Source organism: Knufia obscura, assembly GCF_036327395.1.
Source record: "Knufia obscura strain CCFEE 5817 isolate CBS 148926 chromosome Unknown scaffold_8, whole genome shotgun sequence".
NCBI lineage: Eukaryota > Fungi > Ascomycota > Eurotiomycetes > Chaetothyriales > Trichomeriaceae > Knufia > Knufia obscura.
This window is the reverse complement of record NW_027042694.1, coordinates 338,653-873,597: the sequence shown is the minus strand read 5'-3', so window position 1 is coordinate 873,597 and position 534,945 is coordinate 338,653. Positions and strand designations below refer to the sequence as shown.

The following is a 534,945-nucleotide window of genomic DNA, read 5'->3' as shown; positions in this document are numbered from 1 at the left end:
TTGACAAAGTCGAAAAGTCTTTCATTCGCAGGAGTCTGCTCACGGAGCCCAGATACAACGCAAGTATCAGCGCTATGGTAAGGCCTGCAAGACCCGATCGCATCGCTTTGATCGCCATCACGTAAAATGTCGTATCGTATTCGGGAACAAATGTGCTCGACGACTGAGCAGAGCATAAGCGCGCTCGCGGATGGACAGAGTTTGCAAAGTGGTTGCTGAACGGAGAAGATTGGGCAGGAGTAATGGTCGTGATAGTGCTAAACAAATAACCGTGTTCGTTTGTCCTTTCCGTATGTCCATACCGACCTCAACAGATTTCTTCAGCAACTCATGGACTCGCGCCTGCCTTCGATCCCTAATTCGCCAACTGCCACCTGTAGCCGCAGCGATCACACAATTTTTTCCGGCTATCGAATTGGAAGAACATAACAAGGTGCACTTACTCAGGCGAACAGCTGAATGAAAAGTCGACATGTGTCGCTAAGCACTTTCTCGTGCCATTGCCTCCGAGCAGTCGTCCACACCGGGGGAAGCGTCCAAGCTTCTACTGTTGACCGCCATCTAGAGTGTCAGTAGATTTAGAAAAGTTGAGCTAGGATTCAGCTTGATTGAACCAGCCAAATACACAAGTCTCAAGGTTGGCCTTGTCTGTGAGGCCGAGAAGCATCAGAGTGGGCGCTCTACCTTAATGCTTCTGTACTTCAAGTGGTCAGCTCCATCTAGTTGCATAGATGATAGGGACATGCTGCTCATGGCTAAGACAGTAGTGAAGATGAAAGGTTATGCACAGAGGAGAACGGGCAAATTTGTGTTTACTACCGAATCTGTACACGCTAAACGCGAACGCGACACGTGCTTACATAAGCAAAAGTACTCAATCTAGCAAATGCGGAATCAATGCTTCTTCATCCTGCACGTATCATTCTCAAAACGTGTTTGGTCATGGACGATAGTCTCAGTGCTGCCTTCTTGTCGCCAGTTGTGAGATGGGTATCACTCCTATGCCTGCGTTGATGCCCGAGCCTTTGAGCGCTTCTGGCTTCCGGCCGAAGTAGGTCCAGCCATGATCAGTCGGTGACCTGCTCATACATGCTAGGGTTGACGCAAGTGTTTCAACAGAGCGCTACCGTATGCTGAATGTTGAGACTTTTTCTTGGGCTTGAAGATGGTTGAGAACACAGCGAAGAAGTCATTATGCTAACCTCAGGGCAAGGGTTGGACGCGTGCCAAGGTGGGGCTCGCTTAGCACATCATCTGATTCGAGGACCGGCGCCTGGAAGAAGCAAGACACCCCCTCATATTGCGAAAGCAGAACGTGGATAGTAAAAGAGTCGAGAATCGTTGTCCCAGATGCCAGCGGCATCTGCTATGACGCCGAAGCAGCAAGGCATTCCGCAAACTTTTATGCCGACTCACACTAGCGAGGCTGCAGCTCCTACCCTGTCGTCAGCAATCAACAGGCACGATGACGAGCTCGTCCGAGTACAGGCACGTCCCACTGGCAGAACCGCGCAATATACGGGTCCTCGATGTCGAGCCAGCCTCAGCAACTTCCACTGAACTGAGATGCAAGCTAAGGCAAGTATCTCTTGAAGCTGTTCCGCTTGCGAAGTACTCAGCGCTGTCGTATTGTTGGGGAGGTCAGATTCCGGATCACCCAGTCTTGTGCGATGGGGCCCTCCTCAACATCACCAAGAACTGCTTGGACGCTATCATGAAATTGCGCAGACCACAAGACACGATCACTCTCTGGATCGACAGCATATGCATTGACCAAAAGAACATGGCCGAGAAAAGCACTCAAGTAGCCCTCATGGGTGAGATATACAAGCATGCTGATCAGGTTATCGTTTGGCTTGGCGAGTGGGACGACACTCTGCGCAAGGCTGTCGAGGTCGTCAAGGACATAGGAACAGTCGAATATTCAGGGGAGCCGACTCCGGAACAGGGTCTCTTGGGTCAACGGCAAATGCAAGATAAAGTAAAAGCGTTGAAAGCAGGTAAGCTGATTATATCACCGTGCTTACTCAACCGTCGAGGGGTAGGCTAGGGGCCGTGGTCTTCAAAACTGACATGCCTGTCTCACAATAGCTACTCGGCATCCGTCCGACGACGTCCTTGGTCCACTGTATCATAAGGCGTGGTTCGGGCGAATGTGGACTGTTCAGGAAGTCGCACTAGCTCGCGGCAACAATATTCTGGTCTACAACGGCCCCGATTCTTCGGATCAACTACCTTGGAACGTTCTCATACTTGCTACGGATGCCCTCTTGGTCTGCCACTACGACTGGATCGATCTGTCCAGAACGGTCAAACTGCACAAACAGCTCCTTACAATGATTATTATGGAACGGTGGCCAGTAATGAAGGAGGTTTACAAGATGAAACCAGGTGACCTTGTACACGATCCAATGGTGTGGACGATCATGTGCGATGCTCGCGAGAAAGAGGCTACAAACGTCAAGGATAAGGTCTTCGCGCTCTATGGGGTGTTTCAGGAGCTGAAGATAGCCCCTGCACTACCCTCCCCCGACTACTCAAAATCGATTGAAGATATTTATCGAGAACTGACGGTCGCAGGTATAGAGTCTGACAAACATCTCTACGTACTATACGATGCTCCCTCGGACCACAGACATCTTCGGCCTGGTTTGGCGTCATGGGTACCAGATTGGAGCGACCCCGGCTGGCGTGGCAGAGGAAATATGGACAGTCGTATCGCAGTGAGCCGAGATCGCTTCTGCGCAGCAGGTCCTGCAGATCCGTCATGGAAGTTCTCTGCCGACGGCCGTCAACTGCTCCTCCGTGGAAAGATAATTGACGAGATCATCTTCTGTGGTCAACCACTATGTTGTCTAGCTGACAGCAACATCGTCGCACAACTAACGAACCCTCGAGACTCCGCGTCCAGAAACACAGCTGCCGAAGAGTACAAGGACGATCTTCGAGAAGCCTATACCACTCTCAAATCTTGGGTGCAGATCTGCAGTTGGTACGACAAATATCCGACCACAGGGGAAACCGCCGCACAGGCGTTCTGTCGGACTCTGACGCAGGACTTCGGAGTTGAAGACAACAACAACCCAGAATCCAAGCTCGAGGCGTCAAATGCATGGTTCCGAACCATGTCCTCTTCGAATCCCGACGTCGAAGTCTTCCGCGCCGTACACGGCGACCGACTGGGCGCTCGAAAGAACGACGATACTCTCATAGAGTATGTGATCAGAGAATCTCCGCCAGCAATGTTACCGCTGGCCGCTATACAGATGAAGCCTGGTGGCTCCTTCCACAGCGCAGCAAGGACGTTTTCGACCCGAAAAGGCTTCTTTATCACCGAGGCGGGAAGGATGGGTACTGCTGCGGCAAGAGTTGAGGCTGGACAGGGTGAGCCAAGAAGAGCAGTAAACTTAGTGGAGGCTGGTGATCAGATTGCTGTACTAGCGGGCTTGGAAATGCCGCTGGTTTTGAGGCCCGTGAATATTGGTGATGGGAAAGGTGCGATCGGCGACGAGCAAAAGGGGAAGAGAGTGTACCGCTTGGTTACACATGCGTACGTTCATGGCATAATGTATGGCGAGGTGTGGGAGGATAAGAGCAGGCCGCTGGAGGAAATCATTCTGGTGTGAGTATAGGGACAGCACACCATAACCGGAGACACGAGATATGCTCAAACGACATCATGCTTTGCAAGTCATACTTGCAGAGTGTTGCTGAGCACTTGAATGCATCTTCCTCGGTATGAGCTGGTTGAGGACGAAGTGACTGCGACATCGTGAAGGCGAAAGAAATCTCCAGGCACAGTCAGGCACCCAGGCAGGCTTGGCGATTGTTGACTGTCGATCGTTTTAGGCATAGCGTGCTTAAGGCCAGCCTGAGCTGCTCCAACTGCCTAGATCTGCCTTGGTTTTCAAGCATCTTCCTCCACTCCTTTCATCATTTGCACCACTTTGCGATGCGTGATGAAGGAGCTAAGCGGCAGCTGCCTGGTCACCGGTTACTGTGTTCTATGCGATGGCAAGCTGTATAGTGTCGGTGGCGATGAATTGACAAGAATATCACCATAAAATGGTGCACATTCATCCTGCTCATGTCCTTTCACGAATATACAGGCTCTGCGGAACTTATCTGAACCCTGACTAACTTCCAATCACGCTGAACTGCGCGACAGCTTCATCTGACTGCCACTATGCCTACCACAAGAAAACGCACAGGCGCGACTAATGCTACAGGTACCAAGAAGCAAAAGACTAACACAGGACAAAAGAAGAGTCAACCGGAGGTCAAGGTTGATGAAGGTTTCAACGAAGATGGTATAGGTGTTGCCATCGCTCATTGTTTGATACGTTTCTAACGTTCTGGTAGCTAAGGTGCATGTGCACATTGACGACGACGGTACCATCTGGGATGCGTCACTGAATTTGAGCAACGTCTCGGGCAACAATAACAAGGTAAGACACGACTTCTCTCTTGAAGCAACATGACTTAGCCTCCATATAGTTTTATGCGCTCCAAGCCCTTGCAGATGAGAAGAAGAAGAGCAGATTCTATTCCCATACCAGATGGGGGCGAGTAGGCGAAGAAGGTCAAATCAAGACCATGGAAGAGTCCTCTCTGGAGGACGCCAAGAAGGATTTCGAGAAGAAATTTAAGGAGAAGACTGGGCTGGAATGGTCCGATCGGATGGACAAGCCGAAGGACAAGAAGTATACCTACATCGAGAAGTCTTACGAAGATGACGATGTAGACGAGGAAGCCGGCGACGATGAGGAAGACTCCAAAGCTTCCGTCAAAAGCGAACTTGATCTGCCAACCCAGCGACTCATGGAACTTATCTTCAAGTACGCGCCCAGTGTCGGCTTTCGGTCGAATTGTTAGAGCTAACGTTATGATAGCGAGAACCATTTCAATGCTGTGCTTGAAGAGATCGGCTACAACAAGGATAAATTGCCTCTTGGCAAGCTCAGCAAGACCACCTTGAAGGCTGGCTTCGAGCAGCTTCGAGAGCTTGCAAGTCTGGTCAAGCACCCGAGCTTGGCAAAGAATAAGTACAATCGAGACCGCAAAGAGGTAGATGTGCTTCCAATACCGCTGAAGACCGACATTGCTGACAGGCTCAGGTCATCGAAGAGTGGACTAATAAGTACTATTCAACCATACCCCACGTGTTTGGCCGCAATCGGCCTCCCATGATTGACAACAATGATGCCATCACCAAAGAAGTCGCCATGCTGGACACGCTCACAGACATGGAAGTGGCAAATACCATCATGAAGGCCGACAGCACGAAGTCCAAGGATGGCGCAAGTGTTAGCCGTCTAGATCAGCACTTCAAAAGTCTCAAGCTCAAAGAGCTGACCCCACTTGAGCACAAGTCGAATGAGTATAAGGAGTTACAGAAACTACTACTGAACACTAGCAGCGATGGTCATGGGCTCAGATACAGACTCCAGGACATTTTCCGCGTAGAACGACCTGGTGAAGCTGAGAGGTTTGAAAAGTCTGTCAAGAAGCTCAAGGACCGACAAACCTTCTTGCTCTGGCATGGATCGAGGACGACCAATTATGGAGGTATCCTATCCCAAGGTCTTCGCATTGCGCCACCAGGTATGTGTGCTGGTTATAGTCACCAAGCAGACTTTGTTCTAGTCTCATAAGTACTAACCCGTGCACAGAAGCACCACTGAACGGCTATGCGTTCGGCAAAGGCATATATCTCGCTGACTGCTCCAGCAAGTCTGCGAACTATTGCATGTCCAGCATGTCAGGCGGAACGGGCATATTACTCCTCGTCGAAGCCGAGCTTTCACGACCACTCTATGAAATCGACACTGGCGACTCAAATGCTGAAGAGGCAGCGAAGAAGCACAACTGTATTGCAACCAAAGGAATCGGTCAAGAGGTACCGCTGAAATTCAAGGACGCTGGTTGTGTTCATGAGAGTCTCAAAAGAGTACAGATGGTAAGTCGATCACTGACTAATCGCCGCATGAAAGTCCGCTAACAAGTCTAGCCCGACGGCAAACTTGGACAGAACAAGAACCACAAGGGTGGATACCTGCAGTACAATGAGTACATCAGCTACAATGTTGAGCACTTGAAGATCAAGTACTTGCTGAAAGTTGCTATGTAGGATAGGCCTGGACATGAGGCGGGAAGTAGCTATCATAACGTGGCTTTCAACGCTCGAGATGCCTTCGATATCAGCAATTATTGCACCGGGTTCAGTTGCGAACATACCATCCTCGACTGGGTACATACCACAGCCACTTGGCTTGTGTAACCTTGTGCTTCTAGCGCCACTCCGAACGTCTAAGATGAGGCTATCACTGAATTGTCGTTGATTCCTTCAACTACAGTGCTCGGAACGTGACGAGCCTAAAACCTGAAGTTTGAACTCGTGCTGTCATGTGCCTGCCTCCACCTCAACATGTCACTACGGCACTTTCCTCAATTCTGGCTAGCCTCGAACGATCTACACCGAGCCTTTGATTGAGCTTTCAAGCTTTCTTGTCTTCTAATAGAAGTCTCTGCCCGTGAGCTGCGTCGTGCTACGGGGCGCTCGAGATGAGGATGTTGTACACGAGCTGTGATGTGAACGACTTTCAAGTTTCAGCCAATATTTCGGCATCGAAAGGTTAACCTTCGCCTCGCTGCGAGACGAAATACACAACGATGTCGCGCGATGCAGCCCTCGCTTCCCCGGGTGGGTGGATACTTGTGGGATTGAGAGCCATAGCGTTGTGTATCCTGTAGCTCCTGATGTATCGGCAATATTTCACAACATGCGGCTCGATCAAACATCGTTCATAGTCAGCGAGACCACCAGGCGAGACTGGTGCAAACACCATAACCAGGACCCAGGAGCATACACGTGGCAAACACTACGTCTTGGTCAGCCTCGAATTCCGTAATTGTCAGAAAAACGGCTCAAATTCGGTGTAATCATCCGTAGGAGGGGCATCCGGTCCGAACTTCTCTCGTAACTGTTCTATCGATTTGTCCAGGCTATCACGAACATCAGCGTCTGTACGGGGATGTTTTTTATACAAGTTCACTTGTATTTGCGGTTGTCCAGCGTGTGGTGGCCTTCAGATGAGATGATTTTCATCTTCTTCCGCGGCAGCTGGGATTTGTTGAATGCCTGTCAATTGTCAGTGGTATAGGGATCGTTCGTAGTATTTCCAGGATATCGGCTGTGAGGGCGGGCGTCGAAGCAGAGTCGGAGATAGCAGGCCGCTTATGCTGGACATGCTGCATTCAGAGACCGAGCAGGTCACGACTGCGCATTTGTCTGGGCAAAGAAATAAAGACTGGACTTACCCATTTATCACCTTCAATGTCTTCCTGTTCGCTCACAAATTCCATACCCACAAACTTCTCGTTGATCTCGCAGATCTCATCGAAATCACCTCGCGAGCCGCCCCAGTAGAAGTCATTGTCCAAAACGGTGTTCTGGAGCTCGCATTGTTGCTCAGCGAGCTGCTCATCAATCATGTCGGCCAGAAACGAGATATTCGTGTCCAAGACAGCCATTCTGAAACGACGTAGTGGTCGGATCTCAGTCATTGGGTCCATGAAGGAGATGATCCTGGTGAGGATTTCTGTTGGTAGAGCTTGCAGAGTTGATGGACCTGGCGGATCTAGATTGGCAGTAGAAGAAGCCATCATTTTCGCTGTGCAAAGTTTGAGGCTGTTACACCACCAAGAAACGTCTACGACTTTTCAAGATCGCAGGTATTGCATTCCAGTTAATGGTGAGTAAGGCGTGTTAGTAGAGCAGTTAATATTCATATTTCTATCGAGTCGGTGTGCATTAGCTGGTCGGAGCTTTGATGCCGATCCTCAACTCCTGTAGCCAATCAGAAAAGCGTACCGCTAAAAAGGTGAAGTAACAAGCCAGAAATTCTATAAGGTGAGGGAGGTTGTGATGTATAATTCATAAGTGGTTATGTAGTTGTGTGTCGGGTCCTGGTTTTATGTCTCTTCCCAATTCCACGGCAGGCGGTCAGGGTCCTTCTCCTTAACCCATGTCTTCAGGCACGATCTCAGCGTTGTGGCTCCATGTTGATCAATACCGAGCTGTCGAAAGGCCGAGTCTTCCTCCAGTATGCCAGCTTGATGCCACTGCTGCATACCTGTCTCAATGAGAGTTCTGAGAGAGCTTTCCGGCGCCATACATCCAAGCCGGCTTTCCCACCGAACAGCACTGGGTATCGTGATGTGTTTCAGCACTTCCTCTGGTGGACAACATAGTCCAGGAAACCTCTTGAACCAACCTTTCACTCCATTTCGCATGTTCAATGCCGCCTGTGGACCACCCGTGATGTATGCACTGCGAAGGGCTTTGAGGTATGCGAAACCGCTACCGGCCACGTCGATATACTCGTCCCGTGCATGATCGAATTGAAGATCGTAACATCCTTGGAAGGTGATCGCGGTGTACATCAGCAGAATCAGTTCTAGGGGGGTTAGTGTTTGCATGACTTCTGTATCAGGGGAAGCGCTTACCTGGAGACCCATGATCTTGGCTCGGACCAATTCTCCAGCCCAGAGCAGTGAGTTCCAGCCAGCGTGCGGCACATCGCTAGGCTGAGGATCGGTAATGGTATCCATAAGCTCCATATGTGGTGCAATTTGGCTGGTGATATATCTCTGGTAAGTCTGGGTATACTTCGCCAATTCTCGCGCGTGACTGAGAGGAGTCAGATCGTAGATATCTCCAAGTACATATGATTGCAGAGGAGCATGAATCCGAAAAGACATCTTCATGCGTGTCTCGTCCGTGACTATGGCGTTCAGACGGTTGCATGTCTGTGCCAATGAGGCAAGGGTGCCGATGTCTTCCCGGTCAGTGACATCAAAAAGGTCGCAGATACTCTCTAGCAACTCGACAGGCAGCTTGAGCAAATGGGAGTGTTGCTGAAGAGGTGACTCTGTTGAGCCATAGCGCGTCATGTTTTTTTCTGCGCGTCTTCGATGAAGAGCGGCATGCTTGATGACAGACTGGTGTCGGGCATAATCGTAACCCAGAAAATGGTAGGGCACCCACCGTCTCTGTGCCTCCAGGACCTGCTTTTGTGTGGGAGCTTTTGGCATGCTTGATGGTTAAGTGTACTTTGGCATTGTTTGTGGGTAGCAAAGTGGAACTACGCTTCATCAGCAAAGCAGAGCGATGACACCTATGCGGCGCAACATGGTCTTTGTGAACCACGAACAAGAGCAATCGAACAACAGGCTTTGTTCTGACTCGGAACAAAGGATGTTTTGTGTACCTGATACCACATTCTCATCGACAGAAGCGACATCCTGGTGGCTCGAACGTGACTGGGTAGTGGGCATGCTGGTCGTGAAGGCTGATATGTACAAGAGCAGAGACGCTGTCTGGTGGGCTCCCCGCTCTGCGTATTGCTGTCTGGCACAGTTGATTCGCGAAAGTCGTCACTGTGCAGGAGTCGTAGGAAGCGATGCGTACCGCGAGGTGATTTCCATACTGAGGCAGACGGTGTATAATGCTATATATGTATATATAGAGCTGATCGTCTCCTCCTCAGCCCGTCTTCAAGGGTGCGAGAGACACGGCAAATTCATCATAGAAATGAACGATGGACGATGGGACAACGAGAAGCAGTCTTTGGCCATTTGCTATAGCAAACAACTTCGCAATACCACGCATCATGTATCTGCTTGTGTATGACTTATCCGCGGCTGACTAGCAGATGATGCCCGCATTGCACGGGCTGGCGTGTATTCGTATTGATTTGAGCATCTTGGAGGTGAGCGACAAGATCAGCCGCATATACTGTTCAGGCAAGCACTTGCAGTGGTGTGGTTGTGTATCCTGACATCCCATTGCCTGCCAACGTCGACATAGGCCATCGAGACTCTGAATGATCTACCTGTCAGTCACGATATGACACACAAGGTCGTGTCTCTTTCTGATGACTAGGCCCAAAGGCTGTTCTGTCGGGCTGATGGTCGATTACTTCCGCGGAAAGAATAATGCGCACCTTGAGTTCCACCCGGAGTTCGACCAAGAAGAGAAACTTGCTGCCTAGAGAAGCCCGGTGTACTCGTAATGCTCCGACTGATCGATTGTGTACTTCGTAGTCGCGAGTGTGTGGAAATTTCAGGTCGTGGGGGTGAAAAAGAGCAATCGCTTACAGCCATTGTGTTTCACATGTTGCGACTGAAGGGAACGTTGATACATGGTTGAGACTCGAACAGCTGACCTGGATGAAGCCACCGAGCCATTTCAACGCGAAAATTCAGGATGATGAGCTCAGCTACGAAGCAAGGAAGTGTCAGCCGCAAAAGCTGAGATTGAGGTAGTAGTCATGAACGATTTGGGACGCGTCGTCAGCAATGACCTCAATGCCCCACCCCCGGGAACTACTTAGAGCCAGCCAAGTCTCGCTTAAGTTACGATCCGTCCACCTCCATCTGCCGCCAACATGGTCATTTTAGGTGGACTTGAGGTTGTCGCCGCTGGTTTCCTCCTCAATGAATTCAACAAGAACAAGGTAGAAGCGCGTGAACACAGAAAACACAGCCACCCTCATCATGATGATAGACCGCGTCCCCGGCCTCCGCGCCCGGATAGTCATGGAGCAAACCACCTGGCGCCCCCATCGCATCCGCCCAGACCGCTGAGCGCACCACCGCCGCATGAGTACGGTCCTAAGTTTGGGCAGCGTCCACCGCTTTATCAACAGCAGCCGCAGAATTAGGGACAGAGACCCCAGTGGCAACCTGGACCGCAGTCTCAACCTCCTCCGCCGGGTCCTGGCTCGTTGCAGCATCCGAACACATTCAACGGGCCGCAAAGGCCACCTCAGCAACCCTTCTCGCAGTCCTCAAACTCCTTTCCGGTCCAGCCTCAACAGCAGTTCCGTCCGAATACTGCGCCTGGTCCCCCACAGCAACAGGCATTTCGGCCGCAACCCCAAGGCAATGTGTACGTAGACTCGAAAACAGGCAGGGTTTCACACAATCTGTACCCTCCGGATCATCCAATGGCTCGAGGCACTTCGCAAGTTGACAGCGGAGGACCGAGGGAGCTGTATGGGGACGAGAAATACGCTAGGTCTATGGCAGGCGACATCGGTACCGGTCCGATGTGGAGTGGGAAGGATGACAATGATCTAGCGTACGGCAAAGACTACTCAGATCGAAAACGCCACAGAAGAGATGTCTCATTTGAAGGGAATAGGGATAGACGGAGGAGTAAATGAAAGCATGAGAACTTCATGAAAGAGCGTATGCAAAGCACGAATGACGAAGACACGAAGAAGATGAGCAGACGATTCCCGAAGTATTTGTTATTTATTAGGTATGGTTACCGATTCATCGTTTAGTTGAAAGTCGTTTTCAGTGAAACCTTCGCAAGGTAATTCCTCCTTTTTTCCGCAATGTTCACGACAATTTCTTGCACACCCCCATACCCCTGCCCATTACAACGAACGCTTTTTCAGCAGGTTCCTGTCCCTAGAGGCACTCAACAACAGCCTCATCGCGTCCTTCACTGGCGGCCTCCGCAAAGGACGTTCATGCGTTCAAGTCAAAAATCCTGCCATCTCGTGTCGACTGCAGCAAACAAGGAGGTCATGAGATACGCATGCAAGATGCGACTTACGGATCGTTAGAACCCAGCGCGGCGCCTGGCCATGTCGCTCCGCCTGAATGAGCTCGATGCATTTCACTTCAGCACGGCCTTCAAGTTGTCAGACGCATTTGGCAGCGGCTCTAGCTCTCCGCGTCGGATTATTTCGTGGTGCTTGGCTGTACAAATGCACCGAATGTGTAGTTCTTGAGTTCCCGAAGCTTAACGGAAATAGTTTACTGTTCTTGCGTTGTGTCGGTTTGTGCTACTGAGCCAGGACGCTATCCATATGTCGTTCTCGCTCCCGTACGGCCTTCAAGCACAGGAATGGTTCTGGAGCAGACGGCTTTCAGCGAGGATGAGACGCCATGCACAGTTGAGCGGGCGTCGAATTCCTGCTAAGCCCGCTCGTTACGACAGCCGTCAGAATGGAGCTCCGACAGATGACAAAAACGAGGGTGTGGGGTGAAGCATCTGTTGTAAACTGTACTGTAGCTGTGTTGAATTCAGAGATCTGAAAAACATTATTAACATGGTAGGACGAGTCTTATGTGTTCGGAGAGTTTTTGGAGGGCCTGTAGATCTTCCATCTGGCTTGGCGGCGTAAAGCCACGCCGACCCGGTCACCGCCGCCCCTTAGGATGTGTTCCGCTTAGTAAGGAAGCAACCAACATCAAATGCTGTACAGGAATACACACGGTTCGCTGAGTGGAGGCGGCTTTGTGCAACAACCATGTCCGGCTTTGCAAGCCTTGTAAATGAGGTAACTGCGTCGCATCGTTAACCGGCGGGCTAACCGTAGTACAAATAAGCATAGGCCGGCTTGATCACGGTAGTCAGGACACAGACTGCAGCTGCCATCAGGGGTGAACTCTTCCACCTGTACTTCTCACCATTCTTGCACCTTTTGCTTCTTCCTTCTGCTGAGGGACTAGTGCCCAAACCCGCCATGTCATCGATAAAGCTCTGGTACTCTCCTGGAGCATGCTCTCTAGCACCCCATATCCTCCTGAAAGAGATTGGTGTGGACTTCGAAGCCATCGGTGTCGAGGTTCGGCAAGGAGCACCAGAAGAACTGCGCAAAGTCAACCCGAAGATGCGAGTTCCGGTGCTGGTTCTCGACAACGAGGTGATTACCGAAACACCCGCCATCATGACAGCAATCAGCCAGCTCGCACCAGAGAAGCATCTCTTTGGCAAGACCAACATGGAAGTCATCCACTCATATGAGTGGTTGAACTGGTTGTCTGGCACGGTCCATGTACAAGCATTTGGCGGGCTCTTTCGGCCAGCCAGATTCTCCGACGATGCAGGCATGTACGCTGCGATTCAGCAAAAAGGCTGGAAGACTGTCCAAGAGTGTTTCGATGCGGTCGAAGCTGGTTTGCACAGTGCTCATGCAGTGGGCGCAGATCTGACTGTTGCTGACCCTTACTTGTACGTCTTTTATCGTTGGGGAGTGAGCGGTGGTATCGACATGCCAGCGAGGTACCCGAAGTACGCAGCGCTTGTTGCTAAGCTAGTGAAGCGGTCGGCTGTCCAAGCTGCGTTGAAGGACGAGGGCATTGAGTCGCATGCGCCGGAGGTGTCAGGGGTGCCAGTCGTGCGACAGCATGCTCGTCCGTTGACGGCCGATTGAGTGGGCTGTGAAGGGGATGTCAACTATGGACTCGGGTGTTTTGGCTTCAAATATCCATGCCCACAAATAGGTCATCACCTATCATGTATTGATCGAAAAGCATATCCCAACCTGTTGGTGAGGAGAATAAGTTTAGTCCAGGAAAGTCCCACTCGAAGATGAATTCCTCAGGTATGAAAGCATCCAGTTCTCCTGAATGTGTCTGATCTCGAGATGCGTATTTCTTGATTGTGAGCTGTAGCAAACGCAAGTAGACCTTGCTCGAGCCATATCCGGAAGACTTCGTAAGCTCATTGAGCAGTGCTCTGCCTTGGCCAAGCAGATCTTGACGGGCGACATCCGGCAGCAGGATAGTCAACTTGAGAAGAAGCAGGAACGAGAACGCGCATTTTGCCCAGACAAAGTCCATTGCGTACCTGAAGTTGGCAAGGTAATGTGGTTGGCTTAGCATCACATACAGATGGTTTTGCAGTGCTTCTTTGGCGATGACTAACATATCGTGCGCCTCAGGCGACATCATCTCGACTTGATGTACACCTGTAGCACGAACAGCTCGACATGCTGCCATGGCTTCGGCCCAGTGTCTCTGGACTGTAAGGTTTGCGATGAGGGATGGAAGCTCGCTCTCAGACAAGGGTGATGCTTCCATTATGCGCTTCCAGTCCTGATACCAGACGTCAATGTCGACTCTAGCCTCTTGGACAGCTTGTAGCAAATCGTCGCTGTGGCTCGTGAGGGTTTCGTTGACTTTTGCCCGGAGCCGGTTGAGCTCGACTTGCGAGAACAAGCGCGCATCCAGTCTGGATGAAAACGGCCGGTTGAGGAGGGTCCGACACCTACGTACACCTTTGATCCTCAAGTCGACCAGATTTCCCGCATCGACTTGCAGTATCTGCTCGAGATTCAGAAGAAGGAACCAAGTCCTTGCACTTTTCATCAGAATATGTGTTTCGGGAGTATCTGGTCGACTTATCGATAAATTGACAAGGCGATCGAAGGCGTCATCAAGCTGTAGCTCAACCGCCATGCGCGTGGCGATAGCAAGTATCAAACTTCTTTCGGGCATCCAACATGCCATGACCTGTTCATGTATCAGCCTTGACGAGCTGGAACCTCCTATCCCTTATTGTGCTAACCACTTACCAGCAACGCCTGTACGGTCTCGAGAGATTGGGCATGAGTACTCAGTATTACGGTCGTCAGCCACCGCTTGAGCCGAACGTGAAGTATGCGACTATCGACAGAGGCATCACCTGAAATGCCACAGCCGACAGCACAGATTGCGTTCAGAAGAAGGCTGCTACGAAGACGGACTGCAGCGAAACCGTCGGAACCGTCAAATATCGGCACATAGCGATCGCAACCTTCGAAGAAAGAATTGAAGTAGTGCAGAGCCTGTGGTTCTGACAGAATGCCTTCGTTGATGAAGTCCGGCACTGCTACTTCTTTCTGCATGCGAAAGTGAGAGCGCTTTCGCTTCAAAGGTTTGTCGCTAGTCCAAGTAGGACTCGAATGGTTCAAGGAAGCATTTGAATCAGGTGATGTTATTTCCGGAGGCCGCTGACCCATCAGCCTCTGTGGTTGCGACACAACAATGCTGCTGAGAAGGGTAAGCTACAGATTAGCATATATATCTCCATGAACGTGGCTTACCTCTCAGTGTCCCTTTGTGTCTGTAATTGCTGTCTTAGAACGAGGACTTCCTGCTCTAGATCTTCTATCTTCTGCTCTTCGGCTGTTTTAGGCTTCTCGACATAAATACAGGTCTTCTTCAGAGTCTGACATCTCGTGCACGAAGGCCTCTGCTCGTCACATTTCACCTTCGAATGCCTGCAAGGATTACAGGCCTTTGGTATCCTTTTCTTGCCAGTAGAAGCACGTACATCTGTGTCTGAGGGAGTTCCGTCCGTCGGAGGCATCGTCGGGGGTAGCGTCTGAGAGTGTCCAACAATACTAATATGTCCTAGCTCTTACCAAATTTTGTGCACTGCAAGCAATGCGCGAGAATGTCTGAGGGGTTCACGTGTCACCGCAGGCACGCACCTTGTGAGCGGGAAAACCAAACCGTTTCAAGACTTGTAGCGCAGACGTCGAAGGAGTAAGCTCGTAACAAGAGGCATTGCAGCCCTAAACATAACGCCATAACACCCCAGCTCAGCACATGAGATGAGCTAATCGCAGATCAGGCGGGGTAGAACCAATGGGTCCAAACGGGGGCAATAATGCTGCTATTGACACGGTGCTCTCATGTGTCAGAATAGCATGGTGCACACTTCGAGGCGTGAAGCAATAACGAAGCAATGATACAGAACAAGGAAGGCACGAGTTTCGTGGAAGTGTGGAAGGCGCACCCTTGACGCGCTAGTACGCGTGGTGTGCTGACTAGACGCTAACAATTATGCATCAATAAGGGGTCAGTAAGCTGCTCCTACAGACCGGCAGCGTAATAGCCAAAGTTCGAAGTCCGGCATCATTCTGGTGTGGTCGAGGTCAGCTAGACTACCACCTCTCCTAGAATACATAGACGAAATTCTCGTTCTCGAAATCGGTCTTGTCCTCCCACGAATTCTCCTCAGGCTCTTCCACATTCCGCTCCTCTTCTTGGGTACCATATCCTTCCTTCACCGTCAACATAGACCGATCGCGAATGTTCGCCTGTTTGCCCATGGCAACCCTCCGGTTGGCATGCTTCTTGTTCAGGATCATCAAATAGAAAACCTGTGCCGCATACAGAGCAATGAGCACCACGAAAAGGGCAAGATTCGACAGCAAGCCCCTTCTGTACAACGGTGCCTCATCTGTCGTGTACAAGTTCGGCCCAAGCACATTGCCTGCGCATTGGAACACGAAGAGTATACCGGTGGTGACCTTCTTCTTTGTCTCGCCAGCAGTGTTGCCTGCTGACCAACTGTAGATCAGCGGGGTGATACCTGGGTAGACCGAGATGAGGTAGTATGCGACAAGAAGCGGGGCTTTCGCGTTGGCGCTCCGGGGAAGGAACAACAGCATAATGCATCCTGCAATTGGTGGCAGACTCAGGAATGCAAGCACCGGGCTCTTCATCTTCAGTTTAGTAGCTACCCATGCACCACCCATTGTTGCTATGAGCTGGACCGCTCCAAAGGGTATGTTGAAGAGCTTGATGGACAGTTAGCGAACTGGTATCATGGTCGGAGAGTATCCATCAAGCGCATAATACTTACAATAGTAGAAAACTGGTCATAGCCAAAGGAGCTGATGATCAACGGCCCAAATGTACTCACGCCTGTGCTTGTTAGCTCAGGTCTATTACAAGGGGCGACTGAACCCAAGTTTCGGGAAGCTTGGATGAGTGTCCGCAGAGAGAAACTTACCTCCAGATGGCACGCTGATAGAGAACATCATGGCTCCCCAGCCCCATGTCTTGAAATCAAGCATGGCTTCCTTGACATGGTTCCATTTCCATACGTTATTCTCAACACCTTGTTGATTGTCGCGGAGCCGCTCGACGGCAACTAATCTATCGTCACCTTTGAGGAATTTGGCTGTCATCGGGTTGTCGGGCAGGAAGAAGAAGACGACAGCTGAGTATGCGATAGTGATAAGCTGCGGATGTTAGTCAAGCTTGTTTCCGACTGTTCGGTACATACACCAAAGAACAAAAAGATGATCTGGTAGCTCTTCAATGTCGAAGGGGGAATGTGGCCGATGCCATAAGTGAGAAGGGACCCGACCTGCGAAAGTTAGACTGTCAGGATCAACAACAGAGACGAATGTGGACCCTACCATATTGGTGACACCGTTCATAGCATACTGGCCAGCCTGTTAGCAACGTGCAGACAAGTATCTCAGAAACACGTACCCATGCACCAAGTCGAACTGGTTGCTCTCTTCTCCTCCACCACATTTGTGTCAAGGCGATGAACGCAGGCGCCACACCAGCTTCGAATATGCCTAGGAAAAGTCGGCTAACAAGGAGGCCGGAGAAGTTGTGCGCTGCTGTCATGCAGGTAAGAGAGATACCCCAGAGCAGAGTCGTCGCGGCCATGAACTTTCCCAAAGGAAATTTGACCAGGAAGTACGCGATAGCTGGTTGCGCAACCAGCTGCGCAACGTACACAATTGCTCCGAGCCTGAAATCGGTCAGCGTTGTTCATGTGCCGGACATTGAAGCCAATTACCATGAATATTGCTGGCCGACCAGATTTGTGTCTTCCACCAACCCAAAAACCGAGGCATAAGCCAGAGTTGCCTTGTCAAGAGCCTGCAGAAAGTAAATTGCCAGAATGACAGGCAATATGCAGGTATCAATCTTCCGCAGGACTTTCTTGTTGTTCTCGTGCGTCAAGGTCACAGAGTGTCCGGACTCCTTTAGCACCTGGGCGGCTTTGTCTTCACCACCGGTACTAGGTCGAGGTGTGTTGCCTAGCTCAATGTGATCGACCTTGTCGTCAGCCATTTTCACAGTGTCGTCGACTGACGGGGCCATAGTCTCGATAATGGCAAGGTGTGAACGTGAGATGGCTCAATAAGGGGAAAGTCTGGATTTTATGCTGGCTTTGAGCTCAGATTTTCGTTCAATACATGACCATCTTCAGACGCGCCTGCTTGTGCTTGCCGTGTCCGGCTTCTCCACGCTCCACACTCGGCAAAGTGGTCCATCTGGGGCATGCAACAGAAGAATCCTGGAAGAAGATGAATTTGTGAATTTGCGGAACAAACCAAGATGAATTGAGAAAGGCGGGGCCTAGGCGTAGAGCGGAACGGGCGTCACATGCCCGAGACCTTTCAAATCAGCCAATCACACTGCTTTACGCTTGCCAACATCTTAGAAGTTTCGGAGAAACTGAAGGCAGGTCCGACGACACGTTCGGTTTTCACGTTCCAAATCCGAACTCGTCTCAGTGATTCACGGTCATGGCAGCGATTGGCCATCATCTCAATGCTAGCGGTCCGTACGTTCCTGATACTCACTGGCGCACGGCATCTGATCCGACAAAGGCAACGACATGTCGTGCATCTCCATATGCATCCTGAGCGGGAGTTCAAAAGAGCTGCTGATCTATCAAAGTCTTGTGTGATCTCCTTATTCACATCAGCAAACTCTACAACACCCTCGTTATGCCACAACTTGAGTATGTCCCCAGCATCTATAACAAGGTCGACAGCGATGTTCAAGCCGGTTACGTATCATTGAGAACTCAAGATGAGCCGGTGAACTTTGACTTCACGTTCAAAGCTGTCAGACCAAACCTATTCAAGGTGACATACAGCTCGGAGACACACCCCCTGCCGCCACATCCATCAATACCCGAGCCTCAATCAGATATCTCAAAGTCAGAGGTACAGTCAAGTGAAAACGGCCAATGCCAGACCTTCCAGATTGGGGACGTCACAGCTACCGTCGACTGGTCAGGCGCTCCCATTGTCTCCCTAGGCTGGACAGGCTCTTCGCAGAAGCTCCACACGGACTTGCCGTACAGGTCGTATGCTATCGACGGTGATGGCATTGCACATTACACGCGGCATGACAGAAATGCACTTCATGTCGGCCTCGGAGAGGCTGCCGCTCCAATGGACCTTACAGGGAGGAAGTTCTCTGTGGATGCAACTGACGCCTTTGGACATCTTGTCTACCAGACGGACCCCTTGTACAAGCACATGCCGTTCTTGGTGAAAGCAACACCGGCGGGATGTGTAGCAATTGTCTCCTCTTCGTATAGCAGAGCATCGTGGTCAGTGGGGGCCGAGATCGACGGATTATGGGGGCATTTCAAAGTGCTGAGGCAAGACTATGGTGGCCTTGAGGAGTATATCTTAGTAGGCAAGACGCTCAAGGATATCGTCCGAAGCTACGCGGAACTGGTAGGTTTCCCGTTGCTTGCTCCTCGTTGGTCGTTTGGCTACTTGTCAGGTGGCTACAAGTATACGATGATGGACGATCCGCCGGCACATCAAGGTCTCATTGAGTTTGCGGACAAGCTCAAGGAGCACGATATACCCTGCTCAGGACATCAGATGAGCTCAGGATATTCGATATCTGAAAAGGTGCCGAAGGTCCGGAATGTGTTCACATGGAACAAGCATCGTTTTCCGGACCCCGAAGCATGGACTGCGAAGTACCATTCGCTGGGCATCCGTCTGCTCGCGAACATCAAGCCGTTCATTCTTGCTTCACATCCGAACTACGACGAGCTTGACGATGCAAAAGGCATGTTCACCGATCCCAGGACAGGCAAGACCGCAACTGTGCGACTGTGGAGTGCTGGTGGTGGCGAAAGTGATATCGGTGGCCACCTTGACTTCACTTCGCCCGCAACGTACAATTGGTGGCGGAATGGAGTTCGTATGCTCAAGGAGCAGGGTATTGATGCCGCGTGGAACGACAACAACGAGTACACTTTGCCGAATGATATGCTGCAGATGTCATTGAAAGGCACCAAAGTGTCGGTGAACGTGAGAAACATGGTTGGACTATGGGGACGAGCCATGCAAACCGAGCTCATGGGGAAGGCGTCGTATGAAGGCTTGCTGGATGTTGAGCCAAATGTCCGACCCTTCGTGCTCACAAGAAGTGCTGGTATCGGTACACTTCGGTACTGCTGCAGCTCATGGAGCGGAGATAACATGACCAGTTGGGAAGGCATGAAGGGTGCAAATTGCCTGTCACTGACCGCTGGTCTTTCCTTAATGCACCAGTACGGCCACGACATCGGCGGATTCGAAGGTCCACAACCGTCGCCAGAATTGTTGCTCAGGTGGGTTCAGCTGGGTATCTATGGTCCTAGGTTCGCCATCAACTGCTTCAAGACATCTCCGCAAGACAACACGAATGGCGAAGTCATCGAGCCGTGGATGTATCCAGAGATCACACCGCTGATACGGAAGGCTATCAAGCGACGGTACGAGATCATGCCGTACATCTACTCTCTCGGCCTCGAGAGTCACGTGGAAGCATCACCACCACAAAGATGGATTGGGTGGGGTTATGAAAGCGATCCTGAGGTCTGGACGAAGCGTCTAAAGAGAGGCGAGGAGCAATACTGGTTCGGTGACTCACTACTAGTCGGCGGTGTGTATGAGCCAGGCGTCTCAGAAGCACAAGTCTACCTGCCTCGTAAAGGTGGTGATCAGTTCGATTTCGGGTATGTGAACTTGAACGCACCATATCAATACCTTGCTTCCGGTCAGTGGACGACGATCTCGTCGCCATGGCAAGATCACATCCCGGTTCTTGCAAAGATTGGTGGTGCGGTACCGGTGGGCAAGAGCGTGCAGACAAGGATGTCAGGCGATGTTGATCCTGCGTGCAAGATCCTAGAAGAAGACGACTATCGCGGCATTGAGATCTTCCCTCCTAAGTCTAGCTCACATGGGACAAGATTCTCAACTTCGTGGTATGAGGATGATGGTTTGTCACTGAAGCCTGATATCTCGAAGTTCACTGTCGAATATAGCTCAACTGAGGAGAAGGTTGAGGTAAGCTTGAGTAGCCGGGCAGGCGACAAATTTGTCCCATCGTGGAATGAGGTGGTGATCATTCTGCCGCATGGAGACAAGAGGCATATCGTGTCCGCCAGAGGTGAAGTCGTGATCAAGCTCGATGATGATGAATCTGGCAGAACAAAGTATTGCTTTCCTGCGCCCGTTGCTACGGCGGAGCAAGTATTGGTCAATGGTAGCCATTGAGGCGTTTTCAGTAGAGATAGATAGACTTGATACCCATGTCAGTTCTTGCTCGGCCCGAATGCTTTCCCAAAAACCCATGCATGTCACTCTTCAGGTTACGTCGCTACGTATTTCGTCCTCTACAGCCACTTCTGCCTTTGCTTGGTGGTTCTGAAGAAGCTCTTCTGAGTAGCTGTAACTGAGGTTCGACTAATATCTGTAAAGCTATAATATGTACATCAGATCTCGAAGCTTGAAGCTTGAAAATGATCACACGTAGACCACTCATCCGTTGCCATGTTGCAGTGTCTGTCCGCATCGCGAGAATGCATATGGTGACATGTAAGGTATACAGGAGACGAACATGAACATAAACTGACACAGCACAAAACATCAAAAGCATCAAGGCAAACGTCCGCTACACGCTGCGGTACTCAAGGTGCATAGCTCAAGGCAGGTCCAAAATATCTGCTGACGATGTCGAGTCCTCTTCAAAATCTGTTGATTTCGTGTCGAACTTTATAGCGTTGGCCGAGTCCCCCTCTGTGACCTCTCTCGAGCCCTGACGGCAGACAAAACAGTAGAGTATGGCCGGTAAAAATGCTCGCGACACACAAACCTGGGAGCCAATCTTAATCTGCGAAAGGCATAAGATATGACTACTTGAGTACACGGTTTCGTGGCCTGCCCAGGCGGAGAGGTTTGGTTGGAGGGGCGATCGCAATGCTGCTCCTGTAACGCATTGCCCAGATGATAATACACTCTCAGCTTTTATTCAGTCAGCGATGCAGGCGCCAGGTGGCATGATGATCGTAAGTTGCAGGGACTTTTGGTCAGAAGAAAGAAAACAGCTTGATCTTGCCCTGGCTTGTCGTACCTCGTACCTGCCGGAGTCAGCTGATCACATGACATGGCATCCAGTAACGTCATTGGCACCTGCCAACGCGTTGGCCGCAGACAACAGTCACCATCAACCTCAAATCCGTCTGCTCGTTCTTCGTTACTGTCCTCAGTTTTCCCACACGTCCGGATCTATAGTCGACATGTCGTACATACCCTCGCTGACGCTGCCTGCGGCAGTGTTCAACAGCCCGGCAATATCAATACTCCTCCCAGTCGGCTTAGGGCTAGGTCAAGGCCTGCTCTCCCAGCCCGGCAAGAGCACACCCAAGTCAACATCCGATGCACCAAATCCAGAGCGAAAAACATTCCGCAAAGATGTTCAGACAAAGTACAAGGCGATCAAGCAGCCTCCACTGCGTCCACCACCTTGGATCTTCGCGCCCGTATGGACAACGCTGTATGCCCTGATGGGTTATGCCGCGCATTCGGCTTGGAAGAACGGCATGGCCAGCATGAATCAGAGGGTCATCGAAGACACGAGAAGGGGCGCAACGCTTTACACGATACAGCTCGCTCTGAATCAGCTGTTCATGCCTTTGTTCTTCGGATTCGGAAGACCCGTCGAGGCTCTTGTTGATATGGTGGCCTTGACAGGGACTGTTGGGTACCTGGCATACATCTGGAACAAAGTTGATCAGACTGCAAGCCGCTGCCTCTGGCCGTATCTCGCTTGGCTTGGATTTGCGACGTATCTCACTGCAGGGACTGGTTACTTGAATGGCTGGTCCTTCGAAACGAAAGAAGAAGGAACCGCAGAGGCTGTGGACAAGAAAGAACTCTAGGAGCTGTGTGGTCCCTTTCAAAGCACCAAGCGTCTTCTCTGTCACTTGCCCACATGCTGCATTTGTGGTTCAACGTTCTCTCTACGGCCTGTGTCAAGAGTATCTCATACCGACTCAGCCCTAAGCACCGATTCTGGTCAGTCAAGGTCAATGAAGCGATTCGCGCCTTGAAATGCATTTGGGAAGTTGCTGTAAGCTCCATTGAACCGATATGCACTTTGGCACTATCCAACGATCTAAGTGGCATTTCATGCAGTGGCGAAGCTCGAGTGCAACGACTTGTCAATCAACACAAAAAATTAGCGAATCGTCTCAAGTTCTTCTTCTTCTTCCAGCAAAAGAAAATTCGTCTATCATCTTCGTCTTCAACATCTTCTCTACAGTTCGCAACGTGTCTGCGACAACTTGATTTGTGATCGCCAACGAAGGCGCCAGCAATATGGCTCCTTCGAATAAGCACAAGGCGCACTTCGTGCCGCCGATCATACGAGTCTTACCTGATAGCAGCCATGAAGCCTTTACTACTCTTCGAGTCCCTGCATTGAGACGGTTTGTCGAGTGAGTTAACGGCCCGCGACACAGACGTTGCTTTTGCTAACGTCAACTAGGTCAAGCAAAGCTGCCTACGCTACTATTCCGCCCTCCCCTCATAAAGTCTCGTTGAACGGGAAAATCTATGCAATCGATCAGGCACACAGACTACCAGGTCTCTTGGCCGCGAATGGCGCAGGACACCAGGAAAATGGGCCGAAAACCGAACGATTGTCGATGGATCCTTTCGGTCAGACCCTGAATGTGATTGACGACTTCTACACTCCGTCTACAGGCCACTCGCACAAACAAAGACTACTGGCGGCTCATAAAGTCTACAGACCTGAAATCGAGCTTCGATCTCTGGTCAAGCTAGATCCAGCGGTAACGTCATCAAGCGATAAGTTCAGAACGCACATCAAAGAACTTCGGAAGAAAGGCCTACCTTTACCACTGTTGAGTGGATGGCAGTACAACACACCAGATCTCAGCTACCCTTCGACCTCGCCGTACGTCGACCCATCAGATGCCGCGACAAAGGCTACCGGTATTCCCAAATACGACCGAGGCTTCATTGCTGTCTTCCAGAACAGCGCAAAGTTAGATGAAGCTCTACAGTTCATGGAGACCACTTCAAAGTCTGCCCGCGTGTTGCCATCCGCCATGCCTTCGGTCATCAAGCTTGTGCAGCCTATTCCAGGATCGACGTATCATATTGCCTCAGGCACTATCGTCGAGGAATCACGTGTGATGGTCAAGGACTGGAAAGGCGATGTGGTACGAAACTTCAACATCAGCGCGGAATTGCTCAATGCTTGTAGCACAAAGTTGAAGCAGATGGATGCCGATACATTCGAGATCTCGATCTATCTGTTCGACGAAGCACTGGTCGAGTATGTCATAGAATGGATGCAAGGTTCCTTCGATGAGCAAGAAACATTCAAGTCACTCGGTTACGAGAAGCAGCTGGAGATTGCGATGCTGACAAATATGTTCGGTCTGCGCGCTTTACAGGTCAACATAGTCATGTCCCTCTACTGTGCTCTCATCACGAACGCCAAATGTCTGACCAGCGACAGAATGAACGATATCATAATGCGCAGTCAGCCTGACGATCCAGTCCGACAATTGATCGTCGATCAATTGAACCTGCGCTTCTTTCTGCTTGGTCAACAGAAGTTCGAAGACTACTTCCGAAACGTCCAAGAATTTCTTAACCTCAATACCTTGACCAGCAAGCGACAAACTACCTGGATCGACCTGTGGTTGTCGGAATTGAAGAAGCGGGAGGTGCAAGGCCTCAAATCTTCAGGTGCCACGGTGCGAGACGTGTTGATGTCGTACCGCAACGTTCTAGACAAGTTCCACAAGTTCAACATCGAGGATGTTACTGCTGATTGGGTCAACAGTGCTCGAGGCACAGTCGACGCTGGGCCGTATGACGTCTGCGACTTCCTGCGCTCGCTTGATCCATTAGGCCCTGGCACTGAAGAGTGGTTTTGCACATTGAGATGGGCAGAGATCGAAACATTCCTGACAAGCCGACGTCGTTGGGGCAAGACTGGCATCAGAGGTGCAGATCTTGTGTCTGGCGGTGTTCTCGATCACAGAGACAAGGATGCGTCTTTCGAATATGAGGAGCACGTGGAGCTCCAAAGCGCTATGTGGGATGAACATGAAGATCCTACACACTTGTCCTTACTCGAGAAGTATCGCCGCCTTGCTGCTACCTCATACTTCAAATACAGCCAAATCGAGTCTCTGGTTGTGCCAGTTTCCAGATCCGCACCCGACTTACCGGCCGTCCAGGAATCGGTCACGCCATCAGATACAGCAGAGTCGCAGCATGTACAGGCCCAGGCACCAACGGATCTCCTTACTACAACAGTCTCAGACACAGCCGTGCCGAGCCAAGATGCAGAAACCGTTCCTCAGGTTCAAGTCGTTCACGAGGTCTCGGAAGCAAGTATCTCCCTCGAGCAAGATACCGATGAAGGTCATACCGTTGCGTCAGACTTGGTTGATAATGCGCCGCAAGCTTCGACCGCAATTGCTTCTGTAGCCGCACCAGACGCTCCAGATCTTGCAGTCGAGCAACACACAGGGCTACGATTGGTCGCGCCTCAAACACAGCACAACATGGCTCCATTGGCTGCCTCACCGGTTGAAGTCATAGACTTGACCCAGGATTCGGATAAGGAGAACGAAGATCCAACAATACTCACAGGCGATGCTGGCAGCACCAGATCCAAGAGAAAGGCTACCGATGGTGAAGCGATGGCCCGACCCTCAAAGAAGTCCAAGTAAGTTTTCCCTTTCCTCTCCACACTTTGGTCTGGGCCGTACGTTAGTTCCAATTTCACCTCTGCAATGCCATCGTACACAGCGCGTGCTGAGGGCTCTGAAACTCGGCTCCGCCCGGGCTTAACTCATTCTCTCTCAATTATGATCTGACACTGACTGCTCTCACAGAAACGCACCAATCAGCACAATTACTTTGAGACCGTCTGATGGAGGTCAACCAATCAACATCAATGCTTATCTCCTGACCCAGGCATCAACTTATATCAAACAAAGAGTCTCTAATCCTGCCAAGCTCAAAGCAGCAACCATCGAGACCTTTCCACGACGTCACATCGAGCACTTCTGCAAGGTGTTGAAGAACGAAGGCTCTCCTTGGCAGCAGCAAGACCTATCAAGTGCTTTGGGCGTAATCTCACTGGCACATTACCTGCATGCTGAAGGTCTTCGTGCTGATGGCATCACATTTATCAAGGAAGAGTTCAAGCGAACCGCTGCAGCTCAAAATCTCCTCCGAGATGTGTACCAACTCAAACATCGGGATGTATTGCTACAACAGATCGTACTCAACGCTGTTCATTGGCACGTCACAAATACCTCGAAAGCGTCGTGCGAGGCAATCTGCAAGAGACTGCTTCCACAATCGTTTCACAGTCACATATCAAGCGCATGGAATCGGTTGGATGAATTCGATCTCGCTGACCACCCATGTGCTGGTCAGATATATTAGGTTGCGACCATTCGCAGCCGACCGAAGCATAGAGCTTGGTCGAAGACTTTTACTACATTGCCTGCTCGTCTTCATGCAAGCGTCTCCGAGATCGAGAGACGAGGTCTGCACGACAGCAGAAGCACAATCAAGAACAAGGTGCGCAGGATAAAGGCTCACAGCACTTGCTGGTTTGATGTATGCTTCAGCTGCAATGTGCAGTAGTAATGAGAATGTTTACAAATCACTGTAATGCCTTTCACTTCAAGTCTCTCTTCAGTAGATTAGCCACGGCTTGTGTTTAACCTGCCAAGACTTGTCGAACCGCTATGTCACGTGATTACATCACTAGTTCGCTTGGCATATTTCATCCTACTTATTCGCGATGGAATCTCTTCGCATGTTGCTTGACCTTGTCCTTTCAAAATAATTGTACATTCCTTAATGCCAACGATTACCTTCGACCTTCGATCTTTTTCGCTACAATTGCGACATCAAAAAATGAATAAGCGCTCTACCACTAGTGCGCTCAAGACACCAGGCGCGAAACCCTTAGCGAGACTAATTGACAGGGACTCGCTGAGCATTGATATCCAGGTGTATATGTACTCACGCATCGGTCAGCTAAAACTGTCACAGGAGTTCTCTTTAGCATTTGAGCAAGTCCTGGTGGGAAGGTGCAGTCCTCCCGCTTCAGAAGACCCAGTAGCTCGTCGAGACAGCATGCTCGTTCACGAGCGACCAGTCCCCCTTACCATAACCTCCCTCATCGAAATTCCTAGTCAGAAATCCCACGTGGTGCTGAGGCAGCTAGGTCATGGCGTATCCCTGGTTCGCTCACAGAAACTAACCATATGGCGCCCATTGAGAAAGTCTTGGGAAATGAGTCGGCCCCTGTCCGAAACTGCGGCTGTCACTATCTGTGGCAGAGTTGCGTCAGAGCAGGAAATGAAGTATCAATGCTTCTTGGGCAGGCCGGCGGGCCGCGATTTGAATCACGCACTCAGCGGAAGACGGGATTGTTGTTCCTACTTCCATCACACCCTTCCTTCGTTACAGTTCTCTATTTCTTCTCTCATCACACTCCCTGTCACACAGGCAATTCCTAGTCAGAAATCCCACGTGGTGCTGAGGCAACTAGGTCATGGCGTATCCCTGGTTCGCCTGAGAGGATACCAACCATATGACGACCATTGAGAAAGTCTTTGGATAATGATAGACCCCTGTCCGAAATTGCCGCTGCCACTTCCAGTGGCAGAATTGCGTCAGCGCAGGACAGAAGCATCAATTCTTCTTCGGCAGGCTGGCGAGCCACAATTTGAATACGTACTCAGCGGAATATTCGATTCGATTCATCTTCCATTGCCCCCCTCCTACAGAAATTCCCTAGCCAGAAAACCCTACAAGGTCCGAGGCAGCTATGGTCCGGCGGCATCGTCTCAGTGGTTTGCCCACAGATGCTGGCCAGATGAACCCATTGAGAAAGTCTTTGGTGTTCCAAAGTCCCACTGCTCTTAGCAGACAGGGCAGGCTGACGAGCCGAAACTTGTCTGATGGCAAGGAGTACGACTGCATGGTTGGTTCTTTGCGCATGGCGTCAATGACCTCCTTCATGTAGTTGTGCTGCTTGTTGTCAAGGCGTTGAATACGTACTCGGCAAATACACGTTCACTGTCAATCCAATTCACACTGTAGTGGTGCGCACCTGTCCGTCTCAGCACGCGCAACCCAAGTCACCGAACCTTCGCAGACTCGACTTGGGCTTGTGCTGCTGAGATATACAGCGCGCACTGCTGCAGTACGAGCACGTCTACATTTCTTCTCCTTTGCGGTCAAGCACCCCAAGGTTGAGATGAGATGCCGAGCGTGCTCCGCCTCTCACGATGAAGGCACCTCTACGCGGTGTGAGAGATTAGTACTCGTGCCTGCTTATGTGGCAGCGCCGTGGAAGCTAAGACCTTCTGTAGATAGTCAATTATACGTTATCGTTTCTTCTCATTCAATCATCCTTTCTGGGAGCCTTCATTCTATCCGCGGACGTGTCTCGTCGTTAGTCAAATGTCCCTTCGTGAGCATCGCTTCGAAGAACATGATAATCCAAACAATATCTAGCTCTCAATACCATCTCCTGTTACGCATGCCAGATTTGTCCACACCATCATGCCTAATCTACTCTGGTACCTCCTCTCGCGACCTATTCCGCTCTCAAGCGGCATTCCAACCCACAGCATCCAGTCCAGTTCCGATATACGCATGGCAATTCTCATCCTCCCAGCTTCCTCGTCTTCCTGCCCGCACACGAATATGGCATAGCATCAGTCAGATTTCATTACGCTCTTGACGCATAGCCATCGTGCCGCCACCATCATTTCCACCTTGAGCGCCAATGGATATCATGTCGCTTCCTCTTCGTCCTTGCGCGTCTGGTCCATATCAGCGACGATCTTGCGGTGTGTTATTGTGACCGGCGACGCATGGCCATCTGCAGAGCCAACACTTCGTTTGGCCTGCGAGGTGAGGAGGTGAGCGCGGATGGATCGGTAAGATGCAGAAGGTTCGGAACGAGGTGATTGGAGAGAGCGCTTAAGATTGGGAGACCTCGATGGTAAGGCTTCGAGGTGGTCGGGACGGATGTGGTCGGGTAGTGGTTTGAGGACGGCAGTGCACGAGGGCGATGGTGGTAAAGGTTGGTGCTATTGGAGGTTCGGGTTGGTTCAGGTTGGCAGCGGCCAAATTGGCAAGATGGTTGGCACCGCTCGAGGACGAGCTATCTAGGGCAGAGAAAAGACGAAAAATCGAGAGGCGCCCTCCAGCTGAAGGTGCACTTATTTGCTGTCAGGAGCCTTATCTCGCTCCCACCGCTTTCTTGGCAGGGGTATAGCACTCTGACAATCACCAGACAATTGGGCTCATATACAGTACTTTGCCTGACTTCATAGCTAAGCTGTGCCCACGCATCGATCCAGCCTCTCATGCTTTCGAATACCTGCGAGCGTCATCTAGAACGAGATATGCTTCGCTACCTCGAGTCGTGCCTCGACCACCGTGTTCTTGTATGAACTAGCTTCAACGCTCTTCCTCTTGATAGACCACGCAAAAGTTGTGGATGCCCTTCCCTTGCTGGTTTTGTATGTGCCAAAGCTCGGCGCACCGCACAAGCGGGATCTGTTTTCGATAGTGTACCTGGCAATGGGAAGGCAATGGCTGTCTGCTGATAATCCTTCTTACTCTGCCGCCAGCAACATCTAGAGAGTCATTTTGCACTTGGAAGGCCGCCTTGGTATGCAACCGGCAGCATAACGACGAGGTCTGCTATGCTTTTCCCTCGCCATGGCACAAGCTCGGCGGGCGTGGCTGGCATTCGTCCTAATGCGCTTCCTCTAGCAAAAGCGCGTTGTAAGTAGCTTCTGCTCTCGTACCAACGATCAGCTGTACTGTACTCACTGCCTTCATTGCCACCAAGTAGCAGGCTCTGAGAGCGCACATCGTCTTTTGCTAAATTGTGCTAGCCCTGATAGTCATCACGTGCAACAACTGCACTGTGAGAAGTGAAAACCAGTCACTATATTGCAATCAGAATCAAAATGTTTTTACAAACGCACTTACTTCTCGCTCTGTAATTTACATGCCTGCTTCTCTGCGCATTTTCTCTTGTTATTACTACTTTCCAAGCAAAACCGACCATCCTATAACTCCAATCATGTCCTACCCTCTGGTGATCGCAGAGCCTGTGCAGAAGGGCGATGGGATTGATACGCCCAAGATGGTCGAACTTACCCTCGCCGAATGTGTTTTCGTTACTCGAGACCCATATGGCGATGTCGAGTATGCTGTCCACGAGTGGCAAGCTGAGAGCGCGCAGACCACCAACTTACCTTGGGAGATACGACGATGGGAGAACCTAGCGCAATCGAAGCTGTTGACCGACGCCAAAGAACCAAGCAGCAGCGACCGAGAGAAGCTACAGGAGCTGAAAAAGTTTGTCGGGACGGGCGCAACCGCGAAGAGAGCGACACGCTCGAAAGCCCGTGTGAAGGTGGAGAAGGAGAAAGATGTTGCAGAAATAGTGGTTGATTTACCAGACGCGGAATTGCATGACAAAAGCTTCCTTGGCTCATGGAGTTGGGGCTATGTCGCTGTGCCGACCAAGCTGCTACGAGCATTGTCGCCATAGGCTCGAGCATACCCAGACGATATTCGATCGTTCGTAGTTACCTTCGAGTGCTTGCCTGGAGAAGAAGTCGCGCTGGTCGCTCGGTGGATTTGTGGTGCCGACGAGATCGCTTACCTCCGAGACTCTGGTGTTGCCTTTCAGATCAGGGTCAGCGTTGTCGCCGAGACTCTTGGACTTCGCTCATTGCAAGTACACGCCCTGTCGTGCCTGCGCTACGCTTTGGTAGACCGTGGACATCAGCTCAGCTGCGACTCGCTGGACTATGTATGGATGGTAACAGGCAAAGAGGATCCATTGCGTTCGGTGCTTCTCCAGGCTATGTATGTGCAAATCGTTGTCTTGGGCAAGAAGGGCTTTGGTGACAACAGTCTGATGTCGTTCGAAGAGTTCGGCTGTTTCCGCGAATACTTCGCAAGTCTTATCCACCGAAATCCAGATGTGTTTGAGTCATCGCACTGGTGGAAAGATCTCTTGTCCTTCGGCGAGCCTCGAGGTGCAACGCGTGCTGCTCAGGCAGATCGCTCGGAGTCGAATGATCTCTTCGAAGGATCCAGAGGACGTCAGGCGGTGAAACGTGGCAGCAAGCTCCCTTCTTCGAAAGTCAGGGCAGAGCAAGAGTTGAACATGGCGTTGGGAAAGCTCGTCGCAATGATGAGGAAGCAAGACCCTACCCACGAGAAGTTCCTTCACATTCTCATCAACGATCATTCACTTGGAAACAACCTAGCACAGATGTATTCTCATCTGGTTCAAGCCAAGTGCCTACCTGTGATGCGAGAGCCCGAGTTGAACATTCCTGCTCCCAGAGATCCGGCTGCTGTAGCCAAGATCGCAAATCCCTTCTCGACCGTCTCGACAGAAGCTGAGGCTGAGGCGAACGGTCCGGAAGTCCCCGAGGCTGACTTGGTCAAGGAACAAAGTCCCACAGGGACGACATCGAACCACGAAGAGGCCGCCATCCCAGGAGAGCAGGCCACAGCAGCCTATATCATCGATGGCGCGCCTTCCGATCTAGATGCTGCAGCCGAAGCTGAAACAGTACCAATTCTCCCGCCTTCAGGTAGCGACACAGCCATCGTCGATGTGGCAGATGCTCTGGCTCGACCAGCCACCAACCAGGCTCCATCCGCGCCCAACACAGAGGCCGAAGGGCGAGCACCACCAAAGGCCGCGATGACAAAGACTCAAGCTAAGAAGGCCAAAAAACGAGAAGCCGATCATCTCTCCAACCCAGCTGCAACACAAAACAAAAGGTATGTCTCACAAACTTTCCAAATGAAACACGTACTGACCTGTCGTTTCCGCAGATCTAAGCACACCGTTACTGTAAGACTGTCCGATGGCCAAACCCTCATCGACATGCAGCGACTCATCACTGCCAGCGAAGTCGTCGCAGAAGTACAGAAGCAACAAGGAGACGACTTCGAGCAGATCTGGCTTGAGGATACCAAAGCCGAACACTTCATGCACTTCGCCGATCGTCTCAATTCCAAAACGTTCCGCTGGTCGAGAAAGTCTCTGCAGGAGAAAACAGGAATTGCTAGTGTTGCAATTCAGCTTGAAGCAGAGGACATCGCCGAAGAGGCTATTGGCGAGATTCGAGGACACGTCTCTAGCAATGTAACTCCTGTCATGGTCGACAAAGTCTTTGAATGGGTTCCGGGAGTCGAGCGAGTAACTGGAATCTTTGTTGAGGCGCTGTGCGAGAGCCTCAGGGGCCAAGGTATTCCATTCGAAGATGCTCAAAAGCAGCTCAACAGTGAAGGTGCCCTAGCATCACTGAAGTACTACTGGATCGAGACTGAAAGCTCTGATGAAGAGTGACTGCCTGGGCTACCGCTTGACGTTTGAAAAGCGGCATCTGTGTGCGCGGGATGGTGGGCGAATAGGAGATGTTGTGAGAGATGCAATGATACACGTAGCGGGACTTGTCAATGCTTGCTCGTTACATAACTTGTATACAGACGCGGATGAACACGAGTCCACAAGGTTCAGACATGGTTTGGACATGCCGCCGTGGTCTGCATTGGAGCATCGCTTTCGGAATCGCCTGGACAGCTACATGTTGTTGCCACGTTACCAAGTGCTGGCATGTAGATTAGCCACTTGAAGTTGGAAAATGGAAATGTCAGCCAGTCTCATAGGTATTTTGAGTAACGCAACGCGGACGCGTTCACGGTGGCAGGTTAGCCGAGGCGTAGCGTGCATGGGAACAAGTCAGTCAGCCTATCTTTTGCAAGCTCGGTAGCAGAAAGTGCAGCCACGATTCATTGCAGTTCTACTGGATAATACTTTGGGCAAAATGACATTTCATTGATAGACAGGGGAGTTCCAGAATCGATGGTCCTTTGACCAGATCCGGGGTTTTCTAGCTGGCCCCACGCTGCTGAGAATTTATTATGAGCTACTCATGACGAGCAGCCTGCCGTGGAAGTGAACCGCAGAACCTTTAGAACAGATTCGTGAGAATCATTCAATGAACTTCTTTATCCCGAGGGCCTTTATAGGGCTGGTCTCAGGCGGACTTGCTACCCACCCTAGGCTTTCCCTAAGCGGTGGCCCGGTGGCCGATCAGCGGTCCTTGATGTAGATAGGCTCATGCGAATACCTACATGAAGGGAGGCGCCCCTGGAATCGCACCATCGACCTTGCTGCCTCAGCTTCCCACAAGGATTTTGAGCCTGCGACCACATTAAAGTACGTTCTGCAGAAGCCCCAACAAAGGAAAGGACGTACCTGAAATGTTGCGCAAACTGCGCTCTGGCCTCGACCAGCTTGCAAGCTAATGCGTGCATGTAACAACTGCTGAGCATGTGTATTGGGAGCTCACACAGCTTTTGCCAAAGAAGTGTCCTAAGACTTTCAACCTTCACTCTAGGGCCGTGTTAAGGTGATCCCAGGGGACTTCTGTCCGCCTCAGTCTTTGTAATATTGGCGTACGGAAGGCGAGGGCACGGTCCGTACTTTTTGACAACTATGGATCAATCTCAACACAGTGCCATTTCGGGGAGGCGTGTTCCTGCAGCCCGGCGACCTTGCTGCCTCAGCTTCCCACAAGGATTTCGAATCTGCGATCATCAAAGTACGTTCTGCCAACTTGCGCAAAAAACAAAACGACGTACTCGAGTAGTACCAATGTATCATGTCCATCATATCAATTTGATTCGGTTCTTGGAGATTCGTAAGTTTTGCGAATATTCAATTGGAAAACTTGTAGACCAAGAGAAATGTAAAGGTAGAACTTCAGGTAGAGGTTTCAGGTCGGAGGTAGGAATTTTATGCTTTTGTCCCGTTTGCTAAAAAGTGTCAGGACTTCGCAGGCAGAAGCACGTGCCGCTTTCTTGTGACGTGATGGTGTGTTCGTTCACACAGGATCGATCGGCTCGTAGATCGAGGCAGTCTTCACTGCAAGTGAAAGTGACAGGCACAACCAGTGACAAGAAGTGGGAAGTCTAGGGAGGGCACGTCGAGGCAAGAGCAGATTCTGCGAAAGGAGGCAGCGACAACTTGGTGGTCGGACTACCTCGTCACGGACATGTTGGACTCATCTACTAGTACCACAGCTGCTCAACTCAGGTAAAGATGGAATTTGTACGCAGAGCACGCGATACTTATGCGAAGGAAGTACGCGCACGCGTCGAAAGTGGAGCCGTCGAAGACCGGAAGAATAATCCTCCGCAAGACCGGCATGTAGCTACTCATCCAGGGAGCCAGGCACTCTCACCTGTGAAGACTGCGAAAGTACTGTAGATACTTGGCCAATAGCAGGAGGCTGCGAATGGAGGTCACATGGAAGTGCAGTGCACGACCAAGAAAGCAGCGAACAGATAACGGTTGAAAGGGTCAGCCAGCAACACCACGTTTAACGTAAATGTTGCGGTCTTGAAACCAGAGCCTACGAGTTGCATAGTGGACGGCATCAAGCAATATCAAGACAGTGATGGCACGGCGCCATACAAGAAGGTCTCCTGACGCACTTTACCATTGTACATCCATGCATGCTCAGGTCCAAGCCAGCGTCCAGTGCTGACTGAATGAGTGCGCAATGGTGCAAGCTCAAGATCCTATCTCCTGAACTCTCGATATATTCCGCGAGCATGTCATCACATTATGGTTTTGTTCTCCAGCACTCATGGTGCTATCCTCACTTTCTTTTTCTTCTTCTCAGCAGCCGGTCGAGCATCTCTTGTGGTAGCATTTGCCTTCATCACTCCATTGACCCTAGTGGTCTGCGCCTGCGCATCCTCTTTGCGTCTCAAAGTTCTCGTCCCTGTCCATTGGGATTGCACCTGCCCGTCGGTCCTCCCATGTTCTTCTCCAGAGCCACCGACTACGGTCGCAGCCCCACTTGAAGTTCCCCAGTCCTCATCTTCTAGAGTCCAATTGTCAGGCCGATAACCCCTAATATTCCTCGCCGACTTGTCTCGTTCCACTCTTTCTATTTCGTCCTCGACGGTCCCATCACCTCTAATATCCCTCGCGAACTTCTCAGGTCCATCTCTTTCCTCGTCTTGAGGTTCCTAACCCTCAATCCTCCTCGTACTCCCCCCCAACCCCTCCCAACTCAACGGCTGAAAATCCTGCCCCACACTCTTCATATCAGCCAGAACCTCATTAAAGGCTTCCACCAGCCTTGCAAGGACCTTCCGTCTGTCCCACTCACCCCTTGTCTTCCAGAGGATATCCATGAGCACACTGTTCACCTGCTCGAGTTGCTCCACAGACAAACCGCTAGTTTTATCAGCGAGGTCAAGCAGGGTATTATCAACGCTCGATTCAGGCGGGAGGATGAGGTTGTCCTGCGGCGCGGAGGAGGACGAGGATTTCGGTGAGGGTGGATTGAGGAGATTCGAGAGTGCGTTCGTCCCGCTTGTTGCGGCGCGGGAAACGGCGGCAGGGGCGCTGGCGGGTTGATGCGCTGCTATTGAGGGTGCGAATGGTGGGACAGGCGGCGCAGGTACATTCGGTTGACTATTTGACTGCGAACTCGTGTTCCGCCGTGCAGTGACATACTGACTGCTCACGCCGTTGGTACTGGACTGCGATGACTGCGCAGGTGGGTTTTCTGTTGTCCACTGTGTTAGATATGACTTGTTCTTGGGGTTACCATTTTCGCGCAAGTGCCTCGAGCGGCTAGTGCGACGATGTATCAGGGAAGTGGTGGTAGGAGGGGCCATACCTTGCGTGTTCTGCGTGTCTGGGATGTCAGTACCACCTGCGCTTCGTCTTTCGTCAAACATGAATAGGTTCGGTCCGCTTTCTTGCGTGTTTTGTTGCTGATCGCTGGGTCCGGAGTTTTTCTGGCCAGAAGTAGTCTGCGTCGTACTTGCCTCGTTGTGGTAGTCTGCAGCTTGCGAGCCGGCCTGCATTGGTGTGACATAATCCGACTGGGAGAGCTTTTCCTGCATGCCATGCTCACGTCGGAGTTGTTGCGATGGGCCAGTATGCATCCAGTAGGGTCTTGGTTGAGCTGAGCCACGGTTATCAAAGGAGCTAGTAGTCGTAGTATGTGTCTTCTGCGTCTCCGCCGATGTTTTCGAGTGGCTGTTTACATTGGAGTTGTACATCGGCGTATCACCTTCTGCATCTGCTTCGTGGCCACTGCCTGTATGATTAGAGTCATGATGCTGTTGTGGAGGATGGTAGCCATTCGTCATCACACTAGAGTTGGAAGGTGGCCTGGACGGCGTAGTCGGGAAATTCCTCCCAAGGGTGTCCTTGGGATTCTGGAAGCCTTCACCAAGCTGAATCTGACCTGTCCCTTCAGTAGTCGTGGTGGCCGCAAGATCAGACCCATTCACCGTCGTTCTCGGCGGACCCATGATTGCAGCAGCTTGACCACCAGCTGCAGCTTCTTTCTCCCTAGCCGCTGTGACCCTTGCCAATTCACGCTGATACACCTTCTCGCACTCAGCACCCAGGCCCGGCTCGTTCATCTCAATAACAGCAATATCGACTTCCACGTTCGCGAGCAACTCGTTTGCCTTCAACAATCGATCTTCATCTTCGATAGCTTTGGCATCTTTCGCAAGTCTCTTGATGTCAGCCACGAAGTCCTTAGGTCTCTTATAGTAGCCGTTGCTCAACCTCTTCTCGATGGTAACAGAATCAAGATTATAGTAGAACTTGCCACTACCCTGGTCAACAAGACCAGGCACGCCATGCGAATCTTTGCCCACTTCAAACGGTCGGAAACTAGCCTGAGCGATGGGGAAAGCACCCGCCACATCAGAGGTAACTGTGCCCGGATCAGCTTCTTCATAGAGATATCTAATTGCACTCTCTTCGATGACACCATTTCTGAATTTCTTGTGCCTCATCCGGATCTGGTCCATGATAGGTTGCAGTCGGATCTTGAGCAGATTCAGCGTCTGGCGATCTTTCTTCTTTTGGGCCTTGAGCTCTTCTTTGCTTGGTGGAGGTGGAGTCTTTGGCCTCTCTGGCGGCGCAGGAGGAAGTATCTCCATCTGTCGCTTCTTGCGCTTAGTTGGGTCAGGAAAGTCGCTCGGCTTTGTCTTGATGTACTCCTTGAGTGGCTGGAAGAATTCGCTTCTTTCGTGCTTCTGAGGACTATCGAGGAGATACTGATTGCGCTGAGAGTAGCCGAAAAGCTCTCGTTTCATGCCTACGTCTTCCTGATCTGCATCCGCTTCAGCAAAACCAAGCACCAAAATCGGGTCGGTAGGCTTGATTGACCGCAGCAGTCCCAAGAATGTCGTCAGTACTTGCGAGCTAAGCGTGCTGTACCACTCCTGCACATTGGGAATGTAGATCACACTAGGCTTGTGCATCTTGACTTCCGCAAAAAGTCGAATGATTGTAGCCTCGGGTGTGCTTGTCGTATCGCTCAATAGAGTTGACAGATCCAAAGACTGGACGTGGATGCCCTGGAAGTGGTTGAGAAGTGCTGCAGCAACATACTGCTGACCCATCCCAATCTTGCCATGTATCAACAGCCTTGGCCTGAAGACTCTCGACGATTCGAAAGCTTGTTGCATGCGTTCTCGTCCAAAACCCATGCCATCAGCAGCGTCTTCGTACATAGCTTCCTCAAGAGCCGTGGTCTTCTTCTTCTGCGGCAACATTTCAGCGACGCGGTCCTGGATTTCCTTGAAAGGCCGGTTGAGCAGTGGAGCAATACTTGGTGGGAGAGGTGATGCTCCTGAGGAGGCAGACCTTTCCGAGGAAGGCGTCATCTTCTTGATTGAGATCATGAAATCCTTAGGCATGACTTCGATGGTCTTCGGATCAATCAGTAACTTCTCCTTTGACTTGTAGATCTGCGGGTACCGCCTCTGTACGGCATTGAGCGCAGCCTCGGTGCAGAGCGCTCTCAGATCAGCACCGCCATACCCCTTAGTCAATCCAGCCAATTCGTCCTTGATGTTGTCGTCAAGTGGAGGATTCCAGCCTTTGGTATGGATGTTGATGATCGAACGTCTAGCCTCCGTGTCCGGCAGCGGAAAGTAGAACTCTCTATCAAATCGACCAGGCCGCCTCAAAGCAGGATCGACCGAATCAGGTCTATTCGTGGCACCAATAACAATTACCTGTCCTCTGCCATCCATACCATCCATCAAAGCAAGCAGAGTCGAGACGATAGATGCGTGAATCTGCTCCTGCTTGCTCGATCTCACAGGCGCCAATCCATCAATTTCATCGAAGAAGATGATGGAAGGCTGGTTCTTCCTTGCTTCGTCAAACAGCATCCTCAATTGTCTTTCTGCTTCACCAACCCACTTGCTCAGAGCATCGGCACCCTTGCGCATGTAGAAGGTGACTTTCCGACCTTGCGAGCTAACACTAGTAGCAAGCGCCCTGGCAAGCAACGTCTTACCAGTACCTGGTGGTCCATGGAAGAGTACACCCCGTGGAGGTGTGATCTTGAAGCGCATGAAGATCTCAGGATACAGCAACGGCAGTGCAACCATTTCCTTGAGCTGGTCAATATGACCTTGTAAGCCACCAACGCTGTCGAAGTCGACATTTTGATCAACACCGAGAGGGTCAGCATCAGCCAGCGCTTGCTTGTCTTTAACCTTGCCCAGATTCGCAGGCGTGCCGGCTAGCTGCTGAGCAGGATCGGAGTTGTGTGCTTGGGCTGCGAATGGATTGAATGGATTGGTGGCAGTAGTTGGTGTCATGCCTACCATACCACCAAGAGGTTTTGGCTGCTTCATGGTCTCTTCGTCGCTGCTGTCAGAGTCATCTGCACGTCTACTAGGCCCACCGAGCAGCGATCGTCCGCCTGCGCCTCCAAAAGGACCATAAGTATCAAGCAAGCTTCGATGCTGCCAGGCACCGCCTGTTCTCCTCGCTCTTTGAGATGGAGAGGGCGCAGCAGCGGCCTCGTCGTCTTCCTCTATCTGCGGCAGATTGCGCATAAGGTCGTAGTTCTTGGGAGCAGCATTTCTCCTGCCTCTTGTCTCGTAGATCAGCTCTTCGCGTACCGGCCGCTTTCGCTTACTACGATCTGGCTTTAGCTCGGCGAGTTCTTCGGCAAGCTCGAATTCGACGTCCTCATCCTCGCTGCCAGAAGCTGGTCGAGACGCAGCTTTCTTCGATCGTAGCCGAGTTGACCTTCGACCGCCATTGCTACTTTGAGAGTCATCGTTGTTCCTCTGAGACCTCTTCCTGGGTGAGGCATCTGATGCAGCTGAATCGGACAGCTCCTCAGGTTCGTCAGCATCACCTTCTGGAGCGAAGTCGCTTGTCTCATCAACACCTCTTCGTCGTGTTCTCGAAGCTGAAGCGGTCTGTCCTGCCGAGGTTCTAGCACGCAGTCTCCGTCTTCCAGCCGCTGGCTCATCTGGAGGAGGTGAATCGGCTTTTCGTTTCTGAGCACCTCTCGTCTGACGACCACGACTTGTCACCGGGCCTTCATCGTCGTCCTCCTCCTCTTCAGCCAAATCAGACAACGCTTCTACCTCTGGTCTTACTGGCTCTTTCTCGGGCGACAGATGTAGAGGATCCTCACTAAGGAGCGTAGTTTCAGGCCCTGCAGCAGTAGGCAGATCTGAAAGAAGTTGTGGCATAATTTCAGGTAGCTCGGCCTGCGAAGCCGGTACCTCTTCTTCATGCATTTCGTGCTGTGAAGCTTCGATTTCTAATTGCTCTCCCTCGTCTTCCTTCGGATGTGAATCAGGTTCGTCGACCTCGTCAATCGTGCTCTTGGATGGGTATTTGATGCCTTTGCTACCCCTCGAGGTTCGAGTAGGCAATTCTGGTTCTCGAGAACCAGCTCTGATGACGTGTCGACCAGAAGTGGACAATTCGACTAGATCCTCGTCGTCTTTCTCGTGTGACATGCGACGTGAGCGGCGGGTGCCCGTATGTGCAGATGAGGAGGTAGGTCTAGCAGAGAGGCTCGTTTTCCTCTCTCGTAGCGACCGAGTAGTGGGAGGAAGAGGCGTGCGAACCTTAAGCGTCACGATCTTAGTCCTCGGCGACTCGGTTGCTCTTACTGCTGGACCTCGACGCTGTCTTCTGGGAGTCTTCGGTACGTCTGAATCTTCGCTGTCAGATGACTCAGCCTCCTCTTCTTCGTCACTTTCTTCGTAAGTATTGGTCTTCCTCGCGGCTCTACGCAGAGGTCGGCCTTTTTCGTTCGTCACAATCGGTTCAGGCTCTTCCTCGTCTGTCCAGATCTCTTCTTCCGACACTTCGTCGTCGTCGTCTTCACTGACATCTGAACCTCTGTATTTTCCACGCCGCTGCTTCTTTCTCGGCAGTGCGCTGATGCGACTTCCAGGTTTAGATCTGTGTCTCGGTTTGCTCCGCACCTCACGATCGTCGTAGTCTTCGTCGTTGGAGTCCTCGGCATTAGCGATGGCTTCGAGATCGCGATTTGTGATGTCTTTGGAGGGGCGAAACGGCATTGTGGCTGCAGCGACAAAGTCTGATGACTAGTGCAGTACTTGCAGTGCTTGGTGATGTCGCATGGGGTGCAGAGATAGGTCTCAAGGTTTGTTGTTGCTATCTCGAAGCCCGTTCATGATACTGCGTTTAGTCGAGTCCGGTAGTAGGCCGTTAGCAAGGTGTCATCGTATTTGGGTGCAGCTCGAGTGATGGTCGGCGTCGGCAGGAGCGGGCGTGCAGGTTGCTGTAGTGAAAGCCAGTAACCTAGTCACTCTCAGTGTCCCAAAGAACGAATGCGGAACTGAGTTGATGAGTGACACGTGCACAAGATATCGATTATGGTTGTTGCGAGTGAATTGAAAGTCGAGTGGGAGTACCTGCCCCAAGGTCGAGGTGAAGCGCAGTCACGGAAGTCTCGCCAAGCCACGCTAATATTGGGTCCACTACCCAAACAACAGGCAGCCGACCAATAACAATTCTGTATCTCGAGCGAAATCTCAACTTCAATGCGAGCTGTAAGAACATGATATTCTGCGATTCTGACCACAACGAAGCCATCATAATTAACCACGTCTCATCTGGGGTGCAAATGAAGCCCGATACTTACGCGACAAAGACCCCGATATTTCCAGAAGCCCAAACGTCCTCAATAGCTCTCTAGCCGTCTTCGAAGTTTTGTAGACATGAATCTCAAGCTCTCGGCTGGCTGTGAGATCGACGTCAACCCACGTTGGTGCCAGATCTGCGGAGCACGATATCCGAACCTTAATCGACCGTGGTCAATGTCCTTTTGCACAATAGTCACGTGATATATGCTCTTGTCAATAGCTCTGGAAAGTAGCATCGATTCTTCGTGTCTAGTCACTCCATCTGCCTTGTCGACATCCTCGAAGTACTAAGCTCTCTTGATAGCACCGTTTCTCGGTCGCGATCACAACGAAGGCGAATAGCAAATAGGACATCTATTTAGGCATGATGTTTATGTGGTTTGCCGTGATGATCGCAACGGAGACCTTGCATACCATTAGTATAGTGCTTCTAGAAAAGATAAGATCATCAGACGTCTCGAATTATTGGCTAATGCATGAGATGTGCGTGTCAGCATCGAAACTTCTAAAAGGTTGAAGATGGTGTTGGTGAACATCTTTGAATAAATTTATTCCGGAAGACGCGAATCGCCACACCAGCGAGACCAGCTGCGCACCTCTACAGAATGCAATATTGAGGCTTCAACACATGACACCACATACTTCACGTTTGTCTTCAGCAAGCATAACTTATCTCGGATACTAATGTTTCTGATCTAGAAGGACACAACCTCTGTCTAAGTTACCGCATCGTGGGTGCTGGCTGACGGTCATCGCCGGGCTTTCATCATGTTAAACCCTGGCGCGCCCGTGCCTCGCAGTGAGCCTGAGAGCGGTCATCTCCGGGGCTCACACTGGCAGCACAGCTAAGCTCACCCCTCTCGGCTTGTGGTTGCCGCCTAAACTGCGCGAACTCGATCCCGCCTCTTCCGGGTTACCTTGACGAGATGATAACAGGTATTTTGCAGTAATCACACCCGATTGTCGATAAAACATAGACACTGCAACAATACTATGGCAGTCGGGTATTGAAATAATAGCTTACACTACTGATATCACTCTAGTCCTCCTTCGGATCTACCTCTACACTCAAGTTATGCGCCAACGCATCCTGTCCCTCATCATCCGTCGTCGTAGCACCATCCTCCTCAGCCTCAGTCGGTCCATCATCCATCCACAGCACCGACGCCTGCCGTTCCAGTTCCTGAAACATAGTGCTTTGCCTCCTCGGTGGAGGCGCAGAATACTCATCCTCTGACTCGTGCTGCTCTGCTTGGAAGACCTTCTCGTTGAGCCCCCTTCCGATATCTGCCTTTTGCTGCTCTTGTACATGATTTGGCATTGAACTTCCACCATGCGGCTTCATTGTCCTTCTGAGGCCTTCTAGGATGACACGTTCAACTTTCAACCTGTTGTCGATGAAGCGAATTCGAGGCCAGCAGGATCGTTCGCCCACTCTGATCATGCGTGCGAGGCGTTCTGGACTCGGATCGCTGAGGATGTTGAAGTAGTCGCTGATTATTGATTTTGGCCAGACGGTGACTGTGCCCGAGAAGCGTTGGAGCCAGATCTCAGACCAGTCTTGGCCCATTGGCCGTGGAAGTAATTCGAGATGCCGTAGGATCTTGAGGTATTTCTGGAGGTCTAGCTTGACGGAGGTTTCGATGGAGGAACCGAGGAAGCCACCTCTCCAGCCGCGGCCTTTGCGGTGAGTGACTGGTTTGCCTGGTGAGCCTCGAGGTGAAAAGAAGAAAAGGTTGATGTGCGGATTGACCTGTGAGACGATGGAGAAATTGACGTTGAAATGGATGTTCAGCTGCTTGAGAGGAACGTCGGTTCGTAGGCTGCCGTCTTTCCATTTGTGGCCAAAAGAGTACGGTGACAGGGTATCGTCCTTGTTCTTTCGCATCAGTACGATCGGGTTGAGTATGCCTGGCACAGCAGCAGATGCTAGGACCGCAGACCAGATAACACAATCGGGACTAGTGATATGGTTGTTCAGCATGGTCGGAGAATGAGGGTCGGAAGGTACACATGAGACGTTCAGCACCCGGCCCGTCCTCTCATATGCTTCTCGGAAGGTCATCGAGCCACGGCAGAACCAGCTGCTCTTTTTGGCCCAGTCCACTGAATCGAACCGTGCACCTGACCGCCACCAGCGTCTGGACCATACCCAGATCCCATCCTGACATGCTCGTATGCGATGAGCAAGTGCTGGTACCAGCAGTTGTTTGAGCTCTTCTTCCGTTCTGGTGCCCACGAGCGCGGCAACTAACGCCCCGCCAGAGGTTCCTGTGATAATCTGTGGTAGATCGCCTGCATCGAGAAGTGCTCTGATCACACCGAAATGGTAGTAAGCAAAAGTTGCTCCTCCAGAGAGGCATAACGCGGTGCGCCCATAGTTAAGCTCGAGGTGACGGAAGAAGTCGGTCTTCTCTTTGAGTGGTAATTCTTGGTTGTCGAGAACGATCTTGAGGCTCTCTTCTACCTCGTCGATGAATCGCTGCACGAGGTTCTTCGTGCCGACGTATGTTTCGCTGTAGAGACGTGCATTCTCGACACCCACGAAGTTGTTTTTGATACAACTTTCAAGAAGTGCTTTCAGATCCCCAATACTCGAGCTGGTGCCATTCATCTTGCCATTGGTTAGGTTCTCCCGCAAGACCTTCTGCCGCAAACTGCTAAGCTGCTGCGTCACCCTCGATACTGTCGCCGAATTGTAGTAGGAGTACTCGTCATCCTGCTTCCACTTCTCGTTGCCAAGGTCGGCGTCAAGTCGTTCCGCTGCTCGCTGCCATTCATCATACGAATTTGCCCTCTGTAATTCATGGCGAATATTGTTGCGCCGCCCACGCCAGCCTCCAATAACTTCATATGAATAGATGTAAAGCCTCGTGATGTTGTAGACAATGAACAGGAAGACGATCCAACCTAGGACGCCAAGCAATATCGGGTAACGGAGAAGCGTGTAGACAAAGCCCTCCCTAGTTTCATCCTTGTTACGAGCCTTCTTCCGCGATCGGGACTTCTTGACTTTCTGATGTATAGGTTTCCAGTCATTGAGCGCTGTTACTGGATTGGTAGTTGGTGCCTCAAGCGCAGCAGCAAAAGCATCGAGGTCGCCCTGACTAATAAAGTCGTCATGGTAATCGGGTAGATCTTCAGGATTGAACGTGTCCTTGCCGCGACCTTGCGAGAACGTCGTGCCAGCCATTAATCAACGTGGTCGTAGCATAATAGCGTCGGCTTACGCGTAGGTAGTTGTTGATTTTGATGAAGATAGGCAGACCTGCAATGAATCGGCAAGGTCCGGTCTCGTTGTTGAGTGTCGTTCGCGTTCGAGTTCAGGCTCTAAGCCATCACGAGCTACGGTTGCACATACGTAGCAAGGGTGGCAGCATATGACGCTCTAGCTGCCTGTGACGGAAGGCAACAACGCAGATGAAGCATTCTTCAGGCCGCAAGCGTTAATGCCTGAGGCATTCATGAATCAGACGCCGAACGATCGGTATGTGGACAAAGTTGCGGATATTCGAGCTCCCAGTCTTTTGCACGCTCTCCGACAATACTCAGGTGTCAAAGTATTGAATCTTTGAACAAGAGTAGTGCCGCATGGTATGCCCCTGTGCGTAGATCCTACAACATTGATAACAGTTTCGGTAATTGCGGAATTCTTCACCGCTTCCTCAGCGTTACAGCAGTGCACGACAATCATTGATAGTGGTGACAATAATCCTTTGGCCGGCTTGTCACGCCTTGCTCGGCGGTTTTGTCCAGCCCGGCATGTCTACATACGTCGAAGCCGGGAAGTAACATATCGGACGGATATGCTTGTTCTCCACTGCATCTTGGGAACTTAGGTCACAAGGAAGGCACGTACCGCGGTGCTCTCGGTATTGTCGAAAAGCTAAGCGAGGATCGTAGAAAATGCAGCGGAATAATGTCCACTGAGTTGCATCACTTGCTCAACCACTCAGATGAACAGGAAGCATGACTTATCAAGCACGTCAATGCGCCAGTCCAAGAGTGCTCTTGGTACCATGTTAGTTACTGGTAGTCATGTGCACGCAGGCGCGAAGGAGTGTGACTGAAGGGTACTTGGCTGCAAAGCTCAAACCGTGGACCTGTCCACACTCGTAGGAACGACATCTAGTTGTACACTTGTTGCTTGGTAGCGATGCGAGAATTGCTCGTTCGACGGAGATTCGGGCAAGGTATGCAGGGCTGATAGGTCACGAAGCGTGTGCAATCATGATGCTCGGCCAGTTCTACCACAGTAGAGTGGTAGAGCTGGATTTTAGCTGCTTCAAGGTCATGCTGATTGCTTAAACGAACATTTAGCTGACATACTTACTTGGCGTCACCTGCGCATCATTGCAACCGGCTGAAATAATGTTGCCGCCTGCAAGCGATCTGTATTAAATGACAGACGGCGATGGTATCCGGAGGTGGTGGTTAATGATTGTTTTCTCATTCAAGTTGTCGACAATAATGGATAAGCTGGGGAGTGAGGTGAGGGTATGTAGCACAACATCCCACCATCATCGAGCATTCCTGCCACTGGTTCATGCTAAGCCCCGCTTGTGATCATCTGCATAAGCTGTGCATCACACTGTCCGCTAGGCATCGACCATAGTGGAGCATGAAAGGCATGACGCCTGTTGTGCATTTTCTGCGCTCAACCATCGGTCGAACACACGCACAAGTCTTTGCGGACTGCTCTGTTGTGAAGATCATGCTGCAATAGCATGAGTACCGACAGACAACGCTGAGTATACTCTATGCTTATCGTGTTGACAGCGATGTTCGGGAAGCCAATCTCGAATTCAGCAACGATGTGATAATAACATGTCGATGCGGGGCTCACCCGAGATTCGTTCCACCGAGCGTGACAAGGGAATGCTAGGCTCTCTTGGCTATGATCCGCTGCCTGTAGACACTTTTAGAGCGCTATCATCAACCTCTTTTACGTAGAGATGGCTCGAGCCGTCCGACGAGCTGCAAAAGCCAATTGGTCGTGGCGCCTAGGAAGGGAATGCATGCCTTCGGCTGCCTCACCCTCTGATAGGCATAGCACATCTTTGTAGCTGGAGCGATGATCGAAGCAGGCTGTGTTGGCCAGTCTCGAGTCGCTCTCAGCTGATGGAGAGCCATGGCGGCAACCTTCGAGGTTATGTGACGGGTAGAAGCATCCGAGATCGTCTGGTGATGACGGGAGAAGCTCGCTCATTCTCGTATACACAAGTTCAGTCGATTCAAGGCTGCATTGCGAAGGCAACCACTACCAGATTTTTAAACTGGCATTGACACCGACTTGAGCTCTGTCTGGTACCGGCCATGACAACTCTCTCTTGCAGGGAAGAGGCTGCAGTGCAACCTGGCCTGATATGAAAGGAAAATTAGTAGCAAGAGTGATCGGCTGGCCAAGCAAAGACCCTGACAAGCATTAGATTAGCGCCTTCAGATGGTGGGATGTCGCCAGCATGGGCCCAAAGAACGATTTTTAGTGGCTCGAAAGTGAAGATTGCTTCGTGACTGGTGCAAGCTTGGAGCTTGTATCGATAGAACAACAAGCTGTAATTTACGCGGTTTTGACCCTCATTCTGGTCACCGATCACTAAAATTGCATGTATTATGCTTGACAATGCCATCAAAGCATCTCGCTTGTAGCACATGTCGCAGTCAGTCGACAGCCAAAAGTGGGTTTGGTGGACACAGCGTCGATAGCGTGCACTGCAGGCTTGACTCGCAGGCGACCTACTTGTCGAAGGCGCGACTATTCAATCAGAATCTTCACCTTCCAGTTCTCGCCCATCTGCATGTTTTGTGAGTGAGTGGGGGTCATGCTACCTTTTCTGATGCAGCACTACTGGAGGGAGCCTTACTACTGCTACCACTTCGAGTCGCTATCTCAATGCTCTCTGCTTCTGGTGCCTTTTTTTTTCTATGCTTCACGGAACTCGCAGTTGAGCAGGTATTGGCCATCTCCATCTCTGTCCTTCCTTTGAGCAGTCAGTCCTTTCCAGAACACCGATCGTGCCTTGTTGTCCCTCCCTCAAGCGTGTTAATCCCAGGTCGAAGCATCAGTCATCCTCTCAGCCAGCCTTCAAACCGACCCAAACAATCAGAAACACTGATCTCCGACCTCGAATCCCGAACCTCGTCGTACCGTATTCGAGTCAAGCAGCCCACCCAGCCCCTAACAAGAGGAATCTCCCAGCTTGCCTTGTCGAGCTTACCGGACCCGGTTGGCCATTGTGTGCACTTTTGTAGCTCATAGGGACAGCATGTCTGCGCCACTGCCCTGCGGATTGTACTAGGCAATCGGCAGACAAGGCGTGAGTCAGTAGAAGCACAATATCCAAGAGATCCGGATTTTAGTTGTACATCAGCTTGCGGCTTGGTTGAGACCTGAGGTCCTGTTACTAGACAAGAATTAGAGCTGACCACCGGATGGAAACATTACAGTCTCAAGACGGGCATCCGTTTGTTCGTGTACGTGGATGCCAGATTGAGCTTGGGAGCAGTCCGTTCCAGATACAGACTAACACAAATCACAGGCTGTTGCACAATACATTCGACAACATGAGAAGGCCCTGGCCAACAGTCTTCAAATGACTGTTCAGCGGCGAAAAGCATCTCAAAATGCTTCTACCCCCACCACACCAACAAGCCCGGGTGTACCGGCCCCGTCCTCGACAAGCACACTTGCAGCTGCCCTGTCCTTTGCCGGCCTCAGCTTCAGGTCCACCAATGTTAAGTCTGCTCAACTGACTCTGACCCCCCATCATCTGTTCTACCTGCTGTCGCGGATTGAAGAGCTGGACGTGGATGTTGGGCCGATGAACGTGCGGATTGAGAGCATACACAACGACTCAGCCAATTACATCTCCTTTCTCCAAGCATACAAGAGACCAGAAGGTCGAAGCGATGCCGACTCCATACATTCGGTATCTAGTGTGCGCAGTGTCATGTCAGGCATGAGTGCTTTGTGGTCCGGTGCGGGGCTATCTTCGAGTTCGTCCAAAAGTGAGAAGGCAAGGCTCGCATTGGAAAATGATATGAAGTACATCTATGGAGCATTCACCAAACTACCGGCCCTGCGGCTAACACCAGACCACCGCACGCCTCTTATCAAAGGATACGAGCAGTTCCCATTTGACACTGCTGTTCCCCTCTTTGCCTTCAAAAACCTGCAACAACTCGAGATTATAGACCTAGACTTCAGGACTTTTCATGGATGGGACCGTCTGGCGGATCAATTGCGGCTGCTAACGATCAAGCGTGGCAAGCTTGACGATCCTATAGATCTTCTCGAGAAAATCGTTCTAGACGATGCAGAGAAGCGTCGGAGAAGGTCGAATCATGCACAAAGCAACACGACTCCCTCTTGGTCAGTGCCACCAACTCCCCAAGTTGAATACGCGCGATCAAACTCAGATTCTGGTTCACCGCAGCATGTCACGCCTGGAACCTCACCCGCCACAAGCGCTCAACGCGAGGACCATGCAAGAGAAACACCGGTCAGGCCGAAAACCAGGAGTCAGACGTTCGAAGGCACTTCTCCCAAACGTCCGCCACCCACCCGACCCGCAAGCTCGTATCGACATGCACGGACTTACTCATCCAAAGCCAAGAGAGCCGGGTCCGGCAGCTCAAATTCGAGCGATCATACGACTACCCCGGCACGCAGTGATACAGCAGTGAACACGAACTACAACATCCTACCTGCTACAAAATGGCAGAGACTCGTCTATCTATCCCTTGCTGACAATGGACTCCATGCACTTTCAGAGCGAAGCATCCAGCTCCTGGTGCCATCACTCAGGTCATTCAACCTATCCTCGAATCTGTTCTCTGAGATTCCTGAAAGTCTCTCTAGCCTTTCGAAGCTGGTGTCCCTAGACATATCCAACTGCATGATCGAATCTCTGCAGACACTAGCAGCACATCCACTACCAGCCATTACTACCCTGAAGCTCAAGCTCAACCGCCTGACAACCCTTGTTGGAATCGAGAGGCTGCCATCCCTAGAAAACCTCGACATCAGTGGCAACAAGCTCTCTGACCCCGATGAGGCTGCGAGATTGGCGCAGATCCCGAACTTACGCAGGATCTGGGTCAAGCACAACCCACTGACTAAGCGCTTCCCCGATTATCGGGTCAGAATCATGAATCACTTCAGAAGAATCCCAGGTTTTACAGAGGACATCATCATCGACGACCAGCCTGCCACGTATGCGGAGCGAAAGCAACTGATAGAACGCGCTACCGAGCTTGAACGGATTGCTGCTATTTCGCCAGCGCCTTCGCAACAGAAGATTGTTCTCGTACAAGAGCCAATCAAAAAGCAACAGTCAGTGCTCGAAGCCAGCAACAAACTCTCAATCGTAACCCTGCAGCGTGATCCGTCTACTGCTTCTACGCGACGGAAAGGCACGAAGCGTCGTATCGTCGACCTTTCTGTGGCAGATTCAAGCTCCCCAACAAAGCTCGTTGACCAAGAGAATCCATACTTCGCAGATGTCGCAATATCATCGGACCCACCTCCGTCATACCTTGAGCCGACGTCGACCGCAACAGACAAGCCTGCTCTACCGGATCTGTCGACGTCGCCAACACCGATTACTGATGATGAGATGGCCAGAACACTTACGAATAATTCGCCTACTGGTGACGGATACCGTCGCAATGTGGAGGACTTACGCCTCAAACTCGGAAATACCTGGCTGACTGCACTTGGAGAGAACAATCCTACACACTGGCAGTCAGACAACGATTTGCCTGCACTATCACCATCACATCAACCACCGAAGCTACACCACTACCACTCGACTCCGCCGGTAATCAACGTCGGAGCTAATACCACATGATCACGGCAGGCATACATGGCTGGAGCCTGCCAATGGCAGAAGCAATCGAAACGGCAGGTGGAATTTATTGGCCTCTTTCACATCTCGCACTGGGGTTCTGTTTCTGATTGATACCCATCTTCGTTTTTGTTATTGCGATTTACGGCGCTACTGGTATATTCTTCTCTCATACTGGACTTGGGAGATCTTTTTGCATGGGACGGGTGTCTTGATATTTCTTCGCACTTCACGCTGCTCACGATAGATAATTGGCGGCATTGCGATGTTGGGTCTATGCATGAGATACGAAACGAACGAGGCATGACTGATGGGTTATGGTGTTATGGTATATACACGTGCGGAGGTCTACACTGTTTGAATACTCATCTAATGCATATGGAGTATGGTTTTCTTCGCTCTGGACTCAAGTTTTGCACTTCCATCGCTTGCTGCATACTCACCAAACGATTGTGCATGGCGTACTCCTCCTGGTTCTCAATAATCGTCCTGCCTACTGCCTTCGCAGTTCGAGCCATACTTGCTCTTATGGCCGAGACATCAGACTGACGGACTATGTTCCTTGTTTTGCACTCCAGGGACGCTCCAGTACCTCGTAGGGAGACATTACCCAAGCGGTTTGAGAACCAATATTGACCTCAATCACGACTGTAACATGCGTCCCCAGAGTACTGCTTTTCGTCTCCGGGGAGCACCCCAGTACCTCGCAGGAAGACATAACACGAGCAGTCTGCGAACTGATATCAAGCACGGTCACAGATCTACAACGCATTTCCAAAATATTCTATTCCCTCTTCGGGGGCGTCCCAGTTCATATATGTGTACAAATTGCGCATGCTGCGGGCATACAATATCCCACCAACTGAGGGGTCTTGCCGCCTTCACTCTTACCATAAAACCCACTCTGCACCTTCTCGAATCCTTGATGTAATGAGCGCAGCTGTTGCCTGGATGCCCTATTATCTCCTGGATCGTGACTTTTGCAACCACAGGCACAGTGAGACTGGTCAAAACATCGCCGAATTCTCGTTGCTGCACATCTGTTAAGTGCTTGACGACAAATATGTCCTCACCAAGAATTGATGAAATCGTTGTTTCGGGGAAACCTGATTTGGAGGAGGTAATCAATTTAGCATTTGGGGCAGAGACTAAAGCGGTTCACTGAAAGACATGTTCCATTAGTTGCTGAGACTCGCTATACAAATGTTACGCCTAGGGGTATACTAATGTCGACAAGGATAAGCACAGCAAGACCAACGCCCAAAGCAGAATTATCAATGCTCCCGTATCATAATTCCCCCATACCATTGCCAATCGTGTCAAATATGCAACATGCAGTCGTACCCATGCCACAGATGATTATGCCATGACATTTTAAATCTGTAAAGGTATACCCATTAGGCCTCAGTCTCTGTGCTAGGCTCTCGAACGAACAGGTTTTTCGTGTCGCCACTGCTACCCAGCGTACCAGGCAAGCTCCTTGTGCTTCGCGCAAACTTCTTCTTCATGTCCTTGAGCAACCCGCGGTTGCCACGACGACTAGAATGATAATGCTGGAACTTCTTGCGTCGGCGTCTCTCCTCTTGCTGATGGCTATCAGCTAGATGATCTTTGACCATATTCGATTCAGGCAAGCCCTAATTGCTGCTCTGATTGTTGCTTTGCGGCGCTCGGCCGGTAATGTCCTCCCAGTTAGCACCAAAGCGTCGACCTGTGCTGGCAATCAGACCTTCCTCTTCTTCCTCGATGATGTCGCTGTCTGAATCACCTTCGCTGAGCTTAGGTGTTCTGAAGAGGAGGAGAATAAAGGCAATCAGGAAAATGCCGAGGAAAGCAAATTGTGCCCAGAAGTCGACTACACCAAAGAATGGGAAGTTGACCATGATGCGGTTCAGGAAAGTGCTGCCCACAGATGGAGTGCAAATCGATTGGGCAACTTCGTTCTTGGCCAGCTCGGTGCAGCGGACTATTTTCGACTTGTCGTCTGTACAATCTGGCTGCTCACCTGGATGCCTTGGTGGCATGTCGCAGTATGTTTGTGGGCCAAATGTAGAGTACTGAGGTGCAACCATCATTGCCATTGCGTAGTTGATAGCAAGTGCCATGAGGGTGAGCAGTACTGTCGCCAACAGGAGTGCTTGAGGGGAGGTATGTGCTTTCCTGATCTTGAAGATCGTGATCCACAACAGTCGAATGCCGATTGTTGCAATGCCAATGACACTTGCGGCGAAGAAGAGCATGGTAATCAGTAGAAAGATGACATAGTCGATAGGGAAGACCTTTGCAGTCTTGACCAAGACCCAGTTGACGGGCTGGAAGATATTGATGTGGCCCAACAGATAACCACAATGTCGCTTGCAGATTGAGTTCTTCGCTTTGTCGATACCAGTGATGAGCATACTGGCAAAGATCAAAAGAACAACAACGACCATGAGTATCCCGAGAATAAGCTTAACAGGTCTAAGGATAGCTTCGAGCTTCAGCCAGGCTTTGTAGAAGAAGTTTTGACCCTCTCCAGAAGCTTCGGTGGCCAGTCTCTGTCGCCTGCGGAGTGTTCTCTCTTCTCTTACTAGAGCGTCGAGCTCACGCTGGTCTTTCGAGGAAAGACCATCTGGATTCCCTAGGGCACGACCTTCGAGCTGTCGCTGGCGTTCGCGATTGGACTCAAGCTGAGCATCGGTCGAAGCAGTCAGAGCAGGAGCAGAGATGGATGGAGCTGACTTGATCAAGGTGATAGGCAGAAGAGCCAACCCCGCGGCAGTGTAGAAGCAGTAGAGGATGATGCCGATGGTTATGAGGAGACCCAAAGCGAAAGTGAGAGCGCGTTCACCACGGCCTTCTGACAGCAGGCTCTTGAAAAAGTCCAGGTCGAAGTGAGCGCCCTTTCTGTTCGTGGCGATGGGTACGAAAAAGCCAACCAGGAAGAGGATCACACAGAGGAGCACAAAGACTAAGGTGTATTTGAAGGCAGCCCAAAACCTCTTTCCAAATGTCTGTTCTCCCTCTTCGGCAGCAACCTCATCGTACTCCTCATACCAGAAGTAAGTGAAAGGCACAACGACCAGGCACAGAAGTGCATCGACCGAGTAGAGGACGTAATAGACGATTTCGAGAGTTCTGACAATGTTGTCGACCTTGCTTTGTGTGGCCCAATCCTTTCTCTGGCCAAGCTTTGAGCTTGTTGTGCTTGAAACCAGTGCTACGTCGACTGGTAGTAGCAAGACAGTTGCAAGCAAACATGTGATGGTAAAGATACAGATGGTCGTGACGAGTTTCGATCGGTCTCGGTGGGTCTGGTATAGGTAGACAAAGACAGAGGCGACGCCTAGAAGAAGGACTATAGCGACAGCATAGACAACCCAGATGAGAGTCAGCTGGATATATCCTTGCGATGCCATAGTCGTCATGTCGTTGCCGGTCATGAACATAAGGGAATTCATCCTCACGTTGGGCTCAGATACTGAGCTATTGCTCGGCAGGAAAAGATGGTCACCTGCTTCACGGTCGCAGGTTTGATATAATTAGACCGCGAACATGAAGTGTAGGAAGTGTAGTTCGTCGTTATCGACCTCGAGAAAGTTGGCAGTCGAGCAGATGCTGTCATAGCCCGTTGCAGGCAGCTGCGATGCATGTGCTCTTGCTTAAAACTCCACTGAAGCTGCAGCCGCTGCGGGCACCACCTGCGCCTAAAGTAGATTTATCAAAAACGCCAGGCGAGATCAACCAAGCTAGTCCGAATAGAGCTTTGCTTCTCACGTGACATTATTGAATGTTTCACCTCCATGCCCCTTCCTTTCACGATCAGGCACTGGCACTAGGCTATTGATGCACCTATCAATGTCGCTCTGTGTCATCGGCCTACAATCAGGATCTCTTCTGATCATGCATCTAGAGACATAGCGGGAGACTTATTGTCACAAACACAACCTTCTGATCTCTCATGATCAAGTAATCCTACGGTCGATATGCAGTGCTACTCTGAACTGCTGCCGCCATCTGGCGTTACCAACAGTGTGCGAGCAGCCTTCACATCAGCAAATGCGACCAATTTGGTAGTCGCGAAGACATCATTGCTGCAAATATTCGACTTCAGGGTTTCTGATGAATCCGAAGAGGCCAAGCTTGTCCTTGTGTGCGAATATGCCCTTCAAGGCACTATATCTGCTCTAGGGACAGTTCATCCGCTGAAATCAAAAAGCGGTGGTGATGCTCTGCTCATAGCTTTTCGAGATGCGAAGCTGAGTTTGATTGAATGGGATCCAAGTCAACATAGCATATCTACCATCTCAATACATTATTACGAGAACCATGATTTGTTACTTTGTCCTTGGGGCCCTGATCTCAAAGACTGTGTCAGTCATCTTACCATCGATCCCAGTAGTCGGTGTGCCGCTTTCAACTTCAATGTTAACAGCCTTGCCATTATTCCGTTCCATCACGAAAACGATGACCTGGAAATGGACGATGGCTTCGATGACCTTGACGACGAAAAGCCAGACAGATCACCTACGAAACAACTCAACGGCGACACACACCACGGAGATAAGCTGTATGCACCCTCTTTTGTTCTGCCGATGACGGCTCTGGACCCTGGTCTCTTGCATCCAGTCGCCATGACTTTCTTATACGAATACCGTGAGCCAACAATTGGCGTGCTATATTCAACTCTTGCCGCCTCGATGAACACGACACCGGAGCGAAGAGACGTTTTAGCATATGCTGTATACACTCTTGATATTGATCAGAAGGCTTCCACTACGTTGCTGTCTGTTACCAAACTACCTAACGATTTGCAACAAGTCGTGGCTGTGCCTGCACCTGTTGGTGGCACATTACTGGTTGGCGGCAACGAGCTCATACACATTGATCAAGGAGGAAGAGCAAATGCTATCAGTGTCAATGAGTTTTCGAAAGAATTCTCGTCCTTCCCAATGGCAGACCAATCAGATCTTGAGCTCCGCCTCGAAGGTTGCCAAGTCCAGTGTCTTGAATCAACCAGCAATGATATGTTACTCGTGCTGAACGATGGCCAGTTCATTGTATTGTCCTTCCGTATGGATGGTCGATCCGTATCAGGATTGTCAGTGCAGCGGATCGACGAATCCTGGACTTCAAAGGTGTTCAAGGCTCGCTGCTCGGCTATCACTGGCTTGGCTCAGGGACATCTGTTCCTTGGGAGCGAGGAAGCAGATTCTGTAGTTATCAGCACCTCGCGAAGAGCCGCTCCCCTCAAACGAGTAGCCTCTCGTGCTTTCCTGGATGACACCAATGGAGAAATCAATATCGATGAGGAAGACGAGGATGACGACGACGATCTTTACGCCGACAGCAAAGTGAACGGGAACAACCAACAGGGCTCATTTGAGGGTAGTAACATCGTCCTGAAGGATCGCATACACTCAATTGCACCCTTGCAGGACATCACACTGGGCAGGCCTCAGAAACGAAAGCGTGAAAATGACGATGAACCAGAAGCCACCACGGCCGACCTCAACCGTCTCGAGCTTGTGGCTTCAAGCAACAGCGGTGGCAATGGATCGCTGGCATTTTTGTCACGGTCACTTAAGCCAAAAGTAGTGAAGACGTTCAAGCGGGACCATGCGAAATCTGTTTTCGCCCTCAGCAGCGACACTTCTGAGCTGGAAGCGGACACTCGACCCTTCGATGACATGCTTGTGCTAGCTGATGGGTTGGGTTCGAGCACCAAGCAGTCTTCCTTACTGTCAATGTCAGCGATGATCGAAGAGAAGGATGGTAACGACTTCGAAAAAGGAGACTGTGCTATTGCGACGGGCAGACTCGCGACAGGGTCGCACGTTGTGGTCTACACGAAGGACGTCCGCGCTTACAACAAGGACTTTGGGCTTGATCAGATCTTCGCTATTGTCGATGAAGACGCGGATGCCACAGCCGAGGTGGTTGCGGCCACAGTCACAGACTCTCACATCTTGATCTTGAAAGACGACAACACCATCACACTCTTGAAGACCGACAAAAGTGGTGATTTGGACGAAGTCGAGCTTCCAGAGGGTATTCCGTGCGAAGACATCCTGTCGGCTTGCATCTATGAAGACAAGCATGACTTCTTCGACACGAAGCGATATGACACTAAGGCGCCTAATGCGAAAGCACAAATACTGGCGGTACTGACCAACCAGGGCTCTTTGAGCTTACATCTAGTCACGAATCTGAACGTTGAAGTATTTGGCTGTGCAGGGCTCGATTTCCTGCCTACGCAACTATCGTCTGATATGCAGATACCCAAGCACTGGCGAAACAAAGACAGTTTAGCAGAGATGAGCCTGTGTACACTGGGACCGGTCGCGCATAGCAAGCCCTACCTGTTAGTCCGGAACAAGTCCTTCGATGTCACGATCTACGAACCTTATTCGATACCAGATGTGAAAGGCACATACCGCTTCGCGAAACTTTCTTGCCACAATGGGGACGCGCGAGAGGCGTACAACGATAGAGGTGAAGAGTTATCCGGCGCCTCAAGTCGGCAGATTTTACCTTTGCACGACGTCGCTGGTATGGGTGTTGCCTTCGTTTCAGGCAAGTATCCCTCGATCATCGTGAAAACAGCTGCGAGCATGCCTCACGTTCACAAATTGGACATTGGCGCCATTTCTCATGTCAGTAGCTTCCATGATTCGTCATGCAACCGTGGATTCGTCTACACCAACGTCCAGAATGAATTGACGTTCTGCGAGATTCCGACGAGCACCATTCTGGATTTCGCAGATTGGGTCACCGACAAGGTCGAAATCGGTGATGAAGTGTCTGGGTTGACATACTATCCTCGGACTGGCTCGTATGTTCTTGCCACCTCCACCACAGCACCATTTCACTTGCCTCGTGACGACGAATGGCACCCAGAATGGGAAGAGCGAAACGAGAAAGCAACTCCGAAGTTCTTGCCTACGACACGAGCTTATTCGCTCAAACTGATCAGCTCCACTACACATTCAATCATCAGCCAGCATCACTTCGAAGCAGATGAGCAAGTGCTCTCGGTCAAGTGCATGAACCTCGAGGTAAGCGAACAGACGCATGAGCGCAAGGACCTGATCGTGGTCGGCACTGGCTTTATCAAGGGCGAGAATGTGGCTACGAGAGGGAATCTGTACCTCTTCGATATCGTCGATGTCGTGCCCCAGCCTGATATTCCCGAAACAGATCTGAAGCTCAAGCTGGTTACCAAAGAAGATGTGCGAGGCGCAGTGACGGCCATCTCGCCGATAGGCACACAAGGTTTTGTGCTGGCAGCACAAGGTCAGAAGTGTATGGTCCGTGGGCTGAGAGAAGACAATGCTATCCTACCAGTCGGATTCATGGACATGCGCTACTACGTCTCGGTCACCAAAGAGCTTGCGGGGACAGGTCTAACTATTCTTGGCGACGCTTTCGCTGGCTTGTGGTTGATGGGCTACTCGGAAGAGCCGTATAAGATGCAGCTCCTTGGTCGAGACCTCGAGAACCCATCAGTCGTGGCTGCAGAGTTCCTTCCTCAGGACAAACAGCTATACATCATCTGCTCCGATGGCAATGGCGATCTACGCATCCTCCAGTATGATCCCTGGAACCCGAAGACAGAACGAGGCAGCATCCTCTTGCACAAATCGACCTTCAACACAGGCTACCTTCCCACACTCATGACCCTCCTACCTCGCTCACCAACATCATCAGAAGCACTGGTTGCTGCCAACTCCGCCGCAGCTAACGACTCCGATTCTGAAGACGGCATGCAGGTCGAGCCTCCTGCACTTCCAACCAGTCACCAGGTCCTCATAGTCACGAAAGAGGGTGCAATTGCTTTGATTACACCCCTTTCCGAGCAAGCATATCGTCGACTGAGCACCTTGCAGACCGCCCTGACCACACAATTGGAGCAGCATTGCGGTCTCAATCCAAGAGCACATCGAGATATCGAGACAGACGGGGTTGGCGGAAGGGCGATGATCGACGGACAAGTGGTGAAGAGATGGCTGGATCAAAGTAGCCAGCATAAGTATACTTTGGCCGATCGCGTTGGTGGAACGGTGTGGGAGGTCAGAAGTGATTTGGAGGCTGTTGGCGGCGCTGGGCTCGGATATTTGTGAGCGGAGCCTGGTAAGCATTTGTCAAAAAGAGAACAAGTTTTTGGAGCTCGGGGGGGCACCAGTAACGGTCAAGAGCACGTTGAAAATCGAGCAAGTACCTGGTAGCCACTTCCTCAACCGCGTCACGGTCATGTTCTACCTAATGCATTCGAAAGCGCGAAAAAACTCTACATCTCAATGAAACGCATTCCTTGTTCTATACCGCCACTCTTCGTCGATCGGAGACGATTGCTACAACGCGTTTCCACTTCCTGGGGGACGCCATGCTCGGAATTCTAATCACGCGATGAAGCACCCATCCTGGAGCTGGGGCTCGACGCCAACTAGTGCTAGCGACAAACGTCCAGCAAAGCCTGATCATCGGCTTCGAACCGCGCTCGAGCGCGAATGTCGTCGGAACGTCTTGTAATGTCTCAGCCCTACATACAAGGTGTGTGTCATCGTCAGCTTAAACTGCTTTTCAGGTACCCATGGCTGTGCAGGTAACCTCGTCACACATCAAAGGCAAGCAAGCGCGATGAGGTCGCACAAGGACCAGAGACTGCCTCAATCGATCTCCGTTGACCGAGGAATCTGACCTGCAACAGGAACGAGCTTCCTTCTCAATCCGCATACCTCAGTCTTAATTATGGCGCCTCTGAACTATTCGTTATCGCTAACGAAACGACTTCTCCTTCTGCAAGTACCTTCGATGTGAATAAGACCTCCCTGCTCGACCCAGCCTCTTTTGCTGCGCCAATTCTTGATGCAATCCGGAAAAAGGCAGACGAGAACAGCGATGCGCTCAGCTTGATCGGTTTCATGCTCTCTGTTCTCGTTGCAATAGGACCTCTCTACAGGCTGTACGACTGGCTTCGCGCTAAACTAAGCCAATACAACAGCAGGAGATATCATGTGGAGAAAGGACGGCGTAGAGTGTACGAGTCTTCACTCCTGCCAAGAAACCAAACGGAACTCTCGTCGGAGCTGGCGAAGCGATATACGATTGATAAGCCGCCGAAATGGTGGTCGTCGTTCCACACGCAAGAGCATTGGCGGTCTTACTTGGAATCAAGCGTGTTGGTGTGGGTGGTAGAGGTAGTACAACCACTCACTCAAAAAGAGCCTTATGAACCTTTCCATGGCGATACCGCACATCCCCATGAAGCAGAGGTGCACAAGATGTGGCAACGCATTCTGACAGAGGAGCCGGACCTGAAAGTACATCAGTGTTTGCTCGCTAACCATCACTGGTTCGAGCGGCTCGGGGCGGCGATAGGCTTTACAGCAGTTATGGAGCGGCGCAAGAGGCGACGAGAAGAGCAAAAGGCGAGGAAACGAGAAGAGGAGCGTCGAAAGCAACTAGGAAGACATCAGTCAAACAGTGCTAAAGAGAAGACAGAGCATCATGGAGAGAGAGAAAGCCCTCTGGCGGCGTGGACGCAAAGCGAGGAAGCAAAATCAGACTGCGGTCGGAACATACCGGATAGGCTCCGAAGTGCTCGAGATGATATTAGAGCGGCGAGTGGAAATGGCAAGGACCTATACGAGGCCCGTTAGCAGGCTGCAATTTCGACAACATGCAGATAGACACACCACCTTCAAATTCGGTGGACCATCAGGCTATTCAACCTCTCGTTAGTAATGGGAAGAGAAAGAGCCGCAAGGCTGGGAAGTACGAACACTCGAGACAAGCCGCAAATCATGAGTCGTGTCTAGCAAATATGCAATGACAGGTCTTATGGATACAGCTCACTATCTATGACAGATCTCATCCATCTAGATTGCACAACAATGACTCTCTTGCTTCTAATCTTCATCGCAAATAGCGCGAATCTATGTTCTTAGCATCGCGTCAGCCCTGTGAGCAACAGCACCTGAATTATGTTGATCAGAAGCAACTTCGATGTGGCTCTAAGAACCCTTCTTGAGGTACATGGCCGAGCACTATGGCGTTACAGTACATTTCTCACCACAATACCATAAAGTGCGGTGCCTCACATGGCCGTTGAAGCGCGATATGAGTGCAGGACTACATGGTATCGGTCTTCTACTTCACTGCACCTCAGATCCATGCGGACACCGTCCTCTCTGGTCGCGTTTGAACCTCAAGAGGGCACGCCAGACCTCAATCTAAATTCCGACACGGCATTGCAACTCACCACGAAGCATCCACAAAACCTCGTCTCATCTTCACAAAGGCTCCTTAGCCATATTTTCACAGCCAGAACAAAGGAAGTGCAGCCAAGCATTGCGCCACACGAGCACAAAGACACTGGCCCTCTTCTGCGAGTAACAATGCCAACGTGGAATCTTCCTCAAGCACAAGCTTCTCATCTGACATCTACCCTTGACTGCCACTCTCAATCAATATGCCTCGGCTTCGCAAACGACCAGCGCCCCTCGCCAACACCTTTTCGAAACCTTCATTCACAAAGACGCTCTTCAGTCCCTTCTTCAAATTATCTCCACGACTCCGCGATGAGCCCGCCAATGTTCAAGCCGATCCAAATACACTGACCAGTCCTTCCGTGCCGACAACCGACGACCGCGCCGCTCACTCGAAAAAGGCTTGGCTCCGCGAAGTCTACAGCGCAACAGATGCCACGTCCACCATGTTCGGATATCGAAATGTGAACGTTCGCGCTATCCACGTCTGTCGCTCTCTGAATGCACCACAGGACAATCAGGAGGGCACCGAGGCCGTGGCAGATGTGAAGGATATGTTTCTTAGGTCCCAACCAGACATTACCGACTCCAGCACCAGCACGACAGATATCTACGTCGACCGGTTTGTAAACAGCAAGAACGAACCCATCAACGATGACGCGTGGGTAGTCGAGACGGCGAGCAGTATCGTCACGCTCATTGGTGTGTTGGCTAGGAAAGGAGTCGCGATGAATGTGCTAGGCTTGCTGGAGTTGCTGTGCATGGGGAGTAAAGGCCAGGACAAGGCAATCGCGGAGCAAAGGAAACTGTATCTGGATCTGGTGGAGTTTGAATTAAGGAGGATGTTCGATGTTGCTGTGTTGAATGGGTCGGAGGTATGGTAGGGGCTGGTATCTACTGCATATGGTCACAACAACGAAATTAGTGATTAGTATTATGTACGTGTAATTCATCCATATTTATGCCCCCCATCTATCCTCCTACATCTCTCTTTGTCCCTTTTACTCATTGTCTTCCATATCACGTCTCTCACCTCACTGCCTACCTTCTCGATCGCGTCCATGGCCCACAGCACATCCAAATGCTCGTACTCATCTATAACCTTCGAGTGTACAACATTCACATATGGTTCTCGCCCTCGCTCGAACCGTCTAAGCAATCTCCTCCCATCAACAAGATCATCGCTCCCAGCAACCCACAGCGCAAAAGGCGGCGCACGCTTATCATACCACGCTGTTCTGCCCTTATCATCCTTACCCGCATTCTTCTCCTCGCGACCCTCATCTTGAGCTTCACGATCTCGTTCAGGGCTCTCGTCTTCTTCCTCCTCATGGAAATTCTCCTCCCTCGTAGATAGAACGCATTTATGCTTCGCGAAGCACTCTCTTCCCAGCCACCACCTCATCGACTCAGAACTAACATACACAGGCGAGAACTGGAAGAACCTATCCCTCAATCCACGATCCCATCTTTCATCAGACCAGTTAAACAGAAATCCAAACACCTTGTACCCCATGAAACCATATAGCTTCGCAGGAAGCCTAGCATGCATAAACATCATAAGCGGTATAAACGCATGAATCCCAAAGAAAATCCTGAACATCCCCGGCGAAATAACCCGCATGAACTTAAAGTACATCTTTCCAATCAGCGGACCAGCATAAACGGCCGGCGCAAGTGCGCAGAAAACGCTAATCTTCTCGCCTAGGTCGGGCCGCTGTTCTTTGGCAAGCGCGACGAACGTCTGTGTTGTACCCTGGGAATGAGCGACTAGACCTAGCTTGTCGACGCCGGTTTCGCCGAGGACCCTCGAGATTAGGGCTGGTAGATCCATGACGCCCATTTGGCGGATGTTCCAGGCCCACATTCGGGGATCGGTGTATTTGAGGAGGGTGTGTTGGGGGTTGAAGCCGCATCTGTTGTTGCCCAGCCAGACATCGTAGCCCGCTTTGTGGAGGTAGAATGCTAGGCTGTCGTCGTCGTTGCAGCAGTATGCGCCTGCGGACTGGAGGAGACCGTGGATTAGGAGGACGGGGTATCGCTTCTGACCCTCTGGTATCGGCTGTGGCTCGTTGCTTTCGGATTTGAAGATCTCGGGACCGTGTTCGGCTTTCTCTTTGGAAGTGCTCGGCCGCTGCTCTGTGGGATCATAGACATGCCAGAGGTCAATGATGAAGCCATCTTCTGTCTGCACTTTGAACTTCTCCATTTCTAGCCCGACTCTCCGGGCATAGTACTTGCCGTCGCAAAGGAGCTTGTCGGGACCGCCTTCGAGAGGAGTGTACTGAGTGTGTGGTGCCGGACTTGGTTCGCTCGCACGTGTGTCGGATGACTTGCTCCTTCTCTTCGCTTGTCGTCTTTTCTCGGACCACTGGCGCTCCTCCTGTTTCCTGGTTGCGGCTCTAGCTTTCTCCTCCTCGTTAAATGGTCTTTGTGCGTCGGGATCGCGAAAAGTCAGCAGCTTCCATAGCTTGGAAAGAATCGGTGGTATCGATGTGAAGAGGGCGCCTAATACAATCACTAGGAGAAATCCGGTTGATAGAAAGAAGGATGTTATACGAAATAGCAGACAATGGGCATTTCTGAGTAACGAAGGAGGTCCGTAGAGTGGCAGAGGTGGGAACAGAGGATGTGTACGCAGAGGCGCGATGGCTAGATCGAGGTTGTCGTCTTGCGCAGACGCATCGTGTTCGTCTTCTGTTTCTCTCTTGATATGTCTCTTGCTGCTATCTTGCTTCGCACTGGGAGCCGGCAACGTTCTTCCGCCCGCCTTTGCTTTTAGCACGTTGAGTTTGTGTGCTTCCTGTAGTGGTACTGCAGGCAAACGGTTGCCATCTTGCGTCTCAATTACAGGGTCGAGTGGTGTTATAAACTTCGCTCGGACAGCATGGCCGTCGTGATGGCGCTGGTTTGTATCGGATTCTCCTAGCGACAATTGCTCCGACAAGTCGGCATAATCAGTAGCAGCTTCTGGAGCCGTGGCCACTTGTGTCCGTGTCATCAGGAACCACGACTTTCCTTTGTGCAATCGCTTTGTATGTTTGAGGCATAAGAGTAAACTTGGGAGGCAGTAGCAATGGTAGGGTCAATGGCGGGTGAGCGTTCTCTTCACGAAGCATGTGCGCAAAACGCCAAAAGAAAGATTGCGAAAAGCTGGAAAGCAAAGACATGGGTTTCTGTGGTCGCAATTGTAAACCCGTTGAGGCTCATCCCCGAACCAGAAGGCGCATGCTAGCGAACAACTTGAACTGCGCATTGGGGCGCTTACCTGGCAACCAGTGGTGTTGATCAAATCGCAATTTGAGCACACCTTGATTATCGGCTTATCGAGCCATGAGTCGCCTAAATGGTATCAAGCGAGGGTACCAATTTCTCGCGAATCAGCCGGAACCCTGCTAGCCGTAAACATTCCGTCATGGACTTTCCAGCACAGGTACGCCTATGACGTTGTACCAAGACACCCAGAGATCTGCGCAGTCGTGCTCGTGCAATGTAGTTTCACATGCTTATGCCAACTGATATGTCGTGCAAGCTGTTGTACTTGTGTCAAATAATAGTAAGAAGTATGGTAGAAATAACTGCACCTGCACTTTGATGGAAACAGGCTTCACATTCACCAGTCCCGTCAGCCGATGATCGCGCCTGGGTCCCGCCTGCAACAAAGACTTAACTGCGCGGGCTAAAGCTCAGAGTCTTTTGTTCTTGCTCCGAATATCCAATGAGATCCGCAGCATGTGAAAGTCGCTCCTCTGTTGCTAGACATCTGTTACCGCTGACGGTGCGCCAGCCAGGTTGCTTCATAATGTCGTGATCGAGGACGTAGTTGTCTAGCAACAGGTTTCAGATATCTCCTCATTCGTGGTCGCCCGTGCTCGCGCCACAGCATCTGGAGATTCATGAAACGCGTCTGGTATGTAGCGATCAAAAACTCCGACGAGGCACGCGCGTGGCTCGGGGCACTCCACGTGCTTGGGCCAGATAAAGATCCAGGCGAGGGCGTGGACTTGATGGTGAGGTAGCTGGAGGTGACTGATCCTTGAGCATGAGGAAGAACACAACGCCACGTTCTCTGGCCTAAGAACCAGCAGCAGGGCCAAGAGCAAGCTGACTTCACCTCAGTCCATTTTGCCAAGACGTATTGTCGAAGCCATATAGATATGGCTAAAGGCCTGCGCTTGTGGGATACCAACCTGGTGCATAGGTAGCAGAAACAGGTTTCGACCTGGCGATGTTTCCACCATTCCTCATTCCCTGCGAACAGTACCATTAGATGCCATTAGCAGTCGGACTTGTAGACTGAAAGTGCGCGGTTAGCCACATGGTGCAGGCAGGTGTAGCCAGTCCTGATGTGCAGCTTTGATCTCTATGAGGGGCCGAAATGGCATCTGGAAGCTGGGTTTTACTAGCAGTTCTGTGCTAGCTGAAGTCGAGTCGTAACACGTTGAAAGAGTGGAGACTTCTGTTGTACAGATCGCAAATACTCTCAAGTCTTTTTCGGTGCCTTGGATGAACCTGCAGCTTCGGCTTGCTCGGCCTCACGCAGCTTACGCTTCTTCTCGAGAGCTTCATCAGCTTGCTTCAGAAGCTTCTCGGCTGGACCAGGAGAGTTAGTGGCCAGGGCTTCCTTGGCTTCCTTGTCCGGTTCGTCCTTAGAAAAGACTGAGGTGATATTGGAAAGCCAACCTTTCGGCTTCTCGATCTCGTTTTCGTCGTCCTTGTCTTCTTTGACCATTTCATACACCTCGGCCGGCAAGATCTTGTAGGATTTGGCAATCTCAGCATTGGTAATACCCTTTTCTTTTGCACGCAACCTGAGTACTTCTCGTTCCAACTGTATCAGAGCCTGTCTTGCAGCCTTGTTTTCTTCTTCGAGATCACCGAGCTGTTCAGCTACTCTGTCGCGTCTGTTTCTCTCCTTCCGGCCGGACCTCCATGACTCGAAGATAATCAGGCTAGCGGCAACGCCGAAGAGAAAGGTCTCACTGATGAAGTTGGCACCAGTCTCGATGGCCTTGGTTTCGGACAGAGGCTTGATCTTTGGTTTTGGAGGATGTTTCTCTTTCTCTTCAGAAGTTTTCTCCTTAGTAGCCTGTGCTTCTTCTGCTTTTGCCTGCGCTTCAGTCTTCACGGTCGGGATTTCAGCCTTCCTTTTCTCGGCTTCCCTTTTCGCCGCTTCTCGCGCCGCCTGCTTCTCGAGAACAGCAGCATCTTGCAGCAAGCCTATCCTCCAGCGCATGTCCACTCGGTGGAGTGTCTGTGCAAAAGATACACATGTTTGCTTGAAACCTGGATGCTCTCGCGCTTGCCGTTTGATGTAGTTCTGGGTCCTGTTAGAGCCTATAGGAACGCTTCGACAGCAGTACTGACAGCGATGGGCTTGGAAAAGGTTCTTATAGCAAGTGAGGTGAATTTCAAAGCTAATGACATTTCGTGTTACCAAAGCTCAGATGGATGTCTGCAAAAACCTGTCCCGCAAGAAGGGACAGAGACCTTACAAGGCTGACAACTTAACAAGAAGGCGACAATATATACAAGGATCGAACTTCATAGCCAGAATTAGAGCACTATTGAGCCATAGCTGGTACGCATTTGATGACCCATAATGCCTCAAAGCCATGCACCTGAACTGTTACCGAGTACTACAGTACAGTAAGGCACCCAGGCGCGACAACCGATGTTTCGGGCGCGGAAAGAGCTCGGTCGGATGACATAATTAGCGCCGAGTCGTGGTTGCTGTGCCGACCTTCGAAACATTTTGGCCGATGCTCTGAGCACGAGACTGACGACCCATCGTGTTGCGTTGTTGGCAATTTGGTTGCTGCTTAGCATTTGAATTATTCCACTTTGGAGGAGCCTTCTCGTCGACTGACCTGCAGCAACTGCCTCTATGCCGCCAACATCGTGACCACACCTCACCCTCCTCCCAACCGAAACCCCAGCACCGACAATAAACAATCACCCATGCCACCGTCAGCAATCCGCGAAGCCCACATGGAAGTCCTGTCGCCTCGATCAGCGAATGTACCAGTCAAGCCGAGGCCGAATATGCAAAAGCCCACAGAAAAGGCTCGCCCTCGACCTGAAGAGAAGCCAGCAAATCCCGACAGAATAGACGACAGATGGCGCCCACCAGTGACCGTCACCGAACCCGGTCCATCCCCTCAGACATACATGGTAGGCAGAAAACTAGGGAAGGGTGGATTCGCAGTATGCTTCGAAGGCAGAACACAGAGCACATCTGAAGTTTTTGCGCTTAAAGTGGTCAAGGCCAAGGTCGAGCAGAAGAAGATGATGGAGAAATTCAGGACGGAAATGCAAATACATGCTAAGATGCAACACCCAAACATCGTCGAGTTCTATCGAGCCTTCTCCATCGAGGCTCACACCTATGTTGTACTCGAGATGTGTGAGAATGGTAGTCTGACGGACATGGTCAAGGCACGTTCATGCCTAAGCTTGCCCGAAGTACGGCGCTTCATGGTTCAAATATGCGGCGGAGTGAAATACATGCACAAAAGGAATGTGATACACCGAGATCTCAAAATGGGGAACATCTTCCTCGATGCGAGCATGAACATCAAGATCGGTGACTTCGGTCTGGCGGCTGTGTTGGCTGACGAGCAGGATCGGAGGACAACACTTTGTGGAACACCAAACTACATTGCTCCAGAGATTCTTAGCAAGTCTGGTGCAAGGGGACATGACAGCAAGGTAGACGTATGGGCGATAGGAATCATCTGTTATGCCATGCTGATGGGCACACCTCCCTTCCAGTCGAAAACGCAACAAGAAATCTACTCGAAGCTGAAGAATTTGGACTACGAATGGAAAGTCGACAGCAAGAACTACATCCCTGAGGATGCGAAGGACTTCGTTGCAGCCTGTCTGAATCTGGTTGCTACGAACAGACCGGAAATGGATGATCTGGTCGAATACGACTTCTTCAAGACCGGCGTGATCGCTCCTGTGCTTGGGAGGGAGACCATGCGAGCAAAGCCGACATGGTTGCTGGAGGCTGATCCGCGAGGCGACCGCGTAAGAGGAGGAGTTGGTGTTGAGCACGCGGTCATATGTGCGGAGAGTGGTGTCGGTCGTGCAGCTGATGGAAAGTACAGACCATCCGCAGGCGAGAAAGGGGAGGTGTCAGCTCTGGTAGAGATTGAAGCAGAGAACAGAAAGGGATGCGCTCCGGTGACTCCTTTGCCCGAGGGTGTTCTCTACAGACAATTCACCGACCCGGAGCCGCAGCGTGCTGCTTTCCAAAAGTCAGTAGCAGCTCGACCCAGAAGCAAGAAGCCAATGGATGAAGCACGAGAGATACTATCTGGCGTGGCAAGTAGACCTGCAATTGTTGGTGCCGAAAGACTGCACTCTGCCGCTAGGCCAGTACAAAGCTACGCCGCGCAGCAGAGACAACAAGCAGCACCAGCTCGGTCACAAGCGCCGACTAAAGCGCCTGTGGTGGATGAGTTGATGGAGGGTGAGCCGTTCAAGCCACAAACCGAAAACAAAGGCCTTCTCAGAGCCCGCCCCGTACGATCGGCTAGTACACGATCCGTCCAGGCTGGTACCGAGAGTAACGTGCCAACAAGGTCGAGTGCCCGACTCAACCAGCTTGATGCCTTGTCCGACCAGCTGCAACGAGATGTTGATAAAATCAGCAAGAACCAAGAGCCGAAGCCTGTAGCAGAGACCGGTACGCTACGCTCGAGAGGCATTCCACGACCAAGAAGCGTGGCTCAAGAACGAAAGCTAGAACGGCCTATATCATCGTTGTCTAATAGCTCATCAGATGACAAGCCACGAAAACCACTCCGCCCAGCCACTGTGAACGTTGAACCAAAGCCAAAGACTACTACAACCGTATCTCTTGCTGAAGTGGAAAATGAGTTTGCGAAAGGCATGATTCTGGATGAAGCACCTGCGCTACCGTCAAGGAGAATCTTTAAGCCTAGAATGGTGGAGAACAAGGACACGTTCACAAGAGTACACGGGACATCTCACACGCATATCATGCGGTCCTTGCGAGACCTGCATGCCAGCTTGGGCTCGACAAAGGAGAAAACATCGTCCAGCAAGTCACAATTGCAGTCACTGCAGCCCTACCCGCGGGTCGAAAAATGGGTTGACTATGCTACCAAACATGGCATTGCATATCTGCTTACCGACGGCTCACTGGGCATGATTCTCAAATCTCGTGAAGAAGACTCAAAGGCATCCTCATGCATCGTCGTTCGTCATGCCAAGCGCCATACCGAGCTGCGAGCACGAGGCAAGGAGCACCAATACGTGCCACAAGGACCCAGCGTCAGCGACATTGAGTTCTACGAGCAGACCGATCCTACTGAGCCCACGCGACGTCTTGATGTACCAGCAAGTACGTTCAAGCTCGACCTCGAATCACATAGCTCTCAATCAGCGGCAGCGAATGCCTTACTTTCTGGTCTTCGTGGCGCTGAATCACAGCGTCTGAAGGAAGTTGGCCTGTTGGACAAGTTCGGAAAATACATGCACAAGCAGATGGGCTCGTCAGATAGCTCAACTCCACAGCAAGATGAGGAAGCCGTCGGACACCTAATCCACTTCTACCAACGCCTCGGCAATGTAGGCGCATGGCGCTTCGCTGATGGTGGTATCCAGTTCAACTTTCCAGATCATACCAAAATCGTAGTGTACCAAGGTTTTGACAGTCTTAGTGAGGCTGAGACACTGGTAGACTTGATCTATCTCGAGCCCAGAGATGCAAAGGATATGGCGAGCTATGGGCAGATTACGCATGAAGCACTCGAAAGGAGAGACCTGAAGACTTTCAGATTGAGTGATATTCAGCGGCAGAGCGGGCTGAGGAGGTCAGAAATGGAGATCATCCGAACGAATGAAATCGCTGAGAAGCTCGATTGGATACGGGCTGTCATTGGGTGTTGGATCAAAGAGGGCGGACTTGGCTGGACTGGAGAGGAGAGACTTGGTTGGTCTGGGCTGCAGGAGCGCAGGGAGGATAAGAAGGTCAAGCTCCAGTGGGTGACAGTTGGGAGACCGGGTGGTGATGCGGAGGTGGCTAAGGATGAGAAGAAATGATTTGCTTTTCTTGAAAGAGCATCGTGCTGGTTGTTTGGCGTATCGGGGTCAGTGACACGTTTCGACGATGCATGATTTCGAAAGGTATCGAGGACGATCCTGTTTGGCATCAAGGAGTTCCTCGAGAGAAAAGTGGGGTGTGATAACAGTCGCACTAGACGTACAAGCAAGTGAAATATTCAAGAGACATCATCGTACACACCGTCCTCGATGTCGTGAATTTAGCACCATTGGGTTGTCGCGCAAAGCAAATCAGATATGAGTACCTACCTGCGGAGTAGGTAGATATGCACCGACACATAACCTTCGGCAGGCGCGTTGGTGTTTGATGGCGTGTCTCGGCTAAGTTACCACATGTAATATCTGGGGCAAGTAGAAAAACTCCTGGGGTTTCCGTCATGAATCCTTGAACCTTTCCCACCAATGCCCAAGCCAGTAGCCAATTCTTTGCTCCGTATGGGGTTGAACTTCATCTGCAGCTATTACTGGCCTCTTGGGAGTCTTACCTCTTTCCACATACCTCTGAAGGCATGCATCGTGAGCGTACATCATGTACTCACGAATCCTGTCTTCATGTACTGCATATCTCGATTCATTACTCTCATGTTGCAAGACCAAGGTGCCTATCGCAATAGACGTCGGCAAATGTCATTGGATAGCCGAACAGCAAAAGAAACACAGGTAAGGCTTTTTGATGGGCACAAACGTGATCGCTCCTCCGTCGCATGGCTGCTTCCACACAGCCCATGCCCTACGTGCAGCACGATGTCTTGTGTGTACATAGTCTTCAGGTTTGGCTCTCACCTTCCTTCACATGTCTTGCCTCATATCCGTGCTCTTTTATCTTGAAAGGCAAACTCTAGAAGGACCTTAGCACCTGACAAGTTGCGAGCTCGCTACAAGCCATGTCCGGCCGAAGAATATCCCAGTTCCGTGGCGGTGGTGGCCGATCGAACGGTCGCAGAAACAACGCCAGTCCAGCCGCTGGGAGGACTGTTGCTGGTCTTGGAGAGATAACACATGCAAGACTAAGCAGCGATGTTGCTTCTACTAGTCGGCTCTCGGCAACGCCTCCGGCGCTTGCAACAGCGGCTGGAACTCTTCCCTGCAGTTCATGCGAAGGTGTCGGTTTTGTGGCAGCAGATGGTTTGGTCAGTGTGCTGCAGAAGCTCAAAACACCCCTCCGTATTTCCGTTCCACCTGGTCCTGCGCCCACAGGCACTCGTTGGGTCTGTCCTCTCTGTCCTGGAATCAAACAGATCAAGACAAAATCTGGCGATCTTCGACTTCACTTGAGGAACTCACCACATTTCTTCTCATGGGATGACACCGAAGTGGTATTTGATCCTGCGAGGTCTACGCTTTATCAACACTTCGGACCGTGTACGGTCGAGCAGGCTGCTGAAAATGGATGGTGCGTCCGGCCATGGAAAGACGTCTATGTGACTGCCACGTCCCAGGAGTCAGGCAAGCCGACAGGCATGAGCAGGCTACGAGATCTCTTTCTTCGAGAACTTGGTATGGAAGCTGTGCGAAGCTTCAGCGCAGGCACAAACAGAAACACTCTCAACGGACCGACCTTGCACGGCTGGCCGGCCTCCGGCTTGCCAACAAGCAGCACCACTCGCGACGAATCGGTTTGGAATATGGTTCGTGGTGTTGACTGTGATGCCTCCAATGATTACTTTGCCTCTGGGTTGCCCACCCAGGATCTGCCTCAGACACCAGTCCTCCTCGCAGCTGGCACTCGATTCAAGGACGTTCCCTACACTGAGGCATCGAATGTCGCCCCAGGCATCGAAGAGTTCGGCATCGCAGGTGCGGCTGGAAAAGGTACATACCCACTGCAAGAGTGGCCAGCCATGCTAGGGCTACTGGAAGCGCCTGACGGAGCACGGACGTCACTTATGGCACCTACGTCCTGGAATAACAGTGCCTTGACAAACCCCTACGAGGACTTCTCCCATCTACCACAACGTGCAGTCTCGGCGCGAGTTGCAGAAAGAGAAAGCTGGGATGGTACAACACCCTTGAATGCGCATAGCTACGTCCACTGTGGGCACCCATATCGAAATCCAGCACCGAGCATGTCTGTGGCCGACGATGCCGACGAGGTTATGTTTGATGCTGCAACCAATTCAGGTGACAGCTTCGAGGCTTACCTTTATAGCAGTGATTGAGATTAGGATGCGTTTCTTTGAGACTACCGATGCGGGAAGTATGACAACGCGTCTTTAGGGTTCGGTATCTGCTGGCAATCACTGTTGGTGATGTTAAGGCCAATATCGAAGGACATAAGTATCGACCACCATCACTACAATAAGCTATTGATATCGTGAAGCAGTTTCGTTGGAGCCCGGTTCCCGACCCAACATACACTTCTTAACGTAATGCACAATACAAATTCCTTTGCTTCAGAAGTCATACCTGGTGATACAATGGGGTGCAATGCTGACCACTTACATGCGATGATTTTTTAATTGATCGATATATTGCTCTTCCCGACGGATAATCTGGGGAATGGTTCGTTTCGGCATGAGTGAGGTACCTATGGAAGGCGCTTGCGTCAACCCCGGCTCCAAAGAATTAAGCTCTCTAACCGAGGTTCAAGGTGGTAAGGATTACCCTTGTTCAGCTTTCGTATCATACCTTCGGGTCTCGATCTTCACTCTCTGCCAGTGTGTCTCCGTACCAGCGGTTGTTGGTACCGCCTGTATCAAGGTTATGCGCATGGGAGAAAAGAAATCGCTGGCTCACGTGCAGCACCGAGATGAAATCGTTGCGAGCATTGAAGCGCAGGTATAAACCCCTGTCAGAAAGCAAAGGCTAGAATGCCCAATCCCACCCGTGGTGATTCTGATGCTTGGCCGTACGGTCTTCGCACCAGCTGTATCCTCCCGGTGTGTCATATACAGCTTGAAGCAACAAGGCGGTCAAACATCGCAGAAGTATTCTTACCTTTACTGAATCATATCTTCTTTCATCTTTGAACTTGCCTGATAAATTTGTGTCTCTTCTGACACGGCAACCAGTACTATGCGAGGGAAGACGAATAGAAACCGGACCACGAGACCGTTGCAACCACTATGCCCGCCCAGGAGCTGATCTCCTCGATCAGCGGTGTCATAATTGACCCCGCCCACCCTGAGAGCCTCAATACCAGCAGTCGATTGATACAGCTGCTTCAGTCCACCCTCACTGAGCTCGACCACCCAGAATTGTCGGATAAGCGCCGACATCTTGCAGGTCTGATTCAGGCTGTTTTTGCTGCAGATTCCAGACCATTACCGACATGCGGCGCTTGTGGCGGCACTGGCAGCAAAGACAATGTGCCTCACCTTCTCAACGATCTGCGCTCTCTTGCTCTTCACCGTCGCCGACGGGGCATTACCTGCCCCCCAGGTCCAGCAGGAAATGGGCGACGCTGGGTATGTCCGTTATGTCCCCAATCGAAGGGGAATGCGATCACATCACGAAGCAATGACATGCGCACTCATCTAGAGGACATCCATGGTTACCTTTCCACACATGTCAAGTATGTCTTCGACAAGACGAATAACGATGCGATGTTCGAATACTTCGGGCCATATACTGAGGAAGAAGCTCACGAAAAGGGCCTGAAGGTTCAGCCGTACAAGAAGAACGCAACAACAGCCACGAAGAAAAGAGCGAAGCTAACCACCAAGCCCGTCACGACGCCCGCCACCAGGCCCGCCATCGAGCCCGCTCTGCCCGATCTGTCCAAAATCAGGTTTCCACCTTTCTCTCACACTCCAAAACCTCAAGTCGCAGTCGCCATAGAGACGAAGGACGCCGGTACGCAGACCGATCCTGAACTTCAAGGCGCGACTTTGCTCGGCACAGCGACAGACATATCAAAGACCGAGACCCGAGCATACGATTCATATGCAGACGCCCTCAAAGCTCAGGATATCCATAGCGATACCACATTTGAATTGTACCCGGCCGCGGATGATCCGATGACAAATTCCCTTGTTGGAATTGGAGCGGAGCACACCTCATTCTTCGAGGATGACTTTCAAGATGGCATATACCTTTCCTCAGGTAACTCGTCAGGAGAAAGCAGCTTCCATCGCGAACATAAATTGCCTTTGGGTAGCTCCTTACAGCCATCTCCTCACAACGGCTTTGTTCCAGATCCGCTTCGGGCCGCGTATGCAGCTCTCAACAACTACGGCAGATAGCCTGATATGATGGAGACGATTTTGAGTCTCGTCCGTCATCGGATGGACACTTCGGCGTTCAAGAGTTGGATAATTCCATGGCACCCGGTCAACCTCGATACGTGAGGTGGCAGTGGCTCGAATGAACATGCAGGCGACGGACTTCTCTTTCTGTTCGGTCTCGGAGTTGAGTACAGAATGTTAATTACAGCGCAAGCTTCTGACGGTAACGTGCTGCAAGCTCAAGCGGGGGCATGGGGTTCTTTCTCCGTTTAAGCATTGTTTTGTCCACATATCACGTTCAAGCGAAAGCGCAGAGGCTCACACGTATCTTTGTCACTTTCGATACGCCAGAAGGGACGGCTGAACATCTTAGTCAGTTTCGTATGAGTATGACATCTTTTGCTGTAACTTGACTTCAACGACGAAAGCGGTTGCGGGCAGGGTCATTACCCCTTCTGGGCTGTTTCTGGCTCCATCTTCCGGCAGCTTAGCAATGGCTCGAGCCGTTGCCAGCTCAGGTGGACACCCCTACATCACAACTCGTATCTGCGCTCTTTCAACAGCGTCCACAAACCTCAATTGCTATTAATCGTCTTCTTCCGCACCATGCGCCTTTGTCCGTGGATCGCGTCAGTCACAACGTCAAACGAATGACTACTTTGAACGGCAGCATCAAAGTTCTAATGATCCTTTCCCTGCTCGTGCAGATCTGCATACTCTCGAGACTTCGAACGATTTGATTGCAGGCAGAGCACTTCCCGTGTGGCATGACAATCATGGTATATGAGTGTCGTCGAGAAAAGGCTGACAATGGTTCCAAAATGATGTTACACACACCCGTGCATTCGAAACAGGACTGCGCTAGCTCGTGGGATATATATGTTCTTCGAGCCTTATCTCGTAACCGAATATGACCCTTTTTGTCGGCCATGAGTCAAGCTTAAGACGACGCATGCTGAGCTCAGAAGGAGAGCATGGAGCACCGATCGTTCAGATGAAGGCAATTGCCATCTATCTTGGTGTTGTTCCAACCAGTTGGCTATGGCGGCTGCACCTCAATCGTTGGCAGTAACGACGCTCATGGGTTGCCAGAGAAACAGATTCGTTCCACTGACGGTGCTTAAAAATGTCTTCCATATTATGCGGATGGTGATTCGGCGCAGACTAGTCAGTGACGTGGGACTGGCTGCGAGACCTTAACTCATGTACCAGCCTCAATTCAAGCATACGAGGGCTGTTCAGAACATGCTCGATGACTGTCACTAGACGCAAGGCGATAATCGTCACGATGGATACCACGCATGTCGGCAGTATAAGCAGAACATCGGACCGGAGTTGCTGTTCCTTTCTAAGTATATCCTCTCAACCAAGCTCATCAATTTGTCTGTAACGAATCATACCCATACCGAAATGATGAAAGCTCTCCCTACCTTCATGGGCATCCCTACTGAATGCCGTCTGAAAATCTATGATTTCGCCTTCTCAGAGGATGCCAACGTCACAACGATCGACCTCGTGCACTTCAAGCCCCGCGAATGGCAAGTCTTGCATCCGCTCCTCCTGGCCTCGAAACAGATTCACCGAGAAGCCAGCGAGCGCTACCGGTTGACTCTGAAGCTCTACAAATACTACGGCTTCGATGACGTTCCGTCAGGTCTTGTGGGGAGATTGGGCCCTTTCCTCGCACAATCAGTTTCGAAGATCATGATTTGGACCATGAATGGCTATGAGAATTCGCTTACGAGAGAGACCTTTCCTAAATTGGACTGTGTCGTTATCGAGAAGCTAATCATGAGAATGGGGGCTGGTCAAGAGAACGATTGCGGTTGCGCGGCAATGCCTTACGCCCAAGAGCTTGATTATAACATAGCAGCAGAAGATAGCTTCGAAGATGTCAGAGCTGGTGACCACGACAAAGCCATTGCCGTGAAGGCGAAGGAGATGACAGACCGATGGCCGAGATGCAGCGTCCCTAGCTACGAACAACGCGCATTTGAGTTGTTCTATATGGCTCCTCTTATTATTGCTCGAAAACCTCAGCCTGGGGTCAAAGAGACCGCGCAGATGGTAATTTGTCCCAGTAAATCTCCGGTATTCGCTTGCTAACAGTTGAAGCATATTACATGGAACTACGACACGAACGTGATTGTGCAGAAGACAGGATGGGTGGCTCCTCGAGCACAGTCCGTCAACTGACACTTAGATTCTTCACAACACAGGTCGATCTCTATGATGACTGCAGTTATGACAACAAGAACCAGCTTTCTGGCGACAACATCACTGGCTGACCAGGGTTCATGGCAAAGGCAGGTGCTGGCTGAAGGAGGCATGATAACAGAATAGCATTAGCTGGGGTACCTGGGCAATGAAGAAGTGCAGTATCGTCAATGCAGCGATTTTGTACCTGCCATCTGAACCTAAGAACTATGTACATGTTCCATGCATTTCCAAATCCCGGTTTCCCCCCAAGCTGAGCTTTGGATATGGTCGACAAATTTCAGTGTGATGGTTGGGTTTTGGTGAACAACAGCGAGGAAGCTTGGGCTGCCGGGGGAATCTGCTAAAATATGAGAGGCGTACTGTAATTACAAGTCTACCGTACAAGTCCTCGCGATCGAGGCCAAGGGCATCACGTGAGCAGAGATATGATCAACCCTAATTCTTGTCGTGTTTGTGTTTCTCTATACAAGATCCGCGTATCTTCCTACTACATAATTGCTATATCTGACTAAAAGCCCGGTAGGCTAGGCATCGATAAATTTCGTTGTATCAGCATGGAAGAAATTGTGCCGAGACGAGTTGTTCTTCGCGTCGATGAGCAGTACGAGCTCGAGTGGGCAAATATAGTCGAAACCTATCTCGCGTCAATCGACGTAGATACCCACAATGACTTCTATGCTCACCTAATGGCACCAAACATGTCCACAAAGATGCATATCGTCCTTGATATTCCGAGCAAACTACCCCCGTCTGTCGACCCTTCATCGATAGCGTACAAGGTTTACAGGGTAAAAAGGGCCGATGAATTGTGTGTTGACAACCTGCTTTGGATGGCCACGATTGACCCTTGTCTAGTCAGTTCAAGCAACTCAACGAAAGTGCTTGTCGACTCGCTCGCAAACGCTGTTCAGACATGCAGGTGAGATGGGGCACTGACCGAAATTATCCAGAAGAATCGGATGGCGTTCGCTTAGCGCAATAAGGACATTCTCCTGAAAGGTTGGTATCCTGAGCATCCAGGGACAGCGGCAGGTCTCTCAGATTTCCGCTTGTCGGCACGCAGAGAGGTCCGTTGGGGTTGCAGCGCAGGTAGGTACCTCGAACGTTGTGTCGAGGGTTGGCCCTGCAACGGGCAAATGTCTTGATTCGAATTTCACACATCTGGACTGGTACGGTGGATGTTAGGGTTGAATTGAGTGAGATAGCACTTCAATTCGTTGACGATGCGGGTGGTGGTCTTGTACATATACACATGCCACAAGGTACGACGCAGTAACGGTGACTCGCAGAAGCACTGATTGCAGAACAAACCGCGGTACAGGCTTGCCGTGCCTTGATTCCACAGTTACGATGACCAGTTTCAGGTTGCGCCAACACCATTCGATTCGTTGTGCTCTTGAGAGCTTTGAGCAACGTCGTCAGACTCATCTCACAACGATGGCGTCAGTAGACGCGAATCTCACCGGCTACTGGTCCAAATCCGCCTCGGGCGGTTTTATGCGGCGCGACACAAGTGGATACATGCTGAATGGTCGCAGTATGCAAGGAATTGTCGGAATGTTTCTGATGAAAGGCTCACTGCAAGATCTGGATCCAAGCACCTTCTAGGAGCCATTGTTGGGCAGACCTTGAAGGCTTATACACACCTTGCGCGATGCCGAGAACAACATGGACCTCAACCATAGTGACGATACAAAAGTGCTGGTGGTCATTGCGTAGCCGAAGGGATTACTCGGTCACGTCAAGCCCCAGCATAAAGTGCACATTGCCTGTGCTTGTCAAGCGACCGATCTTAGCAAACACCATGTGACAACATCCCTAAACGCATGAATTTCTCCTGCTTGCACAGGGTTCGCAACGTTTATCCTCTTTCTCTGCCCTTTCAAGAGGAAGGGCTTCCAATGCTGTGGCTCCATGAATTCAGGCTGGACCAAAAATTAGCAGGCTTCGTGCTTGTGCTTCACCAAGGGCCTTGGCCTTGATGTGCAGCATCTGCCGTCTGCACCGCGCTCAGGTGCTTTCTGGCGTGGAAGGACAATTCTGGCTACTTTTTTCATCCGAGTGCGTGGTATCCACTACCGATGCGTAACTTAAGCCGACATTCTCACGAGTATGTCACTTTGCAAACACAGTCGAATGCACTTATCGACCGAGGAGATATAAATACATAACATTTCCCTGGACTGGACTTCCTCGCCATTCATCTCTAAGAAGCGCATATCAACACCTTGCTTCGCGAAAGACTCAAAATAGACAAGCCTCGAAACAGACCTCAACATGACACCTGCCACATCTACCCTGATGGGCATACCCATCGAATGCCGCCTGCGCATTTACAATTACGTGTTCGACACCGAAGATGTCATGGACGAGATCGACCTAAGAACATTTCAGCCACGTCATTGGGCTGGCGTACACCCACTGCTGTTGACCTCGAGTAATGTCCATCATGAAGCTCGAGCACAATTCCGACGCACCTTGCGCTTGGACGACCATCTGGGTATCGCCCCCTATTGCAGATTGCGGCAGGATACTCACCTTCGCATCGCCTCGAGTTGCGAGCTCAAAGACAGACTCTCATCGTTCACCGTGATGTCAATAACCAGGGTTTATATCGGTGGGAAGCAGTATGATCCATGGACGAAGACACCAATTGCGAACATCGTCAATAAGCGAAACTTCCCACGTTTGATATGAACTCTCTACTTGCCAAAGTGGTTAGTCTACCCAACCCTATATCTCGTCGTCATGCTGCAACACGTGGTACGCGTAGCTCTCCCACAACTCCACCTCATCAAATCACCAGCTTCTGCAGATTCACGCTGTTCCTTCTATTACCCTTCGCAGTGATCTTGAGCGCGACGAGTGTAAGCGCCGCAACGAGTATGATCGCTTTTCTGTCATAGTTCACGGAGGCTTTCTGGATCTGCATCAGCCATAATGCAAGGAATTCGAGTAGGTAACGCAGCCTCGAAAGGCCAGGGACTCTTCGCTTGCCGTGACATACCGACAAGGGCTACCCTGTACACAACAAATGAGCTTACGATCGCTGCTATCAACACGACAGAGCTGAGCAACTTCTGCTACTCCTGTTACGCCGGCTCCCAACCAAGCACAGAACAGTGGTACAACTTTGGTCAGTATCGTGATGCCGAACTGAAAGTATGCTCCGGCTGTCAAGTTGCACGGTTCTGTGGCGAGCGATGCCAAAAGCAAGCTTGGAAGAAGAATCACAAGCATGAATGCAAGATCTTCAAGAAGCTAAGGCCGAAGGTTCTGCCTGAACAGGTCAGGGCCATATTGACGTTCCTGCTGCAACACGATAACGGACTGCTTGCTGATGGGGTGTGGTCAGACATCACAAATGTGATGTCGCATATGGACGATTTGCGGGCCGCGGGAGGGGATACGTGGATGAGTCTAATGCTAATGGCGAAGGCAACACACGAGTACTCGCAGACCAAGGTCGACCTGAACACATTACTGAAGCTCTTCTGCATCCTTAAAGTCAATGGAATGCAACTGTCAACCACATATGGCGATCCAATCGGTGCCTTTCTCGATACTACACTTCTGAAAATAAACCACAGCTGCGACGGAAACGTGATGGTCTACCGGCCAACGTACACTAATGGCACAGGCTGGATTCACCGACGGTCAGATGACAAAGCCACCATCAGGCTTCTCCCTCTGCGGCCTATAGCTAAAGGCGAAGAACTCACCACATCCTACATCGAGTTCACGAAACACGTCTCAGACCGTCAGAAGAATCTACAAAACGACTACTTCTTCACTTGCACCTGCGGCAAATGTACGAAGGATGCCGACGTTGCTAAAAAGCTCTCGAGCACGGATCCAACCCTCGCGAAACAGCAAGCGACTTGGCGAGAAGAAGTCAACACTCACCTAGAGCTACTGAAGAATCCGCCCTACACTATATCCTCCTCCATAACAGCCTTGACTTCGGTGGTGAGAGTTATGGAGAGCAGCTTGTCATTCAACCCAGCCGACGATCCCTACCCACGCGCCGTCCACGAACTCAAGCTCTTGCACATGGACAACCATAAGTCCGTGGACCAGGCACTCATCTGCGGGTTGAAAGAGCACCTCCTTATCGGACCAGCAATCTACTCCTCGCCATACTACTCGACACGAGTCACAAACGCTGTCTACCTCCTTCAAGTCTTCGCGCTTCTCGATGACAGCTTCAACCCATTGCCCCGGCAAGATCCACGACTCGTAGCTCAAGCAAAGTCCATCGAACGGAAAGGCCTCAGCAAGAAGAGTTTCAAGTACTGGCGCCTCCGAATCTGCATACATACCCGCGCCTACATCGACATGGCTGCACTGACTGATCTTGTTGAAGTCCTACGGCGGGAGCAGGTGAGCATTGGTCTCGATAGAGCAGCTTTCCACGAGCTTGTGGATAGCGAAGCGATCAAGACACAAGGAGAGAAGGAAATGAGGTCGTTGCTAGATATCAGCGAAGAGAGGTGGGAGATGTTGGTGAGACCTGAACTGAAGAGGGTCGAGGACGAACGTGATCGTGTCTGAGCGCGGCGACAATAGTATGGCAGAGCGCCACACCACGTCTGCTGCTTTACACTTCATATTTCGACCATGTTCCTGTTGACCACGGGCATTTTCCGATCCTGTGCGCTACCAGTCTTCTGCTACAGATGACCGCTGAGCCTCCATATTTTGTATAATGCAGGTGCGAAGCTGCGCCTGTCACTGAGGCAAGCACGGTCTCGAGGTATTTCCAATGCAGAACAGACGTACCAGAAGGCACGACTGACAGCCCGCTTCAAAATTCAGCTACGATGGACGACCTGGCGAAACATGTGTGGCAACTTCGGGCGTGACTATGACACGCACACAGAAACCTATTTTTCGCACCATCACATTGCACTGCTGCTTCGCCGTCCAATTCGTACGAAGCGCAGCAAAGACAAGCAGGAGAATAGTACCTTAGCCAACGGACCGATCGTCAAACATCTAGCTGCAAACCCCATCTCTCCATCCTGTCTACACCAAAAACAGCCTCGAAGAAAACCTTCGCGAAATCGTTGATGTCCACGAGTGCGTCCTTCTGCGAGAACAGCCCATCGACGTCCTCCAACTGTATCGTTCCCACATTGACCTCCGAACACAGCTTCACCCAAGCCCGAGCAGACTGCGCCTCCCAGACTCCTTGACGAACCGAGAATATCATACTGCCTGGACAAGGAACTATCTGACCCAGTTGGATCATAGAATATATCGCTTGAAGGCTTGTTGCAACCAGCCATGTGCGTCGGATACTCTCGGCAAGAATCCAGGAGCACCAGAGAAGATTGTCGAGATGCTCAGTGGGAATGATACCACATTCAATGTCCGCTTGCTCATGCATGGGTTCAACGAGAGAGCTGCCTAAGCACACTGCTTGGCTGGCATTCTCGACCATTTCTTGAATCCAGCAGTTAAGCACAGGAATATGGCCCTCCGCAAGATGCCGTAGCCGAATATCGCCGTCATACAGGCAGATGACCTGGTATACAAGCAAGGCCTGGACTCGAGCCACATGCTCAAGAGGGTCGAGCGTGGCCGCAGTAAGACTCATTGTTCCGGGCCATGTGTCAAAAGAGACACCATTATCTGCTAACAACTGCTCAGATCGATACTCAATGATGCGAAGGATGATTTGCTCATTCGATGCTGTTTTGCTGTGGTAGCATGACAGAGCCGTATATGCCTCTTGGATACACCGAGGAAACCGAGTCCGGTACAGCCGTGGGTGGATGAACTCAGTGCTCTCATTCTCTATCCATCGAGTGAGCCACCGATGAATCTTAGTGATGTACCACTTCAAGCCTGCGACAGAGAATGACGTACCCTCCGACTGCGAGAAGTGACAGATCTTCCAGGTTTCCGGCGAGGCAAACCAGCTTGAAGCTTGTCGGACATCAATCCAGCCACTCGGACATCCGATGAGGTCCAGGTCAATGGATGGTTCTGAGTTACCAGCTTCTTTGTTCGGAAACGCAGCAGAGCATGCAAATGACTGCGATGATTCGCGAGACACTATGTCGTGCTCGAGCAGGAAGCTCGGTCTTTCCTCGCAGAGTACGAAGCGAGTCGGTTTGATTGGGGGGTATTTGCAATCGATGCCTTGCCCCTTACATCTCTGGCAGCGCGGTATCTGCCTTCCACATCGCCGCTTCGCGGCTGCACAGGCTCTACACGCATGTTGTGACATGGTCTTGACCGTGCTCATGGTAATGGTTGTCTGCTAGCCTGAGAAAGATAGGTTGGTCAGCTCTCGGCGACTCGTAATCATGAATGGATCAGGCAGTTCAGATGGCCTGACCACGCTTGAACTGCACATTGCGGGCGCTATCCGCTTTGAGTTAGCGTCCGCAGGTTGCCACCCCCAGCCTCTCCGCTGTGTTGTTTCACGACACCGTGCACAGTATGCTGCGTGGTCTTGGTGGAAATCCCTGCCGAGGTACGCAAATGCTGTGCACGTCGCTTGGCGTTCCGCGGACAGACTCGTCCACGATACGGAGTACCTCAGGATCATGCGCTCCGGGTCTGATCGAATACCGGCTCCGACATTTGTCCAAACAGCATCTCTGGCTGGTTCCTTTCGACGTGGTGTGAGGCATGCCATAGCGTTAGATTTGCGGCGCTCGTCTCCGCTATTCTGGTCTTCGTCTTCCGCCCTTGACAATCAGAATGGTTGCCATCAGGTAGTCACAATCCCTACGCAAGCCAGTTGTGCAGGAAGCGACCTACTCCCATGGTCTTGCCGGCAATTGATTGTCGAAGTGGAGTCGCACGCTAGGACTCAGTATATAGAGAGCTTCGAAGGCAGGTCAGAGGTAGGAAGAAGCCATCAACGCTGACTCTTATCTACGGTTATCACAAAATCTATCGATTCCTACGTACAACGAACATGGCGCCAACCACAATCCTGATAAGTGGTGCAAACAGAGGCTTGGGCAAGGCACTTCTGGAGCACTACCTCGCCAGGCCCGAGCACATCGTTATCGCAGCCAACCGTGACCCAGAGCACGGCACGTCCAAAGACCTCGCTGACCTACCCAAAGGTTCAGACAGCTGTCTCATACTCGTTAAGATCGACGCTACGAGCCACTCCGACGCCCCCGAAACTGTCAATGAGCTCAAGAAGCAGGGTGTCCAACATCTCGACCTCGTCATTGCCAGTGCTGGCGTGGGGTACGCCTTCGCCAAGGTCTCGGACGTCAAAATCACCGACATGAAGGCGCATATCGAGCCCAATGTGTACGGGATGGTTCGGCTTTACTAAGCCACGCTTCCGCTGCTACTAAATTCGGCGAGTCCCAAATGGGTCACATTCGGCTCGAGCGCAGCATCTATCGAGGTGAGTGGCTGACTGCGATACTGTGCCTGATGATGTCTCGGTATAGATGGCTAATTTCTCGTTTCCAAGTGAGTGGTTTTCTGTTGAAGCCGGTAACCGACGTGGAATCCGTCAACATGGATTCAAGCTTCGTTTCCTTTTTCTTCCTTACCCTGCTCCCATCCTCGACTTACCAGCCTTCCAGGAACCCGCCTCCTGTCCCTAATGCCGCATACGCCCCCTCCAAAGCCGCAGCGCACTGGCTCACCAAACGAATGAACATGGAAGAAGATAAGCTCACCGCCTTCGTCGTCCACCCTGGGTAAGCAACTCTGCACCATATCGTGCCATTGTGCTGGAAGGAGAATATGCTGACTATTGACTTCAGCTGGGTTCAAACGGACATGGGAGACACCAGCGCTCGGTTGTTGGGATTCGAGCACGCCCCAGTGAAACTCGAGGAATCTATTCATGGCGTACTAAAGCTGTTGGATTCGGCCAGCAAGGAGTCACATGGTGGAAAGATGTGGACCTGGGAGGGCAAGTAGGCAGCTTGGTAGGCATCGTCCCTGAATGAGCCTCTGGCTTATCCTCAATGTGTGCGGTCGTACATGTGCGTGGAGGCGTGAAGAAGACAGTCGAGCGTTCTATGGCTAGACTAAGCTATTGGGCCTGCATCGGATCTGCTGCCCCGAACCTTGCCATCGATCAGATACTTGACATATCCACACGTGGCGGTCACTGTTCAGTGTCGACAGTCTCAGTGAAGCATGGAGTCAAGTTCTGCCCATGCAGCCAAAACCAATACTTACGTTCCACAGCAAGTCTCGTGGCCACCATATCATACATCATCACTCCTTCCGTCTTTCCCTTCCCATAACAACCTATCTTATTTTGAGGCAGTCCCAGAAGGCAACCAAAGCTCATCGCCATCCACTGTCTCCCAGAACAAAGCGTCGGTAGATTCTACCCCATACTATTTCAAACAGGCGCCGCAGACCAGGGCACAGATCCACCAAGTCCACAATCACAATTTGCTCCTATCAAGCACGCAATATGGAGTGAGCTAGCGATTCGATGCACCGACATATATACTAACCGAACCGAAAGACAAGACCTAACTCCAGCAAGTAAGTGGACTACACCACTCACTCAGTCAGCACGAATAAAGAACAACCAACCAGCGAAGCAAGATGCAGGCAGGAACGACCTCCACAATGATCCCAATGCCCGCAGAAAACGCACGACCTCAATCGCACCAGAGCTGACGAGGAGAAAGTAAGACTGTGAAGGAAGAAGGTCCACGTAACGCTAGCGGCGCAAAGGCAACCACAACAGTAGAGGCTAGAAGGCACCATGACCAGACCGTATAAGGTAGGCAGGTGTGGCCGCCAAAACGCGCAAATACGATGGTGAACGAAGGAAGGTGCGACCTTGGATATGAGGAAGGAAGGCACTATGGTAGAACTGCAAAGTGGGAAGGCACGGCTGGCCTAGAGGACGATACGACCGGTACGGAGGAATGCACGACCAGGACGACGGCAGGCACGACCATGAACGTAGGAAGGCACGACCTCAAAGATGAGGAAGTAAAGTCACCACCGTAGTCCTGGAATGGGAAGCCCCCGATCGTGCGAGGAGGAAGGCTACAACTATAGACGGAGCAGGCGCGACTCAAAAACTGTGACGAAGGCAAGTGCGACCGCTGAAATAAGGAAGGCACGACCGTCCGTGAATGAAGGAAGGAAGGTGCGACCTTAAATATGAGGAAGGAAGGAACTATCGTAGTCCTACCTACAAGGTGCGAAGGCGCGATTGTGGGAGGTGGAAGGTACGACTATGTCCATCCAAAAGTGGAAGTCGCAACCGTGGTTGAGGCAGGCACGACCGTACAAAGAACAGACCAGGCAGGCACAACCGCGCTGATACCAGAAGGAAAGTGCGATCGTGACATGAAACATAGGCAGGTGGGACTGTCGTTCATCTTGCGGGAAGGCATGACCACGCTGTTGCGAGTAAGGCAGGCGCGGCTACCATTGCGCTGGGGAAGGCACGATCATGAACGAAGGAAAGTACGACCATGACTCCGATAATGCGGCAGGCACGACCAGAGTGAATGAATTAGGGAAGGTGCGATTGTATCGACGGTGTAGGAAGGTGCTATGGAGGACGCTGAAGTGAAGGAAGTTGTAATCCGGGCCTGGTGGGGATGCAGGTACGATCGAGTATGATGGACAGTCTGAGGAAAGGTAAGTGCAGAGGCTGTTCCGCCAGCATAGTAAGCTCGATACGGTTGGGGCGCGTCAGCACTACTGGAATCAAAGCATATCGAAACGTAGGCGAAGGGGAATAGATCAGCGCTGCCCAGCTGCGCAACTGCAACTCGCTGCGCAACCAGCTGCGAAACAGTCCTTGGCATACACAAGTATCCACATCACCTCCCCTATATCGACCACTAACACTCAGATAGCGCCATTGACGATGACCCACCTGCCTGATTAGTACATTAGTACTAGCTGCGCAACCAGTTGCGCAGCTAGGATTTCCTGAAATCATTCGCAGTCGCAACTGTTGCGACGCAGCTGTTGCGCAACCGGGTTGCGCAGGTGGGCAGCGCTGGAATAGATACAGACGATGTTTGTTTCCCTGATTGACTAAGTCAGCAGTTCTGCAGCCGCCTGTCTATCTGTAAAAATGCAAGGGCATGATGCTCATGCTCCTCCCGAACGCCGTCGCTATGCCTTGCCATGCAATGCTTATTGTATCGTGTCTATCATTTTCCTCGTATCTTCGTGTGCAGGAGTACTCTGTGACCAGGATCATCCAACAAGAAGATGTACTCGTCAAGCAGAAACACCTATCATCTCCCACTCCTCAGACTATACCCCTGTCCTGAGAAGTTGCCATACCCATTCGACCCAGTATCGACTAAACTTGAGATGTCCATTCCACCAGCAGCACCCTTTCCTTTACCTTCCTTTGGCGCTGGCTTCACGTCGAGCCCGCCATTGATTGCGTTCAGTCGTAGTAGCTTGATTCGTGCCTCTCTAATGAAGTTATCGACGGTATCCAGGGCCTGCTGCTGCATTACTGCTCTGGGTGATTCTTCGTATGCAATTAGGACATTGTTCTCTAGGTCAATCCGTGCTTTGAGGGCGTTCGACTCGATCATGGAGATCAGCTCATTTCTGAATGTTTCTGAGGACGACGATCCAGCATGGCTCGATGTGCCATTTGTTCCGTTCGTGGTTGATGTGCCGGCTGAACCACCGAACATCTGCTCCATGCTGTCCAGCGTGACTCTGCTGAATGGCTGGAAGTATTGCACTATACTCTTCGTTCTGATTTTCTGGTAAATAGTGCGCAATTGATCCTGGAGATATATATCGAGGAGGTAATCTGCTCTGTAGGACTCTAGGATCTCAAGACACTGGCTGTACTTGCTTGCGCAGAAGGAGTTGATAGCTCGTCTGATGTGGGGTTCAAGTTCGAGAAAGGATCGGAAGTTCGTGTTATCGAGAACCTTCGATTGAAGCTCTGATCTGCTCATGCTGGCCAGGGCACAAAGACCGCCGTAGACGGCGACGTCGTTGGAGGAGATGACTTCGTTGTATGTGTCGCCTAGGCTGAAGTCCGTATTCAAGAAGCTGTTTGCTGCGTCTCTATACTCGCCCAGACTCATATGTTGGAGACCTTGAGCTGCGCTCACTTTAGGAGCGTTCTTAGCTGTCTCTTCTGGTTTCATCTGTAGACCTCTGATCTTATTGACTTGTGACTGTACGCCGAGCCAGTTCTTTTGCTCAATGTTGACAGCTATTACTCTGAAGGCTGTGTTGGCAATGTGAGTGGGTGTGGTGCAGTAGTCTCGCATGCGATTGAAGGATTTGAGAGCATTGGCTGGGTCACTCGTGTTGTGGTAATGTACTCCGAGCTCCTCGCTGCCCATCTACTACTGTCAGTCTTGCCCTTGAGTCTGCAATCGAAGACATACCCGTATGCTCTCTCTGATGAGGTTATTCTTGTATTGCTTCAACTCATTCTCCAGTCTCTTCGTCTCGGCGGCGTTCTTCTTCTCCCTCTCAGAAAGCCAACCGGCCTCTGTGAGCTGTTTGGCATCTCTTCCGCTAATTGAGCTGAGGAGCGCAACTGCTTCGTTGTAGTTGTTGATATCGTAGCCTTTTTTGGCTTCAGCTACTGCTAACCTTGCTGCTTCGTCTTGCAGGGCTATTGAGCAGGAGGCAATAAGGTGTAATCTGCGAAAGACCGTCCGTCCTGCTGGTATGAGTATTGGGTTGATCAACTCCTGGCGGTTACCGTACCTCTGTAATTCGAGATATATGACTGTAGGTCAAACTTGGGGGTATCTGTCATCTGTGAGTCTCGTGCACATAGACCATCATGCCCATGACCAGCTCACCTGTGACTGTGACATAGTATCGAGGTCTGATATACCCCGACTGCTCTGGCTCAGCCATAACAGTGGGCTTGACGAATGGTGAATCAGAGAACAACTCTGTACGGTGAACTCCTGAGCTTGATGAAATGTTGTTGGACTCCGAAGCCATGGCATACGAGTACCAGTCTGAATCCATCGTTGCGGACTTTTTGGAGGTGATCGTAGGTAACTTAAGGTTGAAGCAGGCATCAGATTAGTTCTTGGCTTGCGTATGCGGGGGTGCTCGACGCGTTGAACTCTAGGTGCCCGAGGGTGCCTTAGCGCTAGACGCGTGCCTGGAAAGTGCAATCCAATAGTGAAGTACCGTCGCAGCATTGATCTTGCTTAGGGCGAGATTTGGACATAAGGCTCTGAGGCAGCGTGCTCGGGGCATACGATATGGTTCAATGATAGGGAAAAGAGAAGAATAAGGATACGATGGCTTTTCCATTCCTTGCGCTCTGCGCTGATCTATGCTAATAATCCTTACAATAAGCTGCTATACAGCTGAGTCCTTTTCCATCAAGGATACTCGTATGGGTATCTCAATTGCTCAAAAGCCTCTCTGGCTAGGAAGTATCCTCCCATGAAGTGGTCATTACAGTATCGCTCAAAATCAAAGTCAGACATCAGCCGTCAAAGTCGTTAATACATCTGGAGATCATCATCTCAATCACTGCAGAAATTCTTGGAGGAAGTCCTCCTCTGGGATCCAGGGCCCCTTCTCTGCTGGTGTAGCATTATGGTATGCGTCGGCACGCTTCATGCTTTCCATGTCGAGGTCGGTGACATAGCTGTTGCCATCTGCAAGTGGCATGCGCACTTCGAATTCGTTGTGCATCATCATGTCGTCTTTGAGGAGGCGTCGCTGGCCATCCCAAACACAGAGAACGCGCTTCTTCATGTTCATCTTCTCTGTGGCCATGCCCCAGGAAGGTGGATAGAACTTTCTTCGCTTTCGGCTCTTACCAACGATTGAGCCACCACCACTGGACCAGGTAAGTCCTTTCCTATTTGTCTTCTTGGAGATGTTTCCGCCGATGATGGGTCGGTTGGAGGTGGCCTTGTTGGCTTTAATCACACCTCGGCCAGAGCGCTCGTTGAAGTCAAATTCGTCTTCGTCTTCTTCTTCCTCTTCATCGTCTTCCTCAAAGTCTCCGGTCATGCTAGGCTCACTGTCTTCGGGCTTGATGTGATTGCGCTCGAAGGTTGCTTGAAGATCATTGTCATTGGCGATTTCTGCCAACCGCTGAGCGTTGATAGTTTCCACTGGGTCTTCTTGCTGAACAACCTTCAGTACACAGTCGTCAAGATGTTCGTAGAACTCTTGGGCATTGTTGAAGGTGGCGGTACAAGTCGAGCACCTGCCAGTGGCGTCCTGGCAATAGCTGGAGAGCTTGACGTCGCTCTTGCTTGGGCTTCGCTTCCGGCTATTTGGTGGTGCTTGTTCCACGCCGTGGACTGAGGTCAGATGTCGTTTGAAGACATCAGCTCTGTTGAAGCTCTTCTCAGCTGCCGAGCCGGAGCCTGGGCAAAAGCCGCAGACCATGGTGCCTCGGTAATGTGTAAGTGTATGCCTGTTCTTATCGTATTTCCTAGCGAAGCCCTTTCTGTGGTATTCACAACTGACGATTGGGCACTTCTCGGGGCGCACCGTCTCGTGTGTCAACATATGTGCCTTCAAATCCTTGAACTGTCTTCCGCAATCCGGGTATGGACACCGTCCCTTGTGTTGGGATTCTTCGTCGGCAGAGTATGAGGATCGAGGAGACGCGCCGGACTTGGTCGAGGAAATCGACTGTCGCCGCATGGCCGCATGTTGCTGGCCGAAATTGTCGACTGTCACGGGCGCGCTAAAAGAGTGGTAGCTGTTTGATGATGGTGCTGGAGAGGCCGCGGCTGAGAAATGCGGCTGCTGCTGTGGTGCGTGGTATGTGCCGTATGTGGCATCCGGAAAGAGATTATGTTGATCAGAGATGAAAACTGGATCTGTAGAATCTTATTAGTAGCCATTTCTTGTGGGTCCTGAATCGCACAACGGAAGTCTTAGAAGCGGCGCAAGAAGAGAGAATAGGAAAGACGAACATAAAGCTTGGGTTGGTGGTACTGGGTTACCGCTCGTTTGAGCAAGGAAATTGTGCTCAGGCATACGGCCATACTGAGGCATTGGCGATTGGGATGAGAAAGGGAAAGAGTAAGAAAAGCGGAAGTAATCTCTGTGCTGCTCATCGGATGGGCAAATCGTTCTCCTGGCGTGAGGCAAAGAAGTCTTTGGATAAGCTGAAGCTGGGGTGGTGGGTGACTTGAAGATTGCATTGCTCCCCGAGCTGTGCGACTTCAAGCTTGTTGCTATCGATGCAATCTGGGTAGCGACATCATCGCCGGAGTGATTCTGCTGGGAAGTTGTGGTTGTAGCTTCGGGGACTGTACTGATTGGTTTGGGCGATGACACAAGAGGCACAGTTGGCAGGAACTCCTTGACGGGCATTGCCGTCGAACTTGAGGCCGAAGAAGAAAGATCTGCGCACTTACCAACGAAAGGTACTGTCAATTTCGCGTCCTGCCCAGTAGTGGCTTCATGGTCGAAATGTGCCGATTCATATCCATATGGAAATGAGTCGTCACAGACGATTGCTGGACCAGTAATGAACTGGTTGTTGTATAAGAAGGGATTCGAAGCTAATTGCGCATGAATTGAATATGGTGAGCCAACTGTCGATGATGAGGCACTGGGTATCGATGGTGCTGAGGCTGATGAGAGCAGTGATGGAGCGGCCTCTGGTTGTGTTTGTCGCATGATCTGATAGTCGAATTCTTGCTGGCCTTTGCTGAAGACATCGAATGCAAAAGGTATCGAATCGAAGCTTGCGTACGAGCCCATTGCGTTGGGCATGTACTGTTCTTTCTCGTTTTCGTCTTGGTCGAAGGTGACTTGCGAGTAGTAGAATTGAGGGTACTGCTCGAAAGCAAGCATCTTGACTGCGGCGAGTTGTCTAGTAGTCGCGATGTCGACCTCTCGCTCTTCAAGATCGCTACTTCCCTTTCGAGGAGATATGCTATCGACCCCAATCCCCTCGACAAGCAGTGAATACGAGATAGGCGCAAGTCTGGATCGGGATGTTCTGGATGAGGTTCGTGAGGCTTGCTGAAAGCTGCCGATCAGTGCCTTTATCGGTAAGATCGGTGCGGCAGCAAGGACGGATGTGGACGAGTCTCGTGCAAGTCGAGGTTAGTCTGGCTTGATTGTGTCCCAAGCAAGAAGTGATCGACAGGTCCTAGCTGGGGAAGGGTGTATTCGACTAGAACATTAGGGTGTGAGTCGAGACACGTCTTTGAGGAGGCAAAAAGGATGAATAAGTATACCTGACCTCGAATCGTTCATCCAAGCCCCTCGTGGTGTTCACAAAATCTTTAGTTCTTGACAAGTATGGAGCCAGCGACTGCTCTGCCCTATCGATGCCGCTAGATCTTAGCTGCATGAACAAGGATCAGGTGCGGTCAGTGCTAAATACAGCCCGTTTATGTCAATACAAGCGTGACACGACCAACGGAAATCTCCAGCGAGCACCGGAGTGCGCGGTAAGGCGAGTTTCGACGTTACTTAGGGCTGTGCATGGAAGCAGACCACTTTTCTCATGCAACATCTCATGAATCGTTCTGTGAACAAGGTAATCCTGATTCCGTTTCCCAGCTCAATTGACGATTTTGCCAGCTGAAAGCTACAGGTATTCCGTTGACAAGGAGGCAGATGTTCGTGCTGCGACTGAATAGCTCGTCATTGTCACGTCGCTTGTCCGCCTGCCGTAGCTGGACAAATCCAGCATCTGAGTTTGCACTATTTCGCGAATAAGAAGCAACTGGGATCTGAGATGGTCAAATGTCATGTTTGAATCAGGAACGTAGGCCAAATAGCTTAAGCTCTTAACGGCAACAACAGCCTGTAGCGCGAATGGTACAGTCGCTTGGAAAATCGTTCGAGTAGAGCTTCCAGAAACGGTGAAGACCATGCGCAGAACGATGAGTCTTGCTCAGGAAGCCATACATCCGCCCAGATGAGCCAGGGATCTGGCACCAATGAGATCAAGGGCCAACCGAGTGCACAACTGTGTCGTCCCGTTTAGGCAAGGTGGATCTCTGCACAACTGTCCTCAGGTCGACTCGTCTTGTCCTTTTGCCAGTCCTCTCGCACTGGTCGAATGAGAAGACAAAAATTACGGTCATGATGCTGCGGTACTCAGCATTACAAGTTCTGCAACCAAAGGCATGGATCTCCCAACGTCCGGCTGGGCTCCATTCCAAGGATCGGTCTGCAGGAAAGAAAACATGTGGCAGCCAGGTACATCCGTCCCCAGTTCTTCTTAGACGGACGCTTTGATTCGTCAGCACCGCCGCACAGAGGCTGTGCTCATCGAGGTGTCTTTGTTTGATTTGCTGACTGCTTGTGGCTCCTCTATTTTCAGACCGCCAAAGGACCTTTTGCTGTGGCTCGTGAGGTGATTCTTCACCGTCATGGCGGTGTCTTGTTCATGGTGCTATGCACGAAAGTGGTATGCATTCACCAGCGATCCAACGTTGATGACTTCACTTATACCACCTTACCGGAGAGATCGTTGCTATGCGTCATATTCATAATTGCTTCGCTAGGTCAGATGTTGCGTGATACTATGCTGGAGTCATGCTTTAGAAACTTACTGTTAGGGTAGAGTATCAGGGCAGTGAAGCAGCTTTCTCAGCCAAGTGGCTCTTTTCAGATTGGATTTGAAACCGGTGGATGCTACAGTCGTGCTGGAGAACGTACTGTACTTTAGAGCCTCATACATATCCAGCAGAGGATGGTGGGCGCCACGTAGATGTGTTTGACCAAAACACGCAATGTCTAGTAAAAAGTTAGATTTACTGTACTGCACTCGGTGACCTGCAGTATCAGTTCAGCGACGCAAGTTCCACAAGTAGCCTTTCAGACAATCACAGCACTGAGATCGGGACGCGGTGTTGTTGTAGGCGAGTGAAGTAAGCAAGCCTACCACTGCATCGCGCAACGGAACTTTCATGCCGTGCAGACTCAAGCAAGTCAAGGTAGTGGTGAGGCCCACCCATACCGATCTGGGTTTTGGTTCTCGTTTACTCTTGCCATATTCTCCACAAAGGACTTTTTGCTAACGCCAATCATGATGTTGGTGACAGGAACTTCTTCAATCTTGCTAGCTATCGCTTGTGCTCTGTGATGTCGACGCGCTGAGTGAAAATTTGATGCTCCTCTGCACTGCTTTATATTTCACGTTACCGTAGTATTGCTAGATAGACGAGCTATGTTCGACTGTAACCTTTTTTTCCTGCTTGTAACCAGGCTTGGAGGAATCTGGCAACTCAGGTACTCCGTATGCACCTCATCTGCAGACAGAAGCTTATTTGCTCTCCAAGACTTGCCTTCCTCGAAATGAGGACAATTTTCTGGTAGTTCTTGCCGGGACGACACTCAGGACACCTTCGCCTCCGCGAAATCTCCTGACTTCATGCAGAACTCGTGTCTTCTTGTTATTCTGGGGCGTCACACCAGTTTATGCACAAAGACCAAGAGAGCGCGTGTGGTGCGTCTGTGCTCCGCGTGCGCCAGGAAAATTGGTTCTAGATCGCACGAATATGAAAAGCATGGCAGCCAATATTCTTGGGCTTGCCCCGCCCTTCCTGTTAGTGCACAACGAACAGAACAACCCCTCACCGCCAGCAACATTGGTGGCGTTCAGAGGCTGGCTGACATAGGCGACGCCGAAATCATAATTGGCTAGTGCGGAGCCTATCGCTCCGGCGTGTCTGCCTTATCGTGCTGGGCATCGCCAGACTCGGCATCCCTGCAGTGAGGTTCAAGTCTAGTCCTTCTGAATACGAGATGTCGTGTCCTTATTTGTGACCCATGCATCTTCACATGTGCTCGCTTCAGTAGAGCAAGATTTTGTCGTCGTTACCATCGGAGAACCCTTGGCACAACGCTCTCGCTACCGTCAGTCCGATATCTACCAGTAACGAGATCTGACTCGGCCCCTGAGACGCGCATTTGATAGGAACGGCGTCCAATACACATCACAACTGTGCAGACTTCCTGCAAACATCACCGCTGATCACTCCACCTACGAAAGCCTTACGCAGCTTTCTAACCTCTACCTGCATTGCTCGTCTTCGCGTACGTGATATCAGCTAGTATCTTTTGCACATGCTCCGGCTGCTTACGCAGACTATCCCAGTCTTCCTCTGCCTTCACCATCATTGTCCCGGCCAGGATTGTGCCGTTGATGGCAATGGCACTATCTTCAACGTCGGGAATACTTGAAGCCTCGGTTCTGCGAGGCAGAATTGCCATGACCTCTGTGGTCATTGCAAGATTATAGCTGAAGGTCGTCCTTCCATCCTGGCTTATGCTGATAGCATCTAATGAGTCAAGGCTCCCCCCCTCGCTTATGCTGGCCAGAGCCGCTTGCATGAGCAATATGTACTTCCCATGAATTTCAGCAGCGCTCGAGGACGATCCTACCGGTGTAGCGAAGTGTACAAATGAGAGGCTCGGATTGTGCAGCAGAGGTAAGCTATGATGCGCTGGCGAAGTCATTGTTTCGCACAGCACGCGCCAATCCTCCCCTCCTCCTTTCATGTCCTCGATTGGCAGGAATTGCAGATGCCGGTGCGGCTGGCTTGCCCCAGAGTGCTCTCCAGAGTTAAAGAACGCAAATAATGAATGATGGCTTTCAGCATCTTGCTTCCACGCTTGTAAGCAAGAATGGGTGAGATAGAGGTCGTCCTCTTCGAGCAGGTTTGTCTGTGGCTTGTTCTCCTTCGTGGCCAAGATGAAATGGTTGAAAATGACTGGATACTTGTTCAGTACTATGTTGTGAGTCGGATTTGTCGCTGGTACTGGTGCTATAAGCAGCTCAGGGGATGGGTTCTCGAAAGGATCGAATGCCTTCTTAGCTTTATTGTTCGTCGGGTTCGCACTATTGCTGGTTGGCTTCTTCCCTAATGCAGGACAGTAGCGGAGTTGCACCTGGTCATCTTAGTCCGGTGCTCTTGGTCGTCGTTTCAGACTTACTGCAGGTGTCGAAGGGTGCTGTAGCAAGGTCAAATATGTGTCAGAGAATACAAGGTCCTGACTGGAACGAGCTTGTGTAAACTTGCGCGCAACAAGCTTGCGCAATGAATCTGGCAGTCCCATCATCTTCCAACTCTGCTAGATTGACCGGAAGTGCGCGAGCTTGTTTTCCTCAGATGAGCCTTGTAGCTGATGAGTGGCCGGCGACAATGCAAATAAAACTTCAATGGATGAACAGCTCCAAGCGCAAGGATAGGGCATTTCTACCGTCGGTCAACGCTCCTCAGGTATCAGCGTCTTCTTCAATAGCTTGATTAACATCCTCTTTACCGTCGGCGTTGTGTAGTCGTATTGATTGTCTCTAGCCGTCATCCTCAAATTATGTTTGCTTGACTTTAATTTTTGTCAGCACTGGAGTCTTTGTGTCGATGGGCACCGGTGCTGGGACACTTCACGTCATCCACGGGCGACCAAGCTATTTTTATTCAGAAATACGGCTCTGGTCGAAGCTTTCATACACATCTTTTCTTCACTCATGCCACTGTCATCGTCCCGCGATCGAAGTTATCTTGAGATTCTTCGCGATTTTCTATGTGCCTTTCAGCAAAGAATGAGTGCCTCTATACCACCTGTTAGTAATTGCGGGCGCGACGACAAGATGGTCGTCCTTCCCGATTCGACATACTTCCGAGCCGATCCCTTTGACAAAGATTCATTCTTTTCGAATCTTGAAGACCCGCTTTACACCAGACTAAATGCTGCGCATGCTCCAAGTTTCGACGTTGTTACTGACTCCGATGGCGATCCGTCGTCTTTCTTCCTTTCAAGAGGTTGAGTTCGTGCCATAATGCAAGGACCCGAGCCGCCCACCGAACCGTGGCCCCATCAATATCAAAAATCCAAGCGATTTTGCCAGGCAGCGCCCAACCCCGGAGCTCAGCAAGGGGTATGGATTGCCGCGCAATCAAGCCAGACTCCTCTTAATGTTTCTTCGTACAGAGCATCAGCATTTCATGACTGCGCGGTCAAGCTGACTGGCCTGCTCTAGAAGCTTGTGCCTTTGCCTAAGCCTCTGGTGCTGAAACTGTCGTACGGTCGGGAAGCACCCACGTTTGCCATATGGGAGGGAGCTTATCGTTAAACGTTCGCACGTGGCTGCCATGTCTCTGTGCAAGCTCATTACTGGTAATGCGTGCTCCTGTTCGGTGCTAATGCCACAGAACCAGGTGCGATGAGGATGGGAGTCTATTCTGATGTGAATCTGAAGCAGTGCTGAGCTACTTGTGTTGCCTCTTCGCTGCACATCAACTCTGAGTTACGAAGAAACTCTAGGAGCTCAGCCGCAATCTGAGCCCAAATGGTTTCCTGGTACCCGTTCGCTCTACAAATCTCTCCCGTATTCCAACCCCCATACTGAGTTTGCCTCACGCCCCCAGAAGCATATCTAAATATCTCGTTCTGCTCTTAGATCTTTTTTCAAACAGATCATAGCGTTTGGCGCCAACGACGGGTTCTCTTGCTTGAGCATCGGAACATCCCAAGAATAGCCCCTACACTCAGATTGTGCCACCAACCAGCAGAGCATCGCCTGCTGGTATACGGTGGGTTTGCAGAGCTCTCCGATTGAGATTGTTGGTTTGACTTCTTTCAGGTAGAGCTCTTAAACAACGCCACCGACATGAACGGCACTTGTGTGACTTCAAAGTCTTCTTTCCTTACCTGAGGCTATTGCTGGTAGACACTTGCAAGAGGAACAGGCGGAATCTCCAAGGCTTTCTCTGTGACGAGGCGGATACTTCCTCCGAAAAGCGGCGCAGGGCTTATCATCGTTCTGAAACAGCATGCAATTCTCGCGAGACAACAGAGGTACAAGTGATAATGGTCAACCCCCCTACAGCCGAAACTATCCTGGTACCAAGCGCTTTCCGACCTCGCAGCCTCCCTACATCATGAATACAGCAGACAATGGCATACAAGTGCAGGGAGTCAGTCACGCATGTTTCAATAGCATGGCAGCCATGCCTTACTTCAGTCACGAAGAGTGCAGTCAGGGCCAGCCGCATGAAACATGTACTCGGAGTCATGGGAAGCACCCTCAATATCACCCATGCGTTGGCTCCTGTTGCCCATATCTTCCACATTTGAATTCCTCGTTCGCTCTGTTCTACACAAACCAAGGAAGCATGGACAGAGTATCCCACCTTTCTCACAAACCAACATCCAACTCCTTTGGTTTCCAGAACCCGTCATCCTCATACGCAATCAGACAGGAGACTGCGGCCTCCCAATACAACATATCGTCGACGTTTGTGCCAAGTCAAAGCACAATGGTCTCTCAACAGATGAACAGCATGGGTGTTGACATGAGAGATGCTCAAAGCCAAGTCTCAACAACGCCTCGACTGTCGCATGTCACTACGCCAGACAGCATCTTTTCAGTAGCTCAACCTACGGGTGCTAGAAATGGATCTCGAGAAGTCGATACCCCCGCCTCGAACGTCAGCGTTGGTCATAGAACCTCGATAAAGAAGGGTACAATGTCGCCTGCGAACATCTCCTCATCCCACGATAGAGATACACAAGAGATAGAACAAAGCCCGCTCAAGGACGACTGGTTGTCTGAGTACAATGGGGAGGATGAAGGGTGGATGGGCAACAATGACTTGCTTAACACTCAGTCCCAGGCCACGGGTGCTTACATGCAGCAGCAGAACCTTGATCAACATCCTCAATCACAAGGGCTTCCCAGTGATACGACTTTCCCGACGAATACTCACAATGGTTTATTCAACGTGGATCAGCCGTCCACCAACACCATGAACGATTGGGATCAAAACTTTGACTTTGGAGGCTTCCCACAACCACCCTCATTTGCAGATCTCGATGGTGAGCTACCTGGGACTGAGCACGACTTTTCTACAACCGTTTATCAGAACACATACAACTACCAGCAACCTGGTGTGAATCCTCAAGCCACAGGATTCGACTTCAACACACCTCTCAACAGCCACGACGCATATGGCACCAACTACCAAAGTGCGCCGTCCACTCTCAGCTCCAACAATTTCGGCCCAGATTATCCGAGTTCCAGTGGCACAGGTGGACGCGGTCGACAGGGTAACCATGATAGGCAGAAAGACGAATTGCTTATTCGCCTCAGACAACAAGGCATGTCGTACAAAGATATCATGGCGACTGGGAAGTTCGATCTTCAAGAGTCAACCCTGCGAGGGCGATACCGAACGCTGACGAAGTTCAAAGATCAGAGGGTGAGGAAGCCGGTTTGGGATAATAACGCGGTAAGTTTGACATTTCATGATCGTGAGGACCAACGCTGACACAATCCCAGATCGAAGCCCTTAAAGATGGCGTAGACGCTCTCGCTCCACCTTCAGCGGGACGATCACGAACGAAAGACTCGCTCGAGAGGATACCATGGAAGAAGGTGGCAGAGTGGATGAGAGATAATCGAGGTTGCTACCATTATGGCAACGCAACGGTCAAGAAAAAGTACAAAGAGGTGATTAGCGAGAGGCAGATGCTATATCTGCATGGAGGTACTCATTGAGGTGAATATGTTGAAGTAAGTGTATGGGGTGTCTTTGCTGATTTGTGGTTCAATTCTTTGTTCGATTTGTGCATTGTTGGGATAATCATGGCGTGGTTGGTGCTGGAGGATAGCATCGAGATACCCCTATAGAGCGTTGCTACATCTTGTCGTCGACGAATAGCGTCCGATGAAGAGGAGAAGTCGTCGAACATATCATTACCAATATTCTCCAACTCCTGAGGGTCAATTACTCCTATCCGCCAGACAGCTGTCGCATGCCCTCACGACGCGTCGACGCGTCTAAGGCATAAACCATCGAATTCAGGCATAAATCTGCAGCAGCCTCATAGACATCATCGCCGCCTGTTGACCTTGTCTCCCTCCATTTCCTGCTGTGATACCCGTTCTTTAGAAACTGCCCACATTTCGCTACACATAGGACACAACGACTGGCCGGCACCCGTACGTAATCTACGAACATGGCCTCCTCAAAGCTGCAAAGTGCCCTGCAACAAGCAGCAAACTCCAATGACAAATCCAGCGCCTACACACAGATTCTGAGCGACTTGACACAATCGAAGTTCTCCAGCTCTAACGAGCAAGCCGACAGCCTAATCGCCTATGTCGACTCCCTCTCATCTTCGTCTCTCGGCATAATCAGCACAAAACCGCTACTCACATCTCTAATACAATCGTTGAACTCGACCCCATCTGACGTGAAGGTCAAGGTCGGTGCGCATATTGCGGACAACCTCCAGAACCAGGCAGCATCTTTCGAGGAGCAGAATGCCATTGTGCGAGAGATATTGGCTTCAGGCTACGAGGAGGAAGAAGACTGGTCGAAAGCAGCGCAGGCATTGCAGGGTATTCAGCTTGACTCGACGCAGAGACAGGTGCCAGATCTGGTGAAGGTGCAGACGTGGGTGCGTATTGTGAGGTGCTATCTGGAGGATGACGATACAGTGTCAGCAGAGACGGCTCTGAACAAGATCAAGAACTCGACGGGCGCATTGCAAGTTCTACAGGACAGCCCGGAGCTGCAGCTACATTACCAATTGTCACAAGCACGAATCCTTGACTCGAGAAGAGACTTCCTCAATGCCGCCGCTGAGTACCTGAATGTGTCATTCTCGAGAGCCGTGGCCGAAGACGACCGGTTACAAGCACTATCAGCCGCCATCAAAACCGCTATCCTCGCTCCTGCCGGCCCGCAGCGGAACAGAATGCTAGGGAAGCTGTACAAAGATGAAAGATCTACAGAAACACAAGAATACGGCATACTAGAAAAGATGTTCCTCGACCGACTACTCTCGTCAGAAGAGGTGGATACATTCGCTGCTTCTCTTGCACCGCATCAGCTGGCACTTACCGCAGACGGAAGCACGGTGCTAAGCAAAGCAGTCACTGAGCACAATCTGCTTGCCGCTAGTAAGCTGTACGACAATATCTCGACTGCCGCTCTGGCTGAGATCCTAGGTCTCAAAGAGTCGAAGGATGGTACTGCTGCCGAGAGGGCTGAAGATTATGCTGCACGGATGATTGAGCAGGGGCGCCTACGAGCTGAGATCGATCAGATTGATCTTGTCATCCGATTTGAGGCTGTGCCTGGTCTGCCGTTTACTGGTGACGCGAAGGATTTGAGGTTGTGGGATTTGGCGGTGCAGGGTTTGGTGGAGGATGTTGAGAGGTATGCGGCTGGTATTAGTGAGACGTTTCCTAACTTGACGGCCGAGGGCATGGTCAATGGCTGAAGAGGATGAAGGATGAGTTGACGACGAAATGTGATATTGATCTAATGAGGGAATGACATGCATGGCTCTGAACGCTCCTACGACCTGATGGCCACAGATGGCTGTTCGACGGATTGTTCAGCGTCTCTGGACGTATTTCGGTAAGCCACGATCGAATCGGCGAACGCACCCGGCGGCTGAAGCAGAGCCTTCCCTGTCTGTCTAAGGGTCGCTGCCACACGAGCCAGGTACTGCTGATTCTGCAGCCATTGAAAAGCAGATAAGAAGCAGTCCTGATCTCTACATAGACAGCAGATACAAGTCAGAAGAAGATTTCAAGTAGTACCATGGCTGTTCGCACGACCACAGTAAGTATTCCAAATCCCGATTCCATTGGTCCATACCTTCTCCATGGCTTGGCATAAATTCTAACGGCAGAAACTGAAATGCAAGATGATGCTTTTGCGGGGTGAGACCCAAGCCGAGAACTCGCTACCCCAGTTGTGCTCGATCCGCGAATCATGAGAACCGCATTTGAGTCTTGCAGGACGTGCCTTTACCGTGCATGCTATCCGAGTATTTCATGCCGGCCGCCAGACATGACCGTCAAGGCGAGATGTCTCCGCCGAACTCTGACCTTGATGAGCTTTACAGACCTTCTTATATACCAGGTAGGATTTGCTTGCCTTGTACCGAAGCAAATGCTCTGTATATAAGCTTATAGTTCGTGGCTCTTGATCCTGCAGGGCGTTGTGTTACCTATCTGACGTCAAACACTGCACGCGAGCATTCGTCCAAGGGCCTACAACAGATTCAAACTGAACGACACGACCTAAATCCTGCTCTCCGTCATAGCCACATGAACACCAGACCATATTGAGCCTGCAACGTTGATATCAAGGACTCTCGAAGTTCTGCCGCTGTATCAGTCAAGACGAACATCACCCGAAGCACTCAACAGCAGGCATCCTCTACCAAGCTCCGGTTGATTCAGCAATATGACCATCATATCATATCTTGTCTCGCCATGGATGCTTTTGCTGCTACCAGTGCTTTACTATGCACTGCCATACCTGAGGAATCCCAGCTTGGCAAAATGTCCAGCACCCTTCCCAGCACAGTTTTCAAACTTGTGGCTCATGTGGCAATGCCGGCATGGTAGGCGTTACCAAGTGGTGGACCAGATGCATAAGAAGCTCGGTAAGGTAGTGCGGATCCAGCCAAACCACGTCAGCATAGCAGACGATAGTGCTATCCAGACCATCTACGGGCACGGTAATGGGTTTCTGAAGGCGTGAGTATTTCATCTAGATCATTTGTACAGGCTGACAATCCGTAGCGAGTACTACGATGCGTTCGTCTCAATCCGACGGGGTCTATTCAACGTTCGAGACAGACATGAGCATACCCGGAAGCGAAAGATCGTATCCCACACCTTTAGCTCAAAGTCCATCGGGCAATTCGAGCAGTATATCCATGGTAACCTGGAGCTCTTCCTAGAGAAGTGGACTAGAAAATCCGATGAAGCCAAGAAACAGCCAAATACAGATGGCTATGCCTCGGTCGACTCACTCCACTGGTTCAACTACCTAGCCTTCGATATCATCGGCGATCTAGCCTTCGGTGCACCATTCGGTATGCTTGAACGAGAGAGGGATTTCGCCGAGATTCGAGAGTCGCCAAATGCTCCACCAAAGACGGCACCGGCGATTGAAGTGCTCAACAGACGTGGTGAAGTTAGTGGAACACTTGGATGTCTGCCTCAGTTGAAGCCCTACGCCAAGTACCTACCCGACCCATTCTTTAGCAAAGGGGTCGAAGCGGTGCAGAATTTGGCAGGTATCGCCATCGCACGAGTGAAACAGAGACTCGACAACCCATCCGACAGAGTCGATCTTCTCGCCCGCCTCATGCAGGGCAAAGATGCAAAGGGCGAGCCACTAGACAGGGAAGAACTCACCGCGGAAGCCCTCACCCAACTCATCGCCGGCAGCGACACAACAAGCAACACATCCTGCGCAATCCTCTACTACGTCGTCCGCACGCCACACGTCCTGCCCAAACTCCAGAAGGAACTCGACGAAGCGAACTTTCCATCCGGCACAGTCCCCTCTTACGACGCAGTCAAAGACCTACCCTACGTCCAAGCCGTCATCAACGAAACAATGCGCATCCACAGTACATCCAGTCTTGGTCTCCCACGACTCGTGCCCGCCGTTTCTCCCGAAAATCCAAATCCAAAACCAATCGAGATAGATGGGTACTCCTTCCCACCCGGTACTGCGCTCTCGGTTCCATCCTACACGATCCACCACAGCAAGGAGATCTGGGGTCAGGATGCGGACGAGTTCGTGCCAGAGCGATGGGAGGAGAGCAGATTGACGCAGCGACAGAGGGATGCGTTCATTCCTTTCTCATATGGACCAAGGGCTTGTGTGGGTAGGAATGTGGCGGAGATGGAGCTGAAGTGTATTGTGGGCACTGTGTTTAGGAACTTTGAGTTTAGGGATGAGGATGAGAGTCCGGTCTTGGAGACGAGGGAGGGGTTTTTGAGGAAGCCGTTGCATTTTAATGTTGGGTTGAGGAGGAGGGATATTTGAGCGGGTGGTGTTTGCAAGTAATTCGGTCGCTCGGTTCGCGATAGGTTCTGACGTGTTTCTGGGTAGTTCCGTGGTCGTTCTCTGTGGTCTGATGAGGGATTCCGATATACTTTACTCTGGCTGCAACTACTTACATCTGCTTGTTCAGGGATCGTGCATTTTTGTTCGTACCTTTTCTCGTTGTTCGTTTCTCATATGTTCTCGCCAAATGCTGGAGTGTTCTCCTGGATTATTGTAACCTTCACAAGATCACGTGACCGATCAGTCAACTTGTCGCTCACCCTTGAGAAGTCTTGACCAGTGATTCTCTTTTGTGTCGCTGCCACCTAAAAACATGATGTTTGACACAGCTTCATACTGTCCATTATTTACTCTTCCGTCGGAGATATGGGCTCAAAGGCTGCGGCCATTTCGCCGTTCGAAGCGTCTGCCTCGTTGATGTCGAGATAGCGAATCTTCACTAGTGATGCACTATCAGGAAGAAAGGCACTTTATGCCATGCAGCGCTATCGACGAGGTGGTCATCATATATCCGATGGTATCAGCCTGTCTCGCAAAGGAAGCGCAATATCTGCTAACGTGTACGACAGCTGCCCCGACCATCTCCGGCATTTTACACTGGGTCAAATGCGTGCGCACTGTACCTTTCGAACGGTGGCCATTCCGGAAGCGCGAAGGACTGCATCTGCTTCAGGGCTGGGCGAATCTATTGCAGCAGTCTGATCAGCAATATACTGATTGGATTGCCTTGTCAATGTCGGCATCGATAGTCGTAGCTTGCGCCACAGAGGCAACCAGAATATAATGGCCCCTCTTGTTAGGATTCTGCGAAGGCAAAGACAATCTCCGGAGTCCCATTGTCAACCTTCGGGTCGTGGTGCTTTCTCGTCCTGGTTCTCAGTTAGTGGACAGTCGTGGCAGTACCGCCATGTGGATGGACATCATGGCGAAATATATGAAAGGCGCTGGACCGACAGGTACAGACTATCCCACGCCCCGGGAAAGCGCGTCCCAAGGAATCTCTTGAGCTTACCGTGCGCGACTTCGAACAGTTCGAATGATTATCAGCCATCAATGGTATACAATACGTGAGTGAGATTCCAGTGGACCTAGTCTACATGCTACTACTAGGCAGGTGCAGTGCAGGCTGATATTGCTTGACAAAACAGAATGTGTATTTGACTCGATGACATGCCGATGGTTTCGTCCTCGTATATAGGGATTCGATCCAGAAGACCCAGTCCGCAAAATTCCTTTGCAACATGGCAGACGATGTCAGTAAGTATTTCCTGGTCTCCTGAGGCGAACGACGTACGCATCCAACGATCGACGTACGTACTATACTGGGCTTTGAAGGCAGCTGGACCCTGAAAGCATTAAGGCCTTATCTACTCATTGTTGCCGTGGACTCTCGGGTCGCATGATCTGGCTACACCATTCATGAACGCCGGGTTTCGTGATGCTTAGCTTCCAAAGCCAGGCAAACGATAACGTGATCCTGATATACTAGCAAGAACATCGGGGTCATGACTTCTGCCTATGTTGTCAGCCTTCGGTCAGGGTGCCAGTTTTGCTTGTGCTCCGAGACGAGCGTCATGACAAAATCCGACTACGACAGGAGCAGTCGAAGAGCTGATGTGGATGGAATGTGCCAGATGTTTTGCGCTTCCGGACCGTATGTCAACCGTACTACACCTCAGCCCCAACCGAGGCACCGTACTAGTTTGCGGCAGGCCTCGCAGCCAGCACATGTACTTGATCGTGCTGCGGAGTTTCCAGCTTCAGAAACAGCCACGTACATATCTCATGATGCGCGGTATATGTCAAGTCGCGGCCCGGGCACCGATATGTAGGCCTACGAAGACTGCTGCTCTGCCTCGATGGCAAGCAGCTCGATCGATATACACTTCCGCCAGCGGCATCCGACCATATGGCTTTCAGAGTCAGGCGCAACAGTGGCAGCAAGAGCAGCAGCAGTCGCGATCAAGAAGTCATGGGCCTACGGGCTTTGTACCTGTTCCTTTCGTCACCGAGCAACTTGCTGGGGCCACACACTCGAGCGACCTCTTTTCTCGGTATCGTCCACCACGACCCTGAGCATCTTGCGCTTAGTATTGATGCTGAACAGACTCCTTAAAGAAAGAATTATAATTTGTGGTGGCGAAATCGGGAAGTATTCTGGCTGCTATTACTCGAGTTGGTCGTGCTAACTGATGTCTCAGAGGATCGAATGGTGAGCTCATGTCAATACAGCGATAGCCATCCTGCCAGAAGCACTGTCCCTGATACCTAGATCTTACAGGCTACAACGATTACAGCGTCTCTCCTCTTCCTCGAATCCGAAAGCGATGCACCCATCAGCCTTTATATCAATTCCCCAGGCGGCTCTGTGTCCGCCGGACTCTCGATATACGATACTATGCAGTATATCACAAGTCCGGTTCACACAATCGTTATGGGACACGCGGCCAGTATGGCGAGTCTTTTGTCGTCAGTCTCCTCCAGCCCAAGTGCTTATCTCGAATTTGTCGATGCATACTGACGCAGGGTGCAGCGCCGCAGGATCGCCCGGCCACAGATACGTCTTACCGCATGCCACCATCATGATACATAGCCCGAGCGGCGGCTACAGTGGCACGTCGACTGACATTCAGATACATGCGAAGGAGATATTGCGAATACGAGATCGGCTGAACGGCATCTATAGGAACCATCTAAACGATAAGAAGCTTGTAGAAAGACGAGGCAGAGAATTGAGCTTGGAGGAAATCGAGAAGCTAATGGACCGCGATTACTTTATGAGCGCCGAGGAGGCGAGAGATTTGGGCCTGGTAGACGAGGTGCTGCAGAGTCGCAAGAAGCCACGGGAAGACGAAGAGAAAAAGTGAGGCAGGCCTGGTCGGAAGCATGATCTACAAGGCTCCTGCATTGCCTTAGCCTGTCTGCGAACAGGAATCTCCGCGGTACGGCCAAGTTATGCGCCAGAACAGCAAAAATGCTGTAAGTTGTGACGCCCGAAGGACTTGAAATCGAACAGGGGGCTAGAGAATACCTGGACATCATTGATCCCTCTTACGCGCTATGCTGGGCATGAAAGATCTGTGAGAAGCGACATTTCCTGAAGGCAAGCGTATCATGGATATGAGTAAGTTTGGTCGGCTTTCAAACAGGCACTGCGGCAGGCTGTTGCCATGACCAGGCATAGAGCGTTACTGGGCGGAACGGGCATTCTCGAAAAAGCTCCACCCCGGCGATCACCGCTCAATCACGAATCAAAGCAATCAATGAATTCAGACTTCGGTGCATCAACCTCATCCTCAATTATCAACTTATACATCAACCTTGTCTTCAACAGCGCTGACCTAGCTACTCGCAAAGTGCTGACGAATACTGATATTTACGACCCGAACAACATAGGTCGAGTTGCGTGCGTCACCCATTGCAGAACAGGCAAGGCAAACGCGTAGTACACCACATCGTGAGAAGGCACCTGCCATCAAGCCCCTAGAGCCTGAGTTTCACCTACTTCGTAGTTCTCGAATACTACTCATCCACTAATCATCATGGCCTCTTCCGAACCAATTAACTTCAAGCTCACCAAAGACGAACTCTGGACCTTGTCAACCCTAGCAATCGCCGCGAAACGCAAAGCATATTGCCCCTACTCTAACTTCCGAGTCGGTGCGGCTCTGCTGACGGACGAAGATGGTGACTATCATCAAGGCTCAAACGTCGAAGTTGCAAGCACCCCAGTCGGGACCTGTGCTGAGCGGTGTGCACTTGCACCACTCGTCGCGAGCATCGAAAGACCAGAGCTACCGAGAATCAGAGGACTGGCTGTGAGCACGGATATCTGGCCACCGGCTAGTCCTTGTGGAATGTGTCGGCAGATGATTAGGGAGTTCTGTGAAGCCGGTGAGTAACCCTTCTGATATATGCCAATGCCTGTGCCGTGAGTCTGCAATTCGCTGACGGAGGGTTTAAAGACATGCCGATCTACATGTACGGACGTCAGAAGGACAAAGGTCAGGAGTACCCATCAGACATAAGCTACGAAGATGAGCTCAAGATTTGTGGTGAGCCTGTGATTATGACAATCGGCGAGCTACTGCCCATGAGCTTCGGGCCGAACGACATGGACAAGCGGGAAGTGAAGGATACGAAGTTTGGTTGATATGGGCTGTGGTAGTGCTGTGCAGTGAGTTGATGGCCTGGAACACGAGGATGTTATTGCTGTCACGCTTGACTCTTGACCGACAAAGCCTCTAATCGACCAGTATACGGACAACGACATGGATGCAGCAAGTTAACAGGTCAATCCAGAATCTAAGTCTGGCTCCCCGTGCTAATGAACGAAGATGAAGGAATCGTGAAAATTGAATAGCTTCACGTGGTCTTGCCTAGCTACTTCCACTCGCTCCTTTGACCGTCTTACGTCCGTTCCCACCCACCATATTCGTATGCGATGGTTGTCGCTCATCCTCACCGGTAAGCCTCGTCGTTACCCTTAGCCATAGCTCTTCGCCGAAGCACAGCGATACCCACTTTGCTTCCTGGCCTGTTTCTCCCAACTCAGTCCTCATCACCTCCTCGATTACCCCAATATGTGCTTGGGTCGAGGTCATCTTGCATGAGTAGACAGCGGATTGGGGTCGTGAAATTTGAAGCTTGCAAAAACGTCGTGGTCGTGTGTTGACTGATGGTCCTGTTGCTGGTACACTGCACAGTGTAATGACAACTGAGTAGCTGTAGTCACAGTAGATCTTGCCATTGACTCAATCATTGCAATGCCCTTTCGTGTCATGGCGACCTCCCGAGCTCACAAATGGAGGCGTTTATGGACGCCTTCTGACCTAAAGACGCGATCCAATTTGTACTCTAAGCCATCTCAGTGCATGGAAGATTATTGCTGTTTGGGAACCACGGTGCGCTCCCCAAGTCACAAATCAATACCTTTTGTGTCATTTTGCGAGTCCAGAATCCACAGTTTTTCAGGCCTCGCAGTAGCTCATTTGAGCATGGCATTTTCACAACTTGGTATCATGGTGTCCTCCCCAGATCACAAAAGAACACCTCTCATGCTCATTCTAGTCTTCAAGATATCGCTTTTTTGGCACGACACAACAGATCAGTGCAAAGTAATATTGTTGCTATTTGGGTATCATGGCGTCCTCCCCAGCTCGAAAACGCACACCTTTTTGCGACTCTTGACATGCAAGATTTGAACTTCTGAGGACGTTGAAACGGACAGCGATTGATGGATATTGTTGCTACCCGGGTATCATGGTGTCCTCCTCACATCACAAACATACGCCTTTTGAGCCTCTTTGATTCACTTTTCCATTCAAAATTCAGGCTTCTGAGGGTGTTGCAATCGACCAATGATCATCAATAATCTTGCTATTTGGGTATCACGGCGTCCTCCCCAACCCACAAATCCGCACCTTTCACCCCCTTCACTAATCTAGCACTCCGCTCTCCTTGAGGCCCCGAAGTAACTCCGGCTCCAGCACCTTCTGCACACTAACATCCTCCGCCAGCCCCTTCCTCCTCCTCGTCTTCAGCATAAAGTCCCTTGCCGCTTGTTGAGGACCAGCCATCTCAAGCTTATGCAGCACAACCGACTTATCCAACGGATCACCAGGAACAACATCCCACTTTGCAAAGACCATCTGCAGACTCGCTGCGCCCTGCGTGTGGATGCGCAGATCTGTCTCAAAGCCAAAGCTGTCGATGACAGGGATGAGGGCTTGAGCTTGATACAGCGGAGTGCCGGCCACTGGACCGTCTGTGAGAACGTGGCCTCGTCGTTTCGTCAACACCGTATATAGAGCCGGAATAGCGTCCGCAGGACCAAGCATATGAACAGAATACACCGGCTCCATCAATCTCGGCTGCGCAGTCAAAAACGCCGAATAGACAGCTCGTCGTGCCGCCGGAATGATCTGTCCCGCTCCCCTCCTCACCCCTTCCTCCGCGAGTTCCACCTTCGTGACGCGGAATTTGACGTTTCTGATCGGTTCCTCCGCCAGCGGTCCCTCCCTCGTCGCCCAACTAAATCCCTGCTTAATACTCTCCCTCACCATCTTAAGCAATTTTTTGTCTGTTGTAGATGGAACAGTATCATCCACAAGGATATTCGGACTCTGCTCCTCGGGTCCGAACGCCCACACACTCCGACTAGCGAGGACATCCCACTCGTACTCCTCCTGGAAGAACTTGGCCACCTCCCTGTTACTCTGGCGCGCGAGACTGACCTTGCCCGCTTCAATATCCTCTGCGATTCCATCGTCGAGCGGCTCAGCGACCATGTACACTTTATTCAACTTGTTCTGTGTAACAGCGTAGCACATTATCGCGGACGTCTCGGTTACTGTCTCAGCGAAGCGAACGACGGGGTCAGACACTTTAATGTCCATTTCTGCGTATAAAGTCCGTAGATCGTGCAGGATACAGTCCATGTAGAGCTCGCCTGTGCCGAGGATGATGTGTTCGCCGGATTCCTCGACGCGGGTAGTGGCGAGAGGATATGACTTGCTGATTTTGCGGAGACCCTCGAGCATCTTGGGGAGTTCGGAGGGGGATATTGGTTCAACGGCGACTTTTAGGACGGACTCGGTGATGTGTCGGAGGGGACGGAAAATGTAGAGATCGGAGGATGTGTCGAGGGGGACGACGGTGGCGGTTTTGGCGATGCTGTTGGATATACCGCTTAGTAGGACGAGGTTACCGGCTGGGAGACCGGATACGGGGATGTTGTATCTACTGCAGGCGATCTTGACGTCTGTGATGGTGGCTTTTGTGGCGTCTTCGGGGTCGTCGAGCGTGTAGGATTCGCCCAGGACTTGGATTTGTGTGTCTGGGTAGACTGTGCCGGACATTATGCGGCCGTAGGCGTCGAAGGAGGATGCGTCGGTGTTGTTGTAGAGTTTTGTGATTTGGATTATTAGGGGGCCTTCTGGGTCGAGAGTTGTCATTGCGTCGCCGAAGGTGCTGTTTAGGGGGCCGGTGTAGTAGTTTTGTAGGTTTCGCTTGGCGCCTTCGAGTGGTGAGGGGATGTGTTGGACTACCATGTCGACGAAGGGGGAGGCGTCGCCGAAGAATTGGGCGCAGACGAGTTTGAGGAGGACTTTAGCGTCTGATTTGAGTTGTGAGGGCTTGAGGGCGATGTCCAGGGTGGCCAGAGTGTCTGCTAGGTCTTCTGGACTTTCGGAGATGGTATGCGAGTAGAGCTTGTAGATCGGTTCCAGCACCCAGTGCACAAAAGATCTCTTCGCCCCTTCTTCGACTGCTTTGCGAGAGAACTTCCGTGACCTCGGGTTGTAGAATATATCGCCCCATAACCGCTTCGCGAACTCTGACGGGTCAAGTTTCGAGAACTTCTCCGAGTACTGCCTTGCGAATGACGAAAGAGTAAACACCCAATCCATATCTGCACACGCAAATGCCACATTGCCCTTCTCAGGTGACAGTCGTTTCGCCTCTCCTGCCCGACCTAGCACACCCTCAATCACCGAATTGACCTGCTCAACCACATGCCTCAGCTTGAAATACGCATCCGTAGGCGGCAACTTCAACTCCAACATCAACCGATCCATCTTATTAATGATCAACACCATCGGCAAATCCTCCCTCGCAGCATGCTTAATAACCTGCTCAGTATTAATCTGCAACCCCTCCACGACATCCACCACAATCGCAACACCATCCACAAGCCTCATACCGGCCGCAACCTCATCCACAAAGTTGACGTGTCCCGGCGTATCGATCAAATTCAACATATGACTCTTCCCCCTCGTTCCCTGCATAACCAGACTAATCGGCGCAGACTTGATACTCAGTCCTCTTTCCCTCTCCAGAAAATGCGTATCCGTATACCGTAGCTGCTCATCCCTCCGTCTCCCCACCCTCTTATCCAATCGTTCCTGCAGATCATGCGTCTGCTGCACCAACATATCCACAAATGCAGTCTTCCCGTGATGCAGATGTCCCGCGATCGCGATATTCCGTATGCCCTCTGGGAAACTCAGCAGATCACTCATGAATTGGCGGCTGTAATACACAGTCGGCAGATCCGCCTCCTGCACCTGGAACTTCTTCTGCGCAACGGGCGCGATGATGGGTACTGATAGAGGCTGCGCATCTTCCTCCTGAACCATTGTCTCGACATCTTCGCCATATGTTTGCGCTGCGGTGGGGTAGTACTGCTTGTCTTCGTGGAGGACGACGGCGTTAGAGGAGCCGTCTATTTCCATGAGGGCTTGTTCGTTGTTGGCGGCTTCGGCTTCGGGTTCCGAGTCTTCATCGTAGACGTAGGAGGGGCCGGCGTCGACGCCATCTTGGCCTTCATCTTCGGAGGAGACTGCTTCGCCTATGTAGTTTCCGAACTCGTCGTAAAGGTCGTCCATGCTTGCTGGTGGTACGGAGAGTTGGATTGAAAGAGGAAGCTAGCGGCGAAGAGGTCGCACAAGATGCGAGACGAGTCTGGGAGGGTGCTGCAGAGCAGGAACGGGCTGAGGTAGGAGGAGTTGAAGCAGGCTACCTTGCTACAGTCCAACTACTCGATTTGCGCTCAGAAACTTTCGAGAACTTTTTGAAACTTCGGCAGCAACTCGGCACTAGTCCTGATTGAGCTAGATGCCTGACGATCTGTATATCGCTCCCATACTACGTGCTGGCTCTCTGGCTCCTTGCTCAATACATCCTCTCTGCTTCGATGCATCTATAGATCGATGTTCTTGTCGAGTCCAGAGATCTGCTACCGCAATGTACTACTCGACCGATGGACACTTCGTTATGCTGATAGATTTGTAGCAGCGTTTACCCACCACCGTCAGCGGCAAACCAAGAGAACCCCTTCCTTGCCTTCCCTAGAGCATCTCAATTAGCAACTTATCTTAGAGAGGTATATCCGCATCGAGCTCAAGGATTGTTAGTATGCCAGCTTCAGATCTCAAGATGCAAGGTGTTGTACTGGCTTAATAACGACTTACCAGGAGCGCACTGCGAGCCACCTCGTTTCCTTACGGAGTACTTGCAACCGGGATTCGCTCGTTTTACAGATCTAGGCGTACTCCCGACATCTCAGATCAGTATCATGCTTCATTGCAAAGAGAGGCACCTGATGTGCTAGTTTCGTCGTTCAGGTGCTTGGGGGACATCAGGGCTAAAACGAGCTGTCTGCTACGGCGTCGCTAGAGGACATCGCGAGACGAGTCTGAGCCACCGGTGCCCTCCTGAGACTCAGAAACTGATGAACCAGGCACTTCTACAAAGAGCTCAAATTTGGCAGAAAGAGGCGATGCGAAAAGACGATTTTCGACAATCCTGGAGGGCACCAGTATAGAAAATGAGTTCAAACCAGGAAGTGGTAACAATGAAAAATTGATCACATTTGCACACCTGGCGTGCTCCTGGTCTCCGGAAATAACAATATCCTCCGAAGGACGATGTGTGTTATACGGTCGTCGAGGAGGGCACTAGGCTGAGATGCGATATCTACCCTGACACCGCCGGGTGAGTCTTCTCAGGTACCGTTTGCGCTACTGGCGCCCTCCCCAGGTTACAAACCAGGTACAGAAATGATCAAAAAAATGATGCGAAGCTGGCCGGAGTTCACATATTGAACAATGAAAACTTGATCACATTTAGACATCAGCGTGCTCCTGGTGAGCAAAGTCGAGATTATGCCCTTGTTCATGCTGCCATGTGTTTTGAGCTACTGGTGCCCTCCCGGTGGTCGAAATCTAAGCTTGCCGGGCAATGCTGAATGTCACAAAACAGGGTCGAAATCACGATTCTTAACAACGAAAAATTGATCACATTCATACGCCTGGCGTGCCCCCGGTATCAGAAATCTACATCATACTCTCAACTACCAATGCGCTGGCTCCTCCACCACCGTTGCAAATGCCTACAACGCCGATTTTGCCACCGGTGTGCTTCAGGACACCCAAAAGTGTTGTGACAATCCTAGCCCCTGACCCTCCGAGCGGGTGCCCGAGGGCAACAGCGCCTCCGTGCACGTTCACCTTATCCTCAGTCAGACCCAGTAACTTCATGTTTGCTAACGCAACCACCGAGAACGCTTCATTAATCTCATAGGCGTCCACCTGACTTTGCTCAACCTGTGCATGCTTCAAAGCCTTCGGAATGGCCAGCGCAGGAGCAGTAGTAAACTTGCTAGGTTGCTGAGCAGCATCACCCCAGCCCAGAATCTTCGCAATCGGTGTAACACCAAGCTCTTTCATCTTCTCTTCTGACATAAGCACGACCGCGGCAGCGCCGTCACTGAGAGGGGAGGCATTGGGAGCTGTGACTGTTCCACCATTCGGAATGAATGCTGGCCGCATGCTCTTGAGCTTCTCGATGTTCAGGTTCTTTGGTTCCTCATCTTTGTCGACTGTGACGCCTGGCTTGCCTCTGGCACCTGGGACAGTGATGGGAGCAATCTCAAAATCGAATTTGCCCGAGTTGTTGGCATCCTGAGCCTTCTGGTATGATCTGATGGCGTATTCGTCCTGTTGTTCTCTAGTGAATTCGTGGTCTCTAGCGCACTCCTCGCCCTGTAGACCCATATGCTCTCTCTTGCCATAAGCGTCCGTAAGTCCATCTCTTAGAACACCGTCAACCAGGCTCTGATCACCGAACTTGGCACCAGATCGCATGTTCGGCAGGTAATGGGGAGCGTTGGACATGGATTCGGCACCACCAGCAACGATGATGTCTGCGTTGCCGGTCATGATCGTCTGAGCACCGAGAACGATAGATTTGACACCAGAGGCGCAGACCTTGTTGACTGTAGTGCAAACTGTAGAGTTGTCGAGGCCGGCTCCGAGAGCACATTGTCGAGCTGGGTTCTGGCCGAGACTGGGGGGCACGTCAGTATTCGAAACCGATGCGGTCCGTTATCCTACTTACTTGGCTGACAGGACGTTGCCAAAGAAGACCTCCTGGACATCCTGGGGCTTGATTTGAGGAACTCGCTCAACTGCAGCCTTGATAGCATGACTACCAAGCTGGGGAGCGGTTAGGGAGGATAGAGAACCGAGAAAGCAGCCAACGGGGGTTCTGGCGGCCGAGACAATATAGACCACAGGCAGGCCTGAGGGCTTCGGGTGGACGCCATTGGTGGCCATTGTGTCGAGTTGGAATGTAAAAGTGGACAAGAATTGAGGAATTGAATATGCTGATTATCTGGCGATTTTAAATACTGGCGTCTTCCCCAGATGGCAACTGCGAGTCGGTGAATCTCCAAAAAAATAATTGATATGCAGGTACGACGGTCGTTTCCCCACCTGCCACCTGCCGCTGCACCACGCCAGCCGGAACGAACCCTCACCAGCTCCGAACTTCAATGAACCAATACTGAACTCAATGTTCAGTAAGGCACTTACCAGGAGTACGCCAGTGCTGCAGTCTGTCTTTTCAACGGACTCTCCGTCTTCACCGGCATGCGTCCTGAACTGCCAGCTTCAGGGTGTACGGGCTTCACAATCATGCTTGGATTTGAAGCACAGCTCACATGTACTTCACCTTTCGCTAAAGGAGGTCGCGAACATAGTTCTCATCTCATTCTCCTCACATAACGACCTCCTTGGGGCATCATAAAGTGAGCTTACAAGCATTATTGGCCGAGTGTCCCTGAATAAGAAGAGGAAGCTTGAATGATGGAAGGGTAAAGCTCCCTGCCGGGAACACTTCGGAAGATCAATTCCCTGGAGCACTGTAGACATTGTCTTGAATCGTGTAGTGATTGCTCCATAGCGCGTTCCTCTGGCTCAGTCCGTCAAGCAAATATACAACTAGACACCATAAGGCCGAGACTATGGCTTCGAAACGTGCTTTCGCATCGATCCTGTCCATCGAACGAGCAGCAAGCTCGGGACTACGATCTCGGACAGTATGCTCTTCCTGCCGAAGACAGCTACAACTTAAGCAAAGCTCCGCCATCACTACATCGTCCCCTCCAACGCGCTCGCTGTCAAGTTCTCCGACCCTTCATAAGAAGAGCTCGGCCTCCTCGAAGTCCTCCCGCAAATCACCCAAAGTCGGATCCGCAGATGTGAACGAGCACATTCCAGACAAAAAAGCAACAAGGAACAGAGACGACGAGATCGACCCGTATGATCACAGCGAACTTGAAGGCAGTATCGCGCAAGCAGTAGCACGTCTGAAAGATGCCCTCACGAAAACGAGAGATGCTGGCCGAGTCACACCAGACATGCTCGAAGCGTTACCTGTGGAATTGAACATCAAGCATCCTGATCAATCTAAGCCTAAGGGCAAAGGAGAGACTGCGCATCACGAAAGAGCAAAGCTGGGTGATATAGCCTCTGTTGTGCCTAAGGGCGGTCGAATGCTACAAGTCTTCGCAGCGGAAGAGGGACACGTCAAGCCATTGACTGCCTCCATCATGGCAAGTGACTACTCGCTCACACCAGAGGTCGACAAGAACAACCCGATGCTGATATTGGTCCCGGTACCTCCTGCTACAGCCGAGACGAGACAGCAAGCCGCACAAGAAGCTAAGAAGTGCTTCGACAAGGCTAGTCTGGAAGTAAGGAACGCCAGAGGTGATGCCCAGAAGCGATTCAGAAGGATGGAGCTGAATAAGCTTGTGATACAGGATGAGCTAAAGAAGGCACATAAGGGCATGGAAGATGTGGCCAAGAAGGGTCAGGATGAGGTCAAGAAGGTCTTCGACAATGCCCTGAAGACCCTGCAGCAGTGAGCTGCTGACAAGCGGATATTGCAGGGCATCTGAGACAAGAACGCCACGACGATGCTGTTGCTTTGTCCAGCTATAACCGATCTGTCTAAGTGATACTTGGACACCGCCCCCACGTGGAAGGTGGGTTGGTAGACTGGCATCGATAGTCACTGGTATCTCAGCATGCGATATTGTTATCTCGACCTGTCGACTCCCGACTATGAAAGCAGCTGTTTCTCCTCTACAGCCAGCAGTACAATGTGCATACTGTCTTCTCTTCCATCTGTTGTTTCGATTCGGGAGCTGATCATTAGAAACGGCACCTTTTGCTGCCCCCTTTGCGTGGATATTGCTTCTTGGCGGTTCAACCCCATGGTACGGCATTGTGACAGCCTTCCAGGTCGACTGCTAACATTTTTAGGCGAAATGGCCACCATCAGATCAATTCACTGTCCGACTCCACGACCACAGGAAGCAACGTCGTAGGACATCCCTCGACAAAACTACTAGTCCTTAACCCTACCGCCAGTGTCAATAGCCTGACACACAACGGTCGTCGAGCAGAGGGAGCCAGTGTTGGCAGACCTCCTAGGTTCTTGTTGTACCAATTCGAGCATGTTGAAATCAATCAGCCAATGCATCCGGGCCCTCTCACGTACCAATCCAGTCATGTTGGAAGCGACCAGCAGACGTACCCGGACATCGTTGCACATACATTCTCCGATGTCTATCGTATCATGCCACCGTCATCGATATTTTACAACACCAAGATCCTGTCGACCCAACGGATCCCTCCTTTCTCAGATACTTTTTTCCAGAGAACTTACAAACCGTTAAGGATGTTCTTGAATCGTTGCTCACAGCTATTATTGGCGGTTCGCTCCGGAATCCGCATAGGAAGGACGGTACCGATGTCATCCAACTAATCAACATATATTACCTAGACCCTCTGATCCTGTCCAACTCTGACGGTGTACCACAGTACTCCTACAACGCTTACCCGCTTTGCAGAAGAGGAGAGGCCGTGGCTTATGTGTGGACACCCTTCAACGTTGACAGAGCCCCTCAACCCTACGGCCTGGCGCTGTGCCAGCCATTCTTCGATACCTGGCACCCACTCTCAAAGGTGAATCCATCTACCTTTAGCACGGTGATAGAGACTGAGTACGAGGCAATTGCGCGTGTTGGGGCGTCATCGCCTGGTGCCAGAATTTTATTACATGGTGAGTACTTCAATACGACATGCAACAAGGCGCTATCAACCTGCGATCACTAATGAATGCTTCAGAACTGCTTCACTACTCGCCGCTCTACACGAACATCTCGGAGCAAATCACAGACGTCCAGATGGTGAACCCTCACACGGGCCAAATACGTTCCGCATATGGCCCATACTTTGCCATCAAAGTCAAGACGTGGCCTAGTCCACAGGGTCATATGAACGACCTGACCCTCAACGCCGACAACTACGTCCTTATGGCACTTGAGATCTATTATCGCGGAACATACGATTTGCCAGAGTGGCAAGACCCTACACCGCCCCTCGACTCCATAGACTTGTTATCCACGTACGCTCCAGTGAATGAAACATGAGCAGCGACTTCCATCAGATATTCATTCTCATCTCGTTGCACTTTCCGACCAGGGAGGCGTCTACTGGGCACTTTGACAGCAATAATGCCACTATATCGAGAGTGCTGTTCGGTATTATCACTCAATCCTGCATCCTGGCTGTGACGGATAGTGTTGTCACTGTTCTGTGCAAACTATGGCCGCACCATAATTAAGTACAGGAACGCATTGCTACACATGCCAATGTCCTAAACAAATCGGGCTACATCCCCAGTGGCCTTGTCAATATCAACAGACGTCCCCTTCACCCGCTGAAAACCCTGACAAGAGACATGAGACCTTTCATCGCCACGCTTATCTTGTTAGTGCTCGTTGCGAGGCCAGAATTATGGTAAGGTGTCGCTAGAAAAATGTTCATCCGATGTGCTGACCAGGTAAAGGCAAGTCTCACACGTCTCAAGCAACATGCTGAGCGATACAACCATGACGAGCAACGACACTAGTGACAACATTTCGACGTCCTTTTCGAACCTTTACCAAAGTCCTTCAGCATCCAGCGCAAGACAGAGGACAAGGAGACCTAGCATGACCGCGGTTGAACCCAGCTCTGGAATCTCCTACTACCAATTCGAGTGCGCCAGAACTCCTCAACAGTACGAACAAAGAGTGGCAGTCACTGTACTTGATGTTCGTCGTATCCTTACGATCGTGGTCAACACATTGCAGCATCAAGACCCAGTAAATCCAACAGATGCCTCATTCCTCCGCTACTTCTTTCCGCGAAATCTACAAACTGTTCAAGACGTCTTTGGCCAACTACTCATGGCCCTCGGTGGTCCTACTTCTCAGAGCTCCTTCCACGTAAGCGCTAACAACAACGAAGCACCACAGATCAATATATTCTACCTCGATCCTGCCAACGTAATTCGAGTCGACATCGCAATAGACGAACCCGACCCGTGGGTAACTTGTTCGTCAAGAGCCGCTACAGCGTACACATGGTATGAAGACGATCTAGACTACCCACCTCAGGCCCACGGCATCGCGCTGTGCGAGCACTTCTTCGATCGTTGGCTCCCACTCGACCGCATCACCGCTGATGCGTTCGGCAAAGCCATGGACTCAGACTATATGTCTCCAGGCATCCGGCCGTCGTGGCCTGCCGCAAGAGCTCTTCTACACGGTAAGTCAATGCCGCAACACGCCGCAGGCATCAACTACCCACCGCAAGCTCGAAGACCCTCGCTAACAGACCCATCCATAGAACTCCTCCACTACGATACCCTCTACACCAACATATCCCACATCGGTGACCTCTCACTGCTCGATCCGGTCACAGATCGAGCAAAGATTGCGTATGGCGCTTACTACTCCATGAAGCTGAAGATCTGGCCTGACATTGACGGCACGCTGCACGATCCGGTACTCAACAACGACAATTACGTTCTCATGGCACTCGAGATATATTACCGCGAGACTTATGGTTTGTCGGAGTGGGAGGATCCTAAGGCGCGGTATGGCGCTACAGACCTGTTGACCTGGCAGTCTATACGTGCGCTTGAGGAGGACGTTATGGGGAATGTGAGGGTGGATATGCCACTTGGGAGGTAACACCGGGCTCAGGGAGCTCCTTCTCGTGTGGATCATGTGGTTAGAGGAACCAGAGACGAGCATGTACCATTATTGGTTGTGTCGGCTGATGCAGATATACTGTCAGAATTGAGTCAGTGGCAGAAATAGAGTCGTGGTGTGGCGTGGGCTCGTGAGTGGAAGGACAGTCTGGATCCAATAAGTCTTTCTATAGTCTAGGCCACCGAGCCTGGCACCACGTGAGGCATGCGTTTAGCAAGCATCTGCGCACGTTTTTCAGTGTCAATACCATCGAGCCTTCTACGATGCTGTTCTCGAATAGCACACTGTGAGAGCTCTTGTTCGCGGAACGAGTCATCAGACCACGGACATCATACATGACTGTTTGGTATATATGGTGAGTTCATGTTTGAATTCAACAGAAGTGTATAGCCATAGCGCCTGGTTGAATTCATTCACTGGTGTCCCGCCGCCCCTCCGCCGGGACATGCCAAATGGCCGCGTTTGTGCTGAGAATTCACCGTAGCGTTCAGGGCTTGGTGGCCCTAGCCTGCGCCTGAGTTGTCGTTCTAGGTCTGCATTTGGGGCTTAGGGCTCGTAGCGCCACCTAAGCCTAACGAAGAATAAGCACGAATGCGGTCAATTTGCTTGTCCGCGCAGAGCCCGTGTACTACAGCATTTCGGGTACCGCCTTCCTATTAGTCAATGATCACGGCCTTGTCCAGGTGGCCAACACATCTGAAGCACGGCTTCACGCCCGGCGGAACAATCAAAGTCCGTTTTTGTTGGTCAGTGCCTTGGCTCTTCCGAATGGCGACTGCTCCCAACCGAGCATAGATGTTACCGTTTGCGCGGAAAACAGCGACATTGTCAGGAGCATCGAGGAGCTCCTCCCAGCTATCGATTGCTGTCAATGTCGGTTCAACTTGTTTTGGGCAAGTACACGAAACATCCCACTTCATGATATTGTGGTTCATCGGGTCGATATCAGCAACCCACTTTCCCCGGTCGTGCACAGAGAGGACACACTCGATCAGAAAGACATCTTCGCCAATACTACCACGTTGAGCTACCTGGACCGGCCGGCTCCACTCCGTGAAAGACAAGACCAGATTCGTGTGTTGGAAATTGTCCTCTCTCTCAAAGTTGTAGTCCTCGTGAGGTACAGCACGCCAATCGTACCCTAACTCTTTCACGCGCGGTGCTAGCTGTGGCAACACCAGCAGAGAGATCCCGGCGCGACCGACATTGCCTATGACTCTTTTTATGGCATGCTGGCACAATTCTGAGGGGTCGGCAACAAGCTCCGCCGCCACAAACAAGGAGTTCGCTGATGCCATCGCCACGACTGGGTCGAAAACACTGGGGTCCAGATTGTGAATGCCCGACTCGAACATTGCAATGCAAGCGAATCTGGATGCGCGGGGAAAGAAGCCTCTGTCCATTGGCTCCTTCCTCTTGGGGAAAAAATGCTCGAAATCCGTGAAGTCCCCATCGTCATCCACAGGGCGACGGTAATCCAGCCACTTTGCCTCCTTGAGGGAGATATCGAGGACATTGAGTGGAATAGTTGCGCCTTCAAGGTTCTGATAGATCGAATTGACGCAACGTATCGCCCGAAGAGATCTTCGGTATTGGGCCGTCAAACAGCTTGCTCCAATAAGCTTCACAAAATCGCCGATATCAAAGGGTTTAGATGCTGCAGGGCGGAAAGTGGGATCGCCGCTTTTGTCGCGCATTCCGTCCATAATGTGATGGCTGTAGCTAGATAACAGTCTTGGGACCGTTGTGATATTTTCTGGAACACCGGCAATGTAAGTTCGGCTTCGTGACCTTTTCTCCAGCGTTTCCACAGCGCGGTCATACCAAAGCTTGAAATTGGCCTCGTGATCATGGGTTTCCACCTGTGTGCGCACGAAAAGGCCCAGGCCCTCCAGATCCCCCAATATGAGCCTGAAGGCAGCGCCGTGGTAATATTGGCTCTGCTCCGAACGAGGGCTTGCGCACTGACAATGAAGCTGACCATGTGATAATGTTGGGCAGCCCGGAATCGGTTGGTAAGGATGCATATGATTGTGGTATAACGGGGGTGGGCTCATCCATACAAAGTATTGCTTTTGGCTTGAGACATCGAGGTTGCAAAACGCCATTTGACGAAGAAACGTGATTTCTGTCGTATCAGGTGATAAGAGCACAATCTCTTCCCCAGGCAGGGTGGGTAGGCCCTTTGCTTGGGCCACAGGGACTGCACCGTATAGCTGGCAGCCTTCCATGGTGCCTGTATGGCAATACGGGCCGCATCTTGTTCCCTTGACAGCACATGGACATTCTGTAGCGCAATTCGCCACACAGGTACATCTCTCCGTGTCTGTACGCTGCCCTGGTCTACACCATAGCCAGCGAAAATGAACATTATCTTGCTTCTGCTCGTTCATGGCTGTCCTTTTACTGCTTGCTCGATGATGCGGAATCGCGGTTGCTAGTTGAACAACTTCTGATCTTCGCGGCCACGACTTGTATCGGATGATGGCATCACCAGGTCCTACTCCCATGTCTTGCGCTATGCCTCGTAGATATTTGATGCCAGCCTCAAGGGGAGTTGCGCTGTCCAGCATGATCATCGTGGACGCGCAATGTAATCCAAAAAGCGGACTTTGACTGGAATTGCTCATGAACTTCTCGCATCTTCGGCGCCCCCAAGACATGATCATTGAACAAGTCCGCTTATCTTCTGCTTCTAGTCGCAGATACGCCGAGGCTGCCAGTATCAGTGCACTGAGGCACTGATTCCATGTAGCGTTACCATGCAAGCCTGTAGTCTGTCCTGTTAATCTGTCTCGCAACGCCACCATCCACTTGGCACATGCCTTCTCTTCTGCGCCATCCCTTGCAACACCCCAGGACGACATGAGATTGCCATAAACCAGCACAAGCAATTGCTGAATCGTCATTCGGTCAATCTCCGTCCAGGAGTTGACTTTGACTCCACTGCCATAGTAGTGTAGGTGTGACAAAACCAGCGACCAGTGAACGCCTGCTGGTCTGGTGCCAGGTGTGAATTCGAGTCCGATTGTGAGAGCGCCCCCGCCGGGAACAAGTGGATCGTTGAAGTAAATAGTCTCAGTCTTGGTGTAGCCAAGGCCAAGGACAATGAGGTTTGGGTAGATGTGCCAAGCATTCAAGCCATAAGGACAGAACCGTCGGAGACCGCTTGGGGATTGCCCTTAATTGCCTGTTCCATGCCTTGCATTGCATTTTGCCATATGCTGATCACGCTCTGATAGGTCGTCTTATGATGTGTGAAAGTGAGGTGCATGTTGTTGACCAATAGCTGGAGTCGAGTGCGGTTAGCCTTATTGGCTTCGTCAGCGCTGCGCAGCCACGACCGAGCACTGTCATCCCACAGAGCAAGCTGATCCCTTGAAATGTCTTGGCCTGCAGCCATACATGCTGAAAGTGGTTGTGGTGCTCTGTCGATGCATGACTCGATCTCCTCTCTCCGTGCTCGCACAAGTTCAACCCAAATGGCGACTGCTATCTTCGCCTCATACGCCCTAGCGAGTATACAAGCCAGCAAGTGCACAACAAGTGGCGGATGCGAGGTTGTATCGTTGTTGATCGATGTCACCGCAGCCCACAAAGAAGTGCCATCCGCGCCAACATAGGCCTCGAAAGGGCCATCTCTCTTAGTTCCCCTGGGGTTGATGTGGGGCTTGGTTGCTATCTCCGAGGTGCGTCTGCCATAAGCTTTGATAAGCTCGGGTGTCTGTGGGACAAGGCCCTCGAACAGCGCTCCGAGTCGACGAGCTATCTTATGAGTTGTGCCTTCTTCTGCTTCGCTGCGTCTTTGCACTGAAAGTGACTGTCCGAATGGATGGAATTCCTTCGGCGCTTCGAACTTGATGAGCGTAAAGTCGAAATTGAGGTTGGCAAGAGCAAGGGTGTTCTCGTTATTGGCGGCCAACAGCGAGTTGGTAAGTCTTCCAAACGTCGGCATGACCTTCGCGAGTCCTTGTGTCACCAGAAGAGTGATGAACAGAGCGCTCGAAGGTAAATAGTCCTTCAGCCGGATGATGGTATTGCGACACGACAGTCGTGTACCGTCCGATTGCTTCGATTATCCCAAGAGATTTGGATTGATCGACGTCTGTCCCGCTGGTAACTCAAGCGCCCGTTGTGACACTGCCGGACAAAGCAAGGCTGAGTGCCTTAGCCATCCTATCATCGTCGAATGTTACGCTTGGAGAGTGGGGTTGCCCCTGCCAAAACGCCACACTGGCAGACGAATTGCTCATAGCCAGACGCCCTGCATGAGCGGACTAGAAACACAAGTGGGTATTCAAGCTCACCTCTAGCTCTTCTGTGTTAGGCAATTCGGCTTCATCACATTTTCATAGTCGTCTAGGCATCCTTTAGGCGAGAATACAAGCTGGTCTTACCACGCGTTTCTGGGTGACGATATCCTGGCGATGCTGCTCCTGGTATGTCCTTTTTGTACACATTGCAGGCAGGCTTCTGGTTCAATTAGGCTGTTATCCCGCAAAGTAGGACTTGAGGTGTGAAATCAGAATTGCATTCGAGACGTCTCGGCAGAAGTTTAACATCCGCCTGAGTTGACAGTAGCAAAATGCGATGACTAATCATCTTCGCTAATGCGGATCGTGCTTGCCGCATCGACCTATTATGCATGAATCCCCGGGCGCAGGGAAGGTGATGAGTGCTACGCATCAGGGCATGAAGGACGCACGAGCAACATGTGCTGTCACCACTCACCACTCTTTTGCGACATTTGGACCAGGGCTGAGGTGAAGTGAGTAGACATGAATGTGTACCTGCCAGTGTCCGATTCGGTGATCTGCGTGCGGACAAGCGAGATGACAGGCCCACGAGACAAAAGCTAGCAGGCGGACTGGTCACGTAGCTTTGCCGCGCGAACATGATCTGACTTACTTACCTGGTGTCTACTACTACAATTTCTCAGCGCTTGTTGAGATGCCTCCGGGGTCAGGGCGGAAACTCTCATAGTGACGTAAGGACTAATGGATATCTGATTTTCCGGTGCACCTAGTACTCCACCTGACAGCATGACTTGACGACCTCGAGAACCCAAGGCGCATACCTCACGCACGCTGGCAGTCTTCTGTCCAGGTACCCATTCCATTGTCCCACCAAGGTCGAACCTCGTTCACGTACACACCGGCACAGTCACACTCACCCGGAAGGCACCGCCAAGACCATAGTTTATACCATTCAAGTCCTATCGTAACCTTCTTCGACCATCTCCGTTTCACACCACCGAAATGGTCATGAACCCCTTCTCGCCCCACGGAGCAAAAGGTCCAATTGTACGTCTCAGTCTTTCACCTCGTCACGTCTTTTCTCGTTCCGTCAATTCGGGATCTACCTTTAGCACCCTTTTCCCAGCCTGGGCAGTTGCACTAACGACTACAGCGCTCCAACGCCCGCCTAATAGGAGTCCTCACGTTAGGTGGTGGGCTCCTCTTCTGGCTGCGTGTTAGGGGACAACAGAATAGGCAGCCAAGGTTGGAGAAGGTTGAGTTGGAGGGGGGACAGGGGACTGTTGTGAAGAGGGGTGGGTCGTAACAGTGAGGAGGGAGCGAGAAGTGGGAGACTGGGTCGGAAGGTTCAAGCGGAAAGGTTATGTACAACAGGGCGGAGAGGCAGACAGGGAGGGGTCGCTAAGAACCAAGTGATCAAAGTGGAAACTAGAATTGAGTAACGAGCCAATTGGTGACAGTGTCGTGGACGAGATGATTACGACTTCGGAACAGACTGGCTACGCGGATGAGTGAGGCGGAAAAACTGTGATGGATGCAGATAGGTATGTGTTGTAGCAATGATTCATCTGTACATATACAGCAAGATGGAAAAGCTCTGCGCGACGACCTGAAGTCCTCTATGTCTTTTTCTTGCTTGTATTCTACCCAAGTACCTAAATATTTCATTTGATCCCCTAAGCCCACAGGACATCCTCAAAACGAAGGCGAGCGCTCTCAAGGTTTCTCTTGGGTCGACTGCTATACGCAGCAATGGATGATGTCCAGGCAACTCTGCGCGATTGTGTCCGCGAATCCGACCTGGACTCCCTCTTCATTAGTTCCACGTAGTGGCGTGACCTTTGTATGGCGCGAGCCGTGCGTCAGAAGCAAGCAGCCTGTTATCTTCCTCCAGATCATATCATGACATCGTCTTCACCCATTCGGCACAAGTTGTTCGCCCGTATGGCTCTGGGGTGCACGCCCCTGTCGTGTGAGGCGCCACCACAGACAACCAGTAGTCGATGAATTGGACTCGGCGTCCGGCCCTATGAGCCCATATCGAGACATCGATTTCCCCATTGGGGGGCACCCCGATCCCGTGAGTGAGGATTGCTGACATTTCGGATTAACCTCCTCGAAGTATCAGGTGTGGCTGTCACTGCCAAGGACCATTCCACAATTCTCCTATATACCGCCAAGATCTGCAAGGATCACCGCTGCACGCAGTAGTCACCCACTCGGAGACCTCCTGGGAGTTCAGAGGACCTATTCCAGAAGCACCATATCTCTCAAACCATATCTGGGGAGGACACCAGCTATCTCTGAGCAACCCAACACCAACTGCATCTAAGACGCTCCAAGGTTGCTGGTTCTCAGCAGGGGTGTACAGTTTTGCGTACCACTGACTGCAGTGTCCATACTGCTGGTATAAGGACCCTGGATTCAGTGCCCGCATAGACTTATATCGCTCTTCGAGAAAGTGAATGTGCATATCGATTGCAGATCTTTCTTCATCAGATCTCTGCGGAAGATTGCTGCATATGCTTATGATCGCTTCTTGGTGCTCGGACCGACTGCCGAGCCCATTGTCGAACCATATCGCGAAACGTTTCAGGCGTAGTTGTGATGCAGTTGGCCCAGGAATTGTGTCCAGCTTACGTTCCATACGCAGGTACAAATCAGATAAGCTGTACTCGATGCTCCTATCGCTAGGAGCTGCGCATCGAGCGTCCACTTCGCCAAAGGGTAGACACTCCATCATAAAGCTTTCTAAGCGGGGTAGGAAGTTACTGCCATGAAGCTGAAGATAATTGGTTAGTGCTCGGGGAACTGTGATGGTCGCTTCGCGTACGTGTCGCAAGCGAAGGAAAGGAGATAAAACCAGACAATAATCTTCCTCGTACACGAGAATAGGGCAGTTGGGTTGTTGTATCGGAAGACTCTGTTGTGGACAAGCTTGGTCAAGGTTGAACCATGACCCTGTGACGATGTTTTGTGTCAAGGATATATTCATGTTGGGGAGGTCGCCAGATGCAGATCTGCGGTTTAGTAACAACGACACGAATTCCTGACATCGCTGCCATGTCAGGATGGCCTGTCCTGGATCTGTGCGCTCAGGAGCCCTAGTTTTGAGGTTGATGGCCTTGATTCTGTCGTAAGGTAGGCTAGCAAAGCCTCTCGACATAGCATCACTCATGTGACTGAGCACAATGTTAAAGCCCGTATTGCTTGTGAGGCTGAGCCATGGCCCGTGTGTTCCGCTTGGAGAGATCTCGAAGTTCAACTCGGTCCTCCTCCAGAAGGCATCAAGGTAGTGCGAGAATTCCTGGGACAACCGGCGGCTTGTTTGAAGAAGAGCTGCTTTATGCGGACAGTTCTCGAGTAGGGTAAGGGCGATTTGCTGGTAGACACAAAATCGAAGCTCAGGTGAGAGACGTGCGAGGCTTCCAAGAGAAGCCGTGGTTGCCATAATGTTTGTGAGTGGTTCGGGAGTGGTGCAACGGTAAAAGTGGTTCGAGGATGGTATGAAAGTGGTGTGGAAGTTGTGTACAAGTGGTGTAAGGGTGGTTTAGGAGTGGTTTGGGAGTGGCTCGGAAAGTGTGTATAGCACAAGTTGTTCTAGTGAGCAGGCTGTAGTCAGTGCATTAGTTGCAGATGCGTAGCTCAAAAGGAATAGAAATGGAAGTTGACCAGAAGGGCAGATACGCTCTTTATGTACCTGGCCATATCAGCAGAAGTCTGGTACTAGGCAGTACTTGCGTTATATTTGGCCTGATCAATGCATACGCATGAGACTGTACAGGTCCTCAACAGGTCCTTAGGCTATACCAACCAGACTTTGGTAGTACATAGGCCTGAGGCATCAACGTTCGTTTATCACGCCTCATCAATGAGCGGCGATGCTTTTGGTTTCCGGTCTCGGTCAAAGTTGGCAGAGAGGACATTCAGGAATCAAAGCAAGGTGGAACTATCATGCTTCTCACTCACGGAAGACAGATTAACCGCGGCCTCGAAAGCCATAGCCTCGCTTACATCGCGGGCCTCTCGTTGGGCTTGCCCTTGTAAGTTAGATATTCCCTTACGATGCTGTAACTCATCACTAGCCTCGACGTATCAGACCGTAGTGCTCGCGTCAAGGGTGCGGTGCATGCTTTGGAGTGGTATCTGCGGAGGCCTGTGTTTCACTGACTGTACCGTAAGCTGCCAAAGAGAGATTCATGGGAGGCAAAAGCGAAGCGACTTCTTCCCGTTGCAGCGTATGGTCAATGTCTATGGACGGTTGACATCGTAGATCATGTTGCCCGCGATGTGGTTGAATCCGTTGCGGTCCTCGTTCAGGAGGTAGAAGAACCATCGAGACTCTGATGAGATCCACATCTTCGTTTGAAATCGAAGTCGTCCGTGGACCTTACCACGATTCTGTACCTTGAGAGTGAAGTAGTGTAGAATTCATCCAGTTCGGTTCAATGACTATCCTTTCGAATCATAAAACACTGTCGGTGATAGCAGTCGGAGTCGCATTCATCATTGTCAGCCATAGGCACGGTGCGTTCTTGGTCTCGATAACTCACCCTATCAGAACCCTCGTTGTCACGTCGACGTTGACCGGCTGCACTTTCCGCAGGCCACCGTGGGGTACATAAACATTTATTCTGTCCCTCCCGGTGCACCCCGGCCTTCGACCACCCCTGTTCATTTGAACCTACACATCATCCGTCCTGCATACTCTTCACGTCCTGACCCACCACAATGACAACCTTCTCCCTCGCAGGCAAAGGCCTAAAACTCGACAGCCGCGAAGACATAACAACCCACATCCAACCACTCCTCGACAACTCAGACGTGAAATCAATAGACCTCTCAGGCAACACCCTCGGCGTAGAAGCCTGCGCCGGCCTCGCCGATGCCCTCCTCAAATCAAAAGACACCCTCGAGTTCGCCGATCTCCACGATATATTCACCCAGCGTCTGGTAGATGAAATCCCACCAGCCCTCGATCACCTCGTCAAAGCACTACTTCAGTGTCCGAACCTCCACACAGTCGATCTCAGCGATAATGCATTCGGCCTTAAGACGAAAGAGCCGCTTGTTGACTTCCTGGCCCAGCATACGCCGCTGCGACATCTGATACTGAATAATAATGGTATGGGTCCGATAGCGGGTACGTCGATAGCGGAGGCCCTGTCACAACTAGCGCAGAAGAAGGATGCAGCGAGGAAGGAGGGGAAGGAAGTCCCTGACCTCGAATCTATCGTCTGTGGTAGGAATAGACTCGAGAATGGCAGCATGGCAGCATGGGCTCAAGCCTACAAGGCACACAGTAACATGAAGAGCGTGAAGATGACGCAGAATGGGATACGGCCTGAGGGTATCACGGAGCTCATCAGTAATGGGTTGTCGAGTTGTGCGAGTCTGCAGGTCTTTGACTTGCAGGACAACACGTTTACGATCAAGGGTGCGCAGACCCTGGCAAAAGCTGTACCGAAGTGGCCACAGCTAAAAGAGTTGGGTGTGGGTGATGATTTGCTCGGTGCGAGGGGATGTGTCAAGGTCTTTGAGGCGCTGGCGAAGGGAGGGAACAAGGAGGTGGAGGTGCTGAGATTGGAGTATAATGATATTACGCCGGCTGGTGTTAAGGCCTTGTTGCAAGCAGTGAAGGATGGTTTGCCTGCGGTCAGAAGGATTGAGCTGAATGGCAATAAGTTTGAGGAGGAAGATACGAGTGTGGAGGAGTTGAGTGCTCTGCTTGAGGAGAGGAAAGATGAGAAGGGCGCGGATGATGATCCAGAAAATCATTGGGGTCTTGGTGACCTTGATGAGCTGGAGGGTGAGGACGAAGATGAAGATGAGGAGGAAGCCGAGGCGGATGAGGATGAAGAGGAAGAAGAAGAGAAGAGAGAAAAGACGCTACATGAGGCTGATCAGGCCGAGGACGCCAAAGTTAGCCAGAAGAAGGACGCGGATGTTGATGAATTGGCTGATATGCTTGGGAAGACCAAAGTGTAGGCTTTGGAGAGCAATAATATTTTGGCAGATCACAATAGCATGAGAAAGGAGATCACGAACTGTGCGGAAGAGCAAGCAAGATACCCAGATTAGAACGAATCCAGATCTTCATGACAGAATGTCTTTATCACCACGTACGACTCATTTCTCATGCCATCATGGACCACTGCTCGAGTCCGCTATTAGCAGCATAGTGGATGTTTCCCAATCCACCCACACTAGCAACCCCTTCACCGCCTACTACTCCTCCGACTCCTCACACTACTAACCTGACTAACACTATCACTCGGATCAACCTCCCTCTCACTAACATTCAACTTATCCGACTCAGCCAATTTCCCCACTACACTCTTCGTCAGCGCACTACCACCCGCTCTATCCTTCTCCAGCATCCGTCCAATAACCGTCTTGTTCGCCTTAGAATGCGTAGAGTGGTACTCTGAGCCAGCTGGGGCGGCCGAGACCGTTGTACCCGCTCGACTCGGCGGGAGTGGTTTGTTTTCTGGTCTCACTGTGCTCGTGCTCGTGCTGGGTGCACGGGAGGGTGCGCAGGAGGTCTGAGTCTTACTCTTGCTTGGTGCGGCGGATGGCGCAACGCTCTTGATCGGCACCACGGTTCTCGCGTCTGACCGTTCAGATGGCGCGATACTCGGCGCACGACTCCGGCTTGTGCGTCGGCTGGTGCGGGTGTCCGCTTTACTCCTCGTCTCAACGTTCAGATCCTCGTCACTGCCATGTCCATGTCTACTCGATCTCGCCTTCGATCCACCAGAAACACTCATACTCCTCATCGCACTCCCAACACGACTCTTACTCTCACCCCTCGCTCTACTCCGACTCCTGCCCCTCCCCCTTCCACTCACATCAGTCCCCGCCTCAGTAGCATTCCCAACCATCGTAATCGCCGTCGGCGCCCTATAACTCGTCGGCGGCGCCTCGAGCATACGACTTCGACTACCCGGGTTCTGACTTGCTCGACTCTGACCCTGACTTACACCACTCCCATTCGCAAAACTCCGCACTTCAACGCCATCGAAACTCCTCCGTCTCCGTGGACGAACCGTACTCGGCGCAATCTCACTTAGCGTCTCGTCGCTATCCTGCATCGTGATGTACCGCTGACTTTCTCTCCCTCCCGCACCAGTTCTACTCGGCTCATACTCGTACTCATACCTTGAGTATTCTGAGTTCGGCGCCTCAATCGCATACGGCTGGTTAACAGGACTACTCCGATACTCATGGTAGTAGTACCTTCTATCGTCGACCCCCGCGTAACTAGGTTCCGTGTTTGTGCGGGCGATGGGAGGTTTATACCCAGATCCGTACCCTGCTCTGAAACCAGCAGCATTAGTATTACCCCCAGCAGCAGCAGCAGCAGCAGCCTCCCGTTTCGCCGCCACAATCTCAGCGTCATGTTTCGAGGAGGTTTCAGAGACCTTCGTATAAGCGTAGTGCAGCGCTGCGCCCGCTGCGACGCCGAGGAGCGTGCCGACTATGGTGTCGGAGGGTTTGTGGGAGTTTGCATCGGCTGCGTTCGACACAGTAGCGGAGGGAGAGGAGGTGGAGTGCGTATTCGGCGCAGAATTAGCGCTATTCAGTGCTGGCCGTACGTGGTTGACGAGTTCTTTTGCGATGGACAGGGCGCCTTGGGCTTGGGAGACGATTGTTGTTACGACTTCGCCGGTGGGGGTTGTGTGTTGGGTTATTTGTTGTTGGGGTTGAGGTTGCGAAGGAGCTGAAGAGTGGTGTGTCTGGGCGCGGGAGATTGAAGTCGGTGCTCGACTTGCGTGACTTGGTGCGCGGGAGACTTGGGAGGGGGCAGTTGTTGGGGCTCTGCTGACTTGGGTTGGTGAGCGGGAGACTGAAGTCTGTGCTTTCGATGTTGAGGATGGTACACGCGAGATTTGTGTTGGTGCTCTCGAGGATGCCTTTGATGCGTGTGATGGGGCGACACTTCTGACTTCTGTTGGTGTTTGTCTTGCTGTTGAGGCTTTTGAGACGGTTGTCGATGCTTTCGAGTTCGTAGATGGTGCCTTGACTGATGATACGCTTGAGACGCTGCTCGGTCGACTTCCGTAGCCTTCGTCGATGAGATCGGGTCTGTACACTGCCTCTATACTGTTTCCATCGAAGTCGATGACTGCAGCGCTGTAGTAGCCAGTCGCTGGATCTCGCAGCAAAGGCTCGCCATGACACTTTCCGCCTGCTTTCAGTGCCGCAACGAAGAAATCTTGGACGTTTTGCCGTGAAGTGGCTGGGAAGGCTACATGTGCTGCACCTGCTCCGATGCCTGGTGTCTCCTGAGATATCCAGAAGTCTGGTGGTGAGTCTTTCAAGCCGAAGCCGATTGTGTTTTCTACTCGACCCCTGTAGACGTAATCGATGGGTTGAAGTGCCGAGAGAAAGAAGGAGGTTGATTGAGCCAGAGATTTGACGGTAAGGGTGATTGAAGAGGGCATTTCTGACACACGATGGTACGGCGTAATACGGGGCTGAGGTTATCAAGATCTTTGAACTGTGCTTGGCCCTTGAGCCGAAGAGAGATTCTGATAGCAGACTGGGACTGCTTTTGTAACAAGGTGACGCAGGGCTGGAACCGAAAAAAGCCACCGAAGGTAGTACAGAGGTGGAGTCGACCTGAAGAGAAGTAGAAGTTATAGTCGTAGTACGCCGGACTCGAAGAGAGAGATGTACCAATAGTAGCGACTGTCAGGTGAGCCGCCTATCACGAACCACTGTTCCTAAGTGTCAGGAGAGGGCACGAAAGAGATGAGATTAATGGTTGATCACTCAAGCGATTGGTCGCAGGAATTTGCTCGAGATAGACGAAAGAGAGCTTAGAGATTGTTCAGTGCCTGCAGTATAAGACGTGAGAAACATGTAAGACTCCTGAAGTCATCGCGAAGACGACTACTGTAACCATAGTACTCTAGGCAGATCACGGTGAAGCGAAAGCCGAAGAGTCTCGAGCCGTGGTAGGCAGCAACATCCCCGTGTAGGCCACCATAGCCATGATGAGGAGGTCCGGTTGCATCATGGAACACCTTAAATGAGGCATAATAGTCGGCCAGAAAAGGACGAAAGTCGAGGTTGTGATAGGACAGAAGATGTTCAAACGAGGGATGCCACGTCGAGAAAGCATGCAGAAGCCCAGTGTAGAGGAGCAAAGTGGGTCAAAGGAGAAGCCGATGCCTTGATCAGCGTGGTGGGAGGATTTTGGACGCTTATGGTTGGCGGTTCGGAGCGTTTCGCTGGTGACTTTTGGGCCCGAATGCATTTTTTCGCCTTGTCTTTCTGCAAGCCACACACCGATATTTTGAGGCGACAGACCCGCGATTATGGTTTCAGCATGCCGTATCGGACTTGACGCAGATACCGCGCAGTAAACATGGTGCAGCTAGAGCGCGTCCCTGCAGAGCCAGTAGATTCAGTGAAACGTGAGTGTACTCTAGGCCATGCGTGGAAAGAAAAAGCGCCGCGTCAACCAATCAAAACCGGCAAAAGCAGCAAAACATTATATGATTGGTGAGTTTTATTGCCGCAAATATGTTCATCGTGGCTGCTGGGTGCTCGTCCACAACAAATGCAGCTGGCATAAGCAAGTTCCTTATGCCAGTTCAGAGTTGTAATCTTGTTCATCCAAAACAATGTGCCATTCAAATAGACTCTTGTTGAGAAAGATCTAATCGGCCGTTGAGAGTCGTTCATTTGTCGTCCGTCATGAACCTCGTTAACATTTTCCAAGATCACAGTACCACGACTGACAAGAGTCCAAAATAGTATGAACTGATGTTCGAGCTCAAGTGAACTGAGGGAAAGCCTCGAGCATGTCAATTCTCGTTCGTATTGTTGGAAATCAACGCAAGAATTGAACACACGCTCAGAGAAAGAGCTGTGGCAAGCAGACAAGGCGTGATGTTATGATCGTGGCCGTTGCTGTTCCCACAGATGCGGGTAAAGATAATCTGCGGGAGTGAGTAGCGGCATACCTTGATCGTTGTGTCATATGACGTTCCAGGCGTCTTCGGCTGCGTGGCAGAACTTGCTGCATGCAACACTTGCGCTTAAGCTGTAGTTTGAGATTGAGATAGACTCGTCCTTGAAAGAATCTGCGAAGTCGTCTTTGCCTTTGGCCATGGCACCAACAAAGACACAAACGCTTTCTTTCGGACCAAGGGTCTCAATATAGTCTCTCACTTTCACGACTTCGGCGTCGAAGCTGAGAGTGACTTTGCGGCAGTTTGGAGGAAGATGGTCGGTGATGGGGTTCTTAATGACCTTCAAGAGCTTCTCTTGCGAGTTGACAGATCTGATGGACAACTTGTGAAGCAGCTGCACCATAAGACCCGCAAAACGCTTGAAAGTTCGAGGTATACGAACCGTAGGCGATACTTCGATAAGCACACCTTTAGCAGTATGAATGTAGATCTGCAGCTTCCCAGCCTTGTTGATTGGGGAGTCAAGCAATGTCAGCAGACACTAACATGGTCAGCAATAGTGACCAGTGGCTCTTGTCCCGACTGTACCTGATGTGTAATATCTGGCCTCGCATCACTGATATCCCTGCCCATCTTTCGCATGACTCCGATGTGCTCATCGCTGTTCAGTAGCGAGAACTTTTCATCTTTTCCACCAGACTTTCCTGTGTGGGCGGCTTTGTAGGTCTCAAGGCTGGCGTTGGAGAGGACAACAATCAGTCTTTGGGTATCCTTGTCGGAGGAAGCGATCGGGACGTGCTGCTCGGCGACCATTTTTGGCAGCTCTGGTGCTGGGAGTGATTGTGCTCCTGCAAATCAGTTAGCTTTGTTTTCGTGCTGCTGCTAGAGCGCGTACGTGAACGCTTGCGTTTGAGTGAAGAAGAAGTGTTGGTCGACATAGCTGTATCAAAGATAAGAGCAAATGGCACAATATGCAAGCAAGCCTGCCCTGCGAACCATGTTTCAGAACGAAAGTCGCACGCAAAAACGGTCAGCTTGGCGGACTTCCAAGCAGCCTTGTTCTGGTTGGATGGGCTAGCAAGGCTCTCCTTCAAGTTGTAGCTTACATACTGTTTATAACCATGGCAGTTCAGCTCATCGAATAATGCGAGGAAGCAAGGACAGTATTGATAACATGACTACTTGACAAGTAGCTAATTATGCCACCAGCTTATTCACAGATTATTATCGTTCCTTCCTTTGGCAGTCAGTTGTTGAGACGATGGCAGCCAAAGTGTTGCTCAGCGTCCCGTCAATCTCGTTCCGATGGGACGCCTAGATGGCAGCAGCATACCCTTCAAGTTTGGCACCACAATGACCGCTCTTCCTGCTGGTCACTCCAGCGACAATACGAACATCCCATAGCACCCAAGCCTCGCCAAGGCCCATGGCGATTCGCTTTATCCTCCGCACCACTTCGTTTTCCTTTCAGAAAAGGCCGCCGTGCTGGTGCAAGATGTCGCTAGAAGCCCGACTTGTAATGAGTAAGCAAGGAAATCAAGAATGATATAACAGTTCAAAGAGTATCATCATCTTGACTTGTTCGCCAGGCAGAACAACCGAGATGATGGTAACATACGATGCACGGTAATCTCGATAGTCCGATCTATGACTCTTTAGGACAGACTAGCAGCGAGGAGACATGGCGCCGGCACGGTAACTAAGCTCGTAGCTTAGAGACAAATGAGGCTCCAACTAGGGTTTGAGCCAATGTCAAAGCCTATCTGAGCACACCCATGTCGAATGGGTCTGACATCAGGTGTGGCGTGCTTTCTGATTTGTCTCATATGCCGTGTTTCTCATCTTGCAAATCTTGGCCATGCTTGGACTCGGTGCTTGTACGACTGTACTTGGAGATTCCAGGAACTGAAGGCTTAGCTTCTGCCAAGAGTCCCATCTTCCAGCTCGAGACTCTAAGTCTGATTCGTCAGAAAATGAAAGCGCTAGGCCTTCAGTTCCTGGAATTTCCAAGTAAACGATCAGGTTCGTTGCGCGAGTCCGACCTAGATGCCGCATGGCGACCACAAATCTGCTGTAGACGCGCGGCCTTTTGCCACAGAACGTGATCCTCGATTACCTAAATGGCTGCTAGTGTCTGTCGACTGCGGTATGCACCTACCAAGAAAACACCGGCGTGCTTTGATGGGCAAGGACGTCCGTAAGCGAAAGCTGGGCATAGTTCCTGCATTCGCAAAAGAATCAGCCTCATAAGGACTACCTTTTCTTGTCGCGACTTGCTCTTGCTTCGGCCACGACAGCCTGCATTTCGTAGCCACCAACATCAATGCTGTCGTCAATAATAGTCAAGGCAGGCCTTTGGCTAAGCCTGACCATCGCAGTTGCAGCGCAAACCATATCAGAAGATCCAACAACAGACGAAAACTTGCTGCAGTTCAAATCCCGACCGGATATCTTTCCTCCACGCTTATTCGTCAACACAACACAGGATGGAGTTGCTCCTGGATACATCTTCATGGCACCTTACCAGGCCTATCAAACCAGCGCTGCCATCTACGAGCAGAACGGCGATCTGATATGGTATGGCTGGGGCGTCACTGGTGGTAGCAATGTCCACGATTTCAAAGTATGCCAATACAATGGCACCGATCATTTATGCTTCTTCCAAGGATTTCAATATCGTGGCTACGCTCGAGGTCAAGCTATAATCATGGACACGAGTCTGCAAACTGTCAAGACCGTCACTGCCTTGAACAGTCGGGGTTCGCTCGACCAGCATGAGTTCCACATCGTCGGCGACAGCGCGCTTACTACGTTATACCGTCCGGAGAGATACGACCTGTCGGCTTTCAACATCACTAACGGTGAAGGCTGGATTCAAGACAGCATCTTCCAGGATGTCAACATGACCACTGGAGAGTTGAACTTCGAATGGAGCGCTATGGAGCATGTTGCACTATCGGAAGGATATGTCAGTCCTAATCAGTCTGAAGTTGCAGGTACCGGGTTCAACGCAGCATCTCCTTGGGACTACTTTCACATGAACTCTGTTGACAAGAACGGCGATGGTGATTATCTTATTTCCGCTAGGCACGTCAGCACTCTATACAAGATCAATGGTCAGACTGGCGACATCATCTGGAGATGTGGTGGCAAGCTGTCCGACTTCGAGATTCCCAATGGTCTCAACTGGTCTTACCAGCACGATGCTAGATGGCTTTCACAAAATGCTAGCACCGATATCATCTCTTTCTTCGACAATGCCTCCAATGGCTTCAACCAGTCTGCCGACCACTCTGCAGGCTACATCATCAAGCTGAACCACGACGCCACTCCACCAACCGTCGAGCTGCTTCATTCATATCCGGCACCGGAAGACCAAGCAATTTCGGCCAGTCAAGGCAATCTCCAAATCCTTAACAAGGATGACTGGGCAAACTCGAATACCTTTGTTGGCTGGGGAAGTCAGCCAGCTATAACGGAACATGCTCCTGATGGAAGTATTTTGTACCGAGCAGGTGTTGCGTTCAACGGCCAGATGAATTACCGGGCATATAAGTTCGACCTTCCCTTAACTCCAAAGGAAAACCCAGCACTTTATACCTATGCCTTAAGTACAAATGACGACACTACATACTACATGAGCTGGAACGGTGCGACGGAGGTTGCTACGTGGCGTATTTATGGTCGTGGTGCATGTGACAGCGATTGGGCGCTGCTCAATGAGGTGCCAAAGGATGGCTTCGAGACGAACTTCACTGCTCAAGGCTACCAGGAATTTGGCATGGTTGAAGCTGTTGCAGGGAACGGAACTGGCCTGAGAAATTCAACAAATCGCGGCATCAAGCCATTTGTCCCAAGTGCTTCATTAAGTCAAAGCTGCAATGGCGATGGTTGCCAAATTGTTACCCAATATGGATTGAGCACGGGTCAGGAAGTGGTCGCAGAGACAAGACCTGGCTGTGCTGCGTTGCCGATAACGATAGCGAACACTGCCCAGGATCAGACGAGTAATGGGGGAGGAAGTGGTGAAAATAAGGCGGCTGTACTGGGATCTAGCGTTATGTCCATGGCTTCCATAAGCGTTCTGGCTACGCTTGTGATCGGCCTCATGCTGTAGTACAGAGGTCGCCGAAACAGGTTGCAAGAAGAACGGTCGATTGAAGATGTATACTCGAGGTCGTCCGGAGAGTGGGATGAAGGCATGAGGATGGTGCGGATGGTGTCGCATGAGACACGAGGACAGTGAGCCAGACATGAAGAAAATATGATTTGAGGGACACCAAACGCAGCGAGCGTGTCTTAGCTTTACGCATAGCGATACCCCATACAATAATAATTAATGCCTGTCTCACCAACAACATCGTTGCGAATCCAACATTGGTACCAAAAAGCTGACGTTCAATATGAAATTCTCGCGAGACTTCGGGTTAAAGTCAATTCCAAGCAGAGGATGCGGATGGCTTTTAGGAGCAGCCTGAAGCAAGTGCGATTGCACCTTGCTCGGCCTCGGCAAAGTTGCCTCGAACTTTTCTGTCTCTATCTTCGAGTCGAAGCTGCGATTGAAGCAACAACAGAGCCGATCAAGCAATATCGCCAGCCATAAGCAACCAGCATACCATCTGCTCGCCGGCCTCGAGGCCAGCTCAATCTCTCATCATGATCTGCCGCAGCTGCCGCCGCACGCTCCTATCACGCGTTTCCAGTCTTCAATCCACCTCAACCACCACCTCACAACCATCCCTCATCTCCCACCGAACAGTCGCAACAGTCCCCGCAACCAAAAACGCCGCCCCATCAACACCGCCCTCATCCACAACTCCCGCAGCCAACGGTCCCGCCCCAGCCGCAATCTCCTCCTCAACCCCGGGCGCAACCCAACCCTTCTCCGAACCCTTCTTCCCATCCACAACAGCCTCGACACCCCCCATCGCCCCCAGCTCACCCACCCCCACACCCTCCGCCCCAAAAAAGCTCACCAGCAGTGTCCCCGGCGGCACACCCCTAAATATGCTCACCTACGTCAAACAACCACCCAAACCACTCCTCGCCCTCGAAGACACAGAGTACCCACCCTGGCTCTGGAGTCTCGTCGCAGATCCTAGCGTTCCCACCACAGTTGCCGGCGGTATCGATACAAGCACCATGACGAAGAAGATGCGGGCGAAACACGAGCGGAAGCAGGCGAAGTTGGCGGCGAGTATGGAGAAGCCGATTCCGTTGCATGAGCAGAGTAAGGATTTAGTGGATTTGGGGAGGCACGAAGGTGCGATGGAGTATGCGGAGAGGAGGAGGGAGTTGACTAGTAGTATGCGGAATGCGAGGAGGAAGGGGATTCGGGAGGCGAATTTCTTGAGGAGTATGTAAGATACCACGAGTTTACTGGGTCGGAAAGAGCTGAGAAGACTTGTGGATGTACATGTCAGACTATGCTACCATGCTACAAGGCATGGCAGGCTTCTTATATTTGTGGGCAGGAAGGAATGCGAGACTGCCTCGAACGGCCTGAAATGACAATCCATCGCACGCCATGCGGCTTTAAGGACGCTCCGTCTGCTTAAAAGAGCAGAGGAGACAGATCAATGTACAAAACAAGTTTCAAGACCTTCACAGACCAGAACTTTGCGTCTGTATCTGATGCCTTCTGATTCACGGTACTCTCGCCACCGGAGCCCAAGTCCTCTCATAACAGACACGACTCTCCGGTTGCTTCACATCCAACACACCCCTCACGACAAGGACCAGCGCACACCTCTGCACAACGTGAACAGCCACACAACTGACTTACAGCAGTGCTAATAAGCCCAGAATGACCCAGATTCCAGTAACGCTTCCTTACCAGGACAGGTAACCTTCGGCTTGCCAGTATAAAGACCACAGCGCCAGGCTTAGTTCTCTTTATGCCATGAGAAACCTACTCGCTCATCTACCCTCTCGAAAATCAACAAACGCACCACAACCACGTCAACCACAATCACGCCCAACAATCGAGCTTACCTTTCCTTACTCATGTTCCTAACACTGAGAGCACAGGGCTTAGAAGCAGAAGTACATGTATCTACCAACACAAACGACAGATTCAGTCCAACTCGCTACAGTACATCCACAACACAGCAAACACAGGTACACTAATCCGTCTCCGTTACCTACGCCATCACATTCAGGATTCACAAAACGATACAGCGTAGTCCGCACCGACATGGTGATGTGACTGATTCTAAACGAACTGAGTTGGATTGGATCGCAGATTGCAGTAATCAATCGCACAAGCTGTACCGTGTGCTCCCGGTCCAGTAGGGAGAGCAAGATACTACCTGTTCAACGGGGCTACTGCTAGGTACAGGGAGGGGGAGGCAACAGCGGTGGAGAATTCACGACATAGAGTACTAGGTAGAGATGAGCGCGCCGCTCCTAGTAGTCGCTTTCAATATAGCATACCTTAGGTATGAATGAGTGGCTAGACACAGCGATGGAAACATCCGGGGTAACCCGAGTGAGCAAATTGTTAGATTCATGCTAGTGTTACTTCGAGAAGATAAAATTTATTCTAGGCCGATCATAATCCTGAGCAACTCCTCTCTAAAGCTGAGGTCGACGGCCTGGCAGTGACCTTATCTGAATCGTAGTTCACGTGCAGTTCTCGCGGAGATCTCGAGAAAGAGCTCCATGTCCATCATCCGTCGCATACCCGCCGAATAATTCTTAGATTATGCTCTCCATCACACCCACATGCTCCCCTGGACAAACAAGGAAATATGCAAATGTAGCACCATGGTATCAACTCTATCATGCCCCTGATCATCTTCCAGACATCATCTCATAACCAACGCCATAAATCAAACGCTTCGTGTATCATAATGCTGTTCCAGCTCTTGTCGTTTCCCATACCTCATATATTCATGCTAACCATTCCAACTTATGCTATCACAGCGCCTCCTAAGCACTAACAGCACTCAACCTCAACTTACTCAACCCTGTCCTCGAGCCCCGAATGGCCTCCCGACCACAACTTGCACCATCAAGACTCATTTGACCTTCAATCCGCCCAACTTCTTTGCCCCACGCGTAGCCTGCCGCGAAGCTGATTGTTGAGAACACAATCACTACACCAGCTGAGATGAACCACGTCATCATCGTTGGGCTCACGAGCATCTCTTCCGGCGTAGGATGAGGGTGCTTTGAGATAGCTCTGAACTTCTTCGCTTGCCGCTCTTTGCTTGATTCGCGGGATTTGCGTTTCGATGCAATCTTCGGCGAGTGAGGAGGAGGGTGTCGGTCTTGAGCGTTAAGTTCTGATTCTGGGACGAGACGCAGCGCCGTTGGCTGATTTGATCTACGGATCGCCTGGGTGGGTTCTGGCTCTCGCTCTTTTCGGACGGCGTTGGCGCATGATAGGAGGGTGGTTAAGGAGGCTCGGAGGGCTGCATCGTGGTCGGGTGTTATATTCGATGCTGCTCTTTGGTGTGACGGCCTCTGTATCGTCGGGACTCGGTTGGATGGAATGCGGTGGGTCGATATTGGTGGAGCTTGCTGTTGAGGTGGAAAGTATGAGTCTGCGGGCATCGAGCTCGATACAGCTCGTGCTGACGGCGGGTGTGAGAAGATATTGGGTTGTGGTGTGAAGACATTGTGGTCGTTCCTAAGCATGCCCAGTGCTGTCTGTGTATCGTCTTCCTCTTCGTCGGGGTTCGAAGTGTTGGAAACATCTTCATTAGAGCTGCTCAACACTCTATCGCTTTCTGATTCGCTCTCTTCGTATTCATCTTGACTGCTTCCCGCTGCGCTCGTCGACCGGGGCTGTGCTTGGAGGCTACTGAGCCGTAGTTGCCTCGGCCGTCTCGCGTCATCTCTACGAATCTGCAGTCCTGTTGTGATGATTTCGACCCGATCATTCTGCGAGGCGAGGGAAGACGATGAAGGCCGTGAGGAGATATCGATCCATGAATCTGCCTTGGGTGAGCGCATGTTGCTGGCAAATCCCTAGGAGGCTTACCTTCAAAACGAGATCTCCTTGTACTTTGATGAGATTGTGCTTGTGTGTTCATTTGACCCCGTGACCATGTTTGTTGCCTATCACGTCTTTCAGAGCCAAATGGCTCAAGAGTAGTTGGTCGCATGGCGCAGCTGCTCGCGCAGACTGCTTATCAGCCGATTAAGCAATTACTTCCAAGACCGAATCTGAAAGTCGTATACAGATTCGAGGACACGATTGCGTGCCTTGTCCGTCGTGCCTTCCCTTACGGATGTGCTGCGGACTGGGCTGATGATGTAGTATGCGACTTTCGTGCTTCGGAGGGTGGTCTCACCGCTGTCAATTGAACTTATGATACCACAGCGGGGTACACTCGGTGGAGTGCGATGATCGTCCCGTTCGACTTCGGCTACTGGTGGGATGGGCACTAATGCCGACCAGGCAATAATCGAGTCTTCAAAATCGTTTGTTGAATGTGTGACACCTGTAAGATCAGAAGACAAAGAAATGAATGGTGAGCAGGATGAATGATAGCAGGCCTGAGTTGGTCAGGTGCCAAGGGCCAGCAAGGTTGTTTAGCATGCAGGGCGGTCAAACATGGCAAATGGTTGTGATCTGCATTCCAGATGACCCAATCACACGCTCCGATCGATCATATCACTCGCAACGAGGAAGTAGGTGGGAAAGCTAGCAGTATGCATATTACCCGGTGACAGTTCAGGAAGCTCGGTTGTGGTATTCAATGGATTGCATTTGTTCAACTTTTCATGGTAATGTTCATTAACGCCCCCAGGTCCCACCATATGCCTCAGTAGCCCTCTATACTTACAAAGCGGTCATAGACAATGATGAGATTGTTCACCTCGCAGGTGACTCGTGATTGCTGTGATGGATGGTTCGATATCGTACTAGTCGCATGTCGTTCGTCGTGTCAATATTCAACATTTGGTGAACTCGTCGTCGATTGAGTCGCGCCGTTGGGTATCATGTGTCGTGTATCCAGATTCAAAGAGCAGTTAGTCGAACGACTTCTTCTGCCCTTGAAAATCACCGAAACCGCCACGGTTAGTGCTACCGCCGCGGCCACCGAAAGAACCACGGCCACCTCGTCCTCTGTCACCACCACGACCACGTCCGCCGAAACCACCTCGGCCTCGATCACCACCACGACCACGCCCACCGAAACCGCCTCGGCCGCCACCTCGACCACCACCGAAGCCACCATCTTGTCGTTCAGGTCTCGGTTGAGAGTAATCAAGTCGGATAGGGCGGCTGCCAACGTAACCACCCTGCATAGCCTCGAGCGCAGCCTTGGTCTCTTCGATGCTGCTGAATGTAACGTAACCGAAGCCCTTTGGACTTCCAGTCTGCTGGTCGGTTGGTAGTCGGACACTCATAATGGTGCCGTATGGTGCAAACGCCTCGCTGACTTGCTCCTGCCCAACGTCGAACGAGAGGTTGCCAACGAAGAGGGTATCGGATGGCTCACTGAGTTGATCGCCATATGTCTGTCTTCTGTCTTGCATCTTGTTTGGGTTGTCAGGCTTGACACTAGCCCAGTCAACGTTCATCTCTCGGCCGTCAAGCTCGAATCCCTTCTTGGCCTTGTATGCTGCAGCGGCATCGGAAGCGTTGGCAAACTCGACGTAGCCGAACCCCTTGGCTCGCTGGGTCGCTCGGTCGTACATGACACGAACGCCAGTAAGCTCACCATGCTCACCGAATGTCTCTCGTAGCATGTCCTCGTCCACATTCCATGACAGGTTGCCAACGAACAAGTTCTTGCTGCCTGCGGAGTCTGTGCCTTCAGCTTCAGCTTTGGCCTTCTTGACGGCACGCTCTGGCTCTTCTTCCGCCTTCCGCTTATTTGCCTTCGTAGCTGGCTTCTCCTCTTCTTCTTCCTCACTGCTCTCGTCAGAGCTGTCATCATCAGAGCTCTCAGCCTTCTTGGCACCATTGGCCTTTGGTTTGACCTCCGCTTCGTCGTCACTGCTTTCGCTCTCGTCGGAAGAGTCAGAGGCATCGTCCACAGCTGGAGCCTTGCCGAGGACACCGGCGGCAGGAGCGGTGGTAGCTTCGTCGGAAGAAGAGTCAGACTCGGATTCGTCGCTGCTCTCCTCCTTCTTGGCTGCAACCTTCACACCATTCGACTTCTTGTCGGCAACCTTCTTGTCGGCAGCCTTCTTTGGTGCAGGCGCCTCATCTTCAGAGGACTCGGACTCGTCAGAAGATTCAGCTTCGGAGGAGTCGCTGGATTCGTCCTTGGCTGCGGTCTTCTTGGTCTTGCCGTTAGCAACTGGCTTCTTGGTCTCGACCTCAGACTCGGACTCGGATGAGCTGCTCTCGGAGCTCTCATCCTCCTCTTCACTGCTAGGCTCTGGAGTGGGCTCCTTCACCTTCTTGGACTTCTTGCCCTTCTTTTCTTCTTTCTCAGCTACCTTCTTGGCAACTTCCTTGTTCTTAGACTTGGTATCTTTGGTGCCTTTGATACCAGCGTCCTTAACTTTGGTCAAGACATCCTTGGTTGGCTTTGCAGCCTTAGTGGACGACTTTGTTTTAGACATTGCTGAAGAGGATTAGCAGACGAAAAGCCGTACATGATGTATGACTTACTGAATTGAATTCCTAGGGAGCTGTTGTACCCACCGAAGACTCTTGTTGAAAAGTCTGGTTGCCTTCACCCACAGTGATGTTGGATCTCCCCAGTGCCCACGACTTGCTTTGACACAAGAAGTATGATAGAGTCGATCAAATATTGCTACCTTGTCACAGAGATTTAAATTGCGCACCACAATGTTAGCTGGTAGCAGGCAATGGCTCAAACCTGCACTTAGTCCTCGAATTGTTAAACTGTCAATGACCCTCTGCCGAAGCCCTCAGGTATCAAACAAGCCCACAAATAGAGATACAAGATCAATTTATACAAGACAAAGTATGCTTGTAGAATTGGTATGAGTTGTGAGGAGCAGGAAGCAGAGCAGGAATCGAATATCTTTTTGACTAGAAATTTGCGACAGCCTTTTGCAGACTCGCGCGCTAGAGCAAAAATTCAGGCCCTTATCGATACGAAGCTCCAACCACCTCGCGTGACCTGCTGTGTAGGAGTTTCGTCTAGGGCAGTTATTGCCGGCCATCGAGCTCATCGCTTCAGCTTTACGCGCGCAAAAGCTCCTGAAGCAACACGAACAACACTCCAATCTACAATTCGTATCGTCTCAGAGTCGTTCCACCGGATCAATGCTGACTATGAGCGTCTGAAGCGATCTACGCCCGTAGAAGTGCATTACACACTTACAAACATCATGTCACAAGCTTCAACGCCTCACAAGCCGCGAAAGAAGAAGAGACAGCTTGTCAGAAGCAACACCTTGACAGACATTGCCAAGCTTGAGCCTGGCTCGGATACCATCAACCCAGAATTTAATCTGGTCTCCTTTCTGTTACCAGCCAGAGGCAAATCACAATGGATATCGATACCTTTGATTCTCATATTTACTGGGCTTTTCCGATGGACTGTCGGAGTATGGGGCTATTCCGGACAGGGTGTCCCACCAATGCATGGTGACTTCGAAGCGCAAAGACATTGGATGGAGGTAACACAACATACACCAGTGTCGATGTGGTACTTCTATGATTTGCCATACTGGGGACTAGATTACCCTCCGCTCACGGCCTATCATAGCTGGATTTGTGGAAAGATTGGCACCCTCATCAACCCGGAATGGTTCGCCCTGTTTACATCACGGGGCTACGAGAGTCAAGATCTTAAGGTCTATATGCGAGCAACAGTGATCATCTCGGAATACTTCGTCTACGTCGCGGCACTCATCATCTTCATCCGCCACTACAGCAGAAGCCAGGGCATCGGCACAACAGCAGCAAACACAGTCCTCGTCGCCATCCTCATGCAACCAGCAACAATGCTCATCGACCACGGCCACTTTCAATACAACACCGTCATGCTCGGCTTCGTCATTGCCAGCCTGTCAAGTATCTACGCCAACCGACCCCTCTGGTCCTGCATTTACTTCGTCCTAGCCCTCGGCTTCAAACAAATGGCCCTCTACTACGCACCCGCAATTTTCGCCTACCTCCTCGGCTCCTGTCTCACCCCACGCCTCCGCATCGGCCGCCTCCTCGCAATCGCCATAATCACCATCCTCGCCTTCGCAGCAGTCCTCGCCCCCCTAACAGCAGGCACCCTCTACGACCTCTACCGCGCCTTCGACCTCCCCTACCGCCCCCCACCACCCTTTCTCGCCCAACGCCGCATAAGCCTCGACCCCTCCACCCCCCTCGGCGCCATAACCCTCCAACTCTTCCAAACAATCCACCGCATCTTCCCCTTCGCCCGCGGCCTCTTCGAAGACAAAGTCGCAAACTTCTGGTGCACCCTCCACACCTTCTACAAACTCCACAATCTAGAACCCTACATCCAACTACCACGTCTATCCGCCTACTTCACATTCATGTCCATCCTCCCCTCCATGGCCGTCACACTCAGCAACCCGAAACCATCCCTCCTCCCCTACGCCTTCGCCAGCTCCGCATTCGGCTTCTTCCTCTTCAGCTTCCAAGTCCACGAGAAATCAATCCTTCTCCCTCTCCTCCCGCTTACCCTCCTCCTGTGCAGCAAGAAGGGTCTCTCAAAAGAATACCGTGCTTGGGTCGGCTTCGCGAACGCCCTCGCCGTATTCACCATGTTCCCTCTCCTCCGCCGCGACGGCCTGCGAACACCATACACGGTTCTCTCCCTCCTCTGGGCGTGGTTACTGGGCTTACCACCCCTCTCAGCATCATGCTACTACGACCCCGACCTGCCCAATGTACCCGGTCGCCCGCTCGCACCAGATGAACTACGCACTCCAACCAAGATCTTCCACTGGTGGTTCTACGCCGTGATGGGTTTCTGGCATTTACTCGCTGCGTTTGCAGAGCCGCCGGAAACGAAACCGGATCTGTGGGTTGTGGTGAATGCGTGCGTGGGGTGTGCTGGGTTTGCGGTGTGTTACGGGTGGTGTACGTGGAAGTTAGTGTTGGAGAGTGGGTTGTTGGATGAGTATTTTGAGTATACGGAGAAATACTTGGAAGGGTTGATGGGTGGGGATGGAGATGCGGCGGATGGGAAGGATAATGAGAACGATGATACGATCGTAGTGCAGAGTCCTGGTGGTGAGAAGGCGGTGGCGAAGGGAAGGGGGAAGGGTGGGAAGAAGAGGAGGTGAGGTGAATTGAAGGAAAGAAGAGCTGAGCTACTCAGAGAGCAGCTTGTCGGCTGCAGTCGTGGCGACAGGAGTTCTTCTAGAAGCTTGGTCTTAAACGTTTTTTCTGAGCTAGAAGTGCTTTGTGACTTAGCCTGGCGTTGGTGGCCAAAGATGACTCGAGGAAAATATGAAGATAGCGCGTGGGTAATATCGATCGTGTATGTTATGAAACGATCGAGTACAGCTGTGTTGGGAATGGATAAAATCTAGATGCCTGTGCACCTGATCCTCAGCGAACGGGTCTGCGACTACCGCCGTGCACTAAGTTGTAGGCGCGACATCATGAAATTAATTACGCAGCAAACCCTTCCATGTATGCAGTACTAGGGCTGCATGATTGCGATGGACGGTGAGCGATACGCTGGTCTTCGATATGTAGGGAGTAGCTTCAAGTCCACTGCATATAGCAACACAGAGTGCGCCATCTCTATCCAATACCGCCTGGGCAGGTACCCTACAGTAACCAAGCACCTCGCTCTAGCCTTGTGTCCAGCTCCGGGTGACCTTTCCTGCCTCAAGACCATCTCTGCTTTTCTTGCGGCATCTACACCGCTACCAGCACGGGGGTGAATATCGCCTATGGGAGAGATTCTGATGAGACCAGTGGGTTCCGAAGGGCGATGTAGGACGGACTGGTAGATATAATGGAAAGAAATGAGAGGGAGAGTGCAGCTCAAACCAAAAAGAGGAAGTATTGCTGATGCGGGAGACTGCAGGTGTCGCTGTGGGGAGGAGGCAGAGGCCTGGAAACGATACCTGTTGTCTATCTCGGTGATTTGGAGATCATGTAACCATTGCTCTGTTCTGCAGTAGGGTTCTGTTGAGGGTGCCCTGAAGCAACCTTGCACAGCTTTTGTAAACCCGAAACTGAACTTTGTGCACGACGGGGCGTGCTGACCATGGCTACTACTTCTCGTATGGTAGCTGTGTCCGGCTGTTCGGCGAAAGCGCAGTGTCGAATGCAGGCCTCACTGGAACGCGGTCTTCGCACGTGCTGTAGCTCAGAACCGTGTGTTCGTCGTAAGTATGTGTTCCTAGTGTTCTCCACCGGTTCTCGGAAGGCTCAGGGTGGCATCACACGTGGTTGAGTACGGACACTGCTAGCTTTCAGCCACTGAGGTAGGAACGTATAGCCAGCTCGAGTGCTGTGACCACAGTCGAGATGTCAGAGACTTGGTCTCATTAATTGGCGATATAACGTTGTAGTGATCTAGGCTGCGATCACAAGCCCGCCTGTTCTTGAGCTATGGGTCTCATTCCTGTCAATTCCAAAGCGAGGTATTTCACATCACTTCGCATAACAGGCTGTAGGTCAATTAGTGGCAGGCAAAGCTATATTCGAGGACGGACTGAAGGTGACACTGCTACCGCGGGTCATTAGTCTTCAATTGCCAAACGCGATTTTTAGCGTGGTTCTTTCCAATATAGTAAATAAACCAATTTTCTTTAACTATTCCACAATACTCTAAGATAATCGTTTATAATTATTATAGCTATAATCTACGTACTCGATTTATATACTAATAGAATCTTAGACGCCTCCGGTAAATCCTAACTATATCGTATATACTTAAACTATATAGATAAGGTATTATTAATACTATCTTAAGTAGTAGAATCTATAATTAATTTATTATATCGCTTTACCGTTAAGGCGTATAATTTAGTAAGCGAAGCTATTATAAAATACTTACGACCTAGTAAGTAGAAGAAGACTTTCCTTATTTATATTAACTAAGGTTAACCTAAGGTATTATATAGAATATATTAATACTTACCTATACTTAAGTTACAACCGATATTAAGATTACTTAAAATCTATAATAATAAGAAACTAAAATTATAAACTATAAAGTATAAAGGGTTCGTTTAAGAAATAGATTTATTAAAAGAGCTAAAATAAAAGATATAGTAAATAAATAGTTCTATATAATATACGAAATCTATAAGAGTAGTATTAAATCTAGCGCTATATACGCTTATAGAAGAGGGTTAATACTTAAATACCTTATCTTTTAAGGCTATACTACCCGGTATCGTAATATATATATAGTATTATATAAAATATACTAAGATCTTAGTTAACTACAACTATTTAGTAATATAAAACTAGTAAGACGATTTATAATAGTATTTCTAGATTTAGATTATATATAGTTAATCAATAGTTATAATAAGCTAGTGTCAGGATCTCGGGACGACTCTATCACTATCAGTGGCTAAATACTCTATTTACCTATAGGGGCGACAGCGATTCAACGCTTGTAAGAAGCGGAAGAATCGCGTACGCAACGCATCTATATACCTATCCTATGTCACGTACTATTCGTGACATTAGCTATTAAACTAACTAAGACTTCCTATTTAGAACTATAGAAATAAGTATATAGATTACAACTCTCCTTTAGTATAGTTTATAATTCTATAGTTAACCTAAGTTATACTAGAACCCTACCTATATATAACTTAACCTTATATTAAATACTTACTAGCCTAATATCCTATTCAGCTTACTTAAGTAGAACTATAGAGGTTCTACTTATACTATCACTAGTTATATAGAGATACCGGCCTTATAATATAGTACTTACTTTAGATATATAAGTTATAGATATTATTAGTATACCTAAGTTACCCTTAGATAACTCTTTACTTATTTATTTACTAGCGGAAATAGTATACGGCGAGGGTATATATCCTATAGCTCCGCCGATTAAGATAAACCTTAAGTTACCTACTATAGTTATAGCTAATACTACTACTCTTTAAGCTAGTATAAATATACTAAATAGAGATTAGTAACGCTCTTAAGCTCGGTTAAGTAACGTTTTAATATAGAAAAGTATTCCTTATAGTAAGGGAATATAGATACGGAACCGTGTTAGGTGAGTAGAAGAGAATTAAGATACGCGATCTTAATCTTAATAACGCCGAAACCGATAAATACGGCGGTTACTACGCTAGATAGCGCTTAAAGAGTTTTATATATAATATAAGTTTATAGTAATAATTATAATTAAGTTATATAAAGAATATTTACTTTATAGAAATACGTACTGTGCGAAATGTAGGGCGAAATATCGAGAAATACGCTAAATTTCACAATTGGCAATTAAAGACTAATGACCCACGGTACACTGCAAGGCTTGCTTGACCAACGGCAGAGATGGAGCTCAAATCACTGGAAGTCGGTGCGAACATGTTAGTGATGACTGGGAGGGCTAAAAACGATGAGACACTTGCACTCCTATCCTCGATTTGAGGGAATTCAACAGCACGACCAGCAATGAGTGATTTAGAGGCTCGCGGCAATTGAGCTTCGGCGTATATGCTGCAAGTAGGATACCGAGCGGCATGGATGAGCAGAGCCTGATAGCCATATCATGGGCTAGCAAAGCTGCCGGAACTGTAGTCATTAGGTCCAAACGTGCGGTCGTTCTCGGAACCATCCTCAATACTGCCCAGGCCGTTGTCGACGCGATGCATGAGCCGGAGGTTTTGAATCGCTTCTATCAATCGAGGCTGTTCCTCGGATGTTACATTGTTATCGATCCTCATCAGTCGACGATGAGGTGGCATACTCTTAAGCTAGCTCGGATCCACCTTCTTCTTTAGCTTTCGGCGGGAGTGATCCCGAGCATTGTCACAGCTGCGAAGGAAAGTCTCTCCGCAGAAGCAATAGTAGCATCACGCCCAGAAAAGCTTCCCCAAACTTTGCGCGGAATTATTTGTGTGCATTTCTGCCAAGCTCTTGGCGGCGGCAAGGCCTGGCGACTATGACAGTGGTCCAGAAGCAAGTTCGCGAAGTCTGACTCGGATAGCAAGCAGAGCCATACGCGTGGCCAACAGTGAGTGTCCTGGAAGAGCTTTGCGGGTATCGCGTTCCGTTATCTTTTGCGGAGCAGATACTTCGAATTACAGTGATACTCCCGTCTGGAGATTGATCGGCAAGAGCTTGAGATTAGCGCTTTCCGGGTCGCGTGAGCTCACTACTGTAAGTTTCCGTCACGTCTCTCGATACCCGCTCCGAAGATAGCTGACTGTCAATGCTGATAATCAAAGCACAAGGTTGCTCAAGTTACATTGTCGTAGCTATCGGGAGGCTGGTCCACGTGGAATTCCTCATATATCCCCGATTTTGCTGATGCTTCTCGCGCTTTTTGCGAGTCCTTGACATGCCAAGAGCGGGAGAGCCTGATCGAGGCTCTTTTGTTGTGTCACAATAATCCAGAAAACCACATCTGAACACCTTGGCACGTGCTTGGGCAACAAGTTCCGACCACTTTACCCCAGACCCCTCAACCTTCTTCTTGGTCATGACATCGATGTTCGAGGTCCCCGGGGTGATTAGCTTCGCTTACCGCACATGTGATAGAAGCAAGTGGTGCCTTCCTCCGGTCGCAATGCCCTATCATATCCCTGCAAGATATGCCAGATTACTAGGTATCTCGGAATCCAGCTACAGGCTCCACTGCTCAGACCATATCGGTCATACCCGTCAGCCACAAACCGTAGCTTGCAGCCATATCTGATCCGCAATGGATTCGGTGCTTCCCGGTTCAAGCTCTTGTCGGCTATCAGTTCAAGGTTGTCCACGCGAACCGGCTTAAAAGGTGCGCTCCCCAGGTTTTGAATTCAAACCTTTGTCTCATCAATCAGCCTGTCTTTCACAGTCTCAACAACAGCCATGGCGAACTACAAGGACGAGAAGCTCACCGAGGAGATGTACGGAGTGCCGACAAATGAAACGGTGCGCCGTGGGTCAGTCGTCGACGACGTGTTCGGCGAGATCAAGGAGGATGGCCCCAACTATCGTGATGTACGCATCTGGCAGAACCTACATGCATTTGCCCGAACTGATATCTTCTAGGTAGGATGGCTCGGCACGGTCGCCCTCATGATGAAGACACAAATCGGTCTTGGTGTTCTATCGATTCCAGCCGTGTTAGACACTTTGGGTTTGATCCCTGGCATCATTTGCTTAATTGCGATCGCCGTCATTACTACATGGTCCGATTACATCGTTGGAGTTTTCAAACTGAACCATCGTTCGGTATACGGTATCGACGATGCTGGTCAGTTGATATTTGGCCGTGCCGGCAAAGAAGTCTTCGGAATCGTTTTCGTCCTCTGTGAGTACAGGTGCAAATGTGAGAGATGAATTTGCTGACCCTTACAGTTTGGATCTTCGTTGCCGGCTCCGGTATGCTTGGTATATCGATCGCTCTGAACGCGATGTCACTTCATGGTGCATGTACCGCTATCTTTGTCGCTGTTGCCGCCATTGCAGGGTTCTTGCTCGGTAGCATTCAGACACTTGGTCGTATCAGTTGGCTCGCATGGGTTGGCGTGATAGCCATTATGACTGCTAGTAAGTTTGGCCCTCTTTTTTCGACATCCACGCGTTAACATCTACGTCAGTCTTTACCTGCACGATCGCTGTTGGGATTCAAGACCGCCCCGCTGCTGCGCCGCAAACCGGGCACTGGGAATCCGACTACAAGCTCTTCAACAAACCAACTTTCGTCGAGGCTGTCTCTGCTTGCTCGTCCTTGGTCTTCGCGTACGCAGGTACACCAGCATTCTTCTCCATCGTGTCCGAAATGCGCGATCCTCGTCACTACACCCGGTCGCTAGTTATCTGCCAAAGCGCAGTGACCATCACCTACATCGTCATTGGCGTTGTCGTCTACTACTACTGCGGGTCCTTCGTTGCGACACCTGCTCTTGGTTCTGCTGGTGTCACCGTAAAGAGGGTCTGCTACGGCTTCGCTCTGCCGGGATTGCTAGTCACCACCACACTCGTCATTCATGTAAGTACGCCCTGTTACCAGATCGAAGCGCTTTCCACTAACAGGTTTACAGTTGCCAGGCAAATACATCTTCCTTCGTATCCTCCGAGGATCCAAGCATCTCACCTCTAACAGTATGATACATTGGGGAACCTGGTTAGGCTGCACTGGAGGCGTCACCATAATCGCCTATGCTATCGCCAGCGCCGTTCCCGTCTTTGGCGGTCTCGTCTCGCTCATCGGCGCCCTTTTCGGCACTCTTATGTCATTCCAGCCGATGGGTTTCATGTGGTTGTATGACAACTGGGGAAAGCAGAGAAACGGCAAGTGGTACGCTATGGTTGCATGGGCTGTGTTCGTTATCGTTTCCGGGACCTTCTTGATGATCGCTGGTACTTATGGATCCATCGTTGGCATCATGGACTCCTACAAGGCCGAGGGAGGTTCATCCGCATGGTCCTGCGCAGATAATTCGAATTCTGTGGGACTTGCATGATGGCGCACCAGGAAGATGTGGTTCAAGGGCTGGAAACGGTTTTGCTGTGCGAGAGCAGTAATCGGGAAGGCAAACATCATGTCACTGCCTTCCGGATCAGTGAAAGGCGAGAAGGCTGGCTGGCTGTAAGCGTACTGCAAGAAGTAAGTACCGAACTGTTCTCGAGAACGGACAATGTCAAAAATGACATTCCCATATGAGTCTTCTGGGAAACCTAGCCCTTCTCCAGCGAATGCACAGATCAGCACTGCCTAGCTGTGTTTTCTGTTCACGACTCTTTCATCAACCATTTTAGTAGTCCTAGAGAACTCAGCGGACGAACTGGTTCCTACTGTCTCTGCCACGTCCCTACGGTCTTCTACCAGTCTTCGTATAACCAGTTTACCGCTGCTCAAATCCACGTCGACCAAAGGTGTCCTCTCAGCAGTAAGACGTTGTCATCGAGGAGCAGTTTCCTCAGCGCATACAACAGCTGAGTACTCACCCAGCCTTGCTCTACAATAGATCTGCCGTGGATGCGCGACATGACCCCGTGCTGACTCCAGATCGACGAAGCTACAGGCCCGTCCCGGTGGGTATATTCGACATTGAGTTCCGTGGAGAGGAAGCTATCGTTCATAGCACTGTTTCTCCAGATCAAAGGACTTCGAGGAGTGGACAGTCGGCGCTTGCTGAACCCTGATGCTTTGTTGCATAGCTACCTGGAATTTTATTCCTTATACCCGCCTTTCCTCACCCGACATTGTACACTCCTCCCATCAATTGAGCGTCCGTATATAGCCCGAGATGCACACGTACGACGTGATCGTGTGCTCTTACCATGTAGCAGGAACCCGAGCCCATGGTGATGGCGACGGTTCGTTGAACTAATGCGAGCACTGCATTTGCCAACCCAACTACGGATGTGGAGCCGTAGCCTGGTAGGATCGCCGCACTGCAGCGGTGCATGCATGCGCGATGACGGTTCCTTGCTGATGGGATACGTAACTCATGCATGATGAACAATGAACACGCGAGCTTCTTATCGTCGAGAAGCGCCAGTTGGGACGATACTGGCTCGGGTGTCGTACGCATACGCAGACCTTCATTCATCAGGTATTCGCTTCTATCAATCACGATCATGCAAAGAGACCTTCTTGACCATTGCCGTATCGCTTAGAAGGACCGCACAGATGTCGCCAAATAATTACACCCACGAACCGGAATGGCATGTTCAACACGCAGAGGTATCTGAAGCGACGTATCTACGCTTAGGTCCCTGAACCTCATTGCTGAACGATCCATTCGTTACGATAGTGTACAATGTATGTAACGTCGATTGCAGTGTTTTGCGACGAGCACAAGGACGATATCCTTGGGATGATTAGATGGAGGAAGCCATTAGGATCTGCTTAGTGGCTGAATCTCAGCCAGTGCTTCTTCCGTAATGGTTGTATTGGCTGCAGAAGCGCGCCTACTTGGATTTGTGGTCATGAATGGTATTCAAGGAAGGCGATAGCAGAATAGCGAGTCGAGTACGGACTCGATATGCAGTCTCCACTGTGCTGTGATTCTGAGTAGCTTGGCGACGACAAGGAACAAGGTTGGGAAGTAGGAAGAAGATAGAATGAGCCTGTACTAGTGCTGCATGAACTACCGTCCACTCCTTCTTCCGAGACAACAACTCTGCCCAGCACTTGACTTTCTTTCGATGTTGGCTCGCAATGAGTTGCCGGGCACTCAAGCCGTGTTGATAGCCCATCTTTGAATGAAGCTATCGGGTATTGTCTGAGGGATCAATACCTTGAGCCCACATATATTCGTTCTCAGTGCCATGTCTTTCGTGCTGAACGTCACGCACTGTATACAAATTAGCAGGGGTTCGTCAAAGACGCTGGGGAGGCAGATTCAAAACCCAAGGGGGGAAACTTACTTGGTCATCGAACAAATGGGGCGAATGGTGGACGTCGGTGATATGAAGATTGAGCCTCCACTTCACCGTAAGCTCGATCCGCACACATGAGTGAAGTAGATCGACCAGCAAATTGGCTAGCCAGACGTTGAGGAGCCTGGGTCGGCCGTGTACGTATGGAGATATGGCCTGAACAAGCAAGGTTGAGGCGTGTTCCTGGTTGATCAAGCCTGTCGCGTACTCAGTTTCGAGATTGAAGCGAGTTCGAGCCACGAACAGGTCGAGGGATGTAGGCAACCAGTTGCTTGTGCGGCGTTTGACATGATTGAGTGTAGTGGTATAGTGTCCGTTTGGCGCTGAGGCTCCTATAGCGAGTAGAAATAGATCGGAGTCCGGAGAAACATTGAAGCGAGGTCGGCACGAGCAGAAACAAGAGTCACACGCAGGTACACTTATCTCGATGGACCTCAGGTTTGGATGTAAATCACGAAGTGTGTGCAGCTTCGGTTTCAGAGACATGGACGCAGCTTTTGCGCACTGACTGAATTTGATGCATTGTAACTGGGCTAAGACGTCCCTTGGGAGTTCCTTGTGCATGATGCGGAGGTCGCCAGTGCCGTACACCTTGAGTGTTGCTGTGCTTAGCATCGCCGCGGTTAGCAGTTTCTTGGTTGTGAACGTCTTCGAGACGTATAGGACGCTGAAAAGCTTCGATTTGTGCACGCCAACAGCATGGTGTTTGTAATTGACTGCGGCGCCTAGGAAGCAGTGCTTCAGTACCTCGAGCTGAATCTCAAGAGCAGGTCGAACCAGGTCTTTCTGCTGGCGTGCGCTGCAGAAGGCTTTGTGACTCCAATGGATGCCGCGTCCCTGGCAGTGAGTTCGCGCTGCATCGTAGGTAAGATTGAATCAACTTAGGATATCTGTAAGACGTTAATTGTTGTGCGTTGGCAGAAAGCATTTTGCAGCCAGGGAGAAAGAAGTTCTGCGGAACCAATGTCTGAAGTAACAGTTGAGCAGATATCTTTTGCACTTTGAGTGAAACACATTTTGGGTCGTGGCTTTGGGTGGCCCCGGACATATAGCAAACAGTGGTTCCGACCAACCTGCTGGTCGCACGTGCTCAATTAGGACTCATCTTAGTCATGGATCCTCACCAATCTAGCGATGCTGTTGTCGTGCACCGAGCTGCTTCTGCGCAAGAAGCAGGATCACGGCAGCTTGTAGATCCAGTGATAAGCGCCAACTATGGCGCAAAAAGATCGTGCCATGGTCAAAACTTCAGCTCTGACGTGGTGTCCACAGATGGCATTAGCAGTAGTACACGGGAGGACAACAGACGAGATACGGGCTATCGGCCATCAGTATCTCGAAGAACAGCTTGAAGCACCTCGCAGACGCTGAATCAAGGTTGAGAGATAGGGGCATTAACTTGGGAGAGTGAAGCCAGGTCTTGGCGAGCTCGGCCCCCCAAACGACGACGTCACTGCTTGCTGACACATAGCCGACGACCTCGACTCTTCTACCCATCAGCCTCTAAATGTTCTAGATCTGGCATCCCACCTCACACATCTTAGTATAGTCCTATCTGCGTCGTTACCACAATGCGCATCCCCTATATCTCGATTCTCGCAGCCTCACTCGCCACAGCTGGCGTCAGCGCAGCCTTCAGCATCCCACGCTTCCCATTCGTAGATCCATCCTCTAACAAGCATAATCAGAGAGTGATGACGACCAACGACCTAGGACCTCAGATCCCAATGCCACCGAAGAAGCCTAGCGACCAAAATGCGGGCGGAAACGGCGACCTCACGATCTCCGATATCCTTCCCTCCCAGCGGCAGATCAACATTTTCGCAGGCCTGACGAGAGACATTTCATCCCTGACCTCGCGGCTAGAGAGTCAATTGCCGAGCAGTAATACCACACTTCTTGCGCCGCTGAACAGCGCGATGTCAAATTTACCCCGCAAGCCCTGGGAGGATAGACCGGGTGACACTTCTGGTGTGAGTGCAGAGAGCAGTGAAGATAAGGCAGCGAAGAATTTAAGGAGGTTCGTGCTCGAGCATGTTGTGCCTGTTTCACCATGGGAGGAGGGACAGAAAATCAGGACACTATGGAGTCAGGAGAATGAAGAAGGAAAGGAAGGTAGGGAGATCTGGTGGGAGAGAAGAGGTGGCGGGGACTCCGGCGAGACCGAGAGGAAGGTGATTATGCCTGGCAAGGTCGTTGTTGCTGGCGTTGTTGGTCGTGTCGGCAACGGAGAAGTTTGGAGCCTGAAGGATGTGGTGAATTATGAATGAAGTGTTTCGAAAGAAGCCTCGAAGCTGGCCATGCAGATTGGAATGAATTATGATACATGACGAATGACATGCCTACACACGAACCATACAATTCCACTTTTCTGAACGAGCAGGAGTATACATCTACGACCAGAGTTCATGTTTTCGGTTTTGCGCCTTGGAGGAACTGAAGAGGTCTTCCTGTCTCTTTCCGAAGACGATCACTAAATCAGAAGGAGCATTCGACGCCGAGATCATTCACTCGATCCCTGCATTATCCAGCTTCTGCTTTTTTGCAAGTTCACAGTTGCTGGTTATAGCACGGGTGCGAGAGTTATCACTGCTGCACGAGCTTAAGACTTAGGCGATGGATGCTCGCCGGAGACAGCGTGCTGCATGTGGGCCATTGACGACAACAAGATCTCGACAAGAAACAACCAAACGGCCCAATAGCGGGGTTATGTAAATCGGAAGCGAACCCCCAACAAGGCGAGTGCAACAATGTGGTGACCGATCGCTAAACAGTGAGTGGACAATTGGCTAACAGCCTGTGCACATGTTCTTGATTAGCACAGTACTAATGGTGCTTCTTCTTCTCACCAGCTGGCCACAGGACACTCACTCCTCCAAGCCCCTATCTCTCGATCAGATCGACCCCATGCATACCGAAGGGCATTGTTAACGACCCCTACTTTCCGTTACTCGGGGAGGACCCCATATATGCTAAGGAAAACGTCGCATGGCAGTATGAAAACAAGGACGCGCCTCCAGCTCAGCAGTGGCCACAACTACGAGCATGGTATAAAACGTACTGAACGAAGGGTGAATGGAGAGACATAGCGTGCTCCTCAGATTGATAGACTCAGCAGTATTGTCTCTTCCCATAGTCTAGTGGCTAGGCATGCGAGCATGTGCGCAAGGACACGTCATCGACCTCAACCCATGTACACACTTAGAAAATCTTCTTCTCCTCGACCTCAGCTAGACAGTCAGCTTTCTTGTAGTCTTCAGGCCAACCATGTCGGCTATACACTTCTCTCAAGATATCCATATCTTTGTCTGAATCTTCCTCCGCAGACTTGACTTCGTGATCGTTATGTGGTAACTGCTCCATATTCCTGAACTTCGTCTTGATGCGCTCGAAAACCCCTCGACTGGCCATGCTGTAGGTGCTCCCCACTCGCGATCATCGTCATCACCCCATGCTGCCCAGTGAGCGTTCAAGCCGAACGTCGTTCTTCCTTCCATGCACTCGAACCAGTGTACGATGCCGTATCTACAGTCGAGCAGCAGAGTTACACACGTTCGACCGCCCTCGCACAGGCCCACGACATCTGGCGGCGCAGGCTCGAGAGTTTCAGTCGTTGATCTGATGTCTTCTGGATCTCCTTCGGTTATGGTCTTTAGGACATTTGCATCACGCCAATCGCACAGTCCACTGTCAGGAAGGATTTGGTAGCCCCCGCCGAGCGCGTGCCTCTTGATGAAGGTCATGTGGCGGAGAGTTTCTATAACCGTATCGCTCTTGTTGAGTTTGGCGAAAGATGTTGCAGAAATAGCTTCCCAACCACTCTCTGGTGGCACCAAAATTGCATCGTCTGGAACGAACAGATCCCGCATGAAGAGACAGAAGTCATGGACCGAGGTGATAATACGATCGAATGCTGTATTCTCGAGGTCGTCCCATTCAAGACCACCGCCTTCGTGCTGAAATTTGCCGGAGGTTGGAATCCAGTCGCCTGGCCCCATTGTTTCGAATGATATGGTGATCGATCGGGGTATTGTAGGGGGAAGGAGTCAAGTCAGACGTATGAATATTGAATATTCCTCGTGGTCGAGAAAAAGCTTGCGTGTGCGATACAGGATCGGTGCACTGGAGAATCAAGGATAAATGATAAATCATGGTCAATACTGCGCAATGTGCTCCGACGTCATAGCAACCGTCACTTCCATCACCTCGCCAACAGGCAAGTCATACTGGACGCGCAAAATCTCGCAACCAACGGTGACAAAAGGGTCATTGACGATAACAGCAGCGGCATTTTCACCCAGTGACTAAGGTAAGAGAGTACCCTCCGGCTGGCCACATACCGTCAAGATGAGCCCAGGGTCATCGATATTGTCTGATTGTCTACATTACTGAGACAGAATGATCGACATCTGAATGCCAATGTGAAGTATTGTCACTATAGAAGCTATATAAAGGAAGTGAAGTTACACATTCAATCGTAGCTTCGGAGAATCATTCGCGCTCAGAGTGCCACTGAGTCACGTGATCGTGTGTTCCAGCCACCCGTGCGCGTCTTGCTTCTCAAGACAGACACCACCCACAGACGGAGTGAGCGCTCTAAGCACAGTTCTCAGGCAGGCTTGGCGGATATCAATCAACAAGTATCGCGCTGACCTCGTTGAAGCATCGGGTGAGACACATCTCCCTTTCCGGGTATAAGCCCATCGAAACGTCGCACATCAGCTACAGGCTTTCTCAGGTCGACTCCCACAGAAACATTGCAAGGCTTCCTCCACTTCAGCACTGATGCTATGCATCACGGCTTACGGAGCAGAGATCTTGCTTCAGGGATCACATAAGTCTTCCAATCCGGGCTCCGGGGAACATAGTGTTAGGATATCATGACTGTGGTCACAAGCTATCTCTGCGGTCAGGTATGAGATGACGCTGGTTAATAGGCGGCGGAAATTTACTCGTGACAATTTGCTTGGCCAGCACGACGCTGATCATTACGGGAGTCAGGCTAATGAGTACATATCGCAACATGTTGCTTGGGCTACCATGAACGAAGTCCTAAAAGTGTTCTTCTGCCCAGGTATGCCACTGGCTGGATTGCAACAGTAGGATCGACACTGCCGTATTGTCCTCCACGGCAGACGTTAACACCCCTAGGGGCAATAGTGCAGACACCGACCACTACACTGTCAAAAGCCCGATCAATGCAGCCCGGGAATGGGCGTTTGATCAGGAATATCACATGTGCCAACCGAATCATTACCATTCATGGTTGCACCCTGGTAATGAGGGTTTCCACATTTATTCAGCACTCGAGTGACACCGCTCCGGTTTGCGTTAATTTCGATAGTGTTTCTCTGTTTGACTGAGGTCAAAACTGCCGCATACATAAAGTTCATCGTGCTCATCGTTATCTTCTCTATTTCGTCCACTAGACTCATCTACCCTAGGCAAAGGAACCCATTCAACCACGATTCCTCCTTCCGACTACTTGGACGTGTTCAACGACGACCAATCACCATGGCCACCTGGCACAATCTTCCTGCAGAACTCCATTTACTCATCTTTCGACACCTCTTCTCCGGTCGAACAGTTTCCTTTAGGTTGGGAGCCACACCACCTGGGCCCGATGATCACCTTTTAGCTATCCTGACCGTTTCAAAAAGCTTCTGCAAACGCAACACCGCTGTCGGCACAATGCTACAGCATGCCGAGGTGAAAATTGGTATAGAAGACCTTGCGAGGCTCAGTAACCATCTGAGCCGCTACGACCTGTCTATGCTGCGGCACTTTAAAGCACCCGACTGCGTTATCGCCATTTCAGATGGCATACTGCATGTTGAAGACATCAGAATAGTCTTTCTAAACCTGCGGACTATCAACCTTGGTCATTGCAATTGCTACTCCAAAGAGTACGGCCTGCAGGTCTCTCCCCGGTCCGGTCTCCATGCTATTGCACAGAGCAGCCAGGAGAAGAAAACAGCTGAGTCGCGCTTCATGTTTCATGGCGTGTTCTCGGCATCGTCCTATTCTGAATCTGCCGCAAAGCCAACTTTCGATCTAGCCCAGCAGTACAAGAACGGTGACATCAACGAAGAAGAGGCAAGCACATTAGTGGCGAGGAATTGTGCGGCGCTAATACGAAATGGCATTGAACAATTCAGTGTGGCTTTGACGGAAGCTGAAACTTTGGGAGTCGAGATCAAGCTGTCTACCAGTATCTGTATTCTCCAGCAAGGAAATGGTGTCCGGTCTCGGGGATGGACATACAAGGTAAGTCCTCAGAATGTGAGGCCTTTGCAGGCTTTCGAGGCCCAAGACTAACGAGTGCTCATAGGCGGACTTCAGCACAAAAGGTATGTGCCTTCGAATCGATTGCGATGGTCTGGAAGTTGTAATTTCACAAATTATGCTTGTATAGGTAGTGAAGGCATGCACTCGCGAACATTGATACTCGTTTTATCTGGAGGACAGCGGTGGGGGTGGAGGCATGAAACGTGGGTTTAGTCAGTTGCGAAAATATTCTGACGAGTGTGATGAAGTGTGTAGCACACAAAGCACCTTAGTGGAGTAGCACTGACACGCTGATCAACTGGAGAAAGACGAATACTGCTTATGCAGGCGCAGGCCGCACGCTCTAATTGAAGTTAGATATCTATCAGGCAATTCCGAAGACTCACTTACCTGCGGGTTATGAAACACATCATTCGGATCGTAGTTTCTCTTAATCCGTTGCAAACGTGGATAATTCGTGCCCCAGTATTGCTCTTGTGCATTCGTGAGAGCAGGATCAACATATCCAGCATATGCTCCTAGCTCTGCTCCTGGCATACTGTCCTCGATAATCTTGTTGATGCTGGTCAGGAAGCCTTTCGTCTTCTGCGAAACCTTGGGTATGCCAAGCGCGTATGTCTGAATGTAAAACAATGCATCTCGATGTCCGTAGGCTGTGGCGTCCGGTGCCACATCATTGATCGCACCACCTTCAAGGTCGAAGATAGCAGCCCAAGCGATCGTGCCTTTGTCCGCATCATCAAAGTGCTTGAAGAGCTCTTTTATGGTTTCGCTCGACATGAGTGTATCATTCCTGAACGCCAAGCTCTTCGAGTAGAACGGTGCCGCGATGCCACCTCCTACTTGCTGAAGGACTCTCTCCGCCCAATTGGCAGTGACGCCGAGCCAGTCGGTGAGAACAACCGTGCCGAGATCAGGTTTTTGTGGCAGCTTCTCCTCAAGGCCTAAATCGTTGTACTCGGCTTCTGAGCCGAAGTATGTGCCCTGAATGATCATGCCGAGTTCAGAGACCATGACTTGAGAGGCGAACTTGCGCGTCAAATCGGGCCCCGAGATCAACTTTTGCCAGGCCTCGAAGACCTCGGCCATATCTTCAGGTGAGCCAGGCGTGAAGTTGTAGGTGTACTGTACTGATTCTCCAGGTTCAGGCTGTGTTCGAACTTTAAATTCAGTTATGATGCCAAAACCCGCTCCGGCGCCTTTCAAGGCGAAGAAGAGGTCGGGATTGAGGTCTTCGCTGGCTTGGGTAATCGTGCCGTTCGCAAGGACTACTTCGACTTCCAGGACGTGGTCAAGAGCTGATCCAAACATTCGTGATGAAGGACCCAAGCCACCAATTGTGGCGTGGCCGCCGATGCCGACCTGTGGGCAAGTGCCGTGGGCCATTGCTCGATTGCCATTTTCGTGGAGTTTCTTGGTCACATCACCTAGAAGGGTGCCCGATCCGATAGTTGCCTGCCAGGTTGACTCGTCTATCGAGAAATGCCTGAAGTTCTCGAGGTCCACCACGACTGCGTCGTCTTCACCTCCGAGCCCTGCCACCATTAGCACGATTCCTCAAGCAATGTGGCCGCTTACCATAGTTTGCATAGCTGTGACCACCACTTCGGGCCTGGACTTTGGCATCAGACGCGTCAGCGCATTGAATAACCTCGGCGACTTGTTCGGCAGTCTCTGGACGAGTCACTGCGGCTGGGGTAATGGGTATGTCGAGGTTGTAGGGCTTGACGTATTGTAGTTGATATAATGGATTGTTTGGGAAAGAGAGGCCGCCAGAGTTCCCTTCAAGGACTGTTGTGAGACATTTCTGCAACGGTGTGCTATTGCTGTTCCCCATCTTGGGATTTGTGCGAGTACGCGTTGACCGTGCAATATTCAGAATAGGGCAGAAGATTAGCAGGTTCGCTACCTTGATGAACCGCAGATGCGCGAAAATGGTGCAGCGGCCGGAGAGCAAGTGACAGATCGTTCAATGCGCTTGTACATTGAGGCGGATGGTCGTTGGTGACTGTCTAGTTACGCTGGGTAGCTGCCAAACCCCAGGCTTTCAGCTGCATACTGCCAACGTGGGACTGTAATCGCATACTGGCAACCAGAGACACATCACGGCCAGTAAACACTTCCTGAACTATCACTAGCCAGCGATCATAGCTGCCAAGTACCAAACACAAGGCCTGAACGAAGCATGAGCCATGACTGTCCTGCGGCAAACGAGAATCGTACGCTCGCTTTCAGGTTTTCGAAGGAGCTGAAACGTTTGGGGTATCGGGTATGAGTCGTGAAGGAAAAGTAGGTTGTGCCCAATAAAGAAGCCGGAACGAAATGTTGCTGCTTGGCAAGGCAGTTTCCGAGGTCCGGATGGAGAACGACGCCCTGCTCTCTCGCCCAAACCTGCCTCTGGGCTTGTTTAGAGTCTAGTGTGCTCGGTAGGAGATATCCATGTAGAATTCCATGCGAGGCTCCGAGTCTACCGGCTCCGAGTCTACCGGCTTTGACGCGCTCGGACGCGGTCACTCTGACAATGACCTTCATAAACATTTCGGCTCACTGACACGAATATCTATGGTACTTCCTCTAGCACCGGCCAGCGTCGACCCTTCCCTCACTCTATAATCACCATATGTCGACTGTGTCTCAATGATGGCGTTCTTGACAGACGCGCTGTCAGCTGGATCTTTTGCAGTTTTGCAGGATGCCACATCACTCTTGATTCCCTGCTATTGCAAGTCAGTATACACGTCTTGCGGTCCCCCTAAGTGCAGTGAGAGTTAGCGTTCATGACTTCAGATGTTAGGTCGATCGAGTAGTTATGAACGTCTTACCAATAAGGCTGCGAGTCGGTTTTTCGCTCGCGGTGACGCAGCAACAGTGCAACTATGAAGTGCAAGCCCTCACTACAAAGGCAAACATCGTCAGCGGGCATAAGACACGACTGCACCGCATACTTACATTCTTCTCAGTGATCCCATCGCATGTCTCGTCGGCGTCGCCCATCATCTCTAGACAAGCATTCCTCGATTATCTTTTTCGGCGCACGCCATCCGTACATTTGCAACGGTCTATTGTAACACGATTTGCACTATGGACGAAGCTTTCCAACGCATGAACCTTGCTGGCAAGCAGGAGCCGATGACGACAGCTCGCGTACGCCGCAAAGAGGTTGCTGAAAGTCTGCGTCTTGCACGCAACGCATCCACAAGCAACCAGGCGAAGATCGATGGGCTTGTAAGGGAAACTCTGGTGGCAGAGACGACGATCAACGAAGCGCTTAGCATCAGAGCATGGGCTACCATGTTCATTGCAGCAGCTCCCTTCACAAGTAGCATTCTATTTGCTAAGATAGAACCAGCATTGCAAGCTGCTCAGGCGTCACTGGAGGAGAGCGAACAAGTCTTGCAGCTCAATCGAAGAGCGGTCGTCAGCAACAGGAAGTCAATCGAGATGCACGAAGAAATCGTGGCAAGAGCGAGGATGGCCATTCGTGACTCGTTAGCGACGCTTCGGACTCTCCAGGGTCCCGGCGCAAGCAGCCGTGGCTTGTTTAGCAAATCTTCGACTGAGCAGGATACGAGGACGCCGAGTGTCGGACCAGATGACCACAGAAACGATGTTGGAGAGCTCACCAAGGCCTTCCAATGCACGAACATTAACTTCACAAAAATGCAGGACCGAGCGACAACGGTACCCGCTTCCGATGAACCTTGCGCACTGAGAAAACCGTCAAGTCAAGTTTATGGAGGTGGGAAGTCCTCGAAAACCAACGTGTCTCCAAGCATCTTTCGGCCTGCTCGTCTGAATATCGATCTCAGCAAGTTGCAATACGGTGCACAGCAGACGCCGCCAACATCCAGAAAGAGTCGACTCGAATGTCTCCCAACCGAGCTTCTCCAGATCATACTCTGCGAAGTGCCGCTTTCCAAATCTGGCTATCGCAACCTTGTTCTGACATGTTCTCGAATCAAAGATATTGTGCAGAGCAGCAGTTTCCGTAACGATCATCTCGGCAAGAAAATGGAACCTGGGATAGCGTTATTTCGGGACCTATACAGCACACTGAAAACTGGATTCACTCATCCAAGCAAATGGATTCATCTGCTGCTGAACCATCGGTTCATAGTGACCACGATAGCTATGGGTATGAAGTTCAATCACCTCTACTGTGGCCTCAGCTCAGCATCAGCATCGACTTTGGATTGGCGTACAATCATCTCGAGAAGCATGAAACATCTGTTCACGACAGCGGTAGCAGTCTTGAAGTTCTTACATCATCTAACACGACATTTGCAGGCACCATCGCACGAGAGCTTCCAATTCATGGCAATGGTCGTCCTGCGGCTTCTTCCGAAACCTCTGATCCTGTTGCTCCGCTGGGCATTCTACTTGTCCTGGCTACAATTTCAACGCTTGGGTATGGCGAGCATGTTTGTGCCGCAAGAGCCTGAGTTGTCCAAGTCGTATGGACCAGTGCCCCGTCCCAATCCGGGAAACCCTCAGCCTTCTCAGGCGTCTCTCATTCCGCCGTTTGGCGCCAACTTGCCTCTACCAGAGACTCGATGTCTCTTCATGGTGGAATGTGCACTACTGTTCGGACCTGCCTCGGGAATGATCTCAAAGCTCTTCAACAGACTCCGGGGTCCACTCAGCGGACCGTTCTACTGGTTTCTCAGAGATTCTGCTTTACAGGTTCTGTCGGCGCATCCAGCGCCTCGCCAGATGCACGATGGTAGATATATCATGTTTCCCGCGCTCGGTCAAGTCTTCAACAAGCGGTACAACGAGCTGAAGTTCCCACAAGCGCTCGAGGAACCGCCAGTGCCTTATCCCCCTGGCTGGGCAACACATATTGAGAGGATTATAGCTGAGTCCACTCTTCCAATAATAGACATGATCGAAGAGGTTGACTTTTCCAAGGTTGGTCGGTTATTATGGGAACAAGCAGTCGTTTATTTGAACGAGGTGGAGAAGAAAAAGAAGAAAAAGGAGGAGGTTGCGAAACAGTCCTGAAAAACAAGGGGCACGAGCAAGGCGACGACAATAGCTATCAGGTTAGACTGAAGGCATGATTTGGCAGGCACTGCCAGGCCGACTGCTAGGTGGCTCTACAGTCGCAACAATCGTGCTGGTCGCTCACATAACACGAGGCAGCAATCCATACGGCAACTACGTAATGCAAGTCCGACGCACTACGGATCTGGTATCTGCGAAAATTGGATGACGGCTGTTTATTAGGTACAGCCGTTTGCCCTGGAAAGGAATTGCCGACATACGTTTCGACGGCCAACAGAAGGAGAACGTGGAAGGGAAATAGCGAGTATGCTTAATAGGTCTCGGCTACGCGGTGAGCCCGACACGGGGTAGAAATATCACTGACGATGGTCAGCATGCGCAACAGCGTAAGTCGTTGACCATCGTCAGCGTTCCCAGAAATTGCAAACAAACGTGGTTACCAACGCACGAAGATTTTTGACGCCAACCTCTGGATCAAACCCTCCGCTGCCCGTTGAGCATATTTATCGTACCTTCTAGAGTGCCCATCCTTCTTACCATGCCATGTATCAAACCATTGCCTTCGATTTCGTCATCCTGAGCACGTTTCTTGCAGCCTGGCGGCCTTTTGTGTCTGTCAATATTTATTGCTGGCAGGCGCGACGCGACACAACGATGGTGGAAGTCGCGGTCAACCTCAATTTTCAGAATGAAGAAAACGTGACACCTTCCTCAATATTTAACACTTACGGCTTTCCATCTTTGTCACGCTGTTGCTGCCATTTGCTCAAGCACACACGACAAGAGAACCTTGAGCACGGCGACCTCACGTATACCACTCGTTTTCACAGGCATGGTGACAAAATCTGATGCCACGACTATCCCCAATTTCCTCTTCGAAGTCCTCATCAAGCACAAGTTGCCAACCACAGTCTATCCTCATGGAAGCCCGTTTTGTAACTCAATTACAACGTTCCACTCATTTTCTATACCTATAGATCAAGACTCGTTCTGGGCAACCACCCAGAAGACTATCGAAGAACACTAGAAAGCCTGCTAGTGTCACAATGTCAGACTGGAGCAAGCCGTCGATCCGAGCCCTCCTGAAACGCTCACCAGGGTCCGTATTCCCTACTGGCGACAACTCAACAAGGCCATGGCTTCTGCGATATCGTTCATCAACAGTCTTCATCACAATATCCGTGGTAACAGCTGTCTTTGTGGTGAGTATTGCTCCAACCCTGGTCTGAAAACTATCGAGCAGCACTCATACTCTTGTTTAGGACATCTTTCTCTATGCCGTTATCGTGCCCGTCTTTCCCTTCTCGCTTGTCGATCGTGTTGGCATCAGCGAGGATGATGTTCAATGGTGGATGTCAATACTCTTCTCCATGGAAGCCATTGGCCTGCTGACCGCTGCACCGATATTTGGCTATCTTTCCGACGCTGTCGCAAATCGCAAACGACCAATAATCGGGGGGATGCTTATGTTGAGCGGCGCAACTGTCATGCTGTGCTTGGCCAAGGGCCTGCCTTTGTTGATTGTGGGAAGGCTTTTGGCAGGAGCCAGTGCGGCCGTTGTGTGGGTAGTTGGCCTGGCATTACTCGCCGAGACTGTCGAACAAAAGCAAATCGGTCAATACATGGGCTATGTTGGCATGGCAAATTCTGTTGCTGCGCTTTTGGCCCCTTTGCTAGGCGGAATTGTGTACGAGAAAGCTGGCTACTACGCAGTATTTGGCATGGGATTCGGCATAATCGTGATTGACCTTATCTTTGGATTCTTGTTAGTTGAGAAGAAAGAAGCAAGAAAGTGGTCAAGACAGCAAGAGCCCGAAACGGAAACAACACCACAGACCGAGAAGACATCAAAGTCCACCTCGCAGCAGCCCACAGCGCTCACACGGACATCGACAGGGACAACGCATGACACGGCGACCAGACCCGCGTCGGAGGGCTCAACACCTGAAAGCACATCGGCCATATTGAACCGGAACTCGAAACGCAGTGCCGCGAAAAGAGTGCCACCCTTCCTCATCCTGCTTAGGTCCCGACGCATGCAAGCTGCTTTTGTGGCCAATGTCATGGACGCAATGGTTCTGACTGCTTTCGATGTGACATTACCTCTGTTCGTGGAAGACACGTTCGGCTGGAATGCGCTTGGATCAGGCCTAGTGTTTCTGGCATTGCTCTCACCTTCCTTCATCCAGCCTCTGTACGGCATGCTCATCGACCGACACGGGGCAAAGCCAGCAGCAGTGCTCGGTCTGTTACTTTGCATACCACCTTTTGTATGCTTGAAGTTCATCACCTACAGCTCGCTATCACAAAAGGTATGTTCTTGCGTTCTTCTTGCGTCAAGCTTTGACTGACATATCTCCCAGATACTCTTGTGCTCCTTGCTCTTCATTATCGGCCTTGGTGCCCACCTCACGCTCGCAGCAACGATGACAGAATTTACCAACATCGCTTCGCAAAAGGAAGAAAGGCAACCAGGATCAATGGGCAGCGGAGGAGCATACGCTCAGTCGTACAGTCTCTTCAACATGTCCTGGGCTTTGGGCTCGCTTGCCGGGTCGTATTTCGCAGGCGGCATTCGAGAAAGGGGTGGATGGGGCACGATGGGCTGGGCATACGCAGTACTATGCGCAGTTGTGAGCATACCCACGCTGCTATATTGTGGCGGGTGGATCGGCGATGGAGGGAAGCGACGACAGCAGAGGAAGCTGGCGCTAGATGCAGACAGCAGTACATCAGCAAGCGAAGCATCTGTCTAGGTTGAAGGAGACTCGGGTGTTGCTTGAACAGGATGCGCTGACCAGCCTAGCTTCATATCATGAGCTCCTCTCGTAGGTCAACATTGCTAGAGAAACTTGCGCAGCCGCTTCTACATAGACTGCGGCAGTATATAGAATCACGGATTGAGAAGATAATCACTGCACCCTCAACCGCTGGCATCAGAAGCCGCAGGACGTGTATGCACGTGATCAACTACTGCCTAATGTGGTATGTGACCAGCAAAACCTTGCTTTACTCCGTACTATTTCTGCTTTAAGAGCCGACGTCGATTCAAGTTTGGGGCAAGCAGATGCCTCGAAGTTCCGGATACAGCATTGAAAACCATCGATTGTTTCGCGCTTGGGTTTGTGTGCTTTCTTTCCTACGCTCGTTAACGCCTTTAGTATGACGTAGTTCAGTCTCAGTCCTTTTGCTCTATGTTGTGGTCTTACAAGTACTACTGCGGAAAAGTTCGTAAGTCCAAGCCAGTTCCACGCCCAGCAACTCTGCTCAGAGTGAGGGCATCGGATCTGATTGGCTCCGACTAAATGGGGTAGGTCGTGATTTACGAACTTTTCCACAGTAGCTTCCCAAGGACTTGCCAGTAAAGTTTTCGGTAATATGCAGCACGCCTGCTCGCACTACTACTACGGCGCACCTCCGATGGACACGATTCCTCTTGAGCATGACGTCTGCGGGTCGCGTGAAGCGTTGTATGTCAAAGGTGGAGCTGTTGAACGCATCTGGACTGCTACTCCGTAGCAACAGTTACAGAACGAGTAACCGGCACATGCAAACTCGCTTGTTATGGGCACTAACAGGAGGACTACCAGCCCCAAGCGGCTGTACGGAGCTGTAAGTAGACGCTAAATCATGTGACAAGCCACAACAGAGCTCAACATATCATTCAACGCCGATCGAGCTTTTCATTCACCGCAGTTGGTGGACCATGGCGGGTCTGTCAGAGCCCACATGAGTCCAACCGAGAAGGTGGCTCGTAGTGCACGGGGACACCAATGACAGGCTATCGGCTCGCACCTACCGCTCGTCGTCATGAAAGTTCACCAGCAGATCGTCCTCACAGCGATATCCGTTTGTTGAGCCTCTCGCAGCAGCCTTGCGCTAGCAGGTTATCATGAGGACATGCGCGAAGTGAAGCCGTAACCTCTGAGACTGCAGCGATACGTTCATGGTGCGTTCCTCATATAGACGAAAAGAACCAACCATAATATCATGTCACAACTCTACAAAGTACAGTACACCAATCCCAGCCGACCAGGACCATGATTCCTGCGATTCGCCCGGGCGTCGTCAGAGCTCACCGAATGGTTCGAGCCTAAATAGGAAGGGATCTGACTTGCTTGAGTTTCTCGATAGGATAGAGCTATTCGATTGGTCCTCTCATCCACTAGAGGTTTGTCTAGTCTCGCTTATCTGACTTACTACCATGTATAGTCACTGCTTAAATGCAAGATCGATCCGTGAGATCAACCGATTGCCTGGAATTGCTTGATGAAGTTTACGTGAATTTGGGTTCTGCTACGGATACCGAAGGGGAACGTCTAGATGGTACCGCTTCCGCATGCGCTGAGTTCCATCGTTGAGTGCCCACTCCTCCAATGCATGTTTTCACGTACAACCTACCACAGTTAGTACCAAGACAATTCACTCCCGCGAACTTCAGCCTCGATCCACTTACCAAGATTTCAGTACCAATATTCAACACCTCTCGCCAATCCTGATCAGGAAACACTGCTCCTACACCGTAATCTTTCCTACCAGCTCAGCGCGCTTCTTCCACTCCGATAGCCGAGCGCCCAGACTACTCTCCCGCCATTCTTTCGTAGCCAAAGCGATCGAGCAATGGCTAGCCGATGAAGAGGTACCTACCATTTCACACGGAGCATCGGAGGATTGGCCACTCCAAATCGCTGCTAACATACCCGTACGAGTTGTGCGTCTTGTAGCGTGGCAACACGCTAATGCAGGTGGTCCTATCTGCAATCTTCATCCTTAGGTGCCGAGATACTGGGCACTGGCAGCAAAGGATTGTCGTTGAATCGATCGTCGGTAGCAGATGGGTACTGTCTCCAGTTCCTTAGACTTGACCCAATAACTGTCTCTTAAAATTAGGTTAGTGCCCCATCGCTTGCGTTCTCTACGTACTGTCCTCCGAGCGTATCTGCAGATTCTTGACCACAGGTAGCTATTAGCGTCAATGTTCACATCATCGCGTCGTCGCCGGATTCCACCAGAGCGGTAGGGTAGGTGGACTTTCGTGATTCAATAAGACGGACGTGTGTCCCACGGCGTCCATAGCATCAGGTTCTGTTGTATCCCAAATCCGGTCTTTCTTTGCTGAAGTTACGACCCGCCAATTCTATCACAATGGCAGGAAACAATTCCTTCAGATATGCTTGTCTGACATTGTACCTTGCCCTGTTCGCATCCTTCGCTTATGGCTTCCCTACCAAACAGACCAAGCGCCAAGATGCTGGGTCATACGATTTTATCATCGTAGGAGGTGGTACCGCTGGGCTGGCGCTCGCCGCTCGACTCACGGAATCTGGCACACAAAGCGTGTTAGTCCTCGAGGCTGGCGGATCTCCAGAAGCTGTCGCTTCGTATAAGACGCCGGGAGCGAATTTACAAGTTCTCGGATCTCCTCTCGATTGGGCTTTCACCACATTGCCACAGCCTAGCCTGAACAACAGACAGATTACCTACAATCGAGGCAGATGTCTCGGCGGCAGCTCAGCAATCAATGGCTTCACTTACGGGAGGGGTTCAGCAAGTTTGTATGATCTATGGGCAGCGCTGGGAAACAATGGCTGGAGCTGGAATGATATTTTCCAGTATTTCGTCAAGGTTCGTGCAAGCTCGCAAGTGTTTGATCATGTTGCTGACACATGCCGCGTTAGTCGACGTCCTTCCATGCTCCCGTGGCAGACAATGTGACCGGTCAAGGTTTCGACGCTTCACTCTATGGCGGCGGTCCGGTACAGATCGGGTATCCAGATTACACCTATGCGTTTCCCGGAAACGACGCTTTTGTTGAGGCGATGTCTGCCGTTAACGTTTCGGTCGTGGATGAACTCAATGCTGGGGTCAACGTTGGGGCCAAGCTGGAGATGTTTACGATGGATGCCTCCTACAGACGAAGCTCGAGCTACGACAGCTACTACATGCAATCGAAGGGCCGATCGAATCTCAAAGTCTTGCCATTTTCGCCTATGCAGCAGCTCATCCTTGAGCAAGAGGGCAGTACCGTCACCGCCACAGGAGTCGTGTTCACGGATTATGCCAGTGGCCAAACTTTCAATGCCACGGCTAACAAAGAAGTGATCATGAGTGCAGGCGCTATTCAGACTCCACAGCTACTCATGCTTTCCGGCATTGGACCCGCGGAGACGCTCGCTAAGGTTGGCGTGCAATTATATGTTGGCAACGACAACATCGGCAAGAATCTGCAAGACCACACCTACTTCAGTGTCTACGCCGAAGCAGATTCCTCTGTCTCATACGACCCTCTCTACAGCGACATCTCGAAAATGCAAGCTGCGGCAGCAGAATATCAAGAATCGGACGGTCCATTTATTGCACCCATCGGGCTGTCTTACGCTTTCGAATCCATACCGTCTGAAACGCTTACAGCAATTGGTGCTGGTGCGTTGATGAATCGCTCCGAACAGGCCCATATCGAGTACTACTACAACACCATCTACTATCCCAACTACCCAACACCACAGTATTCACCCATGCAATACAACACCACGTACGTCAGCATCACTGGCGGCCTCATTGCCCCCCTGTCAAAAGGAAGTGTCTCCATTCAGTCCAACGCGATTTCGGACCCGCCACAAATCGACCTTCAGTACTACTCTGACCCTGTGGACCAAGCGGTCGCCATCTACACCTTCAAAAACCTGCGTAAGATACTCGAGAAGTACTCCGCCATTTCGAACTTCACCATTGGACCCAACAATGGTGAGGTAGCACCTGGACCCAGCGTGATGTCCGATGATGAAATTCTGAATTACATTCGGGAGACGGCAGTGACCGTTTGGCATGCCTCTGGTACTTGTGCCATGCTGCCGAGAGAGCAAGGTGGTGTGGTTGATGATCAACTCCGGGTCTACGGAGTTGAGAAGTTGAGGATTGTGGATACGAGTGTATTCCCTGTTGTTCCGGATCAACATACTCAAGGTCCAACGTACATGCTGGCGGAGAAAGCGGCGGATTTGATAAAGCAGACGCATGGGTTTTGAGGCGCGTAAAGATAGCCTTGAGAATCATTGATACCAGACGGTATGGGTAGCGGTTTGGATGTCAACATCATTATGATGGTATACAGATAATGTTAATCTTGTCCACATTCAATATGGCCAGCCATTTTTCCTAATCATCGCTTGAAAGGTGCTTTTGGTAGGATGTGTGGGTGAAGCAAGAGGTACTTGAACCTGTACACTCGACACACTGCTGACTGCTATGTTTATGCAACGGCTTCTGCTGACCCTGCGGCGGCATCACTCGCGCGAGGCTGATGGTTCGGATGGAGCCATCGTAGTAGCGGAGGACGCTTTGGCCAGAAATAAAGCTTGGCATCAGTACCCCTTTGAACGCTCCAGTGCTCGTTCCTGGATGAGTCTTTGGCTCAAAAAATTGGCCTTGATGTTCCGAATCGTGTCGAAACAGGAACAAACAGGGCAAACATGACACGTGCACGTCACGTGCAGCCGTCTCTTACCTACCCTCGCCTTGCCTCGGTGCTGGCAAATAACTCTGATCGCAGTCCTTTCCATTTCATCCATCGACGAGCTTCAGGAGCTAACAGCGCGTGACTGGCCGATGGCGACGTCTCTGCCGACTCGCATTATGTTTGCAAATGTTACAATCCGTTTTTCATCATCGGGATGATTCACTGGGTGACTATATCACAGGCTTGCAAGTCCTTCGATATTTCATCAACCCAAGTCGAGATGGCAACGTGGGCTGACATTCCGAAAGAACTCCATCTGACCATCCTCCAGCATATATTTGCTGGTTAGAAAGTCTGCCTGCACCAAAGACTAACAGGTCCTGTTGTCGTTGACGACACCGACATCTTCCTCATATCGACTGTGTCAAAGGTATTCATGAGCCCCAACGAGATCATCGACGCCATGACTATGTCCGCGCAGATTGTTATTCACAAACCTGAAGACATCATCCTACTTGCCGATGTGCTTAAGCCGTTTCAGTTGTCCAGGATTCAGAGCCTGGGTGTAGCGCCCGATTGCCCCAATCCGGTTTCAAAATCAGCAACGAATCTGCCTAACATGAAGAAGCTCATGCCCAATCTCAAACAGGTTAACATGCTTTACCTTCCTGACACAAGCATCTGGTTTAACAGAACTTCAGCTTTGACAGGGCACGGTAATGCGCATGACTTTGACCTGAGTGCCGAGTATGCCGAAGATCGTCTGTCTAGGTCTTACGTCGAGTCCATCGTCGTCACAAGCTTCAAAGGAGACCTCCTCCTTGACCGCGACCATGAAAAGAGTACCTGCTTGAGTTGGGTGGCCTCATTGCTCGCAGACGCTAGGGAGTCAGGAATTGAAGTCCGCACCAAGCGGTAGATGCGCTACTATAGCACTTGCGACGATGTCCTTTGCCGTGGCATCGTGGTAAGTATCGGCCTGAAGCTGATGCGAGAGTGATAAGTAGTACTGACGGAAGATACTAGGTAACTACGTTCAACATCTCGGACATGTGTTTACGATGGGACGTTGCAGGATACGAGATTGTTCTCCCTCAAGTCTTTGCGAATTGGTTCATTGAACGCTACAGCACCAGACGCCACTGCGCAAGTTGATCCTTAGCTTGATTGCAAGGAGGCAGTGAAGTATAGTTGCACATCGAGGAGAGTAGATGTGCTGGTATCCGTGATACCTCTGTCCATCTGGGGCTGAAAGTGAGGCTGGCCCAGGAAGTCGAGACGTTGTGCACGACAAGTCCAGTTGCACCCTTCCTCAAGTGCTTTACGTGACGTGAGCAGATTGCTTTGCAACTCTTGTCAGCATATCGCGTCACTCCTCAGCTACTGCATTTGCGCCAACACAAAGGCCGTTCGTCCAAAGATGGTGGCTCATACGCTTGCACTACTTGCCTTTGTCCACCCAGCAAGACATCACATTAAGTCCAAAGAATAATCTATTCCTATCAGGTTCTCTCACTCTCTCACCCTCCACAACAGCCCGATACATCTCCTCCAACCATACCAAGACTATCTCAGTTATGTGGTCAGACCTCCCGCTTGAGCTACGGCTTCAGGTTCTGAAGTACCACTTCCGAGGCCTGAGGATACGCTTTGGCCGCAAACGAAGCAAGTCGTTGACCAACGACGTCTTCGCCCTCCTCGCAGTCTCTAAATCGTTCGTGTCTCGCGAGGAGGTCCTCATCAGCATGTTCGAGAATGCACAAGTAATCTTGTACGCTACGAGACACATTGGTCCAATGCGAGCGTCATTGACAGGCTATCAGTCAAGGACGTTGCGCTCTTTGTGCCTGCCGCTCGACATCCGACCTTCGAGTTCCTGCCTCAGATTATCCTTAGCAGACCTGAAAACAAGGTTTCCACGGCTACAATCGCTCCACTTCATCAGAGCCGGCGATCCTCGCACGTTCCATGGCTTACATTCGCGATTCCATGTAACTCACCAGTCCGAGTTGTTCGCCCTTGTCAACGGCAACGACACCTGCCCAGGTGATACGAACCCGATTCCGTCACTAGGTCAAGACCAATTAAAGTACGACATCGCCGCTGACCTCGAAGACAACTCGGTACCGAAAGAGATCGCTCAAAGCATGGTCGCCTACTCTCTCGGCTGCAAGCCCAGAGCGGATGACCGTTGCCCTCCGAGACCAGATCCTTGGAAAGTGCAGATTCTCGCTGCTGCAGCATTGGAAGGTATAGAAGTGACTCTGTTAATGAACTTCTGGGTCTCATCCTTTGAGCCAAAGAGATGGGGTACTACATGGCTTATTCGTGATGCTACGTTCAGCACGAGAGATATGTGTGTGAGGTTTCGGCTGCGTGGGGTTGATGTGGCTGTGCCACAAGTCTTCGAAGGGGACATGGCAGTAGATGAGACGGCTGTGAAACAATGGAGGGATTACGAAGCGGCGGAATGGCGGCGGGAATTTATGGCTGACAATATGTGATACTAATGGGGTCGCTTGCAAAGCTGTGTGCTAGCGGTAGATAATCAGAAGAACCAGGCAAGGCTTACACACGAAGGAGCTCTAGCATGACGCCGGCTCATCTGCGAGCATGGAGATTAGGCACGCAGACTCCACGGACCGTTCGGGTGACCGAGCGGCAGAGGCAAGAGAAAGACAAGGGTGCGGCTGCCATTCGCTATCTGGCGAGGGATGAATGTTCATCGGCTCATGGTTCGCTTTGCTTCAGAAGGATTGACACTGATGTACTGCTCTAGCATATCCTACCAACTTCATTTCTACTTGGATTTACCTCGCGAATCGACAACGTAAGCAGAATCTACTATACAACATTATCAGACCAATGCACTCACACCACGAATATAACACTTAACCCTGTCCTTTACGATTCACGATATCGTTCGCGGAAGTAATGAGCTGAGATCAGAAGCTTGAGTCACCTCGTGATTGTTGTCAGGCGGCAGAGTAGGGTTGTGTAGCTAGAAGTGTGCTACAGTAGGAAAGCCGACTTGGTCGCTGTCAGAATAAATATCTAGGTCCTGAAAGGTAAGTTGCCATTGAAGAAACAGACCTCAGCATTACGAGCTCGGTATCTGCCATGCCCGTACGTCAACAGCATCGGAGACGCCACAGAGCATAGCATCGTGTAATGAGAAGCATCGTTCACCATGAGGAAATTGGAGGAATCATCCATCCATACTGCTATGTATGTCTTCTTAGCCCGCATTCATGCCCCATGCACGGTAAAGTTCGTTGACCGGTTTCGATGCCTGTGAGATACATGGAGCAGCACGGAAAACCTGAGCAAGCACACAGATAACAATTGCTGATCTTGTTCGCTGTTTGTGCAATAACACTTTTCTTCAGCCTCATACTGCAATCTATTTCCTCTCATCCGCTGTTTTTGGTTGAACGTGTCTGCCCAATCCAACCGTGTTTGATCAAGATCATCTCTACTTCATTCCAACCAACATATTGATTTCTAAGGCTGACACATTGAGCCGTAGAAACTAACACACTGATTAGACAACAAACAATGTGATGCTGACGGGCGGACACAGTGATCTGGAAGATCTAACACGGTGAGCTCGAGACTTGCCAAAACCTTCTTCGATTATGCCGCTGAGCCATAATATACCATGCGGATGCCATTTGCATGTTCTGTCTATGCCATCTATGCCATCAATGCCATCTATGCCATCTATGCCATGCCGGCCAGAGTCGAAGGTAAATGGTATGGATCTCGTACGGAGACTGAGTGACGATCGTGCCGAATTTGAGTATCGTGCGGTGCGCAAGCTTCGGGACTAGGTCGAACACTGATTCGATCTCCAGAGATGGTACGGTAGTCACATTAGTCGAGCGCCCCTCCTGCATCTGTGCCGTAGCAGCTTGTAGATATTTCCCAAGGATCTGTAGGCGGACCTCCGCTGGAAAGTCCTGCCAGACTGCCATGGTGGCGCGGTGTGGTGGGTGTAATTCTGTGTAGCGACCGTGGTGCGGAAGGGTGCGTCCATGGATCTCGTAGACAGGAACTTTGCGTCGACAACTTTGAGACGCAGTCCTTTGTGCGCAAGCACGTGCTGCCAAGCGTGGGAAGGATGCATTTCGAAAAAGTTTTGATGTATATAGTGATAGAGAGTGCTAGTGCTGAGGGGTGCGGAAGGAAGGAAGTGAAAATCAAGCTGGGAAGGGAAATGCTCTTATAGAAGAATACCACAAACACCCAATCGGCAGATATGCTACCACGCGGCAATTGGAAAGAGCCCAAAACAGAGAGAACCGTCCAAACGACCGTGTTGAGTTTGACGACTGACCTACCCACCACTCTGTTACATAAATGCTCGGACAAAGTGCTTCGTTGAGCTGTATGAAATATGGCACCGGCGTTCACCATGAGCGTAGCAAAGGCTATCAGACATTGCTGCCTGTGCTCTGATACACCAATCTGCAACAGAAAAGGAACCCGTTTGATAGGGGGCAACGGGCTATTGTCGCTGTCACAAGTCAGCAGACAGAAGTTCTTGCTTACCCACAAAGCGATCCGAGCAATCGCAGCGGCGAGACAAGATTGCTTGAAGCAAACGAGCAGAGCTCAGGTCCATCCGAATCCTAGCTTTGCTGAAGGCTGTTACGACTTGCAGTCGGCGGGCCGTGCCTGCCAGAAGGCAGCATTATGATTTCCACCTTCTACCAGCTTTCGGGTCATTGTTGCATAATATAGTCGAGATTCCAGCCTTGTACCAGAAGGGCGGTGGAAGGGCGGTAGACGGACGGTGCTTGCTCTCGACTGTACCAGGGATTCAAGCTATCGTCTGTCCTCATCATCTTGACATTGTATCGAGTGCTGCCATCAACTCGAAGAAAAACACCGTGGCGTGCCTGACAGACAGGCGACCGCAATCATTCAAAAGTTCGAGCGCAGCTTGAAGGAAGAGCATGACAGCTCGCGATTACAGGATATCAATTCTCAGGATGGGCACTGATAGATGAAGAGAGAATCGAGCTCGAGGTGAAGTCTTCTCTGCCAAGCCGCACGGCCGGATCAACTCAAATCCGCGCTGTTGTCCTCCTAGTACCCCTTCCGCTTCGGATGCATGTCGGCATGTTACTTAGTCAACGGTACTGAATTTCTACAGATACAACTACGAACTGTGGAAGAAATCAGGTTCTAGGAACAATACGTACTCATCTTGGAGGCGAATTGTCGGCGCTTGAACGATTCCTCACCGGCGTTCAACCCGCGACACCACGTGTTTCATAACGACCTCAGACGCGTTTGGCCTCACAATCAGCGCGCGAAACGCTGGCCACACTTCCGGTACCTCTGCTGCCTGCCTTAATACGCTTCAGAGGTATCTTGCCGTCCCAAATGGTCGAAACTCGCAACAACTGTAGTCAGAGACGGCCACATCTGACACTCTTCCTTCAGCCACCATCTACACCCAGCAACAATGGTGAGCTAGGAACCATGAACATCCGAGCACTGCCCCCCCTCCTGCTCTGTCCTTCTTCACCCCAAGTGCTTTGACATTGTGCTTCTTCTCGCTCCTTTCGCATCTCTACCAAACCATCTTTTGCTTGCATGTCCCTCTCTCATCCTCCGCTGAGCTAGTCCTCGCAAACCATTGCATTCATTCTTTCTATTTCAACAGTATCGATTACTACTCATTATCAGCATGCATTTCCTAAGATCATCAACACTTCTTCTTCTCACAGCCTGCCTGGCGCAGGCGATCGCACGCCCCGGCGGCAGAGACGGTCAAGGACAAGGCAACAATGGCATCGAAGCCTTCGGTAACCGGGGAGATGGCGACGGGCGCGGTGATGCCCAAGAAAATGCTCAAGCCAACGCACAGCAGGGCGAAGGGAACGCTCAGAACCGACACCAAAATAGCGACGAGAATGACCAGCAGAACGGCCAGATACAGGCTAATGGTCGGGGCCAACGCGAAGGTGAAGGACGTGGCAATGCTCAAAGCCAAAATCAAGGAGAAGGCCAAAATCAGGGCAACAACCAGAACGGCGAGAACAACAACGACCGCCAAGGCAACCGTGACGGCAACGGCAATGATAACGCCGAAGCACAAGGCAACCGCGACCAAAACAAAGACGACAACGCCGCAGCCCAAGCCGAAGGCCAAGGACAAATCCAAACCGTAACCATGACAGAGACAATAACGACTCAGATTGCCGCTGCTGCTACGGGTCAGCCATTGACTGTGATGACTGTATGTCCTCCTCTTCTCTACTCTCTCCTCCTTCCTCCCCCTTCCCCCACCACTCCTTGCTCAATGCTCAAAAACCCCACTAATACGTGAGCCAGGTAACCGTCACAGCCCCCTGCGCACAACCCCCATCTCCACCTCCTCCAGCCGGAGCCGGTAACGCCGGCGCCAACCCCCCAAACGCAGTCTCAACAAGTGTCATCGCAGCACCATCACCAGCAGCAACAGACAACGCCGCCACAGTCCGCAAATTCGTCACACAAGCTGCGGATATCAAGCCTGGTTTGACCAGCCTCCCCGTCGCGGTAGCGAGCGCACTTGGCGCTGATCCGAATGCGATGCCGGGTGTATTTGCTTCGGGCGCTGGGAGTATGGGTGCGACTGGGGGTGCGGCGACTGTGACGGCTTCTGCTGTTGCGCCGGCTGCGACTGGGGCTGTGACTGGGGCTGCAGGTGTGGGAGTGGGGAGTGTGGCGGGCGCGACATTTACGACTAGTGGGGAGGTTATGGCGGGGCGGAGTAGTGTGCCTGTTGCGAGTGCTGTGCCGAGTGCGGCGTAGGTGGGGTTATTGTAACTTAGGCGGGACTATGTTTTGATAAAGTGCAGTGGTCTTCTTTCGGTGCTTGGTAGTTGCGGACCACACGAACAAGCAGCGGCAGCAATGCACACTTCTTTTTTGCTCATTCGGAGGATGCAAGTCCATGTGTGCTACGGTGGTGGGCTGTACATAGCTAGTTCTTGGCGGTGGATTGAGGAAGGTATGTATCGTTTGGTAGGTAGATAGTCTTCATTCTTTCAGCCTTTCTTCTTTGTAGCTACAGATTCGTGCTGAATAGGAAAGTTACTCGTTTTGGGCTTCGCTTGTACGCTGGTCGGCTCCGGGCGGTCTTCGCTCAAGCCTGCCGCTCGATCCAGCTTTGCCTTCTTTGCTTGGCGTTTCTGTTCTCGTCGAGATATAGGCTTGACGTCGTCCTTTACGGGCTGCTTCTGAGTTTTATAGTTGGTAGGTGCATCATCAGACTGCTCGTTGAGAGATAACAAAGATGCTTTGCGTTTGGCTTTCTCCGGGTTGGCCTTCTTGTTCAGCACAACGGTAACTTGTGGCAATGGAAGAGGCGAGTTGGCGGCTGCAGGCTGCTCAACTTCCGCGACTTGATAGCTTGACGTTTCATCCATGACAGTTGTTGCTGGCTCCACTGCTACCTCTTTTGACCCATCCTCGATAATGTCAACAACACCTCGAAAGCTTGACCTCTTGATCCCTGCTAGCCGCACAACCCTTCCTGCTTCTTCACAAATAGCTTCCTTCCCACGCTCTTGACTCAGACCCCAGATCTGCGCCAGGTTAATCACATCCCAAGGTCCCCTCACACCTAGGGCATTCCTCGCCTCACTGCTCAGTATGATGCCTCGGCCTCTTGTAGCTCGTATCAGACTTCCTGCACCACTGATCAGATTCCTTCTTGCGTCATTTCCACCGGTAATGCCCAGGGAGTAGCAGATCTCAAAGCGTACCCCACGTTGCAATGCCGAAGCAACAGTCTTGAATTTAATCGGGAAGGGTATGCGTTGTGTGAAATCAAGCGAGATGATATCGCATTCAAGTGAGGAACAACATAGCTGGAATGCTTTGTCGTTCGTTGGGCGAAGAGCCACGAAGTCGTATGTGCTCGTCAGGGTATTGATGCGGTGGTTCTGGGCATTGTCTGATATGGTCAGGGTCAGCCGCTTGTGGACCTTCAACTGTGGCGGGATGCGGACCCGCTCGAGGTTTATGAGTGGGAGCTGGGCTGGCAGCTTTGAGGCTATGTTAACTGCTAGAGCTACCACTGTGTACTCGAGTTCTGCCAGAAAGTCTAGGGTGTTTTGGAGTTCGGCATCATTGTTGGTGTATGCGACATGGAGATCATGAAAAGGCATAGTTTGAAGCAAAGCTGTGGACGATCGTTGGCGGTATCGAGCGTTGCATGGTGGTCATCAGGTATCCGGAAGGACAGCTGATGTGCTCCTGCCGAGATAATATACTGCTTCGCTCTTGCTTGCTTCGAGGTGCACGTTCAGAGTCGCGACTTCCAGAACTTCACAGTCCGGAAAATGTATCCGAAGATCTGCCACTAGCGTGATCAGGCCACCAGGCCGCCGAATTGTGCTCTGTTGATCTTCGAACTGCGCGGCCGAAGTGCAGGCACAAGCACCACATCAATACTCCAGAAATCAAGTTTGCGACTGCGACACCATACTGAGTCAGCTAGTATCTTTGCTGTATATACCAACTTTTCCGCTCGTTCCCGAAGCATCGTACATACTACAGGGCCCTTGTGCCCCTCCCAACAGCATCCCACAGCGCTCTCATCTTGGTCGTACATCGTATGAGTGGTCCCCACCTCCGCAACCATGGCGCGCGTCTACGCTGATGTCAACGCCCAGATGCCCAGGTCATACTGGGACTATGACTCTGTTGTGATATCCTGGGGCGTACTAGAGAACTACGAAATTGTGCGGAAGATTGGTATGTTACCACACCCAGAATTGCTGGTGACCTACTGACAGTGTAGGTCGCGGAAAGTACAGTGAAGTGTTCGAAGGCATCAATGTCGCCAATTACCAAAAATGTGTCATCAAAGTTCTCAAGCCGGTCAAGAAGAAGAAGATAAAACGAGAAATCAAAATTCTACAGAACCTGTCAGGCGGTCCAAACATTGTCGCGCTGCTCGACGTAGTACGAGACAGTCAGAGCAAAACACCGAGCCTGATATTCGAAAATGTCAACAATACCGACTTTCGGACACTGTACCCCCGTTTTGTCGACTACGACGTGCGCTTCTACATATTCGAGTTGCTGAAGGCTCTGGACTACTGTCACAGCAAAGGCATCATGCACCGAGATGTCAAACCTCATAACGTTATGATCGATCATGAAAAGCGGAAGGTAAGCAAGGAAGACGAGATTATGCATGTGAGCCTGACTAACACTCACCAGCTACGCTTGATTGATTGGGGTCTGGCAGAGTTCTATCACGCGGGCACAGAATACAACGTGCGAGTGGCTTCTAGATACTTCAAAGGCCCAGAACTGCTGGTAGACTTCCAGGAGTACGACTACTCGCTCGACATGTGGTCGTTGGGAGCCATGTTCGCTTCAATGATTTTCAGGAAAGAGCCATTTTTCCACGGAAACAGCAACTCAGACCAACTGGTCAAGATCGCAAAAGTGCTTGGCACCGATGACTTGTTCGAGTACCTCGACAAGTACGACATTGAACTCGACCAGCAATACGACGACATTCTTAGCAGGTTTCCGAAGAAGAGCTGGCAGAGCTTCGTGAACTCTGAGAATCAACGATTCGTCAGCGCAGAGGCAATCGACTTCCTAGACAAGCTATTGCGCTATGACCACCAGGTAAGAAGAGTCAGCACAAGCTTTACGCTCTCATACTGACATCGTACTCCTAGGAACGACTTACCGCTCAAGAAGCGATGGCACACCCATATTTCGCCCCAGTACGCAACAATGCAGCACAACAGAATCATAGCGGCTGAAGTGCGCCACACAGTGCCTGGAGGTAGCTCAACTGATTTTCAACTTGTTATGCTCGAAAACGAAGCAGGCAAGCACCCGTTCAGCTGATATAGGCGGATAAAGACGTCGAGAGACGCATGGTCAGGCGGTTGAATGTCGTCTGTCCGGCCAGGAGAAAGAACTTGAGTGCTTACCCAAGCTACTCGACGTTCCGAGAGAGATGGTCTTGCGCCGGACGAAATGGCTCTAAGATTGAGAGAGTGGACACGACCTACGATGATAAGATGAAGTATTTGGCCAGAACGATGCTCACGATTGGTATGACGCAGCTCGGACATAATGATAGATGCAGCCCAAAATTTCTACTCTTACCTTTCATGCGAGACGTCTTCACCCAACAATATGCCATAAGTTGATATGATCAACGATGAGTCAACGAGAAATGCACGTACGAAACCCCCATGTCCGCTTGGGACCCCTTATCGGAGCGCGCCATTGCGATAAGATAAGCGGAGCCTTGCGATGGTACTTCCCCGCAGCCTTGTTTCTCGATGTTTTGGCAGTGTGTTCTCCAGCAAGAGTCACCGCAATCGTGAGTCGATGGCACATGCATGACTCCCCTCGTTCGTTATTTATTCTTTCCAAGAAGCGCATTCAACAGAACATTGTCTCGAAGTATACCAAAATACTCAAGCACAATGGCGTTGAATGCTGCTTCCCACAATCCAAGTAAGTATGCTTCGAACATCTCTTACTGTATAGAGACTAATATCGTATAGCTGCTGAACCAACAGGCAGTCCCTCTGGACCACCACCGCCCGTTGGTGGCTCACTAAATGCTGCTGTGCAAAACTCGACGAAGGACGACCCTATCGGTCAGAATGCTGGCGGCGAGGACAAGCAGCACAATGAGGCCGGCCAGACCGTAATGGGCGAAGCTGGCAAAGAGAAGACCGCCAAAGAAAGTACGTCTGACAACCAGGGAGATACCTGATCTCGAAATTCGGTTGCATATTGGATAGTCAATCTCGTAGACTCCAATCTATACATGACCACATCATTCTCTTCTTTTTGAAAGACCACCTCTGACGCGCCTTTTGTAGTCGAAAAAGAACGAAAGAAAGCTGAGAAGCTCGCCAAGTTCAATGAGAAGAAAGCAAAGCAGCAATCAGCAGCGCCTGCTGCGGCCGCGAAGCCGAAGGAGAAACCGAAAAAGACCTCGAATGTTGATGCCTACGAACCTCAGAAGATCGAAGAAGGACGGTATGACTGGTGGGAGAGTCGAGGCTATTTCAAACCTCAATTCACCAAAGATGGCAAGGTCAAGCCTGAGGGCAAGTTCGTCATACCAATACCTCCCCCGAATGTCACAGGCTCTTTACATATGGGCCACGCCCTTACCAACGCGTTACAAGATACCATGATTAGACATGCCCGGATGCGAGGAAAAACTACGCTCTACGTACCAGGCACAGACCATGCCGGTATTGCCACGCAGGCTGTTGTCGAGAAGATGCTCATGAAAGAGGAAGGTAAAACACGACACGACATAGGCAGAGAAGCATTACTCAAGCAAATTTGGAAGTGGAAAGACAAATACCATGCCAACATCACCAATCAGCTGAAGAGAATGGGTGGCTCTATGGACTGGTCAAGAGAGGCTTTTACTATGGACGACACCCGAGCAGCAGCTGTTAAGAAGACCTTCGTGCAATTGTTCGACGAGGGCATCATCTACAGAGATAACAGATTGGTCAATTGGAGTTCTGCCCTGAGCACATCACTCTCGAACCTGGAAGTGGACAACAAGGAACTTCCAGGACGACAAAAGCTGAAGGTGCCGACCTACGATAAGCTGATTGAGTTCGGTCTTCTCACGTACTTCAAATATCCCATCAGCAAAGACTCGGAGACGGATAAAGCAGCACATGAGAACAAGTACCAGGGCTATCAATTTATTGAGGTCGCCACGACACGACCCGAAACCATGCTCGGCGATACCGCTGTGGCTGTACATCCAAAGGACGAACGATACAAAGATCTTGTGGGCAAGCTAGCTGTGCACCCGTTCGTGCCAGGTCGGAAAGTGCTCATTATCGCTGACGAGGAAGTCGAAATGGACTTTGGTACCGGCGCTGTCAAGATTACTCCTGCTCACGACGCAAACGATTTTGCCAAGGGGAAGCGACACAACCTGGAATTCATCAATATCTTCACCGACGATGGCATGATCAATGAAAATGGCGGGCCCTTCGCCGGTCAGAAGAGATTCGACGTCCGATACGGTGTCATCGAAGGGCTGAAGCAGCTCAATCTGTACAGCAAGCAAGAAGACAATGCCATGACCATACCGATATGCTCGAGAAGTGGTGATGTTGTGGAGCCGGTGCTGAAACCACAATGGTGGATGCGCATGAAAGACTTGGCTCAAGCTGCGGATGATGCTGTAACAAGCGGACAGATTAAGATTAGACCTGAAACTGAGTCGAGAAGGTTTAATCAATGGATGAATGGCATCACAGACTGGTGTCTGTCGCGACAACTGTGGTGGGGTCACAGATGTCCGGCCTACGTTGTCGAGGTCGAGGGTGAGACTGTGGATGAGTCGAAAGACAGCAGCTGGGTTTGCGGTGAGACAGAAGAGGAGGCTCATAAGAAGGCAGCAGAAAAATACCCTGGCAAAAAGTTCACGCTGAGACAGGATGAGGATGTGCTGGATACCTGGTTCTCATCTGGTCTATGGCCTTTCTCGACACTTGGCTGGCCAGGCGAGACACAAGAGATGAGAGAGCTGTATCCGACTTCGATGCTCGAAACTGGTTGGGATATCCTTTTCTTCTGGGTGGCACGAATGGTCATGCTTGGGTTGAAGATGACAGGCAAAGTGCCGTTCACAGAGGTCTACTGTCATTCTCTGATCCGAGACTCAGAGGGCCGCAAGATGTCGAAGTCCCTGGGGAATGTCGTCGACCCTCTGGATATCATTCGGGGCATTACATTAGAGGGGTTGAACGCGACTCTGCTCACTGGTAACCTGCCACCAGCGGAGGTCGAGCGAGCCAAGCAATATCAAAAGAAAGCATTCCCCAAGGGCATTGAAGAGTGTGGAGCAGATGCTCTAAGATTCACATTGGTCAACTACACAACCGGAGGTGGCGACATTGCCTTTGATATCAGAGAAATTGAGGCCAAGCGACGATTCTGCAACAAGATCTATCAAGCCACAAACTTCGTGCTGGGAAGGCTAGGAGAGGGCTTCAAGCCAGCAGCTTCATCTCTGGACAGCAAGCCGCAAACCCTTGCAGAGAAATGGATCCTTCACAGATTCAATGAAGCTGCAAAGGAGGTCAACCATGCCATTGAGAACCGGGAGTTTTCCATCTCAGCTCACACACTGTACCAATACTGGTTCACGTCTCTCTGCGACACCTTCATTGAGAACTCGAAGTACTTGTTGGCTGAAGATGCTGATAACACGATCAGAGAATCAGCGAAGCAGACATTGTACACTGCCCTTGAAGGCGGTCTCCTACTGCTACATCCATTGATGCCATTCCTTACAGAACACCTCTGGCAGAAGTTGCCGAGAAGAGAAGGCGACAAGACCGAAGCTATCATCGTCGCCTCATATCCTCAACACCAACAGCAGCTGAGTGCATCCGCCGAGGCCGAACAGTACGAACTTATCATGGATGTCGCTAAGGGTATCCGCTCGATACTCGCACAATACGAGTTCAAGGAGCCGGGCGACGTCATCGTTCAGAGTTACTCCGACAAAGCACAAAACTCGCTCTCCTCCGAAACAACATCTCTCAGATCGCTTGGCGGCAAATATTGCGGCTCCATTGACGTCCAAGCAACCAAGTCCGGCTCAGCAGCACCAGCCGGCTGCGCCGTGCAATCCATTAACGCAGATGTAGCTGTCTACCTCAAGGTTGCAGGACGCATCAACTTCGACACCGAGGTGGGCAAGATCAACAAGAATTTGGACGGTGCACAAGCGAGGATCAAGAAGAGTCAAGATATCATGGCGGGTCCTGGGTTTGTCAAGGCTAGTCAGGACACGAAAGACAAGGAGGCTGAGAAGATGAAGGATGCTGAGGGTGAGGTGGCGAGATTGGAGGCTGCGCTGAAGGATATGGAGAGGTTGAAGTTGGAGAGTAAGTAGATGAGTTGAACGAGGTGAGGCGGCAAAAATCCAATTTCAGGTATTCAAGTCCTCCAGGATGCTGATATCTTATCATCGGTGTCACATCAATACAAGCGAATATGTCAAGGGAAAATGGTTGGGCCAGAATCGAAATTATGCAGCAAGAAGGTCCAATCCACCCCGAAAGTGAACTTTCGGGGCCAGCAGACGACTGCTGAGTTCAAGCACATCGTTGACAACTGCGGCGAGTTGTTTCCTTCGGATCGCCGATGTGATCTGCCGACTGCAAAGCTTAGTGTCGGTATTCCGTAGGACGTGCGCAAGCTGAAGTGAGGTACAATGCAAAGTGACTTCACAGTGACAGATAACGGCGAAAGGTGGCGAGCAGCATAGATCACTTTGAGGCAAGAGCGGCACAGTTTGTTCAAATTCCTAAATCGCACCTGCCTGCGATACCGTGACATTGACGAATTTTCTTCACTACTTTACGACTACCTCACACTCACCGCTCGTCCTTCACCCACACGACTACTATCATCGCTACTGTCCACGTCCTCACACTGCGGCCATACAAAATTACTATACACATCCTTCAGCCGTCACACATCAAGACATTCGAAGAGACCTCGATCAAGTCAATCCCGACATCAGCGACGACCGAGCCGATTGTTGGCACGCACAAACTCACGATGTCCGTCATAACCTCCACGAAGACGTGGTTCGATATGCCTATGGAGATCAGGGACAACATACTAGAGTGCCTCTTCCACGGCGAAAGGATTGCTCACAAGGGTCCTGGAGCACGCCACCAGACCGAGTCCAACCTGTTTTCGGTCCTCGTAGTGTCGAAGCACTTTGTCAGGAAGCGTCAGGTCGTCGATACGATGCTCAGGGTAGCCACGATAGCTCTCGCATTCGATGAAGATCTTGAGGACATCGCGCTGTCCACGAACACTATACAACGGTCGCTGGTACGGAGTGTCAAGCCCATCTATGTCAAACCTGATCAGCACATGAGCGAGTACATAGCACCCGAACGCATCAAGTTTGGGAACATCAAAACTCTGTTTCCTGGGGTGCAACGTGTCGAGGTGGATCTGACAGATGAGTATTACGGTCGGCCTGAACTATTTGTTAATCGACGTTCGCGTCTGTGGCAGCAGTTGCTTGGTCACGAATTTCACGCTCACGCTCGGAGGGAATTTGATGATCCAGCCATCACAAACTGTTGCGCTCGTCCAAGCTTGCCGGAGTCACTCCTACCTCTCTGCAGTCTAGAAGAGGACTTCCAATCAGGCTGCATTGAGCTGGATAGAACTTCGTCTATGGTGTGCGCACTTTTGGTACGACCTATAACGTATGAGGTCCCTATGGGTTGGCGAAGAAACGCTTTGGGCAATCTTCTGGTCCACGCCAAGTCTGCCGGGGTTGAAGTATTGTACTCCATGAGGCTATACGTGGAATCTGAATGCTACAACTGCTGGTTCATAGGCGAGGTATGGCAGCTTGATGCTCATAATGATGACGGACGGCTAATTGAGTTCGATAGAGTGTTTTTTTCAACGCGAAAGATCTGACCTTGCGAGTACAGCTGGATGGGAGGGAGATTGTTATACCTCAGAAATTCACGAGTGCCTTTCTTGATCCTGCAGTGACAGAGCTCGACGAATGGTATGGTTCTGGATGAAGGACGACGGATGGACAGGCAATTCAATGAGGTTGCACTGTCAGCAAGCTTCGTCTCCTCATCTTAACATCCAGTCTTAGACCACAGTGATAAGACGTGCGATTCTGGAAACACGGGCCACTCGACATGGAATATGATTAACTATGACCCGGGATGAATGTGCCATGTGGGGCAGACACGACTGCAACTTTAGCATGAGAAGGGCAACGGTATCCCATGGTTGTTGCGCAGAAGACGTGGAACGATTATCGCTGGCTTTAGGCTGGATCTCAAACTTACTTCCAAGTGTTGAGGGTGGCGGTCTCCAGGACGTCAAATCTCTATGTGGTTCCGAGCGCCTGGATTGGCTTCGACCACGCAAAACGGAACATGTCCAGCTTCAGAGAGGTGAAGAGTGAAGACGGCTTGACTCGAGATTGGCGAAGTGAAGGCGTGACGGTAGTGAAAATCGAATTCCTGGTCACTTGTGCCTCGAGGTAATTTCCTTTCGTGTTCTTCCTCAACGACCGTCATCTTGAGTCTCGATCTTGCTATCTTGAAATTGACATAGTATTACCATTCCTCAAGTTATCTACGATGATGTCTGATACCAACCTTTCCAACGATCGCATGGCACTGTCTACCGTCTCCAAGGACACCTCGTCTGATTCTCCAGAGCACGACATCACTTTATCACACCGCAGCCAAGATCACGAAGACTCGTCGCCTACCTTCAACCCTGATACCTGGTTCACTCTTGCCGCAGAAATCAAAGACAGCATCCTTGAATATGTGTTCCTAGATCAGGTCGTTGTCAAGAGAAGAGATGTGTGGACTAGCCGAGGGATACACCAGGCTGTTCAATCTATACTCAGTGTATCCAAGCATTTTGTCGACAAGCGTCAAGTGATCAACGCTATGCTCAGGAGCGCGACTCTGGCATTCGAGCAGTGTAGGGACTTGTCAAGAGTGGGAGAAGATATCATCGAGTCCCAAAGACAGCTTGTACAGAAGCTGCATTGCACGCTTAGCGATCCACACTGTTTCTCAATCATCACGCCTAACATCCTGGTTTTCGGCGAGCTTGGGATGCGCTTTCCAAGGTTGAGCTCCATCAGCCTTGATTTCTACTACGCTTCGGACGATCTTGAGATTGACACCGAGCCTGACTCGCTTCTCTGGACTTGGAGCTTCCAAAACCCAGATGCAAAGGACATGACTCTACTCCGTCGGGATTGGGACTGCGATGAGCGGCTTACTTCTGCCAGTGCTCAACATGACGGCCGCCTCGCCGGACGCTGTAGCATCACCGATGCTTTCAACGATCTCGATGCGCGCCAGAGAAGCGACCTCGTTCTGTTGAAGTTTGGCTGCTCAGTCGTGAGCAAACCTGATCGAATGGTCAGGAGCGATCTGGGAGATTTCGTGGCAAGCGCGGTAGCCGCTGGAATTGAGGTGATATGTTCCTGGAGTCTAAGGGTCTGGTCATTCGGATGTCCGTGCGCCATACGGTTTGATGTGAGTCTGCACACCACCACCCGTGCCACACCGAGCTTCCAGCTAACCTCGTCCCATAGGACGCCACATTCGACCCGAAGGACAACTGCATTCGACTACAAGTGGGTGAACATGAGGTCGTCTTTCCCCAGGACTTACCAGAGGGCTTCTTCGATGGTTCGAGGACGGAGTACGATGGTAGTCGGTGGGACTGATCAAGCGAAGACTGATACTATCGCGGTTGGTCTGTGATCGGGAACGAGTACTGGAAGCGACGCATCAAGGTGTTGTAGCGCCATGTTCAGGGTTCCATGGTTACAGCAGCCAAGCAGGAACTTGACGACTGGCTTGAAGTTTTTATGAAGCGTGCGATGTGGGTGTTCGCCTCATATTCCCGACAGACGGATTGCGTTCTTGCAGTCGACTGACAGCGTAGGTTAAGTAGCAGGATGAGATCTGTGTACCCGTCGATAGGGGGAGGCAAGTGGCGGTCTTGGCGAACCAATCGGTTCGGAAAATCTTTGCGCCGGCAAATTCTTCTTGCTTTTCCTCCTCGCGGCCTTTGTTTCCTCCTTGGTACATTATTGTTTGAGCATCTCTCGGGCATGCTTTCCAGTATGCAAACGTTCTACGCGACATTAATCTCTGCTATTACCGTATCTGTGTCCTAACCCCATCCTGGTTGTAGTTGTCAGGATGACTGATGATCACGAAGTACAAAATTGGACCCTGCCATAGTCTCCGCTCGCGGTTCGTCAACAGCCAACTTTGCCATCAGAGTGCCAGAAGATGGGCTGTGAGCAACCAGAGCCTCGCTTGCCACTTGCTCCGCTTGTCGAACTACCGTCTGCTTGACCGACATCTGCGGCAATCGTATAGCACAATGTTTGTCACCTTCTGCACCACAAAACATTGTGTCTTCCCACGTGATGGACATTGCCTCCTCCGTTCTTGCTTGATGAAGTGCAAGAATGCTTCGTTGGTGAGTCGAGTGTAAGTTACTAGGCCCGGGGTACGAAAGTGTTTTGTTACATGTAGGTGGCTAAAGCAGGATGCCAGCGACAGTGTCCATACGAAAGACACTGCCTATTATATCATATCACTATGTGGACCTACCAGATGTTGCAGAGACATTGATTGTACATGATCAAGCGATGGTATTCGCAGCGCGCCATTGGTGAGCGGGACGGGATCATCTGGACGTTATCACTATGAAGTTGTAGGTGCTGGTTTCGAATCTCGAATTCCTGCATGTCGCGGTCCAACTTCTTTCAGCCTTACATGCTAACTATCGCTACAAGCAATAAATACTCGCAATATACCAGTGGACCATTGCTTCGGGTTGAACACGATCATTTCTTTCAGTGGTCAGCATCATGTCTTACCTATCTCCCTCTGACGCCGACGGACTGTCGTCCTCCATATCCTTGTCTCCGACATCCTGCTCAGGATCGGTCAATTCCTCCTCATCTCGTCCTACCGACACTGCTCGCCTTCCTCGGGCACCAGAAGATCTAACTCTACCGAAGTCAACTTTTGACCCCGACACCTGGTTCGACTTGCCAGCAGAAATCAAGGACAACATAATGGAGCACGTTTTTACTGGTGTGACTGTGGTCTACAAGCCAGAAATATCATCCCAGGAAAATCAGTCGATAGGCTACAACATCGTCGCACCAGTCCTGAGCGTCTCGAGACGATTCATTGACAAGGAGCAAGCCGTCAGTGCCCTGCTTAGAAGTGCTACCTTGGCTCTAGTGAGATACGGCGACATGAAAACCCTCAAATCATCACTTACTGCAACTGAGCTGTCCTCAGTCAAAAGTATAGCGATTCGCTTCGGGCTCGAAAACGAATTCAAATATATCGAGAACGCAGTCGACGAGTCAACATTACCACCCTTCGACGAGATCAGATCACTATTCTCTACGGTAAAAGAGATCCGTCTTAATGACCAGAGTGACTCGTTGGAGCCACCATACTTACCAGAGCTCAGAATGGATGAGGAAGCAGAAATATGGCCTTGGGCAGATCGGCACGAAAACGCGGCTCCCGAGATCGAGGACTTCGCGCTAGCTGATGGGTGCCAAGGTCACTATATGAACACATCGGCGCTGTCCATGGAGTATAACGTGCACGACGACATCCGGGAAGACTATTTCGACTGGAACATTGCACAGGATGCGATGGGTTGGCAGCTCGCCTACTTTGTACGCACTGATGAGCAAGGGAATGTGTACAGCAGAAATAAGCTGGCAACGTTCATGGCCGAGGCGATGGCATCAGGAGTTGTTATTGACTGTCGATTCCTCGCTCACGTCAGCGCGATAGGATGCGAATGTCAAGTCTGGCTGGAGGTACGATACCTGGCGTTGTACGATGAGTAATTCAAAGACTGACTGCTTGTGTAGGACTTGACGTTCACACCGAATGACACCTGCCTTCGCTTGAAGATCAATGAGCGGGTGCTAATCATTCCTCAAAAGTTGCCGCACGGCTTTTTCGATCTTACGAAGACCGATTTTGTGATGAGCTCTTGGTAATGTGAGTGCGTTGAGGGACAGTGGTTGTCCGGAGGAAGGGCTTGGGGATTGAAATACAATAGAACGCGCACTTGTCGTGGTTGGACAAAATCAGTCCGTTCAATATTGGGTTGTGATGAAGGGCTGAAGCAGAGTCATGGGCAAGAGCACCACAGAACATTTTCTCCCATGCGGTGAGCCATAACATCGAAACGTGAGTAACGCATTTTCACAAGATTTCTGACGATGATATCCTTACCCAGTAGTTCATGGGGCCGTGGTAACTGCAGTTGACACAAAGGGGTACAAATCAGCGTCTCGGAATTACTTTAAGCCGGTCTGGCAATTTTGTTTCATCTTCCTCATCGTCTTTCTTTTTCTACCCTCTGCTTCCTTTTTCTGTAACTGAGTTGGGATGGCGATGCGTCCAGATCTACACATTGAGTACGCAGCTTTGGCGCCATGTTTATTGAAGCCTCTTCCAGTTTTCTTACGTTGATTACCTAATGATACTCAAATTCGTCATTGAAGCCTTGACTTCAGCATGCGATGTTCCATCAATCGATCTCCACGCAAGTCCTGTAGCAGATCCGCTTCAGCTCGCGATGAGAAGAAAACAGTGGCATGTGAGTCGTTCTGCCATCTGATTGCTAATCAGGACTCTGCTTGCTGGACCGCATGCAGCAAGCATCTGCGAGGCTGACTTCGGTTGTCAACGAGCAACTGATTAGACAGTTTTCAGAGAATATTGACTTACTTCTTGACTCTTTTCTCGACTTCATCTCAATTACCTCATGTAGTAATTCGTGCTTTTAGTAAGCAATGCCTGATGAGGATGGTATGCCAGACGCTCTATGCTCGGGATGTTTATACACCAATAGCAGCTTATACGCTTAGCCCGTAAGGGTAAGACAGCACAGTCAAGATCGTCTCGACTAAGTCGAGACGATATCGACTACGTTGTACGAACTACTAGAACAGGTAATTGGAGAAATTATCTTCAATTACGATATTGGGCAGGTATTACGCGATCGGGAAGTCAAGATGAAGTCGACATCGACTCTGAAAACTGTCTATTGGGATACGTCTGCAGTACCTTCATTCCTCTTTTGCTGGATCTTTGTCTGCCTGTCGAAGCTCCTTACGGGCTCGCCGATTATATCCAGTTTCAAGCCGGTAGCGCTGCAGCGCATTCTACGCCCTTCAAGTTGCGGACAGTGCCATTGCTGTTTGTTGAGGGTGAAATATGTGGGGTAGTAACGGCGTTGCTCGCAGTCATGTATAGGTATATCACCTCTCGAATATCACGCAGAGTGCAGCAGGGTCTCTCTGCTAGCGACGAACGCATAATCACACTCGTGGAAACGCGCCGCTGGCGCCTACGTAAGTGCTTCTTCGCTATTGCTGACATTTACCACTGCAAATGTCTTCTGCACCATCGATTATCTGGGCATCCAGCAAAATGAGCTCTTACAACACATACAACATCTCAGATGAGTTGGTCTACGAGGATGGAGATGTTATCATACGAATTGGTACAACGAGTAATAGCGTCTTCTCGGTACACAGTGCTGTGCTTAAGAAGAACTCCAGCTTCTATCATGCTGCGCTGTCAGACCGTTGGAAAAAGCCATCGGAGCTCCTGATCAATGGCACGAAGCGTCAAGTATGGACCAAACATCGAGCTGCTTTCAATGTCAGATACCAAGGGACGAAGATGAACACATATATTACGATGGCCTCGGCACTGATCCTCTCTGTCCAAAACATGGTCACAAGGCTATGTACCATGCGACGGAGTATCATACCAACCTCAGAACTTGGGAAGTCACCGCGGAGATCGAAAGAGATAAGGATACGGATTGGATATTGTCGCCAGAGATGTTCTTGCTCAATACCCTAGAGCCAGGAGGAAATAACACTACCAGCATTGCAAGAGGACCCCCCACTGTTTCCGAGCTCAAGCAGCTTGGTATCCTAGAAACCGTCACAGTGGAGTTGGACTCTACAGCGAAGGCAAAGAAAGCATCAAGGTGAGTTCACCTCCACTCTCCCGTATACGACATCAGTAATGCTAATCAAGACCACAGAACCACCGCTCGAGCTGACGCTTACGACCCACTCGAAGTCACAGACGGCGAAAAGAACCTAGCTCGTCTGTTCGAAGAGGAGGAGTGGGCCGAAGCTGATTTGGCTGGCCGCCCTATCCAAGACTGGAGTGCTTGGCTCGCATCTAGACGGATTGAGTATCGAGCACAGATGGTCTACGAGCCCAAGAGTCCTTAGGAGCATGAGCCAGCTTTAATCGAAGATCAGCCAACATGTTTCGCCAAAACGAACTTTCTGCTTGTTGTTGTTGAAGTAGCAGGGTCACGAGGCTGACTTGAGTCAAGGTGGGCACCACGTGCATTAGGTATAACTAACGGTCTCGAAGGCTCGACCACAGAGATACATACTTTTTGTCAATCACACTCGTACACTGCAAGCATTCGCCTGAACATGATTCCGGCTCGCCTTTCCCACAAGTCCCAGTTCTTCCTGATCTCATCCATAGCCTTCCTCCGTCCAGGCCACTCCTTACACACCCACTCATAAAACTCCGTGAATGTCAAAGCCTTACTCCCATAATATGACTTCACTGCCTCCTTCATTCCAAATCGATTCGCGAAGTCCAGAAAGATAGCGCCGTATACCGCTCCCTCAGAATTGAGGCCGGTAAAAGTGGGTTTGCGCGGCATCACTTTTCCGTTTCCTGTTCTGGCAACGCAAGTATGTTTCGAATACCAATATGGCTCGTCTGTTGTTTGCTCCTCCGTTTCGGCCTCAATGAATCTCCTCGAGAGGGCATCGTCGAAGCCGGTCGATGTGGCATCTTCGTAGCTGACGAATGCGGAGGCCCGAGTCGAGAAGTGATCTAGTGCTTCGAGATAGGCGACCATGGGTGTGGTGCGTTTGTCGATACGGTGGGACGCATCGTCGCCGCGGAGGAGATCTGACAGCAGGAACTCGACGTATTTCTTTTCGATCTGGCCGCGGACAGGAGCATCAAGAGTGGAGAAATGGAGGGCGTGCGCGAGCTCTGCGGGGATGATGTCGGGTCTGCGACCGTTGATGCCGAAGAGGCGGTCGAACATCTGGGGATCTGTGGCTTGAGACTTGTCCTTGAGGTGGATGAGCGGGAAGGTGGTTGTGACGGACTTGGGCTCCACAAAGGGTGTGGGTTGTGGCAGGTTGTCTGGATAGACGATTTCGATGCGTTTCTGCTGGTCCTTTGTGGCTTCGAGGGTGGTCTGTCGACCAAATGGGAACTCGGCAAGCGAGATAGGCTCGAAGTGTCGATGCACGTTCTCGTAGCTGTCCATGGCCATCTCTAGGATACGGAAATGTGCAACGTGCTCGTCGCCAGTGTCGATGTTGATGGTGGTGCCGTTCTCGACTCGTTTGTCGGTCCATATCGGCCATACTGTAAGTGCGGCTCCACCACGGAGGATGCGAGCGATGGAGTTCTGGCCGAGGATACGGATGTCTACTTCTGTATCATTTGTAGTGTTGATGCCGAGTCGCCCTTTCTCATCTATGACATGCCCGTTGTTGTCGGTGATGTACAGGTCGAGAGGACCTCCGATTCCGATTAGAGGAACTCTCCAGATGTGCTCGACGTAGAGACGCTTCGCAGGGCGGCCTTGTATAAGAATGGTGACTTTGAGTCGAGGCATTTTGTCAATGGTTGTGTATGAGTGGCGATCGTACTATCAAATCCTCGGAGAATTAAATGGAGACGCTCTTCATCGTCAATCCTGGGTTGTTTGTATACTTTTCTAGTGGTTACAGGCTCGTTGTCCCTCTCTATGCAGGCGGACGCACCGTAATCGACGTACATGCTTGGCTGAAATAACAGTTGGCTGTGTCAAGGATATCTCTGTAGACTTGAGCAAATATTGTTCGTCGTCTTCCACCATAGTTGTGCTCTCGACCCGGTTGACTTCAGCCTCAACCCTAAACAGGCCCCCGTGTGCCCATTTGGACCGATGCTCTCGTATTCTCGCTTAGCTTAGCGACTGTCCGCCTGGGCAAGCTGTATGAGGAAGTATTGCTCAGCAGATATTGTCTTGGCCTCATGCTCGTTGAGTCGTATATCGTCAGTCATCGCTTGACAGTACTTCTTGCTGTTGGACGCTCGTAGCTCTGTACACGTGGCATCTGCTCATTACGTTGCTGAAGTTGTTCGTATAGCATTCGCACCGAAAGACGTTGTAGGACAATCATGCGAATAGCTCGATTCAGAGGCCGCTGCAGTCTGGTCAATGGTGTCTTCCCGGCCAACCAGACTCAACAACATGAGGAGATTGTGCACACGCCATGGCTCTGGAGTTGACGATTAGCGAAGCTCGCAAGGACCAGTGCCAGAAGCCCATTTACTTTGGAATCTGCGACAACCATCAAGCCTTGTACTTTTACATCTCATCAATCTTTTGTTGTAGAAGACAAGGTTGTAGCAGCAGAAGTCCAGAAAGCTTCCGTGCCGTTCTGTAGGCAGGAGCACATTGGCAGGTACTAAACTGGGAAATGGAAGGAACAATGATTCGCCGCTCCGACTCTCGCTTTCGATCGCGAATACGTACCTCTGTTCCCGTCAGCCAACTGGGGCAGGAGTAGCATTTTTGTCCATCTTGAATAGCGCAATTGGTAAAAAGGAGTGGGTGGAGGAAGAGGTGGCAGGGCAATGTCCAGGTGGTATTGAAAGTGTAAGAGAGTATGAGTGGGGAAGGTGCAATGTGGAGGGTGTTGGGACGTGTTTAGTGCTGGAGGATGGAAGAGGGTGTGGAAGTGGAGGGTGTGAAGTATGCAGAGGGTGTGTGTTTTGGATGTCTCGACTTCGAAAAGAGCGAAGCTGGCTTAGTACATAGGGTAGCTTCCCAGCCAAACAGTTTGGAGATACGCCAGTCTAAGCATAAAGCTAATATGCCTATTGCGATGGTCTTACAGTCCTGTCACAGCTTGTATGCCGATCATATCCTTCCTAGAGAAGGCGATATATATGTTCTCGTCGTACTTTATCTCTGTGCTCTTGGTCCGACAACGCCGGCACCGATGACACTCGGCAACTCTTGGCTTCCCATATTGAATAGCATACCAATGCCTCCAGCTACGATAGCAGTAAAGAATACACCAACAACGGCAAACAGAATGAACTCGAAGCTCACATCCTTCTTCTGGCATGCATTTCCACCCCACTGAACAGTCTTATCTGGTCGCACTGTGGTCTTGCCGCACTGGCACTTGTACAGGTTGCCGTGTGCCTCGACGCACTTGCCATGGCCCATGCAGGAGTTTGTGGTGTTCTCGCAGGCGGACTTTGACTGGAAGTACTGTGGGATGATTTTCGGGAGGGTATGGTTACTGCTGCTGTTTGATGCGAAGATGTTAAAATCTGGGGTAGTGGGCACCGGATCTGGCAGCTCAAGTGGTCTTTCTGCCCGCTTCTTCAGCTCGGACTTCTTCGGCTTCTTCAGCTTGGAGGTTGTGGGGAGCACGAGGAGGGTTGATTCGATGTTCTCGGTCGCGGAGAGGTGAACGAGTGTTCGGTGGAAGGTGGAGATGCCCTTACCGCTGAGAGAGGAGGCTTGGGGCACCGTTGCTGTTATGGCAAGGAGAGACGGTAGAGATTCAATTTCTGACTGCGGTAGACAGGGTTTCGACTGATATGGTGTTAGTTTGGCATGATGTGGGTAGGGATAGAGCACGTACCTTGTCGAAGTATGTGTATTTGATGCTGACATTTTCCTTGATATGTCTCGGCTTGATGTGGTACTCGCAGATGCCCTTGGTGTCAAATTTGGCCTCAAATGTGTTGAGCAGAGTTGTCTCTGGCCGTTCTACCCAGAGATCTGGAAGGGTGTTGAACTCTGACACGGCTGTACGCTGTCAGCGACCGATCTTGAACACCTTTCTGGCTTCACTAACCTCCATCGTAGCCACTTATCCGTATGAACATCTTCGCAGGGTGTTCTGATGGACTTGCGCCGAAGAGTGGTTGTTGCCATCCACCATATTGATTCAGGTCTGATAGTACACTCTCATCTGTGATGCTCATGTATGCTGAGTCGGTGACACCCTTCCGTCTTGCCAGTATCCTTTCTGCTGTGAATGAATCTGTGCTGGTGACCTGGTTGGCGCTGGGCCTGACTTCGCCCGAGTCGATGGTCCAGAGATAGGCGTCGCTTGAGGCAGAGACGGCGCCTGCCAGTGCAGCACATTGCAGAATCGTGCTACCCTTCATCTTGACCTGCGCACTCTCGGATTAGGAAAGAGAAGCTGCTGCAACAAACGTCCTGATTAATTGTGATATGCAGCTACCTGTTCCGCCCGTGGTGATGTTCGATGACGCTCGGCCCAAAAGAGGAAGGCGCCATTTGTGCCGGAGGGAAGGTGCGTGCCACCATATGCTCGCCCGTCACCACGGGCTTGACATTGCGGTTGATTCTTTCGCATAACGATTATGATTTCCAGTATCACTTACGGCTAGTACTTTGCGTCAACATTTGCGCTACAACGGGGAGCCACTCGCAAACAAATGGTCGCTGAATATCAAGTACAGCGGCCGCTACCATGATTGATATCGCCACGGCCAGATGTTTCGATCTCTCTTTCGGAGGAACCGCACAGTTCGTGTGCCTGTCGAACATAGTGGGCATCAACTACGCCAGGTCAAAGTCACAAGAGCAGCACTGTAAGTGAAGTCTTTGGTGGGCAATGGTTATGTACTTACCAGACCAGCTCAAAGCCCTCCAACCTCATAACCACTTTTGTTGTAACGTATCTCGCTTTTCGCCTATACGAGTCCAGCACGAGATCAAAGGACGGCCACGAAGAATGGGAAGCATGGAAGAAGAAGCGAGGCATTGTTATTACGAGCCAACAAGACCCAGAGCTCAGCGAGCATTGGAAGAAGGCTCATGAAGCACATAAGAAAGTTAATCCAGATTCCGATTCATCTTCCTCCATCACATCTAGCTCACAAGGCGACCGCCTACCTCCCGGTGTCATATCGACCACTATCTTGCCTATCTGGATCAGACCAAGGAAAGGTCAGCTTTATCAGCCAGACGATCCCGAGTTCAAGGACTATGTCAGGATACAGTCGGACCAGAAGAAGGTGGCTGACCTGAAGAAACAAGTCGCCAACTGGGCTGCCACCCGTCTGAATATTCCTCACCACCAAGCCAACCTAAAGCATATTGGCTTCAACGGCACTGTCACGTTTACCCTCGAGCTGGTGCCGCAAATCCAACCTCCTCCACTCTATGAAGTCCCGGCTATCATTATTTTCAAGGATGGCATTGCTATTGGATGGAAGACCATGAGACCTGATCTGGGTGCAAGAATGAATTCGATGATGCGACCCACTGCTGCCTACAATGCAACGAAAGCGTCACTCCGCACCTTTTTCTGGGATACCTATGCTATAACGAAGGCAAAGGTTACTGGAGACAATCGGACTGTTGCTCAGCTTGACGCTCACCTCCATGCCCATGCCTATGCCCACTCCAAGTCTGTCACCGGCGCGAAAGAGTCGGACAAACAAAACACCACATCACCAACATCTTCATGGCCAAGCAATAGTCAGGCAATGCAGGACTTGGTCAAGGCTCTCCACAATGGTCAGACCGCGCGAGATCGCCATACCGAGCTTGTCAAGAACCTACCATTTTCAACAGCCGTCAAGCACGCTGCTGCCCAGTTCAGGCACGTACATCTTCATGGTCTCGCGCATCATCAACAGAACAAAGCTCGAGGCTCGATACAGATAAGAGGCTCGATGGTATGTGCGGGTGACAGGGGACGGTACATGATGGAAGTGGTAGCGTTCTACCTGCCATCTGAAGACAAGTTTGTAGGTCAAATATTGATGAGGAACGCCTATCTCGTGAAGGACTACAATAAGTTCCAGAAGTTGGAAGATGAAAAGAAGAAGAAATTACTGGATGCAAAGAATGCGAAGCTTTTAACACAGCCGAAACCGGCCGCTGATCAGCATGATGATGTGGTTGAGAAGCCTCCTACTGGAAAGGAGAAGGAGTAGCCTCGAACTGGAGTGTATTGGAGTATTGTTCTTAGGAATTGATCTCTGGACAGTATTTGGTCTGGGTGGACGTGGGCTTTATCTTATTTCTCGCCTTAAGTGTTTTGCTTGGAGCATGCTCGAATACATAAAAGTGGGTAGTTAGAGGTCTCGAGCACCTGGCGCTGCACTTTTACCAGCGGCGGGCCGTCAGATTTAAGCCCGGCACGTGATGAAGTGGATTACAGTCGTTATTGCAGACTTGAATCCCGTTCCATCAACGACCAAATCCCCTTCTTCATCCGCTGCTTTTCCATCATGTTCAGCCCGATTCCTGACATGCTGTCTCTTGTTGATTGCGGGATCTGTACCAATGAGGTACAGCATCTAGCGTCCCGACGCTTGGCTGCATGATGCTAGCCAAGCTGCAGCTAAAATGGTTTGCTACGCATAGTTGTACAGCCCAGACGCATCCGTCTGTCGACTCACTTTCAGTCTGCTAATCGCCAACTTCCGAGCAAGATGCGTGCCCCGTATGGGGCTGAAACCCAAGCTCGTGCTTTGACGGCCACCGATATTACGTACTGACCTTGATACCTCTAGTTCGGGCTGACGGTGTACTCAATAATGACTAGTGGTGGTCAGCTCAACCAGATGAACAGACTACCCGGAAAGTCTCTGGAAAGAGGTCAGTGACCGGACAACCATACCAGGCGAGTGGCTGACTTGCCAGACGGCAATGGTGTGTGGCAGGAGGACACCTTCAACGAGGTCGGGATCGAGCTTCGGGTAAGGAATATCGAAAGACGCTGCCTCTTTACCTGCTAAGACGCTTTATCAGTCTCCATCACAAGGGCCGCGTATCTTGTTTGTCGAAAGCACTCATGATAGAATCAAGCGCTTGAAGCTATTGACAGGAGAAACCAGAAAGGAGAAGGAGTCCTTTGAAGTCTTTGCTCAGGAGCCGAGATGCCGAGACTCCATGACCAGCACATATGGCTTTCCTAGCATATTGTTCTCCGAGAGCTGGGCTAAGTCCAATGGCTTTGCTGGTCTGCGCAACCTCCCAAACGGCAACAGTGAGAGCTGCTACCTGAAGGGGTGTGTTTTCATGCTGATTTGCGGCAGTATCTTGGTTTCGCATACTCGTCAAAATGATTGAAGGAGTGGATGACTACTACTGGAACGAGATGACCTTCTTCATTCATCAGCCCAACGATACAAACGATCACCTCACAGTACTCTGCTTCGAGGTACCGGATGACGATGTCGACGATGACGATCACTCAAGTTCAGCCAAAGATATGACGACAAACACATCATCCAAGCCATACAATTTCCTGAAGCAGCTTCGCCAGACTCTTGCTGCACTTCCTCATGAAACGGATCTTGATTGGCGATGCATGCAGTCACTACTCCTCTACCAGGCTGTTGTCGTGGCCGACATTGGTGTCTGGGCTTGCAGCAAAGCGGTGAGGAACCTGGAAAAGGTGTGTTTGCCCTGCCCATCCTTACGTTCCCTAGCATCGGCAGCGTTTCCTGACCATAAGGACGATTCCAGTCCCGAATCGATTCTACTACCCACGTGAACGCTTCCTTCAACTTCCCTCAAGCCCACGACCTCCTACGCCATGCGTTGCACAGCACTGAGGTCCTGCAAGTCGCAGGGCAGACACTCGACGCCTGGTTACAGCGATACCTCGCCAGTCAGAAGCGGCAACAACGTCTGCAGCATGCACAGCACGCTCGTCTGAATCAGAATCAGCCGCAAGCGAACCAGCAGGCCCAGTCTATACCCTTCGAGGAGGACACCCCACTACCACCAGAATGCTACCACGACGAACTTCTTGCCACCTTTCAGCTCCTATCCAATCTCTCGTTACGCTCCGCCTCCAACGACGCCCGTCTACGCAATGAGATCAACCTGGCTTTCAACGTCGTCAATCAGCAGGATACGAAAGCTATGCGGACGATCAGTATTGTGACTCTGCTGTTTCTACCCGCGACGTTTGTCAGCACGTTGTTCAGCATGACCTTCTTCAACCAGCCCTCTGCTGAGCAACCATGGGGTGTGAGTCCGATGATCTGGATATACTTCGTCATATCTGTTGTAATGACGGCTGTTACTTTAGTTACTTGGTTTTGGGGCGCGAGGCTGTGGACATCGTTCTTTAGGAATACGAAGAGCAAAAATGCATAAGCATTGACTTGTTCTGCGGTGGTCATGCTGTCTCCCACGCATCGCTACCGGGGCGACCCCCATACTATTGCCACAGCCCCTTCTCTCAGTCAATGGTCCCGCTGCCCCGAACCACTCTCGGGACGTCCCTTACATGCGGCAGCATTCCCGCAAACTCTCCACAGTCGCCTCGATCCCAATCCTCTTCGATGGGGTGTCTTCGCGGCCGAACCTTTTCTCCAGCACGACCACGCTGGTAGCGCTGATTTCAATGTGAAGGTCTAGAAAATGCTCGCGGCTAATGTCTCTGACAGGTTCAACGTCCCATGTATTGCCGATCTCCATAGAGTAGATCCACCCTGAGAAGACAAGACCGCACAGACCTCCGCTATTCTGACCTTCCCCACCCAAAGTATCCTCGAGCCAGAACACAATCTTCTCTCGCAATTTCATAGCAATCTCGTCGTCGTGCTTGCCCTCGAGGATCTCGAAGATGCTCTTTCCTCTCAGGATCATGGCCATCTCGTTGTTAACTTCGCTGTCGCTACCATCCCATTCGATCACTCTCAGTCTCGGAAACCTGGTTCTCAATGCATCCAAATCCGCATCCCACAAGTCGTCCACCTCGACCTTATCTACTGCCATGTCGAAGAAGGCCGGTGTGATAGGAAACTTGTGGTAGACTGGAATGTACGTATTGCCTCTAGATTCCGCAATGGCAAGCTTGGCTTCTGTATACAAACGGTGACTAACAAGTAGCAGATCGTTGGAAAGACTGAACCGATATCTGTGGGTGTTCGTATCATCGTAGTTCGATCGGTGACTTGAAACGGTCCACGGCTCTTCATAGTACTTTGCTAGGACATTTCGCTGAAGTTCGAGAGGGAGATGGAGAAAACGAAAAGGTCGATCTGTGTCACTCTGCGTGGCTATACAGGGTTGTGAGTCTTCACGAAGTTGAGACGGATTAGGCCACTTACCTGTGGCAGATATTTCTGGTGCACAGTCAGCCATCTCTGCTTCTATGGTCATTGCGATCGACAAGGATGGACGATGTCGGAACGTGTCGCAATAAGATGAATATGATCAGGAGCCGATCGTGTTGGACCACAAGTCGGTTAAGTTACTGAAGCAGGAGTTATGGGAAGGAAGAGGAAGGAACCACGTTTAGAAGAAGGAAGAAGAAGTCACAACCGGACAACGCAAGGTCTTGGCAGGTGCAAGTGACTGACCATATATTGCATATTGTCGTCACTTTTGCATCACTGCAGTCAAGTTAGGTGTTAGAAGTGATGAGCAATGGTTGTTATATTCCTTCTCAACATCGGTGGCGCACGTAAGTGACTTCGCAATCGCCGCCATCGTCCTCAGTTTCTGTATGTCCCTTCGGCTGGTGACGCCAGCTCGAGATCTCTACAGCCTCGCCATCCCAACAATGTCCGTCCTTACGGCACGGTCGCACGACTCTTCAAGTAATCGATTCCATCGCTAATCGACTCCTGGAGCAGACTCAACACATGCCGCGCTTTGTCAGTCTCGATACGTATGTCACCATGCACAGACGCGATCCACATCCTGTCCACCTGCTCGCCTTCGTCGCTGATGCTCACCTCGAAGCACAGTTGCCAGTCTAACATCTCCTTGCTCCTTGTGAGACCGTCCATGGTGACGTAGACCTGAGCTGATACAACCACACCAGATAGGTCGGAGCGAGGGCCGTTGCTATAGGCTGTAGTACGCTCACTAAGCTCCGCCCTGGTTTCGGCCGCAATCATAGCGTTTGCTTCGCCTCTCAGAATGGCTGGAAGTTCAAATGCCTTGATAGCGGGAAGCGTTCTCGGACCAAGGTCAAACCCCATACGACTGCGTATCTCGACCTTCTCCAAGTTATGGAACTTGTGCCGGAGGCGCCCGGCCGCTGCTAACTTCACAAGTGTGCGAGTTTGAACTGTTGTGATCTGGTCGTCGAACCAGTGTCCTTGCGTCAGGTCGAGGCTGGAGCAATCGCTATCGATGAATGTGCCGAACCTGCAGGCCTCGATTGCAGATACTGCCTCACAGTAGAAATGTCGACTGACAAACAATGGACTTCGCGGTAGGTTTGACCCGTACTCGAGTTCTCCGTATGATGAGACACGATCAGAGCGGAGAGCGCGGATGAACCATGGTTCCTCGTATAGTTTCGTGAAGACATTGCGTTGAAGTTCGACGGGAAGGCTAAGAAATCTGAAAGGTTGCTCGTTGGTCGACGCCATTGCTCGAGGTTGTCTGTTCACACGAGTTGGTGTTATGTCTGGCTGTGGAAAGCATCACTAACCTGCTCGTTGAATCCAAATACTCGGCCAGGACATGGTGCACGCTGGTAGATAAATTGAAAGAAGAGGCACGCAAGACATTCTGCAGTGCAGGAAAGTGCAGGTCTGTCAAGTCTTGGCACTTCAGTGTCACTGCTACGAGCTGACACCCTCACTTTGCTCTTGTCGCTTCCACGGAAACGTAGAAGCTTGGTGTCACTTGCCGTGGGTGCTTTTTAGCACCTGCAACTTCCAACCTCCGACGAACTTCTGCCTCCTACATAGTCCTGGCCACTGCAACCACAACCCGAGCACTTTCGTCAGCAAATTCTTCCCTCCTGCATCTCGGCGTTAGCTCGTTACTCGATTCCAATCGGGGTGCTCTCTCATAAGGGAAGTTTAAGATCCATCCACCACAACCTTTTCCTGACGCAAGATCCGCTCATTATCAGCACTCAAGATAATTCCAGCCCACACCACGATGGCGCCTTTCCGCTTCCTCGACCTACCTCTCGAGCTGCAACGCCACGTCCTCATGAAGTACTACGAAGACGGTTACGACATCAGTGTACGAAACACTCGTCCCAACAACTCTGTGCTGTCCAGAACTGGAACCACTTTCTCCACAAATCTATTACTTGTCAGCAAACATCTACAGAATGAAGCCGTCGACGCCATCAGAAGATCAAGAAACAACACCTACCGCGATTATGATGACTTGGTCAGTGCACCAAAGATTCGTCCTACATTTTTGAAGGATACAGTATCGACAGTTTGCCTCGCAGGCACTTTTCCTGTGGTACCCGAACTTGAATATCTACGACAGCGGTTTCGCAATGTCCAGACTATTGATATCGGCCACATCACGTCTTTCAGCAATGGTTACCTCAATCCACCAATGATGGCGCTTTTAAGCCAGGACTTGAGCGCATTCCTCGAAGGAATGTATGACAGCACCCTAATCAAAGAGACAAAGGTGTATCTTTTTCGTGCCCACGAGAAGGCTTCCCTCAAGAAGCTTGTTGCCGCCGGCATTGACGTGGTCTTTAGAATCGGCTGTGAGGCCTTCAATGCACAGCCGCCTCCTTCGATGGCAAAATTCGGGTACTCCAGAGGGCGAGTTCAATGCCATTCCAGGTTGAATGATCAGGGTGCTAGCGTCTCGAAGAGGCGTGTAACAGTTAGAGCGGCTGGAGTGGCGCCGTCGGTCTTAAAGAGCGGTATCAGCACGCTGGAGTTCCTGGAGTATGGAGCCTGAGGCGAATACATGAGGAGATAGACCGTTGGAGGTTATGAATGTATGTCCAGGTAACGCCAGCTGTCACCAGTGTCACTACAGTCGAATCGAGGATTGGAAGGTAATTGCGAGAAAATCCAGTCGCTCGTCCCTCTCCTGCAGTGTGCACCTCCGTGGTCGATGCTTGTGCACGGGGTAGAGACGTCAGGGATGCCTAGTCATTGGGAGGCATTTAAACTTGTTGCTGCTGTAGACAACTTCTGCAGGCAGCAGCTCGGCATCCTCTCAAGTAACTCAGCCATCCCAATCGGCTCCTTAAAAGTCTCCGTGCCCGGTGCATACTCCCTGAGATACTTCCTCACCACTTTGCATCCACCCTCATCAATCTGAACCTCAATACACAACCTCGACTTATACAAGTCATTCCAACCCGGATTAGCGTCGACACGCTTCTCCATCGTGAACACGATCGTGAATCCACGAAGACCAACATCATACTGCCACCACCTCAGCACTCTGAAGCACAAAGCTCGCGCCCTCTCAGCAAGTTCCACATCGACATTACCCCTGGCTATATCAACAATATCCACCCTGCGCAAGTCACGCTCACTGAGCATCCGGACGTTCCTCACGAGGATAATAGTGAGTACAGTTGCCGCTGGAAACCGTTCTCGAAAGTCACAGAGCGCGATTCGGAGGAGTTCGGAGTCAATGCATACATGCTTGATACCGGCATCGAAGAACGCTGGCTTCATGTATATATCTCTGATAGTGGCGTCGAAGAACTCTGGTCCCTTAGGGAAGCGAAGGTCGTGGAGTTGGATGGTTCCGTTTCTTAATGCTAGTAGGGCGAGACGGGCCTCTGTGGAGAAGTGATGGGACACGAGAAGAGGCGCGAAAGCTTGTCTGGAGGTGTATTTGAGTGGTCCTGAATCGGAATCCTGCTTCGTGGTGATGGTCCACGGTTCTTCGTAGTACTTTTGGAGGATATTGCATTGTAATTCGAGTGGGAGATCGAGGAAGCGGAAGGGAGTGGGATTGTTCGCTTCGGCTGACATGATTCTAGCACTTTTATGAGGTGAGTATCGGTGTGCTCGACAGCGGAGCAGACACATTGTCGTCAAGTCCCAAGATAAGGCGTGCCATGTAGAAGAATGGCCTGCCCGCTATGGAAGGTCAGCCGAACTCCCTATTACACGCGATTCAGTCAAAGCCACTGAGTAGCAAGCACAACCAAGACAAAAATACAATGTCAAGTTCTTACCCGGACACGTTCATGCTACTGTTTGAGTACAGCAGTCATAACACAATTACACCGAACCACGATATGGCCTACTTACACGACTGATACAAACTTCCATTCATCCTGATGCCTGGAGCTTGAAAAGTTTATGTGCAGAAAGCGAAAGTGGTCTTCTGCTGAGCAAGAGCAGGAAATAGCCCATTGAGTAACCCTACCTGAAATGTCTCGTTGCAACTGCCTTGCACGAACCATGTGGCAAGACATCTGTTGGGCATGAAGGTCCGCACCTCTGTGGCCTCCCTCGTAGCCCTTTGACAAATTGTCGGCTCCATACCTAGGTAAGTATCACAGGCCCTATCTTCGTCCGTTCAGGCATCAAAATGCCGCTGTCACCCCATATTCAGCAACGTTGCCCGCCATCATTCTTTAACAGACATCCTCTCATATGCCTCGATCGTTCTGTCAAGACCGATTACTTCGCCCACCTGCACTTGGTGGCCATCGAAGATGATCGAGCCTGGAGCACTCCGTTCCCATCTGACTATGTCCTGGAACTTAGCATTAGTGACTTATCCCAACAAACCAAATTTGCTTTGAAACCTGCGTCTCATGCTGCGGATCCGTTTCCAATGCTGCGAAAGACTGGATTTATGGTTGTCAGTGTGTCTTCTTGAGCTTCATTTCACGAGGACAGAGAACGTGACTTCATCAATTCGGTCTGTACTTCTCCATGACATGAATGTTCTCCTGACCTCGGGTATCGAAGTGGTTCGCCTCGGTCCTGCCTCCAGCAGACACAGCAGGTTCATGTAATTTGAAATCATCCTTGGCAACCAGCAGCTTCTCAACCAAATCATAGCCAAGCGAAGAGATACTGTTCGTTGGGGATCTCACACAGTATCCATCGTCGTCACCTCCACCACGCATGCTGCATTTGCTCAACATGCTTGGTGTACATAGTGGTAGCAGGCGCGAACTACAAAGCCGCGGAGAAATCGGTACCAGTGATACAGCTTCTTACCTTATAGCCTGCCCTAGTGGCAGTGCGGTATCGCACTGCCAGCAATTCAGCAAGTTTCTGGACATTGACAAGCTACACCAGATTCAACATTGCGTTCTCAAGATGTAGGTCTGAAGGAAGATTTGTCCTGGAAAATGCGATAGGGAGGTTTTCCAGGAACAGTTAGCTCGGCCTTTCAGCGAGCACGATGACTAAGCGAACCCCGTCGCCGGCAGAAAGGGGTCAAATGCCATCCTTGGCGCCAATATATCGCAGTTTCCATTCCATTAAGATAGTTGGATAGCAAGCTCATTGGTGACGAAAGTCTTCAACTCACCACAAGCCTATCCTAAGCCAGCTACGATTGGTGTATACTACACATAGTAAGCCGGAAATGCTACGACAAACACAAGCCTTGGACCTAGGGATCATGAGCTCGATTAGCACAACCAATGTCGACATCAAGAACGCAAAGCCATGTGGTAGTACAGATGAGAGCTTGGAGGTTATGCACCAAAGGCAGTGAACTGCGCTATTGCGAAAGGAAACGGCTGCGTTCTGCGAAGGGACAGAGCCTGGATGATGGAATTCGAACAATTTTTAGAAGTTGGTGATACTATTAGTCGTTGCAGCGTTCTTCATATTCGAACCTCGACACTGTGTCGCGATACTCAACCCTCTTGACTCGGAACTTCGAGGTTTGTATCGTCTTAACCTTGTCGTCGGCCTGCCCGATCGGGACAACCGTCGTTGAGGCGGAGATTTTGGTTGTACCGCTGTCACACGTTTACTCTGAGCGTGATGATAAGCGAATAGGTTATTATCAAGTAGAGCTAGGGCGGAACAATGAGGTACTCTGTCAGCGACGACGTGTAATACGACTGGGATGTAGTGAATAAATCTACTATTCTTCTATTGCCTCACGTTGTCGGTCTAGCCTACGCCTATACGACTAAACTAATACTAGCAAGCTACACTTAGCGATGTTATGCCTATAGAGGTATCATCAACGAGGTCTCGAATCATACACAGCGTCAGTATGAGGGTTCGAGATTTCAAGGGGGCGATATACATGTTTCGACGATGAAGAACGCTGAGTCGTCGAACAAAATACATATGCAGACCGCTTGAAAGGTTTCAGTGTTGCTGAATCATGACAAGTCCTGAGTTTCATGCTGTTCATGACATGTAGGAGGAGAAATATGCTAACAACAAGGTACCGTGACTCCATGCCCGGCAACGCTGAAGGTGGCATTATGTTCTTGAATTGACCGCGTAGGGAGGAACGTCTGTGGACAGCTCGGTGAGCTCCCCGTCGGGGAAACTGCACTCCCACACCCGTCCCATACCGAACAATTCATCTCGGTCCCTTGGATATCGGCACCGAGACATATCACAAGTAGGACCTCGAGGACAAGTGTGGCCTTTCATACACCGAGGATCGTCACACTTCGCTGAGTCGCCAGGCTGGGTTCGAGCAAGCCGTAGTGCCGTGAAATACAGCTTGTCAGTGAGCTCATAAGAGTGGTCGTAGAAACATGTTGCACCGTACTGGCACTCACCTAGCAGGTATTGTACGTTACAGATGTTGCGTGCTTGGATCTGATTGAGAAGTCCAGTGTCAACGCTATTGTGCGGGATTCTTGCATCTATTCGCAGGCCTTGTCCATTTTGGTAGACGATTCGCTCTCCGCTTGCAGTCAACCGACCGTTCGGAACCGAGATTTGAATTTCAGCCGGTGATGGATCACTTCTACTCGTACCAGCGCCCGCGCTTGACGTGCTCACGTTTGTATTTGTGGGCTGAGACACAGTGGTCGAGCTTGGTTGGTTCGGGCAGGCTTGTGTGTTTACAAGAGAACTGGTCTTGTCTGTGGTCCCCTGTTCGAAAGGACGATCTGAAGGTGCAGAAGAGGCTGCTCCAACCTCTGTACCCACAGTGTCAGGACGTAATGACAATTGCTTATCCAAGTTTGCCCAGGTGACGTAAAGTTTTTCGTCAAAGTCGGGTTCTGCAGGTGCCTGCGCCTCGTACTCCGGGATGGGTTCTTTGGGTAAGGGCTTGGCGCGAATCAGAGATCCAAGATCTATCGTCGGTTGGTTGCCTGTGGTATTGTCAAGGACCTTCTCGAAGGAAGGCGAATCGATGAAAATGACATGACCATCTGTATTTTGAGGGATGACAGTTGTAGTCAAGAGATCTGTGAAGTCTTCATCTGTAGGGACACCGAGGATAATATTCTGGCAATGTGGCTTTCTCCAATGGAGATAAAAATCGCTCCGTAACTTGGTCATGGTGGCTTTTGGAGTATCCAGGCTGATGTAAGTCACGTTACCATCGAACTCGTTGAACCCCCGTAGAAAGTTTGAGAAGTTTCCTACCGACCGAGGGTCAATGCAAAGGTTGTGATACACTCTCTTCAGACCTTTTTTGAAACCATAAATATGGACGACGATCTCCGGCTGTGATTCGTGGCGTTTTGTGGCAGCGATTCGAGCTCGCACAATTTTGAGAAGCTCAGAAGCCGCCTCCTTTCCCTTATCCTCCGCCCCTTCCGGCTTGTCCTCCGCATGGTTGCCCTTGTCCTCCGCCTCTTCCCCCTTGTCCTCCACTTCCTTCCCCTTGGCCTTGCTAGCGCGAATAAGCTCATCAGAGAACTGTCATGGTGAGCTTCAAGCAAAGAAATGACCCTAGACACACTTACCAAAATGTCATTTCCGTCGATCAAAACAAGGACTACCTTGGATTGGACAGCTATTTGAGTCGATGTGTTGATTGACTCAGGGCTTAGTGGGTTTTCATCGGCTCCGGTTTTGGTCGGATCCATGTTGTAAGCACCGTGGATATGTGCAGAGGTGAAGACTCAGTCTGCAAGAAAGATACTTCTTTATACCATGATCGTGGGACGTTTGCGCAGGAAGCGAGACCGTTTCCGCTTCATGGCTTGCAGGTGGAAACGTTGGAAGCAAGCTCAAATGTGAGCGTTTCGTAGATTCAAGTGTCTAGCTATGTTTCGCTATGCACCGGCAATAGTTGATTGCCCTGCTTGTGGACCGGAAGCATTGGATCTTAGTGAGACAAATGCGATGCTCTGCTTGCTTAAATCGACGGACTCAGCTCTGGCATGTGACCTGCTCAAACGCTGGACGTTATGTTGGCGTCCTCCCGATGCGCTCGATACCCCTGTCCTAGCATTTGTATATGTTTGCAACACTTGTCGCATGACCGTTTACCATTTATCCCGGTTGCCACAAGTTAATCACGTTCATGGCTGGAACGGCCCTGGATGCCCCTCCCACATGTCTTCTAGGAGTAGCCCATCTCTTTGCTGTAACAAGGACTGAAGTACCTCTTCATTTCCCATTCCATCTGTCCATGGTTCCCCTTCGCTTATTTTCTTCTTGAAGGACTTCTGCACCACGTGGCAGCCTTTGCCGCTGATACTGAATCTTACGCATAGCCACTGACCTCGAAGCCAAGCCATCTCCTCGATATGCCCATAAAAGTTCCGAGGCCAGTAGATATCGTACAGCACCTCGATGTCCGGTTCACCGCATCTCTCTAGCTCTTTGAGGTCCGGCCAAAAATCCCTTCTTGCAAACTTCACCATCCAAGCGTCCCGCTTGTCCTCGAGGATCCTCCTTAGATCCATGATGCAGACTTGAGCTGATAAGTCGAGCAGGTCCGCAATGACTGCGTCTCTTGCTACTACCTGCTTCAAGTTCGGCAAGCAACTCTTGAGGTGCTTGAGATGCACATCATAGAGGCTGGTCGTTTCGACAATCGTGATTGCGGGTCTAGCGAATGCTGGAATCTTGCTGGTGGACCCCTTGCTGATGTAGGCGACGTTGTTTAGAGACTTCGAGATCGCGTCTTTCGCTTCGTTATGGAAATGCTTACTAACGTAGAAGAGGTTCGTAGCAAGGGTGGAAGGACGAGGGATCTCCGGACAGTCTTTCTCTGCGCTTGTGCAAATCAACCAGGGCTCTTCGTAGCACTTCGTGAAGATGTTTCGTTGGAGTTCGCGGGGTATTTCAAGGAATCTGGTGGGTTCCTCGATTTCGTTGGACTGCATCTTGTGTGACGCAAGATGTACAATTTGCTTCACTAGGATTGATATCTGGTTCGTGATGATTTGTTTTGGAAAGAAGGATGTGCTGGAGAGTTTGCGGGTATCTGACGGAGGTATATTATTACAGCCTGTGAGTCAGTCGAGGCTGCCTGTTTGCTACCATACTAAAGCAAACGAATGTGTCATGTGCAGTGTTGTGGCAGTCAGATTAGCAAATTCAGGCACGAATACCTGTCGATAGCCCATCTCTCCCAAATGTTTACTGACTTCACTTGGATTCCACAAGCCACTACTCAAAGATGCCTTACTGACTGTACTCAGTATGGGTATTATCGTGCTCGATTATAACTTGCAAAGGAGCCCGAGCTTCGAGTCCAGCTCCACCTAGCTTGTCAACCTGAGTGCGTTCATGCGAAAATACAAGATACTGGCGTACTCTCCAGAAGTGAGATAAAGGTCCTCCTATTGTTGTGCAACCGACTTGCGGACCGTCCGCTTTCCCCGATAAGTGTTTCTCTGGTTACTGCTCCTTGCAGGTCACTGGCATGCCCCCTTTTTGACGCCAGCGGGCAGCGCAACGTCCTGAACGGCGCCCAGTACATCACCTTAGCGGCCCACGTAGGCGCGCATTCGAGAGGACGTCAGCATCACCTTGGTAGTGACTGACTCCTCAAATGATCAAGAGGTCAACGGTCTGGCAGCGGTAGCAAGCATCAGGTGCTGCGTAGGTGCTAGCCCACTGGCGCTCACTTGGATGTGAATCTCGAAAGAGAACCCCAGCCATGCAGAAAAGCTCAAATTCGTGGCGAGTCCGTACTTGGTTTAGCGTGTAATTCTTGGCACAGTCTTCTCGAAGAGGGTCCAAAATAATTTTTGTCCCAAGGCAAGTCGGCCGCTCACCGTTCTTACAGCTTTGATATTGCATCTTCCCTGTACCAAAATTTCTTTCATACCGGAATACATATCTCAAAATGGCTGAAGAAGTGTACGACGGTGCCATTGGCATCGATCTAGGTGCGCTACCACGAATTTGAACCTTCCACAATATCTGTGCTGACCTTTGCCCAGGAACTACATACTCATGTGTAGCCAACTATGAGGGAAATAACGTGGAAATCAGTGAGTCGAAGACCGAGATACGATCCGCGCGCACTTACTGACGATAGTGTAGTCGCAAACGAGCAGGGTAGCTTCACCACTCCATCATTCGTTTCTTTCACCGAGGAGGAACGGTTGATCGGAGAGGCTGCAAAGAACCAGGCTGCGATGAACCCAGCCAACACCGTCTTCGATATCAAGTGAGTTCTTGAATGCGAAAGAGATACCAGGAACAATATCTGACAGCTCGCAGGCGATTGATTGGCCGAAGATTTGACGACCCAGTTGTCAAGAAGGATGCCGAGTCGTGGCCATTCAAGGTCATTGACCAGGGTGGAAATCCAATGGTTCAGGTCGAGTATCTCGGAGAGACGAAGACCTTCTCTCCTCAAGAGATCTCGTCCATGGTCCTCATGAAGGTGAGTTGCGCCAGACTATATCTAACACCATCAAAGCTAACACTCAGATAGATGAAGGAAGTAGCTGAGGTCAAGCTCGGCAAGAAGGTCGAGAAAGCCGTTATCACTGTTCCAGCCTATTTCAACGACAACCAGAGACAAGCCACGAAAGATGCAGGCGCCATCTCCGGTCTTAACGTCCTCCGAATCATCAACGAGCCTACCGCCGCTGCCATCGCCTACGGTCTTGGATCTGGCAAGCAAGAGAAGGAACGAAATGTACTGATCTATGATCTTGGTGGTGGTACTTTCGATGTTTCCCTCCTCAACATCCAGGGCGGTGTTTTCACCGTCAAGGCTACAGCTGGTGATACTCACTTGGGTGGCCAAGATTTCGATACCAACCTGCTGGACCACTTCAAGAAGGAGTTCCAGCGCAAAACGAAGAAGGACATCTCTGGCGACGCCCGTGCCCTGCGAAGACTGCGGACTGCCTGCGAACGTGCCAAGAGAACCCTTTCATCTGCCACCCAGACCACGGTCGAGATTGACTCGCTCTTCGATGGCGAGGACTTTAACGCTCAGATCACCCGAGCCCGTTTCGAAGATTTGAACGCCAAGGCCTTCAATGGCACGCTCGACCCGGTTGCCCAGGTTCTGAAGGACGCCAGCATCGCGAAGAAGGCTGTCGACGAGATTGTGCTCGTTGGTGGTTCTACTCGTATTCCACGTATCCAGAAACTGCTTTCCGACTTCTTCGACGGCAAAAAGCTCGAGAAGAGCATCAACCCCGATGAGGCTGTCGCCTACGGTGCCGCTGTTCAGGCTGGTATTCTCTCAGGAAAGGCAACCTCTGCCGAGACGGCAGATCTCCTACTTCTCGATGTCGTTCCTCTATCTCTTGGTGTTGCTATGGAGGGCAATATCTTTGCGCCAGTGGTGCCACGAGGACAAACAGGTGAGTCTTTTCCCCAGAACTGCTTGACGAATCGACAGGCCGCATTCCAAGCATTGATGCCTGAGGCGTTAAATCTAAGGCATTCATGCTTGGTGCCTCGAGATATTCAGCATTCACCCCATACCCCTCCACCGTTCACAGAATTGCTAACGTATATGACCAGTACCTACTATCAAGAAGAGAACCTTTACTACGGTCGTCGACAACCAACAGACGTTAGAAGATCCCCTATCCAGATATTGATGTCGCAGATTTGCTAACTATCTTACAGTGTCCAATTCCCAGTTTTCCAGGGCGAGCGAACCAACTGCGAAGACAACACATCTCTGGGTGAATTCACCCTGGCTCCAATTCCACCAATGAGGGCCGGAGAAGCTGCCCTTGAGGTTGTCTTCGAAGTCGATGTCAACGGTATCCTGAAGGTCACCGCTACCGAGAAGTCCTCTGGCCGAACCGCCAACATCACCATCTCAAACGCCGTCGGCAAGCTCTCAACCGCCGAGATCGAGCAGATGGTTGAGGACGCACAGAAATTTAAGACCTCGGACGAGACTTTCACCAAGAAGTTCGAGGCCAAACAGGCTCTTGAGAGCTACATCGGCCGAGTCGAGGAACTCATCAACGACCCAGGTCTATCAGTCAAGATGAAGCGAGGAAACAAGGCCAAGATCGAGGAGGCCCTCTCAGAGGCCATGCAGCAACTCGAGGTTGAGGACTCAAGTCCAGAGGATCTCAAGAAGAAGGAGTTGGGCTTGAAGAGAGCCATGACCAAGGCTATGGCTACCCGATAAGCGATTATCAGCCCGCTTGTTTCGGGCTGGCGCGAGGTGGAAGTGGGCAAGGAAGCACTCGCCGAGCTCTCGTCCAAATCTGTTTATGGCGCCTCTCAGGGCACAAAAATGTTTGCACAACTACTGACGACGTTTGACGACATGACACGATACGGCAGCAATGTCTTTTTATGCATGTTAACGGCGCCTTGGATGTGAAAATTATGATCTCCTGAACGACAAAAGCAGGGGATACTTATCAACATAGACGGATCAGATAGCAGGTGATCTATCTTATGATGGAGATCTTGCTGTCAGCAGAACAGAATGAAATTTCGTGACTTCAACTTTTGCTTTCTTCAAGTCCTGCAAGCAGTGGTCAAGTATAGGCTTCTGACCCTTGCGCGTCTTTTTCCGATCGCTAACAACCCAATTTTCATCTCGGACAGGCGCGTTCTCAGCTCTGTACGTCATGGTCGAGCTTGTTGGGAAGTCGAGCAATAAGTATACGTGTCTCTCTCCTTACCCCACGAGACACGTCAACCAGAGTATCGCTAACTCATCCTAGCTAAACGTCCTTTTCATGAGACTGGATGGATCTCCTCGCTTGGTTCTGTCGACTTCTCGCACGGCCCAGATGCATTTACAGCAAGTTCAGCAAGTTCAGCAATGGCGATTCTTTTCAAGCTCGTACACGAGGACGTCGTCAACCAAACATGGTCATGCCTACAACAGCCAGTATACAAGCACGGTCTCTTTGACACCTACTTTTTTAACCACGAGATACTCGAAGAGACAGCCGCAGCTGCTAAGATCTCGTTCTGCCCAAGCCTTACAGAAGTCATACAAGGTGCCAAACCGCCAGATATCCACATCTTCGAAACGCGCCCTACCGAGATATCTAAGCAATAGGTAGTCTATACTGTCGTCCTCAAGAACTCAAGAAACTCATCGCTCGTCTACACCGGTTCGGGCACAGGCATATCAACAGGTATCACAAATCGATTCAAAGCATACGACCACCCTCTCACATACATGAAGGATGATGGTAAGCAGCCAGAAGTGCCTAAACACATGGACCAAGCCATTCAAGGAAGGCTACTCAATTACTCACAAAGGCTTACTAGCATGGTGCGATATGTCAGGTGTCGCCGATGCTGCAAGATTACGGCTGCTGTTCGTGACGATGGGAGCTATGTTCAATTTCTGGTTTTGGACGATGAAGGATGCAAGCGAAGTCAAGGACTGTGGAATGGCAGACAGTTGTCCCTGACTCCTTCGCTGAGTGGCGGCACGACAGAGTGGATGGACGGACCATTTACGTCTGTGATCAGCGGGAATTGCGACACACGACCATTTTCAGTGCCGAGGAGGCCACCATGTGCTTCGACAAGGTCAGCAGATATATTCTCGATCTGTGACGTGAGGACTGAGGCAGGTACTGATCACCGAATTGGGCATGGATACGGCTACGCCTGCCTCAGGAGAAGTACCGGACTAGCCATTGCATCGGATGCAGATGCCGCACAACTTGAAAATCCCTCCTTCCTTGTGCTGCATGCCTTCCCTTTCGTTCGCTCACTATTGTCATGTACCTTTTACCTCCTCCTGTGCTCCCTTGAGATAGGGCGTCTATATCGCACCTGAGATCATCGAGACGTGTGCTTGTAAGTCCAGCCCAAAAGATTGACGCAGCCATCCGAATAAATTTACATCTCGGTGGACTTCCCCTGTGTCCATTTCCGGCTTGACCGACGTCGATGCGATGTTCTTGATGTTCTTGATATGTTATTGTTGACTCTTGAGCAAGAACTGGCAAGGTATAAGAACGATATTCAACCATTTGAAACTTTAATCCAGTTTGAACAGAGGCAGGTATGGTCTTCGAACTTGGCACGAAGACGGTTGCTCCACCTCAACCATCGATATTGCTCAAGGCAATAATGACCGTCAGCGTCACATCAAGGGCCAAGGATGGCAATGCGTTAGTTTCTGCTCGAATCACGTTGATCTAGCTCAATCTGCATTCTTTACATGGAGTATCTTCAACACCTTAGGCATCATAACATGTACATGTGTAGCCATGCTTTGCCTCCAGCCACTTGACCCATCTTTACCCAGCACTTTTGAAAACCCGACACCTTACCACGAACAATCTCAGCTATCCCTTGCTGACTAGAACCCATGTTGACCGTTTGCCACGCTGTGAAACACACCATGTCCCCACAATCCCACTGTCTCACTCCTTTTTCTTCCCTTGCTTGCTTGTAACACCACATGCACAATGGCTCTTGGTACAAGACGCAGACTTATGGAACGTCGGTTTGTGCTTCTTGAAAGTGAGCCGACTGCCTTTCCCATCATCCTCCTGGATGTCGTAAACCAAGACCTCCGCTGTGCCTTTCATCTTCCGTACCTGGGAGTTAACCTTCGAATGAAATCTGCCGTTCTCGATCTTGTTTTGAATGAAGCTGCCAATTTCCTCGAGTATTGCTCGCTGATTGTAGAGACTCTTGAAGCCAGGCGGAAGCATATCGATGAGGGGAAACTTCTTCTTGACGAGCTTGCTGACTTGCTTGATGGGCACACCGATGCACAATATGTATGCGATTAGGCCTGGGAAATTGTTGTCGTCGCCAAGGTAACCAGGTTGGAAGGTCCTTTCAAACTCTGGATTCAACATCTCGTGAATATAACGTAGGATAGTGGTGCCACACTTGTGGAGGAAGAAGAAGTCGAATCTGAGGTCAGGCACATCCCTGGAAAGAGCAAACTGGGTCACTATGAGTAGTTCGACTGGTGTATACTTGCTGTTCTTGTAAGCATTCTTGTTCTTCCGATCTGTCGCTTCTGCAGTGCCCCGTGGTCTCACAGTGACAGTAGCAGCGCCGCTCCTGGTGAGCTCGTAGTCCGAGTCGAGTCCTTTCTCAAGCTCGGTTAAGGCTGTAGCACTCCGCTCGCTGTCACAGTGGAAGCCATGGCGCCACTTGAACAGATTGATGACTCCTCCAGAAGGCACCAGAGATCGAGGTCCATTCTTTGAGACAATCATACCAGTTTTTCGACGATTATGGGCAAAGACCTCAGGCGAAGCTCCCTGGTAGAGCGCAATGCGTTTGAAGTATTCGTCGGGATTCTTCGGCTTGCCACCCACAAACAGGCGCTCGACTGTCTGTAGCTCGATAAAGTCGTTCATGTCTTGCCATTGAGCCTGGCAGAAACCTTCTTGTTGCACTGCATTGTAAAGATGAGCCAACATAGCTCCGGCGTTAAAGTGCTCCTGTGTGAAGAGGCCCATCTCCTGCATGCCGGTACGGATGTTGAACTCGAACAAGCCACAGAGAAGGGGAAAGCGGCGGAACAGATGGTGATCAGGTTTCTTGTACCCTTTCACATTTCTGGCTGCATGCATGATTTCTGCTTTCAATTCGTCCTCGAACAACCAGGATTGAATCTTATCCGTCAGGTTCTCCTTGATTTGTTGGTCTACCTTAGGCGGCCAACAGCTTGCTTCACCACGATCGCGTGCAGCGATGGCACTATTCATTGTGTCCAATGCATCTTTGCCGAGTCTCTGAACTGTGTCGAAAGGCTTCCAAATGCTCGCTCCCAAGATGTGGTGGACATCGCAAAACAGCCGTGCCGCTGCCAATGACCAGACGTGAAAGTGGGATTGGCCGCCATTCGCATCTGTGAGGTTGCGGCAACCTTTGAGTAGCTCGTCTTCAGCGAGGGGAGTCGTCGTGGATGTGGACAGGAGCCACATGTCAGGAAGCAATTCTGCTAGAATGCGAGCGTTGTCGAGATGCTTGTCTTTGTTCGACATTTTCGAATGGTCTCTATCCGGATCCCACTGACCAATTTGTGCAGGCGTCCAGCAAACCTTGGACATCTTCTGACTGTTGACGACGTATCGACACATGGTTTCGAGCATATCAAGAAAAAGGTATTGAGCTTCATCGTACATTTTGAAATTGAAGGTGGCCTGCTCCTCATCGTCCTGCTTGTTGACATTCCCTGGATCCATATCCTTACTGGCACATCTGGCTCTGAACATGACGTTGATCAGCTGCTGGGCATCTTTGTGATTTGAATCATAGCGTTTGAACTGCTTGAGGAAACGGTGATCGATGTTTCTGAAACGAGGAGATTGAGTGAAGAAGTCATCCTCAAGCTGTCGAATGAGGTCAATGGCTGTGTTTGATGTAAGAGAAGCGGTCATGAGGTCAACCTTTCCGTCGCGGTACTGGTGCCATATCTGCTCCGCTTGTTGATATATGTTGTTGACGTCTTTGAAGAAGGCAGTAGCAGCGAATGATGATTCGAGATAACCTTCCAGATACCCGACGAAAGCATCGGCAAACTCGTAGAGCAATCGATCGATCGGATTCCGGGTAGTGGGCTGGGTACCTGGTGCTTGCAGAAACTTCTCTGAAGGCTCCTCGAGCGTCAGGTTCTCGTAGACATTTTCAACCAGCGTAAGTTCTTCATCGTCTGAAGCATCGTCGACAACAGTATGTGGTTGTAGTATCTTGTGAACAGTTCTGAGTATGCCAACGAAGTGAGAATGGCCACCTTCTGTATTTTCCGTGGTATTACTGTTCTTGAACCACGCCTGAGCCTCCTCCCTAGCCCCTATCACTCGCTTTATGATCGCTAGGATTGACTGTGGTACTCTTGCAGGAGCTTTAATGTGCTGAGAAACGTATTCGGCAAGTGGTACGAAATCAGTGATCTGTAGGACGATCTTTCGCTGATAGCCAGGAATGCGGCGTGCAGCATCTCTCAGTTGTTTTTTGGTTTTAGGCTTCGACTTGGCCTTTGACTTAGTGTTCTTCTTCGTTGTTTGCTCACTCTGATCGTCGCCGTCAGTGCTAGAATTGTACCCATAGGACGCTGCTGTAGATGCAAGCCAAACAGCGATTGTTTTAGTGTCTTCCTTGTATCGGCGGTAAGTGCCCACCAGGAAGTCAGGAAGCATGGTGTAGGTGTGCTCCGGAGAGGAGAGGTTGTAGACGTGCTGAGAGAGTAGAGGCTGCCGGTCTATAACAAAATTTGGGAGGAGTGGTTTGTCAAGGGTAGTGCAGGATCGTGAAGTGTAGGCGGCAATTGAATTGAAGAATAGGCAACTATTCCCTTAAGATGAAGACACGTGTAATTCGTACTTAAAGCAAGAAGGAAGCAACGCGTGTGTAGACGCGTTCACACCTGGCAGGCGCAATACTCTACCTTTCGCCGCGACTGCCTTTGATGCAGCAGGCATGGTGGGATCTGACCTATTGAGAACTCAGCTGTCCATACCTTCACCGCTTTGGTATGTGAGCGTTATGCGACCTGCCGGGCCGCGCTCGATCAGATGTAAGATCGATCGTAACGCGGAACGACTACCTGCTCGGGACTCATCCTCTTCTCATCGTTAGACAACAAAGTACTCATCAAATCGACCTTCACCCCGATGCCGTCTAGAACCCGCCAACTTCCCGTCTACACTCCTCATCCTCAATACGCACCAGAGATCACAAGCAGACATGAATAGCATGCTAGAGTAGGTAGTGATTGCTCGACCATCCTTAATCTGCCTTACTTAAGATTTGGAAGAGACATAGTATTGGAAGAGGAAAGAGAACCAAGAAGCAGACGCGAATAGGGTTTCTGTAACTAGTCTTAATTGAGCTTAGTTTTGCACCATCTATCTTAGCGTCGATCTTGCGATAAGCCTAAACATGATGCAATTGTACGAGTAGTTCATCTGCGTCTCCGCGACCACGCGCGACATCCTGACTGATTGCTGCTTGGACAACTCAACCACGACCGGCAGCGCCTCTCCTCTATCTAGGTGTACCTTTCATATCACCACCAGCTCAGACAGCAACAGACATACCTCAACCCTTTGCACATAGCTTTCCACTTCACTATGTCCCTCAAGCCAGCCTACAGCGGCGCCCTCCTCCCCCTGCACACCTCCACCCCACCGCAACCCGGCAAGATCGCGACAGTCCCGCACACCCTCGAGTTGTACCTCGACTACGTCTGTCCGTTCTCCGCGAAACAATTCAAAGTATTTTACCACGACGTCGTCCCCATAATAAAACAGAACTACCAGTCCCCTGGCGTGCGCGTGATTTTCCGGCAGCAGATCCAGCCGTGGCACCCCTCATCTACACTCGTCCACGAAGCCGGCGCCGCGGTGTTGAATTTGGCGCCCGAGAAGTTCTGGGAGTTTAGTGCGGCGTTGTTCGAGAAGCAGGAGGAGTACTTCGATGTCAATGTTGTGCATGAGAGTCGAAATCAGACATACAAGAGGCTGGCGAAGTTAGCGGCGGAGACGACGGGTGTGGATGAGAAAAAGTATTATGAGTTGCTTGAGATTAGTGATAAGCCGGGCCCGGATGGAGGTCTGAATATTGGGAACAAGGTGACGGATGATGTGAAGTATATGACTAAGACGAATCGATTGGTAGGTGTGCATGTTACGCCGACTGTGCTGTTCAATGGGTGGACTGAAGGGAGTATCAGTTCGAGTTGGTCGAAGGAGGATTGGGAGAAGTGGCTCGACAAGAATTTGAAATGACGACCTGACGACCTGGAAGGTTGAAGAGCAGAAGGGGTTCTAGTACATATTAGCATTCGACACGAAACGCCATTCTAAGGCTGGAAGCGATTGCAAAACGCAGTGTAAGCCTTGCAACATTGTCTATCCTGCGAAGAGCCAATCCGCTTGAGCTCGGGGACTCCTGGTGTCGCTTGCTGGCTCCATCGGTGGCACCTTGCTTTTCCAAATCTCATAATTCATGATGTGTTCATGATCCTGACCTCGTATCTTCATAAATATCGTAGAAACGAAACCTCTTCTCCCGCTACTTTGCGGAGTGGAAAACTTTGCGCCGCCCAATGGTTCGTCTTTCGCTAACGGAGAAATGGATTGATGTCGTGGTAGATTACTGAGGTGGCTGGTAGTTGATTGGCCGCCTACGAATCTGTCAGCTGAAGATCTGATGAGTAGGCTTCACTACTGACTTGAAAAGCAGAATGTGTGGCTCTGGCTCATGGACCTCATAGTGCTCCCATCCCAAGCTTTGTGTTATGCCGAGACTTCGCCATTCTTCTTCCCATAGTAGCTTCAATGTGCCTTTCGATGGGTCGAAATAGTCTCTTGGAATGGCTTTCAGCATAGCTTTCGGGAGCTGCACGTGTCTGTACTCATATTCGGTGTCTGAATACCTGATATCTGTAAGTATCATATTCTCTTCAGCGCTAGTCGACGTACCTTGCCGAGTACCCAATTGAGTCAATGTACTCTTCAAGCCTGACCCTTTCCCCTTCCTGTAGGATTCTAGGTTTCTTATTTCGTCTGGTCGCGTCAAGGTCGCTAGTTGCGGTTGCCATTCCGGCGGCAGGAAAGAGGAATAGATGCAACCCAAATTCTGGATGAAGGCGCGCAAGTGAGAAGCTCAAAAAGCGCGATAGGTTGACGTAGAAGTCGTCGGCGCAGATGTTGAGCGGAAGCTGCAGGCCGGTGGTGGGGAAGTTGAAAACGTGTTTGCAGGGAACAATTTGAGGAAGGCGGTGAGATGGTTCTAGTCGAGGAAAGCGCAGTTCGCAGAAGTTGGCAGGAACAAGTGTCGAGCACTGTCGCGATCGATGTTCCGAGGCAGCCACACGAAGAATATGTCACTGCCTATAAACACTTGCAGAAACAATATCAACACACGAGACACCCACTAAGTTTGCCTTGTTTACACCCAGTCGAGCCGCGCCGAGACGTTCTGCAAGTCGTGCCGAGCGCTGTGGCGTAAGCATTTCCCCGTAGATTTACCGACTCGCCAAACCTACCATTCTGTCCGCCCTGCGTAGAGTGATGCAGCCGTGAGGGCTCACCAGAGTGATCGGAGGAAGAGCCTGTGCATGCACGCGTCGACAGGGCTCCCATAGGAGACCGACCACCCATTTCAAGCACAACTGTCGTCGCGTACAATCCCACTGATCGCGCATTCGAAGCACGGATACCAGAGTTGTCGCAATAATACATAGAATATCAGAAGCAAGAGCGACCAGCAAGCGCATAATCCAACCTCCACCAATACTTGGTTGGTGCTGTAAGGATAAGTTAGAGTCAAGGAAACAAAGATGAATGGCAAGCGTCGAGCCCCCGATACGGCTACTCCAGAACCATCGAGGAAACGAAAACGCAACGACGTAAGTAGTCCATTGTCCACTTCCAACCTTTCGCATGCACTGCACCACTTCGATCAATCATCGTTACCACCATCCCTACGTGCACATCGATCAGCCGTGACGCGACAGTGCACTTCATAATAACGGGGTGCACCACCGCCGCACTTGGAAATGAATCTGCATGCACACCGAGTATCAAACTCGTACGCATGCAAGCGTAATCCTTGGAGATGGCCATTTACACAGAAATTCGCACCTGCATTCTTCTCAATTCTTGACAATTCGCGATTCGCAGACTGCTAACCATTCCAAACGTATAGGATACTCACTTTCCAGATGCCGAGTCGGTCGAGACAACACAGGAGCTGGGAGAAAAAATCATAAGCCTTCTGAAGAGATCACAAGACAAGAATGGACGACTCATCGCTACAGAGTTCCTCGAGCTCCCTGATAGGAAGCTATATCCTGACTACTACGAGCACATTGTTATGCCCATGTCTATCAACATTGTCGAGGCCAAGCTGAACAATGGCGAGTATTCCACCATGACTGACCTCGAGTCCGATCTTAAGAGAATGGTACAGAATGCAAAGGATTACAATTCGAGCAAGTCAGACATCTTCGAAGACGCTGAGCGTATACGCAAGGCATTATCCAATTTCATGCCAAAGCACAACCCAGCATATCAGGATCCAGAGTACAGGGCTGTCCCTACCCCAATACCTGATCACATCGCTCGTATCAAGATCAGGGATTCGTCTGCGTCTGGCAGCGAGCCTCCCTCAATCAAGCTCAAGCTAAATGCTGGAGGCAGACGGCGTAGTGCTGCTCCTAGCGAGCCTATTGAGGATGGGCCTGTCGATGGGCTTGCAGATACTCAGCTTGAACTTCTCGACGAATTGTCATCTCAGGAAGATGCCATCAACTTCGAGAGAAAACCACCAAGGCGGGAACTACCACATTACTACAAAGTCATCAAACAACCGACGTCAATTAATGATGTGCGGACTATGGTCCAGCAAGGCAAAATTACCAACTGGGACGACTTTGCACGCGAAGCTCGACTCATTTGGTCGAATGCAAAGGAGTACAATGAGTCTGGTTCTGAAATTTACACCATGGCCGAAAGACTTGAGACGTGGCTAGAAGAGAAGCTCCAATCATACGGTGTGCCTCCTAAGATCGTACCACGTCTGTCGCTCAATGTTGCTCAGCAGCCCAGACAATTGAAGCTGAAGGTAGGCACACCTACCACACCAGCTATGAATGGCTCCAGCACGTACACAGTCGACCAAGAAGCATTGCAGAGACAGAGATCAGCATTGGCCAGTGCCATGAGGCAGTCAAGGGGTGACTCAGCTGCAGACGTGACTCCTGCGCCAAACGTTCAGTCCTCACTTCGGCGGAGTGTGTCGGTCGTTGACCTTGACGTGCCGATGACAGGCATGAATGGTCATGCGGAAAGTGCCACACCAGCCGAACCAACCAAGCCCATCGTGCCTCCAGGTCCGGCGAACATCCCAACACCAACACTGGAGGGCGTGCCTCCGCATCAACCACTCAAGCCTGCGCTCTATCCAGCTACTGCACCTCTTACCAACGGCTTCCACGCTCCTCAACCACAGATGCCAGTTCCTGCTGCTGGGATTTTCGCCGAATCCACAAACCCGATAGATCGCAAGTTTCGTGATGCGAACAAGTCATCGGCAGATGCTTTGCTTCAATCTGTTACTTATATGACGAATCCACTCATGCCCACCGATCCCAAATGGCGTCTGGTCCGCCACGCTTCATCAAGCAAAACCCAGACCTCCTATTACACATATCTGCCGTCATCGCACAACTCGTTACGGATTGTGCCAGAGCTGCATGCAGATCTCAAAGCTGGGAAGCGTAAGTACAAGTTGTTCGTGCTCAACAACGGCTCGACCTTGCCTGCAAGTCCAGATGTCGCTGGACAAGGTGTCTACGATCTGCATCTGGTGCCTGGGGAGAATGTTGTCACCGTTGAGGCCATTTCGGCCTTGAAAGAAGGCGAGAAGAAGGAGTATGCAAAAGAGTGGGAGCAATTTGATTTCGAGCGTGTCACTTTCTACGTCTTCTTACGACCGCAGGGTTCGTAGGTACGTCGCAGCAGCGACGCATAATGCATTACTTCGACCGGCTGTTTCGCTGTTTCCAGATTTGCGTTGGCTTCTTGGCAGACGGTGATGCATGGGTTACTAGCATTGTACTAATTAGTTTACTCTAGGTTTGGAGCGACTCTCAGCAAGACGTGAGCAAACTTACTGTGACAGAAGACAAGGGCCATTCCTGTATCGGCTAACATTTGTAGGTAGTTTGGACCTCGATCGGACCACAAGCCACCATACTCGATCATCCATCCATGCCTACTACGTTGCCACCATGATTGGCACCTTCGTGGGCGGTTCTCGTGTTTGGTTTGCGCAAGCTGAAGCTCATCAAGCGACTGTGACAGTCGTGTGCAAGAACAATTAATTAGCTTGCAGCCAAATAACTTCTTCGGATATATCAGGGTACAGGAGCCAGGGGAGGCGTACTGCTCGTTTTCTGCTTCTTTACAAGCTCTTCTTGCAAAGCATACGGAGCTCTCCAATCGCACATGTCCAAAGACACAACTTACACACAGTCCAGCGGTTACGATGCAGGCCGTGGAACAAGTGATGATGACACGTTTACACAACGTAGTGAGTCAGGCGACAGCGCAACGAACGATGGGGGGCGAGATGAAGACAACGGCCAAGATAAGAGCATGTTTTCGACACCAGTACGACCTCCGAATCTGGAAGAGACTTCAGCATCCGAAGGTGCCTCCGAACCTTCTTCGTCTGAACATGCCTCAACACCAGCTCCGTCTCCTGAAGCAGGCTCGATAGCATCATCCTCGGGTGCGGATCCGCTCACTAGTCCACAAAGCCCATCCCAGCGATCCGACACCACCAGCCGTTCATTGACTCCCAAAGCTGACCCGACTCTCCGAGAAGCTCGAGACTTTCTGTCAGCAGAAGAAGCATCACAAGGCGAAACGATCTCTTCCTTAGAACCGATGACACCACGTGAGCCCAGCACCAACCCTAGCACTAGAGCCAACACGCAGGAACCAGCAGACCGAGCCGTTCCGCCAAGATCATCCCCGTCATCTTCTTTCACACCTTCCCAGGGTCGACAGGAGTCAACACCGCCACGACTACCTTCACTCCCGCCGCTATCGCCAGATACGGCAGAATTGCTGCAGCAACCAACTCCTCTCAATCTGCAACCAGCCAATACGCAAACACAAACACAAACCACCAACGTTCCGCCACCAGCCAGTAATCCCTAAACCTCCGTAGCCTACCATCACGAGACCAAACCCAACACAGACCTAGCCACCGCAACGCACATTCAAGTCACAAAGTGCTGTAGAGTACTTCAACCGGACTGCCAACACTGAATGGCCTAGCCTCCATATCCTGCCAACACGAGACCCAATCCCAACACAAAAGCCGAGTCTTCGCAATTCAGACCTAACCGCAATCCAGACGTCTAGCCTCAGACCACTAATAAACAGCAGCAATGAGACCAGCGAGCAGGACGGCTAAGCGGCTGTGCAGGAGAGGTGCTTATGTCGGTTTGTTAGGTTAGGTGCTCTAATCAGAAGCATTCGGATACAGGGTCGCAGGATTTGGAGCGATCGAAATGTGCTTGGTTCGAAGGTTAATATCCATATTCTTGTATTGCTATGACCACTTCTCTCGCGTCTGAGGTTGTTCGTTTACGTACAAGGGTTCAGGATCGAATGTGATACGGTTGGGTACAACTGGTATTCGCGCAAAGCAATGGTCTGTGATTTGGACTTCCCCTGAACTTGATCAATCACGTTCTCACTCAATCACGCTCTCACTGCACGACGTTCTTTGCTTCATTGCATCACTGCCATGAACCTAAGCCCCTGGAAACAGCCTTTCAAGCTCTCCTGTTCAAGGATTTGGTCACAAAATAACAACGATGACTGCCAGCTTGGTTGCATCGAGACCAGGCTTTGGCCATAGTATACAGGTCGCTCCACTGCATCTGGAACTGCTATGCGCACCAGGCCTCGCATGATGAATGTCGTACAAGCACAATAATCCGGAGAATGAGGCATTGGACTGCCCGTATGGTCGCAAAATCAAGCTACTGCCCAGTGCTTACTGCGGCCGGGTCTGCCATGCAAGCATGCTCATGCTGAGGAAGATAAACAGTTACTAGAGGACAGGCGGCGTGCCTCAGGTGATTTGAGTTGATGATTCAAACAGCAACTCCAACAAGGACAAGAATCAATCCAACGAGTGGAGAAGTATAAGAGCGCGCTTGATTAATCTGGTATCATTCCTCCTATTCAAAGCGTAAGATTATGCTAAGCCACGGCAGACGAAGGGATCCAAACGCAAAGGGTCCTTACATAAATCGGAAGGACCAGAACCCGCCTGTGCCGCGCTGGCGCTGCAACCTATGTAATGAAACGTTTAAGTACCAAATGTCTGGCACGGAGGACGGAAGGAGGTACTCCGTGAAAGCACATTTCGAAGAGAAGCACCAGAATTATGATCCCGTAGAATGGAAGCAATACACGTGTAAATGCGCACTGAGGTACTACAGGAAAGATGGCAGTCGCGACTATGAGGATGTCCCACTAGGCCACCCACCACCTGCTTGGTACAGCAGCACCATCTCACAGGCGGACGCGTCGGTGCAAGAAGACAACGAGGACGGTGAAACAACAGTGTCCGAGACCGAGCGAGCTGCCGATGACTCTAACAACATACCACACGCTGATCGACAGCAAATGCGTGCTGTAGCAGGACTGCCCCCTCAGCCACTGCAAATGCAACAATTCCAGCCGCCAGGAGTTCAAGCTACCTCATCCAAACGACATATCAGCAGCAAGAAGTCCGGCCACCCAATGGCATATCTCCTTATGACTACAATCCGCCCCCACAATCCTATCTATTCGACCGCCCATCCAGCACGAATCTGCCCCGACCTCAATATCCCCGTTAACGCCTAGCGCCGCCTTCAACCACTCAATTGGACCGATTAGTCCTCAACGGCGAGTACAGCTTTTCTTCACGAGAAATGGCGCGACTAGTACTCGAACCTGGCGTGTCAGATCAGCGCACAGTGGACATGCAACGTTATGTTAAGCGCATGATGGAGACGAAACAGGGTGAGGAGGAAGAGGAGCAGCAGATGGAGGAAAGCCAGTGACGACGGAGTCTCATACAACAAACGCGCAACGTACGACTTGCATTACATTGCCCGCTTCCGAACCATTGTTTTGGACAACTGTGTGCCTCCGATGAACACAGACTTTCTTGCTTCACTGCCAGATGGTGATGTCTCTGCAGTATCTGCATACTCCTGCATCTCACGTGCAGGTCTGTCCTCACGCGCACTCGTTCCACCGAGAATTATACCCTCATCATGCTACCGACAAGCTACAGCAATCGTCCAACAGTCCCGCCTGAGGTTGCTATTTGCCACCAAAATGCCAAAGTGCAAGCCGATGTCAGTGAACAGCAAGCAGCAGACACATTGGCTCTGGAGCCTTGCCATATCAACCTCTTCTCCCTCCTCTAACATCAACCAGCCAACCTCACAGCCACACTTCGAAGTACCACCACAACTTCCCAATCACCTACATCGATGCCTCGACCCGGCCAAGAATACCTACCAGCCGCCCTCTGGGGATGTCGCCTATGCCCAGACTACCATTGCAAGAAGCAAAGTGGCAAGCCAATTTCTATCGAGGAGCACTTCAACGAGAAACATCATCGTCAGGCTGACGAGTGGGAGCAGCATATGTACAAATGGGGAAAGAGGTTCAACAATGGTGATGGGACAAGCCGGGATGTGCCGATGGCGGAGATCGAGGCAGGCGAACATGTTGTCGAGCAGGAGAGCAGTAGTGAGGGGGGCGGGGGTGAGAAAGAGGAGGAGGCAGAGGAGGATGAAGAGGAGAATGATGGAGCTGAAGATCAAGATGTTGTTATGGGTGATCAAGTGGATGACGAGCCTCAACCATTCCCCAATTTACCCCCGGACACAAGGATTATAGGAGGATATTACAGCAGCAGGGGTCCTACTGTGCCCACAGGCAACAACTGGGCCTTGGATGACTCATTTCCAGAATCTCCAGCCCAGCCGGCGACTCTTGCTCTTGAGCAAAGTCCATTGAAGGACAACTGGCTCTCAGAATACAATGGCGAAGACGAAGGATGGGTTGACAGCAACGACTTCCTAAACACCAGACCACGGAGATCTGATTCGACCTCTGCGTTCGATCAGTACATCACCAGTCCGGCACCGCTTGCGCGTCCATTTCCTCCCAGAATCGGGCCGATTGATCAAGCGATCCTGAATTGCGAGTATGGTAAGCACATGCGGGATCTTGCGCATCGGGTGTTTAATCCACCGGCTGAGGACTCGCGGCCGTGGGAGGAGCAAGCCAGGGAGCAGGACGAGTATCTTGCTTGGTGTCAGGCGATTATGGGGGTTGAGGCTGGGAAGGCTGGGTTTGAGCTGGAGGAGTGGCCGCATCCAGAGCAGGGTGAAGGGTGATGGATAGGGTTTTGGATTAGCGTAGGCAAAATCTGCGAGCTGACGGCAGGACTTCTTTAGAGTGCCATCGCTGTGAGAAGTTAAGCTCTTCCAGGGTATGGTATTAGAAGGACCATTGGTACTCGATGAAGGGAGCTCCGCCCGGACAAGCAAACTGTCCGGTTTTCAGGTTTTCGTCATTAGGCGCTACGAGCCTAGAGTGCAGCCCTGGTATGATAAATTAGGCATATCTTCAAGGCCTAAGGACCTTAAAACCTAGGATGTCTTCGGTGGGACAAGCAAATTCTGCAAACTTATCGACCGGCCACTTAGCATGTCCGGGCGGAGGGGAGGTTCGGAGTGGTTTGGAGTATGTTGTACGGTAGCACACCCACTATCAAAGTCTTCTCGCTTCACCGTAGTCGGCTATAAATCGTCCGAGCGGCCAACGACTTCCTCATCTCGCACACTGATTTGCACTTTCTTTGGTTCGCTTTCCATCCCACCACTTGCACAGCTCGCGAGATGCATCGACGCGTTGAGGCGAGCATCACTTTCGACTAACGAAGCTGCTGGACCGTACAGCTGACGCTTTTTGTTGATGATCCTGCCATGAACAAATGCAAGCCTTCGCATCACACATGGTCTGTCTGTATAGTCAGCTACCGCGTTTGCCCTGGTTATTCCAAACCTATTGACGATCGCTTGCTGTGACAAGTACTCATCGGGATGTGCAGCTCATATATTCAATGCCGTCTCAATTCTATTGCTCTAGCTCAAGGATACGGCGAAGCCTTTCGTGTTAGCTGATCAGTGTAGAATGACAGTTCTGCAGACTGGCTTGCACTTGGTATCAATGCATCCAGTGCAAGCCACTGCCATTACGTTCTGACTGAATATAGATATCACTAACAATGTCACGATGTCTGATCGTGTCAGCAGGCACTTCAAACTTCTACAAGAAGCACGCTGTCGACTTTAGTTCTAGCATGTCTCGCCCATTATCAGCTCCTGTGTAACCAGCTCAGAACGACATGGCTCTTGTCAATGGTGGCTTTCACGGCCAAAACGATCTCCTGCTAGGTGGCGGAGATGTGATAATCACCACCTCGAATGGACCGCAAGGACAGATGCTGGTGCATAGCGATGTTCTGCGCAAACACGTGCCATGGTTCGGACCAATGCTCTCAAATCGCTGGGCGACACCTCAAGATCTCGGCGACGGGCGCAAAGGCTGGAAGCTTCAAATGTACTTCGACAATGAGTTTGGCATGGGCTTGTCGAAACATGAGGTCAGTAGCATCGCATCAATCTACCTCAACTAATGTCTTGTAGGCTACCCAGCTAGAAAGAGGCTTCATCATGCCCTCAGGGTGTCCCAAGAATGTCCAGCAAGAATGGGCCGCCTGTAATACAGATCAGGAGGTAGCACTCGTGATACAGCAATATCCTGGACCAAGACCACACCTGACTGAACCTCTTACTCCTGCGCGCCGGCAATTCTTATACAACGAGCCTCAATCACCTACCTACTCTCTCTACGAGTGGCTTGATACGAGCGATCCTTACAGTCTCAAACACGGTGAGCAGCCTGGTCTACAACACTGTAAAGAGCCAACGTACTGGCCGTTACTGCATGCGTACTTGCACCTCTTGCCTCAAAACGATGAATATAGTGGGCTCAACTACCACTGGGTCGAGCACTCTTCACGCTTTCCCACCGATGGATGGACTCGCGCTAAGGACGTATCTCATAAAACTGTACAACAGTACTGGAGCGAGCTGTGGTCAGCCTTCATTCACTTGCTCTATGGCCATCGACTCATCTTCCGCCGACGCCTGCGAACAAGATCCATAGTGCGATTCCTGGCAATACTTCACCTGCTTGCAGACTACCACCAGGCTTGGGAACAGGTCGGACATGTCATTAGATCGACAATGCGTGAGCTGCCGAACATTGGGAAGCTGGTTGCCCAAGATCCTGAATTTATGGTGTGTATCTCATACCGGCTGCAGTGTCAAGTTATATACTACGATGCGCTCAAGCATATCGCTGGCCGTGCGCTATATTCGTCTATGATCTTTTCGGAGTCGGACTTTTACTATGAGCGGCCGTCGGCACCGGACGATGTTCAAATGTTGCCATTACCCGAATCGATCGTGAACGCTGTTGCCGAAACATGCTGGCGTATGCGCAATTCACTCCTCAACCGTCATCAGACGTTTGTCCATCATCTCGCCCACGCTCACTCAGATCATCGCGATACTCTTCAAGCTGAATATCGGGTTGCAGCAACAGCATTTCTAGCCTTTGTCAATGGCTGGCAGGAGATAGTGCCTGTCACGAAAGCCTCAGCTCGACCTCATGCGTCACGTCTAATACCATCTTGTGAGCCTGTTGATGAAGATGCCTATGATGCCTATCGGACCGACATGAAACGCTTCCAGCTACCCAATCTCTACCTCACTCTATGGCAGCTATCCTGCAGCGGCACTGATCAGCAGCTGTCGTTCGATTTGAGTCTTGAATCGCAAGCTCGGGTCTTCAACTTAGATCTGCCAGATCTTATCTCTGCTGCGAAAGGCATCCTCAATGACCGATTTTCGGGTGAGCTACTCCACAGTCTGATGGCGCCTCCGGAGGAACCGATGGAGTGCGCCACTTGGCAGCCAGAATTGTACTTGGACCTTGAGCATGGAAGGTTCTTTTGGCCCTGTGAAAGCAGTAGCCACTACGCGATGCATCTGTCAACGGAGTACAGTACATATGACGGGTGTCATAGTTATCCACCAGGAGCATATGATGGGCAGCATGAGTTGTTCACATACAGTGCTAACAGAATCTTGTTTACCGATTCTACACCGGCGACAGATGAAGAACTACGATTACTGAACATCGCGCAGCAACAGCTTCCGCCTCCCAGCGCTTTCACCTTCGACGCAGTTGCGCTAAGGTCACAGCGAGGAAGCCAAGGCTGTGGATCACGATGCGTTGGAAGCTGGTCTGTTCGATACAAGGTTTCTGTACGATGGCGAGCCAGAATGGGTGGAGAAGGTCGAAGTAACAACGAAAGACTCAAGTCAATTAGCATCTTCATGCATGTGGAGGGTGCTTTGCCTCTCCGCCCTTCAAGCCGTGTGGAGGAAGGCTTGAGCTGTCGGCGGACGGGTAGTTTGACGGAGGGAAGACCAGGCAATGGGTTGAAATGCTTCAAGCAGTTTTGCAGTGCGCAGCCATGCGTCCATGAGAACGCTGCGGGTGGTTGATAATAGAGCTGACGAAGTCAACGCAACGAATAAGCTTGCCGTGTAACACAGCGAGCTCACCAAGGGCTCGCAGGTCGAATATCAACAGCCAGCGCCTGATACAATTCCAGGGACGGGCTGTCGAAGAGGACGAAAAGGCATCACTAAGGACGCCTAATCTCTGAGCCAAGCCACTGCTAGTCTCAAGCCAAGTCTCAAGGCAAAGCTGCAGGGCTTGGTTCTGCGCACACAGTAGAATATCATTGAGGTCTGCGACCCATACATAAAACATATGTGAAATTCATCTTCTCCCCTTGGTCGGCGCCAATAGGCTGTCCAGGTGTAAACTCGCCCTTCCATCTCTCGACCCTTTTATCGTGATTCCAAGCAGCTTTGACATCGACGTCCACGAAGCCAATTTCCTGCATAAGATCCGCTATCCACTTCGCGTTGATGCCGTGCCTCTCTACACCTCCCATCTTTGACTCAGGATGGAATCTCTTCGCTTCAGGTCCAAAGTCCTCAAAATCAGTCAGCGCCACCATGCCACCTGGCTTCAGACACCCGAGCATAGTCTTCAGCACAGGCGTCAGGTCAGGAATGTGATGCAGCACCAGATGCGACGTGATCAGGTCGTACTTTCTCCGTGGCCCACTCTTGGCTTTCTCATCGGCAGGCGGCAAAGCAGGATCCTCAGGATCCTCCAGTAACACAGCCACAGGCACGATATTCTTCACCTCAGATTTCTCGATCTTCGTCTTCAACACATCTATCATCCCTTGAGCTGCATCCACTGCAACCACTTCACGTACCTTTGGCGCGACCATGAAGCTGAGGAGACCTGTTCCGCATCCAATCTCGAGGACATCAACTTCTTTGGCGACTTTGTCCAACTGTAGACTTGGTACATTCTGCTGTATTGCTTTCCATGCCTCCTCGCTCATCTGGTGAACGAAAGGGTTGGAATCCCATGCTGCGGCTTCTTGGTTGAAGCGCTCGTTGCCGCCTGCTCCGGTGAGGGAGGATGCGGCGCTGGCCATTTTAGCTATACACAACTGAAGTTTTGAGATGTTCGGAACGTCCTGAGTGTTGGCGGGCAAGCGAGTCCATACACGGCTTCTCAGAGCGAGGATAGCAATGACATGGGAGCTCAATAAGTAGTACTGAAGCAGCCATACATCGCGCTTTCCATTTTTGGTTTAGCTTCAACCACTACCTCGGCCCCCTCCCGCTGTAACAGACGTCCCTCCTTCTCCGCAGCTACATGCGCTGAAGCACCTCATTGTCAAGTGTGTAACATGATGGCCGGAGCGATGCTCACAGGAGCTTATGCTGCTCTTCTCGAGCTTGCGAGCGAAGACTCAGCACCTCAACGACCCTACCCACCATGACGAGCCCCCTCGGAGCCAAAGTTATTGCCCAAGCACTTCACGATCTCGGAGTGACCGTCATCTTCGGCCTCGTCGGTCTACCCGTGACGGACATTGCAGAACAAGCGATTGACCTAGGCATACGATTCATTGGCTTCCGCAATGAGCAAGCCTGTAGCTACGCGGCAACAGCATACGGCTACCTTACCGGGAAGCCAGGAGTGTGCTTGCTGGTCGGAGGTCCTGGTGTGATCCATGGCATGGCTGGTGTACGGGACCTTCAGTGACTTGAGTCATTTTGTGCTGATCAAAGACAAGATTGCAAATGCTTCTGCCAATGCATGGCCGACCCTCTTCCTCGGCGGATCAAGTGAGACATCGCAATGGACAAAAGGGGGGTTCCAGGAGATGGATGCGATCGCTTTGTTGACACCACATACCAAAAGAGCTATCAGGCCACACACGAACAGCGCGGATGCTATAGTCACGGCCATACACGATGCATACCGGGTCTGCTGGTATGGTAGACCAGGTCCAACCTTCGTGGACCTGCCCACGGACTTCATCATGACACCTGTAACAGCCACAGGAAATAGTCGTCGCCGTCCTGTTCTGGCACTTCCGAAGCCTGCTGCAACACCAGATACCATTTCCGCCGCAGTTGAGCTCCTGAAACATGCTAAGGCACCACTAGTGATTATAGGCAAAGGCGCGGCTTATGCTCGCGCAGAACAACCCATCCGGGCTTTGGTGAATAGTTCGAAGCTGCCATTCCTGCCGACACCTATGGGCAAGGGTGTCGTACCAGACTCACATCCTCTCAACACTTCATCAGCAAGATCAGTTGCGCTTCGCGAAGCGGACGTCATCATTCTACTTGGTGCTCGATTGAATTGGATCTTGCATTTTGCTGCATCGCCAAAGTACAGGAAGGACGTTAAGATCATTCAAGTCGATATCTCACCTGAAGAATTGGGTCGGAGTAACAGTGCCGGGCAGCCCGCTCTGAGCATCTTCGGAGACATCAGCACTGTTGTTGACCAGCTTAACGAAGCATTGAGAGCGGGGACGCCATTATCGAAACCTAGCTTCGGTGGTTCAGGGCCAACTTACCTCGACGCCATTCGCAATAGCGCACTAAAGAACGAGTCGAAAGCACGCACCGCAGCAAATACGCAAACACGGACAGATATGCCCCTGACTTTCGAACGAGCCTTCCACATCATCAAGGAGACGCTGCATTCCATCTCTGCCCCTGAAAACGGCGATGTAGTCTACATAGGCGAAGGCTCTCAAACAATGGACATCTCACGCTCAGTCTTCCCTCTCGAACATCCGCGGCAGAAGCTCGACGCGGGTACATATGCGACCATGGGCGTAGGTCTGGCATATTGTGTCGCCGCTTGGTCAGCATACAACTTGCCGCGCAAGACTAAGAAGATAGTGGCACTGGAGGGAGACAGTGCGCTTGGTTTCGCAGCCATGGAAATCGAGACGATGCGTAGACACGAAATGGATGTGTTAATCTTCTGCATGAACAATTCGGGCATCTACAGCGGTGACACTGCTGACGCGGCGGATTGGAAGGCGAAGCAGGCGAGGCTGCTCAATTCCAGTGGTTCTTCGGAGAGGAGAGATCGACTGAAGAGTTCGAGCTTGATGCATGAGGCGAGGTATGAGCAGCTGGCTGAGATGGTTGGTGGGAGGGGTATCTTTGTGAAGACTGAGGAGGAGCTTGAGAAGGCCACGAAGGAGGGGTATGCGGAGGGGAGGGTGACGGTTGTCAATGTTATTATTGAGCCGGGGAATGATAAGAATATTAGCTTTGCTTGGATGGAGAAGAAGGCGGAGGCAAAGATGTGAAGTATGTCAAAGCGACTGGGTCAAAGCCAGTACTGCGGACTCCCGAGTAAGAATACTACTCGAGTATCAGCCAACTCAATATTCTTGCTTTTGAGTAGTATTCCGAGTAATCTTAGCGCCACATACGCTTACCTAACTTGGTAAGGCGATAAGTAAACAGCTAAACCTAAGCATTATTATATAAGACTAACTAGACTTACCTACTACTATAGAAGGAACTCTTTATCGCTAAGAATACTGGCGAGTGCCCGGGAGTACTAGAAAATCGATGCTCCTACTTCGGAGTAGTATACTACTCGAGAATACTACTTAGAAGTGCGCAGTGCTGGTCAAAGCGAAGATAGTCGGCGCTACTCGAATGCCGCTGACCTCCATCGAACGCTTTATCGTCTTGCCGGCGTCAGCGCATGGATTCTTGCACTGACGAACCACATCGTCAGCACGTTTCGAGCATCATTGTATTTGTTCGCTGAATTCTTCACTCGCGTAGTGGCAGAGTTTGCAGCTGCCGGCACTGAGAGAGGCGGCCCCTTCGCTCCTCTTCCCTAGTATCCTATATCCATCTCTGCCATATCAAAACCGATTTCTGTATCTTACCCAAGTAACGATAGATGAGCCACAAGACCAAGGCAGCGTTCGCCTCAGTCACAGCAATACTGCTGCACACTATGACAGAACAGACAACTCTCGACAACACACGTGGCTGGTACAGCCTCTCTACGGAACTGAGAGCTCGAATACTCGATTTCCTCTTCACAGGCTTACCCGTACGCCACAAATCGGTTCCAGAGGCAGTGGACTCTGACAGCTCGAGAGTGTCAGATCAAGAAAACTGGGATGGGCCAGGTGTATTCAATATACTGGTAGTTTCGAAATCTTTCATCACACCTGAAGAGGTACACCGAGCAGTAGTCGCAAACGCCGAGATCACGCTCGCGACTTGTTGTGATACAATGAAAGTGGCTTCGCTAATGGACGAGCGTTCGAAGCGCCTGCTAAAGACTTTGGCCCTAGATCGACATTATTATCGTCGTGAGTCCGACGTGGTCGAGTGCATTGACTTTCGTGAATTGCAACAGCTTTTCGGGACATTTCAGATTGTCTATCACAGTGAGACAAAGTACGCCGAGATCACGACTCGTGGTCGGCTTGGAGCAGCCTTGTTCGGTGAGTACCATTCACACCAAGCACGCTCAACGTCCGCTGTTGACCTGGAGCTGGAGTACGCAGAAGGAAGCATTGAGCGGCGTGCGGCGGAAGCGGTGGCGTTGCAGCTACTCACGACATTCACGAGACGGCAAGGGTTACCTTATTATCAAAAGGAGTATCGATTCGACCCAGTGCGCAACCTGCTCCTAGATGCTCGCGAAGCCGGAGTTGACCTCAATATGTCTATCGAGTTTCCCTTGACCGTGGACAATGGGGCCCCTGACATTTCTGAAGATGATGACGATGAGGATGCTGAAGAATGGGAATACAAGAAATGTGTATGTGTATTCTTGCTTGCAGCCAGATTAACGACTGCTAATATCTGGCATAGGCCGCTACGTTCAGCTTTCAAGACTGGTGTGTCAGATTTGAGATCAACGGGCACAATTTTATGATCCCGCAAACATTATCGAAACGATGCTTTGAGATGGGCATTCCTTGCCTAGATGACCTGCCTGATGCAGCAAAATGAATCGTGCCAAGTGGTTCGGCCCAGCCTCATATCTACCGTATGATTGTTACTCGCGAGGACGAAGGCCACAGATTTTGCAGTACCATGTCAGGGGTGCACGGGTACAAGCGGTAGGCGGAATGTCGCACGATGCTCCGATAGTGAGGAAGTCTAGCTACGGGAGGCAGATGTTCCTTCGGTCGAGTTCTTTGTAAGAAGGTCATTACTGCGCCATCTAACGGTGCGGCAACGACCTAGGGCATTTTGTCTGGCCGGACCTCGCTTCACTCGAGGTATCAAGACACCGAGCAGGTCGACGTGATTCGTCCTAGAGTGAGTCCTGCTTTGTCACTAACACGCCCATTGTTGCAAACAACAAGTGACAGCCGCATTGTTCTCGACCCCAACAAAGCTCGTGACTGCAGACACTTGATCAACGCCTTGCACATTTTCCGTGCCGCAAGCCATAGACATCAGCATCTTGACTTAACACACTCAAGATATTGGCGTGCTCCATACTCTCACAAACGACTCCACCCTGAACATTGATTTCAAATAGGATCTCCCTTCACAACCAACACAACCAACACATCAACCAGCTCCAATCTCAAATCAAGATCCAGACCTACCGCTGTCACTAAGCTTCGATCTAATGGCTCAGCCACACGGTATGTCCGATCTAGTCCCCCGTCACTGGACGACTCTACCAACCGAGATTCGTGATCGGATCCTCGATCTCGTTCTCGAAAACCGAACCTTCACTCATCTGAAGAATAGTACAGGGGCTTCCGCCAATGTGAACCCAACATCCGTACTCAAGCTGATCAAAGTCTCGAGACAGTTCGCTACATATCACGACATCGTCAATGCAATCCTGCGAAGCGGTAAGATCAAAATCAACGACATCAGCGATATCGGTCGGATATCACCTTCACTCACACCCGAACAACGACACATGATGAAGACCCTCACAGTCAGTCAGCAATTTCTCGAAGGCATAGGATCTGTCCCGACAACGATTCATACCTTTCCAGGCTCGATCGGTAACTTCAGGTTAGATGTGCCGAACATGCTAGAAGTGTACCTCTCCGTCTCTGAGCACTCCAGTATTGCCAAGATGACGAAGCGAAAGCCGGATGAACCATCTACTTCCATTGACTGGGCAGACGATCTAGCAAAGGGATATGTCTCTTTTGTCGAAGCTCAGAGCGTCCTCCTCGAGGCTTGTCTCAAAAACTACACCTCTCATCAGAGGGACTTCACCGGGCTTGGGGCGCTGCTGAGCTATGCCGCAAAGAACAAGGTGGGTGTGCAGGCGAAGATAACCATGATGTTCATCGAGCGTGATACACGAATGAAGCTGGCTGAGGTGTATAATGCTGTGCTAAGCACAAAAGATTGGTGCATTCGGGTGCCATTCGCTGGTCAAGAGATATGCCTCGAGCAAGAGATGTCCAGGGATTGTTTCGATATAGGTGCCACGGATTTACGGTCAGCGATGGCTATTTTGCCAAGACGGTGGTGGGCTATGCTTGTTCTGCCACACGACGAGTACAAGTGGTTGCTCTGGTATGAGACCTTGGCGATGCCATCAAGAAGGTAGTGTGCGGCATCCAGTCGCTCAGTGGGTTAAAGTCGGCGCTTTGAAGCATTGATACCAAGAAGTCGTGATCGTCGATCCGAGGGTTTAAAGTAGCATTAGATAGGGATATGTGCGGGTTGCCAGAGCACAATCATGGGCGCCACGACTCCAGAGGTCTGGAAACAGTCAGATAGCAGGTTATATTGACCAAGAAAATCAGATGCAAGCACAAAATTCATACCAAGCACTCAGCTTCCCGTGATTTCGTTGCCAGCTTTCCTATCTCTTCTATCCCTGCGGACTGTCGTCTTTGTTCTTTGACGTGTCCGCAAAGGCATGTGGGTTTGTATCAGACCCACAAACACAGCTACGCACTCGCGTTCTGTGTTCCTACATCCAAACGCAACGTGTGTTCTGTAGACTGGTGGAACCCTCACCTCCTCGCCTGGCAGGCGCTTTGCTGGTTAAGGCTATGCTCATACCGACCATTAGCCCTGTGCAGCACACCTGGAAAATTGGCTGCAAGACAGACATGAGGCGAAAGTCTGACCTGTCACCGCAGAGACGCGCGACTCACTGAGATGATGCCCAGCCTTGCGAATCGTACACGACGCGGGGGCGGACGTATCGACGTCACGGCGCTGCGTGTGTATGTGCATGCAGGATATCACTGGCAGCGAACGGAGTGTATAGCAAGCGCAACTTCACCCCTCATAAAAGCTTTTTCAACTCCATTGACAACGCCGTCTTTCTTCGTCGCTGTCTTTCCATACTCGACCTTAGAACATCGAAACCTGCAGCAAATCGACTCGCTCCATCCTCACCATGCCAACCTGGAACGATCTACCTCCAGAGATCCGTCTACTCATCCTCGACCACTATTTCGCCACCATTACCGTCTCGTTCTGCGACAGAAATTTCAGCAAACGATATCACCAGACCTCATCGATCCTGCTTGTCTCGAAGAGCCGAAGTGGTCAACGTTATGCTCAAAAATGCCAGCATAAAGCTTCAGCGCATCGAGTGTGTCGTCAGCCTTACTAGACTGATGACACAAGAACGGAGGGCGCGCCTGAAGACACTCGAGTTTCCAAATGGGGCAATCCGAGGCCTGTCGACCTGGACCTGCGTCGCGCTTCTCGGCCGATGCAGGTATATCATGCCGGAGCGATTAGCGTGGGTACACGTTCCTGCACTCGGTTCATTCATGCTCGGGCTCGGAGGTGACGGTGACACCAAGCTCGAAGGGAGGACGATTAGCGATCGCACTGAACGACTTGTGTTGCCAGAGTTCGCTCCAACAAAGTCCGGTAAAGACTTGAGGGAGGCTGAGTTCATGCGCAAAGCTGTGTCGTTGGGGCTTGAGGTCGCGTTTGACATAGCCTTCTGGGTCCGGTCGGAGAAGGAAGGAGACTACCATCACTTCGTGAGTTATAATCATGCAAGGTAAACCGATTGTTGCTAACGTGGTGTATAGATTGCAAACTTTATCACTGCTGATTGGTGCTCACGGTTCAGCTTCCAAGGCAAAGAGCATGTATTGCCACAGACGTTGTCGAGAAGATGGGTTGAGCGCAGACTCAGGGACCTCAAACCTCCGGTCAGTGTGTAAAGATGATGGGCATGAAGTACCTTCGTGGCTCTCTTCACGAGCAGCGCGGCAGGAGCAGAAGTGGTAGGGAGACAAACAAGATATGCAGGACTCAGGGCAGGTGCTTGGTAACCTCGAGCTCAAAGTGCCTACCTAGGTACATGCGGTCTCTAAAGCATTCTGTCGTCTCTTTCATGGTCAGATGCAGTTTTGAGGCGTAACGGAATTCTTCCGTCTCGATGCCCCTTCCCTTCTGCCGTCGCTACAACATAAGCGCGAGATTTCGTCGGCTAGATTGGTCAATGCTCTACAGCCCCGATGGTACATCCTCCATGTCACGCAGAGGGATTCCAGATGGCTCGAGCGAGTCTAGGCCTGACATGCGAAGGACACTCGTCGATCTGTCGGTTCACGAGGAGGTGATGTTCAGTGAACTCCGCTTCGACTTCATTGCGACCGTGCCACACTAGACGTATAGCACAGTTTGTCTGATATGTAGACGTGAATAGTCGAAAAGGTTGTAGGGGATTCGAAGAAGACGCGAAGATCAGGATTGTTGAAGTTGCGCGATTAGTCTCTAAGTATAGCTGTAATCTAACACCATCACGCTGTCCTAGGCTTGGCACTTGCCTACGGCGATTTACCGAAATTGGCTTGGATGTGAAGACAAGAGGAAGTACTGACCCATCTTCACCCACGCACGAAGTATTCAAGTTGGATATTGTAGTGCTCTTGCCATCTCACTACCTCGCTCTAAGTATGGCTGTCGCAGTTCACGCTCGCACCCGTGGCCACTGCTTGCTGACGACATGTAACAACGAATTCGGCCAGCATCCTCTGCGCAGCATTTGTACCTGACCCGGTGTGGAAGCGAAATGCGAGTCCACATGCGGGCTTGGCAGACGCGGAGGTCTTTCGGCGCTGTGCGTCTTCGTCAGCTGTGACACATCTCGTTCATGCCTCTGACGAAGGCTGTTGGCTTTACACATGTGCGCTAGCGGGAATCGTCAGAGTGCTATCGCTGGTCGATTCCGCCTTGACCACAAAGCAATTCTGACGCTCAGGGCTTGCCGTCGCACGAGTCAACGCTACCAGGCACCTGCTAATGCTGGGATCAGGGGTTGCCCGTATCGAACTTCGCTTATATTAGAACAGCGAGTCCTCCTGTCTACGGCCCACGACTACACTCATCCGTTATTCAGCGCGCTCTCTGAGTACGTTCCGCCTGACACTAACAACTGCAGATCATCTACAGAACACTCCACCGAGTCACGTCTGTACACAATCTGCTAACGGTCTGCCAACCTTTATGACCGACACGGTAAGCTTAGGTATCAAGCGTTGGTCCGTCGTGACTATACAGAGTATTTCACTAAGCCTGTGGTGAAGATCAGCATTGTTATGCTAATCGCACCAGCCGAGCCTCTCATCATTCAATTGAAGGCAGCATATAACCTTTGACCTTCTTTACGATCTTCGCATATCCCATGCTCGACCAGTCATTCATTCAACCGTTCCATCTGCTAAAAGATGTGTCGCTCGTTACAGCTCTGCTTCTTGTCGCTCATTCTATTCATTTCTGCAACTTCTTGCTTACCCATTCTCGACTCGATTCTCAACCCAATACTCGAAGCTACTGACTCAATCTTATCCGGGAATGGCCTGGTGGATGATGGCTTAGGTCTTCTTGGAGGAGTTCCAGGAGTAGAGCAAACCTTCGACTATGTGATTGTTGGCGGTGGTACTGCAGGCAATGTCATCGGCGTACGCCTAGCGGAAGCTGGCTTTAGCGTCGCCATCATTGAAGCTGGACTCTATTACGAGATTGGGAAGCCTGTCTTAGGTACGACTCCAGCTGGCGACATTATAGGCATCGGCTCGAGCGCTCTCGATGCCCTCCCAACAGTCGATTGGAATTTCCTCACAGAACCACAAGCAGGAGCGAACAACCGAGAGGTCCATTATGCTCGTGGTAAGTGCTTGGGCGGTTCATCTGCTCTCAACTTCATGATTCACCATCGAGGTTCGACGGGTTCTTACCAGCAGTGGGCGGATATGGTAGACGATCAAAGTTACACAATGGACGCATTGATGCCTTACTTCCAGAAAAGCGTCACTCTCACACCACCGAACGAAGAGAAGCGTCGGGAGAACGCTAGCACTCTTTACCATGCGGACGCTTTCGCAAATGATGGCGGACCAGTGAACGTGGGATACACAAATTGGGTGGCTGTCTAGTCGACGTGGCTTGAGAAAGGTATGCAGGCCATTGGCATGGAGAGGACCACCGGGTTCAATGGTGGAGACTTGATGGGCTATCACTATTCGCAATCCACAATTCGTGCTTCTGATCAGACGCGGAGCAGCTCGGTCGCGTACATTTACGAAGCCAAGGACACCACGGAAGAGAACCTGAAGGTGTACACGCAGACGCTTGCCACCAAGATCTTGTTCGATGGCAAGGAAGCGGCAGGTGTCGAAGTCAACTCTTTAGGTATCAACTACAAGATTCAAGCATCGCGAGAAATCATAGTAAGCGCTGGCACCTTCCAATCTCCACAGCTACTCATGGTCTCCGGGATCGGAGACTCAGCCACCCTCAAAAATCACGATATCGAAGTCATCTCAGACCTACCCGGTGTTGGCCAGAACATGTGGGATCATATCATGTTTGGCCCCTCCTACGAAGTCAACTTCGACACGCTCGACAGAGTCCTGCACGATCCGATCGTCCTAGCTGATAGCTTGACGGACTACGTCCTGAACCAGGAGGGACCACTGACGTCCAACGTAGTCGAGTTCCTCGGCTGGGAGAAGCTACCTGAAAAGTATCGCGCAAACTTCTCCCAAGAAACCATCGAAGCATTGACACAATTCCCCGACGACTGGCCGGAGGTCGAACACATCTCGGGTAACGGCTATATTGGTGACTTCTGGTTCCCAGCCTTGCAACAACCTCTCGACGGCAATCAGTACGCCACTATCCTAGGCGCTATGGTTGCACCTCTCTCTCGAGGTAATATTAGCATATCATCAGACTCCATGTTCGACGCACCGCTCATCAACCCGAACTGGCTTACGGCGAAGGCGGATCAAGAGGTCGCGGTGGCGTGGTACCGCCGAATGCGCGAAGTGTGGCATACTGATACCATCCAAGAAATAGTAATTGGCGATGAGTACTGGCCAGGCATGGACGTTCGGAGCGACGAGGAGATCCTAGATGTTATCCGTGACTCGCTTATGACCGTCTGGCACGCAGCTGGGACTTGCAAGATGGGTCGGACTGATGATAAGATGGCTGTTGTTGATAGCCTTGTTCGGGTGATCGGTGTTGAGGGGTTGAGGGTCGTGGATGCTAGTATTATGCCGATGCTTCCTCCGGGGCATCCGCAGAGTACGATCTACGCGCTGGCGGAGAAGATCGCTGAGTCGATCATCCAGGGATCGTGAGTCCGGGAGATCTATCCTGGATTCTGGTAGTTACTCGCAGATGGCTGTCGCGCTTCGACCAGTAGCTCCCATGCTGCTGTACCGCTCAAAACTCAATGACCAGATTCTTCTCTATGCAAGATGAAGCCCGTCAGGTGACAGTAGACGAAGCGTGATAGCGAAAGCTCCGGGTTGGACATATGTAGCCCCGGCGAAGCTCACGAGTACTACATAGCATTAATTGCCTTGTGAGATGCCGTTGACTTGATACGATTAGCGCTGCTCCGCATTGCGTCATCAGTAGAGGACCGTCAAAGATGATGCTTTGGAACATCGAAGACATAGGAGAGTCAATACGTTGCAAAGTACTTCATAAAGCACACCAAGAAGTCTACGCCCTACCAGACATCTTCATCACGTTAATTCTATTGGCCTAATTCCATCTAAGATGCCCTCCACCAACGGCCACCCCGACGCCGAGCTTCACCCTCTCGCCACAGGCCCAGCTCACAAAATCGTCGAAGCTCACAAGGGCCCAGCACCTCACATACTCTACTCGGGCTGGTTCTGCCCCTTCGTCCAACGTTCCTGGATCACGCTGGAAGAGAAGCAGATTGACTACCAATACATTGAGATCAACCCATACCACAAAGACCCGGAATTCCTCAAGCTCAATCCTCGAGGACTTGTGCCAACGCTTGCATGTCCCGTTTCGGGTGGCACGAGGGGCGAGGATGGTGTTGAGCGCAAGCCACTGATCGAAAGCAACATTGTCAGCGAGTATCTCGATGGACTGCAATCAGATCGACCATCGCTGTTCTCGGATCATCCGTACACAAGGGCCCGACAGAAAATCTGGATCGACTTTGTAGGGACGCGGATCATCCCTGCTTTCCATCGTTTGCTGCAGCACACGCCAGATAAGCCATATTCTATGGACGATGCGAAACTTGAGCTTCGTGGACATCTGAAGAGTTGGATCGCTGAGGCGAGCGATGAAGGTGATTTCTGGTCAGGTAAGGTGTTTAGCATGACCGATGTTACGCTTGCGCCGTGGGCGGTTCGACTGTGGGTTTATGAGCACTATAAGGGTGTCAAGGACTTAATTCCTGCTGAAGGTGAAGGAGGTGAGGACGAGAAGGTCTGGTCAAGGTGGAGAAGATGGATTCAGGCTATTCAAGCGCGGGAGAGTGTAAAGAACACACTGAGCGATCAGGAGCATTACCTGCCGATCTATCAGAGGTAAGCGTAGCTGCACTTACATGAAATTTTAATCCTTTGCTAACAAAGAGCAGATATGCCGATGACAAGGCTCAGAGTGAGCTTGCGAAAGCTACTAGGTCTGGTCGTGGTGTGCCGTGAGCCATCAAGGCAAGAGGGACCGTGCGCAATGATAGGCAGCCACGTTGCGTAACGAGGGCACAGGACCTACCTAAAATGCTGGCTCTCACATACGGAATATCAAGCTGGCTGCTCGCAGCATATTGGGAGCACGCCAGTACACTGTAAGGAGCAGTTACCAGAGAAACACCTATGAATACTTTGGGTCGGCTTGCGAGGCTGCGAGACGTCAATAGGATTTTGATCCCCCATCTAGGGAGTAGCGCCAGTCCTTAGTACTTGTGCGTAAATGCGGTCACGTGAATATTTTGGGTGGAGGCTCTGCTCGATCCATGGCTTGTTGTGAGGATGTTTCAACACCTTCTCCTTGCCTGCCTACAGGTATTTGGCGCTGCTGAAGCGAGAATTGAAGTCGGACGATTTCTTCATCATCTCACGTCGCTGTGTCGAATTCAGTTGCAGTCCTCCACCAATATCTTTCTCTCTGTCGAACGCTCTTGCACTGGGATCGTCGTCCTCCTCCTTCTTGTGAGACTTCGTATGCGCATCGTAGAGAGATGGCCCACGCTGCTGGCTGTATTCCTTCATTCTCCGGGTTGTCTCGGCGTCATCTTGTGAAACTGCTGCTGAAGCAACTTGCGGTTTTGGCCCTTTCTCAGCCTTAATCCCCAGAACTTCCCTTTGTAATCGTGCTTGCTTCTGCTCTGGAGTCTCGTGCCATGCATCGCCTCCCGCACTGCTTGCAGCACCACCTTTTCCAGTATTGAACTTGCGATTTTTCAGCTTCGTAGGATCAACTCGTTGCGACCAGTCTCCACTGGTTGGGGCCAGAGTCATCCATTCATCTCTTTTGCTCTGTGTCGCTGTATCTGAGCTGCTGCTGAGCGCAGACTGCGCGCCTTTCGCAGCTGTGGAAGTGTTGGTGCCATCAGCCTCAGCCTCCGTTGGCAGAGCTGGTCCAAAAACATCATCATCACTGCTGTCCCCTTCATCAGATTTGTCCTCTGGCGCAGGGTCATTTTGTTGCTTGGATTTCTGCGGTGGAAGCGACGGTCCTACTGTGCGCGGTTTCTTTGTAACATTGTCGTTCTCGTCAGCATTGGGCGGCAATGGTCCTACGCTATCATCGCTGTCGCTTCCATCACCCTCGTCTGTTCTCTTGCGCTTCTCAGCAGTCGCAGGTAGTTGCGGCCCAATAGGCATCGTGACTTCCAGCCCTGTTGGCAACGGACAAATTACAAAAATGGTTCGTCACTAAGCAGGATGTTTAAAATGCTACTCGTCGATCTGTCACCAATGGCAAGCGCTAACGTGGTGAATATGCAAGCAGGAATTAGGTGCGGATACTTGATGACTCTTGCCCTTCACCAATGCTTGGCGGACCCTCGCCTGGTCGCACCCGCTAGATTTGGTCCGGAACTCATCCTCCCTTCACTTTCTAACTACAGCTTTCATCCATCAGTCAAACCATCATCACACCCGTGGTTATCACAGGCGAACAATTTCTGACAACTTTCGATGTGTTCATGAGAGCAAGTAACTGCTGTTGTGTATTCATACAGATGAACTGCCTTAGTGCATGAAACGACGGTTCAATGCATGCAGGGCCATCGCTTCCGTGTAAGCGCCCTACTTGACTCGAAGTCTCCATAAGCTTCTTCTTGCCTTGATACGCCTGGTAAGAACCAGTCCAGACCGCTTACTTGCCCTTTGCTCTAGAAGCACCATTCAAGATCGACCTTGAGTCTATGCAGGCCTTGCATGTTTCTAAACAGCTAGCCGAGCCTTCTCAACGAATCTCAATCAGAGATGTAGAAAGGTCCCGCTGCAAGCGTGAAGTGGCTGGGAGTCTCAACTTGTGCTACTTCGAGCCTTCGAAGCTACTTGTCCATTTGCAATCGCACATTGCAATTCTACTCTGTCTTCCTTTTCTCTCACAGCTCTCAAAATAACTCTGAAGCACCCCATACTGTCTATACCACAGATTACTAAATCGCACGAATGAATATCAAGCAGCTACAGCTACCTTACCTCACTAGCTTCTGCTCAGCCTTATATCCGCCATGGCAGGAACAGAAGTCTCCTCCGTGATACGGGACATCCTAGACGCTTTCCATAACGGATTGAGTGTCTTCAAGACGAAAGGTCGAAAGCACAGACGTCGTCATTCAGAACCAATTAATGCGAATGAGGAGAAACGCGTCCGAGATTCATTCTCGCAACGACCGCAAGAAATCAAGCAAGTGTACGATAAGTCTGTCGCAAAGCATGGTCGTCGATTCGAAGTAGGCGATAGCACTTCGCAGACAAGTCTTGCACAAATACTATTAGTACTCAATACCGGTCTCATCAAATTGCTCAATCATGCTCTTTCCAGCGACAAATCACGTTCTCAATCACGAAATAGTATCTTGAACTTATCAGAGACAGCTGCCTTGGATACCTTGAGCGCGCTTTCCGAGCTCAATCTGCGGATCGCATCAGCATCGAGGATTGACCTACGGCTGCCACCGTCGGGCCCACCTACTGAACACGACGAAAAGCGAAAGCCTCGACCACGAGCACAATCTTGTAGTAAGCAGTCAAAGCGGCCACCTCCAAGTCCTCTCATACATTACGGAGGCTGGGTACGAAGCAAGACCGATCCGTCTGTCGTTTCAGTCGTTGTCTCGCCCAGAGCAAGGAAGACTGACCAGAAGCGTACCTCCGCCTCGCGGTCTTCGAGTGTCTCGCCCACCAAGAACGCATCAACCCCGTCAGAAGTAAAGGTGAAAGAAAGGAGGTCTCCTCCACCAAGGTACAGTCAGCTCGCCGACAAAACGGCTCCCCAGCTGAGACCAAAGCCGGAGCATCTGCAAGCAAAAGTCAGTATTCCACCAAATGACTATGGGATCGGCACCGGCAAGCAGGTTGGCCGCCACCCAAGCATGTACATTGTGCCAGCGGACTTCTTCGACATTTTCCCCCACCCGTCAGTTGAGCGGTATGAGCCTCAAGCTGTTGATAGTATGCAAGCCGCACCAGGGCGTCCTCCCCAGGTACCACATCATTCCCGCCCGCAACAGCTCTACCAGCAACCCCAGCCGCAGCATATCGCTCCCCGTTTCGAAGGAAGAGTAAGACCACCATCAATGATGACCTTTATGACTGCTTCGACCAAGATCGGTGAAATACCTGAGCATCGCTTGCCAGACAGAGTGTTAACAGAAGAGCAACAAGAAGAGATACCAATGCCATATGTTGTGCCTGATATGCTTGATCCGCCGAGGAAGAGAGGAGGGAGGGGTCTAAAGTTCTGGAAGAAGGACAGACAAGAGAAGTGCGTTGCGGGAGCCGTGGGTGCCTAGGAGGCCACTCCGTGATTTGGTAGACGGGCTTGGAGCAACGAAGCAACGAGGAGACACGAGACGGAAGTCTGGCAAAATGATTCGGGGGGACGCCACGCTGCCATAAAAAGGATCGTGATGCTATCGCGGTATGGCGGTGCCTCAACTCGATGGAGCTGTGGTGAAGCAGTAGCGGAGCGGCAATAGACATGGCGTTCTGGTTCTCTTATGGTTTATGATACCCGTGCACGATATGAAACGAATACAATGTACATGATACGAGCGTCCTTTTCTTAGTAGAATATTCTTATGGTTGTCGCCGTCAGTGGACCAACGATCTTGGTTTCGGTTCCATATTGATGTAACATATGGCTCTCAATGATGTTGCAAAATTTACCCCGAACTCTCAATTTGTTTGTCTTTTATGTTTTATCTAAACTTCTACACTCACTGTTGCGCATCACCAAATTTATAGCAACTGAACCAATATCGATAGCTTGCTGTCATCCATCGAAGACCAATAACACCAAGCCCCATCCGTATCAAATTGTGGTTGCCGAAGAAGGAAAAATTCACAGCTCAGCCGGGTACCTGCGGCCACCTCACGACAGAAGCAACCGCAGTGCAGATTTCCAGTCTGCTCTTGCCGTTCCACGTTCGTTGTACGAAGAGCTTGAATAGCATCTGAAATTACTGGTAGCATTGAGATGAGCGCTCAGCTCCCTCCGGTGCCCAGACCGGGCCAAGGCGAGCCCATCGTGTTCTTGGATGTCACACTTGCTGGTACGTTGGACTTTTCACTTATCCTGTGGCGTGGTTACGAACATTGTATCTCATACTCTCACCAGCACCAGCCATGGACTGAGGTCTTACTCCATCAGCTGCAGACTGTGGAAGGCCATGTATGACATGCGAGGGCAGATGCAATGCACCCGCCAACGGCACATCACTTCATGCAAGCACAGCGAGGTTCGCCATAAGCAGAGGGTGGGAAAGCTGGTCACCATCATACTGGCATCATTCTTCTACGTTGTGAGCGGCTGATAACGGATTGCAACATAACAATACCACGCCCTGCATCTCCTCAGCAGAGCCTACAGAGTATGTGCGTTGCACGTTCACACACACACTCTTACATACACTACACGCTCCCACTGCCCAACACCCACTCATATCCCAACCACCAAGCTAACCACCATCCCAATAGGTGAACCCCTCGGCCGCATCAAAATCCACCTCTTCAGCACCACCCACTCCCGAACATCCGAGAACTTCCGCCAATTCTGCACGGGCGAATACAAGTCCCCTCAAACCGGTAAACCAACAGGCTACAAAGGGTGCAAGTTTCATCGTGTGGTGAGTCTCCTTGCACTGCACAGTGCACACCTTTCTCTACAGTCCAGGTCTCCACGCCGAGGCCTCACGAATCAACACTACGATCCTATCCAACATGACGTATGCTAACATGCTATCCAGATAAAAGGCTTCATGCTCCAAACCGGCGACTTCCAGCACACCACAACCCCCTCCCTCCTCGGCACAGGCAGCACAAGCATCTACAACTCGCGGCCCTTCGCCGATGAACCTCCATTCCTCCCACACAGTAAAGCCGGTCTGTTATCGATGGCGAATTCCGGCCCAAACACAAACGGCTCCCAATTCTTCATCACGTGTGCACCTGCGCCGCATCTAGATGGGAAACATGTTGTCTTCGGACAGGTGGTTGATGAGGAGGGGTTGGGTGTTGTGCGGAAGGTCGAGAATGTGAGGGTTGTGAATGAGAAGCCGGTGTTGGATGTGAGGATTGGGGAGTGTGGGGAGATGTGAGGTGGAATGGTGTGACACAGGAGGCGAGGAAAAGGGGAGGCTCTGAGGCAGAAGCGCACGAGACGAAACACTGCATGACAGGCGATGCAGGGTGTAGAAATTAGGATGATGGCATTTAGTAATTTGAGAATAGGTATATCAAGTACTGCTACAGGGCAAGAAGCAACGTACGCCGACTCAATACGGGTGACCTGGTATTGGCCGTGTTGGACTTTTCGTTTTACTGGACATGGGAAAGCACTACGACGATGGACGACAGTGCCCGCCGCGATGTTAAACGTGCGGCTGCTTGGCTCATGCCTGAAAGTGGGAACCCAGCGGTGCACAGCACGACGAAAAACGAAAGTGTGTTAGAAATAGAAGATTCCTATGTTCATTCAATCGTACAGTCATGTCCTCAATAAGATAAGTAGAATATGCAAATGTAGCACGGTATCGGCTTCTGCCTTGCTATCCAGACTTCTCCTATCTGTTCTGTCCAGCTTCAAGTTGTGCTGGTGTTGTTTGCGAACCTGCCGGCTGCTGCCCCTGCTCATTACTAGCACCGTTCCGTATGCGGCTTATTGCTGGCAGTCGCGGTAAGTTCAGCCTCGTCCGCCACGACTGCTGTTGCTGAGTTTGCTCTTGTTGTACCGGGTCGCTGCCTACTGTAGCTTGACTTTGTTCACGGGCTCTACGATTGATTGAGGCTCGAGAGACATTTTGGTGTCGTGCGCTTGGGAGAAACTGCCTGCCGAAAAGTGTCATGGGCGGCCCACGTCCTCTGTTTTGGGCGTTGAATCTGCGTGAAGTAGTGAAGAAGCCCATTTGTGACTGCTGTAGCTCTTGACGCGTGTTCATCCGACGTAGTTCTTCAGCCTCGCCTTCTGGTCTGGGCTTTGGCGTGTAATAATCTGCTTTGCAGAGCGGACAACATGCACGACGAGATGTGAGCCATGGGTCGACACACGATGCATGGAAAGCATGACCACATGTGAGGCCTCGGATATCGTCGTCATCTTCTAGTACATCGATACAGATGGCGCATGTATCACCTGGGTCTGGCAGTTGTTCCGCAGGTATTGCCGTCTGTATTTGATCTGCATCCTCCTCTTCGTCTTCATTCGTCTTCGTTTTCTGCACTGTAGTTGCGGCTTCCGAATTTGCGCTCTTCGGACGTTCGTTGTTTTCGTTCGTCGGTTGATCATGCCTGGCTACTATAGGTGAACTTGGCTCGCTTTGGCTGATCTTCTCCTTCATGGTCTCCGGTGTGGCAGGTTGAGCATTGTCCTTGTTCTCATCCTCAGATACTCGTGGCACATTCTTGATACTAGCTGGTCGACTCGCTGCGCCATTGATACCTCCAGCGGTAGGCAGACCTTCTTCGGCCCGGGTCGATCGCCATGTCTTGTACTTTGTGAGTGGGAATTTCTCATTGACCTCTTCCATAGTCATCAGCTTCTTTTCGCGCCGCCGCCTTTGACGGGGCATAGCTGTGAGGTCGACTGCGTCAGGGTCATCTCCGGCGAGTCTGGCTCGATTACGTTGGTTGTATCGGAAGCAATACTTCACGCCAACGATAATCCTGTAAAACAAAATCAGCATGAATTCAGCTCAACGGTAGCTCCGACTGACCATAGATTTGTGAAGACGACACCAAAGCCTAGAGCGACGAAGAATAGCAGAGGTGAACTAGGCCCGCCATTGTCCTTCTGCGCGGTGGGAGTTGGCGATGGAGGTCCGGTTGAGGATGCTGTCGCTGTCGCTATCGCCGACAGTGACGACGATATACTCGACATGTTTGCTACAGTCTTCTGCCACTACCCGACAGATCGTCAAGAGCAACTTCGATACCGATGGATAAGCCGGGTTGGCCGGCTAAGCGAAATGTGACTTCGTCGTTTCCAAATCACGACGCAACCATCGAGGTCGCCTCGCACCTTCCCTCACCAGCTGTTTGCCTAGGAGGAGCGATGTGCGGCCAATTGAGTAGTGACTTCCGATGAAGTGGAATGTGGTTGCGCAGAGGTCGGGAGGCGGCTGGTTTCAGGCCGATTTCGACTAGCTCCAATTGCTGATGTCTCACGTAGTAATGGATATCAAATTCGCGTCTAAGGATACGTATAGGTCGATTAGGGTGTCGGTCATGAGGTCGAGTACGATTGTGAGTAAAACCGACTCGATAGAGTGCAATCGACTTTAGGTGGCGGCGAGCTGCAACTTGGGCTGCGTCAAGACTGCAGGATAGACGGAGGGCTGAGCAGTATTTCGGCACGGCGGCCAACTGCTGACTGGCTTCACACTTGGAACGAAGACTGGGCGCTGAGACGCCCAGACAGGTTTTTGCCGAAGATTTGTGGAGACTTTATGTCCTTCACTGTCACCATCACCAGCGCTAACCCGGAAAATGCCAAAGTGCACGCCTGAAGTTCGACGGCATCAATATTGAGGACGATCTCTTAATCTTAGCATACGTGATCTTCAGTAACGTTCACGCGTTGGGTGAAGTGGTTCACGAGGTCAAAGCACGATGAGGTACGAGGACAAGAAGAAATGCAGACGGGCAGTGAGACGTGTAGTGACAAAGAAGTTGTGACATGCGACAGAATCGCAGCTTGCGAAGCTTGAAGAGCATCAAAATTGCGACAGTGCTTGCAGTTGCTTCAACACCCAAGAACCAAGGAAAACTCCGTCATCCTGTCATCTTCTGATACTCGCTGTTCAGGATCGCTCGAAGGCAGTTTTCCCTTTCTTCATCAGCCAGCACTATGTGTGAGAATGATGCCCGGCATTGGCAGAAGATCGTTTCATTTCCTTAGCCTGAGTACTCCCACGGATGATACTTCTGTTTACTTCTGTTCCGAGAACACTCTTTCGCGATCTCACGATCCACCTCGACGCAGCGTTAACACCATAAGAAAGACCTCCGTGTAACTGATTTTGTCGCATGACTCAGCCGTGTCAAACAAGTGCTGAGGTAACGACTTGTCTGTCTGCATGAAAACATGTCCATCACCCCTCATTTTCAGCTGCTGCACCCCACGATCCCGCAGAACTACGGCAACATCCTTCTTGGACTGGACGAGTCCGACCACTCAGACCCCAGAGGCTTCATCTTGAACATTGACACAAGCTTCGATATGCTGGGGTGTGCCTGCGCCCTGCGTATCGCTTTCGTGTCTGCACGATCAGAAATTGTCACGAGACCCGAAACACACTGCTCGTGCATGCCTGGTATTGAACGCTTACGCGGCCTTCAAGGCGGGAGTCGTGCTAGCAGACCATGACATGCGGAAGTCGCCAGTGCAGAATCTCAAATAAGTCTCATGTGCTTGTCGCATCTGCGTTGCGTTAGTCGAAGAATTTATCAGCCTTCGAATACCGTCGCCGATCAAGTCGCTGCAAGAGCATGCCATGAACGTACAGCATGTACATCAGTGCAATGAGTCAATGAGGGATGAGCACATCAGCTTGGACAGGGACTCAAGTCTACCAAGTAAATTATTCTGTATGCACCTTCTCGTCGAGCAATCTGCACTCTATGAGGTCCACTTCTCCATCCACTTCTTAATATCTCCTCCTTCTGCTTGTGCGTGTTCTTGCGAAGTCATCGGCTTCCGTCGCGGATCAAACTCAGACTCATCCTCCCAATCCAGCGTCTTGTCAACCTCCGACTTCTCAGGCGCGAACGACACACCCTTCGACTTCTTCTGCTTCCTGTTCTTTACTTCCCCCTCCTCCGCCTTCGCAGCAGAGGCTGGCTTTGCACCAGTCGACTCAACAAAGCCCTCAGCACCATCGTCAAGTAGTTGTCCCAGTGTCTTCCCCTCTCCAGTCTTCTTGCCTGATCGTATATCATCTGAGATCGCAGCCTGCGCTCTTCTTTGCTGATATGCTTGCTGCTCTTCTTCGCCCTCCTCAATTCCGTTGCCCAAGTACTTCTTCGCCAGTTTCTGGAAGTATGGACGTAGTAGCCAGTATGCGACGATTACCGCTCCTAATCTCAACCAGTCTGAGGTGTCCAGACTGCCCTTTTGCATGTACCGCTGGATCGGGTTGAGCTTGGAAAGATCTTGTGGTGCGGGTGTGTATTCGACCATCTTTGCGGCGAGATTGTATGTACTAGCTGTCCCTTGTCACTTTGAATAGCTGGTTGGGTGCCGTGGGATCCAAGTCCTAGAACAAGCAGATTCCAGTAGTCTGTTGAGGGATCAGATGTAGCTTATCAGTATTTGATTGACAGGAAGTAAGAAGCATTTGTGATAGTGAACAGGTCGCTTTATTGTCGCGCCATAGAATTGGTCGGTGCCTGGAAAGTGCCTCCTGTTAGACTGAGGCATATATTATTTTGTGGTGTCCTCTTGTGAACACGAACCAGAGCCTACAGATCCCGAGCCGTGCCCGAAATCTCGGGAGATGCGGACCATAATTCTGGTGCGGAATCCGGCTCAGAACCCTCCCTTGCCCTCCTCTACACCTCCTATCTTCCAGCTCGTCGTGAAACACTGGAACACTACAGAAGTGCACGGTACAGGTAATTGCTCGCTTCTTTCGCATAAGTGTCGCTCTATCTGTCTATCTGCCTTCCTCAACATGATTCAAACGTGGGCTGCCCAGTTCCATGGCTACATGCATGACGATCTCATGATTGTGCGACCCATGGACATGGTTGATGCAAGAAATGCTTCTTCACGATGAGGCGGTTGTACCTGTACAACGCCCCTTGTGCAGCTCTTCATGAAGCGATCCTTTCGGCAGAATGGGAGAACTCTGCAGGTTAGTGCCAGGCAGGAGCGACCATGAGGTATTTGTGAGTGTGTGTAGCTCCTGCTACCACGAGAAGACCAAGCATTAAGCCTATTGTGCTTCTTTGCGTTCGGGCTACGAGCAGGACCACGGTCAAATCGTGCCGTCTTGTAGCACTTACCCGTCCGGGTATAGAACTCTGGTTTGCCAGTCTCCTTCAGCCCTGGTCATCAGGACATCCTTTTTCTTCTGGTGAGAAACTGTCCAATCAGTGCTCATCTACGTCAGAATCAACATAAAAGCACCGCTCCTGATACTCTCGTATCTGCACAATCACGCCGGAACTAGGTCAGAACACCATGCGTTCCATCTGGTGTCCCATCGTTACCGGGGCTGTTACCCTGCTTTCCCTAGCCACGACCAGCAATACGATCCAAGTCACTGGAGCTACGAGTGGCTTTGACGCAACATTCAGAGCGCGCCCGATCCGACAGGAAATCAATGTCCTTGCAAGCTCTGGGGATGCATCTTGGGATCTTTACGTCCTCGCCCTTCAACGCTTCCAGGATGTCTCAGCTGACGACCCTCTTTCGTATTTCCAGATAGCAGGAATACATGGCTACCCGAAAAGACCTTGGGATGGGGTGAGCGGGACAGGCAAAGAAGTAGGCTTCTGCATGCACACTTCAGTGCTGTTTCCTCTGTGGCATCGCCCATATCTGGCGCTGTATGAGGTCAGTACTCTACCTATATCCGTTCGCCAACTGAAGTGACGATGTACTGACGGAAACAGCAAATGCTGTCCTACCATGCTCAGACAATCGCAGAACAATATCCGCTTTTGCTGGGGGACCAATACCGTACAGCCGCCTCGAAGCTGCGCATTCCATACTTCGACTGGGCCATCACCCCAGGCTTGCCTGATGTGCTGACTCTGCCGATACTATCAGTCAACACTCCAGATGGCATTCGGAACATATCAAACCCTTTGTTGCAATACACATTCCCCATGGATATGTTGGCATCAGGGTACTTCTCCTCGATGTGGAATGCTCCAAATATACCTCAACAGCCAAACACCGTAAGACAATACGATTCAGTGACAGGACAGAGTAACGAAATAGCGGCATGGGGGCCGTTGATAGCGGGCTCCGCAGTACGTCTTTCAGAGGTCTACACGCTCCTTAGCGATACGGCAAATTATACGGCATTCTCCTTGTATCATGGGAATCGCCCTGGTCCTGACATCGAAGGAATTCACAACGACGTTCACATCGGCATAGGAGGTCTCATGTCCAATGGAAGCCAGCAGACCGCGAAAGGACATATGACTGTCACATCGTTGTCCGCGTTTGACCCAGTGTTCTGGCTACACCACGCAAATGTGGATCGCCTGGTGGCTCTATGGCAAGCGATCCATCCTAATGAATATGTTCAGCCAACCGTGAACAAAGTCGGCACATACTACCTTGCGAATGGCTCCATCGATACAGCAGACACCCCTCTAGCACCATTTCACGACGACGATGCGACAAGCATGTGGACAGCTGCGAAGGCTCGAGATATCACAGTCTTCGGATATACCTACCCTGAGCTAGTCAACACCAACATAAGCGCTTCTGAGTTGCAAAAGGTCGTCACCCAGAAGGTGAACGAGCTCTATGCACCTGGAGGCCACTCGAACGGGACATTCCGTGCTCGGTCACGACGCAGCGCAAACATCGCACAAGCTATGAGCCACGTGCACGCCGATACAGCTCCTCAGCTCGGTGTCAACAATATGGATATTCAATGGCATCTGCGAATCTCTATCGAGGCAGGGACTGACCAGAACAGTCTCTCAGTATTCCTGTTCATCGGGCAGCCACCGGCCGACGTCAATCACTGGCCTGCTGCCTCCAACCTCATTGGCCTACACACCCCCTATCTCACTGGTGGTTCATTCGAAACCTCGGATGCCGCCCAGCAGATCGACATACCCTGCAGTCATACTATTGCTGCAGCGGTCAGCAGGGGCGTACTCTCGAGCACCAGTTCGGACGATGTTGTGCCATTCCTGGAGCAAAACTTGGTCGCCAAGGTGATTGACCAGGCGGGCGCCGGATTAGATGCAGCATCAGTTCCTGGCATCAAGGTTTCGATCCTTAGCAGGAACGTTGAGCCACGAAAGACGCTATCTGATTTCCCAATGTATGGTGCTTTCGTGGAGCACGCTAGCATTGATTCATAGCCTTGAAATTTGGCCTTCGGCGATGTTGGAACTGTACTGCATGGATACTGGTTGAGTGGTATGGAGGTGGTAATGCTGATGGATGTGGAAGCTGCGTACATGCAATGATAGGGTCGTAGGGTGGTAGGGTCGTAGTTGCCCAACAGCGAACTGCAATTTTCAGGCTCGGGAGGACGCTGTTACGGCTGGGGGCCACGGAACTACGTCCGCTTCTACAGCTGTACCACTTTTTCTTTCTGATTGAATGTTACAAGATTCCGGCTCCTGTTTGTGGCAATGGAAGCTATGTTCAGTTTCTACTTTTGGACGATGAAGAGCATGAGCTAAGACAAGGACTACGGAATAGGAGACTGTGGTCCCTGTCTAGGAGGTTCATTCTCATACCAAGGTCTTTGCAGCCACTCGTCTCTACTCGAAGGAGTTTGTGGCAACTTCAATTTCAGTCAGGAGCGGATTGGAGCTTTGGAGTTGAATGTCAAGGAAAGAAGGAAGGAGCATAACGCGAAGCAGTACAAGCGAAGCCGCGAGGTTCAACTTGAACGCTGGAGAGAAAAGAATCGGCGAAAGTCTGAAGCGTTCGGAAAGAACTCTCGCGACAAGAAGAAGGCCAACCATAGGCGGTCGAGAGCAAAGACCAAGAAGGAGAAGAAATGGAGATGCGGCATCTGTGGTGTCAAGTGCACAGGTCCATGGGAGCTCAATCGACACAACGATTCGAAGCGACATAAGCTCCAGGCAGAGCAAGCGGCTGGTGGGGAGCTCAATCTTCGTTGTGAAGTGTGTGACAAACCCTCCATCCTCGAATGTGATCTCATGAGGCATGAGAAGACCAAGAGACATCTGGAGAGATTAGCCGCTGCAGCAGCAGATATGGATGAGGAGTAATTGAAACGATCGAAGGAACCGTCGATACAACAGGGACACTGCGGCTGTACGAAGGCTCCGTGTTCGACCTCGGTGAAGAGCACCTCGTCGACCCTACCGGGGTATACTTTCAACGACCTTTACACATACGCGAGGGAATTGAAAAGGCTGCATTATACGTGGAAGCTTCCACGAACTGGACTTGACGCGCTAGAATAACCGAAGCGGGTACTTTTTGATCATCAATCTGGGGGACATGAAAGGCAGAGTTTAAGATTACATAGTGGAGCGTGAACCGCCACGCTAGCTGTCTTAACCTGGAAACAGCATCCATGATTGGCTGTCGCATAACGGCCATGCAAAGCTTCGAGCATGAGGCTCGAGCGCCAACCCCAGACATAGGGGCAGTGCCTCGACCTATTAGTCCTTCTCGTCGCTGCGCTTTCTGGTCGTTCTCTCAGTCTGCGACACGTCCATTCCTTAGAAGTCAGTTGATTCCCTGCGCACCAGGAGTACATTCGTTGCACCACACTGCTCTTCAGCAACAACTCATACTTGCATCAATACCTGAGCCGATCACTAGCCGGGTCACCTCGCCGAACCGTCCATTAAACAACAAACAGTCAGAATGATCTCCTTCCGATCCCTCTTGGCTGCGGCCCCTCTGTTGGCTCTTGCTGTTGCCCAGAACATCGCGTTCACCTCCACACCAGCTGTCGTAGAAGCTGGCGAGTCCTACAAGTGAGCAGCGTGCGCGCAAGGGGTACGGACCGCGATCCTAACAACTTACAGCATCACATGGGGCGGTGGCGACGGTACTGGTGTAACTCTCACTTTGCGACGAGGCAACCCGAAAGACTTGACCACAGTGGACACCCTCGCGGACAACCTCATGGAGAGCTACTACGTGTGGGAGGCCCCTTCATCCCTGGAGGACGGAGAGTGAGTCCAGAAGGTCACACGACACGACTCCATAGCTAACAAGCGCAGTGACTACGCTCTCCAAATCACTCAGGGCCAATCCGACATCAACTACTCCGGTCTCTTCACCGTCGAGGGCGGTGAATCGTCATCCTCCTCTTCTTCTTCGGCCTCCGCCTCCAATGCTACTGCTACCAGCACAGCCAGCAGTTTCGCTACCGGCAACAGCACCATGAGCATCACCAGCATGGCCAGCGCGTCAGGAACCGGCACAGCCATCGCCAGAAACTCCACCTTCAGCACTGCTACCTTGAGCTCCTCCAGCGGCGAAGCCACATTCGGCGACATGACCAGCACTCGAAGCTCTGCGTCCCGAACTGCTACTGACTCCGCTGCATCTGGTACCTCTGCTCCAAGTAACGATGCTCCTCTTAGAACTGGTTCATCTGCTGCTTTGATCTTGGGTATTGTTGCTGCTGTCATGTTGCACTAGATGTCAAGTTCCGGGGGCACGCCAGTACCCTATGAAGATGTGTTAGCAGAGAAGTGATGTTCCACATTTTGCGGTCGATTTCACGGATCTGTGACACGTTTTTAACACTCCCAATCTGCTTCCAAGGGTACGCCAGTGCTTGTTCTGATTACTTAGGCGGCCACGTTAGTCTTCTGGGGCAAATACTGTATTTGAAGATTTGAGGCAGCTTGAATAAAGCGATAATGCATTGCCGTTGTGCCTGTTGCTTGTGGGGAGGCCGCCCTGTCGCGTTTGCCGCGTTCCAGTGCCTTTCCGCTGAACGTCCTGCTCTCGGTTGGGGAGGACGCCATGTCCTCCTTGGGAGTGTTCTCCTGGTCTCACGGGGGCCCTTTCCCTTGGTAGTTGTCCCTTGTCTTCCCATAATGATGATCAGAACTGCCTGCAGCGTACACGGACAAAGCCTTGGCAATCTTACAGTAGCACCTGACAGTTCCGGCGTGCTCCTCAGGCACGAAACGTGATAACTTACGGACTTCTTGTAGGCATCAGCATCGAGCATAAAATCCTAGTCTTGATGAATGTAAGAGGTGTTCCTCAGGGTGCGTGGTGACCTCCCGAGCAACAGACCCGGAGATTTCGCAATTGTCCTTCGATCGGCTCATTCGCAATACCTACAGTATGCTACAACACTTTTTCCTTCTCAGAAATCAACGACGTTTTCCCCATCTGACGCTATAGCGAGCCTCTGAGTTCGAGGTCAACATCAAACAGATACTCCTTAATTGGAACCATCATGGTAAACCATGAACCCGAGTTGAATGCACGTTTTACTACCTGGTGCCCTCCCGGAACACATGGAAGTAGTCCGTCCTGAGCTTCGCCGTGCTTCAAAATCATGCTCATTCTACTACATCTCTTGTAACGATTTGCCAACCACGAGGTCTCCAGAGCTCAAAGTCAGCTCGTGATGCCTACCGACGCCGAAGTCACCCCATCTCAAATTTATGCACCGTTTCCATGCTCGAGATCCGGTATGTTTACTCTTTGCTCTTTCAGGCACATGCATCCTTGGAACTCAAGCAACGGAACTCCGCAAATAGCTTGCCGGATGGCTTTTGAATATTCCGCCATTGGCTACCAATGCCTAACGGCTATGCCCATACGCGTCGCGCCTTCCTCGTTGTGTAAGAACCCTGCATAAGTGCGTTGTTCCTGGAGCGATTGAACCGGGCTGTTTTCTGCTTACACCTCCCGAAATGCTCAAGCAAGATGCTTTTCTCGCCTGTGACTTCGTTGTTGCACATCGAGCTCGATTCCATTATACATTATTGACGAGGCCATCTTTCTGATTCCGTACGTCTGATAACAGGCCGTTCGAAGCACAAGAGTTTGTTTGGTATGACGTCTTTTGTTACAACTCAAAGGCTTTTCGTTTCTTTCTGACACAAGATAGGCTGTCAGATCAAGAAATCTGGATGTCAAATCTTCCTGCAACAAGCCTTCAACTTCACATTGTGATATGAGAACGAAACCCAGATCCGTCGTTGCTGTTCCAGCTGATCTTGTGCGACCAAAGTCGCGTGGCATAATACAAGTCACTACCCCTGGTACGTTCACCTCATTGCGCGCTGCAGGCTGGCCAAACAACGGCCACAACATGGCAAATTTCACGGCATGGATCTTGAGACGCAAGACTGGCAAAAGGAAGAGGCACTCGACTAATGTTGCATTTACAGAAGCATCGGACAAAGAAGAAGAATATGTGGATCCTTCTGCAAACATGGCACAAGCAAACGGCATCCACCGAGAGAAGACTCCCATAGATACAAGCATTGTACCTCCTGGACGAGTGATCAGCACTTCGATGATGAGACAAGGTGCGCACAACTCGCGGGATGGTGCGAGGAGATCTAACCGGGCGCAGCTGCGATCGAGCAAACACCTTCACCAGACTCGACGCAATGGTCTTCAGCGATAGGCCACGCCAGTACAGGGAAATCAGGGCGGGTCATCGAAAGGTTACAGCAGGAGATCGACAGGTTGAACAGGGAGAAGCAATTGCTGAAGCTACGGCACGAAGAAGCAGAAAGAGCAACAGAAACATTGCATTCGCAGTATAGATACCTCCAGGACCGCAACAGCAACTACGAGTCCTCTCACGAGGCCAACCTACGCCAACTGCAAAGGAAAGAGAGACAAGTGGAAGATCTGCGAGAAGAAGTACAAAAGGAGAAGTTGAAGACGGCCAGAGCAGAGGAAGCACTGCGTACAGCGGCAGTCAGTGAGGACGAATGGAGGGAGCAGGCCAGCCACGCGAAAGCCATTGCTCAACAAAAAGAGTCAGAATACGATGCCATTGCAGCATGTAGGAACATGGACAACGACAGACATCAAAACGGTCTTGAGCGGATAAAAGCGAGCTTGGATGAGCTGCTGCGTAAAAGGGAAGACGACCTGGAAAAGCAGAAAAGGATGGAGATCATATCCGAGCAGCGGAAGAAGGAGACCGAGCAACTGGAAGAGCTTACGAAGAGGTTACAGGTGAACTTCAACTCATATCGTACGGAGATCGATTCAGCTATCGATGGGCTACGGAGTGCAGCAAGCGAGAACGATCGTGTGGTACATGAGAAGGTAGAGGAGATGAGGAGAGTAACAGGCGACATGAGATGGGTGATGAACGTCGAGACTGTGGTGAATGGAAGACAGGTACCGCCTCGTCCGGCAGGCTCCCATGAGAGCCAGTCGGATGAACAGTCGTTCATCACAGCACAATCCAAGGAAGCCTCAAAGGAGGCTTTGGTCGAACAAGCTTCCGCACCTCCCAGCCCGTCAAAGAAGATGAGTCTCGACTTCAGGAGGCACAGGCGGAAAGGGTCAACGAAGGCTGGAAAGTGATGTACTAATACTGTGTTAAGACTGTGTATATTTTTAATGATTGAACGACTTCATGACCATACAGAGCTGTCCGCAAGGTAGCGGTTAGCGCAGAGGGTGACAAAGAAGTATGTTGCAACGGCGGTACGCCACCTCTCGTCAATATTCACCACCAAATTTTTATCCGGATGCTGTCACGATGAACGGGTAACTGTGCACCCTAAAGTTACCTACACACGTATCTTCCGGTTCTCTATAACGCATCACTAGCGTGCGGCAAAGCCTATCAAAACTCCTTTTGGTGTATTCACTAAGGCTGGCTCTATATCATTATTGCTTCGTAAGCACAATAGCCTGTTGATAATTGTGCGTTGTTGGCACATAACCCAAATTACCTAGACATGCGATCGGGTGTGCCCGGATGAAATGTTTAGAGGTGAGTATGTAGACATACTTGATCTCAATGTGCTCATATCGTCCTGACTCCTCGATGTTGGGATCAAAGCCTGCCCAGAGACAGGTGTGTGCTCTTGCCGTGAGACGCGTATGAAGTCTGTAACTGCTTCATTAGCGCGTTGCTGTTTAGTGGCTCCACCTGAACTCTTTCCGATGTTGATCGTTTGCTTGCAGACTTCAGGATCTTCACTCTACGTGTGCACATTATCATGATCAGGAGCATGCAGTAGCTGTGTCGTATTCCTCTCTGCAAGCGTAGACGAAGCAAGCGCTTTGTATCTCGCAGGCACTTGCTACAGGCGTCAAGGATATTGCTGACCGCTCACTTCATCAGCGCAGCACAAATTTCGAAGTGAAGACCAGGTCGCGGCACGAAGCCCAAACCTGCCAACTATCTGCAGCATCGCTCTTGCGGCAGCTGAAGCAAGTTATCTTTCTCTTTGATACAGAGATTACAACGCGTCGATCTCACTCATCAAACACCTGAACATCTCCTGACGCTCTAGCCTTTCCGTTCATTCACTTCTGCCAAGCGTCAGGGACGATATGGTCACTCCGGGATCTCAAAATTTTCGCTGCAGCTCATCTCTAACCAGATAACCACCATTTTATACAAGAAGCGATTCGGAAGAATATGCAGGGTGTTGAGAGAACCAGTCAGTTTGGTACACTCTACGAGTGGACACCTACTGGGGTACGTCGACTTTTACACGAGCATCAAACAACTGCTGACCAGTTTCTTTCAGAGAGATGATCTCGTGAAGCAGTTCAAGTACGTTCGAGCACGATTTCTTCTCTACTGGATTAACACCTCACAGTAACTTTTACCTGGACAAAGATAATGTGCCTTTCGTCAGTTACAATGAGCATAAGCATGTAAGCTGCGATATACCATATATGACTTCTTAGTCAGCTAGTCTGACAAGCACAGCTGTTTGAGCTCAAGACCAATCATGATCTGGCCATCAAGATCTTCGCCGACACGTTCAAGAATGTTCTCAATTACAACCAGAAAGTTCGCAAGAAGAAGGATACATTTGATGTCTTCGATGAAGAACTCATCAAGCCCATACCTGGAACAGCATTGCCCGGAATCGATGATTCTGGAAACATACTGGAGCCATTTAGTGGTGGTGAAATTTTGATCCAGATTGATGATGATTCTGACGGCGACTCCTCCACTGACAACACGTCTTCTGGTGGTGTACCCTCCCTATACTGGAGCCCACAATGTGGGGATATCAGCATCCTTCCGCTTGAGACGGCAGCTGCCATTGCAAATCTCACAGACTGCATGATATGCAAAGAACCCGAAAGTCGGCGGGTGCGACTCATTAATGGCAACATATATGCTGCACTGGAAAAGCTTCAGCGCCTGGAGGCACTTCTTGTAAGTCTCATGGATGGTGTAGTGGGTGCATAGTTAATATTACCTTTGCAGGAGAAGATCTCACGCCGCAGGGCCGGGCACGCCTCGAACGTTGATGCCAATCTACTTTCTCTGTCTTCTCAGATACCGGGAACTGGCGTGCGCTATATTTCCACCGCAGTCTTCCCACATCTCGACCGAGTCATTGCCCAGCCTGCGCTTCAAGACCGCTTAGAAGACGCGACTATTGGAGAGGAATATGTCTGGAACCAGTCCGAAAGGAAGCATATCAGATCTGAGAACCTTGCTACACCAAGTAGCAACTCCCAAGCCGTTCCGGTACGATCTAGCACCATATGGACAAGTTTTAACATACCTACTATCGGCAACCCAGAAAATGCTGTTCCTCGGACACCCTCTGGCGGCAATTCGGTTGCTTCTGACGATCAGAGAAAATCAGGCAAGCCATCCGCAGCTGCAGAGCCTAGCAAATTCCTCCCAATACAAGATCAAGCTCGACTACGTGAGTGGTCACGCAACGTGGACACCGCAGCGGATCCTGCTGTTCCAGCAGACCAGCCTATGGAGCCAATTGAAGAGGAAGGAGAGCCTACGTCAAGAAGAGTAGTCAAAGATTCAGACAGTGAAGTCGAACAAGGGCAGGGTTCAGAACCTGTCAATGCGCGGTTGGTTGCTGTCGACTCTGATGAGGAAGATGAAGTGCCAAGGCAAGCTCCCACCGCATCGACACGCATGCCGCCACCTCAACCTGTAATTTCAGCTGCGCCGGATTCCGAGGACAAAGCTCGTCGAGCCCGTGAACGAGCCAACAGATACCAAGATACGGCACCAGTGGCACCTACCAGTCAGGGTAGGCAGCCTGCAACCAATGTTGTCGGGGCAGACTCATTCTTCGTGGGAGTTCCCCGCGATGAAGATGAGCCAGCGGAGGCTGTACAATCACGACGCATAGTCACAAGTCGAACCCAGAATGACTCTCAGCAAAGCAGACCCACTGAGCCAAAACGAGCGCGTGGAAGAGGCTTTGGTTATGACGGAGCTGGAGATGACCCAGATGAGAGTGACCCTGGCATTGCTAATGATGATGTCTCGAGGCTCACACCAATGTCTTACCGAGACCCAGAGCCGCACCATTACATGCCGTCGGATGACTTCAATCCATCAAGGTATGGCGCATCTCGCGTGCAGGGTCGCCAAAAACGAGGTCCAACCACAGGTACTACAAGTCCGGCTACGATTCAGGCCGGTCCGGGTCGTCAGCAGCGAAATGATCACTTCCCCCGCCGATTTCCATCTCAGCAAGCCGGACCTTTAGACCCAGATACTCACAGCAGACCAGTCGATAGTTGGCCGAGACCTGGTATTGCGCGCGACATTGACCATCGAAGCCGTCGAGAAGCGGAGAGAACTAAGCACAGACAGCAAGCAAACCAGCTAATCGACGTCGAAGACAACAGCACCAAAACCAATTCTCTCCTGCCACCTCCTGGGCTGACAATTCGTCAACCTGACGCAGCTGACCCTGCGGTGCCAGATCATATTCTTGACAGTCCACTTGAACAGATCCAACGACCTTCACTCAAGCCAAGCTGGGATGCTCCTATGTACACCAATGAAGACACGTCGTTCTCAGCTTCGAGCTCATCGGGAGGTGCGCGTCAGTTGCCATTCAACTACACTCCCCAGACACAACTTGTGAGGCCGAACATTAATATGATGCACAACGACACGCTTGCGCAGCTTCAAACGATCAAATATTTGCAGCGGAAGAAATCAAGCAGACCAGACGTCAGTGCACACGCTTCCGAGAGGATCGAAGAGGAAGATGAAGTGGAATCCCGCAAGTTCCATAATACCATGAATTTGAAAGCTCCAAACCCTGGTAAGGGCAAGAAAAGTTCTAAAGCTCCTGCCCAGGAAAGTGCGGCCCAGCGAGCAGAGCGCATTGCAGCGACCATGGCCGACGCCTATGGTGCTGTGCCAAATTCAGTTCCAGCCACCACTACGACGGCGTTGCCCAGCCGCGGCAGACCCGAAGTGCCATCAAGAAGATTACAACAGCTTGCGAGGTCGAACCCGACCATGGCCGCCACACACTCTGATACCTTGCAGAGCAATGCTCGCAGAGAGCTGACTGATAACCTTGTACATCGCATGAGGCCCGTGTTTGAGGCTGCACGTTCATTCGCTGGAGATTTGCAATTCGAGATTCAAGTCGGGAATTTGCTAGTCATGGCATCATCTTTAATCAAGGAGAAGAAGGTCTACGAACCGGACCGCTGGACAACGATCTTCAACAGCACGGGCATAGCACCAGAAGTCAAGTTCAACAATGTGGTCACCAGCGACGGCTCGGATATTGACAACATCCTTGAGATGAAGGCTCGGGGCAACAAAGCACTGAAAGCCTGGAACAAAACCACGCCAGGCCCTTTGAGCATGGAATTCGAGTTTCAATGCCAAGACAACGCGGGTCGAGCTTTCAATTTGCGGTTCAACGTCGACGGTACGCACTCAGTCGACGAAGGTTACTGTACGGTTGGCAAGGTCGGCATTCAATGTCCAGGCCGAACATGGGACGTCTGTGCTGTCCTTGGCGGTCTCTCTACCTGGCACTACCTCTCCGACGATCTAGAAGCGGCCGTCGCAGAATTGGTGTCGAGTATTCATGTCAATCCAGTGGAAGCGATGACCATTAACTTCAGACTACCTGCCAGCAACGCCTTGACGGTACACGACGTGGTTGTCCGCCGGACCAGCCTTCACGATTGTCAGTCCACCGAACAAGAGGAGATTCAGCTCAAAATCACTGAAAGCAAGTTATTGTACACGAGGTCGCACCGTGTTGACAAGCGCCTTTACTCCAGCTTCGAAAAGAGCCACGGTAACATGGCAGAGAACCATCGAGTTCATTACGAGCTTTCGTTAGTTCACAAAGGCATTGCTGAGGCATTCAAAGCCAATAAGCAGCTCGAAGTGGGCGAGCTGACACCAGCGGACACGACAGGTGCCTCGCTCCTGAATGCGAAAGTTGCCAACACACTGCTCAACGCTGCTCTCAATCTTGTCGATAAGATTGACTGGGTTGGAAAGCGCAACTACGGCACTATCGTTAGAAAGCGGGACGAACTCATTGCGCGAGGGCAGGAACTCGCAAGGACTTTGCCACCCGTCACGAACACAAATATCGTAAGACCAGTCAATCTCAACTCTGGCCACAGCATCGCGGCACCACGGACTGCTATTGCCAGCCGCACGAATGTGGGCTCTCGATACCCAGCACCGGCACCTCCTGCGATGCCAGTTCGTGGCATTCGAGCTGGCACCGAGGCACAAGTATATGAGGATGCTTCAGGCAATCTCTTCAGGATCGGTCTGGGTGGTGCTCAGATCCCTGTGATTCGGGAGGATGGATCGGGTGTTGGGTCTGCGGAGATCTTGCCGAATGATAGTGCTAGTCAGATTGGGTCGCGACCTAGAGTTGCGAGAAGCACTAGATATGACGATCGCCCAGCGGGATTCTGGTGAGGGAGGGCTACCAAGGATAGCAGGACTTGAACGGATGGCGTATGGCATGACAGGCTGCGGACAATCTTTAGCATGGGAGCTTTGATGAGGGGCGAAATTGGAGCGAATGTAATGCAGCGATAGATGTTAGCTTGTTGTCGGGTGACAAAGTGGTTCGCGAGAAGCAAGTTCAAAAGCTAGAACTACTGAACGACTTATTGCTGGAGAATGGGATGATCTTGCTAGCAGGTTGCGATACTTGCAAGGACGACGGCAATTGTGCTCTACAGCTTTGATTCAATCTACTCGTACTCAGCATGATGCTACTGCTAGCTCCTTCTGCGTGAACACTCGCTCAGTAAGCAAAGGGCGCTAGTCTATTTCTGTCCAAGCAGTTAATATCTCATCACGGCTCTCATTTCGTTCTCCCTTCACATCGACGTAATCAGCTACGTGGACAACCGCTATCGACACGATCAAGATTCCCTAGCAAAGAAATTCAAGATGGACAAATTCGCAATACCTTTTGGTCGACAGAGTTCCCTGAACCTCATCCAAAATCCGGAAGTCACAGAAGGATCGATGTCAGGTTGACTCAGCAATGTTGTCGCGCTTGCTGTTCGAGTCAGCCAACCAATACGAGCAATATCTGGTCTTGGGCCCGAAACCGTTGACGCTCCTGTCTTCCTCATCTTGCGCATACCAGCCCTTTGCGATATCGAGGCATGACTTCTGATTACATGATTTTGTACGCGGTCAACACGCCGGGCTCTGTGCGGCCAAGTCAACTACGTGAAGATACGTGATCGACGAAGCTTGCAGCACGACGCGTCACTGTGTACCTTGCCACGCATCCCCTCGCTTGCTTGATCGTCCCTTCTTTTGCGGCTCTGAGGCTGAATGTTCTTCCTTCTTCAGCGGGGTTTTCCCTTCGGGGTAGTTCCCGCTCGTGATAACTTACTAACCATGAGCCTCAACATTATCATACGATCGATGAGGCATGCTGACTAGTCTATACTTGCAGGTACCAGCACACTCATTTCTTTCGAGAACTGCTGTTTACGATTGTGTTGATGGCATATCCTGATTGGACCATGTGGTCGACCAGGCTTATTGACTCAGCAGCTTTGCTGAGAAGGCTCTGTGACATCTCTACGACATGTTGGCAGATGAGAAGGTACATTAAGCTCGTTGCACCTTCTGGTCTCCATGTACTCAGCTCCCACGCCGCATACTTCGCCGTACCAATAGTAGGCAACGCCATCTCGAAAACTTCCTCCAGTGAACAACACATTCGAGCTGTGCCAAGATGTCGCGAGAAGCCAAGTCACAAGATACATGTCTGCGGTCAAGAGCACATAGAGTATCAAGAGCTTGCGACAGATGCCGAATACGCAAGATCAAGGTGAGCTCCCACACAGTCCTCCTCTCATGCTCGCACTAACGCTCCAGTCCAGTGCAACGGCAAGAGCCATTGCAACAGATGTACCCTCGACGACGCCATCTGCGTGTACACTAAGAGGCGCAGCCCGAATGACCGAGTCTACAGTAAAGAATACGTCCAGCTCCTCGAGGAGCAACAAATAGCACTCGTCAAGGGCGTGAAAGAGCTGTACAGACGGAGCAGCCAGGGCGAAACATTACCTGATCTCCCCAGCGGCTTCAGGGACAACATGCTCATCCACGAGGTCCTGAGCTCCTTGGATGTGTTGCCTGAGAAAGCCAAACGGCATCATTTCGACCACGACCACGACCAGATGTCTAGCACAGCACAGAGCTCTCGTGCATCGTCCGTATGCGAGGCAATGCCACCACAATCTTACTTCTTGGACATCCACACGCCGACGTCATGTATATCTCGTACGACCTCGAGCGTTTCACCATCTCCTCGAATGCCTCCGATCGATGACTTCGAAGGACTCCTGAACAGTCTCGATGACGATCAGCTTCAGTTGATGCAGAATCTGCCGCTTGTCACGCCAAAGGCAGTCGAGTACCCCTCTTTTGAGGTCTTCACTGAGGCATATCTCACGAGCCGTGGTTTCAGCGTTGGACCACAGGCCGAGTTTGTGGATCCGAGAGATACGTTGCGATCGATGCCGTTTCATATGATGCATGCGTATACCATGTGAGAGATCGGTTACAGTTCGATGTTCGTCGTTTCAGACAGTGAAGCCTGATGAGCTAGCGCCGAATCCAGTAAAGCAGCACTCTCGATGGTCTGCGTATCTGCGGAAAGGGGATGTCGGCTCTTCAATCATCATTGAGAGCCGCATATTCGATGGCCTCAATTAGTCGGCGTTGATTGTTACCTGGCCCAGCACTACAGGATAATCCAATCGGTAGCACAAAGCCGGACGGCACATATGAGCATCGGTATCGTGCTGTGTCGACGCCGACGCAAATATGAACTCGGCTACTGTGTCATCTTGGGCGAGAATCCGGGCATTGCAGTGAATCTGCCTCTTTCGAACAGGAAAGGGTGCGTTCGAGAATTATGGCCGAAAGGAGAGGTTTTTATGGCATTTTGCCTCACTGTGCTCTTCAGCTCCTCTTATTCGACCTTTCCACTTCTCCCACCTCACCTTCAACTTCCCCAAGCCATCCTTCGATCTTTCTCACTCGACTTTCTAGTATCTTTCAACATCCAGTTAGGCCAGATATTGACGGTGTGAGACATGCGCCAAAGTATTAACATACGAAGAAGGCAACATCGAAAGTTGATAGAAGGGACAAGGTAGCGGATTGCTTCAGCAGATCAAGCGCATGGCGAATGAGCAAGAAAGAAGACTGAAGACGCCACGAAGTGGGATATGCGAAAGGCAAAGCCCGAGGAATTGCACAGATGTGACCATTCATTACGAAGTCACATATTGGCTTAATCTGCCAAGCTAAGCCGAAACCAACCCTCCCGCTCACATATCTCCCTTACATTCGCCGGCCGCTCCTTTCGCAAATCCACCCACGCATCAGCCTCCCTTATACACTGCTCAATCTCCTTCTTAATACACTGAAGGATCTCCCCCCTCCGTCTTACAACACGTGATTCCACCGCCCAATTCCCCGCCCGGAAAAACTCCACCTCATCCTCATGAAACCTCACCAACCTCCGCAACCTCTCACGTTCGCAAGAACTTTCATGCCCACGCATGATCGCCGTGAGTATACTCAGACACTGCAGTGTAAGCGGGTACTGCACGGCGCATGCCTCGCGCCACTCCTCCTCTCGCTTCCTGGCCGCCGCAAAGCCACCCGAGGGACCATTCCACCACCGCTCGATCCACGCGTTTTCGTCCCTCCAGTCTAGGGACGCGGGATCCCGGGCTTCACCCCGGCTCTGGCAGCCATCGTCGGTGCACCTACCCAGATGCACCCGCCCACACTCCCCCCTCCAGTGCACCGCCTTCCCAATATGCCCACGGCACATCGGACAATTAATCACGTCACCCTCCCCACGACTACCTTCTCCACCAACGAAGGTCCCGACCCAGCTCGCTAGACACGCGCGATGCATCATCCGCCCGCAGCTCTCGTGGCGGGCGACGCCGTCCACCGTGGTCAGCCAGTACTTGGCACGGCGCCAGCGTTGCGTCGGTGGGAAGGGGCATTCGTATAGTGCCGATGGTGAGGAGAGACTGCCCTTGCAGATTGGGCAGTCGGGGTCGGTTGGGGTGCCGAGGGTGGCGGTGGTGGTGGTGCTTGTCGTTTCGAGGATGGAAGTGAGGCCTGGGTGGGGGGTCCAGGTGGGGTCGTCCCGGCCAAGGCTTTCGGCGGCTGGGGTGGTGGATTCGCCGTTGTTCACAGCTTGGGGCTGGGGCTGGGGCTGGGCGGGTTGGACCCACCATGCTACCGGGAAGGTAGCTGTCTGAGGTCGAGCCAGGTTCAAGGCAGGTTTGGTGTTGAGTGTGCATTGTGTAGAAGCCATATTGAAGTGAGGAAGAACTGAGTAAGAACTAGATTTGAACTGAGGTTGCTGTGAGGCTCAAGTGAGTGAAGTGGCTAAGTTGGTGTTGTGGGACTGTTACTGTTGCAAGGCTATAGTTGCATGTAGTAAGGGGACGAACTATGGAGATGGAGGAAAATAACAGCATTGGGAGGGAGACAATTCGCCCTATATATATGAAAGGCCGTGGACTAGTGTGAGGACCTGCCTCGAGACCAGAAATGGGTAGCAGGCAGCATAATGAGCTTTCGAGAAGAGAACTTTGGTACCAGGCAACATGCCAGGAATTCGCGCAACGGACATACAAAGTGTGGTTCATATGGCGCAACCATTGTATAGGTAGGCACCTCAAGTCAATGCTGCTCGAGGTTGTCGTACTGGATGTGCGACAGCCTCTGGCGCTGTGCAACCACATCTACTCCATGCGACTTGTGAGAGCTGCTAATCGTTATTGCTAGGACATGCTGGATGCGCGAATGGGAAGTCAAGCATCGTCCAAAGGATCTGAGCAAGTTAGCCACAACCATGCCTCAACATAAGCATACATTCATTGAGCAGACTTTGGTTGCCTTCGATGTAGTAAGCCCAAGACGTAAAACATGCTCGAAAATTCGCTGGTACAGTCTTAGCGGCACCTTTCAGAGTAAACCTACTACAGTACTACCGATGCAACAACAACCCTGTCATGCGACAATGTACCGGCACCTGCTTGCTCACATACAATGCTTGTCCAAGTTTCATACTGATATCGTCGATGAAGTTTTCCTCGACTTCTTCCTCAACACCGTCATTGATGATTTCGTCGTCAATTCGCTCTCGTTCTCGGTGAAAGTCAACTGGTATCAGCCAACACCCAAAAAGTGCATCTGGTATCAGTATATTGTTCGACACGTACATGGCCGTCACCTTGCACTCGCCTGCCATCAGGTTGTCAAGCAGAGGTCTAGCAATCGCAGCTGCCTTTTTCGGGTCACGACATATCCTCACGCCCGGCCTGAGACGATCGTATATCAGCTTTCTTATAGGTTCTATCAGTTGTTGAAAGATCTCGAGCGCTTCTGGGTCAAAGTCGACTACAGTGAGGTGATGATCCTGGACAAGCTTGGGCAATGGAGGCGGCGCAATCTCCTCTTCCTCGGAGTCGGTGTCCCTCTCGACCTCTGCTTCTGGTCGTGGCTCTTGCGTAATCCTGCGATGTTTACTATAACGATTTGCACCACGACAGGGATGTCTGATCTTGTTCTTCTGACGTATACTCAATATCTCTTTGGCACATGTATTGAAGCCATTTTTGTTCATCTCTTCCGCCAGCTCATCATCCCTAAGCCTCATATCCGGATCTGTAAGTCGTAGAATCACGGCAGCAATGAGGTCCTCAGATGGCTCGAAATTGGCTGTTCTTTCGCGGCGGCGCAGGCCATTGGTAATGCGTATCCTTTTGATGGCCCGTGGGGTCGTCTGGAATCTGTCCTTGACTGCCTCAACAAGTTCTTCGTCCGTGGGCATATATGCTGGGTTCTGGCATAATGCGAGCACTGCCTTGTGCAGCTCTTCATAGTTGTGACGTTCGCGCCCTGGTGGCAGAGTCTTTTCTGCTCGCCATGTTTTGATCTTGCGCTTGAGTGATGAGTCGGAGCATCTGATACCCTTCTCGTTCAAGAAAGCAAGGACTTGTTTTTCTGTCTGACCTGCGAGCAGTTTGTCGACAATATCTGAGCGATGATCATCGAGTTGAACAACTATGGGTCGCGGCATGGTTGTGGTCTATGGGTTCTAATGAGCTGGTGTAGAGGTCCTGTTAGGCGGGACTTTCGGAGGCAACTCATCGCAGCGTCTACTGTAGGCTCGGGCTTGGCATAATGACCCGCGGTGCCAATCAGCATCCCCAAATTCCATGTTTGTCCGTTTGATTATTCTCTCCTTCCCAAATACATTCAAAATCTTCTGCAGCAATCGGTTGATCCCATCATCTTCCTTGCTCGCCTGCACCCTCACACCCATGACTGTACCAGCCCACGCCATATCGACATCGGCGCCTACTCTCTTTGGCCAAAGAAATGCGGCATCATGCGCGTCTTGATCACTTCGGCTAGCAACTTCTCCTTCGGTGTTGCTATCGTTTCTTCCAGCGTTCTATCTTCAAATTCTCGAAACTATGCTTGAATCAGTTACGTTTTCTTGAAGATGTTCAGCAAGCTTACGTTGATCAGCAGTGGACTTTCCACCTTTCTCTCTGCCACAAATTCCTTCCAGACCTCGACAGCAGCTGCGTTGTCCTCTAGCTCAACTCCTTCTCCAACAAGGAAGCAACGTGGCTCTGGATACAGACATCGAAGGACCAATCGCATTCTGTCCGGATTGAAGTTATATGGTTCTGGGGAAGTGCTGTCCATCATCGCTGCGAATCGGAACGGTGTGCCCTCGAGCTCTTTCGACGCAAATATAGCAACAGCACGAAATTTACCCACTCCACAAATGGATATTTCCTTCTGTCCTTGAGCCGCCATGCTACTTGTGTGATATGACTTGAATACTGACGAATTGTGATTTGGTGGTGGCCCTTGCTCTGTGCTTTGAGTTGGGGTTATTGCAAAATACGAGGGACGTGCCTTCTCTTATACCCATTTCCACGCAGATTCTGAGCCCCACTCGTCGAATGGTAACACATCTGGAACGGACAACGACCTCAAGGCATTATCCTCGTCCGTCACAACTAGTGGCCTACGAGCGTCCAGCTGCCGAGCACCGACGGACAAGATCAAAGCGGCCCGAAAGTCACGTGCTTCCATCCGTTCTCGGCCGGGTTCTAGATGAGGAGTGAGGATTATTGTCACGCAATGTCTGATCCGAGACCAGACGTATGGCCGCAACCTGAGCGGCAGCATATATGAGCGTGCTATGTGCGTTTACAGTTGAAGGGTGACTATGGCCAATAGATACGTACAAAGAGCGATGACATGTCCTCATTCCATGAGAAACCCTGATTACCTTCTGAACAACCGATGCGGCGGTACCAACAGTCAACACTCTTGGTTGACAATCTAGTTGCGCGCCAGACCCGAAGGAGCAATCAGTTCTCATTCAGAAATTTGTACAGCACTCTTGCATCCTTTCCAGCGTATCTTGGATCCGCTTTGGCTTCCTCATACACTTTTAACGCCACCTCATGCAGGTCTCGCCTCGCACCAACCATTTCAGCCAGCTCTCTGCCCAGAGACAGATCTTTATGAGCCAGCTCAAGTCGGAAGCCTCCTTCATAGCCACGACTGGCAGCGCTATTAGGTGTTATACCTGGAACAGGATTGTTCTTGGAGGTCACCCAACATTGAGCACTGCTGGTATTGAACAGGTCTGTGAGAACGTTGAGGTCTAGATTCATCCTCGAGGCAATATTATATGCTTCTGACACACTGAGCACGCTGATCAGTGAGATATAGTTGTTGATTATTTTGAAGGCCGAACCGGTGCCCACATCGCCGCAGTGGAATATGCTCTCCGGCTTACCCATGTGAACAAGAAGCGGTCGGACTCGTTCGAAGAGTCCTTTGGGGGCACCGACCATGAAGCTGAGCGTGCCCTCCTTGGATCCAATAGGTCCACCAGAAATTGGCGCATCGATAAAGTCCACCCCCTCAATCTTCCGAGATGCTTCTGCGACCTCCTTGATCATGCTCTGTGGGATGGTGCCGCACTCAATCAGCAGCTTTTGTTGGCCTGTGCTGGCTCCAGCGCCTGCAAGGACACCAGTGTCTGGGTTCAGATATACTGATTTGACTGCATCACTCGATGGCATCACAGTGAACAATGTGTTCTGTGGTGGCATCCAGTCAGCTGCCCTACCTCGAGGATCCGAACCTTGAGATCTCTGCAAGCGCACTTACCGCTTTCTGAACAGCTTCGAAACCATTCTTGGCCACTTCTATCGGGCCATGATCTGAGTTTTCAGCTTTGAACCTATCAATCGCTTCCTGGTTCACATCGCACACTACCAAAGTGGTCTCTTTACCAACCTTCGACCTCAGATTTACGGCCATACCGTAGCCCATAACACCCAAGCCTGCGACCAGTGTCAATCATGAGTGCTCATCCATCTTTTGGTGTCATTTGCTTACCAACGAAGGCGATTGCCTTCTCTGGTGAAGTCATTTCTAACGATGGGACACGAATGATTTGCAAAGGCAATAAGCAGCTCGTCGTAAGGGTGAGTCTGCCACGTTATGCTCTTGTGGTAAGTTTATGGCTCAATGGTGCATCAGATCAGCACCGAGGTGTAGGAACCGAATCGGGCAATATTGTGATAGGGCCAGTTGGAGACCACGCCGCGACCCCCTCACGCCGCACTGAGGTTCGTTACGCAACAACCACAAGCATCTACTCCAAGATCTCGATGCCAAACATGCGACTGCAATCAGTACTGAGGCAACAACCCAGATCTAAACTTTTGCTCGTGGTCAGACGCGGAATCGCCCGGCCTCGAAAGACAACTCGGCATGCGCATCCGATCATCGCATTCCTTGTTCCATGTGGCTGTCCAATATCTTATTGGTTGATGGGGAGATGTGCCATATGGTAAAACGTGTCTGCTGCGATATGAATAATCTTCCTATACAGCGCCGTCAGTCTGAGCAGTGTTGTTACCCGAGCGCTGTTGTCTGCATCCAAAAATATCCGGTAATCGTAGAACACCATGAATGATTGATGGATCTCAGATTTGATACGCGAATCGCGAGCTCGATGTCAGATGTCTAACAGCTATCAGACTAGCATGTAGCAAGTTCAAATCTTGTTCGATGGATATATAACCTCGTCAGCCAAATCAAACTCCTCCTTGATAGTCTGCACACACGTAAAGCGCTGTAACAAGCCCACCGTCCCCGTCTTGTCATTCGTGCCACTACCCCTACTGCCACCGAACGGCTGCTGACCAACAATCGACCCCGTACACTTCGTGTTCAGGTACAACATACCGCAACTGTGTCTCAACACCTCTTGTGCCTCCCTAGACGCATACTGGTCTTTCGCGAACACGCTGCCGGTCAATGCATAGGCCGAAGTGGAATCAATAAGTCTCAGTACCTCAGAGAACTTGTCGTCAGGATACACATATACCGTCAACAGCGGCCCAAACAATTCCTTCTCCATGTATTCGTGGTTCGGCTTCGTGGTCTTATACACAGTGGGATGAACGAAGTACCCCTCCGACATATCCGTCTTGCCACCCGTCACAAGCTCGAGGTCAGGATCGTTTTTGGCCCTCTCCATACAGTCATTCAGCTTCTCGAACGAGCGGCGATGAATGACAGGGTTGATGAAGTTGTCGTACTGATTCACGTCGCCAACTTGGAGTTTCTCGGTCTCCTGGACCAGAATCTTCCTGAATTCAGGCCAGATTGATTCTGCAACGTAGGCCCTGGACGTAGCAGAGCACTTCTGACCCTGATACTCGAAAGCGCCCCTAATAGTATTGATCGCTGCGTTCCTAATATCAGCGGACTGATGGACAAGATGGAAGTTCTTCCCTCCCGTCTCCCCCACCACCCTCGGGTACGATCTATATGTTCCATTCGCTGTAGCCCTTCCAATCTTGCCGAGAAGCTCCTTGAATACCGCTGTCGACCCGATATACGAGACACCGCCCAGCTCAGGTCTCTTAAGCACTGTATCCGTGACCGTGACCGGATCCCCAGGCACAAACTTGAGCACATCCTCAGGCAAGCCCGCCTCAAGCAAAATCCGATACAACACCCAGCTAGCATGCAACGCATAATCCGATGGTTTCCACACCACGACATTTCCAAGCAACAGGGCCGGAACCACGAGTGTCCCCGCCAAAGCAGTAAAGTTGAACGGCGCAATAGCATAGACGAACCCCTCCAACGGCCGATAGAGCAGTTTGTTCCAGGTACCAGGGGTATGCACCTCCGGCTGCTGCGCATACAGTTTGAAGCACTGCTGGATATAGTACCGGATGAAATCGACCGTTTCGACCGCGGCATCGATCTCAGCCTGGTAGATGTTCTTACCTTGGCCGAGCATCGTCGCTGCGTTTAGGTCCTGTCGGTATTTACCTGGGATTAGCTCGGCTGCTCGGAGGAAGATTGCTGCTCGGTCCTCGAATGGTAATTTCTCCCAGGCAGGTTTTGCTTTTAGCGAGGCATCGATGCAGATGTTGACGTCTTCGGGATTTGCTGAGGCATACTCTGCTACGATCTGCGCGTGTTTGGATGGGTTCTCCTGCTTGAGGGAGGCTTTGTCGTTGACGATCCTGCCACCGGCGGAAATGGGGATTTTGACCGGTCGCTGGGCTTTGAGCTTGCTGATGGCGTTTGTGATTTCGGTGCGTTCTGGACTGCCTTTTGCGTAGGATTTCACTGCTTCGTTTTGGAAGGTTGGAGGGTGCCATAATGATAAGTGGGCTTTGCGGGCGTGGACGTATCTGGCAAAAGGAGATCGGCGAGGACATCTGGCTGAGAGCAGCCTGACATTATTCATGATGATAGCTGTGCTTGTAGTCTTGAGCAGTGAGGGTCTGTGGTCAGTGATGAAGAGTTTTTGGCCGGCTCACAGTTATTGCATTCCCTTGTCATGGTAGTACAGTGATCCGATAGCAAGCATATGCGTGCTCGGATGGCGGACCCGAGCCCGACCGATGCACACGATGCCAGTGGTACGAATTGAATCATCATCAACCCGTAGCCATAGTGTGTATGGAGCTTGGCTTCCACATCAACTCACTGAGACCTTGCTATCAGTGGGTGCGGTCAATTGGTTGCTGTTTGACCTGAAGCGAGCGCCATGGTGGCGAAGATGTGTAGGCAAGATGGCTACAGCCAATACGCCGGCGAGTGTTCACACGATTGAATGACAGAGAGTCACGTAGATTCATCCTCGGTCCATGTCAGGAACTAACAGTCGCGAAAAGGTTGAAGGCGATTGTTTACTTCAGCCCCTACATACGTGATCGTTCAATCGAAGTACGAGTTCTACGGAAAGCTAATATACGTACCGCGGGTCATTAGTGCACAACTGCCAAAATCAAAAGTTAGCGTGGTTTGCTCCTTCCGGTCAAAAGAGATCGCGGCCTATAAAGCCCCTCCGTCAGTTTCTTTCTGGTAGATATCGCTGCTAGATCGGTAAGACGAGGGGCTATATCCTACGAACATTACCTACTACTAAGTAGTATATTAAGGCGGATACAGATAATGCTTAGGTAAAGCGAAAAAGGTATACGGAAGTACAGAGAGACCTCTACTACATATTATCTTAATACTTCGCCGTAGTATCCTAACTCTTACCTTATCCGACGCGAAGTTCCTCTCTAAGAGACACTTAATAAACGAATCCATATCTCACTTAGCAGTAGACTGTACTAGACTCGTCAACAAAAGAACAAAGAAGGCTAGAAACTTTGCGTGCAGCTGTAGTACACATCCTCAGTATGGGCGAATGACGAAAACCACGCTAGTTTTCGATTTTGGCAGTTGTGCACTAATGACCCGCGGTATATACGGCGAAATAAAGCTGCGCAAGTAAGGCCCCGACCCGCCGTATGAGTTATTCGAGCTCGAAGCATAAGTGGCATACTGAACATATGTGATCAGGATTCGCATCATGAGGGAAAGAAAGTTAGCGTCGACGCCGAATAAGGATAGTTCTAATGCTGCTCGCCACAGCGAGAAGTGGTACTAGTTATAGGAGAAGAGCTGTAGGCAGCACCGTGCGGATTTGACATTTGTCGAAAACATCAAAGGTGTCGGAGGGCGTGTGAACGACTGACAGTACCTAATGCTAGGAGCGGAACGGCAGAAACCGCCTCTTGAGCTCGGCTCTAACTTCGACAAGACCATCTTGCAATCTGTCCATAGCTGTCGCGTTCTCGACGGCTCTCCTCGTCAAGAAATGCATGCAGTCTGAAACGCTACCCCAAGCAAGACATTTGTACGGCTGCGGCGCCATCTGCCTGCGTAGTCTTGCCTCCTCCTCTGATAGCCCTGTAGAGTCGTTGGCAGCCTTTCGCAGTTGCACCAGCTCGCAGCTCACCTCGTCCGCCATACCCTGCAATTGACCATATCCGACGGGTTTGAGGTCCTCACCGCTAGCAACCAGGTCGCGGACTAGCTTTGTCGCCATGCGGATGCTCTCTTTGTTGTGCCCTGCCACGAACAAGTTGACGCCAGGGAAGGACGTCTTATCGAACGGTGGGAATGACTTCGACAAAACGTCTCGCACTATTGAGTTATAGTTCTCATCGGTCTCTGGCTTAGTAGCCCATATCCGTTCGCGCATGTCGCTTGTGAGGTAGGCACCGCGAACCAGCTTGATGCCCAATGTCCAGCCCTCGTCCTTGGCCAAGCGCATATGCTCTAGCACGACCTGTCTTGACGCTTTAAGATAAGCTTGAATTGTGTTGTAGACCCAGGCTTGGCCATCTCGATTATGCTTCCGCATGAGATCAATAGCCCATTTGTCGACCATCGGCTGGAATGCTTGTTGCTCGGCGTCCACCCAGATGCAAGTGCCCTGAGATCGCGCTTGCCTGACTATGGTGTCCAGAGCTTCCTGCATCTGCCTCGACGGCGATTTCTTAGCCAGAAGCGCTTCGCTGGTACTCTGGCCGGCGCCGGTAAATCTAGACCGTAAATTAGCAGAGCAAAAACAGTCCTGAATATACTTACTTGATATTCATGTAGTCGCCCGTGCCGATAAGCTTCAGTGTATCAAGATTTGCATGTAACCACTCACCGATACACTTGTCGTTGCTGTTCCGCTGCGTGTCTTCACTCATCAGACCGTCTTCATGATCATCAACCACGATCTCTCGCGAGAATCCTAGGATTACCCCAGCATAGCCTTGCGCCTTTATGCTAGCCACCTTCTCTTTGACTTCTTGCGGAGTGACTCCAGCGCAGAAATGGTTGTAGATGAGTCCACGAACCAGAGCCCGAAGGAAAATATTCCTATCTGGACTTAGTAGTGCCGAGTTCGAGTTAATGATAACCTTCATCAATTTCATACACATCGGAAAGAGCGTGGGAGATGCAAAACATTTGCCGAGCAGCAGTGACCTCACCAAGGTAGTAGTGCTCGCTTGAGCCAAGGGCGCCCGCATCTGGACCTGTCCCGGGAAGGAAGCAACAAGCTTCTCGCTGGCGATGGCTGTAGGTACGTCCGCCATTTGAGAGATTAATCTGCAACCATCGTACATCTTGACATGATCGATGGCCCGGCTTAGACGAGGGGTAAAGTAAGCCAGTCGACAGTGGAAGGAAGGCGAAACTAGTGCTGAACGAGCCAAGAAGAATGAGTGCTTCATGGTTTTTGCGCAGCGAGTGGTCCTCGCTGGCGCCTCCTGTGTGTGCTGATATGCGGCGGTCTATGGTGCTTCACACAGGAGTCCGAATACGTCTGGGACCCGTGGCTGTCGGCTTCGAGTACCTGATCGGTGATCCAGACCGACTCGCGTATGCATGTTCATGATGCAGGTGCGGCACCGGGCCCCGTTCCGAAGATGGAATCGATGATAGGGACAGAAACCGAGTGCACTGATGCATTTGTAGGATCCGAGTACTGCATGCAATCAATTGGTCAGTCGAAGACAGAGCCGCCCCAGAAACTGTCTACCTCCGGGTGACTGAACCGATGGCCTCCGCAGCTCGTCCTATGTTCGCCTGAGTGAGGCCCGCCACGTTGATTCGGCCGTTAGGCGGCAAATACACATGATGCTCCTTCATCAATGCTTCTATCTGTGACTCGCTCAGTTGCAAGTAGGAGAACAAGCCCTTCTCACTAGCCATGTGCGCCCACCCTACTGAAGCTCTCATACTGTTAAGAAGGTGATAGAGTTTCCGGCGATTGAGGTCGATTCTTGCGGCTGCTGAATGAAGCTCTTGAAGCCAGTGCTGTGTCAGCTGATGGTCAGCGAGGATAATATCGACCAGCCTCGCACCATAAGCTGGTGCGGAAGAAACTTCCCATCTTGTCTGTGCACGTAATTGATCGAAAACGTTTTCCGCAATAGGAGCAGACTGGCAAATAACATGCAGCGCACCGACTCGCTCAGAGTAGAGACCGAAGGTTTTTGAGAATGATTGACAGACCAAAGTATCGACTCCACTAGCCATGAAATGTCGCAGAACCCATGAATCATCCTCACGGGCATTAGCTTTTCCGTTCCCAAAGCCAATATATGCAGCATCGAAGAAGGCAAAATGCTGCCGTCGTAACATTCGTTCTCCAATTTCTTGCCACTGTTCTCGGCTATAGTCCAGGCCCGTAGGGTTGTGGCAGGAAGCCTGTAACACAAAGGTACTCCGCTCAGGTGCCTCAGCCATTGCTTTGACCACCTCATCAAACGCAGCCCCAGTAGCACCCCTATAACAATGGGTATAGGTCTTCACCCGAAAGCCCGCGTTCTCGAACAGTGGTCGATAGTTGCCCCATGCTGGCTCACCCAGGTATACTGTGGCAGCTTCTCTGTAACTGTACAAATTTCTTCTCAGAAAGGCGGCGCCAACTCGGTTTGCGCCTGTGCCTCCAACAGTCTGAACAGACGCGATACGCTTCTCACGTACCGCCGGGCTTTCCTCGCCGAAAAGCAGCTTCGCAGCTCGGCTCGTGAAAGAAGAAACACCCGTTGTTGCGCTGTAGTCATGGCCAAGCTGCAATGCATCAAGTCTGAACTTTGCTTGACGGACAACATCGAATTCATGGTATTGACCTTGCTCGTTCCGGTAGACACCAGCGCCAAGGTCAATTTTGTTTTCTGAGGTATCAGCGTCGGTTGCCTTCTTCAGATCTTGCATCGCATCAGGCAAGCTTTTCCTTACATTCGCAAATGTCGCTGTCTGGAAATTCCTCAGTGCTGGCCGCATGATATCCCGAATCGTCACTCTCAGCCGTAAGATTGTGGTGGTTATTGGGATATGCTTCTCGTAGTTGTCGAGTGTTCCATGCCCCAAGTCCTAGGATGCAAGTCGTTGTCTTCCATTGTATCTCTTGGCCGGTGAGCGTTTTTGGCGACTTCTATCCGCAATAGTTTAGCGTGATTATCAGGCACACTCGGAGTACACAAGCGAAACATATTCAGCATACTTTGGTGATGCGGATGGGCGATCCGACACGTCGGCTCCAATGAGCTATAGTAAGGCCGTACACCGTCCGTAGTACGTGCAATAGCCGTACATCATGCCTTAGTTGGCCACTGACCAGGAGCGTAGTAAATGTAGGTGACCTCATCTCTCCCATCTTGACTGATGCGCATGGATAGACCGGGCAGTGCCTGGTAGATCATGCTAGCGCATGATCAAATTGACCGCTCTGAAGCCACAGGTCAGCAAGGTCGCTGCCATCCAGCGTATCTGCAAGGCTCATTATCTGCTCGCCAGACAGCCCATCGTTGAGGTTCCACTCGTCAAAGAATGGATCACCAAGACTCGGCAGGCTTGCATGATCTATCGGTGCCGACTGAGACTGGGCAGGAGACTCGAATTCGGGCGGACGTCCTTGATTGAAAGCCTTGAACATTTGTGCTAGCTCCTCAACTTCTGATCTTCTGAGCTTCGCTAGCGGACTGCCTTTAGAGATCATATCATCCAATATCTCAATGCGACCGTGAGCCAGGCGTTGTCCGGAAGAAGCTTCGGGTGTACACTAGTGGCCATAATGAGCACAAAGGCGGAGGAGAATGCGCTGTCGAGGTTGAATGAAAGGAAGGAATCTATCAAATCGTGCTCTCTAAGGGTCGACAACGTGGCAACGATCTGTGTTGCGGAATCAATACACACCTGAACAATTCCTTTGGCCGAGGAAGAGAGTGGTGATGTAGCTGATGTTCGACCACTTTCGAGACGTCTCTTCAGGAGGTAGAACAAAAATGGCCGGGTGGTCAGGACGATACATTGATGATAAGCCAGATTAAGATGCGCAGCGACTCTAGACACCTCGCCGAAGCAACTGTCAGAAAAGGCAGATAGTTCGTCTGACAGTGCGGCGGCGCCTGTCAAAACAGTCCGAACCGTCGGCACAAATCTCTTGTCCAGTTTGCTGTCCACACTGTAAACCGAGCCCAGAACGTTCCCCAGAAGTTGCCCAATCCTCACATTGATGACTGAAGCGGCGGACGTCCCATCCCCTGAGATGGTTGGCACAGTGATGTCTTCGTCTCGCAATGCGCTCGGTGCTCCAACTGAAGCCGACAACCTGCGGTCAAGAACATATACAGTCCACCATATTCGTCGACAACGGTGCACTAGGCTGTCACCGATATCTGGTACTTGCATATCTGTGTGCAAGCCAAACGATTGTGCCATGCGCACCGCTTGACCTATGTAGATGTGGGCAGCAGTCCTGTGATCTATACATTGAAGATAAAGTGCGATACTGCATAAGACTTCGGTGGCTTCGACAGGTTCCATGCACAGCGAAGGCACATCTGGCAGCAAGCTTAGTGCACGAACGAAAAGATGGCTGCCTGCTTGCGCGTTCGACGTAAGTGCTTTGCCGAACGCCATGATGAGGAGGTAATGGACGAACCAGACCCTAGCCGTCTGTGCGTACGTTGAAGGGTTAGCATACAGCTTGTTGATATTGGCAGCGAAATCCTCTTCATCTAATATGTGAAATAGTGTCGATATTCGAAATTTGACTGTCTGCACAAGATACAAGGAGACTTCTTGAGAGGGCAGACCGGTCAAGTCCACAAGGCCGGAGGACTTCCAAGTCAAGTCGTAGGCTTCACCTTCAACGTTGTACGATGGGTCAGGTACTGGAGAGTGTTGATGCACAAGCTCAAGGACTTGGCGGCTGAAGGACCATGTAGATGAGTGTCCTAGGTACCGCAATTTTCCACCAACATCCTGCGTGTATGCTGGCTGCTTCCGTACCAACGGGTTTGGTACTCGATCGACAGGCGTTGCGATGTCTTCCATATAGCTTGGTGTCTCCCCTTGTATTGGCCTACCCACATCGTGAGCTGTGGACTGTTGGTGTCCATTGATCGTCATTGATGCGTCCGTCTTGTGGTTCTCAGCGGAAGCAACAGCTTGGCTGATTGGAGTCTCGGTAATCCGGATATACGAAAGGTCGTCATTGCCCTCGAGTCCAGCTAACCTCCCCCTCAAACTGTTCAGGTACTTCTCGCTGACTAGGACCTTTCTCTCGTCTGCCTCGAACTCGCATCGTACGCCACGCAGTTCGCACGTTTTGCATGGAGCTGTACCGGAGCATTTGATCTTGTGTTTTCGACAGCGCTTACAGGCGCTTGAAACCCTTTTCTTGACGCCGCCGTCATTGCCGTTACGTCGCGGCATCAGTACGTTTGTCGTGCCGGCATGTCATCATGTGCCTCTCCATGTTCTTCTCGGAACATAGATAACATTGGAAGGTGTGGAGTATCACCATCACGTGTACGGAGAAGAGCTTCGAACATCAGGGCGGTAAGCGTGTCCATATTTCGCGATATCGTCGCATGTCGGATGGCATTATAGGAAGGTCCATTGCTTACAGCTATCGGAACATTCGATCCCAAGCATCGCCAGCTTTGACGCCATTTTGAAGGTTTGTTGCTCAAGCGCAAGCAGTTGCGTTGGGAGGAGAAGTCAGGGAAGTAGCAACGGGAGTGAAGCACGTGATTTGGCGACGCGTCTGGGGGCAATGAGGTAAGTGGCGCTTTTTCCATCGCGCAGTGGACCAGTTTGGTAGACACCTGATGGAAGCCGTGGAAGCTCAATCAGCAACGTATAATATGCTTCTGTATGCATATCATCGTTCGACGACATGGCGACGAAGAGGAAAAGATCGAGTCAGCCAGTTAGCTCCTTCAGGAAGTCCAAGCGTCTACGCTGTTCAGAACCTGTCCAGCTGCCACAGCTTCCACCAGAAATATGGAGCATGATAGTAGCACTTGCCCTGAAAATACCCAACACACCTTCATGTGGCGTGCTGCCAGATATCACCATGACAGATCTGTTCTCTACGCCGTTGCTACACCTCAATCGTACTTTTCGCCAGATGGCCATCGACAGAATAGCCAAGGATTGCTTGTGGATTGAGGTCGTTGCATCTGAAAGGCGTTACATACGTGGCTTAGAGCGCGAGTCGAAACGGACTCCGCTTCTGGACAAGATCTGGGACGATGTCCTTCCTCAAAGCCGATCCACCCTTGCCATCCAGCTCGGTCGAGCCAACAATGCAAGCCAAAGGACACGTTCTTTCAAGCGTGCAGATACCAGGATCGTGTTCGCTTTCAATTATCAGTCGTTCATGTACTTGTACAGCAACATCAAACTAATGCAAGGCTGCCGTAAAGGTATGCTAGATCACCTCTCGATCAAATGCACGCCCATGCCAGCGTCCTTGCAACGCATACTCCAGGAACAGATCGTGCCTCTAATCTCTAAGATACGTTGTCTAACCTCGTTCCATCAAGAAGGGTTCAACCATTTTTCTGCGCCCGATATCGAAAGGATGACTACACGACCTGCTACGATCCCCCTAGCCTACCTCGAAGGCGTCTTTGCGGTGACCGAAGCCGTCCGTTTGCGCGAGCTTGGCCTCGAGGCTGAAGCAGGGCTTTTTGCTCTTCATATTGGTCCACCATTGATCCAGTTAGCAGGGCAAGCACTGCCTCACCCCGCGATGTGGGTCGCACTCAATATGTCAAAGCCCGACTGGTCCAGTGATACCATCGCGCGGCTATTACTAGCCACTGTCCGTCTGATTCAAGGAAACGAGCAGGCCGCATACATAGCGTACGGCGGTTGGTCTGACACCAACCCCAGCTGGGCCGATAACCATGCCCCCAATCTCTCAATGAAAGGAAGTCGATGGATTGAAGAACCCCTATTCACCTGGTTCGGTTTGCCCGACGTCGAAATGGCCGAGATGCACTCAACAGCAGCACTAATGTATCGGAGACTAGCAGCCACCGCATTCGACAAGCACGGCCCACATTCGTTCGGAGCACGCTGGCACATGCAGGAAGCTGTCCGACGTTTCAAACTTGCGGCGAAACTGGATCCTGACGATCTCAGTCACCAAGAAAGATACGAGTACTACCGATCGTTGGCGCGCGCGAGATATGACATTGGTATACTCGACAACCTCTACCATTGCGACAGCGAGAAGTACACAGACGCAGATGGTGTATCTAGTGTTGTATACGGCTTGGACTCTTCGCTGAGAGACTGGGGCTCTGAAGCACTACCTTTTCTACGCAGAGCGCAGGAAATTGCTACTCGGAGTCTTTGCGTTACTTCCGATGATGACAGCGATGACGACGAAATGTCCGAGCACAATAATACAACAGAGATGACTGACACGATGCCAATGAGCAATAATTAGCTCGACAGGTACATGGCGCTGATCTGCTCGATAATAACCGGTCGTGCGAAGACCGCCCGGACATCGCCACTCCTGCACCTTAATAAGGCATGATCCGCCCCTAAACTACCTCAATGAAAGCTCGGCGATCGCCGCGCCATACCTAGCACTTTCTATGCGCCACCTTGTAGAGAGGCTACGTCCTTTCGACCTTTGGTGCCGTTTAAGATACTGTATGCTTGTAAATGATGATAGAAGAGTTGTGACATTACGAGCAAGATGCGTAGTGTCACTGTCGTACACATAAGCGTGGATCTGGTGATGTGGGGTTTGTAGTCTGGAATAAATTTATTCGAAAATCCTAGGTACTGTTCGATATCGTCGCTTCCGAGCAAGTACGAAGCACGTTGAACACCTACATACCGCCGGCGAACATGCCGTCATCCATAGCGTTCATAGTATTCTCGTGTGTCACACCATAGCACAGAAAAACCACTGATCGGGGTGGGCATTTTGTGCGTGTGTGAACGTGATCTCATTGATTCTTCTTGGTGACAACGAAGCCGCAACGTCTACTTCCCTTGTTCAATACAAGGACTGCCTGGAAGTTTCCTAAGTTCCGTAACACCGCCCAATGCACAGTATGAGCCCCATACGACTAGTAGTGACAGATCGTAGTGCATTCCATCGGAGAAAGCAACCTGCCCAACGGTCAAAGATGACGCCCAGTTCTCTCAAGCCAAAAGTCCAATCCAGATGCATATATGCACAACCGTCGTGCAAGACATGGTCCCGTAGTGCGTGGACCGGAACTGAACGTACAAGTAATTCCTCCCTATGGTGATGTTACACCTCCGACCAAACGCCATGCCGGGCAGTCGAAATACATGGGTATCATAAAATCATTCAAAAATGTGTTCGCGTTGTGGTAGTCTAGTCTTCAAGCTCGAAGACAAGGTTATCAGCTGGAGCCGAAGTCGGTGCCATGAACTGGTAACCAGGACTATTGGCGAATGCGGGCGAGTACACGGCGTAGTCGTCACTTATGCTAGTGGTATCGGACAGCGGCCAGGAGCTCATGCGTTGAATGCCAGTATGCCTGGGAAAGTCATAGATAGAAAGCTCGTCTGGCTGAGGATACGAACGCGGTGGAGGCGGGTATCGTTGTGAGTGGAAGGAGCCGCGACTCAATCTCTTTGTAGTGTGGGACTTAGCAGTGAAGGGCTGATCAAAGGTCGACGGAGAGCCACATATCGTCTCCGGTGTGAGATACTGCGCCGTTTCGTTCCAGTCGTGAAAGTCGCCCGTTGGCCAGTCGATGCCTGCGTCGTGCACTTCATTCTTGAGCATCTCGGCACGGTCCAGAAGAGCTTTGGCCGAGGCCGCTCTAGGATCATCGTTACCGTAGAGCTTTCTGAAACAAGTCAAAGTTGCTTTTGCTTGCTTGTGCGCCACAGCGTAGAGGCCTAGTTTGAAGTTGCACATTGAATGCTGTTGTGCGCCGTGGGTAACTTCGAACTGATCGGTTGAGGCTTCATCGATGTTGCAGGCACTCATAGCCTCTTCTAGGCTGGTCTTTGCAATGGTACGGTCTTCGAAGAGTTGTAATGTATTGTCGAGCTCCTCCTCCAGCTCCGGAGTGATGAGTCCTGTGGTTGATTCTTGGTAGATCGTGCGCAGGTTACGAATCTCTCTTAACAGCACCCAAGCAGGTTCTTGGTCGTCTGTGGCGAATGCATGCCGGCAAAGCTTCATATTCATCCGAAGCACTGTCATAGAATTTGCTCCGTGTCCAGTTGTGAGGTACTTGGACACGCAATTCTGGTAGAGGGAAATAGCACATTTTGCATGGTCAGGATTGGCGAGGCATCCGAGCATGTAAGCAAGATCCGGATTCACTTTTTCCAGTCGGTCGAGATAGGCGAAGAGTGACTGTACTAAGTCCTTACTAACAGAGTAAGCCGTCCAGCTCAACAAGTATGAAACTAGTTGTAGCAACGCAATGCTAGGCATCTGAGCGTATGGTGTCACAGCAGCTAAGACCTTGTCATAGCTAGATCGTGCCTGGTCGTGCCGGCTGGCCATCCAGCTAAGCTGTGCATCATCGAAGTCGGTGGCGATGCTATCGAGGGACTTCCACCAGCTTGGGTACTTGTGGTTGATAGCAGCAAAATCCACATCGATTAGGTCGCGGAGGTTGAAGAAGCCGCGCTCGACAGAGTCGATGATCATCGGACGGGGCATCTGCGACGGCATGAACATTGTTGGGCACACATGGCTGCTTGCATTATTCCCAAAGTCATGATGGTGGACAGGAAAGCCGACAATGTTGTTTCGATGCGGTAGGAAGGGCACCTGGTCTGGCGCAGACGGATCTAGCAAGTCGCTCTGCCCAGAGAACGATGATGAGCTGTATGAGTTTGTGTCAGACGACAGTGGTAAACCTGAGGTCGTTCCCTCGGGTAGTGGCTGCTTTGGCGCAGCAGTAGGTTCCGGCGAAGGCGAGCGGCTTAACGAAGTACAACTTATGTTCGATGGAGTAGGGGACGTCGGAAGGTCCACATCAGGATTGTGCGCTTCAAAATTAGGCTTCTTCCGTCGAAAGTGCTTCTCAATGTCCTCTAAGGTGACAGGATTGCCAAAACTTCTGGCTCTCATGTGTCGGTCGCGAGCTCTTGTTTCATTGATCCTGCGAAGTACATGCAGCAGATCTCGTTCCTGTTCATGCAAGGTTAGCTTGGCTCACATACATAAGCACGGGCCATACCTTGTTGTACTTCGCGAGCTTCCATTGAGTAATTCTGGTCTTGCATTGCTTCACGCTGTAGGAAGTCAGTGTCTGTGCGCACAGAAAGATCGAATAGCGACGCACGTGGTCGTAAAGTCGTAGTGATTGGCGAGAATAGCTTGTACCTCACTAAGCTTTCTACCATCAACAATGTACAGTTTTGTGAAGACAGGCCGTATTGCTTCCCATTCATCTGGGGTGTGGTAGTTTACCGATGGCGCCATCTGATCTGCAGTGAACTCATTTGCAGATAAGACTTTGATCTGCTCATGAGTGCCTCTCGGATACTTCGAACAATGCGACAACCACTTTCTCAATGTGGACGAGTGTGGCGTGGCTATATGTCATTCTGCTGCCAAAAATACAGAAGTCAGGCTGAATCCTGGAGTTGACTCCAGGTTGAATGGCTTGTGCAGTGGAGTAGCGGGACGATCCAACGGTGGATGTGATTGGCTCCCAAAGTTCCTTACCTCGCTAGATATGTTGCAGTGCACAGCAGATCTGAGGCCATAAGACCTGCTCGTGCCTCATTTTGAAGAAGCTCCAGGGAGCGTAGGCCGTCCTGTATCGCGTCAAAGTGGACGTTATCTGGGACAGACAGATCAACTCGTGGTCGAGACTTGTTCTGAGATATGGCCAGAGGCGCATAGCAACGGTAGCGGGCAAGGGAGGAGGATTTAGAAGCAGTAGCAGTTGAGTCATCGACCGACGACAGAAGATCAGCCACACATAAACTCCTGGAACAAGCAACCGGTGACTGTGAGTTTCGAAACGAGGCAGCTGGAACTTGCCTCGGTAATCTACAAAAGCTTTAGACACGGCAGGAGCAGCTGCTGTGGCGGGGCAGACGTGACTGCCTGGCTGTCCAACGAAATAACACTCGTCAACGTATTCGTACAGGGTATCGTATGATGCAGCAATAAGCGAAGTGCGATGCTTCGTGATGAGGCGCTTGCCTGGTGTCTCTCTGTGCATTAGAGCTCGAGCTTGTCGAAAAGCTTTTTGAGCTTCTTGTTTTCGGCCAAACTGCCATCTGATGAAGGATCGACGTACTGCTGCGTGGCACTTTCTTCCTCAATCGTACCGTTGTGCCGGGTCGCGATATCCTCCAGAACAGCCTTCACATCGTCAGGCACGCTTCGAAATGCTTTTGTCTCGTCTTGTGCTTTTGATATCTGTAATCGCTCCTTCACCACCTCATGGAGATGCCCATGGACACTGTCTAGACCTCGATGCTCAAGTGCCATAGCAACCGCCTCGTGCACATCATATCTCACGATGTTACCATAGTTTTTATACCACCACAACACGAATCCGAGTAACAGACCGGAGACAATAAATGCGCAGCCCCAAAGACTACCGACAATCACGCCTTTCCATGCACGCCGTTTTGTCTGCTGCCGTTCTGTGTAATTCTTTACGATCATCCTGCAATTCTCGAGCCGGCGACTCATTTCCTCAGCCTTGTCGTTTGCTTTCTTTCCTCTCTCTTCGAGCTTCGCAACTTTCTTGCCTCGCTCATCAAACAATGCCGTACGCTGTTTCTCCAATGTCGCTCTCATCTCATCATCCAGATCGCTCGTCTTGTTCTCGAAATTCTTGATCAATGTGCTCGACTGCTGGCACAAGTTTTGGAAACTCGAAATTGTATCAATCAACGAGCTTGCGGTGCGCAGAAGAGCATCATGGGCATCGTCAAGCCGTCTCATCAGGCTACTAGCCGTCCGATTCGTGCTTGCCAACTGATCCTGCATTTCCACGTTGGACTCAGCGAGCTGGGTGGTCAACTTCTGCACATCAGCCTCCGACACATTCTCCTCTGCTTCTCGCTTTGCTTTCTCAGCCTTGTAGAACAAGACCTCGACTTCACTCATCGGCTTTTGAGCCTCCTGCTGCGGCCCTGCGTCACCGTAGTACCCGTCACCATACTGTGCTTGTGCACCTTCTCTTCCAGCTCTATGATGTCCCGTTCTCGGATAGGCAGGGGCTCGCGGGTCACTCGTCGCCCGTCTCCGTAGGTCGGGTCGTCCGGCATTGCCAGTAAGCGCCGCTGCAGCAGCTTGATGGAAGCCTTTGTGAACGTCGGATGAACTGTACTGGTGACGAGGCTTGTGCTTGTGTTCTGTCATGGGCCTGCTTGAGAGATTCGTAGTTACACGCGCCAGCATGCCACTGCCTGCTTTGCCTGCTGCAACACCGGGTGTGAGGTACAACGAATCCATGGTCGATGTCATGTTCTGGTCGTGGCCTTCACTCTTGCCTGCGACATTGCTACCTCGAGGGACTTCGGACTTAGTATGCCTATGCGAGTGACTCCGGCGCAACTGAAAGTGGTGGCCTTGCGATCCATCCTTGTCCTTGTCCTTACTACCACTATCCCGGAAATCCTTCGAATATCGGCTCCTGTGGCCAGGCAGATGCAGCCTAGGCAACAAAGAACTAGCATATGATTCGTCCTCCCTTCCCTGTCCCTGTCGTCCTGCTTTGTCAGCAGTGCCATTACTCTTCTTGTGCATAGGAGGGCTGGCTTCGGCAGGCATGGTCACCGCATTACGAGGTTTCGGATCGACCGGAGAGATACCAGATAGGTAGGATTGGGATCTCAGATGGGGTGGCCTTGTTTGGACGGGACGTGCAGTCTGGGGTGAGTCTTCAGACCCGGCTGTTCCTGACCTGGCTCGGCCTGAGCCATATTGGTTGTTTCTTGCGCTCAGCATGCTCGCGGATTGCGGCAGCTGCGGCAAGCTGTGGAGCTGTTCACGGCATCGTGATATGTTTATGGACCGAACCAGGGAAGAATCTGGAGAATTCATGTCATGGCGGAAAAGTGGTACGGCGGGTGGAGAGTAAAGAAAATGCATGCGTTTTGTTGCATTGGATCAAACGTACTGATCGCAACTCCCTTGTGCAGGTTTGCCGAATAAAACAAGGATTGGTGGCTACCTGGATTTCCATCATCATCTACTCTTCCCGACTATCACAGCTACCTGGCCTGGAGGCATTGTTGACAACGGCCCAACATCCCGTTACTGTAGAACAGTATGGGGAACAATCGAATCGCAGAAGCCATAACCCGGGAAGAGTCGAAGAGAATTACAGAGAAAGTCTGACCCTCGGCTATCACACAAAGTGATGGAGTGGACATCCTGCACATAGATCCTCGCAGCTCCTTCTTCCTTCCAGTATATGGAGCAAGTAACCTTTCTATGTGAAACTAATCGCTTACCAGCTGGGCCGAACAGCCCCAAGTCTCAGGATGCCTACCTCAATTGAGGTAAGAACGGTTGATGCAGGCTAAGCACTAAGAGTGTTCCAGCATCTCGACAGAAAGAGATCAGTGCTGGGTGAGACAAAACATTGGTCGCCGCAATAAATTGAATGCAATCTGTCACCTCGAGGTAACTTCGGCCATGAATGATTTCCGTACTACCTTGAGCACCTTACAGATCCTTCTGACCCCAACAACCTCGCAATCTACGATCAGCAAGGCTATGCTCCAAACCAAAATGGTACCTGCCGCCCCAACACTCATGTGCATCCCTTCCGAATGTAGATTGCGCATCTTCGAATTCGCTCTCGCCGACGCCTTCAATGAAATCGTGGTATATTCACCAAAAGGCAGGTCAGTTTTCGCATGGAACGCACATCAACCACTCCTCTCAGTGTCCAGACAAGTCCGTCGAGAAGCCCTCGAGTACTACAACATCACCTTACGCATTACTGGCGAAGAGTCTTTGGAAGATTGCGGCGGAGACGACTATCGAAATCGACTATCGCCGTTCATCAGACGAGCGATATCGATAGTCGAGATAAAGACTGTACGAGGCTGTAATGGCCAGTTCATCAACAAGGATCAGTTTCCCAACCTGAAGAGCATATTGACATATGCAGAGGTTGATTATACAGTGCAGGATGGCATCGAGCTTAAGGAAGTCATAGATGGAGCTCACGAGCCTGCGCTTCTGGCCACTATCTAGTCTTCGGCAGACGATTTCAACATTCAGAATCTCCCGTCACGTGCAGACCGTGGATTCGAGGTTTGGGTGGGCGTTACTATACTCGTTACAGGTCCTTCCTCATCAAAGGATGAGGGCGACGTCACTTGGAGCTACGATACAAATGAAACGCTTGGAAGGTTCGTTTGGACCTACGATTGACAGTAGCCTGCACGCGAATGATATATTTCTGTGCCAGTTCTGACAGATATGTTTTGTGGCTCCAGCAATTTGAGATAAGAAACCCGGGATTTGATCGAAGCCAAATGGCCTATTGGTTGACAACTTAAACATGGATGTAACCTCTCCGCTCGCTCAAAGCCTCTTCACATTGTACAAGCAGACCGCCGACAGTCAAGTCTGCCAACCTACCCTTCTTAGCCGCTCTAAGCAAGCCTCGCCAGCTTCCCATCCCCACCCATACCGCCCTCCCCACTCCCCTCATCCTCACTCCCACCGTCAGCCTTCCCCTCCAAAACATTCCCCTCCCTCCCAATCATCATATGCTCAATATTCACCTTCGGCCCCCTAAACCACTTCCTCGCATCAACAACCCACCAAACTACCGCCAAAAACATCGGCCCACCCCACACAAGCACAGTCCAATTCATCATATCCGGCGTCAAATCCCTCCCCGTAACAGTAGGCAAACACAAAACCGGCACCATCAAAGTCGTAAACACCGTCGCCAACGTCCCCACAACAAAACTCCACCTCCCCAAATGCCAGGGTCCCCGTCGAAATCGATCTCCTACGAAGAACGTCCTTATACTAATCGGAATCGTAAACGCAACAAAAGCCCCAATCGCACCGATACTAAAGATCGCGCCGATGGCGATATCACCCGCGAATAACAAAAGCACACACGCACAGCCGATGAACACATTGAACCACACCGCATTCACAGGCGTCTTCGTATGCGGGTTTACCCGCGCCCAGAACCGACTAAACGGGAAACAGCCATCTCTCGCATATGCAAACGTGACACGACTGGCCGCGACCATGCACCCCTGACCCATACTGAACGCGGCAATAATAGTGAGCGACAGGGCCGCGAGCGTAGTTTTCCGCCCGAGACATTGCAGGAGGAGTGCGGCCCAGGGCTGGCCCAGATCGGACTCGAGGACTTCGTCGATGTCGACGACTACGTATGCGGCCACGAGCTGGAGGAACCAGCCGAAGATGCCGCCGACGCCCGAGGTGAGGACTATGGCGCGGGGTGCGGCGATATTGGCGTTTGAGCACTAGCTTCGTCAGTACCTTTGGTTACAGGTATCTCTTTGTACTATGTATGAACGGAACGGTACTCACCTCCTCCGCCAAATGGAAAGGCGCATCATACCTATGCATAGTGGTCAGATTGATTCTGGTGGGTATGTCGGCGTACCTCTTGTTCAACACATACCCGCTCATAGTCCAAATAACACTGATAAAACTCATCAGCACCGCTACGCCACTCGGGAATTCTGTCCCCTCGTAGAACCCGCCCCAAACATCAGCGCTACTATTCCACCTACTTAACCCCCTGGTCTCCCGGTCATTCGCCGCCGGAATTAGAATAATCACAATGACAAGCGCAACAATATTAAACGTGCTTCCCCAAGAATTAAATTGCGCGATCCACTTCGTTGGCATCGAGCTGATGACGCCGTGGATGATCATGATCAGCATGGTGAGGAGGAAGACGTGGTAGTTCTGTGGGACATAGGAAGGGTTCGTGATTGAGGCGGCGGCGAGGATCATGGCGGAGAGGGCGTAGTTTACGGAGGGGGCGCCGGTGACTTGGGCGAGCCAGTTGGACCAGCCGGTTAGCCAGGCGGCGAGGGGGCCCCAACCGGGTGGGGCGAGGACTGCGGAGGCGTAGTAGAGACCTGGAGGCGGTGAGAAAAGTGTATGGGATGGGACGAGTTTAACGTACCGCCGGAGGTTGGCATGGAGGAGCAGAGTTCGGCTAGAGGAATCATTAGCTCATGTTGCTCCTGGAGGGCTAAGGTTGGATGATTTGGCAGTGGTCGAGTGACCGGGCTGGAATGGGGGTCCGGCCGCAGATATACGGTATATGCAGGATCGCGATCCACCATGTGGTTGTGGTTCAGCGAAGTTGCCTTGCCACTCGGCTGATCACAACTCGACCCAACGTCGCCGGTTACTGACCGACGAGTCCGATTCAGATCCATGGACAAAAGAGAGAACACTCACCCATTCCCATAGCAACACACTGAATAAACCCCATAGCCACAATCCAACCCCAGACCATACCAGGGGTTCCAGAGTATCCCATCCCATAATACAACGTACTCGCGAAACTCGGCAGGAGCCCTAGAACTGCAAAACTCACGCAAAACGTCGTCCAGAGACTGAACTCGCGCTTGAACTCGGGTTTGTAGCCTAGGGCAGCGAGGACTTCTTCATCTGCGCTGTATTCGCGGTCGTGGATGGGTGCTTCGTTGGGTCCGAGGACTGAGGTTACGGGTTCGGAGGAGACGGATTTGCGCTGGGCGCTGATGACGCTTGTGGTGTGTTTATCCGTCATATTTTCGGTCTGTTGGTGGTTTATGGTCGTCGTTAGGGTTCTATATGCTATACTTCGCGTTGCGACGGGCGCTGTGCTGATGCCGGCAATGTCAGACTCTCAGACACTCATGTAATGACTCGTGACCTGTTCACGCTCAAGGGAAGAGCATGAAGCCAACCCTGTGATTGCGCGATAACGGCTAACAGACGTTGTGGCAGTCGTCTTCAGGAGTTTCAAATGCGAATGATTTGACGAGTATAAGTCAAAGACCAAGCGAGCGAGAAGCAGCGACGTTCTCGTTGAAGCTGACAAGCATGCAAGCAATTCAAGCGGAGCATGAAACACGACTCGAAGGAGAAAGTGCAAGACCACATCGGGTCACAGAGCCTGGAGTGCTAAGCTATGCTTAGTTGTTCGTATCGATTTCCACGAGGGGAACTAGAGCTCGACATGGCAAGTCCATCCAACGAATCGTACGTAACGTCGAGCATGGTTGGTGAAGCTTGTACTCGAGATAAGGGAAAGCTTGTGAGGCGTCAGGCGTTCCTCCGCTCGTCAAATCCGGTCATGTCATAGGATAAGTTATGGGATTCGAGACGAGGATGGTGAAGGTAGGAAAGTCGTGATAGGACAGCTTGAGAAGATAGGCGGCAGTCATGCATGATGGTTCGAGCGCTATACTCGATTTGGCCGCCACCCCATGAAGTTGACACCCTTATCAAAGTGGGGCTGTTCGCATGCTGCAGTTATCGCTCGCTTCCGCTGCAGGAGCGACCGAGGCAGGCACGAAAGGCAGTCGTAAGGTAGTGTGATGTAGTGACTGTACATATACTGTACACAAGTGTTTCGACCATTGAACGTGCAATGATTCTCACCCGTCCAAGAAGGAACCTTCATCCTCCTTGGGTCTTCGAGTACCCGATACTGCAGACCTGAACCTCCCAGTGTACGCATCACTGACCAAGCGAAGTCGTGACTTAGGTGCCTACCACGCGATATCAGGACCGCAAGCTTTTGCAGAGTACAGGAGCTAGAACAGCGGACCAATGTGACTCAAATCCGTCTGTAGTTCTAACGTAGTCAAGGTTCGACGAAGCTTGAATCCGCCTCCTTCAAATAACGTGGCAGCATCGAGTGTGCCAGCCTAGGTCAAGACAAGGACATGCTCTTCATGGCTGTCCTCGTCGAACCAACCTTTCCATATCTCCCAGATCTGACCGTCTTGCTCCTTCTGCAGGTGCACCTAGAGGTCATGTTCGATTTTTTTACCTAGCGCTGTAATTGCATACCGAAGTTCGACAGGCAGCATGCCCTTCTCCGGTGGTGCCAAGTCAGATGAATCTGGGGAGGGAGCACTCGGTGTTGAGCACGTGGCTCGGCGTTGAGTATGGTGACACGTGTTGTGTGTCTCTCTCTGTACTCTGTGTGCAGTCATGGCCCCTTTGGTCCTGTCCATACCTCTTCTTTTGATCTTTACGAAAGTTGAAGATCCTGATCCTCTCATACATGTCGTTCGCTGTTTTCACGAAGGACAAGCCTGGGTAGGACACCCTGGCGACAGAACGCTCGAAGTAGGATGACATCTAGGTAGTCGGTTCTGCCCGCAGTGGGCACAGCGAATCCTTGTTTTAATGCGTCTTGGTAGATCAGCGAAGGAAGTAGATTCCCAGCTGTGTAGTGGCCGTCTCGAGCTGTGCGATTTCCCACTGTTATTAGGTCTGAGGGGACGATCCGGGCAGACCGATGCGAAGGATAGGTGACAGGATCATGGTAGATCCCCTCGAAGCTTCACTCTGTCACTCCAGCCTCTCTGACCACACGTCCGGATAGGACCTCCTGATAGCAAGCTCGACCCCGCGAGAAGTGGAACGGCCTTAAGCTTGTACTTCTTCATGTGGTATTCCTGAAAGCGATCGTTCCTGCCAGGTATAATTGGTTTCCGTCTGATCGTCTTCCAGCGATCGAACGGGGGTGGTTCAAGAACGGTAAATCTTGTAAATATCTGGTGGAAGTCAACTAGATACCTTGTGTTTGTTTGCATTTAGCTTAAAGACTCTCAGGAACTCCTTCCGAGGCAGTACACTGATGGGTTCAGTCGTCTATTCCAGCTTTCTGGAAGGTATACCAGATTTGAATATGACTGGACGACTACTCGATGCCCTTCCCTTTCTTCGTAGCCATCCATATCGTGACAAATATGAACGATGGTTTTGGGCCTCAACCCCGACTTCACTCAGCTAGTCCGGAGCACAGAGTAGAGCCTCGTCGTCGAGGAGGTCCAACGATCTGACACATCGTGCCACGACCGTACGACTCACATCATCATGGGAGCAGCCTGGCTACCCTCAAACAGGAGCGCTGAACGGTGAAGAGAATGATGTAGTGAATCTACCGAGCATTATTGAAGGAAATGAAGAGCTGGTCGTGTCGGAAGCTAGGGGTGTGGGAGGGCATTTTAGGTGGATCAACCCCGAGGTTAGTGGATTGCGTGCGCCAAGCGCGGCCGGGTTTGGGGGCGTTTGTTTACGCGACTTTCGACCTTGTCTCGTCCTCCATACCACTCATAGCACTTTGGATAACCTCAACAACCAAGCTCGCCCCAACTACATCTATGCTGCAGTAACGCGTCGCCCATACTTATCGCATACTTCAACCATTTGCACACCCTACCGCCAACATGTCAACCAACAACGCGCGTAAGCGCAAATCCGACGAGATGGAAAATGGACCAAGTACACCAACTGGCAGTCCGGCCAAGAAGATGAAGATTACGCAGGGTCAGAAGCAGGCTCTGATAGATAACTTGCAACTAGAAGGTAGGGCGAATTGATGAGGAGTCGCGGTCACTATGCTGACGCCAGGACAGTCACAGAAAGAGCGCGACAGCTACGAGCTCACTACGCGTTACAATGCTCAGATCTGAGATCTCGAATCGAGAGGAGAATAAACAGAGTGCCAATAGGACTACGGAACATGAAGATGGGCGAGCTCATGGCACAACATCAAGATTCACAGAGTAACACGAACCCCCCACCCACACAAGCTATTGCCCGAAGTCCCGCCAAACCACAACACGACGAGAGACCTCTGCCGGCGTTGCCGAGTCCATCGAAGCTGCCGTCACCCGCCAAACAGCCCATCATCACTTCACAAAAGTCGCGTAAACGAAAGAGCTCGGCTATCCAGATCCCGTCCGACAAAGAGAACCATGAGCCAGATACGTCGAACGCAGGTCCAGATAATCTGCCGGTTCAGAAAAACGCGAAACGTGCAAAGACGGCAGCGGCCACTACCCAGCCAGCCACAAAACGAGCAGCATCACGGACTCAGAAGAAACCTGTTAAGAACAACGATAACCCAGCAGGCGTGCTCTCACCACGCTCCCACAATTCTCGAACACTACCCAGATCACCCATCAAAGACAAAGAGTTACCACCACTTGCTCCAGTCCGGGAGACTTCGCCTCTCCGACAGCAACAGGCACGCGCACAGTCACCACAGCGTCCACTTTCACCCTCGAAACCACAATCACCTTTCAAAGCAGCCATGTCCGGCATCTCTTCATTCGCGAAACGCGGCTACGCAGCAGCAGGTGCAAAATTGGCGCGTCCATTGTCGCGCGAGAAAGAGCAAGGCACATTGACTGGACTGGGTACCACAATACCAGGTTCACCAACAGGGAAGATGCTACCTCCGCCACGACCAGCACTCGCCACGCTTACAAGTACCAACGCGAGCGCAACGAGTATACCCACCCTCTCACCCCAGCGCACAACCTCACAAACAAGCATGCGCAGCAATGTCTCAAACCAGAGCACAACTTCATCCAAAGGCACGGTTATCACGAAACCAACACGCGCGGTAGGCACGAAGAAAACAGCCACATTGAGCAAAGCTCCCGTCAAAAAGACTACGACTGCTGCGGCGAGTAAGACGAAGAGCAAGGTCGTGGTTAGTAACTCGACTGTGAGCACTTTGAGTCCGAAGAGCAGTAGCGCTGGGGCTGGAATAAGGAGGACTGCGACTACAGCTGCGAAGAAGGTTGCTGCTGCTGCGAGCACGAAGAAGACGACTGCTGCGCCAACGACGACTGGGCGCGTGCTTAGAAAGAGGAATTGAGCTCGCAGGGCTATGAGAGAACTTGGAAAGGAGCGTGGAATTATGATTTCTGGTATGGTCAGAGACTGGAATGCATGATGTTGCTGGGAGCACAGTTGGGTATGAATGCGGCGCTACACTTGGTATAAGAGCATGAATCGATGTGTTGGATGCAGAATGGCAGTCAGGATAAGAATAAAGGCGAGTATCTGTGCATGGCATAGGATACGGTGGGCTTGTCCTCGGAGTGGGGAATGGAAGATGTCCTCGACAAGTAAACAGTCCTGCAGTGAGCATTTGAAATATGGCTACGAGGGATATGAGCCTGTATGACGATCCAGTGCTGAGAAAGCAAGAAGTGATCTAGCAAAGGATCATTCATCAATTTGTTTATGCCCTTGCCAGTCTTGCCTACGATGCCGTGCGGTGTCCGATGCGGTCCCCCACGACATACGAATAGCGCTGAGCTCTGTGAGCCTGGCCACGGTGCTGCGAGAAGCTTCGAGGAATGTGTGGTATGCAACGCTGACGACCGCACCATCGATGTTTTGGCGGAAATTTATGAAAGCTGGTGCACTGGGAACCCGCGTGTCAATTTTGTTACATGAACGTTGAGCGAGCATGATTATAAATTGCGTGTGGTGCGGTGCAGAGGTCGGTGTCGATCAGGTCGAAGTGCCAAAGATTGGATTTCTCTTATAACCCAAAATACTTCGTCAACAGTTCCGCAATGTCAAACGCCTTCTCCCTATTCGACTCCTTATACTTGTCTCTAGGATCCGACGCCCTTGCAGCAATCCACAATCCGCATTCATGTGGTGCAAGGGTCTGAAACCACAATCCAAACCGCTGAAGGCGGGCAGGAGTATCGTCAGCCTGGAAGGCCCGGCCAGAGTTCCACTGCAGATATGGGTGGGGTGGAGGTTGGCTAAATGTGATGCTGGCAACAAGGATACCGGTGTAACTGTCTTTGAGTTGTGGGTGTGCTTTTATGTAAACCTTGCCAAGTGCTATTTTTCGTTGCTCCATCACGCCAAACAAGACGTCCGCGCCCCACGAGACAGCAATACCAGTCGTCAGAAGTGCTTGGAGAGTCCTTGCCCTATTTCTGACGTCGATGTTGGAGTGGCTTTGGGTTGAAATACCGTATCGTAGTGAGACCTCTCCATTCATTCCGAAAGAGGGCGAATGCAATGCTCCTGCCTCACTATCGTCATCATCAAGTTCCACTGTGCCACTGATGCTGCATGCTGGAACACCGATCGCCGCCAGCTGTGCGTAGGTTTGTGAGCATTCATACAGCCCCAAACCAGTTATCAAAACGCCCTCACCCAGTAGCAACTCGCCTCGATGGCAGTCGTCGGGGTATATGGCCATAGTAACCTAAAAACAGTGAGACTTGGTTTATAACGATCCTCTGGGAGAGCAGACTTACAAACGTCGTATCACTACCCGGCAGCTCCATCATTGTATGAAGCTCGGAAGGGTACTCTCGCCTGTGGCGAGGGTCCTTATGGTTAACGATGCGATCAGCGAGGTTGTTGACCTGCCCAAGGCCGGCGAGTCCAGCATATGCCTTCACGTGAGGCGGGAAGTTTGGTAAGGCGCGAACCGTGACAACGGCAGTATACAGGCCCTTTGAAATGTCATACTCTGTCTTTAGAAGCTCCTTGAAAGCGTCTCGTCGGAAGTCCGTGAGCATAAGATCCTCGACGTAAGGCATCCAGTGTCCTACAGTGTCCCTTGCCAGATACCAGACTGGACTGCGTGGGCCTGGACCTGAATATGTCGTCGCGTATGCCTGTATGCCTGTAACACGAGAACGCGTTTCCAGCACTGGTGGTCCCCTCGCGTGTTGGAGAGATAGGCCCCTTGCGCTATTCACTCAGACCTAAAGCTCTTTCGATGCGTTCTAATCCTAGGTGCAACAGCTTGGGATTCTGGCTGAACACGATCCTGAACCACCCAGGCTTCTCACTGCCGAATTGTACACCAGAAGCCAGGAACACCTTTTGCTCTAAGAGAGCATCATTGACCACTGTATCAATGTCACTGCCGGCGTCGTTGTGCGCATCGACTCCAGTAGATGCCTCAGCTGGCTCGTTCGCGCTTTCCTCAACTCTGCGCAGCCGAAGCTTCTTTGCGCTGTCGACCTCTTTCTCTTTGAGTTTGCCTGTTTGTACCGACTTCGAATGCGTCTTGCCAAGGTTCACCCACAGGAAGAAGGCGGCATTGACTCCTCTGGTATATTCAATGGAGTGTTTCTCTGCCCAAGCAACGACGAGCTCGTACTGTGCCTGAAGCCTCTTGTTATTTTCCTCTATGTACCAATCCACGAAACCATCATCGGATAGCAGTTTGGTAGCTATCGAATCCGTCAACGAAGAGACATAGCTGTAGATCGATACAGTCGTTAGTGCGGTCTGAAGTTCTTGGTTGTGCTGTGACACAATACAACCTAGCCGTAGGCCGTTCGCACCGAAGTCCTTTGAAAGACCATAGATAATGTGTGTGAGCGCAGGATCGATCAGACCATCCGTCGGTATCGATGCCAATGATGTGAATGGTATGACTGACTCATCTGTCGGATCAGACTGCCTGAAGACTGATAGGGCATAGATCTCATCGCTAATCAGATGTACCTGATGCTTCTGACAGACTTTCATGAGCTCGATGATGTACTCCCGAGGATAGCATCTTCCAAGTGGATTGTGTGGGTTGCAGAGCACAAGCCCTGCTACTTTCTGCTTTCTGGCCTTACAGGACTCGATCGTGCGTTCATAGGCTGAGACCGCTTCGAGCGATAACGGGTCTACGTCGCCGAATGCCACCTGCGCCACTTTCGTTCCTGGCCGAAGCTCAATATCTGGGATGAATGCACCATAGTGCGGCTGACCAAGCAAAAATGTATCCCCGGGATCAGCGATGATACTGCTCATGTGGTCGATGCTAGAGGTCACGCCATTAGTGATGCAGATTTGCGAAGGCTCGAAAGGCGTGACTGGGTTGAGTTTCCGCGTAAGGAACCTTGCCATTGCCGCTCTCAGCTTTTTGGTTCCCTTGCCACCATCGCCATACGTCAGGCCATTGGACGGTAGGTCGATGTTCGCATGTATGTACTTTGTGAGTTCATCATGCATCAGGGCATTCTCAGCAACACCTAGACTGATGTAGCCATTCGGGTTTGTCTCCGGTTCCCAGAGGTCCTGTATGACAGTCCAGATGAGCATGTCCGATGAGAGCCTGGCCCATTGCTGACCACGTGCTGATAGTGCCATTTCCGGAGGCGGTATTCGCTTTCGTGCAGCTATAAGTATGAGATGTTCCTTGTTCAGAGCGAGTCAGCCCTCAGGGAGTTGTCGGCCAGATTTGCTTCGTGGTAGAATTGCAGATGTACTTTTTCACTCTTCACGACGACTCGAGATTGGGTCTGCACTTCGTGTAAGTTGATACTCTGGTTTGAATAAGTTGATTTATGCTCAGCTTCGACCTGGTTGGAACCACTAGTGCCACCTTGGACCGCGATATGCATCTCCGAAAGGAGGAACCATTTCGTCATCGGAACGCCCTTTATATCACAACAAATGGAAGCTCATGATGCAAGGCAGAGTGCTCGCTCTCGGTCTTTTAGGTGCGTGTTGGTCACCATAAATCGACAAAGCAAGTAGCCATGTGCCCTATGTTAAGATGTTGTGGTTGACACGGACGTACCTCGGTAGTAAATGCTACCCAGCTATGGCGCGAGGCACCCAATATGCAGCTGAGCACTCCTCTGCCGAAGGTCTTCGTGGTAGCTACAAGAATGATGGAGCGTTTCAGGACTCTGAAATGTAAGGACCAGCATAGGGAAAGTTGTTGAAGAAGTTCTGCGATTCAACTATGCAAAAGCGCCTACAAAAGCCATTAGCAGACCGCCACAAGCAACAGCGAGATTGGCTTCTATCCTTCGCCTGCCCCTGAGGGTTTTGTAACTCGAGTCTGCTAGGAAGTCTTCTGCCACAAGTTGAACTAAGCCGGCAAAAAGCAGGAGTCCACTACTAATAGCGTTTGTGATACCGACGGTCAGTAGTCCCACCTCAGAGTTCGGGTCGTAGAGCCTGTGCAGCAGTAAACCAATGATCTGCCCGATTGGGGTCGTCATACCGTACGCCAAACACATGAGCCACGGCTTTGGAGACCGCGCATCGAACAGAGCTGGTATGAGATTGGCGATTCTAGCACCTAAGGCGAAGCCCTCGAATGTTTGGTGGAAACATATTGCGATAAGCAGGACGACAAACGCTGTGCCCGTCGCGACTGAGACTGCCATACCAATGAAAATGCTGTGGAAGAGAATGCCGGCTTCGAGTAACAAGCACTGCAAGAACATCTTCTGAGGATCTTGCATAGCCGCATCTGAGCCGTGACCTGATCCATGTCTCTTGTGCATAGCTGGACGATTGAGCACCGCGGATTCGTCAGCAATAGGGTCTAGTGCGTCCAAATCATCTGCGAAATCTGAATCTTCGTCCTCATCTTTGGAATCCTTGAACTTTAAGTGCTGCGGAGATGGTGTGTCCATCGTCGGCGTATCGACCACATGGTGAAGCGGTATATGTCCGTTGGCCCGCGTGTGTCCTTCCGTCTTATTGTAGCTATGGCCCTCGTCATGCATCCGGCCCAGATCACCACCATGATCATGCTTCGCACCTCTCATAGCAAAGAATTGTTCTATGCTCACCACAGTGAAGACTGCCAGCATAGCAACGAAGCCAGGCATGGGCGGGTAAATCTCATTCCAGAACCTGGGCAGACATGGGTCGGTCATCGACAGGAACGCGGTCGGTAAAAGGTGTATGAATGCTGTAGCTATGAGGACGCCAGTGCCAAAGTGTCTCGAGAGGAAGATGAATCGGTGAGGTATCGGTAAGGATGGGAAGCGGCGTGCGATCACAGGGAAGGCGCATGCTGAGTTTCGATTAGCGAAGGAAGCCGCGACCGACGCGGGTACTCCCTACCTATCGTGCTGATAATTAGAATCAGGAACACAGCGAACACATGAAGGGGGACGTTGTATGTGCCTTGCTTTCCTGTCGTGCCACAAGCAGGCTTCTCTGTGTCTTCGCCATCTTGTCGTCGGCGCAGCTCTGCTTGAAGGACCTCGACAGTAATGCTCTCAAGATCTGTGATGAGGGTCAGCGTCCATGCTGTAGCACTTCGGAATCGCAGTACTCACCGGCAATGCGACCGCCTCTCTCCATCTCACACGCCCAACGTCAAAACGCCTCGCTGGCCTGATATGCTCGACGTCCCTTGCGTGTGACTTGGCTTGAAATGTTGATAGTCGTCTATGAACAAACTCCACACGTTCCTATGCGGCACGGTCATTATTACGCGTCAGGAGGCAGTGGGCAGGATACAGCGCTCAGCTGTCTGTCATTTTGTTTGATGTCACCGCACATAACCACAACATGTCACCGGTGCCTGTCGCACAAATATCGACATACCACAGTTCGAGGGGACGCTCAGCTCTCCGGCCTGTCCATCTCCGTTCGATTGTCCCATGGATTCCTAGCCACATCCAACTGCTCGGCTGCGGTTCGGCCTTATTATGCCGAGGCAATAACCCGGAAGACAGAGTGAATATAAATAACGAAGCACAATTTTGCTGCTACAACGGACCTAAAACCGTCGAGTCAGTAAACCTGGCTTTCCTCCCGATGGTGTAGTTGGTTCATCACGTTCGGCTGTAATTGTCCCCAATCAGGTCACTGATTGTAACCGAAAGGTACATCAAATCCAATGGTTTCGTGCCGAATCAATACTGATATGTTTCAAGGTCCCTAGTTCGATTCTGGGTCGGGGTGAGTTCTATCGAACACATCAGTGTCCAAACACGTCCTAACAGCAAATAGAGATCGTCTTCTAGACAATATCTTTTTTTTTTGTTTTTTTTTTTTTGGCTTTGACTCCTGATCCTCCCCTCGTTCGGATCAGACGCAGCGATCTTGCAGGGGGCATTGAAGTCCTATGAGCTGCGTGGCATCACGTATTCACACGCCAGGTTCTACAGTCCTTTTTCATTGAACGATACAACTCCGGACCCAGGAGCCCGCCACGAGAGCCTGAAGGTCATGCCTACGGTACGAATACTTGGCCGGTAGCAACTCCGGCTTTAGTCTGGTATGATCCGCAACAGGGGCATGGGCTGCAACGGATGTGTGTGATGCATACGAAGGAACCTCATGGTTTAAGTGATTCAATGTGACATGAGCCCTTCGACTGACCGCCCTTACTGGCACATTGTATGGTCCGAGTCTCCTTTTGTCAGACTCGTGACGAGTATGTGCATGATTTACCCCCTTTCTTGCCGGCTAACCTGTCTATGTGACTCTGTCTAAGCCCACTTCCCAAGCACACTCATCAAAACCATTCCCACGATCAAACTGAGCAGCCCGACAACTACCTTCACAAACCCAGCATTCACCATCTCTCCTCCAGTAACCGCCCAATCACGTCCCCACATATCGACCACACCGACCCACAGAAGCACACCTGCGCTCAACGCATCAAGCACACCAATTGTCAGTATCGTACTCTGATCATTACCATTGAACTCGTTGAGCACACCGATACCAATCGCCATACCCAGCGGCGTAATCAACGCGAACGCCAACGCCATGAGCATCTTACTCCACTTCCCGAAGTGTAGTGATCTGTTCGGTAGCAGAGCGATTCGCGCACCGAGAGCAAGTCCTTCGAAGAACTGGTGGAAGACGATCACGGCAAGCAGGGTGTTGTAGTATCCACTTGTGTTGCCGGAGCTGTCTGGTGCGACGACTAGTGTCAGGCCGATGAGTACGCTGTGGAAGAGGATGCCTGCTTCCATGACGCTGACTGCTAGGGGTGTGTTGGGGTTGAAGTTTGCGGGCGCATGGGAGTGGGAGATATCTTGGAGGGCTGAGCTGTGATTCTCGTGGACATGCTTCGAGTCTGTGTTATGAGTTGAGCCTTCCTCGCTGTTTGTTGCGCCAGTGAGACCCTTCTTGTTCTCTCTGGCCAGGACGAACCTGTAGCCGCAATACTCGACCAGGAAGGCGGTGAAGAGACCGGCCATCACGACGGCGGAGGTGGTGGCTTCGTAGTGGATTCCTGTTAGGCAGGGGTTGGTGAACATCAATGATGCATGCGTGTAGAGATGCACGAAGGCCGTCGAAATGATGATACCTGTGCCGAACTGCTTGATGATTGTGAAAATTGTGCCGTTGACTCTGCCCAAGGGGAGCTTGTGTATGAAGAGTGGGAAGAAGACGGCTAGACCAGAGGTTGCGAGGATGATGAAGATGCTGCCAACGCGGAGACCGATGTTGTAGTCGCGGGACGGCGGAGCATCGCAGGTTGATTCGCTTGCTGCAGAGGACGAGGACTCTGATTCTCCTGATGCGACGCAATGCTCGACACCTGCGTGGAAGTGGCAGTTCATTTCTCCTTCTGAGGCCTCATCGTTGTGGCCTTCTTCTTCTTCTGTCTGGTCATGGCCTGCTTCGGTTGACCCCAGGACGAGAACATCGTTACCTTCTTCGTCGACGCAGTACGATTCCGAGCCGTGAGAGTGGCAGTCTGTGTATTGTGCCGGTAGTGGCGTTGTTGGTGTGCCTGTCAGAGATACTGAGACTTCCTCGCCATGACCGTCGATGCAGAAGACGTCTGTCGCATGGAGATGGCAGCCTGTTACTGCTGTTGTTTGTGCTTCGGCCGTCGTTGATGCCGCCACTGAGGCTGGAGTTGATGATGTCGAGACTGCCGTAGCTAAAGTGGTCATGGCCGTCTCATCTCCATCGGAGTCATAGCAGTATGATACAGAACCGTGCATGTGACATCCTGTGTAGGTCGTTTGTGCGGTCGCTCCTGCCACGAGGAGGACCGCGAGCGTTGCGCTTCGAGTATGCATGTTTGCCGGAGGATGGTACAGCAAGATCGGATTGAATGGCTACGATATGGTGTCTAGAGAAGCTCAGCTTTGTATATTACCACAAGCACATGGCTCGCAACAATGTCCTCAAAAACTGACATGTAAAGAATTTCTTGCGATTGAAAAGTCTGTGCCGTGGCTTCCTTGCTGATTGAACGCTATGAGGTAAGTACATGAGGCGAACCTTCTCGATCGGGATATGGTAGCATCGTGGCAGCTGCCAAGGAGATACGCGTCGGAGACAGGCGACGATAGCATGCCACTGAGCTGCCAGTCGCATGAAGACCAACAAGAAAGAATCCATTGGCGGATTCAAGAATCTCTTGGCTCTCAAGGTCCTCACTTTTGAATACTTGGCATCAGATCCGTTAGTGCTTGGCATGATGGAGGAGCGGACCGTGAACCCTTGCCTTTCCTTAGCCTTACATGATGGATGCCTGCCAGTATCATGAGAATACCGAGTATACCGCGCTCATATGGTCGACGGGCTGATCCTGTGCAAGATCATAGATGCAACAGTGTGATATTTGATGACCAGTCGCGAACCGCCCAGGGACCATGCTTAATCATGCTGTGCTCAGCGAAAGAGGGAAATGGAGAAGTAGTGAACGTACTGCACAAGAAGTCTGCAAGTTTTCCAGGTCCGACTTTGCAGGCCATGCATGTACCGAGTTGAGCCTCGACTGCGCTTTCCCGATCGAGTTTTACCAGAGTCAAACCTAGTCTCTCACCGTGCGCAAAGGTTCTGCAGCTGCCATGTGGAAGGAAAGTCGACGGGTTCATCGTGTATGAAGGTCCTCGATTCGAAGCTCAACGGACCCATATGGCAGGTCCACTTACCTTGTTCAGCCAGTTTTTCGGCGATAGCCCGTCTGTAGTTGTCGGTCACGATCACAACAGATGACGATGCACGCAACATCGAGTTCGGCAAACTCTGCAAAATCTTGTCAAGGTCCGCATCGGTCACAGGCCACTGGCTTGGCATATGGTCGAGCCTGGGAGTGATAGACAGATGACCTTAAGCAGCGGGCTGTCTGTCGAGGTATATAGCCTGCCATGTCTGGTACCTGCAGCTGGATCTTTCTCCTTCATCAGCAGCGTACCTTTATCCAGTCATCCTATTAGATCTTCACTGGAACTATTATCCCTATCAGCCTTCAATATGTTCAAAGCACTCCTCATCACGGCAGCTGCCACAGCTCTTGCAGCACCTACCTCTGTTCAGCTAGAGACTCGACAACAACCTGGAGCACCATTCCAACAGCAGCTGACTGGCTGGAACGAAGGCGCTGTTTCCAACTTCCCGATCCACTCATCATGCAACTCGACACAGCGAGCTCAAATCGCAGCTGGTCTGAACGAGACCATACTTTTGGCAGAGCACGCCAAGGAGCACGTCCTCAGATGGGGTAACAGCTCAGAGCTTTACCAGAAATACTTTGGCGAACTTCCACCATTCCAGGTCATTGGTGCCTTCGACTTGGTCGTGAGTGGTGACAAGGGGGGCGTTCTGTTCAGATGTGATGACCCCGATAACAACTGCCACCAAGATGGTAAGTCTTCCATCACTCGGCAATGAGGTGTGGCACTGACATTTTTCGTAGGCTGGGCCGGTCACTGGCGTGGCGACAACGCAACCGCTGAAACCGTCATCTGCGACCTGTCGTACGAGACTCGACGATGGCTGAACTCGATGTGTGGCCTAGGGTACAATATCGCCGAGGGTGCCACAAACACTTTCTGGGCATCCGACCTGCTGCACCGACTTTACCACATGCCCGCCTTCGGTTATGGCCACATTGAGCACGTCGTTGAGACATACGACGACGTCATAGAATTCGCTAAGAACAACACCGAGACCAACGTACATGACAGTGATGTTCTCCAGTACTTCGCGCTCGACGCTTATGCATACGACATTGCTGTGCCTGGCGTTGGCTGTCCTGGCGAGGTTAGCTCGAGCGAGTCGTCTGAGTCAGCAACAACTTCCAGCGCTACACCTTCTGCATCTCAGGCTTCAACACAGACATCGAGCGCTCCAGCTGTAAGTGAAGAACAATGACATGTATGCATGGTTGCTGACTTACCTTTGCAGGAATGCCACACTCATGACGATGGAGTCGTCCACTGCTCATAGACGCAGACGGCGAGATAGTGCCGGAAGAGGTCGGCACCAATGAATGATCATGGAAGAACCCACGATACCACGATAGAAAATGAAAAGTAATGTTGCCATACCATCATCGCGCCTAGAGCTCGTATAGCTCGTGCTGCTCTGTGATCATATTCGCAAGGATGAAACAAGCGTGTTACTTACCTACATTGATGCCTTCTTCAATCTCATCTAGACAGGTGACACGGTGTTTCGTGCAATCGCCTTGAACGACCAAGCACGGCTCGTGCTTACTTGATGGTGCATACGGCCCAGCCCTTCCGGGCATCTTCGCAAGCTTTCTTGAGAGCTTGTTCCTCGGTGTCCGTCCACTTGATCGTCAAGTCGTCCCATTTCTTGACCTTGAACTCCTTTCGATATTGCTGCTGTTGTGCTTGCAAACGCATGACTGGTCGTACGTCGGCTGTGCCGCTGAAGAGGACGAGCAACGACTTCTCCGGAAGAGTATCGTATATCTGCTGGATGCGATCCATTGTCTCGTTCGTGATGGCGTCGAGCTTGCCCTGGTCCTCGTCTTCGGCGCCATTTGTGCTAGCAACATCTTTCTGCCGTTCTTCTGGAAATTGCGAGGTCGGGCCACTAATCCAACCCCTAGCATACTCTAGAGCTCTTAGTCGGCCCCACACATAGTCAACACCTCCAGCAGGAATTTCGAAGTCGAAGTAGTTATCACCTTTCACAGCTCTGGTGATGCCTTTGACGATCTCGTCATCGTTTTGACACCCGATAGTGTGTGTAGCGTCCTTACCAAAGCCGCGCTCCGGCGTACCATAATCGACCATAGCACTTGTTCTGCCATTACGCTTGAGGCGCCTGAATATCGGTTCACCATTTGCCTCGATCGTGCCCCATTTTGGACCTTTCTCGCACTTCAGCTTGACAAGGTCCAGAACAGCTTGTGCATCTTCGACCGAATTATGGCCGTTCGCTCCACCTGTTTGAATCTCGCGTTTCAGGTACTTGTTTGCGAGGTATTTGAGGGAAGACCGAAGTGGAAGTCCTCTGGGATGTGGGTAAATGATGGATGTGTCAATCACGAAAGGATGAGTGAGCTTCAGGGCGTTCAGATCGGAGTCGAGGGAATGACCCAGTAACACCGAGGATGGTGTCAGTATTTCAAGCAAGTCTTGCTGGATATCTTCCAGACTGGTTGTCACATTTTCTAGCTTCTCGGGTGTCATGCCAGAATACTGTGTGAAGTAATTCGTGATTGGGAGTTTCGGCTTCACGAGCTTGTCAATCACCACCGTGCCGGTCGGATATCTGATCAATGAGATTCTTGCCAAAGACGTTGCGTTGTCTGATGTCTGCACCATCTCACAATCTAACGAATAGATCGACAAGCCTTTCGAGATGGGGTCAACGCCATCAGCAGAGATCTTTGGTTGTGAGATCGACACCTTCGTGTCCACCCAACCGTCCTTGGATGATTGTCCAGTCTTGGACCGGCGAGCAGCTTCAAGGTCCGCATCTACCTCAGCTGTAAAGAGTGAAGGGTGGATAGGAAATTCTGCTTCTCGAAGCTCATCAGCGTCGTGGACGAACTCGGTTATAGGTGTTCGGTCGGCTGTAAAAGTATTGTTGGAGTTTCGATTCTGCTTTTGATCCGATTCTTGGGAAAGAAGCATAGCTTGAAGCGGTGAGTGGACTCGGGACATTTTCGTGTCGCCAGGTGCTTTGACATGTACCACATTCCCAAAGAGCCAAGCCCGTGGGTCGTCAGATTCTGATGCTGCGGCTTGAGACACAAGATGACGCGCCACGTCAGTCTTCAGCCGAGTATTTGAATCACCGTTGCTGGTATGGCCGTTGTTGGTGGTCGCCTTCTCGTCATTTGGTGATTTCGACCCACGCTTCGTTGGAGCAGTCTTCTCTGCTCTGCGCAATAGCCTCTCATCTAATCCTGGCACCATGACCACGACTACCTTTCTCACCGACCTCGAGTTGGCGACAGCTGTCCACTTCGGCGCAACTTCATCCGCTAGCACATACAGGCCCAAATCGCGAATGTCTTTGAGCCGAATCTCTGACTGATAATTCTGATAGGTCCGAAGAGCCGGATAGTCATCTCGCTCGCGACTTTGCCCTCCCTTCTTGTCACGTTTTGATGATTTGGACGAAACCTTGGTCCAGCCGTCTTCATCGTCGGGCTGTTGACTCACGTGACCATCGTTATCCTTCGTAGAGCCATCACTGACCGGATCCTTCGTATCGCTGGAGAGACGTCGCCGCTTGTGGTCACCTGCCGATGATGTGTGCCGATCGTGATGATAAGATTCGCGCCGACGACTGCTTGAGTAATGATGCTTCCTTTTCGATCCCATAGTGGCGGTGGATTCTCTTGCTACCTGCTTGAGCTACGTGCCTTCGGTAGTGTTACTGGCAAGCGCGACTATCACAGTACTCTGAAAGACCTTGACGCAAGTGAGCGATGGCACGTTATAGGGTTGGACAGGCCAATTGATGTGGTAGGAGCAATCGCGACAAATTCTCGATATTGATTGGATGTCCTGCCTCAGGCTGAAGGATGGTCTTGGCGATCGGAAAGGATTAATTTCTTCTGATTTCAACGTCGTTCACACGCCTTGAATGATGAACCGTCACACAACATCGCATGAAAACGTGCAGTCTAGTCTAATTTTTACAGTCATATGGTGTTCGAACTTGCTAGCTGTACAACATATATGCTTGCTATCTATCTTTACATCGTTTCAAGCCTAACAAAGGAAGGCTGGCGCCTATTCGCGGCGCGAGATGCGCGCTTTCAGGGATATAATTCTACGGAGCTGTGCCCAAACGAAATACCGCGCTAGCATGAAGCCACGCCCTAATGACGAGCTTCGATGTTTAATTACAGGCTGGTCCGGGTACTGTCCAGTACAGGCGCCTAAACAGCGCTATATCTCTTCCATTTGCAAGCGTTCCCAACGCTCCTTGGGATCGCTTTAGGCCGGAAGGCCTAGAAGCTTGATACAAACCTGTCATTACACTTCAGGCTATGTCTAGCGTAGTAAACCTTTCTGGGACACAGCTCCGTAAGGCGCCCGATCCGCGAGGACTTATGGGATAGTTGATGCCACCGTGCTGATCGAGCTAAGTCTTCCTTTCCTCGTCACTTTCGATGAGCTTGTTCCCTTGCCATTTCGGTAAACCCATTCTCCTCAATCTGCACGCTTGTCCGTGAAGATCGTCAAAATATGCCGATGAGGAAGTTGGCTGTACGGCCAGTCAGAAGCCCGAAGCACAGCGAACAACCCAAAACAAACGCTACATGGTCCTCTCGACGGAAGGCTTGCGATCGATGTGTGCGTGGCAAGCGCCGATGTGACGGTGGAAAGCCGTGCATTCGATGCAGCAAGCGCGGCCTACGATGCGACTTCGCACCAAGCCAAGAATCAGAGCCCGAACGGCAATCCACTGCTACTGACGCCTTAACGACCGATGGATGGAAGGACTGTCCTACCAGTGATTTTGATATTGATCTCAGCTGGCTTGAAGCCAAACACTTCACGGGCACATACATAGACTTCTACAATAGACTGCCACCAGACACGACTGTTCAGATCAGTACATGGCATATGGATCAACTTGTTCAGCGGATACAGTCATCCGTACACAACATGGCGGAAAGCGCACAGACTCCCTTCCTCAAGCCGCTAGAATTCGATGGCCAGGCAGCAGATTCGTTTCTCGACGAGGTGCTTCTAGTATGCTCCGGATACCTTCATCGAACGAAAAGCAATCGGGCCTCTTTGAACAGGACGATTGCGCGCAAATACATCAGGTTAACCCAGGCTCTTCGCGGTTACATGAAACTGGATTCCCTCTTACCTGCTCTGCAAGCTGCCATTCTCTTCGAGATCATGTTGCTTTTCGACGAGGACAAAGGCTTACGGGGGCTGGGGGAACGTCTGTTTCCCACGGTAGAAGCAGCAATGAACGACCTACAACAGCAGCTCATCGAAGAGCTGGCATACCCTACATTCTGCCCAGGCAACGATTTGACCTCGCAATATTTTCGCTGGATACTGCACGAGAGCATCAGACGTGTGGTGTTCGCACATTGGATCCTTAAAGCGGCGTACACACATTCACGAGACAGCTATTGTGAGCTGGTGCCAGTGCTCGTTACCCTGCCGCTTACACGATCAGGGGATCTGTGGACGGCTTCATCCGAGCACGAATGGCTGCTTAAGGCGCAGCAAGAACCGATGCAGGCCGACGTTGTACCATACTTGGAAGCAGTTGACTTCTGGATCGAAAACAACTGTATCAACATGGACGACTTCCAGGTCATGCTATTCGAGACATGCAAAGTTATGCCGGCGAATGCAAAATGGAGTACATTAAAACGGAGGTGAAGCCCAGAACGTGGCGGTGTTTTGTTACTGAATAACATTCGCCGATATACGAAGGTAATACTATATCTCTCCTTCATTGACAAAGATACCTCGACCATCCTCAACCTGCATCACTACTCCTACCTACGAGCCCACCAAAGCGTCGACTCAGCTCAGCCGGTATAGGGCTGGGGCGGCGTGCATAATAGTATTGGTATTGGTGGTGGGTGGCTAGCTAAGAGGATTGGTGGAGAGAGAGATCTATGTAATGACGGAGTGGGTCGTACTTGCCCAACACCGGACCCATCCCCCCTCAAGCCCCAACCACAACCTCTCTCACAATCCCCTCCGCATCCCCCTCCTCAATCCCAAATTTCCCCATCCGATACCCCGTCTTCTCACCAAACTGATTCACCCCTCCATTCCCCATCAACCCCGCAACAATCATATCACCAATCGCACCCTGAAACTTATCCGACTTAGTAAACACCTCAGGCGGCTGCCCCGAACTCGCCTCCTCCCCGAACGCCTTCTGGCCTCTCGCTGCCATATCTCCAACATCGACATGCTTGATTTTCCAATCTGCGTCGGTGGTATTGGTGTATTTCTTCAGGTACCCGAAGAGTTGGTTGGGCGTATAGACTGCGCTGTGCACGTGGATGTATTGGTTCTTAGTGGACTCGATGTGTTCTGGGAGGATTGTGCCTACGATGGCGCGGGCTGCGGTGTCGAGGGTGGAGGTTTCGAAGGGCACGTTGCCGTCGTTGAAGGTTGTGAAGGTGCGGTCTTTGAGGGACCAGTGGGGCCAGTCGGGTGTTTTGAGGCTCTACGCAGATCAAATGGTTAGCTTCGTGTTCTAGACTGATTGTGACGCGGGATTTGCTTCGCCACAAACAGCACGCCAGGAGGATGATGAGAAGTACTCACGAAATCAATCCACAAACCGCAGAATACACCGGTCCACGAGATCTTGTCCTCATGCTCCTTCAAGTACTTGATGATGTCCTGCTTCAGGAACACACAAGGCGAGATCTTGAGGCACAACTCAGTGCTGGTATCCATCCCCAGCTCAGCTGGCAGGAACCTCTTCACGCCTGCTTCGACCGCGGCTTTGGCAATTGCCATCTCATCGCCGAGCGAGGACGTGCTGAGCGTGCTGATGACAATATCTTGGCCGCGGAAGCTTTCGATTAGGGACTCGGGTGTATAGTCTGTGCGAACGGCTGTGACACCCTCGGGGAAGGTGCTCTTGGAGGTTGTGCGGGTTAGTGCCGAGACGCGGAATTGGTTGGTGGCGAGGAGGTGCTTGGTTACTGGGCCGCCGATGTTGCCGGCTGCGCCGACGACGATTACTGAGGTTTGAGAGTGTGGCATGTTGGGAAGTATGGAAATTCCTGAGGATTGGTTGGATATTGTATGGTGATGATTATAGGGTCTTGGGTGATTGCTGACTTGAGCTGCTGTGTGCTACTTTGGAGGGCTGTACCGGCCTACTTATACCCTCCCAACTTTCCATCTCGGTATGCACATACACCATATCTCCTTGAGACTATGAGTCAGTTTGAAACCAAGTCCGCACTCCGCTACACGTTCAGTCCTCCTGGAACTTGTGACCTGCGGACTTGGTCTTGGCAATTGGTCCCGGTTGCGGAATTCCGCAATTGTGCCACAGCAATATTGGTAAGCTTGGGCAGGCAAAACATCATGGCTGGACATATGCAGTTCCTCTGACTGAAGTCTGGTACAGATGCGGAGGGCGATTTGAGGTTTTGTTATTCAATTCAACCCAGATCGTACTGCGCTAAGATTCCATATCTCGTTTCTTCTTACCTCCACCAGCCCTGAAAGCCGCAGCTCGCTTGGAGCCTCTATCCGTCGGCTTCACAGCAGGTCTCTTTTTCAGCTTCTTCAACCCCTTCGGCAATGAGTTACTGTTTGCTCTGTGCCCCTCAAGTACTACCTTCTCATTATTGGAAGGTGGCCTCGTGGGCCTACCTCTCGCCTGCTCTCGCGCACCACCGAACTTGCCTTTCGGCGCAGAGTCCCTTCTCTGATCTTTTCGTCCTCCGGTTGGCTCCCTCTTCTCCCTCTTCATCTCCCTCTTCGCTCTGCTCACTCTCAATGGCCTAGGCAGCATAGGCGGAAACTTCTTCCCATCCATCAACAAGGCGCTCTCAACAGCGTTCTCACCCTCAAACTGCACATACGCAAAGCCCTTACTTATTCTCGTCTCCTTGTCGCGCACCACCCTGACACTCTCGACTTTTCCACACTTGCTGAACGACCGCCACAAGCCCTCCTCGACGTCAGCTGGCTCCTTTGCTCTCTTCCTCTTTTCGCCCGCTTCCGCATCATCAGTTGGAGTTGCTTCGTCCACGAAGCTGAGGTTGCCGACGAAGACACATCGTCTGTGGTCTTGTCTGGCAGGGCTGCCAAGGTTGTCAACACGTAGATGACGATCGAGCACTACGCTCCCGTTCAACCTTGCTACTTTTCGTGCCGCAGCCGCAGTATTGAGTACAACATAGGCATTGGTACTCTTCATCGTTTCATCCATGAGTTCTTTCTTCGCGTAGGCTGCCCGCTTCGGGCCTGCATCGCTCACAAATGCGGTGCTGCGGAATCGTATCGACTCGATCTTCTCGTGATGCTTCTCAGCCAGAGCAGACCTGATGTGCAGAATGAGTGCCTTCTTCGCGGATTTCGACTTGATCACAGAGATAGAGACATTTCCCAAGAAGCAGGTACGGTCTGTTTTCTCAGCTTCTACAACGTGGGCGGTGCCTGCAACGCTTTCATGCTTGGGTATCGCATCGTCGTCTTCGGCTTCGATGTTGGTTTTGGCATTAGCTTTTGATTTGCGTGGCTTCTCTTCTGCTTCGGAATCCGAGAGGTCTTCGAGGCCACTGTTGAGATCTGAATCGCTGGCCTCATGATTCTCGTCTTTCGGTTTTTCTGCCTTGTTTTTCTTCTTTCTCTGCTTGAGTTCTTGCTCTTCTTCGCGGACTAGTTTGTTGAGATACTTGCTCTCGAGGTCTTCGTTCGCATCCACCTTCCTGCGCTTTCGTGGACGCTCATTGCTCTCTTCATGCGCTATCTCACTTTCTGACTCCGAACTGGACTCTTCTTCGAGCGCGGATTCTGCCTCGCTTTCAGCGTCGCTGCTGGTCTCGTCTTCGTGTTTCTGCTGTGTAGCGACTCCATTGGTTGAGGCGACTGGCCTAGCAGTATTCTCGTACGTCCTGACAGGCTTCGGAGGTACAGTGACAGGTCCCGAGCTGGAAGCAAATAGCGCTGCTAAAGTCGGGTCGAATGCGCTTGAGCCTGTTGCAGGAACAGCATCAGCAGCGGTCAACTTGCTCTTCTTTTCTTTCTTTTCTTTTGCCATGACTTCGGTTAAGTGCCGACAATATATGGCTGCTTCAAATTCTATGCAGTCAGTGTGGTATATCTTGCGACCTTCAGATATGCCTTAGCAAAAGTTCAGTTGCGGAATAGAAAATAAAGCGGGTCCTCGGTCCAAAACCTAAGTTCCGCTCCGGGCTCAAGCCTGAGGCAGTAACATTGATCGTACCTGCCCGCTACCAAAGACATACCATCATACCTAAATCAGTACTGCCTACCATACAACCATACAAAATCTACACTCCTCAATCGCCGTCTCAAGTCGTTCGACACCTCAAAGATACCGAACCGTCCCGACCACCCAACAAAACCACAACTACACACAAACACCCTCCAACACATCCCAGTAACCAACCCACCCACCCACCACAATGCTCTTCTTCTCCTTCTTCAAAACTCTCACAAACCAAACCGTAACCCTCGAGCTAAAAAACGACATCTCCATCCGCGGCACCCTAAAATCCGTCGACCAATACCTAAACATCAAGCTCGATGACATCCAAGTCTTAAACGAAGACAAATATCCCCACCTGAGCTCTGTGAAGAATGTATTCATCAGAGGGAGTGTGGTGCGGTATGTGCATTTGCCGGCGAGTGAGGTAGACAGGGGTTTGCTGGAGGATGCGTGTCGGAGGGAGGCGGCGCAGGGGAGGGTGCAGGGGCAGGCGAGGGGGTGAAGGGGGATTATGAGTTACATGAAGAGATGCTATAGATGAACTATACATGGTGGAAACAGCAGCAGCGGCAACTGGTCGAGTATGCATATGGTGGAGTCGAGAGCTGTGCAACGAATCCTTCCGAGACGAGACAGGCGACGGCCATGCAGCGAAGGAAGCGGGCAAAGCTGCATCACTACTAATGTCTGCAATCTTGATCAGCAGACATGCAAGAGTGGATAGTCGCCATTGTCTGGCGGCAAATGAGAAGTACAATTTAGCATCATACAGAACACCGGCCACAGCGAGAGTTTCAGTACGCAGGACCAGGGCGAACGGAAGATGCTTCTAGGTAGCTTTGGCGGCTGCCGACAGGAGATTACAAAAAGATGATAACAGCGACTAAGAGGCTTAAGTGTCATCACATACAGTGTAAGCCCAGAGCTTGCAAATAATGAGATACCATCTCCAAAAGGTTCAAGCAGCCACGAGAAAACTCGCGCTGCGATACCACAATATCATACTTTGGTCGCATACCCACCCATCAATACTCGTTCATCCGCACACTCATACTCCCACCCTCCTAAACCCCATACCTCAACATCCCATCCCCACTCCCCCACCCCTCCTGCACATCATCAACCCGAAACAACCCATTCTTCCTCTTCTCAACCTCCCACTTCTCAATCCACCCCTTCATCTTCTCCCTACTCCTCGCACTGCCCACATTAACCGTCGGAATCACCCGTCCAATCCTCAACGCACAACAAAACATCGTCAACTCCCGAAAACTAGAGTGCTCACTATACGGCACCCCAAAACAATTACTATCCCGCGTTGACCCCCTCTGCGGTGCCAGATCACGCATCGTAAAGCGAGATTTCCACCCCTCTGAGTGCAACACTGTACTCACGTTGGGGTTCTCGGTGAAGCGGCTGGTGGGAGGTCTGTAACTCCACCCTGTGGGCCGGAAGCCGACTACTCTGGAAAAATGTGGCTTGAAGCCGACGAGGTAGTCGTATAATGTCTCAGCCCGGATCTCCATGAGCATCTGCATGTGTACTTGGGCTTCGAGGGGATTGCTCGTGAGGAAGCTGTTTAGCTCGTTGTCTTCGAGGGCCTTGCAGATCTTCATTTTGGGAGGGGGCGCGTAGATTTTGGAGTTGAGGGCGCGCGCGATGCCGAGACACATTCGTTCTTTGCCGATGCTGTAGGTGCCTATTACTACTAGGAGGCGGCCGCGGGATTTGGGTTTGACGTCTTGGTTGTCTTCTTCATCTGCGCCAGGCAGTGGCTCAGAACTAGGTGCTGAGTTCTGCTCCGCGCCTGCCTCGAGGAATTTCTTCATTGTGGGACCTGCTCTTTCGAGTTTGGTTTTTTCCCAGGCGTCGTCTGTGTCAGGGATTTCTTTGGAGAGGGAGATGCACATTTGGGCGCAGGCGTCGATAACGTCGTGTTGAGAGGGGAAGGAGTATTTGGGCGTTAGATATGTGGTATCTAGGTAGCAGGTGTCGATCGTTTGGTTCTTCGTCTGCCCTGTTACCGCGTCCATGACTTCAGGTTTCAGCAAGGGATGGTGGATATGTGCTGGGCAGGCTCTAAAGTCGCCGCAGTGAAGGATTCGATTGAGTTTGGGACTGCCATCTTTGTTCTTGCCGACTACCTTCTCGAAGAGATATAGACTTGACCCTGGACAGTGATTGGCAGGTATCATCGTCACATGTACGCCGTTCGTGTTGGGCACTTCGACCTTCTTCTCGAACTCGAGCGGGACGAGCCATTTCGGGTTTACGCGGAGTTGCTGGCGCATGAGATTACAGCTTATCTTGCTAGCGTAGATGGGACCATGGCACCACGATGAGGTCAGCCCGATATAGTGGTCGCTGTGGAAGTGGCTTAGGAAATATGCGTTTTGACCCTCGACTTTGCCGTAGCGGAAGGCATCGACGCAGATTAGAAGACCCGGCATGATCTTGTAGAATGGACATGTACGCTGGTAAGCTGCTTTGCCACGTGATTGGGCTTCATTCTGAGCTGCCTCGGACCAGGCTTTGTCTTCGGCGTGGCCGGTCATCAGCTGGCTGAAGGCGGACTTCGATTCGGTTTTCTTATCAAGAGAGAAGGGATTCGCTTGGCCGGGTCGTGCGATTGCTGCTCGTTGAAAGCGCTTTGATCCTGGTTGTGGTGTTGTGCTTTTGGATTTGATAGGTTCTTCTTTAACTGCTGGTGCTTTGGGAAGTGGCTTTGCTGTTCCGTCGAGACACGCATTGACATGAGCAGAGGCTTCAGATTCAGAGAGACCTTTCATTATGCCGCCGCACATCGGACAATCTGCCACAGCTTCTGCGGTATCATCAAGCTCATCTACTTCTTCTTTCGTGCCTGGTGTTCTTGGCCCTTCTGTACCAGTGTCTGACCTGGAGTCATCCTCGAACGCTCTTTCCATAGCTAATTGTTCTTCCATGTACTGTCTTTCCATGAATTCTTCACCCTCAGGAAAGAATTCATCGTCGAAATCTTCTGGTCCGAAATCATCCAACTGGAACCCGCTTGTTCCTTGACGGCTCAGATGTGGCCTTTGTGGTGTATTCTCCTCGAAATCTTGCTCATCTGGTGGCTTCAACGGCACTTTTTCTGTCTCTGTGACTTCTGCATAGCTTGGCTCCCGACTCAGCTTCTCTATTCCATTTTTCTCATCCTGCGCATTATCAGTCGGCTGCTGTTCCAGAGATTCGTCCCTAGCGGGTATATCTGGTAGTGTACCTTCGTCATCGCTTGAGTCGTCTACAAAGCCCCCTCTGCGTTTCACTTCTTTCGGTGCTGGCACATTCTCCTTTGAGGCGTGCTCATTGTCCACGATGGACTCAGTTGTATTCCCGGGAGATGGCGTACGTATGAAGGCCTTTGAAGGGGTATCTTCGGTTGCTATTCGTCTTCTTTTCACAGGAGTCGTTGATTCGTTGAATCGCGAGGGCATCAGAGGATCCTCCTGAGACCATCCATCCCACCTCGGTGACTCTGCTTGACTGGCCTGCGTGTCTTCGTCTCTACCATTCTGCTTCTTGGGCGTGCCCTCATCGAAGAACAGAGTGTCAGCCTTCGACGGCGACTCCTGAGGCACTTCTTTCTTCTCCGCCTTCGCAAAGAAGCTCATAATGCTCTGATTCTGCTTTACAGCATTTTTCTTCGCAGTCGAGATCTTCGTCTGAGGTATGGTCCCTAGTACTGGCATTTTTGCCACAGGTGTCGAGGCCATTTTGCTTCCAGTAGCCGGTTTCTCAGCGAAGAACGGCGATCTAGTCGGCGCCGCGGTCCCCTCTGGTGGCGGCGTAGGAGCTCGGCCTGTTGATGGTAGTACTTGTTCGGTCTCCTTGCACGAGATGTTCTCGCGCGGGTTGCGGAACATTGTTGTCACGGCATCTTTGGTTAGACACTGGCAGCGGTCTTTCGTCGAGATGAGCCGGTCAAGTCCAGTTCAAAAGTCGCACTGGTAGCAAACAATGTCGGCCAATGTGGATCCGAGTCCAGCGATGACGCTTTGGTCGCGACGCGTCAGTCACGTGACGTATTCTACGCGCATGGTCGATACCTACCACGCCTACTCACCACCTTCGCGTCTGAGGAGGCGAAGGGCGGAGATTAATTTCCAGCGGGTAGCTTGCATTGCAGCGAGTGGTCGTGGCTGCGTTTCTCGTCCACAAGTACATTGTACTCGATTTGCCCACGGCACTCTCCGCAACTCTTTACTCTGGTGATCTAGCCGAACCCATTCACCTCATCCCGACTGAGAGTCACATTCTCCACTGTCGACGCTCGTGATACCTCCGCTGCTATCGCTTCATAGCTTAAGCTCAAGCCTAGAAACCCTATGCTAGCCCCCATCCGAGCCATCACTCAAGCGGCCATGCCAATTCCGTGCCACGAACCAGTCCAGGTCCAGCTGAAGCTATCCAGCTGTCAGTAACTCTCAGAGTGGTATGGGGCTTCCGAGTTTCGGAATTGTTAACGCAGTCATTACTAATGGCCGACGCTGCATTCTAATCGTACAAGCCTCTTTGCTCATCCTACACAAGTATCACATATGGCTTAGAGCTATGTGCTCTGCTAGTCACATGCGGCATGGTCATGGGAGGGTGACTTGGTATTACACGTAAAATCGTCCGAAGAATTACGCTGGAGCTGTTTGCGTAGGTCGTTCTGGCCTGCAGAGGGCGATTTTAGGGCCACGAGCGCCGTTTCGAATTGATCATAGTCACTATTTTGCTTGACGTAAAGGACGATAGCATCCTCTCATTCGACTGTCCTGACACATCTGCGTAGTGAAAGCCGTCGTGCTAGGCTTGTCAATAGTCGTATCCGCTATCTGCCATTAGCTGAGCATCGACTACACATTAGTTTGGGATTATGCATTTCTGCTTTGTCCGATTTGTTCGTCAGCATTTGCCCCAGATGAAGCTGGACTCGTGTAAGGGCGAACGTAGAGGGGCTTGGAATTGACCGAAGATGGACCTGAGAACAAGGAAAACAGCAGGGCACCAGTCCCCCCCGAATGTCATATATAGCCGCACGTGACACAGTATCAAGTGTAAGCAAGTCACGGATCTTTACATTGATGGCGATGTGTTGTCTGACCCGTTCATGTTCATTTGTGTGACTCGTCATCACATCGTATATCACGCGTCAAGCAGTCGACCGTCTCTTGATATCATTTCCGCCGCATCATATTCGATTCACATCTCTTCATTTCATGCCGCAGCCGGATTATAGTACAGTGACAGCCATCGTGATCAAAGTCAATACCAGACCATTGCCGCCAACATCCGGGATCCTACATGATGTATGACCTGTTCGACGCCCGAACCTAGCTCGATGTTCCGAAATTGAGTGCATTGCTTGCTTGGAAGGACGACATGTGGATGGATAACGATATGGTTGCAGACTCCACAGGCGACGTTGGATCGAGTATTAATTTGCCTGCTGGGAAACAAAAGGACAAGAAGATGGAAGTCGGAGGTCGGAGGGTCATCTCGAGGTCGTAGGCAGCCACGTTGGATATGCCGGGCTCATGGTCGACACTTTATCTTCGGCCAAACCTAAGGGTAACGCTTCGTATCAGCGTGGTATTCTTTCATTATTTGGATTTGCGGGGAGTTGTTGGCCGGCTTGAGCCTCTGCCGTAGACATACTTCTGCTTCTTCTCAGCGGGTTTCAGAATCTGCGCACATGTTAGCAAGCCATACTGGCAAACATCCTGCTGGACGCACCTGGAACGAGCACAACAAGCTCTCATCAACACTCATCATCGCACCTGCGTTGTCGAATTCGCCGCAGTAGTTCGGTGCACTGAACAGAGTAACGAGTTGTCGTTTACTAAAGAACTCGTAGCCATCTTCGACGACTTGATGCGCACGGCAGATCAAGTCCATATCGTGTTTCTGCAGGAATCGAGACACAACGTCAGGACCGAACGTGAAGGAGACACCACGATCGTTCTCACTCCAGCCTGTGATGTCCTTATCAGGATCAGACCAGAGCAAATCGCAGAGAAGACCGCAGTCAGGGATCTAGAAAGTCATGTCAGTATACTTCTCCGACTTCGGTTCTATAGCCATTTCTCACGTCTGTTGGTCGCATGACCCTGCGTATTTGTTCCATCGAATTCAGATCTGGGCTTAGACCACCATGCATGGTGAAGATCTTCTCGTCGATGATGGCGGCGATTGGCAAGCAGTTGAAGCAATCCGTAAAAGTCTTCCATAGCTTGATGTTGTATCTCCTCTTGCACTCGTCGTAGAAGCCGTAGATTCGGTTGATCGAGGCGCATTCGTGATTTCCTCGCAGGATGAAGAAATTCTCCGGGTACTTGATCTTGTATGCCAAAAGAAGGCAGATTGTCTCCAGAGATTGCTTGCCTCGATCGACGTAATCACCGAGAAAGAGGTAGTTGGCTTCAGGGGGAAGCCGCCGTATTCGAACAATCTGAGCAAGTCGTAGTACTGCCCGTGAATATCGCCGCAGATCTGAACATTATCAGCCGTTTTGTCAGTACTAGGCACATCCTGTACTCACCTTGATTGGGGCTTCCAATTCAAGCAAAATGGGTTGAGAGATAAAAATCTCACGAGCCCTAGTGCACAAGTATCTGATTTCTGCTTCGAGCAGCTGGACCTGTTTTCCTGGTCGACTTCCTCTTACTTCCAACAACCTGTCAATCACCGAATCCAGGTCCACCTCGTTTTGATCTGCCATTGTTGTTTAGGCCGCTAAGGGCAAGAAAAGAACGACGGAAACGAGAGCGAAACGACAACCCTGAACGGGCAATGGGTAGATTTGCTACGATTGATCTGCCTTTGTCTGGTTTACACTATTTCGAGAACTATTAAAGTCAGTAGGGGTCCAAATCGCATTGTTTTGGTCAGGACTTGAGCTGACGCAGCATCCAAGTCGTGGTTCTGATTGTGGAGAAAGGCTTGATGCTTACAGTCGTGATTTAACACTTCTCAACACGCCTCAATGGGCTCGAGATGAGCAAGATAATGCTCTGAGCTCTTCTTTTGAGAGTGAGTGATGTAGTGGTGTGAAACGTGTATGCGGCGCTACTATTTTGTTGACTGCGAGAGCAGGGCTTCTGTGGAACTCGACGGCTGTGGAGGGGTTCGATCTTATCGGCGCAGGCTTTCTCGAGGTTGATGGTTTCGATTTCGCAAGTATGAGCGACGCGATATAGTCTTGGTGCAGCAGCTGCAAACACTTTCTGACACTGGTCGATGGCAGTAGCAGGAGTAAAGTGGGTGACAGACTTGCGCGGGACAAAACGCAATGGTCAAGAATTGCAAGGAACTAGAGAGGGCTGAGCGGTGTATTTGCTTGGCACTAACGAGTAGTGGCCGCGAATCGAATAACAATTGATTAATGTATTTTTCTGCACGCGTGCACTGTAGATATTCATGCAACAAATCGATGCGATCGTGGCGGAAAGAACAGTCGTAAGAAATGTTTGTGCTTTCGGCAACAAGTCCAAGTAAAGCAGGTGCGACAGTGAAAGACCAGGCAGCAAGCCGCGACGGGCTCTTTTGACTGGGCATCAAGCTGCGTAAGTTAGGGGAGGAATGCGTGCTAAAGCTTTTTTTAGCGTCCATTTCCTTCTAGGCCCAGCAACCTGGGAGACCTCCTGAGGCTTTTCAACGACCGCCGCGTTGGTGTCTCAGTCCGAACCAATGTCCGCCAGCCGCTACCAGCACCACACCTCTCCGCCATCAAAGGTTGTCACGAACCATCTTCTACTTGCTATTGCTCCTTCGTGGGCAGCAGTAGCAGATCACAAAGCTGCTTAATGAACTATCGACACTCTTGTCAACTCTTGCATTCGGCAACCACGTCTGTGCCTACGCGAATTTGTTGGTTTGACTTTTATCGACTGTGATGGGTTAGGTGTCAGCCGGTCACAACCGATCCATCGGCTTACAAGGCGAGTGTAGTCAGAAGTGGCGACATCAACTCGGATGACTCTCCATTGTGCTTGGTTGGCTATAAGCATTATCGACCTTCTACCAAAGTCCATGCCAATCCAAGGGATCTACATATACATCTACCGAATAACATCTTCCGCATGAGCAGCGCTCCCATTCCTGTTTTCAGTCTTCCCATTTGCAAACACTCCTTCGTTGCCTCTTTCAGTCTCGCCAGAGAGCGTGCCCCTCTTCTCAACGTCCTCATTATTTGCGTCCATGGCAAGAACAGTCTCATCAGTTCCAGCCTGTCTCCTGATTTTGGCCATCTCCTCGGCGGAGGGAGGAATCCATTTGGCGGATTTCCTCGGTGGGACGCGCTCAAGGTACATCGTGTCGATCTCCTCGAGTGTTCGTCCTTGACCCTCAACAAGGAAGAAGTAGACAATAAGGCCACCGAGGACGTTACACGCTGCGAACACATAGCCGTAGCGGAAATCGATTGCGCCAGTGATGAATGGTGAGAAGAATGCGATGAGGAAGTTCCAGAGCCTGTACATGTGGTTAGCTATTGCCGTGTTCTGAGAATGATAAAACTTACCAATTTGAGGCTGTCGACAAAGCCATGCCCTTCGCTCTGTACCGAGACGGAAACAGCTCCGAAATCAGAGCCCAAACTTGAGGTCCCCAAGTCGTAGCGTACCCCAAAATGAAAAGAGAAGCAAAACAAATCAAAGCTATCCCGGCTTGAGGCGTGTTCGTGGGGTCAGTTTGATCAAGGCTGAAATGACCAACAGAAGCGAACAACAGGAAGAAAACCACCATCCAGATACTTCCAGCGATAAGCGATTTGCGGCGACCGTAATGCTCGACCAGGTAAAGACCAATGAAGGTCACGCCAAAATTGATGCCGTTCAGGATGACCTGCGTGACGAAAGAGCTGATCTGGACAGACTGGAAGATGGTCGTACCATAGTAGAAGAAATAGTTCGCACCTGTGAGCTGCTGGAACATCTGCAAGGTCATACCAAGCGCAACTCGGTACGCTACTCGAGGAGCTCGGAACATGGAGCTGACCTCAGAGACGAAACCGCCCTTGATCGTGCTTTCTGCCAGGAACTTGGCCTCAATTTCTTCCATTTGAGTATGGATGGAGTAATGGTGAGGTGGAGCGCCATAAACACGACACAAGGTTTCTTTGGCTTCGTCTTTTCGTCCTTTTCGATACGCATAACGAGGTGTTTCCGGGAAGAACAGGATGCCGACACCTAGGATGATGAGGAAGGCGAAGCCGATGCCAACAACGATTCTCCATGAGGCGGAGTTGTTTCGTTGATGGATATATGTTCCGTAGTTGAAGCAGGCGGCAAGGAAGATACCCATTGTGATGAACAGCTGGTATGTGCAAACCAAAGCACCACGAATCCACGGCGGTGCTGTCTCAGCCTGGTACATGGGCACCAAAAGAGACAGAGCCCCCACGCCCAATCCAGCTATCAGACGTCCAATCATAACCTGATACCACGCTGTACTCGCAGCAATCTGGATGATGAAGCCAACACCACAAATAAGGCACCAAACGCAGACAGAAAGACGTCGTCCGATTCCATCTGCCAGCGGAGCTGCGGCCAAAGCGCCGATGAGCGTACCAATCGAAAGCAGAGCAACAATCAAACCAGATCGAACGTTGCTGAAGTGATATTCACCGTTACCGCTGTCCTGGCCGAAGCGTCGCAGGAAATCTGGCATTTCGAGGAAGCCAGAGATTTGACCAGTATCATATCCGAAGCTATATTGTCATTAGCATGTTTACGACCTCTGCATCGTGGGGTGCACTCACATGAGACCACCCATGGACACAAGCATAGCCATAGCAAAAGACCTCCCCGTCACCAGCGGCAGCGGGGAGTAATCCAGTTCCGCCAGGGAGCGTCTGACATCAGTGCCCTTTTCCGAGTTTGGATTGTATTGGTCGAAGTAGACGGTCATGCCAGGCTTGCCTGGTTTCTTCATGATGGGCAACGGCGTGGTTGATTATGCCAGATAGATGAACAGCGAAAGCACGTTTTATGAAACCAAGAAACAATGTGCGCCCCAAGTCAATATAAGAACAAGCCCGTTGTGCTAGTCGTAGCGTGTCAAAACATGAGACTGGCACGAGGTCTGTGATATCATAGCGTTTGAAACAGTCCCGTAAACACCGCTGCTTTTCCCGGACAGGAGACCTTCCAGAAAGAATGGAGCTGGTAGTCCTTTGTGGGGGCTCCAGCGGGAAAGCGGCTCACTGCACTGGAGGGCCTGAGCGGGCGTCGCATTATTCATGGGTTGCAAATACCGCCAGGTTGAGCTCTGCACGCATGTATTATTTGATCATGCTGCATATACGGTGCTCAGATGCCTATTTCTTGGGTAGTCGTTTTTGGTATCGAAGCAAGATTCGCTTAGCGACGCTTGTGGTGCTTGCATGAGGCATGGCGTTGATCCTTGTCTTGCTTCCACAACGGTGGACCATTCTTCTTACCGTCGCCTTGTCCCTTTTCTACTTACCTCTTCGACTCTAATCAAGAACAGCTCGCTGAGCTTGTTGTTTAGCTTGGTAACATGAATCATCTTTACACAATCTACTTGTCAAGCCTCCATGCCCAATGGTCGGTACGTAGTAATATCGACCTCAGCGGAGGTGATGGAAACATGATGCGGCACAGTACGGAGCTGATGTCATACAACATGAAAGTGGGAGCGAACTTGCCGAAGGCGTTTCTTCGACCCAATCAAAAGCGACCCTACCGTCGATCACCACGCCTTCCTTTCCGGTCAGCTTACTTTCGTCGAACACGAGCGCGATCGAAGTTACGATGATGATCAGATCCATCGATGCAACACTTTTGTACCAAAAAGTGGCCTGTAAAATTGCTCCCAGAAGCTGCTGCTTCTTCTCTCCGGCGTTCGCACTCGTTACTTCATGGTGACTGGCGCACCGCAGAAAACTAGCCTCGTTGCAACGCGCTTCGGAAGGTTGGGGCCGGAAATCTGCTGTGCCATTATTGCCGTGGTGCCGGAGGTTGTACAGTCGCGAAAGTTGGTCTATCTATGTTCATGCTATACAACGTCGTCGTAGCCTTGCTGGGGAGGTGTGCTGTTGCAAATAAAAAGAAAGCTAAGCTCGTGTAGGCCGCGTAGAGCTCGTATTGCTTACCGGTATCTGTGGGGATCAATTTGACGGCTTCCCGGATCAACACATATCGAAAACATACTCTTTATCATGGCCAAAACTTCATAACTCGTGACTACCTACTGTACAAGCTATTTCTACATCCGGCCAACATTCCGTCATGACAGCTTTACTACCGTACTGTACACAATCAAGCACCCACAGGCACATCCCTCCTAAGCCCAACCCCAGAATCAACCCGCCTCCCAGCAGCAGCGGAAGCCTGACCCATCCCAAGCTCCCTAGCCCGTCTAGCAAATGCCGCAAAATCAATCTTCTTGCCCTCCACCACAACTTCGTTGCCATCCTCGCCTCTGCGCCTCACATCCGTAGCCGACGGCATATTCTCACCACTAACTATACACAACACCGTCATACCTCGCTCGTATTTCAGACCGCTCAGCAGTTTCGGCGTGATCAAGAAGTACTGACTGCCAGAACTCTTGCCCTCCTCGACAAGCTTCTCATTGTCAGACGCGATGTCAACCATGCGACCGTGAACCATGCGCTCGTTTCTAGGATCCATACCCTGGTTGATCTCGTCTACGACTCGGAAAGGGCTCTTGCTCAGGCTCTGCAATGCCATGAGGTAGAAGATGGTACTCACGGCACGCTCACCGCCAGATTGTCGATGGCTGTCAAGCAACGACAGGGGCTCATTCTCACGGAACTTGACAGAGATATGAATTGCCCAATCCGCAAAGTCGAGACCATTCTCCGTCCCACCGAGCTCATCAGTGCAATCTGCCGGATCATCCGAAGACGCCTTGTAAACTGCCACCTGACCAGCACAACCAATCCGCTCGAACGACTCTGCAAAAGCAGCGTCAATCTTGCTGACAATGTCATCCAGCTCCGTCTCGAAGACTTGACGGATCTCCTTAATGGCGGCGTGGAGCTCTCCTTGTTGTCTGTTGAAATTTGCCAATTTTGTGTGCAATCTTTCGATCTTCTTGGCTCGTTCCTCGTACTCGCGAACTGTATTTGCACCATCAATACCACCCGCATGAAGCTCGAGATGGGCGTGAGCGTCCTCGAGGCGCTCGTCAATCTCCTGCTCGATGGGTTTATCCTTTAGTTTCACCAGGCCGTCGAACGATAACTTCCAGAGCGAGTCATCGCCATTTTCTTTGAGTTCTTCTGCCTCCGCCTTGAGAACCTCGACTTGTTTCAGAAATTCTGCTGCTGCAGCCCGGGCCTCTCTGTGGCCTGCATCAGCACTTCTGAGCTCAGTCTCCTTGCGCTGCAGAGTGTCCCGGATGTGTGCATTGATAGCCTGTAGTGTCTCGCTATCACTCTCCGCCTCTATAGCCATGATCTCTGCTTCGAGAAGCTTGGCACTGAGCTCTTTGAGTGCGTGAGCCGCCTCGCAATACCTGAGCACCGCTTCCGCTTTCTGCAACATGGCGTCGTCCTTCTTCTTGAATATCTCCTGGCAGCGGTCTCGAAATGTGTCGATGTTGGTCTGACGGTAAGCAATCTGCCTCTGAACATTCTCAATCTTTGTATCAAGCCCTCTCCACTCCATCAGAGCCTTTTGCTTGGCGTCTTTGTCCTTTCTGATCTCATCAGCCAGGCTTTCTTCCTTCAGTCTCTGTTCCTTGATCTCCTCGACCTCGACTCTAATTTTCTCGATGTTTTGCCTTAGCTCGAATACGTCTCGATCAATTTCCTTGATCTGGTCGTGCCATTCGCGCTTCCTACCAGTATCAATTGGTTGATTTGTCCAGAATTTGGCGTCTTTCATGTCTTTGAAAGAGGAACCGACACCAGCAGCACCATACTCAGCCCGCCTTGTGAACTTTACAAACTGACTATCAGCAACATAGCTCCTCAGGGGTGATCTCGCAATAGCTTCGTGCTGTGCATTCGAGACTGTGCTACTCGAAATGGCTGTCTGATGGAGGTACCTCTCTTGACAAAGCCCCGCTAGAACGACCGGAGGACCTTCAAGGCAGTCGATAGCCCAGTGCTCGAGCCCGAGCTCATGTAGCTGGTCGTCGTTTAATGGCGTCTTGAAAGATGAGAGATTATCAATTGTGCAGGTACGAATGCTTATGTCGTGAAGTTTTTGCTTCTTGGTCAACTCGTCTTGAAGTTTCGTAAAATCCTCCCTGCACTGTACAGTAATGATCTTGAAGTCGCTGATTTGAAGGACGGCTTCGACTCTCGTAGCCATTCTGGGATCTTTGACCGTGCAAGTAACGGCTGGAGGTCCAAAAACTTCTTTCTTGAATTCGCGCTGGTTGTCCTTGATCCATTGCCATGCTTTGTAAGTGTCTATGGAGACGCCCTTCAATCTTTCCTCTTGTTGACCTGCTTGTGTGTTAAGGTTTTCGATCATTTGGTTCAGTGTAGCTTTCTGTTCCTTCTTCTCTCTGCCTTGAGTAGCTAGCTCGCGAACCTCGTTCTGAAGCTGGGCCCCCTTCTCCTGTAGTTCTCGGGCACGACTGGTGTGCGTGGCAGCCTGCTCGTTCATTGCTCGACTATCGAAAGGCTCTGGCGCTTGTTCCTTGCGAACTGTCAAGCGCTGTAATTCTTGTCGATGTTTTCCGAGCTCTGCCTTGTCATTAGCCGCGCGCCTTCTTTCTGCGTCGTGATTTGTAACGCATTCTTTCATCTGTTCCTCGTAAGAATTGATTTCTCGATCGATGCGCTTGCATTCGTCGTCTGCGCGTTTGACCTGATTCTTGTGGACCTTCAGGTTGTCCTTGGCTGCTTTGGCGTACTTTTGCTTGTCGTTGACCTTGCGCAGTGCCGGCTCGCTTTCTTGCTTCAGTTGTCTCGTTTCTCTTTCCAGGTCTTCCTTCTGCTTTCTCAACACAGATACCTTGTTCTTAGCTTCCATGTACTCTCCTATTGGTCTGCATTTCTCAAGCTGATCGATCATTTTCTGTGTTTTCTGACGCTCTTTCACACGATCGACCGTGGCCTGCTGAGCTTCTTGTCTCTTCTCCAAATTCTCGAGGGTCTCTCGGTCGCCCTTGTTGTCATGAAGCACCTCTATCTGTTGCTCTCGTATGGCTTTCAGTTGGTGGTGATACTGTCTTACTTCAGGATCTGCAGCTGCTTCCAGAGTTGTCTCTAGCATCTGCACAGTATTTTGCTGGGCAAACTCGACCACTCTATCTTGCGGCAGGAACTGACACAGGTTGTCGACTTGTATGTTGAAGTTCTGCTTGACCATTTCCAGGACCATTTTATTCGTAGCGTTCTTCCCATTCACGAAGAATGTGGTTTTGTTGTCATCTTTTCTGATCTTGCGTGTGATGACCGGGTTGTCCTTGGTCTTATTCGGGCCTCGCTCATATCTCTGCAGCTCGATTTCGATTGTTGCCTCCTTGCTGCCATGTTTCACGAACTCTGAGGCGTCTTTGGCGCGACCCAGTAACTGCGGGCCCCAGCCTAAGCCTAAGCATATGGCGCAGACCAAAGTGCTCTTGCCTGTACCGTTTGGTCCAATGACCATATTCAGGTTCGGCCCAGGGTAGAACTCGGCAGAAGTGTAGGTGACGAAATTGGTCAACTTAACTCGAACAATTGCCCCAGGCTGGTGCTTTCGCCGGGTTTGTATCGCAGAGTCGTCGCCATCCTCCTCGCCTCGATGAGGTACATTGGTGCTTTTCTTGGATCTCACACGGTCATGAGCTTCAGGAGTGCCATCCTCTGGCTCAGTGCTGGGTCGCATACGCTTGCGATCTTGTGGTGCAGTAGAGAGCGGCGTTGATTCTCTCGAGACACCTTCGTCGTCAGAATCCGCCGCGCGACTCCGTCTGCTGTTGAGACGAGCCATGGTGCGGGATTTCAGCTCTGGCTGAGCAATGATGGTGCGCGCACTCGATCAATGTTTAACATGGACTTGTCGTGAGCATTTGAACGCGTCCCGCAGAAGACGCGTCGCTCACGTGACGTACAAAGTGGCAATCACAATCGGTGCACTGGTGGTGACCAAGTCACTGCGATACTACGATAGAGTGTCTTCCATACAGATCCGTACAACAATACTAGACACCCTAGACATCATCTACGTTTGGTACATGTTATAGGAACAGCATCTTTAAACAGGCAAACTTTTCTTACAGATACACTCGATACCGGAGCTATCAACGCGACAGTGCTTGCTTCATGGCTGAATTCAAAGGCGAATCCCACACTCTTGCTGCACCCCCCTTACTTAGAGAAAGCTCGATCTCGAGACAATTGCCAGACTCCAACAAGCTTAACCAGATATACAAAGTAAAGTGCCACTCCTCAATAAGTCCGCTCATCATGGGTATCTTTTCATTATATGACAAATATGGAAAAGTGATCACTGTGTCGATCAGAATTTGTTGCCCGCTGGCACCGCCAAAAAGATTGCTGAACAATGTTAGCTGATGCGTATCGCTACGTAGTAGAATATGCTTACCTGTCAAAACACCTCCAATCACGAAAGCAGTGATCAGAGCCTGAATGAAGATGGTGTCCTGAATAGATCGAAGCGCCGGCTCTTGAATCCAGACCTCACGATCAAAGATTTTTCGAATGACGTTCCTCTTGTCGTACTTCGCAACCCATGGTTCGTCCTCGAAGCTATTGGCGGAACCCAGGGTGTCGAAAGAGTCTTTCTTCAGGTCATATCCCGAGGAGCTCGTGTCGTCGCTTCCGAACAGCTCCCACGGTCTGAGGTGTCTGTGGTGCATGCCGTGCAAGACAACGCACATACCCTTCCACGCAGCAAATAGGGTCGAGATACCAATGAAGAACGCAAGGAATGCAAGAGCGCGCCAGCCACGGCCGGCATCGCTCAATGTGATAATAATGCCATAGACGAGGCCGGCAACGATGCCGCCGATACCGAGGCCGCGAGCAAATGTTTGTCTAGGTGCGTTGCCGTTGCAGATCGTCCATCTAATGAAATTGGGGTGCAGCTGATGTCGAAGCGTATATTCAATGGTAGCAACGACATCCTTGAAAGCTGAGGGATGTGTGGTGATCGAGAGAGCCTTGAGGAGTGCAGTCCTTTCCTTGCCTGACAGGTTCAAGTATCTGACACTGCCCTCGGCAAAATAAATTGAGATGATCCGAGAGATCTCCTCACGATAGGGCTGGATGGTAAACGGTTGGTGAGCACCGACTTCCACAAAGGCATTGGCGCTAGTCTTCTGATGATGTGCTACGCTGCTGCCCAGTGTCGAACCATCATCGCTCCAACCGACAGTTGATGGTGCCGTTGCCATGCTATCGCGGCCGACCTCGTTGCTTGGCGTTCGAGGTGGCGTGCTGAAAGGGTTCGGTGTGTCTTGGTTCCTCTTTGGCTTTGAATCAAAATCCGTACCTCTGAAGGCCTGGGCTGCGTCTGCATTGTTAACCTTCTTGGATTTCTCTGTCAAGGCCTCATTTCTTGCTTGCTGAGCCTGTTCTGGAGTCCAGATTGGAGCAAGGCCTTGCTCTCGTTCCGGCAACTCGGACCACCTCTTGACATAATCACGGTACCAGAGGTAAAATTGCAAGTTTTCGGCATCGTGTTCGATGTAGATCAGAAAGTCCATGAATTCGCGGGTAGTCACCGGCTGCAGGCGGCGTTAGTGGAAGCCAGAAGCAAGACCGGAAGGACTCACAGGGCAAGTGCCGCCATTGATGATTCTATCAAACGAAAGTGCATCAGGAATACCGTACGGGCAGGAAGAACCCGAGCTTTGTGATTCCGCGCCACCGCTTTTCTCGGTATTGATCGAGTCTCGAGAGACATGAGCCGGACGGCGGTAACTCAGCGAGAGAACCATCTTGATGTAATTCTGACTCAAGGGGGAAAGGTAGCAGCGAGATAGACGAAGGCTTAGACCAACGAATGAGTGTTGATGTTAAACGAAGGTAGCGGCAGAAGACTCGTGCGCCGAAACAGAAGAGCAAGTTGAAATGCGGTCAGATGGGTGATCAAGTACAAGTAGTCGACCGCGGCGCTCGTCGATCCACCTATCAGGTAGACTCCGTACCTGGATTTGAAGTCAGAAAGTGTGTCCAAGCTCGTTCCCTATTGAGGACTAGAAGAATCCACCGGATTAGAGAGCCAAAAGTATATTCAAAGCTTCCGAGGCTGGATTCTTTTCCCTCGTGGTCAAACCGACGTGTTGCAAGACTACACGCTGCTGCTGGGAATGATTTGCAAAAACTTACCAGGTGGCAGAGCAGTCGAATACTGATGATCAGTTGTGACTTTGCAAGCGCTACACTTAGGGTTCCGGTGAGTACAAGCGCAAAAGGTAAAAGTAGTACACGAAAACCAGAGGGAGAGAAACCGTTTATGAACGTATCACGAACACCTTGTCTGTACGATGGCTTGTCCCTCCGACAGAAACTCGACTCATGTATGGCAGCTCCGCCGCAATCGTGGTTGACAGCTGTGTCTGATGTCCGACGGCCAGGAAAGAAAGAAAAGCAGGGGCTGCATGGCTGGCAGCGCAAAGCGCAGATGCTTTGCATCTAATGTTGACCCACTACATTTGACATGTTCGCCAGATAGTGGACAAAAACCTGGATCCTAAGCGATTTGAGCAGGGCTTCCGTCTCGGCTAATTAAAGCGTGAAGCCGCTTTCCGCTACTCTTCTCCACAGCAGGGCTTCGGACTGGTCTGGACGTCCGGCGCAAGCTTCTTGTGGTTGAGCCCCGTTCGCCAAAATGGATCAGTAAGGCCTTCGGTTCTGCACAATTGTGTCAATCCACACGATCGAATCTGTAGACATCGACCAATAGTAAGCATGGATTGTTACCTTTGCACCTGTGCCGAGACAACGGACCAAAACTTATTCTTGCATCGTGGTGCCTCCGTGATCATCGTGATCTACGGCGGATCGATACCATGAACCGTTAAAAGATGCATGCAAGTGTCCGTAGGAAAGCTCTCCCTCCCGTACGCGCCAAAGGTCGATATAGAAGTGATCATCCGTTGCACGAAGTTCTGATTTTGAAAGGCTTTGTACACAGTGAGCAAAACACGATTTGTTGCGACGAACAATCGTCGGTAGTCGTCGACCTGGAAGCCTGCAGTGGCTTAAAGGGCACCGATAATTGCACGTCACCGAGAACGCCACAGAAGGAGGAAATTCGGATATTGGTTTTGGTCTTCTTAGTGCATAATCCGTAGCAGCAACAAATGCGATGTATCGGCAGTGTTATGCCTGCAAGCAAATCAGCTACAGTTCATGAATCTCACCGGGTTTGCAATAGCTGACTCTTGCATCTGCTGGAGTACATCACAATAGGTATTTGTGATTCTACTCCGTAAAGCATTCCAAGACAAGTATCGAATAAATCTGTAAATCCTGCAGGGTACGGTCACAAAGACGTCGCATTTCAAGCGCGACTGCATTATTCTGCTTCACCTATTCCTCTCCGTTAAGGTATCCCTACTTGCATCGGTCTTGCCTCCCCGTTTGACAGCTGAATACTACTTGTCTCATGTACTGCAGCTTCATTCGAGACTCGAGAGAGGTAGTCATAGTCCAGGGTCTCTATATGCTGCTCCACTGCACCCTCGGCTGTCGCGATGCTTTCGTGCTTACCGAGTTCGCTTTCACCCTTGCTGTCTCCGTACCTGAATCTACAAGGGTGATCAATAACGAAGTCCTGGGGACAGTTCTAAGGTACGGAGTAGTTCCTGTCAGGTTGCGTGCCGCAGCGTTTTCGGGTCTCGATCTAGTCCACCGTTATTCAACACACGGTTCGGTGGGACTATCTCTGGCGTCTCGTATGCGTCGTCGCTGGCGACATTCACGTGTGGTAGGAGGAATGAATAGCGTCAACTGTGGCTTCCTTCGCATGGCAGCCGTACGGAGTACCACTCCGTGATGTTGGGTGGTGTGGGGATCTTGAGGGCACCGTTTCAGGGGTCAGAGTTCACTCAACGTCAAAATTCATGATTCCAGTTCCTGAGCTCAACTCAGTTCGCGCATGGCTTGGCGTGTCAGACAACCAGACGCATGCGGCTCTACGATGCTGTACGAGGCAGGTCTAGACCCCCAGACAGTATCCCATCGGGATGTTCCTGACCACACGATGCAGTCACGCAAAACACCAGATCCAAGCGATATGCATGTAGACTTGGGACTTTTGCGATCAACTGCAAGGGACAGCGCTATATTATTGACACATTGTGATGCATCGGATCTCTTCTGTACAGTAATTCTATAGATATGTAGGTCGACTCAGTCTCATATCCACTCTCCATCGTATTTGCTGTCGGTCTGTGCCCCGATCTCCAGTTCCGGGATCCTGGGTATGGTAGGTTGTCTAGAGTACCTCGGGGCCCCCGATTCTTCCAGACCATCCGATTTCAGGCGCTGATATGAAGACGGACTGAGTGCTTGACTCGCTCTTCTCCAAGCTCCTTTCGTTGTGTTGCTCATTGCATTGAACATCCCTCGCGGACTGAGAGGCGACACGTTATCGGGCCGGTCGAGACGCGGGCTTGTGATGATTGGTGCTGGTCTCATTGCTGTCTTCAGTGGTGCTGGCATAAGCGATGACGATACTGAAGTTCGTCCAGATCCCATCCCTGGTGTAAGAGTTGAAGGATGAGATGATGGATGGCCGACAGACGGTGCTGTGCTTTTCTGAGAATTCGACCTCGGCATGGGTGGCGTGTTTGGAGGTGTGCTGCTGGACATTGCCAGTCCTATCCAGGAAGGTCGCGTCTTTGCTGACTCCATCGGGGCATCAATTGAGCGAGCATTATCATACTGTTCTTGGTATTGGTTGTGCTGCTGGTCCTGATTGGCATTCGTGGGTGCTGCAAGGAACGAATTGAGGTCGTTCTCTCTGGATTTGTTGAGCTCAGCTTGCTGCAGCATAATTGTTCGAGTCCCCTCTAGCGATTGACCTTCAAGTTGGGGCGTCTTGACGTCCGATGATTTCCGCCGCCGCAGGTTCAGCTTCATCTTCAGCTTCTGCTTGCCTTGCTTCTTCACGCAAAAGTACCAGATAAGAATTCCGATCATGCTGAATGCTGCCATTGATCCGATGACGGACCCTGCTACCACTCCGGGCTGTTGTGCCGGCGGGTCATTGCTGGCTGCTGTGCTAGATACAGCAGCCGCTGACTTTGTTTGTGTGCCCTTGGATGAATCTGTGGAAGAAAGAAAGTCAGACGTGTTCGATGAGGTCGAGGAGCTCGTGGAACGCGTGCCCGTTATTGTTCGAGAATTGAATATGGTGGACGTACCGGTCGTAGTAGCTATGGTTGTGCTACCTGTGTCGACATTGTTAGCTTGTGTGACTCCAATAAAGGCAGATACGGTGGGATCGGTGGAAAGTGCTGGCGTACCTGATGAAGCGCTCGAACTCGAACCAGTGGTCCTTGTGCTGGTCACCTCAGCGGCAGAGAACAATGTTTTTGTAATGGTTATGGTCGGCGAGCCATTTGGACCATAGCTCAGCATCTGTCCGAACGGTACTGCATGACCAATATTAGCGCCATGGCGTCCACATCCCCGTTCATCTTCCTCATCGGGGCACTGACTGTTTTGTGGCATCGCTTCTCGTCTCGCTGGCTCCTCGAGTATCGACCGGCGTCTTGGCTGTGCCTGTTGGGCATTTGGTTGAGACATCGCTCGTGAGAAGATCGCGCCCGCGATTGAGTATGGTGAAAGGGCGCACTGGTCTAGGGGTTGGAAACAAGAAATAGCTCTGAGCCTCCTTTCAGAAAAATACCGCAAGTCCACACCAGGCTGTTGCGTATGTAGAAGCTAGCAGTATTCGGAGAACTCAAGGCGAACTCGGGTGAGAATCTCTTGTTGGAATGAAAGACGGCTTGCCGGCAGTAGCTGTGAATGAGAGGGAGATACAGGGCAGTGGATACAGCCGGCTGAATTAACATGATCCTCGAATATGGCGAATATGGAGTGATAGTATGCATGTTTGCAGTTCACTTTCCGAGCTCGTGCTGCGCGCAGAATTGTGGTATTGCTTCCGGTGTGGGAGGAGGTTCAGATACACAAAGGAAGACAGTCGAGAATAGTTGCTTACAACGCACAGGCCACAACGCTATGACCACCTTCACTGCTCACGAACAGAAACCGCCTGTTTCTGGCACTGCGCCAAGTGCTGCTATAGTTAGTAGGCACACGGTCGCGGCTCCGTGAAGAACTGGATGAGTAAATGTTGAAACTTGTAGGCTTGGCGAAAACCGCCAGGAAAGAGGATCCATGCCGCAGAACAGCAGCACCTGGACAAAAAGAATTCACGGTTGTTCCAATATATGATTGATTATACAAGGCTTTTTACTCGTCTGGAAGAGCGCCTGAAAAGGGAGCGAAGCGCATCCTATGAGCCTGGAGACTGTTAACATTGCGTGCAATATGCTCATACGAACATTGTACTCACGAATGGCAATTTCGGTAGAACAACAGCCATCAGCGCCAGAAAGTTGATGATGAAATATGTCAAATCGTAATGGGTGTAGTGGGTGCTGAGGAGAAAAAGGACAATCGGTACCGTCAGAAGAAACTTCTTCGCTGGGGTGTATTGGTCGCCATTATCAATCTGTTCCCACATATTTAGGTGGTCGTATGCGCCGGCGTTGAATTCAAATGGCACTCCCCTCACCCAATGGAACATCAGATAGGAGCCGGTCATGTATGTGATGTTGACCAGGGTCCATGAGATCTCCTGGGTCATGCCAGGTATGATGTCGTAGACTATCTTGAGGCCAAGTATTATAACAGGATGAATGGTCCATGCGCCTGGTCACAGTCAGCCCACTCTTGCCTTCATCTTGACAGCCTTCGTTGCGTACCTTTTGCGTTGACCCATTGCGAGTTGAGATTCGGATTCACAGCCTGATCACTAATTTGCTCGACAGTTTCCGGGGGCTCCTGGTATATTATACTGCTAGATCTCCGCCTTCTGCCAGTCTTTCCTGAGCTCATTCTAGAGTCGCTGCTGGGCGGAGGAGCAAGTTTGGCATCGGCTGTAAACGATATCGTTCGGTGGAGAGTGGTATGGGAGGTCATGAAGTCGGCGTGGCGTATCGTGGATGAAGAGAAGACAAGTACTCTGGTATGCGAGGTGTCAAGTAGCTGCGTTGGGAGTCAGCACCGTATGTTCTGCCTGCACAATACAAGTAATGTCACCTGCCAGTCCTGTATGCCGCGGCGGGTCGGATGTGAAACACAACGAAGCGGGTGATCCGCGATTGCAACACACGTGCTGTCAACCACCAAGACGTACGGAGTAGGTTGCTCCTCAGAAACAGACCAGACGCGAGGTTGCGATGTGTTCGTGTGATTGTCGATGCAGATGCAGCAGGAAGATATCTTATGCACGACTATATGACAGGATGTAAGTTAGGCCGTACTGAGATGTGTTCAAGTTGTTCCCAAACAAGGTCATAAAGGGACTTTACCAGGCATACGTAACTTAGCACTTTCCAGGTGGAGGTCGGAAGGCTACCAGCGGCAGTCCAGAGTCCCGCAGGTCACTATTTAGGGGAGCTAACCCAACTAAGTTCGGATGACTTCACTTTAGCATGACTAGCGCTGGCCTTTTTTCTGCGCATGCAGATGTGCACCTCGAGGTCTCGTACTGTACCATGCTTATATGATACTCTTTCTGCCATCGCACAAGTAGTCCAAGGTCGTCCATGACCTTCGACTAGTAATGGGACGTTCGAAGAACAGGAGTAAAAGAAAAGGCTCAGCTATCGACACTCCAGGCGAGTCGCGCACCGCAGCCGTTGGCAAGAGAGGCAGGAAGAGGTCGCTCGCGCCTGCCTCAAACGCTGAGACTCGAAATTCGCAAGAGCCTGCCCGCAAACGCCGCAAAGCCAGCCTTAAGGACAATCGCAAACCAGGCAACACGGTAGGTACTGAGAACCTTCGTGACTTTGTACCTTTCTCTTCGCTGCACAACACAGATTTTGCTCAAGGCCAACAGAGCAGCATGCCCGTCCAGAATTTTGGGAACAACCGTCTTAGATCTGGCTTCCTCGATGCGAGGCGCATACAGCGCAGTGCCTCACATCCAGGAACGCCTTCTGATAGCGGTGATGATCCTAATTCTCCTGCACCGGTTGTGTACGATCTGGACACTGAAGACGAAGATGGTGGCATCACCTTGAACGTGCAAGGCAATGATAGTGTTCCAATCGTCATCTCTGACGATGATGAGACCGAGGAGGAGGAAGGCCAGATCAACGAGAGTAGTGATCTCGAAGAAGGCCAAGAAAGAGAAGATGTACAACCTACAACTGGCGGCGATAGCATGCAGGTCGATTGGTTGACCGAGAGGCCCACAGCAGATGATGTAGAAACTCGGTTTGCAGCTGAATCTACCCTTTCAAAAGCGCAGGTCTATCTGAAGGATCTCAATCCTGATCAGCTTGAGGATCAGATCAAATATGCCTTCTGGCAGCTGCAGAGGGACCAAATTGACCTGAGTCGACCTGCGCGATGTCTGCATTGTCAAGCCGAAGGCCATATCGATGAGAAGTGCCCCCAAAAGACCTGTATGCATTGCGGCTCTTTTGGTGCGCATGATTCTGCACTCTGCCCTCGTGTCAAGAGATGCGATACCTGCAGACAGCCAGGACACGAGTCGTGTAATGGTATGAGAAACACAACCATCCCCTGTGACTTGTGTTCTCTGGCTGGTCATTCTGAGAATATTTGTCCCTTGAGGCATTATCCTCGCGCAGCTGCGTCGAGCACTGAGCCTCTGCGCTTATGGGTAACCTGCTCCGCTTGTGCAAGCAAGTCGCACTTGGTAGGTGATTGTTCAAGGTCCGTGTCTTCTAAAGCACCACGATGGTCGCTGAAATCTCTTGATCCTGATCATATTGTCAACTTGAGTACTCAATCCGGCATGGAGCAACTTGAGAGGGAAGCACAAAATCGGGGTATGAGACCTGAAGGCTTAAAGATACGTGGCAGAGCAAACCAGCATCAAGCTGACTCGAGACGGCACGATCTGAGAAACAGCGACAGCGATGATCTCGAGAACTTTCTTAGTCATCCACCACGTACACGAATTGACAGACGCAACGCTCCGCCTGTCCCGCCACCGCAAGACCCCTATCACTACAGACCTGGAGACAATACCCGCTACGATCGATATGCAGCACCTTCAGGGTCAGACTCATATCGCCCACCGCGTAACGACTTCTATGCCACCGATTCCTTCGGTAGACGGCGGTCTCGATCCCCCCCAACACTAGGCCGATATGCGCTCGATCGCTCACCATCTCCAGACTCATACAACTCTTACCGACCAGGCAATTACTCACATCCCAGGCGCTCTCCACCCCCATCACGATCGAATATACCCTCGAGAGCACTACAACACCTACCGCGGCCTGCCCCAGGTCTTTCCATACAGCTTCCAACGAGAAAAAGCTCCAACACGAGCACCAATGGCGCAGCCTCAGCAGCCAACGCGAATCTACCCCCCAAGCCTACCTTCGCCACCAACGTCAATCCAACGGATACGCGTCAAAAGAATGGCAACAAAAAGCCGCGACCACGACCCAAGAAAGCCAACAAGAAATGAGGATACATACTTTGCAATCGACAAAGTGCAGATGAAACACTATCACTATACCCCAAGTTGCCTCGAGCCGATCGTGACTTGCAGAGATACCCAGCTATGGCTATTGGGCATGCATACCTCGTCATCTTGACAGGAGCTCTGAACGAGCCACAATATACAGATAGAGCCAAGAGGAGCGAACATCCCTTTACCACAGGCTGCATCGTTACAGGGAGACTGACACTAAGGCTGCAGCATGTAAAGTGCCCGCATCCTATAGACAGCCTGTACTCAAGGTGATTCATTCGGCAATCGAAATCCATGTGCCAGTCGAAATCCCTTTGGCAATCAAGCCACTCTTGTAGTAGCTCTGAACGCTAAGGGAGAAGCACTGATTACACTAATTGCATTCATGTTCTTACCTGGCTCGGAACATCTCTCTTTGCTACCTGGCAACATGCTGCTGTATAGCCAAAAGCCACAATGGATAATTCAATTTGAGCGAGCATTGGTCTCGTAGTCGGTACTCAAGCCCTACCATCCATCAGTCAATACACTTCATGATTTGCACCTATCCCGCAATGCGTTTCTGATCTTCCACACTGCATTTCCGATGAACGTGCTTGCGACGGTCAAATGAATATAAATTCGACCCCTAGGCTCTGGCACGTAATTCTATACAGGACTCTGTGATTCTCAAACGCAACAACCCTTATCTTGACCCTCCACAATTCATGTCTAATCAACAATAGAGTAAGTAACACATGGCGAATTCACAAGGAGGATCACACTGAGCCAAGTATAACAACAAGTATAAACATTGCTTACTCGCTTGCTGGCACGCCCACTCAAAACACATGAGCCACAAGCACACCCCAAACACACGCTGAACAGCCACTGTCACTCCTCATCCCCTCCCTCCATCCCTCGCCTTCTCTCCCCATTTCCCCTCCTCTGGTTCGACCCACCAAACCACATCGTGCACACAATCACCCCTACCACTGATTAGGATGAACCTCCATATTCTCACTATCATCCCACTCCCCCACCTTCTTCGCCCCCTCAGCCCTCAAACTCCTCTCAATCGCCAACCTCACATCCTCATCCTCATCCTGCCAGCTTTGATCCACGCTTTTCTGGCCAGGCGGCGGCCCATCCGGCGGCAAGTAACTCATCTGTGACTGTTGACCCGAGAACTCATGGTGTGAGGAGTCAGCGCTGGCTTCGTTGTGCGGTGTGTCTGTGCCGAGAGGTCTGAGACTCATTTCTTCAGAGTCACCGGTGAAAGTCTGTGCATTCGTGGTGTTATTTTCATTGGACTGGATAACAGGTGTCGGAGGAACAACCGGATCCCGCTTGACCGTCTCAACAATACCAGCCTCAGGCGAGATACAGTCGCTCCGCACATACAACATAAAATACGGATTTGCCGGGTTATACCCGGCATTCGGATTATTTCTGTCATCCTGAGGATTACCGAAGATCTCCCTTAGGTCAGTCACATGCGTGACGTGGTCGTCGTTATATTTCCGCCAGATCTCGTTGACGTGGTCGAAGATATAAATCCAGTAGTGGCCGCTGCCGACTGTTCCTCTGTGGAAGAAGGCGGCGTGGAGTTTATACTCGTGTTTGCGGAAGGCTGCGTCGGTGAAGGAGTCGTTGATCTGTTGGTTGAGGAGTCGGATACGGTTGTGGAGATCTTTGCGCTCTTCTGAGACGGCGTGGGAGAGGTCGGACATTTTGGTTATTGTGTCGGCTTCTGTTGTTAGGCCGTCGAGGTTCTCGGTTGCGCCGAGGTCGGACAGATGTTGGAGGGCGGCTAGGGCGGTGTTGAGGACTTCGTTGACGGGGGATTTGCCTTTCGGTTCGAGTTGGTCGATTCTTGCTTGGAGCTTGCGGAGTTCTTTTTTGTATGACCATGTTTGCTTTCTTCGATTTACTAAGGCGCTGTTTTCGGGGGCGTCGATATATCGGTCCATGAAGATCGTCTCTGGTAGATCGACGTGATGGTTTATCTTCAGCATGTTTCGGCTAGCGTCCTGAATGGCTCGACCGAAGCCTACGCACAGTATAGGTGGTAGCTTTGTAATTGTGACGTAGACTTCGCTCGTGCCAACCTCTTCCAGGTCGAAGTAGTTGTCGAGAGCTGCATAAAGATCTTTTGGTTCATTGTTTATCGGCAGGGTCTCGATGAGGAACTGTACTGGTGCTTGCGGAGATGCTGTGCCGTGCAATACGTGTTTTTGCTCCTCACCATAGAAAATGTCGTGGAATTCGTCCTGCTGCTCGCCACTTCTGTCGAAGCCGGTCGGTCGTGTCGCGCAAGATAGCTGGAATATAGCATGTGCGAGCACCTCTGTCACGTCTTGCTGTCGAGCGTATGACTCTAAAGTGGCAGTCGCTAATGGTCGTGGTGGTACTGGTGGAGGCTTACCTTCAGGAGGTTTGTATACTGTCGGTACATCCTCCTCCTTCGCTTCTATGCTTTGTTCTTGCTTTAGTGGATCTGGAGACGGTGTTCGAGATCGTGAAATTTCCTGTGCTTCTGTTGCTTCTTCGCTTGCAGCTTCTTTGACAGGTTCGTTGGACACTAATGTTGCAGGCTTCTGTTGTGATAGCTCCTTGTGGTTCTCTGAACTCAAAACAGATCCATGTTGGGATTGCGTAACATTGCCAGTGGCTGTGTCCTCGACTCCGGGCTCATCCTGCAGAACTAGGGCCGTTTCGCTAGAGGTATTCTCGTGTTGTTCGTCATCTGCTGGGGCAATAGGCTCGAGCTCACGACGAGCGATCGGTTGCCCGCCAAGGTGTTTATCCGATTCAAGATTCGGTGGTTCCCTCAGCTCCGGCGACTGCAAAGGCTGCACAGTGTCCTGGTCAATCGTTGGCTGTGGTAGAGGCCCGATTATGGGTCTGCTGTCAATAGTGCCAAGCGTAGGTCGCCGCTGACTTTGAAGTGTTGAATTCCGCCGTGCTTGCTTTATACCTTCGGTCTCAAGTGTGAGCCGTGCCAGTTCCTGTGCTGGTCGGATGGCACGATCGGGAGACACAATCATCTGGTGAAAAAGTTCGGCAAGCTGCGCCACGACTATGGATCGTTAGTATATGTTTTCCACGCGTATTTGTACCACTTACAATTCTGCGCCGATTTTACCTCCCGCTCCGAGATAAGCCGCTGCCCAACACGTTTGTTCTTCATATGCTCCTGCCCAAGCTGCTGTTTGTACTGCTCGAAGTCGAGGACGATTTCGCGAAGCGCTCCAATCGTGAACAGTAATTGTAGAAGACTGTTCAAATAACAGGTGTTTCCAATATTGTCTAGTCCTATTGGCTCAGTGAGGGACTTTGTGGTTTGAGGCTGCTGTTGGCCTCCTCCAGGCATTTGTAATTTGTCTTTCAAGAAAACGCTGTTCTTTTCTTCGGCGATGGTTTCGATGGCTTTGCGATATTTTGGCTGACCTGCGGCATCGTCGCCCAGCGCCATTTCGTAGACCATGAAGAGCGTCTCATCGTCCATTGTTCGGTCTTCGACATTGAACATTTTGTAGGCATCCCCAAGATCCATCTTGCTTTCCGCGATGTCGCCTTGAAAGCCAGCAGCTACAAAAGCCTTTAGCTGCTCACTGTCACGATGGTCGGCGATTAGTTTCATTGCCTTCTGGGCCATATCTTGATACGCAGCGTTTTCGTCGATTTTGCTGGTGTACAGCGAGTACAAGAAACTGTCATCCGTCAGGAGGCCTGCTCCAAGATAGCTAAGCGCATCTTCGTAGGTCGATATTTGGTTGCGGGCGTAGTCAACGAGCTTCTGACTTTTTCGATAATCCCCAATCCTAGCGAGGCTCTCGCGCATCTGTTGCTCTTGCGCCGGCGCATCTGATAATCTTGCCTCAAAATTGCCAAGGATGACTTCGTCGCTGAGGTCGGCGTCTGGGGAAATGCCAAAGGACCTGAAAGCATCGGAAATAGCCTGCTCGCCATATCGACCTTGCGACCACTCAATTGCAACTTGCTCGCTCAGCTTTTCACTCTGTCGCTGTTTCTGAACATCTTCGAGAGCTGTCATCAGCTTCGCTGTTTGCATAGCATCGTTTTCGAGAGCCATCTGGCGTTGGTAGGCCCAGACTATCAGATCGTCGCTCGCATCTTCAGGTATACCAAGTATTGTGAAGGCGCTATGAGAAAGTCAGCAGAGTGGTTTTCTAATTAGGTTGCAGGCATACCGTGATCTTTGTAAGAGCGATTTCTTCGTTGTTCTAGAAGATGGATCCCGGTCATCTAGTGAAACAGGTAAGTGAATGGTAGCACAAAAGCGGTCAAGATACAAACAATTCTGGCAGCTTAAGACGCGTGTTAATTCAATCAATGCAGATTCAAGCTTTGTCGTGTCCTGAGCTGCTTGCCGCTCCTCCTGAGGTCTGTTTGCAATCAAGGCATCAAGCTCAATTTCGACGTTGTCTAGAAAAATGTTATGAGGCTGCCGCAGTGGTAAGGACTCATGAATATTAGGTTGAGGAACACTCCACGACTCTCCAGGCTTTCAAAATCAGTAAGGGCGTTAATCGCGGAGCTTACACTCACCTTCAGCTCGAATCCTAACATCTCAAGTACATCGCTACAAGCCTTGCCTTCCGGTCCGAAACGAACGGCGAAGCGTTTGTTGTCGATACTTATTTGTGCCCTCTCTTCCCTCTTCCAGGCATTTTGAAGATATGCTCTGAGGTCAACAAGGACATCTATCGGCAGAGGGCGTTTCATGCCTTCTGTATGGCCCTTTTTCTGTTCGAAGGCTGCATCTGTCCTCTTGGCCAACAACTGCTTGTCGAGCAACATGTGTAGGGCCTCTGGAGCGAAGACTGGAGGAGTCAGATGGACAGTCACAATAGCCGAGCAGTCCACCGAGGAGCATTCATACACGTGAAGCTCATCTAAATTGTGTCGGCCTTCTCTTGACAAGTCCCTGTACGCTGCATCCTGGCGCCAGGTCGATCTCACCAGATGGTGCAAAGGGTTCTCATATGTCGGACACGGTCTATCGCGCCATACGACCCTGTAGTCGACCTCTAGTCGAAGATGTACCCGGCATTTTTGGCAGATAGCAGAAACATGCCAGACTGATTCTGGTGTTTGTCTTTCGTCAATTGCAGGTGGAGAGGATTGCCTTTTCTTCAAGCAGAAGTCGTGAAAGCAACTACCGGGTGGCAGGAGCTGACCAACAGATTGGGCTTGGGCGAAGCTTCTGGCGCCATCCTCAAGTAGATGGTAGCCAGGCTGCACGGTCTGTAGCGGGTCGAAGAGAATGAGATCCTCAAGCAGTGTAGGCGCGCTTCGTCCTAAACAGCATCAGTCAGGACTTGCTATCGGGGCAAGAGGGATGTTTCTACCTGGCCCGCTCAGAGGAGCATCGAAACTGCGAATGTTGACTTCTGGACCAGCCATGCAAGGAGTAGGACGTTTGGAAGGACTAGTATTGGAGCCAATGTTGGAGTTGGTCAAGGCGGCATACAAGAACACTTTTGGAAGCACTCAGGTCTGCTTGCTACTACATCGCAGATACTGTACTATGAAACGCAGCGTTTTTGTGCAAACAGTCAAGACACAAGAGCGTGTTGGGAGACCCAGGTTCTACAAGGCAATGGTAGGGCAGGATATCGGTTCTGAGCAAAGAAGTTCTTTGTGATGCTGATGCGCGGGCTTTACAAGCTGGAGACAGAACAACGATTGCACACTGAATCTTGGTTTGAGGTTTTGACGGTACAAGCATGTTCTCAGTAGTAGTAGTAGTAAATATGACAGTTCAAGTAGAAGAAGCACATTGGCAGGCGCCTACAATGATCAATCAATGCTGTCCTCTTCGTAATCCACGTCCGCAGCTTCCTCCGCTCAGGCCCCATGATTATTTGGTGTTTGAGACCGCTGCGTGAATGACGATATACTGCGGTTGACTTCAGCTACTTCTTACGCAGCTAAGCCTTGCAGAATGCCTCTCCGTAGTGCGAACCGGAGCTGAGCATCAGACTGCACCTTAGTTCTCCATTCGGGCACCTCATCTCGTATACCTCGGAAGAAGAGCAGCTGTTACCGCCCCTGTCTGCTGGCTACGAAGCAAAGTCTCATTGACGAGGAGATCTGCACGACCTTTGCGCGTCCTAAGCCGGATGGTGTAGACTTGGGCACACCAACGACCGATCCAAGGAGACACGATGGCCGACACGAGCAACGTGAGCGATATAAAAGGTGTACAGTTCCCTGAGCCTGCCGACGTCGACGAGCAATATCACCCACAAGATGCGATAGGGGCTGGGGTCAAGAGTGCCATAGCGGTGGGAACTGCTGGACTGTTCTTCGCTGCGGTGCAAACTTCTGTCGCGAAACAGAACATTGGAGCATTTGGCGTTTTCACAAAGTCTGGTTTTGGCAGTTCGACGGCACTGTTCGGTATGTTGACGCATTGAGGGGCAGCATGGCCAGAGCATAAGCTAATATAGAGCAGCTGCCATGGGTGGTACATATGCCTTTGTGAGCACCGCATCTGCCAATCTTCGAGCTTCGAACGACCCAACGAACCAATTCCTTGGCGGATTCGCAGCAGGAGCAGTCGGTGGTCTCAAACGTACGCTGGCTGATAGCAGTGTCGATTCTTGTCTGACGATCAAACAGGTAGAACATTCCCGGCAGTCCTAGGCAACGGTCTGGCGCTGGGTGTAGTTGTGGGAGTTGCAGCATATACCGGCACGGCTATGTTCGGAACACCAGGCCTTCACCCAGAAGAAGGAAGGTGGCCTACTAAGGAGGAACATCGAAAGCGCTTCAGCAGACCAGCGAACGAAACTATCAATGAGCTGGGAGAAGGGAGAGGTGAGTCTGTTGGAAAATGTCTGGGTGTTGGGACTGACATAACCTAGGTATTTATGGCCCTGGGTACGAGGAGCGACGGAGAGAACGAATCAAACAGAACCATGGCATAGACGTGACAGAGCCATATTATAATACACAGACACCATCAGAGCCCATGAGATAGAATTGGGCCGGAGACCACCCATGTCTACATCAGCAGCTCATGAAAGATGATCTTGCTTTCGCGACGTCTTACCGAGGTGCGGTTGACAGCTCGAAGACATGCACCACTGCTACAGAGGCTATGTACAGATGGGCAAGACAGGCGAGCATCGACCGGAGTAACGAGGTATGAATGCGCTTGATCCAAACTCATGTACATACCATCGCATCAAAGGTGTTGCGGACATTTTATTGAACCCATGAGGGTACTACCTATGCCACTTCGGCTGCGCCGGGAGGTTTTCCTTGCGGCCGAGCTTCCCAAAGCGTAGAGCTCGGAAGAATGGCACAATTCTGAACTCACGGCATGCTCAGATTTAGCAGGTTGAGTCTGTCTGCGATTGCCCTTGCCGCCGACAGCGCCTGCTGTGACAATGGGAGTTGCCTTTGCACCAATCGTGAATGTGACATAGATATCATGGTTGCTAACTACTTCGATCGGCTAATTTTGCTTTTCCGCTGAAGCCAAGCCACGGGGTCTTCGAATGTTCGGCGCTTCGTCACGGCCAAGTGGTGTGGTGTCTTCTGAGGTCACGGGAATCTTGTGCAGGCCGACACACCCCGGAAAGTCAAGATGAGCGCCTGTACGGTAGAAATTAGTGCTTGAAGCGCTCACGATGACTTTCCGGGATGTGGCCGATCACATATCGTGGTGATTTGCAGTGGTGACATCCACCCATCTCGTTGATGCCGTCCCATGTGGAGAAGCAGTCGTACACAAGATGCTGTTGGTGCCGTCTGCCGTGCTACACCACATATCTTGGACGAGCCTTGGAGTCGCAGTTATAGGTGACAGCGACCCCCGCGATCCCAAAATGAATAGTCCACTATTGGCCTAGCAGAGCCTAGCGAGCAGCTGAGCGTTTGCGTCCGTGGTTGAACGGGCGACATAGACAAGCTCTCCACGATACCCGCACCGCCCGTAGCCCGTGCTCGAGCTTGGGAGAGACTGTCGCAAATTAGTGGAAGTCTGATGTCATGATCACAGCAGCAATCTCGTGTTAGAGTTCGTTTCGCACTGCCGCTTCGCCATATCAATGTTGTACGAGTACAACAGCCCAACCTTGGTTCTGCTAGCTGTCTCCTCTCTATCAGACAGTTCTGTTGACTCGTCTTCCACAATTCAACTTTTCTCGAGACCCCAGCGCAACATGCCTAACTTTTAGAGATATTTGCCGAGCACATCACTCCTTTGTAGCATCAAGCTCGGTCGGCATCATTAAAAGCTAGAATGTCACGTCCCGTCACTCCCGCTTCCGGTGCGCCAGCACAGGGCACACTGAGCCGAAGCAACTCACAAAGGATGGTCTCTGGAGGCTCTCGCCCACTTTCATATGCTGGAGGAGATGCGACCGGTATCGCCGCAACTGACCACTATTCCGGCGCACCGCAGGATACGTCTCTCCTGTCGCAGTCAGCCGGCTACGACGAGCATCCCAAGAATGATGCCGCCTCTGGGTTGCATCGGTCCAACTCGCAGATGTCGCAATCGGCAACTGCTGTGCCCTCGCGGGGCGGCACCCTGAAGAAGAAGGCTTCGATGAAAAGGATGGGCAGCATGAAGAGGTCAGGAAGCAAGAGAAGCAGCTACGCCGGGTCTGTGCGGTCTATGCGACTGGGCGAAAAAGAGAAATACGAGCCCAGCGAAGAACACAACAGTGCATTCTACTGCCCTGTGCCTATTACTGGCACGCCCACCGATCTTCTGGCCGACCGTTTCCAAGGTAAGCAAGAGTAATACCCCCGGTAGCCATGATCGAACTGACAGCCCGCAGCATGGAGGAAGGTACTGAAGGACCTGATCGGCTATTTCAGAGATTTACAGAAGTCCTACGACACAAGATCAAAGACTATGCATTCTGCCTCGAACGTGATCAACAATATTTCGACTCCATCGAACTTCATGAGTAGTGGTGGATTGGCAGATGCGGCACACGTTTTGCGAGACTTCCACAAACTAGCGCTCAACGAGTCCAACAAGTCGAAGGAATTAGAGAACGAAGTCATTATGCAGCTCACTGGTCTACGAAGCGACTTACAGCAGAAGATCAAGGAGATCAAGAGCTTGTCAGGCGACTTCAAGAATTCCGTCGGCAAGGAACAGGATGCGACCAGAAAAGCTGTTCGAGCCTTGCAGGATTCGCTTGGCCATGTAGACCACGATGCTGCTTCTACTGCAGGAAAGGGTGACCCGTTCTTGGTCAAGATGGGCGTCGACCGTCAGCTTGAGCGACAGATTGAGGAGGAGAACTACTTGCACAGGGTGAGTCGGTGTAGCTTCAAGGAAGTAGTCTTACTAACCAGAGTTAGGCATACCTGAATCTCGAGGCTTCCGGACGAGAACTCGAGTCTATCGTGGTTGGCGAGATTCAAAAAGCTTACAATGTTTTGGCTGGTATTATGAAACGGGAAGCCGATCATTCCTACGAAGCTGCTGAGAAGCTGCGCGAGGGACCCATCGCAATGCCTAAAGACCATGAATGGGACGAATTTGTCACGCACAATGATCACATGGTAGATTCTCGAGTCCCTGTGCGACAGTACGAGCAGATCACGTATGCTGGCAAGGATCACCCTGCTGCGATCGATGTACGGAGCGGTATGTTGGAACGAAAGAGCAAGTATCTCAAGAACTACACGCCTGGCTGGTATGTTTCGATGTTTCCTTTGTTCTCAAATGTTGGACTAACACACTTCTAGGTACGTCCTGTCACCAACTCACTTGCACGAGTTCAAGTCTGCCGATCGCATTGCCTCTCAAACACCAGTCATGTCTCTGTACTTGCCGGAACAAAAGCTAGGGACACATTCGGAACCAGGATCCACCTCCCACAAGTTCATACTTAAGGGCCGACAGACCGGAAGCATGCACCGTGGACACAGCTGGATTTTCCGTGCCGAAACTCACGACACAATGCTAGCATGGTACGGTGACATCAAAGAGCTCACCGAGAGACGCGGTGAAGCACGAAATGAGTTCGTCCGCCGCAGTCACGCCCGCACGCTTTCTTCTGGTAGCCTCAAAGCGCCCAGTATCGGCAGTACAGGCAGCGGCCTGGAAGACGACGAAGCAGACGTTGCACCGTTCTCCGGTGAACAGAGCATACGGAACCAACCTATCGCTGGCGACGGAGCCAGTGGCATGGACGAGCCAGGCTACGGCACGATCGACGACAACCGGTCAGAACCAGGCTGGCGACCTCAACGACCGACTCCAGGTGGGCGATTTCCTTCCGATTTGAACGTGCAGCGAGGCTTACAGGCTCCTCTTTCGCCTTCTAGTGGAGACTCTTTCGACGAAACAGATCGAGACGCCATCGCCGCAGCAGGCGCCTTACCGGGAAGTGGACTACCCTTCGTAGCAGGAGCGAGCAGTCAGCCACATACTGAGCTGCAGCAACCAATGCCACACCAGCAAGCACAGCCCTCATACCATGCGACGCAACAACCAATTTCACACCAGCACGCGCAGCCCTCGCATTATGCGCATCAGCAGTCGGGAAATGAACTGGCGGGATCTGCCGGAAGTGCCAATTACAACAATGCTGGTATTTCCGACTACACTGCTGGTGATCACAGACGTGTGGAACCCACTTCAGAAGGCGCTGTCCCGATTGAGACAGCAAGCACATACGGCGAATGGATGGCACCCATTGCTGCCGGTGCAGGTGGTGCAGGGCTCGGTGCAGCTGGTGCACATGCCTATCACCAGCACCAACAACGAACGCAGCCAGAGTATGTTGAAGATCAGCAGAATGCTATTCCAGCTCCTGGCCAATCTTCAGCACCAATCATGCTGGCCACCGCAGCCCCGATCGATGCGCCGACACGTCCACGAGGCATGACGGATTCAACCCAGGACACAACAGCCAATACCACGACTTTCTCTGGTTACTCTGCATCGACAGCCCCGACCAGTATTGGCTTTGGCACTGAAGCGCCTGCGCCCACGACTCCACGGGGTACGACGAATTCAACCCAGGGCACATCGGCCAAAATCACAACTTTCTCTGGTCATGCCGCATCGACAATGCCGACTAGTATCGGCGTCGGCACTGATGCGCCTGCACCAAGTCAGACTTTGCTCGCAAGCGGTATTGAACCTAACCCGACCAAGGCCATGACTGAGCCGATCAGCGAGAGTCGATTTGGGACTGATGAGGATGCCGCTGGACGTGTTCGACCTGCTATGCCGCATAGTGCAAAGAGCGTACAGACGATTAGTGACTTGCATGTGCCAGGAGAATTTCCCAAGACTCCAGCTGCTGAGGGCAACATGAGGTTTTAGATCATGTCGCGCGAGTTGCACTTCGTCGGAGCTTGAGATATATGGAGCCAGGCCATACTGAATCGGAAGGTTCAATGTCGAATGATGGAGGGGCTACAGGCCTGCCAGAACGACAGAGGGGATGTTCAACAGAGAACACGGCACAGATACCCTAACGCCGACGATACATGTAAAGGAGATCATGACTGTGAGGTTATCTGAATTTACGCACTAAATGTCATCTGCTTGGTACATACATTTCTTCAGTGATTTGCAACTTCCTGATCATAGTACGCTTGGGCAGAAGTTAGCAGCCAAAAGTCTTGAACCGCGTCTCATAACGAGGATAACGTAGGACAAGAAGCCATTGTCGAAGGGCGTAATGCAATCCATGCTGGTGAAATACGCCCAACTCCTTTACCCCGTCTCCACAATCGGATAAATATGAACGATCTCTAGCTTCGACCAGCAAATCGATGAGAGAACTAGAAATCTACCTACCATCTACCAACCACACAACGAACACACCATGACCACCCTCTCCTTCGGCCTCCAAAACACCCACGTCCTCGTAACCGGCGCCTCAGGCGGCATAGGCATCGAAACCGCCCGCCTCTTCGCCCACCTCGGCAGCCGCGTAACAGCCCACTACAACACCTCCCCCCGCGACCTCTCCGATCCCAATTCCAGCGCCAGCCCAAACATAACACCGATCCAAGCAAACGTCACCTCCGAGTCCGACATAACCCGGCTCTTCGACGAAGCAGAGTCAAAACATGGCTGCCCCGTCCAAATCCTCATCGTCAACCACGGTATCTTCGAGACCCAGAATGTCGAACTCGCGGATATGACGTTGTCGCAATGGCGGAATACCCACGCCGTTAACCTCGACGGGGCGTTCCTGCTTTGCCGTGAGTTTTTGAAGCGTCTTCGCGGTCAGCCGGGTGAGGTGTTAGATAGCGTAAGTATCACATTCATCGGGTCCACGGCGGGTAAATTCGGCGAGGCAGATCACAGTGATTACGCGACGAGTAAGGCCGCGCTGATGTACGGACTTGTCCCGACGCTGAAAAATGAGATCGTGAGGATTGCGCCGAGGGGACGTGTTAATGCTGTGAATCCGGGGTGGGTGAGGACGCCGATGGCGGAGGAGGTGATTAAGGATGAGAAGTTTGTGGCGAGGGCGTTGGCGAGTACGCCGTTGAGGAAGGTTGCGGTGCCGGGGGATGTGGCGAGGCAGGTGTGTGTGGTTAGTAGTCCGGTGTTGAGTGGGCATGTTACGGGGGTGAATGTTATGGTTGATGGGGGGATGGAGGGGAGGTGTTTGTATCCGCCGCCGGCTTGAGAGGGTGCGTGGATGGGATAGCGTAGATGGATGGCGTGGGTGCGGCGCGATGATATGATGTCGGGAGCAGATCAAGAGAGAGGAAGGATCGGACGCTGCAGTATCTGCTTCGTAGTGGTACTATGACGATGGTTACATATGAGCAAGCGCAATGCTTGTGTTGGTATTTATTATATTTCGACATTGGGTATCATATGGTTTACTATCAGCGCCAGCATTGCATGCACAAGCATGCGTTTTCAGGGTCTTCACGATCGCTGTCATCACGCGCCTAGGGAGAGATCATCCACACCACAAGCTCGACAGCCTTCTCTATCGCTTTCACCAGCTCACCGCTCTGCTCCCAAATCTCGTTATGCTTCCCCTTTAGCTCCACCAGCTCACTCGTGAGACCATCCCCCTCAAACACCTTCATCATCCCCTCAGGCTGATCCCAAACCACCAACTCATCATCTCTAGAATGTGCTATCACAATCACTCGCTTCTCCTGATGCCATTGCTCCTCGTACTGATCAGCAGAATACAAAGCCGGCGAAGCCTCCTCATAGTACTTCGTGTCCATTGCGTTGTTCGTCAACGCTTCGTAGTCTGGATTCGACTTATGAATGGCTGGGTAGTCGTAAATGCCGCTTACGCCCGCGACCGCTCTCGGCGTTGTTATTCCCGCTTCGCTAGCTTTGAGCACAGCGAGAAAAGCAAGTGTTGCGCCTACTGAGTGACCGACGAGGATGTAGTCCTTCGAGTCAGGATATGTCCGCTGCAAATGCTGCAAGCCTGCCATGACGTCGTCCAGTTGATTTGGCCATCTCGACGTGTTGAGCGTATAGGACGGAGTCGTTTTTGGATCTTGTGGGTAGGCTGGGTGAGGAGCTAGACGGTAATTCAGGGACGCGTAGCCTGAAATCCTGCTGTGAAGGGTGGACGCGGTCTGAGATTGTGATTCTTCGATCAGTGATATTGTAGGCTTGAACGATGTTGAGTCGACTTTTGGGTCTCGGAAGTAGCCACCGTGAATGAACACTACCCAATGCATCCGGTTCGTATGGCTGTTCTGGCGCTGTGGCTTCAGCACATCATATGACTGCAGGATGTTATCCGATGCGTATTGATGGCGAACCATATTCTGAAATATCCCTGGACCACTGGCGCTGTTCGTAGCCATGGTCGATGAAGACAGTGGTGTTGCTGTCGGCGAATAAGTTGGTGGTGACCCCGAAAAGCGATAAGGAGGGACGTGGTTGACCCTGGTGAGCTTCTGTACTAGCTGATCACTGAGGTCTTGGTTGGAGGTCTCGCCGTTACCATACCAGTTGGTATTGCGTTGATGCTGTGAGATGCGTCCGGCCGGTGACAGGTATAGCGCGGAATGCGACTGCTCCTCTGCTTGGTCCTTCAGATAACGGCCCACTCTCTTGAAAGCTGATCCAAGCTTGCTAGCCGAATTTCTCGATGAAGTTGGGGGCTGCCGCATGTTAGTATGGCATGACCCTGAGCAGCAGACAGCTATTAAACGATGTGTGCATCAGGCATGTGAGAACGACACCACAGATAACAGATAGACAACAGAGAATGCGACGAATACAACATCAAAATGAACTAGGTTACAGCGATCCAGCGACAGGCGTCAACAGGGTGTGACCATCAGCAGGCGCGACTTACGCTTCACGTAATACTCCGAATAAGGCTCATAGAAGACAAAGAGCATCAAAAGCTGACTGATCACAAAATACTTTGATTAGATAGAGGTCTTGACAACTAGGCCCTGGTTGTTGGGAAGGCGCAAGGCAGCCCGTGAAAAGCTTAATTCGTGAGCTTCGCGCTAGCGCGAAAATCTTCCGTCAAGCGTTTAGTCTCTTTTTGAATGCTTGAGGTGCTGCTTTAAAGGCTGTCGTGTGCGGCAGCCGCTGTGGCTTCCTAAGGTGGAGCTGCCCAATCGCTGACCCAACGGGCGCATAACCTACAGGCGGAGTGTCGTAGCTGCCTTCTCCATGGTTTCTCTTATCTTCTCGTGGAAGGTGCTTTTTTGCTTACACAAAACCCGTCAAGACACGAAAGATTGAAAGGAGTAGTCGCCAGCCCGTTTCATCATGAAATACGGATACTGAGTGGCCACCTGCCACAGTCAGCAGCTCTATCGTAGTCTTTGGTCACAGTATTCTTGCCGTTGAAGCAGCCTTTAGTGACAACAACTAGAGACACGTAAAATTATCCATTGGACATCAGCATTAGTCAGATATGCTCATTCGAAGGTTCTGCATAATATTTGTGAGTACGTCATTGCCTAGGACCGGCTACATGAGCGATACTCTCGGCACATATCCTCGAGCCTCACGAGCCTGCTACATCCAAGCTGTTCGTGCCGTTCGTGTCAACCAACCATTCCAATTCAGCGTGCTTCGCAACAAAGCATTGCACTCCAATCATTTCCAGTCACTCGACGAGTCAAGCAAATAGATGCGGCTTCTTGTAGGGGTTGAAGACTTCCTCGTGCTTGTGCTTGTGAAGTGTGGGTCTGTGCAGCTTTACCCGATCATCAAGAAATTGTGTGGGCTCGCAAGTCGAGGGCTGTATATGTAGCAAATGTCCTACAGCCGCTCGTGATAGTCCAGCGTCACTGTGATCGACCGGACTCGCTCCGTCGCACGCTATATTATGTCTTGATGATGGCCCTCTCATCAGTTGATAGTGCTCTTCGGGTTGCATGGATTCGAGCAATTCCAGATCAAATACATCCAGATGCCCTTCAGGCACGTCCTTGTCGCTTGGACGGTGTCTGTCGCCATTTTGATACTGATGGCGTGGCATCATACCATCGCCGCTTGGGTGTCTGGCATAACTGCTGAACTTCGAACTCGACATCGCCAGATCGAAAGATGCGTAAGGCAGCTCTGAATGGTCGTTGAGACGTTGTAAAGCTATTGCGCCAGCGCCACAAGAAGCAGGCCGTGGAATGTGAGGACTTTCAAGAGGTTTCTCGAATTCGCCAAGAAATGCTCCTGCATAGCCTTCCATCATCGGCTTTTGATAGTGGTTGTCGAGTGCAGAAGCAGAAGCGACCGCATACGGTGCACTGCGTTCGCGTTGAACCTCATAACCATGCTTGCCACGTGTTCGGGGTCTGTATTGTTCACTGAAATGATGCACCGCCGCGCCTGTGTTGTCGTCAAAACAAGATTGTGGTCCGTGCGTATGCTTCTTGCTGCCGCTGTGTGTGGAGTTAGCCAGTGAATAATCTTCGCCTTCGCATATTCCTGATCGGTGTGCCAAGTTGTACCTTGCAATGCTTTGCGCGTCCGGCAACGCTGCTTCTGAACTATCTGGCGCCGTCCTTCTCCTAGGTGACTGGGTCATATCTTCGTATGGACGACTGACAGTCTGCGGCCTCGGAGCTTGCGGGGAGGAAGGTCGTCGCGGGTTACGATACAACAATCTGTCAGTAAACAGACTGTACCACTGGTTGCTGATGCTGCTCCCTGGCTCAATGGTGAGCGACGCGCGACGGCTGCTCTGGCTCCTCTGGCTTCTATGTTCACCAGTGGCACCTCTGAAGTGTAGCTCTCTCGATGGTGACTTGCGGTACTGTTGCGACCGTTCGAGTTGCTGTCTTAGAGCTCTTGATGGAGAGGTGGACCACGACACTATTGACCTTAATTCTTCGGCGCTGCGCCTGGACGCAAGCTCCTCAACCCTTGGGTCAGCGGAGTTTCTCTGCTAGAGAAGACTTTCGAGAGCCGTATCTCGTCTTGGTACATCCTTGATACGTACGGCGTCGTCAGAAACTCGTCCATCATTGACGCGGCTGTATTCAGCAGTTGGTTGGATGTGGAGAGCATGCCCACTGTGAGCACTCGAGTTTTCTAAGCCAGACTGCGCTCGAAAGTGTTCGTCTGTCATATCTCTTTTGTGCTTTTTATCGCTCTGCTGCATGCGAATTTTGGCCAAGTCTCGTTTCGCAGCTTCAGCGGGCTTGGAGAGGAAGTCCATCTTGGTAAATGTGAGGTCTGGTAAATCGCGTCCGGGTAACGGGACGGATTTCTTGCTTCTGCTGAAAATACCCAGGTTGTTCTCTGGCTTCAATGAGACGCGTGCGACATCAACGTTCGTAGCTTGAAAATCTTCGTTCAGAGTGTTGCTGCCCCTCAATCTTTTTCGCTTACTGCCCCTTGACCCCTTTGCAGAACGCTTCACACCCACGTCACCCTTATACTCGTATTTATCTGCTTTTGTTTTGTGCCTTCGGCGTTTCGCGTACTTCTCTGTAGGATCAACGGTGTCGAGGTCAGGATCGCTGCCAATGGCTTCACCATCGGGTACTGAAGGGCGCGACCGTCGATGCACATTGTGCGATCTAGACTTGTCAGAAAGCGTCCCTCTGTTAATGGAAAATGCAGAGTGGAGAAGTTACCTTCCACCGGTGTAATGTAGAGGTAGATCTGGAGGTCGCTCTTCCCTGGCCACGCCAGCGAGCCAGTCTGCGATATGTTTCGTGTTTGACGGCTCATTGTCGAGCTGAATAGGCATGCTTGTCTTCACATGCTGGCCAAGATTAGCAGAAAGAAGCGGCAGTAGATACTGCCCAACTTGAAGGTCATAGTGACCATTCTAGGAGGCTTTTCTCGAATGCTTTGCAAGACGGAAACAGTCACAGCGGTGTTCGTTCCTGCTCGGAGTGAGCTGAAACCGAAGTATTCATGCTCATAGAATTTGTCGCACCGTTCTTTCCATAGAAGAGCATGATGGTTTCCCTCTCGCCTAGTACCGAGCAGCTGCAAGCTGCAAACGGTTGTAAACGAATAGTCGCGGCGGGGCGATCGCATTTTGAGCCTCATGACGGCAAGGCGGGGCATTTCTGCGAGTAAGCAGTAGCAAGGTCTAATAGTAAGCTCGGTAGCATGTTGTAGTACCGGCTCATGATGTACATCTACCAGGATGCAACGAGCCAACGTACATCAACTCGCATTGACACGCCAGGATCAATGCGAGATTAAGTTCGTGGAGAAAAAGCATGTCATATCGTGGAAGTCCAGGTTACTGTAGCAGTTCAAGGAGGACCCCTTTCTAGAGAACTAGAGAACGGATCTCGTTATTCTCGGCAGACGTCCGTTGCTAAATCATCGAGATTGACAACGTCATCGCCCGAGCACGTTTGAAGTGACTCGAAACTCTTCCACGCATTTCCAAGGTGGTTAGGGACAACAAATTCGGCAACCTGGAATATGCTGCGAAATCCGAAAAGAGCTTCGCCAAGGCCCTTGTTGTAGACTTGGGTTTGTGGCACATTCAAGCGTGATCTCGTTACGAATGCAGCAAATGGGCCGTGACATGTACGAGGGGTTGTTTTGAGGGATGTTCGGCAAGCGATGTTGCATCATAAAGTAGAGCGTCATGCTTACTATACATTGAACGCGTGACCCTGAGGACCCGTGGTGATATCGGGACGCTGGATGAAATATCGCGTTTGAGAGTCCGTCGCAGAGAAAGGCATTTTGCGGACAGAACCTACATCGAACCGGCCGAGTATAGCAGACGGGTTTCTGTCCGTGTGGCAAGTTTGTATAGATTGTCAGCGGAAGTATTCAGTAGTGCTGTTACCGAGGGTTGCTCTGAACTGTTCCATGCCTAGCAAGCCCAGGGCTGTGGATCGGCATTTTGGGTTTGGTTGGCGTGAAATCATGTCACATGGACAGACTTCTCCAAGCGAAAATGACAGAGGGATGATAGTTAGTAGTGTCCTTCCAAGTTGATGGCCTGCGCTGAGAGGCTCTCTTTGGAAGCGCTAACGGTACCCTCACCCAAGGTTGTGGTGTCTTCTTGTCCAGGCATATGCAAAGACATCAAGAAAGTTTGTACAGAGGGTCCTCGGATCAAGAAAAGCCTCGGTGTGAGCAAGATCAACACCGAGAATATCCTCCTGCCATGGACGGGAAATTGTTCCTGTCATTATTTGCAAAGGTGTTACGGTATTATTGTACCAGCCGCAGATGATACCGACCTGGTGGCGTCCCAACCGTGCTAGAATGCATACGAGATACCATGTCTCATTGGTGTCATTCATGATGTCGGAGGAGAATTGGGGTGGTGCTGCCCAGTAGCAGCAGGGCTCTCGTTACTTGAATATCGTGACATGGAGCCTTCGCAGGATGGCATCCTGGCAGTGACACCGGATGCTTGCGGTCCTGTCCGGCATATGATGTACTGATGTACTGTAGAACCTTTCTGCCGGGACACACCATTGGCCAGGGTTATTCTGCAGACCTTGCATGCCCTGCAAACGTGCTTCGTGCGATGCACTGTTACCGCGAACTGTTGAAGATCGCCGTTGCAGCAATTCGTGTGCCATCTGTAGCCCAAGGATTCTATTGTTGCCTCCTCTAGGCCGATCTTGACGAGGCGATACTTGGCTTTGTGCTGTTCGTGCTTTCTACGCCAGCCGGCCCTTGCCACAGTGACCAATTACTCCTGCGACAGAGTTTCTCTAAAATACCAATTATACGACCCGCCTTGATCTTGCTTGTGCGTCTACAGCACCCCGCAGGCTTGCGTATATTTGACTCTAGTATTGTTCGATCGCATCCAGTATGGCGCAGAGCCCGACAACGAAGTTGTTCATCGGGTGTGCATTGACGTGCTGTGTTACGGCTGAAGCTAGCTGACTGACGTTTTTGTAGAGGCCTGGCCTGGCACACCAGCGATGAGACCTTGAGAGAAGGGTTTCAGCAGTATGGCCAGATCGAAGAAGCGGTATGTCTGGACTCACCCGCACCGTCTCACAGACCGACAACTGACTCGGTACAGGTAGTCGTCAAGGACCGGGATACGAATCGCAGTCGCGGCTTTGGCTTTGTCCGCTTCGCAACACAGGCCGAAGCCGAACAGGCGCGAGCCAACATGAACAACACCGAGTCTGAGGCAATCTCCAAACCTTCCATGCTGTACTGACGTCAAGACAGATTTGATGGACGCGCGATCCGAGTGGACTTTGCGACGGATAATAGAGGCGGCGCAAGCACACGAGGTGGTGGACAAGCTCAAAGAGGTGGTTACACAGGATTCGGCAGCCGGGGTGGCGGGTACGGCGGGCCACGTGGAGGGTTCGGAGGTGGCGCAGGATATGGCTCCCAAAATCAGCAGCAATATTCCCAAAGCGGTGGCTTCAGTAGTCAGCAAGGCGGGACGAACTTCGGACCATCGAGTGAACAATGAGGACGGGTCCAAGAGTTGAGCAAGTTGTCGCATTTACCATCGGATGGCGTTTTTACCCATCAGCCCTACACGGATACCCCTTTCAGCGGTTGGCATATTTCAGCATGGCGCTATGGCGGCTTCGTCGCTCGAAACAATAGCTTCCTTCATATCATGAATCCTTCTCCACCTCTTCCTGTTCTTCTGTGCTACTTATTCTATGCATGGTCGGCAATGTCTTGGCATCTTCGGCTGCAGGCGGATCTGGAGGAACCATCTCTCGGACACGCCTTGCTAGATCTGAAATGTGCTCGTCATGGCTGTCAGCGCTTAGGCTGAGCAATGCTTGCTCCAGGTTAAGAAGATATTCTCTGTTCTCGCCGCTGGGTCCTCTGCTCTCGTTGATCTTGAGAGCAACAGCTTGAGGATCGAGAGCACCCAGGAATTGAGGATTGTCAGGCATGCCAATATAGACCATACACTTGATGTCTGGCTGGTCTCGATCCGAGGGGTGAAATGGTGTGTACTGAATGCTGTATCCATTGATCTCTCGAATATCGAGGTATTCTTGAACTTCTTTCACTTTGGCAGGTATGATGTGGTAAGCTACACCCCACACATAATCATCGTCGCCAGAGATATGCTGCTTTGCAGTCAGTAACGGCACATCACCTCGTCCATGACAAGTCGTACTGGGTCGTGCAATGTTTGCCAGAAGGACTTCTCGATAAGAGTCACAACCCTGCCTGGTGCTGCTGGAGTACCTCGATGATCCTCACTAGCTATGTAAGCGTCTATCGAAGATGCTTCCAGTGACCATTTACCTAGCCTGTTGTGCTTAGCATGTTGATCGAACTTGCCACGTCTGTGTACGTGGTACCACAACCACAATCATACCTGCCAAAAACGGCGAACATAACCTTTGATGAAACCCGGTACGCGCTGGTCTGTCGTAATTCAATGAAAAAGCTCCTTGACGATCTGAGGACTTACCATAATGCGGTGGAGGCTTCCAAATCAAGCTCCTACACGTCAGAAGCGGTCGTCAGCTATTACGTCCTCTTCGGTCTGCATGTAGTATCTGCATACCCGTAGCCGAACAGCCAAAAGTTGTGATTGAAGCCGGACTCCATACCTCACCAGAGCTAAACCGTCAAATGCGCCTTCGCAGATCCGGAAATCTGACTCAAGCGTACAGAAGATGTTTCTGGGTGAATTATTGAAGGAATAGGAGATGGGAGCAGCTGTAGAGTATTACTTCTACCCCGTAGGATTTGTTTTCTTGTCGGTCAGACCGTCGACAGGGGCACGGATCGGCACGAGCATCCGCACGCCACCGGTGAAGCTACCACATCCACACGTAAGGACCAGGGGACTTTCCCCCATGGCTATGACCTTTTCACAAGCAAAGACAGGCAGATTTCCATCGCAACACCAGGAAACGCTTGCGGGATGGTGGTGCAACAGGTACGGTTTTTGTGAACAGTCGATTGATAGGTTGCAGGTATGCCAATGACTACGCATTTATCGCTAGGCGCATCCCATTCTTTACCAGATGGTCTTGTCTTCTAACAGCGCCTGCTGGACTCGACGGCGGCTTCCTCGGCGAGGTCCTCATGGCATTTGACTCACCTCATCATCAAAGCAAAGTGCCCCGTTGGTTCAGATCTGCTCGCGCCTTCCTGAGCTCACGACGTCCTAGGATGGACGATCCTACCCCAAAGCGTACATTAGATTGAGTTTAGTGACTCCTGCGCGTATCGTGCAGCGATGATCTCGTGACACGATGGCGAGGCCCACCATTTACGCCTTCGCACATCGATGCGTCTTTCGTATATGATGTATCCATGCCCAACGGTCATATCGAGGGCAAGACCAAGCCATAGTATGAATCTCGAGGGAGAGCTACGAGATTTCGTAGAGGGCTAGCAGATCAGCGAATGAGTTCTAAAAGAGGTAAGAGTATGTTCGTCAGGCTAAACAGGGATCACCCCTGCGTACGATTTTGGACATAGTTTATTTTGGCGCTAACTACACGCGTTCCTTATTGATATAGAACTATAACTATAATTATCTTTTTATATAATAATAATTTACGATTTTTTCTTTTATAATCGTAATTATATTATAAAGTTACTTATACTAATTAATTCTTATAATAGCCGAAGTACTTATTAAATTATAATAAAAGCTTAGAAAAGTATAATAAAGAAAAGGCGTATTAGACTTAGTCGAAGACGTAATATACCTACTAAAGGTATAAGCTATTATAATTAAATAAGCCTAGGCTATAATTAATACTTTAAAAAAGAAATAGATACTTCTAATAGCTATTACTAAACGTAAATAGAAACTTATAGAGCTTAGATATAAGGATATATCGCTTATAATACTATTTTTTTCTTTTTTAAATATATTTTAGATCTTATTATTTACTATATTAACTAAGTAATCTTAATCGCTTTTAAGATAAGAAGTTAATAAAACTTATAATAGTATTAGAAATTTAATACTAAATCGCTATACGATTTAAAATAATTAAAAGTCTTTTATAGAATATACTAATATAAGATTTTTAAAAGAAAAGCGCCTTTATAGCTAAGTACTTACTATACTTTTAGTTTAAAGAAATTAAGCGCTTTATATACTTAGAAAGTATTAATAAGAAAGTAGTAAAGGTAAATCCTTAATTATATTAGTTTTAGAAGATAAAGAAAGCTTTAAATATAATAAGAATATATCTTTAGTAGCTACTAATTCCGAATAGCTATCTTATTATAAATAAGTTTATTATTAAGTTTTATAATCGCTAAATTAAGATATATAAAATAAGTTATAAACTAGTAGATAAGAGCTTTATCGTTTATACTTTAGCTAACTAAGGCGATCTTATATATAACTTTATTATTTTAGAAAGTTAGTTTAGTTTAAAGGGTATTTAAGAGAGTATATATATTAATTTACTTACTTAAGATCTATAATATAAGACTAAAGCCGAGATAAGATTTATAATAACTTATATTAATATCGCTTAAATTAAGTTTATAGCTTTTTTCTTTATAAAAAAATAATAATACGTTTCTAGTAGCGAACCTTTATTTATTTTCTTAATAACCTCTTTAATAAAGTTAGCTTAGCTTAAGTAATACTTATAATTAACGTTATAATTTATAAAACGATTAGACTTAATATATTAAATTATTTAGCTAAATTATAAGTACTTAAAACGCGGTTTTTTAAGTTACTAAAGAATAACTAAGTAGCTAGTAAGATAATTAATAGCCTTATCTATTATATAGCTTAGAAAGATAATATAAAAAATAAAGTTATAACTAAAATAATAATAGTATATTTACTAGTATCTACTATTATAATAATATATCGCTATAAAGTACTTTATATAACTTATAATTACTTAAATAGCTTTATAAAGGTTCTAATTAACTAGCTTACTTTCTTTATTAAGTATAATAACTAAAAGGCGCTTATTAATACTAGTAACTAACTTTAAGCTTTCTTATTAATTATATATTAGAGCTAGATTAAATCAATAAAGAAGTAAATTATTTACTTAGTAAATCTATATTAAATTAATACTTATATTATATAATATAATAAGTTTATAAACTAAGCTAAAGACTATTATAAGTATATTTATTTTATATAATAACTTCTTAAGGGGTTAATTAAGGTTAAAGAGAAAGCTTATATAATATCTCGTTATAAGAAGAAGAAGTATTATAATTTCTTAGCTTATTAAGCTAAGACTACTTCCTAGAAGCGATTACTTTAAGAAGTTAATAAGAACTATACTATACTACGCTAATATAAAATATTTAATTACTATAATAACTATATAAAATTATTATATATACGTAGAGGATACTAAAAGGTATATTATACGCTTTACGACTTACCTCTTAAGCTAAAGAACTACTAGGGAGGGGGAAGAGTATAGATAAAGGTAAGCCTATATAATTATTACTTTATTATACTAAGAATAGTTTATATAAGTTACTAGCGCGACCTTATTATCTTTATTATTAATAGTATCTTATATATAAATATTATCTCTTTATAAAACAAATTTAGGTGTAGCCGCTATAGTAAGATATTAAGGGTGCGGAGATCCATAAAATAAACTATATCCAAAATCGTACGCAGGGGTGATCTGTGTGACGCAGATCGTCCTGCGCCGCAAATTGGGTGTCTACCCTCAACTTGACAGCCAAACGATAATAGCCAAGTCCAACCCAGCTTCTATACCATCCTAGAGACCTGATACTACCGATCGTTAGCTAATATATCCTACCATCACAATTATCCGTACTTACAGTGTTCTCAAGCAAAGCGCACGCGATAGACCGAAGAGACTCCGGACGTAAAAGAAACCACACACCCCACCTAGTTGCGAATGGCGTATAACAAGTCATTCAACCCGGACGCGCTGCCCGCGTAAGCATTTTGACATCGAGCGGTCGAGTGAGCCAAGACTGACATAACTACCAGGCATGCAGAACCGGAGCAAGCAGCGCAGGCTCTAAGCAAGCTACAAATTAAGAATCAACAGCAGCAGAAGCCTCTACCACGACCCGGACAGCATTCGAATACACCTCCCGATCGTAGACCCTCACCAGCCGTTCATGCTGCCCAACAATCATACCGGCCCCACAATATACAAACACAGAGCAATTACAATCAAGGCTACAACCAACAGCCAGATTACAGACAATTACAATCACCTCCTCCGCCCGCGGATTACGGCCACGGTGCTCGACCACGGCCGCCTCAAGGAGGTTACGGAGGTCTCCCGTCGCAGCAGCAACAACAATATAACCAAGCGCCGCCTCGGAGAACACTACCACCCCCCGACGCAGACTCCGCAGACTTATACCCCCTCTTCCGCACAGCAAATGTCTCCGGAACCGGCTCCCTCACCATGACAGAGCTGGGCTCAGCCCTCGTAAACGCAGACTTCACACCCTTCGATCCCCTGACCATAAGATCGCTGATGCGCATGTTCTCCACCTCCCCTCCTACACACCCACAGGGACCAGTAATAGTGTTCAGCGAATTCCAGAATCTGTGGAGGTTTCTGGCTGCGTGGAGACAGCTATTCGAGCGCTTCGATGAGGATGGAAGCGGGAAGATCAGTCTTGCGGAATTCACGAATGCCCTTGTTGCGTTTGGGTATCGGCTTTCGCAGCCGTTTATTGGGCTGCTGTACTCGACGTTTAATGATAGGTGGGACGCCAGGAGAGGGAGCAGGGGCGATGCGGGTGGGATGAGCTTTGACCTGTTCGTGCAGGCGTGTATACGGCTGAAGAGGATGACGGATGTGTTCAAGACGTATGATGATGATCGGGATGGGTATGTGACTATGTCGTTTGAAGAGTTTCTGTCGGAGATTCTGAAGCTTCAGCAAGAATGATCTGATCTATACAACGTCGCTTGTCCCAGTTTTGCTTTATGTTTGTGCTATGTACAAGCTTCATGCGCTTGGGAAAACGCATTTACTCTCATTTTGAGGATGCTGAACCACATCACGGATACTTCTCATCCAAGTCGCACGTCTCCAATAAATCCTGCGTCAACTTCCCCTTCCTACTGTATCCATCCACGTACCGATCACCCCACTCACCCACCGTGTTGTCGTACGTCGTCCCCGGTTTCGTGACGCAAAGATGACACATATTCTCCTTCAACGTCTTCATAAGACCTAACCTCGGAAATTCGTCGCATATCTTTTTATATTCCTCATGTGTCAAGAGACCGTTGGGCACACGGTCTGGGCCTTGAAAATCGGCCCAGATTCCATAGGACGTGGCTTGACATTCAGGTTCTTTCTCAAATACGACTGATCCAATCGTGTGGAGGGCTATCGCGTCCCAGACTAGTTGGGTGCGGTGTTTGTCCCATTCTTCTGACTTTCCTTCCCTGTGTAGAAACGACCGAGCGGCATTCGCACCATCGACCTCGAATCGTTTTTCATCGGAAATGATTTGTGAGTGAGGAGGATGGCCAACTGGGAAGCCGAGGTCGTGGAGGATAGCGGCGACAGCGTGCGCCTCGCGATCCCGATCGGCTAGGGTAGGTATTTTGTCAGAGATGACGAAACCGAGGAGGAATGAGCGGACGATGTGGTTGTAAGTAGCATCAGAGGAGTTCTCTCGGGCAAAAGAGAGGGCCGAGCTGATTAGAGATGTGTCTGGGACAGTCACATCGGCAAGGACTTTTGTGGGAAGGGTTGATTGGGACATGCTGCCGTTACCGAGACGTTCAGGAGAGGGATGATGGATCTCGGCAGTGGTCGAGGTTCGTGACGGAGAGCCTATCCTACTCACAAATCTCAGATGCAGTAGATGCCGTCAGTCTATCCTGTGTCCATTATTGTTGCATCGCGAACACCACAACCTGCGGAGGGGTACATACGTACCTAGGCGATATGTTGTCCCGCACCAAAGGTCCGCTTGCCGAGATCTCTTAGGGTGAAGCTAAAGATGCAGCTATCTGCCGTCGGGTCGCGCTAGCGAGGGCGAGACTCGGTGTTGGCCAACTACGACCCTCAGTCATTACATATACCGCAGCCACCTCTCCACTTCACCTTACCCACCACATACATACGATACCACCTATTACTACAGTACATCCACATCGGAGTAAGTCAGACCCGCTTGCACTTGTGGTCAACAGTGTAAATAGTCAACTGTTTTTTCGGTCGTCACCGCATTCTCTATACCACATATCGTCGGTGACAGTTCAGCACCAGGTCGTCGTATCGCTATGGGTACCGATTATGTCATCAACACAACTCTCCTGCCCAACCCGCCCTCCAGAAAGCCTAGCAAGAACATGACCACTTTGGCATGCTGTATGTCAATCAAGGCATGCTGGATGAGGCAGAGCAGATGTACATGTGAGCTTTGGCCGGGGTATCACAACATACTCGGTGCATGTTTTGTCGAGTCCGCCAATCAACTCCTTGATGGTTACTCTATGTATCACATAGCATTAAGGTCGACGACCCCAAACGCGACGCCTGTCAGCGCATGGTTAGCATTGTTTCTGTTCTCCAAACTTCCTGGATGCCAAGTCAAAACTTACGTATAATGCCAAACATGTAGTTTCGGATTTTGCATCTCTTGCCTGACGTGCGCCAGATATATCCTCACTTCATCTGCGCTCCAAGGCTCTGGCGCTCCGTATTTAGTCAGCAACCACATCGCCCAACCTTCCAGCCCTGAGTCCCAATGTTGAAAATTAATTCTGCCAGCCTCCTTCAGAACCTTGTTCTTAGGCCACTTGCCAATCGGACACTTGTACAGCTGTTCCTGCACATCCACAAACCCAGCAGCCTCAATTCTCGCTTTCATTGTTGTCTGCGTGGCAAGTGAGCGGCCGGCACGCTCAGCACAACCAAGAAAAGTGTTCCCCCACTCTGCCAGCAAGGAATCTTTTGCAAGAGAATCATCGTCGGACATGACGCGAACATCGAGCTCAATCTGCTCAATCCAACCACCAGGCTTGATGTGGTTGAAACACTTGCCATAGACATCATCCCATTCGCTGTTGGTGAAGGCGCCTAGCATTAGACGCATATGGACGAGGTCAAACTGATGGCCCCACGTCCAGTCTTGTAGGACATCTTCAACCTCGAGAAAGCAGTTCGGAGGCACCCACTCGTTTGGTGGAGGAAAGAGATCGACAGCATGAACAAGAGCTAGAAGAGCGATTCAGCATCGGAAGAAAATGATGAGGGCTTGCGGAAAACCGTAGATATCGTACCTGCAGGAAACTTGTCGGCAACGTCGCTGTGTGCTTCTGTGTAAGCACTCTCATTATAGATATGTAGAAATGTGGCGACGACTTACATTGCCCAAGTGCCGGGACCGGTCCCTATATCGAGAATGCGCTAAAGCGCTGACGTTAGCGACCAGGGAGTTTGGTCGTCAAACATGGAACTTGAACATACTTGCGGATTCTCAACTGGCGCACGGAACAGTGGGTTTGCGCGGTTGCATTCGAGGAGCAGGTACAGGAAATGGCTAGCATGGTGGTTAACAATAGGCAGGCATTCTGAGAGGAAGTAATAGCTCACCCAGCATCCATAGTCTCAAATTGTTGATCATCAGAAGGGCCCCTATGTCGATGTGCTATTAGACTAGTCCTGGGGCCAGCCCTCAAACAAGGTACTCACCAATAATCATCTCTCAGCGTGGCATATCTAGATGTATGGTCAACTAAATATGATCTGCGGTTGGCGAAATAAATGCTGACTTTCTCCCATTTTCTATGTGCCCTCGGACTAAGGTAGATGCGAGTGATGTGGTATCCCTGTAGAGAAATGTTAGTCTGGGACAGGTGTGAGGTTCCGAGGACGGACGAGAAGTTATCGCCATCTGCAAACGCAGAATCGGTGTCGCTGCGTTCATCCTAAACAGTTGAACCACCGTTAGACACACCCAGCATTCGTGGCTGGTACGCTGCATTGCACGTACGACTTCGATCTCTCGCTCTTCATTCTCTACCTGTGGCAAGGCATGTTGCTCCGCAGATGTAGATGGTGAAGTTGAAGATTGTGATGGTGGATCTGAGCCGGCCGCCACAGGAACAGCTGAAGACATTGCAGAGATTCCTAGGCCCCGACGTGATATGCTAGTATCATTGACCTGAAAAAAGTTTCCACTATTCCACTGTCCTGATGGAAGTTCTCGAAGCCCGCTTACCCGTTGAATTAGCCTAGTTCCAGGCACTAGATAACAGGAAAAGCGTATGCCGACATGGGCTACAACCGTGGTGATATAGTATATGAGGGGTGGGTTCCAACTCAAGCAGGGTTTAAGCTTGGGAGGCCACGCGAAGTAACTGTGGTTCTCTTAGCGATACAGAACGACCTATCACGCATCGCGCCATAACACGGCACCTTGGATGGTGCATGTAAACGCTGCCTATTGCTCCGCATTTTGGCGCACACTGGAGGAAGTCGTTCGCGCTGGAGTTAAGCACGGGATAGCTTGGAAGAACGCCTCGACCGCGATTGCGCAGCCGACGGAGTGTGAAATCTGCCTATGTCACCCCCAACTCGCCTCGACAAGCACATTCGCCAATGCTTCTACCATTCTTAAGCTGTATTCTGTGTTGTTGACGCCAGCACCTAGATAGCTAATTGTCATCAATCCTCAGCAGCACCCATAACTAACTCAGATTTATCACGTATCGGCTACGTCTTCGACATCCTGTTCGCATACCACACAAGCCACATAAACTCGAATCTAGAGTTCTACAAGACCCGTAGCACCCCACGCCGATCACAAGCTTGGAGACCTTGATCGCAAGCAGGGCAAGATATCTCTTGGATCGCGGGCAACTGGTCGGCGAGAAAGGTCAGTCGTCGGGTTCGCCGCCGAGCGAGGGCACGTAAGGAAAGAGGAGGACAAAGGTCGATTATCCGACCGAGTCGGAAAGCTGCAGATGAGGCGCACACACCATGTCTTCCTTCTTTGGAAAACTCAAGAGTAATACGGTACGTGCGACAAACCCAGGCAGCGACAGGTTTGATTCCTGTTACAACTTCACCTTCTGCTCTGTTGATACGTCGGCTAACAAGTCTGCCGACAGGATAGCCGAAATGCAAGCACAACATCGCCGGCAAAGAACAAGCCGGATCCTAATGCTACACAACCCACACCCTTAGAGCGCATGCTCCAAAATGCCGGGCCTCTTCGACACGATGGCAGCGACAAATTCTATGGCATGGAGAATGTAAGTTTTACCACGTCCCTACTCGATTCCTAGACTGACATCGGCCTCTAGTTCGGCAACACATGGTATGATACGGAACAAGCCTTTCCCATGGGGTTGATCGCTGACGTGTACCAGTTATTGCAATTCGATTCTTCAGTCTTTGTATTATTCCGTACCTTTTAGAGAAAACATAATATCATATCCCTCGCGGTCATCGCCCGAAAGCATATCAACAGCCGCAGCATCAGCTCCCCCACGACCAAAGTATCCACCGCCTGGACAGAAACCTCCCGCACCGAAGCCTGGGGTCACTCCACAGTCACAGCAGCAGAAGGCGGAGGACAAGGATTCACCAGAATACAAGAAGAAGCAAGCATTACTGGCCGGTCCAATTCTCAACATGAGCTACGAGAATGCCAATGCCTACCAGATGCCAGACTCATTATACAGTTCCGTCAAGGACATCTTCGAGGCCGTGGTCACTAACGAGAAACGGCACGGTATTGTCAGCCCGAGCAAGCTTGTTGAAGTGCTCAGGAGAGATAATGAGATGTTCAGAGGTCAGCTGCATCAGGACGCCCATGAATTCTTCAATTTGCTGCTCAATACCTTGCTGGACAACATCGATGACAATGAGAGGAAAAAGATCGAGGCCGAAGCTGAAGCGAAGGTGAACGGCACTGAGAAGGATGCGGCTGGAATCACATCAGAACCGGTGACGGAAACGGGCACAGTCTCATTCCCATCCTTGCTTCCCATCGCACAGCCAGGTCCAACAAAGTGGCTGAGAGATATGTTCGAAGGCACTCTGACCTCCGAAACACGGTGTCTTACGTGTGAGAATGTCTCCCAACGAGACGAACCTTTCCTTGACCTGTCAGTCGATCTTGACCAGCACACATCAGTGACTTCATGCTTAAGGAGGTTCTCTGAAGAGGAAATGCTTTGCGAGCGTAACAAATTCCATTGTGACAATTGTGGAGGACTTCAGGAAGCGGAAAAGAGGATGAAGATCAAGAGCCTGCCAAAAGTGCTGACGTTGCATTTGAAGCGATTCAAGTATACAGAAGATTTTGGGCGCTTACAAAAGCTGTTCCACAAGGTGGTTTATCCTTACCATTTGCGACTTTTCAATACGACAGATGATGCCGGAGACCCAGATCGGATATACGAGCTATATGCTGTGGTAGTACATATTGGTGGTGGACCGTTCCACGGCCATTACGTTGCTGTGATTAAAACACAAGATCGAGGTTGGCTGTTATTCGACGATGAAATGGTTGAGCCAGTGGATAAAAGCTACGTTAAGAACTTCTTTGGAGACAAACCCGGCCTGGCAACAGCATACGTTCTCTTTTACCAAGAGACCACGATGGAAGCGGTTCGTGCGGAGCAAAAGCGGGAAAGCAAGAAGCGAAGAGCATCACAAGTCACTATGACCGAAGCGAAGGCCCAGGAATCCGCCGAGCTTCATCAGGTACGCAGCACAAGCCCGGTGTCACCAATCGACAAAGACGAAATGACGAATCTCGACCATGCCGTGACGGCACCTCCCATGACTAATGGCCATGTTGACCCGAAGACACCTCCTTTTGCGCCACAAACGCCGCCCTTGATTCAAGTGCCTCAAAGCAAGAAAGAGAAAGCCAAGACCGAGAAAGAGCAGAAGGCTGCTGCCAAATTGGCAGAGAAGGAGGCCAAGAAACAAAAAGAAAAAGAAGAAAAGGAGAAGCGAGCAGCACTTCATGATAGACTGGGCGAAGCAGCGCGACAAAATGCTGAACAAATGCGTTGGGCAATGGAAGAAAGCAAGAAGGTTGCTAAGGAAGAGGCCGCCCGTAGAGGAGAGGAAGCACCTGTTATGAACGATGAAGCACCCACAAATGGTAGCCCTTCTGCCATGGACAACATCTTCCGGCGCTCGAAGAGTCTACGCTTCGGCTCTATAGGGAAACCAAAAGAGATGAAGAAGCCGGTGCTCGACCAGGAAAACCATAAGATGTTTTCAGCTGATAGTCGAGCTGCGACGGAGCAGGCTATCGACGAGTCGCATGAGAATAACAAGGACGGCAAAGAAAAGGAGAAAGAGAAGAAGAACAGATTCAGCTTACGGAAAAAGTCGTTTGGTTTGCTGTCTTCATGAGAGATGGATGACACTGCAACCACCGCCACTTATCCTCCGAGATCTCTTCGATCCAGGGCGAGCAGGATGTTCGGGTCGTGAGATCACCTCGTGTCAGGTGCATTGAATCGTTCTCAGTCGACCATAACCCGGCTTATGATGGGGTGCTTGTCGATTAGCCGGTGACACCAGAAGGTCAACAGAAGGAGGCATGTACAAATGTACAGGGTGGACATCATCGGTAGGAATCTAGCACAAAAGTTCAGGGTCGAACAGGGCTGTAACCTCGAGCTGGTGCTCTACTGATATGACATAACCAGCAATATGACTACCTTGCATATACCCCTGAATAATAAGACATTCACTAAGATTTCTGCTTGAGTCCGGAACTACACCTGTGGATCTAACGTGCCCGGTTATTGCGCTATGCAACTCTTTTTGCATTCGGCTCCGTGCTGAGATTCATGTTCGTCGGTTCTAGCCGAGCCTTCCGTGTATCAAGCCATTCGGGTTATTATGCTGAAAGCAACATGCATATGTGATGTCTTGCGCGGACTTTTGAAGCTGCCTTCCAAATCCATGCTCTCGTAACATCCTATCCCATCCATCCATTCATCGTGCTCTTCCTCGGCTACGGCCGGACTGGTGTGCATCTTGTCCACATGTGTTGATATGTTCCTCTTTGTGCCTAGTCGCAGCTTTGCACTTGTTGTGCCAATGCAAGCCCTAGAAGAGACGCGTTTCGTCTTGGTCGTTTCATGATCGACTGGCAGGATCTCTGACCAACATGGAACGCGCGACACAACCTGCGCATGACCCAGTGCAATGCCTCTTCCATCCAGGTAGTCCACCGCCAAGGCCACACGCTCTCGCGCCCAAATCACCCAGCACACGCATCTCACAGCCCCTGCATCTAACCGCTCTCGTATCACAGTCTGAAAATCTTCTATCCCAACAAAATCTCATAAAAAATAATCACCACATTCACCACGATTAGCGGCGCCCTTGTAACCATTCGTATCGAGCTGATTAGATTTATGAGTCGTCCTTTCGTGCTATCGTAGTCTTGACGGGAGCCGCCGAAGCCAGGATCACTGTTCATTGCGCTGCGGCCCATGCCTATGCGGGCGAGGAAGCGGTCTTCGCTGAGGATGGCAATTGCGTTGAGGAGGAGGACGGAGATGTAGATTAGTTTGCCGAAGCCGAAGAGGAAGAGCATGGTGAGACGGGGTGTGGAGGAGACTGGGTTCTGGGTCTTGTTGTGTTTGTTCTCGGGCGGGTTGGTTCAATATGGCGTGAGGGTGTGGCTTCTGGACTTTGTGTCTTGTCACTTGGGACGTTTAGGGTCGCTGTATGTCGATCTGATCAGTGAGAAGATCGGACTACGGGTAGGAGATTTCGCGGCTTGAGGTAGTGGCCAGCTGGCACGAGACTGTTGCTTCTCCAGGTCTGGCTGTGCCCCATACCCTGCAATGCGCACGTGGTTCGTGTTGTGGGTTGAAGCCAGATTGACCGTGCCTCTTCGCCGCAGAAGGGCTGTTGTTATTGGTCAGGCCAAAACTCTTACCTTCAGGCACGCATCGTACCTTCTTCTCTTCTCGTGGCTCGACTCTCTTCTAATACTTCGTCGTCGCTGTATCACTATGCTTTGATACGCGCCGGTCGCCATCATCGCACATCATGGCACCAGCTTTATGGCAACTTGCATTCGTCGTCTTTCCTGCCATCGCTATTCTTCATCTACACGTTTCTCCATACACCAAGGTCGAGGAGTCCTTTAACATACAAGCCATCCACGACATACTCGAATATGGTGTGCCGGTTAGCGATGCCGCAAGCAAGTTCAAGACTTATTTCGACCATATGACCTTTCCTGGGGCCGTTCCAAGAACCTTCATTGGCTCTCTTGTGGTATCTGGACTTGCGAAGCCAGAAATATGGCTGGAAAGACTGGCCGGCAAAGCAGCTCAAACACATGCTCGGGCTGTACTCGGAGGCATGAATGCTACAGCTATGGCCATATTTGCCCGGTCCGTCGAGCGTGCTTACGGACCTATTGCAGCTACGTGGTATGTAGTACTTCAAGCTAGCCAATTCCATATATGGTATTATGCTTCACGAACACTACCTAATATGTTTGCCTTCTTCCTGAGTATGGTCATGTTTAGCTCTAAGTTTCCACAATTGACGCGTGCTAGGTACTATATCGCTAGCATATCTCTTGCCCAACCCTACCTCATCCATGGGCCCCGTAAAGAGGACACGCCTTGGCCTGTACCTAATGACGGTTGCCACCGTTATCTTCAGATCTGAGCTGGCACTGCTTCTCGGAGCACACTGCTTATGGCTTTTTCTTAAGCCTCAGACGCTGGACGCTAAGGTGTCACTTATCAGGACGACGTTCATCCCATCCATAGTTCCCGGAGCACTAATCGCCCTTCTGCTGACTGTTACAATCGACTCCTACTTCTGGCGCTCACCAGACCCTCTTTGGCCAGAGTTGTCAGCATTTTTGTCAAACATCTTCCCCAAGGAAGGCAGCGAAGGCGCTTCAGCATGGGGCACACAGCCGTTCTACTGGTATCTTGTTGCGGCAATGCCACGACTACTAATGAACCAAATATTTATGGTTGACTTATTCTTTTTCTTCCCGTCGACATGGCAAGACCTACGAGTCCTTGATAACCTCATCCCCAGCTACGCTTATCTGCTCATCTACTCGATCCTGCCACACAAGGAAACACGGTTCATGTTCCCGATCGTTCCTTCCTTGACACTAGTGGCCGCTCTTACCTGCACACGACTCACCATCAATGCTCACAAAAGTCTGGCGACCAAATTCCTCCTCTACGCAGCTATCGTCAGCACGGTCGTCACAGCTTTCATCAGCCACACCATCCTCCTGCCATTATCAGCGCAGAATTATCCTGGAGCACATGCTTTGGAAGCGCTCCACGAATACTATCCGGGCAGTTGGGAAGGCCGCATCTCCGCTGAGCAGCCCAGAACAAGTCGACCAGAGATACATGTCCACCTTACAAATCTCGCTCTACAGTCCGGCGTCACCCGCTTTCTCGAACAGCCACCTGCTTCTGCACCGGTTCTCGAGGAGACCATTCAGGCTGTCGAAGGATCAACGCCAGATTCGTCTACTGGGAAACGTGACCCTATCATTCTTCCTGGCGATGCAAATCATCCTGCTTTAACTGTTCGTCCCAAAGAACCATCTCCGTCATCCTCACCACTTCCTGATAAGCGGCTCTTTCGTGATCCTCTCTGGATATACGACAAAACCTCCAACGATACAGCCTTGCTCACTCCCGATTTCTGGTCCAACTTCGACTTCGTGGTCGTCGAGGACCCAAGTCTCGCCATTGGTGCATGGGAGATCATCCGCGAAGTCAAAGCTTTGGGCCGGCCAAGAATCTTGAAACCAGAAGGCATTCGATTCCAAAAGTACAGATTAGGGGACTGGTGGAACGTATCCGGCGACTTATGGCATGCTTGGACCACTCCAGACCCCGCTGATATCGAAAGGGGCAGCACGACTGCTTTATTACACGCTATGTACCCGCCCTGGATTGCTACGCCACTGGCAAATCTGCATAACATTGCATACGACATCATTGTGTGTGGCGTGGGTTTGCCACGCAATATCTTCAGCTATTGGTTTGAAGTGCCGCTTGAGACAAAGCTGTATATTCTGCAGCGGACCACGTCTGGTATGGAGCCAAACAAGGCACGGATTGGGTCTTCGGCTGCAACTGTATCTGGGGCGAAGCCAAAATCAGCTATGGTGAAGACAGCAGAAGCAGAAGATCAAGAAGCGCCTGGCCTGCCTCAGGAGGCTTCGACGGATCAGGTTCCTCTTGACTTTGATAGACTGGGTCCATTGGTGGTGAATAAAGATGGCACTTTGTCGAGACTTGACAACTGGGCACAGATGAATGCGCAAGAGCGGAAGAAGACTGTCGAACACTTGAAGAAGAGGAATATGATCAGACTGGAAGGTGTGGAGGCAGTTGCGCAATGATTCGAACTGGGCAGGCGTACACAGACCCGACGCCAAGACTCCATTCTTCCGCCAATCCCTTGCCCTTTCCACCTCGAAGCGCTGCCAATACGAGTTCAAAAAAATCGAAGACCAGCAGGCGCTTGTATGAAAGCAACAGATGGACGCTGCCTTGACGCCCAGGACGCCAGGTACGCCAGACGATCTTTGTCATTGGCTGGTCAATATTCTGCGTCCCTGATTGGCTCCATACCTGTCTGACGCCTAACAGCCCTTGCAGTACCATATTCTTTCCTTCCACGCGCTTTCTATGGCACTGCGCCTTACCTCGATGATGCGGCTTGCTCACTGTTCGGCTCTAGTTTTACAGATGGGCATGGCACTCGACTTTAGCGGCCAGGATCCTCACACCATTGACCGAGCAAGCATTCCAAGTCCGACTATCTTACGCTATGAATGCCACGACTATGCCAGTACAGACTGCTAGGAAGAGGGGCTGGAGTGGCTGCGAGCAAGTCAATGATGAGGAACCGAAGACTGTAGTCCACAAAATAAGAAAAAGAAATCAGGGCCACGAGCGGCTTAGTGATACAGAGTACAGATACGACCAATTAAGCGACCCAGAACCTTACATCAGGGTCTTGCAACTCCTTCCAGCAGAGAACGAGGATGACGACCTGCATTGCACGTTGCATGCAATGTGCCTCTCGCATTCACCAGAGGACAAATATGCATATGAAGCCCTATCATATGCCTGGGGTGACTCGCAGGAAAGGCGCACGGTTTACCTCGATGGTTGTCTACTCTACATCACAGTCAATCTGGATGCCGCCTTGCGGCACTTGAGGTATACTTCACGGAACCGAAGGCTTTGGGTTGATGCACTGTGTATCAACCAGTCTGATGACCGAGAGAAGAGTCTTCAGGTCGCAGTTATGCGACACATATATGCCAAGGCATACCGTGTCCTCGTCTGGCTCGGCGCTGGAGACGGAGACACTGACGCGGCTATGGATCTTTTCGCGTCGGTAGTCGAAGAACCGGGGCATGGTCACGGGCCCGAGGAAACTCATACGTCCCGTACTGCCAGGCGTGTTCAAGCTTATCGGAAGCACATGGTGGACCCGAATATGGGCTTTTCAGGAGGTTGTGGTGGCATCAAGCAGCCCGCTGGTGGTGTGTGGCCGTCGGCAAATCTCTCTGCAGGACCTGGATCTCAAGCTACTTAGATGGAAGCTGATGTTCGAGAACGTGCCGGAGGAGATCTGTCGTATTGAGCAATCTGTCATTATGGGCTACCAGGATTTCCACGATATCCCAACAGCTTATTCCCTTCATCAAGTGGGCGCAGAAAGAACTAAGCAAGTGAGTCTGCTTACGGCACTCCGTGCTCCTTGTCACAGGTACGCGACAGATCCTCGAGATAAGGTGTACGCCGTGCTTGGGCTGGTGTCCGACCGCAGCATAGACACTGTCATACCCGACTATACGCAACCCGTTCGAGCCATCTATCAGACAGCGACCTTCAACATCATAAATGCTGAGAGTAACCTCGATATCCTCCAACGCGCTATTACAAAGTCTAGGCGCAGTGGTCTTCCATCCTGGTGTCTTGACTTCTCGACGGGCGAATGGGGTGAGCTAGAAGAGAGAAATCTTTTCTATCTATTTTCCCACGCTTCACAGTTCCGAGCGGACCGAGCTATGGAAATAGGGCTTCCAAGCCACGATATGTCTCTGGGAGCACTTACGGTGACAGGGGTGATATTTGGGACGGTGGCAACCGCTCAACTGACATCCACCAAAATGACCCGTCTTCAACGGAATCGAGCTCGGGAGAGACGCGATAGCAGCGCCGTGTTACTCGCTAGCGAAGCATTAAGCAGCCTCCGATCGGATGTGGCAGATTTTGCGGAGGACGTCGAACTTGCTCTCGTTGCTAGACTTGGCGAAGCAGAGAGTTATGATTTGCTTGCTACTGGGGAGATTTGGCGGACAGTCAGTGCTGGTCGCTCGCTCGACCCGTCCGTGGATGGCCAAACGTCTCTGCAAGGTGAGGTTATGGACGAGAAGACATATGCTGACGGGCACTGGCTTGTAGAAAAGTACATTTTCGGTGCGTGGAAAGATAATAACACCACAGACTTATCATTTGAGTCACCATGGCAGGTCCTGATACCAGAGCTGAAAGTGCCCGGGCTCGAAGCATGGGCGTTACGTCGGATGTTGGATATGACACTTTATCTGAACAAGGCGGCCTTCTTCACGACAAGCAACGGATATATTGGCACGGGCGATCGTGCGATAGAGCCAGAGGACCTTGTTTGTATACTCTTTGGGAGCAAGCTGCCTGTTATATTACGGCCACATAGAGGCAGTTACCGTCTGGTTTCCTTCGCCTACGTCTCTGGGATCATGCAAGGAGAGTTTCTGGAGGACCAGGCTCGTGTCGAACGTGAAAGGGAGACGTTCCGGATTATCTAGTACACAGATAGGCACCATACTGAAGCAGTGCATAGCGCCTTCCTCGGGCAAGGAGAATCGGCTCTAGGTGAAGGCTTTCTGTCGTATCATGCGCTGCACATACTACTGATCAAGGGGGAGTTCTAGACGTAGAAGTTTTGATGCCTTGTTCAGGCAGAAAGTTGTACTTGCTTGGTATGACGGAAGCTCAAGTTGCAGTGCGCAACGCCGGCGCAATCCCACCTGCCTTTCAGCTCAACCACTCAGACGACTCACCTCTTCAGTTACAGTTCTTCCAACGCCTCTCTCACCCATCTGAAGTATTCTGTTGCGCACACGGTGCTACTCGAAGCTCCCGCTCGACATTCTCCAGCAACCAACAGCTGAAGTAGACTGAATCTGACGAGCGGTCGAAGGCAGCAGGCCCAGGCCCAACACATAGGACATTGAGCAGGATGGAGGAGGAGGCGGGTTTTGATAGTGTCCAATGGGACAGGGAACATACACCAACATCTCCTGGAGACCCTAGTTTCGAGGAGAGCTCGTTACCACATCGAAGCGTAAGCGACAGACGGACGAGCACAGCAAGCAGCAGCGAACCACAAGCTGGCGATAATGCAGACGCAATAGATCTGGCTGGCATAGGCCCGGCTGGTACACTCGAATGCACCGTCGACTCGCCTATGAAGGAGAACGACGGCACGAAGGACGCCTACGTCTCGTACAAGATCACTACTCATGTATGTACCAGTCTGGTATGGTGCTGGGCAGTAGAGCTAACCGTCTGCAGTCAGATTTCTCGTCCTTCATGAAATCAGATTTCACCGTACGGCGGCGCTTTACAGATTTCGTCTTCCTCCGCAATGCTCTCTACAAGGAATACCAAGCAGCTGCGGTCCCGCCGTTACCGGAGAAGAACAACATGGCTTACGTCCGAGGCGACAGGTTCAGCAACGAGTTCACACACAGAAGAGCATGGTCGTTACACAGGTTCATCAAGAGAATAACACAGCACCCGATATTACGCAGAAACCCTCTTTTCCTCCTCTTCCTTGAGACACAAGACTGGAACCAGCAGATGAAGAATCGGCCAGCAAGAAGTAGTACGGCCAGCGATACCAGTCCTGCGACGGGAATGGCACCACCGCAAGGTTTCTTCGATAATGTCGCGGACACTATGCTCAATGCCTTCTCGAAAGTGCACAAGCCGGACCGCAGATTCATAGAGGTCATGGAGAGGCTCAACAAGTTGGATGAAGATTTGAATCATGTGGAGAAAATAGTCGCGCGGGTGGTAAGGAGAGAGAGCGACCTAGAACAAGACTATGGAGAACTAGCGACAAACATGCGCAAGCTCACTCCTCTCGAGCCAGCTATAGAACCCCAAGTTCTCACCTTTGCTAGCTGCGTGGAAGAGTCAGCGAGGGGCTGGAAAGGCCTGAAAGATCACACAGACCAGAATTACCTCGGGAGTCTGAGAGACATGGACGCCTACATCAACTCCGTCAAAGCCCTCCTCCGCACACGCGAACAGAAACAGCTCGACTTTGAGGGTCTCACAGATTACCTCCAAAAAGCATCACAAGAGCGCGACACCCTAGCCACACAAGCCCAATACGGCACATCCAGCTCGCTAAACCCGGCCACATTCATCCGAAACAAAGTAGAAGATATGCGCGGCGTAGACCACGAACAGGCCCGACGCGACCGTGCACGCAAGCTAGAGATCAGGATTGAAGAGCTGAATCGGGAAGTCGACATTGCTAAGAGCACGAGCGAGATGTTCGATCAGCAGGTTATGAAGGAGGTGGATGATTTCGAGAGGATTAAGGGGCTGGAGTTCCGAGACAGTCTGGGCGCGCTGGCGGCGCAGAATATGGAGTTTTATCGGGGGGTTATCGATACTTGGGAGAGGTTTTTGGGGGACGTTGATGGGGGGAATGAGACTTTGAAGGGGAAGGGTGGGGTGTCGTGAGGATGCTAATGGGTGACTGGTGTGTGAGTGTGCCATGTGCGTGCTGATGGTATGGCTGTGATAGCATTATTTGTGCATGAATCAACGGGGCTGGAAGTTGGAAGAGGCGTTCTTGTCTCGGGTAGACAGATCGCAGCCAGGCAAGCTGCATGTGCTGTCGCTGCGCAATTATGTATAGACGTGGCATCACTTTCAACACGAAAGGGGCAGATAGCTGCTTCGAACAAACATGCCTACACCCAATTACTCGACATGTGAGACTTGCCCGGGCAGAAAGCACGCTGACCCTCCAACGTGGTACGACTGCAAGTGTTGGCTCAAAGACATCAAGAACATTCCTCGTGACACTGGCAGTCGTAACAACGCGTCAGACAATGCCAAGACTGTTTACTCGGCTTCGGCTCAGATGAAGCCGAGCCGCGTTCTTCCAGAGGGTGTGGGTAAGAAGGTGCACTTCGGGTCAGGTACTGCTGTTGGCGCATCTCAAGGTGCTAGCGAGCACGTGCAGTTTTCAGAATTCGGGACAGAGCAGTCTCGAGTGCAAATATCGAAGTTGGTACCATATCCTACTACATTGCGAACGCAGGGAGAATCTACACGACCTCGAAATCAGGAACAGCGGACACAGCGCATTCCCCAAGCACCGAGTGTTAATCGAGTCAAAGAACGAGCTGATCAGAACACACTTGACGCACAACCACCAAGTCCAAGACAGAGTTCTTGTAGCAGAGAGAAGCACGTTGAACGTGTGGAAGGACAGAAGCAGAACAAAGGGACTGTAGGCAGAGACTCACAACTCAGAAGTGTCAGCAAGTCAAAACCTGGAGTAACGAGGGAGGTCAAACCAATTAGGTACAGACGACAACAACAGGTGTCTGCTAGAGACGACGGCCCATTACCAGGCGTGAGCCGAAGATCCTACGAAACAAGTGCGCAACACACGACAGGGGCCATTAGTGGTTGTGAAAGCGACAAGCAAGATCAGCCTGGTGAAAGTAGAGCGTCTGCAAAGGCAGAAAGCCAGGATACAACAGGCCAGGAACCGGGTGAAGTTGCGAAGCAACGGTATTACAGGCGCGGTAACGGAAGTCCACAACTTGCAAATCCATCCCTCTCTGTCGCGCCTTTGCAGCTACGCAGATCGCCAGGAACAGCTGCTGAGCCAGACGAGTTAAGCAGATACACTTCACGCGAAAGATCGGCTCGACGGAACGCGATCTACGACTCTCGCCTTGATCAGCCTGTCACACAGAAAGAGAAGGAGCCCAGAGCGGCAAAAAAGGTTCTACAGACCATAAACAAAACACCTTGCAGCATGGCAGGGGTCAAGAAATATGCTGGTCTGCCAGATCTCGACTTGGGAACAGAGATCTACGAATCGACAGTACCTGACCTCACCGAAGCAAGCACATTACCCACCGACTCGACAGATGAATCTGACAGTGATAATCCAAACTTCGATAAACATGGTCTCAACCGCGACGCTGCGAGAGCACATTTTGAGCCTGCTGTAATCGATGCGAGGAACGCAAACTTCTCAGATACAATCGACGGTGGTAGAAGAGATTACAGAGCACGAAGTAGGCGGAGACGGAGAAGGGCTGATCTTGTTGATGGCCAGTCAGCCGAGGACTACGAAGATGACGACGAGCCAGAGACCACATATCAGCGATTACTGCGGCTGCAGCGTGAGACTGCCGAACTCCAAGCTGAGATCGAGCGAATCGAGAATCGAGATAAAGACGGAGATGACGAAAGTGATTACGAGAAAGCACAGGAAGGTCAAGATGATATACTGAAAGGCGCCAGAAGACTCGGCAAAGCTCTAGAAGGCATAGCACATTCCACCAAAAGGAGAAAAGGTCCCAGCCTAGAACAACAATTCATGCGAGGCCTTCAGGAAGAACCAGACGAAACCAGAGCCAAAACTCAGCCTGTACAACAAGAAGATCTACCAGAGTCCTCCATTTCTGCCATAGCAGACTTCAGCGACCGTCTCACAGCCCTCGAAACAGCCCTCGGCGTCTCCTCACTATCACCGTCCACAACAGCCACACCATCAGTTCTACCAACGCTCGACACCCTAACAACCCAAATCGAAACTCTTTCATCTACCCTCTCACCTCGTCCCGAACCCTCCTCAACCACTGATCCTCGTTCCCTAACCAACCCCACCACAAGCACAGTCCACCTCGACCCCCTAGCCTCCAAAATCCGCCATCTAATTTCCGAATCAAAACGCCTCGAAGACTCCCGCCGCGCAGCCACAAAATCCTTCGAAGAACTTCTCGAGACGCGCGATCGTCACGCCCATCTCCTCCACTCTCACGCTCACAGCGCCGTCCACGCAGGCACTGAAGCACGACTAACCCGCAACCTAAGCAGTCAGGACGTGAACAGACGACCCGCCTCAGGTGCAGGCCAGAACGAGGCCTCAACCGGCATGACACGAAAAGAAGACATGCAGCAGCAATTCACGTCTCTGTTTCTGGATGACCAAGCGAGTAGGATAACGGCGTTGTATAACCTCCTGCCGACATTACAGTCCCTGCAACCGCTTCTACCCGTCGTTCTCGAGCGGCTAAGGGCCCTAAGCGTGATTCATGCTGGCGCGGCGGAGGTCAAGGGTGAACTCGATGAGTTTGAGAACAGACTTAGTAGTCAAGAGAAGGATATCAGGAAGTGGAGGGAGGCGGTGGAAGGTGCGGAGAAGGCTATGAAGGAGGGACGGGATGTCATGAAGGAGAATGTGGGCACTGTTGGGGAGGCGGTGCGTGGATTAGAGAAGAGGATGAGGGACTTGGGGATTAGGAAGTAGTGTCTGAAAGTCCATGCTCAACAGATCATATACATGAAAGGAGGATGAATCGCTCACGGCGTTCGACTATGTTACCCACAAGGATAACCTTTCCTAGCATGCCTGCACCTTTCTGCGTGTTGACCACCCACTATCTTTCCTTGACAGGTCCCCTTGCACATTCTAAGCTCCGGCGGCTGTCTAAGCGCAAGACTGTGACTGACTAGGGAACTCACAATGCTCTCGAAAACTCAAGAACGAGAGCACGTAACTATTTGCCACCGCACGGCAGTATGAACGAGATGGTACGATAGTCACTTTTCCCGCAACTGCTACTCCCAATCAAAGTGCGTGCCACGTAACTCTTCAAAGCAAGCTCAAATGTCGTCCAGAAAGCGAAGGCACGACCGATCAATCTATATAGCACACAGATAGGCGCGACCAAAAATGTGCTCAGAAAGAGAGCAGGCGCGATTAAGTCTTCGGTCTTGTAAGGAAGCCGCGACCGTCGTGTAGCACTCTGGAGGAAGGCGCGAGCGATGTCTCTCGATCGTAAGGCAACTACGACTAATGCAGGTACCTCTCGAGGAAGGCACGGCTGAAATATCATTCTTATTCGGAAGGCACAATCGACGTGGAGGAAGCCGCAACCCTAGATGAAGCAGGCACGACCAACGAAGTCTTTCGCAGGCAGGCATGCACAACCACGATTACCGAAGGTGCGACTGATACCACTTCTTCACGAGGAAAGCACGGTGGCGGCAAGTATCTGGGCGGAAAGAACGACCAGCCGTTTCTTGAGAGGGAAGGCGCGACCCAGCGCTGTTGTTATCAAGGGCAGGGAAGGAACGATCGCGAGTTGGAAGATGGAAGGCGCTAGTCGGGTCTTGAGCTAGGGTCGGTGCGACTGAGTGTTGGCTGTCTACGGTGGTAGGTACGACTGTGACGGTGGAAGGTGCGATCCTAAGAGAGGAAGGCACGTCTAGGGGCAGAGAGAAGGTGCGGCCAAGGCGAGGGAAGGTGCGGCCGAGAGGCAGGAAGGCGCGACCGAGGTGAGGGAAGGTGCGACTGATTGATGATGGAAGGTACGACTGACGGAGCCGTCTGAGCGGAAGGAAGGACCGACACGTTATGCTGAAGGGGCAAGCGCAGTCGTTAGGCGAAGCCAAGAGCCACCGCAAAGGAGGAAGGCATGACTATAGAGAAGGAAGGTGCGATTGCGCAAGTGGAAGGTGCGACTGTAGAGAAGGAAAGTAGGAGTGTAGAGAAGGAAGGTGCGAGTCAGAAGTAAGGAAGGTGCTACTGCTACAGTTGTCTCAGATGGAAGGCACGACCGTGAAGCGAGGAAAGAACAACGGACATGAATAGTGTGCAGGGAAGGCACGACCTATGGGGCATAGTGAGTTGAGCGTGCATAGACATTGGAAGGAAGCCACTGGACTATAGTAGCTGGTGGAATCCTAAGGTCAGATGTGATATCCTTGATGTGACGCTACTAACGGATGAGACTGCATCTCATGCTCAGGCAGCGGACATATGCCAGAGCCCTGTGGTAGCGCCCTTCAGTAAATTGAACCCCATCCATTATGCAAGAACGCCGGTCATGCTTCTTTGATACTTCTCGCATAAGCTTCTCAGGCTCAATGTATCTAGAAACCATACGTGTTGACTGTGTCCATTCTAGACGTGGAATTGGCTCTTCGCCTTCGTCTCGATCGCGCCTTTCAATGCTGTAGAACTCGTTAGTTGCGTTGTGCCATATATGATCGTGGAATCCTTACCATCACAAGTCTTCTTCGCATCCCCAAACAACATCTTCGTTCCAGGCATGTAGAACATCGGATTTGGTACGTCAGCTGGATCGTTCATTAGTTTCGTGTTTTCCAAGCTCTGGTGATCACTCACCATAACCACTACTCATCCCCCTCTTCATAACTATAGTCTGCTTACTCTTCCAAGCATGCAGAACCGGCATACCCGCAATCGGACTCCCAGGCTCAAGCGCAATAGGATTAACAGTATCGTTCGCACCGATGACAAGCGTAAGATCAGTCTCTGGGAAATCATCGTTGATCTCGTCCATTTCAAGCACAATGTCGTATGGTACAGTTGCTTCAGCTAGCAGCACATTACATTGACCAGGCATGCGTCCTGCAACAGGGTGGATTGCGAAGCGGACGTTGACACCACGAGCTCGGAGGAGAGCTGTGATCTCGGAAATGGCGTATTGTGCTTTGGCCACCGCCATCCCGTATCCGACTACGATGATGACGTTCTCGGCATTGGTGAGCGATTCGGCCGTGTCATCGACTGTGATCTCGGAGACGGTCTTGCCTTCCGTGACGGCTGCGTTGCTAGTTGCTGCTGGTGCTGAGATACCGCCGAAAAGCACGTTGGTCAGGGAGCGGTTCATGGCGACGCACATGATGTAAGATAGGATTGAGCCTGATACGCCGATGAGAGAGCCGACGGTTGTGAGAAGTGGGTTGTTGAGCATGAGACCCTCGGCTAGGAGGGCGAAGCCAGAGTAGGCGTTTAGCACGGTGATGACGACGGGCATGTCGGCGCCACCGATGGCTGCAGTGGTAGTGTAGCCCTTGATGAATGAGAGAGCGGTACTAGCTGTAAGACATGTTGCAGCAACAACTGGTGCAGCAGGTGCCATAGTCACGAAAGCACCCATTGTTGCAGCATTTGCAGTGAGCAAACCAACATTGAGCGCATGACGGCCAGGAAGCTGGAGTGGACGGGAAGACATCTTGCCCGCTAGCTTCATAAAGGCTACAACTGATCCGGTGAAGGTGATGCCACCGATGACGACGCCGAGGTAGCCTGTAACCATGTGCAGCATAGAGACGTTGGCGATATGCGCTAAAACACTGCCAATACTGGTGAGGACAGCTGCGAGGCCGACAACAGAGTGCAATGCAGCGACTGTCTGTGGCAGTTCGGTAGGTGTAATCCTTCTGCCGATGAGGGCGCCAGCAATGCCACCAAGACCGGCGAGACCAGCGAATTGCGCAAGTACTGCAGGTGGAAAGCCGACAGCCAGAAGTGATGCTAGAACTCCAGAGCCGACACCAAGCATACCTAGTTGATTCCCCTGACGAGCAGTGTTCATCGCAGACAGGCCAGATATAGAGCTTATGCAAAGCACACTGCTGACGAGATAGCCAGCTTGCACCAGACCTGCCGCGCCCGTCGCAGCGGCAGCAATGTAGCCGCCACCGAAAAGAACGCCGGGAACTGCGTACAGCCATGGATACTCAGGTGGATCCGTAGGGCGCTTGAACATATCCAACATCCGTTTCGTGATCACAAAACCACCACCAATATTCAGAAATGCCATCAGCACGGAAGCTGCGCCCAACATCTGCGGTATTGTCTCGGGGAGGAAGCCACCACCCATGATGAAAAGACCTCCAACACCGACCATACCGGAAATAGCATTGGTCACGCTCATTAGTGGCGAGTGAAGAGCCGGAGCAACCCCCCATACGACTCGATAGCCGATCAATCCTGCCAATCCAGTCGTGAAAATGTTAGTCATGAACAAAGGCGACGTGAACTTGCCCAGAGCCAACATGCCGCCCATGCCAGCTGTAACAGTAGTGACCTCCCTAACAGTTCTTTGCCATGGTGTTAGAGCAACCACTTCCTCGACCTTTTCTGCCTTAGGCTGTGGCGGAGGCGTCGGTGGAGGAGGAGCTCGAGGCGCAGGAGACAGGATCTCTCCTTGTTGTGTCACGATAGCACCGCGAACAACTTCGTCTTCTAGGTCGATCAACAACTTGCCAGATTCCTTTGACATAGAGAGGAGAAACTTTGTGATGTTGTTTGAGTACAATGTCGACGATTGTGTTGGCAGTCGTGACGGAAAATCTGTGTAGCCAAGGATTGTTACACCTTCATGGACAGTTGCCTTGCCAGGTACGGTAACCTCACAATTGCCTCCTGAATCAGCTGCCAGGTCGACGATGACTGAGCCAGGTCGCATAGCTTCGACGTGCTCCTTCAATATAAGCCGAGGCGCGGGCTTTCCAGGTATCATAGCAGTAGTGATGATAATATCGACGTCTTTAGCTTGCTCCATAAATAGTTTCATCTCAGCTTCGATGAACTCTTTCGACATCTCCTTGCCATAACCGCCTGCACCAGAGCCATCCTCTTGCATTGAGACCTCGATGAACTCAGCCCCTAGTGACTGAACCTGTTCTCGAGCAACTGATCGAGTATCAAAACCTCGGACAATCGCGCCCATTCGCTTTGCTGTGGTGATGGCAGATAGACCCGCAACACCAGCACCAATGACCAATACTTTCGAAGGGGGAATCTTGCCCGCCGCAGTCGTCTGACCAGTCATGAAGCGACCAAAGTGGTTTGATGCTTCAAGGACGGCCTTGTAGCCAGCAGAATTGGCCATAGAGCTTAGAGCATCGAAGACCTGGGCTCTAGAGATACGGGGTATCATGTCCATAGCAAAGGATGTAGCTCCCTTGGCAGCAATGGCATCAACAAGAGCTTTGTTTTGTGTTGGTTGTAGCATAGAGATCACAATTGTGCCTTTCTGCAAAGCGTCGACTTCACTGTTGGGGCTGTCTGTTCGTGGTGCCCGGACTTTGAGGATGATATTGCTGTCTGACCATATTTGACTTTGCTTGACTATGGTGGCACCAGCAAGTTCATACATAATGTTGGAGAAGTTTGCTTGCTCACCGGCACCTTCTTCGACAAGCACCCTACCGAAGCCTTTTTTGCGTAACAGTGCGACATTCTGAGGTGTGATAGCGACACGTCGTTCAGCAGGGAAAGTCTCCTTGGGAATGCCAACAGTGAGTTGTTCGTATGGAACCTCCTCAGGCAGTGCTGATATTGATCGCTGCGACGAAAGCGTCCACGGCGTGGACAGCCTTGTCAGACCGAGAGGTCTTGGTTGGTATGTGACTGACTGACATGATATGGGTCGGATGTCCTTGTTCGCATTTGTGTGTAGTGCCCTACTGCCGAGTAATGCAGAGACCGGCTGCCATGTCCTGCTCTTCTTCGGCAGGCGAGACCGCAGCGAATATGCTGACAACCCGGGACAGCCATGAAAACAAGGACAGTTCCAGCCAGTCGCCAGCGAGACGCGTGAAGCCATGATGACGCTGAGCTATTCCTGTTCACCGCATGGAGTGCGCAGCGGGGTTCCGTATGTGAGACTCAACCTCATTCGCCGAATGCCTACGGCAGGTAACCAGTTCCTATCATCTGCCTGAACTTTGTCGCGAGATCGATAGGTCGAGGTAAGGATTGGTCGGGATCGGAGTGTTTCCGGTAGAGATCTCAACCTGCGAAAAGGTGTCAAAATTGTAGGCTAGGATGCAAGACACAAGTGTGGGAAGCAGGATAACGAGAAAGCTATCCTTCTCGGTGTCTACCACAGCTTGCGCGATATGTTGGCCGTGGACTCGAGCCGCGGTAGAATTGGTAGGCGGCACGTTTCATCGCGTGGTAGGCGCGTGGGGTTAAGAGCTTGGAGAGTGTCTCGAAGCCTTCCATCGAAGCTGACTCGGGGCATTGAATGGCTATGTTCGGCGGCATGTGCTCTTGTCGCTCGACTTGATGTTACCTTGAGCTCAAGCGTGACAGGCTTAGGAGGATAGCAAACGTGTTTCACCCCACTCCTGCCTGCGCTGGTGCCGGATAATTAGCCAATAATGCGGGGTTGACAAGCGTGCACACCCCGTGGGGAATCCAGGAGTTCGCAACGCCGAAGATGCACTCAGTATCATGAGCAGACGTTAGGTCGTATAAAGAATAACAGAAATCATCAGTCCTTGGTGTCATAGAGACATGTCTTCAATGGTATTTGCTATATGGAAACGACTTATAGACTCTTCCACAATCGGTCTCTCATCCTCCTCTCACCAAACCATACGCCATTGGCACTTCGAAACGAGCCTTAGCCTGCACTGCGCCTGCTGACCACTGCAAGTTTTAACAAAAATTCGTGTCAGATCAAAATATCAAACATGCAACGCTTAGCACAAATTCTCACAGTCCTTTTCCTACCAATCATCATCTTCGTCATCTCGTCTGTTGCTCATAGCACTCTGCCTCGCTCGTAGCGCCTCTGCAAGTCCTCCCGCAAGACTACCGCCACCGATACTATTAGGTGTGGCACGTCCACTATCAGTACCACTCCCGGTCCCTAGGCTGACAGCACTATCCCTTGCGGGAGGCGCCAATGCGGGCTTCCGACCAGCTGGTACAGGTCGCTTAGTTGGTGGCACTGGCGGTGTAGCCCTGCCTTTCGATACGCCATCTGCTGCGTGGCCGTTGACTGCCACAGCAGGGGCAGGTCTTGGTGGTGCAACAGGCGGTGGTGGTGGTGGCGCCCGTGTCTGCTCGATTTCTTCCACGTAAGCAGATGGTGTCCATCCTTGTGCACCCGTCTTCGTGTTCTTGCAGAGCCACCAGCCATTGTTTTCCTTCTGTGACAGTTCTAATATGTCTCCAGCTTTTATGGTGAGTTGATTAGCAGCTGGTGATTCGAAATCGTATTTGACCTTGACCTGGGGTTTGTCTGACACTGCTGGCGGAGCCGAGGGAGGCGGCGGCGGCGGTGGGGGTGCTTTGATCGATGCAGCTGATTCGTTCCGAGCATGACCGTTTGTTTGTGGAAGGCCTGGGATTGGTCGAGCCACGGGAGTTGTGGCAGCTTGATTGAACGTGGCCGCTTGATTGAATGTCGCCGCAGCAGGTGCGGGCGCGGGCACGGGCCGTGATGCTGTTGGTGCTGGTGCCGCGGCTGGGGTAGGCCTTGGAGCAGGCTTCGGTCGTGAAGTCATCTTCGACGGTTGTCCACCTGGGCCACCAGGCCGAAGTAGCTTGCCGGTCGTAATCGGCCTCACGACAGCTTTACCCTTTGGTGTTGGTCTTGAAACGGAGTTTGGAGATTCACCGGGACCAACATGGATCGTGCCCGATTTGTACAAGTCGTCTCTTGGAACGGCAGGATCTTTGACAACTTTGACCGTGGCCAGTTTTCCGGGCTTCTTGTTGTATTGGAGCTGGTCGCCGAGCTGCAAGTTCATGCCTCCTGGTGACACTGTCTTGAATTGAAGGAAGAACTCTGTCTTGAAAACACAATTGATTAGTGGATCAGGCTCTTGTGGTGATCCAACACCAAGCGCAAACCAGTCATCCCGCAATGTCGACACTGATATGAACTTGACAGATCCATTGGGAATCGTTCTTTCCGCTGATATCTGCAACGAGTTGTTGATGACTTGCTGTGCCACAATGTAGATGGCTTTGGGAGTCAGAATGAGTATTCGTGACATGGGCTTGGATGATCGACCAAACTTGGAAACTAACAGCTCGCATCGCGCCGAGAAGATACATCGTTCTTGACTGCTGAGATGGATCGCATCGCGGATGACTTGACCAGCACCACGAGGCATGTTGACACCAAGGTAGTCGCCGAAGAATCGTCTTGAACCGAGCAAACTGTACCTTCGCCTTTCCTTACGTCCCTGCAGTATTCTATGACCCTGGTCTCTGAACTCTATTTCCTTGATGCCAATTTTCGATTTGCGCCAGCACCTTTGTATTCTCGTTGCTGCTTCAGCACGGTATCTCAAATAGTTGCGCCAAGCCCGCTGGATTCGTATGGCCATGTTGTGCCAGTACCGGTCTCGCATCGTCTCAAGCCCGAACAGAGTCTCGGGAGATTTCACGAATGCTTTCGTCGTACCAATCTGATATTCTTCTTTGGGGATGCTGGTGTCCTCGAAGACGATCCTGACGGCTTGTTCCACTGGCCCAGTATATGTGTACTCGCCAGCGTAAGAAAGACGAGGTGAAAGCAGAGCAAACCGTTCCACGAATTTGTCAAAGGCTTGCCGGTACGCGAACCCTGCTCGTCGGATGCGAACGTTCTCCTGAAGACCAAGATATTTGGTCTGATGCATCACGTTTTCGTTGTTGAATTCCTTGGGAGATTTGTTCTCATTGGGCTTGATGGTTCGGATGTACGACGGCTGTGCTTGCATCAGAGTCTCCACCAGTTCATTTGCAGATAGCTTGATCTTGTCGCCCGCGGTCGGAGGTCTTCGCTTGTCGTCCTGGTTAACTCTTTCTGGGAATAGCTCGTGTACAAACGTGTTGGAGCTTTCATCGATAAGGTTCAGCAGGTCTTTCGCCAACTGGTCTTTGTTCTTGTCGGTCATGCCCTGCACCTTGTAGCTCACATCGCCAGCATAATGCTTAATGATGAACTGTCCTTGACGGTTCTCGAAATTGGCATTGTTTGACAAGAAGTTCAGCCTGCCCACGAAGGTTTGGTCAGCCGCACCAGAGTCCGCATGCGCTGTAGCACACGCATCGTTCAAAGCAGCAAACACGCCCGGCGGTCGCTTGTCTTCTATCAATGAGCACACAACCTTGTTGTCAAAATACTTGATCGGTGTCCACTGAATCTGTTCTCGGGCATATTCTTCTTGCTCAGCTTTAAGCGTGAGCTGGATAAAAATCTGTTGCAGCTTCTCGTTGACGTAATTTATGCAAAGTTGCTCGAAGGAGTTGTTCTCGAAGATCTCGAAACCATAGATATCGAGGATACCAATCGTGTTCTCGACTTTCGCTCGTGTCTGCAAGGACTTGTTTGTCCTAGCCACAATCCAGTCAAAGAGATTGAAGTATAGTGCTTTTGCTAGAGCATCTCGTACAGCGGTCGCTTGGACCATGTTCAATGGAGATTCGTATACTGATCCTCTTCTTCCACCTCCTCGGGCGGTCTCAACAATCCTAATGGTTAACGACTTGTTGACATGTGCTGAGTCCACCTCAAGAAGATATGCGACAAAATCGACCACAGATTGATCTGCTATGTCGACACCACCTTGATCGTTTTCTCGGAAGGTGACATTGCCAAGCCACAAAATCGCAGCCAGGATTCTGAAGATGTTGTCCTGCTCTGGCTTTGCAAGCCCTATGATTTTCATGGCTTCTACCGTCTCTTGGAAGTCTGCAGTATCGTCAATACCTTGCACATCGTAGCACTTGGACCGGCTGGTGTAGACGTATGACTGTGGCTGTTGCACTCCGAACATCTCGCGGTACTCGGCCGATGCAGCTTTTGTGAACTGATAGAACACGTGGAAGTTCCTTTCGTTTGTGATCTGTCCAACCACTCTAGACTTCTCTAGCAGATAGTTTGTGATCTTGGCCCCAACTGGTTCACCTTGCTGGTTAAACTCGAGCTCGAGGTATTTTCCGAATCTTGAGGAATTGTTGTTTCTTAGGGTTTTCGCGTTGCCGAAGGACTCAAGGAGAGGATTCGTGGCGAGGACCATATCCTTCGTCCGCTGTATGGAGGAATCGCTGCCACCAGATACACTAGCAATATACTGCATCAGCCGTTTGGCGGCTTCCGTTTTTCCGGCTCCTGACTCTCCAGAGATGATCACACATTGGTTCTCGTGGTATGCTTTCATGTTGTAGTAGGAGGCTTCGGCAACTGCGAAAACATGTGGAGGTACTTCGAGACGGTTGCGTCCTCTATATGAGTCCAGCACAGCATCGGTGTAGATGCCCAAGTCGCGGAACGGGTTGACGGACACCAGCACATGGCCAATGTATGTGTATATTTCTCCATGCTCAAATCTCTTCTTTAAGTTGTCGTTTATGGCTTCGTTGGAGACTTTGCTCAGCAAGGTGAGATCTGATACACCGACTTCCTTCTTCTTGGTGATTTCAAAGGCGGCTTTCTTGATCTGTGGCCCGCCATCTTCAGCGTCCTTCCTTGCGCCTCCAAAGAGAGAGGCTTTCCCAGGGCGAGCGGCCTTGCCCTCACGTCTTTTTGTTTGGCCCTATCCCATGTCAGCAGTTGTTTGCGCCGGATCCGCGGGTACGAGCTCACCATCGCCTATCGTTCTGCTATGAACATATGTGCGGGAAGCAAAGAATAACTCGAGGGTAACAATGAAAAGCGCACTGCAAGTGTGAGAAATAAGCCGCGCAATCACAATTCAATTTCAGGCAGCAAAAATGATCTGATTGTAGTATCGAACGAACGTGGTACCGTAACACGGGAAGGCTATGACGACCGTCTGGGGTCCGACAATGAGCGGCACTCAGCGGCGCTCGGAGGTTTATTTCAGGCACGACCATTCTTCAAGTTGTGGCGAGTGCTTGAGGCTGTGAAGAGAACGACACGCAACATACAAAAAGTCTAACATCATCATGCACACTTACTGGTCAAAATAAGGTATCTTTTGCAGCATGATACTTCGTACTTCACCAATAATGATTGGTACAAGACCATCGATGGCACTATAAGATACAACTATAACATGGTTTGTTCTTCACCACTGCTGATGACTGACTCCTTTTTCGCTGCTGCGACTCCCAGGTTCATCCGTTGAGATTTCAAGCAATCCACTCATCATCCCAGAACTCACACACAGCTCTAGCAACCTGTGAGCCAAGATAAGTCTCAAGCTGGCGACGTCCTTCTTGCATTCTCGTCGCCATCTCTAGACCCTCAAGTGATCCGCAGATCTGCTGAATAGTGTCGACTTGTGGAGCGGTAAGTAGTTGTCGCGGAGCTGTGGTAGTGGCCCATGGCATAATTGTTGCTGGCTGTACTGGAGAGCAAGGGACGCCGATGGTCGGCGAAGCAGAGGCGAAAGACTTGATCGTCGGTAATAGTTGGTTGACAAATGCTACGGGCAGGACTGTGACGAGATACCGCTTTTCGAGCAGACTGTTAGCATATTAGCACCCTTCCAATATGGCGTGGTATAGACATCTTGACCGAAGCTGTAGCTCCTGAAGAGCTCTCGACAGGTTTCGACTTGACAGACCTAGCAGTATGATAACTCGTGGGTCATCTTGCGTCTGCTGCAGCCAGCTTTCCAGTCGCGCAAATTGTGACTGTAGCGCTTGGTCAACAAGAAGCAGAATGTTCGTCGGTCGATCAGTGCCAGCAGTCGGGATAGAGATATCGAAGTCGTTACTGGCTACTTCTGGCCGAGGCGTGAGATATATGTCATTTCTTGGTTGGTCCTCCAGTCTAGCTTACCTTTCAGCTGGATATCATTGTCTTTACCCAGGTGCTTTGCGAAGTCTGGCCAGAACTGCTGCTGGCGTACCCTTGACGAGAACATCACAATAATGCTTGTCATGTCATAGCTGCATGGGTAGAATCGTACATTGGGCGCAGAGCAGAGTGCGAAAAGTGTCTAGTTACCGCAATTCAGGGTTTGAGCTTCAGTCGCGCCTGCCCGAGTCACGCCTTCCACCAGCAGTGGTCTTCCGTACGGCGTAATCTATTGCAGATATGTCGAGCATCCGCATAGACTGGAAACAACCCTTCGCTTGCATGCATTAGATATTTCGTAGCAGCATGGTCACCTTCTTTTTATCATCTTGCCAGGTCCTTGTCCACTCAACGATATCCGTGATAGGTCGGCAGGCTGCGCATCACTCCAGAACCTCATATGGTACACGTATCTCCAATCTGTAGTTCGAGCAGTAAGGACGAGGAGTACAATTAGTAGTCTAACAGCGACGTGGTCAGGAAAGAAGAGCTTCGTGTGCGAAGTAGAGAACCAGAGCTTGTCTCAATATGGCTAGTCTGAAGAGTTCCATTATCGCGCGAAGTACTCCCTCGATCGCCTTTGGAACTTTTTTTGAGACAATACTCTACTCAAACCAGATCATCTGTATCATCACTTTCCAAGTACTACCTTTCATCGACTTCTGTTCTTCCTTCGTGTTGTTCTTACTCGTTGTCTTCAACGTTCATTCAAGATGTGAGTTTTCCTTGAAGGCGAATCTGGAGTCGCATAACTAAGAACCACAGGCTTCCTCTCCGACAAGCAGCAGCGCGACTGTTGACTACACGGTCCGTGTCCATCGCCACAAGACCCAGAAACATCACAACCTTTGCCTCTCTACCCTCAAGACAGCCGCGCTTCGCTGCGCCGATACAGTTCCAGCGCAGATGGGCAACAGGAGAAGCCGAAGCGAAAAAGGAGGAAGATGCTCCCATATCACAATTGCAGCCAACACCGCAAGAGGAGGTTGAGAATGCTATCCACGAGGATAACGCCGCGACTGAGCCCACCGACACCATCGATGCAGTTAACGAGTCAACTTCATCCGCAACTGAACCCCAAATTGCTGAATCCGCAAATCTGACTGAAGCAACCGATGATGCTACCACAACCACCACTGAACCCAGATCCGTTCGCCGCGATGTTGACCGAGCGCCATCGGCTCGTGATGCTGCCGCCAGCCTTACCGAGGGCATGACCGAAAGAGGTACCATGGATGCTCGGAAACCATTCAGGGAGCCACCATCGCCCAAACCTACAGTTTATGTTGGAAACTTGTTCTTTGATGTAACCGAGAACGACCTAACCAAGGAGTTCTCACGATACGGCGACGTCAAGAAGGCTCGTCTAATTCGAGATGCACGTGGTCTTAGCAAGGGGTCAGTATTCCTAGACCATATTACTGAGTGTGACAACTAACTTTCATAGTTTCGGATACGTTCAGTATTCGAGTACCGAGCAGGCTCAACAAGCAGTCGATGAGCTCAACCAACAGCTCTTTGAGGGTCGACGACTGATGGTCTCGTTTGCCAACCATGATGAGGGCCAGGAAAGAACAAGACCAGACCGTGATCAGAACAAGCCGGTCAACCCACCGAGCAAGACTCTGTTCATTGGCAACATGTCCTTCGAGATGACCGACCGAGACCTGAACAACCTTTTCCGAGGCATCCGCAATGTCATCGATGTCAGAGTCGCTATTGATCGAAGGACGGGTCAGCCCAGAGGTTTTGCCCATGCCGACTTTGTCGATGTTAAGAGTGCAATGGAGGCCATGAAGGTCCTGGCTGGTAAGGAGAACTACGGCCGAACGCTCCGAGTCGATTACTCCTATGGTCCAAGCACAGCTCCAAGGAACACCCCAAGGTGATTTACAATTGAGGCACGCTGTTTTTGGTTTCTGAAGAATATGTTTGGCACATGCACAAAGGTCCTGCATCATGAAAGGCGGAGTCTATGGGTGTCGGTGCAAAAGGCACTTCAAGAAAAGAGGCGCGGGTTGATGCCACGCCAATGTAAAAATACAATTATCCTGCCTGGACTTCAAGTTGATGTATAGCAAGCATGGGGTTCTCTAGCAGGGGAAGCTGACGGCTGGAGAGGAAGGACGTGCAAGAGCTCAGTGAATTCTGGTTCAACGAATCTATGCCACGAATAACTCTGAATAAACATGTTACTCTACTCTTCAACTTCTTGTCTTGTACGCATTCATTCGTGCTGCGCATCTACGATCGTACTGATTATTGACTGCGCGTCCACCTGCTTGCCAGTGGGCCCCATGCAGCGGCGTCGCCATGATCAATCCTGGTAATGCACGTGCTTGCGGGCCTCGGCTGAGGGCAAGTTGAATCCCGCACCTGCAGTTCGCCGCCTCCAACTTTCCACCACTGCAGCCAAAACATTACCAATACTTGTCTCCATTCAACTTCTTTCTACCACGCTTATCACGTTGTCGCAGCAGTTCCAATCGCATCAAGCATACAGTGTCAGTTGACAGATCCAAGCTCAATCGAGTGCGATACAAACATGTCTTTCCTGGGCGGCGCAGAGTGCTCGACAGCAGGTAATCCTCTCACACAATTCACCAAACATGTACAAGGAGACAACACATTACAACGCGATCGCATGGTCGGCAATGCTCCTGGGCAACTGGGAGAGACCATGCGATCGAGAGTGGCACCCAATGGCTCAGATCAGGTATGCCATATACCAGATCAGAACGCTGCTCAGGCTCAACTAACGACGATATAGATGATGAACGACTTCCAACAGGCTGGACCTGTACCACAACCTTTCGCGATGGAACAGATGAGACAAGATCTACCACAAGTACATGGCATGCAGCAGAGAACACCTTCGCCCGGCTGGGCAAACGAGTTCAACCCCGGTGAGCAGTCAAGAATGGAAGCAGCATTTGCCTCCTCGAAGATGGCCCAAGCCAGACCCAATGGCTTCAGTGCCTCCGACTTTTCAAGATTTCAGCAGAGCCAGCCAGCCTCTGCCCGAGCCGCGAGCCCGATGCAACAGCAAACACCTCAATCCATGAACAGCATGTACCGGCCCATGGGCATGAACAACTATGGCGGCGGCATGGGCATGTACGGGGGCGGCATGTACGGCGGAGGGATGCAAATGAACCAACCACCACTGCAAGAAAGCGCAAAAGGTAAAGACCGGATGGTCGAACTCGACGACAAGAACTGGGAAGAGCAATTCGCCGAACTAGACAAGCAAACCAACGTCTCCGAAGAAGCGAGAGATGCCATGGAGCAAGAACTGAATGAAATGGACAGGTCAGTCCCCTCCCATTCCGACCACTTCGCTGAATTCGAGCGCGTGTGGAACGGCATAAAATCTGACCAAGCCCCCAGACAAATGACCCAAGACTTCGACGAGAACCTCTTCTCCTCCGAAGACTACGCAGCCTGGGACAACTTCGACAGCAACATGGGCCTAAACACCCACAACCCCTTCGAGCGCGAACCAATGCTAGGAAACTACATGTTCGAAGAAAACAACCCATTCACACAAGAACAAGATCCCTCACGCTCCGCCTTCGACAAAGGCATGGAAATAATCCGCAGCCACGGAAACCTATCCCTCGCAGCCCTAGCCTTCGAAGCAGCCGTCCAACAAGACCCAAACCACATCGAAGCCTGGGTCCAACTAGGCAACGTCCAAGCCCAAAATGAAAAAGAAGCCCCCGCCATCCGCGCCCTCGAGCGCGCCCTCGAACTCGACCCCTCAAACCTCGACGCCCTAATGTGCCTTGCAGTCTCCTACACAAACGAAGGCTACGACAGCACCGCCTACCGCACCCTAGAACGCTGGCTCTCCGTAAAATACCCCTCCGTCTGTCCGCCCGACCAACTCTCAAGCCCCGCAGACGTCGGTTTCTCCGACCAAATCATCCTCCACGACAAAGTAACCAACCTCTTCATCAAAGCCGCGCAGCTCTCTCCCTCCGGCGAACTAATGGACCCAGACGTCCAAGTCGGTCTCGGCGTCCTCTTCTACGGCCAAGAAGACTTCGAAAAAGCAATCGACTGCTTCAACAGCGCACTCCAATCCCACGAGGGCGGAACCGTAAACCAAGAGGGCCAAATCCATCTCCTCTGGAACCGCCTTGGCGCAACACTCGCCAACAGCGGCAAATCAGAAGAAGCAATCGCGGCCTACTCCCGCGCCCTAGAAGAGAATCCGAACTTCGTACGAGCGCGATATAACCTCGGCGTCAGCTGCATAAACATAGGCTGTTACCCCGAGGCAGCGGGCCATTTACTCGGGGCGTTATCTCTGCATCGGGCGGCGGGTGCACAGGGGATGTCGCAGGCGAGAGATATACTTGATGATGGACATGGGAATCCGATTGGGGATGCGGAGTTGGAGAGGATGATTTATCAGAATGAGAGTAATAATATTTATGATACGTTGAGGAGGGCGTTTAGTGGGATGAGTAGGCGGGATTTGACGGAGAGGGTGGGGTTGGGGATGAATTTGGATCAGTTTAGGGGGGAGTTTGATTTTTAGATGAGACTGAATCTTAGGAGGGGTGGTGGGGAGGGCTGGTGGATGCTAGATGTAGATCTATACACTACGGGAGATGGGATATATCTCGATAGAGAAGAATCAGATGTGAGTGATGAGCTATTGGGCTGACTTATGGTCCAATTTCCTTGTTTGATGGTTTTGGAAGAGCATTAGCCAGTGTGTACATGTTCTGCTTCCGCTGCTCTCGCGTCGCATCTGCAATGTCGTGACTGACAGCCATAGGCACTTACCGTAGCAATTTTGAGGGTCAAAAATGGCAGGACTGAACAGAACAGGGGCCGCATTGCTTCGAAGAAAGCCATGGTCCAATGGTGATTCAATTGCAGTGGTGAATTGAACTACAATTACTGCAAGGGCATGGGCATGAGCGTGCGAATACACTTCTTCCTCATACAGCAGGTCATAGATAGAAATGTAACAGTCGAAGTTGTTGAGCCAAACGAGATTTTGGATATTTCTGCTTGAGAACTGTGTGTATATGCGTGCCAGCCTGACTTCCAGACACTCACACGTACCTAGGCAAAACATATACCAGACTTCAGCTCGCAGAAACCAACGAACCAATGATTGCATGCTGAAGGCCACAAAAACACAAGTCTCGGCCGAATGGAAACGCTGTGACTCAAATGATCAGAGTACATACTCAGGAACGCGATACCACACTCAATTGAGAGCTACTCTCATGATTCCTGATAGTTGGTTGTCCATCCACTGGATGCCACGCAACTGTCCATTGAGCTTGTCGAGCACAATGATACTCGAAGATGCCAAATCTCCTGTAAAAACTGCTCAAATAGCGTGTGAGACGCTGGAAGGTGTGTGAATGCTGCCAATATCAGAGAAGTACTACTTCGACTGCATTGGCATGACACCCTTCGCCTGCTCAACGGCCTTCTCGGCTACCGGCATGGCTTTGCTTTTGAGTGCATCAGCAGCCTTGGCGAGCTGTTTCTGCTTCACGGTTCTGAGGTATGCGAACAATACCACGAACAGGAGTTCGACCCGCTCCTTCGTCATCATGAGCAGGCCCTGTACCAAAAGACCTTTGATGAGTTGTGGGGCAATACCCTTAAATAGGCCGAGATATCCTTCGTGCTCAATGATGTAGGCCATGACTTCTTGAAAGGTCTTGAATGGCTTGCCTGCTCTGGCCGGGGGTGGACGTGATTGTAGGCCCACTTTGGCGACGATGAGAGGCTGGGTTGCAATCGTTGCTAGGGATTTGGAGAGAGCGCCGAGAACTATCAATACACGTCAGTATACAATGCCTAGGCTGAACTGGGTAAGCAAGACTTACGGAATGCTTCAGCTGGCCTCAACGCCGCTTTACCAGGGTAGATGACCTCTCTCAATCGTTGGTATGAGCCATACGTAATTGATGGGTTGATCACAAGGACAAGAGATGCTCTCAGACCTCTCCACAACCCGGTCCAGCCATCTTCACCATCTATGACCTCTTTTCCTGTCGCAATTATGCCTTTCTTGTCTCCTTTTGGTTGTGTTTGTTGCCGTGTAGTGATGACCGCGATGGGGATAGTGAACAATTGAGCCAATGCACCGGCAACGGCACCCAGGGATAGCTCGACTGGCGTCGAAGGCGGGGCTGCCTTTGCTGCCCATTTTGTGTATGCTTGCCTTACTATTGAGTACCAATAGAAATATGCAAAGTTTGTGGAAGCGACACCTAATAAGCTGCCGCTCAGCCCGCTGTAAAGTCCTTGGATGCCTTCATCTTCCACGATCTTGTAAATAGCGTCGAGCGTTGAGTCATAATGTCGGTCGTTCGTCGTGAGAGGGATGTTAGCTGTCTTGTTGCTTCTGACTTGTACTTGTAACCGTGTCTTGACACTATTGACGGGTTAGCTATGTCTGGAGCAGTTACTAGCTGGGTTGATGAGCTCACATATCAAGAGGATAGACCATAGCATTAGCTATGACGGCACCTGTGGCGCCGGCCACAGCTACACCCCATGGCGGGAGTGGCGCTGGGTTCGAGGCCGACATATGCTATAGCTCGTAGGGTGTTTCTGTCGTGTGTACGAACAACTATGTATGCTGCAAGGAAGTCCTGACGTAGTGTTCAGATTTGTTCGATAGCTAAAGAGCTGGGTTTGGGCGACAGTTCTGGAGGATTTGAGCGTGACCTGGGGTTTGAGTGAGCTCTATCAGTTGGAAAAGTTCCAAGAAGCGTTCCAAAATATTGCAAGCTGCATCAAACCTCACTTCATCGTCCAAACAAGCGAAGCCATGCGAGTCGATGTCGTAGAAGTGGGCGAGACCATGGCCAGTCGGACCTCGGCTGCCATTTTCTAAGCACGAGCCACAACGATAACGATCGCGGCTGTGGGGTATGTGAATTCTGACCAATCAGCCAGCGCATTTATGCAGCCAGTCGCAGATCGCTAGGCGTCATAGTGCGTCAGCAGCGCGAGGTTTAGGCTATCTCAATACCGACCAGGTCTGTCTCGGCGCTCGATTTTCGTGAAAGATGTCGACCACACAAAGACTAGACCTGGAAGCCAGAGCAGTTGCGGCCGAGAAGAAGATCGCCAGCGATAATGGCAGTCGTGCTTCGCTCGAGGCTGCCGTCAGTGCAGCTGAGCTGTACATGCAGGCTTTGCGAGTGACAGACAATCCTACGGACAGGAAAAGGTTAGATGCCAAAACTAAGGAGTTGATCTCGAAGGCTGAGCAGCTCAAAAAAGTAAGTGATAGTGAAGGCCAGAGAGGTAAATCAGCAAGCCGCTGTCGAATTGAGTATCCGGTTTCGAGCAGGAAATTGACCACTAGAGAAAATATTATTCTTTTGGAAGGCTCGAAGCTCAATGGTGCGCTCTTCAAGCCGTGGACTGCACCTCCCTCGGATGAGGAATTTGCTCTTCAAGACGGACAAGAGCTTTGGACCGATGATTTCGACTTCTCTTTGTCCGAGACGCAACTGAAGCATTTTGATGGTTGGGAACGGCCAAAGAATGCTCTTGCCCGCGTTCAGATCGAAAGGAATGGGCAATTGCTTTCAAATGAAGCTACGATGGCTCAGTTTGGGGCCTGGGATCTGGTGCAAGATGCTGCACCGGATTGCTCGGTAGTGGCTAGCTTTTGTGTTGGATCGGCAAGAGTAGAAAACGGACACAGAAAGGCAAGTTCGACTTCGAAATGTGCCGTCGTCACTTCTGACCACTTAACAGCTGTCCGGCGCGATTATATATCCATATGACCAACAACCTGACCGTCCAGGTTTGTCACCGAACGGACGATACATTCTGCGTTTCTACTTCAATGGTTGCTGGCGACGCGTCGAAGTCGACGATCGCTTGCCTGCTTCAAAATCATCGAGAGCATTGCACGTTATTGACAGATCACATCCTGGTCTGATCTGGCCGGCAATAATCGAAAAAGCATATCTGAAAGTCAGAGGCGGCTACGATTTCCCTGGAAGTAACTCCGGCACCGATCTGGCTGTTTTGACCGGATGGCTACCACAGCAAGTGTTTCTCCATGACGAAGATGTTGAGCCCCTGGCATTGTGGGAAGAATTGTTTCCGGCGTTCACCAAGGGCGAAATAATGTGCACGCTAGGTACGGGCAAGTTGGGGCGAAGAGAACAGAAATGCTTGGGACTAGGCGCGGAACACGATTACGCAGTGCTTGACATGAAACAGACAGATAGCACTTTGGAGTTGCTCATAAAGAATCCTTGGGCCGATGGCGACGTCTGGAAAGGAGCAGCGAAATGCTGGCCACACCCAGGACATGAGAACGACGCTCCTCAATCATCAATAGATGGCGAAGACAAGGTGCAGATGAAGCCTGGCACATTCTGGATGGACTCTAATCACGTATTCCAGTACTTCGAGCATTTGTACGTCAATTGGGATCCTAGCATATTCAAATACCGTGAAGACATCCACTTCAGCTGGCATCTACCGGACGTGATACAAGCTGGCAACCTCTTTGTCGATCACCCTCAATTCGCAATTAAAACGAAAAGGGCGGGCGAAGTGTGGATCTTGCTTAACAGGCATTTTCGCACCGGCGACTACAGTGTTCAAAATCACGGCAAGAACGGTTATATCAGCTTGTACCTCTTCAACAAGGACGGCGGACGGGTCTTCTCGAGTGAGAATGCCAAAATACGAGGTCCATTTGTAGACTCGCCGAATACATTGCTGCGTTTGCAGACACGAGCTCAAGAGACGTACACAGTTGTGGTCGTCAGCCAGGACCTACCAGTTGGCAAACATAACTTCACCCTTTCTACCTTCTCCAACTCGTCAGTCGAGGTCAGCGGCGCGTATCAGACATACCGTGATCCTCAAGCGGTCAAGGCGGCCTGGACGAGATCAACAGCTGGCGGTAGCTCTGACTCATCTCGATATCTGCAGAACCCGCAGTTCACTCTCAGAGTCGAAGCTGAGACCCGAGCCGCATTGGTACTCAGAACTTTCTCCGAAGGCTCTGACACGAAGCTTAACACAGGCGTTCACGTCAAGGTCCTAGTTGCCTCGAGTGACGGACGGCGTATCACTAAGTTGCGGCAGAGGGACATGATTGCCCACTCAGGTGACTACAAACGTGGTTCCGCAGTCATCGAGACCACATTGCACAGAGGTACATATACAGTGATCTGTTCGACATTTGATCAGAACCAGCTATCAAAATTTCAGATTGACTTCTACACCACGCTCGAGGCTCCGCAAGCATTCATAAGAGCTCTACCAGCGGAAGGAAGTGGCCGTTTGAGCATCATTGCAGAGCCTGCATTGTTCACAAGTCAGACTAGTAAGCTTATCGCGTCCGTCAGCATTACCCGGGTCACGAGAGCCTTATGGAAAACGTCATTGCTGTCAGGTTCGGGCTCACATATGTTCAAAATATCACTTGAGCAAGGTCAAGGGCCGTACAGATCATGCATAGCATCATCGTCAGCCGATGAGAAAGAATATAACCCGATTGCGACCGGTCTCAGAGTTGAAGACATCGATCTGAGCACGAGTATGTCCTCAGGCCAAAATGGTGGCTTGTGGCTTGTCCTCGAGAAACCTGGTCAAGCGTCCACCGAGAGTAATGACACGACTGTGCTGCAAGTGGAGGTGCTCTCCGAGGAGAGAATTGAGATCGGACAATGGGCGCCGCTGGACGATTAGAGCTTTGTATTTGAAACCACATAATCTGATCTGACTCGATGCATGGGCTCCACATAGCTGAAATACCACTAACTACCAGAGCTAAAGAAACAAGCTATACTACAAATCAATTCATGCTCAATAACACACTACTCTACATACCTCTGCTCCATACCCTCTCAACCCGCCCTCCTCATAACCCCCTCCTTAACCCCCGGCACATTCCCAACAACCCACATACCCAAACCCCTGGCTTTACTCAACACGCTCCCCAAGATCCCATCCCCAGTAACACTCCCCGCACCCCCCAACTGATAAACCCCATTCAACGCATCAACACCCCCTCCCATCTCAACCGCCCGTCCATACCGCTCCTTCGCGTACCCCTCCAACCTCATCAGATCGCCCACGTCAGCGCCGTGCTCCACACTTGAGCTTACACATCGTGCGAGACTCTCTGCATCACCAAGACCGAGGTTTAACCCCTGGCCAGCGAGCGGGTGAATCGTGTGTGCTGCGTCGCCGGCTAGCGCGAGTCGAGGCGAGATGTACGATGTTGCGTTGCGCAGCTTGAGTGGGAAGGAGGCGATTGTACCCTGTTGCACACCTACTATCGTTGGTGGCGGACGCGTCGGACTAGGTGGTGCCGTGTGTTGGAGGCGCCAGTTGAGTTCAGATTCGTGGTTGTTGGTGGTGGCGGACAGCATGTACTTTGTGTCGACCTGGTTCAGGCGCAGCGCGGCGTTGACAGTGCTGACGAATGCAGACGGGGAGAGAGATTTGAGTGTTGATGCTATGGACGGTGTTGTTGACCAGACGAGGCTGGCGTGGTTGTCTGGGAGGGGGAGGATTGCAATGGGGCCGCCGAGGGAAGGGAGGAAGCGTTGGTAGGCTGTTGCGCGGTTTGAGGGGGTGGAGGGTTCGTTCGTTTGCCTGGTTGTGGAGGATCCGGTCTCGTCGGAGAGGAAGTCTTCGAGGGCGGAGTTGGGGTCTGATGATGACGAGAATGGGGAGTCAGATGTGGGCTCGAGCTTGAGTGTTGCGACGACGCCGTGACGGTTGTAGTCCCAGCCGTTTGTGTTGATGCCTGCGAAGGTGCGGACGGGTGAATTGATGCCGTCTGCGCCGATGAGGAGGCGTGCTGCTATCTGTCTTGGGCTAGAGGTGTCGGTTGTGCCTGAGGATTTCAGAGAGATGATTGGCCATGTCGATAGATTGAGTCCTTCTGGGTCATCGATGCCATTTCCAATGCTGGCCACGCTGGTGCTTGAGAGCAGACAATCTTCGGCGTCGAGCTCTTCGAGACGCCTGAGTAGTGCTCTGGAGAGATTAGCATTCTCGACCATCGTCGCGATGGTCCGTAGTGGCGCGTTGTAGCGGACGGCTTCGGCCTTCCAGTCGAATTGGATTGAGGCGTCGTTTCCTGCGTCCCAGACTTGCATTTCGTCGTATGGCTGGGTGCGACTGAGATCAAGATGCCTCCATGCTCCGATTGCTTCGAGAAAAGATTGGTTCGTCGGAGTGATGCTGCTCGCGCGATTCGAGTACTGGTCTGATGGAAGCTCCCATGATTTCTGCTTTGGAAGCGGTTGTGCTTCGATGAGTGCGCATTTCAGATGTGAAGTTGCTGGTGATGATTCTGTATTGTGTGAGCGAAAAACCCCTCCCAAATGCGGTATACATACTCAAAGCTGTCAATAATGCTAGACCCACTGGTCCGCCTCCAACCGTGACCACATCGTAGATCTCTTCAGGGTTCGATGTTATGCTGTTTGTGCCGAACTTGCGTTTCCTGCTCTGGTTGAGGCTAACTCTGCATGCTTTACAGATGAATCTTGATGGCCGTGATGCCACACGTAGCAACATTTGTGATGTTGATGACTCCTGTAAATGGCCAGCTGCTAGAAGCAAGAGCACTGGAAGATATGGACAGTCACGTGACACTCAATTTCATGATAGCAAGGAGCAGATACGGTTGAGTTCGTTCACGGTGACCTCACAGAGAATCCTTCTAGCTAGGCAACATGAGCAACAGTCCTGGAGTGGAAGTAGAAGTAACTGTGTCCGTGATTGAAAAAGTACTACGTGAGCCGCTCCGACACCCACTGTATAGGCATGGCCACGTTCAGGCAGCAAGAAACCAGATCGTGTCTCGAGACGCTGCTTGATGTATTTGGTTTGATATGCTCGTATGACGCTAAATGCACAACATAGAGATGCAGGGCCATCAATCCTCGTCTTCCCAATCGCTTCCACTCTCCACAGCCTTCCGCCTCCGTGCCCGACCCCTGCCAGCGTCACTAATCACATCTGCAGCAACACCGAGCGCGTCTTGAAATTCTCCCAATAGTCTGTCGAGCTCATTCTGTACCGTGTTCGGACTTGCATCACCGGACATAGCAGCAAGGCTAGGAGGAGCAGGAATTGGCAGGTTGATGGCATGAGGAGGGTAGCCACTGGCTCCTGTGCCACTACTCCCAGAGTCAATACTCGTGCCCACACTTTTTGAGATATTGTGGGTTGTTCTTGTGCTACCAGTGGAGCTATCGGAGTCTCGACTGGCGCCACTGCCATTTCCTCTAATATGTCCCAGATTGCGCGGTGAATTCGGTCCTCGTGGTGAGCGGCGTGCGCCTGTCGGTGTACTCACGGACCCGTTGGCGCCATTGATGCCGCGGCCTGAAACACCATCCTCGTCGCCTCGTGCTCTCGGACTTGCTCGATATGGTGATACGCTACTATGTCCGTTCATGTGTGGCGTAATCGTCATGCCAATATCTGGTCCGGGTCCAGACATGTCAGGAGGAATCATCGTTCGGCCTCTAGATGTGTAGAAATCGCCTAGGCCTATGTCATCGAATTCTGCATCGCCAGGCCCGTCTTCTTCGTAAGGTGTTCTTCTGTCGAGTGAGAATGGGTCAAAGTCTGTCGAGCTCTGTGAGCTCTCTGAATAAGCGCCAGACATGGAGGTACTAGGTCTGGACGAGAAGTCATCATATAGATCGTTCACTTCAGATGAGGTAACCGGCATAGTGATGGTCCTTAGCAGAGGTGCTGGTCGCGCATGTCTACCGGGAGTTCGCTGTTCTGGACTATCCTCGTCGGGCTCTGTGTCTGCTTCTGCCATAGCCATCGAGAACGACCACTCCATCGTCGCATGCTTTTTCGCCTTTGCTTCTTGCTCGGGGCTTGGAGTTGCCTCCTCCGTGCTCTTCTGCCCGTTGGGTTGTGCTTCGAGAGGTGAGCTTGGTTGAGAGACTGCACTCATGGCAGCGGCAAAACTCCAGCCCATGGTGTCCCTGTCCTTCGGCCTATTCGTAGGCGTAATCTCTGCAGTATCTTGCAGCTGCGGTCTGTTCGACCCACGTCGAGCTGTCCAGTCTTCTGCAGTCGGGTCAGATATGTTCTCTGAAGAGGATGAACGCTTCGCAGTCAGAGCTGCATCACTGCCTTCTCTGGGTCCTTTCGAGTCCGCGCGCTTAGCACGAATCGTAGCTGCATCAGGCAGAATGAAAGCAGGCTCTTCTTTTTGTGGCGTTGCTGCCGCGTAAGTCGTCTGTATACTATCGTCTCCTGTCCTGGGTGCCGCTAGAGCATAATCTTCTTCATCAAAGTCGCCAAGATCAAGCGTTACAGAAGCTGTAGACATTGGCCGGTCTTCGGCCATTGCCCGGAAAGGTAGGTCAGAGGTACGATTGACAGGCTCTCTGATAGGGATGAAGTCTCGCTTTTGTTTGTATTCATACGCCGGTCGTTGTTGATCAAACAAATTTGCCAACCCTTCACCACGCTGAACTCGTAAGTCGAAGTTGGCTCTCTCCGTCGCGGTCATGGGTTGTTGAGGCGACCTCAGGATGCTATTGTCTGCAGAACCTTTCGGTGTGATATCACCTTCGATAGAGTCCAAATCAGCGAAGCTAGGAAGGTTAGGTAGATCTAGTATCATCGACACGCGCTTCTCAAAATCCTGCGTCATGCTGAAGTTCCATTCTTCGGCCGTCGTAGCACCAAACTCATCCATCTCTGATGCTGCCACTGCACCTCCTGGCATGAACAAAGATATTCTCTGACCGCCACTGAACAGCCAGCCATAGTAGTGCTGTACTAGTTCTATTAAGCTACTAGTGGGATATTCCTCTTCAGTACCTGCAAGAAAGTCGTGCTGTAGGATGTCGTACATAGAAGGTCGTGATGCTGCGTCTGGGTTCAGGGCAAATTTCACGAGAGATCTTAGACCATCACTGAAGTCCATTCCCTCCTTGTCCGGCAGTCCTATTGACTGCTTCAGCCTTCTCATGCGCACTTTCAGCTGTTGTCGTTCTCTGACATCACTATTCGGCGGTGTTCCTGTGGCGCATTCGTACAAGGTGCAACCATAGCCCCAGACATCGATCTCATCGTTGTATTCAGGCTTGTCAGCCCATAACTCAGGTGGCATCCAATGGAGCGTGCCAACGAAAGTCCGTCTTTTATCAGTTTGTCCTTCAACAGCGGCTGCGATTCCGAAATCGCACAGCTGCAGACCTCCGTCCTCGTGTATCAGAACGTTCGCGGCTTTGACATCTCGATGCATTATTCCTGCCTGATGAAGACCTTTCAGGGCTTTCGCCAGCTCTCGTGCAATAACAACCAGGTACTTCTCTTCTAGTCGATCCCTTGTTGCTCGCATAAGCGTCTTGACGCTACCACCAGGGCAATGTTCGCAGACTAGCCACAACTGACTATGAACCGGCAGAGCTTCGATCATCTGGTTCAAGTTCTCCGCACCACTGTCTTGAGCGCGTCGCAGAATCGCAATTTCCTTATTGAAGTCTCGAATCTGCTCATCTCGCATATCTCCAAATGCTTGGAAGTCGGCCTCATCGATGTCAAGCACTTTGATCGCGACGACTTTGCCACTTGAGTTCTGTCGGCCCTTGTACACTCTACCAAAACTGCCTTTGCCGATCAATTCGTCAAATGCGTAGCCTGGAGGTTCCTGGCCGGCGCGTATGCACTTGTCAGAGACGGCTTTTTCCTGCGCTTTCGCAAGACGGACTGCTTCTCGACGGTGTGCAGTCATGGCTGCCGCCGACTCGGGGCGTAAAGACTGCATCTTGCCGGTTCGATGCGTCTAAGAAAACAGTTCTAGTAATTCAGCGTAGACTAGATATGACCTAGAAGTACTCGGCGTATTTCAAGGGAAAACAACAGTCTGCGAGTAGCCCGAAATCGTCAGTGTTAGATAGAGGAAGTCGCCAAGCCTTGAAGGTGGAAGGAGCCCAACCGTCGCACAGTGGTGGCAAGCGCGTTCAGGCGCAGACTAGGTCGTTCACCCACTCACATCCAGATCTGATAATCTTCGCAATCGTGAGGATGAGGATGTACCGCCGACACTCGTCATGACTGACATGTGCCTCCTTGGGTGCTCTATCCAGGCCTCTCAGTGCTCCCAAAAGGTTGTGTGGATGCCGGTTGTGGTATGTAGAGACCAAGGTGTAGTAATCAGTCGATCAGAATTTCGCGGAGGTGCTTGAGATGGTGCGTTGAATGGTGAAGTACATTGAATACCTTTGGGAAGAGCGAGATATGAAATCTACGTAAAAGGAGCGAAGGGTGGTTTGAGGCATGTGATTGGCTGTAGATCCACGAAGTGGCGTTCAAGGTCGGCTAGCTATACCAGAAGCGGAAGACGCCAAACACCTTGACCTCCAGCTCTTTGCTATTATCGCTGCACCGCACCACAGGAACAAGTCGTAGCTGAACAGTCGTTACACTCACAAATTACTGGCGCGCAGGTCTTTCGTACGCTGTAAATAGTTGCGCCGGATTAACGTGGTCGTAGTATTCGACGATAGTGTCACAGGTGATCCGACGGTTGTGTGCAGTGCAGCAGCTTCCGAGGAATTTCAGCAACTTTATTCAATGATTGCCAGAGGTCGAAGCAATGACAGCTCAGAAGCCGCCGATTCTCCTTCTGCCCAAGACAGGCTTCTTCACAACACCATTGCTCCCGCTCTTCTTCACTACGACTCCAGACTTCTTCCCACGTCCAGCAAATATGCGCTCCTTTTCTTCTTCTTCCCTCAGCCTTTCCTCCTCCCTTTCCGTGTCCAACTTCATCTGCTTCTCGATCTCCATTCTCTTATTGAATTCACCCTCGATCACTCTTTTCTCTCTGTTTGAGTACTCCTTGCTCTTCAAGCTATAGAAGACCCCACCAAGGTCCGCTAGCCAATGCGGATCAACACTTGTAACACAAGACATATACTCCTTGCTCGTAAGGATCAATTCATGGTAGATGACATAATCAGGCAGGTACCCCAGACCATAGAGCGCACTGGTCGGGTGAAGTTGTACAGTGACTGAGGTCCGCAAGTTGATGTATTCTCCAATGCCTTTCACCTTCGCGGCTTGATGATAATAACCTGAACAGATGCACTTTCGCACCACATCCCAATCAGTGCCGCAACTTGTCAGAGTCATCTTCTGCTGCGTGACCATGATATCATGCAGCTGATCCCTGATCTCCTTCGCCCTTCTCAGTGCTTTTGGGTGAAGAAAATGTCGGATGGACCATCCATCGCTGAATCCGTTGCTCTTCCATTGCGAATAGACATGCAGCAACGTCAGGTGGTCCGACTCTGGCACGAAGAATTTCTCTCGCGCCGCATCTGATTCTTCTTGTCGCTCTTTCGGGCGGTAAAAGACCGAAGGAACTGACAGCATGCTGACTATCGTAAGCACTTCTTCGCTGCATTGATAGGCTGGCTCGCAGGAAGTGATCAAGATCTTGGCGAGTGACGGCTCCATTGGGAAGGGCGTCATACTGCGGCCCATTTCTGTCAGATCGCCAACGTGATTCAACGCGCCCAGAGCCCAGAGATCGAAGAGCGACGTGGTAATCACGTCTTGGGGTGGTGCATCCATAAAATCGAAGTCGAGGAGGTTTTTGACGCCTAGCGATTTGAGAAGAAGGACCGTGTTGGCTAGATTGGTCCTCTGTATTTCTGGAATGGTTTGGATGTAGAATTCGTCCTTGAATGCGTTCTCAGTGTAAAGGTGATATGCTTTTCCTGGACCTGTACGACCTGCTCTTCCGGCACGTTGAGAAGCATTGGCCTGCGAGATGGGGGTAATTTGAAGTGTATCCATGCCCATTCGTGGGTTGTAGACCTTAAGCTTTGAAAAGCCCGCATCCACCACGTACATAATGCCATCGACTGTCAGAGACGTCTCAGCGATATTGGTGGCTACGATGACTTTGCGCACGCCAGGTGGCGCTCGGTCAAAGATCTTTGCTTGTAGATCTGCTGGCATTTGAGAGTAGATGGGTAGCACGAGCATTTTTGGAGGGTCATTGAGCTGCTGTAGTCGTTCTTCGATCAGCTCACATGTAACCTCGATATCTTCTTGACCTGTCATGAAGACGAGGATATCTCCTGCACCTTGTGAGACATGAATAGCTAGAACTTGCTTGACTGCGCTGTCAACGTAGTCTTCGCATGGTGACCGCGAATATTGAATGTCAACAGGGAAGGTTCTACCAGGAATGATGAATTCTGGCGCCCCGCCAAAGAACTTCGCAAAGCGCTCCGAATTCATGGTAGCGGAAGTCACGATCAGCTTGAGATCTCGTCTGCGAGCAATGACCTTCTTGATCAGACCCATGAGGACATCAGTATTGAGAGCACGTTCGTGAGCTTCGTCCATGATGATGCATGAGTATTTGTCTAGATCTTTTTGAGTCAAGGACTCCCTAAGAAGTACACCATCTGTCATATCTAGATTTTGGTCAGCCTGCGCACCGAAAGGCAAGAAGATGGGCACTTACACTTGATAGCTGTCTCGTGGCTTGTACAATCCTCAAATCGAATGGCATAGCCCACGGGACCTCCCAACTTGACCTCCATTTCCTCGCTGACACGTTTAGCCACACTCATAGCAGCCACTCTTCGAGGTTGGGTACAGCCAATTAGCCCTTGTTGTGCATAGCCATCTTCGTGCAAGAATTGGGTCAATTGAGTCGTCTTGCCAGACCCTGTCTGACCAACCACGATAATGACCTGGTTGTCTCTGATTACGCGCATAAGTTCTTCCCTCACTGCAAATGCAGGTAAAAATTCCCTTTGCTCTCTCAGAGTCTTGCTGCGACTGAATGCGCTACCACCTTCGTCCTTTTTGAGATGACTCGCAAACTTGCTGTCACTTGACTTCCCATTTTCTCCGGGCATTGAAGCGGCGCTGTCTCCTTCATCCTCCTTGACACCCATAATGTTGCCCAAAGCAGTCCCGGCAACATTGGTAGCTTCCTGAGCCTGCTTCTGCCTCTCTTTCTGCTGCCTTTTCTCCTTCACAACCTTGCTACCCTTGCGACTGAATACGGCCATATCGCTCTGAGAGTCTCTAACGGCTGGGACCGGATCCAGTTGCTTCGTGAACACCGTCTTGCCGTCCAAGAACGGAGGCTTCAGATCATGGACCAGCAGATGGACACGCACAGTATCGTCGTCGTCCTCAAAGTCTGCGCCATGATCCCTTCTTTGCGCAACACCAGAAGTGAGCATACGATTCGTCTCCCAGGCATCTACCTCTTTCTGCTTTTGCGCAGCCTTGGCCGTCATGCGCTTGCCCAACTTCTTGTCTGCAAGTTCCTGTTCCCGCTGCCTATCCGCCCACGACGTGTCCGCACCACCAAACGGGTTGTGCGATTCATCTCCGAAGGTGTGGCCCATATCATCCCCCAAGTACCAGTCACGATCGAGAGCATTACTCTCTTCATCTTGGATGAAAGGCTCTGGTCCATCAAATTCCGATTGTTGCGGCGTCGACCCGAATCTAGAGCCTCTGGGTGTAGCCGACCGCGACGAGGGGCCATGACCATTGCGTACCGCCTTAAGCTTCGAGATGCGATTGAGAGACGGTCCTAAGTCTTCGGCCTGCGGTGTAGAAAAGCGGCTGCCGTCCAGTTTGCGCCTTTTTGGGCAACGGTCGCGATCCATGCTCACGACTGTAAACGCGATGCACTGCACAAAATCACGAATAGGATGGGAGGTACCGTTGTGACACACCCTCTTGCGGCAATGACTTCTGTAGGCTTTGGCGCGTTCACTATGTATATCCTCATAGGTCTCTTCGCTTGACCCAAGAATATTCAGGCATCAAGGCATTATTCAATGCTGTCCCTCATCTCCCCCCAGATGATACCATCACAAGATGAATACGTCTGTCTCTTCAAGTCTCGAAACACAAGCATGGCCTCTGAAACCGCCGTGCGCAAACAGCAAGGTTAGAACCGCAGTCCCTTTGCGTGATACTGGCTAACACAACGTAGACTTACAGACTCAGTATCAGAACTACAAGTCAACCCTTCAATCGCTGGCGCAGAAGGTTGGCGAGATCGAGCAGGAGATAGAAGAGCATAAGTCCGTTGCCAACATGAACAACGGTGGATGAGACAGTCGTACTGACTGCTTTGTCAGACTCGTAACAGAAACTCTGGAACCACTTCCAGGTGATCGCAAATGCTTCCGCCTGATCAACGGCGTCCTTGTTGAGCGCACAGTCAAAGAAGTGCTACCTGCGCTGAAGACTAATTCTGATGGGCTCAAGCAAGTTCTAGATGAGCTATTGAAGCAGTATAAGAGCAAGCAAGAAGAGATGGACAAATGGAAGAAGAAGAACAACGTCCAGGTTGTGCAGAATCCTTGAGCTGTGCACCACCGGACCAGCGCGATCACAAAGGGCATGAGGATGCATTATGGGACGGAGACATGGGATAAGGTTGATGGTTTGACCGGAGACTCAACGATGGTTTCAACAGGTCCGGGCAGCACTACAACATCCCCACCAACAGGTCTTGAAGTGCCTCCATAGGTTGTATTTACGCCATCTTCGAGCAAAATTAGCCACGAGAACAACTCACACGGCCATCAAGACCAACATAGTAAAGAGGATAGCAGGCTTCGCAGACCGCAGCAGCCTACCCAGCACACGATGTTCAGATGCGTCTTGAGGAATGACAAGTTTCCTTTGGGCATCAGGAGATGCATAGCCACTGGAAATCTGCACATCTGACCGTCAGCAGCGGCTTTCTAGTGCCAGGTACAGCGTTTTCTGCGATTGTAACATACAACAGCTTGCCTGGCACCATACCCGCTCCGAGAGCTGTCTTCCGAGGCAAGCAAGCAACTGTGCGATCGATCGCGATGGCAAATCATACTCTTCGACATCTCCCGCCTGCGGAGCGTTTAGGGCTGATCTACTTCACAACGCAACAACGAGTGGTTAGACTAATGCTTGCGGTTCCCTCCTTTCTGGAATGTTGCACCTGCACGCCGTCAGAGCAATGGACATTGGGTTGCCTACAGTGAACGGGCCAAGCTTGAAGCAAAAATCTATCCATGGGTAGTTTGTCGATGGAGTCAAGGACGTCCAGGAGACTGCAGCCACGTATGTGTTCCTCAGAGCGCGACTTATCTTATCCTCGTTGCGCTCGTACTTCCCGGTGTCTGGCTCTTCAACAGTATTGCCGCAATTGGGAGATCAAAATCTCCGGAGCTCCTCCCGAGATCGTGCAGCGCAAGAAATCTACACCCATCTATCTTCTTACGGTAGATGGTAACCTGCGCTTAGCCTGCTTGTCTTTCCCAGCCGCAAGCTGTAACACCGGTCCGACTGTTGGCCAGGCATTTCGAGGGTGGAGATCCTTAGGCGGGAATCATTGACGGCGGAGCATCTCCATGACGCAGCGTTGAGATGCACTGTACGGACAACAGTTTCCGCTCAACCTTTCATTCGTCCTCATTTCGTTTTATTCTCGCTTGTTGATTCGTGCATGAAGTCAAGACATGTCTTTCAGCTGCCGACTATCTGCTCCATATCAAGTTAGCCGCAGCTCTTGGCCGAAAGATCCGAATCCTCCTGCGATAGCTGATCGTCGCCATGTACCGGTACCTGCAGGAGAGAAAGCTTGAGTTTGTGATAGCATAATCATCTACGCCAGTTCAAACTTTCTAGCGGCTTTATTCTAAGAACGACCCTATGAATGCACTTCACAAATAATCGCGACTGGAGACATTTGGTAGGTACCATCTGACTTGCTACCTCGGAAGTCTCAATCATGTCGTTTCCCGACAGTTCCCGTCTATCGAGAGGTTGAGTAGGAGCCTGAGGTTGAGGGCGCGCAGCGTGATGCCTCCCATTCTACTTGTACATGGCAACGAACAATGATCTTGCTGAAGGCACTATTGACTCGCTTCCCACTTGGCGTGCACGGGAACACTACTCATGGCTACAGACGACTAGTTAGACCTCGGCATCTGCGACGTGATTTACCTACCATAGTATGACATCCGAGCGCGGCACCGGTACAGCTCACCTGGACCAGAAGCACATGGATCTAAGTACGGCAAGTACGATACGAGCATAGTTTAGTCGCTTGTCGTGGTCAGATTCTACGAGTAGGATACAATGTTATGTGGCTCGTCTGGCTGAAGCACTTCCAAGCACTCGTCACTCAACACAACGGTTTTGTTGCTTTGGCGCATGGACACATGCATCGTGCAGCTTTCCGCCCTTGTCGCGCCCACTCATACTCAGAGAAACGACAGCGTTGTTCTGCCTATTATCTCTTTCGGTTAAATACCCTTAACTGTGCTTCGGCAACTTGCACTGGAGATATGTACAAGCCTGAGAGCAGTGACGCTCACGGCACAACATGTTGACGTTACAGCTGTCAGCCAGTTCTAACGGTAGCTTACCAGAACGCATAGCTGTTATGCTTAGCGTCGACGTCGTCTGAATGGACACTCGTGCGACATGAAAGTGCCCAGATCATTCTATGATCGGCGGTCTCGAGGAACCAAAATCTCCGCTAAATTCCGGTCTGCGTGAACATACTCCGTAGCAGAATTGTCAACGAGCGCTCTTCGTACACACTTTACTTCTGATCATGATATCTGAGGTTGTGACGAACATTGCTGAAATGTCTGATGCACGAGTGAGACAAGCGTGTCAACGATGGCCTTCAGTCGCCATCGTGAGTTCTCAAGCTTGCCAACTGGAGCTTCTTAATTTGGCACGGTGTTCAAAATGAGCTACTGTATCGGGCATAGCTTGGGTGAATAAAACGTTGCCGATCCCCATGAGAATCGCAGGGATCTCATGTTTCGGTTCTTTGCATGTCTCTCCAGTGGCCTTGGCCTTTTGAGCTATTATTCGACAAGCTTGAGAACGTTTCCACATGTACTGGTTCCAATCGTCTGTCAACAGAAGCTGTCTGAAAGGAACTCGGGGCTCTTCGAGTGCGAATCACTTCCTATACACCCGTCATGAGACTTGCACACTTTGGGAGCACAGTGCGAGACTAAAGTGGCTGAAGGACTAGCCGTATGTAAAGTAGCCTGAGACGGTTAAGTGCGTCAAGTGTGTCGCTAAGCGCATCAGCGGCGTGCTGCAACCCGTCTTCTCCCAATCATCGAGCGGAAATGCGGCATACCATGAGGATGTCATGGGGGAGTGTTTGCCACAAGCGTGGTGCAGGTGCACTGTGCTGGGATCTTCGGCCACAGCATTGCATGGCGCTGCCAGATTCTCAGAAGCTCTCGATCGCAACTGCTGCATCACACTGACAGGGGTGCAGCTGCAAGACGAACCCACACACGTTCCACTGTGACTGCACAAGTAAATTCTCGGCTTCATAGCTATTTGTTCGCCAATCGCTCACTTCAACCTTCATTCTTACTGCAGCTGTGGTGCGGAAGGAGCGTTATATTATTAAAGCAACGCCAACACTGGAAACCCGAGCCGTCACCCTGCTGTCGCCTCGACGCCTACGAACCGCATCCCGCGAATAGCAGTGCTCGAACTTCATCGACACCAGCAGATCTGTGCATCTGATTTCTTTAGCTGCACTGCGCGACACAGAGTTCATCAAGGCTACAAATCACGGCTGCATCGGCTGAATTCTAAACGACCATCTGGACAAGTGGCCCACTACCTCATCTACCCTTCAGCACAACTGTAGGCGACGTCCCAGGTTCGACGTGCATCTCACCTGCATTGACAACGATCAGACGTCTCACTCATTACATCGCATCAACGACTGTTTGTTCCGACCTCAGCTATCTCATCAGAAGTGATCTGTGATTTTGGATCACCTCACCTTCTATTGACTTAGAATATCCCGAGCGCTGTCCATTCGTTTCACAGATACGCTCGTTTGCATCTGGCGTCTCGATCTATCACTTTCTAAGTTTGAGGTATATCTCTACTACGATCCATCTCCCGCTACCCACCGGTAGACAAGATATCTACTACTTCACCCACGATTCTGCATTCGGAACCTCAGATCAACCCAATCACATTCAAGATGATCTCCAAAACTCTAGCAGTTGTGTCGACTTTGCTGGTCACCACAGCACTGGCAGCACCACTCTCACTCGCTTCCCTGGAAGCCGCCGACTTTGCTACCAATGTCATGATGACCTCAGGTGCTTCTCAATTCGCTGCATGGATACCTACCGATGGCAACACGTACGCTTCTTCCATCCTTAGCTGCCTGAACGTCTTATCTTCATCGGTCGGATCCTGCAACATCGCGTCAATCGACCAAGTTGGTGTTATGGACGGATACACCTGTGCCTTCCAGGGCTCGAACGGTTGGACGGGCTCGCAGACGGGAACCGACAATAGTGGCTGGATGCAAGTCGCGCCTCCGCAGACTATCACCCAAATGGTCTGTATCGCCGGCTAGACGTTGGCTGAGTTGGACCTATCTGGTTGTGCAGTGCTGGAACGCGGATCGGAACAATGCCAAGTAACCTCCGGTCATCGTCGAGCATAACACAAATCAGTCGATAACACACAAAACTCGAGCCTACAAGAAGGCGTCACAACGACATACACGAGATTCCTCACCACAGTCAACGAGTTAAATACGACTACAAGCATTTTGCGTTTCGAGCATGGCGTCCATGAGCGATGATTTTAATGATATTTTATGCTGAGATACCACTTGGGCTTTGGATGAACAAAAGTTGCTTTCGAGCTTGCTAGGGCGCTTTGGGACGATATAGATGAACACAGTACAAGAACTCCGGTCCCAGTTTGGATGTCCATACTTGCATACAGACCCTCAATCAATACCTATATCTCTTGAAGAACAATACTGTATTTACAATCCTTACTGCTCCTTACTGCTCTACGTTACTATATTCCTCATGCTATTCCATTTGGCCATAATCAGCCTGTGTCGAAGTTGTGAGCACGCCGACGTGAGACTCTCCGCCTAGCACCTACCTTACCCAACCTGCTTGACTTGCTCTTTTCGCCCGTTGTCCGCAGCGAGGAACACTACAGTCACGACATAAGCACCTGCCTCAACACGGGAAGAACATCCTGCTTGCCCATTGTTGACGTCGTACCTGCCTCAGCACACGAATCATGCCTTCCCGAACAGAGGAGCAGTTGCACCTGCCCATGCAACATCCTGTTAGTCGTGCTTTCCTCAATAGTCAGTGCGCAATGCACCTTCCCACGCAGCGCACCTGCCCTGCAGAAATATTCAGTCACACCTTTTCAGCAGGTCCTGCTGTACCTTCACTACCCACTGTGCCACCCGCCGCCACAATTCGCCAGCGCTAATGGACTACCTCTTGCCAGAATGGCCACACTGCAGTGCTCGATGCTGACGCAGAAAGGCATGCCGGGAACAACAACCTCAAACTTTGTCCTCAGCCGAAATCTAATGACCGCGACGGTGTAAGGATAACCTGGCCGCCCCAAAACGTGCTTGCATACACTTTGACCAGGTATGCTATCGTGCCTGGATGCACGTTCCGGTCCGGAAACCGAGTTCCGGGTACTAGAGCAGGACTAGGATATGTAGCATAGATCGTTTCCCAAGGCACGAGGTACGTCCATATCACGACACGTACGTTGTCAGATGAATGCACATTGTACGCTGCAGGCCCGACACGTGTCAGTACAACGTGAGACGACGCAGTACATCGTTCTGGGAGACGCTACACAGCATCTACGACCTCGACTGCTTCGCAAGAGGTCTACCTCAACAATACTTTGTACTCCTAACCATGTACCCGAGACTCTCGAACCAAGTCTACCAATCAAACATACACTAAACGCCTGTGCATCTTTTCTCTAGCAGTACTGACTGGCACATCCAACAATCAGACCCTCACCTTCTTCCCACTACCCCCATCCGCGCCCTCGCTCTCCCTCTTCAGACTCGCACTCCCAGCTCGCCCATCCATCACATCCGCCTCCTCCCTCGCCCGCTGACAGAACTCCTCAAACGAGTTCCCTTCCTTAATCCAGGCGTCCTTAACCTCCCACGTACGTCTATCCCATTCCGCGGCCTTCGCCTGCCACTCCTTCATGCCCCGTTCGTTCTCAAGCCGGTTCGCCTCAACCTTATCCTTGAAGGGCTTCTGGTCCTCCTCACCAAGCTCGTTCCACATTCGTCCGATTTCGACACGCACCTTGTCTCTTTCGTGTTTATCCTTGCCTGCTTTTTTGCCGGAGGCCATTTGTGCCTCGTGGAGACGTGTCTTGACGGCGTCCCAGTGGTCCATTTGATAGGTTAGGTAGGCGTTCACATTCAGTTTCTGTGGTTTGGTGGGTGGTGGGCCGAGGTCATCGTAGATGCGCACCCACATTGCGGCGTCCCAAGCTTCGTTGAGGGAGGTGTCGATCTTTCCTTTGGCGGGTCGGGTAAATGTGCCCGCGGGGAGGATCGGGTCACCTTTGCGGGCTGGAAGCTTGACGATGTGATCTTCGTTTGGTATTAGGTCTATTGGTGTACTTGTGGTTGATGCTGGCTTGGGTACGGCTGCGGACGTGATCGTACGCATGATCTCCTTTGACGGAACGAGAACCGGCGGAATGGCGATGGGACTTGTCATGATATCGAACATCTCGTTTGCCACGCGCAGGCCTGACAGGTAGGCACCATGCACCGTGGCGGGATAGTAGCGGCATGTTGCTTCTCCTGCAAAGTGCAGGTTCGAAATCGGCTCTGCGAGCATATCATAGTCCGCTGGCCTCGCTTCCTTTGCAACGAACGAGTATGTGCCACGTGCGAAGCGGTCTGAGCCCCAGCGAGTGACAATTGACTCTCGTGGCTGTGGAACATTGGCATCGCCAAAACAATTTCGTAAAGACTTCAGACACTCATCAACAAGCTCGTTGTCTGGCGTGCGCTCTGCCTCGAACGCACTTTCTCCCGCCATTAGAGCAATGAGGCACGGCAAGCCACTTGTCTTGATGGTGTTCCAGAAGAAGTAGAACTGTCCTCTGCCTTCTTTGTAATGTGACTGGTCGAAACCGTTACCGTGCCTGTGTGGTCGAAGAAGACCGAACATATCTCGATCAACATCCCAAAATGGCTTCTCGAACACCAGGATGAGTTTGTTCAGAAGACCGAAGCCCATCCTTCGGATCGCATCTCTCTTCCATTGAGGCAGCGGAGGCTCAAACTTGATACTTTGTTCTTTCAATACACCAAGAGGTGCGGTAAACACGACTTTGTCAGCCTCGAATGATTCTCCATCTTCACAAATTATGGTAGCCTTGCTCTTGAGACCTGCACCACCGTATCTGATGCTCTTGACGGGCTTGTTCGTTCGAATATCGAGGGAGGAGGGAAAGCGTGCTAGGCCTCTAGGCACTTGTTGGTAGCCGCCTTTGACCTGTGAGTGAGCGCCACTGAATTCATGGCCTGTATCTTGGTCCCAGCCTCGGAGGCTCAGCCTGTCAACATTGGCAGCATTAGCATACTCAAGGTTGGCGAAGTGCCAGTTCATCATCCTCAATGCATACGGCTTGAGATCGAGAAACTTCTGGTACTGATTCACGCTTTCATCCATGACCAGTCCAAGAGACTGATTGAACTCTTTGGCGAGTCTATCGATCTCGAGAGTTTCATGAAGCTCGGTTGTCTTGCGAAGAAGGAAGCCGAATTCTTTCGCTGCTTGAGCAGCAGGAAGTTGTGTCTTGCTTTCCATGTTTGTTTCGATTTGTTCTTGTGGGTTGTCTTGCTTGGCTGCACGATGGCCAGCGCCACGCCGACGAGATCTCTTCGTGATCAGTTGATCGATTGTGCCGGCGGCTGTGGCCTCCTCATATTGTCTGAGAGTTAACGTATCTTCTGTGTCAGGAGGGTCTCGACCTGAATCCATATATTCCCGATCACCTTCCGCAGTTTTTCTGAACGAATTCTTAAGTCGATATGTCCCTGTTCTGTCCAGAATATCATTGTATAACTTTTCCATCATCACGTCGTTGGTGCCGTTGACGGGCGTTCCATCAATGTCATAGAGGGTGGACAAGTCGCGCAGGGAGTGGTAATCGAGAGCGAGCTGACCTCGCATGATAGCATCAAGAGGGTTTCCACCTTCGTATCCTATAACGATGTGAGCACCCATCTCTGCAACAGGCCTCTGCTCCGGAGAGAGCAAGGCTGATCGCATGCTAGTCAGAGGATGAGAATAGATTCTGCCTCCAATTCGACTTCTTCCTTCGAGAACAATGATGCGAGGGGTTGGGTGATCAGGATAGTGGTTGAAGAGGTTGGTGAGTTGTCTTGCTGTAGACAGACCTGCCATACCGCCACCTACCACGACTATCGTCTCTCGTTGTGAAGTTTTGCCTTTGCCCCGAGCGTTTCTGGGCATGACAGGCGACTCGACGCAGCCGAAGTTGATGTAGCCCCTTCTGACCAGCCATTCCCATGCAAAGCAAGCCAAGCGTGTCCAGCGTTCATCGCGAGCGCATCCTATTGCTTCTTCGATGTTGACACTGACACTTGGGTTGCGAGTCCATAAGCGTAATATTCCGTTTCGGATATTGAGGTAGACGGTAACATGCTGCTGACAAAGTTTGTCTTGTAACAGCTTCTGCTCATCTTCATGTAAAGCATAAGGAGGGAGGCGGGATGCTTCGGCTGCAGCCACACATTGGCGGCCATACTCAGCAGGCTGCATCCTGGAAGGTATAGACATCTTTGCCTTAAAAGTGCCTGCAACCTTGCCATACAGATATTTGCTGCCACTCTCAGCATCACTGCCTCCTTTGGGGGATTTCCTGGGTGTAGTCGGCTTCACATCTTGCACAGATGGTGCGCCGGAGGTGGAGGTCATAGAGCTATTTGGTGAGTCTCGTGGTTCACTATTCATCTGAAAACTTCTCAATGTAGAATTGTGATCATCAGTCATATCTTCATCATCGATCTCCATCTTGATACCGAAATCCTCGACCTCGATGGACTTCTGTTTCGAGAGACTGTATATCACGCATGGTCAGCTTTGCCACACAAACACAAAACCTCCTTAGATGAGGTAAAACCCACCTTGTTGTCGTTCTGACGGATGTAGAGGCACTATAACTGCCTGTATTTGAGTTTGCCCATGGTTTCTGCATCGCAACTATGGCAGCTGTGCTTGCCATGCCTGATATCAAAAGGAGCGACGAGTTTGATATTGACCAATTTTCCAATATAAGCCACCTTTCACACGTCCATTCGAGCGGTATGATGATCCATCAGCATGCAAGATGCACTTTTTGATAAGTATTGATGAGTCTCTCCTGAAGTGTTGTGATGGTAGCGGTACCCTGAGGGTGCCAATAAGCAGGATCGAGCTCGCAGAGAGGGGCGCCGGAACAACACTAGGCCGATGTGACTGCGTTTGTGAGGTGTAGTGGTACTAGATTTGGCGAAACAGAACGGAGAGGTTGGGCTTGAAGGTGTTTCTCTTTGTGGTTATCGATATTGGGCATATATCAGTGCATCGGGTGAGGTCGATTCTGGTTGTTCTGAGAGGACGTTGTAGGTTGTCGCTTCCGCCACTAAAAGCTCGGCGGAACACCACCTCATTTTCGACTTCATCCCTTCCCTCTTCCTTTTTGATAATCGACATGATTCTACGCTATCCTTCAGAGATACTTGATGAAGATGTTGCAGCTTCTGCCATCTCCATTATGAATGTTTTGGGCGCTTTTTGACCCTTTTCCACTTGGAGTCGCACCCAGCTACGCAACATCGCACTTTGCCCCATCATATTCTGATATCCTTCTGATAAGACCAACCAGCAGTGCACTCAATAACACCAACGGATACAGATACTTGGCGATATGAGATACTCGAACTATGCAAGAGAAGTCACACTGAATGAGTGCCACCCGAACGAAGTCGCTCTGTCCACAGCAGCCTGGCCATAAATCATATCTGACGGCACAAAAATATTATCAATATGCGAACCACAACTTCTCATCACAAAGCTGCACGTCTCATGAGATTAGCAAGATGGCATAACCGTACAGACGATGCTATCTGTCCCTGGCAATGTCCCAAAATATATCGGTGGTACCCTCGTATCCCTCTCACCCCAGCCCTATGTTCTATCATTCCGCATACGTTCCAGGATGTGCGCTGGTAATTGATCCAGAAGATCTGCCTATCGGTTCTGTGGCCACTTGGCTGATATGAAGCTACGATTGACCTTGAAAGTTCTGGTGGCCAAAAGCGTCAGCTGACTCGAAAGCAGGATAGTCGTCCACTGATAAAATATATCTTACAGCCGTCCTAAATGAGGAATTGAAGCGCTCAGGCCTTGTTACTTCAGTGATTCAACGAGAGTCAGATTGTCGGCATCCTTTTCCAAAGCTTTGTGGATGGTTCGAGGGTTCTCGGCAGAAGAAGCATTAGCATACGTCAAGAAGCCTGCACAAGTTGGGGCTATTCGAAAACAGTTCGAGGTGGCTAAGACGTGCTCGTGACAGTTGCAATGGGGACATAGTATGTTGATGTATTCAGCCAGGCAAACGGAAGACACAAGAGGAAACATCGGTACATTCTGCTCATGGCATTAGTCTTCAATTAATGCACGATCTGCTTAGATTTCTTCCGAATCTGGCTCTCAAAAAGCAGTGTACTTCTGCCGCCTCAGAGCATGAGCACCTCTGCAGTCCTAGGTAGGTAGCTCTTGGTTTTGCCAATATCTGGTACTCTTCCCTAGTAACAATCTCTGCTATTCTTGCCATTGAGCTCGTGCCTTAACTCCCTATCCGGTGTCGCAAGTGGAGCTTCATAAACAAAGTGATCTGTGATCTTGTGCGTGTCTGGTGAAGCAACTCCCACTTGGTTCTCATCTGCGGGCGCAGTTTCCAGTCGACACACTTGCCGAATTTGGAGACGCTCTCTCCTTCCGCATCGATCCCACCATGCTTGCTACTCTTTCCTCTAAAACCGTGAGGACACGACCTTTATGCTATGATAGATATGCCCGGACAGCACTGTTTGACGGCTCACCTTGACGGCATGCGATGGGACTTGCTCTACCATGATTGACCGTTCGAAAGAACATACCTTGAGACCTGATGACTTCATACAATCTTGCAGATTTTCTCATGTTTCTTCATTCTCATGCTGACTATCTTGCGATCTTTCGCATGTCTATCCAACTCTAGTACACGAAGCTGTCACGTCCAATACTATTTTACATACCATATCAGCTTAAAGCATGAATGGGACCTTGCTTACGACCATCCTGAGCTGTTCTCGAAACGTTCTCCGAGCAGGAACTTCAACCTCCAAGCTGATACTACCATCTAGCATAACACCAGCTCGGGGCCTCCGCCGGACCATGGCTACCGTCAGAGAAGATAATATACCGCATGTCGTCCGGACAGCAGCCGACCAGCGCCAAAAGGGCATGTACAGCGCGACTATCGGCAGAATAGAACAAGTCAATTCTACGATACGGCTACTGAGATTGTATATCGACAATGATCAGGTAGGTCACTACGCCTGTGAGGGTATGAAGCCAACTGCTACAAAGTGTGGGGGCTAAGCAGGAGATACTCCAAGACAAGCAGTATACCAAGTACTTCTGGCAGCCGATTATGGATTGTCCTGCTCTATCTATACCGCTTCCACTCCCCTCCGCTGCTTTCCTCCTCCTATACTCTGAAATTGCTGCTTACTTCTTCTAGCCCGCTTTGCGCCATCTACCCGGCCAATACGTAGATCTCCATATCCCAGAGATAGAACGAGTAGGAGGCTTCACCATAACATCCCCACCACAAACGGCCATGCGCCTGCCAGCACCGACACCATCTACCACAACGCCGCCCACAGCAGCCACGTTCGATGACCCATACTTGGAACTAGCGATCCAAAAGTCGCCAGCAAACCCTCCAGCAGCCTATGCATGGCAAAACCCAGGAGACATCATGAATGCGCCGGTGCGCTTCAGAATTGGCGGAAACTTTACGCATCCTCCAATGGCATTCTCCATGCAGGAGTTCCAGAGCATAGACAATATCGTTCTGATAGCTGGAGGAGTCGGCATAAATCCCATCATGAGCATGGTATCAGCAATGGACTTGCAAGGTGCCAAGAGAATGGGAGGTCTACCGCCCCGGTTACGGATTCTTTACTCATCGAAAAGAGGCATTAATGAAAGTGGGAAACCAGAGGAGGTGCTATTCGAAGAAAGACTAAGCGCCATAACCGCCAAAAGAGCTCAGAAGCAGGACGATGTGGACTTCAAATATACATTTTTCGACACGTCCCAGAATGCGAGCACGGGAAGTGAGAAAAAGGACGTTCCAGGGAACATGCAGGTGCTACAGCGAAGAATCGCGCACGATGATTTATTCGAGGCCTTAGGGCCAGAAAACAAGAGGCAGAACACGTTAGTGTACGTCTGTGGATTACCAGCTATGACAGATGAGTTTGTAGAGCTGCTGAGGAAGGCACCGGGTATGGAGGAGAAAAGAGTATTGTCTGAAAAGTGGTGGTGAGCTGTTTGGCCCGACGAGCAAACACGTCATATGTACTGCCTCAAAGCAGGAGTGTGACCGACTAGCCTTGGTAGAAGGAAGCGTCGCTTCAGCTGTCAAGTCACTGAGAATGGGAAGTCCAACTACCAGTCACCCTAGCCTCTGCAGTCCGATTGTTGCACCTTCACCATACGCCCGTCCGTACTTGCCTGGCCCCTAGACAACTGCCATAGTGTAGACCGTACCCCAGACTGCCTGCAGTGTCCGACAGCATTGAATTCCGGAATCACGACTGCCACCCATCTCACCATTCACGTGACTCCCCACGCGCAACCATTAACAACCGTTCTGGCCATCAGTTAGCACCTACTGCAATTTGACCTGTGCCCGACTACAAACCCATCCTACACATACATAAAAGCCAGCAACAGGCTGTGGAGCACAGCCAAAGGTAGCGGAAACGTATTTGCTTCCTCTATCTATACACGTTGCCTAGCTCAATTCGGCTCCCATGTCCACCAGGCTCATTGTGGTGCATATTGTGCCCAGCCTAGCCTACGAGCTCTTGTGAGTCCGTTCACTATCAATACAATGCCATCGAAGGAACAGCCTGCGCCGTCTCGGCAAAATTTGTCCTGCTCAGTCGCTGCTGCTCTGTTCACGCACGACGACTCTGTTGAGTTGTGTTGGGGTGCATCCGCTCCTGCTCCTGCCGTCGCGCTTATCGCTGCGCTCCGTGCGAAAGGTTCTGCCACTTCCTTGTGGTCAAAGACCATCTAGACGTAATCTCGCAGTTTCCAGTGCTTTGTCTCCCGGACTGGCTTGCTTTTGCAGGCTATCGTCACCCGCCATCGCATTCACTAGGTATGGCATGTCATATAATTCAGAGTACTGACCATCATCCATCTCACAACCCAGTAACAACCCTCCCCCCATCAACAATAATCTGCTCATCCCACCTCCTCTCCAAATCCTGCTCAGATCCCCACTCAAGCCTCTTCCACGTCCTCACCCTCGCCTCATTCATATCAAACTCAAACAGCCGCATGCGTCTTATATACCCCCCATACCCACCATACCCACCAAAGCCCGCACCACCCCCATAACACATCCACAGCGCGGGCTCACCACCCTTGTTATTCGCGGGTAAACAGTAATCATTCACATGGTCATGTCCACAACTCACCATCAATACGCCCTCCTCCACAAGCGCATCCTTGAAGTTAGAGTTGTAGGCTGGTGCCGTGGACGCCTCCGTCCAGTTGCCTACATATTGGTTTCCGTCTGGATTTCGATATTCCGGGAGAGGGATGTGGATGAACGCGACGTCCATGTGTATATGGCTGTACTCTTTATGTTTCCTTTTCAAGCCTTGACTCGTGCTCTTGAACCAATCTATCTGGCTCGTCTTCAGCCAGTCGTAGCCGTGGTATTTCTTTTCTTCGGGACTGTAGGAGTGCGTATCGAGCATGTAGATTGTTAATGCACTTGTGTGGCCGCTGCCGCGGGAGAGGACCTCGAGGTAGTAGTTTCCTACGCCTTCGATGTCTGTTGGGCCGGCGGTGGAGAGGGAATACGGGAGGCCGTCCATGATGGACATGCTTTGGGCCCTGTTTAAATTCGATTCGTCGTCGTGGTTGCCGAAGATGCCGGCGTAGGGGATGCGGTGTTTGGTGAAGAGGGCAGAGTACTTGTAGATTGCGGATTGGGCGTCGGGACTGGTGTCGCCGTTGACTTGGTCGCCGGAGAGGATTATTAGATCTGGTTTCTCGTCTAGGAGGATGCGTTCTACGAAGTCGAGGGTGCGGGGGTCGGCGAGGCAGGGACCTCCGTTGTAGGAGTCGGGGACTGCGTCTCTGCATTTGCCGTGGCCGGTTGCGAGGTGGAGGTCTGAGGCCTGTAGGATCTTGAATTTGCCGTCTTTTCTTATGCGCGGGATGGGAGGATCGAACTTTTGGGCTGGGCCGTTGCGGACTGTTAGGCGGGGTTCGGGGGCGTCGCCTCGGGTGACTGTTATAGGGAGGGGGGTCTTTTGCATGGCCCAGTTTGAGCGGGGGTCTGCGGCGTCGGGGCCGAAGAGGACGTCGAGGCCTGTTACTGCTTTTGTTGCGTCGGAGAGGTGGCGCTTGTGAGAGCGTTTGATCCATATTGAGAGGGGGCGGGACTCCCATTTCTCGTGCTTGTTGAGTTTGCCATCTTCTGGGGAGGTTGGTCCGACGTGGACGTCGAGGACTAGCTCGTCATTGCTGAGGAGTTCTTCCTCTCGTTTGCGCCGGATGTGGAGGTAGGCTTTGCTGGGGAAGCCGCGGGAGAGGTAGAGATCTTTGTCGATGCGGTGCCAGTTCTCTTCATTAATAGCACATTTGGAGAAGGGATTGAGGGTGGAACATTGTATGACCTTCACATCTGTTACCACGAAGCCTGGGTGATGGGCGGGCAGATGATTGTGAATCGCAGTTGGAAGGACTCTATAGCGGTTATCGAGGAAGACGACCAGGAAAAAGATAGTTGAGGCTAGAAATGCAAGTTGGAGGCCTGTTCGGACCTGGGAATGGTTAGTGAAGTGTTGCGTGGCATATGCGCTCAGCGTACAATTCTCCGTGTCATGTCTGATCTTCAGCCAGAGGCTGGTCTCTCCGCGATGGCCTCACATTCAAGGAGTCGGAATGTTGAAGTAGTGTTACCGGTTCGCTGTCATAGTGTCTGACGGTTTGAAAAGCCTGCTGGTAAACGGCTTGATGCGACAAATGTACAGTGCGTCTCAGATGGAGCGCATGGTAGAGCGTCGCCTTGTTGGTCGCACATGGGGGTATGGACCGGGAGAATTGCGGCTCAACCCCAAGATTTCCCTTTTGGTATACTAGTATGCAGACTGCGCTCTAGACCAAGATACAAAAAGTACTCTTATGTACCAACCCCAGTCAGTCACTCGTTCACGGCGCGATACTCATCTGCTGCACTAACCAAGCATTCATCTCCAGTTTTTAGTATCTGCAACCTTTATGTTTGCACGCCCCACTGGACAGTACAGCCAGCTCTTACATGCGCCTCGTGCTCAGATACGAGCAAGCAGTCTTCACCATGAGTTGAGCACTTATGTAAGAGCGTTCAGCTCAAATTCTCGTCAAAATGCCAAATTGCAAGGTGTGAGCCTACTCGTCCGACATACCCGTGGACAGATCTAACACATTCCAGTCGGCGATCGAGTCCTTCTAAGATGGAAGCAAGGAAAACTTTCCAAGCGGAAGTTGACCAGACCTCTTCGCGAAGACGGAGACACCGTCATCGACAATCACAATATTAAGCATGCCGAGATCATTGGCCAGGAGTCGGATGTGCGCCTACAGAAGGTATCGAAGGATGGTCTGAGGAAACTAAATGTCTTTGCCCGGCACCCATCGCTGGATGATTTTACCTCTCTCAGCCCTCGACGGGTGGCTCCTATCTACGCAACATATGCATCGGCCATTGTGTCTCTGCTGGATATACATGCTGAACCACCTTCTGCCGAGAATGACCCGGAAACGACTGGTGGACCATCTTTTCAGATTCTGGAAGCAGGCACAGGCCATGGCAGTCTCACTCTTCAGCTTTCTCGGGCTATAGCAGCTGCCAACCCTCCTGCTGGCAAGGAAGTCAGACCCGAGCCATCGAAGAAGACGGTGTACAAAGGTGGTGACGAAAGCGACGGACCAATCGATGAGCCAGAGTCCGATGCTCTTATTGCATGGCGCAAGCAGCGGCGTGCGGTAGTGCATACGGTTGATATCGATCCTCTGAACCGCGCACACGCTGATACTCTCATACGCTCCTTTAGAGGCGCCGTCTACTGGCCACACATCAACTTCTACGCTGGGGATGTGAAAGACTGGATACATCAAAGGACAACCTCAACCGACCAGAAGCCATTCCTCGACATCGTGATCCTCGACATGCCAGGTGTCGAAGAATACATCTCTTCTGTCGTCGACTCCATGAAAGACGGTGGACAACTGCTCGTCTTCGTGCCACAAATCACCCAAATCGCAACCTGCGTACAAGAAATTGCGACTAAAGACCTAGGTTTGAAGCTGCAAAAGGTCGTCGAGCTCGGCGATGGCATAAGTAATGGTCGGTTGTGGGATGTGCGGATGGCAACGCTGAGGAATCCTAAGATGGCGAAGGGCGTGGCGAATGACTCTGGGTCGTCATTAGAGGATAGTGCTGCTGAAAACCAGCCTGTCGAAGTGACGTCGTCGGCATCTACATCGCCCTCGATCGGCACGATACCTCCGATGGTTTGTAGGCCTCTGGTTGGGGAACTTACGCGAGGTGGTGGCTTCGTTGGGTTGTGGAAGAGAATGGCGGGCACGAATTCTGAGCAGGTCAAAGCATCATGAAAGGACGAACTATGCAGATCTCCTGTCCGGCCTCGGAAACTCAACGCAAGCAATTTGTCACGCTCGATTTACTTGAGGTGATCGAAGATGTTTGGTTAGTAACGCCCTTCTGGCACGTCTGGTACGTGCCTGATAAGCGCGTGATAAGCGCAAGTTCGTGGATGTGGCAGTTGCGATGCGTGGACGTAGGCGGCGATCACGTGAAGCCGGACTGTATCGACGGTCCTGATGAGCTCTTCAATCTTGACGGTCTCCGGTGCAGCATCTCTTAACGGAGAAGGTGCATGAGAAGGAGGTAGGGCATGGAGTTGAGGCAGGGCGGTATGTTCCGGGTGAATACAAAAACTCGCTGTTGACCTTGGGTTTCTATTATGTAGCAAAGGGGTTAAAGTACGACATGGTGGTATTATTCCTAGCTACTAATCTCACCTCCAAGCCAGGTAAATCTCGTAGATGTTTAGCTTCTTGAGACCACAGATGATGATAGCACAGATGCAGACCAAACAATCCCCGGCAGCCGGGCAATCTGTCCGTCATCATCCACCTTGCGTCAAAAAGCCAGGCTCTATTGTCACCACGACTGAATGCAAACAAGCATCATCGTGCTCACCAACAGCGGTCACAACGCCTCCGTGCGAACTCCCATCATTGAGAGTGCGCCTTCCCATCCTCATATACCCCATCCCCTTCCCACTCACCCAGTGTTCCCAAAGCACCCACAAACAAATCCATCCCAGCACACTGCGCACTAGCACCTGCCCCGACCGTGGTATTATTCCACACGCTCCCTAGCCGATTCCACTGATCCACATTTCGCCACAATGACTCCGCGTTCTTCATCAGCACGATCCCGTACCGATCCTCCGGTGCAACAGCATGCAGACGTGCTAGACTCCGCACGAAGATGCCTTTGAACAGTGAGCTGGTATCGTCGCAAGTCGGCTCGCAGGATTCGTGGATAATATAGTCGGGATCATGGGTATCGAGCATGGAGGTGAAGTTTGCGAGAGCTGCATCGGCGATGAGCTTGGCCATGGCTGTGTAGAGGGGTTGCTGCAGTGCTTGGTCGAGTTCGGTTAGAGCGGTGAGGATTACGCCTTGGTTGTCTGGGAATTTTAGTGCGTGTGTGCTTAGATGTGGCGTGGTACTTACATGACCAGACCTTGGGCAGGTTGAGTCCCGTTTCGTCTTTCGCCCATAGTCCGTCTTCGATGTTGCTTTGGGCGTTGATCAAGCCGCTGCCATAGATCCAAAGCCATGAATTTAGCGCGACATCGACGTAGTATGGTTTCTGGTCGGGACGTCTGTTAGCGAGGTGGGCTGCGACGGAGAAGTGCAGCTCGTTGCTGATGGCGTTGACATAGGTATTCGATCTGTCCCACCATACGCCACCAACAGGTGTGGTGTTCCAGGCGTTATGCATGTCGTCGAAGACCTGGACTGCTTTGTCGAGATACTTCTGGTCCAGGGTGAGATCGTATACAGCGATCCACGCGAGTGCCCACCAACCTTCGTCATCGTAGTAGCCGTTGAGGAAGCCTACATTCGCGGTGTCCTCGTCAGTGGCGTCTCGATATTCGAGCTCCAAGGGTAGTTTGCGGCGCCAGAAAGCTCCGTGCGCCTGGGTCATTTGCTTGTTGTATTCCGCAGCATTGTTGAAGACCTCTTGCCATAAATCCTTGGTCCGATCTTTGATCTTGTCATCGATAGCTGCCAGGTTGGCGATCATCGTCAGGCAGTTTGCACTGTTCCACCATCCTGTGGATGGCATCCATAGCCCTGTACTAGAGTTGTACCATGTTTGAAGCGTATCAAAGGTATGCTCAACATTTTCGAAGGTGATACCTGCCGCTCCGCGGATGCTTGTGATGCTGAGCCAGCAGATCAAATTGCTTGACTGTAAATGCATTGCGATTTGAAGTAGACGTGAGTAGATCGGAGTTCTAGTAATTGTCCGTGCTGGATCGTCAACAAGTATTTACGTACCTCTTTGGTGACAGTCCTCCTGACATCTAGGGTTGGCTAGCTATGTGGCACCACTCCCGGGTACCAGGTATCACTTCGAAGCAGAACCTGTCAATGTTTTACTATGTAACCTTGGTTCTGAGGGATGGGTACTTCAGATATCTTCTCTAGACTAGTAGTCTAACCGTCAATAAGTGAGACCGTATCCCAAGGATTGCTCTAGGAGGCCATTCGCTATGGTAGGTTAATTTGTAGCTGCTAGGAGCTGCTGCGCATCGCTTCGAGGGTGCTCTGTGGCCGTCGGTGTGCGTCTTGAGCCGTCAAGTTATCACGAATGAGATGTGGCGAGAGTGTCTCGAGGCGAGTATGACAAGCGAAGAAAGTCATCTCTGAGAAACAGGCTTGCTGGATATGAGTGATCCGTCTGGCCCGTGGAAGCAGACACTGTTTGCTGGTCGAGTCAGCCGTGCTCAAGTCAAGCAATGCGTTTGGGCTTGCGCAGAAAAACGCAACACAGCATGACTCGAACCACTAACAACTCAGCTCATCCTTCAGCATACTGGATTAATCATCACCATATCGTGCCGTAGTGCCAGTGTGTAGAGGCGCCTCCATTGCCTTGGCAGGTGCAACATTGGACAGTGCTTGCTCAGGAACAAACAGCAAATTATTGCTTGCTACGGCAAAGGAGCACGAAACCCAAGTTTCTGTCCTTCCCAGATTCCTGTTGATTTTCAGCCACGCGTCGCGTTTCGTAGATAGAACTCGGACCTCAGTCAACGGGGTGACAATGGTAGTGGATTTCAGTGCTAACTTGGCAGGATGGATCTGCCCGTTTTCAATGCCCAAATACTGAAACAGAGCTTCGAAACATAGCTTGATTGCCGAGGATACGCCGTTTGACAGATCGCGTAGAACAGGATGTTGACACAGCAGGATTAGCTGACACGAAGAACGCCACTGAGATGAGTGGTCAATATTGGCCACTGGACGTTTCGACAGGGCAAAAGAGAAAGTTCACACGATAACCGTTTTGGGTACTCTGAACGACGTGAATACTATCATGGCGGGCATGTGGTCATGTCACAGTTACGCGACCGCGTAACCTGACAGTCAGAGATTGATTCGTGAGGTCTGCGAAGATGCTCAAGTCGTACCTGCCTCATGTAAGTACAGGCTGAAGCGCTTAGGCAAGCGCTTTCCTCGGTCTTTTGTAATGCGATATCTGGCTCGCTATACGAGAGCCTTGTGGATGTTGCGGCGTTGAGATTCATAACAACAGTAGAGCCACGCTTTCTGTTCTGGCCACAATGGCATCGTTTGTGCTGAAGAAGCTGGTCGCTGTCGTCGCAGGAGCAACCACGTATGCTGAAAACACTCCGAAAGATCAAGCTCCGCAGCGCAGGTCATTGAGAGTGCTCCCTGATGAGACGTGCTAGTAAGCATGCGACACGTTAAACTGTAGAATAGACCATTAAGATATCATGCGGGAGATGCAAGCCGACAGTTTTGTGTCGGTCAAAAGAAGAGGAAGAAGTTGGCGAGGACGTTGATATGGGGGTCGCTAAAACCTTCCCCAGTCGGGCGACGCCGACCTCATGGCGCGCAATGATGGTGCGCACAGCTTGATATCTGTATTGATTAGGACTTTATTTCTCTTCTTGATGCACGTCTTCCAAGTCATTCGTTAACTGATTGTATCTGGGCGGTCGATGCGAATGGATGTCGCGCATAGAGCGGCTCAAAGATGAGGTACGTAGCGGTGAGACTCAGCTCACCACAACTGATGACTGACGGGCGTCACAGGGCTCACGATCACAAGTCATAATATCTGGCGCTGTCGCAGGCCTCATATCCCGATTCTGCATTGCTCCCCTCGATGTGGTCAAAATTCGCCTGCAGCTTCAAACTCACTCGTTGAGCGATCCTCTAACAAGCAACGGCATCAAAGGGCCGACCTACAAAGGCGTCTGGGGAACGTTACGGAAGATACAGCAACAAGAAGGGACAACAGCTTTGTGGAAGGGCAATATCCCAGCCGAATTACTATATATCTGTTATGGAGGTAGCCAGTTCGTTGCTTATCGGACCGTAAGCCAGCTGCTGTCAACACTACCGAAACGACTACCACCTTCAGCTGAATCTTTTGTCAGCGGCGCCACCGCTGGAGCTGCCGCTACGACTGTTACTTATCCGTTGGACTTGCTCAGAACGAGGTTTGCTGCTCAAGGGACTGAGAAGGTCTACGAAGGCATCATTGCCTCGCTGCGAGATATCTCACGGAACGAAGGCGTGCGAGGCTTTTTTCGAGGTTGTGCCGCTGCGAATGGCCAGATCATACCATACATGGGCCTTTTCTTTTCTTCATACGAGATGTTCCATCAGGCTTTGGGAGGCACCACACTTCCCTTCAGCGGTGGTGATGCTATAGCAGGTGTTCTGGCTTCGGTGTTATCCAAGTCTGCGGTCTTCCCCTTGGATCTTGTCCGGAAGCGTCTGCAGGTTCAAGGTCCGACTCGGTCAAGATACATACACACCAATATTCCCGAATACCGTGGTGTTATCAGGAGTCTGATTCAGATCAATCGCCGCGAAGGCTTTCGAGGCATGTATCGAGGCTTGACCGTCAGTCTCATGAAGACTGCGCCAGCCAGTGCAATCACCATGTATGTCTATGAACGCACACTGCATCTCATGATGCACAATAACCATGTCGAAGAAGCGTGAGAGCTATACAACCCTTATACTGAGGACGAAAATGACTGAGAGTTTGCAGGCAAACATGAATCTAGTGCTAGGATGGAGCGTCTGGATATGAATAGGTCATGCAGTGGTTGCTATATCATGTCTGATAAGGCAGGTTCTCCTCAGAAGCCAATGCAAGGGCGACAGCCTTGGACGAGCCATCGTACTCCTGTCGACCTGATGCAAAGATGAGTGTGGACGATATACTATCTTTGGTGCTCGTAAGCGAAGGTAAGTCTTTTCCTCTCTGGTTCTACTTTGCTGACTAATGCAAAGCAGCGACGGACGGCCACCTGCAAAAAGCTTTTCGACTTGTCGACTCTGATCTCCCGACGACTGCGAGACCAAGAACCACGCTTCCCAACGAGCAGATGTATCGGCTGTGCGACGTACGTGAAGGAGTCTGCCAGCGGCAACTTGACCAGCTGTGCGGACTAGTCCTCGATCCCCTGCCAACAATTGGCTGGATTTTGTTGGCATATTGGGAAGGCTGGGAAACACTCTTCCTTCCGCCGGCATACGTCAGATTGGAGCGGTCTAGTAGTCGCGACCGGCACTGATCGTACTCCGAACCATGATCGTGGATTCTGAAAGTTGAATGCCCGAACTCAGTGTCAGCACAGGCTACCTTCATGACTTTGTTCGTACGGTCAAGGCAGGTGCGGGCGTGGTGGCACTGGCAGATGCAGCGAACTTGCTTCCTTCAAGCTCCACCTTGACTATCTGATGGCCAGGCACGACTATCAGACCAACAAACCTGGAGGTCATGTCTGCCTTTGCAGATTTGCCCGTTGTCTTAGCTTCTGCCATTGCCTTCTCTTCGGCAGACTTTGAGGGCATTCGGTACTCGAAAGAGTTGCCTAGAATGATATTGCTCTCGTTATCTGTACATTTGAAGATGCCTGTAAACAGTCGTCCGTCCAGGACTGTGATGTGGAGAGTTTTGCCGAGTAGTGATTCAAGGAACGACAAGGCCTCTACCTGCTCCATTGTAGCGTGTACTGTTGGCTAAAGACGAGAGGTGTATAACGAAGCTGACTATGCAAATAGCTGTTCCAGATTGCGGAACGATGATTGTCAGGAGGATCTGAAGGTCAAGCTGGGCGGAGCACGAAGTCACGTTCCAGAATTTCCACGCTCCGTGACCAGGTCCAACCCGACCAATCGGCATGCTGTATTTACGGCGAGCATAAACTGTCAATTTGACCTTGACCAGCGCATTATACTGTACCACTAATCACATCTCTATCCTTACGTTCGAGGCTCGACTCGGAGTCTAATTCGGTGATGGCCCCAAGGAGAACGATGGTTCCTGCATGAGCATGGGCGCCACGCCGCCGATGAATCCAGTCCGGCTTGCTGCTGTCTTCGCAGCAAGTCTGCGGCCCAGGCAGGTTCAACTCAATCGCATGTTTGCGTGATGACCCTCGTGATGAGAACCCCTTCGCTAACTTCTCTCAGCCAAGGTTTTTCACGTCTTATCGAGACCGCGGCCTCTTGTACATGGCAGTCAGCGAAGAGTCTTTTCTCTCGCAGCTAGGCGCTACGATGCGCAAGAAGTCGTGGCAGAGGAGGCGACTCGACCAATTCCAAGAGAGCCACACGAGCCGTCCCTAAGAGATGAAGCAGAGGAATCTGCTGTCGAGAATGGGAATGACGATGTGATCGCGGCAGGGGAGAGTGATGAAGCAACCGAGTTTCAGAAGCTGCAAGACGAGTTCAAAAAGCACATGAGTACAGTGCCTCATCCTATCGCCATTATTACAGCCCACCCTTCTACAGCAGAGAATGATGACAAGGCAGTAGTCGGTGCGACCGTCTCGTCCTTCAATACTGTCAGCTTCGACCCAGAGCTGGTAGTCTCATTCAACCTGACTACAAACTCGGCCACCTACCGAACCATACTCGAAACAAAGCACTTCGTTGTCAACTTTCCTACCAGCAACATATCGGGCATGGCGCTCGCTCAACACTTCACTAAAGGCAACGAGACACCACCTCTTGCATCGGACACAGAGCCAGCCGTGGGGCCTGTAAATTTCCAAGAGCTTCAGGGACAGAGCCCTCCAAACATGAAACAGTATCCGCCAGGAGTGAAGCTAAGGAACAAAGAGGAGCATATGGGAGAAGCAGGCTTCGCTTTTGCTTTCCTTTGCGAATATCAAAACTCCCTACCTGTCGCTGACCATGTCATTGTGACAGGTCGACTCATCCCACAAAAGATACGGTCAAGCAAGAGGTTCGGCTGGGGCGAACATAACACGTATGGTAACTCCTTTTCATCGCATCACATAACACTGGGCTATGTTCATAGGACTTATGGCGTGGTTGATGGTTCCGGTACTTTTAGTTTCGGCGATTTGTGGAAGCTCGACGATCGATTTAGATACGCTGACCTGGACAAGGTACCAGATCATCAGTTCTTCCAAATGAAGGCGAGATACGAGAACAGACTGAAAGAGATCGAATCTGCTAGGCTGCTTCAGCAAGACATTAGCGGCCGAAGCCCGCCAAGCCCTCCCAAGAAGGCCGTGCTCAGAGCTAGTGAACTGACTCCTGATGCTTTGGACAACCTTGAAAGGCATTATAAAGAGCGGCTGGTCACACTTCAAACGTGGTTCGAATCCAAGAACAAGCTGGAAGAGAGCGGCCAAGCTGAAAGTCAGGACTTTCTGGGGTGGCAGAACCTCTTGATCCGGAAAAAGATGCTCTTGAGTCTGGCAGAGCTGGAGAAAGAAGAGCGCTTGTATCGCGCTCGATTGAGGAAGCTGAAAGCCCAGAAAGTCCAGGACAGCCAAAATATCGGGGACGGACATTCAGCTGAGGTCCAAAAGGCCATCGACCTTAGATGTCACTGTGAAGATAATCTCGAGGTCATCTTGGAAGCCAAACGGCGTAAGCGCAGCGGCCAACCACAGACTGGAGTCCAGTCTCTCGCAGTGAAGTTCCTGAATACGCGGCAAATAACGCGTTTCCTGGAAAGCAAAAGAGGACTCGGATATGAAGCCCTCAAGAAGAATTACCGGAAAGATTGTTACGTAATACAAGAAGCACGACTGTCTTTGATGGAGCAGGAGAATGCCCAACCTAGAGATGAAGTCATCATTGATGGGCTTAAGGCTCGTATTGCTTACCACGTCGAAACAAACAAATTGCTGAAAAGCCTCATGGTAGAGCGCATCACAAACGCCGACCCGTCAGAATTAAATCGCTTGATTGCGGCGCCGCCAGAGATGAAACCTGGCGGGAAAGGATTCCTGAAGAGGATGCGTGACATCGAGGACAAGCCTCACTCCACTGCGAGAGTGCGAGACAAAGAGGGTAAGTTGGGCTACAAGCCGAGCTATAGCTGGAAGCCGGACGCAGATGGTCAAAGAGATAGTGACACTGCTCGGGATCTGGAGGAGATGCACGCTGCACAAATCTCTGATAGGCATGTATCAGGAGGTGATCAGAGAAGCGATTTTGGGGAGGCAGAGCATGATCCGCTTGTGATGAAGCATTACGAGGGTGAGGAGATTCCATCGTGGCCAACGGAAGAGAAGGAACCCGCGAGGAACTCAATAGCACGCAGAGTCTCTGGAAGGAAGTAAGGATGCTTCCCGAAGTGTATGAAACATTGTATGTATAGAAAGATGGTTTGGCGGTGGGAAACAAGAGTAGTTGCGCGCTTGTCTGTTTCTTGACCTTGACCTCAATACGCTTTTGAGTCTGCCTTGCCCTGTTCGTTTGGTTCGCCCTTTCTTCGGCTGTTCTATCCAAGTTCATTTCATATGAGACAGGTTGGATCTGTATTTCAATTTTCATCTGATGTAGTTTTACTAGCCGACCAAGAAAAAAGGCATGCAGTAGATCATGTAAAATTTGATCAAAATCAATCACAAGGCGGTTATGTTGGATTGATGGCGCCCCATAGCAAATCACATTTCACATTATCGTGGTCGCAGGGCACATATTCAGGCAATGTTTGGAGGTGTCCTTACTTGACGTCGAGACGATAACCAAGGGCTCAACAGGAACCGTGCAATTCCTGTCGAATCCAAGTGGAGATGGGCACACCCCTCAAATGCTTCTTCGACCATCGTTCCTCTCTTCCTCTGCCCCGGGACTGTATAACGATTGAGCCTTTCAGAGTATGTATTGGATCAGCGCAACTCGATGACCAATCCTTCAATGCTAAGACAAGCATGGGTCCACCCGTCACCAACCAGGCTCGATCTGATGAGGCGGTCGGGCCATGATTGCGCGTCGAGGACTCGGCCACCAGCTCCGTAGACGAGCTTCCCATATATCGAGACCGCACGAAATTGATGTGGCGTGATGTACGTGGTCCAAGGATAGGTGCACAGTTCTAACAGCCCGACGGCTCAGACGGTGGGCCCAAGTCGTTCATCTCTCAGGACACGCACTGGATTGTTCGACCGTGCAGGTTGCAGGTACCCGAATGTCGTTGCAGCATCGTGGTCTCGATACTGAATTCCAATCGACAATGACTCATGGCAGTGCTTGCTGAGCCGGCGATTCCATACAGTCCATGCGACACATCGGGTAGAAACGCAATCCTGGATCTTATCAGCTCGCACCACCCAAATCCTCCTTCGCATCTTCCCTATCCCATGTCTCCTTCTCGAGCGCAGCAACCTGCCCCAGAATCTCCGACAACCTCCTCCCACTCCGCTCCTTCGCAATCTCCTGCTCCTCAAACTGCCTCTTGAACTGCGCAAGCATGTAATCCGGCAACGCGCTCTTCTTCCCTTCCTTATAATTGTAAACCACCACATCCTCCTCCGCCTTCGCCGCGATCCGCTGCTTCCCCTCCGACAAAATCATAACATCAAGCAACATGTTACTATCCGTCTCCTTAGGCATAACCCGAATCTTATGATACACCGATATCCTATCCGGCCAGGTCATAGGAAACTTATAATCAACTTTGATACTCTTCAAAATCAACCCATAGCCCTTACTCGTCAACATCTCATCCCACAACTTCTTGTTCGGCCGGTCGAAGTATTCTCCAATCTGTCTCGTCCAATTCGTGCGCGATGTCTCGCAGAACCGGACGTATTGGACGTTGTTGACGTGGCCCATGCTGTCTTGGTCACCCCAGTTTATGGGGACGCTGGAGATGCCGGCGCGGTGGGGGTGGGTCAGGTAGCCTTCGCTGCCGGCGAGGAGGGAGCGCCAGTCGCGGGTTACTTCGGCGAGGAGGAGGCCTGCTGTGGTGGTTTGGGTGTCGGACATGCCGAAGTGGATGCATTTTCCGAGGCGGGTCTTGAGGTCGGAGAGCCAGCGGGGATTGAGGTTTGTGGTGGGTGGTGTGGTGGGAGCTTGGGCATGGTGGGCTGCGGAGGAGAACTGGCGGAGGCCGAATGGTGTTGTTGGGAGGATTTGAGCTCGGGAGCATAGTGCTCGGTGCGCGCTGGGCCCGCGCATGCCTGCTGTTGTCATTGTGGCATGGTAGTTTGTTCAGCTTTCTTCGAGGACAAGCTGTATTGTGCTGGAAGAAAATTGTCTAGAAATTGAGCTGAAAGATGCCGAGGTCGGAACCATTTCCGTCGAGAGCAAAACAAAACGACGTCATGCAGATTTGCAGTTGCTCGATGATCATATGGTTCTTTGATCCAATTTGGCTTCGTTAGAGATGAAAGAAGAATGATTTGAAGCACTCGTTGAGGTCTAATGAGCATTTCCGCATCCCCAGGAGATCCCGTCCACCAGTCAATATGTCCAACCCACTTCGCTACCAAGTAATCCATGTCTACAAAGAGCTTCTCGAGATGGGCAAATCATACCCTCTAGGCTACGATTACTTCCGCCCACGGCTTCACAAAGCATTCATGAGCCAAGCACACCTGCAAGACGAAGAGAAGATACAAGAAGGTATCAAAAGAGCCGAGTACGTGAAGAAGGAAATTGAGGCGCTGTATTACTTGAAGAAATATCGGAGCATGAAGCAGAGGTACTCGGCTGGTGGATGAGAATGGCAGGAGGAAAATGTTCATGTTATCTTTCGGTGGCGGAGAACCATCTTTGCTTTTGCAAGGCAAACAGAGACTTGAAGCACGCAACGACTCAGTGCTTAGATCAGCTATCGGCTATGTTGACCCACGAACAATCTATGAGCCGCCATCTTGCGTATGTGAAGCCTAGAGCTATCTCTCTCACAGTCTGGTATTATGGAAGGTCACAAAAGCCACGCTCGCTGATGGTCTGGGGCTGTCAGAATGGGAGCTCATCGAGCCGAAGCTCCTAGTCTTTCGCCACTTTCAAGTCAAGATGCTCGGGAGGCCCTCACACTATGCACTACGCTGAGTTGCTAAGATTCGAGGATTACTGTGGGAGCGGCTACCCGTATCCTGGAGTCTGACAACAGATTCCTGCATCGCTCTCTATCGTTGCATGCGCCGGCAAGGGTGCGACAGAAGAGGAAGTGGTATAGAAGGTTGAGTCGGTGGCTGCAACCGTTATATTGAGCTGGCGAACGGTTGAGGCTAGGAGAGCATCTATGCTACAAGAGACTGACATAGTTATGGTAATCGATTCAACCTACCGAAGCCTCAGACTTCAGGGTACAAATGAAAATGGCTGTGGCGATCTAGCCAAGGTACGCGACACGACAGCAAAATGCCAAAGAGCAGATCGCAAGGGCCTCGACTCCTTTTCAATTTTACTCAAGGCCAGAGCCACCTTTGGCTACAACTAGCCGATTACGATCAGGCTGGCTGCTTTGCACAAGCTTCACCCTCGAAGACAAGCCAAACGTCCAGACAAGCGCTTTCGTTGTTCGTGACAGCAATCAGTAAGCGCAAAAAGGGTCTCTACAGTGACAGCAATGGGTCAATCGCATGTCCGGGGAGGAGCTTCGAGCCGATAAGTCCATAATGTCCTCTAGAGTATATGCCATTCTATACGCTTATGAGCGCGACACCAGATCAGTTAAAACAGTGTTCTATGCTCTTGCTGATCGTACTTGACGTACGTCATCCTGTATAGAAGCCCAAAGTTTGTCCCTCGCCGTTCTATCCCGAGGCCGAATCCCGACTCCAACTATGCAGAGACAACAAGTAGGAACGATATACAATCACACCATGGCAAGCCAGTCGTCGTTGCCACTGACTCCAGCTGTCGATCAATACTTGGTATCCACTCTAGCACTGCAACGCTTAGCAGCTCGTGCTCGGGAATGCTCTAATGAGATCTGCGTGGCTTGAATCGACGTACGCAGTTGCCCAATTTCACCATATTTCGACTGTTCGCAAGCCGCACATGTGCGATGGCGCCTACGCAACCTACAGCCCACCCAGGAGTACACCAACATGACCATGGCTATACCTTGCCAAATGGCACGCGCATCTCCCATCAAGCAGGCAGCATTACGAAAACACCGTTCACAGATCTCGGCTTCCCAGTCAGTATGCACGAGCTTTCAGCCAACGCATCCACAACACTCGACCCCGAAACACAACGTCCGATCTCGTTCGCAGGACAGTTCGGCATCATCGACTTCGACATATCCGTACGTCTACCGCGGCACGTCCACATCGCGCCGCCCACCGGCTCAGATCCGTCGAAGCAGAAGTTCGTTGCTGAACGGATACTGGTACTCAACGGCATGGCACTAGTCGAGCTGAACGGTGAAGTATACATCATCCCACCACGGACTCTTGTCACCATCGCGCCAGGTGTACCACACACCTGGACCGCTTGTCCGTCAGGCGTGAGTCCGGCTACGGCCTTTCCGGAATATGACGCTGATATGTTGACCGATATGGATCGGTGCGTGAGCGATGGAAAGTTCTTCATGGTGTATGAGTATGAGGAGGAGACTGGGTTCTTTCCGACGAAGCAGACGGAGACGCTGAAGAATGTGGAAGAGTATATTAGAGCTGGGGACGACGAGTTAGAAGGGTTGAGGTTTCCGGCTCTGAGCGCTGAGCAAGTTGTGAGCAAAGGTTGGACGGTCTGGGGCAACGAATGTAGAATGGTTAGCAGGCAATGAGTTTTCTACTAATCTGAATGAGTTGGCATGCCGATTCTGTGAACAATCGTCAATCTGTACTCTCATGTGGTATGTCTCGGCTGCACTCGTGTGTTTGCAAGTTAGTTAGCTGCAGGCCAGACAAGTCAAATAGCAATTTTGAACACTGACCTGAGATAAACATAGCGGAGACCACCCCTTACTGGAGGGAACCTCAATTTTAAGGTGTTGGGTAGGCGCGACGCTCGTGCCTTCCTCTTCTGTCCCGACCGCTGAATCTTTTGATGAGATCACCGCCTCTTTCATAGTACTTTACCAATAACGTAATTCTCACTTACCATCAGTCGAAATTCCACGTCGTGTCTATGGCGATTACGCCTTCATTGCACGGTCAGTCTGCCAGCCACCCGACTGACGAATCCAGGCTTCACCATCATGCTATTCCGCAGCTACCATCGAGAAAACAAACATCAACAAGCTATCAGCCTTCGTGGTCCACTCAAGAGTGTATGTCCACACGAAACGACTTCGAAGATGAATTGCAAGCACCTAGAGCTCATTGTTGACGAGGTAGCAAGCCTGCAAACATCGAGACTTTCAGTTTGCTCTTCTCCGCTCTTCCGCGGTGCCCGGAGACTCCCGCTGCCGCTCTTGCACAAATCGAGCTATATTGAACGAACAATTTCTCAACCACAAATCACCTTACAGCCAAAAGGGCGGCTGGCGCAATTGGTAGCGTGCTTGACTTCGATGGTTTAGCACCTCAGATCCATCAAGTGGTTGTCGGGTAAGCGAAAACAAAACTGCCTCTTCTCCTCAGCGACTAACGATTCTTCCAGTTCGAGCGTGAGCATGATATCTTCATACTGCACTGAGTCTCAAACTAATATGGAATAGCCGGCGTCGCCCTCTCCTCTCAAGGTTGTAGTAGCTCAACACTTTTTTTGCGCTTTTTTTGGCGTTTCTTCGATATGGGTATTCGAAAACGAGAATATGACCTTCTTCATTGCGTGCTTTTCCGGCGTTGCTTCCGTCAAGAAATCCAACAACGACAGAATTGGGTCTTCTTCACAGCATGTACCGGCTACAATGGAGCGTATGTTACAACAGCTGTACCATCATGGCTAAAGTCATTCAAACAACCACTTGCTCTTGTCCATCACGGATGCGAAGATGTCCCGAACTTTTTGAAAGATACGTTCGACGCTTTTTATCAGAACGATCATCTTCCCAGCAGTACGGTGCAGCTCAGGTTCTTTGCATCTACCTGCGGGCCAAGAAGCTCATCGCCGTTGAAGTCGACTGTCTATGGCGACACGTGATCGGAGCTTCATGCTATGACGGTTGATCACTCTAGCACAAGCCATGAGACCCTGGTTGGACGTAGCTAGGCTGCCTGATAGTGTACCCTTGGCATGTGAAGAACGATGGCAGACCATCCCAAAGGGTGGTTTCTGCCATTAGCACTGCTCTTTGCGTCTCTCCGAAGCCGCTTCACTCGTCTTGTCAACGGCCCTATCGCGAATGGTCCGGAACTGTGCACAACGGTATAGCCTATGTCACCATGAAGAAGAGGCCAAGCCCTTATCTCTCATCGGCTATTGCGGGAACTATCTGCCATGAATACTGTCCACTGGGAGCACCCCGCTCGAACCACACGGACCAGGAGGCTTGTTGGTCCCATCGTTGACGCCTGGTGGTCGTCACTCCCATAAAAGGCTGATGGTGGTCCTGTTTGCCGTAGCAGGCCTCCCTTGACCATTGTGCCATTGGTTTACGGCTGCGGCCCGCATCCCCTACCACCCATGCCACAGCAGATCTTTGGGCTTTCCGGCTGCCTCCAGCATCACCCACCGCCCATGTCACGGCATATCTTTGGGTGTCCTGGCTGCCTTCCCCCATCCGACACTCCTTGAGCTATAGCCTACGATGGAGATCGCGATATATATACGCGCTGATCCGACGCGTCTATGTCAGTAATGGTCGTGCCTTCCCTATGCCTTGTCTTACCTTAGATTGGAAGTGGCGACTTGGGCACCTGCTTCAATTCGAACATCAAGGTTAAGTGAGGCGCTCGAATTGACGCAACTCATTTAGATCAGAAGCTGCTCACCTTAGAGCCTCGAATTCTACTTCATCAGCAATCGACAGCATGGTTCCATCACCTCTACCATCAAGCCTTTCTCCGCCAAACGTCGAGCCTCGAGCAGATCTCCTCCCGCTGCCTCAACCGCCGCGGCCGCCTCGCGCAACAGCAATTCTAGACGCCGATACGGAGATGCAGCAATGTTTTCGTGATATGGAGTCCCACTGTGATGCACTGACTGGTTTGTTCCAAAGACTACAGATCTCCCTTGTCAGTTCTGTCAGATCGACAAATCCTGCACCGACGTCGGTGGTAGTCACATCTACGACAACTAGCAGAGTAGCAGCATTTGTACCAAGGAAGAGAAAGGTGATCGACGATTCTGCTGATCCTACGATCTTGACGAGTATAATGTGGAATCAGTAAGTACAATGCTTCTCTTGCATGTTCAGAACATGAATTCAACAGATGCGAGTCACATAGGAAGACCTCCGGCCTTGGGCGCGAGAATTTCATCCGGACAAAGGACGAAAAGCTTGTTTTGCACTCGGCAGACGTGGGTGTGGACGACGACAACGAGTCTAGCTTCGAGGCTGGCACAAGTCGGCAAACCGATAACACCTCGAACGACATCGCCCACGTTCCTCAACGAAAACGGCGAGGTAAAGCTGCTAAGAAGGGTTTAGACTTGGTTCCTGAAACAGCGGAGGAGAAGGCAGAATTAGACCGCCTTATCAAGCTTGTAAGAAATGGGAGTTCACGCAAAGACCAATACTTGCGTTGTTGGATCAGATACATCCTTAGCGACTAGTTCTTTCTCAAGTATCGCAGAAAGGCGATTGAATGTTTGGCACAATATGCTAGAGGCAGAACGTCTACGGTGGAAGCTCGCAATATGGAACCTGCTGAAGTAAAACTTCATTGAGGTTGGTGTGAGAGAAGTTAGAGGTCGGTCGAAGGCTGATCAAAGAATGCTTAGAGGACGATCGAAGGTCGTAATGAGTGAAGACTAAGGCGACGCTGATGCCTGAAGACATCCAATAAGCTCAAAGAAGGACTTGCGATATTTCATCAAGTACATCACCAGTGACATATTCTGGACCTATTATAGGCAAAGCTCGATCTCAATTTATGATCAATACAGTGGTCAGGGTTCCACACTGCAAAAGATCACGGCGGCAAACAGGGGAGTTCCAGTCTCAGTAATGCCGGATGGAGGATGTCTGGTGCAGAGGAAACCAGACAAGGCCGGGTACGCCCAGACGCATTTTGAGCTGAAGACTTGTCTCAATTGCGATCTGAATCACCACTGGAAGGTGGCGAGAGCATTCATTGGGTTTCAGGTGTTTGAGTTGGGAAGGCCAAGACAAACACCGATGAGTGGGTAGGGGCATGGGTCATGGGGGAAGTTGTTCACATCTCTGTCACAACTCAGCATGCTCTGACCCATTCCATATTGTCAAGAAGTCGGGATCAAGGAATCGATTGCAGTCGTTCAGCCGGTCCCTGCTGGTCGATGTATCGGCCATGAAGGTGCTCCAGACTGCCGCCTGGATCTGATGTGGAAGCTAAAGGAAGACTGGCAGACATTGTATCAGAACTGTGAGAAGGCTAAGGGGGTGCTCGTCAAGCCCAACTTCCGATGCTCAAAGGGTTGTGTTCCAACGGCGGGCGGCCCTTTATTCGTTGTGTTTCAGCACTGGAAGGCACAAGGTCCAAAGAACGGCATGCACTGCAGGGCAGGAGCTCATATGATAGCAGCTTAAAGATTCAGATAGGATGCCAGAACGTTGAGCGACTGTGGCTTCGATTCGCCTTCAATCACTCTTCCTCGTCGTGGCGGTAGATCTCGTCCACCGTCAACGTCTCGAGCTAGCACGTTGAGAACACCCAGAGCAGGGCTCGATCTTTTCTCAAGTCTCCTCTCTTCTATCTAAAGAAATCCCGAATGCTCTTCGGAGCAAGCTGGCAGCAGAGAGCTCTCGTCGGTGTCTTGAACCTAAGCAGTCAGTCTCCTAGTCTTACAAGACCAGTATTGTGCTTCGATAGAACGGTAGTGGGGTGAGGTTCTCCATTGAACTGCTAGTCAACGTTGTCAAAGTGAAGTTGTTTGCTTTGTGTTGGACGGGTGCCTGCCTCGCCAGCTGTCACTTGCTTCGGCCCCACCACCCAGGCTTGCCGGTTCGACCTGACCGCCGTTAATATTGGATGAGGTCCAAATCTTGTCCAACAATCGCACGCATGGTCCTCTAGCGCAATGGCAGCGCACTGGACTACGACAGTGTATATCCAGAGGTTGCAGGTTCAAGTCCTGCGAGGATCGATCGAGGCTGCCGCCGGTTGGATTTTTGTCGAAATGTTTTTGTTCTTTTTTGGACTGACCACCATAGCAAGGTACAGAAGTGAAGCCATGTGATGAACAGAGCATCGACATGCGTCCCTGACTCGACCCAGGTGAGCGAGCAGGACTTATTCATGAGGTAGGTAGGATCTGTCGCCGCTATCACTCATTAGCTGACCCCTTCCTAATCACTTGTAGATCGTTCTGAGGTCGCTCTGCGGCACGTCCACCTGATTTGGACGTGTGGCAGAAGTAATTGTGGCATATTGCCGCAGCAGTCGTTGCTGATCGTAGGTTGTGCGCGTTTATGTTGTGGTTCCATCCATTAGCACTTCTGACGCCACACGTGCTTTCCCCGACAGCGTGTCGGGCAGCTGTAAATCTCTCGAGGACCGTGTAGATCGACGTCTTTAAGAGAAGAGTTTTCTCAAAGCACAGCGCTCGTTCGAGGTCCTGTCGATGAGCAACGTAGCAGCCTACCTGGCTGACCCGGTACCCCATGTGACGAAGGTTGGGGTAGGACCTTAAGAGTTACGAGTGAAGGGAAGACTGATTAACAACTCTAAAGCCGCGTACCCTATTCTCAAGCAAGCCAGAGCACGAAGTTCCTCTACTTCTCGGCGACAGTCCGCGAACTCACGATTCGTGATTTCAGAGCTCTCCTGCTTCAGTCTTAACCTTCCTTTCGTCTGTTCGACCATTCAAAGCGCTTTCCTCGCTGTTGCCTCGGCATAAATGTGTCTCACTACAATGCGACATACGAGAAACTTTCCATTTCGAGTCCACGAAGTGATTTGACCATTCAGGTTTTTCACGTTGCGAAGCACACAGTGCAGGTGACATATCAGAGTCTGGGGAAACAAGCAGCAGGACCGTGCAATCTTAGACTCAATCCTGACTGGTTCATCACCACTGCCGAAGCCCCACGGATCCTCGCACCCGAGGAGCTAACCATATTCGGCGCAGATCATTTACTGTATTCATCTCTTCTCAATCCCCTCGGCGAACGCAAATTACTGCTTTCACTACGCGAGGATCAAAATGGATGCATTGCAACGGAGCACATCCCTGATAAAGCAACTGATGTGCCGGAGCTGGGGTATATGCTGGTATTGCCTTCATGCAGTTCATCCGTTGGCGCCATGATCCCCGTACACCACCGGTAAGTCCAAGACACAACAGAAGAAAGTCCTCCAGGTATGGCACGGGGCAACGGCACAGAGGAGCATAAAGGGCGGTCCCTCCCTCGAGACATGAACTGTTCCCTTCGTCTTCGGTCGACAGCACTTTCGTTCTTTCGTCTTCGACTCTCCACGACTTGAGCTGTACATACCCTCGGCATCTACCGACATGCTTCATCTCATCAGCGTCATTGGCCTGCTGGCAGTAGCTCAGCAAGCACTGGCCTTCCCCAGCATGGCTCAGGACTTCAAGTCGCAAAGCCACAGTCACAAATCGAAGCGAGTCAACGGCATAGCTCCTGGCTTTGATGCCGATGCCCAGCGCATCGATGTCTCTGGTGACCATGCCTTCCTCCCTCCAGGCCACGGTGACCTCAGAGGCCCTTGCCCTGGTCTCAACGCTCTGGCCAACCACAACTATCTCCCCCATGATGGTGTCGCGACCATCGATCAATTCGTCCAAGCAACCAACCAAGTCTTTGGTATGGGTGTCGACCTTGCAGCATTCCTCTCGACTTACGGAGCTGTAATTTCTGGCGACCTTACATCCTGGTCCATTGGTGGCCCACCAGGCGGTTCCCTCCTCCCTGGCCTGCTGAGCCAGCCGCAAGGGATCTCAGGCTCGCACAACAAATACGAGACAGACGGCTCCCCAACTCGCGGCGACCTCTACCAATACGGCAACGACTTCCTCGTGCAGCTCTCCCAATTCAAGGCCCTCTACGAGAAGCAGTCCGGAGACAATGCGAACTACGACCTCGATGTCCTAACCCAATTCCGCGCCGAACGCATCGCACAATCCAAAGCCGAGGACCCATACTTCTTCAGTGCGCCATTCGCCGGCGTAGCCGTGCAACCCGCAGCATACACCTTCATCTACCGCTTCATGGCCAACAAATCAGCCGAGTACCCAGAAGGCATTTTAAACCAGGAAGTTCTCAAATCATTCTTCTCAATCACAGGTGACGATGGCAACCTCCAGTATACTCCCGGCAACGAGCGCATTCCAGACAACTGGTACAAGCGCGCCATCGGCGACGAGTACACCATACCATACTACTCCACCGACCTCAACGTCGCAGCCCTGCAACACCCGGAATTCCTCGAGATCGGCGGGAACACAGGCACAACAAACTCATTCGTCGGCGTTGATCCATCAAACGTTACAGGCGGCGTCTACAACTCGAAGAACCTGCTTCAAGGCAACAATCTTGCATGTTTTGGGTTCCAAGCTGGGATTCAAGCTGCGCCTGATTTGCTCAAGGGACTTGTGAGTAATGTGACAGGCGCGGTGAACAAGCTTACTGGCTCGCTTGATTTGAGCGGGCTTGGATGTCCGGTGTTGGAGGGTATTGATGAGAGCCAGTTTTCGCAGTTTCCGGGGTACACCAAGCTGAACAGTGATGGGTCGTACTGAGCGCTAGGGAGGCCAGGCATGTAACGTAGTGTATGATGAACGAATATTATGTACAGTTTAGGATTTTAATTATTGTCTGTGCTCCGCGATGCAGGAGTCCTCCTGTCTGTTCGAACTCTATCCCACAACCAGAGCAGGATGAACTCTGCTTGGCATACGAGCAATACACGGTGATGGTCCGTTGCATTCACGATCCCGAACACCACCAGCAACCCGGACTCGGGACCTAGTGTCGCAAGTCTACAGCAGTATGATGTGGCCGAGGAAGAGCTTGCAAGCGCCAAAAAAGGGCTTTGTACAGGGAATGAGGTCTCTCTGGAATCCTCATCGATACACAGCAGCGACGGTGGAGGACTCCCTTCAAACAAGTAAGATGCTGCTGCCCATAGAGCGAACTACAAGCTGTCAGGTGCGATCGAGACATCGAGATGCGAAGAAGGAACAACCTTGCTGTTGAGGAAGGTACGTCCGGGCTAGCAAGGAAGGCACGACCCGCTGGACAATGAGGAAGGCGCGACCCGCACGCAAAGCAAGGAAGGTACGATCAGGCAAGCCAATGGGTAGGGAAGGTACGGCAAAGATATTCAGGAAGACGCGACCCTGCTGACATGGAAGGTGCGATGGTGGTATATGTGACAGAGGCAAGCACGACTGTTGTGCTAATGGAGAGGAAGGTGAGGCCAACAGCAAGAGGAACGCAATCGAGAAGCTCAGAAGGAAGGATTGAGCGAAATTCAGAGTCATCAGGAAGGTGCAACGTTGTTCTGGTTGTGGAAGGCGCAGTCGTGCTAGATAATAAGAAGGCAGGCACGACCACGTTCGACATTGGTAAGGAAGGCGCGACCGGATCAACTGCTGTTAGGAGTAAGGAAAGCGCGATCAGCTCAACCGCTCGAGGAAGTTGCGATCCACTCGCAAGTGTGGCAGGTACAACCGAGTCACTGAAGGAGAGGAAAGCCTAACACCATCACGCGTTTGAGGAGGAAGGCACGATGGGCAGACATGGGAAGGCGTGACCCTCTCGACGAAGAAGTTGCGACCCGACTGTATCAAGCCATGAGGGAAAGCACGACTGTGATGCGGCTGGTGAGGCAGGCGCAACCCCATTTACATCCCTGGGAAGGTGCGATTGCGATGTACCAGCAGGTGCGACTGTGCTGATGATGGTCGAGGAAAGAACGACCGTGTGCTAACAGAAAGGCAGGTACAACCGAATCCTGCGGAGGAGGAAGGCACGGTTGATGCGCTGGGGAAGGCAGGACCGCCTTGCTACCGAAACTAGGAAGGCATGACTGTGGTATTGGTGTTCACTGGGGAACGCAGAAAGATGTTGTAGAGATGATACGACCTTGTTCGATGATGGAAGTGCGAGCCTGCTTGCAGTAATGGAAGGGTACGTCCTCTGCCAACGGGCGGGGATTGAATACGCCTCGAGCTCATCACGCTGTGTACAGAACATAGTGTTTTCGAATTGACAGTCCGCTGGGCTGACGACTACTCATAGAGGCGTGTAGACATAGAACACCTCCTCGGCGCGTGGATCGTGATTGAAATTGTAGATGTGTTCACGAGGCTCTGCTTCAGCGGGGTGCTCGTGTCAGCCAGGACTTGGTCCACTCGCGCGGCACATTGGGGAATGAGAACTTGTTCGTATTCTTCTTTCCTACCACGCTAATATCATGAATAAGAACCAAAGTTATCTTCTCGCCAGACGCCACCTCGAAGTGCCGTTGGAGGAACAGACGTCCTCCAGACACATGTTTCGTAAGAGGTGATGATTCTATGTCGTAACTCCGTCACTTTCTTCGGGCTGCTGTATCTCGATCCACCCGGCTTGAGTCATGACTTCTAGACATATTGTGATAGCCATCTAATACCCTCTCCATAACCTAGATGTGTTAGCGGATTGCCCATGTATTGATGACTGGATCTGCTCTTACCTTGTCTCATAACAACACTGCACATGAAGACCTCGATCGGCCTGATGCCCTCTAGTGGCACCTTGCCCTTTCCTGTTGTCTGGTATAGACCCAGGGCATGTCTCAGCTCTTCCTCCGACACAGCGTCTGGGTGATCGATCTTGTTTCCAAGGATGAGGAAAGGCGTCTTCTGAAGGTCTTCCATGGACAGGAGGGCGTCGAGCTCGGCTTTCGATTCGGCAAGACGTTCATGGTCTTTAGCGTCAACAAGGAAGACAATTCCGCTAACTTCCGGGAAATAATCTCTCCATAATCGCCGAGCTGTTGTGCTGGGTCAGTATTGGGCTACTCTCATAACTCTGCCTCACATACCTTGCTGATGTCCTCCCAGATCGAAGGTTGTAAATCTGTTGTTACCAATTGCTAGCTCTTCAGATGCTGTACGTCGTTAGCCGTCACATGTTCTGAAATCCTGCGAGGGGTCGTACTTGGATGAAGTGTTGGCTGTAAAATTGCGACTCTGTCGTTCTATCCCATATGTTAGCCCTGTCGTTCCTCTCAAGACACTATCTCGATAGGGTCTCGCGAAGATTATGCGCAGAGGCCGTTTGCTCCGTCGCATATGTCTCAGCTCTTCCCAGGATATGCCACTCACCTTCAGCATGTGTAGAAGCGTTGTCTTTCCGGCATTGTCAAGACCCAGAAACAGAAGTTTGGCGTGCTTGTTCAGGAGACCGAGGGAGGCCAGGACATCGTAGAACCAATTGATGATCCACATCTCGTTGGCCGATCTTGGGTTCTAACGATCACAGTGTTTCTGGTGGGTGATTGTGCGGTAATCTGAATTTCGTGTTCCTCCTGCAGAATCTCAAAGGGTAGGTTCTCGGCGCTGAAATGTATGCTGTCCTTTGGACGAAATGCTGAAGACAGATATGCCAAGATACGCCTGCGGTATCATGCGTTTACCAAAGAATGAACTGTCACGTGTCAACAGCCTGAGGCCGCTTAGGCTTTCCGATGCACGGCCTACGTCATAGGGCGCGGGACCATGGTGCTGGTGGTGCAGAGTTTCCAGCTTGAAGCTGAGTTGAAACAGGACTATGTTGACAGGTACTGCAACGGGTTCGTGTATATCGCAACACACGTGTAATGCTTCACGCTAGAGATAAGAAGAGCTCATATGGTTTCATATATGTTCATTCGAGGCTCAATCAATCGAGCTACATGTAAGCCCGAGAGAGCGCTACGTTGCTGTATGTTCAACGGAAGTACAACTATGTACGGTTAATGCCCTCCTGAGCATCTGCAACGCCGCGCTGTGATATGCAATACTGAATGAAAGTAATACCAACCGCTAGGATGCCCCCATGCGTGCTATGTACCGCAATTCCAAACGCCATTTGAAGGTGACGGTATGCTGAAAAGGTCGATAAGAAAATCGCTGAAGCCGCGAAAGTGGTCGATTACAAGTAGTGTAGTAGTGTCGTCAACATTCATCTGGGTATCATTGAGGTTGTTGAGATCATAAATCATCACAAGGAGAGGACGAGTTGAGCTGGCTGGCCTAGGCCGTAACCTCGAGTTCGCTCGGCGCACTCGAGTCCAAGCTCCTTCATTCTTTCTACACCTCGACCTGCAGGTGGTCTCTTTTCTGCTTGTTCTTTGGCGACTCTGCGGCAGTGCTGGCGCCAGTACTTCTCCTTACGCTTTTGACGTTTCTTCTCGAGACCAATCACGATATCAACCGGTCCTCGGACGTGAATATCTGAGGGAGGGTCTTCGGTCAAAGGTGTGACAGCATTCGATGTGATACGTGATGATGTAGGCTGAGTACCATTTCTCCAGTTTCGGAAGAATGGATTAGGAGTATGAGGCAATGAGGAGGTCTTCACTGCAGTCGGCCGCTGAGCGAGATGACTGATGGTAATGCCAAAAGGCATAGGCCTGGAACTAGTGGGAGACCCACGAGGTGAGCGCAGTCGAGCAGCTGGCGGCGGTGATCTCAAGCGTCGTTGTGGTTGATCGAATAACCGGCGCGGAGCAGGTGATCTGGCAAGGTTTTGCTTGGGAGGCGGCGAGCGCTGAGTCGGACGCAATGGCAGACCAGGTCGGCCTTGTCTTGGTGGGGCGATGACGGGGGTAGGAGAGTGTAGAGGTGATACCAGGAAAGCAGAGGGCCGTCGACCGCGAAGATCTTCATTGAAGCCTTCGAACTGACCTTTGATCCAGACGTGGTCACTTGATTCGGCAACATCCTCGTCATCGTCAACTTCGTCTTCCGGATCAGTAGTAGGAAAACTGGGGTCGATGTCTTGTGGGATAGGGATGTGCTTTTCTCGACGCTTCTGCTCTCTGCATGACACAAAAGCAGCCTCCAGCGGCCTGTCTTCGTCCAGAGTACCGCAAACAAAATCAGTGCTATCAGGTAGCTCAGGAGTGCCTGGCCGCATCTTGATGGCTCGAGACGCCTTGATTTTGTTTGCCGCTCGTACATGGGACGCATGTTGGATAGATGAATGAGCGCTGGACGTAGAACTTGCTCTGGACCTGGAACCCGCCCTTGCCGAAAAGTGAGTCAGGTTGTCGGTGCTTGTTGCTCGAGTTGTGGTTGCAGATGGCGCCCAGAATTGATAGTCGGATCCAGCATCCGACTCGGAGTCGGAATCTGCAAACCCTTCCTCGTTGTCGGACTCGTTGCCCTCATCAGATGAGATCTCATTCTCGTCGTCAGAAGGAGCAAAGTCATCTTCACCCACATCGTCATCTTCAAGCTCATTGTCCAATTCATCTCGTTCACGCTCTTCGGCTTCGGCTTCCTCCTCCGCTTCCTTGCCGATCTTGCGAATGGCGTTTTCCTTCTTGAGGCAGTCGTCAATCGTGAGCTTAGGTTTCGAAACCTCATCGGCTTTCTTAACCCAGTCCTCATTCTCCTCAACAGAGCTAGCAAACTCGTGGAAAGGCGATAGCGGATGCGACTCTGTGCTTGTACTACGAGGTCCAGTACTGAGTGATCGCTGCAGCTCTGAAGTCTGACGAGACGCGTGCACGCTCTGCTCTGAAGCTTGTCGAGTCGCTGGCGAGGGTGAGGACGGTCGCCGCGATGGCTCTTTCGGGTCCTGGGCCTGCCTAGAATCGTCACTGGGTCTTGAAGGACAAGCGAAGGATATTCGGCACTTCCTGGGTGCAGGTTCGACCTTCGGAACTTCTTCGACAGCTGACTTGACCTCAAGTTCTGTGGTTGAGTCGGAAGGTGTATCTCTGCAAGCGAACATGATACAACGTTTGCGACCGAGTGTCTTTTCGATAGCGGCTTCACCAGTCTCGATCACTGTGGGCTTGTCGTCTTTACTGATGGGTGCTATTACGACCTTCCCGGTTTCGGCAGGTTTGATGGAAGACGTCAACTGAAGACGATTCATTGGCGGAGGTGGACTAGGCGAAGCGGACCTCAGTGGACTTTCGACATCACTGGTGAGCTCAGCCGTGCTTGCGAAGCTGTGTGATGAGGTCGTCGACAAGCCTCGTGGTACCTCGGGCATTCGGGGAGAAGTTGGAGAAGTATCATTCTCAGCTTGTATCGCACGAGTCAGCAGCGATTCACGTCTGGTCATGCCTGGTGCTGAGGTCTTTCTAGTACTGATGTTCTCCTTCTTGAAAATGCTTTTCAACTCCGGGACTTGATCGTCCGGAGGCTCGTCGGCTTCTGGAGGAACCTCATCGTCACCAGCGGGCACTGTGGGAGCATTTGTGATTCTGAGTATTTTCAGTATATGATCCATGGCTTTGATACCAACGAATTCAATCGAACGAAATAAGTGATTGGAGTAGGTGATCGATGTGCCTCTGCTATTGGACGTGAAGTGAGCCTCTGCGACGATATCGTCCCAAGACTCGTATTAGTTTATGGTGGCCACGGGGACCGTCTAGGTTATAAATTGGACGACATTGTAGGAATATGTGGAAGAAGGTTGTATGTCTCGAGAGGAGAGGCGATGGTTGTAGTATGCGCAGCGATTTGACGATCGCACTGTGCCAGAAGTCACTGGACGTTCGTGGTGTTCGTGTTCGCGGTGGGATTGACTGCGCAGTGGCGATCGAATGCCAAGTTAATGACAAACGTCTACGCAGACCCTGTTGCAGAGGTCAAATCGACGCCGAGAGGTATGTGTTGGTGCGTGCTGATTATATCAAGTGAAAAGAAGAAAGTGCGAGGAGAGCTTTGGTGTAGGGTGGGAATGCGGGTGGTGAAGAGAAAAGATGCGTGTAGTGCGGTGGGTTGCAACTCAAATTGGAGATGGAGACTCAAGCGAGGTGGATGCCAGTGCAGAAGTGGTTTGTTGGACGGCCGGAGAGTAGAATTCTCCAGCACTGGATATTGTAAGCACGAAAAATTAATTGACTTCCTGAAATATCCATTCGAACGAGTCGAAAATTTCACGCCAAGTCACGTATTTTATGTCCTTTTCCTTCATCGTTCTTGCCCTTGACTTCCATGCTGATTCATCGCTTGATTGTTTAGTGATACCGCTCGAGTCAATTCTTTGCAAGCTGAATCACCCTGATATTCTCTTTTTCACGTAACAGTCTGGTGTTCCTGTCTGCACTTTCGTGGTTGCGTTGAGAAGACTTCTTAGTTGAGATTTTGTCAGAAGAGGCCGCATACGATCAATATCTCGCAGTTCGAATTATAAACGGTTGATGACCACCGTTGCTAGCTTGCGGTGCACTTCCGGGCTGCCAGTGCTTCCCATCTGCTTCTGGCCCGGAATTGGGAGCGTCAGGGCCGTGCTCAAATCATCACCTTTCTCGCTGCAAACAGGCTCTACCTCCAGAAGACATCCTGAACAATTATCAAGAGAGTTGTCTGATGGCCCTGTTCGTGGATCAAGAGCGCACGATCTTCACACGTCCAGGACGTCTACACATAAGCCAGCTCACAGATGAGGTGTACGCGGGCATTCACATACGAAGGCCGATCTGTGACCGGAGAACGAGTTTGTAACGAAACTGGATATCCTTGTCTTTACAGCTGTATTTTGAAGTTGGATCGCAACCCGCACCAAGTCCGTGGGCATCATCGTTGGCGCGGCAGTCGCAGTGCTCCTCCCACCCAAATTTGTGTCATTCGGCTCTAACAACAGGGCACGAGTCCTGCTTGCATAGCGCTTGCTGCAACTTGCCGTGACCACTGTCGTTCGTTGCAAAACCGAACCATAGCATCATCGCTAGGCGGCGCTGTTTACCATTATCCATCAACGTAATTCATCTCTAGGCGTTCCTCAAGCGCAGCCGGTACAGCCGCGCAGGAATGAGTAGCAGATACGACAATAATAATACTTGTCACTATTCAATCATGATTGTCCACCTCTGCCCGGTTTGTCAGGACTTCTACAGTAGCATGCACCTTGCTGCGTTGTTCAAAGCATCACTGATTTCTACGATTGCAGGATTGGCTTCACTGCCTCATGACCTAGCTAATCATAGACAGCATCCCTGCACAAATGTGCTTGGCTTCGGGTCCCTGCTTTGGTCATCCGCTCTAATATCGGTATGATCTTCATGTTTCAATAACAATCATCAGTACCGCAACCCTTCCTTGTACAGGGTAAGATGGAGTAAAGGTAAATGCCTTGGCACAACAGCGGCAGATGCGCTCGTATGCTCAACCAAGGACAATGTACGAAACTTCGGGCCGGCGACAGTGGTAACAGTCTTCAATGTTTACCGTACATGGAGCTTGGTCTTCAGTTTACCAGGGCAAATACATCCTGCATTCCACCATATCATTGTTACAGAATACATCCAGTCAGGCATCATCGCTATCCACCGACATGCATCAAGAAGCTGTAGTCCGTTGTACCGAATCTGTTTCCATTTGCTCCTGATCTTAACATAACAATCCTCTTGTTACGTGGCATATGCAAATCATTGTTCATGCACATGCCAGGTCGCTTGATAGGCCAACTCTCGAGCTTCCCCAAGATTTCAAGATTCTCGCGAGCTCACCTCATGCTCGAAAGCCACTCGAGTCGTTCGTGGAGGAAGCAGGTGCGGGTAGCATTGTATGAGGCATTTTCGAGGAGCCAATCAACTTGAGGCCGATTCTTGCACATCTCGGGACAATCCGCTTATATCCTGCAGCTAAAAAGCTTCAGGCGAAGCTAATCTGACATTGACATCCAGAATTACACAACAGACGTGGGGCTCATGCACCTCACCGCAATTCAAGTGCCAACCCTTGCCGCTCCATGCATTGACCGCATAGTCCCTTCTGCGTGACAGTCCTCGAACAGGCAAGCCGGTTCTATCGCTAACGACACATGTCAACAACATCCCAGGTTGTTGACACGTCGCATGCGTGCATCGATGCACCCCGCGATACCCTGTGAAGGCGTCGCATATTGGCATGGATGACATTTGGTGATAGCAAGTACTAACCCCCACACGTCGTACCATCTCGCAGGCCGGAGGGGCAGCTTCGAATACAGGAAGCTGCTTTGCAGCTCTCCGTTTTGTACGCAGCACGACTTGCATGTGAGGAAGCTGAGCCGTCTAACCCTTCGGTGAGACCAGCTCATGTGGGCGAAGTACACAGAAATGGAAATTATTTAATGGATTGAACAGCGTACTCCCGGAGGTGCAAACGTCGCTATATCTACCTGTGCCAGGACGGCTTCCTAAAAGAATGATTAGCAGGTCTGTGGGACACGGTGTCGTTGCTCAGTTTCACAACTCTGCCACTGTCAATCGCACAGAAGGTCTTGACCCGGTCTAGCATGCGAGTATGATAGTAAGTCCTACGCAAATGAGTCGTGAAGAGCCGCAATACCATCCTTTCATTGACTTGAAGAGCAATCTACTATAGCCACTGTCTTGAATACTCCGTAGACCCGGACTGCCAGTCGAGCCAATGACCGGTTTTACGTCCGGCAGCCCAAGATCTCCCAGTGCACGGTGACCGGTAGCTGCGGCTACTAGTTACGCCAGCAAGATCCCATGCGTGTCGATCACATGTTTTTATCGGCTTCTCTGACACTTTGAAAATGCTTGGGAGCGCATAGGTATACAGGAGCTATTGCATATTGCCATACAACGCTTGTCTCTACGTCTGGTAACAATCTTCAAATATGGCTGACTGCCTTGAGTCGGAGATTTACGTGATGATCTGAACTCGAATCTGGTGCACAAGCGTTTTGGCTGCGCTTGGCTGTACCCAGCCTGGCGATGGCATTACGAACCAGAATGCTTGGCCTGCTTTATTGACACTCCTTTCCTCCGTGACATGAGGCAGCAATGTGGCAGGAACGACGAAGAGTTGGTCGGAGCCCTGAGAATGCTTCTTGCCAGCTAGCCAACACGTGCTTCTTTCCCTCATTTGCAGTATCTTACCGCCATAGCACCATGGTAGTGGTCGAAGACGATTCCATCCTCCATCCCGAGATTGCGGAAGATCTGTTGCTGTATATTCACGGTCTAAACGAGGGTCACGAATGCTACACACGTTTCTTCGACGCTCTTCTGATCAAGCGCAATCTACACCGTTCCTTCTTCCGTGACCTCAAAGCATTCCGAGAGCAACCCCAAGTCATATCCCTTCTTGACAAAGCGGGACAAGACAAGAAACTCTATAGGAAGGCGACCATTGTCTATCTTGGTAGCAGGTTCGCCCATCCTTGGTGTAGGAAAATACCTTTGAAGAAAGCCTTCTGGCGTGCAGAATGGGGCAACATCCAGGGGAAGCAGCGAGACGTTGAGGTAGCAAGAGAAGAAGACAGTTTACACAAGCTTCTGGTACCCATATGGATCATCATGGGTTCGAAGATGTTTCCGGATGAATCCATCGTGAAGGAGTGGTGCGTGCTGGAAAGGGATCGCCTAAGGGACAAGGAAGAGAACCGCCTGACTCTAGCCGCATTGAAGTTGCACGATGAGAAGGTGCAGAAAGAGACGCTCCAGGTTGGCAGCGTTGAGGTCAAAGCTGTTTCCGAAACAGGTATCGACGAAGAGGAAAGAGAAGCTGCGGCGCACGTCGCTACGAGTGTATTCAGGCTAGCTGCTGCAGGTGTTATTCTGAGTCAAAATCCGAAGCGGAAGTTGCGATGGCTAGTCAAGAAGCCTTCCTGATGGGCATGGGAACGTATGGTTGGGGTGCCAAATTCTTGACTCACTGGCTACACAGACGTTGCTTGAGAGCGTCTATACGGACTAGCATGGAGGTTTCATGAGCTCGGAACACATGCATACCGAAGGATCACCAGGTACAAGATCGCAAGCTTTGGATAGTGCTTTGCTTTCCTCACTCGAAATATGCCAGCCAAAAGCGCCAGATCCAATCAATATCGTTACGATGGCCGCTGTGTCCCATTCTCAATCTTGCACACCTTCCTTCGGAATTTCAGGGCAAAGCTCGTATCTTCTGAAACTCCTGACAATACGAGGGTCCACATATCGGACTGCGTCGTCTAAGTTCAAGTACTTGTACGAGCCATGGAAGGATGAAAGGCATTCATTCGGTACCCCGCACGACGGGTGCAGCGGGATGACATCGGTTGTGCATCATTCCTCCCGTTTTCCACCAGGCACTGGCACGCCTCAAGGAAGACCTACTCACCATACCACTAGGTGGAAGAGACCCTCAGCTGCGGCATCGGGAGTAACGGATGCAAAATGACGTCGCAGTCGTGTCGAGGCTCCAGGAGAATTCAACGCGTCGAGATGTTGGTACCACGTAGGGTGACTCAAGACGAGTCAGAACAGACCAGACCTTGGTCGTACTTCTGCTGGACACATTCCGCTCCCCTCCATGCTCTATACGAGCGTATGTTGACAGATCTCAAACCCTGATTCTTTTGCAGTAACGTCCTCAAACCTCAGCATCAGCTTCACAACACGTCCATCAAAGTGAACAACTGCGAACATGCCTTTCTACAATGTGGAACATTCATTCCCCTTGACCTTGGAGCAGAAATCCCACCTTGCTGATAGGATTACCAAGTTGCACGCGCAGACCTTCACTACACCATCGATCTTCGTGCAGGTGAAGTACTACCAGCAAGATGCTTCCTCCCATAATCATTTCGTCGGCGGCAAGTCCAGAGACGAGACCACAAACCGAATAATAGCCTATGTGAGATCCTCGGCCGAGCGCAAGAAAGAGCACTTCGACAAGCTTGCCGAGCAAATCGAGAATGCTTGGTACATAGCACTAGGCGAGCGTGCAGAGGAAGGTGACGAAGGAAAACAGAAGAAGGAGACACCTCAAAGAGAGAAGGACGCTAAAGAGCTTCTTAGCATTGGCTTCGTTGGCGGGCTAGTTGGTCGCGAGAAGGGCTTTCTTCTCCCAGAGGTAAGTCCACGCAATTGAATAGGGGACTGCGGTTATGACCAGTCTTGTTCCGTGTGCATTTTTCAAATCATAACCTGTGCTGACAATGACATGTTAGGCTGGCAAAGAAGAGCAATGGATCAAGTCGTACCGCAAAGACTTCGAGAAAAGGGCTGAACTAGGCGACGAAGGAATCAAGGACATGCTTGAAGAGATTGACACTCGCGAGGACCTGAAAAGCTGGAGGACCTAGAAGCTGGGCCCTGCACGTTCTTGGGGAAACAGATCCAGCGATCTGACTATCAAGGCCCGTCACCCAACGGTGAAATAGATTGGCAAAGAGCCCTGAAAGTACACCTTGCAGCCGTACACAGCTGTTTGCTATCATGTATGATATAGCCGTCTTGCTCGTTCCGAAATTTGCAATCATGTCTCCCATTGGCTGGCTTACTTTATGCATTGCGAATGCACCTAAGGAGAGGGGCCTGGCTGCATGGACAACACACCTAATATGCAAGACAGTCTTTCAACCATCTTCTGCCAGAACCTCGGACCAGCCGCCAAATATCGCTGGCGTCCTCTCGAAGGCTCGCCAGAACTGCTTCAAACACGCCTCAAGCAACCTATCTTTTGCTGACCAGATAGACTTCGCGTTGGCATAGGACGATCCACTGCAGCATAGCTCGCTTAGCATGCCCGAGATAGCTTTCAGGAGGTAAGCAGACCCGAGCTAGCTAGAAACATTGTATCGCACGAACAGCATACTGACGACAGCAAAGTTATGTCTCATCGAAACCTTGGAAGATCTATGGTCCAGGCGGTAGGCTATTCTATGCACATAGCGAGCTGCTTGCGCAGTGCTCGAACGTGCTCGAGAAGGATGTCAAGCTCAAGATGAAGGAGGGTGAAGTCAAGACCATTACAATTGCAGACATCGATGAGGATATCGACGATGACACCGTTATGCGGTTCCTGGAGTACGCTTACACTGGAGATTACGCCTCGCCCTCGCCTGATGTCTTGCAGTTATTGAGTGACACTGAAGTGGTTGCTGAAGCATTCGTGTCCAACCAGGACGAAGAGGACTTAGGTGAGGCAGCCACGGCAGCCTCAGTCACGTCGGATCAGCATGTTGCATTCGAACCTGAAGAACCGCCAAGGGTGAAGTCGAAGAAGGGTAAAAAGAAGAAAGTAATCAATTTCTGGCACGAGCCCGCTACTGAGGGAACACCTGTCGAGCCTGTATTTGAGTACGAACCAGAATTCCGAGACGAACGTGAGACACACATCTGCAAAGAAACGGATCCCTTCCAAGTTAACGGCGGTTCTAAGTCTACCAGACGAGAGCTTTGGGAGAATTTCTGTTCTCAGGCTCATACTGTGCTCCGGGAGTCTTGGTTACCATCTGTCAATAACGATCAGCGAGAAGATTTCACTAAGGTATTCTTGTGTCACGCCCGTCTCTACAAGTTCTCCGATCGATATGAATGCGACGGGCTTATGACACTGGCTTTGCAGAAACTGCGGCTAACGTTGTCGCGGTACACATTCTATCAGGAAAGAGCTAGCAGTGTCGTGGAACTACTGCGATATACCTACAAACACACCATGGAGTACAAGCAAGGTCAAGACAAGCTGAGGGTGCTGGTTCTTGAATATAATGCATGCTATATTAAGCAGCTCATGCGAGAACAGACCTTTCTAGAATTGCTGGAGGAGGGAGGCAAGTTTGCTGGTGATATTGCTACGAAGATCATGGATCTGATTGATTGATTGAAGCACCATGACTTCAGTGCAACGTCTGGGGTACACCAATGGGCTTACCGTGAATGTGTTGGCATCCGCAATAGGTTGGTTTAGACGACCAGATTATGAGCAAACGAGCCTTCACGGCATGGGCATGGACAGAATTTTTGTTTACTTTCGACTCAAAATAGCAATGAATGTACCTGCCCCTTTTGGTAAGGTCGTAGAACTCTAAGGACTCGATTCGAACCAATCACAGGGCGGAACCTTTTACTCGCCAACGTGTTCAGCAAGATCAAAGATTTCGACGTGCTCGAGGAAAGCTGTCCAATATATACATTACCACAAGAAACATTTGGATTGTTCTTTACGGTCATTGTCTTCGCGGTGAAAAACCTTTGAATATCCAACCATCGGATGCGTCGAGCCATCTCTCAATCACGTTCCTGCCATCCTTATTCACAACGAAGATTGGATCTAGCTGCAGAAGTTCCTGTAACCCACCGCAAAGTCATCCCTAAGGGCACTACAGTCGCTGTGCAAGTCGCTCCGCGAAAATATTTGCAATCGTCGTCAGGCCGCATCGGTCTCGGAATACAACCGATGAGCACAATGGTAAGTCTTCGTCCGTCCGACCATCAAGCCCTGAGCCCGCTGGCCCCCGGAGCTCAAGCAGCTTGACGGGAGGTCCACCGAGGCAAAGCAAGGGTCCAGCTCTGACATACCTTGAGTCGTGTGACCACGGACCGCCTGGGCTTGATGCTGACAAGCCCGCCAATAGTCCACAATGTCGTCGCAAGCAGATAACGGCGAGCCCGCCGCCACAGCTAATCTCACCCAAATCCCGAAGACAAAGCTCTTGTTTCACTCTGGCGCCCATCAGCAGACCTACGAACACCAGACGAAGATCTCATCCATATATCCGATTACTGCTCTGCCTCAAGCGGACCAGAACCTCCTCAAGGTCCCGGCCGATGCGCCGAATCTTCTCTACGCCATGACCACCGAGTCAACGATTTTCCATCCTCAAGGTGGTGGCCAGCCAAGCGATGTTGGGGAAATGGTTGTGCCGACGGGTAACGCTGGAGGTGCCGCGGATCAAACCTTCGAAGTCCTCACAGCTCGCACGTCTGCCACCAACGCAGGAATCGTCCTCCACTTTGGACACTTTACGGAAGGTCATATGCTTGATCATGACTTATCAGGCGTCCACGTGAAACAAATCGTCGACGCCAATAAAAGGAACCTCTTCAGCCGACTGCACACAGCCGGCCACGTGCTCGGAGCCGCAACACGTACATTGTTAGAGAACCGCATCGACAATTTCGACGAACTGAAAGCGAGTCACTTTCCTGACTCAGCAGCATGTGAGTTCCAGGGCCTGATTGATGGGAAGTATAAGCCCGAGATCCAGACAGCCGTGGATGGATTAGTCGATAAAGACGCTCAGGTAAAGATAGGGTGGTGGACGAAAGCAAATTTCAGGCAAAGAGGGCTGGAGAGACTACTTCCGTCGGATGAGGACTGGCGGCAGATCGCCACGCACGTCGATGAGAATGGAGAGGATGTTGGGCAGGAGGTGGACGATGAGAAGACTAGGATTAGGGTTGTCGATATTGTTGGTGCGGAGGTGTATCCTTGTGGTGGGACCCATGTGCCGAGCACGAAAAGGTGCGGGAAGGTCACCGTGAGGAAGATCAGTCGGCAGAAAGGAAATAGTAGGGTGAGTTATTTGGTGGATTGAGCGGACGCTCTTTCTGCACATCTTGTGTGCCGAAACCTACCCAGCAATGGGAAACTAGAAATAGAATTTAGAAATTACTGCATGACTGTTTGTGTTGTTGTCTGCTCCTGAACACTAACTTTTTTGAGCCGACCGCGTCGATATGCATTGCTCACTCCGGATGCAAGAGCATTCGAGCCCACAGGGACGTGATTGCCGTCAGCCTGGTGATCAGGCTGCATTGGTGCCACAAGCAGTAACGTCCATTAGTCCCGCCTACAGTACGAATTCGTGGCGATGCATGAAACTCAAGGCAGGCGTGTTGGTAGTCTTTCTCTTGCTGAGGTCCTCCCCGATGTCGATGAAGCTTGATATTCGGAATCGTTCAGGGAGATCGCAGATATCTCAGATCGCCGGAAGCTTTTTGTTGCTCATAGTTTCAACGTGTGATGCCGTGCCAACATGTATACAGGCCAGCTCGCATGGTTGAGGTGCTAGTTGCTAGGTGCAACTCGGATAGCGCCTGCTGACAGGCAGGTAACAACAACAATTTATCAAATCATAGTCCACTCGCGTTGATGGGTATGTACCTTCTAACAGGTACGCGCACGTTGGTGCAACAATCCTCCCTACCTCTTCTCAGCGTCCGAATCGCCTTGCATCTCCTCCACCAGCCGCCCAAGCAACTGCCTCATGACATACTTTTCCCCTTCATACTCCATGTCGAACCAGTAATTGACCGCAATGCACGGTGCCCTCGTCCCATCTTCACTCCAAATCCCGCATTCCTGCTGGACATGATGATACCACCCGCTCGGCAGGTACAATATCTCGCCTTCACGAACCGTGACTGTTCGCGGAGAAGCGTGTTCGTAAAGTGGATACTGCTTTATCAGCTCGTCGCGTGGAAGCAGCGGGTCGGCTGAGACCCAAGGTATCCTTGGCTGGTCTTCGTTGACGGTTGTGGAGAAGGTATTTGTGTCAGAATCGAAGGTGTAGTTGCCAGTCAGTACGTGCTGCGTTGGCAAAGTGATTTCGTCGACTGGTGGAAAGAGCGTGAATGTCTTAGAGCCTTTGAGAACGAGATACAGATTCTCGTAGGGATCGCGGTGCGTTGAGGTCACAGAGCGCTCGTCGCCGATCCAGATATTGGTTGCTTCAGGGTCTGCTAGAACGGGCTGGGCGAAGGAGAAGTTTTGTGGGACGTGTCTGAGGATTGGTGAGAGTGATGTAGTTGTCAGATTGCTGTTCTGAGACTGGAGGTAGTAAACAGGTCTTGATTCTGCATGTGTAGTGTCGGTCATCGACTCGTCGTGAGCAACTAGCTTGTCGAACAGCTCAGTGATAGTCATCTCGAGTGTCGCAGGTGAGAGGAAGACGACTTCATCTTTGCCCTCGATATGGTGAAGATCATCTGCTCTGCCATTGGGTGTCACGGCGACCTCCACCTTGTCCTCGACCAGTTTGAGCAGATCTTGCTTTGTCCATGTGAAGGCTGGACTCTCGAGCAGTGATGGGTCTGTCCATATTACTTCTCCGCTGGTCTTGTCGTATGCTCTATAGATGCAAGGATAACCTTTCGAGACTTGTTTGCAGAATTCGATTGCTGTGGGAATTGGTTGTGTCTTGATCGGAGCGGAATTGAAATCCCTGTAGTCTTGCAGCAGTGTCAGCAGGTGCTTCTTGAGGGCTTCGCTGGACATGTTGAGCACTGGGGGCACGCCAGCTGAGAACACAGAGTAAGATCTTCTTGTAGTGAAAAAGTTGTCCTGAAATGGCAAAGTCGTTGCTCTATCTGGCGTCTTCATTTGTTGGCTCCAACACCTTGCCCCGCATTTCTGCCGGGCACACCGCTGGCAAGCAATGCTCTCTATATAAGCACAAACTTGAGGAGATGGACTATCGCAGGTCTGATAGCCTGTCTTCCTCTACGTTTTCTGCTTTAATACCTTCTGCCTCTCGTCACCAGCTGCTCTGTGGGCTGCTCTCTTTTCAGCATCCTCTGATTCACCGATTCATATAAGATGTACTATTCCATGCGCATCTTTCTTAGCATACTGGCGTCCTGTTCGGTCAACTGGTACGTGTGGAACTCGAAGACGATGTTGCGGAAGGCGCGAGAGGGCACCAAACTGCCAGATCGTCCTTGCTCACGTCCTGTAAGCTGCGCGGAACCATCCCCCAATCTTGTATAGCATCTTTAGAGAGACAACAGTAAGATGAAGCATCGTCACCGAATGTGGCCAGAGCTGCAGTCAGTTCACTTAGGCAGATTCGAACGCCGCGGCAAGCATGTATGGCATGGATAGTACACCACAGCTCATGATGCAGCGATCTATACGAATTATTTCTGTGGTAGGGCACAAATTCTGACATGGATCATGGTACACCGGACCTCGACATCAAGCGTTTCATCATAAACGGCTGTGATCTGTTGATGTGGAAGGACTCGAGCTCCTTCGCGCCTGGCACAGGTAAGCCTTCATCACGTGCTCACGTGACATTGCATGTCAGGAACGAAGCACCGAAATTGTTCACGAATGTCTATCGTTGCACCCACATCATAGATATCCCAACGGAATTCAGGGACAAACTGCCTATTTGTAACAGATGTTCGACACATATACCAGCATATCTGCGAATTGTCGTCAGCAAACAGTTGGACCACGTCAATCAGAGCTCGGTAGGAATCGAGGGATTCTGCAGACGTAGGTGAAGCAAACAGATCCATACCATGCGAGCCGATTTTGGAAATAGATGGCAAAGTCCTGATCTGACCCACCGTAATTTCTGGGGGACAAGCCCACCAAGTGTGCACATCTAGGCATGCCTAAACCGCCCCTACAGTCAGAACCTGGAACTTTAGTGATTTCGCCACAAAAAACGATTTTCGACCACCTGATTCGGCGCATGCCCTGGCTATACTCCCCTTCTACCCTGGTAGTGTCCTGTTTTTATCTGCCTCAGGCAGGCTCAGCCAGTCGGAAAGCCCATATCGCAGCGGAAGACCTAAAAGCAGGGGCTCGGTAGAGGATGTAACTGGCTCTAATCCATGCTTATACTGGCGAAATCACTAAGATTCCAGGTTTTGACTGTAGAGCATCGCTAGCGGTTACACTTTAGGTCTTAACGGGCCAGACGGACTTTGCCATCTATAACCCGAACCGGCTCGCATGGTATCTGAACAAGAGGCTGAAGCAAATAAGGACGAAGTGTCAGTATTCGTATTTCATAGCGAAACGGGCTGGCGACTACTCCTTTCAATCTTTCCTGTCCTGACACGTCTTGTGTAAGCAAAAGAGCGCCTTCCACGAGAAGATGATCAGCCCGAAGAAATCAGGGAAAGCAATTGCTATACCCAGCTTGCCTGCTCATTCACTTGTGCGCCAAACATTTGCCGGCCAAGTCTGCTCTTTCCGGACCAAAATTGTGATTGATTGTTCTTTCCCTTGAACCTATCTATTTTGGTGGTATACCGGCAGCCTGAGCAGAAGTCTTCTTCTCATCCTTGCTAATCTCATCACTCTCACGACCAGCAGCAAAGATCTTGTCGAAATCATACTCGCCCCATCTGATATCAGGGTTCAGTCCAGCGAACTTCCATTCACCATCAACCTTCTTGTACCAATGCTGGTTTGTGCTGTGTGCATGACCCTTCATCAGCACCTCAGATCTTGTCTCGTCCTTATACCTCTGGTGGGGCACACGCAGCTGGTGCCAGCCGATGATCTCGTCATCGGACACCTTCTCGAATTTTGAGGCACCGCAGAAGTGCTGGGTCATGAGGGTCTTGTCGCCGAGGACGAGGGGGCTCGAGATCATGCCGATGAACTCTTCGGCGGGCATTGCTTCCCACAGCTTGTTCAGGAAAGAGCGGTAGTCAATTCGAAGGGTTGGAGCGATGATCTTCTCGAGACGCTTCCAGTCCTGCAATGACTAGTTAGTGTTGCTCAGATACGAGGCCCTCTGTCATGTATGTGGTAAGTGTGCCGGCAGTCGGCTAGCATTCAGTCCGCAGCCCCTCCGCTGGATGCGGAGAGTCTTCTTCCTCAGGGCGAATCTGGCAAGCACCAACCTTCGAATCGTAACTAGAGCCATGTCAGTATTGATCCAGTCTACTGTCAAAACCCTTGCCTATCGGCCCACTCAAAGTAGGCAGTGAGGACACCTTGGTACTCTGCGAAAGACCTCGTCAGCGTTCTGTATGACACCGTCGGGATTGTGGTTGCGGCCCAAATTGCATATATCTTGTCTGCAATAACACACGACATAGACTAGATGCAACTGCGGCTGCAACCACAGGAACCACGCACCCTCGAATGTGATCATCTTGTCGTTAGCCATGTTGTGTGGTTCGGTTGTGTAGAGGTGAGACGAAAGAAGCAAAGGCCTCCTGAGTAGATCTTCGTTCTATGTAGATGGTTCAAATGCGTTAACGTGGCGGTGTGGACACTTTGACTCGTGCTGTAGCACAAAATCAATAATTCAATGCTAAGATAAGCTACTGCACAACAATATTTGTGGCTTTATCGAGCGCTGAGCAAGTGGGATGTCTTCGTATCGGGCGAAGGAGTTCCGGTACCTGACTACTAGTGCAGGCGACAGACGTCTAAGGATAGCAATATGCGAGGCCCGGCCCTAAAACAGACCCTTTCGTGCCGAGACCGAGGCCGAATGCGATATGATTAGCGTATCGTGGCTTGGCTGCTGCCGCAGATCGAGTCATTCTTCGTTTGCCCTATCCAATATTCACGCGGCTAGTTGTACGCACAAGAACGATTGACATGCTTCTCAAATCCGAGATCAAAGTCTCACAAAGGTCTTGCAGATTCGACGAACGATACCAGAATATCGATCAGTGTCCCAATGGTAATAGCCTCCCTACGGGCTACTGGCGTGCTCCCGGGTTCGCTGCGAGCGCCGACTAGATATACCTCGTGGAGGGCCCCATCTGACCAGGCCAGTTTGTCGTGCTCGTGCGGAAAAGTGAATAGCAGATATGATTTCCAAGCAGACGATGGCCTGAAGAAGGCCTTACTATTCTGTTGGTGGCAAATGTTATGACGGGTGGACTTTCGAATCAGCAGTCAGAGGTTGGCATCTGCGAGAACCGCAGAAGATATGGTCAGTGGACGAAGCAACGGATGCGGCCTTAGGAGGACCGCGCTCGACGTAGGACTACTGCCTGGCATTCACTATGCCGTCCGGGATTCCGGTTGTGAGGTCGGTAACACACCTTGTGGTTGAAACAAGATTCGTGGTAGAAGCGTTCTTGTCTTTCATGAAACCCACCTTTGATATCTCTCAGTTCGACCTCCAGTATCTCTCACCTCAACCTTCAACATCTCTCACCTCACCCTGTAACCTTGATAAGTTCCACCTCGGACTTCTTTTGCTCCAGCCTCAGACTTTCATGAGTTGGTTAGTGAGGCTCGACGGATTGATACGTCTACGAGTGTGTAGCGAGTGTCGGACTGTCTTGAACCCATCCATTTGTGTGGTTCTGTAGATATCATGGGGTAGGATAGCCTGCCGCATTGCACATCTCCCATTCCGGGTCAGATCTTCCCGTCCGACGCTCATAGGTCGTACGGTCACCTGTTCTCTTATACGTAAGACCATGACGCTCACACAACTTGCTGACCTGCTGTCCCGACTTTTTGATGTAAGACGACGCTCGATGGGCTTGAGCTCTGAACAAAGGGCTCACGACCCACGAACCAGGTTCCAGACCGTCGGCACTCGGTTGTGTCTGACGTTCAGCCCATTCCCGCCTCCCTTCGTTCTCACCTAGTGCAGCGGACATGTTCAGCACCTGTTCCATTCTTGTTATGTCATCTGAAATGAACGGTTCAGGCTGAATATCCTCCACCAGTTGTACACCACGTTTGATCAGGATCTTGGCATTCTCCACTCTGAGGTTCCTGACAGCATGAGATAAGGCACGTTCTCCGATGGTTCGGGCGTACGCCCCTTGCACGTAAACGGAAACGTCGCTTTGCATGAAACCTCCCTTGGCGATGAGGTGCGGGAACTCCTGATGAACATCGACTAGGGCCGCGAGCGGCTGGAATATATCGACGTGTGAGAGGCCGGCGGCAGCAATGACCTCGCCTCCCCAGCATAGGTCTTTCACACCGGCTTTGAGGATCGTTCGAAGACCTGCAGCATCTGGTGCCCCCCTGGCTTTCCAATCAGGGACCCGGTTTGACGCGATGAACACGTCGTTGACCACAGTTCGTACTGGGTCAACGTAGCTATTCTCACGTCGTCGATATGCCTGTACAGTATTTATGCTGTCCTTCTTGTCAATATTGTGTACCGAATCCAGCAATGCACGCAGATGCTGCGAAAGATCTTTCCCTAAGAATAACTTAAGGATCTTGACATGTGATTTTGCGGCGGCTACCCGTAGTGGGTTGTGACCGTCAAGTAGACGGTTGTCGCGGACCCCGTATTCATTCTTCCATTTGTCGTTCGGAATCCATACCTGATTAGACACGTAGGTTCGTGGATTGGCTTTCTCGACTGTTAGGTCGGACCTCTCCCTGATATAGCCCAGGACTATGACAGCCTTGTCGATATCGTTGTGCAAGGCAGCTTGTGAAAGCATATGTAGAAGCGCCTTTCGTTGACATGCATAGCTCGAGGACGGGAAAACTGTCTCGATGCATTGTAGCAAAGGCCTGACTTGGCCGAAACTTCCGTGACAGCTCGGATCTGCATGTCTCCCCAGCCCCCACGGGCCTGCCAGTGCGGCAACAGGCATCGAAGCACGTCCGTAGCTACTCGGGCCACGACTGGATTTGGATCAGTTGTTGATACAAATGCTGTATCGATGACTGTTAGACCTCTGAAGTACGCCGTGCCATTCAGAACGGGGTCTGAAAGCGCCTCTGACACATCGACTTTAGGCTCCTCTCCCTCTTTCTCTCTAGAAGCTAGGGTCACTTGACCTTGAGAACTTTCAACGACAACGAAATTTGCCCCTGGCTTAATCGGTGATAAAAGAGCGTTGACCAAGCCCTGGTGTCCTCCCCGGATGGCAACTGTAAGCGCAGCAGACAGCGACTCAAGCCTTAGCGTTTCCTCCATGCCTTCCAGAGCCCCTATATATGACATGACCAGCTTCTCTTCCTCGTCACCAACATAGACTGCTGTGATCAGCTTCCAGAATATTGGCGGTTTGTCCTTGAGTATCCTTTCCAAGGGGGCTGGGGAGCACGAAGCATGATGTGGTCCGAGGAAAGCCCATGCATTCTGTACACCGAGAAGAGCTATAATAGCTAAGCATAGGCCACGAACTTCCAGGAATGACCCCTCGAGATCCAGATTCGGCGGAACGGTTATCTCTGGGCGTCCGCCACCATCGATGAAATCCCTCTTGAGCTGCTTGGCGGCCTCCCGAAGCTCCTTTCGTATTCGGAGTCGCATGTCATACTTTGGTAGCTCCTTATGCGCTACGAGCCCGACGATATATCTGAGCACAGTATTCTTATGCATGACTGATTTAGCACGCTCGGGACGTACAGCACCTTGGCATTGTTTGCAAGGCTTACCAGTCGGGGTGCCCCCTCCACCATCGAGATCAAGCACATCTGCTTCATCGAAATAGTATCGGAGGACATCCGTGTTGACCGCTTTGCAGACCCTTCTCATATTGAGCTGTTGAAACAATGGCGAGCGACGCTCCTTCTTCGACGGTCGTAGTGTATAGTGCATGATCAAGAGGACCACTTCGTTCGGTAGTGATTTCTGCGACATACTTAGCGTGCCCCTCAAGCACGAGATGAAAGTCTTCTCGACACCCGTGCAAGTCCGCAAATTGAGCGAGTCTGTTCTCGAGGTGACGACCCTCCACAGGGTACTGGCGTGCCCCAAGTACTGGAATGAGAGGCCAACTCGAAATTCCGCAGATTATCGGCTGGAGTGCTGGAGGTATTGAAGTTCGATCTTGATTGCAGCGGCTGTACATAGCTGGATATATATGTGTGTGTCGGAACACTCTTGACTCATCAAAGAAATCCTTGTTCACGTGGCCTTGTACCAGTAGTACCAGACACGATGCTGAGACCCGGTTCGTCTAGCGTCCCTCGATCACTGGTCGGCATTAGCATGGTTAGCAAGAAATTGCTATGGCCTAGAACGAAAATGAAAAACACGACTTGCGACATCCCATCCTGTTCGATGCATGGTCGCTATCTTCTTAACAGGGATCGCGTTGTTTCTCGTAACAACGAAGAAGAAGCCGCAGGTTTTCCTGTTCAAGAAACATAAAGAGCAGTCAAACACCAGTCGTAGTCGCTCAACAAATCATGACTCGCTTTGATACTCGCATAAGTTTGGTAGGCACGATCGCCACTTTATAATGTGGTCAACTCCACAGGACGCGAAGGACATGATGAGCAATGAATCAATATTGTCAAGCCGTGGGGAGTTCGAGGAGATGGTGATATGCATCAAGACGCTCTGGTCCACAGATGCTCGTGACTATGATGTTGTTGAGCAATTCACAGCGGTCGTGATGATCGCCTGACTTGCCCATTTTGTTCGCGTCATGTTCGCGTTTGTTCGACTTCACTTTTGGGCGGACACGCACGTGATAGGATCAACGCGGAGGATCAAGCTTGTCGAAAGGTGGGTGCGCTGATACTCTGTACTACTAAGATTACTTTATAGAGACTTCATCGTTCATCTCATGAACAAACCTTCGCGATGTGAGGTCTCCACAAGGAACAAACAAGCAATGTCTAGAAACCAGACATAACAGCATATGTCAATAGTGATAACAGCCTGGATTTACATACAACAGCTCACCCCATACTCTCGAGCACCTTGCTATCGCTCTCCTGCCACGGATAAATCTGCTCAATGGACCGGATCAGCTGCTCATGTTGCGGCGACCGCGGCTTGATCAGGTTCCTGAAGGGCGCCGGGTGACTGACTATACCCGGCTCAAATTTGATGGTTGGTTCCACTTCTCTTCCATCCCGGATCTCCTTGCCGATGCTGAACGCTGCTAGAGACTGCACAACATTAAGATACAGGGCATTCTCGGCTAAGTTTCGTCCAGGACAGACTCGTCGTCCAAAGCCAAATGCATACATCTGTGGGTCTGGCTCAGGCTCATGACCGTTGGTGGGCAGGAAGCGCTCAGGCTTGAAGACCATGGGCTCATGATAGACGTTCGGGTCATGCGTGAAGTGCCTATTGACTGTCAGAACGGATTTGCTAGCGTACACTTGGAGAAGGTAAGCTCACCAGATGTTCGCAAGCAGCATGGATCCTTTCGGGATGTAGTACCCTTCAACAATATCGTCTTCGTCACTTGTATGTGGGAGATTCATCGGCCCAACAGGGTTCCACCTAAGAACCTCTTTCACTGTGGCATCTATGTATGGTAAGCTCTCCCGGTCGGCCATGGTCGGTAGTCTGCTTTGTCCTATAACCCGATCAATCTCTTCTTGAGCCTTCCGCTGAGCGTCCGGAAACGCTGTCATTGCCAGAAAGAAGCATGCAATCGAAGATACAGTCTGAAAGAGTCAGATCCCAATCTAGCACCCTGATATCTGAGAAACTCACGGTATCCGCACCGCCTGTATATAGAGACAGAGCTGACCATTTGTGGTTGAAAGCCTCCTCGGCGTCCGCCCCGCTTTGATCCAACAGTTGCGACAAAAAGGACGGTTCATTCTTTCCTTGGGCCATCTGATGTTTCACAAAAGCATACGGCTTCTCTGTCGTATCCTTGAGCTCGGAAGCCCAATGATGAGCCGTTTGCTGAAAGCCGGTGCCAGGGAACCATGCGGGGACTCGTCTCACTAATTCTCATCAGCTGCAGGCGCCAAAGGACTCAAGCGCACTTACGAAACGGCATAATGTCAACCAAGAAGGCTCCTGGAACCGCAGCTCGCCCGAATTTGTCCATAGCGTCACCAGCCATGTCAATGAGGGGGTCACTCTTGTGAGACTCCGCCGTATAGCCATAGACAATTTTCAAGATCACCGATCCCGCTTCTCTAGAAGGGCCCAGTCAGCAAACTGCACCACAACCATCACACCGGCGCACAAAATGGAGGACTGACTTCCTTATATGCTCAACCAGCTTTTCCGGCCGTTCGAGAAGATGCAGCAGAAAATGGCCCACTTCTGCCTCTTGCAACGTATTGAACTGCGAAGCCAATGATTTGGAGCCAATTATGCGAGCCATGTTCTTGCGGTAGGTTCGGAAGCGATTGTTGTAAGGCGAGAACCCGAGTGAATTTTCCCAGCCCAACCTGTTGAGACACAGATGTCCACCGTCAGCATTTCTTGGACGATCCGAGGACAGCATTTGACCTGGTCTGGCTGACTAAGAAGAGCATTGACTTACATCTCTCCCGCAAAAATCTGCTTTGGCCTCGACGGATGCTTCGCCGACCGCTTTTCCAGGAGTTTGAATGTTAATCGAGCATCGTTGATGATGATCAAGGTTTGACCCATCACTGTGACGGAACTGATGGGGCCTGTCGTTGGCAAACAATACCATGTTCAGCAAGGCGTCCACCAGAAACATTTTCAGCCGTTGCCATTGAGTCACACGTACCATAGAGGTCTTTATGCTTGAGCCAGTGGTGGGCTTCGAGCACGCCTGGCTTAGGCAGATCGTTCAGATTCCCAAGAAGAGGGAGACCCTTGGGTCCTGGAGGTAGCGGAGGATGACCAGCAATTTTCGACGGCCTGAAGATTCTGCTAATGAACAGGATGGCTAGGCCAACGGCCAGAGTGAGAGTCCACGATGAATAAGCCATGATTTCTATCATGCGCGGCGCGGTTGATGGTACAAAGGTGGACACGGAAGAAGTTACACATAGACAAGAACGACAACATCTTGCGGGGCATGTCAGGCTTCTTGAAGCTTTTGCTAAGCCTTTGCTGTTCAGGTCCGGACGGATGTGGCTACGGGCAGGGAGAAAGCAGCGATCGACGGCTGAAGTCGATACTGTAATCAGTAATTAGCGGAACGTACTTTTGAACGTTGAAACCCTGTCTGTAAGGCCACCCGCATTAGTGCCACAAGGCGGGCAAGGTAGAATGCATACTGTAACCGGCAATTTTGCAAACTGCTTAACTTTTTGTGCCTTAGCTTCTCAGCTTCAGCTGTCACCTCCTCACTCGCTTTCGCTTGGAGCATGTGCTCACAGCCTGATGTGACACTGGCTTTCGAGAGTTGCAGGTCCATGCTTCCATCGTCACGTCTTCGTCCTCGACCGAATCGAATTTCGTTGACGGCTGTGATTCGCCCTCGCGTGGTTCAGAACAGCGACTCGCTGCCTCGTCTTGGCGGCCAACAACAGCCATGCGGACAGAAGACGTGCACCTGTGTCATACGAAAGTCTCGAGTCGAGTGTCGAGCTGACGTAGCAGGTAGTCTTCATCGACTTTGTCAAGAGATGAGGCAAGAACCGCTGTGGTGGAGTTGCGTAAGCTGCGACTTAGTATGGACGGAACATCGACTACTCAGCCGCTGCCTTCTAGAAGCTGTAGGCTCAGTGAAGTTTTCTCATTTTCCAGCCGCATTTGCAGCCAGCGCCTGCTCTCCGTCCCCATCACGACCAAATTGCTTTCTGAAGCGCTCTTTCACTCCATCAAGCATTTTCTGCCATACACTTCTGTTGAGCTTGTTGCTCAATTCTCTAAACTCGTACATCTCGCTCCAGCAATCTCTGCCCCATTCACAGCCGGCCATGTTGACTAGAAAGTCTCGATCGGCCGCATTGTAATGGAACTTCTCATCGAACACGTTCTCACCCATTGTGCCATGCTTCCCACAAGCCGCAAGTGGGAAACTGTTGATTTTGCGCTGCTCGACGAAGGCCATATGGGTGCGGATGTGCGGTTGGGCAGTGTAAATATGCTCAAGGGCGTCCTGCTCCTTGTGTTCCCATTCCATGTGTTTCTGTTCGTAAAGTACTGGATCCCACCAGATGTCCAGAAGCCGGTCAGACCATGCTGAACGGTGTACGAAGAAAGAGCCTAGGTTGAAGCCGCCACAGTCTTGGCTTATAATCAGGTCTATGGATGAAGTGAGGTTGTCGCCGGTCGGTGAACGGGAGACGGGGTCGAGGAACTCCGATTGTGGAGGATGTGTTATGTTGAGAGGGTTGTAATGGTTGATGTCTCGGTATGTGGTTTCTTCGAGGTTGTTGAAGATGTGCTTTTGGAGAGATATCGATGGTTCCATGATGAAGGTGTTGAGATCTAGCCACCAGAACCTAGACAGAAGTCAGTACCGTTACCTCATCTGCTCGGGCAACGTCTCTCACCATTCAGCTTTCGGGTATTTGGCCATACAATTCCTAATAATATCAACCTTTTCCCAGCTTTCTCTCCATTCATGCGCATATCTCTTCTTAGTGCTCATATCTGCGAGTTCGAGGTTGTAACCCCATCGTTCGGCATATAGCCTCTTGTTTCTAACACTGTCTCTTTCTATGGCCCATTCCCTGGGACCTTTCCAATCCATAACGCCGCCCCCTTCATTAGCTGCAAGTATAATGACAAATTTACTGCCACCGCCCAGTCTAGAGTTGCTTCTATATCGTCCTCGTACATCTGCCACATTGTTAGCGACCAGTCTCCTGTCTGGAATATCGATACTCACTTGCTTGCGACATGGCAGTCGTAAGTATCGCAATAATGCCCAATACTAAAAACACAAATTTGAATCTTCTTAAGAAATTGCCCAAAAAGGTCCTGACTGTAGAGAATCTCCCTTCTCCTCCCGCAGGATGCCATCTGCCTCGACCTAGCTTCTCTTGATCTCTCCAACTCTTATCTTGTGGATTTGATTTGTTGAAGGTCGGTAGAACCTGGGAAACCTGTCTCCTCGTCCTCTTGAAGAAGCCTTCATTCTTTGTCTGTATCGTAGGATAGCGCCGTACTGCTTGACTTTTCGCCCTAACTGCAGCCCAGTGATCGTCGTTGTCGGCGAAGCTGTTCATGTTGTAGGGCTTGCGACTCGGAGAGCCAGATTGGCTATCTGTGAGACCTCGGGACGTCCATCCTCCGTTGACTTTCGGTGAGGGTGTTCGCGACAAGGACATGGGAATAGAGGATTGTGAAGGTGGAAAAGTCGGCGTTGCCGGAATAGCAGCCAGAGGTTGAGCAAATGCTCGGGACGAAAGCCCAGAAGTGGCACCTGATTCGCTCCTGCTGTGTCGAGGATGAAGACCAAGTTCCGTTATGTTCGGGATGTTGTGACCTGATGGTCTTCGTCTCGGACGCTCTGGCCCTGCCTTGGACGCCAGCGTTTGCTCTCAATTATGGTCCGTCCGGTTGGAACTTATCGACAAGCATCAGTCTGGTCGAAGCAAGAATGCGCGCTATGCGATGCGCCCAAAGGGTCAATCAATATCTGATCAAGGCTATCGCAGCTGCCAAGTGTTTCAATACGAACTGGGAAACCAGACTGGGTCTTTTCCTTCCCCTGGAGATTCTGTGATATGACGGTCAGGTTACAATTCAGCTGTGAGCACAATTCGGGTTCTCGAAACCGGGTCGTGTCGGCGCAGTGTGCAACGTCTTACCAAGCAGGTCTACGAAGCAACCAGTCCAGGAATTGGGAATGCTCAGCGGCGCATGTTTGACAAAGATATGGAAGTTTACGCTAGGGTTCAACCTTTTAGGCGCAGAATAAGTTAGCTTATCGCTTAACGGAGGCCGCTAAGGCATGATCGACCCCTCGAACATTCTGATTGGAAGGCACATCCGTCGAGGTCAGCCACTAAAGCTCGCCTCCGAAGCAGGATCATTCGGTTGTTTCTCAAGACCTCGCCGATGATGGCGTCGTCGAGATGGTGAGGACAAGGCAAGAACACGTCTTCAACGCCTGACCTCCACTAAATCGATATGCCTATCGATGCAGCCTGCCTTGCCAGTATGATTATATGTGGAAAAGGACGGCTAGTCGCCCTATACCTCTCCGACTTTGCAAATGGACACGAGGTCCTCAGTATAAAGAACCTTAGCTACAGGACCTCCATGTTCTGACCTATTCGACAATTGGGACAAGATGAAATTCTTGACGCAAAGCCTTAAATCCTCTACTTAGCATCAGTCTTACTCCAATCTCAACTTTTCTGGCCCCCTATATCACTCACCTAACTCAAGCCCAAAACGCCTTCTGTACATCCCGTCTCGAATCAAATAAGTCAACCTCAACAGGCAAGCCCGTCTCAAGCGACCTCTTCAAAGCCTCACAAACGGCCAACGCAGCCAGCCCAGCTTCACCACTACACCTAGGTCCCTCCAACCCCCTAACAACCCTAACAAAATGAGCCAGCTGACCCCTAAACGGCACCTCCACCGCAACAGGCACCTCCCTGACCCTCATCTCCTCACCCCAACGCTTCTTCCCCTCCTCATACCCCCACACCTTCAAATCCGGCACACTCAACATCCCCTTCGTCCCAAACACCCTATAGAAGTCCTTTCCCGCCCTCGGAATCCCCGGATTCTCCCCCGTCCCAGCCTCAAAACAATGCGGACTCGGCAAATTATCACCCAGCAAAAACGAGCCCACAGCACCAGATCTAAAACGCAAAGTGATCGCAGCACCCTCCTCCGCCTCAAACCCACGTCTCGACGGCATGCGCTCAGCATATACCCTAGTAATCGGTCCCACCAACTCATGCAACAGATCAATCTCATGCACCATATTAATCAATATCACGCCTCCGTCCTTCCCCCTCCTCCACTCACCAGGCGGATCAAAGTACTCCTCCGGCTTACACGTCGTCCACAATCCATTCACAGCCACGATCTCGCCAAGCTCACCCGAGTCAATAACACCCTTCGCAGCAACGATATAAGAGTTAAACCGTCTATGATGACCCACTAACACCTTCACACTCTTTTCACGCGCCCGCCGTACCAGCTCCCGTCCACTCTCGACATCACTGCTAACCGGCTTCTCAACCAGTACATGCACCCCCGTCTCCACCAGTGCTAGTGCAACAGCGACGTGCGTGTGGTTAGGCGTACATATAATCGCTGCTTCCGGACGGTCAGATTCAGATCTCAACAGATCTGCGATCGAGCTATAATATGGCACATCCAACTGTGTCGCGAGCTCTGTACCCCTAGGAGCAGGATCGACGATGCCCACCAGTCTAGCATTCGAATCTTCGAGGACAGTCTGGGCGTGTCGTGGACCAATCGAACCGGCACCGATAATTGCGATGGTTACAGGGTTGTCCATACCCGTTGAGGGGGGGCCTTGGCTTGTAGAATAATCCTGAACAATATATTTGAGGCTGTGTGTTCATAGCCCCGTGCTCTCTTCGAATTAGTGAGGGTATTGATTATGTTCAATCGCGCCCATACAGTCTGTGTGTACTTTATGTTCGCGACTATGAAAGCATCTCCAATTCTGTCGGCTATTGCACAAATCGCGATCGGCTGATTTCATATCCGCTCAGACTCTGCGAAGATTGAGCAGCAATGGCCGAAGTTCTGGTCCAGTAGTCCAGGGTCGACGGCAAAGGTCGCTCCATCGTGTACATGCCCATAATCTCACTTCAAGCTTGCCAACGCCTTCACGACATATGGCAATTGCTCAACTCCTGCCAGGCCTATTCCTGTAGCGTCAGCAAAAGCATCGAGACAAAAGCACACGTAGATCAAGTTTGGGTCATTAACATCATATATTCATGCCAATATTATATATCGTAACTAGGTAGGTAGGTAAGGCACAGCCCACAGTAGAATCAGCTCGGTAAAAGCAATCCACAACCTCGCGACACCATTGAAAGTCAACAAGTCTAGGTGAGAGTCAAAGAGCCCTTCCCAAACTCCAGGTTTGCCATGCACAACTGTCTTTCACCTTTTGTTTTGTGATTTTGACCCGTGGGTGGGTAGGGATTTTCTGTCAGTCCTCGATTCCGATTTTAGGTACGCCAGATAGGAGCAAGTTGTGGTGAATAGGTGCCTGCCTTCCTCGATCGCCAATAACAAGTAGAAGGCATTGTGCGCATCCGCACCCACACAGTCCTGCCCTATGAGCACCACGGCAAAAGCCTCTGACACTCCATATATAACTCTTTCATATACACCTCCAGCGCCTTGCACGTAAGCCCAGTCAGTCAAACATAAAAGAAAATCGTAAAGCGAGTGTCGTTGATTCGTGAATGTACATTGGAACAAGAAAACAAAGAAACAATTTGAACACAACATCACAGGTCGTGCTCACAAATCCTCCTATCGAGAAGTCGACCCATTCTCGCTGTGCGCTTTCGGGGTAGGCTGATCACCGAAGTCGATGGTCTTGTTCGGCATGGGCGTAGCTTGATCGTCCATATCGATCTCTGTTTGAGTATGGCCAGGGGCTAGCGGGAACAAAATAGGTGGCGTAATATGTCCTCGGCTCGCTGGGCGTTCAGGCTCTGGATGAGCATGCTCCGATGATGAGGCTCTCATACTCTTGCGTGGCTGGACGGAGCCGAGAATTGCTGTATCTTCTTCTGGGATCCGGAGACCTTCCATGCGGCCTTCCAGAATTTCCAGTGATCTGCGAAGACTATCTGCTTCAGCTACTCGATCATCGTGCATCGAGATGACACTGCCTCGACTATTGGTGCGAAGCATCTCCTGTCCCAATTTCGAGCTAGATCGCGCGGCCTTTTCGACAGGTGATTTCTGGCGTGTTTGGAGTCTACCCAGTTCTTCGTCCTCATCATCACCTTCTTCGGCGCCGCCTGCGTTAACACGGATTTTCTCGAGCGATTCCCGTTTGTTGCGAATAGCTTCGGACGAAGGCTGGTGTCGCAGCGTTGGCGGGAACGGCGCGAGCTCGTCAACTACTGGCGGTGCGGATTCGGTGTGTTCCAGACGTGGAAAAGGCGGTTGGGCCAAGGTCCTGTGGTCCAATATTGAATCATCCGTAATGCCAAGTCCACCACGATTCCACTCATCCGTAGCAGCTCGCGAGACGACGACAGGGATTTCTTCGGCTTTAAGAGATTCGATATCACTGAAAAAGCCACCGCTACTGATAGAGTCTTCCCTACTTGAGCCCTTCCAGGACGACTCAGGCATGGTTGGTGCTCTGCTAGATGCAACTGAGCTCGGGCTATCCTGTGTCCGATGCATTGGTAGACCCGAGAGCACATTAAGCGGCATGGTCGGCTTGAAGTCCTTTGGCGGTGGTTTCCATGTACAGTGTTTGCACAAAGCTTCTGTCAACTTCGGAAGTGTGGGCGGTTTCTGTAGGAGTGCGTCGAATTGATGTTCGTCTGGCAAATCTTTGAGGTATCCAGTCATGCACACTATTGGTGTGTGAGTATTCGCGCTGTTAGTGTCTCGAACCATTCGCGCCAGATCAACACCATTAATGAGTGGCAGCTTGAATTCGGTGAAAATGATATCGAACTGAATGTTCCCCCCAGCATACCCTATTGCTTGAGGCCCTGTCGTGGCAGTAATAGTCCGACATCGTAGTTTCTCGAACAGTTTCTCCATGACCATCTTAGATACTGGATGGTCCTCGCAGATCAAGATATCGAGTGGTCGATAAACAGGGCCTTCCATGATATTGAACTGCGACATTCTTCTGGAGCTTTGGCGTTTTCGCTGAACTTTGAGTAATGCTTTCGTATGTGCTGTGTTCTCATTATCGGACGAAGAGGGAGACTGGTCTCTTGCAAAGAGCTGACTCCGCCGCTTATGATGGCCAGGCATGAACGGCTCGCGCAGTTGAGTTTCGCTATCTTGAGAACCTACTGTGTGCGATCTATTTCTGCCAGGTGTCCCTGGTTGTAGAGATGACACGGTTGGTGGCTTGGCTGGAGACATACTCGAAAGTCTTTTCGCAGGCGACGCGAGGGCCTGAGCACCGCGAGCATTAGACAGATCGTAGACAGTCGAGTTCTGCAGATTGCTTGAATTTGATGAACCCGAGGTTTTTCTTCTTTCATGATGCTGAATCCCTGTATATGCCAGCATGGGGGAGCCAGGCTGAGAGCCGCGGTTCGGAGACGCATTTGAGCTTGACAGACCTGACGGCGATGCCGGACGATGATGCTTATTCACAGACAGAGCCCTCTGGACTGTCATAGGCACCATTGGACTGCCTTCCACAGACCCAGGACCTCCGGAAGGTGACGACACAGTGGGCGTAGGTATAGTCGATACAGGCTGCGATGCCGATTGAGCCGCCTGGAACGACTGCGCAGACCGTGCTTGAGCTTGTAATGCTTCTTTGCGCATCTTCTCTACGATGTCTTTGTTGGCTTTTTCCAGGACTGGAAGGTTCTTGAATGCAAAACTACCAAAATCGTCGCCAACAACAGGCTCACTCAATCGTCGACTCCGCGAGTCGCGCGCAATGTGCGCAGGGATATGGAGAGGCATCAGACCTCGTTTGGTAGAAGAGACATGAGAGCGAGCTTTGAAAAGTGCGTCATGCGGTCTGTCACCGTAGTCTCCGGGAGTGCTCCCAAGGCCAGGTGAGAGCTGATCTTCCATCTCTTCAGGAAAAGCCTGCAACGTGGCGCCTCGGGTGTCGAAATATTCAGTATCTTCTGGATTTTCGGGATTGGGTACAAATTGAGCTTCGTCTTCAAGCAAGGTCTCCCAGTTGATATCTGAGAACCAGGAATGGGCCTGAATCTCAGCGCCGCCACTAGAATATTTGTCTTCTGCATTTGCCCCCAAGCGCTGCTTCGGGTCAAGTTGTATCAATTTGTTAACGAGATCTTTTGCGTCCTCCGACACCTCGACCTCGTCATCGTCGGGCCAAGCAATTCGCCGATTGAGGATGTTGTCAAAAACCTGTTCTGTTGTTGGGGCGTTGAAGGGCGGCATGCCATAAAGGAATTCAAACAAAATACAACCCAGCGACCACCAATCACACATCTCGTCCTGTACGGTGCCTCGAATAGTCTCTGGAGCGAGATAGTCTGGGGTACCGACGAACCTCTTGCCGTTCTCATCGGGGTCGAACAGCGCGGTAGGCGGTGGTAGCATTTGAGAGCTGACGCTAGTAGCGGGCTGCGACATGTTGCTCATTGACTGCGACAGAGGCATCAAGTCTGGCGAGGCGCTCGCCTGCGAGAGCGATTCTTCTTCAATTGGATTGTGCCTCTGATGAACAGATATTGGCCTACTGCCTTCCCGGCTGTCGCTCAATCCTAGACCTTGAAAAGCTTGGTGTAGGTCGTGACTAGAGACACTACCGCTCTCGCTCCGATGACCAGAGGTTCTTCGGGAAAAGTCTCTACTAAGAGAAGCCTCGCGATTCAGGCTGAAATACGATGGCTGGTCCAACCCTCCCGCCAGAGCGGGTGTCATCAAAGGTGTTTGCCCTGGCGATGGGCCAGGGTGGTAGTCGAAGGATGCCGACCGAGACGCGGGACCTGTAATCTGAGAGGAAAAGTGACCCTGTTTGAAGAGGTCAGGATCTGGCTCCTCCGGACTCTTCAGTGCGCGCGCCTGTCGACCAATCAGACCCATACGTGAAAGACCAAAGTCCGTCAGTTTCAGATGACCTTTGGAATCAATCAGCAGGTTGTCGGGCTTGAGATCACGGTGCACAATTCCTCTGCTATGTAGATGCTCGACGCCTAGCACTACCTCAGCAACGTACTTCTTGGCCCAATCTTCCGTTAGTCCACCCAGAATCTTGACCAAAGATGCACAATCCCCACCATTGAGATATTCCATGACCAGGAACAGGTACTCCTTGCTTGAGAACGTCCAGTACAGCTTTGCAACAAAGTCGCTCTCACCTTGCCACATCATGATGGCACGCTCTGCTTTGACATTGGTAACTTGATTTTTGGCAATCATATCCGATTTTCTGAGAACCTTGATGGCGAAGTATTCACCAGTCAACTTCTTCTTCGATAGATATACACTGCCAAACGCTCCTTTGCTGATGGGCTTCACAATTTCGAAGTCCTTGATTGACGGTGGTTGAGCGCGAGGCTGCAAATGAGCGGCTGTGCTCAAGCGTGGAGATAGTGGTGCTCTAATATCTGAAGAGTGTATCGATGACTGACGGCGGTGATGCGGGTGGTGGTACTGAGGACTTGGAAACTCGCCAGATGTGAGTAGCGGTGAGACAATTGGTGATTGTAAAGATGTTTCAACGCTGGGAAGCCGTGCTTTGCTCATACGAAGTGGGCTGGAAGGCGCTGGTGGAAAATGGCTGGGGGACTGCCCTCGGTGCGGCGAGGACGAGCTCAACCCATGTAGATGCATGCTTCGACGTTTCCTGTCTCTTGAACTTGCGGACCTACTCAGATTCTGCTCAGAAATGGCAGCAGGAGAGTCTGTTCTCCGCATGTGGTGCATGCCTGACATAGAAGGTAGACTGCTATCACTTGTTTCACCTTCGTCTGGTGCAATGTACATTGAACGCCTCTTGTGGATAGGTTGCGGTTGCGCGATAACGTTGCTGCGCATTGACTTTGGAGTGGGACACTCTTGGGGGCTGCTTGATCCTGTTGATACCGCTTGTGAGGAGGGACGCCGCGAATCTGGATGTGATACAGGTGGGTCCAATGAGTTCCTTAGCGCAGATGCCATTGACCGTAGCTGTGGCCGAGACTGAGTTCTAGTCACTTCTGGCTCTCCGATGTCTGGCTGTGACATATGCTCACTTCCTGGAGAGAGGTCGTGATAGCCGGTAACAGATTGGCTTTCCTCTTCTCCTTCACTCTCGCCGGAGGAGAGAGGCTCTCCCTCGGCAGCTCGCTGGGCTTTCAAAAGAGCTTCGGCAATGCATGCATCGACCTCGGCGAGGTACTCTTGACGAATCCGTTCGCCATATTCCAGTATCACTTGATGGCGATGAACAGCTTCTATCTTGGCGCGGGCCAACTTCTCCGTATCAGAACTGAGAGCTGCCAAACCTGGCTCTGTGTCGAGGCTACTTGGCGGCTGCCAGTGCACAATCTGATTGATACGGGATTCAGACACGGGTGATTGGGTCCGAAACTCATCGCTCTCTTCACTCTTGGTATCCTTGATGGCAGGTGTATTAATCTCGATAGCAGTATCGCACAGATCGAGAATGAGCTCGACAATTCTGACAAGTGGACGGCGAACGATAAAAGATGAACGCCCTCGGCTATGGCCAAGACCTGCCGTGGAAGGGCTTCGCGAGCGAGCTGGACTCACGTTTTGCGAACCTGGCGCGGAGGATAAGGAAGATGCGGTTGGCGAAGGACCGATAGGAAGCCCCTTGTACTCAGGTAGTGGCTGGCTTGGGACGTTCTCGCCTGACGCTGAGCGACTGGGTCTGTTATCAAATGCGTCGAGCACCCGGACGATGGCATGGCGGTGTTCTGTCAGACTTTCTTGGATCATTTGTACATCCATCTCGGCCTTATGTTCCTGCACACATAGATCTGAATGTCGTTCAAACCACCAGGGTACTATGGACCGCTCACAGATGCGGCACACAACAGGTAAAGGCGGAGGATGATTAGCTGGGTCATTAGCACCGGCTTCAGTCAATTCCGAGAGATATTTAGCAAGCAGCTCTGCACCAATACCCAGCATTTCGACCAAGATTCTAGGCAATTCAACCTCGATCTGAATGGGCTCGGCAGCAGGCTGCAACATCCACATCGTATGTGATTCTCCACCAGTTGTGCGGTCCCAAACCATGATACCTTGGCCTTCCAACTCCAGCAGAACTTTGCCATCAGGCTTTAGGGACTCCCCTTCGTCTGAAGGGCTAGACTGATCATCGAGCATAGGAGCTATATCAGATGTTGTTGTAGTCTCAATGGTAAACTTGACGAACTGACTTTTTGAGTTGTTTGTCTGCAATGCCTTGATAGCTCTTTCAAAGACCTCCTTGTCATCCTTGATATAGGTCGATATAGGCTTGCCCTTGATAACTTCCATCTGGGTTCCGACGACATCCGTCCACGAAGGACTAACCCATCGCACAACACCATCCAGTCTGAGGTCGAGAATAATATTTCTTGTCTGCTCAGCAGCATCCTTTAACTCTTGAGCACCTTCTTGGATGTCTTGACTGAATGATCTCTCCATCATAACCTTCTGTGGTTCGGGGCCAGCACCGGCATGGTACTTCAGAGCGGCCACAGTGGGTGACTGCGCAAATGGACGATCGGATCCATCTTGGGCCATTCCTGCGCCCACAAGGCGGTAGTTGGCGGCTGTCTGATCTTTGAAGCGGTTTCCCTCTCACAGTGTGCACTCGCATAGGCCGCAGCACAGCTACTGTGCAGTGCTATCGAGCCATCTCCATGGAATTGCCTGTCCCTTCAGCGCGTTGTGTGACACGCTTTGTCTTGAAGGATCTAGCCAGACAAGTGCGCTGGATTCAACCGGGAAACCAACAAACGAGAAGAGCCGACGATTAGAGGAAGCGAGCCCTGGCTGTGACTCAAAACCGAGGAACGAGAGTGATGCCGTGGCGGTATTATAAGATTCTTGAAGCCGACCCGGTCGTGACTGGAAACCAGGCAATGCTGCCTCGACGTCGAAGTATGCAAGCAGTTTGAAGTACCAATAAAAAGATCAGAAGGTGTAGATATCGAAAAGTACAATGGCTGTAGTGCTGAGAGGTGAGTGTTGACCGAATAATTGGAGGACGCAAGGCGAGTGCTGCTCACTGGCAATCGAGAATAACTGCAGTACACTAGTGGAGCGCAGTCGGCAGGATGATCGTAGCGGCAGTCGAAGCAACGGGGACACGAAACTCTGAAGTGCACCGGTGCTCGACTGTAATGCACGAAACGCTTCCTGCAGGCACCTGAGTGGCTTGATCGCTGCTAAGACTCTTCTTAGAGGCCTTGTAGCGGGGTTGCAGTGGGTGGAAGCAAGGGTGCTTATTCGTGTCAAGTTGCACCTAAAATGCTCACCAATGGTCTGCTCTTTCTCATGTTGGCGCCAGGCCGAAACAGGAACGGCAACAAAGCAAGGACAAGCGAAACCAATCACGTTGGACGTCCATGATCGGGATATTTGTATCTTTTTGAACGATAATACTGAGCGTTGAATGCCATACGCCATGACCTCGTTGTCATCACTCAACTGTTTCTTCGTGAGTTCTACCTCCTACTGCCCAACCCACAACCAGGGACGACGCGAAACAGTAGTGCCAGAAGAAGAAAGTCAATCGATAAGTCAAGTTGACGGTGGTTTGATCAATACCCCTCCGTGCCCTCATGCCACTGCTGCAGACATCCCTCGTTTCTGTGTTCAAAAACAATAATCCTTGCCACTTACGACTGGCGAAATGCGCACTTTGAACATGCTGGCCGACTATGAGCAACATGGCTGAAACGACTCTGACAGGTTGACACTACTATCAGATCATGGCATATCCGCTGTTGGTGACGCACCTTCCTCTCTGATGCTCGAGTCCATACACAAACCCACCGTCCTCCCACCTTTTCTAGGAGTCGTGGGACGAAAACGGTTCAGCAGGAAAGTATGTGGCTCACATCAACGGTGTTGAACATTTGTTCTACCACAAATGTATTGCAGACTTGATCCTCTGGTCTCTCTTCTCCGCACGTTGACAGGGTGATCTCAAGCTGGGAAGCATGAAGATCTCTCGAACCTTCGTCTGCGATGATGCTTCATGCACGAAATGCAAGCTAACCTTCGTCCGCCGGCTCAGCTGACCAACTGCTTCGGTTCTACGAAGACACAAGTCAGGAGCTCACACACCAGTGCTTTTCATCTTACCACACCTTGGGCTTGCATCAGTCGCGCGACATTTCCCCATACCGTGTTACTTCGCACCTGAGCCGGAGAAGGTTTCCGCTATCAGGTTGTCCTTCACACCAAATGTGATTGTTATTATTCTGGCACGAATGCTCAACATCACGCACACTCCAACATCGTCGTTGATAAGGACACCGTCCCACAGTATGGTGCCATCACTGGCTTGGCTTCTGCCGCCACTGTCCAACATGGTTCATGGATAGATGTGAGAAATGGTCATACATGCCCCGTGGCCAGCCGCCCTATGCTTCGACATGAGGTTGATCGCAGCCACTTTACAGAAGCGTAGGGGAGGATGTCAGACTCAGAAGCGTCTCTTGGTGATCGGTTGGTTACACAAATACGAGTGGCTCAACAAGCATGTTCCTGGCTCCATGCGGAGTATCAAGCTGGCCGCTCCTGTCAAGGCTTGGGAACACGCAGCACTCGATAAGGAGTAATTAGCAGAGAGATTATTCGATGAATTGAGCTCTATTCTCGAGTTTACAAGATGTTTAGAAGACAATGATTTCGCATCTGGGGAAAACACCTGTGCTTGTCCTTGTTACTCGTGTGTCCACGGTGATATTCCGAGCAGAGCCTGGTAATTTCATCCAAAGCTCTCCACAACAGCGTTGGGCCATATGTCTCTTACGCCGGGTCAAACACAGTCTCTAATGTAGAGCCTGATGGTCCATACAGACGTCTCTTGTCTACTGCATGGTGCTACTCAGCATTCGTCTGATAAGACGTCTGTGCTGAGAACAGTAGGCTTATTTACCAAACGTCCCAATGCTCTACCCGACCACTATACAATATAGCTGTGTGAAGACGTTACAACACTAAGCATACCGTGCCGAATGTGCTTCGCGTTGTGTGAGAATGGACCTCACAGACGAACGTGTTTGGAAGAGCACTGATGCTCCAGAGAGCACTCCCCGAACAGAAATTTATGGCCTCTCGGACGATTCGACCTTGCATGTGTGAGCTCTTAGGAGTAGCTCATTATTCAAAGAAAACAGCAGCAGTGTCTATTGGGTATCTCTAAACCGCATGCAACCTGTCTATAACATACCGTATGTAATGTCAAGATATATGTACCTGGAACTTTTGCTTGGGACACTCCTGCTCATCACCCAGAAGATCATTGACTCTTCTTCTCCTGCCCTCCCTTCGCACCCCCGCCTTCCGCCTCTTTATACCACTTCACACTCCTCACCAAACCCTCCTCAACCCCCACAACAGGCACATACCCACACCTCCTCTTCAATTTCTCACAGCTATAATACCGATCAATACAACTATACTTCACCGTCTGCCTATTAATCTTCCCCCTCCTCCCCGAAATCGCCCCAAAAATCTCACTCAACCCCCCAATCAGCGCCGCAAAATCCTCCGGCAACACCCACAGCTTCCCCTTCGCACCAACCCCCTCCCTCCCCATCCGACTCCACATAAACCTCGTTATCTCCCAAAAGTAACACGGCTGATCATTCGTCACGATAAACGCCTCCCCATCAACCCTCTCATGCTCCAATATTCCCCCATCCTTCATGCCGCTCTCACTCACCCTCCTACTCGTACTCAACAGCCCCTCCGCCACAAGAAGTAACCCCAACACCACATTCCCCACATACGTCGTATCAAACAAATTATCCCCCTGCCCCAACTGCATATTCAACTGCCACCCCGGCGCAACAGCAGCCGTCTTGCAAACCCCATACGCAATCCCGCCCATATCGCCCTCCCCTATGATTCCGGCCGGCCGCACAGCAGCACACAACATCCCGCCCACCTCCTCACTCCCATTCGCGGCGAGCACCATCCGTTCCGCGATGGCCTTCGTCTCACTGTAGTACTCCCGCTTATTCGGCACGTGGTACGGCCACCGCTCATCCGCGTTCCTGAGGTTACTCTCCGCATCGTGAACCACACTGCTGCTGCTCGTATGCACGAACGCTCTACACCGCTTCTTGCCGTCTTTGCTCCAGGATTTGTAGTCGCCCGCTACATCGAGGAGTGTCTTCGTGCCGTCGATGTTCACCTTCCGCAGGATCTCATGCGGCGCATCCCATTGTGGTGAGGCAGTATTGATCACGACGTCCGGCTGTACACTCTTGAACACCGTGACTAGCTGCGCCGCAGAAGTGATATCCGCCTCGTGGTAGGTGCAGCCGGGCAATCTATTCCGTGTACACCGCAGGTCAAGCGCATGGACTGTAGTGGTAGACTGGTTGATTGGCGGGTACCGTGTGGAAAGCGGTGGCAGTTCGTATTCGTAGCGACCTTTATTTGGGCCGAGAGGTACGGGGGTGTTTTGTGTGGATGGGGATGAGTCTTTTTCGGACGGGAAGTTGAGGAGTTGGTCGACGACGTGGCGGCCTAGGAAGCCGCAGCCGCCGACTACGAGGACTGTGCCGAGGGTTTTGGGGGGTGGGTGGGGTGGGAGGTCGCGGTCGTGGAGGGTGGTGGGCATGGTTGGGCTGGGTTTTGGCGCGAGTGTGAGGTAGAGTCAAGAACTAAGAGCAAGAGGGTATCAGCGATCTATGTCAGTGGCCCGCCTGCATGAACTCGGGAAAAAGGTTGTAATGTGTATGAAAGCAGAGACGTAGATACCCCGGATTAATGTTGCAAAAGGTAAACAATTTCGGTCGCATAGAAAGTGGATGCTGGGCGGCCCATGCAGGGCCCGGAAGAAACCTTTCACGATGGCGTGAGTGGGTGTCCAGGATCACTCTAGCGGAATTCTAGGAATAGCTAACCTTGTGGCGACCGGGAAGTCTAAGGTACTTGTAGTGAATGTGAGATCAAGTAATGAGTTTTCTATCGAACAGAAGTCGCCTATATAAAAAGCCTTGCGGCGACCGAGATTTGTGGTATCATTTCCAGCGCAGGAGTACAAGGTTGGTCCAGCACTGAGTAGAGCGCCGTTGCCTGCCAGTCCGTACTATCGAATCGACCCTTTCTTGCAGCATCATTTGGCCAGCCGAACTCCTTCAGATGCAACATCAAACGCCCTGCTCGTGGTATCATTATTTCATATCCGAGTTGCTCCTCATAAGTCGTAAGAAAGAAGATCACACAGTCAGCCTCACTCCAGACTAGCTTGAGCTGACCTTCGTTGCTGTCGATTATACTTCTTCTTGTCATCAGCAGAACCGAAGAACATCTTGGCAGCATCAGGATTGACGATAGTCCTCGGGTCATAGGGAGGGCTTTCTTCTTCGAGAGCAAACACGATCATTTGGATGTGATTCTTCATCTCTTCGGGTTTGTTCGCGTTGTAGCATAAGACGCCATCTTTTGACACCTTGTGATGATATACTGGCGTAACCACTTTCACCCTCGGCTGTTCCTCAGGGAACCTGACGCTGGTTGAGATCTTGATCTTGAAGACGCCACCATCGAGGTTCGACTCTGGCTTGCCAAAGTAAGTCATGATCCATACAAATGGGTTGCCGTCTTCAAGCTCCAGGTCGATATTCATTATGCCTCCATTCTTCTGGTTTTGTTTGACGACGTTGAACTGGCTTTGCATACTGTACGCCTTGCTGGAGTCTCGCTGTTTAGCGAGCGCACCCTCTTTGGCCCAGTCTTCTGTTTCTTGGTTGATGACCTCTTTAATGCGCAGGAGCCTCTTTCCTAGTTGACCATACTGAAAGGTACCGTCCATGGTGTTGCTACCACCCTCGAATGGCATAGTTTCGAACTTCTCGCCCTCCTTGTGCTTTGGTGCATGGGTCTCAATAGTTGTCAGGTATGCCTCGTAGTACCACAAGAAGCGTCGTTTCTGCCAGTCGTTGAAGGGTTCCCACTTCAGCTTGTCTTTGGGCTCTTCCTCTTCTTCAGACGCCTCTTCGCTCTCAGATTGCCATTTCTCAGTATCTGGAGCTTTCTGCACTGAGCCGTCTGGCTGTATGCCGAACATGGCCTCGATCTTCTGTATGACGGCTACGCGGATGGTCTCGTGACGAATCTTGGCGCAGTATGCGTCGTTCTTTTTCTTGTCATCATCTGTGGTTCTACCCTCAAATCCGGGCTCGTTGCCGTACGGGTCGTTTGACATCAAGCTCTGTACTGACCACAAGACAGACTCAAGACCCTGAGCCGATGACCATTCTTCTCCTGGCAGCTCGCCGTGCCAAGTTCCCAGGATAGAGAGACACACCTTCCCGCCAGCATAGATGTTTGGGTTGAATCGTGTCCTGCCATGATTTGTAGTCTTTGCTTCTACTTTTGGAGGCTTGGAGGGATATTCTGCACCGAACTTAACGGCAAATTCGAAGAAACCATATTCGTAAGGAGAACCCGGGGTCCCCAAGATCAAGGTCTTGACATTCCGGATGTCTTCGTCCTGGTGTGCGACTATGATAGCTAGGAACAGTCAGCTTCAAGCAGTGGATTAGCACCAAGTTGAACGTACACAAGTCGTTGCTCGCCTGGATGCCCTTAATTTCCTGCAAAACAGTCAGTCGGTCCGTACACCTCACAGCGCATCGGTATCCTGACCTTCGCTATCCTTAACAGAGACTGGTTCGCCATGATCTGCGCAAGTGTGAGCTGGAACGACGGCTATTTACCAAGACCTTTGTCGGTATCATGGGACATAGAGGAACTTGAGATCATTTCAGTCTGACACGGGCATGCAAGCGTGCAGAGTATTGTGAGAGTATCACAGCCTGATTTGTAGGCAGCAGTTACCTTGCAGAAGTCGATTGTTACCTTGTACTTCAGCCTTTCTGGCTTGCGTGAAACAACACAAGCACATGCCCACTTACACGCGGCACGCGCCTGTCACGCCTGCCACTTTTTAATTGGCAGCGGCCGCCAGGCATCAATCGCCCTACCAAGGCGAAACGCCACTTAGCGAATTGAGGCGGAATTGTGAATTGCAGTAAGAGCACGAACGACCGGTCTGGCAACATCCTTATTTACGCTGTGCTGTTCTCACTGTTGGAATGTCTCTACGAAACTTTGATTTTGAAGTCATGAACCTTCCAGCAACGCTACGTCAGGGCTTCAAACTCTGCTTCTACACAGGAAGCAGGTCAATTCGCGCTGTCCAGGATGCGCAGACGGCGAGCATCCCGGAATTGGCATGACTTGACCCTCACCATCATGTTCGTCACGATCTGGGCTAGTAAATGGAATATAGTGCGTGCTTTGCCCACATCTGACTGTCACGGTGCAGGACGGATAGTGGAATTAATGCAGGCACAGCTCCTCGACTGCATTAACTCATGTATGATCTTACGTACATTCCAGGTGTCCATCGTTGTAGACCTTGTTTACTATATGGCAGCTTGATGTTCAGAGGTTACTACGTGCTAGATTAATAGAAGTGTAGTAAGTTTAACTCTAGGGAAATGCGCAGATTGCGGTCACGTGCTCCAGCTGCTGCGGTCCGGTCGGGCATTCCCACCACAATGGACGCCAGCGAGATCAGATCCAGTGCCATGTCAGACATCGCACCTGCCGCATCAAGCCATACACTCATTTCCATACTTCGACTTGCATCTCCACGAGCTCACTGACGCCCATACACCACATACTGTGAACCAGTTGCCCCTCACTTGGGCGCGTTGACCGACATTGAAACCATCCCCTACATAGTCCTACGACCCTCGAGACCATCTGCACCATTGGAGTCTCACGTCTCAAGGCTTAGAAGCCCAGCATAGCCACGAAAGCGTCTATTCGGAGGACCTGACACATGAGTGCACCGAGATTTCGACTACAACGCGTTGTGATGACTGTATGCCAGAAATAGCCACGATCAAGTCAAAGCCGCACGCCTCTATTCGAGCCAGAGATACTCGCCCCGAGCGACCTACAGGAACATTCCTCCGTTCGCCCGTCGAGTCTTTCGTCGTTCTCGTTACTATCTTTCTCCAGCCCAAGCGCTCCTTTCGAACGGACAACTACTAGGCGCATCTCTGACGGAGCATGAGCGCTGCTCTCAAGCAATATAGTGACATGATTGCATCTTAACATACATGATACACGCTTCCGGACTCTGGTAGCTTGAGCAAAATCGAATCCAGCAGGGCTGGAATAGCAAGATGAGCCACCCCTACACGAACGGGAACACGATGGTGTCCGAACCAGACAATCCTACGAACAGACAATCCTCGGACAGCAGGGTTGGTCGCAAAAGATCGCAAGAAAAGGACGGCAAAGGCCGTAGCCGCTCAAGAACAAACTCGAACAAAGGACACCGCACCTGCAAAAAATGCGGGGATCCGCTGACTGGCCAGTTCGTAAGAGCGCTGGGTGGAACATTTCACCTTGATTGCTTCAAGTGCAAAGACTGCGGTCAGATTGTGGCTAGCAAGTTCTTTCCTGTGGACGAAGCGGACGGCTCTGGGCAATTCCCGCTGTGCGAGACGGACTACTTCCGTCGCCTCGACCTCTTGTGCTTCGAATGCGGTGGCGCCCTTCGAGGCTCATACATCACAGCGCTTGAGCGCAAATATCATATTGAACACTTTACCTGTTCAGTTTGTCCTACCATCTTTGGTGCGCAAGACAGTTACTACGAACATGATGGCAAGGTCTATTGTCACTACCACTATTCCACCCAATTCGCTCAGCGCTGCAATGGCTGCCAGACAGCTATACTCAAGCAGTTCGTGGAGATTTTTCGGAATGGGCAAAACCAACATTGGCACCCGGAGTGCTATATGATTCACAAATTCTGGAATGTACGCCTTGCACCGAGCGGTCCTGCTTTGCCTCGGCCCGAGATTGGACTCAATGTAAGCGATGAGCAACGCGAGCTCGTCAAAGAGGACGAAGAGAAAATGGAAGAGAAGGTCTACCGCATCTGGAGCATACTCTCCACGTTCGAAGAGTCTTCGGCCTCCTGCATTTCTGATATGCTTCTTCACGTCAGTAATGGCGTTTACATTGACGGCATCATCGTTGCAAGGAAGTTCATTTGGCACGTTGATATCCTGTTTGGTGCCGTTGACAGCTTGGCAGCGCTGGTCATCGAGCATGGCCTGAAAGAATTGGCATATGGAAGAGAGGCAAAATTACTATGCAAGAAAGTTGTCGCATTTTTCACTCTCTTATCAAGGACTCAGGAAACTGGTGTACGCAAGCTAGGTGTGACACAGGAATTACTGTCTCTGGTTACTGGGCTGGCGCACTACCTGAAGCTCCTTATTCGCATTGGCTTGCAGGGTGCCCTGAAACTAGAACGAGAAAAAGGGACTACTGAAGGCCTCAATGCCTTCCTCGACGAGCTGGCAGACCTGGAAACGATCAAAGAGAATGAGATGAAATCTCTCGACCTTAATGAAAGCACCGCAGGACTCGCCAATCAAGAGTCGGACTGCTGCGCATACTGCAACGACCCCATCGACGATGAGTGTGTCATGATATACGGGAAGCGCTGGCATGTCAAACCACCGCATCTTAACTGCAGCACATGCAAGCGGGACCTGACCCACGATCTTGCCAGCGCTGTCTATAGCGAGCGCGAGGACAAAGTATACTGCATCAACCACTCCTCGCGTGCCCAGGAGACCGTGTCTGGCTTCTCACATGTGACGAAATTACAGCAATATGTTTTCCTTCTGAAGGTCGCCTTAGCAAGATTGCTCGAAGTGCTCAAATCTGGTGGCACACTACCTCACACATCTGAAGACCCCAATTTGACTCCCTATGATAATGCTGAAGGCCATAGACTCTCGCCTAAGACCGAAAGGGAAAGGAGGATGGGCTCGAGGTCACGGTCATATGCTGGCGCATCTCGAAATGTGCAGCCTGAAGAGTCATCTTTGCAACAAACAGTGGGAGAAATGAAGAGATTGCGCTCCACTAGGAATGAGAGAACTCTTTCTACCACTTTCCGAAAGGCTAGAGAATCACGCATTCTCGATGGTCCGCAAGGAGTGCAGCCTGGCTCACCAAACAGCCAAGATGTTGAAGGACGCTTCAGGAACAAATTCTCCATAGTTGACGAACGATCAGGCGAACCAAGAAACAAAAACAGTCTTGTCTTCGGCTCGAATCAAGATGGCTTGACGCTCGATGACATCCCAAGGATCGTTGCCGCGGAGCAAGCGAAGGAGCAGCGGCCGAATGCGTCTCGTTTCGCAGGTGAGAATCTCCTTGGCCATGACGAGCAACCTAAACTTATCAGCACAAGCCAACGCCGGTCGACGGGTCACGATCTCCTCGCGAACGAGCCTGCCACGTTAAGAACCAAGAGATATTTCTCTGAACTCTCTGCCCTCGAATACTTGATAGTGCGGACGGTTGCTGTGATTACAATGCAACCTTTGCTTGAAAGCCATGGGTTCACTATGGAAGAACTGCTCGGGCTCATTGAGACACGTAAGACAACGTTCTGGGGTAAAGTTAGCAAAGCGCTTAGAAATGAGCCGAAGAACAAGAAGAAGGGTGTCTTTGGCATCCCACTCGAGTCACTCGTAGAAAAAGAAGGAGCCGAATCCACCAATGGTGTTGGTCCCGGCGCCCTCAAAGTCCCCACTATTGTTGATGATGCCGTCGCAGCGATGAGACAGATGGACATGTCTGTGGAAGGGGTTTTCCGAAAGAACGGCAATATCAAACGTCTGAAGGACACAGCTGAAGCCATCGACAATAACCAGAATCCCGACCTCGAGAAAGAAAATGCCGTTCAAGTGGCAGCGTTGTTGAAGAAGTTCCTCAGAGACATGCCCGATCCTTTGATGACTTTCAAGCTCCACAAGCTCTGGATTACTTCTCAGAGGTTGGACAACCATAACGACAAGATCAGGTTGCTTCACCTGATATGCTGTTTGCTGCCCAAGTTCAATCGAGATACGATGGAAGTGCTGTTCAGCTTCCTGAAATGGGCTGCGTCATTCTCTCAAGTTGACGAGGAATCGGGCAGCAAGATGGACATTCACAATCTCGCTACTGTAATGGCGCCGAACATTTTGTATGCGCCTCCACCAAAACAAGGCAACAAGGGCCCAGTGATTCCGCAGGTCGACGAAAGCTTCCTGGCAATTGAGGCCGTCAATCTGCTGATCAAGTACAACGAAACTATGTGTGAGGTATGTCAAACTTGAGGCGTTGAATGTTGTCTTACAATACTAACTCTCGTAGGTTCCCGAAGATTTGCAATCGATATTAACAGATAGTTCTCTGCATACCGCTTCGGCAGATATGAGCACGAAGGAGATTCTTGCGCGGTACGGTCACATTGTTCAAGGCCACGTGCAAACACAAAGGGTAGGCGCTCCCGATGCGCCTGGCCATTCACCATCAAATTCGCAGAAGGCCAATGGCATGGCAACACGAATCGACATCGATGCCAACCAAACGAGCGCTCTTCAGAAACAGAGCTCCGCTCGGCATGTACCCAACCAAATGCAGCAGAATAGCTCTGCTCACGATCTAGCCGCACCCAAAGCGCCGTATGCGACAGATCGTGCAGGCAGTCAGAGCAGTCATGAGGACTACAGTCCTAACAACATTAGATCAAGCTATCAAGCCAAGGCTGGCGTTCCGGGAATGGCTTCCTAGTGTGATGTTTCATTTGTTATCGGACAACAAATATACCCAAGCGACAAACAGGTTCTTGCTTGAGGAGTGCCCGAGCACGAATATTACGAAGTCACGAGTTATGACTATTCACCAGTCCTAGGGTCGAGTTGACAAACGACTACAATTTGTCGGTCGACGTCGACACCGAGGTTCCACACATCGAAGCCCCGTTACGGGCAGCTTTCACATTCGTCTTCGCGCATCTAGCCGCGCGGAGAGAGACCTCAACACTATGCTCACTACTTCAAAGAAGCAATTGAGCTAACAAGAGTCGCTCACACTAAAGGTGCTAAGCGCGTTCTGAGACTGCGTACAAATATTTGTTCACGCATGATTCTGTGAGCATCAAATACAAGCAAGACTATTCAGCATGTTGAGAAAGCAAATCATGGTCATCGGATCACGCAGATTAGGACTGGATTACAGGTTTCCAGCCCAGCTGTGGTGCTGAGCAGTCATGGACATTTGGTCAGGCGTTCAGGAAACCTTCAACAACACAAGCAAGAGGCACAAGCAAGATATGGCCATAAAGCAGTATGCTGGTGGCTTATGGACGTCAACCTCGTCCAGCCCAGGAAGCATAGCGACGGAGCACGTGATTGAGACCGCAACTCTAGACGGCCTAGAAATGGATAGCGATTTAGCCCATGAGCAAGGACCGCTGGAGTGGAGGAAAGAGCGATCATAGTTCAGGAAATAGGTTAGGCCCAGGTAAAACACGCAGGAAGTAGCTGCAGTGCAGAAGATTTGTGGCACAAAAGTTACCTCGATGGTGCTCGTCCAGGACTTGAGACCTTGATGGTAAGTTCAATTCAAATGAAGTATCTCCACATCACGATTTGCTTTGCCTTTTCAATGCGTGCTGCAGGTCACGATCATGTCCAATCCTTGCCAGGGCGTCTAAGGTTATTGTTCGTCTAGAAACATATCTCTATTTCTTTACCAACACCCTCTCCATCGTTCTTTCGAGCGCCGCCAACGCCTCCTCCGCAATCTGATAATGAATCACAATCCTCCCACTCTTCGCCCCAATCCTCTCCTCCTTCGCAACAGCCGCAAACTCAGCATTACTCACACCCGCACTCTCCAGATCAAGCCACACCATATTCGTCTCAACCGGCCACGTCAACTCCCCGCCCTTCCCCTCCCACACCTTCCCAATCCGCCGTGCCTTAGCATGACAATCCCTCAATTTCCCACCCTCCCCATTCGGGCCTGAGCCAAAGCCCTCATCCACTGCAACCCTTGCCGCAGCAGCGATAATCCCGGACTGCCGCGTACTCCCGCCCATCATCTTCCGTATGCGCTTTGCCTGCGTGATGAATGCGTCCGAGCCCACAATTACCGACCCAATCGGCGCGCCAAGACCCTTGCTGAAGCAGAGGGATATACTATCGAACAAGCCCCCGTACTCCGTTAGACTGCCCGCGTTTGCGGCCACGGCTTCCCAAATCCGTGCCCCGTCGAGATGGAGGATGATGTTGTGCGAGTGCGCGAACTCGCTGATCCGTTTGACTTCGGATAATGGCATGATCATCCCGTTTAGGGTGTTCTCGAGACTTATCACGCGTGTCGGACAGGCGTGGACGTCGTCGCTTAGAATTGCGTGTTTGCTTATGTCTTCGAGGGTGAGGTGGTGGTTGTTAGCCGGCCAGACTGTGATCAATCCCGCGCCGGAGAGCGTGGATATCCCGCCGGCCTCGTAGTTTGCGATGTGGGAGCGGGCGTCGCATAATACACTGTGTGGTGGGAATGTTAGATGCGAGCGGATGGCGACTTGGTTGCCCATTGTGCCGGACATGACTAGGAGGCCGGCGCTGTGGCCCGTTAGGGAGGCGATGTGGGATTCTAGAGAGGCGGTTGTTGGGTCGCCGCGGTATATGTCGTCTGTTAGGGTGGTGCGGGTTATTGCGCGGAGCATGGAGAGGGTGGGGGTTGTGATTGTGTCGCTGTGGAAGTCGTAGGCGTTTGGGCCGGGAGCGTGCCATTCGGAGGAGGTGGGGTGGGTTTCGGGGGTGGTTGTTTGGTGGGCTGGGGTGTTGAAGTCTGCGCCATTACCGTTCGTGCCGTTTGAGCCAGCGAGGTATGGATCTTCTTTGGCGGGAGGTGCCATCGTGCGTAGTGATGTGGTGTATGACCTTATCCGATGTGTACTTGGTCGAAGTTTATTCGTTGCTAGGAATTTATACCTTTGCGACAGAGCTGGGCTTGTGATGATTGTTCTTTGCGGAAGCCAGTTGAAGGGTATGCGGTTCATGTAGCAGACGGACAATCACCTGGCGGTCTTTGCGTTTATCTACGCCCTTCGACGAGGTCGTATTCATGCCCATCGTTACTTACTGCTTAGCGAGCTAAGATATCAGAGCAGGATCTGTGTTCTTCGGCCATCTCCGTCCTCACCTAGAAAGTCAGTCGAAGAAGCAGCTTTTAGGAGCTGGCCTCAGGGCCGCTCGGCAGCCGCTCCTAGAGCTTGGCACCCGTATTTTGGACAAAGCCGTATTTTTGGACAAAACTACGCATATGACAGCTACACAATTATATTAATTAACAACGTTATCTTCTAATCTGCTTGCTGTCTTTCTAGCACGGTGTCGTAGACGTCAACGAGCATTAGGATCCTCTATTACACTAAGATTAGAGGGCTACTGCTCGTATAATAGCTCCTATTCCTCTTCGTTATTATAGCGGGAGTATCCTAGGTCTTTAAGGTTAGTTAAGATACTATCGCTTAGTTTCTTAATACGCTTATATACTAGTTCGTTATCGTTATCTCTATTATTCTTTTTATACACTTTAAGTTGCTATTAAAGTACTATAGCTTTAGCTTTTAGCTCTATAAGATAGTATTTAATTCGAGTAAGTTATAACTAATAGCTATTAAGTACTACTTCGCGTAGTTGATATATAATTAGTTACTATTTTAACCTCCTCTTAGGCGTATAAACCTCTACTATCTTTACTAGAATAATATCGAGTATAACTCGTCTAATCTTATTTAATCCGTATTAATAAATTAATATATTAACGTTTCGGGGATATAGGTATATACGTTATTACCTAGATTTAATATACTTCGTAGTTATAGTATATAAACGTACTTAAGTATATATTATATTAAATTCCGCTCTTCTTAGTAGTTAAATACTCGTCGGATTAAAGTCTCGTAGCCTTTAGCTATAGGTAGTCTTTAGTATATAAAATAGCTACGTATTAAGTAGCTAAATAAGATAAGAGAAGTATAGAAGTAGCTATATAATATATACGTTATTCTAGTAGGCTAACTATTATATTTTCCTAGTATAATATAACTAAACGATGTCAATATATAATACTCTTACTTTCTAGTTCTCTCTTTTCGTCTCTAGTAGAAATACGTTACGAAATTAGGTCGCTCCGTACTTATTAGTAATTTAGCCCTTCTTACTAAAGCCCTAGTAAAAGTTTAGTATAGTAGAAGTAAGAACTAGTTATTATATAGTATAATTAGAACTTCGCTCTAATATATTACTATTAGCCGAATAGACTTATCTATTATTAAAATACACTCTAGTACTAATATCTATTAGGTATTACCTAACTTAGTAGTAATAAGGGATAGTCTATACTTACTAAATACTACTTATTTAGTCGTTAAGTAGTTTATTCTAGTATTGATTTTATCGGTATTCTAGATATTATTATTCTTAACTTTTATATTAGCTAAACGGATTTTTATAGAGGTAAACTATACCCGTAAAAGGATAGGATAACTTATCGAGACGCGCTCTATCTCTAGGTATTATTCTTTCTTTAAACGGAGTTCTAGCTAGTGAGTAATAAACTTATTTATCTAATTAATACTAAGCGGTTTAAACGGCTTTTCCGGATTGGTATTCTCTCTAGTGAGTCGATTAGTAACCGCGCGGAGTTCTAGATAATAAAGTGCCCTAAACTATTATTAGAGGGCTAGAATATACTATATAAGCACCTTTTCTTAGGCTATTAAGAGTTTGGTATTGGTATAGCGCTCGGTAGTAGAGGACGGTAGGTAGAGAGCGGCTCTTGAGATAGTACTTTTAGATATACCGTGCAGCGCAGCCGCCTTACGGGTTCGCAACTTAGGATCAGTTAAATAGGCCTTTTTGGCCTGCTAAACACGCTCGTAAAGTCCGATTTGTATTATTATGAGTAGATAATTACTTGTGGTTGTTACAATTAATTGTTTATGAGTGTTGTTTTGACGCGTCGCGTCTAAGAATACGGGTTTGTCCAAAATACGGGTGCCAAGCTCTAAGCACCTCGGCACCTATTTGGCAGGTCAAGCGGTCATGTCCGGAATTCAAGGAATTGGTGCAGATACGTAGTTGCATAGGGGCTATAAACACTACAGTTCTCCATGCCAGCGACTTCGGGCGAGCTCAATGCAGACTACAAGTAGAGATTCGGGACTCTGACGATAGCGTTGATATGTCCGCTACGGTACCATAGGCTCCAGGAAGAGCAACGAAAGGGTCAAAAGTCGTCGCTGGAATATATGTAGAACCAGGCCTGGTGGACCTACCGAGTCATCGCGACCTGCATCTTGTTGTTTGACGCACCTATTTTTCCGTCACAAAAGCTCGTACGGCCAGTTGGCGCAGGTGATCGTACGAGCATGTATTCGAGTTTCTGGCATGTTCATGTTTGTGCTTGCCTGGCTCTTGACAATTGAAGCAAGCAGCTGACCTTAGAGCGCATACATTTTGCCTACTTAGCCATTGTGCAGATTTGCAACTATCCAGTACCCGGGCAGATGAATGCTTGAATCAATTCCCACAGGAGTATCGAGAAGCATATAAGTACTGCTTCTATGAATACGATTATATGCATAGATACAAGGTATCCAATGTAATTTTCACAATAGCGTCGACCCACCGAATGATGAATAATCTGAGTGAGAGGTATACTGGTCGTTAGGCTTGACTATGGCTAGCATGGGCTACTTACGGTCTTCTCCGAAGCTTAGAGGTCACCCGGAGTGGTGCATGTTCTAGGGTCGGTTTCCTAAGAAGACAGGCCGATATCACCTAAACGAGCCTACCTATTGCTACCGACGCCTCCCTACGGTACGAAATTTGTGACAAGCCACTGGAGACGCTATTGTGAAAATTACATTGGATACCTTGTACATTGCATTGCTAAGCAAGGGACGACAAGTATAGTGGAGCCCTGATCCACTAGCGCGATAGACCCGCGCGTCGCACTTTACGCGTTCCAAACATGTCCGTGAAATTCACTCGAGGGGTAAGACAGCGCTTCTCGCAACTTGCGACAGAACATTAAAGCATGCGAATCTTTGGACACTGAGCATCGCATCAATTTGGCGATATGCCTGCTCATCGCGCATCGATGGCGCCACCTCCAAATACCAACCTGTATTGCGCTCAATGCGACTCGCAAATTGGCATCTTCGAGAATGAATGGGAGAATCTGACTTCATCGTACGCGAAGCCGAAAGAGAAAGGCATAAGCTTTGGTCTGGAAGTGGGTGAAAAGACACAGATAGTCCCCAATGGATCTGCGCAAAAAGCAGCCGAGGGTTGTACCATGGCTGAGGTCTTCTGCAAGAAGTGCTCAACTATGGTCGCTCAATATTGCAAGAGTGCGCCGCATCCCAGCAAGGAATACTTGGTGAATCAGCAATTCTTCAAGCTTTCCAGAGTCTACTTGAAGGATGCGCACACAAATGAGAGGATCGAGCCCACCTTTGTCGAGGTCGACCGTGCCTCAAGCCAGGCTCGACCAGCGAGTGTTAGATCCAGCATTCCTCCACCGCCACCTCCCAGGCAAAGAGCACGTTCGGCACACGAGCACCTCGAGATACCTTCGTTCCGGCAGTCATATCCGCCACCTTCGCACCCTCAAGCATTTGCGGCCTACCAAGCTCGGCCGTCGCCTATGCCACCATCAACACAATTTGAGCAGACATATGACGCTCGACCGCTGGCGTCTTTCGCCCCCCTGACCAACCAGTACGGCCAACAGCAGTTCTATTATCAGTCATCAGTACCAGATTATGTTCGACCCATGTCTGCGAATGACGTACGTCCTCTGCCACGCGAAGTGACCGAACAAGGCGCAGCGATTGCAGGATGTTACGAACGTCTTGCAAGCCTAGATGGACGCATCGCAAGCGAAGCGACACGGACTACTGCTTTGGAAAATCGTATGATAGTGGCCGAAACCAAATCGACTCTTCAGGAAACAGCATTGGGCAATGTTCGTGGAAGTTTGGAACAGCTGCAGCAGACGCAACAAAATCAAGCCAGCGGCGGCGTCTTGCAGAATGAGATCATACAGCAGCAGCAGACAACAATTGAAACACAGCAGGAAGAGCTCCAGAAAATGCGTGAAAAGCTAGGGTCTCTGCAAAAGATGAGCGAGAAGCTAGAGTCGCTTCAGACCAGTATGACTGAGCTTAGAGGCACTATGGAAGCGAAAAACATCAAGGCGTTAGTGCAGACTGGTCCACGTCCAGACTCGAATGGTTTCCTGGACAACCTCGAGGTAATAGTACGAGCTATGAGAAGTGCTCGGTCCGATGATGAGCAGGTCAGTGCTTTGCGCGAGGAGAACAAGGCTATGAAAGCACGCTTGGAGTCGATCGCAAGCGCGATTGGCCCTGGCGCCCATGACATTCAAGACCCTCTCGAAGGCGGAACATCGACTCGAGAACCTGACAGTTCGCATGTACTAGGCAAGCGCAAAAGAGCCTTGAACAAGAGTGATCAGGAAGTGAGAAGATTGTCTCGCCAAGCTCCATTCCTGCCAACTCCGGATTCCACCCAGCCTAGTAGTCGTTCGTTGGCAAGTTCACACCAGTCCTTAGCTTATAACGAAAGGTCCCATGCGGAGAAGGAGCGATCACTTCCAGACGATTCCCAATCGCAGGGCTCAGATGACGATGATTCAGAGGTGCTTGAGAATGGTAGTGGCAAATTTATCGCGCAGGAAAGAGCCACCAGCGCACCAGGAGGAACTGATGATCATACCAAACCTGCAGTATCGAATCAGAATTCAGCCATGTCAGAAGCCAACAAAGCATCAGCCTTGACCTCCAACACGTCCTCGACTGCCAACTTCCACCAAGGGCATATAACAAATGGGCTCGCTCCAGGTGCGCCAAACTCTCACGAGGGCGAATTAATACTCGTCCCGCGGCCAGAAGCAGGCTTGAACCATGGATGGCAAGCTGTCCCAGCCTATGGACCCTATGCCCCTGGTCCATGGTATAGCGCGTCTGTCCCTTATGCAAGTCGGTACCACCCTTCCTTTAACGGTCGTGCTTCAATGCCTCAATTTATCAGCGGGCCAGGAGTTATGCCACCATATTTCGGATCCACTATCTTTCCACCTTCGGCAATGACACCTGGGAACGTCGCTTCGTCAGGCCAGACCAGCAGTCTTGATCGGAATGATACATTCTCCGGCCCACTCAGCCGTGGACAAAGATTGGAAGAGATCATACAAAGACCAAGGCCATCTTCCGTTACCAACGTCAATACATCTGACAAGACCGACACACCAGCGACGGTCCTGCAACCGCGGCAAAGAAACTTGTCAGAACAGCCAACAGAACAAGCAAGCACCAAGAAGGATCTTGTCAATGCAGAGAGCATCGACTTCAGTGATGAAGAGAACACCGAACCCGTAGAAGAATCGACTACCCAGCCCATAGAGCCAGTGTCCACCACGCCGGTTGGCGAACCACCGCTTCGCACCGCTGGTTCAACATTGGTCAGTCGCACGGTACGTGGCTTCACGTTGGAGCCCTTGGAACGACCTGTCCTCACCGGGCCTCGCTATGCGCAGAAGCAGAAGTGGGCTACGCCTGCGCCACGGCGCAGTACTGGCAGCCGAACTGCTACCAAAAATCGACCCGCTACCAAGAGCCGGCCTGTCACTGAAAGCCGACCTGCTACCGAAAGCCAGACTGCTGGCGAAGATCGACCTGCTATCGAAAGCCGACCTGCATCTGTAATGCCGGAGGTCATGGCTGCAGTCGAGCACTTGAATAGTAGTGCTGCTCGACATGCAGGAACACCAAGAGCAATGGCTACACCCTCGCGGTCATCTTCCGCAGCTAGAGCGACGAACATGCCAGCGTCCAAGCGTGCGAAGAAAAGTCGAATCAGCGAGCCTATTCCCCATATTTCGGTCGATATACCAAATCATCGTCTTAGTGTTTCGAAAGAGCAAAGCACACCGCAGGTGCGTGAGGAGAGTAGCAGTGCGACCAGAGCTTTAAACCAAATTGCGATTACTAGCAAACCTTCAACAGGACACGAGGTCTCGCCAGCAGAGAAAATTGGTACACCTGCACCTGGGCCACCAACCCGAGGTCGACCCAGAAAGAGTGATCGAAAATCAAATTTGCAAGAGAAGGATATACCTCAACCAAGTGCAACGCCAGAATTGGCCGAGAAAAACAACGATGATTGTGCTAAATGTGGCAAGGGCGGCAACGTACTGTGCTGTGATGGATGCCCAAAGGTCTATCATCATCGATGCCTCAATCCGCCAAGGAATCCCAGAGATACGGTCGAAGGGAATTGGTACTGCCATGAATGTGTCGAGTCACGGCAGCAGACGCGGAATGCGACGAAGGACACAGCGATGGACCTACAAACGAGGAGGCAAGTCTTAATGGAGAGGACCAGACTAGCTCAGGAGGTAATGGACAGAGAGTAGGTCGCTGAGAGAGGTCGAAGATGATGTGTTTGGACTATTCTTGTATGCAGTACCTCAGGGAGCCCTTGGATCAACTTGGAGTAGGGATGTACTATTATGCAAAGTCGGGTCGAAGTGCATTCAGCACAGGTAATGATATCAGCGACATGTTTGCCGATGAGTGCGGTGATTCTGACAAACCGAGCTGATGGATGTTTGTCCATTCGAATGATGGTGGGCCATAACATGAAGACGGATGAGAGACGCGATGTCCGCATAGCGATGGCGTTGTTGGTGCCGGCGCGCACGGCAAAAGTCAGATAATGGAGATATCTTCGGAGAACAAGACTCGTTTGCTGCAGTCACTAGCAAGGTCCGCTCACAATGCCAAATTTCGTGCTCGAGAGACGACGAATTGAGAAGGATCCATGACTGCACGTCCATTTGAGATGTCGGATGCAGGAGTGTGGACATCTACAAGTAGCAGAGGTCCAAGAGTCGGGCGACAGTGATGGACAAGGAAACGGATGAGCAGTGACTACTGTGCCTTGGGCATTTCCAAAGACAAAAGCCAGACGAAACGAAAGTCGAAATTTGATTAGAGGTGAGCCAAAGAGGGCGAGTAATTGCGTGGAAATCTGTCAAATTATTCAGCAGAGAATGGAAGATCAGTTCACAGGACCAGAAGCGGCCGATTGTTCACGAGCTACAGTAGTAGTAGACGGCCGTTGGCAGCAATACATGGTTGATATGCGCTTCTCTGAATGTCACCTCATTCATTCGTGGTATTAGTGTTCCCTCATAGCGAACGTTCTATCTCACTTCCAACTTGAGGCAAAAGACGTCGGAAGGACTGTATCTAAAGGTTTGTGGAAAACTCGAGTTGGTCGCACCTGCATGAACAGAGTTCTGCTACTATGCACATCGGAGCAACATGAACATGAAAGTGAAGAGGAAGCAACACATGGAAAACCCTCAGACATGACCGGAGAGATTAGAAACCCCAACGCATGCAGACAACAACATCACGATCATTCCTCCATCAATAATCTCCCACCTCAACCCCCCCCCCCCCCCCCCCCCCCAAACATCAAGCACAACCGCAACCGCCCCCACCACAGTCCCAAAGATCAACAAACCCGTCCTCAAATCATTATGCCACTTCCACCGCTCCACCAGTACCCTCGTACTCTGATACTTCGGATTCCTACTCTCACGATCCATCGACCCCTTTTCACCGCTAGCATACGTGATACACACAGGCTGACCACCCGGCGCATCATACAGCCCCACAAGACGTCTTGTGTGGATACTCAATGCCCCGTTGGTTCGTCGAAGTGCCGTGAGTGCCCATGGTACACCTGATGCGGTTGCCAGAGCAGCCAGGATGTAGATCGTGCGGAGGGTGATGCGGGCAATAATTCCAGTTCCAATTCCAGTTCCAATTCCAGTTCCAATTCCAGCTGCGACGCAGGACGAGTCAATTATCCCTGAGTCAGAAATTGAACGTACATTCAGCGTAATATGCCAAGTAGCCGAAACTCAGCAGGTTGATGAGGCAACAAGGTCGGGAGAATGCTGCGCCGTCGATGTATTGGTTGCGCCATTGTGCTAGTATGATTGCGTCGTCGCCGGAACCGTAGTCGATGATTGAGGGGATTGTTGCGCGTGATAGGGCCCATATATACCATATTAATAAGTGTTGGTCGGTGTGAGGCAGAGTATTTTACTCATCAGCGAAGATTCCTAATGAGGTGAGCCCGGCCACCTTGGCTAGGAGTGTCGAGGTTGGTTCACTCATGTTGGTTGACGATCAATGTGTACGACGGTGTTGTGCAGAAGGAGACGAGGTGCAAGCAGCGAGCGTTGTCAGAGCGACAGATGTTACGTAGTTGCTCATCTTTGACGACTGTAGGTACCTCAGGGGCATATGGTTTGGTTCATAAAGCCCACGGAGCATGTGGCTACGGCTGAGATACGCCACACGAGCGAACTCAGCATGTTTTGAGTCTTCACACATTATGATTGGCTCGTTGCTCCGTAGAAGGTAGGTAAAGTTTGTGGCTCTCGCTTTTTCCTCCAACGCTGGCGATTTGTCGATAATGACCATTGTTGAGAGCTCCGACGGCCAAATAGACCTTGTGAAGGTATCTGCTTTGTGGCCGGTAGAGTACGTCGCTGAGTCTGGATCGAAAGACCAGCCTCTTCATAATGGCTTGACATGCCGGACGTCCGTTGCTGACTACGCAGCACATTCTTGCCTTGACAAGTTCAAGCTACCTTCTTCATCCTCAGATTCAGGCCACCTATCGGTTTTGTCGTCACGGTCCCGCCAGCAATCACCTCCCTCTCTGGGTCTGCTATGTCAATATCAAGCTTCGCAACAAGGCCCGCGATAGCATACTTGAGCTCAGCCTTGGCGAAATCCTTGCCGATGCATGATCTCGGCCCATGCAAGAACGTCGTCTCACAAAAGTTGCTGTTTGTACCACCGTGCTTGTTGATTCTGCCATCCATGAGCCATCTTTCGGGCCAAAATTCCTCGCAATCAAGCTTCTCGGATAAGCCTGGAGATTTCTCGTCTGCAGAGCTCGTCTTCACTCCGTTCCAATGCTTTGGGTGTCGATTGATGGCATATGGCACGATCAGTGCGACGGTCCCTTTAGGCACCCCTATACCGGCCACGATTGTGTCACACATCGATTGGCGGATGGTCAGTGGCACAGTCGGGTAGAGCCTGAAGACTTCCTCGCAGACACCATTGAGTATTGGCATGCTCTCGACTTCTCCCGATCCTCTGACTTCTGCTCTTAACCTCGCCTGCACATCCTTGTGCAGTGCTAGTAGGTACATACTCCAAGTCAACGCGCTTGCGGTTGTCTCATGACCAGCGGCAAGGAATGTCAGCATCTGATCAATCACCTCCTCGTCGGTGAATTGACCGCTCTGTACAATGTTCTTCAAGATATCGTCTTCAGCTCCCTCCTCTGCTTGCTTCAGACCATCGTGCTTCTCGTTCAAGATTGTACGACACAGTGTTCTCAGCTTGCTACAATGTACTCTGATCAATCGATTGGCCTTCACTGGCAGACGTGTTGCAAACCACTGCGGGAGAAACATATTCGAAACCATGAATGTGATCAGCTCTGGGCTGGGATCAAGGAGTTCGCCGAAAGCCTCCGCAACTGGATCATCGTCGCTGGTCAGCGTGCCGAACTCGCGGGACAACGCTGCAGGCCCAATGATATCCAACGTCAGTCTCGATGCCCAATGCGAGAACTCCACGACTCCACCCTCTTTCTCAAGCTGCTCGACCAGAACCTGAGTCTTGTCTGCCATCAAAGGTCCAAGTGCACGTATGTGCCGAATATTGAACGCCGGCGTCAGTGCTTTTCGCTGTTTCTTGTGATCTTCACCCTCTGCCATGATCAGTCCAAAGCCGATGACTCGTCCCAGGAATGCGCGGATACCAGGATTTTTCTCCCAGTGGTAGCTGTTGGTTGACATGATATCACGGAGGGCCTCGGGCGAGGTTGGGAAGAGGATCATTCTGCCTAGAGGCTCCCGCATGACCACTGCGTCAGCATCTGGAAATTGTCTGAACCAGTTCAGTGGTGTCTTGCCTCGGGGCCGTTCGGCCATGACATTAGTGGCGGGAACTCGGGGGAAGGCACGTAACGGGCTGCGCAAATTTGGGTAGAGGAGAGACCTGTCAGTGAGCCATAAAGCTAGTGCGATGAGTATGCTGGCAGTCCATGCATGAGTAAGGATGAGTTTGGGTCCAGCTTGGGAAAGAACGATAGCGTAGCGCAGCAGGATTGCGCCGCCTGCTGCTTGGAGGAATGTGACAGGCATGGTGACGATTGTTGCAACGCAGTTGGTGGTTTGACTCTGGGTCAGTAGACGCTACAGAGATCAGATATTTACCTTATACAGAACATTAGCATACATATATGCTTCCTGTAATGCACCACGCCATAACTGAGATAAGCAATGCTCTCGCCATCACATGTACTTTTCATCGAGTTGCCTCGGCATCAGCCACGGTCAAAGGGCAGCTCGTGAAACACGAACATCTTGCAGACAATAATGGAAGTGTATCGCGAGTAGTTGCTATCGTGGTCCAGAACTCTCATATTCGCAACGCAGCCGAGGAAAGCAGCACACGTCTTCAGCAGAACCAGCGTTCTGCACATGCTGCTGTTTTTGCTCGGTTTGCGAAGCACTTGGATGTTGTGTAGTTATGGCGTTGTGATCTACAAGGTCTGTCCAGTGTCTTTTACACAAGCGTCGCCGATCCTCTTTTTATCGTACACGTAACAAAAGCTGCTTTACCCGTGGACGGCCCTAAACGAAAACCTATTTGATAGCCCGCTTTAGCAGCTGCTGATAAGTACGCTTATCGTCTAATCGGCCACCCTGGTAATCGGCCACTGTTCCGGAATAGTATAACTTCACAAGACGGGGTGTCACAAGCTATTAATTAATGATAACGCATTAGTAATGGCTAAGAACGGGTCTATAGGCCTCGAAGCGGCCGTTTAGTTTATAGGATCCTCCTCTAAGGTAGTAGGGGTCGCTATCGCCGGCGCTATAGGTAAAATAGTCTCGTTTTACCTAGCTACGATATCTTTAAGGCTAATAAATAGCTTATTAGGATTAACGGGTTATTTCCTTTTAGATTTAGACCTTAATTTAGCTAGCTTACTCTTTAGAGTAGTTATCTTACGTTAGATATTAGTAAGCTTAAACTATATATATTTTAATACCTTAGTTATCTTAGTAAAAAGTATATATACGATTCGGTTAAGTTTACTAGAGCGAGATAAGGTTATAAGCGCTTATTAAAAGTGCTAATAATTTATAGGAGTTATTATTTGATTCTAGAATACTATTATTTTAATAGCTAAAGTAGTATTTAGTATAGTTAATTACTTAATAGCCTTTATAATAATAAAATAAGAGTTCGTTACTTTACTAGAATCGAATAAATTAATACTTATAGCTTTAAAGCTAAATATATAGTTAAGCTTATTTATAGCTATTATATATACTAACTAGTACTATTATATAAACCTAGCTTTCTTTATAAGCTTATAGTTATTAGTTATACTATTAAGTACTACTAAAGTACGAAATCTTCGCTTAAGAGAGGAAAAACGATAAGATTAAGTAGTTAAAGAATATACGATATATAAAAGATAAGATAATAATACTAGATTCGCTAAGTATAGGTATATCGTATAAAATTGTTTATAATATAGCTCTTATAATCGTTTAATATAAGTAGACGCTACTTATTCGTAGGTAGGTTTTAGCTTATCTAAGGTATGAATATCTCTTTTAACTATTATAAACTAATCTCGTTCGTTATAAAGATATTAGCTAATAAGATATAGGCCTAATTAAGAGTTTATTTAAGGATAAACTATTACTGTTAAACGGTTTTAGACTTAAAGATAAGTAGCGAGGTAAGGATCTAGCCGAGAGATAAAATATTTGCTCGTTGACTGACAGGGCATCAAACGCGGCTGTCCATCCATCTGACAGAGAACAAATCGAAGGTAACGGCGTGCGCACAGACGGCATTACTGATTATGAGAAAGGCTCGCCAGGTCCTACTGATTTGATTCTCTAGTACAGGGTATATGTATTCCAGATCTACCCAAGCTTTGCCTCCCTTCTCTTGCCATTTTTCCTTCTTACAGACGCCACAACTCCAAGCTATAGCATTTTGATCCACCCAATAGTTCAGCAATACCAGGTTTCAATTTCCCGTCAGAAGTACCCGAAACAAGTAAGCCGCACTATGCCACCGTAACCTCATTGCCCACCACAGGCAACGGCGCATTTTCATCGTTGCGGCCCGATGCAACATGCATACTCTGCTCCTTCATCCTCGCATGATGATTGTACTCCCGCTGAACCACGAACGGCGCCTCCTTCTCCGGTCTCGGCTGCGCGCTATCACCGAATAGAATCTCGGCTCTGTACTTTAGGAATGCGCCTGGATTCTCAGCGTCGACAATGGTAATGATATCGCCAGTATAGATCTTGCCGAAGAGTGCTGCTTTGCCATCATCAGATTCTTGTGACAGGTGCATGCCGTTGATCTTAATACCACGCGTTGCTGATGTTGCGATAATAGTACGGATCCGCGGAACCTTCGTCCAGTCACCTCCTTCACGTTCAACGTCTTCAATACCTGGTGCGTAGAAGACGATCTTCATGCCGAATTTGGGGACTCTAGCGTCTTGAAGGTTAGCATACCGGCAGTTACATTGGGGTGCTCTGCCCCAAAGTGTGCTGCGGGTCATCAGTGGTATCGGCGTATGGTCGAATGATCCGTCGAGTGGAGTCAACTTGCCGAAGATGTCTAGCGGCGAGGCCAATGTGTTTGTACTTAACTGTCGCAGCACCTCGGTGCGATCTGAGCCGTCAGACTGGCGATCGAAGACCTCGGTGTTCTGTAGCGACCGTTGAAACGGAGTGCTGAACGTCTTTGCTGTACCGGCAGCAGTGTTGCTAGCCGCGAGATCGTTCGCCACGTGAAATGTTTGAGCTTTGAGTCTGGCGTTTTCTTCACGTGCTGCCTGCCGTAACCTCTGTTCAGCTGCAAAGGCAACATCGTCAGCCAGCAGATTGACGTCGATCCGTCGGAATTTGTCGTCAGTGTATGAGTGCTGAGATGAAGGTGGTTCTCCGGCTGATACGTTGACGGAATGTGGCGTTCCATCACGTGTCCGAGGTGTGACAGGATTGTTCGTCTCAGGCGTCGGCACGTCAGTGAAGTCGGCTTCCTGTGACCCCATGTTCATCTGATGCATCTGCGCTTCAGCGCCCATGAGACTAGCTGCGGATGCAGCAACTGCCCGAGGAACTGCGTGGGAGATGTCTATGGCTGGAGTAGTGCCATTGCGATCTGGTTGCTGAATAGGAGGATCGTGTCCCGCTGCGGAGTTCGCCCAGTCGTTCATGCTCACTTGCTCAAACCTGTTTTGTATTTGTGGTACGTTTGTAGCAGGAGCAGTCGCATGTGGTGCGGGCCCAGCACCAACGCCAAAAAGCCCAGAGCTCTTCAATATTGATGGGGTGATCTCGCCGAACAGCTTTGGACCTTGCGGTGTCTGTGCTGCAATAGGACTTTGTGAATTTCCAGAAGGCAGACGAGGATACAATATCTCCTCGGGTATTGTGGATACCGCTCGAACTATCTTAGGCTTCTTCATCGGCCTTTCCGGACTCGACGGAGTAGAAGGTGGATCGTCCGCAGCTGGTAACATGCCTGGATCTTGCGTCAGGCGCTGAAGATCATTGATCAGCTCGTCCTCTGCTTCATCTTCATCGCCTTCCTCGACATCCTCGAGCCTTCTTGGGCGGAAATCGACATCCGCCACTGTGCTATAATCTAGCACGTCCGGAGTGTTCCTCAACCAAGGGTGTTGAAAGCAATCCTGCTCCTTCGGACGTAATGCTGGCTGTCGGTTCAGCAGCGCAGCAATGAAGTCAACAGCGGCGTCTGATACGTCAAGTGCACGGAGTGGTTCGAAGTCAACAGGTTTGGTCATGATGTTGTTCAGCATCTGAGCGCCACCATTCTCACCTCTACCCATGATTGGCGCCTTTCCGGCTAGCAAATGGAAAATGACTGCTCCGAAGGACCACATGTCTGCCGACGAATCATAAGGTGCTGTTTTCGATGGCGGATCGCCATGCCGACGTCGCTTGGTAGGCGGTTGCGCATAGCTGTTGTAGTCTGGGTAGACCTCCGGTGCACAGTAAAGTAGTGTGCCACAGAAGGTTTTCAGAAAAGTCTCTTGGTCGATGACAGATTTGGACAAGCCAAAATCTGACAGCTTGATGACCAAGGGGTTGCGTGAGGCTATCAAGATATTGTCAGGCTTGATGTCTCGATGAGTGATACCTTGCCTGTGTAGGTAATCAAGCGCTCGTAACGTCTGTTTAGTGATGTGCTGAACCTCGTGCTCTGGAAGACGACCTTTCGTCGATAGCTCTTTTGATAACTCGCCGTATGGTATGTACTCCATGATGATGTATATCCAGCTTTCATATGATTGACAGTCAACGTAATCAACAATGTTCGGGTGTTTGAGCTTTCGCATGATCTGCAGTTCATTGTCGAATTTGATGTCCAGAACGCCATTCTTGATAAACCGCCTCTTGTCAATCTCCTTTGCCGCGTAGATCGTGCCTTCACTCTTCGTTTGTACGCGGTAGACTGTTGCGAAGGCGCCTTTCCCAAGTAGACCAGTAAAGTTGTATGCCGGCCCACCACTCCAGTGATTGCCAAACGAGCTTTCTCGGACAGAAGAAAAATTAGGCGTCAGCCCTCTTATGGCCAGATACCTTCTCAGCTTCTCTTCATAGATTCCTTCGTAGTCGGTCCGATTTGGTATACGCACCATGAGCTTGATCTCTTGTCTGTCTGGTCCTACAAGCACCGTTATGATGGCGCCGTTCCTCAACACACGCTTCCCAGGTTTTGCAAGAGGCCGCCCACCTCTATCCTTTGACTTCAAGATCTCCTCATCAACTATTGTGCCATTGGTTGAGCAGTCCTGGATCATCAAGCTTCCTTGTTCGTGAACGTATATCTTGAAGTGCACATTGCTGACCAGCTTGTCTCGAGGATTCTCCGTAAGGAGAATATCGCAGCTTTGTGGATTTCGACCAAATCTGAATCCTTCTCTTGGCAGCTTGACTGTCGAGTCCATGCGCAGAGCGATCTCCCTCGTCCTCTTCTCCAGTTCTGGGTATATCTCAAGGTCATCCTCTGTCACACCGTCCAGATCATCGTTCTGCAGGATATGCTCGGGAGCAACAAGCATAGTGGCTCTTACAGCTCTTGCAGCCATGGGTGAATTCGCATGGAGGACACAAATGATGTCGGCCGCATCGTTTCCAGACATTTCACTGAGAGTTCTGGCTTGTCTTCGAGGGTCTGCATACGGCTGAGTAGCCTGTTGAGTCGGCTGGGTTGGCTGTGATCCCTCCATTGTGGTAGTTTGTCTGTGGGCGCCGCCGATAGTAGATCTATGTCGAGATTAGTACACCGGCCAGTTTGAAGCCCTTGGTCTCAATGTGCTTCGACGAAGTCACAAACCCGGTCCTTCTGGCTGCAGTCCTCAATGCCAGTATCTGATTCGATGGTCCATAGTCAACGTCGTTTGCGGTTAGGACACCGGCCTATCACGGGTGAAGTCTTAGCACAGAGCTTAGGTAGTAGAGAGCAATCAAGCAAGGCATTTGAGCAGAGGTCGTCGCGTATGAGCCGGTTGTTGCTCTTCGCAACGCAGGCAGCGGTCGCGGCCTGCCATTATCGCTACTGCAGGTACATTGATTGTTCTTTCTTCCCTGAATGCTGAGATGCCTCTCGTCGGATAAGGAGTAGCTGTTGCTCTACTATGCTAGTGGCTGCTCATGCAACCATGCGCCATATCCCGTCTGACCTATCTGATATAATCCTTGCTCTTTCGTCTTTGCTCTGATCAAAGTGTTTGATAAAAGCGGCAATAGTCGGACAGGATTCGAACATCGAAGGAACCGCCATTGATCTCACAGGGCACTCGTAGGGATTGGAAGACATGAGAATGAATGAAGCACTTACGCCAGGTCTCACAGCGTTTGTACCACCTCTAACTGCCAATCAGCATTTGAGACAATCCTCGTTATATCTCTCAATGGACCACTGACCTTCACTGTTATGCTAGCCACCAGTCTGCGGTATTTCCTCGCTTTAATTAGAGTGCTCGTACAATGGTTCGGATTTTCACTTCTAATGGTACAATATTATTAACAAGAGCAGCAATGTAAGCAGTTCTCTACTGATCCGAACTCGAAAAGAAATGTTTTGATGCAGTCGGAGCCCGCAGGCTGAAACGACTTCCCCACCAACAAGCGAAGACAGGCGTCAAAGTGCCTATGACTATTTGAGTTTAGGCATGACCAACGTGCCTGACTAGCCTCGAGATAGCCTAAGTGCTTGCATATGCACGCCGCGTCCGCGTCCACATTCATGCAAGCGTGCCGGGGATCTGGGAGTCTGTGCCTGAGATGTGGCGATGTGCATCGTTCACAGCCTGAGTACGAACCAGAACGGCATCATGCAGCACTACCCCTACGATAGTGTCATGGCATTAAAGCACGCAGCAGGCCGTACCAACAGCAATGGAAGTACGGAAGATTTGTTGAAGGGACAAGAGCCGAGTTTCCTGGGCGTTTTGCTGAGTCCCAGGAGGAGTTTGAGGGTTGTTAATAACGAACAATCGAGTGTCTCGAATGGAGCCAAAAGCTGGCCTAATGAATGATGATTGTACATACACGAAGCACACAATACTGGTTGAGAAGCATATATGAACCATTAGGAGTTCAAGGGACCTGATATTGGCTGGCGTTCATAGAGTACTAGATTCTGCTACATATACCCTGTTGCGCAAACGAAGCAGAGCAATGCGCTGGGCAGAAATCCATACGCGCGGCATACATAGGCGCTTGAACGCCATAATGAGACAACATGAGACAAAATCATCTATGCTCGGTACTTCACTTCAGTACCCTTATTAGTCTATCTCTGCAGGACCGTGACTATGTGGTCAAGTAAATGACCCCAACTATGTCCTACGGTACAAGGTCTGTCCAGTGTCTTTCACAATAGCGCTGCCGATCACCCAGCGTACGCCTTAATGTAAAGACTGTACCTCTCCCCAGCGGTGGCCACTATAAATGCCTCCAGAAGCTAAGGCTCGATTTGGCTTTAGAGCCCTATAAGCTGACCAGTAAGCCTATACTAATGCCCTAAGTACGCTTATCGTCTTATCGGCTACCCTGGTAATCGGCCACTTCTTTAAAATCCTCTCTCTCTCTTTACCACTTCATCACTTAACTACACTTCTATGTTATTAATAGTGGACGAGTAGAGAGTTTAATTAGCCCTTAGAGACTATAAGAATAGCGTCTTTCTATCCCTTAATAAAGCCGCAAAGGTATATCGCGTCCCGCCGAGTAGCCGTATGTCCAAGTATGAGTCTGACGATAACCCTGGTTCTGGTTCTGGTTCTGGTTCTGGTTGTGAGCTTGTGTCTAGCTCAACGACGTTGTGACTCTGACGAATAGTTGTGATGACGGATTCAGGACACACTGCATTAGAGTCGTGGGTCTTGTGCTCTGCAGTGCTCTCGTCAGGGAAGAATATTATGCTTCCGAGCCTTGTCCTGCTTCTGCTTCTGCTTCGATTTCTGTTTTCGTAACGGTATCCTCGATCAACACTTCTACTTCTACTTCTGTATGGATATGCTCGATCGCCATGGGGTTGTGCTCTTTCGCGAGATCGTGCTCTGGCGGTGTAGCGTTTGTCTGGAAGGGAGTCGCTTGAGCTGCTTCGGCTCTGTCCGTGGCGCATCTGGAGGCGGAAGTCTCGATCGAAGGAGCGGGTTCGGCTTCGGGAGCGTGATCGTGATCTTGAGCGTGTTTGCGAGCGTAGGGCATGCCGCGCTAGTGCACTCGTTGTGAACGGTGGTCCGTTGTATTTAACGAGCGTCGTGTCTGGAGGGGAGATTGATCGAATCGACACTGACCTCTGCCTGAGGTGACGTCGCGGAAGTTCGCTTCTCCTGTTCATATTCTGGAATGGCGAGACCGAGCGTGGTACACCCCCAAGTGTCAGTGGTCCCAGCAAGGGAGGTGGCTGGGTTGTGCCTGCCGGTTGTGATACAGATTGGACGCCATCACTCTTCTCTGCATCCACGGATGCGACATTGATAAGGGGGCTCTTCTTTGGCGGCTCGATCAGCGCGCTTTGAACCATCGATGCTGTTCGAGTATTGGTTCGGATTGTTTCTTTGGGGGCTGCTGGTCTTGATCCCGGGCTATCGAACTTGGCGCTATGTCGCAGGGAAAGAGCTTCGACATTGTCCTGAGGAAAGTATCGATCCTGCCACCAAGTCCAACCAACAAAGCCACCAATCGTCAGAATAGTCAGCACCGCCGTGAAGAGGAAGTAGACCCAGATTCGTGGGCTGACTACATCAGAAGCCCTGGCAGTCCACTGAAAAATGCCCATTGAAAAGCAAGTTGCGACAAATGTGCCTGGGAGGTACACCATGGTCACGATGGCGATCATTTTCATTGCGTTGCTGTCTTTTCGTGATTCCTCGGCTATCTTCTTGCTCGCTTGCGCGATTTCCAGGCTGTTTTCTTGATCGACTTTCGATTGCAGAGCGATTTCGCGAGAGGCGGCTGCGATGGCTAGATTCGTCGCCTGGTCCCGTTGCGCGATCAGGTTGTATATTGTGGACAGGTGCATGTTAGACTCCTCGCCGAGCTTAGCTGCCTGTGCTAGGAGCGATTTGGTCAACAATTGAAGGGCTTCTAGATCGGCAGCTCGTGATGCAGGAGCCCTGTTTGGATCTAGTGACGGACGGTGACTGGTAGCATATTCGAGGAATGAGGAGGCTGCGGACAACCTGGAGCGCTCCCTAATCGAACGAGCGAAGAGCCAGCCATGAGCAGCAGATAGCCTACCAAGCTCATCCTCCTGCTTAAGCTGTCCGTCTTGAATCAATTGCCTAAGCCGCCTTTCTGTGCGAAACGCTTCCTCGTCCAAGTCCGCTAAGGATTCTGCCACATTTCTGGCGCAGAGAAGCACTCCAAGCAGACCTGGACTATGATGATTGATGCGTGTTTCTGCGATGTCACCAAGGAAAGGCTTAACATGGCGTTCTATACCAAGTTTTGCCCACGATCCGCCCATCCATAATAATATGGCTTTGGAAGAGCCCTTGGCTGCATCGCAATTCCAGGCAATCGCCCATTGGCGGAAGTTCAACAAGTGAACTGCTTTGCCCGCTTTCTGACTAGGGAATATGGTGAATTGTATCCGGTTGTTCAGGAAAGACGACAACACGGAAATCGGTATCTCCATGTCCTCGAACAGCCGCTTGAGCACATCTGGACTTCCTACACTGAGGCCTGTTCTGAATGCATCCTGGCCTGTTATGATGGGTACCGAAGCAAGTTCAAGAGAGTAGTCGTCAGACAGGCGCCAGTCATGAATGCTGCATGATCCTATTTTGCAGCGAGGAACCGTCTCTGTGGCATAGCTGTCGCGTCGCCGCTCGATCGACCAGACCTTGAAGTTGCCTGCTGGTCGACACAGTTTCCATGGAGATATTGCGTTGTCGAGCGCGCGGTCGATAGCTCTAGAAATGCCTTGCATGATTCTGCGAAGCGCACAACCTCATAATGTATTGTATGATAGGGATTCAAACTGCTCTTGACGAACTATTGAACAGAGTCCAACACGTAGCATGTTCAATGAGCTTCGACTGTGACAAAAATAGGCGGATTCAGCTCGCTAAACCCCTGCCTAGTGCCAAGCAAGACCTGCAGCTTGACAGATGCCAAAGACCTCTACGACCGCTGGGAGCAGCCATCGCAGCAGCTCCCTTAACACATCTGTGGACGCAACTCATTGACTGAGACTTCCCGTGATGATAGAAAGATACAGTATATCAGTGATTAGACGTGCATCACATGCCAGAGGCGCTCCACGCGCTCCACGCACTGCCGCGAGAAGCGAAAGTCAACTGTTCGACCGTGCCAAGACACACCTCGGCTATTTCAAGCTGTGGTTCGAGAGCCTTCAGACTGATCGCACATCGCCGGGCATTAGTTTCCGGACTCTGGCGACAAACATATCATATGGCCTCTGCCCCAAGCATGTGATTTCTGGACTCGAAAGAAGCGTCATTCCTGCATCCTCTTAGCCTTGACCTTGAGATGACCAAAAGTCATGGGCAAAAGCCCGTCATGCCAGTCCATATCCTCCTTCGTGGTCTCGAAGAGCTCGAGCTCGAAACGACGAAAGATATATGCAAAAGTCATATATAGTGTCGCAAGCGCAAGGTTTTGACCCAAACAATTCCTCGCACCCCGCCCAAACGGGAACAAGAACTTTTCGTTCCATTCGGCATCTTCCTTCTTGAGCCATCGTTCTGGCCTGAACTCGTGATGAGGATGTGTGGAGAAATATGCTGGGTTGTGTTGGTAAGTGTAAGCAGACATTGAGATGACAGTCCCGCCAGGGATGAATTGTCCGCACAACGTCGTACCTTCCGGTGGTACAACTCTGGGATTCTTGCCAGGTATTCCGTAGAACAGGCGTAGAGACTCCTTGACCACCGCCCTCTGAATGTAAGTTAGCGCGTATTCATCAAATACGCAGTGACGAAAGGTGGAAGGTTGATCACTGACCAGGAAATCCAGTTTCTCGAGTTCAACCCATCCTTGTTCTATAGTGCTGAGGTCGTCACTCTTGGGGATAGCTTTTTTGAGTTCTTCTTGTAGCATCCGCAGATGATGTGGGTTGTTCAAAAGGTGCCACGTACCGAAAGCCAGAGTCCCCGCGGATGTGTCAGTCCCTGTCATTCGATCAGCAGTGTATGGTAGTCCCAGTGACTACTCACCAGCGAAGAACAAGATCCACCCGTCGCGAGCGAGAGTAATCTCATTCAATGTCGGATGACCTTTCTTAGGATTTGGATTGAGTGGTGCATAGAATATGTGTGCCCGTTGATCCTTCTCCCTTTCCCTGAACTCAACAACACGCTGGCCACAGAACTATACACTTGGTCAGCGAAGTAGATATGAAGGAGATATGGCCTACCTCGACCTGTTCCAGAGCACACTTGAACGACTTGTTTAGCTTCCCTATCCTGGGCCACTTTATACACACTGCTGCGATGACGCCCATCAACTTCGGGAAATACCATGCAGCCGTGAATGTCCAATCACTTATGAAGTCCTCCACGGGGTCGATCAATGGATGAATGAAGCCAGGACTGTCAAGTGCGTTGAATGACTGGTTGAAGATATATCGCAAAATTGTGTCACCTGTAAGGCATTTGAAGCCTCTAGTGAGGTCAATAGTCCTGGAGTCTGCAGCCATGGCGTCCATGCGCTTCAAAAACTTTCCAAGGTTCTCTTTGTCGACCGATTGTAGATTGACGATTGCGGTGCGGGAGAAGTATGGTGCGTACATGTCTCGATGACCTCTCGCAACCTTGTTCGACCAAGTATTGAAGATTGAGCCTTTCGAGAAAGGGAAGCTGTAGAGGGCAGGCTCCTTATCGAACCGACTACCCATTTTGTGAACCTGGTTGAAGGCATCAATATCTCGAATGTGAAGATGGTCGGGTTCGATGCGAATGATGGGGCCATATTTGTCGTGCCAGGCAGGGAATTCTTCACGTAGGATGTTTTTGTTGGGATGTCGTAGGACATGGCGAACATGGTTGAGAGAGCAGCCGCTGTAGGTCCTTGAAATCTGTATGAAAAGGTTAGCATTGACCAACAGCTTGCATTTGTTCTGTTCACATACCTGGAAAGAGGATGATATGTCAAACGATATATCCATCTTGCCACCAGAAGCACAGTTGAGATGACGAGTAGAGGGAGGCTAAGGGTGAGCATAGCCAACGCCATTGTGTTTATGCAAAGTAGAACTTTGCAAGCGATCGACTTGTGTATACAGCGATGGCAACAGCTGTAGCTTTGTGCATTGAGCGAGGTCGAAGGATCTTGTTATATCTGCGGACAGGCAGGCTGCTTTCCATCGAAAGCACGCCAGAGTGTAACAGGTGCCTGCTGAGGAAGCAGGTGGGAGCCGAATGCGACTTCCTACATTGTAGTGAGACGCGGGGGGTGCCTTCCCTTACGAGCACCTTTGTTTTGAGCATCCGACATCCAGGGTGGCAGCAAGCATGCTCGTGATGCATGGCGGCGAGGAAGAAGGCTGTCTCACAGTGCACTGTTCAGTCAATCACGATGGCCAGATATGTCATGACTTGACGAGTGTTTGGAACGCTGAAACGCTACCATATACGAGCCATGCATGCATGGCAACCGGCACCTACCTTTTTATGCGGCACTGCATAGATGTCCAGCTAGTATCGTGTACTGGCCCGTGCACACGAGGACTCTTGTCGAGTACGAGGTGCACTCCGTGATCATTCAACAACCTGCTCTAGTGGTGTCATGCTGCCATTTGTTGAGGATACTTGTTTCACTTTTTACAAAACATATTATGCAAGCACCAGTATCCTCTAAGGCTTCCAGCCCGGAACGGGGTCTTTTATGTTCGAATATACACTTTCCAACCTGTTGTATAAGCAGTCAACCACCATCGTAAACCTGTTTATCGATCGAAGCAACGCAAAGTGAGGATGATGTCGCAGTGGAATACCGCTTCAACTTTCACCATCTGGGCTACACTCAATATCGCACAGATAGTGAAGCGTAGATGTAAATGTGCGAAGGAGCTGCAGCAGCGAATTGTTTGTGGCGGAGAGTTGAGTAAGTGAAGGTTATGACTTGGGGTTGCGAAAGTGCCACAATCCGAAGAGCGAGGAGAGCTGCGACCATCAGCGTGAGCAAACATCGCAAACATTAGTCTAGCGACGTGATCAAGCAAGCGCCAAGTAAAAGCTTTGTTCCTCAAGTCTTGGGTGCCATATCCACGTCCCCGACGCAGTCTGACTTGTTAAAAGATACCAGAACACGCCTTGCGTGAAGAGATTTGGTATGCTTGGTCATGGCCGTTAGAGACCGATCCCCGACCCTGCTTTGCAGGCTGGAGCGCATGCACAAGTCGTTGATGTTTCAAATACACTCCTCGTGAACTTTGCTGACCGATGGCCGTACCAACAAGCGCCTAAATCACAGGTCTGTGATACAAGGCCGCTGTTCATTAGGATGGCGGCAAATGCATAAGTAGTCGCTCATGAATCCAAAACTATCGTCCTCCTCGTATGTTCCGCACAAACCACTAATTCCTAGCAACACTTCTTGTACCCACCAGTCCAACGATCACCACAGAGCCGGGACCGGAATACCAATATGAGAAGCACAACGACAAGTCTGATATTGACTGCTTCCATCTACCTAGGTCAGCCGACCCATGCACAGTTGTCTAGTTGTGCAGACCTTGGGAATGCCCAGTGCCCCTTCATTGTGACTTCTGGGGGTCTCACCACGTGCACCGTCGACAATGAGTGGCTCGACGCAGTTGGGGTAGCCAACATTACGAACAGTCTTGCAGCAGAGCCCTTGTCATGGACTGTCGGATATATGCCGAGAGATTCGCGAACGGATGGCAAGTTAGGCACAGATCATCTGAACTTCTATCTAGGCCAGCCTCCAGATCTCGACCTGCGGCAGCACAGTTCAGTCAAAGCTTGCGCCCTTTTCTTCGACGGCATTGCATCGAAGCTGAACTTCAGTGCGTCTGAGGCTAGCGTCGGCGCTTCAGCAGCCAAAGGCACTTGTGCTGATGCGCTCACAGCACAGTGCGTGAATGACTGGGTCGGGCAGGTGCAAAAGAAGGCAGAGCAGCTCGACGAGACGAAGTTCACATGCCAGCTTTTAGCTAAAGAGCTTCGCGACGACCCACCGGCAACGTGCAAAATTGCCAAGCAGTCCTGGGGTGCCGTCAGCGGCCAAGGCAAGTCTTTAATGAGGCATCCACTATTGTCGTTGTGCTAATCTGCGATGTTAGATCTCACTGGGCCCAACATGCCGCTTCCACTGGTTACGGGTCGTTGTAGCCCGACCTTCAATGGCCAATATAGTCTGACAAAGGTCCACCAGGTCAATTCCAGCACGGAGGAGATGATCCTCACACATCTCACGCCTGTCTTTACGGGTATGAAGCCCCTGAATGGCAGGACTGCAGCCGTCGATACCACCTTGAGCTGCTTAAAGCCGATCATGGATAATGCCGGCGGCCCCACAGATGAAGGCTTCCAGTTCCAAGGTGGTTCGGGGAAGACGAAAAGTCTGATGAATGTACAGATGATCTTGTCAGGTTTGGTCTTGGTTTTCGCTTTCGTGCTTTGAGCGAGGCTCACTCAAGCAATGTATAATACTCAAGGTACACATCGGGGTGGTTTTCCTTAGCACTGTACTTTACTTGCATCAAAACGTTCATGATTGTTTCGACCACTGTTCAAAACGCTTGAGCGATGTCATGCGCTCTGACTGAGTCCCAAGGGATTCAGGTCTATTTGACTTATGTCCGCTTCAGGCCATCAGTCGGCCGAATTTATGCAGCCAAGTGCAAGCTAATCTTTGATAGATATCTCAACCGATGCTTGGCACAGCTCGTGTATCGCTCGTTGCGATTCTCGTCAAGATCCGCATCGGAGCTATAGCAGCTAAGTCCACCATCGTACTTTTGGTATGTACGAAGCTGGGGGCCCGACTGTCATGCACCCAATATGAAGAGGAACACCTGAAACGCTCACCATCATGCTGGAAAGACGTGAATATTGTTGTCGTTATACCTGCGATACTGATCCATGCAGCACAACAGTTGGCCTTGGCACCAGCATCGCCAAGTCGCTCAGCAATGGATAACTTCACTCCATCCTCGCTTATCCTCGTGACGGGCGCGAACGGTCATGTAGCCCAACACACCGTCGCCCAGCTGCTCGCACTCCCAGTCGACCAGCGTCCCAGAACTCGAGCCACAGTGCGCTCGGAGACCTCAGCAGCAGGCTTGAAACAAATCTTCGCCGAGCACATCACCTCCGGTATCCTTGAGCTTGTCTATATCCCCGACATAGCAAAGCCCAGCGCTTTCGATACCGCCGTGCAAGGCTGTACCCACATAGCACATATCGCATCACCTCTGGTCGTTGGCGCGAAGGACGTAGAAAAGGACGTGCTTATACCTGCCGTTCGCGGCACAACCTCTCTACTCAACTCAGCACTAACCGTCCACTCGCTGCAATCAGTGGTCGTGACATCCTCCTTCGCAGCTGTGATGGACCCAATGTACGGCCTGCGGCCGGGCCACACGTACACACCCGAGGACTGGAACCCAATCTCATACGAGACTGCAGCAGATCCCAACCTTGACCTGAGCGCTTGGTCTGAAAAGTACAGGGCTTTCATCACGTACATGGCAAGCAAGAAGCTCGCTGAGAAAGCAGCTTGGGACTTGTACGATGATGCGAAGCCCATTTGGCGGTTCTGCACGATCAACCCGGCGTATATTGGTGGGCCGAATGTGCTGCCGCTCGCGAAAGGCGCTGACAGTCTGAGCTTTAGTCAGGGTCTTATTTGGCAGGTCGCGTCGTCGAAGCCTGGGGACAAATGGATTGAGCCCGATTACCCTTATTGGGTTGATGTTCGGGATGTTGCGAGGGCGCATATTTGGGCTTTGGTTACGCCCGCTTCGAGTCGTGAGAGGTTTATACTGGGCCCGCACAGGACGACGTATGCGAGAATGGCGGATGTGCTGAGGAGCAGGATGGGTGTGGAGTGCTCGGAGGAGAAGCAGGAGTTGGATTGCTTCGAAGTTGAGAGTAAGAATTGTGAAGAGATCCTGGGAATCAAGGAGTGGGTGGGCTTTGAGGATATGGTCTGTGATACTGTTGAACAGGTGAATGGTCTGACAAAATAGGAATGTGTCCGTTGAGTGTTATGAGTTAGGATTCGAATCTTCGCCGGAAGCTTTTATTCGTAACGACGCCCAGTCGTTTTTGCGTAACCTGTGAGTCCTGGGTCTTTCTGCTCTGTTGAGCATCAAGTCGAAGGCACATCGGATACCCTGGAGTCTCTCTCGTCCTCTTACACTTCTCCTGATGCTACAATTTGTCCTGCTCTTAGCCGGTGTGTTTGCGCTACTAGCTCCGCTAAGTTTTTGTCATTCGAGCCTGTTATCGACATAGGTGCTGGTGAGTGCCAGTAGTCTCGAGTGCCGAAGCACAAGGATAATACAGTAAGTATCACAATCTCAGTCCCTCTTGACCCAAATGCCACCATTCCCGTACATGCTACGGTCGTGAACACCGATGCTGTCATTTCTGACCCCCAGCATATGCACGGGCACTCGATCGATTTGTCTTTGCCCTGCAACTCGCATGTCGACCATCCTGTCCGTTACGCCTCTTGCGTTCTGGGCCGTCTTAGCTCTGTGCAGCGTCTCCTCGTGGCTCCATGCCGGTCTCGAAAGGCTCGCTTGAGTGATGGCGATGTCGTTGATCGTTTCAAGGAAAAGAACATCTCGGTCGGCGGGCAGGGTGAGTGGTCTAAGGTACCCCATAATGACAAGCTTGAGCTTTGCGCCGAAGAAGGTGGTACCTGGTGAGAAGTCATGGATTAGATGGACTCGGACGCATTTTCGTCGAGCGATATTTGTGGTATTGCTGTATGTGATGCTTATTATAGCTTGACGCCAATCCTCGTACAGAGTGAGCTGACTTTTGTCCTTGGGTACGACTTTTGCCCAGCCTAAATACACACCGAGGGGTAGGGAAGCCAGCAGATCTGAAGGTATGTCGTCGAGATTGGCAGTAGGCATGTTGAAGAGAGAGATGCTTTGGCCAGTCCCCCTAGAGATGACGCCTCCCACTCGCATCGGAAACGGCGGCTCAGGACCATCATCGAGACCAATAACGTTAGAACGTGTCACAGCAGGCGCCGATACCGTTCTGTCGAGGCCAGGTCGTGCTGCAGCATCCATCTGTCTGGTCTTGTATTGCTCAGTGACAGTGTCAACACGCTCCTGCATGTGCGATGCATTCCATGCGGTCTGGGCGTGACCACTGTACTTTGCGAAGGGGGCGGCGGCGACTCTGTTCTTCACCGCACCTGCCCATGGCGCCACGACTGTGGTGGCTGTTTTGATTGCCGCGGTCTGGGCAACCTTAACGCCGAGTTCGATCGGCAATGTGGCTAGCGAGGCACCCTTTAGGCTGCTAGCGGACGTCGAGGTTGATGCAATGCGGAACACAGGACTGGGGCAGAGCACAGTCCTCGAGTCGGGACCAGTGAGAATGATACGGAAGTACCCGTCGCCTGCTTCGTAAGGTATGCGTACCACAGCAGTTTCACGCAGAATGTGCTTCTGCTGCGCCTTGCTTGCTTTACTCGCGAACTTCTTGATATCTCTCTGCCATGCTCTTTCGTCCAGAGCTGGTAGGTTAGTGGCGTCCACTCGTTGTTCAGGCGTGACACTGATCCAGCTGTTGTTGGAGCGGAGGAGCGCCTTCGCAGCCATGCCAGTGTTGCCAGTCCATTCCTTCAATTGCAGCCACATGCGGCGCTCTGAAGGCATAGGTTTGTCCGCGAAGATGCTGATTGCGATCGAGGTGCTTGGACCTTGGTAGTAAACAAGCCCGTGGGAATGGCGCAAAATGGTGTAATGCCTGTTGGTCTCGACCGGGTGCTTGATTAGGCCGCCGAGGAAGATACCAGTGTCTTCGAGCGCTGTTGCAACCTTGCTTCGAGCTCGTGATGATGCTGACGGTGCGGCGTCGTTTCCGTCATGGGTTTCGCCTTCGAAGAGGCTCGGAGAAGGGTCCAGAGGCGTTTGGACAATAGTTAATGGGGCATCCAATGGGCTTGCAGGTCCATTGAGCTCGGGTGAATAGCCGGACATGAATGTACTGCCTTGGATCTGACGAAATTCAGCATCATGTGAGAGGCTCCGATGGTATGAGACAAGGTCATCATCGGCTAGACTACTATGATAGTACGAATCAAGGACATCATCGTAACCATCATCGTAACCCAGATGCTCCCTCGAGCGATCGCAAACAGGCATCGAGCTCAACGCTGGCATAGACCTTGCTGGTGTCAGTGACCTGTTTGGAGTTGATTCATGATTTGGTGCTTGGAGCTGTGCATGAAATGGTAACGGCTTGCGCCGTGTGGTCATTATGAGCCACCGCTACCATCGATGTATGGACTGCTGCCTTCAAGAAAACCATCTATGTGATCACTTCCGGGTGGTACGGGGTGACTGTTGATAGTGATAATCAAGCCATGGCCGAGTCCTTATCTCGGGTGGTTGTGCTTAAAGCTCATCTTTGCTCGCTTTCGTTGCATCTAAAATGGGCTGCCGCGTGCATTGTCGCCAACGTCCTGGAGTGAAAAGATGAATGAGAGTGAACTAGAATCACGGTGGTCAAAGTGGTCAGGTTGACCAACGGCGATATTCACCTAAGCAACGGCTGCTTGGGCCGCCGTATCTAGGTTAGCAATTACCTAGGTTAGGAGCACCTTTTTCTTGCACAGCTGATCAGCTGTGAACGATAGCTTAGTTGCAATATGCGCAATAGTGAGATCAAAAAGTTCCAGCCAGCATGGGAAATCAATAAAGGTCATCTTCCTCAGATTCGAGCTTCAAGCTCGATCAATGATGAAAATGAAAAATGCTGCGACGCCAAGGAATTGGCCTTGAATCGAGCAACGATAATCTGCCAAAGCCGGAATCGGCCAGCAATAGGAAACATCGTGTAGAGGGGCAGCAAGTTGAATTACATGCTAACATTGCTCTCAGGCCTTGAGTGTTGAAAGCTCAAATACCACAAACATGTTGGATGCTTTGCCCTCTCTGAGGCAGGTGTCGATCGCCGACTAGCGATCTATCCCAGCAATTCCAACAGTTCGATGGTTGATATGATAAATTTCACGAGCGCCGAAGTGTCTCGCACACGGTGCAGCTGAGCTTGCGCTCTTTGATGATCATATTGATGGTTCAATGACCCGGCTCTCGAGCCCGGATCAATTTCTTGATGACGCCCTCGAGGCAGCCAACAATCGTACAAATCGTACACTCACTCCAGGCCAACCGACGCTGAAGGCATCGGTAACTTCTGCGAGAAGTGGCAAGAGCAGGATTTCTCTCTAGAAATTCTGATCTCCACACCTCTTTCGTCGGCAGCTTCTCTGCAAGGAACCTTCTCATAGGTCGACCTCACCACAGCAATGCCGAGTTCTCCTTGAGGGGGCGCCTGCCCTTGCCATCAAACTCGGAAACTTGGTAACTTGTGACCCGGACTCAAGGCCAGATACTCCAGGCAGACTCGCTTGGCCGAGCTCAACGTCTGCCTTATCTGGCCTCTCTCCTGGCGGTCAATATTCTTTGCTCCACAGAGCCTGCAGAACACTCAACAGAGAAATCCTGGTGCCAAGTCCTACACCGGGACCACACGGGGAGCGTCAGATGCTTGGAGGCGCGCATCTGACCTCTGCCGTTGGTAGTGCAGACTTAGCCGTTTCTTTCAGGATGGCAGAGTACTGTGTTCCTGCTTCGCGGATGACCAGCGTTGCAGCCCTCACAGGGTCAAAATACCACCTGTGGCACCGCTACACGCGGCACAGCGACCTGGCCACCAGAGACATGACACTGACCCAGACAAGAGGACTAGCAGCTCGTCTGTGTGTATGTGTCATCGTTCTGGTGACGGGCTTCGCTCGCACACTTGCAGCGGCGGACCTGCGCTCGTCGACGACAACACGCAGATCTCCGGAAATCCAGGGATTCCGTAAACCTCATTGTGTATCCAAAGTTTGTAGATGTGCACATCTCTTGCCTCGCGACACTGTTTCAGCCCACTAGGCCCCTCTTGACTCTCGATAACCGCCTCCAGGCCCTGACCGTTCTCAAAAAGAATGGCACTCACTGCGCAACGGCAGAACCCACGCCACGGGTGAGTCCATCGATTATCGAAGTAGTCTGGGCCGGCTATCTCGAGGAGATCTCGTTGCGCAGATCTGAAGGGGAAAGAAGGAAATCAAGCAAGGAAGGATGAGTTGAGTCAGTTAAATTGGGCTGTTTGCTGGCCATCTTGGCGAATTGGGGGGTTGGTCGGTGCCATTGGTGCCTATCCCGTGCGCTAAAACCCCGCCTGCGACCAATGATGCATGACGCGAGTTGCTCCTGAGTTTCTTAAGAGCTGTTTGCGCAGGCAAATGCTTTGAGAGCCAGTACGGTCTTGACAACTCATGAGCTCAAGAGCGTGTCATACCGGCGCGACAGAGCTGGCCTGCCACAATGAAGCATTACAGAAACGAATGTCACAGTGAGCATTTGTGCCAGGCTCATCACCAGGACAATCTCGAGTTTCTGTTCGGCTTCAAATGGTGGCCCCCAGCATGCGCAATCCGACATTGAGACTGAGTAGTCGTTCGGCATCATCTGCTTCTGGTTCAGGATTCCTCGATATTTGATGAGAAAGACACGTCCGGTGCACTGGGTGTGCTCATATGGTCATCGAGCAACTCGCTCAATGAGCGTCCCTCTACCCATGCCGTTGCGCCCCTGCGACGAGCACTGCAAGTATTGTTTGCGACAGCATGCATTTCTGCATCTCGCTCACCGTATTGCTCGATCGAAAACATGAGACAATAAAGAAGCTTCAACGAATGGCCAAGTACCTGGCTGCTGGTAACAGGGCAGGAGAAGGAATTGCAGACAGGACGTGAAGAGCTTTTCTGAATCGTGGTCTACTGGCAGGATTGCTCGCATGACCGACATATCCATTTGACATACAATTATGCTCACCGCTCACCTCCAGAGTACCCCAGGATGCAGCTTCGTGATGTCCTGGCAAGCCGGTGCAAAAAAAGACGCGGACCGCAAATGCCGTACGTTATACATTAATCTCTTAACTCCTAATAAATTTTGCCTATAACAAGAGACTAATCTTAACTCTCTAGCACCTACTATCCGTTATATT

The 534,945-nt window shown here is 50.9% G+C and overlaps 208 protein-coding genes and 1 non-coding gene across 209 annotated transcripts in view; 110 read left to right on the top strand and 99 right to left on the bottom strand.

Annotated features, from left to right (window-relative positions):
- Positions 1-118, bottom strand: part of PMZ80_007153 (uncharacterized protein) — a gene marked incomplete at both ends in the record, with an annotated part of 1,278 nt that extends 1,160 nt beyond the window's left edge. The window contains one exon of the mRNA XM_064875561.1: positions 1-118. This exon is cut by the window's left edge and continues 1,160 nt beyond it. Coding sequence (XP_064728826.1) covers positions 1-118 — 118 coding nt within the window.
- Positions 119-1,465: 1,347 nt separating this feature from the next.
- On the top strand, positions 1,466-3,626 carry PMZ80_007152 (uncharacterized protein; the record flags this gene model as incomplete). The annotated part of the gene is made up of 2 exons (XM_064875560.1): positions 1,466-2,000; positions 2,092-3,626. The coding sequence occupies 2 exons, from the start codon at positions 1,466-1,468 to the stop codon at positions 3,624-3,626; spliced, it is 2,070 nt and encodes a 689-aa protein (XP_064728825.1).
- A 560-nt stretch (positions 3,627-4,186) lies between these two features.
- PMZ80_007151 (uncharacterized protein) lies at positions 4,187-6,130 on the top strand (the record flags this gene model as incomplete). Its single annotated transcript, XM_064875559.1, has 7 exons — positions 4,187-4,310; positions 4,363-4,448; positions 4,498-4,838; positions 4,893-5,067; positions 5,118-5,604; positions 5,673-5,959; positions 6,011-6,130. The coding sequence occupies 7 exons, from the start codon at positions 4,187-4,189 to the stop codon at positions 6,128-6,130; spliced, it is 1,620 nt and encodes a 539-aa protein (XP_064728824.1).
- Positions 6,131-7,051: 921 nt separating this feature from the next.
- PMZ80_007150 (uncharacterized protein) lies at positions 7,052-7,665 on the bottom strand (the record flags this gene model as incomplete). The annotated part of the gene is made up of 2 exons (XM_064875558.1): positions 7,052-7,141; positions 7,321-7,665. The coding sequence occupies 2 exons, from the start codon at positions 7,663-7,665 to the stop codon at positions 7,052-7,054; spliced, it is 435 nt and encodes a 144-aa protein (XP_064728823.1).
- Positions 7,666-7,974: 309 nt separating this feature from the next.
- On the bottom strand, positions 7,975-9,096 carry PMZ80_007149 (uncharacterized protein; the record flags this gene model as incomplete). Its single annotated transcript, XM_064875557.1, has 1 exon — positions 7,975-9,096. The coding sequence occupies one exon, from the start codon at positions 9,094-9,096 to the stop codon at positions 7,975-7,977; it is 1,122 nt and encodes a 373-aa protein (XP_064728822.1).
- Positions 9,097-10,451: 1,355 nt separating this feature from the next.
- PMZ80_007148 (uncharacterized protein) lies at positions 10,452-11,231 on the top strand (the record flags this gene model as incomplete). Its single annotated transcript, XM_064875556.1, has 2 exons — positions 10,452-10,520; positions 10,743-11,231. The coding sequence occupies 2 exons, from the start codon at positions 10,452-10,454 to the stop codon at positions 11,229-11,231; spliced, it is 558 nt and encodes a 185-aa protein (XP_064728821.1).
- Positions 11,232-12,548: 1,317 nt separating this feature from the next.
- On the top strand, positions 12,549-13,238 carry PMZ80_007147 (uncharacterized protein; the record flags this gene model as incomplete). The annotated part of the gene is made up of 1 exon (XM_064875555.1): positions 12,549-13,238. The coding sequence occupies one exon, from the start codon at positions 12,549-12,551 to the stop codon at positions 13,236-13,238; it is 690 nt and encodes a 229-aa protein (XP_064728820.1).
- A 46-nt stretch (positions 13,239-13,284) lies between these two features.
- PMZ80_007146 (uncharacterized protein) lies at positions 13,285-15,157 on the bottom strand (the record flags this gene model as incomplete). The annotated part of the gene is made up of 3 exons (XM_064875554.1): positions 13,285-14,319; positions 14,382-14,838; positions 14,892-15,157. The coding sequence occupies 3 exons, from the start codon at positions 15,155-15,157 to the stop codon at positions 13,285-13,287; spliced, it is 1,758 nt and encodes a 585-aa protein (XP_064728819.1).
- Positions 15,158-15,749: 592 nt separating this feature from the next.
- On the bottom strand, positions 15,750-17,706 carry PMZ80_007145 (uncharacterized protein; the record flags this gene model as incomplete). Its single annotated transcript, XM_064875553.1, has 7 exons — positions 15,750-16,376; positions 16,442-16,503; positions 16,592-16,823; positions 16,868-16,951; positions 17,004-17,030; positions 17,080-17,350; positions 17,399-17,706. The coding sequence occupies 7 exons, from the start codon at positions 17,704-17,706 to the stop codon at positions 15,750-15,752; spliced, it is 1,611 nt and encodes a 536-aa protein (XP_064728818.1).
- Positions 17,707-18,338: 632 nt separating this feature from the next.
- PMZ80_007144 (uncharacterized protein) lies at positions 18,339-20,906 on the top strand (the record flags this gene model as incomplete). The annotated part of the gene is made up of 1 exon (XM_064875552.1): positions 18,339-20,906. One exon carries the CDS (start codon positions 18,339-18,341, stop codon positions 20,904-20,906), a length of 2,568 nt encoding a protein of 855 aa, XP_064728817.1.
- A 1,022-nt stretch (positions 20,907-21,928) lies between these two features.
- Positions 21,929-22,570, top strand: PMZ80_007143 (uncharacterized protein; the record flags this gene model as incomplete). The annotated part of the gene is made up of 1 exon (XM_064875551.1): positions 21,929-22,570. One exon carries the CDS (start codon positions 21,929-21,931, stop codon positions 22,568-22,570), a length of 642 nt encoding a protein of 213 aa, XP_064728816.1.
- A 439-nt stretch (positions 22,571-23,009) lies between these two features.
- On the top strand, positions 23,010-26,132 carry PMZ80_007142 (uncharacterized protein; the record flags this gene model as incomplete). The annotated part of the gene is made up of 3 exons (XM_064875550.1): positions 23,010-23,128; positions 23,179-25,404; positions 25,574-26,132. 3 exons carry the CDS (start codon positions 23,010-23,012, stop codon positions 26,130-26,132), a joined length of 2,904 nt encoding a protein of 967 aa, XP_064728815.1.
- A 3,679-nt stretch (positions 26,133-29,811) lies between these two features.
- Positions 29,812-30,285, top strand: PMZ80_007141 (uncharacterized protein; the record flags this gene model as incomplete). The annotated part of the gene is made up of 1 exon (XM_064875549.1): positions 29,812-30,285. The coding sequence occupies one exon, from the start codon at positions 29,812-29,814 to the stop codon at positions 30,283-30,285; it is 474 nt and encodes a 157-aa protein (XP_064728814.1).
- A 270-nt stretch (positions 30,286-30,555) lies between these two features.
- PMZ80_007140 (uncharacterized protein) lies at positions 30,556-32,109 on the top strand (the record flags this gene model as incomplete). The annotated part of the gene is made up of 1 exon (XM_064875548.1): positions 30,556-32,109. One exon carries the CDS (start codon positions 30,556-30,558, stop codon positions 32,107-32,109), a length of 1,554 nt encoding a protein of 517 aa, XP_064728813.1.
- A 2,696-nt stretch (positions 32,110-34,805) lies between these two features.
- On the bottom strand, positions 34,806-40,163 carry YTA7 (TAT-binding protein-like protein 7, AAA ATPase; the record flags this gene model as incomplete). The annotated part of the gene is made up of 1 exon (XM_064875547.1): positions 34,806-40,163. The coding sequence occupies one exon, from the start codon at positions 40,161-40,163 to the stop codon at positions 34,806-34,808; it is 5,358 nt and encodes a 1,785-aa protein (XP_064728812.1).
- Positions 40,164-41,790: 1,627 nt separating this feature from the next.
- PMZ80_007138 (uncharacterized protein) lies at positions 41,791-43,944 on the bottom strand (the record flags this gene model as incomplete). Its single annotated transcript, XM_064875546.1, has 1 exon — positions 41,791-43,944. One exon carries the CDS (start codon positions 43,942-43,944, stop codon positions 41,791-41,793), a length of 2,154 nt encoding a protein of 717 aa, XP_064728811.1.
- Positions 43,945-47,183: 3,239 nt separating this feature from the next.
- Positions 47,184-49,603, top strand: PMZ80_007137 (uncharacterized protein; the record flags this gene model as incomplete). The annotated part of the gene is made up of 2 exons (XM_064875545.1): positions 47,184-47,225; positions 47,291-49,603. 2 exons carry the CDS (start codon positions 47,184-47,186, stop codon positions 49,601-49,603), a joined length of 2,355 nt encoding a protein of 784 aa, XP_064728810.1.
- Positions 49,604-51,237: 1,634 nt separating this feature from the next.
- PMZ80_007136 (uncharacterized protein) lies at positions 51,238-52,998 on the bottom strand (the record flags this gene model as incomplete). The annotated part of the gene is made up of 1 exon (XM_064875544.1): positions 51,238-52,998. One exon carries the CDS (start codon positions 52,996-52,998, stop codon positions 51,238-51,240), a length of 1,761 nt encoding a protein of 586 aa, XP_064728809.1.
- Positions 52,999-53,565: 567 nt separating this feature from the next.
- On the top strand, positions 53,566-59,241 carry CFT1 (mRNA cleavage and polyadenylation factor subunit; the record flags this gene model as incomplete). Its single annotated transcript, XM_064875543.1, has 2 exons — positions 53,566-57,698; positions 58,290-59,241. 2 exons carry the CDS (start codon positions 53,566-53,568, stop codon positions 59,239-59,241), a joined length of 5,085 nt encoding a protein of 1,694 aa, XP_064728808.1.
- Positions 59,242-60,053: 812 nt separating this feature from the next.
- PMZ80_007134 (uncharacterized protein) lies at positions 60,054-60,734 on the top strand (the record flags this gene model as incomplete). Its single annotated transcript, XM_064875542.1, has 1 exon — positions 60,054-60,734. One exon carries the CDS (start codon positions 60,054-60,056, stop codon positions 60,732-60,734), a length of 681 nt encoding a protein of 226 aa, XP_064728807.1.
- A 65-nt stretch (positions 60,735-60,799) lies between these two features.
- PMZ80_007133 (uncharacterized protein) lies at positions 60,800-62,851 on the bottom strand (the record flags this gene model as incomplete). The annotated part of the gene is made up of 1 exon (XM_064875541.1): positions 60,800-62,851. The coding sequence occupies one exon, from the start codon at positions 62,849-62,851 to the stop codon at positions 60,800-60,802; it is 2,052 nt and encodes a 683-aa protein (XP_064728806.1).
- A 1,482-nt stretch (positions 62,852-64,333) lies between these two features.
- Positions 64,334-65,277, bottom strand: PMZ80_007132 (uncharacterized protein; the record flags this gene model as incomplete). The annotated part of the gene is made up of 2 exons (XM_064875540.1): positions 64,334-65,170; positions 65,218-65,277. The coding sequence occupies 2 exons, from the start codon at positions 65,275-65,277 to the stop codon at positions 64,334-64,336; spliced, it is 897 nt and encodes a 298-aa protein (XP_064728805.1).
- A 534-nt stretch (positions 65,278-65,811) lies between these two features.
- CDC5 (Cell cycle serine/threonine-protein kinase cdc5/MSD2) lies at positions 65,812-68,928 on the top strand (the record flags this gene model as incomplete). The annotated part of the gene is made up of 1 exon (XM_064875539.1): positions 65,812-68,928. The coding sequence occupies one exon, from the start codon at positions 65,812-65,814 to the stop codon at positions 68,926-68,928; it is 3,117 nt and encodes a 1,038-aa protein (XP_064728804.1).
- Positions 68,929-69,833: 905 nt separating this feature from the next.
- Positions 69,834-71,108, top strand: PMZ80_007130 (uncharacterized protein; the record flags this gene model as incomplete). The annotated part of the gene is made up of 1 exon (XM_064875538.1): positions 69,834-71,108. The coding sequence occupies one exon, from the start codon at positions 69,834-69,836 to the stop codon at positions 71,106-71,108; it is 1,275 nt and encodes a 424-aa protein (XP_064728803.1).
- A 906-nt stretch (positions 71,109-72,014) lies between these two features.
- PMZ80_007129 (uncharacterized protein) lies at positions 72,015-73,133 on the top strand (the record flags this gene model as incomplete). Its single annotated transcript, XM_064875537.1, has 1 exon — positions 72,015-73,133. One exon carries the CDS (start codon positions 72,015-72,017, stop codon positions 73,131-73,133), a length of 1,119 nt encoding a protein of 372 aa, XP_064728802.1.
- Positions 73,134-74,525: 1,392 nt separating this feature from the next.
- On the top strand, positions 74,526-75,311 carry PMZ80_007128 (uncharacterized protein; the record flags this gene model as incomplete). The annotated part of the gene is made up of 2 exons (XM_064875536.1): positions 74,526-75,182; positions 75,231-75,311. The coding sequence occupies 2 exons, from the start codon at positions 74,526-74,528 to the stop codon at positions 75,309-75,311; spliced, it is 738 nt and encodes a 245-aa protein (XP_064728801.1).
- A 578-nt stretch (positions 75,312-75,889) lies between these two features.
- On the top strand, positions 75,890-76,258 carry PMZ80_007127 (uncharacterized protein; the record flags this gene model as incomplete). The annotated part of the gene is made up of 1 exon (XM_064875535.1): positions 75,890-76,258. One exon carries the CDS (start codon positions 75,890-75,892, stop codon positions 76,256-76,258), a length of 369 nt encoding a protein of 122 aa, XP_064728800.1.
- Positions 76,259-78,275: 2,017 nt separating this feature from the next.
- On the top strand, positions 78,276-79,889 carry PMZ80_007126 (uncharacterized protein; the record flags this gene model as incomplete). The annotated part of the gene is made up of 1 exon (XM_064875534.1): positions 78,276-79,889. One exon carries the CDS (start codon positions 78,276-78,278, stop codon positions 79,887-79,889), a length of 1,614 nt encoding a protein of 537 aa, XP_064728799.1.
- A 2,383-nt stretch (positions 79,890-82,272) lies between these two features.
- On the top strand, positions 82,273-83,249 carry PMZ80_007125 (uncharacterized protein; the record flags this gene model as incomplete). The annotated part of the gene is made up of 4 exons (XM_064875533.1): positions 82,273-82,632; positions 82,680-82,722; positions 82,792-83,023; positions 83,090-83,249. 4 exons carry the CDS (start codon positions 82,273-82,275, stop codon positions 83,247-83,249), a joined length of 795 nt encoding a protein of 264 aa, XP_064728798.1.
- Positions 83,250-85,561: 2,312 nt separating this feature from the next.
- On the bottom strand, positions 85,562-87,293 carry PMZ80_007124 (uncharacterized protein; the record flags this gene model as incomplete). The annotated part of the gene is made up of 4 exons (XM_064875532.1): positions 85,562-86,647; positions 86,693-86,973; positions 87,021-87,065; positions 87,119-87,293. 4 exons carry the CDS (start codon positions 87,291-87,293, stop codon positions 85,562-85,564), a joined length of 1,587 nt encoding a protein of 528 aa, XP_064728797.1.
- A 516-nt stretch (positions 87,294-87,809) lies between these two features.
- PMZ80_007123 (uncharacterized protein) lies at positions 87,810-90,110 on the bottom strand (the record flags this gene model as incomplete). Its single annotated transcript, XM_064875531.1, has 2 exons — positions 87,810-89,125; positions 89,669-90,110. The coding sequence occupies 2 exons, from the start codon at positions 90,108-90,110 to the stop codon at positions 87,810-87,812; spliced, it is 1,758 nt and encodes a 585-aa protein (XP_064728796.1).
- Positions 90,111-93,284: 3,174 nt separating this feature from the next.
- Positions 93,285-94,340, bottom strand: APA2 (bifunctional AP-4-A phosphorylase/ADP sulfurylase; the record flags this gene model as incomplete). Its single annotated transcript, XM_064875530.1, has 2 exons — positions 93,285-94,169; positions 94,215-94,340. 2 exons carry the CDS (start codon positions 94,338-94,340, stop codon positions 93,285-93,287), a joined length of 1,011 nt encoding a protein of 336 aa, XP_064728795.1.
- A 2,057-nt stretch (positions 94,341-96,397) lies between these two features.
- PMZ80_007121 (uncharacterized protein) lies at positions 96,398-97,782 on the top strand (the record flags this gene model as incomplete). Its single annotated transcript, XM_064875529.1, has 2 exons — positions 96,398-97,513; positions 97,564-97,782. 2 exons carry the CDS (start codon positions 96,398-96,400, stop codon positions 97,780-97,782), a joined length of 1,335 nt encoding a protein of 444 aa, XP_064728794.1.
- Positions 97,783-98,243: 461 nt separating this feature from the next.
- On the top strand, positions 98,244-99,515 carry PMZ80_007120 (uncharacterized protein; the record flags this gene model as incomplete). Its single annotated transcript, XM_064875528.1, has 1 exon — positions 98,244-99,515. The coding sequence occupies one exon, from the start codon at positions 98,244-98,246 to the stop codon at positions 99,513-99,515; it is 1,272 nt and encodes a 423-aa protein (XP_064728793.1).
- A 977-nt stretch (positions 99,516-100,492) lies between these two features.
- Positions 100,493-102,094, top strand: PMZ80_007119 (uncharacterized protein; the record flags this gene model as incomplete). The annotated part of the gene is made up of 2 exons (XM_064875527.1): positions 100,493-100,788; positions 100,834-102,094. The coding sequence occupies 2 exons, from the start codon at positions 100,493-100,495 to the stop codon at positions 102,092-102,094; spliced, it is 1,557 nt and encodes a 518-aa protein (XP_064728792.1).
- Positions 102,095-104,567: 2,473 nt separating this feature from the next.
- Positions 104,568-104,982, top strand: PMZ80_007118 (uncharacterized protein; the record flags this gene model as incomplete). Its single annotated transcript, XM_064875526.1, has 2 exons — positions 104,568-104,574; positions 104,657-104,982. The coding sequence occupies 2 exons, from the start codon at positions 104,568-104,570 to the stop codon at positions 104,980-104,982; spliced, it is 333 nt and encodes a 110-aa protein (XP_064728791.1).
- A 675-nt stretch (positions 104,983-105,657) lies between these two features.
- On the top strand, positions 105,658-106,268 carry PMZ80_007117 (uncharacterized protein; the record flags this gene model as incomplete). The annotated part of the gene is made up of 2 exons (XM_064875525.1): positions 105,658-106,009; positions 106,081-106,268. The coding sequence occupies 2 exons, from the start codon at positions 105,658-105,660 to the stop codon at positions 106,266-106,268; spliced, it is 540 nt and encodes a 179-aa protein (XP_064728790.1).
- Positions 106,269-107,553: 1,285 nt separating this feature from the next.
- On the bottom strand, positions 107,554-110,502 carry PMZ80_007116 (uncharacterized protein; the record flags this gene model as incomplete). Its single annotated transcript, XM_064875524.1, has 1 exon — positions 107,554-110,502. The coding sequence occupies one exon, from the start codon at positions 110,500-110,502 to the stop codon at positions 107,554-107,556; it is 2,949 nt and encodes a 982-aa protein (XP_064728789.1).
- Positions 110,503-111,951: 1,449 nt separating this feature from the next.
- ERG10 (erg10, acetyl-CoA C-acetyltransferase) lies at positions 111,952-113,232 on the bottom strand (the record flags this gene model as incomplete). Its single annotated transcript, XM_064875523.1, has 2 exons — positions 111,952-112,963; positions 113,015-113,232. The coding sequence occupies 2 exons, from the start codon at positions 113,230-113,232 to the stop codon at positions 111,952-111,954; spliced, it is 1,230 nt and encodes a 409-aa protein (XP_064728788.1).
- A 689-nt stretch (positions 113,233-113,921) lies between these two features.
- RRF1 (ribosome-recycling factor) lies at positions 113,922-114,827 on the top strand (the record flags this gene model as incomplete). Its single annotated transcript, XM_064875522.1, has 1 exon — positions 113,922-114,827. The coding sequence occupies one exon, from the start codon at positions 113,922-113,924 to the stop codon at positions 114,825-114,827; it is 906 nt and encodes a 301-aa protein (XP_064728787.1).
- A 199-nt stretch (positions 114,828-115,026) lies between these two features.
- Positions 115,027-116,399, top strand: PMZ80_007113 (uncharacterized protein; the record flags this gene model as incomplete). The annotated part of the gene is made up of 3 exons (XM_064875521.1): positions 115,027-115,066; positions 115,577-116,029; positions 116,095-116,399. The coding sequence occupies 3 exons, from the start codon at positions 115,027-115,029 to the stop codon at positions 116,397-116,399; spliced, it is 798 nt and encodes a 265-aa protein (XP_064728786.1).
- A 311-nt stretch (positions 116,400-116,710) lies between these two features.
- PMZ80_007112 (uncharacterized protein) lies at positions 116,711-117,989 on the top strand (the record flags this gene model as incomplete). The annotated part of the gene is made up of 2 exons (XM_064875520.1): positions 116,711-116,769; positions 116,819-117,989. 2 exons carry the CDS (start codon positions 116,711-116,713, stop codon positions 117,987-117,989), a joined length of 1,230 nt encoding a protein of 409 aa, XP_064728785.1.
- A 677-nt stretch (positions 117,990-118,666) lies between these two features.
- PMZ80_007111 (uncharacterized protein) lies at positions 118,667-119,716 on the bottom strand (the record flags this gene model as incomplete). The annotated part of the gene is made up of 1 exon (XM_064875519.1): positions 118,667-119,716. One exon carries the CDS (start codon positions 119,714-119,716, stop codon positions 118,667-118,669), a length of 1,050 nt encoding a protein of 349 aa, XP_064728784.1.
- A 1,430-nt stretch (positions 119,717-121,146) lies between these two features.
- Positions 121,147-121,965, bottom strand: PMZ80_007110 (uncharacterized protein; the record flags this gene model as incomplete). Its single annotated transcript, XM_064875518.1, has 1 exon — positions 121,147-121,965. The coding sequence occupies one exon, from the start codon at positions 121,963-121,965 to the stop codon at positions 121,147-121,149; it is 819 nt and encodes a 272-aa protein (XP_064728783.1).
- Positions 121,966-123,268: 1,303 nt separating this feature from the next.
- PMZ80_007109 (uncharacterized protein) lies at positions 123,269-123,572 on the top strand (the record flags this gene model as incomplete). The annotated part of the gene is made up of 2 exons (XM_064875517.1): positions 123,269-123,313; positions 123,420-123,572. 2 exons carry the CDS (start codon positions 123,269-123,271, stop codon positions 123,570-123,572), a joined length of 198 nt encoding a protein of 65 aa, XP_064728782.1.
- Positions 123,573-126,997: 3,425 nt separating this feature from the next.
- Positions 126,998-128,254, top strand: rna1 (Ran GAP Rna1; the record flags this gene model as incomplete). The annotated part of the gene is made up of 1 exon (XM_064875516.1): positions 126,998-128,254. One exon carries the CDS (start codon positions 126,998-127,000, stop codon positions 128,252-128,254), a length of 1,257 nt encoding a protein of 418 aa, XP_064728781.1.
- Positions 128,255-128,484: 230 nt separating this feature from the next.
- Positions 128,485-130,713, bottom strand: PMZ80_007107 (uncharacterized protein; the record flags this gene model as incomplete). The annotated part of the gene is made up of 1 exon (XM_064875515.1): positions 128,485-130,713. The coding sequence occupies one exon, from the start codon at positions 130,711-130,713 to the stop codon at positions 128,485-128,487; it is 2,229 nt and encodes a 742-aa protein (XP_064728780.1).
- Positions 130,714-132,256: 1,543 nt separating this feature from the next.
- Positions 132,257-133,130, bottom strand: NEP1 (18S rRNA pseudouridine methyltransferase; the record flags this gene model as incomplete). Its single annotated transcript, XM_064875514.1, has 3 exons — positions 132,257-132,733; positions 132,781-133,040; positions 133,088-133,130. 3 exons carry the CDS (start codon positions 133,128-133,130, stop codon positions 132,257-132,259), a joined length of 780 nt encoding a protein of 259 aa, XP_064728779.1.
- Positions 133,131-134,515: 1,385 nt separating this feature from the next.
- PMZ80_007105 (uncharacterized protein) lies at positions 134,516-136,309 on the top strand (the record flags this gene model as incomplete). The annotated part of the gene is made up of 1 exon (XM_064875513.1): positions 134,516-136,309. The coding sequence occupies one exon, from the start codon at positions 134,516-134,518 to the stop codon at positions 136,307-136,309; it is 1,794 nt and encodes a 597-aa protein (XP_064728778.1).
- A 539-nt stretch (positions 136,310-136,848) lies between these two features.
- PMZ80_007104 (uncharacterized protein) lies at positions 136,849-137,556 on the top strand (the record flags this gene model as incomplete). Its single annotated transcript, XM_064875512.1, has 1 exon — positions 136,849-137,556. The coding sequence occupies one exon, from the start codon at positions 136,849-136,851 to the stop codon at positions 137,554-137,556; it is 708 nt and encodes a 235-aa protein (XP_064728777.1).
- Positions 137,557-139,125: 1,569 nt separating this feature from the next.
- Positions 139,126-140,154, bottom strand: PMZ80_007103 (uncharacterized protein; the record flags this gene model as incomplete). Its single annotated transcript, XM_064875511.1, has 1 exon — positions 139,126-140,154. The coding sequence occupies one exon, from the start codon at positions 140,152-140,154 to the stop codon at positions 139,126-139,128; it is 1,029 nt and encodes a 342-aa protein (XP_064728776.1).
- A 1,023-nt stretch (positions 140,155-141,177) lies between these two features.
- Positions 141,178-142,725, bottom strand: NSR1 (nuclear localization sequence binding protein; the record flags this gene model as incomplete). The annotated part of the gene is made up of 1 exon (XM_064875510.1): positions 141,178-142,725. The coding sequence occupies one exon, from the start codon at positions 142,723-142,725 to the stop codon at positions 141,178-141,180; it is 1,548 nt and encodes a 515-aa protein (XP_064728775.1).
- A 738-nt stretch (positions 142,726-143,463) lies between these two features.
- Positions 143,464-145,386, top strand: ALG6 (Glucosyltransferase-like protein; the record flags this gene model as incomplete). The annotated part of the gene is made up of 1 exon (XM_064875509.1): positions 143,464-145,386. One exon carries the CDS (start codon positions 143,464-143,466, stop codon positions 145,384-145,386), a length of 1,923 nt encoding a protein of 640 aa, XP_064728774.1.
- A 4,726-nt stretch (positions 145,387-150,112) lies between these two features.
- PMZ80_007100 (uncharacterized protein) lies at positions 150,113-151,713 on the top strand (the record flags this gene model as incomplete). Its single annotated transcript, XM_064875508.1, has 5 exons — positions 150,113-150,244; positions 150,296-150,557; positions 150,605-150,796; positions 150,847-151,238; positions 151,291-151,713. The coding sequence occupies 5 exons, from the start codon at positions 150,113-150,115 to the stop codon at positions 151,711-151,713; spliced, it is 1,401 nt and encodes a 466-aa protein (XP_064728773.1).
- Positions 151,714-155,208: 3,495 nt separating this feature from the next.
- PMZ80_007099 (uncharacterized protein) lies at positions 155,209-155,907 on the top strand (the record flags this gene model as incomplete). Its single annotated transcript, XM_064875507.1, has 1 exon — positions 155,209-155,907. One exon carries the CDS (start codon positions 155,209-155,211, stop codon positions 155,905-155,907), a length of 699 nt encoding a protein of 232 aa, XP_064728772.1.
- A 931-nt stretch (positions 155,908-156,838) lies between these two features.
- Positions 156,839-157,635, bottom strand: PMZ80_007098 (uncharacterized protein; the record flags this gene model as incomplete). The annotated part of the gene is made up of 2 exons (XM_064875506.1): positions 156,839-157,040; positions 157,190-157,635. The coding sequence occupies 2 exons, from the start codon at positions 157,633-157,635 to the stop codon at positions 156,839-156,841; spliced, it is 648 nt and encodes a 215-aa protein (XP_064728771.1).
- A 1,516-nt stretch (positions 157,636-159,151) lies between these two features.
- PMZ80_007097 (uncharacterized protein) lies at positions 159,152-159,955 on the top strand (the record flags this gene model as incomplete). The annotated part of the gene is made up of 1 exon (XM_064875505.1): positions 159,152-159,955. The coding sequence occupies one exon, from the start codon at positions 159,152-159,154 to the stop codon at positions 159,953-159,955; it is 804 nt and encodes a 267-aa protein (XP_064728770.1).
- A 289-nt stretch (positions 159,956-160,244) lies between these two features.
- On the bottom strand, positions 160,245-161,762 carry PMZ80_007096 (uncharacterized protein; the record flags this gene model as incomplete). The annotated part of the gene is made up of 3 exons (XM_064875504.1): positions 160,245-160,268; positions 160,316-161,460; positions 161,504-161,762. 3 exons carry the CDS (start codon positions 161,760-161,762, stop codon positions 160,245-160,247), a joined length of 1,428 nt encoding a protein of 475 aa, XP_064728769.1.
- A 1,244-nt stretch (positions 161,763-163,006) lies between these two features.
- Positions 163,007-164,929, top strand: PMZ80_007095 (uncharacterized protein; the record flags this gene model as incomplete). Its single annotated transcript, XM_064875503.1, has 1 exon — positions 163,007-164,929. One exon carries the CDS (start codon positions 163,007-163,009, stop codon positions 164,927-164,929), a length of 1,923 nt encoding a protein of 640 aa, XP_064728768.1.
- Positions 164,930-165,852: 923 nt separating this feature from the next.
- On the top strand, positions 165,853-167,688 carry PMZ80_007094 (uncharacterized protein; the record flags this gene model as incomplete). Its single annotated transcript, XM_064875502.1, has 4 exons — positions 165,853-165,867; positions 165,910-166,134; positions 166,195-167,244; positions 167,296-167,688. 4 exons carry the CDS (start codon positions 165,853-165,855, stop codon positions 167,686-167,688), a joined length of 1,683 nt encoding a protein of 560 aa, XP_064728767.1.
- A 2,389-nt stretch (positions 167,689-170,077) lies between these two features.
- On the top strand, positions 170,078-171,957 carry PMZ80_007093 (uncharacterized protein; the record flags this gene model as incomplete). Its single annotated transcript, XM_064875501.1, has 2 exons — positions 170,078-170,557; positions 170,611-171,957. 2 exons carry the CDS (start codon positions 170,078-170,080, stop codon positions 171,955-171,957), a joined length of 1,827 nt encoding a protein of 608 aa, XP_064728766.1.
- An 867-nt stretch (positions 171,958-172,824) lies between these two features.
- Positions 172,825-173,307, top strand: PMZ80_007092 (uncharacterized protein; the record flags this gene model as incomplete). Its single annotated transcript, XM_064875500.1, has 1 exon — positions 172,825-173,307. The coding sequence occupies one exon, from the start codon at positions 172,825-172,827 to the stop codon at positions 173,305-173,307; it is 483 nt and encodes a 160-aa protein (XP_064728765.1).
- Positions 173,308-173,965: 658 nt separating this feature from the next.
- PMZ80_007091 (uncharacterized protein) lies at positions 173,966-174,892 on the top strand (the record flags this gene model as incomplete). Its single annotated transcript, XM_064875499.1, has 1 exon — positions 173,966-174,892. The coding sequence occupies one exon, from the start codon at positions 173,966-173,968 to the stop codon at positions 174,890-174,892; it is 927 nt and encodes a 308-aa protein (XP_064728764.1).
- A 3,197-nt stretch (positions 174,893-178,089) lies between these two features.
- PMZ80_007090 (uncharacterized protein) lies at positions 178,090-179,198 on the top strand (the record flags this gene model as incomplete). Its single annotated transcript, XM_064875498.1, has 2 exons — positions 178,090-178,641; positions 178,737-179,198. 2 exons carry the CDS (start codon positions 178,090-178,092, stop codon positions 179,196-179,198), a joined length of 1,014 nt encoding a protein of 337 aa, XP_064728763.1.
- A 236-nt stretch (positions 179,199-179,434) lies between these two features.
- On the bottom strand, positions 179,435-180,559 carry RPP1 (RNA-binding RNA processing protein rpp1; the record flags this gene model as incomplete). The annotated part of the gene is made up of 1 exon (XM_064875497.1): positions 179,435-180,559. The coding sequence occupies one exon, from the start codon at positions 180,557-180,559 to the stop codon at positions 179,435-179,437; it is 1,125 nt and encodes a 374-aa protein (XP_064728762.1).
- A 474-nt stretch (positions 180,560-181,033) lies between these two features.
- On the top strand, positions 181,034-182,179 carry CKA2_1 (Casein kinase II subunit alpha'; the record flags this gene model as incomplete). Its single annotated transcript, XM_064875496.1, has 4 exons — positions 181,034-181,148; positions 181,195-181,568; positions 181,620-182,039; positions 182,093-182,179. 4 exons carry the CDS (start codon positions 181,034-181,036, stop codon positions 182,177-182,179), a joined length of 996 nt encoding a protein of 331 aa, XP_064728761.1.
- A 678-nt stretch (positions 182,180-182,857) lies between these two features.
- Positions 182,858-186,327, top strand: PMZ80_007087 (uncharacterized protein; the record flags this gene model as incomplete). Its single annotated transcript, XM_064875495.1, has 3 exons — positions 182,858-182,888; positions 182,939-183,124; positions 183,263-186,327. The coding sequence occupies 3 exons, from the start codon at positions 182,858-182,860 to the stop codon at positions 186,325-186,327; spliced, it is 3,282 nt and encodes a 1,093-aa protein (XP_064728760.1).
- Positions 186,328-186,998: 671 nt separating this feature from the next.
- On the top strand, positions 186,999-187,996 carry PMZ80_007086 (uncharacterized protein; the record flags this gene model as incomplete). Its single annotated transcript, XM_064875494.1, has 2 exons — positions 186,999-187,805; positions 187,859-187,996. 2 exons carry the CDS (start codon positions 186,999-187,001, stop codon positions 187,994-187,996), a joined length of 945 nt encoding a protein of 314 aa, XP_064728759.1.
- A 579-nt stretch (positions 187,997-188,575) lies between these two features.
- PMZ80_007085 (uncharacterized protein) lies at positions 188,576-189,687 on the top strand (the record flags this gene model as incomplete). Its single annotated transcript, XM_064875493.1, has 2 exons — positions 188,576-189,493; positions 189,553-189,687. 2 exons carry the CDS (start codon positions 188,576-188,578, stop codon positions 189,685-189,687), a joined length of 1,053 nt encoding a protein of 350 aa, XP_064728758.1.
- Positions 189,688-190,443: 756 nt separating this feature from the next.
- On the top strand, positions 190,444-191,859 carry PMZ80_007084 (uncharacterized protein; the record flags this gene model as incomplete). The annotated part of the gene is made up of 2 exons (XM_064875492.1): positions 190,444-190,450; positions 190,922-191,859. The coding sequence occupies 2 exons, from the start codon at positions 190,444-190,446 to the stop codon at positions 191,857-191,859; spliced, it is 945 nt and encodes a 314-aa protein (XP_064728757.1).
- A 1,597-nt stretch (positions 191,860-193,456) lies between these two features.
- On the top strand, positions 193,457-194,280 carry PMZ80_007083 (uncharacterized protein; the record flags this gene model as incomplete). Its single annotated transcript, XM_064875491.1, has 3 exons — positions 193,457-193,660; positions 193,696-194,027; positions 194,085-194,280. The coding sequence occupies 3 exons, from the start codon at positions 193,457-193,459 to the stop codon at positions 194,278-194,280; spliced, it is 732 nt and encodes a 243-aa protein (XP_064728756.1).
- A 176-nt stretch (positions 194,281-194,456) lies between these two features.
- On the bottom strand, positions 194,457-195,710 carry PMZ80_007082 (uncharacterized protein; the record flags this gene model as incomplete). Its single annotated transcript, XM_064875490.1, has 1 exon — positions 194,457-195,710. One exon carries the CDS (start codon positions 195,708-195,710, stop codon positions 194,457-194,459), a length of 1,254 nt encoding a protein of 417 aa, XP_064728755.1.
- Positions 195,711-197,048: 1,338 nt separating this feature from the next.
- On the bottom strand, positions 197,049-198,274 carry PMZ80_007081 (uncharacterized protein; the record flags this gene model as incomplete). The annotated part of the gene is made up of 3 exons (XM_064875489.1): positions 197,049-197,693; positions 197,743-197,909; positions 197,959-198,274. 3 exons carry the CDS (start codon positions 198,272-198,274, stop codon positions 197,049-197,051), a joined length of 1,128 nt encoding a protein of 375 aa, XP_064728754.1.
- Positions 198,275-198,626: 352 nt separating this feature from the next.
- On the top strand, positions 198,627-200,077 carry PMZ80_007080 (uncharacterized protein; the record flags this gene model as incomplete). The annotated part of the gene is made up of 2 exons (XM_064875488.1): positions 198,627-198,724; positions 198,772-200,077. The coding sequence occupies 2 exons, from the start codon at positions 198,627-198,629 to the stop codon at positions 200,075-200,077; spliced, it is 1,404 nt and encodes a 467-aa protein (XP_064728753.1).
- Positions 200,078-201,210: 1,133 nt separating this feature from the next.
- Positions 201,211-202,256, top strand: PMZ80_007079 (uncharacterized protein; the record flags this gene model as incomplete). Its single annotated transcript, XM_064875487.1, has 2 exons — positions 201,211-201,546; positions 201,618-202,256. The coding sequence occupies 2 exons, from the start codon at positions 201,211-201,213 to the stop codon at positions 202,254-202,256; spliced, it is 975 nt and encodes a 324-aa protein (XP_064728752.1).
- Positions 202,257-202,385: 129 nt separating this feature from the next.
- On the bottom strand, positions 202,386-203,249 carry PMZ80_007078 (uncharacterized protein; the record flags this gene model as incomplete). The annotated part of the gene is made up of 2 exons (XM_064875486.1): positions 202,386-203,164; positions 203,216-203,249. 2 exons carry the CDS (start codon positions 203,247-203,249, stop codon positions 202,386-202,388), a joined length of 813 nt encoding a protein of 270 aa, XP_064728751.1.
- A 431-nt stretch (positions 203,250-203,680) lies between these two features.
- Positions 203,681-204,490, bottom strand: PMZ80_007077 (uncharacterized protein; the record flags this gene model as incomplete). Its single annotated transcript, XM_064875485.1, has 1 exon — positions 203,681-204,490. One exon carries the CDS (start codon positions 204,488-204,490, stop codon positions 203,681-203,683), a length of 810 nt encoding a protein of 269 aa, XP_064728750.1.
- Positions 204,491-205,010: 520 nt separating this feature from the next.
- Positions 205,011-205,787, top strand: PMZ80_007076 (uncharacterized protein; the record flags this gene model as incomplete). The annotated part of the gene is made up of 1 exon (XM_064875484.1): positions 205,011-205,787. One exon carries the CDS (start codon positions 205,011-205,013, stop codon positions 205,785-205,787), a length of 777 nt encoding a protein of 258 aa, XP_064728749.1.
- A 197-nt stretch (positions 205,788-205,984) lies between these two features.
- PMZ80_007075 (uncharacterized protein) lies at positions 205,985-206,824 on the bottom strand (the record flags this gene model as incomplete). The annotated part of the gene is made up of 1 exon (XM_064875483.1): positions 205,985-206,824. The coding sequence occupies one exon, from the start codon at positions 206,822-206,824 to the stop codon at positions 205,985-205,987; it is 840 nt and encodes a 279-aa protein (XP_064728748.1).
- Positions 206,825-207,717: 893 nt separating this feature from the next.
- On the bottom strand, positions 207,718-207,936 carry PMZ80_007074 (uncharacterized protein; the record flags this gene model as incomplete). Its single annotated transcript, XM_064875482.1, has 1 exon — positions 207,718-207,936. The coding sequence occupies one exon, from the start codon at positions 207,934-207,936 to the stop codon at positions 207,718-207,720; it is 219 nt and encodes a 72-aa protein (XP_064728747.1).
- A 1,327-nt stretch (positions 207,937-209,263) lies between these two features.
- Positions 209,264-210,837, bottom strand: PMZ80_007073 (uncharacterized protein; the record flags this gene model as incomplete). The annotated part of the gene is made up of 2 exons (XM_064875481.1): positions 209,264-210,667; positions 210,715-210,837. 2 exons carry the CDS (start codon positions 210,835-210,837, stop codon positions 209,264-209,266), a joined length of 1,527 nt encoding a protein of 508 aa, XP_064728746.1.
- Positions 210,838-211,275: 438 nt separating this feature from the next.
- On the bottom strand, positions 211,276-212,085 carry PMZ80_007072 (uncharacterized protein; the record flags this gene model as incomplete). Its single annotated transcript, XM_064875480.1, has 1 exon — positions 211,276-212,085. One exon carries the CDS (start codon positions 212,083-212,085, stop codon positions 211,276-211,278), a length of 810 nt encoding a protein of 269 aa, XP_064728745.1.
- Positions 212,086-213,053: 968 nt separating this feature from the next.
- On the top strand, positions 213,054-215,327 carry SSB1 (Heat shock protein ssb1; the record flags this gene model as incomplete). The annotated part of the gene is made up of 7 exons (XM_064875479.1): positions 213,054-213,096; positions 213,151-213,201; positions 213,254-213,380; positions 213,434-213,599; positions 213,651-214,536; positions 214,700-214,751; positions 214,808-215,327. 7 exons carry the CDS (start codon positions 213,054-213,056, stop codon positions 215,325-215,327), a joined length of 1,845 nt encoding a protein of 614 aa, XP_064728744.1.
- A 648-nt stretch (positions 215,328-215,975) lies between these two features.
- PMZ80_007070 (uncharacterized protein) lies at positions 215,976-216,218 on the top strand (the record flags this gene model as incomplete). The annotated part of the gene is made up of 1 exon (XM_064875478.1): positions 215,976-216,218. The coding sequence occupies one exon, from the start codon at positions 215,976-215,978 to the stop codon at positions 216,216-216,218; it is 243 nt and encodes an 80-aa protein (XP_064728743.1).
- Positions 216,219-217,545: 1,327 nt separating this feature from the next.
- Positions 217,546-220,287, bottom strand: PMZ80_007069 (uncharacterized protein; the record flags this gene model as incomplete). Its single annotated transcript, XM_064875477.1, has 1 exon — positions 217,546-220,287. One exon carries the CDS (start codon positions 220,285-220,287, stop codon positions 217,546-217,548), a length of 2,742 nt encoding a protein of 913 aa, XP_064728742.1.
- Positions 220,288-221,220: 933 nt separating this feature from the next.
- On the top strand, positions 221,221-221,877 carry PMZ80_007068 (uncharacterized protein; the record flags this gene model as incomplete). The annotated part of the gene is made up of 1 exon (XM_064875476.1): positions 221,221-221,877. The coding sequence occupies one exon, from the start codon at positions 221,221-221,223 to the stop codon at positions 221,875-221,877; it is 657 nt and encodes a 218-aa protein (XP_064728741.1).
- Positions 221,878-222,244: 367 nt separating this feature from the next.
- On the bottom strand, positions 222,245-222,692 carry CKS1 (Cyclin-dependent kinases regulatory subunit (Cell division control protein cks1); the record flags this gene model as incomplete). The annotated part of the gene is made up of 3 exons (XM_064875475.1): positions 222,245-222,275; positions 222,324-222,527; positions 222,574-222,692. 3 exons carry the CDS (start codon positions 222,690-222,692, stop codon positions 222,245-222,247), a joined length of 354 nt encoding a protein of 117 aa, XP_064728740.1.
- Positions 222,693-223,433: 741 nt separating this feature from the next.
- On the top strand, positions 223,434-225,604 carry PMZ80_007066 (uncharacterized protein; the record flags this gene model as incomplete). Its single annotated transcript, XM_064875474.1, has 2 exons — positions 223,434-223,502; positions 223,802-225,604. 2 exons carry the CDS (start codon positions 223,434-223,436, stop codon positions 225,602-225,604), a joined length of 1,872 nt encoding a protein of 623 aa, XP_064728739.1.
- Positions 225,605-226,104: 500 nt separating this feature from the next.
- On the top strand, positions 226,105-226,824 carry PMZ80_007065 (uncharacterized protein; the record flags this gene model as incomplete). Its single annotated transcript, XM_064875473.1, has 1 exon — positions 226,105-226,824. One exon carries the CDS (start codon positions 226,105-226,107, stop codon positions 226,822-226,824), a length of 720 nt encoding a protein of 239 aa, XP_064728738.1.
- A 1,176-nt stretch (positions 226,825-228,000) lies between these two features.
- On the top strand, positions 228,001-228,531 carry PMZ80_007064 (uncharacterized protein; the record flags this gene model as incomplete). Its single annotated transcript, XM_064875472.1, has 1 exon — positions 228,001-228,531. One exon carries the CDS (start codon positions 228,001-228,003, stop codon positions 228,529-228,531), a length of 531 nt encoding a protein of 176 aa, XP_064728737.1.
- A 638-nt stretch (positions 228,532-229,169) lies between these two features.
- Positions 229,170-230,084, top strand: PMZ80_007063 (uncharacterized protein; the record flags this gene model as incomplete). Its single annotated transcript, XM_064875471.1, has 1 exon — positions 229,170-230,084. One exon carries the CDS (start codon positions 229,170-229,172, stop codon positions 230,082-230,084), a length of 915 nt encoding a protein of 304 aa, XP_064728736.1.
- A 1,013-nt stretch (positions 230,085-231,097) lies between these two features.
- On the top strand, positions 231,098-233,217 carry PMZ80_007062 (uncharacterized protein; the record flags this gene model as incomplete). Its single annotated transcript, XM_064875470.1, has 3 exons — positions 231,098-231,355; positions 231,399-232,765; positions 233,025-233,217. The coding sequence occupies 3 exons, from the start codon at positions 231,098-231,100 to the stop codon at positions 233,215-233,217; spliced, it is 1,818 nt and encodes a 605-aa protein (XP_064728735.1).
- A 352-nt stretch (positions 233,218-233,569) lies between these two features.
- PMZ80_007061 (uncharacterized protein) lies at positions 233,570-234,349 on the bottom strand (the record flags this gene model as incomplete). The annotated part of the gene is made up of 1 exon (XM_064875469.1): positions 233,570-234,349. One exon carries the CDS (start codon positions 234,347-234,349, stop codon positions 233,570-233,572), a length of 780 nt encoding a protein of 259 aa, XP_064728734.1.
- A 347-nt stretch (positions 234,350-234,696) lies between these two features.
- PMZ80_007060 (uncharacterized protein) lies at positions 234,697-236,542 on the top strand (the record flags this gene model as incomplete). The annotated part of the gene is made up of 2 exons (XM_064875468.1): positions 234,697-234,948; positions 234,998-236,542. The coding sequence occupies 2 exons, from the start codon at positions 234,697-234,699 to the stop codon at positions 236,540-236,542; spliced, it is 1,797 nt and encodes a 598-aa protein (XP_064728733.1).
- Positions 236,543-237,210: 668 nt separating this feature from the next.
- Positions 237,211-239,805, top strand: PMZ80_007059 (uncharacterized protein; the record flags this gene model as incomplete). Its single annotated transcript, XM_064875467.1, has 2 exons — positions 237,211-238,029; positions 238,762-239,805. The coding sequence occupies 2 exons, from the start codon at positions 237,211-237,213 to the stop codon at positions 239,803-239,805; spliced, it is 1,863 nt and encodes a 620-aa protein (XP_064728732.1).
- A 1,138-nt stretch (positions 239,806-240,943) lies between these two features.
- Positions 240,944-241,396, top strand: PMZ80_007058 (uncharacterized protein; the record flags this gene model as incomplete). The annotated part of the gene is made up of 2 exons (XM_064875466.1): positions 240,944-241,210; positions 241,262-241,396. The coding sequence occupies 2 exons, from the start codon at positions 240,944-240,946 to the stop codon at positions 241,394-241,396; spliced, it is 402 nt and encodes a 133-aa protein (XP_064728731.1).
- A 1,509-nt stretch (positions 241,397-242,905) lies between these two features.
- Positions 242,906-243,613, top strand: PMZ80_007057 (uncharacterized protein; the record flags this gene model as incomplete). The annotated part of the gene is made up of 1 exon (XM_064875465.1): positions 242,906-243,613. The coding sequence occupies one exon, from the start codon at positions 242,906-242,908 to the stop codon at positions 243,611-243,613; it is 708 nt and encodes a 235-aa protein (XP_064728730.1).
- Positions 243,614-243,634: 21 nt separating this feature from the next.
- PMZ80_007056 (uncharacterized protein) lies at positions 243,635-244,825 on the top strand (the record flags this gene model as incomplete). The annotated part of the gene is made up of 1 exon (XM_064875464.1): positions 243,635-244,825. One exon carries the CDS (start codon positions 243,635-243,637, stop codon positions 244,823-244,825), a length of 1,191 nt encoding a protein of 396 aa, XP_064728729.1.
- Positions 244,826-245,252: 427 nt separating this feature from the next.
- PMZ80_007055 (uncharacterized protein) lies at positions 245,253-246,166 on the top strand (the record flags this gene model as incomplete). The annotated part of the gene is made up of 2 exons (XM_064875463.1): positions 245,253-246,046; positions 246,100-246,166. 2 exons carry the CDS (start codon positions 245,253-245,255, stop codon positions 246,164-246,166), a joined length of 861 nt encoding a protein of 286 aa, XP_064728728.1.
- Positions 246,167-246,520: 354 nt separating this feature from the next.
- PMZ80_007054 (uncharacterized protein) lies at positions 246,521-247,348 on the bottom strand (the record flags this gene model as incomplete). Its single annotated transcript, XM_064875462.1, has 1 exon — positions 246,521-247,348. One exon carries the CDS (start codon positions 247,346-247,348, stop codon positions 246,521-246,523), a length of 828 nt encoding a protein of 275 aa, XP_064728727.1.
- An 860-nt stretch (positions 247,349-248,208) lies between these two features.
- Positions 248,209-249,492, top strand: PMZ80_007053 (uncharacterized protein; the record flags this gene model as incomplete). Its single annotated transcript, XM_064875461.1, has 1 exon — positions 248,209-249,492. The coding sequence occupies one exon, from the start codon at positions 248,209-248,211 to the stop codon at positions 249,490-249,492; it is 1,284 nt and encodes a 427-aa protein (XP_064728726.1).
- A 686-nt stretch (positions 249,493-250,178) lies between these two features.
- cyp3 (Peptidyl-prolyl cis-trans isomerase-like 1) lies at positions 250,179-251,298 on the top strand (the record flags this gene model as incomplete). Its single annotated transcript, XM_064875460.1, has 3 exons — positions 250,179-250,254; positions 250,679-250,827; positions 250,948-251,298. The coding sequence occupies 3 exons, from the start codon at positions 250,179-250,181 to the stop codon at positions 251,296-251,298; spliced, it is 576 nt and encodes a 191-aa protein (XP_064728725.1).
- Positions 251,299-251,763: 465 nt separating this feature from the next.
- PMZ80_007051 (uncharacterized protein) lies at positions 251,764-253,076 on the bottom strand (the record flags this gene model as incomplete). Its single annotated transcript, XM_064875459.1, has 2 exons — positions 251,764-252,862; positions 252,913-253,076. The coding sequence occupies 2 exons, from the start codon at positions 253,074-253,076 to the stop codon at positions 251,764-251,766; spliced, it is 1,263 nt and encodes a 420-aa protein (XP_064728724.1).
- Positions 253,077-254,816: 1,740 nt separating this feature from the next.
- Positions 254,817-255,377, bottom strand: PMZ80_007050 (uncharacterized protein; the record flags this gene model as incomplete). Its single annotated transcript, XM_064875458.1, has 1 exon — positions 254,817-255,377. One exon carries the CDS (start codon positions 255,375-255,377, stop codon positions 254,817-254,819), a length of 561 nt encoding a protein of 186 aa, XP_064728723.1.
- Positions 255,378-256,382: 1,005 nt separating this feature from the next.
- On the top strand, positions 256,383-259,138 carry PMZ80_007049 (uncharacterized protein; the record flags this gene model as incomplete). Its single annotated transcript, XM_064875457.1, has 3 exons — positions 256,383-256,757; positions 256,817-258,213; positions 258,697-259,138. The coding sequence occupies 3 exons, from the start codon at positions 256,383-256,385 to the stop codon at positions 259,136-259,138; spliced, it is 2,214 nt and encodes a 737-aa protein (XP_064728722.1).
- A 607-nt stretch (positions 259,139-259,745) lies between these two features.
- On the top strand, positions 259,746-260,531 carry PMZ80_007048 (uncharacterized protein; the record flags this gene model as incomplete). Its single annotated transcript, XM_064875456.1, has 3 exons — positions 259,746-259,858; positions 259,910-260,059; positions 260,108-260,531. The coding sequence occupies 3 exons, from the start codon at positions 259,746-259,748 to the stop codon at positions 260,529-260,531; spliced, it is 687 nt and encodes a 228-aa protein (XP_064728721.1).
- A 1,639-nt stretch (positions 260,532-262,170) lies between these two features.
- Positions 262,171-263,411, top strand: SHE3 (mother-specific HO expression; the record flags this gene model as incomplete). Its single annotated transcript, XM_064875455.1, has 2 exons — positions 262,171-262,390; positions 262,438-263,411. The coding sequence occupies 2 exons, from the start codon at positions 262,171-262,173 to the stop codon at positions 263,409-263,411; spliced, it is 1,194 nt and encodes a 397-aa protein (XP_064728720.1).
- Positions 263,412-264,480: 1,069 nt separating this feature from the next.
- PMZ80_007046 (uncharacterized protein) lies at positions 264,481-268,764 on the top strand (the record flags this gene model as incomplete). Its single annotated transcript, XM_064875454.1, has 5 exons — positions 264,481-264,540; positions 264,593-264,618; positions 264,665-264,722; positions 264,778-265,236; positions 265,288-268,764. 5 exons carry the CDS (start codon positions 264,481-264,483, stop codon positions 268,762-268,764), a joined length of 4,080 nt encoding a protein of 1,359 aa, XP_064728719.1.
- A 1,288-nt stretch (positions 268,765-270,052) lies between these two features.
- On the top strand, positions 270,053-270,875 carry FCR1_2 (Fluconazole resistance protein 1; the record flags this gene model as incomplete). Its single annotated transcript, XM_064875453.1, has 2 exons — positions 270,053-270,148; positions 270,201-270,875. The coding sequence occupies 2 exons, from the start codon at positions 270,053-270,055 to the stop codon at positions 270,873-270,875; spliced, it is 771 nt and encodes a 256-aa protein (XP_064728718.1).
- A 746-nt stretch (positions 270,876-271,621) lies between these two features.
- PMZ80_007044 (uncharacterized protein) lies at positions 271,622-272,668 on the bottom strand (the record flags this gene model as incomplete). The annotated part of the gene is made up of 1 exon (XM_064875452.1): positions 271,622-272,668. The coding sequence occupies one exon, from the start codon at positions 272,666-272,668 to the stop codon at positions 271,622-271,624; it is 1,047 nt and encodes a 348-aa protein (XP_064728717.1).
- Positions 272,669-273,346: 678 nt separating this feature from the next.
- Positions 273,347-274,441, bottom strand: PMZ80_007043 (uncharacterized protein; the record flags this gene model as incomplete). The annotated part of the gene is made up of 1 exon (XM_064875451.1): positions 273,347-274,441. The coding sequence occupies one exon, from the start codon at positions 274,439-274,441 to the stop codon at positions 273,347-273,349; it is 1,095 nt and encodes a 364-aa protein (XP_064728716.1).
- A 281-nt stretch (positions 274,442-274,722) lies between these two features.
- On the bottom strand, positions 274,723-275,082 carry PMZ80_007042 (uncharacterized protein; the record flags this gene model as incomplete). The annotated part of the gene is made up of 2 exons (XM_064875450.1): positions 274,723-274,839; positions 274,888-275,082. The coding sequence occupies 2 exons, from the start codon at positions 275,080-275,082 to the stop codon at positions 274,723-274,725; spliced, it is 312 nt and encodes a 103-aa protein (XP_064728715.1).
- A 674-nt stretch (positions 275,083-275,756) lies between these two features.
- On the bottom strand, positions 275,757-276,832 carry PMZ80_007041 (uncharacterized protein; the record flags this gene model as incomplete). Its single annotated transcript, XM_064875449.1, has 3 exons — positions 275,757-276,497; positions 276,568-276,743; positions 276,799-276,832. 3 exons carry the CDS (start codon positions 276,830-276,832, stop codon positions 275,757-275,759), a joined length of 951 nt encoding a protein of 316 aa, XP_064728714.1.
- Positions 276,833-277,462: 630 nt separating this feature from the next.
- Positions 277,463-279,178, bottom strand: PMZ80_007040 (uncharacterized protein; the record flags this gene model as incomplete). Its single annotated transcript, XM_064875448.1, has 1 exon — positions 277,463-279,178. The coding sequence occupies one exon, from the start codon at positions 279,176-279,178 to the stop codon at positions 277,463-277,465; it is 1,716 nt and encodes a 571-aa protein (XP_064728713.1).
- A 1,296-nt stretch (positions 279,179-280,474) lies between these two features.
- On the bottom strand, positions 280,475-281,861 carry PMZ80_007039 (uncharacterized protein; the record flags this gene model as incomplete). The annotated part of the gene is made up of 2 exons (XM_064875447.1): positions 280,475-281,315; positions 281,362-281,861. The coding sequence occupies 2 exons, from the start codon at positions 281,859-281,861 to the stop codon at positions 280,475-280,477; spliced, it is 1,341 nt and encodes a 446-aa protein (XP_064728712.1).
- A 442-nt stretch (positions 281,862-282,303) lies between these two features.
- On the bottom strand, positions 282,304-283,557 carry PMZ80_007038 (uncharacterized protein; the record flags this gene model as incomplete). The annotated part of the gene is made up of 1 exon (XM_064875446.1): positions 282,304-283,557. One exon carries the CDS (start codon positions 283,555-283,557, stop codon positions 282,304-282,306), a length of 1,254 nt encoding a protein of 417 aa, XP_064728711.1.
- Positions 283,558-283,972: 415 nt separating this feature from the next.
- Positions 283,973-285,993, bottom strand: PMZ80_007037 (uncharacterized protein; the record flags this gene model as incomplete). Its single annotated transcript, XM_064875445.1, is given in 2 exon segments — positions 283,973-284,322; positions 284,337-285,993. The coding sequence occupies 2 exon segments, from the start codon at positions 285,991-285,993 to the stop codon at positions 283,973-283,975; spliced, it is 2,007 nt and encodes a 668-aa protein (XP_064728710.1).
- Positions 285,994-286,459: 466 nt separating this feature from the next.
- On the top strand, positions 286,460-288,025 carry PMZ80_007036 (uncharacterized protein; the record flags this gene model as incomplete). The annotated part of the gene is made up of 1 exon (XM_064875444.1): positions 286,460-288,025. The coding sequence occupies one exon, from the start codon at positions 286,460-286,462 to the stop codon at positions 288,023-288,025; it is 1,566 nt and encodes a 521-aa protein (XP_064728709.1).
- A 912-nt stretch (positions 288,026-288,937) lies between these two features.
- Positions 288,938-291,016, bottom strand: PMZ80_007035 (uncharacterized protein; the record flags this gene model as incomplete). The annotated part of the gene is made up of 3 exons (XM_064875443.1): positions 288,938-290,722; positions 290,772-290,826; positions 290,877-291,016. The coding sequence occupies 3 exons, from the start codon at positions 291,014-291,016 to the stop codon at positions 288,938-288,940; spliced, it is 1,980 nt and encodes a 659-aa protein (XP_064728708.1).
- Positions 291,017-291,766: 750 nt separating this feature from the next.
- PMZ80_007034 (uncharacterized protein) lies at positions 291,767-293,509 on the bottom strand (the record flags this gene model as incomplete). The annotated part of the gene is made up of 1 exon (XM_064875442.1): positions 291,767-293,509. The coding sequence occupies one exon, from the start codon at positions 293,507-293,509 to the stop codon at positions 291,767-291,769; it is 1,743 nt and encodes a 580-aa protein (XP_064728707.1).
- Positions 293,510-294,202: 693 nt separating this feature from the next.
- Positions 294,203-294,769, top strand: PMZ80_007033 (uncharacterized protein; the record flags this gene model as incomplete). Its single annotated transcript, XM_064875441.1, has 1 exon — positions 294,203-294,769. One exon carries the CDS (start codon positions 294,203-294,205, stop codon positions 294,767-294,769), a length of 567 nt encoding a protein of 188 aa, XP_064728706.1.
- A 404-nt stretch (positions 294,770-295,173) lies between these two features.
- Positions 295,174-297,320, bottom strand: GPT1 (GABA/polyamine transporter; the record flags this gene model as incomplete). Its single annotated transcript, XM_064875440.1, has 4 exons — positions 295,174-296,031; positions 296,099-296,658; positions 296,706-296,738; positions 296,987-297,320. The coding sequence occupies 4 exons, from the start codon at positions 297,318-297,320 to the stop codon at positions 295,174-295,176; spliced, it is 1,785 nt and encodes a 594-aa protein (XP_064728705.1).
- Positions 297,321-299,979: 2,659 nt separating this feature from the next.
- On the top strand, positions 299,980-301,421 carry PMZ80_007031 (uncharacterized protein; the record flags this gene model as incomplete). Its single annotated transcript, XM_064875439.1, has 2 exons — positions 299,980-300,118; positions 300,169-301,421. The coding sequence occupies 2 exons, from the start codon at positions 299,980-299,982 to the stop codon at positions 301,419-301,421; spliced, it is 1,392 nt and encodes a 463-aa protein (XP_064728704.1).
- Positions 301,422-302,096: 675 nt separating this feature from the next.
- On the bottom strand, positions 302,097-303,123 carry PMZ80_007030 (uncharacterized protein; the record flags this gene model as incomplete). Its single annotated transcript, XM_064875438.1, has 2 exons — positions 302,097-302,783; positions 302,836-303,123. The coding sequence occupies 2 exons, from the start codon at positions 303,121-303,123 to the stop codon at positions 302,097-302,099; spliced, it is 975 nt and encodes a 324-aa protein (XP_064728703.1).
- A 154-nt stretch (positions 303,124-303,277) lies between these two features.
- PMZ80_007029 (uncharacterized protein) lies at positions 303,278-304,678 on the bottom strand (the record flags this gene model as incomplete). Its single annotated transcript, XM_064875437.1, has 1 exon — positions 303,278-304,678. One exon carries the CDS (start codon positions 304,676-304,678, stop codon positions 303,278-303,280), a length of 1,401 nt encoding a protein of 466 aa, XP_064728702.1.
- A 599-nt stretch (positions 304,679-305,277) lies between these two features.
- On the bottom strand, positions 305,278-306,439 carry PMZ80_007028 (uncharacterized protein; the record flags this gene model as incomplete). Its single annotated transcript, XM_064875436.1, has 2 exons — positions 305,278-306,347; positions 306,436-306,439. The coding sequence occupies 2 exons, from the start codon at positions 306,437-306,439 to the stop codon at positions 305,278-305,280; spliced, it is 1,074 nt and encodes a 357-aa protein (XP_064728701.1).
- A 1,337-nt stretch (positions 306,440-307,776) lies between these two features.
- ZRT1 (high-affinity Zn(2+) transporter zrt1) lies at positions 307,777-309,330 on the bottom strand (the record flags this gene model as incomplete). The annotated part of the gene is made up of 1 exon (XM_064875435.1): positions 307,777-309,330. The coding sequence occupies one exon, from the start codon at positions 309,328-309,330 to the stop codon at positions 307,777-307,779; it is 1,554 nt and encodes a 517-aa protein (XP_064728700.1).
- Positions 309,331-310,513: 1,183 nt separating this feature from the next.
- Positions 310,514-311,488, top strand: PRA1 (Prenylated Rab acceptor protein 1; the record flags this gene model as incomplete). The annotated part of the gene is made up of 3 exons (XM_064875434.1): positions 310,514-310,904; positions 310,956-311,395; positions 311,447-311,488. 3 exons carry the CDS (start codon positions 310,514-310,516, stop codon positions 311,486-311,488), a joined length of 873 nt encoding a protein of 290 aa, XP_064728699.1.
- Positions 311,489-311,754: 266 nt separating this feature from the next.
- Positions 311,755-313,848, bottom strand: PMZ80_007025 (uncharacterized protein; the record flags this gene model as incomplete). The annotated part of the gene is made up of 1 exon (XM_064875433.1): positions 311,755-313,848. The coding sequence occupies one exon, from the start codon at positions 313,846-313,848 to the stop codon at positions 311,755-311,757; it is 2,094 nt and encodes a 697-aa protein (XP_064728698.1).
- A 1,296-nt stretch (positions 313,849-315,144) lies between these two features.
- On the top strand, positions 315,145-315,885 carry PMZ80_007024 (uncharacterized protein; the record flags this gene model as incomplete). Its single annotated transcript, XM_064875432.1, has 1 exon — positions 315,145-315,885. The coding sequence occupies one exon, from the start codon at positions 315,145-315,147 to the stop codon at positions 315,883-315,885; it is 741 nt and encodes a 246-aa protein (XP_064728697.1).
- A 292-nt stretch (positions 315,886-316,177) lies between these two features.
- On the bottom strand, positions 316,178-317,238 carry PMZ80_007023 (uncharacterized protein; the record flags this gene model as incomplete). The annotated part of the gene is made up of 2 exons (XM_064875431.1): positions 316,178-316,690; positions 316,792-317,238. 2 exons carry the CDS (start codon positions 317,236-317,238, stop codon positions 316,178-316,180), a joined length of 960 nt encoding a protein of 319 aa, XP_064728696.1.
- Positions 317,239-317,665: 427 nt separating this feature from the next.
- On the bottom strand, positions 317,666-319,252 carry NOP12 (Nucleolar protein 12; the record flags this gene model as incomplete). Its single annotated transcript, XM_064875430.1, has 1 exon — positions 317,666-319,252. The coding sequence occupies one exon, from the start codon at positions 319,250-319,252 to the stop codon at positions 317,666-317,668; it is 1,587 nt and encodes a 528-aa protein (XP_064728695.1).
- A 388-nt stretch (positions 319,253-319,640) lies between these two features.
- Positions 319,641-319,946, top strand: LSM2 (U6 snRNA-associated Sm-like protein LSm2; the record flags this gene model as incomplete). The annotated part of the gene is made up of 1 exon (XM_064875429.1): positions 319,641-319,946. One exon carries the CDS (start codon positions 319,641-319,643, stop codon positions 319,944-319,946), a length of 306 nt encoding a protein of 101 aa, XP_064728694.1.
- Positions 319,947-320,508: 562 nt separating this feature from the next.
- pso2 (DNA cross-link repair protein PSO2/SNM1) lies at positions 320,509-323,331 on the bottom strand (the record flags this gene model as incomplete). The annotated part of the gene is made up of 1 exon (XM_064875428.1): positions 320,509-323,331. The coding sequence occupies one exon, from the start codon at positions 323,329-323,331 to the stop codon at positions 320,509-320,511; it is 2,823 nt and encodes a 940-aa protein (XP_064728693.1).
- Positions 323,332-325,056: 1,725 nt separating this feature from the next.
- On the bottom strand, positions 325,057-326,174 carry GLC7 (type 1 serine/threonine-protein phosphatase catalytic subunit glc7; the record flags this gene model as incomplete). The annotated part of the gene is made up of 4 exons (XM_064875427.1): positions 325,057-325,140; positions 325,190-325,489; positions 325,545-325,904; positions 325,995-326,174. The coding sequence occupies 4 exons, from the start codon at positions 326,172-326,174 to the stop codon at positions 325,057-325,059; spliced, it is 924 nt and encodes a 307-aa protein (XP_064728692.1).
- Positions 326,175-327,513: 1,339 nt separating this feature from the next.
- On the bottom strand, positions 327,514-329,386 carry HXT5_2 (hexose transporter hxt5; the record flags this gene model as incomplete). The annotated part of the gene is made up of 3 exons (XM_064875426.1): positions 327,514-327,925; positions 327,975-329,162; positions 329,214-329,386. 3 exons carry the CDS (start codon positions 329,384-329,386, stop codon positions 327,514-327,516), a joined length of 1,773 nt encoding a protein of 590 aa, XP_064728691.1.
- A 1,349-nt stretch (positions 329,387-330,735) lies between these two features.
- Positions 330,736-334,377, bottom strand: SMC5 (Structural maintenance of chromosomes protein 5; the record flags this gene model as incomplete). Its single annotated transcript, XM_064875425.1, has 1 exon — positions 330,736-334,377. One exon carries the CDS (start codon positions 334,375-334,377, stop codon positions 330,736-330,738), a length of 3,642 nt encoding a protein of 1,213 aa, XP_064728690.1.
- A 528-nt stretch (positions 334,378-334,905) lies between these two features.
- PMZ80_007016 (uncharacterized protein) lies at positions 334,906-336,349 on the bottom strand (the record flags this gene model as incomplete). The annotated part of the gene is made up of 3 exons (XM_064875424.1): positions 334,906-334,943; positions 334,993-336,136; positions 336,185-336,349. 3 exons carry the CDS (start codon positions 336,347-336,349, stop codon positions 334,906-334,908), a joined length of 1,347 nt encoding a protein of 448 aa, XP_064728689.1.
- Positions 336,350-338,774: 2,425 nt separating this feature from the next.
- Positions 338,775-340,169, bottom strand: PMZ80_007015 (uncharacterized protein; the record flags this gene model as incomplete). Its single annotated transcript, XM_064875423.1, has 1 exon — positions 338,775-340,169. One exon carries the CDS (start codon positions 340,167-340,169, stop codon positions 338,775-338,777), a length of 1,395 nt encoding a protein of 464 aa, XP_064728688.1.
- Positions 340,170-340,841: 672 nt separating this feature from the next.
- ORM1 (sphingolipid homeostasis protein orm1) lies at positions 340,842-341,573 on the bottom strand (the record flags this gene model as incomplete). The annotated part of the gene is made up of 3 exons (XM_064875422.1): positions 340,842-340,892; positions 340,945-341,303; positions 341,357-341,573. The coding sequence occupies 3 exons, from the start codon at positions 341,571-341,573 to the stop codon at positions 340,842-340,844; spliced, it is 627 nt and encodes a 208-aa protein (XP_064728687.1).
- A 646-nt stretch (positions 341,574-342,219) lies between these two features.
- Positions 342,220-344,106, top strand: PMZ80_007013 (uncharacterized protein; the record flags this gene model as incomplete). Its single annotated transcript, XM_064875421.1, has 1 exon — positions 342,220-344,106. The coding sequence occupies one exon, from the start codon at positions 342,220-342,222 to the stop codon at positions 344,104-344,106; it is 1,887 nt and encodes a 628-aa protein (XP_064728686.1).
- A 974-nt stretch (positions 344,107-345,080) lies between these two features.
- Positions 345,081-349,524, bottom strand: UBP2 (ubiquitin-specific protease ubp2; the record flags this gene model as incomplete). The annotated part of the gene is made up of 6 exons (XM_064875420.1): positions 345,081-347,173; positions 347,221-348,260; positions 348,309-348,363; positions 348,415-348,622; positions 348,667-349,418; positions 349,470-349,524. 6 exons carry the CDS (start codon positions 349,522-349,524, stop codon positions 345,081-345,083), a joined length of 4,203 nt encoding a protein of 1,400 aa, XP_064728685.1.
- Positions 349,525-350,288: 764 nt separating this feature from the next.
- Positions 350,289-351,106, top strand: PMZ80_007011 (uncharacterized protein; the record flags this gene model as incomplete). The annotated part of the gene is made up of 4 exons (XM_064875419.1): positions 350,289-350,523; positions 350,579-350,698; positions 350,746-350,943; positions 350,991-351,106. The coding sequence occupies 4 exons, from the start codon at positions 350,289-350,291 to the stop codon at positions 351,104-351,106; spliced, it is 669 nt and encodes a 222-aa protein (XP_064728684.1).
- Positions 351,107-352,375: 1,269 nt separating this feature from the next.
- SLM2 (phosphatidylinositol 4,5-bisphosphate-binding protein) lies at positions 352,376-355,432 on the top strand (the record flags this gene model as incomplete). The annotated part of the gene is made up of 4 exons (XM_064875418.1): positions 352,376-352,868; positions 352,920-353,407; positions 353,455-353,792; positions 353,845-355,432. 4 exons carry the CDS (start codon positions 352,376-352,378, stop codon positions 355,430-355,432), a joined length of 2,907 nt encoding a protein of 968 aa, XP_064728683.1.
- A 508-nt stretch (positions 355,433-355,940) lies between these two features.
- On the top strand, positions 355,941-356,756 carry PMZ80_007009 (uncharacterized protein; the record flags this gene model as incomplete). Its single annotated transcript, XM_064875417.1, has 1 exon — positions 355,941-356,756. One exon carries the CDS (start codon positions 355,941-355,943, stop codon positions 356,754-356,756), a length of 816 nt encoding a protein of 271 aa, XP_064728682.1.
- A 271-nt stretch (positions 356,757-357,027) lies between these two features.
- On the bottom strand, positions 357,028-358,227 carry BNA7 (Kynurenine formamidase; the record flags this gene model as incomplete). The annotated part of the gene is made up of 1 exon (XM_064875416.1): positions 357,028-358,227. The coding sequence occupies one exon, from the start codon at positions 358,225-358,227 to the stop codon at positions 357,028-357,030; it is 1,200 nt and encodes a 399-aa protein (XP_064728681.1).
- A 2,176-nt stretch (positions 358,228-360,403) lies between these two features.
- On the bottom strand, positions 360,404-361,277 carry PMZ80_007007 (uncharacterized protein; the record flags this gene model as incomplete). The annotated part of the gene is made up of 3 exons (XM_064875415.1): positions 360,404-360,555; positions 360,605-361,104; positions 361,162-361,277. The coding sequence occupies 3 exons, from the start codon at positions 361,275-361,277 to the stop codon at positions 360,404-360,406; spliced, it is 768 nt and encodes a 255-aa protein (XP_064728680.1).
- Positions 361,278-363,334: 2,057 nt separating this feature from the next.
- On the top strand, positions 363,335-363,695 carry PMZ80_007006 (uncharacterized protein; the record flags this gene model as incomplete). Its single annotated transcript, XM_064875414.1, has 3 exons — positions 363,335-363,369; positions 363,425-363,497; positions 363,552-363,695. 3 exons carry the CDS (start codon positions 363,335-363,337, stop codon positions 363,693-363,695), a joined length of 252 nt encoding a protein of 83 aa, XP_064728679.1.
- Positions 363,696-364,110: 415 nt separating this feature from the next.
- Positions 364,111-364,934, bottom strand: PMZ80_007005 (uncharacterized protein; the record flags this gene model as incomplete). The annotated part of the gene is made up of 4 exons (XM_064875413.1): positions 364,111-364,581; positions 364,632-364,767; positions 364,836-364,885; positions 364,932-364,934. 4 exons carry the CDS (start codon positions 364,932-364,934, stop codon positions 364,111-364,113), a joined length of 660 nt encoding a protein of 219 aa, XP_064728678.1.
- Positions 364,935-368,352: 3,418 nt separating this feature from the next.
- On the top strand, positions 368,353-369,369 carry PMZ80_007004 (uncharacterized protein; the record flags this gene model as incomplete). Its single annotated transcript, XM_064875412.1, has 2 exons — positions 368,353-368,393; positions 368,448-369,369. The coding sequence occupies 2 exons, from the start codon at positions 368,353-368,355 to the stop codon at positions 369,367-369,369; spliced, it is 963 nt and encodes a 320-aa protein (XP_064728677.1).
- A 112-nt stretch (positions 369,370-369,481) lies between these two features.
- Positions 369,482-370,198, bottom strand: PMZ80_007003 (uncharacterized protein; the record flags this gene model as incomplete). The annotated part of the gene is made up of 1 exon (XM_064875411.1): positions 369,482-370,198. The coding sequence occupies one exon, from the start codon at positions 370,196-370,198 to the stop codon at positions 369,482-369,484; it is 717 nt and encodes a 238-aa protein (XP_064728676.1).
- An 840-nt stretch (positions 370,199-371,038) lies between these two features.
- On the bottom strand, positions 371,039-372,562 carry PMZ80_007002 (uncharacterized protein; the record flags this gene model as incomplete). The annotated part of the gene is made up of 7 exons (XM_064875410.1): positions 371,039-371,658; positions 371,724-371,749; positions 371,810-371,850; positions 371,911-371,983; positions 372,037-372,078; positions 372,136-372,272; positions 372,437-372,562. 7 exons carry the CDS (start codon positions 372,560-372,562, stop codon positions 371,039-371,041), a joined length of 1,065 nt encoding a protein of 354 aa, XP_064728675.1.
- Positions 372,563-373,425: 863 nt separating this feature from the next.
- Positions 373,426-375,825, top strand: PMZ80_007001 (uncharacterized protein; the record flags this gene model as incomplete). Its single annotated transcript, XM_064875409.1, has 4 exons — positions 373,426-373,461; positions 373,557-373,700; positions 373,752-373,765; positions 373,818-375,825. The coding sequence occupies 4 exons, from the start codon at positions 373,426-373,428 to the stop codon at positions 375,823-375,825; spliced, it is 2,202 nt and encodes a 733-aa protein (XP_064728674.1).
- Positions 375,826-376,750: 925 nt separating this feature from the next.
- PMZ80_007000 (uncharacterized protein) lies at positions 376,751-377,023 on the bottom strand (the record flags this gene model as incomplete). The annotated part of the gene is made up of 1 exon (XM_064875408.1): positions 376,751-377,023. One exon carries the CDS (start codon positions 377,021-377,023, stop codon positions 376,751-376,753), a length of 273 nt encoding a protein of 90 aa, XP_064728673.1.
- A 461-nt stretch (positions 377,024-377,484) lies between these two features.
- On the top strand, positions 377,485-379,837 carry ECM39 (alpha-1,6- mannosyltransferase; the record flags this gene model as incomplete). The annotated part of the gene is made up of 2 exons (XM_064875407.1): positions 377,485-377,956; positions 378,003-379,837. The coding sequence occupies 2 exons, from the start codon at positions 377,485-377,487 to the stop codon at positions 379,835-379,837; spliced, it is 2,307 nt and encodes a 768-aa protein (XP_064728672.1).
- Positions 379,838-380,268: 431 nt separating this feature from the next.
- PMZ80_006998 (uncharacterized protein) lies at positions 380,269-381,045 on the top strand (the record flags this gene model as incomplete). Its single annotated transcript, XM_064875406.1, has 1 exon — positions 380,269-381,045. The coding sequence occupies one exon, from the start codon at positions 380,269-380,271 to the stop codon at positions 381,043-381,045; it is 777 nt and encodes a 258-aa protein (XP_064728671.1).
- A 61-nt stretch (positions 381,046-381,106) lies between these two features.
- Positions 381,107-382,300, top strand: PMZ80_006997 (uncharacterized protein; the record flags this gene model as incomplete). The annotated part of the gene is made up of 1 exon (XM_064875405.1): positions 381,107-382,300. One exon carries the CDS (start codon positions 381,107-381,109, stop codon positions 382,298-382,300), a length of 1,194 nt encoding a protein of 397 aa, XP_064728670.1.
- A 434-nt stretch (positions 382,301-382,734) lies between these two features.
- On the top strand, positions 382,735-384,254 carry SNX4 (intercellular trafficking and secretion; the record flags this gene model as incomplete). The annotated part of the gene is made up of 2 exons (XM_064875404.1): positions 382,735-383,019; positions 383,070-384,254. The coding sequence occupies 2 exons, from the start codon at positions 382,735-382,737 to the stop codon at positions 384,252-384,254; spliced, it is 1,470 nt and encodes a 489-aa protein (XP_064728669.1).
- Positions 384,255-384,483: 229 nt separating this feature from the next.
- PMZ80_006995 (uncharacterized protein) lies at positions 384,484-387,072 on the top strand (the record flags this gene model as incomplete). Its single annotated transcript, XM_064875403.1, has 1 exon — positions 384,484-387,072. One exon carries the CDS (start codon positions 384,484-384,486, stop codon positions 387,070-387,072), a length of 2,589 nt encoding a protein of 862 aa, XP_064728668.1.
- A 1,659-nt stretch (positions 387,073-388,731) lies between these two features.
- PMZ80_006994 (uncharacterized protein) lies at positions 388,732-392,191 on the bottom strand (the record flags this gene model as incomplete). The annotated part of the gene is made up of 3 exons (XM_064875402.1): positions 388,732-388,781; positions 388,833-388,907; positions 388,957-392,191. 3 exons carry the CDS (start codon positions 392,189-392,191, stop codon positions 388,732-388,734), a joined length of 3,360 nt encoding a protein of 1,119 aa, XP_064728667.1.
- Positions 392,192-393,101: 910 nt separating this feature from the next.
- MYO1_2 (class II myosin) lies at positions 393,102-396,961 on the bottom strand (the record flags this gene model as incomplete). The annotated part of the gene is made up of 2 exons (XM_064875401.1): positions 393,102-396,908; positions 396,959-396,961. 2 exons carry the CDS (start codon positions 396,959-396,961, stop codon positions 393,102-393,104), a joined length of 3,810 nt encoding a protein of 1,269 aa, XP_064728666.1.
- A 506-nt stretch (positions 396,962-397,467) lies between these two features.
- PMZ80_006992 (uncharacterized protein) lies at positions 397,468-398,207 on the bottom strand (the record flags this gene model as incomplete). Its single annotated transcript, XM_064875400.1, has 3 exons — positions 397,468-397,804; positions 397,856-398,066; positions 398,123-398,207. The coding sequence occupies 3 exons, from the start codon at positions 398,205-398,207 to the stop codon at positions 397,468-397,470; spliced, it is 633 nt and encodes a 210-aa protein (XP_064728665.1).
- Positions 398,208-398,668: 461 nt separating this feature from the next.
- PMZ80_006991 (uncharacterized protein) lies at positions 398,669-400,029 on the top strand (the record flags this gene model as incomplete). The annotated part of the gene is made up of 3 exons (XM_064875399.1): positions 398,669-398,855; positions 398,926-399,538; positions 399,588-400,029. The coding sequence occupies 3 exons, from the start codon at positions 398,669-398,671 to the stop codon at positions 400,027-400,029; spliced, it is 1,242 nt and encodes a 413-aa protein (XP_064728664.1).
- A 656-nt stretch (positions 400,030-400,685) lies between these two features.
- On the top strand, positions 400,686-402,689 carry PEX5 (Peroxisomal membrane signal receptor PTS1; the record flags this gene model as incomplete). Its single annotated transcript, XM_064875398.1, has 2 exons — positions 400,686-400,856; positions 400,911-402,689. The coding sequence occupies 2 exons, from the start codon at positions 400,686-400,688 to the stop codon at positions 402,687-402,689; spliced, it is 1,950 nt and encodes a 649-aa protein (XP_064728663.1).
- Positions 402,690-403,556: 867 nt separating this feature from the next.
- Positions 403,557-404,714, bottom strand: ANT1 (ADP/ATP carrier protein; the record flags this gene model as incomplete). The annotated part of the gene is made up of 3 exons (XM_064875397.1): positions 403,557-403,951; positions 404,008-404,558; positions 404,614-404,714. 3 exons carry the CDS (start codon positions 404,712-404,714, stop codon positions 403,557-403,559), a joined length of 1,047 nt encoding a protein of 348 aa, XP_064728662.1.
- Positions 404,715-405,198: 484 nt separating this feature from the next.
- Positions 405,199-407,857, top strand: RIM13 (cysteine protease; the record flags this gene model as incomplete). The annotated part of the gene is made up of 2 exons (XM_064875396.1): positions 405,199-405,795; positions 405,899-407,857. 2 exons carry the CDS (start codon positions 405,199-405,201, stop codon positions 407,855-407,857), a joined length of 2,556 nt encoding a protein of 851 aa, XP_064728661.1.
- Positions 407,858-408,015: 158 nt separating this feature from the next.
- COQ6 (putative ubiquinone biosynthesis monooxygenase) lies at positions 408,016-409,702 on the bottom strand (the record flags this gene model as incomplete). Its single annotated transcript, XM_064875395.1, has 2 exons — positions 408,016-409,475; positions 409,522-409,702. The coding sequence occupies 2 exons, from the start codon at positions 409,700-409,702 to the stop codon at positions 408,016-408,018; spliced, it is 1,641 nt and encodes a 546-aa protein (XP_064728660.1).
- A 361-nt stretch (positions 409,703-410,063) lies between these two features.
- PMZ80_006986 (uncharacterized protein) lies at positions 410,064-412,931 on the bottom strand (the record flags this gene model as incomplete). Its single annotated transcript, XM_064875394.1, has 1 exon — positions 410,064-412,931. The coding sequence occupies one exon, from the start codon at positions 412,929-412,931 to the stop codon at positions 410,064-410,066; it is 2,868 nt and encodes a 955-aa protein (XP_064728659.1).
- An 839-nt stretch (positions 412,932-413,770) lies between these two features.
- Positions 413,771-416,817, bottom strand: PRP16 (DEAH-box RNA helicase prp16; the record flags this gene model as incomplete). Its single annotated transcript, XM_064875393.1, has 2 exons — positions 413,771-415,599; positions 415,650-416,817. The coding sequence occupies 2 exons, from the start codon at positions 416,815-416,817 to the stop codon at positions 413,771-413,773; spliced, it is 2,997 nt and encodes a 998-aa protein (XP_064728658.1).
- A 252-nt stretch (positions 416,818-417,069) lies between these two features.
- GIM4 (Cochaperone prefoldin complex subunit) lies at positions 417,070-417,526 on the top strand (the record flags this gene model as incomplete). The annotated part of the gene is made up of 3 exons (XM_064875392.1): positions 417,070-417,103; positions 417,150-417,240; positions 417,298-417,526. The coding sequence occupies 3 exons, from the start codon at positions 417,070-417,072 to the stop codon at positions 417,524-417,526; spliced, it is 354 nt and encodes a 117-aa protein (XP_064728657.1).
- A 5,480-nt stretch (positions 417,527-423,006) lies between these two features.
- Positions 423,007-426,256, bottom strand: PMZ80_006983 (uncharacterized protein; the record flags this gene model as incomplete). Its single annotated transcript, XM_064875391.1, has 2 exons — positions 423,007-426,118; positions 426,186-426,256. The coding sequence occupies 2 exons, from the start codon at positions 426,254-426,256 to the stop codon at positions 423,007-423,009; spliced, it is 3,183 nt and encodes a 1,060-aa protein (XP_064728656.1).
- Positions 426,257-428,478: 2,222 nt separating this feature from the next.
- On the top strand, positions 428,479-429,640 carry PMZ80_006982 (uncharacterized protein; the record flags this gene model as incomplete). The annotated part of the gene is made up of 2 exons (XM_064875390.1): positions 428,479-428,628; positions 428,828-429,640. 2 exons carry the CDS (start codon positions 428,479-428,481, stop codon positions 429,638-429,640), a joined length of 963 nt encoding a protein of 320 aa, XP_064728655.1.
- Positions 429,641-430,526: 886 nt separating this feature from the next.
- On the bottom strand, positions 430,527-432,226 carry DCR2 (Phosphatase dcr2; the record flags this gene model as incomplete). Its single annotated transcript, XM_064875389.1, has 2 exons — positions 430,527-432,164; positions 432,212-432,226. 2 exons carry the CDS (start codon positions 432,224-432,226, stop codon positions 430,527-430,529), a joined length of 1,653 nt encoding a protein of 550 aa, XP_064728654.1.
- Positions 432,227-432,366: 140 nt separating this feature from the next.
- Positions 432,367-433,998, top strand: PMZ80_006980 (uncharacterized protein; the record flags this gene model as incomplete). The annotated part of the gene is made up of 2 exons (XM_064875388.1): positions 432,367-432,373; positions 432,815-433,998. 2 exons carry the CDS (start codon positions 432,367-432,369, stop codon positions 433,996-433,998), a joined length of 1,191 nt encoding a protein of 396 aa, XP_064728653.1.
- A 645-nt stretch (positions 433,999-434,643) lies between these two features.
- On the bottom strand, positions 434,644-435,907 carry PMZ80_006979 (uncharacterized protein; the record flags this gene model as incomplete). Its single annotated transcript, XM_064875387.1, has 2 exons — positions 434,644-435,104; positions 435,151-435,907. 2 exons carry the CDS (start codon positions 435,905-435,907, stop codon positions 434,644-434,646), a joined length of 1,218 nt encoding a protein of 405 aa, XP_064728652.1.
- A 1,778-nt stretch (positions 435,908-437,685) lies between these two features.
- On the top strand, positions 437,686-438,690 carry TPC1 (mitochondrial thiamine pyrophosphate transporter; the record flags this gene model as incomplete). The annotated part of the gene is made up of 2 exons (XM_064875386.1): positions 437,686-437,715; positions 437,770-438,690. The coding sequence occupies 2 exons, from the start codon at positions 437,686-437,688 to the stop codon at positions 438,688-438,690; spliced, it is 951 nt and encodes a 316-aa protein (XP_064728651.1).
- Positions 438,691-439,338: 648 nt separating this feature from the next.
- PMZ80_006977 (uncharacterized protein) lies at positions 439,339-439,698 on the bottom strand (the record flags this gene model as incomplete). The annotated part of the gene is made up of 1 exon (XM_064875385.1): positions 439,339-439,698. The coding sequence occupies one exon, from the start codon at positions 439,696-439,698 to the stop codon at positions 439,339-439,341; it is 360 nt and encodes a 119-aa protein (XP_064728650.1).
- A 332-nt stretch (positions 439,699-440,030) lies between these two features.
- Positions 440,031-442,301, top strand: PMZ80_006976 (uncharacterized protein; the record flags this gene model as incomplete). The annotated part of the gene is made up of 2 exons (XM_064875384.1): positions 440,031-440,085; positions 440,170-442,301. The coding sequence occupies 2 exons, from the start codon at positions 440,031-440,033 to the stop codon at positions 442,299-442,301; spliced, it is 2,187 nt and encodes a 728-aa protein (XP_064728649.1).
- Positions 442,302-443,280: 979 nt separating this feature from the next.
- Positions 443,281-444,159, bottom strand: PMZ80_006975 (uncharacterized protein; the record flags this gene model as incomplete). The annotated part of the gene is made up of 1 exon (XM_064875383.1): positions 443,281-444,159. The coding sequence occupies one exon, from the start codon at positions 444,157-444,159 to the stop codon at positions 443,281-443,283; it is 879 nt and encodes a 292-aa protein (XP_064728648.1).
- A 275-nt stretch (positions 444,160-444,434) lies between these two features.
- Positions 444,435-444,689, top strand: PMZ80_006974 (uncharacterized protein; the record flags this gene model as incomplete). The annotated part of the gene is made up of 1 exon (XM_064875382.1): positions 444,435-444,689. The coding sequence occupies one exon, from the start codon at positions 444,435-444,437 to the stop codon at positions 444,687-444,689; it is 255 nt and encodes an 84-aa protein (XP_064728647.1).
- A 1,295-nt stretch (positions 444,690-445,984) lies between these two features.
- PMZ80_006973 (uncharacterized protein) lies at positions 445,985-446,710 on the top strand (the record flags this gene model as incomplete). Its single annotated transcript, XM_064875381.1, has 1 exon — positions 445,985-446,710. The coding sequence occupies one exon, from the start codon at positions 445,985-445,987 to the stop codon at positions 446,708-446,710; it is 726 nt and encodes a 241-aa protein (XP_064728646.1).
- A 2,131-nt stretch (positions 446,711-448,841) lies between these two features.
- PMZ80_006972 (uncharacterized protein) lies at positions 448,842-449,586 on the top strand (the record flags this gene model as incomplete). The annotated part of the gene is made up of 2 exons (XM_064875380.1): positions 448,842-449,197; positions 449,244-449,586. The coding sequence occupies 2 exons, from the start codon at positions 448,842-448,844 to the stop codon at positions 449,584-449,586; spliced, it is 699 nt and encodes a 232-aa protein (XP_064728645.1).
- Positions 449,587-451,018: 1,432 nt separating this feature from the next.
- On the top strand, positions 451,019-451,098 carry PMZ80_006971. The gene has a single exon. It is a non-coding gene; the product is annotated as a tRNA-Arg (tRNA).
- Positions 451,099-452,466: 1,368 nt separating this feature from the next.
- Positions 452,467-453,714, top strand: PMZ80_006970 (uncharacterized protein; the record flags this gene model as incomplete). The annotated part of the gene is made up of 1 exon (XM_064875379.1): positions 452,467-453,714. One exon carries the CDS (start codon positions 452,467-452,469, stop codon positions 453,712-453,714), a length of 1,248 nt encoding a protein of 415 aa, XP_064728644.1.
- A 1,848-nt stretch (positions 453,715-455,562) lies between these two features.
- SAR1 (COPII coat GTPase) lies at positions 455,563-456,411 on the bottom strand (the record flags this gene model as incomplete). The annotated part of the gene is made up of 5 exons (XM_064875378.1): positions 455,563-455,603; positions 455,655-455,954; positions 456,006-456,071; positions 456,122-456,161; positions 456,289-456,411. The coding sequence occupies 5 exons, from the start codon at positions 456,409-456,411 to the stop codon at positions 455,563-455,565; spliced, it is 570 nt and encodes a 189-aa protein (XP_064728643.1).
- A 754-nt stretch (positions 456,412-457,165) lies between these two features.
- On the bottom strand, positions 457,166-459,412 carry PMZ80_006968 (uncharacterized protein; the record flags this gene model as incomplete). Its single annotated transcript, XM_064875377.1, has 1 exon — positions 457,166-459,412. One exon carries the CDS (start codon positions 459,410-459,412, stop codon positions 457,166-457,168), a length of 2,247 nt encoding a protein of 748 aa, XP_064728642.1.
- Positions 459,413-463,034: 3,622 nt separating this feature from the next.
- PMZ80_006967 (uncharacterized protein) lies at positions 463,035-463,757 on the top strand (the record flags this gene model as incomplete). The annotated part of the gene is made up of 1 exon (XM_064875376.1): positions 463,035-463,757. The coding sequence occupies one exon, from the start codon at positions 463,035-463,037 to the stop codon at positions 463,755-463,757; it is 723 nt and encodes a 240-aa protein (XP_064728641.1).
- A 793-nt stretch (positions 463,758-464,550) lies between these two features.
- On the top strand, positions 464,551-465,211 carry PMZ80_006966 (uncharacterized protein; the record flags this gene model as incomplete). Its single annotated transcript, XM_064875375.1, has 2 exons — positions 464,551-464,979; positions 465,077-465,211. The coding sequence occupies 2 exons, from the start codon at positions 464,551-464,553 to the stop codon at positions 465,209-465,211; spliced, it is 564 nt and encodes a 187-aa protein (XP_064728640.1).
- A 439-nt stretch (positions 465,212-465,650) lies between these two features.
- Positions 465,651-466,731, top strand: PMZ80_006965 (uncharacterized protein; the record flags this gene model as incomplete). The annotated part of the gene is made up of 2 exons (XM_064875374.1): positions 465,651-465,673; positions 465,738-466,731. The coding sequence occupies 2 exons, from the start codon at positions 465,651-465,653 to the stop codon at positions 466,729-466,731; spliced, it is 1,017 nt and encodes a 338-aa protein (XP_064728639.1).
- Positions 466,732-467,491: 760 nt separating this feature from the next.
- On the top strand, positions 467,492-468,448 carry PMZ80_006964 (uncharacterized protein; the record flags this gene model as incomplete). The annotated part of the gene is made up of 1 exon (XM_064875373.1): positions 467,492-468,448. The coding sequence occupies one exon, from the start codon at positions 467,492-467,494 to the stop codon at positions 468,446-468,448; it is 957 nt and encodes a 318-aa protein (XP_064728638.1).
- Positions 468,449-469,056: 608 nt separating this feature from the next.
- Positions 469,057-470,130, bottom strand: PMZ80_006963 (uncharacterized protein; the record flags this gene model as incomplete). Its single annotated transcript, XM_064875372.1, has 1 exon — positions 469,057-470,130. The coding sequence occupies one exon, from the start codon at positions 470,128-470,130 to the stop codon at positions 469,057-469,059; it is 1,074 nt and encodes a 357-aa protein (XP_064728637.1).
- A 1,756-nt stretch (positions 470,131-471,886) lies between these two features.
- On the bottom strand, positions 471,887-472,771 carry SDH1_1 (succinate dehydrogenase flavoprotein subunit; the record flags this gene model as incomplete). The annotated part of the gene is made up of 3 exons (XM_064875371.1): positions 471,887-472,354; positions 472,503-472,515; positions 472,596-472,771. 3 exons carry the CDS (start codon positions 472,769-472,771, stop codon positions 471,887-471,889), a joined length of 657 nt encoding a protein of 218 aa, XP_064728636.1.
- A 1,168-nt stretch (positions 472,772-473,939) lies between these two features.
- On the bottom strand, positions 473,940-476,191 carry PMZ80_006961 (uncharacterized protein; the record flags this gene model as incomplete). The annotated part of the gene is made up of 2 exons (XM_064875370.1): positions 473,940-475,227; positions 475,290-476,191. 2 exons carry the CDS (start codon positions 476,189-476,191, stop codon positions 473,940-473,942), a joined length of 2,190 nt encoding a protein of 729 aa, XP_064728635.1.
- A 1,049-nt stretch (positions 476,192-477,240) lies between these two features.
- On the bottom strand, positions 477,241-479,217 carry PMZ80_006960 (uncharacterized protein; the record flags this gene model as incomplete). The annotated part of the gene is made up of 6 exons (XM_064875369.1): positions 477,241-477,634; positions 477,689-477,960; positions 478,010-478,248; positions 478,295-478,446; positions 478,800-478,932; positions 479,013-479,217. 6 exons carry the CDS (start codon positions 479,215-479,217, stop codon positions 477,241-477,243), a joined length of 1,395 nt encoding a protein of 464 aa, XP_064728634.1.
- A 752-nt stretch (positions 479,218-479,969) lies between these two features.
- MNN10 (alpha-1,6-mannosyltransferase) lies at positions 479,970-481,512 on the bottom strand (the record flags this gene model as incomplete). Its single annotated transcript, XM_064875368.1, has 3 exons — positions 479,970-480,681; positions 480,733-481,021; positions 481,071-481,512. The coding sequence occupies 3 exons, from the start codon at positions 481,510-481,512 to the stop codon at positions 479,970-479,972; spliced, it is 1,443 nt and encodes a 480-aa protein (XP_064728633.1).
- Positions 481,513-482,573: 1,061 nt separating this feature from the next.
- PMZ80_006958 (uncharacterized protein) lies at positions 482,574-483,668 on the bottom strand (the record flags this gene model as incomplete). Its single annotated transcript, XM_064875367.1, has 1 exon — positions 482,574-483,668. The coding sequence occupies one exon, from the start codon at positions 483,666-483,668 to the stop codon at positions 482,574-482,576; it is 1,095 nt and encodes a 364-aa protein (XP_064728632.1).
- A 998-nt stretch (positions 483,669-484,666) lies between these two features.
- On the bottom strand, positions 484,667-490,573 carry RIM15 (rim15, signal transduction response regulator; the record flags this gene model as incomplete). Its single annotated transcript, XM_064875366.1, has 1 exon — positions 484,667-490,573. The coding sequence occupies one exon, from the start codon at positions 490,571-490,573 to the stop codon at positions 484,667-484,669; it is 5,907 nt and encodes a 1,968-aa protein (XP_064728631.1).
- A 2,731-nt stretch (positions 490,574-493,304) lies between these two features.
- ERG26 (erg26, C-3 sterol dehydrogenase) lies at positions 493,305-494,636 on the bottom strand (the record flags this gene model as incomplete). The annotated part of the gene is made up of 1 exon (XM_064875365.1): positions 493,305-494,636. The coding sequence occupies one exon, from the start codon at positions 494,634-494,636 to the stop codon at positions 493,305-493,307; it is 1,332 nt and encodes a 443-aa protein (XP_064728630.1).
- Positions 494,637-495,251: 615 nt separating this feature from the next.
- PMZ80_006955 (uncharacterized protein) lies at positions 495,252-496,702 on the bottom strand (the record flags this gene model as incomplete). Its single annotated transcript, XM_064875364.1, has 3 exons — positions 495,252-496,534; positions 496,584-496,617; positions 496,670-496,702. The coding sequence occupies 3 exons, from the start codon at positions 496,700-496,702 to the stop codon at positions 495,252-495,254; spliced, it is 1,350 nt and encodes a 449-aa protein (XP_064728629.1).
- Positions 496,703-498,222: 1,520 nt separating this feature from the next.
- Positions 498,223-501,688, top strand: rga1 (Rho-type GTPase activating protein Rga1; the record flags this gene model as incomplete). The annotated part of the gene is made up of 2 exons (XM_064875363.1): positions 498,223-501,216; positions 501,269-501,688. The coding sequence occupies 2 exons, from the start codon at positions 498,223-498,225 to the stop codon at positions 501,686-501,688; spliced, it is 3,414 nt and encodes a 1,137-aa protein (XP_064728628.1).
- A 952-nt stretch (positions 501,689-502,640) lies between these two features.
- On the bottom strand, positions 502,641-503,822 carry PMZ80_006953 (uncharacterized protein; the record flags this gene model as incomplete). The annotated part of the gene is made up of 1 exon (XM_064875362.1): positions 502,641-503,822. The coding sequence occupies one exon, from the start codon at positions 503,820-503,822 to the stop codon at positions 502,641-502,643; it is 1,182 nt and encodes a 393-aa protein (XP_064728627.1).
- Positions 503,823-507,076: 3,254 nt separating this feature from the next.
- On the top strand, positions 507,077-510,418 carry PMZ80_006952 (uncharacterized protein; the record flags this gene model as incomplete). Its single annotated transcript, XM_064875361.1, has 1 exon — positions 507,077-510,418. One exon carries the CDS (start codon positions 507,077-507,079, stop codon positions 510,416-510,418), a length of 3,342 nt encoding a protein of 1,113 aa, XP_064728626.1.
- A 2,250-nt stretch (positions 510,419-512,668) lies between these two features.
- PMZ80_006951 (uncharacterized protein) lies at positions 512,669-514,252 on the bottom strand (the record flags this gene model as incomplete). The annotated part of the gene is made up of 1 exon (XM_064875360.1): positions 512,669-514,252. The coding sequence occupies one exon, from the start codon at positions 514,250-514,252 to the stop codon at positions 512,669-512,671; it is 1,584 nt and encodes a 527-aa protein (XP_064728625.1).
- A 1,952-nt stretch (positions 514,253-516,204) lies between these two features.
- RAD53 (Protein kinase protein rad53) lies at positions 516,205-519,414 on the bottom strand (the record flags this gene model as incomplete). Its single annotated transcript, XM_064875359.1, has 1 exon — positions 516,205-519,414. One exon carries the CDS (start codon positions 519,412-519,414, stop codon positions 516,205-516,207), a length of 3,210 nt encoding a protein of 1,069 aa, XP_064728624.1.
- A 1,943-nt stretch (positions 519,415-521,357) lies between these two features.
- On the bottom strand, positions 521,358-523,631 carry PMZ80_006949 (uncharacterized protein; the record flags this gene model as incomplete). Its single annotated transcript, XM_064875358.1, has 1 exon — positions 521,358-523,631. One exon carries the CDS (start codon positions 523,629-523,631, stop codon positions 521,358-521,360), a length of 2,274 nt encoding a protein of 757 aa, XP_064728623.1.
- A 530-nt stretch (positions 523,632-524,161) lies between these two features.
- Positions 524,162-525,830, bottom strand: PMZ80_006948 (uncharacterized protein; the record flags this gene model as incomplete). Its single annotated transcript, XM_064875357.1, has 5 exons — positions 524,162-524,602; positions 524,669-524,835; positions 524,881-525,034; positions 525,081-525,740; positions 525,795-525,830. 5 exons carry the CDS (start codon positions 525,828-525,830, stop codon positions 524,162-524,164), a joined length of 1,458 nt encoding a protein of 485 aa, XP_064728622.1.
- A 1,481-nt stretch (positions 525,831-527,311) lies between these two features.
- Positions 527,312-527,956, top strand: PMZ80_006947 (uncharacterized protein; the record flags this gene model as incomplete). Its single annotated transcript, XM_064875356.1, has 1 exon — positions 527,312-527,956. The coding sequence occupies one exon, from the start codon at positions 527,312-527,314 to the stop codon at positions 527,954-527,956; it is 645 nt and encodes a 214-aa protein (XP_064728621.1).
- Positions 527,957-528,181: 225 nt separating this feature from the next.
- On the top strand, positions 528,182-529,880 carry PMZ80_006946 (uncharacterized protein; the record flags this gene model as incomplete). The annotated part of the gene is made up of 2 exons (XM_064875355.1): positions 528,182-528,259; positions 528,549-529,880. 2 exons carry the CDS (start codon positions 528,182-528,184, stop codon positions 529,878-529,880), a joined length of 1,410 nt encoding a protein of 469 aa, XP_064728620.1.
- Positions 529,881-530,213: 333 nt separating this feature from the next.
- Positions 530,214-532,139, bottom strand: PMZ80_006945 (uncharacterized protein; the record flags this gene model as incomplete). The annotated part of the gene is made up of 1 exon (XM_064875354.1): positions 530,214-532,139. The coding sequence occupies one exon, from the start codon at positions 532,137-532,139 to the stop codon at positions 530,214-530,216; it is 1,926 nt and encodes a 641-aa protein (XP_064728619.1).
- Between the last annotated feature and the right edge of the window lie 2,806 nt (positions 532,140-534,945).